At 42.4% G+C, this 432,653-nt stretch overlaps 2 protein-coding genes across 2 annotated transcripts; one reads left to right on the top strand and one right to left on the bottom strand.

Moving 5' to 3' along the window:
* Nucleotides 1-65,504: 65,504 nt before the first annotated feature.
* On the bottom strand, nt 65,505-319,851 carry STK32B (serine/threonine kinase 32B). The gene is made up of 12 exons (XM_073340132.1): nt 319,489-319,851; nt 278,477-278,532; nt 265,369-265,520; nt 168,680-168,853; nt 140,243-140,280; nt 130,670-130,759; nt 108,775-108,878; nt 104,485-104,601; nt 102,295-102,420; nt 90,117-90,248; nt 89,275-89,339; nt 65,505-66,688 (listed from the first exon to the last, which is right to left on the bottom strand). The coding sequence occupies exons 1-12, from the start codon at nt 319,562-319,564 to the stop codon at nt 66,550-66,552; spliced, it is 1,269 nt and encodes a 422-aa protein (XP_073196233.1). The 5' UTR covers nt 319,565-319,851; the 3' UTR covers nt 65,505-66,549.
* Nucleotides 319,852-353,096: 33,245 nt separating this feature from the next.
* CYTL1 (cytokine like 1) lies at nt 353,097-355,799 on the top strand. Its single transcript, XM_073340131.2, has 4 exons — nt 353,097-353,321; nt 353,416-353,460; nt 354,859-354,987; nt 355,152-355,799. Exons 1-4 carry the CDS (start codon nt 353,178-353,180, stop codon nt 355,233-355,235), a joined length of 402 nt encoding a protein of 133 aa, XP_073196232.1. The 5' UTR covers nt 353,097-353,177; the 3' UTR covers nt 355,236-355,799.
* The last annotated feature ends 76,854 nt before the right edge of the window (nt 355,800-432,653 follow it).

Raw genomic sequence — 432,653 nt, 5'->3', positions numbered from 1 at the left:
GAAATTAACTTTTTTTCCCTCCTATTCCTACCAATCTGTCAGGAAAATAAGATAGATGGGAAGTCCTGTCCTAACATCTGAATGCCCGGAAGGGCCATGCGAACAGAGAAGTTCTACAGAATGTATTACAGCCAAACAGCATGAAAAATGCAACAGTACAGAACAGACAATGGAAAGTGAAATTGGAAGTTCTGGAAAGTCAATTTATAGACACTAATAAAATAAGAAATAGATTAGTGCACTAGAATATAAATATAATTGAATTTACAAGCAATACTGTCTGTCTTTGCGTTCATATTAAATGCAAGCTGATGTTTTGAAAAAAGCAAAACGGATAGTCACTTACCTACTTATATGAAAGAATAAAACAAGAAATAAAATTGCTTCACTTAAACCATCTGACGATAGGTTTTTTTAATAAAGGACAAAGCCATCAACAAAATTTTGAAAATGTTACAGCTAAACACTCATGAGGCTAAAGCATTCTCTGAGATGTTCAAAGCATTTTTTTAAAAATTCCCTGAAGTAGCCTTAAACCTACCCAGCAGCAGTAACGTGTATGCTCCCATACCTAATAAAGCAATAACAGAAATGAATAAAGGTTTTTTAAAAGCCCCAGGGTGAGATGGCTTCCCAGCAGAATTCTTCTCAAAGTAGAGAGAGATTTTAACCCGTACATTGTCAGATCTTTATAATGAATTCTTGTCATTAAAAAAACCCACAGAATTGTTTTCAGAAGCATTTATTACTGAAAATCCCAGTAGAGATTCCACTAATTGGATGGGATAGCTATAAATTATGAGGATAAAATGTATGCCAAAATTCAAGATCTTGTGACTCAGAATCTCATGTGTAAACTCACCAGGTTGGATTTATAAGAGATTATCTGTGTATCCAATAATGCAAGGATTTTTTGCACATCCAGCTCACCTGGCCAAAAAGCTAAACAGCTCAACAGTTGTAATCTCCTTGAATGTGGTAAAGGCATCCCATAAATGAAATAATAAAAATCACACTTCCATAATGCATTATATTTTTAAAGAACTATATAAATATTGAATCTCAAAACATCTATATTCAATAGATAATGCCCCAGTCCTGCGCTGATTAAACACACATGCTTAACTGTGTATAGGCCCAGTGAAATTATGGGCCTATGACAGTATGTGAAGGGGGGGAGGTGTCTGTAAGTGTGTCCAAGTCTTTGCAGAATCAGGACCTTAGTAAATATTCTCATCCCCATTTTACAGATAGGAGATAACGCTGCCACGGACTCTGTATTAGCTGAGCACTGTCAAATTAAATCCATTTGGACATTTCTATTAGTTTTAGGGTTGTTACCAGTTACAAAGAAAAGTTTTATGGAGCAAAGGGCCAGATCCTGCAAGATGCTGAACGCCACTTGGGAGTCAGAGGGAGCTGAGGGCATTCTGCACCTTGCACAGCCGGGTCCCAATGTGCTGTCATTCTGGTCTAATACCCTACTGAAAAACAGATGGAGCCAAAGTAGAAAGATAAAAGGATCTGATGTGCGAGGTCTGGGTCTTGTGAAGCTCACTGCACTATTGGGACCTAAAAAATAAATCCCATTCATCTGACAACTTTTCCTGTACGTTCTCCACCTGGGTACAGAATTCACTTTATTAAACAGTGGAGTCAAAGGTTTTGGAAATGGGGGAATGAACAGTTCAGTGATCCTGGAGGAGCTCACGTGCCTTCCCTTGAAAGCTTTAAATATTTTTCACCTTTTCCCGACTGTTGATAAGCAGCAATACAATGTACTTGGACTATTTGATCTCCTTAGGGACTCTCTCCCCTCCCCCTGAGAAAATAACATCCACACAGTAGGTGGAGGTCGGGCAGAACCAGCAAATGCGACATTCCCCTCCCCTTACCAACAGCCCTCCTGCTTATCAGTGGACTCACTAAGGTAAAAAGAGATCCCACTTTAAACTGTAGAAGCCCTAGAAAAATAACTAATGAAAAGAATCAGGGGAACTAATAATAAATTCCCTTTGTCAGGGAACATTACTCCAGGACACAACAATTTCTGTAAATCATTAAAGAAAAGAAAATAACTCCTAACAAAATGACTTGCATAGTAACCATGTCAGTTTAATAAACATTGGTAGCTTTAGCCTTCATACCTGAAGGGTGCTTTGCCAGCATTTACAAATTAAGATGTTTATAACTAGCCATTTTAACCCACTGGTGAGCACAAATTATTTTTCCCCTATGCAGTGAGGGGGTGAGTCTATTACAGCTCCCAGACACAGAACCAGGGCCCAGATCCTTAAAGGAATGTAGTCCTTTATCTGCATATTTAGGGGCCTAAGCTTACCGTTCAGGCAACACTGACATTTTCAAAGCCACTGCTCAGCTGCTCCTGAAACCTGGATGTGCCCATGTCTCCTAGGTACCTACGTTGCTGCTTGTTGGAATTGTCAAAGCCACCTAATTGCTGATACCATCCCACATTTAATGAGATGCTTAGAGCTCAAGCCAAAGGCCTGGAGGCCCCAAAGTGGGATTTTCTAGTCTGGGTAGTCGGGGGCTTGCCAATCTCTTCAGCAAGGCCCATCCCACAGGCAGACTCAGAACAGGCCTCACATCTGTTACCTGCCAACCCCCACAGCAGGAGGGTTGGAGGCAGCCTATCAGTAGGTAAAGGGGCACACAGAAGACAACCAGGGACACAGATATGTAGGGGAGTGTGAAAGAGGTCTCAATGGTGAGAGAAATGTTTTTGGCTGGTAGGACATGGGCTACCTAAGCAGCTGACCTACCTTAGGAGGTGCCTACCTCCAGGAGAGGGTTTGTAGCGGAGGATTTCAAGCGGAGAGGCACGTATCTCTGGCATGTCAACCACGGCAGCTGATTAAGCACCTAACCCTCCCCCCCCCATCCCTTTTTTTAGGCATTTCACTCCTGGCTAGCTTAGGTGGGTCACCTTTGTCCAGCTTGTCCTCGTCCGTCCCTCCAGAAACACAAGTCGACGCCAGACCATTCCGTTTTGTTGTGAAGACATTCTTTCCATTTCTGGCCAAAGAGTTTTGTCATGGGATCGACCCAGCGCATTTTCAGTCTGCAGTTGCTTGTGGTCTCTGGGGATCCAGTCACTGATGCAGATTGTCCACCTATTGTCTTACCTGCGAACTACATGACCTGCCCATCTTCACTTTGCATCGTACATCTCCTGGACTACATTGGTCACCTCTGTATGCCTTCTGATCTCTTCATTTGGTATATGGTCACGGAGCTATATCCTGCACATTCGCCTTTCCATTGCTCTCTGGGTGATAGCGAATTTTTCTTCCTCCACTTTAGTTGTTGACCAGCTTTCCAGCTTAGGTAGATGGTATCTGAAAATCCCTTCCTCGAGCACCTAGCTCTCCCCACGCCTTGTATGGGGAGCCTGAGTGCCTAGCGTGGGGCTGAAAGTTCCCTGGGCAGCAGGCTGCCAAAGGGTTAGGCACTGCAATACTGACCAGAGCAATGTCTAAGTAAGTCTTTAACACCTGGGCCCTGGTTCTTTATTTCAGGTTATAGGGACTCTTGCCTATAGGTCTGTAGGTCACTGGTTTGGTCCCTGGTCTTGGCCAATATGGTGGCCATCACAAAGGCTTCCTCGGATTTAGTATTAAATAGCAATAAATGTAGTTTGTGGTTTACTGTTCAACAGCTATGAATTTCCATCCCTATGAAAAGCCAGACTGTGACATTCAGGTATAGGTGCACCATGGGAAAGGAGTATAGTTAATCTTGCAGCTCCTGTGGAGCAATTTAACTCAGCCTTAGGGAGATGCAATAAGTCTACTTCTGCATTGCCTTGCATCTTGTTACTTACAAAGTGTATGCTGTGAAATCAGAATGTTACCATTTCACGCTACATGCAAGGCAGTGAAAATCTGGTCCAATGCCTCCTGGAGCTTGGCCTTTTAACAGCCCTTTAGGAGAGATGAGTACGCTATTCTCTATGGCTCATACAAGTGGTGGTGGACCCTCTGGGGAGCTATCAGGGAGTAGTTCTTGTGCTCAGCGGAATATAAGAACTGCTGTTGCTAGTGGCTTCATATGGAGATGCTGGCTTTTTGGCCCAGATCATCAAAGGGATTTAAAGCACCTAACTCCCACTGGGCACCTAACTACCTTTAAGGATCTGGGCCTTTGTGCCCGCCACTTTGTATCGCTGCATGAGACTCAGGCACAATCTAATCCAAATGCTGCAATCCATCCCTTCTTAAACTCTTTAAAAGCAGTATTGCCAACCCCAAGCACTGATTGGCTTTAAAACAATGTTTCTTCTTAGTTTCCTTCTGATTTTTGAGCCTTCATATTTTCAAGCTTTTTTCTGTGATCATGAAGGCCTAAAAAAACTTACTTTTCCTTACAGTGGAACCTAAGAGTCCTGTGTAATCACATAGCTCCAGGAGCCTGGGCTTTAAAAGAAAATCACCAATTATCATAACGAGACTTGTGGTAAACTGCAAGAGTTGGCAACACTGGAAGAGGTCCATATGTGGGACCTGTGCAATCTCTTCTGCACTGATGTGAATATCAGCCAAAATATATAGATATTATATTAAAATATTCTTTTGTGTGTGTTACACCTTGTAGCTTCACTAAGTATATTAGTTAGCAAATTCCACTTCATTCATTTTGAGTGACCAGAATCCTTTCTGTCTCGCTACCAGTCTGAATGTGGAATTGAAACAATGTCTAAAATCACAATGTTACAAGAAAACAGTGTGCAGGTGGCCTGGTCCTCTTTATAAGGGCTGAGGTTTAAAACACTTTATTTTTCCTGTCTCCATTTCTCTGGTTGGCAATGTAAGTGATGTTGGTACCCATTTAGCAGGTAAGAAATTACTTAATCAATTGTTTGACCACAGTATAGCGATATTAGACTATGTACAGAGATGCTGTCAATGTAAATCTGGCTCCAGATTAAAATATTGTCAAATCAAGCTTTTATAAAACAGCAGACCAATAGAAAGTTTCCACATTTTGCAAACAAATTCCAAGGAGACAGTTGTGTGTAAACAAAATATTGCTCTGCTGTGGCTGGAACCAAAGGGTTGCTGTGGTCAGGCAAGTATAACTGTATGTAAACAAAAGTGAAGCTTATTGAAATGTAATGTCTAAACTGAGAGAAACAGAAGCAAATATAATCACTGATAAACTAGATCAATAAGATCAATTCTGAAAAATAATTATTTGCTTTTATTTGAATCTAGTGAGTCATGCCACTTTCATTTATTCTCTCTTCTTCCTCCAGTTGCTATTTTAGCACCTTTATTTTTCAGGGGGAGACCTGAGTTTTATGCTGTTGTTCTAATACAGCACAGTGCCAATAATTGCACCCCTTCCCATCAATGACTCTCACTTCCTGAGTCTCTGGCAGCGGGTTAGTCCTCTTGAAATTAACTGACCCAGTTCTCCGGCCTGGTCTACACTTAAAAGGTTTGCTCATACAACTATGGCCTTGGCTATGTTTGGTGAGGGTGGGATCCCTGTGGCTACACAGCACAGTGAAAGGCAGGCTGCATCCACACTCACTGTGGTGGATAGCTACACATGGCTGTGACAGGCTGTGGCAGGGGGAGCCAGTGGGACACTACACTGCTAAAAATAGAAGTGTAGATGTGGGGAGGCATTGCTTCGGTGTGTAGAGAGCCATGTCAGGTACATACCCTAGGCTTCTGATGTGTCTGTACTCTACTTGCCTAAGCAGCACGCTGCTATTTATACCCATGCCCGCTGCGTGTGCAGTGTCTTCCCTACATGCTCCTGTAAGTGGAGACCTACACTATAGCAGTGTGGCTAGTGCAGATGCAGCACAAAATTACTTTTGGTTGTGTAGGTTTATAGCAGTTCATAGAGTGAAACAAGTATATCAGCAGAAGCATTTTAATGCCACTATAAATGTGTCTGCACTAGAGGTTTTGCCAGCATAAAAATGTTACAGAAAATAAATGGAAAAATTTATAAATAAATAAATCACACCGCTAACCAACCGCTATACTGGCAAAAGATTCTAGTGCAAACCCGGACTCCATTGCCTTGCACTTTTCTAGTCCATGGCACCTATGCAAAGTGGATGTGAAATGCTAACAAAGCAGCACTGTTAGTGTTTTGCACCCACTTTCCACTCATCTTGCACTGCTGTAAGTAGTTATATAAGGAACAAGGCTGTGAAGAGACAAACCTAGTATTCGCAAAAAGAAAAGGAGTACTTGTGGCACCTTGGAGACTAACCAATTTATTTGAGCATAAGCTTTCGTGAGCTACAGCTCACTTCATCGGGTGCATACTGTGGAAAATACAGAAGTTGTTTTTATACACATAGACCATGAAAAAATGGGTGTTTATCACTACAAAAGGTTTTCTCTCCCCCCACCCCACTCTCCTGCTGGTAATAGCTTATCTAAAGTGATCAGTCTCCTTACAATGTGTATGATAATCAAGGTGGGCCATTTCCAGCACAAATCCAGGTTTTCTCCACACCCCACCCCACCCCCGCCCAAAACCCACTCTCCTGTTGGTAATAGCTTATATAAAGTGATCACTCTCCTTACAATGTGTATGATAATCAAGGTGGGCCATTTCCAGCATAAATCCAGGGTTTAACAAGAACGTCTGAGGAACAGTGGGGGGGGGAGGAGGAATAAACCAGGGGAAATAGGTTACTTTTTATAATGAATCAACCACTCCCAGTCTCTATTCAAGCCTAAGTTAATTGTATCCAATTTGCAAATTAATTCCAATTCAGCAGTCTCTCATTGGAGTCTGTTTTCTAAGTGTTTTTGTTGAAGGATAGTCACTTTGAGATCCGAAATCGAGTGACCAGAGAGATTGAAGTGTTCTCCGACTGGTTTATGAATGTTATAATTCTTGACATCTGATTTGTGTCCATTTATTCTTTTACATAGAGACTGTCCGGTTTGGCCAATATACATGGCAGAGAGGCATTGCTGGCACATGACGGTATATATCACATTGGTAGATGTGCAGGTGAACGAGCCTCTGATAGTGTGGCTGATGTTATTAGGCCCTGTGATGGTGTCCCCTGAATAGATATGTGGGCACAGTTAGCAACGGGCTTTGTTGCAAGAATAGGTTCCTGGGTTAGTGGTTCTGTTGTGTGGTATGTGGTTGCTGGTGAGTATTTGCTTCAGGCTGGGGGGCTGTCTGTAGGCAAGGACTGGCCTGTCTCCCAAGACTTGTGAGAGTGTTGGGTCGTCCTTCAGGATAGGTTGTCGATCCTTGATAATGCGTTGGAGGGGTTTTAGTTGGGGGCTGAAGGTGACAGCTAGTGGCGTTCTCTTATTTTCTTTGTTAGGCCTGTCCTGTAGTAGGTGACTTCTGGGAACTCTTCTGGCTCTATCAATCTGTTTCTTCACTTCCGCAGGTGGTTATTGTAGTTGTAAGAGTGCTTGATAGAGATCTTGTAGGTGTTTGTCTCTGTCTGAGGGGTTGGAGCAAATGCGGTTGTATCGCAGAGCTTGTCTGTAGACAATGGATCATGTGGTGTGGTCAGGGTGAAAGCTGGAGGCATGTAGGTAGGAATAGCGGTCAGTAGGTTTCCGGTATAGGGTGGTGTTTATGTGACCGTCATTTATTAGCACTGTAGTGTCCAGGAAGTGGATCTCTTGTGTGGACTGGACCAAGCTGAGGTTGATGGTGGGATGGAAATTGTTGAAATCATGGTGGAATTCCTCAAGGGCTTCTTTTCCATGCGAATACAGACTAACGCGGCTGTTACTCTGAAACCTAGTATTTGTAAAGCTCTTTATAATGTGTTACATTAATGCTAAATATCATTATTGTATTCTAGGTGATGTGTAATATAAATGATAAATTAATGAGAATTGAGAGCATTCATCACTGTGAATGACTGGGCATTCTACTGGACTTGGTGCATTTCTACTGAACCGTTTTTTCCACCAACATTGTGGCAAAAAGTTTGTGATTTAGGATATCACCTGAAATAAATTAATATCCCTAAAGACACCCTCAGAGAATGTTTGTATCACCTTTTTTCTGGGGAGCAACTGAGAAGGCTACCTAAATTACACCCCACTTAGGCTTTCAGTAATGTGAGTCTCACTCATTTCCTTTTACTTGTTTATCATAGAGATCTGACAGATTTAGTACCCCATTTTCCCATGGCTTCTGCTTGCTTCACCCCCTCTCAATTTCAACTGCATACATTGTTCTTCAATTTATTCTTTAAACTGTTGTGTGGAGTTTTTATATGTTATCAAACAGCTGCCATGTTCCACAGCAGTGGTGGCTTCATTTTGATGTTAGGTGAAGAGATTCCTTCCATATGAGGATGTATTGTTACTAGGGGGAAACATGCTTAATGCCTACTTTGGTTTGTTTATAGAAAAAGTAATCCATAATTGACCATAAGTTAATGAGCTTGCTTTTCCTTTTTTAGTCTTGCCTCTACATCTTTATTTTCCTAGCTTTGTAGCTACAGTTTTAGAATTGTATTGTTCATTGTTAGTAACCTGCATCTCACTTCTTCAACAATTACTTTTGGATAAACTGTTTATTGAAAGGTGCCGGGATCTTTTTCACATATCTCTGCTCTTCTTCATTCCAGCTGAAACTAAAGGTGGAAGGACTGGAATATCAACAGAACAGGCTTTTCTTGCACGACATTGGTGAGGCCTCATCTGGAGTACTGTGTCCAGTTTTGGGCCCCACACTTCAAGAAGGATGTGGATAAATTGGAGAGAGTCCAGCGAAGGGCAACAAAAATGATTAGGGGACTGGAACACATGAGTTATGAGGAGAGGCTGAGGGAGCTGGGATTGTTTAGCCTGCAGAAGAGAAGAATGAGGGGGGATTTGATAGCTGCTTTCAACTACCTGAAAGGGGGTTCCAAAGAGGATGGCTCTAGACTGTTCTCAATGGTAGCAGATGACAGAACGAGGAGTAATGGTCTCAAGTTGCAGTGGGGGAGGTTTAGATTGGATATTAGGAAAAACTTTTTCACTAAGAGGGTGGTGAAACACTGGAATGCGTTACCTAGGGAGGTGGTAGAATCTCCTTCCTTAGAGGTTTTTAAGGTCAGGCTTGACAAAGCCCTGGCTGGGATGATTTAACTGGGAATTGGTCCTGCTTCGAGCAGGGGGTTGGACTAGATGACCTTCTGGGGTCCCTTCCAACCCTGATATTCTATGATTCTATGACTTTAGGCTAGTTTACAGACTCAAAAGCTTTAGAGAAAGATGCCCACATATTCAAATCAAACTTCCAGACTTCCAGGGAGGCTCATCATCTAGAAGTATTACAGAAGGAGACTGTGAATCAAGATATGTAGGTTGTATTCTTGATTCTTAACTTTGTCATTGTAAGATGGTTAGCTAAATTCTCTGATTCCTTATCTGTAAAATGGGATGGTAATGCTGCAGGTGTATTGATCTCATGGTAAAAGGCTACAGTGTGTACTTCTAGATGGTGCAGTCAGAAGGTTTATAAAAGGATGACTTGGAACTTCAGTTAAATCAAAAGGATTTCCCAGTATTTAAGGTAGATGGAAGTGTTAATGGTGAGAGCAGAGGTCTTGGAGACAGGGCTCCTAGGTTATCTGAAATGTTTTAACACTGGCTTTATTTGTGACCTTGGGCAAGTCCTCTCTGTGCTTCATTTAACTCATTGTAAAATGGGAATAACACTTAGCTAGAGGGTGTTTTGAAGCTTAGGTTATTAATGTTTATAAAAAAGAAATCTTGGATAAAAATGCTGTGTAAGGGAGAAATATAATAATTGGCCTGACTTGGGTCTGCTACTTGGGAATCAGGTTTGCTGTCCTCATTTATTGCCATTGCATTTTATTTGTTCCAATACAAGATGATGACACACATCTTACCACAGGTTGTAAGCAGAAGCAGATTGCTGATGGTAAGATGATGTTTGCTTATTCCTTTGGGATGTGTACTCGTTTGGAGGTCTTTGAATTATACAGTCTGCTGTGTACGTTCTTTAAACTACCAATGTTCTTGAAGAAGAAGTTGGACATTATTATGTACACCCTTTGTGATTTAAATGCAGTACATCCAAGGAAACCAGTTTTAATAGGAGTTAACTTTACAACAATAGAGAAAGATCTGACTTCCAAACAGATGTGCTTTTCTTCCACCAGCCTTTTCTGTGTTCTTGGTTTGTTTGAAGGGAGATTAGTGAGTAAAAATATTTAGTAATACAAACACTGAAAACAACAACATTAATGCAGTATAGAATTGTACATTATACATAAATTCATTCTGAACACTGACAAAGTCCTAAATCCTGGATCCTGTGAAAACGTACATGCATGGGGAACTTTGCACATGTGAGTAATTTCATTGAGTTTAATGGGACTACTTACATGGGGAAAGTTCCACGTATGCATAAGTGTTTGCAGGATTGGGGCCTACATGAAGTTTCAGAATGAGTAAAAACTGCAAACCATTAGTCAATGTTATGAGCATGAAGAGTTCAGTGACTGTAAAAATGAATAATTGAAATTAATTTGTAATTGCTGGAAAGTTTTTTTTCCTAATATAGTTTCTCTTCTGTTTATGGAAGTGTGCATAGTTAGTGATTAAATCAAGCAATGTATACTGACAGGATTCTTATTCTTAATTATACATTTGCTTGAAGTTCTTTTGGAAGTTCATTTAAAAAAAAATGTGATCCCAGTTGTCTATGTAAACTTCCTTTGACATGCATGCAGGAATGCGTTTGTCATTGATAACACTCTAATCTGGGTAATCTTAAGGGCTACATTTTCAGAAGTGATCTCTAGTTATGGATGCTCTAGTTTTGGGGTGTTTCAAGTTAGGCATCCAGGATTACAAGCCACTTTTGAACATTTGACCCGTAATACTTAAACTTTTCATTTTACCTTAAAAAAAAATTAAAGCTTTACGACGTTAAGGTTTTTCTTTACAAATTCTCTTTCACACACTCTGAGTAGTAAAATTTGCATTGCAAAATGTTTCTTTTTCACTTTATAGAAATGTTTGCAGTATTTCACAAGTGGGGCTATTCCTCTATGCACGACAAATGCACCCACTGTTGCAGCTGAGCTCACGTTAACTTCCTAAAGGCCTGGAGAGATCAGGAAGGCCTGCTTATAACATCACTTCCACTCAAGCTGGAGCTATGGCCCCAAGCCCTGACATCTCCAGGCCTGAATTTGGTTCAAACAGGGGAAGAGCTCTGACATGAACAATGGTCACAAATGCTACAACTGATCCAGACATTTTCCTCAGTGTTCTTAACTCGCAGGATGGACACAGTTAATTTACCACCACATTGTGATCAGCCGGGGCAGAAAGTCCAGCAGAGCCATCAGCCCCTGCCAAGAAGGATATGGGAAGTGGATCACAAAGACCTGAAGGCTATGCTAGATTTAGGAGTCATCAAGGAGTCCCACAGCAAGCAGAGGAGCCCTATCATGCTGGTGCCAAAGATGGACAGGTCAACTATATTTTACATCGACATTAGGAAAGATCAGAAGCTTTGTCTAAAGGTCTTGTTCTGTGCTGGGGTCCCCACATGGAAATTTGGTACCCCGTGTGGAGGAATCTGCAGGACTGGGTTGAGCCAGCAGCAGCAGAATCAGCAGAAACTCTGCAGAAAGCCCTAGATGGATAGGAAGGGGTGGTGGAGCAGATCTGATGTCATGGCAAGGCCTGACTGGACCCCCAGTGGTAACAATACTGTGCTGACTTCACAGCGCTCTGGCCTACCAAGCTGGTTGCAGCGGAGTCAAAATCACAGAACTGGTCCAATCGCAGTTCTGTCTGGTCTGGTGCAGAGAGAAGAGAGCAACCATGAATGCCCTGACTACCACTGAGATTTATTTGCCCTATGAATAGGGGTGGCAATAGGGGGGTGGCATTGGTGGAGACCATTCTGGACCCCTATAATATGGACATTTATTATTTCGAGTTGTGGGTGGGGCATTGAGCAAACTACTGAGGTGTTGATTGGAGGTGCTGAAATTTCTCATATGCCAATATATATGCTGGGTTTTCATGTTTCTTGTGACTTATTTTCCCTTTTTCCCCCAAATAAAAAGATACTTTTATGTGCCATGTTCCCAAAGGACTTTGGAGTGCTTGGGGGGGGCAGGGAAGGGTGGGGGAAGATGTCTGCAAAGGTGACCAGAGAAGTGTTGGGTTTTTTTAATTTCCCAGAGCCATAAATGGTAGTATGGCTTTGTGTGGGGCCTCAGGCCATAGCTTTATTTAATTTAAGAAAAGGAATCCTGGACAGATTGAACCCACCCATTTGTATCTGACAGAAGGTTACATATAGAGTCCTAGCCTATCTTCTATTGTGCTTACTACCTGCATTTAGCCCTAGTGAGATAGGCTGCTGACTAACTATTTCCTTAAATCACTCAGGTCCCAACTGAGCTGGTTTGCTTCAACTGAAGAGGGCTGGAAGCTGCACCCCATTTGTCTCCCCACAACGCATTTATGCAATACCATAGATTTGCTGATCCCTCACAGGACCACTTTGTGTTCCCCATCTCAAAGTGGCCTTTCCTCAACAGGCCCTTCAGTGGCACAGGCATTCAAAAACTCCCTGAGCTAATCTTACAGAGTACGGTACAGTTCCCTTCTCTATTCTTTTCACCCAGGGGGATGATTGGCCCTCATTACTGAGTTGAGCCAGAGTAAAAGCGTCAGGACTTAGGTCCACTGGCGTCACAATGCGACTCTTGAATAAAACATCCAGTGAAAAATCATGCAGCCTCTGAATAAGCCAATTTTCAGCCAGCCATAAAATATGCAACACATTCCCTTGTGAGAAAAATCTCACGTACAGTGCCGTAGTGAGCTGTTTGAGAGAGATTAAAATTCTGTTGCACAAACCCCTCCAAGATTTTCTACAGAAAAGTTACTGGCATTCTCCTATGGGCGCCTGGTACATGGCAGGATGCTGCAATACTGCTGAGAAAGATATTGAAAACAATCTCCTGCGTGTTGGTGCCAAGGATGCCATTACTGTGCTGATGAGCTCATAGTGACATCACCACAAAATGATTTTATCCGGCAAACCGTTTTTCTGCCACGTTTCAGAATGTTCAGGTGTAAGAGAGAGAGAGAGAGAGGTTTTCTTCCTTGTTTAAATATATATATATAGGGAGAAGTATGAGAAAAATATTTCCTCTAGCTATCAGAAATAAGATTTTCCATTAGAATGCAAGAAAGGACAGTGCTGCATGTCTTTGAAGGTAAGAAGGTGACAGAATCAGCCAGGTTGGGTCTTCCAGTGTTTACTCATCTGACCTGTCCCATTGAATTCAATAAGACTATTTGAATGAGTGAAGATTGCAGGATCTGGTCAATATGGCGGATGTATATGGCATCGTGCCACTGAATCAGAAATGGAGAGTATTCAGTGTGGGATACATGATCTAAAACCTATCTAGCTCATTACCACTGTCAAGGCTGCCCTATACACAGACATTGATGTATTAACTTTGGCAGCACTTGTGCATCTTATCATGCCAATAAAGTTCCTGAAATTAAAATTGGATTGAAGAGAGTAAGAGAGAGATTATTACATCAAAGGGAGGCCTTTGTTAACTAAGTGAAACCAGAGAGGTAAAGGAGTTGGAGAATTCAAACTGATCCGAGTGTGGGAAGAAATTATTTCAGAGGAGAATTTATTTCTCCAAGGCCCATGTATACTAGAACTTAGTAGAGTGTAGATGGGACTTCAGCAAACTGGTTGTGTGTTTTCATTTAGATCTGAGGTTTTTTTCTTAAGAAGGGTTGTGTTACAGTGTCTGAGAAAGGTCAGGCTTGGTTTACACACAGGGGCTGGGTGGTAGGGCAGTGGCAACCCAGACCCCAATCCTGTGCCAGCCGGCTGCCTGCCCTGGACTCCTGCCACGCGGCTGCCCCAGTCCCCAGAGCTTGTGAGGCCAGGCCGCTGCCCCAGACATGGATCCTGCAGGGCCAGCTGGCTGCCCCAGACCTTGTGGGGCAGGCTGACTGCCCTGGTCCCCTGACACACAGCTGCCCCGGACTGGCTGGCTTCCCTGGTCCCCCGCCATGCAGCTGCCCCGGAGCTTGCAGGGCTGAGCAGCTGCCCCAGGCCCTCAACCCCACTGGGCCCACCAGGAGCCCTAGACCCCCAACTGTGCCGTGCTGAGCTGCAAGGAAACCCAGAACCCTCCATGACGGGCTGCCGGGAAGCTGGGACCCCGCCACGGGAGCTGGCCTTTAGTACACAGCTGAGCTGGGCTGCCGCTGTGTGCTAATTGGTCTACGCTATGGCTTGTAACTGCACTGGCAACAGTTTTCAGACTCATACTTTAAGGTCAGAAGGGACCATCATGATCATCTAGTCTGATCTCCTTCACATTGCAGGCTACAGAACCTCACCCACCCACTCCTGAAATAGACCCCTAGCCTCTGGCTGAGTTACTGAAGTCCTCAAATCATGGTTTAAAGACTTCAAGTTACAGAGAATTCACCATTTGCAGTAGTTTAAACCTGCAAGTGACCCGTGCCCCATGCTGCAGAAGGTGAAAAAAACCCAGGATCTCTGCCAATCTGACTTGGGGGAAAATTCAGTTTTCAAACTTGGCTATAACTAGAGCTGATCAATATGTTTTATTTTTTTTATGAAAGGTTTAGTTGAAAAAATGGCCTTTATTTCAAAATCAAAAAGTTTTGCAAATAATATTAATTTTAAATGTTTTAGAACTTTTGCAACAAAATAGAAAATGAAAATATTAGCTCCCCAACAAATTAGTTCTCCCCCGTCTCCACTCTTCCTTCTCTCCTTTTCCCTATTGCTCTTTCTTTTTCAAAAATGGCTGAAAACCCTATTTTCCTCTCATTTTTAAAAAGGGGAGCAAGCGGAAGGGAACAGAAAAATAAATCATGAAAATTTCTGCATAAAAACTACTTCTCCACTTTGAACCCTGAAAAATGAAAAACATTTCAAACATTTTTATGAAACTGATTTTTCCTTTTTTGCTGAGCTGTAGTTATAATGTGACACTGAATGGGTTAAGAGGAGCTGGAGAGCTCTAGTAGTGCACACAAAGGATATGCCAGGATCACTTTCAGATGAGACCCAGCTGTAGAAGTGGTTACTGTAAAGGCATGGCAGAAGGATGAGGAAGCCCAGGGGAAGAGTAGGTCTTGGGGTTCTTTCTTGGGAAAAAATTGGTGACATGGAGCAGCTACCAGGGTACCGCAAATTCCAGTGGTGAGCTCTGATAAAAAAGGCAGGATCTGGACTTCCAGGGAAAGAGCCCTGGGAGGTGCTCAAGCAGGGGAAACTTAAGAGGGGCCAGATCTAAACAGACACACCTTGACTGCTCACTACAGTGACCCTGGCCTGGAACCCAAACGAGAGGGAGAGCCTTGGTTCCCCTGCCAGTCACTGGAAAAAGTGATGTAAAGTCCCCAATATAAGAGGCTAAGGATTCCTGAGAGTCCTGAGATAAGAGGTTGTAAGGCCCACTGGGCCCAGAGTTGGGGCCTGAAGATCTGGTGTACATTGGACTTCTATTTACTGGACTCTGTTATCCTGGAAGGGGGGTAGGGGATTATAAGTAACCTGGCAAGAGGGCTGAGTCATGAGAAGAGGAAGACCACTAGAGGGCTGGAGTGGCCATTGGCAGGAGGCGCCAGATAAAGAGAGCCTGCTATGCCATGTCCAGGTGTGAGAGGGCACATATGTGGTGGGTCTACTTTTCTCCAATCTCTTCTACAGCCTTACATGATGGATCTCAGTTAAATCTTATTAGTACGTTAGCAGCAGGTTATTGCACTAGCTGGATTACAACAGTATTTTGAAACCTTGCTAGAAACCTACAGCTCAGTCGTGTTCCCACTGAATTTGTGTTATGCCAGCAACTTCAATGGGAGAAGTATTAGGCCTTTACCTTCTAGCATGGTTTCAACTAATACAATTGTAATGAAAGAAAGGAGCCAATCAATTTACTCACAGTGATCAGAGAACTTGTTTTATAACAGATCTCTCAGTCCTTATGACCTCTCAGTCCTTGTTCTTTAAGAAAACCTGAATGACACCTTCAAAAGACAAGTCTGTGAGCTTAAATTCATAACTTTGCTAGACACTAAAAATCATGGATTCAAATCCATGAACTGGATTTATGGTTCATTACAACAATCTGTAACCCACTAACCCTCCTTCGTCCTAGGACTGCAGAGCTGTGAACTGCCCTCTTCACCCTGAATGGTGTCTTGCAACATGTGTTAACGCCTTATGCTTAACAATCTGTTCCACCTTGTATTAAGCTGTGACTTCTGAGTACCTTTTCCAGACCTGAAGAAGAGCTCTGTGTAGGTGGAAAGCTCATCTCTCTCTCACCAGCTGAAGTTGGTCCAATAAAAGATATTGCCCCCCCACCTTGTCTCTCTAATATGACGGAAAACCTAGTCAGTGGCTGAGACTGACGCGGAATCACAGAATATCAGGGTTGGAAGGGACCTCAGGATGTCATCTAGTCCAACCCCCTGCTCAAAGCAGGACCAATCCCCAGCTAAGTCATCCAAGCCAGGGCTTTGTCAAGCCTGACCTTATAAACCTCTAAGGAAGGAGATTCCACCACCTCCCTAGGTAACCCATTCCAGTGCTTCACCACCCTCCTAGAGAAAAAGATTTTCCTAATATCCAACCTAGACCTCCCCCATCCAACCTAAGCCTCCACATGTTCATGGACATTTGTGTTCGCTGTACCCAAGATCAGATAGGGAGTAGAGAGACTCTGAGCCAGACCAAAATCAAATGATGTGTCTCAATGAAGAAGGCTCAGGAGTGGGAGACTGGAGGTCTGGAGTGAAATCCTGGACACACTGAAATCAATGGGAGTATTGGCATTGACTTCAGTGCAGCCAGGATTCCACCTTTGAATTTTATTTCTGGCTCTGCAAGCAGACTTCCTGAGTGACTTTGGGTAAACTGCTTTATCTTTTAGCGCATCCGTTTCACCATCTGTAAAATGGCAACAATAATGCCTACTGACCTTTGCAGATCTCGAGGTCCAGAAGAAGAAAAGCTGCAATATATTATTATTATTATTTCTTAATACTTGTAGAATCTCTACTAGTTTGTTTTGAAAATGTTTTTAATTTATATCTGAGATTAGTTAAACAGAGTGGAAGATCTTATAATTCTAATATTAAATCGCATGTTAATCATCTTTTGTTTTGTTTCAAGGGTACAATTGTTTTCTGATGCCTTTGAGTCAGTAAGAATAGAAAGACTTTACAGAATGAGAACAGATGTAAAACAATTGTTTTAATTTGTTCATTCTTGGAGAGTTACATATTGGATAAAACATGGCCCTGGAATACGTACCAGGCTGTAATTTACATTATAAAACAGCAGCAACATAACTTGAAAGTGAGCGTATTCCCTCCAGCCACTGTGGTTTCCTATCAGTGATGCAATGCTGGCCCTAATGCTTTTCAATTGCTCTAGACAACCATTTAGTGACATTTTCAGAAATGGCCTCTGACTTGGGGTGCCTCAGTTCTTGGGTGTCCAACTTGAGACTCTTCAAGCTTGATTTTCAGAGGAGGTAGACACCCTCAATGATGGCCCTGGGTGCCCTAGCATCTCTGAAAATCAAGCCTGGAGGTGTCTTAGGTTAGGCGCTGAAAAATTAACATCCCCCCATCAGTGGTCCCTTTTGGAAAATTTTAGCCTAAATAAGTATTTACAGTCATCTAACCTCCATATTTGTATGTTCAAAACATTTTGTATAGTAATCATAGGAAACACATGGAACACTGCTGGTTCCCATATCTATTAAGCAAAAAGTTAAGGACCATGAGTTTCTTATGTTATAAACCATCTGCATTAATGCATTGTAGTTGTCAAGTGTATAAAGACTTAAAACCAGATTCTGCAACTCTCACACTGAGAAGCACCTTACTCCTCAAATAGTCCTGTTGAAGTCAACTGATTTCAGCGCACTCAGTATATCCACCATTTCTGTAGTTAGCAGGAATGTAGACCCTACTGCTGCACTGACTGACCTCAGTGAGAGTTTTGTCATTGAGCAGAAGTAGGGTTGCGCCCTACGGTCTGATCCACTATCAGGAGATCAGAGAAAATTAGAGAGTCAATATGCTACAAGAGCTGCAATATCTAGATACAATGGAATGTGTTGGGGGATAGAATCTTGGTTTTATTTCTGAATACTTTGTGAATTCAAAGTGGCTTCTCATCTTTCGACACCATCTCATGAGAATTAATGTCCGGAGAGCCTATATTTGACTAATAGGGCCCATTTATATTGTTCTACGAATTCACTAATTCTTTTTTGTTTCAGATGATATTGCCATGTATGGGAACAGATGCTCAGTTGTACAATAATGACTCTAACTGCAAGTTGTTCATCATGAGCCATACAACTGCATTACAGAAATTAAGAGTATTGATCATGTCTCTGGGTATTTTTCCATCAACGTTAAGAGGAAATTCTTTGTTTCCGAGGCTTGACACAAACGCAAAGGAGCCAGTTATGCACTCTGGAATTTGCATTACCTGTAGAGTTGGATACTAACATTTCTTTTTTTAAATCTGAATTGAAATTTTTAACACATGTAGCATAATACAGAGAGCCAGATCTTCAGCTGGTGGAAAGCAGCATGGTTCCATTTACACCAGCTGAAGCCGCCTGGCTTTTTTTTTTTTAATTCATTTTTTAAACTTTAATAAGCACAGGTAAGTGGGGGGAAATATTGTTTCATAATTTTAATTTTGTAACTGGATGTATGTGCTTCAGTGTTTGGAGGTCTGTCTGACTGCTATATTTACCCCTTTCTCATGATAACTTAGAAATTGTTCCCATAGTTAATTGTAACCTCCCATTTTATTCTGTGTATCAAAAATTACTTTTCTACAAGATACAAATTCCCTTATAGCTGAAATCCATTCCTCCCTTGTATAGACTCATATACCCTTCCAGCCCCTAAGAAATTCTTGTTTGATTCTTACCACAATTGAGCAGAGTAAAACCCACTTGGGTCTTCGCATTTTGATTGTCTGAGAATACCAAGTAGTTTGCCAGGATATAAATTGTTGAGGAAGTTGGAATGTTAGTTATCTCTTTATGATCTTAAAAATTGCCACTTGGATATTATTCCAGAACTTCATGTAGGGACCTGGGCATGGGTGGTCACGCCTAATAGTTAGTCAGGTGCCAAGTCAGCAGTCAGAGCTGGAGACAGAATCAGGCATAGGAGCAGGAACCTGGAGCAAGGCAGGAAAGCAGGAACTGGACACAGACAGGGTTCTGGGATAAGGAGTGCAGGAACAGGCTGGTAGGTAGGGCTCAGGAATCAGACAAGTAGACAGCATCCATAGCAGCCAGCCAAGGATTAGTCTAGTTGCTCAGACAACTTCCTGGGCCTCTTTTTGGCTTAAGTGGTGGGTCCCAGCCAATTAGTGGGGCTGGACATCTCCACTAGTCAGGAACTTTGTGGGTCTGACCGCTTGTGAGCTAGAGCTTCAATAGCCCCCTTCTCCAGTGGGTCAGGTTTGCTGCTGGGTGGCAGCCATGGTCTGTAGCCCCTCTGAGCAACAGTTATATACAGGACCCCATTGTGCTAGGTGTGGTTCAAACACAGAACAAAAAAGACATTCCCTGCCCCCAAAAGCTTACAACCTAAATGTAAGACAAGAGGCAACAGAGAGGTACAGATAAAATGATGGAGAGAGAAGTATGTAACCCTTCTGCCTGTCAGAGTTGGCAGCAACAAGGGCCGGGTTCAGTATCTAGGGGTTCCATTCCAATAACACAATGCAAAACCGGCTCGAGCCCCCACCCAGTGACCTGGGACAAATATATACCACCCCCGCTGGGCGCCTCCAAGAGGCAATACTTCCCCTCTCGCAAGCACATAGTCTGAGTGTAACAAAAAGCCTTTCAAGAGAAACAATGTGGCATTATGTTGGGGAAACACCATGAACAGGATTCATAACACAACCCATGAGCAAAAAACCCACCCCAAGCAAATTGGGGCATGTCCTTTCCCTTTAGTTCTTGAGTCCAGCAACCCAAAGTCCCAAAAGTCCAATGACCCAAAAGTCTCTGTCCCTGGTCAGGGCAGCCTCAGAGTCCAAAAGTTTATCTGCAGAGTTTTACTCCCCAGTCTGGGTAAAAAGGTGCCCGGAGGGGGGTGGGTTAAGAGGTAAGGGTCACCTTACGTGGCCTGAAGCTGACTACCCCACAGCTCCACAGGGCTCCACTCCGCTCGCCATCTCATGAACGGCTCTGCTCCACCAGCCGCTCTGCTCGCCGTCCCGCAAACTGCTCCACCATATATCTTCAGGCTCCCCCACTGCTTAACACAACACTCAGTGATTTCAGTTCTTAGTAAGTTTAGCTCTTTTGTGACTTCAGCTTGTAGTAGGGGAGCCTCAGTGCTGGTGTACCAAAGTGAATTCAGCTCAGCAGCCTGTAACTAGACTCCTAATGGAATCAAAATTAGCTCTGATATTTCACAGTGGAGAGAGGAGGAAGTGCAATTAGCATGTAAGGCCCTCACCGGGGGGCCCACACCACCAAGTATTAATACCTGTTCCCAGCCTCTTCTCAATTCACAGAGTTTTGGAACCCATGTCCCTTGCCTAGCGAGTGCTGCTTAGTGGATGGCGAGTCCCTCTATTATAACAAAAGGCCAAGTGCAGTTCCACTGTCCTTGATTCCCATAATCAGGGTAATAACAATTTATTCTTCCTGCCCCAATAACAGAGACACTGGGGATCCCACAGCAGCCAAAGTGACCATTTGGGCAGCTATGGCCTCATTCTAGGCGGGTGGGTGTGTCTATGCAAATTAGATCAGCCCCTGAAGTTCTTTTCCACAACTTGCCACACCTCACCACCAGATATCAGGGTGGAGCTCATCCTGACTCTGCTTACAAGTACAAAGAAACAATGAAACAATATTGGTAGGCAGAGGTCTTGGCACACCAGTAGTTTATCTGTTGTCAAGTTCTTTGTGGTCTTCATGGCAAAGTAGTGTGGGGGGGCCGCACTCTGTTAGGCATTTCAAAAGAGTGTTCACTTTAAATAGACAGGACAAAAGTATTGTTATCCCCATTTTACAGATGGGGGAAATGAGGCAAAGAGTAGACTAAATGAGGCCAGGTAGTGAAGGAAGATTGTTCTTTCAAATAAAGTCTATTTGCTGATGTGGTGCCTATCAGACTAATAGCTGAGAACCTCACAATTATGAAAGGATTTTGCCCTCCCACCATCCTCGTGAGTTAGGGACGTACTATCCCCATTTTACAGGTTGAGAATTGAGGCAGCAGGTAGATTAAGTGAGGTGTCCATTGAGACACATGGATGCAGGCCTCTAGGCCACTGCCCTTTCCATTACACCTATGACTTAGCTTCATTTCATGGCCCTTTTTGTTAGTTTTTGTCACCATTCTTACAGGTGATTTTTTTTTCCCTCGTGCATGAGTGCTTGTGGAAAGTGAAAGCCTCATGTATATGTACAAATGTGTTTGCATGAAGGTAGATGCAAAAGTGTTTGCACAGGCCTTACTGAAAACTATTTCCTTTCTCTTTTCCTGTTTGTGATCCAGTGGGGGAACAGAAACAATGCCATGTGACTTAGGTGACCAAGTGCATATTGGGACCAGGAAAGAGCCTAAGGTGTAGCTGAGTTGAATAGTTCATGAACAATCATATAGGAAGAAATTTGTTTGTGTAAAACATTTGTGAATTTCTGAATCATGAACAAACTGATAAAAATCAAAGTCTGTTTGCGGTAGACTCAACTGCCGATGTAAGCGCTTGCTAGCTGTCCATGGACAGAGCTTAGATTCTCATGATGGGGGGGTCAGGGGGAGGGGCTGAAAGGGAGGTGGAGCAGAAATGGGAGGGGAAAAGATTTTTTAAAATCCTCAGTTCAGATAAAGATTGAAGTTCTTTCTCTATCTTAGACTGGATAACACAGGTTGGATGTTTAAAGCTAGCATTATCTTTGGCATCATTTCAGTTGCTTTTTAGGGAATATTATGTATAGTGCATCCACAAAGCATTTCAGTTTCTGTACCATTGTGAAGCTGAGCACCTTATAGAAAAAGAAAGGATGGTTGCAACAAAAGCAATTTTAGCTAACTGGGTTTTTTCGATCCCTTTCAGTGGCTAAATTTCACTTTGGTTACCAGCAGGTTAAATACATGTTCTGTCAGACCCGAAATTTAGTAATATATGCAGTATGTGGAGCATAAAAGCTATATATTAAAAAAATGGGTCTGGATACATCATTTCTGAAGCTATAGTGTTTCAAGAGACCCTTCTGGAACACCAACAGATTTTCATGTGGCTGAGCTGAATGGGCAGGGTCAGGAGGATTTGAATTCTAATCTCTGTTCTGCCAATGGTTTCCTGTGTGATCTTGAGCATGTCACTTCCCTTCCTCTGTAAAATAGGGATAGTGAAACTGACTGACTAAGAGCTGGTGGGGAAAATAGTGTCCTGTGCCCTCCCTCTGGTAGAAAATTTTGATTATTTTGGCCAAAAATTTATTTTTTAAAGTTTCAAAATGGTGCCACTGTGCTTCATGGGAATTGTAGTACATGTGCTTTATGTTCCAATTCTTTACTATGGGCTGGGATCCCTGGGGAGCCCTTTGAGTCCATTTGTTTTCATTGCATTTGAGTTTGTGATTGCTGTTCTGTTTATGTTACTGTGGTTTATGTTTATGTTCTCAAGGTGTATGACAGATGCCAGGGACCTGGCTGGTAGAGAATATAGTCTTGCCAAAGTGGAGGTTTCCTATATTTTAGATTTTTTTTTCCTCAATAAGTTGCAAACTAAATTCAATTTTTAACCATCTGCAGGTTTTTTTCACCTCTGCAATCTTGCTTTTAGTAAACCTAGAATACATCTGTGCTTTAAGAGATGGTATGGTTATCTTCGCTAAAAGAGTTGCAGTCCAGGGGACAAATTGTTTAATTTCTGAGAACTTTTTCAAACTTTATTGCGTGATCCTATAGTCCTTACCCACCAATATAAATGGGGTTTTTCCCTAAATAAAGACTTCATGATTGGGCCCCTGTAAAAATACCCAGTAAGCATATGTTCTACAAGTTCTGCTTCATGGCTCGCTCTTCATGTAATATACATTGTCTCTTTTAATATTGAATTAATTTTTTTAAATAACAATCGGAGTGATGTGAAATCCACTGCAGCATTCTGCTAATAAGGGACAGATGGACCTTCCTATGTGTGTGAAGTCGGGTGGAGGGGTGAGCGGTGTGGGTGAAAGGAAACTGTCTTTTCCGCACCTGGCACAAAGTCCAGAAACAATCACAGTCCCTGTACTCAGGGGAGCACAGGGACAGCTCCCACCTTTCACCCAGGCATTATGGGACCCACTGACTTCAGTGGAATTGGTAACAGGCCCCAATGTTCCCTCACCTCATGAAGCAAGTTGAACTCTCTGGGTGGGAGTAGGCTGCACCAATCACGGAGAGCTCTCTGGAATGGCATGACTCTGACAGTGCCTAAGTGGCATAATCTAGCCCTAAAATCTTCATGGAGATGTGAGGTAAGACAGGTGGCTTTTTGAGAGTGTCATCAGGTTTGCAGATCAACATGTAGAGATTATATCAAACATGCATTATCTACTAAAGACCATTGCACCAGCCAGAGTGACCGCATTGCACCAGGCATTGGGTAGTGAAGCTCAGACAGAGAATTGGCGGTGTTCAACTGTAAGGAGATTTGGAAAGAAAAATTCTTTGAAAAATATCATGTGGTGAATCTGGCTCTTTTAACAGTGTCAGGATTTTTTCTCTTGAAATGCTCGTCTTGGGCTTACTCTCCACTTTTCAACCCTCAGCATTTGCTAGTGCTTCTGCTGACAGATGTCAAGTGTATTAGTCATGTTGAGTAAAACTAATATATGACTGAACTAACTCTGAGTACCTTGTGGCCAAGATATTTATTTTCCTTTTGGATCTCCACTCTTCACCCACTTTTGAAAACAGAAGCAGTGTTACAGTCACTTATTTAGTAAATATACAGGTTTGAGTTCTAGATTGTGTATTTGTTACCCTTACTACTGGAGCAAGCACAACACATCCAGAAGTATCGCAGGGAGGGCATTTAAGTCGCGCTCCCTGCAATATTTAAATCATATTTGTATTTGTCTTGAAATTATGTTCTCTGCATTTTCTCCATGACAATGAAGTCTTCTCTACTAGAATAGCTTGGTTGCTCTAAAGGGCTCAGTTCTCCGCCTGACTTGAATGGGAGCCAATTGGGCCCCTTATTTCTGAAAAGAGAATCACCTTCGGCCCTTGTAATGTCCTTTGAAGTCAAAAAGAGAGGACTCAGTTCAATACAAAATGGATGCTTTACTGAAGTTGCTAGACTCTGGTTCTGTAGCTCCCAAATTGATTCTCACTGTTTGTATTGTATAGCATCACCGTACAGGATCACCCTAAGTCCTGGCCCGACCTGAAGAATCACAGAGTGGGCTGTTGAATATACAGTAGACGCTGTATGCAGGGATGTATGTGGGATGCCTTCATGAGTAAGGTCTGTCTGTCAGAGTATAAAGGGGACAGCCGTATCTAGGTGAAGCAGACTCTTGCTATATGACCAAGAAATGCAATATTGATGTTGCACTTAAATCTCATCTAGAGAGGGCTATAAATAAAGGCCTTGATTCTGCAATTATCTGCAGTTAGACTCTCCAAAATCAAGGCATCCCAAATTAGTGGGTGGTCTTGAAAATTTAGTCTTAGATATCTGGGCCTTCCTTTTTCAAATGTAAAATGGGGCAACAATCTTTTCTCACAACACCTGTGTAAAGTAAGCAGACCTGTATTATTGTTTGTGAGGTGCTGAGAAACTGCACTGATGAGTGTCATAGCAAAGACTATCAATTCACTGTTGTTAAATGATGATACTTGCATAGTATGTTGGCAACTGACATACTCAAATGTTAAAAATCAGTTGACTTTTCATTGCAAAGGCCTGACAAGAAGCTATTCATTGAGTAATTTCTTTATTCAGAGTTAGGGCTTTGTAACACCAACTGGATTTTGCTTTTAGCCAACTTATAGCACCCATTCACCTGCTAATGGAAAAGAAGGGTTAAAATGGCCCTCCTTTTTGTCAAATAATGTAAAAAGTGACTTTTTAATTAAATATCTGACAGCCGTACTGGTGAGTGACAATGCAAACTTCCCTTTACCTTTATTTATGATTTTCTATGGTGCTCATCATCAGAGTATCCAAACATCTCCCCACAATTCCTCTCTAGGGAAGTATTATTCCCATTTTACACACCGGTCAGTGAGATTAAAGGTCTGTTCCTGCACCCATAGAAGACCATGACAAAACTGTTTGCTCAAGATCAAAAAGGAATTCTGCGGCATCACTGGGAATAGAATCCAGATCTCCTGAGTAAAAGTCTTGTACCTTAACCACAGGACCATCCTTTATCTTTCCTTTCTGTCTCTTTCAGGTCTTCTGGGTTCTCATATGTCAGCCTTCATCCATTCGTCTCTGTCTCCCTAAGATACTGCATTATTTAAAACATTTTGACATCTGTCATGTATTTTCTGCTTGGGACTGCAATCAGTTCTAACACATAATTTCAAGAATGACAGACCACTGGGCAAATGAGCACTGGAATAATTTTATTTTCTCTAGGGGATTTTAATATATTGGCAACATCAAAGTGTTACATTTCTCTTCCTGGATTTTAACTTCGAAGCTGAGATAGAATTACTGTATGCCTCTACTGTCTGTAATTCCTAACTTTAGCGAAGATTTCATTCCACAATAATTGACAAAGAACTTGGCTGATAGTGTCCTGGGAGCAGGCCAGATGACAACAGGTTCTTAATGTGACCAATAAATGCCTCTTATTTATTCTATGCTGATGGTTGCAAACTAAAGAAAAAGGCATATTATCAAACCTCCTCTTTTGTCTTAGTCACACACTGGGCCAGTGGTTTTAGTCTCTCCAGGATAAAACTGTAATTGTATTTTAAGATGTCATTGCAAGCTTAAATTGAACCAATCCATCACAGTTTGTGCATTTGGTTCTATTTTCTTTTGGGTTTGAACAAACTCACTGTTCGTTCTATATAGTCTCTTAAGCAGTTTCTGGCTGTATGGGGATTTTTTTCTTCTTTCTCCCTACTAATCCCTTTTAATGGCAGGCTGCAAACTCAGATGAGGGCAAATGATGTGAACAAACATGGCTGGGATGTGAGGAAGTCTGACTGGTCACTGGACTCTGCAGTACCCAGGCAGGTTTGGGAAGTATTAACAAATACAAGGAAAAAGAAATAGAAGAGATCATAGCTCACAGCTGAGAAGCTCTTACTGTTAGGATTAAAATTTGGATGACACAACAAGCATCTCTGCACATGAATGCTGAAGATCAAATAAGGACAGGGGAATTAGCTTATTAAGAACTGTGCTTCTAACAAATAAAGACGTCATGTTAGTCTGAGCAGAAAGAACCCTAGAGTTCAATTGTCAATAGGAAATCAGTGTTTACCAAGAGATACCCACCCTCTGGTACATGAGGTACTAAAGCTATTGCCCAGTATTCAGTGCTGGAACTAAGGACCTGATCCAAAGCAATGGTAATCTTTCAAGTGATTTCAAGTTTGGCTCAGACCAGAATTTATTTCAGACTGTATTTTTGTTCTGTGTTTGTAGAGTGCCACACACGACTGGGAATCTTAGCTGCTACTGCAATGCAAAGTAAATAATAAGTAGTTATTCTGGGAGAATGTGACTTAAAAATCGTGACCATTGATTGGATATATAAAACTCAGTATCTACGGTGTATTTCTCAAATAAGAACTCTGCCGCCATAGGTCTCCTTCCTGATTTTAGCAGATTAAAGCTGGTTTCTTGAATTTGCCTATTTAAACCCTGGGGTTCAGTGCAGCCACTTACTATACTGTTAAACTACATGATTAGATTCACTAACTACCCATATAATAGGACTTCAACCAGAACGAAGAATGTTCAGATAAAACCATTACAAAAACCATTACTGAAGCAAGTTCATTTTAGTATCAGATGCACTTAATTAAATAACCACTTAAATAATGAAGTCTACATTTGCTGCACAGTATTGAATCCTTAGGTCCATATTTATGGCTTCCATTGGCCTCTGCTTCGTCCAGATTCCAAATTGTCTGTTTGCTGTAAGTCTCGCTTAACTTCACAAAGTAGAGAGTGACAAATTGAAGTCTCAGGTACCTCAGGTTCTGTTGACTCCAGAATAATTCAGCTGGTAGTTAAGGTGCTGGACTGGGAACAGGGAACTCTGGTTCAGTTCCTGGGTCTGGCACAGACTTAATGAGTGGCTATTGTTAAATCACTTAATCTCTCTGCACCTCATTTCCTTCTAAAATAAGGATAATAATACTTCTTCAAGTAGTGTCCCTGTGGTTGCTGCACTTCACGCGTGCATGCGCCTCTTGAGCCCTTGGCAGAGATTTTCTGCTGGCAGTGTTTGTTCAGCTCACGCATGTGCTCTATACAATCTCGTGCCGTGCTTCGAGAGTATATAGGGCTGCACGGGCAAACCGCCCTCAGTTCCTTCTCTACTGCCTCAGCCTGAAATGGAGCTCTAGCATGTCTGCACTGTGTATGCCTCAGCTTGTTTTGTAGTTGTTGTTTAGTATTGAATTAACTAGATAGTTCTGAGAGGTATCAGTTTTTCCTCTCCTCCTCCTTTTTCCCACATTTTTTCCCAGGGAGCTTATTTGGCCTATCTGAACTTGCCTGGTTCACCCGGTTTCAAACACTGCCTCCCTTGTCAGGAGCCTATCCCAATCAGTGACGGCCATTCTAAGTGTAGCCATTGCTTCGCAGAGTCCCACATCTCCCAAAAGTGTAACTTTAGCCCAGTTCTAAAATCCAGAGCTCAGAAGACTCAGAAAACCAACCTGAAGCTGCTGCTGTGGGAGTGCTTCCTTCGACCTGCTTTCAAGTAAGGTCAGGAGACCCTCCCCTATACATCTGTCTCCAGACAGATCCAGTTCCCCTTCGACTTTGGCTAAGGTCTCGCCTAAGAAAGGGAAGATCTCAGATGACTCAGGGAAGGCTCCAAAGAGGAGGAGCTTAGGCACCCACCACAAGAAGCCAGCTCCCAAGAAGTCCCAATTTCCTGTTACGTCTATAGTGTCAGAGGTCTCGACCTCTTGACTTAGTACTGCATCATTATAGGAACCCATACTTTGACAAAGACCCTAGCCCACATCAGAAATGGTGGGATAAGTCCTGGGTAGCACCTCCTCTCCCATATAAGTCTCCCCAGTGGCAATAATGGGATCCTTGGGCAGTGTATTGGCAACAATTTGCCAGACCCCTGACTCCACTGCACCAGGAAACTAGGGTCACACAATCTTCTCCACCAAACCCCCAACACAAGGAGACCTTTGATACACATTTTAAAACAAAATTTCATAGTGGAAACACAGATAATTTTGATTTCCCAGCTTGACCCTGATTAACTTTTATGTTACCTGTGAGAAGATCTCATGGTAGCATGATAAATCTTCAAGGAAACTGGGTCTTCAGGATTGTAGAAGTTATTTTTCTCTGCTTGACATCACAAATGCAAGCTGCCAGTCATATTTATTATATGTCAATATGAAAAATAAATAGTGTAATATGTATAGTGTATGTAAATATTTCCATATCTTGGCTACTCTGTGTACACTGAATTTTGCTGAAAAACAACCAAGATTTTTAAAGAAAAAAATCATAAAATATTAACTATGATGAGTGAGCAACAGACATTCAAACAAAGAGAATATATTGTTTTGCATGGCTCAGCTTTATCTTAGAACTGTCACATGCTGCCTGGCGTTCTGGGTTTTTGTTTTGTTTTGTCAGGCTTTGAATAATGTCTTTTAACATGGTTGATGTCTGCAAAAACCTAGAAACATTCTAAACTGCATCCTTCTCAGAATGCAAGTGTGACAGACATACAGATACAAGGAAGAAGATGTGAAGATACTTGTCTATATACGTGTTAAAAAGCTAAATACCCAAGACACCAAAACTTTACTGGTTTCTCCATGTGATGAAACATTTCCTTGAGATGTAACACAGACTAGGAAAATTAAGCTATCTTAAATACAGAACATACAGAAATATCAAAAAATAGGTTAGTATCAAAAACAGGGAGTAAACTTTCTCAGATTCCTGCATAGCTGCATTTGGATGAGACATTTGATGTTACTGAACACAAACCAATAATGAATCCATGTCAGCTTAGGAAATTAGTAGAATACTTGATCAGTAACAGGATCAGAGGAAGTGTTATTAACACTGACTTACAATGGCAGTGCATGACAGAAACTAATGGCATCTTATAATTGTGCCGATTATCATTTCAGTCCCCACTTTAGTGGCTGTGTGTTTGCATTTGGCTACACTGGATACAATATCTCTACTGAGTTTTTTGACCACATCATGTGTTTTTCATTGTTACCAAGGTGTTAGACATTTTTAATTTGTTGCCATATTGCCACTTGCTTTTATTTTAGTTTTTAAATCATGGATGTTATCCAACGAAGTTTACTAATGATGGCTGATTAACGAAGTGTCTGATCCTCCAGACTTTATTCATATGAATAACTTGAAAGTCATGTGAGTAGGATGGAACATAGAGCCTCTAGTCTAGAGTCACAGGGATTCATGCTCCACTTGGGTGGATAATCTTTGATAGGAATGTAAGAAAAGAGCCTAAGAAGATGACTATAATTGTTCAGAGAATCCAAATCAGAGTAAGGAGAATGTTCAATAGTGTCACAACAGGCAAGACAAAGAGAAATGAACACAACATATTCATATTTAAATAAGTCAATATTTACTCCTCAAACCTTACACAATAGCCAGGATTGAGTATTATGAAGTTATGCAATTTTTTGCCAAATCCAAAATTCTGATTAAAAGAGCAGGAGAGACAAAATACCTGACCCAGCTGGTCTTTTCCTAGAATTGATGCCTGCAGACAGCTTTGTATGCTTTTCACAAAGCTGGCAGGACAGTCCTTTCTCATTGATCATGATATATTACTAACAGCCCATCCATGTGCTCAGGTGGCTGCTGATTACTCAGATGGGCTGCCCTCATGGTTAGGAGTTTTTTAAACATGAGTGATGCAATCTCTCACCCAAAGGTTGGCTACCCATCAGTTTGCAGAAAACTCAGTGAGTGTTCCCCTGACATGAGCTGCACAATTTACTATTAGGATTCCTTCCAATATTCATGTCAGAGAGCTCTGTTTGCTTGGCAGAGACTGCTTGTAAAGGATTTGGGTCCCAATTCGCAACCCGTTGAAATTAATGGGAAGATTTCCATGGCTTTGGATCAGACCCATAGTAGACTATCATTCTTTATAGCCTCTTGTATGTGTCTCTTGTTGCTGCTGTGTGTATTTGGGGGGAAAAGCGTAGGGGACAATTTCCTGGCGCAAATGCTAGAGGAGCCAACTAGGGGGGGTGCTTTTCTTGACCTGCTGCTCACAAACCGGGTAGAATTAGTGGGGGAAGCAAAAGTGGATGGGAATCTGGGAGGCAGTGACCATGAGTTGGTTGAGTTCAGGATCCTGACGCAGGGAAGAAAGGTAAGCAGCAGGATACGGACCCTGGACTTCAGGAAAGCAGACTTCGACTCCCTCAGGGAACGGATGGCCAGGATCCCCTGGGGGACTAACTTGAAGGGGAAAGGAGTCCAGGAGAGCTGGCTGTATTTCAAGGAATCCCTGTTGAGGTTACAGGGACAAACCATCCCGATGAGTCGAAAGAATAGTAAATATGGCAGGCGACCAACTTGGCTTAATGGTGAAATCCTAGCGGATCTTAAACATAAAAAAGAAGCTTACAAGAAGTGGAAGGTTGGACATATGACCAGGGAAGAGTATAAAAATATTGCTCGGGCATGTAGGAATGTTATCAGGAGGGCCAAATCGCACCTGGAGCTGCAGCTAGCCAGAGATGTCAAGAGTAACAAGAAGGGTTTCTTCAGGTATGTTGGCAACAAGAAGAAAGCCAAGGAATGTGTGGGCCCCTTACTGAATGAGGGAGGCAACCTAGTGACAGAGGATGTGGAAAAAGCTAATGTACTCAATGCTTTTTTTGCCTCTGTTTTCACTAACAAGGTCAGCTCCCAGACTGCTGTGCTGGGCATCACAAAATGCGGAAGAGATGGCCAGCCCTCTGTGGAGATAGAGGCGGTTAGGGACTATTTAGAAAAGCTGGACGTGCACAAGTCCATGGGGCCGGACGAGTTGCATCCGAGAGTGCTGAAGGAATTGGCGGCTGTGATTGCAGAGCCACTGGCCATTATCTTTGAAAACTCGTGGCGAACCGGGGAAGTCCCGGATGACTGGAAAAAGGCTAATGTAGTGCCAATCTTTAAAAAAGGGAAGAAGGAAGATCCTGGGAACTACAGGCCAGTCAGCCTCACCTCAGTCCCTGGAAAAATCATGGAGCAGGTCCTCAAAGAATCAATCCTGAAGCACTTGCATGAGAGGAAAGTGATCAGGAACAGCCAGCATGGATTCACCAAGGGAAGGTCATGCCTGACTAATCTAATCGCCTTTTATGATGAGATTACTGGTTCTGTGGATGAAGGGAAAGCAGTGGATGTATTGTTTCTTGACTTTAGCAAAGCTTTTGACACGGTCTCCCATAGTATTCTTGTCAGCAAGTTAAGGAAGTATGGGCTGGATGAATGCACCATAAGGTGGGTAGAAAGCTGGCTAAATTGTCGGGCTCAACGGGTAGTGATCAATGGCTCCATGTCTAGTTGGCAGCCGGTATCAAGTGGAGTGCCCCAGGGGTCGGTCCTGGGGCCGGTTTTATTCAATATCTTCATAAATGATCTGGAGGATGGTGTGGATTGCACTCTCAGCAAATTTGCGGATGATACTAAACTGGGAGGAGTGGTAGATACGCTGGAGGGGAGGGATAGGATACAGAAGGACCTAGACCAATTGGAAGATTGGGCCAAAAGGAATCTGATGAGGTTCAATAAGGATAAGTGCAGGGTCCTGCACTTAGGACGGAAGAACCCAATGCACAGCTACAGACTAGGGACCGAATGGCTAGGCAGCGGTTCTGCAGAAAAGGACCTAGGGGTGACAGTGGACGAGAAGCTGGATATGAGTCAGCAGTGTGCCCTTGTTGCCAAGAAGGCCAATGGCATTTTGGGATGTATAAGTAGGGGCATAGCGAGCAGATCGAGGGACGTGATCGTTCCCCTCTATTCGACATTGGTGAGGCCTCATCTGGAGTACTGTGTCCAGTTTTGGGCCCCACACTTCAAGAAGGATGTGGATAAATTGGAGAGAGTCCAGCGAAGGGCAACAAAAATGATTAGGGGACTGGAACACATGAGTTATGAGGAGAGGCTGAGGGAGCTGGGATTGTTTAGCCTGCAGAAGAGAAGAATGAGGGGGGATTTGATAGCTGCTTTCAACTACCTGAAAGGGGGTTCCAAAGAGGATGGCTCTAGACTGTTCTCAATGGTAGCAGATGACAGAACGAGGAGTAATGGTCTCAAGTTGCAGTGGGGGAGGTTTAGATTGGATATTAGGAAAAACTTTTTCACTAAGAGGGTGGTGAAACACTGGAATGCGTTACCTAGGGAGGTGGTAGAATCTCCTTCCTTAGAGGTTTTTAAGGTCAGGCTTGACAAAGCCCTGGCTGGGATGATTTAACTGGGAATTGGTCCTGCTTTGAGCAGGGGGTTGGACTAGATGACCTTCTGGGGTCCCTTTCAACCCTGATATTCTATGATTCTATGATTCTATGAAAAGAGGGGGGAAGAGATGTGAGAGAAGATAAATTCTTTTTAGAGAAGCACTAAAAAATGTTTATCAGACAATTCTCCAGGATACTCTGCTACATTGTTCAATTTTTGGAAACACCAAGGTCAACACTGAAGCTGTGCAAACTTCACTGACTTGCGGTTCTTGGTTCTGGGTCTAATTTTTGCTTTCTTATCATTGAGGAGTGGATGGGGGAGCATGACAGCTGGCCTCACCCTAAAGCTGTCAAGGAGGAGGCGAGGAAGGGATATCAGGTAACAGGTTATTACTTCACCTACCTCTACAGGAGATGTTAACAGGCATGTTATGGAGAACATGGGGATGTATGTCTGGTTTCAAGTTTCTGGAATATTTTGGACAATCCCTAGACACATTCAATTAAACCGGAAGCTAGGAATACCATAGTGCACGACAAACAGGTAAATCCCTGTTTACCTTTTTACCAGCCCATCCTTTCTCACAGGACATCATAGAATCATAGAATACCAGGGTTGGAAGGGACCTCAGGAGGTCATCTAGTCCAACCCCCTGCTCAAAGCAGGACTGATCCCCAATTAAATCATCCCAGCCAGGACTTTGTCAAGCCTGACCTTAAAAACTTCTAAGGAAGGAGATTCCACCACCTCCCTAGGTAACACATTCCACTGTTTCACCACCCTCCTAGTGAAAATATTTTTCCTAATATCCAACCTAAATCTCCCCCACTGCCACTTGAGACCATTACTCCTTGTTCTGTCATCAGCTACCACTGAGAACAGTCTAGAGCCATCCTCTTTGGAACCCCCTTTCAGGTATTTGAAAGCAGCTATCAAATCCCCCCTCATTCTTCTCTTCTGTAGACTAAACATCCCCAGTTCCCTCAGCCTCTCCTCATAAGTCATGTGTTCCAGTCCCCTAATCATTTTTGTTGCCCTCCGCTGGACGTTTTCCAATTTTTCCACATCCTTCTTGTAGTGTGGGGCCAAAAACTGGACACAGTACTGCAGATGAGGCCTCACCAATGTGGAATAGAGGGGAACGATCACATCTCTTGATCTGCCGGCAATGCCCCTCCTTATACATCCCAAAATGCCATTGGCCTTCTTGGCAACAAGGGCACACTGTTGACTCATATCCAGCTTCTCATCCACTGTAACCCCTAGGTCCTTTTCTGCAGAACTGCTGCCGAGCCATTCGGTCCCTAGTCTATAGCGGTGCATGGGATTCTTCTATCCTAAGTGCAGGACTCTGCACTTGTCCTTGTTGAACCTCATCAGATTTCTTTTGGCCCAATCCTCCAATTTGTCTAAGTCCCTCTGTATCCTATCCCTACCCTCCAGCGTATCTACCTGGTGGTGTCGGAGAGAAGGCTTTGGATTCTTTGACCATGGGATGGTGTTCCATGAAGAAGGAGTGCTGGGCAGAGACGGGCTCCATCTTATGAAGAGAGGGAAGAGCATCTTTGCCAGCAGGCTGGCTAACCTAGTGAGGAGGGCTTTAAACTAGGTTCACCGGGGGAAGGAGACCAAAGCCCTGAGGTAAGTGGGAAAGCGGGATACCGGGAGGAAGCACAGGCAGGAATGTCTGTGAGGGGAGGGCTCCTGCCTCATACTGGGAATGAGGGGCGATCAACAGGTTATCTCAAGTGCTTATATACAAATGCACAAAGCCTTGGAAACAAGCAGGGAGAACTGGAGGTCCTGGTGATGTCAAGGAACTATGACGTGATCGGAATAACAGAGACTTGGTGGGATAACTCACATGACTGGAGTACTGTCATGGATGGTTATAAACTGTTCAGGAAGAACAGGCAGGGCAGAAAAGGTGGGGGAGTAGCACTGTATGTAAGGGAGCAGTATGACTGCTCAGAGCTCCGGTACGAAACTGCAGAAAAACCTGAGTGTCTCTGGATTAAGTTTAGAAGTGTGAGCAACAAGAGTGATGTAGTGGTGGGAGTCTGCTATAGACCACCGGACCAGGGGGATGAGGTAGATGAGGCTCTCTTCCGGCAGCTCACGGAAGCTACTAGATCGCATGCCCTGATTCTCATGGGTGACTTTAATTTTCCTGATATCTGCTGGGAGAGCAATACAGCGGTGCATAGACAATCCAGGAAGTTTTTGGAAAGCGTAGGGGACAATTTCCTGGTGCAAGTGCTAGAGGAGCCAACTAGGGGGGGCGCTTTTCTTGACCTGCTGCTCACAAACCGGGTAGAATTAGTGGGGGAAGCAAAAGTGGATGGGAATCTAGGAGGCAGTGACCATGAGTTGGTTGAGTTCAGGATCCTGATGCAGGGAAGAAAGGTAAGCAGCAGGATATGGACCCTGGACTTCAGGAAAGCAGACTTCGACTCCCTCAGGGAACGGATGGCCAGGATCCCCTGGGGGACTAACTTGAAGGGGAAAGGAGTCCAGGAGAGCTGGCTGTATTTCAAGGAATCCCTGTTGAGGTTACAGGGACAAACCATCCAAATGAGTCGAAAGAATAGTAAATATGGCAGGCGACCAGCTTGGCTTAATGGTGAAATCCTAGCGGATCTTAAACATAAAAAAGAAGCTTACAAGAAGTGGAAGGTTGGACATATGACCAGGGAAGAGTATAAAAATATTGCTCGGGCATGTAGGAATGATATCAGGAGGGCCAAATCGCACCTGGAGCTGCAGCTAGCCAGAGATGTTACGAGTAACAAGCAGGGTTTCTTCAGGTATGTTGGCAACAAGAAGAAAGCCAAGGAAAGTGTGGGCCCCTTACTGAATGAGGGAGGCAACCTAGTGACAGAGGATGTGGAAAAAGCTAATGCACTCAATACTTTTTTTGCCTCTGTCTTCACGAACAAGGTCAGCTCCCAGACTGCTGCGCTGGGCATCACAAAATGGGGAAGAGATGGCCAGCCCTCTGTGGAGATAGAGGTGGTTAGGGACTGTCAAGGTTCCTCCCCCACTCTGAACTCTAGGGTACAGATGTGGGGACCTGCATGAAAAACCTCCTAAGCTTATCTTTACCAGCTTAGGTCAAAACTTCCCCAAGGTACAAAATATTCCACCCGTTGTTCTTGGACTGGCCGCTACCACCACCAAACTAATACTGGTTACTGGGGAAGAGCTGTTTGGACGCGTCCTTCCCCCAAAATACTTCCCAAAACCTTGCACCCCACTTCCTGGACAAGGTTTGGTAAAAAGCCTCACCACTTTGCCTAGGTGACTACAGACCCAGACCCTTGGATCTTGAGAACAATGAACAATCCTCCCAACACTTGCACCCCCCCTTTCCTGGGAAATGTTGGATAAAAAGCCTCACCAATTTGCATAGGTGACCACAGACCCAGACCCTTGGATCTTGAGAACAATGAACAATCTTCCAAACACTTGCACCCCCCCTTTCCTGGGAAATGTTGGATAAAAAGCCTCACCAATTTGCCTAGGTGACCACAGACCCAAACCCTTGGATCTGAGAACAATGAAAAAGCATTCAGTTTTTTACAAGAAGACTTTTAATAAAAAATAGAAGTAAATAGAAATAAAGAAATCCCCCCTGTAAAATCAGGATGGTAGATATCTTACAGGGTAATTAGATTCAAAAACATAGAGAACCCCTCTAGGCAAAACCTTAAGTTACAAAAAGGATACACAGACAGAAATAGTTATTCTATTCAGCACAATTCTTTTCTCAGCCATTTAAAGAAATCATAATCTAACACATACCTAGCTAGATTACTTACTAAAAGTTCTAAGACTCCATTCCTGGTCTGTCCCCGGTAAAGACCAGCATATAGACAGACACAGACCCTTTGTTTCTCTCCCTCCTCCCAGCTTTTGAAAGTATCTTGTCTCCTCATTGGTCATTTTGGTCAGGTGCCAGCGAGGTTACCTTTAGCTTCTTAACCCTTTACAGGTGAGAGGAGCTTTCCCCTGGCCAGGAGGGATTTCAAAGGGGTTTACCCTTCCCTTTATATTTATGACACGCCCCCCAAATCTCAGCTAGGGTGAAACACTGGCTGGGATTTCTTCCTGGAGCTCTAGGAAAACAGAGTTAATAAGACACATGCATCTCTAAATATACTACCAAGTACATAAAGACTAACAATATTTTCCACATCTCAAGGACGATTTTAACCAGTTGACTCTGGGAAACTTTCACGGGAGAGTGCATCAGCCACTTTGTTAGAACCTCCTGAGATGTGTTGGATGTCGAAATCAAAATCTTGGAGAGCTAAACTCCACCGAAGAAGTTTTTTGTTAGTTTCCTTGACGGTGTGAAGCCACTTCAGTGCAGCAGGGTTGGTTTGCAGGTGGAAACGCCGTCCCCAAACATATGGGCGTAGCTTTTCCAGAGCATAGACAATGGCGTAACATTCTTTTTCAGTGACTGACCAGTTGCTTTCCCTCTCAGACAGTTTTTTGCTGAGAAACACTACAGGGTGGAATTCTTGATCAGGTCCTTTCTGCATTAAAACTGCTCCCACACCACGCTCGGACGCATCTGTGGTTACTAGGAACGGTTTGTCAAAGTCTGGGGCCCTTAGTACAGGGTCAGACATGAGTGTCGCTTTAAGCTTGTTAAAGGCCTTCTGACACTTTTCGGTCCACTGAACAGCATTTGGCTGTTTCTTTTTGGTTAGGTCTGTCAGTGGGGCAGCGATTTGGCTGTAGTGCGGTACAAATCGTCTGTAATAACCGGCCAAGCCTAAGAAGGATTGAACCTGTTTCTTTGACTTTGGGATAGGCCACATTTGGATAGCATCCACTTTGGCCTGTAGGGGGCTGATAGTTCCTTGACCCACCTGGTGTCCAAGGTAAGTCACTCTGTTTAGGCCTATTTGACACTTGTTAGCCTTAACAGTTAGTCCTGCCTCCCTTATGCGCTCAAGGACTTTTTGTAGATGTTCCAGGTGGTCTGCCCAGGAATCCGAAAATATGGCCACATCGTCAAGGTAGGCGACTGCATATTCTCCTAATCCCGCTAGGAGACCATCTACAAGTCTTTGGAAAGTGGCGGGTGCATTTCGCAGCCCGAAAGGGAGTACATTAAATTCATACAGCCCGAGACGTGTGATGAAGGCTGACCTTTCCTTGGCAGATTCATCTAGCGGTACCTGCCAGTACCCCTTGGTTAAGTCCAAGGTAGAGATGAACTGGGCCCGTCCCAGTTTCTCTAATAGTTCATCTGTGCGTGGCATTGGATAGTTGTCTGGGCGAGTTACAGCATTTAGCTTACGGTAGTCCACGCAAAAACGTATTTCCCCATCTGGTTTGGGAACTAGAACCACTGGAGATGCCCATGCACTTTCAGAGGGGCGGATTACACCCATCTGTAACATATCCTGGATCTCCCGTTCTATAGCAGTTTTAGCTTGAGGAGACACCCGGTAAGGTTGGACCCTAATTGGGTGAGCATTACCTGTGTCAATGGAGTGGTATGCCCGTTCAGTCAGTCCTGGGGTGGCTGAGAACGTTGGCGCGTAGCTAGTGCACAGCTCCTGGATCTGCTGTCGCTGCATACGCCCAAGGGTCATGGAGAGGTTCACCTCTTCCACACCACCAGCACATTTCCCTTCGTAGTAAACACCTTCAGGCCACTCAGCGTCGTCTCCTCCCTGGGCTGTAAACTGACAAACCTTTAATTCTCTGGAATAAAAGGGCTTTAGAGAATTAATATGGTACACCTTAGGCTTTCGGTTGGAGGTGCGGAATGCTATGAGATAATTAACAGTTCCCAGGCGCTCCTGGACCATGAATGGCCCTTCCCACGATGCTTCCATTTTATGGGCCTGGAGCGCCTTTAAGACCATGACCTGGTCTCCTACTTTGAAGGAACGCTCTCTGGCATGTTTATCATACCAGGCTTTTTGCTCTTTTTGAGCATCCTGTAAGTTTTCTCTAGCAAGGGCTAAAGAGGTTCAGAGGATGTTTTGTAGGTTGGTTACAAAGTCCAGAATGTTAGTTCCTGGAGAAGGTGTAAATCCCTCCCATTGCTGCTTCACCAACTGCAATGGCCCCTTAACCTCACGGCCATATACAAGTTCAAATGGGGAAAACCCTAAACTGGGATGTGGTACAGCTCTGTAGGCAAAGAGCAACTGCTGCAATACTAGGTCCCAATCATTGGAGTGCTCATTTACGAATTTACGTATCATGGCCCCCAAAGTTCCATTAAACTTCTCCACCATGCCATTTGTTTGATGATGGTAAGGAGTGGCAACCAAGTGATTTACCCCATGAGCTTCCCAAAGGTTTTTCATAGTTCCTGCCAGGAAATTAGTCCCTGCATCTGTGAGGATGTCGGAGGGCCAACCTACCCTGGCAAAAATGTCTGCTAGTGCCTGGCACACACTTTTAGCCCTGGTGTTGCTTAGAGCTACTGCTTCCGGCCATTGGGTAGCAAAATCCATGAAAGTCAGTATGTACTGCTTTCCTCTGGGTGTCTTTTTCGGAAAAGGACCCAGAATATCCACAGCTACTCGCTGAAATGGAACTTCAATGATGGGGAGTGGTTGTAGAGGGGCTTTGACCTGGTCTTGGGGTTTTCCCACTCTTTGGCACACCTCACAAGACTGGACATAGGTAGAAACATCCTTGCCCATTCCCTCCCAGTGGAATGACCCCCCCAAATGGTCTTTGGTCCTGTTCACCCCAGCATGGCCACTAGGGTGATCATGGGCTAAGCTCAAGAGCTTGGCCCGGTATTTAGTTGGAACTACCAACTGTCTCTGAGGATGCCAGTCTTCCTGGTGTCCACCAGAAAGAGTTTCCTTGTATAAAAGTCCTCTTTCTACAACAAACCTGGATCGATTAGAAGAGCTGAGAGGCGGTGGGTTGCTCTGTGCCGCCGTCCAAGCTCTCTGGAGGCTTTCATCTGCTTCCTGTTCAGTCTGGAACTGTTCCCTTGATGCTGGAGACATCAGTTCCTCATTGGATTGTGGACCTAGGCTTGGTCCCTCTGGAAGCGATATAGAGGATGGAGCTGTTTCTGTTGACTGTGAACCGCTCTCCGCTGGTGCACTATGTTGGGATTCAGGCTCCGGCTGAGCCTCTTGGGTAGGGTTATCGGCTGTTGCCAGTTCAGGTTCGGTGGGGCCCTCTGGTGTTGAGGTTGCAAGTACTGGATTCAGTGCTGACACGGGGTCTGGTGTTGGTTGTTCGGCTGGTTCCGGTTCTGGGACTGGTTCCGTCTGGGTCTCTGGGACTGGATCCACTACTGCTGTTGCAGACATTGGCCTGGGGTCCGGGTCCATCACCTGTGACCGGGTCCTGATAGAAGTTTCCGGAACAGAGCTAGGCCTCACGGCTTGTTTAGCCTGGCTGCGGGTGACCGTTCCCACCCTCTTGGCCTGCTTCACATGATTGGCCAAGTCTTCCCCCAACAGCATGGGGATGGGATAATCATCATAGACTGCAAAAGTCCACATTCCTGACCAGCCCTTATACTGGACAGGCAACTTGGCTGTAGGCAAATCGAAAGAGTTGGACTTGAAGGGTTGAATCGTCACTTGGATCTCTGGGTTGATTAAATTGGGGTCCACTAAGGAAGCATGGATAGCTGACACTTGTGCTCCGGTGTCCCTCCATGCGGTGACCATCTTCCCACCCACACTCACAGTTTCCCTCCGCTCCAAGGGTATCTGGGAGGTATCTGGGCCTGTGGACCTCTGGTGTGATTCCGGTGCAATGAACTGTAATCTGTTGGGGTTCTTGGGGCAGTTGGCCTTTACATGCCCCAGCTCGTTACACTTAAAACATCGTCCAGCTGACGGGTCACTGGGACGAGGAGGGTTGCTGGAGAACGGGGTGGTGGGACGATAAGGGGTCTGGAGGGTTCTTTGGGAGGTAGGTGCGGCTTTGGGCGGCCCCCGGTAATAGGGTGTGGTCTGGGGTGGTCCCTTCTGGTCTCCGCTCCAACTGCGACCAGTTTTCTTCTTCTCTGCCACCTCCACCTATCTGGCTCCAATCTCTCCTGCCTCGATTACAGTTTTGGGTTTCCCATCTAGGATGTATCTTTCTATTTCCTCAGGAACACCCTCTAAGAATTGTTCCATTTGCATTAGGAAGGGCAAATTTACTGGAGATTCAACACTTGCTCCTGATATCCAGGCATCCCAATGTTTCACAATGTGGTAGGCATGTCGGGTAAATGACATGTCTGGTTTCCACCTTAGGGCTCTGAACCTCCGACGAGACTGCTCGGGTGTTATCCCCATTCTGACTCTCGCCTTGGATTTAAACAGTTCATACTTGTTCATGTGTTCTTTAGGCATTTCAGCTGCCACCTCAGCTAAGGGTCCACTGAGCTGCGGCCTCAGCTCTACCATGTATTGGTCAGTAGAGATGTTGTACCCAAGGCAGGCCCTTTCGAAGTTTTCTAAGAAGGCCTCAGTATCATCACCTGCCTTGTAGGTGGGGAACTTTCTGGGATGGGAAGTGGTACCTGGAGAAGGATTGCTAGGGTTTGTTGGTATATTCTGCTGGGCCTTTATCCTCTCCACCTCCTCCACATGCTTCCTCTCTTTTTCCTTCTCCTCCTCCACATGCTTCCTTGCCTCCATTTCCCTCTTGTGGGCCGCCTCCTGTACCTCCTTCTCCAGCCGCATGAGTTCTATCTGTCTTTCATGTTCCCTTTGTTTTTCCTCAGCCTGAAATTTGGCTAATTCCAGCTGTAGTCGAGCTGAGGATTTGGTCATTCTAACCTCTCTGTTTTTAACTAACTTTACACCCGAGGTTTAGAAATAAACAAACAAAACGTGGCTGTAAAATTTTGCTGTGCTGGAATAGAATACCTATTCTCTGATAGTGACTGTCAGCCTACAGAAAAAGACAATTCCCTTGTCTCTGCTCTGGGCCCAAATTAAAGCAAAAAACCTCCAACTACTTGGAAACCTGCTTACCCAGCCCAAAGAAAAAGCAAATGGGTAGAACACACACCCCCTATTTACTTTTAGGAAGAAAAGAAAAAAAAACCTCTGGGTTGGAAGACTGTGAATTTCCCTGCAGGAGTTAAGTACCCTGCCTCCAGGCAAAGAAAACCTGCAATTCACAAGATAATCCCCTTTTGTCTCTGCTTGGCCACAAAGCAGAGAACAACAAGCTGCTTTCAGTTTCAAAGCTGCTTTCTGGACTTCCTTTCCACAGGAAAAAAAAAAAATTCCTTTTTAAAATCTGTATTTCTAGTTCAAAAAATCTCAACTGGATCTCAAAATGATTTCAGGTTAATCCCACCACTATGCCACCATGTCAAGGTTCCTCCCCCACTCTGAACTCTAGGGTACAGATGTGGGGACCTGCATGAAAAACCTCCTAAGCTTATCTTTACCAGCTTAGGTCAAAACTTCCCCAAGGTACAAAATATTCCACCCGTTGTTCTTGGACTGGCCGCTACCACCACCAAACTAATACTGGTTACTGGGGAAGAGCTGTTTGGACGCGTCCTTCCCCCAAAATACTTCCCAAAACCTTGCACCCCACTTCCTGGACAAGGTTTGGTAAAAAGCCTCACCACTTTGCCTAGGTGACTACAGACCCAGACCCTTGGATCTTGAGAACAATGAACAATCCTCCCAACACTTGCACCCCCCCTTTCCTGGGAAATGTTGGATAAAAAGCCTCACCAATTTGCATAGGTGACCACAGACCCAGACCCTTGGATCTTGAGAACAATGAACAATCTTCCAAACACTTGCACCCCCCCTTTCCTGGGAAATGTTGGATAAAAAGCCTCACCAATTTGCCTAGGTGACCACAGACCCAAACCCTTGGATCTGAGAACAATGAAAAAGCATTCAGTTTTTTACAAGAAGACTTTTAATAAAAAATAGAAGTAAATAGAAATAAAGAAATCCCCCCTGTAAAATCAGGATGGTAGATATCTTACAGGGTAATTAGATTCAAAAACATAGAGAACCCCTCTAGGCAAAACCTTAAGTTACAAAAAGGATACACAGACAGAAATAGTTATTCTATTCAGCACAATTCTTTTCTCAGCCATTTAAAGAAATCATAATCTAACACATACCTAGCTAGATTACTTACTAAAAGTTCTAAGACTCCATTCCTGGTCTATCCCCGGTAAAGACCAGCATATAGACAGACACAGACCCTTTGTTTCTCTCCCTCCTCCCAGCTTTTGAAAGTATCTTGTCTCCTCATTGGTCATTTTGGTCAGGTGCCAGCGAGGTTACCTTTAGCTTCTTAACCCTTTACAGGTGAGAGGAGCTTTCCCCTGGCCAGGAGGGATTTCAAAGGGGTTTACCCTTCCCTTTATATTTATGACACGCCCCCCAAATCTCAGCTATCTTCATAAATGATCTGGAGGATGGTGTGGATTGCACTCTCAGCAAATTTGCGGATGATACTAAACTGGGAGGAGTGGTAGATACGCTGGAAGGGAGGGATAGGATACAGAAGGACCTAGACAAATTGGAGGATTGGGCCAAAAGAAATCTGATGAGGTTCAATAAGGATAAGTGCAGGGTCCTGCACTTAGGACGGAAGAACCCAATGCACAGCTACAGACTAGGGACCGAATGGCTAGGCAGCAGTTCTGCGGAAAAGGACCTAGGGGTGACAGTGGACGAGAAGCTGGATATGAGTCAGCAGTGTGCCCTTGTTGCCAAGAAGGCCAATGGCATTTTGGGATGTATAAGTAGGGGCATAGTGAGCAGATCGAGGGACGTGATCATTCCCCTCTATTCGACATTGGTGAGGCCTCATCTGGAGTACTGTGTCCAGTTTTGGGCCCCACACTACAAGAAGGATGTGGATAAATTGGAGAGAGTCCAGCGAAGGGCAACAAAAATGATTAGGGGTCTGGAACACATGAGTTATGAGGAGAGGCTGAGGGAGCTGGGATTGTTTAGCCTGCAGAAGAGAAGAAGGAGGGGGGATTTGATAGCTGCTTTCAACTACCTGAAAGGGGGTTCCAAAGAGGATGGCTCTAGACTGTTCTCAATGGTAGCAGATGACAGAACGAGGAGTAATGGTCTCAAGTTGCAGTGGGGGAGGTTTAGATTGGATATTAGGAAAAACTTTTTCACTAAGAAGGTGGTGAAACACTGGAATGCGTTACCTAGGGAGGTGGTAGAATCTCCTTCCTTAGAGGTTTTTAAGGTCAGGCTTGATAAAGCCCTGGCTGGGATGATTTAACTGGGAATTGGTCCTGCTTCGAGCAGGGGGTTGGACTAGATGACCTTCTGGGGTCCCTTCCAACCCTGATATTATATGATTCTATGATTCTACCTCTCCTCCCAGTTTAGTGTCATCTGCAAACTTGCTGAGGGTGCAATCCACACCATCCTCCAGATCATTTATGAAGATATTGAACAAAACCGGCCCCAGGACCGACCCTTGGGGCACTCCACTTGATACCGGCTGCCAACTAGACATGGAGCCATTGTTCGCTACCCTTTGAGGCCGACAATCTAGCCAGCTTTCTATCCACCTTATAGTCCATTCATCCAGCCCATACTTCTTTAACGTGCTGGCAAGAATACTGTGGGAGACAGTGTCAAAAGCTTTGCTAAAGTCAAGGAACAACACGTCCACTGCTTTCCCTTCATCCAAGAACCAGTTATCTCATCGTAGAAGGCAATTAGATTAGTCAGGCATGACTTGCCCTTGGTGAATGCATGCTGAGTGTTCCTGATCACTTTCCTCTCCTCTAAGTGCTTCAGAATTGATTCCTTGAGGACCTGCTCCATGATTTTTCCAGGGACTGAGGTGAGGCTGACTGGCCTGTAGTTCCCAGGATCCTCCTTCTTCCTTTTTTAAAGATGGGCACTACGTTAGCCTTTTTCCAGTCATCCGGGACTTCCCCCGATCTCCATGAGTTTTCAAAGATAATGGCCAATGGCTCTGCAATCACATCCGCCAACTCCTTTAGCACTCTTGGATGCAACGCATCCGGCCCCATGGACTTGTGCACGTCCAGCTTTTCTAAATAGTCCAGAACCACTTATTTCTCTACAGAGGGCTGGTCACCTCCTCCCCATACTGTGCTGCCTAGTGCAGTAGTCTGGGAGCTGACCTTGTTCGTGAAGACAGAGGCAAAAAAAGCATTGAGTACATTAGCTTTTTCCACATCCTCTGTCACTAGGTTGCCTCCTTCATTCAGTAAGGGGCCCACACTTTCCTTGACTTTCTTCTTGTTGCCAACATACCTGAAGAAACCCTTCTTGTTACTCTTAACATCAGAGCATGGCATCTCTCTTATCCAACTTTCCAACATATTTGTTGGGATCCATACATGTAGCTTTGTTTGCACATCATCTGCTCTTCCTTGGGAGCTGAGGCTTTTATCTAGGTGTACATTTTCTCTTTCCTATTAGTGTATTTCAGTGAGTCTGAATGTTTGTGTGCTGTAGAGTACTAATGTCCCGCAGGTATCTGTCTGGGAATCATTACTTTCAGCTTGATCTTGTGAAAGCACATGCTGACTGTAGAATACAGAATTCTAAATAAAAAAACAGCTAGGAACAAATATCTGTATAGAAGTAGCAGCCAAAGCCCACAACAAGAGCTGTTTCCATTTTTTCTCTCCTCCCTATAATTATAAATAATAAGTAACCAGGGGGGTTTCAGATGCCTGTCTTTCCTAGTATATATCTTTGAGCAATACGTGCACTTGGTATACCGCTCAATGACTGTGGCTTGCAGAGTTTGAGCCCATGGAAGGCAGGCTTTATGGAATATCCACTTGATAAATAATTTCCCCATTGAATAGCCTGGGGGACATGTCTAGAGCAATGCTTTGGCCAACCTATTCAAATGTTGTTGTAGATAAGAGATCAATAAGGGACAGCACTTTAAAAAGTCAATCTCAAATGGTAGGGCCCCTGGGGGGAATGTAAGAATTGTTGTTGTAGCGATAACTGAAGTAAGAGTAAATACTATTTTTATCTCTGCTTGGTTGCTGAGAAGAATTCTGGCCTAGCAAAAGGAGCCTGGAGAAACCACGTCTAAGGAAAAGCTACTCTTCTTTATGAATCCTATTGGGAGCACTAGACCTCACTTGTCTCAGTTGTGATCGGTGGGGTTACATGTATATGCTCTTCAGTAGGATTGACCTAATTTTGCCCAGTTTAGGACCCTGATGGCTGTGCTATGGCTGACAGACACTACAGGCTGCATTATATCACTTTCCACCTTGATGCGGATAAGTCAAATGATAGTACCAATCAAGCACAGACCTTCCAAAGAGATTCATAGTCATGCTGAGACTGTGCAAGGAAAACTTCAGCTTTAAAAGACAACTTGAGCAACTGTAAAGGTGGGTTAGAATGAATATGTGAACTGTCTGTGAATGCTATAATCATAAAGGCCTCAGTTGTGCCTGATAGGCATGGATCTGAACCGGGGGCCATGAGATGTGAATTAATATCCTGCCCCAATGGGAACAGCAAGAAATAGTGTGCCCCAAGGGGGCACAGTGCTGCTCTAATTTCATCATGCGCCCCAAGAAATGAGAGCTTCCTAGAAATGGAGAGCTGCTCTCCAAAGGAAGAGAGAACTTGTGTCTGGACTTCGTATATCTCATTCTGTATGGAGAAATTATTTCAGGTACGTTTTAGGTGTCTAGAACTTTTCAAAGTTAATTTTGCTCTTTCTTCAAGGCTTGCACTAATTGAACTCATGACACTAAGACAACCTGGCTTCATAGAAGAAGGAATATGAAAAAAATACCACCACTGACATTTTCTTCAATAGTTTTTCTGTCAGAGGTATGGCATAAGCAAAATGCATGATGGTTTGGGGGTGATATAAAGGCTTTGTTGCTTTCATTCTAGGATGGCAACTTTCTTCATAACCTAGAGGGCCTATTTACTGCCCAAGGTTGAAAATAACAAAACAATTTCTTTTGATTGGCTTTCAAAGAACTGTCAAAATATTTCAACCAGCTCTGCCTGAAGGCCTTGATCCTGCAAGCTGTTCCTCATGAAGGGGCTCCTTTGCCATACAAGGTACACAGACAACCCTTCTGGTATTTCCTAACTTCTGAGTGTTGGACTTTGCGACATTACTAATAGTCTTTTAACATTGTTTTGTTGTGTGTAATTTTCTCGGGTTTAAAAAAGCAAACTGGAAAACTAGATATTCCATCATATGTAGAGCTGGTCAGAAACATTCTGATGACATGTTTTCCTGTCAGAAAATGATGATTTATAGAAAGTGACTTATTCCATGCAATGAAATTTCATTGCAACCTTTTCTGCCAGCTCACCCACCTTCCTTTTTGACTCCTGAGTTGCATGTGGTTCTCCAGGCTAACTGGCCTGTCAGCAGCTTGTCTGGCAGGATATCGTAAAGCCGGGGCTCCAAGCTTCCAGTTCCTGGAGACCATATTTCATTTGGAAACTCTAAAAATCATTCCTGCAGTGGAAACATTTTGATCATTCTGAAATAAAATATTGCAACTTTCAGTTCCATAACATTTTTTTTTTCATACTGAATTGTAGCTGGAAGTGTGTTTCCTGCCCAGCTCTACTCATGTGGCATCACATGGTTCATCAGCCGCTTAACCATCTGACTCCTCAGTAGCCTGCTTGCTAAGCTGTGGGAAGCTCAGACTCTATTGATTCTAGGGCTTCTAGGCTCCCTGACTCCTCATCAGGTTGCCTGGCAAGCTGCTGCAGAGTCATGACTCCCAGGGCTTCCGTGCTCCAATTCAGGACAAAATATTTTCCAAATGCCCAAAGTTTTTCACAGAAATGGAAGTCCATTTTCTACCCAGCTCCAATCATGTAGCATCATATTGACATCCACACGGTTTACCATCAGGGCTGGAATGGGTAAATCCACAGCCCTGGCCTGGAACCCGGAGTAGAGGGCGGGCCCGGGTTCCCCCCAAATCCTTCCAACTCCTGGTCAGACACAGGAGGAGTCGACCTGGACTGTGAATTCAGAAAAACGGCCAAGCTGAGGGCTGCAGTGAAGCTCCAAGGTGAGCAAATCTGCCAATAAGCGCAAGACCCGCCAAGGTAGAGCAGGAACTTTGTCACAGCCAAGATATAACTTGTAGCGATGTTCAATATATGGTGAGGCTAACATATTCAATAAGATATATGATTCCTTTCTTAAAAAACAAACAAACAAAAAAACCCTTGCCATCTTGTTCTGCTTTTTAAATGGCCACTTTCCTATATTGTAACTTCCCCTGTCTCTGTAGTTAAAGTTGTGTGAGTTACTCCAATTAAACACTAGCTTCGAGGCTTTGCAATGGATTTACAAAATCCCCCCTGAAACCCATTTTATTTCCTTTACTTTCCTGCTTACAAAATTAGATTATTACAAAATGGTCAGTTTAGCTGGCAAATGAATGTGTTTTGGTTTGTTGTGGATGCTGCTCTGCTTTCTCCTAGCTATCCAGCTTTGCTTATGGCTATTAAAATCCATATTTTCACTGATTTACAAACTGAAGTATCCACACTGAATACTGATACCACCTTTAAATCTCTCCAAGAGAGCTGCAATCTGTTTAGCATGTCAACATTCCCAGGCAGAATGTGTCCATAGTAAGGCTGGTCTAAAATAATTTTGATGGAAAATGGCTTGTCAACAAATTGAAAACTTTTGCAAAACTATTTCTGTAATTTTTTGTTGTTGTTGAAAAAACATAAAACAGAACTGAAAATGGTTGGTGGGGGATTTGGGAAGCCAAAAGTAAACTTTTTCTGTTTTTAAACTATTTTTTTTCAGTTTTCTGACCAAAAAAACCCTGAAATTTTTTAAAGAAAAATAATTTTCTGTCTAGCTCTAGCACATAATAGGAGGTGTTGACATTATGGACATGTAATGCATTGACTAGGGGTATTTGACTATGTCTCCAGTTAGTGGCCGACCAGTATCAGGATAAGAAAATTACTCTTAGGTAGCGGAGTTACTTCTTTAATTCAAGTACGATGATTTTTGGTGCTGACAGTCTTGGGCTTGACCCTGATGACAAACCATCATGTCTATATGAATGTGGCCATAGGAATGTTAAACATGCTTGTACACCTTAGAATAGAATATTAAATAGAATATTTTTTGTCACTGTGCACTATTCTTTATGTGCTGAATGCCTTAGTTTCAGTGCACTAATAAGTCAAGCACTGCAACCTATGTGTGTGTCCAAAGAACAGCCCAAGGGACTTAAATAATGTGGCTAGAGGAAGAGATCTTGCAAGTGTGGCAGCATCAGACTTTTGAAGATATCGTGTCTAGAACCTAGTCACTGCAGACATAAGCATAGTGTGGGAGCCTCAAGGCTCGTAAATAGCCCACATCTGCCTATCTTAGGTTCTGGCAGCCTGAGTAGAGATGGATGAGAGCCAGGAAAGGGAATACATACAGACATCTGTGGAAGACACTAAAGTGTAGATAAAGAGAGAATGGAAGGTAAGGATGGTACCTGTAAGAGAGAAATTAAAGGGTATGATGGGAGAGAAAAAGGATCGTGGGATAGATGTATGGGAGGTGGAGAAAGGAGAGTGGAAGGTTTGGTTGTCTTCCATTTTACAGGTTTATGAAACGGAGTGACTTTTGGGGAGTAACAGGCTGAAATTATATGTTCAAAAGATATGGCTCTGAAGATGATATAATCTAAAGTGACCAATTTCTGCAGTATCCTGGAGATGGCCGGGTTTGGGAGCGGGGGAACGGATATAAAAGGACTAACAAAGATTGCAATGCTTGACCTATTAAAACATAAAGAGCATAATGCACAGTGACAAAAAATATTGGGTCTATTCTAAGGCATACAAGCATGTGTAACATACCCATGGCTACATTCACACAAAAAACACTGCACATATTTAATCTAAACTTTATTGAAAGGATTTGCAATAATATTCTGATGCAGAGCAACTAATCCTCTCAAATTAGCTAATAAGTAGCCTTTAGGTGTAATAACTAAATTTTATTAGTAGCAGTCTCAAATAGTACAAAATGGTGAGGGATTTTTTATGGACTTAAAAAAAGTAGAAAAGAAAATGAATTATACAATATGAATTTCCTTTTTATTAAAAGAAAATAGTAATGGAGAAAAACAATCAAAATTTCTCATATCGAGCCATTGTGTTAGAGAGGACAGAAATACAAAAAAATATTTTGTTTAACCCCAAAAAAATCCCAATGGCCAGAGTGAACTAACACATGTAACATGTTATCATTAAACAGGTTAAGGAAGAGAGAGAATTCACATATTCAAAATCTACTGCATTCTTTCTATGGATCAAGCTTTAAAAAAAAAGGGCCTTAAGTTTAGGTCACTACGGCAATTTACAATAACTGTTGGGTGCTCGGCACTTCTGAAAAGTCAGGTCAATTTTTTTTAGGGGCTCAGGTAAAAGCTATGGGGCCAGATCTTCCACTGGTGTAAACTGGCAGAGCTCCATTAACTTCCTGGGTACTACAGCCCATGGAAGTAGTTGAGCACGTGGCTCCAGGAGCCTAACTTTGGGCACCCATTTTTGAAAATCTTGATAATCATAAATAAATACTCACTTGAGGACTTATCCACAGGGCAAGCTAGTGCACAGCAAGCCAGGGTGTGAGACTACAGTGCATCAGATTGCCCCACACTAACATCACATGTGGACACCACTACAGCACAAAGTCCTGGAATGCAGCTTAGTGTATCACAACTTCCAAGTATATTACACTAAGCTGCATTCCATGACTTTGACTATGTCATAGTAGTGTCCATGTGGGACATTAGTGCAAGCTAAACCAGTACAACCAATTAATGAAGCAAAGACAGGTGCATATTCACACACCTCTGTAAGAAGTGTAAATACTTATAATCACCTATCCTTTCCCTTTGACTATTCCTTGATAGTATGCTGCAGATTTAAACCTCCCACACACTCCCAAATCATGTCAACCTGAGCCCAATCCCTCTGCTGAAACTTGGATAAGTGCCTCCTAGCTAAACGATAGTCAGTTCTGCCCTCTCCTTTTCTAAAATCCTGCCAAATGTATGGCTGGATGGCAGCAAGTGTTATAGTCCCTTCTTGATCATGTTAGCCTTGGTTATATATGATTTCAGAGAGCTGCCTCTGCCTTTATCCTGGAAGGATTGTTAAGACCTACTGATATTTCATCATGGAAGTAGAACAGAACTTAACTAGGGTCAGGGAAGAAGGTTTAAAGAGGAACAAAGAATAGGAGTCACTGGATCTCAGCCAATGCTGACTAAACTTTACTTGGTGGGAAGCAGAGGGGCTGGGTTTGCAATGAAAAGGTGGGAGGATAAAAAGGCCGTGACTGGTTGTGGTAGGAAGTTATAAAGAGACGATTATGTAATGGAGAAGTGAGGTGAGGAAGAAAGCTAAAAGGCTTCAATAGACTTGGATGAAAATTCAAGCTGAGGTTCATCTATTGATCATTGCTATTTATATTGTAGACTGTCACACCCAGTTTGTCACATAAACCCTTCCTTTTTAATACAATGTAAATAAGTAACATTAACATGTTTAAATATCAGTGTCAGGCTGAGCCTTATCTATTTATGTTAAAGAAACTACCCTTATTCATCAAGCTGCAACATTCAATATCAAAACATTGTAAATTCCAAAAATGAGGAATATAAATCCTGGAAAAGAGTCTGCACTACTACCTTTTAAAATCTCTTCTCCCCCCACCCCGCCACTTCTGCCTCATCTAAATCAGTTTTCTATCTAATAGATATTTTGCAGATCTCAAATCCTCAGACACGGGGATAGGGGTATATATTACAATCTTCTAGCTTTGGTTTGTGTTATGTTTCATTATATTTTAGGCTTCCTGTTTGGCATGAAAGAGCAAAGCTTCTTTGGCTCACTTCTCAGGAAAAAAATCTGATTTTTACTTCCCTGAATGTTTTCCTTTGCTCATACATTTTGACATGAAGATGACTCATTCAAAGCTGACGATGAACCTGAAGCGGATGGGCTAACAAGTGTCATTCACAACTAATTTCTTTTAATTAAGATACCTCTCCATTAAAAAATGAGCCAAATGTATGATGTTTTACTGTAACTTTGCCTTAATAAAAAGTTTAAAATGTATCTATGTCCCATGATGAGATTGCTATTGTGGAAAAGATTCCAGGAATCATTATCAGTACTTCTACTGTACAGAGATATTCATGATTGGCTTCCTCAAGTAGTTTAAGTGCATTTGTTTGCTGTCCAAATGTCCTCAGCAGATATTAAGAAAAACCTTTTGCCAAATGTACACAAACTCACTGAACAATTAATGGATAGTTGGAAGGTCAGCTTCTTCTTAATCAGACTACTAAAGAGAAAAAGGTTTAGGCATTATTGCTATCAGCTGCCAACAAAGTAAATGGCCCTACTTTATTAAAGAATTAAAAAAGAATCAATTGTGCTATTTGTCTAGCTATAACCAAATGATATGGATATGATCGTCAAGAAGACTGATTTCTCAGTGATATGGACTAAGCATGTTTTATTTATTTTTCTAACAAAGCTAGATGACTCACACCAGAGGGTAGATGAAATTCAAGGTAAAGCGTGTTGGAAGGAACAATCTGAATAACTCATATGCATTGCTGGCCTCTAAATTAACAGAAAAAAGATCAGGGCTTCACTGTGCAAAGTTCAGTGAAAGCATCTGCTCAATGCACAGTAGTGACCAAGAAACAAAAATAGTATTAAGAATGGGACAGAAAATAACTGATATATTAAATAACACTACATTCTGATCAGGCCATCATAAAGATGTAGCCCAGGTAGGATGGTTCTAAAGATAGTAACAACATTTATTAGAGGTATGGAGGGATGAATATGATATATAGAGATGAGGAAAGAAGGAAAGTTTAGGGTGTGTCCGCTTAAGAGAGGAAATGAATAAGATAGGACCTGATACAAAGTAATGAACGGTACAGAAAAGGACAGGAGAGTGCTCCCATTTATCCTTTCTCACAATACAAGAATAATAAGCCACCCAAGTGAAGGAAAGGCAATAAGAAGTAAAGCTGATAAAAAAAATTAGTACACTTTTTTACACATCTCATAATTTGACCTGTGGAATTCAATGTAACAAGATTCCATTGTGGCCAAAGCTTTATGGGTTTTTCAAAAAGTATTAGAAATGTACATGGATAATGAGAATAACAGCAGTTTTATGTCAGGTCCGATAACGTAGATCCTTCTGAATCTTTTTTTCTTTCTTCAACAAAGAGAGGAAGAAACTTCCTTTAAGACAAGTTATTCCAAGAATTTAGAATTGCAGAGTCTCTTATACCTAAGAACCAGATTTTCATGAGGCCCTATAGCTTGCCTTTGAATCAGACTCCCATAATTCTATAGAGACATGTTAAAAAGATGTAAAATAGCTTGCTAAAAATTACCAGGAGAGATCTGACAACTTCTACAAGAATTGTTATGCGAGGAATATTATTTTTAGCAATGTACTAACAGCAAGTTACAGATGCTTAAGTTAGCAGAATTGAATATACTCACCAAAAAGTTAGATAAATAACAGATGTTACTGGAAATTTATGAGTGAAAATAAGAGGGTTGTCTGTGGAATATAGGAAATAATGAAAACAAAACTGTGAACAGGTTGTCTATAAAGATGCTAAGCTGTAAGCCAATGGCAGAATGAAAAATCAGACAACAATGCAAGCTGTTTATTATCAGGTTCCAGATTTGGTATGTATATAGAACATATGAATGGCCATGGTGGGTCCAGCTAGCCCTATATCCTGTTTTCCGACAGTGGCCAATGCCAGGTGCTTCAGTGGGAATGAACAGAACAGGTAATCATCAAGTGATCCATCCCCTGGCGCCCATTCCCAGCTTCTGGCTAACAGAGAGTAGGGACACTCAGAGCATGGTTTTTGTATCACTGACCATCCTCGTTAATAGACATTGATGGATTATCCTCCATAAATAGAGCTAGTTCTTTTTTGAACCCTGTTATAGTCTTGACCTTCACAACATCCTCTGGCAAAGAGTTCCACAGGTTGACTGTGCTTTGTGAAGAAGTACCTCTTTTTGTTTTAAATCTGCTGCCTATTAATGTCATTTGGTGACCCCCTAGTTCTTTTGTTATGAGGAGTAAATAAAACTTCCTTCTTTAGTTTCTCCACACCAGTCATGATTTTATAGACCTTTATCATTTACCTCATTAGTTGTCTCTTTTTCCAAGCTGAAAAGTCCCAGTCTCATCAATTTCTCCTCACAGGACAGCCTTTCCCTACCCCATCATCATTTTTGTTGCCCTTTTCTTTACCTTTTCCAATTCCAGTATGTCTTTTTTGAGCTGGGGCAACCAGAGCTGCATGCAGTAGCCGAGATGTGGGCGTACCATGGATTTATATGGAGGCACTATGATATTTTCTATGTTATTAGCTATCCCTTTCCTAATGACAGGGTGACCATATGTCCCATTTTGGCAGCACAGTTCCCTTTTTAAGAACTGTCCCTGACATCCCACCTTTTTTGGCAAAACTGGGCATTTGTCCCGTTTGCTCTTACCAACTTAGCTGTTGGCCCTTCCCACAGCCCTCTAATCAGCTGGCACATGCAAATTTTGCCAAAAAAGTGGGTCAATGACACCCTCCCCCCAGGGGGGCACAGCGGAATGGTCAGGTATATTTTGGCGGGAGAGGAACCTGGCCAATGTGTTTCCCCTAGGCCCTGCCCCTCCAAACAGTGATCGATAGAGTGTGATGTGCTCACTCTGCAGCCCAGTCATAGGATAGTGTGGTCAGGACCCTAATTCAAACTTGTCTCTGACCAGGCCATGCAAGCAAAACTCATGGGTGCTGGGCCCTACTGGGCAACTCAGCTGGTAAGTGCACAACTGGGTCCCACAGCATGTACTGGTGCCAGGGCACTGAGTGTGGCATGGCCCTCCCCACTGCTCCCTGATAGTCCTTGGGGCCTACACCCTGACCCTGTGTCCTTTCCACAGACAGTCCTTCTGGGCCAGTCCCCAGAGCTCTCACCAGACTCCCCTGCGCCAACCGGCTTCTTTCCTGCCACAGGCCTCCTGAAGTTTTGTACCACCGGCCTGGAGGGACACCACCTCCCCAGTCCCCCCCATCGCTCACTTCTCTCCCCTCACTGACCAGGAGGTCCCGCCTCCCCACCATACCAAAATCTGAAATGGTGGCCCTGCATCACAGCGTCCCCTCCACCTCCCTAGCGCTGCTCTTTGGTCTCTCCTGCTACCAGGAGCCTCCTTCCTGCTATCCCAGCCCCCCAAAGGGGCATCACACTGCTAACTGGATCATAGTCCAATAGCTTCCCTGCCTGGATCTGAGCCCAAAAGCAGGGCTGGCCCACAAAATTTTGGCACCTGAGGCAGGGAGCTCAAATGACGCCCTCCCTGCCCCCTCACTTGGGCCAAAACTTTGAAAGGTCTCAATTCTGCCTTCTTCTTGTTCTACTCCTCTCATGGTACTGCTCTGCTACCTACCCCAAGAAAGGAGAACTAACAACTTAAAATGCCTTGTTCAAAGATTTTAACTAACTCTTAAAAATGCCTGAATAGCAAATGTAACTTTTCTTGTCTGCATAGTAAACACTGGCATTTTTATCTGTTTGAATAACTAAAGTGGTGCTTTCCATGCCTTCTTGGTTGCAAAGATTTGAACTGCTTCCTGAAGGTCCACAGTGTGGGCCAGTTCATGCTCTATTGAGATGGTTGCAAGGCTGACCAGCCTCTCCTGTGTCATTGTGGAGCGTAGATGTGTTTTTATTAACTTCAGCTTGGAGAAGCTGCGTTCTCTACTGGCAACTGTTACAAGAAGTGTTAGAAGTATGCGCAGAGCAACAAAAGCATTTGGAAAGAGGGTGGTCATCGTTTTTGTGCACATATATTCCAGAACTGCTGAAATGTATCTTGAAAGGGCTTTCAGTTCATCACCTAAATCACTTGCATCAATATCGCGCATGTCATCATGTGTGAACCCTGTCTCTAGTGCCCTGCATTGCTGGTGTAGGTCTTCTTTGGGTATAGTGAGGAGTTTTGGAATATCATACAACATCCCAAATATACTGCTGTGTTCCTTGAGCTGCATGAAACATTCTTCAATTGTCTGTATTGCACAATCTAGCACCTGGTTAAAGAATTCAACTTTGAATTGTTTGGGGTCTCTTATGGGATTATCCCATGCCTCGTAATCAAAATGTTTTCTTTGGTGACGCTTGTATTCTTGAATGGGTGGGGAAATAGCTTCAGTGTTAAGTCCCTCTGTCAACTTCTGTGCACTCTTCAGAACGTTTTGAAATCCCTCATCTGACTGGTAATACTGTCGGTATGACTTTGCTTTGTCCAGTTGTTCCATTGCTCCAGATATAGCAAGGTCAACACCTTGGAGTCTCGTGCTTACAACATTTATTTCAAACAGTATGTCATGCCACAACAGTAAGCCACACAGAAATTTGAAGTTATGTATGTTACTGGTGATTCCATTTCCCACTGCCACTGTTCTCCCATGAACAGTTCGTGTCATAGCATTATCCTCCATAAAGGCAACTATGGCATCATCTATCTTCCCAATTTGGTGTTTGATAGGCTTTATCGCCTCCACTCGACTTTCTCATCATGTGGTTTCAGTGTCAGAGGGGATGTTCCCAGATGTTGCTTCAAAATTTGCCATTGATGAGTTGATGCAGAGAAAAATACAAAGATGCTTTGAATTACATTAAAAAATTCAGCAGCCTCACTAGAAGCTGATGCTGCATCACTGACCACCAAGTTCAATGAATGAGAACTGCAAGGCACAAAAAAAGCTTGAGGGTTTAACTCTCAGATCTGTGTCTGCACTACTCTCTTCTTGCCTCTCATGTTGGCACCATTATCGTAGCCCTGACCTCTCATGTCAGCTATCGCCATTCCTGTATCTTCCAGCTTTTTAAGAAGCACATTTGTCATACCAGCTCCTGTAGTATCATCGATGTCAATAAATTCTAGAAAATGCTCTGACAGTCACCATTGCAGGGACATTTTCCCTAGGTTCTGTTGTTACAAAACGCACCATTAAAGCCATTGTTCCGTATGGCTGATGTCAGGTGTGCAGTCCAGAATAACAGAGTAATATCTTGCTGACTTCAGATCTGCCACAATCTTCTGTTTAACTGTATGATCTCATTTTGAATTGTTTTTCCAAGGTAGTGTGTACATTTCTTCAGTGGTGACTCGTCTTAGATGCTCCTGGAGTACAGCATCAAACTCAGCCCTCAGCTTCACAATTTTAAGGAAGTTTCCCATTGTTTGGCACATACAGCTGAGCTGAGGTGCCACGCAGTGCTAGGTTTTGGGAAGCAAACATTCTCACAATGGCAATGAGCCTTTTCAGAACATTTTGCCAGTAAAGAGACTCTGATGCAATCTTCTCTTGATGCTGATCATCTATGGTGCCCTTTAACCGTAGTCTCATCTCAAGCTCTTTCCACCTATGGAATGTTCTCTGGCAATTTGCTGTCTTCTCATGGCATGCCAGATTTCTAGCCAGATTTTTCAAGCCCTTTGTTCCTGTAGAACCCAATGTGGCTGGAACTTTAGCCTGGAAGAGTTTGCAACAAAAACAGTATGCAGCATTCTGGGTTTTTGAGAACATAAGCCATTGCCTCTCCTCTTTGTCACCACTGGGGATTTCATGCCAGTCATGTGTTAGATGGAAACTTCTATTTTCACTGTCTTTGGGGAACATGAAGTTTTTCACTTGCTGTGGCCCATGCAGTACAAGGAAGTCCCTCTGGCTATTGCTTAAGTGGGTCCACAGTCCTGGATCATCTAGACTTAAGGAACTAAACTCAGCAGCAGCTGTTTCTTGCGCCTCCACCATACTCTTCTCTGATCTACATTTTTCTTCAGGAATGTGCATGGTTACATCCATTTGAGATGGAGATATGGATGCTGCAGTGGCTGCCAGGTCACCTGCACGCTGACTAACTGGAAGATCAGGCATCTCCTCACCACTCACATCCTCACTGGGGCTGGAAGGCTCACCTTCAGGAAAGCTGCTTAGATAGAAAAGCTTCCTTTGCTTTCTTTCTTTTATTGAATGCTGCTCCAGAGAGGCGTTTACTTCTCTCACTCATGACTGCTGTTCTGTGCCAGCTATAATGGCTCTCAACACTCAACTGAAGGGAACAAATAAGAGGGCTGGTAGCAGGGCCTGCGTGAGGGAAGATATCAGCGTCTTAAGGGCGTAACTGGCTCCTACTACTTCACTTGACTGCCTGTTCTCCTCAAGTGGGTTCAGGGAAGCAGCAGGAAACAGGAAGCTCCCTGAGAAGCTGGTGTTAATCAGTCCAGGCTCCTGGGGCTGCTAGAGAGGTACAGAGGAGGCTCCTCCTCCTCTCTCTTCCTGCAGCTCCTGCTTCTTTCTCACCTTTTCTCCTGCCTGCCTGTTATTTCTCTTGTGCCCTCCTTCCTCCAGCACAGCACTCCACCATCTCTGTGCATCTAGAGCAGAGAGAATACATATGCACCAGCAGCAGACACAATTTTCTACACTCTGGGTCCTAGTGGTGCCCCCCACCCCCCAACAGTCTGGTACCTAAGTCAGCCACCTCAGTTCGCCTCATGCTAAGGCCAGCCCTGCCCAAAAGTACTCACACTCGCATGCCCACACTCTGCTTTGCTGCCCACATCCCAGCCCAGACCCATGCCGCTTCCTCCCCTCCCCCATCTCTGCTATTTGGCTCAACAGGGGGCATTGAGGAACATTTAAGAGTGTGCAGGGGATGGGTGGCAATACCAGGCGGCTTGGGGCAGCCCCATACATCACATTTTCAGTATAGGGAAATACTGTCACCGGAAAGCCAAGGTCTTCAATCTGTGGGGCACGACCCTCTGCGGGGGTGGGGCGTGCAGAATAATGTCTGTGGGGGAGTGCCGCTGAGGTCCGGACAAATTCCGATTGGGGCGGGGGAAAGGGAGGGAGCGCTGCCCAGGCCTGGCTGCCGGCCCCTTATGCAGGAATCAGCTCCCAGCCACAGCTAAGCACTCTGGGTCTCAACACCAGACTTCTTTTCACTCCTTTCTCCAGCACTAAGCAAACATCTTCCAAAGGCCATGGTTGAAACTCAGCAGCTTTGGTATTGCTAATGCACGCTGAGGGAGGCTGAGAGCAAGATACTATTCTCCGTGCATATATTTTGTCATCTAAACTTTATTCACCTCCCTTGTTCATTCTATCATGCAGCTGCTGAGATTTGCTACTAATCACTGTGTTCCAGTGCGCCCAAGTTAGACCAGAGGAAGGTTAACAACAGCAGCAGCCAGTAGAATAATACACTCTTCTCTCCTGCCCTCTATATTCTGCTACACACCAACCCTGAAATTTCAAGTGAAAGTTGGGGGGAGGGGGTGAGTGAGTGGTTGAGGTGTTGGGATGGGGGGTGGTCAGAGAGGAAATCAATAAGGTGTATGTGTGATTTAACAGAGAGGAAATCAATAAGGCATTTGTGTATAACTGCCACCTATTATATCTAATATGATTTCTCTGTTAGCTGCTTCTCTAACACACCTTTGCCCCGTTTGCTTCTCTCGACCTTCATGTTATATCGCAAATGTTTAGAGTGTAAGTTCCTTGGGGTAGTAACTGGCTTTTGTGTTTGGCATGAGACCCTAACTGGGGCAATACAAACTAATAATAAAAGGCTCTATAGAAATTACGCTCAAAACACTGAAAGGTGAATGAAATCCCTGCTGTGGAATTCTATTTGCTGGTTTAAGGGAATTTATAATTGTTAATAAAACTCTACAGGATTCTTCCATGAGGGAAGCTTCATGTCAAAAAATGAATGCCTGCTGGAAAATTTCAAGAGAGCAAAATTGTCTACAATAAAATCAATAACGATTTTCAAGTGACAGCCCTTCCCAAGCCCAAAATGTTGGATCATATTAAAGAAGTTCTGTATTAAAATCACAAATGAGTTTGATTCCTCATAGTTTAAATTCCAGGGTATTGCTAATTAAGAGGTCTCTTGGTTTTTGGTCTCTTGTTTTTACTGTTTTACTGTTTCTCTCCCTCTATGTGTGAAACTTGCAAGCTGCTAACTGTGTTAGTACATTCTAAGACAGAGTCTGTTCTCAAAGCAATTCTTTGTAACAACAACTACTCACACAGAGAGAGACTCTGTAACAACAGAAACAGCACCCAGAGACTCCCCGCCCTTTTGTTGTATTAACAATTGTGATTAAAATAGAGATAGAGGATATATGTGGATGAATGCTTGGTGTGGCTAATAACTGAATGATCAGGGAGGTGCCAGCCTAAGAATGCAGTGTCCATCAGCTGAAGAAGGCGTCAAGTGGAAATAACCAGAGGACCCCTGGAGGGCAGACTGGAATACACCCAACAGCCTCAAGAATGGGAGAACCAAAGAACAAGATAACATCTGGCAGCACGGAGCCGTCAGGAATGTGCCATCTGCTGATTGATTCAGTGACAGCATGATGAAGCAATTCCCATAGGCTGGCATAGGAAGAAATTCCTATAAAAATGGACTCTAGAAAGTGAGAACTTTGGGGGTCTGATTCTGCAAACCATCTTCCAGGAGCATCAGATGTGCATCTGACAAGGCCCTGCTCCCTCCTCATGTCCAGGCCACCTGGCCAGTGGCTTGGCATGAGCAACTCTAAGGCTGGTAACTATGATAACAACCTTGCAGAACCTGTGTGTATGAATGAATGTGTGAATAAATATGAAATTGAATGGAATTTTGTAGCTATAACTAACTGCTTACTATGATTCTTTCTGTATTCACAATAAATGTGGTATTTTGCCTTTTCCCCTTTAATAAGATCCTGCTAGTTTTTATTTTATTGGTATAAAAAAACCACACACACGTTTTTCCAGAGCTCAAGCGCAAGACTGGGCCTAAACCTGGAAACACTTATACCTGTGAGTAAATGTATTCATGTGAGTAATTCTGTTCCAGGCAGTAGTCAATGGGACTGCTTATCTGAGTTCACTTATTGGGGTGCATGTGTGTTTCCAGGGTTGGGCTTGTGGAGTGGCTCTGTCATTAGGCCTGTTTTCTTCGAAGGGATGTTAAACACCATGTATGTCCTGGGACCTTTACATGGTTCTTTATTAATTTTTTTAAATAAAATCTCTGAACAACAGAAACTTTCTGTTTTTAGACTATTACATTTGACTCTCTGAAAGGACTTGTGATGACTACTTAGCTATTCTGTAAAAAATGCTGTAATTGATTAGCCATATTCTTCCGTGCAAATTAAAAATAAAAAAATGAATGGAGCCAAGTGCATTACCATACAGAGCATAACTAATATCAGGCGCTATTAAAGTCCTGATTGTAGAGTGTGTTTTCTCATAAACATGATTATAACAACCTAATTTGCATTACTAAATGATTGCTAAAAATATCAAAACATTTTTTTCCTGCTGGTCAAAAAAAAAAAAAGTTGATCCAATCAGTAAAATAGAAGGAACACGACTGCGATGGAAGCAAAGATGATTAATCACAATTTGCATAAGAGCGTAGTTATTATTTAGCTAACACTATGCACGCCAGAAGAAGACTAATTGCAAAGCACTTGTTTAAGAATCAGGTCAGTCTCTCACAGAGGCTCATATGAAGCGTAGGTTCCACAAAAAGATCTGCACGAATATTTAGTCAGATTTTAAGAGCTAAATCATGGCTTTGCTACAAGCCCTGAGCAAGGAGCTGCACATCGTTGGATCACACCGGGATCAGCTCGTGCTTGCTCTGTAGGGAATGGCATCTGTTTCATTCCGATATCATAGAATTGTAGGACTGTCATGCAGATGACTTGCCCTGCTGTGCCGGCTCAGATGTGCTGGCTAGCATGGTGGGAGACTGGAGCCAAGGCTCTGCGTACATCCAATTCATGCCCACTCCCCTCCTCCCTGCATGGTATGGGGAGTAGCAGCCCGCAGAATCTCCTATCTCCTATAGAAGTAGCCTATGCAGGTGAATGAAGAGGGTGCCTTCTGCTCCATTGCTCCCCGAATAGGAGGGTAGCCAGGGTTGCTGACTGGCTCTAAATGAATTTACGTTGGCCAGGCTCTGTTATGTTTGCTTTCTACCTGCAGCCACACAAGGGAGATTTCCTGGCACGAATGCTCTTAAGTTGGCTGTGCAAAAATTGGACACCAAATTTACATTGGCATGTGCAAACTTGCACAGTAAAAGTACTTGTGCACTTATCCAATCAGATTGTGGCAACAATGCCATGTGCCTTATCTAGCCGCTAATAACTCACCAATGCAGCTCAAAGAGTCACTGGCTGCTATTGGCTATTCAGTCAGAGTCCAAAATATATAAATAATTTTGAATAAACAATTGTGATTGTACACATTCTGCAACCAGAAAAAAAACTAAATTAATTGGCTAGCTGGATTGCTGCCTGTGACGTACGCTGGATTATATAATTCTTTGAGGTATGTGCCCATAGTGTGCTAGGATCCATTACCAAAACCCGGGAAATAGTCCATTAATAATTTTTGTCATGATTGCAGATGACAAGAGCCAGTTGTATTTTAAGCCACTTAGTAATTAAACATTTAAGATAATGTGCCGCTATTTAATATACAACATAGAAAGAGAAAACCGAACAGAAGGCAGTCTCTGGAATATTTTATCATGGAGAGATTGTGGGACTGTGTATCTTCAGTACTGTAATTTTACAAAATCAAGTGCCACTGCAGTAAAATGTGGTAATAAAAATATAATTCCCCCCTCTGCTAACAGCAAACTGGTTAGACTCCCCTTATCTGCTCAGAACAAAAGTGTGACCCAAAACTTTACCCTTGAAATAAAGTATTGCTCTGATTTGAGTAAACAAGACAAGCCCAGTGATCTGAGATCATGTAGGATGGTAAAGTTATAAAGGATGAATGAGCCCTGAGGAGCCCCTTTCAGTTTTATTTCTTCCTTACTTTGACCTCCCCCGTATTATTCTTGTGTTTTGGAATAATCATCCATAACTTGGCTGCAGCTTGCCCCTGGCCTCTTTTCCTGGTCCCATTTCTGCAGCTAAACAAAAGGTGTATCGACTTCAAGGAGATATAAAGCACATTTACAAGTTAAATTAACTCTTTCTTTTCTCTTGCCTTCTACCACCTTAAGCTGGAAATCAGACAAATGACCTAAGCCCACTCCTATTAAAACCAGCCGATTGATTTCAAGAAGAGTTGGATTGGGTCCAAAGTGTGTATGTGAGCTCCAGAGTGACTATACCAAATGCCTCCTCAGCTTTGCCTGGGGGTAGGTCTTATCTATACTGATGGAAATGCGTTTCTTACAGCTCTTATCAACCCTGTGATGTCAATACTACTACAGAAGAGGTAGCTGGGTTCCTTACTTTCTTGTGCATCATCATCGGACATTCCAATAACAGGCCAATCTGCTACACCTGCACAAACATGTGGATGGTCATGATTTTGCACAGGTGTCATTCATGTCATTGCTGGAACTCAGTGGGGTTCCACAAGAGTAACTGAAGGCCTAATTTGATTCGCAGAAGCTTTAGTGCTGATGATGATGTGCAGGGTGGCAAGAACCTAGCTAGACTTTCAATGCCCAGTGAATGGGGAGGGATGGAAGGGGATGACACTCAGATCCGGGGAAGGGTGTGTTCTAGGTCCATGACCTTTCATGCAAAGTGAACACATTTGCCTCATAAATGGAGCGGCACTAAGCATAGAACCCAAAATGCCAGTTTAATAGTTGCCTTTTAGAGCAGAGCTGCACACTAGAGAACCAGTCCAGGAGTGGGATGAGTACCTTCTGTGAGTAGGGTTGCCAACTTTCTAATTGCATAAAACTGAACACCCTAGCCCCGCCCCTGCCATGAGGCCCCCCCCCCGCCCCAGTCACTACATTCCCCTTCCCTCCCTCCCTCACTTTCACTGGGCTGGTGTGTGGGCTCTAATTTGGGGTGCAGGTTCTGGGGATGAGGGGTTTGGGGTGCAAGGGGGGCTCCAGGCTGTGGGGGTGGGGCCCAAGGGATTCGGAATGTGGGAGCGGGCTGCAGATAAAGGCAGGGCGTTGGAGTGTGGGCTCTGGGCTGGGGATGAGGGGTTTGGGGTGCAGAAGGGGGATCTGGGTTTGGGGGGCTCAGGGCTGGGGCTTGGGGTTACCTTGGGCGGCTCCTGGTCAGCGGCACAGTGGGACTAAGGCAGGCTCCCTGCCTGTCCTGGCACCACGCTGTGCCCTGGAAGCAGCCAGCAGTTCTGGCTCCTAGGTGTGGGGGCCAGGAGGCTCCTCACACTGCTCTAGTCCACAAGCACTCAACTCCCATTGTCCACGGTTGCCAGCCAATAGGATTGCAGAGCCAGTGCTCATGGTGGGGGCAGCGCGCAGAGCCCAGAGCCCTGTGTTCCCCCCCGCCTAGAAGCCAGACCTGCTGGCCACTTCAGGGGTGCAGTGCAGTGCCAGGACAGGTAGGGACTAGCCCGCCTTAGCCTGGCAGCATTGCTGACCGGAGCAGCATTGCTGACTTTTAACGGCCCGGTCGGCGGTGCTGACCAGAGCAGCCAGAGTCCCTTTTCGACCAGGTGTTCCAGTCGAAAACTGGACACCTGGCAACCCTATGTGAGGTGTCAGGACACCGAACACCTGGCAACAGACTGTAAGGCATCAGGCCCCCTTGCCTCCAGCTGACTATAATGGGAACTGAGGTCTTAGCACCTTGCAGGACCAGACCATATGCTCCTGCTGCTAATTAAATTCCACCTTTAGGAGAAATCCTCTGTTTAGGCTATGATTGGTTGCCGAAGAAATTTTGCTATAAAGAAATTTTGGAGTGGATCATTACTGTCCTTACATTTCACTCCATGGATGCAGAATCCCTTATGTTGCCAATGCTGCTCCAGACCGAATATGGGCAATGGTAATAGAAATGTAATTTCACCCAAAACAATCATAATTACAATGTGTATAGCCATTGTTCTGGATCGGTCATGCTCTTTTCAACTTAAACATAAATAGTGCATGACATACTTATAATCATAGATAGGGCTGAGACTGCAAATATTTACTCATGTGAGTGGTCCCATTCACTTCTATGGGACTACGCAAAGAAGTAAAGTCACTCATATGGGTACTTTCAGGACCATTTCCTGTATGTTCATTTAAACTACAGTAGGAATATGGAAGTCTCTAGAAACCACATGAAATGGTATCAGCTGTGCTTCCTCCCAAGAGAAACAAACGTTAAGCAAGAACGAGGTCATTCTAAAAAAAAGTATAAGCAAAAAAAGTTTATTTTGGACAATGAAAGCTGCCTTCTACAGGCCCAGAAAAACTCTGCTCCTTGTCTTGATCCTGTTTATTCCAAGCTATGCCACAGCTAAGCAATTAACAAACATCATTTTCAGATGAAAGATCTAAAATAATTTTATTTCACTACACTAGACTTGTAAGCTGCTAAGTTCTTCATGGGAAAGCTCTATCAGTTTGTGGAGCTGCAAGAATCTAAATTATGAATGTTTTATGCCAAAAAATTATATATAATGTGCAACCAAATCTAAAAATAGACTCAATTATAAAAAACAAAGCGGATTTGCGTAAAAAAATTAAGCTATAATCAATACAATAAAATAGAATGCTTTAAATAAAATGTGCTTCTTATCACTTCCAAAAAGTCTAATTTATTTTTTAAAAAAGTTGAAAATGAACATTTGCTTACAGATGTTGATCTTAAAAAATATTAAAAGGACATAGCAGAACAATCATGCATTTATTAACAAAATGTGGATGTACCAAATTATGAAAATACTATAAATATATGGAGGTGTCCATAATTTTTTTTTTAAAAAAGTGTTATGTATCAGTGTTACTCCTAAGTAAGTGGATGTATTTTTCCCTACCCAAGACAATTCTTAACCAGAACAGATCACTGGAAACACAGACATTACTTTTTCACAGTTTATAACATCTTTCTCTCTAAATGTTATGTACATGAGCAAATTTCTAACAATTTTAGTTCTCAGATTTTGAGTTCTCACTTGCGCAGCCTATGATCTTTAACCTTCATAATAATACACTATCCATGTGCCCGAGTCTGCTTCCACTAAAATCAACAACAAACCTCTCATTGACTTTAATGAAACTAGGATCAGGTCTTCTACTATCAAGCAGAATGCAAAAAGTTAAAGAACAATGTGAATACATACATTAATGCTATGACTCCTTCAACTCATTTCAGGTAGTTAAACGAAAGTATTAGATATTTGGTCTATTTCACACTACATTAATATATTTACATTGTATACATACTTTATGACCTTGATGGCAAATGTTTGGGCTGTGTTTAGCAGTCTCCTGAAATTCTATATTTAAGTAGATTGTTTTAATTAACAGAGATGGCAGAGTATTTCCTTTAACATTTGCTAAGGTAAGATTTTAAGGACAAAGCTGGCCCAGACATAGCACTGTATCTTGCAAGTAACCAGAAACCTGCCAACCTTGGAGACTATGTCAAAATGAATTCTTTCAAGTTTTGTTCCAGGATTTTGAAGATGTTACAAAAGGAGGGTCAACACATAAAACCCTTATATTTTGCTGCTGATGGTAATTTTTCTGGTAGTACAGTCTAAAGAGAAACAGTGTCATCTGTGTAAATTGAGCTCCCAATCTGTGAGCTTTGTATCTTTGAACTCAGCAATGGGATTGCACTTTTTGTAGGAGTCAGTTTTCCTGGGGGAAAAGGTGAAATATCAAGCCGTGCACAGAGACGAGTGTTAAACTGTGCAACAAGATGTGTGTCCAACTAGCTGCTGCAGCCTTTTGTACACCCATGTCCCAGTAGGTTGTTGTTGTGTCCATCCTGAAGTCTTCCATGTGTTTGAAGAGATGTTCTCCTGTCCAAACTAGACGTCGGCCCACTTTGTTCCTGCTGTCTTCTCAGTCTACCAGGGATTAAAATGATACATATATTAACTGTGGACAAATAATGATATAAGAATAAAAGTACTGTGCCTGTTGGCTTAGGGATATGTACATATTGCTACTGCACACTGGGCCCAGTTTCGCCCCCCAGTTATACCTGTTAGATCTCATTGACTTCCCTAGCTCGCCCACTACTTGCCCAATACCCACTCTACTTTGAGTGAGTGGGAAGGGGAGGGACAAAAAAGGAATGTGCAAGGGGAGGAGCTGTGGCGCTGCCCACTCCCCTATGTTGACCAAAATGACTGGGGAATTACTGTGATGGTATATAATCACCGGCCTTTTTTACCTTGGCCAAACAGTACTTCTCTGTGGTGTGAAGGACTTTTCACAGAGTTGGGAATTGGCAGGTCTGACTCCCTGAGGGGCTGTGGGTAAGTCACTGTGGTCTTTGCCCTCTTCCCGGTGTGTAAAGTGGGGGCGATGATCATACTTACCCAGGGGTGCATGAAGAGTGACATGTTTATCTGTGCAGTGCTTTGAATATATACATGACGTGGTACCATTACCCCAGCATTTCCCAGTGCTTTAAAAACTGACCAGAGCTAACTGCAAATCTGATGTGGTCATCTAAGGCAAGTGGCAGCGTTCTAAGACTTATATACACTTTTTGTTCACAACTATTGACCTACTTGTTGCTGAGACAACACCACTGGTCATACATAATTGTTCCAAACTCTGGTAAATCACTGGGGGAAATAGGAGAGGTTTGCTGGGGAGCAGGCACTCAATGACCTGCTGGCAGTTGCCCACCAGGATCATTCTGGGCCTGGCTAGAGGGCCAGTCCACATCCAGTCTCAGCGCATGTCCACTACCCACCGCCACAGGGTGCAATTAACATGCTGGTCCTGAGAATGCAGCACAATAGTGCCACCCAGTGGATGCTGCAGCACAGTGTGTGGAGAACTTCCGGTTTCATGCGACAATTTATTTTTCCAGGTTTCTCTGGCAAATGGTTTCACTCAGAGTGAAAAGAAAATCCTTTAAAAACAGGCTTTTATAGTAAAAAACCATTATAATTTGCAAATTATGCTGACAACACAATGATATACAGGTGTTCCACATTGCAGTTACTTATCACACCTTTTGATGGCTGGTGTCACACGTCTGTTGGTTGGAAGCTGGAGAGCATGAATAAGGAAAAGGTTACTGTGTTTTCTCCCAGCCAGCAGTCCTACCCATCAAGTCCCAATGCACCCTACTGCTCCCCGCCTTCTCCCATTTCCTAGGTGCTTATCTTCTGTTAATTTCAATAGGAATTAAGCACTTTTGAAAATCTTAATTCCCATTGAAATCAACAGGAGTTAAGCACCTATGTGTTTCTGAGTGCTTTCCTCATAAAATCAGTAACAACAGTGAAATCCTTAGCAGACTTCATGGAGTCTGTCACTTCCCCCTTTTTCATGTCAAAACTCTGATTGGGGTTGTTGTTTTTTTTTTCTTTTGATTGGTAGGGATTTGGGATTAACAGGATGTTCATACTGTGAACATCACTTATGGTGGAAAGACTTCCTCCAAGAGGAAGGATTCACAATGTTTCCTAAAGATAGACTCTGGATTCAGGGTTTTCAGACTTTTGAGAGTCTCTGAATAGACTGAGGGGTTGTGCTTCTTTTGACCTTCATGCAGTCTGTGTTGGCAGTGAGTTGCAACTGCACACTCACATCAGAGCTTGGCATGGTCTTGCCTTCTGTGGAGTCCTTGATAGTCATAGTTTATAGAGGCCAAGAGCATTGTGATCTAGGCTGACCTCCTACATAGCACAGGCCATAGAAGTACTCCAAAATAATTCCTAAAGCATAATTTTTTTAGAAAAACATCCAATCTTGATTTTAAAATAGTGATGGATAATCTACCATGACCCTTGGTAAATTGTTCCAGTGCTTAATTACTCTCACCATTAAAAATTTATGCCTTATTTCCAGTCTGAATTTGTGTAGCTTCAAATGTCCAGATACTGGGTTAAGTTATACCTTCCTCTGCTAGATTGAAGTGCCCATTATTAAATATTTGTTCCCCAGGAGGATTCTCATAGACTGTAATTAAATCATCCATTAACTTTCTCTCTGTTAAACTAAATAGATTGAGCACTTTGAGTATTTCACTAGAAGGCAAGTTTTCTAATCTTTTAATCATTCTCATGGCTCTTCTCTAAACCCTCTCTAGTTTATCAACATCCTCTGAATTGTGGACACAGTATTCCAGCAGCGGTCACACCAATGTGAAATAAAGAAATAGAATAACCTCTCTGCTCCTACTCAAGATCCCCTGTTTATGCATCCGAGGATCACATTAGCTCTTTTGGCCACAGCATTGAGCTGGGAGCTCATATTCAGTGGATTATCCATCACAACCCCAAAATCTTTTTCAGAGTCCTTGCTTCCCAGGATAGAGTCTCCCATCCTGTAGGAATGGCCTACATTCTTTGTTCCTAGATATACGCATTTACCCATATTACAACATAGTAAATATTGTTTGTGTGCACCCTATTAATGATCCAGATTGCTCTGAATCAGGGATATATAATCTAAAGGAAAGATTTCTACAGGGTTTATGATTTACATTTCAGTGGGGACTCTCATGTGACAGACACATTTTGTGATTTACCTTTACAGGCTTAAATATTTGGAATTCACTGACACTGAAGTGGTAGTGACAAATTCAGCAACCCAGGTGGCAAAGTGCAGATGTAAAGTGCAGCTGCCCACGCCAACTAAACCTGCTGCACCAACAGGGGCTCTCATCCTTTTGCAGGTCAGCCCATGGCCCAACCACCTCCCCACCCTAAGCCTCTGCCAGAGATACAGATTTCATTTCCAGCAGGACCATCCTTGAGGTTTTATGCAAGCTTCAGCTGGGGGTGAATTTAGCTTTTTATGTGCTGCAGCGATCCTTTGTTTACTTCCACGGGAAGCTCGCCCACACCCACAAGGGTGCCCACACTATAATATTAGGGCAATTTTTGAAAAGTCATTGTCAAGACCTACAGTATGTGCACGTCCTGTAAAAATAATGGGCTATATGCACCTCTTTGAAACCCTCCCCCATTATCTTTTGGGCCATCATTTTACCATTGATTGTAGACAATGGCTGTCTGCAGTAGAAGAAAATATCCACACGGGAATACGATTACTTGGACAATAGGCAGGTTGGCTTGATGGCTGGCTGCCACTGTGGAGCATAAGAATTAAGCTTGCTACAGAAACACTTGATAAATTCTCTGTCTGCATTTTCCTAGCAGGTTTTTCCCCTCTTAGGAAGTGGCTTTTGCTGTTCTGGGTATTTGTGAAACTGAACAAGCTGGGAGTATTTTGCAGGTCATACCTGAATTTTATTGTTGGCCTTACACCTGCATCACTGCACTTAATTCTCATCTGCCAGCTTTTATAGCTAGCTGCAGTTTAAGGAATAAAAGAGACAGAAACAAAGAGAAACAGACAAACTCTGCTGCTGAAGTTGCTACCAATTTGCCTCACTAAATCAAAATTTTGCGGAGTTATCTCCCCTGCTGAAAACAAACTGATCAACTGGGTGATAGGAGTGTAAAAATCCTTGTCATTTCTTGGGTTTTTATTATTATTTAGATCTTACAGCAAAACAAAAGATGATCCTCTTGTTAGATAAACACACTTGCTAATGCTGCATTTCCATACACGAGGAAAATATTTACTTCCAGTTGGAGGGAGTTTTAATTTAGAGGAAAAACAACAAGAATGAACAGCAGCAAGAATGAACAGTCTCCATAAGAGAACAGTGTCTCCTCTGTAACAGATACAGAATGGCAACTCTATGAGCAAAATGGCTGCTATCCCTGTGCTAGATTCATACAAATTTAAAGGCACAGATAACAAAGGCATTCCCGTGTCATAGCTAAATATATCAGAACTGATGTAATAATAATTTTACATTAAATTGAGTTATCAGTGTGATGCTGGCACATCACCTCACTTCACTTGTGTATTAGTACAGATCAAAGTAATTGTTAAATGGATAAGAGTGTATTTGGCATTTAAACGTCATGAAAACTAATGGGATGTTACATAGATTGTTTTCACTTCTCTGTATCCTGTTATAATGTAATAGCAAACATTTACATTGTAAAGACCCCTGTCTAAATAATCCATCAGACAAGAAAGAGGCCTTGTGAAATGCAAACAAAGAACTTTAACAGAAAAGTGCTAATTTGAAAGCAAGTGTCCATTGTGTGTGGTGATTAAGGCTGTGAGTCTGTCATGGAGATCGGGAAGTCACGGATTCCATGACTTTCCAGGACCTCTGTGACGTCTGCGTGGACAGCTGCTGGGGTGCACCACAGGGCCAGCTGGTGCGGTGGCCCTGAGCAGCTGGCCCCTGGGCTGTCTGATCAGCAGCTGGTGCCACTGGCCCCAGAGGCTGCCCAAACAGCGGCGGTCCCAGAGCAGTGGCAGTCCCAGGGGCCCGGAGCTGGGGCCAGTTGGCCCTCAGGATCCCTAAAGCAGCAGTGTCCTGAGGCCACCCAGAACGGGGGCTCTCTGGGGCCCTGGAGCTGCTGAGTTTTAGTCAGGGTATTTATAGTAAAAGTCATGGACAGGTCACAGGCCGTGAATTTGTATTTATTGCTCGTTACCCGTCCATGACTTTTACTAAAAATCCCAGTGATTATAAATCTTAGCCTTAGTGAAGATCGGAGGTCAACGACTCAAAATGCATTCCTCACTCGCCATCAAAGGAAAAGCTCACCCGGGTAGTCACACTGCCAGCTTGTTTTCTCTGAGAAGCAGCTATAAGAATGGATTAAAGAAAAGATCCTTCATCTCTGGATGATTTGGATTGTAACAGGGCAGAATAACTGAATGAGAAGATGGCGATCCCCAGAGTTATTCTGGGTAGCCCTCAGAGACTTTTGGGAAACTGGCAGTCTATTATATCACTGCTACCATTTGGAATTATAGACTGTGACTCACCTGTACATACATTTTACTGCTTTAACATCTCAGTAACTCATTTCCTTTTCTTAGCTAATAAATCTTTAGTTTGCTATAGAATTGGCTGCCAGCATTGTCTTTGGTGTAAGATCTAGAGTACCAATTGATCTGGGGTAAGTGATTAGTCTCTTGGGACTGGGAGCAAGCTGATGTGATGTGATCTTTGGTGTAAGTGACCATTTATCACTAAGTCCAGTTTGGTGGCAAGATAGACTGGAACATTTTAGGGGACTCTGTGACTCCATAGTAAGACTGGTACAGTGATCCAGGAGTTCACATTTGGTACTGGCTTGGTAAAATCTAATTATTGAACACACCACCCGTTTGGGGTGTCTACCCTATTTTCTGACAGTCTATCCTAAGGTAGGCTCTCACAGTTGTGAGCCACTCCAGAAATTGGGATAATCAGAATTTTCCCTTGCATGTGGTGCTGAAGTTATCTTTTGTACATCTCCCACAACACACAAACACTTCCCACTGTCCATTAGGACCTAAGAGGCAGGCTCTCGTGGCCAGCTCCCCAGTCAGCAAATGGCTTCAAGCTGTTTTCATGCAAAAAAATTCAACACACAATCTCTGAACCAAGCTTGAATTTTCTGAGGATTTTCAAGTAAATGGGAAAGCACCCACCCTAATGGGGCAGATTTATGGAGGAGGTACAATCTTTCTGGCATATGGTGGTTATGTAAGTGTTGAGGCATCTGCTTTTGGGTGGAAGTATGTACTGTTGGTTGCCTTAACTATTAATTTTTAGCTTTCTAGACTTTGTTAAGGTTGACTTTTAGATAATGCATCTGAACTACCCCACAGTGCAATATTTGTGTGTATATGAACAGGGAGAGCTGTGTAGTGCTATCCATCTTTCTTGGGGTTTTACAGCGCTGCCCATCATTGTAGTATCTGAGTGCCTTCCACGTATAATCAATAGCATTAGCAAAGTCTCTAGTGGACTTCCAGCAGTCTCTGGCACTTCCCCCTTTATGGGACCAAATCTCTACTCCTATTCTTTTTTGCTTGGTTATTTTAGGCCCCAATCCTGCAAGGTGCTCATTGAGGGTAGATACCTGAGCCAGCATAGGGACTCAGTGAAGTCAGAATTCCATGTGAACACAGGATCTACCAGTGTCATTGAAGGATCAGGGTCTTAGATTCTAAGCTCTTTGGAGCAGAAACTGTATCCTCCTATGTGTGTGTGAACAGCAGCCATTACAATAGGGCCCTGACCCTGATAAGGTCCTCTGGGCACTACTGTAATAAAAACAACAAGAATCATAATATACCACAATAACCTATATGCTACATCACTTCCCAACATTGTTTTTGCTTACTAACATGTGTGTTTTGGTAGCTCACTAGCTTACCAGGTAATCACATACGTCTATTTAATTTAATTCAATACAATTGATAGATCTGTTTTACCTATAGCTTAACATTACAGATAAAATTCTGGTGGAAATGGCCCTGCAAACTTAAATACCTTCTTGCACTGTTGGCACTCCTATGACATTTACTCCTACTCATTCTTAAAATCCTCAGGGAAACATGCCTACACCATAGATAATTGATTCAGGTTGATGGTTCCTGTTGAGTAATTATGTTCAGTAAATGTCTGTGAATATAATTTGCCATCAACTGACACTTTACAATCAAGTATAATGGGTTCAGGTGCACATAAAGACTAACTAACATGTGAAATACTGGTATGTGGAATTCAAGGGACAAATTAGACCAGATGCTGTGATACTGTGACCTAGAGTGCCTTGAAATCTCAGGCTTACCATGGGAATAGACAAAGCAAAATAAGACTCAAGAGAAGGAATAAATAAATGAAAACAGCAACTGATGTGCCACCATTTTTAAAAAAATGAAACATAAATGCCAAATTAGCATTAAGGTTCAACCCAGACTAAGAAAATAGGTCATGCTTAAAAATATGTTCCCAGATGACTATGACCAGATATGCTAGTCTACAGTAGTGTTTAAAAATGTATTAGTTAAAACATGATTTATTTTTCCCAATCTAGGGATGGCCTTTGTAACAAGTATACAAGCAAAGTGAAGGCTGCTCCTAAAACCTTCCATAGATCTACAGGGTAATAAGTCTCTGTGGAGCTTAAACAGGGACAATGGTTTAATCTATCAAAGCCATGCTCTCCGTTCCTGTTCATACATTGCTCCAGGCTCTTGTTTACGTATGTGTATTATTCTCAGAAGCAGACGACCTGCCAAAAGGTATTCCAAGCAAAGACACATTTCCCAGCCTGCCTTGAATGACCACTGTGGTAGAGTGAGGTTGGGAGCAAGAGCCTTCTCCTTTTGAAAGACAGTCAGCAGACTACCCACAGCAGGTGCTTTGACCTGCCCTCTACCAGGACCACATCCAAAGGAAATTATGGGGGAGTAGGACAGTGCTTTGCCTGCAACCACATGTGGAGCTGTTTGCAATAATTATCCCCCCAGCCATTCAAGGTTCATCGAAGGTTAATCTCCACCTTGATCTTGGAGCTCTGAGTTTGGGGCCTTAAAAAAAAAAAAAAAGCTATGAAAGACAGGCTCATTAAGAAGCTGTACCATGTTTCCCCCAGACTTCTCCCTCATCTCAGTGACCTTGTAATATGTCACTGGCCAAAGGACTTAAAAGAGATAATGAGTCATCAGATCCTTTGTGATGCTGGATGGATATAAAGACATGACTTCTTGAGGTTGCACTGTTGATATATGCAATGCCGCAGCTCACTGTCAACATGTAGTGATGTAAAGCCATGAGACAGTATGACACAACCCCACAACAGCAATCCATCATCGCTTTGTGACTCTCCTACCCTCTCTTCCCTCCCCCCACTTCCTGGCTCCTGAAAGGAAGGGCATGGTATTGTTTTCTGGTGGCTTTAGATGTGGTTTGGAGGCAGGGGAGAAACTCAGTGGTTTTTGCTTATTAGTACCAAATTGCTTAATGCTGTATATCTGTGCTGCCGCAGGTATGCCAGACAGGCGCTGTAATCAAAACTGTGGACCCACGAGAGCGGGTATCACAAGAAAAGAGACGTCCGGAATTATGGTGTGTGAAAGTCTAAACTGACTACATGTGATCATAAATGCGTGAATATAAACTCTGCCTGACAGACAACAAACATGTAGGGGCTGGATGGCTTAGATGATATCACTCCTTCTTCCTGTCTAGCAGCAATAGACCGCCAGGGAATCAGAAACAGCTATTAGCTGCAGCCTGAAAGTGGCTGTAAACATTGTTTTACAGGCTCTCCGATGTCATATTTATCTGACACCGGACAGGAGTGCGCATTACAAACAAGAGACAAAACAGCTGCTACAACTCTTAAACAGTAACCAGCCTCCACCTATGAGAAACCTCCAATCGACAGAGGAGCCCTGGGCTCCTCACTACCTGTAGGAAGCAGAACACGCCCTTTCCTGCTCCCCACCTCCCCACTTGGAACCAACTCCTTCCTGTGTGATCTTGGGCAGGTCACTTAATCTGCCATCTGTAAAATAGGGATAATACTAGCCTCTCTCATGGAGGTGCTGAGAGGATAAAATCCATTAATGACTGTGATACACTCAGATCCTGTGGAGATGAGTGCCAGGTAAGTATCTAGAGACAGAGAAGTTGTTGGAACAATTGTCCATTGAAATCGTCTATTTATCTACCAACCAAGCCAAGCACAGACAGCAGCTGGGCACGTTTCCACATTGCTCTATCAATATGCCTCAGCTCTGGCTTGGAGGAACCCCCTGTAGTTCAGTCTCTGCAGCCCATGTCAACTCTGCTGAATGCTAATAAGGACACAAATAAGCATGGTTGTTCATGATTATTTGAGACACATGTCCACTAGGAAATGGAAATTATTAACTCTTTCCCCAGAGGCTGAGTAGTCAAGAGATTACCCCAGTTTGGTATATCCACTACCATCTAGCTACATCATTTTAATAGGGTACTGATTAGTTTGCACGGGGTTTGCTTTTGTTCTTTTCATGGGTTCAGTTTTTTATAAGTGGGGGATTATTATGAGAAATGTAGGTCAAAGGAGCGGGATTGCATTTTGGTCTGCTGTTGCAGAGGCTCATGGCCATTCTTATCTCTTCTGGGATTATGTTCCAGACTCATAGGCCAAGTGCTGAGAAAGCTCCATCTCCTGCATACACAAATTTCACGCTTGAGGTTGATAATTCTGTTTTTCCAGTGGAAGGTAGCCATCACAGGAAGTTGTGATCATGTGGTATGAGGTAGCTCCCCAGGTAACTGTGGTCAGGCCCATGGAGGGTCTGAAGATGATGATCCAATTCTTCAGCTAAAGCGAATGTTCCATGGGGAGCCAGTAAGACAGCATGACAGTGAGGTGATAGGCTTTCAGTGGCCTGTGTCACTGAGCTGATTGGCTCGTTTGTTCTTAACCAATTGTAGATTTTACGGTAGGCAGTTCCATACCTTGGTGTAGAGAACTGAGGCCAGGCATGCAAGTATCATTGTGACTAAGTCTGAATCTGACAGGAGATGGCAAATCCTTACGCTGCAGACAAGAAAAAGCCCTTTTTTCATGGTCATGGCTATCTGGGTAGGTGCCCAGATGCATGGTTAAGGGTGCCGTATAGGAAGCTAAATAGAATAGAAAGCAGTGAGGAGTTTTGGGCCCTCTGATGATTGGAACCATGCTTGAATTGAAACGTGAAATTCACCCACTCGCAGAGTTGGATTTGGATATAAACTCCATGGCGCAAGCCATTTTATGTAAAGAACGAGTAGGGGGAGCCATTGAATTCCTAAGCAGCAAAGATCCTGTTTTCACACCAATGTTCCCATTAATTTAAATAAAAGGGAGAAGACGAATCCAGAAAAATCTCTGCTATGCAAACAGAAAGACCTTTCAATAGAAAGTTTTTCTAGATTTTCCATCAGCAGCTAATCCTTTGGGACCTAGTGCTACCATTCTGAGTGAATGTAAATCATATATATTCTAAAACAGGTCTGTTTTAATAAGTGTGTAGACTGATGAAGGGGATAAGGACACCATGCTGGAATTTCCTAGATTTTAACTAACATTTATAATTACACTAAGGATAGAATATTTAGAGGGTTTTTTTAATGCTAATGAAAATTTACATTACTCAGTCTTATTAACTATAGTGCCATGACCACATGCCTGTAATATGCAGGATTCAGATTCGACTCTCAGATGCCTAAATGACTCCCAATGATTTCAATATGACTTGCTTCATATATAATTGACAGGGGAATTTTGCCATAAATTTGCATTCCTTTTCCTATGTGTACAGATTTCTCAGCTTGTTCCACTTCCAAGCTACTAGTCCAATATCCAGCTATGGCATTTATTCCTCTCTTCAGACACCAGAGTTGGGTGTGTTCAGTGCAGCCAATACATGAGGCTAATGTCACCCTTAAATTTGTGCAGTAAGGGGCAAGTCTGCAATTTTCTTCTTTTCCTCCTGTCATTCTCTAAACAGCTCTCCTATTTGGACACCGTTGGCCTGGTCCTGCAAGGTGCTGAATGCCTCCTTCGGAAGGGCTAAGGGCCCTCACCTCCCAGAGAAAACAGGAGTAGAGGAGTCTCAGCACTTTTCATAGATTTTTAGATAATTTTGATCATCTAGTCTGATCTCCTGCATAACACAGGCCCAAGATTCACCCAATAATTTCTGCATCAGGATCTGATCTTTGTAGGATAAGATTTACTTTACTTGTCCTCTGTAATCCCAGTCCTTTTCTCCATTGCGATTTAAACACAGGTTTCTTGTGCATACTCCTAAGGATTTTAGTTTGATTGGAGTTGAATTATTTTATCATTTAGCGTGTGCATAGTCATCTAGCCAAGTGATGGCATCTTCAGTGGCATGATTCAGTTCTTCTAGGCCACCGCTGACCCTAGTCAGCAGGCATTCCTTGACAATGTATGTCATTGTCTGTGTTGGGCTGCAGCTGCACAAAGGGCTGTCACAAAGGCCCCAGCAATACTGGTTAGCTGCACAAAGACCTTGCCCGGTCCGGAACCTGTTCAAAAGGGATCATTGGCGACGGGGCAGGTCAAAACCAGGTGGGCAAATTGTGGGGTTGGCGACGAGGGACTGGTTGGGGATTATAACTGATATCCATTCCTCTCGCCAGAGTGTTTCCACCCTAACATCCTGGTGTGGCAAATAATAATGGGTGATGTGATGGCAAACATGCAGCTGGTGGTTTAAAAAGGTTATTGTGCAGCAGCAGGCTTGAGTTGGTGCATACTTTCTCCAGTAACTTACCAGTGGCAACCTCCTTGTCTGATATAAGGAGGAGCAATATTCCTCAAAACTGGAAGCCATAGGAGCAGAGTTGGATGCAGGGTGCCAGAGATGATGCGCTTGGTAACATGTAACTGTGTATCCACCAGTTTGGTGTGTGATGATCGACTCCAAATACCACAGAATACAAGGTGGCAAATGCCACTGAATATGAGGTGGCAAAAGCTGACATCCGCGAAGTTGGAGCACGAGCACCCATGATGAACTTGCTAGTTTTCTAAGAAGATTGTTGCACGTCTTAACTTTAGCTGCTGTCTTCTTCAGGTGGGCATGGTAACTCAGTGTGAAGTCTAAGGTCAGACCAAGACAGACTGGTTCTACTTCATGCTTCACCATTCAGATAAACATTCAGTTCTCGGGTTGCACTGGCATGGTGAAGATGGAACAAACTGGAGACAGTTTTTATGACGCTTGGCTGGAGGCACCAAGTCTTACAGCAGTCAGCTAACTTTATCACGTCCCGTTTAAGGTGGCATCAAGCTCATGAAACATCTGGTCCTCAGTATTGCAACAGATGTCGTCTATGTAAATGAACTTTTGTGACTCCGTTGTTGACAGGCCATTGATGTAAAGGTTGAACAGGGTTGGAGAAAGCACGGAGCCCTAGGGTAACCCATTGCTCTGTCGTCTCCAAGCACTCGTCTTCTCCCCCATATGGACTCTGAACTGCCTATCGTGGCGGAACAGTTCAGTGACACCTGTGACCCAAGGTAGCGGGAGCCATACCACCTTCATGAGCAGGCCAGTGTGCCATACCTTATTGTACGCCGCTATTAAATGGATGAAAACAGCGCCTGTTTTCAAGTGGAGTTGAATACTCATAATGATTCATTCTGTACCTGGTTGGATTTTCTTTTCTTAATAGGGGTTTCATGTCTCTGTAATGTCTATCTAGGTATTTATATCACTCATCACCATAATAGCTGAAAGCTCGCCTTTTTTTCTTCTTTCTTTCTTTTTGCCACTCAAAGTATGCTCTGCTGACCTTGCTTCATCTTAAATCTCTCTCCCCACCCCAGTATTTCAGGTCACTGTGCTACTTCTCACTAATCTCTTCCTTGTTCCTTTTGCAATGGACGTGCCTGCCTTTCTTCATCAGCCATCTTACCTAATTAAAAAGATGCCTTGCTAAGTATTATTGAGTCTGGCAGGCTTCTCAGGACTAGTAACTGCTCCTTAGCAATGAACTTCTCCATTTCTGGGCAGTCATTTGTGTTCACCATTAATGATTTAGAAGTACCAATCCAAACTCAATTCTTTCCCCCTTAATTGAGTTGCTGCATGGTCAGGGACTGGCGTTTCATCTGAAGACAATTTCCACTTCAAGAGAGCATCTCATCAAATAATGCCAGGAGCTACATAATAGTAATTAGAGCCATACCCTATGCTTTTTAATATTAGTTCTACGTTACACAGCATCTATGTAAGGCTTTCAGCATTAAGCTAGAGGCCCTGCCACCAGGAAGTTTACAATGGAACCAAAAAGTGAACGGTACCAACTGGGCAATGAGGCCAGAGAATGCAGGGGTGCTGGAACAATTTGTATACTGGGGGTGCTGAGAGCCATTGAACCAAACTGTAAACCCTGTATATAATGAAAACAACTTCAAGCCAGGGGGCACGGCAGCACCCCCAGTTCCAGCACTTATGAGGGAATGCATTGTTTTTCCACATACTATTGTAGCCAGACAGCCCCCCCCCCCCTCAGACCAGCATTGCTGGAAACACAGGAGGAAGCAGGAACAGGGCACTTAACATATATTCCAGCACAGCCTTTGAAGCTGTGAAAGCACAGGTGTGCTGCTACAATGTGCCTCTGGGAACAGATACAATGATTAAGCTCACAGCAGGCAGAGGCCCTGTGACAGACATGGTTCTTAGCCCCAACTAAATAGCGTGATGCACACACACCAACATCCTAGGTGGGAAAATATTTACCCTGATAAAAGAAATGTCCAGTAGTCGAAACTTATTGTTTCTCTCCCTTGCAAGTGTAAACTACTCTTGCGAAAGCTGGCGTCACCCCGACAGACCAGCCTCAATTTGGCATAAGAAAGGAGAAAGAGAATAAAGGAGTACAGAGGTATAAGTAGGGGACCTACAGCACCATGATTTTTGAGTGCTTTTCACTATCTATCTGCTGGTCAGATAAGTGACAGCCTCCCAAGGCTTCTGCAGCTAAGAGGGTCCCTACGCCTTGTCCCTTATTCGTCTTTCCGCGGAATTGAGTGACCGATCCTGGCTTGGCACCGCTGGAATCGAGAGATGCAAGGAGGGTAAGAAGCACCCACACCTGATCTCCTATCTTTAGTGTACACATATTTTGAAATAGAGCTCTATACTTTGTTTTCTTTCTTTGGGATTGTGGCTTCAGTTTTGTAACTTGTTTGTGTGTGTAACATCTCTACATTTAAATAAGTAGGCACTAGCAATTTTGTAACCACATGATTAGAATCTAGCTTAATAAATTTTGGTAACCATTTATGCATAAGCCTGACTTGTTTTCTCTGGTTTACTGTAAAGCAGCCAACACAATTAAAGAACCTCAGCCGTTTTGGCTCTAAAGCCTGGCCATTAGGTGAGAGTACTAAGAGCCTAGCGCTGAGTTGTGCCGCCTCCACGGGGCAAACTCTTGGGGCACCTGTCAGTCAATCCTGGCTGCCCGCTGCGAAGGAGCTCTGAGCTCTAGCAGTTAAAGTCACGGGTGTGGAGAGGCTCTTAGTGCTGCCATTGGGGCACCTGTCAGTCAGTATTGACTGCCCGCTGCGAAGGAGCTCTGAGCTCTAGCAGTTAAAGTCACGGGTGGTTAGGACCTTGGGGCATCCGTCAGCCTAGCCCGGGCTGCCCGCCGCGAAGGGACAGTGTGTCCTAGCGGTTAAAGTCACGGATGGTATAAACGGGCATAGCTGGCACCTCACCAAACATCCTTGGCCGTCGGCTAACAACTATGCTAGAGAGCTGAGGCAATGCAGCTACCTTCACTTGCGGTGAATCTCTCATGGGGCCCAAATGTACACCTATTATGCCAGATGCAGTAGTCTGCCTCATCACCCTATTAAGCCTCAGGACACCTCTGTGAGGAAGGCAAAGGTGCATTAAGCATGCATGGAAATTGAGGTTAGAGAGTTGAGTGAGTTGCCCAAGGTCAAAGCACCTGATCTAAAGGCCACTGAAGTCAGTGGCCGAGAAGATCTTTCTTTGGATCATGGAGGATAAGAACTGGGTGTTCTTGCTTCCCAAGCCACTAGCCCAGACTTCCACCTCCATTGTGTTTTTCTTGTATTTTTGGCTATTTTGGTTCCTTCTAATTTGTTAATAGAAGCAGCCAGATGTGAAGATTTCTCTAGCGATGATAATATTGGAAGAATAGCAGGAATAATCTGTGTTCAGCCCATTTAATAAAATCATGAACCACCAACGTGATTTTGTCTTCACAATTTTTTTTTTGAAAGGAATTGAAAATATAGCTTTCAGCTATGCTTTCGCATTAGGGGATTCCTTTTATTAAGGCTCTACTAAACAAAATCAGCTTCTTAAGAAACTGTTGGCAAAACTGTTAGAATACAAATTCAGATACTTCTGCAAATGTTTGGGGGAAAGCTATCACTGGTTTTTTATAGAAATAATAAAAATCCTAACAGTAGAAACAGAATTATGGACTTAAAAACCTTGTCAACAGAAAGGATCAAAACATCACTATGAAATCTATGTTTCAGATAGTGGGTCTTAGCTAGAGAAAACAAAGGGGTAATAAAGCATGATACTGATATTGTTTATAGAGTCTCTCTTTTTTAACTGAGGCATGTTAGTATAGCTCTTAAAGAACAAAGGGAAACATTTACTCTTGTTATCAGCTTTAGACTACATCTACACATATCCCATTTGCCCATTTTATTTGGGTTTGTGTTAGACACATACACATATATAATTGCTCTGCAAAGTGCTAGTATTGGAGAAGGTAAACAGTGTGAAAATGTCTCTGTCATGAGATTCTCTCTCACTGCAGGTTGTGCCTCCTCCAGGCTGCTCTGGTGATTAGCTCTCTTCCAGGTTTGATGCCTCCCCTTGGGGTCTCTCTACCTGATGTCCTCTCTCTCACTCTAGGTGTCCCCTGTTTTGCTCCAGGAGCTGTAGATTCCTCTTTGTGACTCAGCCCTCCAGCCAAGTCACTGTGTGGTTTCCCCTTCTGGGGTATGCCCTTCCCTCAGGGCCAGGGTCCTACTCTTTTCCTGGGTTCCCTCCTTCACTCTCTAATACACAGAGAGGGGCTGAAGACATCCACACAACAGCCCTTTCTGTTGCCAGCTTCCTGGCTTTATCCCAGCCCATACCTGCTCAAGTGAGTTTCACCCTCCAATCTGGGGCTGCTCCTCCAGTCTACTCCCCTCATGTGAGGCCTATCACACTAATTGGCTCTTTCTGAGCTTCCTTCCAGGGTTGATGTGGGGTAAACCCCCCATCACAGTCCCGTAAAATTAGTTCCATAATTTGTGGCTCATGTTCAGCTGAAATAGGCATGCTAATAAAAATAAAGCCTTTTATCCAGTGACAGTTCTGCCACTGGCCTATATGAGCACTGGCCCATTCAAAAAATAGTAAAGTATATTAAACTCCATCCCAACAGCACGTGACAGTCAGCGCTCTCAAGAGTTCCCAAATTAAACTGAACTGATGCAGTAATAGGCCAAGGTTGCCTTGGTTTTTGGTGCCCAACTTGAGATAACAAACAGGGGCCTGATATTTTAGAAAGAGTTGAGCACCTTCCCCCTATAAGTAGGCCCCTCTAAGAAGTCTTAAGTGGGACATAATTAAAAATGGAGCCCTACAAAATCACTCGTTGCTTTTGAAAACCTTGGTTATGTTGCACAGGGAGGGAGGATTTGGGGAGCCTGTGGAGAAAGTGTGCACCTGTGCATAGCTTTGTAGGGACTCCCAAAGTGCTATTGTGTGTGTGTGTGTTAGGGGGGAAAAGGGGGGGGTTTAGGGACATGGGTGTCCCAAGGAAGGAATGGGAGTGAGGCTGATAGATTGGCTACTGTGCAGATCCATGGATATTGCTCACTGTATAATAAGGCAGGGGTGCCACAGGAACTATCTGTTGCCTCAGGAGTGGCTCCATGGCCATTTTGCAGCTTGGGAAGGAGGATTTGTTTTTTCCTTGTATTCAGGGAATGATCATGTTATTTTACACTCTGGAAAAGTAGGGTTTTTTCTATTTCTCATGATACTTGGCACTTACATGGAAGTGTCCATACTCTGTACGCTGTATCAATGTCTGCATGCTGATTACAGCTAGGTACATTCAGTCTTCTGCAAAAGACTGCTTTCAGTCACGCATTTTACTGCTTTTGCTCACTACAATGTTTTAAATCTGGGTGCCCACAGTTAGGCTCCCACGTCATTATTTAAGTACCTAAATAAGTGGGCTGATTTTCAAAAGTGCTGCTTCCCATTTATATCAGTGGACGCTACTGAGTGAACAGCATTTTTGAAGATTTGGCCACTTATTTAGGTGCCTAAGTAGGTATGTAGATGCCAAACCTTAGGCACCTATTTCTGAAAATCTTGGCCATAATGCACTTGTTTATTTGGTGAGTCCTGTGCAGTTAAACCAAACGTGCAGGAAAAACAGTCAACATCAGCCCAATTCCTCCATTTCCAATTCCTAGTTTACAAATACATATCACTGCTTCCCTGTGCCAACTCTGCATGCCCTGATACTCCTCAGGTCACCTTCACCCACAACTGACCCTGGGCCTTCTTTCACGCTGCACTCTCAGCCTGTAATGCCCTCTCTCATCTTATATGCCATCCTACCTCTCTCTACTCCATCAAATCTTACAGCTGTCCAGGACATGTGTGTGACTCAGCAGCCATTTTAAGAGGCTGTCCAGAAAAAGGAATTAACTTCAAGGTAATCTCCAATTTTACTGGAAAAGGACAGTGCTAGACACAGCTGGTAACTGTTGAAGTACTGCAGGATTAGTCTATTGAATTGAATCCACACATTTGAATGGAATACTGGGTCTTTTCTGACTCTACCCTCTTGATGTTCACTGTGCTCATAACACTCCCAATCACTTCCTTTCAGTGGAGATTATCTTAGAATCATAGAAGGTTAGGGTGGGAAGGGACCTCAGGAGGTCATCTAGTCCAACCCCCTGCTCAAAGCAGGACCAATCCCCAGATCCCTAAATGGCCCCCCTCAAGGATTGAACTCACAACCCTGGGTTTAGCAGGCCAATGCTCAAACCACTGAGCTATCCCTCCCCCTTTATCTAACCATCTGCAAAAGTTATATGTGACACAGCATGCAAATTCCATCTCTGCCAACTCTGATCTGCTAGATCCTAGCTATGCAAACACTGCAAAAATGTAGTCAGTTGACAGTTATACTTTTGGTGAGAGTTATGACAGTTTACAGAGCCCATTCTTGAATCTCAAAGTCCCATTGACCTTCCTTTAACTGTAGTCAAAAAGTTCCTTGTCAAACCACAAACTGAAAAATATAACACAATAAATACTGTATATTTTCTGCTGTGTGATATCTGATGCAGGATGAAAGGTACATGGTGAGAGAAAGTCACACAGTCTAGGGATACTCTCAGATGTCAGAGACAATAACAAACTGACTTGGTTTATCCACAAAACAGAATTGATCTAGATTTTGGGGGGATTAAATGGAAAGGTGTTGCAGGGCTGGCAGAATCCCTAATCCTACCTTAACTGTACCACATTATCATAGAACCTACTGCTCAAGAAAAGATTATCTGATAAGAAAGCTCATGAAGCTTTTCACAGATATCTGTTCTGGGGTCTTACCATCCTTTCACCTGAAAGATGCATGCTAAATTCTGACCTGATTTATACCTGTTTCTATGCTACTGAAGTAAATGAGGCAGAAGGTTTAAGTCACAGCAGGATTTGGCTTTTTATAGTGAAGGTTCACCTGAGGTAATAATCAAATATTTTCAAACAGATGAATTATAAAGGCAGTTCTGGTGTGTGCAAAGAAACTGATAGAAAAATGCATAATCATGTAAGAAACAGTGGTGAGTTACCTATGTATGATGTAGCAGTACCAGCACTTACAGCTGCAATTTAATATGAATGTAAACAAGGGTAGTAAGGGGAAGAATGAGAAGATAGAAAAAAACAATGATGGATGGATGGAAGTGGTGACGATGGGTAATTAATACGGTCACATAGTATCTGATATTGCACATATATGAAGATTTTATGTCTGTCATCATCTGTGGCTAACCACAAGAACTAGATTCAAACCAAGCAGATTTGAAAGATCTGGGTCAGTAAACTGGCTGGAAATGCATTGTTTGGAAATCTCTGAAGAAAGTCATCTTGAGGACTATGCTGATTTACTCTCTTTGTGCTCTGTTCTTTCCTGTATGTCATTGCTTTGATTCTGTTCACACAAACTTTAATTCACTTTCTGTTTCAAAATCTGATCTCTCCTCACTGTTATCAACTTAATTTAACTTCCTTGTTCTCTGAAAAGTACATGAAGCCCTAATGCAATTCAGTGCTGAAAGTAAAACAAAACAATACTGTCAATTAACTTAGAACAACGTAGGGCCTCTTGCAGACCTACATGTGGGTCTCTCCCCTTTACACGGTCAAGCCAATCAACCAATGACTGAAACACATGATAATTTGATTGATGTGCAGATGCGCTCCAGAATTTTCCTTTTCTTCTAGTGAATTTACTCCTTTCTCTGTTGTTTACTCACCCATCTCACAGTCTGTCTAACATTTAGTCTTTTCAGTCATTGTTTTTCATGACATGCAAGAATTAAAATAGCTATCATCTATGGGCTGATAAAAAAATAAGGATTTTCAGGCTGATGAAATAAAGTGAAGTAAAAAGGAATTACTCACCACAAGTGAGCTCTCCAGTAGAATTTTGCAAATTATACATTCACAGATTAGATTATGAAGCCAGAAGGCACCACTGTGATCATTTAGTCTGACCTATGAATCAATTCCTGTTTGAACTAGTCCACAGTTTTTAGGAAAACATCCAATTGTGATTTACAAATGGCCAGTGATGGAGAATCTACCACAACTCTCAGTAAGTTGTTCCAGTGGTTAATTACCCTCACAGTTAAAAATATGCACCATATTTCAAGTCTACATTTGCCTAATCTTTAACTTCCATTGGCTTTTGTTATTCTTTTGTTGGTTAGACTGAAGAGGAGTCTGCTATCAGATTTCTGTTCCCCAGGTAGGTACTTATAAACTGTGATCAAGTCATCCTTAATCTTCTCTCTGTGATGCTAAAAAGACTGAAGTCCTTAAGTCTTGCACTATAAGGCATGTTTTCCAGTCCCTTAATTGTTCTCCTGAATGTTCTCCAATTCATCAATGTCTTCTTGAGTTGTGAACGCCAGAAATGGACACAGGGCACCAGTGCCAAATGCAAAAGTAATATAACCTCCCTGCTTCTGCTTCATATTCCTGTTTATGTATTCAATGATCACATTAACTCTCTTGGCTGCAGCATCGCACTGGGTGCTCATGTTCAGCTGATTTTCCATCATGACCCCCGTGTCCTTTCCACAGTCACAGCTTCCCAGGAGAGAGTCCCCCATACTGTAAGTATGGCTTTTATTTTTTGTTCCTGTTACAAACCCTAACAATCAATCATATATGATCTGTGAAATTACTACATTTTGGGCTCCCCTAATGTATGATCCTGGAATAGATACATTGGCATCCACCCGGAGACTATGACTCTAAATATGGGGGGGAAGGGGAGAGGGGCGTAGAGACTAGGGATTGGAATCGCAAGGGGACTTATTTGCCTAACTGCCACCTTATGTGCCTAAATTCCAGAATCTGGCCCTACCAGGATTCACAAAACTTCTGTCCAGCTGCCGCAGAACCCTGTAGGTGCCTACACCTGCTCTGCACCTAATGTTTTGCAATAAAAGTTCCCTAGGCACCCATGATTCTGTCTCAGAGCATGTGCACTGAAGCCTCCCTCTAGGCACCTGGATATCTAAGCCCGAAAGTGATGCACAAATCCTGCCTGCAGGGCCCGATCTGGTAAGTGTGCTCAACACTCACCTACTGGATCAGGTACCTGTAAGTAAACTCTCACAAAACAGCTGGGAGGAGGACTCCCTCATAACTTTTAGCCTTGTGGTTAGTGTACTCACCTGGGCTCTGGGAGACCCCCAATGCAAGTCCCCCCACTTCCTGAGGGGGAAAATAATTTGAATGTGGATCTACCACTTCTCAGGTGAGTGCCCTAACCACTGGGCTAGGATATTCTGATGTAGAGATCCCTCAATTTCTCCTGTTGAAGCTGTTTCAAATAAATAATTTTTAAAGTACAGTTATTAGAATTGGGGAGTGGATCCTGGGTCTCCTACCTCCGGAGTGACTGGTCTGACCACTAGGTGTGACAAAGTGGGGATTTTTTGTGATACTTTTATGAGATCTATGTGTGCCTCGGTTTCCCCTTTATGCCACACTATTGCACAGTAGGACAGTTTGCTCTCCGGGCATGCTAAGAGACATAGATGTGAGTGTCACCTAGCAGTCTGGGCTTTAGTCCCCATATCAAGGGAGCACTTGAGAAAACAATGGCAAACCCAACTGTCATTGACACCTAGTAACCAACAACCCAGAGGGATCTGGATTTCCCCACCTCTCAGCAGGGATGCTGCCCAACAGTCCCCAGCTGGAGAACAAAAAATTGGAGAGGTCTGAGGTGGGGATAAGAGCTGGCTGCTGGAAGGAGTCGGGGCTCTCCCCTGGAATCTGACCAAGGAGGTCAGATGGAGAGACAGAGATCTTGAACAAAGGGAACAGCTTGTCTGGGCTCTGGGCTAACCAGGATGGATTATGCTTTAACCTTCAGTTCTGTATACTACCTTAAGGTCTTCCTATGCCGTGTTCCAGTTAATAAATCTGCCTGGTTTGACAATTCTGTTTGAATGTCACTGCAAATGCTTGGTGAGGTGCATTAACCCAGGAAAAGTATACAAGCATCTACCAGGAGTCTACCTCAGTTAGACTCGCTGAATGCAATTCACAGTGTGAAGCAGGAGTCCTGAAGGCTCAGAGGTACAGTCCAAGGAGGCAGTGAAGCTGCCTGTCTTACCCTGGAGGAAAAGTGAGACCCCCTGTAGGGTCTGGCACACTGAAGGGTTCCTTCTTGAGACTGTGCCAAAATTGGGTGCATTGCAGCGATCCTGTGGATCTGTGACATCAAGCTACAGATTCATCCTTGTGCATGCTCTCTCTCTGGCCTAATGACACTTTCAGATGAAACTACTGAAAACAGGCAAAGAGTCCTGTGGCACTTTATAGACTAACCGATGTATTGGAGCATAAGCTTTGGTGGGTGAATACCCACTTCGTTGAATACATGCATCCGACGAAGTGGGTATTCACCCATGAAAGCTTATGCTCCAACATGTCTGTTGGTCTATAAGGTGCCACAGGACTCTTTGCTACTTTTACAGATCCAGACTAACCCAGCTACCCCTCTGATACTCAAAACAGTGAGATCAGGGGAAAGGAAAATTTGGTCAAGGAGACTGGGGTAATCCATTTCTCTTATGAAAATTGCCACGGGATCTTTAATGTCAAGGTCTACAGTTTCTATGGTTATACTCAAAAGACCCCCCACACAGTAAACTACATGGAATCCAATGTATTATTAGGACAAAGGAGGGTGTCTACCCTCTTGGGATTCAAACCTGTTTCCAGTGGTTCTAGCTAATGCTTAGACCACTAAGGCATGCCTGCCAGCTGTAAAGAGATATCACTTTTCTCTGAATGTTGAGTTATGGTGAAAAGAAGTAAAGGAGTCTTGGTTTTTGGAGGCCAAGTACACAAAGAATATCCACATTGCAACACTGCGGCTTACTTCATTAAAATTTCATGAGTTATCACCTCTTTTGGCTTTGTTCTACTTGTATAATAGTCCTTTTGCTTAATTGTTAACCGCTTCTCTGGAGACCGCCAGTGACATTTACCTCTTCTTTCTACCACACATTCACTGTAAGCATTCTGCTTGTTTTCAGAGACGGAAGAATAAGAAAATTGCTACACCACAGACAGTACAGCAGGGAAATCAATGAAAGTCTAGCCTTTTATTTCATGTAAGGGCTTTTAACTCATCCTGGTGTGATCATTAATCATTTTTGTTAAGACTGAGGGGGGGGGACACTGAATCCTCCTCCTTTTGAAATTAATTTCAGCTGTGTATGTTAAATGGGCATTTAAGGAATGCACTTACTTTTCTCTGTTGAATATGATGAATTCTTTCCTCACAGTTTCCAAGCACTGCTGCAGGTGTACATTCTTTAAAAAAAGCATGAATATGTTGATTATATGAGACAGAAAATTGTACACAAAATCACAACAATAGAACCTGTGTTGAACAAAACAGCTTACAAATTAATATGAACAAGAGGCATTTTCCAGATTCTCCAAGCTGTATATATTGTGCTGTCAGAATTTTTTTAAAGGAAGATATTCACCTTTAAAGAATGTTTGAACATTTTAAAGTCTAATGGCTCTAAGACGAACACAATGTGTGAGCGTTCAAAACCACCTGACGCAGCAACAGAATGTATAAAACATCATTGCATTGAAAATTTGAGCCTGGAAAATGATTACTTTTTATCTCCTTGCAAAGTTTAGGATCTTTATACAAAGAGCCTTTAGATGTGGGATGCATAAATCAAGACTGGTAAAGAGGAGAAAAATCTTTTAGACTTTCCTTAAAACTTTTATAAACATGCAGCTCGTGTGCTGCACATTTGTCATTCTCAGTACCAGCTGCAGATAAGTACTCCTTCTGACTTCTTCCATCCATGTGTGGGAAGTGCATTTGCCAATTGGCAGCAATTTTCTTACTTTAAAGGTGTATATTTCAGCATTTTAAATCTTAAAGTTGCTCAAATTATTTTCATGACTGAAATAAATCATTGCTTTGTGCCTTGTTTTGGAGGTGTTTTGGGACTGCAGATTAACCAACATTGGGACCAGAAATGCTAAAACTGAACTCGATTGATCAAATCCTTCAAAGAAAGGAAATGGAATGCTAACTGACGACACCCATAGTCCATGACTTACCAGTGAACAGCTTTCTTTTGCTCCATCTTTGGATTTGTTTTTTGCAAGTCGCTTTTTCTTTTTATGAAGGGGTTTGGACTCTAAAATCATTTCTTCTAGTTCAAATGTAGGGTCACAATTCAGTCTTCCTTTCTGTTACAAAAGGGTACAAAGTTATTTTTCAGAATACCATTATGTCTTTTGTTTGCTTGTTCAATATTAGTTCAATAGATACAAAGGCCAGAAGGGACCATGCAGAGGGGCAAAATTCATTCCCGATGTAACTCTACAGAAACCCAGTATATTTGGCTGATTTTAAGCATACCAGCTGTGAAACAGAAACTGTAACCTTCATTTCCAGTAATGAAGTTCACAGTTTAAATGATAGAGTAAAACATAGAAATGTAAAAAATTATAAATGGTTAGCTTCTCTTCTCGCTTATACAAGTGTAAATCTGGAGTGACTCCAATGAAGTTACTCCAGATTTACACCATTGTAACAGAGAGGAGTCTAACCCAAAGAATGCAGAGGTTTCTCCACTTTGTTAAGATAACCTCAGAAATGAGGCAACGCCAGGAAGTGATTCAGAGGCATTGCTTGTGCAGAAAACATAGATGCTGATAGATTTTTCCAAGAGCTGAGTGTCAGTTTAACTACAGGACTCCCCGGTGATGCTAGGAATTGTGGCTAAAATCCTATGCTATGCCCTGAACACTTCATGAAGAACTTTAATATTTTTCCCCCACATGGAAGATCTTTTAATTTGCTATAGAGAATGTGGTGCCAACACAGACTTAAATTCAGTATCGGGGCCTGCTCCTGTTGCTATCAATGATGGGCCTTGTCTATGCTAGGAAGCTGTAACTATACTGGCAAACCCTCCTTGTGGAGACACAGCTTATACTGGCAAAAGAGTGCTTTTGTGGATATAGGTTAAACCAGTTTCCTGAACAAAATAAGTTTATCCTGTCAAAAGGACAGTTTTGCTGGCATAATTACACCTCTGCTAGGGATTTTGCTGGCACAGCTATGCTGGGAAAACATAGGGTAGACCAGGCTCCTGGTTTGACATTATCTTCAATTGGAGTGGAATCTGCTTATTTATGGCCCTTTCTCATAAATCAAGAGCACTAAATGGACCGACTTTTAGCAAGAGGGAATCTATTTCCATTCAGTGAAAGTGGCTCTGCTTGAACAAGGTAGTTAAGCATGCGAGCAGTCCTACGGAAGGCAAATTGTTTAAAAACATACATACGCTGAACTACCTTGCTGAAACAGGGCCAGCGTGAGCCGAGAGCCATTCTATTGCTGCAGCACAACACAAGCAGCAGAGTAGCCAGTGAATAAATCAACAGGAAAGCTTAAGAGTAAAATTATAAATAGGTAGATTGTATTTTCAGCGACCCAGGTGTAAAACTGGAGTGACTCCAGTGAAGTTACTACAGATTCACACGACTGTAACTGAGAGTAGGATGTTTCAGAGTAGCAGCCCTGTAGGACTTTAGCATGAAAGTTAATGCAGACTTTTCCTTCTGTGGGAAACTGAGATTTTGAAATTATTTTCCATTCTGAATTAGAATGAAAAGTCATAATATCAAAATTTTCACAAAATTAAAAATTCTGAAAATTTGGTAATCAGAAATGTCAAAATGGATTTTTTGGACATTTTCAATATGAAAAATGAAATGATGTAACATGTCAAAACAAGTTGTTGGTTTTTTTTTAATTTCCATTCTCCTGATCAGAACATCAAAAATCTTGGTTGAGATTGACATTTTCCTGGGGAAAATGTCAATTTCGACAGAATGATATTTTGCTAGGAGAAAAAAATGGTCAAAGAATCTCGACTAGCTCTAGTGCTGTCATCTGGTGGAATGGACATAGTGCTGGGATTCAGGAACTAGTCAGTTCTGATCCTGGCTCTGCTACTCAGTAGCTGTTTGTCCTTGAGAAAGTCACATCATCTCTGTTTTTTTCCCCCACATGTAAAATAGGGATAACCCTGACCATGCTCACCTCATACAGGTGTGAAAGTTAATTAATGAATGTCTGTGCAGAGCTTTGAACATAAAAGTGCTACATAAATTCTAAGTAGGAGTCATCCAGAGACTCAGATGTTGTTGTTGGAAGAAGCTTGTTTGGCATCAAGACTTTAGAGCTGCAGGCATGAACCTTCCATTGCACAGCTGTGGGAAGAAAAGGATGACGAAAAGGAAGAAAAAACCCAGCTTCTGGGCATTTTCAGTTTTGTAAACAACCGAAAATATGACAGGATGTAAAAACAAACAAACTGATCCCAAAGGCCAATAGCAAAAAAAACATTGATATAAACTTAAAAAAAATATAACTGAAAAAAGTCACTGGTTATTTAAAAAAACAACAACATATTGTTGTGGGAGCAGAATATTCTGTGTGCTAAACTGTTTCATATACTGAAGTATAGGAATGTAGAAAATACCTGAAGTGTCCTGTCCTATCTTTGACTTTTTAGTTAGCTCTGTTGACAAATAAGTTGACCCTAGGATTATGCAAACCATCTCAAATCTGACAGTCCTTCCTTACCGTACAAATTGTCTAGAGGAACAAACTGATCATTTTAAGCTGACCAAACAAACATGGGTCAAAAATGGCTTTGCATGTTCCCACGCATTGTGTACCTAAGGTCTGTTTGAGCCCATGAAATTTTTAACAGTCACAGCTCTTGGCTGAACAGATCCTCACCTCCCAGTTCATGTGCTGATTTACTACCGGACAAGGTAAAATAGTCATACAGTGATTCTTTCGGAGAAGTGTGTGTGTGTCTGTGGATTTCAGCAAGAATTCATAGACTTAATTCAAAGAGCTCATGTAAATCCAGTTAACTAATAGCAGTTCCTTTCTAGCATCTCAACGACTGACTGACACCTACTTGTGACAATGAAGTGCTCCTCTTCCTTCTCGGGCTTATTTAGACTTGCCTGTTTATATATATATAGTTAAAGTCACTGTAATGTTTGGATGTGGAATCCTTACAATACCTTTTGAGGTATGAAAAGCCTGATTTTCCAGAGTGCTCAGCACCCAGCAGATCCCATTGTGAACAATGACAAAATGACACATTTTCAACCTTTTTTTTTGCCTTTTTCGTCCAGCTTAGTTTCTAGCACCACTGAATAAGCTAATTAATTTTCTACACGTTTCACCGTTTCACTTGCATATTTTAAAATGAGTTCTGCACCCCGAATCTGAGTTTGTGGTGCACATGCAAGATCTAAAGTAATTTGATCATATCAAGCAGAGAATAAACAAACAAGGTGTCAGCTAGTATCTTTCACACACAATGCCTTTTCCTCTGCTGACACTATCCTAAGGTCTGAATTGCAGGAGAGAAAGTTCACAGGAGGTCCAGATTATGCATAAAGCAAACCCTATCTGCGGTTTAGGTTTATTTATAGGTTCCCTTTTCTCTCTGTAAGTGTCAGGGCCATAAAGTGGGCTGTAGGATCTAGTGGCCAGAGCCAGGAGAAAAGTCAAGGCTGTGGCCACCCAAAGGGTCAACACCAGCATCAACAATGGTAAGGGTGAGGAGACAGGAACAAGGCAAGTTAGCAGGAACCAGGCAAGGACTTGCTCTCAGAGGTCTAGGTAGCCACAAGCCTAGCAACTAGGTGCTCAGACAAGGGATCAGGAAGAGGAAGCTTTATACTCAGTGGTGTCCAATCAGCAGTCTGTTGTTAATCATCTGATCCCATACATAAAGTACATACATAAAGTACATAAAAGGTTGTTATAAACTAAAGAAAAAGGTAATAAATAGTTCTCCTTATCATCTGAGGACAGGACAAGAAGTAATGGGCTTAAATTGCAGCAATGGAGATTCAGAGTAGACATTAGGGAAAACTTCCTGTCAGGGTAGTTAAGCACTGGAACAAATTATCTAGGAAGGTTGTGGAATCTCATCACTGGAAGTTTTTAAGAACAGGTTAGACAAACACCTGTCAAGGATGGTCTAGATAATATTTAGCCCTGCCTCTGTGCAGGGGATTGAACTAGATGACCTGTTGAGGTTCTTTCCAGACCTAAACTCCTATGATTCTGTGGTGGAGGACCCCTCCTCCCCCCACGCCAACAGACACTAAAAGACCTCTATGACCTAGCCCATTACAGATTCATTGATATAGCTGTTTGTGTCCCCAGATGCAAGGGTTAATTTTCTAGGTCAGTTTACTATCCTCCTTCCTATAATGTTTTCTGTTGTTTAATTATTAGTATGAGTATGGCATATCCACATCTTAAGATACCCTCAAAATATATTTAGCTCAAATATAAGTTCTGCTGGAGTCTGTAGCAATCACTATGTTGCTGTTTTTTATGGATGCCTCTAGATTAGAGCACTTTATAAATAAAATGCATTCTTATTTTTTTCAAACACCACTTTCTTTTTCAGTTATATAGTTTAGAGACTTGTTCCAGCATTTGAGAAATTTTCTTTCTGTAATTTTGAAGCCTATTGAAAATAAAAATTACATTTAAAATTACCTTCTTGACTGATTCCTCCAACATTTAATACTAAACAAGGAAAATGTCTAAGAGAAATACAGGACTTGACACTGCCAGCAGATGACTAGAAAGAAGCCCACATGATGGTGAAACAACAACAGTATAGCCCCTTCTGACATAATGCTTTCAAAACAGGAAAACCATATATATATATAGGGTGAAATTTCATGTCCCTCTCCCCCCCATCATGGGCCTTGCAGGAACAAAATCCATTTGTATATGGAAAGTGGCAAGAGTATTGTGTACATGCACATGGGAGTGCTGAGTAAAAGCACCCAGAGTAAAGTAACACTCTACCCTAATAATAAATAGTCCCCCCCCCCACCACATCAAAACACCCACAGTCCTCAAACCATCACCAAAAGCCTGGAAAACAAGACGAGATTTGTTGTGTGCCCCAAAAGTTAACTAATCTGGGTTCTGCCAGAGTCAGTGGGAGGATAGGGTAAGGGGAGCAAATTCCAGGGAAAACACCTTTCCATCAGTCCAGTCCTCTAATCTTCAGTCAGACAAGATGAAGACATAAAGTAGGGTGGTGTTATCACAAAGGCACTGTGACACCTACCTCTTCACTAGTCTTCCTAATGACCTCATACACATGTTCAGCAGAGTGGAGTGAACCCTGCTATATAAGCAACTAGCCTGAAGCCTCTGGCAAAGCTTTTAATTGAATCTTTAACTAGGTCTGAGAGTATCTGAGTGCAGTTTTACTTCTCTCTTCCTTTAATTGGAGAAGTGTATTTCATTATATTCCCTTGTAACTAATCGGAAGGGTGTTCTTTTAACCCCTGACCATAGACTTGGAGTTTCTATTCTGAATTAGTTTTCGCTGTTATCTGAATTAGTTACATCTGGTATAATGGTTTTCCCCCCCCTTACTGTGCCTTTGTAAATTGAAGAATCTTTTTCTAAGAGTAGCTCCAAATACCAATGAGAGTTGGTGTTTTAGCTAGGGAAATTGTTTTACTTGTAGTAGTGGAGGATTATGGTTTTTTCCCCTTTAAAAATGTTTTGACCTTTGATGGACAGGAATTTTTTTTATCCTTCTATGGGAAGACCATATTCAGACAATGTTAGCATTAGAATGATTTTGCATCTTGATGTCTATGATATTGCTTTCTTTTCGGCTCTGATCAGAAAAAAACCCAGGTACATTGTATGTATGCAATGCCTGCTAGACATAGACAAACCAAACCAAAATACAATAGGGTGATGCGTTTTTAATGGCAGACACATCAGTGTTTCCACATAGGATGGAAATTGTGAACAGGAGTCCCTCTTGTTTCACAGCCACCATCACCTTCTCTGAAATCAACTACTATTATGGAGGCGGTTCAGTTGACTGAGAAACAGTACCAAACAATTAGCTTCTACTTCTGCCTCTCAAATTACTTTTAAATAACTTTTTGTTGCAGCAGAAGGTTTGGAAACTTGTCTCAACTCTCTTGAAAACAAGACAGATAAGGTGCCCTCAAAAAGATCTTAATTAGGGAGGAACCTCCCCCCCACCAAAAAAACTGCCAAATATATATTAAAGTTAAAGAGAAGTAAAAAACTGTGGAAAATAAAAAAGTACTAGGGGTGAAATTTTCAAACTTAGGTGCATGAAATTTTTAGGCACCTAAAGTGCTTTGGTGCAAAATGTTGACCTCGATTCTGTCAATACATTCATGAGTAACTTTGACTTCCATGGGACTATTCACATCTGCAAAGTTATTCATATGCATAAGTATTTGCAAGACCCCAGCCTTAGTTAGTGTCTTAATAGGGACCATGGGGCAGATCTCCAGCTGATGTAATTTGTCACTGTTCCATCGAAGTCATAAGTGGACTTCAGTGGAGCTATGACATTTTCCACCAACTCAGGATCTGTAACTTGCTCTTAAACAGGACAGCTGAAAACTATACTAATGTTTGTAATGTTCATGTATTAAGTTTTTCAGCTGTATCTGCGGGAGAGGAATTGCACAACTCTGTTCATATTTGTAAACTCAAGTAGTGATTTCAGTTCTCCTTGTTATATACTCAGATAATTTCAAATCCCTAATAAGGGATCTCTAACTATGTCCCTCATGAAATCCAGTCTGCAAGTTATCAACCTAATTTTTCACCATTTATTGACTACGGGAAATTAATAAATCAGATACGGGGGGAAAAGATACTGCTACATTCCAAATTCAAAGGATTAATATATTTCTATGTGTATCAGCAGGCTCAGAGAAAGAGACTATTGTTTCCTACAGCTGAGATTATACATTTTATTCATCAAAATTACATCTCAGTTAACAAGAAAATAATTACGATTTAACAATTAAATTAAGCTAAATATTGTTATCTGCCCAATTGATAAATACTGATATCTATGAGGATGATTCGAAAGATAATTTATGTAAGATTTTGATATCTCATTTTGTGATTTCTGACTTTAGGCTGCAGTAACAATAATCATTATGTCAGAATAAGAAAGGACAATTGGATTTAGAGGTGTCGTGTATGGTATGTTACTTGTCCTATTTGAATCCCAAAACGTTTAGATTCTTTTTAACCTCAAAAACTCTGTATTTCATCTTTTTTTCCACATTATGACTGGAAGTGGCTACTTGCAATCAGTGTGTTGTTTTAGCAACTGTGATTAAATAGACATATGTATTTTGGATTTATCAATAAAAGGTAAAAAAAAAAAGCCAAATATTTCCATTTGCTTTGCTTTGCTTTTGTATTAGCATGTACCTGTGAAGATAATCACATCTGTGGTAATGCATGTTCTTAAGGTCAGATAGCATGCATCTGACCCCTTCCAATTTATTATAAGTTTTTCTACTGGTTCAAATTCCACCCTCATGTAAGCCAAAGGACTTGTGTTGCTCACACTAGGGCTGAATTTGGCTCAGTGACTTAAAAGTAAGCGCTGGTTTAAGAGAACATTATGCGCAGCACTGAAAATATAAGGAATGGAGGTAATCTTAAGGTTTTGAGTAGTTGAGCTGAACTTCTTGTCAAAAGAATCCACTCCTGGTATGAAGGACTGGTGCAAGGCAAACCCTGCACAGAGACTGCATGAGGTTGGGGGGGACCAGCTGAATGGCTGGAAGGGGTGCCTGTACTCTCCTTGTGTCTCACACACATGGCTTCTGTGCTGGCCCTGAAGAGTCTGCTTTTGGGATTGAGCCAGCACTGCGGCTCCCCTACTACAAACTGAATTCACCTAAGAGCTGAAATCACTGAGTGTTGTGTTAAGTAGTGGGGGAGCCTGAAGATATATTGTGGAGCAGTTTGCGGGACGGCTGGAGTGCCTTGTGGACAGGCTGGTGAAGCAGTTCGACGCGGAGCAGTTCGTGGATGGCAGGAGCTGCTTGTGGGCCGTGGAGCGGAGCGGAGCTGAGCGAAGGAGTTCGTGGGGCGGCTGGCGGAGCAGAGCGCTGCTATGGGGCGGTCAGGTTCAGATCATGTAAGGTGCCTCTTACCCCCGTCCCATCTCCGCCCAGGTTGGGAGGTAAAGCTCCGCCGATAAACTTTCGAACTCTGGGGCTGCCCTGACCAGGGACAGAGACTTTTGGGTCATTGGACTTTTGGGACTTTGGGTGATTTGGGGTTGCTGGACTCAAGAACCAAAGGGAAAGGGGCATGCCCCAATTTGCTTGGGGTGGGTTTTTTTTTTGCTCATGGATTGTGTTATGAATCCTGTTGGTGGTGTTTCCCCAACATAATGCCACATTGTTTCTCTCTGCTATTAAAAGGCTTTTGCTACACTCAGACTCTGTGCTTGCGAGAGGGGAAGTATTGCCTCTTGGAGGCGCCCAGCGGGGGTGGTATATATTTGTCCCAGGTCACTGGGTGGGGGCTCGAGCTGGTTTGCATTGTGTTATTGGAATGGATCCCCTAGATATTGAACCCGGCCCTTGTTGCTGCCAACTCTGACGGGCAGAAGGGTTACATTACATTTATCCACATTAAATTTCATTTGCCATTTTGTTGCCCAATCACTTAGTTCTGTGAGATCTTTTTGAAGTTCTTCACAGTCTGCTTTGGTCTTAATTATCTTGAGCAGTTTAGCATCATCTGTAAACTTTGCCACCTCACTGTTTACTCCTTTCTCCAGATCATTTATGAATAAGTTGAATAGGATTGGTCCTGGGACTGACCATTGGGGAACACCACTAGTTACCCCTCTCAATTCTGAAAATTTATAATTTATTCCTACCCTTTGATCCCTGTCTTTTAACCAGTTATCAATCCATGAAAGGATCTTCCCTCTTATCCCATGACAACTTAATTTACGTAGGAGCCTTTGGTGAGGGACTTTGTCAAAGGCTTTCTGGAAATCTAAGTACACTATGTCCACTGGATCCCCCTTGTCCACATGCTTGTTGACCCCTTCAAAGAACTCTAATAGATTAGTAAGACATGATCTCCCTTTACAGAAATCATGCTGACTTTTGCGCAACAATTTATGTTCTTCTATGTGTCTGACAATTTTATTCTTTACTATTGTTTCAACTAATTTGCCTGGTACTGACGTTAGACTTACCAGTCTGTAATTGCCAGGATCATCTCTAGAGCCCTTTTTAAATATTGGAATTACATTAGCTATCTTCCAGTCATTGGGTACAGAAGCTGATTTAAAGGACAGGTTACAAACCATAGTTAATAGTTTCGCAATTTCACATTTGAGTTCTTTCAGAACTCTTGGGTGAATGCCATCTGGTCCCAGTGGCTTGTTACTGTTAAGTTTCTCAATTAATTCCAAAACCTCCTCTAAGGACACTTCAATCTGTGACAATTCCTCAGATTTGTCACCTACAAAAGATGGCTCAGGTTTGGGAATCTCCCTAACATCCTCAGCTGTGAAGACTGAAGCAAAGAATTCATTTAGTTTCTCTGCGATGACTTTATAGTCTTTAAGTGCTCCTTTTGTATCTCGAGCATCTAGGGGCCCCACTGGTTGTTTAGCAGGCTTCCTGCTTCTGATGTACTTAAAAAACATTTTGTTATTACCTTTTGAATTTTTGGCAAGCTGTTCTTCAAACTCCTTTTTGGCTTTTCTTATTACATTTTTACATTTAATTTGGCAGTGTTCATGCTCCTTTCTATTTACCTCACTAGGATTTGACTTCCACGTTTTAAAAGATATCTTTTTATCTCTCACTGCTTCTTTTACATGGTTGTTAAATCACGGTGGCTCTGTTTTTGTTCTTTTACTGTGTTTTTTAATTTGGGTATACATTTAAGTTGAGTCTCTATTATGGTGTCTTTGAAAAGTGTCCATGCAGCTTGCAGGGATTTCACTCTCGTCACTGTACCTTTTAATTTCTGTTTAACTAACCTCCTCATTTTTGCATAGTTCCCCTTTCTGAAATTAAATGTCACAGTGTTGGGCTGTTGAGGTGTTCTTCCCACCACAGGAATGTTAAATGTTATTATATTTTGGTCACTATTTCCAAGCGGTCCTGTTATAGTTACCTCTTGGACCAGATCCTGCACTCCACTCAGGACTAAATTGAGAGTTGCCTCTCCCCTTGTGGGTTCCTGTAGCAGCTTCTCCAAGAAGCAGTCATTTAAAGTATCGAGAAATTTTGTCTCTGCATTTCGTCCTGAGGTGACATGTACCCAGTCAATATGGGGATAATTGAAATCCCCCACTATTATTGAGTTCTTTATTTTGATAGCCTCTCTAATCTCCCTTAGCATTTCATTGTCACTATCACTGTCCTGGTCAGGTGGTCGATAATAGATCCCTACTGTTATATTCTTATTAGAGCATGGAATTACTATCCATAGAGATTCTATGGAACACGTGGATTCATTTAAGATTTTTATTTCAATCTCTATCAATAGACTCTCCTCTAAGAGAAGTCTCTGTCCGCCTCTGCAGCCATCGGCTTTCCCCCATCTCTTAGTTTAAAAACTGCTCTGCAACCTTTTTAATGTTAAGTGCCAGCAGTCTGGATCCACTCTGGTTTTGGTGGAGCCCATCCTTCCTGTATAGGCTCCCCCATCCCAAAAGTTTCCCCAGTTCCCAATAAATATAAACCCCTCCTCTCTATACCATCATCTCATCCATGCATTGAGACTCTGAAGCTCTGTCTGCCTAACTGGCCCTGCATGTAGAACTGGAAACATTTCTGAGAATGCCACCATAGAGGCCCTGGATTTCAGTCTCCTTCCTAGCAGTCTAAATTTGGCCTCCAGGACGTCTCTCCTACCCTTCCCTATGCCATTGGTACCTACATGTACCATGACCACCGGCTTCTCCCCAGCACTACACATAAGTGTATCTAGATGCCTCAAGAGATCCGCAACCTTCGCACCAGGCAGGCAAGTCACCATACGGTGCTCCTAGTCATCACAAGCCCAGCTATCTATGTTTCTAATGATCGAATCTCCCATTACTAACACCTGCCTTTTCCTAATGACTGGAGTTCCCTCCCCCAGAGAGGTAACCTCAGTGCAAGAGGATATCCCAACATCATCTGGAAGGAGGGTCCCAACTATGGGAAGGTTTCCCTCTGTTCCCATTGACTGCTCTCCTTCTCCGGGCCTTTCATCCTCCTTAACAGCACAGGGGCTGTCTGACCGGAGGTGGGACAAACCTACAGTGTCCCAGAAAGCCTCATCAACATACCTTTCTGCCTCCCTTAGCTCCTCCAGTTCCGCCACCCTGGCCTCCAAAGCCCGTACACAGTCTGAGGGCAAGGAGCTCCTTGCACTGAATGCACACATCTGCCATCTGCCCACAGGACAGGTAATCATACATGCTACACTGAGTGCAATAAACAGGATAGCCCCCACTCTGCTGCTGGACTTCTGCTTGCATGCTCTCCTACAGCTACCCAGGTTAACGATAGGGTTTTTGTTTAAATCAAGGAGTTTTGATTATAGTTTAGTTTAACAGTTTTAAAGAATGGCAAGTGTACCTCGCCCCCTTTCCACTCCCCTTCCCAACTCCCTCTCGAAACTCCCTGTTAGCAGTCCCTGGTTGCTTGCTCACTGCTTTATAAAACCCTGGCCTTCTTGATAGCCCTGCCCCCTGACTATGGCTTAGCCAATGAACAGAGGCTTCTAGATTTCAAACCTTGTTTAGAAGCTCACAGCTTCCAACTGCCGGCCACAGCACACGGTCCTTCAAACAAACAGATAGACAGACAGACAAACACAAGCTCAGCACACAGCAAGTAACCCCCAAACACAAACACACACTACAGACAGCCACTTACCTCAAGGGTTCCATATTTGCTCCTCCTTCACCTGGAGAACTCCCTCTCGAAACTCCCTGTTAGCGGCCCCTGTTTGCAAAGCTCCCTGGTCGCTTGCTCACTGCTTTATAAAGCCCTGGCCTTCTTGATAGCCCTTCCATTCCTGACCCTACATATGGTGAACAGTTTGAGCAAGAACCAGCCAAGCACCTGAGAGGGAGAGTGCTCAGTGCCACCTCACAGCACAGGCCCACTCCAACCATTGTCCAATAACCTAATGGAAATTTTGCTCTCTGTTACGGCAGAGTGAACAAGAGCAGAATGCAATTTAGAATGTGCATCAGGAGGAAAACACTGAAACTTCCTTGGAGAAATAAATGCAAATGTCTATTAGTAAACAGTTAAAATGACAGCAATAATTGGATAGGGGATTTGCAAATTTAGTTTAACTAGACTATTGACTCACATTAGGAACAAAGCCTGGTGTCACAGCTTTCTCCAAGACAGCATCCCAGTTGATATCAGCTAAGTACGGAGAGCTCTGAATGTCTGCAAGACTTGAAAGGCGGCACTCAGGGTCCTTAGTGAGGAGCTGTGATCAAAAAAATGCATTTTCTAAGACACTGTATGCCATAAAGATTTCAAGAAGAGTAAATGCATCTTACTAATGTGGATAATAGCATTTTTAATTAGGGAAAGCTTGGAGAACCATCTCATACTTCTTAGAAGTTCCAGTATTTAAAAAAAATTAACTTATGTGATGATCTGAATACATTTCCCAGACCTGCAGAGGAGCTCTGTGTACCTCGAAAGCTTGTCTCTCTCACCAAAGAAATTGTTCCAATGTCAGATATTATCTCACCCAGCTTGTCTCTCTAATATCCTCAGACCAACATGGCTACAATAACACTGCATATAATATTAAGGTAATGTAATTACCATCTGAGGGCTATAGAACATGAAATGAGTTATTAGCACTAGTCCATTTACTAGTGGACAAGAGTCCAAGTGATGAAAAATACCTTCCCATCATAATTTGGCACTACTTGCCATCTTACATGTATTCTTTCAGTTCATTATAATATGTTTTTGCAGTGAGCTCCCTGACAACAGTGAAAACTGACCATCTCAATGTTCCATATAACAAAAACCAGATTGCTCAAATATAAATCTGTAATTTATCTCCCAGTGTTCCAGTGGTACATTTAAAAACACTTCCTGCTTCGGGTTGCCGGGTGTCCAGTTTTCAAACAGAATACCTGGTCAAAAAGGGACCCTGATGGCTTCGGTCACCACCGCTGACTGGTCCATTAAAAGTCCAGTTGGCGAGGCTGGTAGGCTCCCTACCTGGCTCCACGCGGCTCCCCAGAAGCAGTGACATGTCCCTCAGTTCCTAGGCAGAGGAACAGTCAGGGAGACTCCATGTACTGCCCCGCCTCAAGTGCCGGCTACACAGTTCCCAGGGGCCGGTAACCGCAGCCAAAGGAAGCTGCGAAGGCAGCACGCAGAGCCACGTGGCCATGCCTGTGCCTAGGAGCTGAGGAACATGTCACCGCTTCTGGGGAGCTGACCGAGGTACGCATCATCAGGAGCCCGCACCCCCGCCTGTCTCCCAACCCCCTGGCCCAGCTCGGAACCCTCTCCCACACTACAAACCTCTCGGCCCCAGCCCGGAGCCCACACCTCCAGCCACAGCCCATACCCCCTCCCACACCCCAGCCCCCTGCCTCAGTCCAGAGCCCCCTCCCACACTCCGAACACCTCGGCCCTGCCCCCCATCCTGGAGCACCCTCCTGTACCCCAAACCCCTCTGACCCAGGCCCACCCCAGAGCCCGCACCCCCAGCTGGAGCCCTCACCCCATCCTGTACCCCAACCCTCTGCCTCAGCCCAGTGAAATTGAGCAAGTGAGCGAGGGTTGGGGAGAGAGAGCAACAGAGGGAGTGGGGCCTCAGGGAAGGGGCGGGGCAGGACAAGGGTGTTCAGTTTTGTCTGAAAGTTGGCAACCCTATTCTTGCTCAAAGATATACCTTGCAGTGTAACTGGAAGAGGAAGAAATATGGGCTCAGGTGGACTGACAGAGGAAAGCTAGTTCCAGTGTCATGGGGCTTCATGGAGAATGTCCAGCCTGTGGCTTCCGGTTACATAGTGAGGAGGCTCCATCCTGAGAACCTTTGCTGCTGCAATTATGAGAGTATGGCACAAGGAGAGAGGCAGTTCCTAGGTTTCTAGGTAACTTTGCTGGCAATCTCAGCAGAGATGCAAAGAACTGAATGGGAATGCAGAATGTGGTGCCCCCAAACTATGGCTGAGGCAAGAACAGGGCAACACAGGAGGTGCCACCGCTGGACCTGTGGAAAACAGAGGTCCTTGGTCTGTAGGTCTGTTTCAGGAACACTAAAATTCCTTATAAAAATGTAATTTAAAAGATAAATTGAACTGTTCTTTCAGACCGGTATGAGAACAATAATAAACCAACTTCATAAGAGACAATGCCACATCTCTGCTGTTCAGAGAAGGCCAAAGAAAGGCACCTTTCCCTCTATCCATGAGATTTAAACAACCTGATACTTGTATGAGCTGTATCTTACCTGAAGGATATCCACTGGATTATTTGCGGGAGGAGGCAAGTGCAACTAGCTCTTGTACTGTCTTACCTTTTTCAGCAATGCTATCATACCCTTGCACCATGTGGATGAGTAATGAACTCTTTCTATCTTGAACATGTTGAGGATCTCATCAATTGGAGTGGCTGAATGAATTTCGTATGGCCTCTGTGGTAAAGTTAAAATAATATCAATGTAAAATCAATAAGGAAGGTTATAAACAGAGCATACAAAATCTTTGTTTTCCTGAACTCTGTATTGCTTACACTGGAAAACAGTGTTTCTCTAAACATACAAGACTTATAATATCTTAAAGGCTAACCCTTCTCATATGGATTGCGTGTGCATTTCTTTGGTACTAATCAACTGAAATACACAGTGGTTTTATATCTTTTTTAGATTTTATTTTGTAATATTTATGTCAGTAGGAAAGTTTTCAAGGTCAGTTGAAATTAGATTTATGAATATTTTTGTCTCTGGAGCCATCTGTCTGAGGTGTAGGTTATTTTATGAGCCACTGTTGCAATAATCAACACCCAGCCCCACAACACACCTTTGAAGATCCATGGGTCCTACACAGCCCTATCACAACATGTGATGTGCGTCATCAAGTGCACTAAATGCCCCAATAGCGACTATGTGGGTGAAACCAGACAATCACTACACTCTCAAAGAACTCACACAGGAAAAATGATAAAAGACAAAACATCACATCACCTATGGATGAACACTTTTCACAAAGTGCTCATTCTATATCTGACCTATCAGTCCTCATCCCCAAAGGGAACCTGCACAACACTTTCAAAAGATGAGCCTGGGAGCTTAAATTCATAACTTTGCTTTAAACTAAAAATCAAGGACAGAAGAAAGTCACCGCATTTATGGCTTATTACAACAATCTGTAACCCACTAACAACCTCCCCAGCAGCTTCTCTCCTCCCTTCCTTTCCTCCCTATGATTGGAGGGGTGTCAACGGGCCACTACGCAGGGTGGTCCTTGAATGGTCCCTTGAAATATGTGTTAACTACTTATGCTAAACACTCTGTTCCACCTTGTATTTAGCAGTAACTCCCTGAGTTAGGGTGTGACTACACCGGCACCTTACAGCGCTTCAACTTTTTTGCTCAGGGGGTGTGAAAAACCCGAAGAAGAGCTCTGTATAAGCTGGAAAGCTTGTCTCTTTCCCCAACAGAAGTTGGTCCAATAAAAGATATTACCTCACCCACCTTGTATCTCGAATATCCTGGGACCAACACAGCTACAACACCACTGCATACTATTTCATCTATGACTGACTGATGCCCCATTCTCAGACAGTGAACAATACAAAGCACCAGCCTGAAGGTCTGTTCATAGTCAGGGGAGGAATTCCACTCCTGTGGTCCGGGGTGTGACACCATGGCTCATCTCTTGATATCCCTTTGCTATGGCAGCTCACACACTCTTGAACAAGAATGCTACTGCCCCTTTACCATGCATAGATGATCAGCGCTGCCTGGAAGCTCAAAATTATGTCCTTACAGAGTGAAAGCATCAGTGGGAAAGAGAGTCTAATACACTAAGTAAATTCACGAGTACATCGCTGCACCTGCCTCTTTGTCCACTTAATCACAGTTCTTGGACAAGTCTCAAGAGGCTACTCTCTGGCTTGACCAGAGTTGCTGCAACCATGCACTGTTTTTCTCCCCCTGGTGTGATGGTGGGGCACTGTCACAGACAATAGCTCATGTGATGGAAATGTGCCCAGTCCGACATCTGAAGAGTGGTCTACAACACATAGCCTGCCTTGATAGAGAGGCCACACTCTGGTAATGGAACCTGGACACTGAGCTCTGATATCGGCATCTGAGAGAGAGAGAGACAGGAGTGGACAGACTTATACCATGGCTACCATAATGCACAGGTTTTAATTTCCCAGGGGGTTAACTTCTTGCAATGATTTACAAGTTAGCTTCTCTTTTTAGACAGGTCTTTTATAATTAACTGGCTAGCTACCTAGCTGTGTCTGCTGTGTTGTGTGAATGGATGGACTACACTAAGAGATTATGTAATACACTGGAAGGGAGCAATGGACTGAGCAGTCTAGTACAAAGTCCAAATTGCTATGGTAGCTATTGTCCTGCTTCCAATAACGTGCTGTTTTGGCTGACTGGTATTGTGCAATACAGTGCAACAAGAAAGCTGTGAGGATTATGACCCTCCCCCCAGCACAAGATTAGTTCTATCTAACAAGGGTAGAGGCAAACAAGAACAAAAAGTCAGCACAAACAAAAACAATTAATTTTTTACATAACTTATCTTGATCTCCATCAGACCATTTTGTAGGTTACCCATATTCTATCACCAGTTCCAGAGTGAGAAATGAGCTAACTGGCAAGCTATTTGGTCACACAACAGCAGATTTATGCCTCTCTCCTCATCTCCTCTTTTTCCCATTGGTGGTTTTGTGGGATTCCTGCAGCTTCTTCTGAAGCATCTGGTGCTAGCCACTGCAAGAGACAGGACTAGAAAGAACATGGCTGTGATCCAGTATAGCCATTCCTTTGCTCCTATGGAAATGAGCCGTATGTGCTCTTGCAGCTGAGCTGAGTGCTGTGGGAGCACAGAAGAGAATTGGGCTGGCTGCCTGCTGCCTGATCTTGCAGCCCTGTAAAGCCCTGCTTCCTCACAGGGGGCCACTACAGAGGCAGGTGGGGGTTTTGGAGCTTGTGCTTTTAATGGGTAGTAACATATGTAGGGTTGAATACATTTACTCACCCCTACTCCTCCTTCTTTTGTGCTTTGTGCTCCTCTGCTTGGCCTTGTCTAGACTAGTAAAAACGGTGTTTACAATTTAGAAAAAAAAGCGCTTTTCCCCTACTCTAGACAAGGCCATGGACTAATCTGTCCCCACAATGACAGCCTGCTCCATAAGCAACAAACCCTGCTCAATAGGGCAGAAATGCCTGCCGGGGTCATCAGATGGATGGTGGTGTTTTTATTTTAACATGGTTTTGAAATTCAACCTCCGTTCCAGCCTTGTTTTGTCTCTAGTCAGAGAAAATCATTCTGGGAAGATTGTGCTGAGCTTGGCAAATAGATACCTACATAATCTACATAATTATTAAAGTAATTGGCAACTCTTGGTGATCAGGGCTGGGACTCCAGGTCTATATCCTCTGTTGTGCACTCCATCACAATGTTCTCTTCCTGAGAACCCCCTCTGCCAACAGACAGCTGTTAAAGCAGTACGGTGTTATTTCATTGTTTTTTATCCTAAGCAGAGCTGGTAGCAGTGCTTTTTATTAAGACTGCCTGACACTTCCCATTACGATACCCTGTGCATGACTTTGCCGACATGTAACCATTTGAGCTAAAAATTTACATGCCATCCTTTCTCTGCCTTCTCTAATTAGAATTTGAATTCTTTAGGTCAGGGACTGTTTTATACTACATGTTTATACCATGCCTGACATGATGGGTAGCTGATCTCTACTGGGGCCTCTTGGTGTTTCTGTAATAAAAATAGTAACTATGACTTCTCTAAAGAACATCTACTATGTATGGTGACCACCATGCAGCAAGGAGTTATAAAATATTCTTCCCCCCTCCCCGCCTCCAAAAAAGAAATGAAATATAAAATGAAAATGCTTAAGCTACAAGTAACTGCACAGATATCTTATTTAAAGTTCTATCTTCCACGGGGAATGGTAAATAAATATTTAACACTATCAGGTTTTATTCCCTTGGAAGCAAAGTGGAATGGAATTTTTCATTATCTTCTGTGAAACTCAACCATGCTTAGGAAGATTTTTCATCAAGCTCATTCACATAATTGATTAGATAAGTAATGAGTGGTCTGGCAGATAAGCCTCTCCTGTGGTTGGTCCAAACATCTTGGCATATTATATTAACTCTTCTAAGATATTGCTCAAGAGAGCAAAAATATAATGGAACCCCATAATGCCTAACTTATATATTGAAAAGCTGTAATTGCTTCCAATTTGGTACACTCATGTATCTGGGACTCAATCCTGCTGCCCTTACTTATGTGAGCAGTCCCGTGAGCAAAGCCTGCAGAAGTAGCCCTTAAAAATATTTCATTTGAACACATCATGCAATTTACGTCCTTTTTTGGTGAACTGCCATGAAATAATTACTAGAGCTGGGTGAAAGCTTCATAACAAAATGTAAAACTGGGAAGTTACCCCCAGTTGGAGAGTGCACTGGAAACCCAAATCTCATGTCATGTTCACCCAAAGTTTGGCATGAAAGTTAAGCAAAATGAGTCAGACACTCTGCAAACATTTCAACTATTGTCAGGCAATACTTTAAATAAAACCAAAACCAAACACTCTTACCCAACCCTGCAGCAATTCATATGCTGTAATTCCTAGTGACCACCAGTCTACTGGGTATGAATATCCTGGGCCTCCATCCATAAAGGCCTGGAACACTTCTGGAGCTAAAACAAATAAATCAAATCTAATGAAGTGCATTGTATTTTAAGGTTAAATGGTAGCTTGTTAATAACATTTGCATTTGAAAAAAAATGAATAAGTGTGCAGTTAGGTGAAAGTAATCACCCAATATGCATGCAGAGATACACAGAATTGTTTTCAGGGATGCACAAAAGAACATAAGAATGGTCATACTGAGTCAGACCAAAGGTCCATCCAGCCCATTATCCTATCTACCAACAGTGGCCAATGCCAGGTGCCCCAGAGGGAGTGAACCTAACAGGTAATGATCAAGTGATCTGTCTCCTGCCATCCATCTCCACCCTCTGACAAACAGTGGCTAGGACACCATTCCTTACCCATCCTGGCTAATAACCACTAATGAGCTTAACCTCCATGAATTTATCCAGTTCCCTTTTAAACCCTGTTATAGTCCTAGCCTTCACAATCTCCTCAGGCAAGGAGTTCCACAGGTTGACTGCGCGCTGTGTGAAGAAGAACTTCCTTTTATTTGTCTTAAACCTGCTGCCCATTAATTTAATTTGGTGGCCCCTAGTTCTTATATTATGGGAACAAGTAAATAACTTTTCCTTATTCATTTTCTCCACACCACTCATGATTTTATATACCTCCATCATAACCCCCCTTAGTCTCCTCTTTTCCAAGCTGAAAAGTCCTAGCCTCTTTAATCTCTCCTCATATGGGACCCGTTCCAACCCCCTAATCATTTTAGTTGCCCTTTTCTGAACCTTTTCTAATGCCAGTATATCTTTTTTGAGTTGAGGGGACCATATCTGTACACAGTATTCAAAAGTGTACGCAGTATTCAAAAGTTCCCAGTTTAACTAGAAATAAGGGGTTTTGCATGCCCAACTGCACTGTTTGGTGTTCAAACATAAAAAGAGAGATGGTCAAGAGTGCACAACATTCAGGCTTTAGTCCTTCCTCAAACACTTCCTGAAAGTAGAGTTCTCTAAGTTCCTAGTCATTACCCTATACATAAATATATTATATTATAACAACCCCCATTGGGAAGCTATATATTGTAACATGCCTAGCTCAGAATGCAGATATCCTACTGTACTCTGAGAGTACGTAAGGCAAAATATTATCAGTTATTTTGAAAATACCTAATTGTGCATTGAAAACGTCATTAGATTTTAAAAAGAATCCAGGGAAAAGATATATTCATTGTTTATTAAATGTTTCTAGATACATAGAGGCAAGCACATTGCTGAAGTGGGGGAACTATATATGAAATATGTTTGCTATATAATGCCTGGAAAAATAAAATGAATAAATGATCTTCGTGAGCCAAGTTCAGCTCTAGTGTAAGCAGACTCAATTAAATTAAATTTAATTTTAACTTAAATTAATGGAGTAAATGCTTTCTTAACACCGGAATGAATTTGCCCTTATGAATACAGACAACTGGTAGAAACAACAATAACTTTAACCACTGTACTATGACCACCAGACTCATTTCACTTAGGTCATTCGACACCCATCACATAGAATCAACTTTTGGTCACTACTGACTTGAGATGGATTGGAATTGGTGACCAAAAGGTGAAAGGCTGTATAATTCTTTGCCAATTCCCTGAATCAGTCATTCCCTCAGTATTGAAATGGATATAAAACTCCTGCTTTAGAGTTTAAACCAATCTCTAAGAATTAAAGATTAAGATGAAAACTTCCTGGGGAACATCTGCTGCTGCACCTGCTTCTGCTGATGGCCACTGTCAGAGAACGCATATTGGAATAACTGGACCGTGACTCTGATCCAGTGTGGCAATTCATATGTTTCAACACACAGTTAAAGATCCTGAGAGGCTTTATCATCCATGTTGTTATCTTCCAGGCAAAACATTTATCAGGATTTTTTTTGGCCATCCATTTTATATTTCAAATTCTATCTGGATTGTTTGGGTTTGTGAATTAAAATAAATTAGAGTAAACCAAATTTGTAGGAGTTGAAATGTAACTAAATATTTTGGGAAACACAAAGTTCTCCAACTGATTTAAATTTCTGTGTTGAACAAACTGAAATGCAAAGAGTCACTTTGACTGTATTTCCACAGAGGGTTAATTTAGTGGTTATTTTATTTATTCGATCTAGAAAATAAAACAAGACATAATAAATCTCAAACTCATGTATCATACATCCAAAATTCTATATTAGGATGGAATTAAGTTAATTATTTTTTAAATTAAATATAAATCCAGATACTGATACAAAATCTGACCTGATTTGAGATAAATATACTATTTATGAAGTGATAAATGCCATAGAAATAGCTTGCCCACAAAAGAAAGCCTTTGATCTTATCAAAATCAGATATATTAGTTAACTTTAGTAAGAAAAAATCCTCTAAATAAGACATCTGTAGAATCTTTTGAAAACCACAGACAACTAAGGTATGAAATGAAAAGGCAGTCATGCTTTTCTAATTATTCCATAGTATAATGTCAGTAAACTCTGTGAGAACACCACATTCCTTGGGTATTTTCTAAACAATGGTAACGCCAAGCAGAACCATGATGCTAGATTGCAATTACCAGGTGAGTTCTTCCATAGCTGATACTGAGACTAATGCACTACATTACCGTCTCATCACTTACAATCGCACACTAATGTTAGTGTGGCAGTAAATGATCTATTCTCTAATCTAGTCACAACTAGTTCAGAGCAGCAGCCAGGGGTCTGACTATCTCATTTAGGGAATCTGCCTTAACTAAATAAAAGGAGTTCCTTATGGAGAAGTATGTGACTTTTGGATCATTTCATGGGACATCCTGGAGACGTAGATTAAAACTCCCTTAAGTGATGAATTCAGAAAGTCCATAAACCTATTATTTACATCTTAAGCCATACTTACATACAGAGCAGTTCTTTATGAAATATACAACTGGAATATAACAGCTTGTTTTTCTTACACACACACAAGTCATAATTGTCCCTCATTCATATTTTAGGACAGTTTAGCAATTATTGGGTTGAAAGTCAGTGAAGAAAGCTTGCTTGCTACATAGGCATATTACTCTGTTGTAAGGTGCAGCATGACCCTCACTATTTAATTCATAGCTCCACTGTTGCAATGTGGTGAGGGGGTCCTGGTTCATTTCTGTGAGGTAGTGTTGAAAGTGCGTCATTAATGTAATGTTTAGAGTTGTGTCTGAGGGTTGTAGCACTGCCAGACCGCTACAGCTGGGTTTTTCTAATTCAGTGCCTGGGTTATTTATTTATTTTATTTTATTTGTTGTGTCTGAGAGCTGCAGTGAACAATGTCACCTCATCCCCGAATTAGGCTAATCAGCAGGATGCGCTTCGAGTTTCAGCACTGAGCCAACTGTTTGTTTGGTTTTGAGGTCTATTTAAAGGTGCTCTGTTTTCCCACCTTAAGCTGGTGACAGTGTCCTCAGATCAGAAAATGAACATTTAGGCTCCTGTTTTCTAAAGCAGATAAGCAGCTTTTCTCTGCTTTAATGGTATGTATTTTCCTTCCAGAGCAACTCTCTGTAGTCCAACAGCTTGAGTGACAGTTTTAGGATTTAAGCACTTGCTCTACCAGATGAGAAGAGGCTGAATGAGTTAAGGTGTTGCATCAATTATGGCAAGTTACGTGGTATCTTATATGGCCCTACTGAAGTCAATGGAAGTTTTGCCATTAACTTCCATGGCACCAGGATTTCACCCTTGGGCCCTGATTCAGCAAAGCACTTAAGCATATGCTTAAAGTAATGTGTTTAAGTCTCCGAATGCAGTTAAAATTAAGCATGTGCCTAAGTGCTTTTCTGAATTGGGATCTTAGGTCCATAGGATACCATCAGATCTTTTTTGCAAAGCTCTGTGATTTGGCAATAGTGGTGCACTTCAGGGCCTGACAACAGCCTTCTTGCTGAATTTTGGACCCATAAGAGGATGCCTCCCTGAAAAGGAGTGGCAGATCCTACATATGAGCTTAGAAGAGCTTTGAATTGAGGTGTATGGAATAATGAAAAGAGACTACAGTAACTCCTCGCTTAAAGTCATCCAGGTTAAAGTTGTTTTGTTGCGGATCAGTTAGGGAGGATGCTCATTTAAAGTTGCACAATGCTCCCTTATAAGGTTGTTTGGCAGCCGCCTGCTTTGTCCAGTGCTTGCAGGAAGAGCAGCCCGGTGGAGCAAGCTGGTGGGGGCTTGGAACCAGGGTGGACCGGCAGCCCCCGTATCAGCTCCCCGCACCCCTAAGCTCCCTGTGCAGCAGCCACCCAGCAGGCTACCGATTGCGGCAGTTCAGCTGTCACTCCCACCACTGCCATGTGCTGCTCCTGCCCTCTGCCTTGGAGCTGCTCCCAGGAGCCTCCTGCTTGCTGTGCAGGGGAGGGGGGATAAGGGGTGCTAGTGTCAGGGTGTCCCCCTCCCCCCTACTCCTGCCCCCTGCTTACCCCTTCTCCATATAGAGCAAGGTGGGGACAGGACAGGGCTCAGGATGGAGACAGCTTGCTGGCCTCAGCTGCTGTCTCAACCTCCTGATCTTTTTTAAAGGCAATGTACTTAGTCAGTGTACTTAAAGGGGCAATGTGCATCTCTATCTCTCTCCCACACACAGGATGTGTGTCTCTGTCTGCCATGCTGTCTCCCTCCCTCCATTCCTGCTGCCTTGTAGAGTGTGAGGTTTACTGGCAGGTTTAATAATAAACAAACTCACACTTTTAACTGCAAAGGCTCTCTGAGTTATAAATCTTAATTTATTTATTTACATTAACAAAGGTAACCCTTTGGGGTCAGTCGAATGCTAGTTCATCATTTAGCAGTAAGGCATTCCGCAGGAAACACTCCATCCTCTTTTCAGAGTAACAGCCGTGTTAGTCTGTATTCGCAAACTTCACTACCTCAACCAAGCTTCTCAATCATCATTGCTGTGTACAGTATTAAATTGTTTGTTTAAAACTTATACTGTGTGTGTGTGTATATATATAGTTTTTTGTCTGTCGAAAAAATTTCCCTGGAATCTAACCCCTGCCATTTACATTAATTCTTATGGGGAAATTGGAATTGCTTAACATAGTTTCGCTTAAAGTCACATTTTTCAGGAACATAACTACAACGTTAAGCGAGGAGTAACTCTATTCTGTGGAGGCCAAATTCTGAGTAAAACTGTTTGGGATAAAAGCAAGTAAAGAGTTTGCAGGGGAGCTTTAAAAATTGCCACTGACTTTACTCATTGTATTTATTGAAATATGTAAAACAATTATCCAGCGCTATTAAGAGTAAAGGTCAAATCCAGCTCTGATGCCAGGGCTGTGGAAATCCCCCAGTAACATAACCAGTGTGGTTCTACAGTGTGAATTGAAAGAGCCCAGGTAAGAGGGAAAATTCCACTTCTGCCTGGTCCCAGTGAAATCCACCCACCAATGCTCTTCAGCAAGATATTAAGTTAAAATCACTGGGCCTGATCTTACTAACATACATCATTGCATTGAAGTCAATGGGGTTTTGTGTGGTAGCAAGCATAACTCTTACTGTGAGGTTAAATGCTTCACTAGCTCCTTCCAGATGTCTGGTACCATGAGCTCTGGGGACTACAACCTCACAGAGGAGAGATGAAGTGCTGCTGCAGGCACTAGGCTCTACAGACTCCAGTTCTTGGTGAGTTCCCATAAACACACATTTCAAGCAAGTAACAGAGGACTATTTTACTAGGGCTGGAAAAAATAAAGGGTACAAATGGCCCTAGGCATAAGGACTTCAACAGTGATAATAAAGTTCAAACCAACAGTCCCTAACTCAACCCCTAAGAGCCATCCAGAAAAGGGTGAGGAAGGTAAGGGTCTCCCTGGAACCACGCCATACCACCCTCCTCCTTGCAGGTGGCTGCCTATTTCCTCCTGCTGTAGTTACTGCTGACACTGTACCTGCAACAGCATTTACACAGCCAGCTCCCAGGCTGGACCTCCAGTCCCTACCTCTCTCCTGAACTGGTCCCCTCTGACTTCAGGAGATGCTTCTTCTTCTTTTTTTTTTTTTTTTTTTGGCTGTACCTGTGATTATGAGCTTTCTGGGTACTGGACCTGGTAATATAGCGCGCTCCACTGGTTAGATACTTTCCCACTCATTCAAGTGACAGGAAGGAGGCAACAGGTTCATTTAGTAGTATAAGAACAAGTGATCATTTGCTGACTATTTGATGAGGCACAACAGTCTTGTTAGTTTGTAGAAGCAGAAGCCACACAGAATTAAAACAAAAACCTGATTTTCAGAGGTTGTGAGTATCTGCAGCTCCCATTGAATCCAAGGGATTTAATTTTTGTCACATTCTCAATCAGCATATTCTGCCTTCCGATCTCCATACCTTTACATCTACTTACTGTGCATTAGCCAGGATAGTAGTTTTACTCGTCCTTTTGACGGTTGAACTCAATTAAAACTGCAGGTGTTAAGGACTTCTGGAAATAAGACCCTAAACTGGGCACTCAAAGACACAGGCACCCAAAAAGGTGGACACTGTTGAACATGAAGATCTCAGGGACCAGACAACTTTTGGCCTAGATAAAAAGGAATTTCACTGTGCACACCCCAGCGGTGTTATTGCTTATGGTCAAACCCTATTCCACACAATACTGAATGAAACTGAAAGCCTACAGTGGTCATAAATCAGAACAGGATAGAGAAGAGTCCATGTCCCATGTTACGACACCTGTGCCAACTTTAACAAGGTAAGTGAGATCAAAGATGATTTACTGGCAGGTTTAATAATAAACAAACTCACACTTTTAACTGCAAAGGCTCTCTGAGTTATAAATCTTAATTTCTTTCTCATCCACCTCTACGCTTTTTCTCTTAACATACTTTTAATCTCACTCTGTTTTATGCTCGTTTGCTTTCTTGAAAACTGACACAAAATGAACCTGTTTGGGTGTAAACAGAGTCTGTTTGAATGTATTCAAGGGTCTCCAATACATTTTCTTTTTAAATGAACTAATAAATAAAATAATATACCATCTCCTTTTCCAGAGTTCTATATGTTAAGATTTTTGTAAATCTTAAAATATCTTTTGGCATTCAAAGATCTACAATGCTGAATCATTGAAGATCTTCATAGATTCTAAGGCCAGACAGGATCATTTTGATAATCTAGTCTGACCTCCTGTATAACAAAGGCCATAGAACTTCCCCAACATAATTACTGTTTGAAGGAGAGCAAAGCTTTTAGAAAAATATCCAATCTTAGTTTTAAAATTTTCAGTGATGGAGAATCCACAACCACCACTGGTAAATTGTTCCAATGGTTAATTACCCTCCCATCTCTGCATCCAGATCTCTCAGTATAGCATTTTATGATCGATTCACCCATTGCATGTTTTGCTTTAGAGTGAAATCATATTTGGAGAACAGGTAATAACTATAATTAAGCATAAAAACTGTAAAGCATGTTTCCTTCAGGTTACTGCATTCATTCTGATGGGTCTGTCAAACATTGCTAGACATGGCTAACTTCAAATTACCTTAATCTAGCCACATCAGTGCTCCATGCTCACCATTATTCATTTTAATTGTGTACTTTGAGCTTCAAGTACATTTTGTGAAATAGATCATTTCTGACAAATTAATTCATAGATAGTCTTCTGCTCTGCAGTTGTCATAGCAGCCAAATGATCTATACTTTGGCAGAACAACAGTGATGCAGTTCATGGTTATAGGTATGTTGTAGAAAATGACAAAGCTGACTTGAATTTTTACTTAATCTACTGATAATTCTGCTCCCTACTTGTGACAAGTCCTCAGTATCCAACATTACCTTGCACAAGCAATAAAAGGAATATAAATATAATTGCAAACAACATTGTACTCACTTTTCTATGATCACATAAAACTTTATTTAACCAGAAGCAGTTTTTGTAAAAGACACTACACATAGGCCAAAACATTGCCCATAGTTAAACTGAGGTTGCCTGAAGTTAGGCACCTGAAGAAAAGTTGAACTCAATGGCCAAAATGTAAGTGCTTAGCACTTTTGAAAATCAGATCATTTTTAATTAGGTGCTTAAATATGAGTTTAGGAGAGTCACTTTAGGTACCCAGGTTTGAAAATGTTGAACACGACAAATTAATCGACTTGAGGTTTGTTGCTTTCAAGAGTGACTGGCCCAAACAGAGAATAACTATTACCTTCCTCGATAGATTACCTTTCTGATCACACCAGTGGGCACTATCGGACAGCATTATGAAATCAGGGCCTTGACATGCCTCTGGGAGGAATCCCAGTTGTCAACAGGAAAGGAGATTTCTTTTTTGATGAACTGTTTTAGTTTCATTCGTTCAGTAAGAACCTAATTGAAGAGGCTCTGGTGTGCCTGTCCGGTGCTGCTTTTGAAACTGACAGGTGTTGATTAGGGAAGCTTTGGGAGGCTTATAGCAGAGATTTTTCACACAGAGAAGCATTATTGTGTTCTCTAATGGGGCAGGTTAGAACTGTATAAAATCAGTGAAGGGGGGGGAGAAGATGCAGTGCAGACCTTTTCAAGTGACCTTTATTTTCTTCTAATGCATCTCCTGGTTTGCAATACGTGTAAGCAATAATGATAGCAGTGCAAGGCAAATCCTGAAGATTAATTACTGGTTGGTCAGAGTTGATGGCCTCAGATGCAGCTGAGTGCTACTAACCCAAGCTGGTCATTCATTCCTCTGAAATGTCCTGTACTGAGGTTATCATTGCTACAATAAATTGAAAATATATTTTTTAAAATCATAGTTATAATATGGCCTATTATTTAACAGGTGAGGGAGTCTGAATTTGTACGCACAAGGTTATTGCTAAAGAATTAATGCCGTGGTATATTAGACAACCAGACTGGTGGTGGTGTCGTCTCTCAACATTATCTCCAGCGGGTGAGCATCAGTGAAAAAGTGAGAAATCTGCATACCACTGTGTGCGATGGAAATCATTTAGGTTCATAGCATATAAAAACAGCAGCACACTCTGCTCATTCAATGGCACTCATATACCACAGCGATGGAGGCTGCATGAGAACCTAGATAGATAAGGTAATTCAAATAAATAACAAATGGATTCCAGGATAAATACATTCTGTGTCATATAAAAGTCTGCATGTAAATTGTAGGCTTTAACCCTGCAAAAATGTACTTAACTTTATGCACTGGGAGTATTCCCATTGAGTGAGTAAAGTTAAGCACATGTGGAAGTCTTTGAAGGATCAGGGCCAATGCTCGTAGGGGTAGGGAATGTGTCTTTTCTGTATGTTGGCAAGGACCATGCACTTGTGAGTATTTACCAATTAAATAGCAAAATACAAACAAACATGCATACTCTCTGGCATTGAGCCAAATGGTCTATGGTTAATTTTAACATGCTAAAATAGGGGAGTTCATTGAATTATAATCCTCAAAAAATGCCCTACTAGTGCATTAGACTAATCAATGGAGAAGAATGGAAGCCTAAATTGCAGACATGGGAGACAGCAAATTACAATGTAACTTCCTCAGTTGCTATGGCGATGAGTGTTATAGAAATGCCTTTAAGTACATAAAATACAGAGTTGCGAGAGATAACTTATTAATTAGTCCAACAAAAGACATGCTTCTATGAATCAAAGTCTCTTCATCAGGCCATGATAAATAGCAAGATAATCTACATTGTGTAGTAGAAGATTGTTAATTCAGAGCCACAATCACAGTCTGATCAAAGAGAGATGGGGCCAGATTTTCAAAGGTATTTAGGTGCCCAAAGATGCACATAGGTTCCTAGTGGGATTTTCAAAACACCTACACAGGTTGGCCACCTAATTTCCATTGATTTCAATGGGAGTTAGGTGCCTAAATACCTTTGTAAATCTGGCCCTTGGTGTAGAAAGTTGTGAAACAATCATAGGTATGGATTGGAGCTTCCCAGCATAATTAATAGTTTTGTCAGGATTACAATGACACTATGTTCTATCAATCAAACCAAAAGCATAGGGTGAGGACAAAACAAATCAATATATTTGAAAGCACACGGCCTTCCTCCTCATTTTAACAAAACAGCATTAGAAGAACACATCTAATAGAGAGACTACTCCATTTCTAGTGTGGCCATATTGGTGGTAAAGGAGACACATTGCAGTTAAAGACTGATCCTTGGGGCACCAATGGACCTCAAAATCTGGGCAACGGAAGCACTGATCTGACCTCCACAGATCCACCCTTGTCTCCAAAGCCATCCTCCTGCTGGAGCCCAGAATGACTAGGATGTGGGGCAGCTCCCACACCATGGATTTCTGCTGCAGTGCTGATTTGTGCTCTGTTTGCCAGCAAGCAGATAAATCTGATTGTCCTCTCCCCTTGGCCACAACAGAAAAAGGTGAAACTCTGGTCCATTCTTTGCTAAACTGTCATGAAGGGACAATGACTTGGCCCCCATCTTCTCTGTGGGAGAAGGAGCAGTGGAGATAAGCAGGTGAATACATTGCAGTGACTAAAAAGATTCCTACTGATTTCAGTGGGAACTGGATAGGGCCCTCAAATGCACACATTATGAAACTGTCATCCTACCACATACACACTTTTGCACTGGGCTAGTGCATACACTTCAAGAAGTATGTAATGCTGATGTACTTACACTGTGTGCAAAGGATGAGACAGGGCTCATGTGCTGCATATATGCAGTGCAGCAGACTTCATGCCAAACATGATCTAAAAAGACTAATATTCATATTATCTTTACTGCCCACACACAAAGTGCCATTTCCAAAGTCCTATAGTTAGGCCAAATCAAAAACAATTTCCACTAGAACACTCAAAGGCTCTTCTGAATGACAGGTTCCTGCCATATTTCAACATTCAATTCCCAGATGGGAGCGGGCAAAGGAGACAAAGGGAACTGCATTCTGGGTTACAGTGTTTGTTACTTAACTGGTGCTACAGCTCAAGCAGGTAGAATTACTCACAATGGGTGAAATCCTGGTCCCATCAAAGTCAATGGCAAAACTCCCACTGACATCAATCAGGGCCAGGATTTTCACACCATGCTTTTTTGATTGGGTCTGAGAAAGCAGTCACTATTTTTATAAAATGCATATCTAAAAGAGTATATTTTTTCAACTATTATCTAAAATTCAAAAGGCATTCTTCACCATATAACAACTGGAATTAGGTGCCTAACTTGCTTAGGCACTTTTATAAAATAAACTAGATGCTCCTCTGTATCTTTCAGCACCTAAATCCCTTTGTACATCTGGTCTTTAGGCCCAATTCAACAAGGTATTTAAGCACATGCCTAACTAAGTCGATTGAAGTCACTGGGGCTACTCTTGTTTCAAATTAGACAAATGCTTAAACACCTTGTTAATACAGTCGTTTCAATGAAAAGGACAAATGGAACTTGGTTTCTGAAATCTCCAGATTTGTAGTTTTGTACATGCTCAGAGGAAATGCTAACAGCTTTCTCAGCATTTGCACAGAGGCATTCCAATATCAATTTTCACTTCTCATTAAAAAAAAAAAAAATCTCAGAGAAGGTTAGTACTTCTGCCAACTGAGGTTTAAATAGAAAGCAGGAATTAAATCAGAGGGGTAGCAATTAATTTCCTATTTAGAAGAGTAGCAGTTTAAAAAATGAAATGAAAGAAAACAACTTTTCCCCTCCACTGGAAATGTAAATATCAACTTGTTTGAACAGTAAGTAGCAGTTCGCCTCCTATTGCACAGAATTTACTTTTCCCTTTTGCCTCCCATAAGTGCAGCCCCTTCTCCACATGGTGGGATGGTAGAAATGGGGCCGGTAGGGGATTTCCCAGATTCCCCAAATCTGGAAGCAACATAGAATCTATATACAGACAAAATCAAAGTCTATAATGCTGTTGTCCTCACAACATTGCTCTATGGGTGTGAAACATGGATATGTTAACAACAACACATTAAAAAGTGACAATTTCGATTGGCAACAACTGTGACAATTGCTGGGCATCAAATGGCAGGACCAGGTTTCCAACAGTGAAGTCCTGAAGAAAGTTGGCTTAGTCGGCATCAAGGCTCAGCTCATTTGATCTGCACCCAATTGAGACGGATTGGTCACGTAGTTTGAATGCCTGAGACCAGCCTATCAAAACAAGTCTTCATTCTGAATTAAGCTCGGGAGCTTGGAGGGCTTCAAAGACACCCTGAAACAAAATCTGTGCAAAACAAACATTTCTGATTTGACTGTTGAGCAACTGGCATTGATCATATTGCACAGTAAGGGCAGGTGTCTGAGACTTTGAGAAGACTTTGAGACTTTGGAGCAGCTGGAAGCAAAGTGTCTGGCACAGAAACAACGTGCAGCCCGGCAACTAGGCAAATGGCTCTGTGGCCAATGCCACAAATGTTGTTCTTCCCAAATTAGTCTATGGAGTCATGCAGAGACCCATTAGTACAAACTATGACTGTCAACATCTGCTCCACAATCAAGGTAACCAGCATCACTTTTCCTTTTTACTAAAGAGCAAAAATCTAAATTATAATGACTAAGTTTCTGGTTGAGTTCTATTAATATATGTGAAAGCTGAAATAAGAACATAGGAATGGCCATACTGGGTCAGAACAAAGGTCAATCTAGCCCAGTATCCTGTCTTCTGACAGTGGCCAATGCCAGGTGCCTGAGAGGGAATGAACAGAACAGGTAATCAAGTCATCCATCCTTGTTGCCCATTCCCAGCTTCTGGCAAACAGAGGCTAGGTACCCCATCCCCACCCATCCTGGCTAATAGCTATCAATGGGCCTGTCCTCCATGAATTTATCTAGTTCTTTTTTGAACCCTGTTATAGTCTTGGCCTTCACAACATGGTCTGGCAAAGAGTTCCACAGGTTGACTGCATTGTGTGAAAAAAAAACACCACCCTTCCTTTTGTTTGTTTTAAACCTGTTGCCTATTAATTTAATTTAGTGGCCCCTAGTTCCTGTGTTATGAGAAGGAATAAACATTTCCTTATTTACTTTCTCCATACCAGTTATGATTTTATAGACTCTATCATACCACCCCTTCGTCATCTCTTTTCCAAACTGAAAAGTCCCAGTCTTATTCATCTATGCTCATACAGAAGTTGTTCCACACCCTAATCATTTTTGTTACCCTTTACTGAACCTTTACCTAGTGTATATCTTTTTTGAAATGGAGCGACCACATATGCATGGAGTATTCAAGTTGTGGTCATGCCATGGATTTATAGAGGGGCAATATGATATTTGCGGTCTTAAATGTGCGTGGTACATGGTAAAATGGTACTTCAAGTCTGAACATACTGGTAATTTCTAGTGATTGGTTAAGGGCTGTTTTAGAAGGGTAATGTTTCTTTATTCACACCTTCAGTAGTTAATATGCCTCAGTAGTTTTTAAACCTCATACTTTAATATGATTACATCAGAGCAAATATTTATTAGATTACATTAGCTGAATACATACACTGATCCTTTAGCACCTTACTAATCTGCCATGTAGTTATACAGCCTCTCTTGCATCTATTCTTAAATATGGCCCACTAAACAACTTAAGTTCTGAATGTAACTCTGTGTGTGTGTGTGTGTGTGCGTAATCACTAGACCAGCTTCAATAAGGCAGCATTATGCTGATGTCTAACACACAATGTTGGTCCTATACATTTGAAATGAATATATAACCGTCTCAGGCTAATGAATATGAAATGTATCCATAACTAAGTGTCCTTCTTATTTTGTGTTCTCAAAGGTCTCATTGCAGTTAAACTGTCACATCTTTTCTAGTAAGATATTTGAGCAATCATTTGCATTAATGTCTGGCAGAGTATTATGAGCTAATGGATTGAGTATAAGGCTCGGACCCAGGAGCTTCCATATTCTATTCCCATCTATGCCACTGACTGGTGTTAATAATATTGGGTTTATGTAAATTATAATCTTTAGTTTGTTATTTCAGAAATATTAGTTTGCTATTGCCTCACAATATTCCTCTGGGGCAGGCAAATTTCATTGCCCCCAGTTTATATGTGGAGAAACTGAAACTTGGCCAGGTTAACTGATTTGCATAAAGTCACACAAGAAGTTAGTGGAAGAACCAGAATTAGACCCAAGTACCCTACCCCCAGTTCAATGTTTACTCCACTACACCATAGTGTTCCCCAGATAGGTTTCTGTGACTTATCTATAGAAGGGCATTATTATTTGCCTGCCCACCCCCATTGGAGCTCTTGCTTAATCCCTTATAAAGATGAGCACTCAGAAGTTAACTTGCTCTTGCAGGAATCATGACTTTTTCTTGCATTCCAAAAAGCACTGATAGATCAGCAGTCAAACCATTAAATGTTATAGGCTAAGGGTGGGATTTCCAAAAGTGCTGAAACATTGGCCCAAATTAGTTCCCAAAGCAGCAAATGCCAAAACCTCTCATTAGTTTCAGTGAGAGCAGAATTAGGCCAGTGCTGAGTGTTTTTTAAAAATCCCACACCACATTCACACCCAGTGTTCTACACTTCACCCAATGTAATTACATCACAATAGAATTCAGCCCTACATGATATTTTTGCTTTACCTGTGAGGTTTAAGGTTGATTTCAGAACATTAACTAGCTTTCTTCTGCCTCTGATAGTACTTCTATGCACTATTAATATATACCTGACTCAATGTATATTAAATGTTGAATAGGACTCCTTGTAAATCCAAATTTCTCTAACATTGTCAATTGAACAGTCATAATTCAGTGGGACAATGACCTCTAAAATGAGCTGTGGAAATCAGAGATAACCAGCATGCAAGGTAGCTAGATGTAGTTATGACTTTTTCAGGTAATGTACTGTAGATTTTATTGGCTCTGTAATTTGTTAGGTGGATTTGAGTCCTGAAAGTTATTTTATTAGTTTGATATTAAATGAAGCCAGGCTGCATTATTCAGATAACTGAAACAGAAGAGAAAACAATAGGAAACCTCTATGTGGGAACTGAACTATCCTCTACAAACTGTAATGGACGATGTAACGAACATATACGTGTAGAAACTCTGCCAAACAAAACAGAGTTATAGTTCAGTCACTAAATAGAGATTTGTAGGACTCGAATAATGTTAATGTTTATGAAAAATAAATAAAATGATATATAGAATTAAGATAATTCACACATTTTAATACTTTTAAAAATTAACTAAACATATTGGAGGGACATCGCATCAATATTATGAACAGGCATGCCCTATAATAGGATTTGATATTTTATGTAGTAAAATGTTGACGACAACCCATATCTGAGGCCCACTTTGTACAGTTAATAACTCGTAGATTCATCGACTTTAAAGCCAGAAGGGACAATTGTGATCATCTAGTCTGATCTCCTGCACAATGCAGGTCACAGAACCTCACCCACTCCTGTAATAGACCCCTTCCCTCTGGCTGAGTTACTGAAGTCCTCAGATCATGATTTAAAGACTTCAAGTTACAGAGAATCCACCATTTACTCTAGTTCAAACATGCAAGTGACCTGTACCTCATGCTGCAGAGAAAGGTGAAAACCTGCCCCCCAGGATCTCTACCAATCTGACCTTGGGGAAAATTCCATCCTGATTGCAAATATGGCAATCAGTTTGACTCTGAGCATGTCAGCAAGACTCACCAGCTAGACACCTGGGAAAGAATTCTCTATTGTAACTCAGAGCCCTTTCCATATAGTGTCCCATCTCAGGATGTTGAGCATATTTGATATTCATTTGTTCTTGTGTCAACATTGGCACTTAACTAACTCCTTTTCTTCCCTGGTATTTATCCCTCTGATGTATTTATAGAGAGCAATCATATCTCCCCTCAGCCTTCATTTGGTTAGGCTAAACAAGACAAGCTCCTTGAGTCTCCTCTCATAAGGTTGGTTTTCCATTGCTCTGATCATCCTATTAACCTTTCCCTGCACCTGTTCCAGTTTGAATTCTCATCTTGTTTAAACATGGGAGACAAGAATTGCACCAAGTATTCCAGATGAGGTCCCACCAGTGCCTTGTATAATGGTACTAACACTTCCCTGTCTCTACTGGAATTAGCTCTTCTGATGCATCCTAGGACTGCATTAGTCTTTTTCACAACCACATCACATTGACAGTTCATAGTCATCCTGTGATCAACTATTACACCTAGGTCTTTCTCCTCCTCTGTTGCTTCCAACCCCCAGCTTATAGCAAAAATTCTTCTGGTTAGTCCCTAGTGCATGACTTTGCATTTCATACTATTAAATTTCATCCCATTTTTATTACTCCAGTTTTCAAGGTTGTCCAGATCTTCTTGTATGATATTCTGGTCCTCCTCTGTATTGGCAATACCTTCCAACTTTGCGTCATCCGCAAATTTTATTAGCACACTCCCACTTTTTGTGCCAAGGTCATTAAAGAAAATGTTAAATAAGATTGGTCTTAAAATCAGTCCCTGAGGAACTCCACTAGTAATGTCCGTCCAGCCTGACAGTTCACTTTTCAGTATGACCCATGGTAGTGTCTCCTTTAACCAGTTCCTCATCTACCTTTCAATTCTCATATTAATTCCCATCTTCTCCAATTTAACTAATAATTTCCCACATAGAACTGTATCAAATGCCTTACTGAAGTCCAGGTAGATGAGATCTGCTGCATGTCCTTTGTCTAAAAAATCAGTTATCTTTTTAAAAAAGAGATCTGATTGGGCTGGTATGATCTACCTTTTGTAACACCATTTTGTACTTTATCCCAATTACCATTTACCTCTATGTCCTTAACTCCTTTCTCTTTAAAAATTTGGTCCAAGACCTTCTCTTGTTGCTAAGAAAGCTCTGTTGATGCTGGAAATGCCTAGCAGTTACACAGTATCTTCCTTCATGAAATACCAAAACTTTTTAAGCACACTCAGGACCAAGTAATCACCCGAAGGAAGTAAAAATGAAAGTCATATTCCAGCTGTGGACTTGGGATAGTGACCTTACAAGAAGTAAAATCTCTCCAGTAAGGATCATCACACTCTTATTCTCCTCACAGATACGCACACTGCAGGTTTGATGTGACCCATGTCACTAAAACATTTCAGTTAGTTGTTGGTAGCAGATATGCCTGTCAAAAGCCAGCCACTAAATAAAAGACCTGACATATGAAGTGACCTCCTCCAGTGACTGCCAGAGAAGAGGGGCATGACAGCCTGCAAGCCTATCCATTTTCGGAGGTGTTCTGACAATAAAAAATTGTAGTGATTGTTTTTCCAATCAGCACCCTCAAGCTACAGCTGATGTAGGAGATTTGGAACTAAATCTTTCAAAAACTGAGCAGTAGGTGAGAAACATGATTTCTAATATATATTTCTTGGGAGCGCTCTGGACACTGATCTCCACAGGGCTGGAACTGCCTGACCCATGCATTAGACCCCACTGTAGTTAAAAGATTCCCTTGGTGGGGAGGGGAGTTAATCAGAGACTCCCTGAGCTATTCTGCTTTCTTCTCAGCACAAAACTCAAAGCGCTAAACTGTACCTGCAACTAAAATTAGTCTCTTCTCTCTGTCTGAGTCAGGCAATCCCATCCCACTGAGGGGCTGAGAAGCCCCAGCTCATCATTGGCCCAGCAAACTGCTCAATCCCTGTTGGCCTCAGCAGAAGTTTCTAGCCCATTTTGTCCCCATCTCTGACTCCAAGCATGCAGGGAAATGGTGTGAGAGGGCTCCAGGAGCCATTATTATTGTAGTCCACAGGGTAGGACCCCCTAGAGGCTCAGTAAAGTGTTCCAGGAAATGGCAAACTTTAAATGGGGGTTACAATTGCAATGTGTTTTACTTGTGTCTATGCATGAAGATCAATTGAAAACATCAGCTACTGGGGTCAAATGCAGGGAGAGACTGTCCAAGGTAGCTAAAGTTTCAATCTAACATGGCTTTATGAACAAAAACGTTTATTTGTTTTTTTAAATGAATTGGTACATAGTCAGGGCAATCCCTGAAGCAGAGGTGCAGTGTGCTCCTTGGGATCTGCTCCAGTGAATAAGAAGGCACTTATTTTATAGATAAGGAAACAGGCATAGAGAAGTTTAGGGCCAGATTCTGAAACCATCGCATGAAGTTGTACTAAGATAATGGTGCAGAATCAGATGCTAAGGCAATGTCTAGACTGGGAAAATAGGCTGTGTTTTAAAGTGCATTGACTTCAACCAGTATTGACCACAACCAACTAACACATTTTAAAAACACAACTTACCCTGTCTATATTAGGTGCAAAGTCCTGTTTAAAATTATGTTAAAGCATGTTCCCCAACATGTTTTAAAGCATGGGCTCTTCTCCTACTTTAGACCTGGTGTAAGTGACTTGCCCAAAAGTATATAGAAAGTCTGTGGCAGAGCCTGCAAACTTTTTAGAAAATATTGTTGATTCAAATAACTAGCATAAATAAAAACCAAAACTTTGATACCAACGTTGCAATTAATTGTTAGCATTTTGCTAAGGGTTTGATTTTCCTCTGACTTAACCCACATAAATCAGGAGTAAATCAAGTAAACTCAGTGAAGTTACAAAGGCAAAACCAGGACAAGTGAGATCAGGATCAGGCCCTGTCTGTCATAGTGGTGTTTTTTTGAAGCCTCGATGCACATCATAATCTGCAGAGCATCCACACTCCTCACTTCTCACACTGAAACAGATAATTTTAACAGTTCAAAAAGCCCTGCTGGCTATGCAAAAAATTCTTTCTCACATTTACAAATGAATCCAAGGCTTGAAACTCCTCTGACAGGCAGAGTGGAGAAGGCTTTGAACTTGTGGCTTTTGCTGTATTTTGGTACAGTAGGGGAAGATACAGTAGAAAGAAAGCAGGATGATGGAGGGGCTTGATAATCTCTAGTTAAAGGGCTAGATAGCATTTCTATTTTGCCATTTCTTTTGTACTGAGGTTTTTCTGGTGTTTTGTTTTGTTTTTTGGGTGGGGGGTCGGGGAGAGGGAGGAATCAGACTCTATGCTGTGTAATTGAACTAAATTCTGAAAGGAATAGAAAAGAGAGAGGATACCAAAGCTATTTATCTTAATGTTAAATCAAAGACGAGGAGGCAGAATGATAAGGGAATGGGGTAATTAAGAGATTTAGGAAGAATCTCTTTAGATACTGGTGTGGCCAGTCCCTGACCTGGGCACAAGGAGGAAGGGTATATGAAGTAGGCTCTAACCATAATTGCAGCCGTTATTATTATTATTTATTTGTATTACCACATACATTACTGAGTACAAGAAATGCTCCTCGCTAGCATCACTAGCTGCCCTAGAGGGGGATTGAGAGGCATTTTGCTTCCTCCTGCACTGGTCTATGGATTGTGCCAACTATAGGGAGGAGCATATGTTGCTCCTCCTGCATTCTTGGAAATTCCAGGAGACGGTGGCTAGTGCAGGCCACTGGTTTAAATGCACACGCTGGCCCCTAGAGTAGCAGTATGTAGTCAATAAACTCACAGCAGAGCCTTGTGTACTCATCCTTTACTGCAGAATTGTCTTGCAGAATCCAAAGTTATGTTTCTAGCTCTTCCGTGAAGAAACACTTCCAAACATGAACCAAGTATGAACTCAGGAAGTGGGATCTGCCTGAGTGTGCAGACAGACTGAATCAATATTTTTAACCAATTCACTGCAGGTAATTTGAACAGCCAGACAATCTCTTTATTCCACACACCCAGATAATCTGCCACATCATACCAAAGCTAAAACCCCACCTGTCCACTCACCAAATACCCAAACCTCCAGCTTTCCCCGATCACTTATATAACAGTTGTGCATTTTCAATATAAATTTCTGCAGCCCACTGAAGATTAAAAATTTAAGGATATAATAAAATTCATTTAATTAAATATAAAAGAAGATTTGACAGTTATTGTTTTATTTATTTTTACATTTAAATCACTAACCCCCTCTCCCCTCTATTTTTCATTTATCTGAGGCCGCTGAAGGATCTCCAGTATTCAGGAGTCTTGGTGAAGAATTTAAGTAACAATAATTTGTGCATTATAGTGGCATGGCAGCCTCACTATAAGTTAAGGTTGCTTCATAACATCTATTTAAAGACGGATCTTTCTAAATCCTCTAAAATTGACATGCTTAGATGTATTTCTTTGAAAGTTGATGTGCCTTAAGAGGTTGCAGTGTGGAGTTAGTGACCCAAACTTGGAGTCATTTGAGGCACAGGTGCTGGAGCTGTGGTGGGCAACCTGTGGCCTGTGGGCCACACATGGCCCACCAGGGTAATCCACTGGCTGGTCGCCAGACAGTTTGTTTACATTTGCGCGGCTGGCCGCAGCTCCCAGTGGCTGTAGTTCACCAGTCCCAGCCAATAGGACCTGCTGGAAGCGGCGGCCAGCAAGTCCCTGCGGCCCGTGCCGCTTCCCACACCTCCCATTGGCCGGGAATGGCAAACCGCAGCCACTGGGACCTGCAGCCAGCTGTGAAAATGTAAACTAACTGTCTGACGGCCTGCCTGCGGATTACCCTGATGGGCCGCGTGTGGCCCATAGGCCTCAGGTTGCCCACCAGTGTTCTGGAGATATAAGATATAGTTGCAGGGTTTTTTTGTGTGTGTTTGTTTTGGGCTTTTTTTCCCCTCAGAGCTTGAGATCAAACTACTGATGTGGTGTGGCTCACAATAGTCTCAATCAAGTTTTCAATCAAGGTAGTGCATGGCACCCACTAAATCTTTGGAGGACCCAAATTAAAAACAGTATTTAAGAAAGTGTACATTTTTTATACTGTGCATCCATCAATATAGAAAAACAGCTAGAGGAATTCCATCCCCACAATTTTAAAAGGTTTAAACATAACTCTTGTGAGTGCACTAAAATCTGAATGGTTACTCAGATTGTTTTGAAATTCTCCCTCTGGTGGTTGTGGCCTGGAGTCAATCAGTCCTACTCTGGAGGTTTTTAATTCTTCACTTTGGTTTATTTTTAAATATTTACAAGGTGGATCTCAGGTTATGCATGAGTACTTCTCTTAAGCAAAAAAACCCTAAACTCACAATACAAAAGAAATACAGTTCCCTGCCCCATCCCTGGGGCGATGCTTTATTACACTGGCTTCTGGTTGCCAACCCTTCCCCAAACAGAAGTTAACTTGATTATTTCCCCTAAGGGGAGAAGAACAGCCTTCCACCTAGGAAGACCTTTTCTCCCTGCTGCCTTAACCCTGCTGCAGCTTGTTTCTCATCCCTCCCACCTCATTCTCACCAGAAGAGGGTTTTTTAAAAGGTCACCAGCAGCATGGGCAGCAAGTATAATAGCCTGGGAGACACTGTGCCTCCCCAAACAGCCAGGCATGGTTCCGCCCCCGTTCTGCCCCCCCCCCCCCCCGACTCTCCCTTCCTGCTTCCCGCTCCGTTTGGCAGCGACTCCAGTCTCCCTGAGGCTGCGCCACCCGCCCTCCCACCGCTTCGGGGCCGGGGATGCTGTGGCCACAACACCCACCCTCACGGTGCTCTGGGGCTGGGGCTGTCACGCTCATGAGATACTCAGTAAGGCCCCAACTCGTTAAGCACATGAGCATGTGCTTAAAGTGTTTAAAGCTGATATTCCCAAATGGTGGAAACAGGAACAAAACTAGTCATTTATCCATATCTTCAAACTCGGGGGATTCAGATGAAATGAGACGTTGGTTTGAACCAAAGCCACTGCTGAGTAAAAGTTTTGCAAAACCGTACTCGTCCTCTATTTCTGCATCCTTAATGCATTTCCAGTCGCACTAAAGCACAAGTAACAAGTTGCTTAGAGTTATCATACATGCACACCAGAACATCCTTGTTTAGACACACTTCACTGAAATATGCTGTATGTATTTTTACAATGGTCTTTAAAACTTACCCATATAGGGCTTAGTGCCAGCCATAGAGGAAGCTTTTTCTGATCCTTTGACTATAGTCGCTATGTTAAAGTCAGTGATGTGAACATGCCCTGAAATTAAACGAAACAAAGTATAAATAGAACTTAAGACATGCATATGCACATGAATCCTCCCTGCTTCATTGATATTTAGATGCTAATACGAAGAAATGAAATGGAAGATTTGTGCCTCTTAATAAAAACTAAATGGTCTGCCCAGGTAGTTGGAAAATAATGGAATGCAACTGTTGCCACCCAAATGGTGGAATCAACCCTTGTGCTGCTCTTTAGGTATCAGAGGGCTCCACTCTCTTGTTTGTGGAATGGTTCCCAGTGCTGAGCTCCATTTAGTGGTACCCCTGTTCCTGCTTCTACCATGGCTGCTACTGACAACATTTTTTCAGGGGCAGTAGCTTTTGTTCAGGAACAGCCCTAGGTTTTGTGGGGGCTATGTGGAGATATATGGGTACCTCTCCCACCTATAACCAGTCCCCTCCCCAACACCTTCATGTATTTGTGGCACCTGTCTACCTTCAGGTTCTCTTCAGATTATAGTGACCCCTCCATCCTGGTCCTTTTCTGAGTCTCCCCAGGCAGGGAGGAAGCCAGGAAGAAAGAGGCTATACAAGAAAATTCCATTTGTTTCTGATTCAGTAACCATAAGACTCAGACTGGCAGGAGTGCGTGTGAAGTCAGCAGACAGGCACCAAATGACCAGTTATTTGACAGCAGGGTGTAGGACAAAGGGTATGTAGCGGAAGTAGGCAGGTGCTCTCATACTCTCACTCACCATTCTGATTTGAACATAATGAATTGAGTTGGATGGTCCAAGCCTGCCACCATTAAGTTTTTCAGTAGGACAAATCACTGCAGGCTGTGGCTGACTCAGTCCTGTTCATCTGGCTGATGCCTTGGCTCCTACCTTGTGTGCCCCAGCAGACTGTGTGGACATGCCTGTTGACTACTGGTGTCATGCACCATGCTGGGGCAGACAAAATGGAGGGAGAACAAGCCAGAAAGCACAGTTAACATGTAGCTGTGGGAACGGAGGAAGTAGGGAATGCTAACTTTGTAATGGATTTTTGGTGTTAAAACCATGAGAGAGCAAATGAGGATGACAGCACTGTAGTTGGCTGCCAGGCTGGATTGACACACACAGAACACAGTTCTATACTCCCAGAAACCCTATGTGATGGGGTGTGCCTTGCACCTGGAAAAGAATGTGAACCAGTCACTCCTTGATCTGCACAAGCTGGCAACTGACAAGAATGACCCTCATTTGTGTGACTTCATTGAAAGAATTATAACATTCAAAAACCAGTCAGAGAACACTTCAATCTCTCTGGTCACTCGATTACAGACCTAAAAGTTGCAATTCTTCAACAAAAAAACTTCAAAAACAGACTCCAACGAGAGACTGATGAATTGGAATTAATTTGCAAACTGGATACAATTAACTCAGGGTCGAATAAAGACTGGAAGTGGATGTGTCATTACACAAACTAAAACTATTTCCCCTTGTTTATTTCCCCCCCCTACTGTTCTAGTCAACTGCTGGAAATGGCCCACCTTGATTATCACTACAAAAGGTCATCGTCCCCCCGTCCGTCCCCCCCGCTCTCCTGCTGGTAATAGCTTACCTTACCTGATCACTCTTGTTACAGTCTGCATGGTAACACCCATTGTTTCATGTTCTCTGTGTATATAAAATCTCCCCACTGTATTTTCCACTGTATGCAACCGATGAAGTGAGCTGTAGCTCATGAAAGCTTATGCTCAAATAAATTTGTTAGTCTCTACGGTGCCACAAGTACTCCTTTTCTTTTTGCGGATACAGACTAACACGGCTGCTACTCTGAAACCAGTCACTGTAGAGTAACCTGTTACCAAAGTTATCACCACTTTCATTCCTGTATAGTACTAGATTTCTAATATTGCTATCTACTTAATTGAATAGAATAAAACACAAATGAATTATGTTAGGACTCAACTTAAAGCTTCATATTAATTTTCTTTTATAAAGAAAATTTTCCTTGTCAGTGCAAAATTAAAGGCCCTAACCATTGAATCCACAACAGTATTCAGTTGCAGACTGCCCCCAGATGTGTGTGATGCTGAAAGCATTCTAGTGTGTTTGTCAAATAGCATATGATCTAGCCTGATGGTCCAGTGACTGTTTCAAAGCATGATACCTTATCAGTTACCAAGGGTAGAACTGCGGCTGAAATTTTCAGAGCTTCTATTTAAATTAATTGGAATTGAGCACTGAAATCCCCATGTAACTTGGATAATCTGTAGCTGTGCAGTTTTCCAATGTTGTTTAGCATTTTTTCCCCAGCTATCGTAGGGCGTAAGCTCCCAACAGGCCATGGCTGGTCAGGTGCTCAGATGCTTTGGGTAATGTGCACAGTATAAAAAGAAGATTGATGTATTATTGATTTGTATTATAGTAGTGCCTTGGGGCCCCAGTTGTGGATCCGAGTTCCATTGTGCTAGGTACTGTACAAACAGAAAAGTAATGGTCCCTGTCCCAAAGAGCTTGTATAAGATTACACACAAATAAAAACTACATGTTATTAATGTTAAGGTTGCAAAGTCAAGCATTGAGAAGTTAGGAAAATGCCAGAATTAAGGTTACATGTACAACTTTAATTCAGCCTCCTTGTGTATGAATTATGGGACAGTCTTTAATTACATGATTACGCACTATTTTTTCCACAGAACCCCTATCTCATTCAGTGCACAGGATGGACTTCGCTCTGGGGCTGAATCCGAGTTGTATAGTGAAGGAGGCTGTTGTCTGTAGGAACCCTGCATTCATTGGGTGTGTAGTGAATGAGTTGCTCTGAGTTCTGGTACCCAGCACCACACCTAGCCAGTTCATTTCTGGTAGATAAAGACTATGGGAAATGCCTTATTGAAAAAGATAATCATACTTCGTACAACCAGCTTGCCAATCTTGTGGTGCTAATGGCAACAGATATAAGCACTTCAAAATGCACAGTAGAATGAAAAACTACATGGATTGCTGTAGAATAATAGCCTCATTATTTCTTTGGCAGATAAATATTGAGCTCTGTAACTCAAATGATAGCATCACCAGTGATTGTCCCTGTTAGAGTACCAGACTGATGGCCTGTCACAGAATATCTATCACATAATATCCACCCAGACTGATGCAAATATTTGATTTACAATTCAAATTGTCACTCTTATGCTGCATTGTTTTCTCTCTTTCTTTTATTATATTTATTTTTTCATTTAACAAAGCTAAAACTACACCCCACATACTGTACCAGAGGTCTGCACATTTGTGGATATCATGTAGCAGACATGTCTTTTCATAAATTAAGGAGAAAAACCAGGAAGATGTGTTTTTCCTAATTTCTTTACATCTTGCAGTAGATGTACAAAAGCAGTAACACTGTCCATGCATATATATAGCACCTCTCAGCAGGGGATCTCAAGTGCTTATGAACAGCAAGGACTAGTTTTGCCTGGCACTTGTGTAGAGGCCAGACATAAGTGCCTGGGTCAATCTGAGTCCCTGAACTCCCTTCCTTCTCTGCCTCTTCAAAGATGCTAATTGCCTCAGAGGGAGTACGAAGCAGATGAGGACATGTTTCTGTCCCTCTTCTGCATTGGGCTGGTTGCTGGGGGATAGCAGTCTGTATCATCCCAAAGGATGCAGCGCGCACACACTCTCTGTGTGCCAGAAAGCACTTTCCATTCCCCATGTTCCCCCCGGGATGGTGCCACTCTGCTCAGGGCGGTGCCTCAATGGCATGATATGGTCATACATGCTTAAGCTTCACAATACCCCTCTGAGGTACAGAAGTGTTGCCCTGCCTGTTGTTAGGTGAAATTGCCAAGAGATCCACTAGCAGAAAGAGGATAATAGCACAGATCCTTACTGAGTTGATGGACATTCCAAAGTAATTTCTTAAAGTGGACCTGATTATATCAAAAAGATTCAGTGTGTTTGTGGAGTAGTAAAGCGTCTTCTAAGGAGCTCAGGGCAACACTGTTGATCCCGGTACCAAGAGAGGGAGAGGGTGAGGGGAAAATGCTGTTCCAAGGTACACTATTACTAAGAGATAATTCCAAAGAGACTTCATAGTTTCATATATTTTACGGCCATCCGGTGGTCTACTCTGATCTCTTGTACTCTGACCTCCTGTCATAGAATTTCAGCCAATTACTTCCCTACTGGAGCCCAATATCTCGTATCTAAGTAATGCATATCTTCCAGAAAGGTATGCAGTCTGGATTTGAAGACTTCAAGAGATGAAGAATGCACCACTTCTCTTGTTAGTCTCCTCCATTAGTCAAATCAATCTTACCCACAATACTCTATGTATTTTTGCTACAGCCATCACATATAGGAAAAGTAATGAAGGAAAACGTTGACGTGCAAAGTCTAGAATTTTTCATATTGGTTCAAAAAGTTAAGAACACTGTGACCCTTCTCTCTAGCTTCATAACTTCTGTCTATAAATGCCTTCTAGATGACATCTTGAACAAAATTAAGAGGATATTCAGGGTAATTGTGAAAAACATCATCAAACATTGTATCCTGGCACCTATTACAGATCTTAGGTACAATATTTTGTACCAAACAATATATCTATATTGTTTGTTTCTGGATAGTGAGAGCGGCAAAATTGGACAGTGCAAGACAGATCCAAGGTGTAGAAGTAGGTCTGAGAGTGTCTAGCAAAGAAATGATACTTTAACCCAAAATGCATGAGACCATGAAATGATAAAGATGTGGAACATAAGAATGGCCATAGTGGGTCAGACCAAAGGTCCATCTAGCCCAGTATCCTGTCTTCCAACAGTGGCCAACGCCAAGTGCGTCAGAGGGAATGAACAGAACAGGTAATCATCAAGTGATCCTGTCGCCCATTCCCAGCTTCTGGAAAAGATAATTAAAAAGAGGAGAGGACCTTTGATGAAGGCCTATGTGACTAGAAGGGAAGTCATAAACTGTCCCAAAATATACGGATTTCATAGACTTCAAGGCTAGAAGGGACCATTTTGATCATATAGTCCAGGAGTTCTCAAACTTTTGTACTGGGGACCCCTTTCACATAGCAAGCCTCTGAGTGTGATCCCCCCCTTATAAACTAAAAACACTTTTTTATATATTTAATACCATTATAAATGCTGGATGGAAAGCAGGGTTTGGGGTGGAGGCTGACAGCTTGCGACCCCCCCATGTAATAACGTCGCGACCCCCTGAGGGGTCCCGACCCCCAGTTTGAGAACCCTGATCTAGTCCGACCTCCTGTATAAACATGGGCTATAGAACTTCCCCAAAATAATTCCTAGAGCATATCTTTTAGAAAAAAATCCAATCTTGATTTAAAAATTTGCAGTGATGGAGAATCCACTGTGACCCTTGGTAAGTTGTTCCAATGGTTAATTACTCACTGTTAAAAATGTATGCTTTATTTCTAGTCTGAATTTGTCTAGCTTTGACTTCTAACCATTGGGGACTGTGTTATACTTTTCTCTGCTAGACTGAAGAGACCGTCATTAAATATTTGTTTCCCATGTACACACTTATGGATTGTAATCAAGTCACTCCTTAATCTTCTCTTTGTTAAGCTAAATACAGTAAAAGCTGTTTTATACAGCACTTCTCCAACCAGAAAGCTCTATAAACCAGTATTTCTGATCTTCATTGAAAGTCCCGTTTATAGTTTGGTTGGCGTGGGACCGGCAAAGGGTTGGGGCGGGCTCTGGGAAGGAATTTGGGTGTGGGAGCAAGCACGGGAGTGAGTGCAGGGTGCCAGATCCAGGAGCTGCTCACCACGGGTGGCTTCCTACAAGTGTTCATAGAATCATAGAATCATAGAATATCAGGGTTGGAAGGGACCCCAGAAGGTCATCTAGTCCAACCCCCTGCTCAAAGCAGGACCAATTCCCAGTTAAATCATCCCAGCCAGGGCTTTGTCAAGCCTGACCTTAAAAACCTCTGTTGACCTGTCCCAAGTGCTCTTAGGTGGAGGTGTGGCAGGCGGCTCTGCAAGCTGCCTCTGCCGGCAGATGCTACCCCTGAAGCTCCCATTGGCCACTGTTTCCGGCCAATGAGAGCTGCGGAGGCAGCGCTCGGGGTGGGAGCAGCACGCAGAGGACCAAGAAACAATCCCTGCAGGGCCCCACTAGAAACACACCTGCTTGATTATTATGATTCCTTGTTTACAGTTACATGTTGCCACATTTTAATCCACTTAAGATGTGCCACGTCAGTTTGATATCATTATGATTATTAATCAAAATGTTATGCAGTACAAAGTGAAATGCCTTACAGAAGTCTAAGTATAACACTACTAGGTTTATCAACCACACCTGTAAACTCATCAAAAAAAAGGATCAAGCTAGTTTGACAGGATCTATTTTTCTTAAACACATGTGGAGTGGCATTTATTGCATTACCTTCCTTTAATTATTTATTAATTGAGTCCTGCATCAGCCACTCCATTAGCTTGGCCTGAATTGATGTCAGCCTCTGTAATGGGCTACATTCACTGCTGGGGTTGTTATAAGAGCCAAGACCGACACATACACAGAGTTATGATTACTGTCTGCTGCCTTACTAACAACTAAATTATCCAGGCACCCCCTTGTGACTGAGTATGGGGATTAGCTCCACCCAGTCTGATGCTGCCTTCCTTTCGTCGCTTGTGCTGTGGGCCCTGGTGCTCTCTAGGGGTGACCTGTGGCTTGGCCCTCTGGCTGGGTCACTATTTTTCCCTTCCAGGGGTAATAAAGTCTCACCAGCCCAGTTGTACCTGTACCATTCCAGATAGTCTTGCTGTTCAAGACTGTGCCGATTTCCTAGTGGCTGGTAAAGGATCCTGGGCCCACCCACTACTCTGGGATCCTACAATCAGCAGCCAAGGTCTGTACCTTCTCAACCCTTTCTGCCATTTCCCTGGGCCTCCTCGTGCTCTGACAACTTTCATCACCACTCTTCTGAGTAAACCCCTTCCATCAGGGTCAGGATCTCAGTTTTTTTGCTCCCTTCCTCCTCCTGGGTCTCCTCTTTCTCTCCTCACAAGGCCAGAGAATTACTACAGACTTCTACACTACAGCCCCGTTCTGCTCTCACTTCCTGACTTTCTACAAGCTCAGCCTGCCCCAACCCAGCTGGGCTTCATCATCAATTAGTGTCAGTGAAGCCTAAGTCTCCCCTCAGGTGTTTCCTGTAAAGTTAATTGGCCCTTTCTGAGCCACTTTAAACCTATCAGGGTTGGTGTGGTGTGAACACCCTCATCACAGTCTGACAGGCCTATAATTATCTGGGTCATCCTGTTTATCTTTTTTAGATATTGGCACAACATTAGCTTTCTTTTGGTTTTCTGGAACTTCTCCTATGTTCCAATACTTATTGAAAATCAATGTTAATGGTCCAGTGAGCTCCTCAGACAGTTCTTTTAAAGCTCTTGGAAGCAAGTTATCTGAACCTGTTGATTTTAAAATGTCTAACTTTAGTAGTTGCTGTTTAACATCCTCATGAGATATCTCAGGAGGATGTTAAACAGCAGCTAATGGAATGGAAAGAGTGTTTTCATCATATGAGACTATAACATCTATTTTTCCCCAAATACAGAACAGAAGTATTTATGAACACTTCTGCCTTTTCTGCATTATTACTGTTAATTCTACCATTTACATCTAATAATATAGACCAATGCTATTGTCAGGATACTTTCTGTTCCTAATATACTTAAAAAACTCATTCTTATTGTCCTTATCTCTGCTAGCCATAGATTTCTCCTTGTATCCCTTTGCTTCCCTGATCAATTTTCTACAATTATTAGCTTCTGATTTATACTCATTATTATCTACTTCCCTTTATTGCCATTTGGTATATTTATTTGTTATAGTTGCCTTTACTTCCCCTCTAAACCTAGTCAGTTTTTAAACTAATATGCCATCTTCCCCAGTTGTGGCTTTTGGGCATCCCATGAAGTGTTCTTAAACAATTCCCAATTATCATTCACATTCTTCCGATTAAATTCTTCCTCTCAGCTGATGTGGCTCGTAATTGTTTTCAGCTCTGTGAAACTGGCCCTTTCAGGTGCATCAATAAAGAAATTCTAAATAGAAACAAATCTGAGTAGAAATTTTAAAAGTTAAATTCCTTTGCAAAAAAGTTGCCAGCTTCTGTAATCAACATGTTAAAAATAAAAATATAAATAACTGTCCATGGCACAATATGTATCTTTAAGAAGCTTAAGTTTATGCCTCAAAAGTGGCATATGGACTGTCAGGCCCGCTGACAGCAATTCCGGGCCCCAGGTCAGAACAGTCAGTAGGCCCCTAGCCCGTGCAGACCCGGTCCGCCTGACATTTGAGCGGTGCTGCACCTGTGCTGGCTGGTGCCCAGTGAGCTGCCAGCTGCGCTGCTGGGCGCCCTCTTCCGGCACAGCCAGGACTTACACATGCTCACTCGGCTGCCTTCGCCGGCGGTACCATCCCACGTGCGCCTAGGAGCCTTGCCATAGGCAACTAGTGGAAGGGACACAAAGGGGGGCACTAGCTAAGGGGGGGAACACGTGACACCTCCATGTGACCTCTCCCACATGACCTTCCACCTGACTCCTCCCCTCTCCACCCCACCCCATATCCAGCCCGGGGCCCCTGCACTCTCCCTGTCACCTTCTCCCCATCCCACGTTACCTGGGAGGGAGGCTCTGTCCTCCTGCTGTGCCGGCCTGGCTCCTCGCCTGACAGCCAGGCTCCGGAGCCACTCCTGGATGCTGTCCAGTGCAGCACAGCAGCTGCTGGGAGAGCGCCTGGCTGCAGCAGCAGGCCGCTCCCCAGGCTCAGCTTCTGGTGACAGTGGCTGAGTGAGCCGGAGCCCCCATACCCTCTCCAGCATGCTCAGAGTTGGCTCCTGTCCCCAGACATGAGGACTAAAACTTCCTTATATTTTTAAACTAAAGTAGAGATTTCCACATAATTACAGAATTTCAGGAACTGAGGTTTTAAAAATAAACAAACCCAGAACATTAAGTGTCGTCAGATTTGCAATCAAAAGACTTGAGAAGACTGGAAATAGAAGCAGATGAGATTGCCATTTTGAATGGCCTGCCAGTCTCATACCAGAAATTGCTAACGCACAAATCCAAGCTGTATGTGAGTTTATAACACATAGTCGTCCCAGTTAGTTATCAAAGCTCGAACATCCAGCCTGTGTCTTCTATACAATGAGAGAGAAATGCTGCAAAACTGAAGATCTAATTTGTATGACAATAGGTAACGCTACAATCTTCATAGAATGACATATGGGAAAGAATACATGAGGGAATATGTGAATGTTAATTGTTTGGGTGGAGTCCACCCACATGGCTGAAGAGCACTCTACTTGGAGCCTATCAAGACAGCTGACAAACCTGACAGACAAGTTGCTGCAGAGAAAGACCAGACTTGGCACATGAACCCAGTCTCTCAGATAAACTCACGCAGCACTCATCACAGAGCCACTGGGACAGCCCATGACATTAAAATGTTGGGAATAAAATAACGGTAGGAACTCACCGTGCTCATCCAGCAGTATGTTGTCAGGTTTGATATCTCTGTAAAATAAGAAACGGAAGTGCATTATATACAGTACTGAACAGACGTGTGCAAATTCAGAAGTGTTTCTCTTCTGTGCAGGAGAGCTGGGTCAGTAAAACTATTACACTTCCGAAGGAAACCACACATTACCCAAAGGCAAACGATTCTATTGATGTCCTTTTACTGACCTGAGAAAATGTGCATGGTGAGCAGATTCAGTTCGCTTCCATTCGACATGGCTTTATATCCACATGGCTAGCACCGAAACAGGTAGCTTTTAGAGATCACATGAATTATTCCTTGTAACAGGGGGCAGGGAGAGGGGCCGATTTGCAGCTGGAGGTGCCTGTTTGTCTTGGGGAGTCTTTGTTTGACAGACCTGAGCAAGGAGGACATGGACAGGGCACTAATAGGGGACATGGATGACCCCTCCACCCGTCCCACTCTCCACTAATCTCCCATGTCCCCCCACATTGCCACACAGTCCTGCTAACCACCCCTTGCCACCACTCCCCATAACTCCTCACATGGCCACCTACTCCATGGAGCAGTAGGTGAGTGGGGATTTGGGTGTTATTAAGGGGGGCACGGTTGTGTGTGCGGAATCCTGGGATGAAAGGGACTGTGACAGTGCTGGGGGGCAGGGTCCCAGTGGCTCTGCACCAAGGCATTGGCACTTGCAAGGCTCCCCTAAACTGCTGCCTCCGGTTTGGAGGGCATGGAAACAGCATGGCCATGGTCTGGAGTCTTAATATGCTGATGCCCACGCAGAAAGATGCTAAACTCCCCATCATCCCACCTTGAAGTCAAGATGACTTGGACTGAAGTTTCTATTAATCTCATGAAAGCAGCCATTACAAACTCTCAAACTGAGCAGGAGAACTTATCTATAATTTATGAACTAGTTTTACTTGATAAATAATAAAAACCTTGATACATGAGTTTCCATTTACCCAAGGGACAACTTGATTACTCCAAGTTAAATACTTATCAGGAAATATAAACTGGATTATAACAAGCCTGTAAATGACTTTAAAATATGCTAATGTGTACTTAGATTTCACTAATAAGTTTCAACCTAGGTGCCTAGAAATAAATTGAGTCAATAAGTGGTTAAAAGTGGTGAAACTGGAAAATTTGTTACACTAGTTCAGAACACTACTTTTTAAATGAAACTGTACACAGCAAAAAGACAGTGGCAGCAATTATACCCTAGAAATTTTCACATAACATGATTTGTAATATCATGCAAAATTGACAGCTTTTCAGACAAGAGAAAGAAGCTTGATGGCTGAGTTAAGAGTTATAAGATACAAAGTTTTAATTGCTTTAACATTTGGTAAGAATCCTAAGAACTCATAAGTAAATTAAAACTATGACTGCAAGTTAGCTGTGGTAGTAACAATGGTGAATTTCAGGAAAAATCAGAAATAGCTTTGAAACATTCAGTGCATACTTGGGGATAATGTGCATGTGTAAAAGGTCCGGCTGTAAATTACTGTCTGGAAAGGCCATTTAGAATTTATATTTCCAAGTTTCTAACTTTAGACTTGTTTTTGATTGAACTGTCACAATCAACTCCATAAAATTTTGTTTTGTATAACTCGATTGGCAAATCAGTAAAAACCTGTTTTAAGGATCTACAGTTTCAATGAAATCAAATATACCCAATGGAGTCCCATCTATGAATGCAAGGCATGCACTGCATGCCTGACCTGCTGTGCATTGTCCAACTTTCACCAGTGGGCCAAATCTGATTTGCTGGATGATTCTGTCCAGACCATGAGGACACCATTTTGTAGAACAAATCTCCGCACAGCGTGACCTCACATGCAGTGTATGTGCGAGTTCGTGCTGCACGGAGGATGCCATTTTGGACCACCCACGGTATACAAGTGAGCTGGTGTGTGCCTTAGTAAAATTGTCACAGCACGCCATTGGATATACCCATTAGTATCAAAATTGCCTCCACAGAATGGTACACAATCTGAATAAATTTACCACTTTGTGACTTCTAGATAAACTTAAGCCTCCTGGGGCAGATCCTCAACTGCTGTAAATTGTCATAGCTTTGGTGATTTCAGTGAACATACAACAATATACACAGACTGAGGATCTGTTTCTTCAGGTAATTTACTTAAACTTTGTCTCTGCTGTCACACAACCATTTTTATATTACTTTTTCTAATTTATTATTCATCCTCATATTTTGTTAATCAATATATATATACACATTAATTCTCAAGACTTGGCTTTAGTTTAAGATACCCAAAATTCAACAAATTCAAAAGAAACATGGAATAGGTAACAGATCAATTAACATTATTTAGACAGTATATGCTGTTATAATATTTACCCAAACATTCTCACAGTCTGCTATATTTTCATATTTACAGCCTGATCCTGCACTTCTCAAGTGAGTAAAGATAGTTCTGCTTAGGTCTTTGCAGGCTACAGCCTTTTATTTAATAATGAAGCAGGGCTTAATAGCATTTGTGATATAATTTAAAAGATCTTAAGCTGTATTTCTTGAAATGAGAAATCAGTTAAGGGCTTGATCCTGCTTCTATTGAGATAACTGGAAAAACTCAACATGGCTTCAGTGGGAGTAAGATTGGATCAGATTTTTATAAAGTTAATAAAATGGTAATTCTGCTTCATAATCTATGCTAGTTTTTCATGACAATGCAAAAAGGCACCCAAGAGTTTAGTTATCATAAACTCAATCCTTTTTAAATTTCAGATTTTGTGAATTTTAAGAATGAGATAAATATCAGAAATGGTTTATAAGCATTAAATACTTATGTAAACATAAAATATTACATTAAAAGAAATTGGATCTAGTCTGGCAAATCCAATGTTCACGCTGTATATTGCCTGACAACAGATGTGTTCTACTTGGTGAATGTATCTGTAATGTTCTGAAGCGGTCAAATGATAAAATTAGATCTATGCTAATCTACCTAAGACAAATTCAGTGAGTGGTTTACACATGATACCCACAGATCCACATATACTGTAGACAAGTGTTTTTCTCCACCTGGGGGAACTACTATAATTCCTGCTCCATTTATTTTGTTCTTTTGATTCGGAGGCAAGGCAGGGTGTGGCTACAGTTTAGGGGCAGGTTACCCTGGGTTATGTCTTATTCTGGAAAGCAAGCTCATCAGTCAAAACCTGAGGAACTGTGATACATACATACCACTGCTTTGTCTGGAAAGAAATGCATTTAAAGCAAGTACAAGTCAGGAGCTAGCCAAAACCACTAGAAAAACATGCAGTTATTGTTATTGGGTACTCAGTACCTGGAACATTTACCTCCAACAGACCAAAGTGAACCAGTCTCTTGAAAAATAAATGGCCTGGTCAAAAATATCTAAATGTATGAATAAAGCATAGTGCAATGCATGAAAATGTTCAAAAGTGAGACAAGCCATTTGATTAGGCAGCATCAATTTGGACATGTTAATTTATATGAAAAATCTATTTGTTATGATAGAAAGTATTTTGGATCTTAGCATGCATGTTCAAATAGCAGTATGTGAAATTTTGTGCATTAACTTCAAGGTTTTTTGTCTATTATGAATATCCATACAAATGAACTGAAGCCATCAAATCAGGATCCAGAACCCCTGATTCAAGCTCACAATAGAAATTCCATTACACCTGCAAAAAGCACACTAAGACAGACATTGAACAGTGCCTATTCCTTGTGCTGCTTTCAAACCATTTGCTGTGTAGTGATTAGCAGTGCTACAGTATTCACCAGTTTCCATAAGAGGGGAAGTTCCTTCCATCTACCATCTTTGCTTAGTGTGAATTGATTATGAGTCAGCATGTCCTTGTAAGGAGCAGATTGATCCTAGCAGCTCAATTGTCATAATCATGTATAGGACAGAAAAAAGAGGTATGTGTGTAAACTTTTCTTGCTTACCATTGCCTGTAAAACCATTTCTGCCTCCCTTTGTTCTCGATATTAGAGTGTGTCAGACTGGTGCTGCCTACAGAATATAAATACAATTGAAATAGAAAATACCCCACCAAGATTCCAAATAAGAAATTAACTTCTGCTATGAAATCCAGAGCGAGTGGAATCCCCATTGTGAAGATGTTCACTGTGTAGAGACCATACCATGTTGCTCATAGTATACTGATCAAGCTCAGCCAAGGCACGATTCAAAGCCCACTGAAGCCAGTGGAATAGCTCAAGCTGACCTTGAGGGGCTTAGCTTCACGCCCTGAATGTCTCCACTGCTCTTTCCTTTCTCTTATCTTCTTTCTATGGCTCACGTTGGAGAGTGGGGTAGAAGCTGGCTTTTACACCAGGAAGTCAGCAGCTGACAGGAGCAGAACAATTGGATTTACAATCCAAAATCTAGGGCACTGGAAAGCATGCATTCAAATAAGCAAAGTTAAAATAACAACAACACATAGTGCATTGTGGTCTGTGTGAAGCCTAGTTTTGAATCTCTGCCCTTGTCTCTTACTTATTGGCCTGGAAGGATGGCAAAGGCAGCATGCTGAACCAGTGAGGAGTGGGAAGGCAGATGGAATGTTGTCTTTTCCCCTTTAAAAACATAAGAACAGCCATAGTGGGTCAGACCAAAGGTCCATTCCGCCCAGTATCCTGTCTTCTGACAATGGCCAATACCAGGTGCCCTGGAGTGAATGAACAGAATAGGTGATCATCAAGTGATCCATCCGCTGTTGCCCATTCCCAGCTTCTGGCAAAACTGAGGCTAGGGTTTTTAGCTGAAAGAAGATTATGGCAGGAATCAAGGAAAATAGATAGATATAATGTTCTTGGACTTCAACAAGTTTAAAGTCTCTCCCAGTAGGCTATGAAGGATACTAACTAGTCATAAAATGAGAGGCTACGTTCTGGTGTGGACTAGATTAACTGGCAGAAATAAAAGTAGGACTAAGTGGCAAATCTTCAATGTACAAAGAAGATAATTGTGAAGTGCTCCAAAGACCTGTATTGGGATTACCATTGCATAACTTCCTAACTGTCAGGGTGGTTAAGCACCGGAATAAATTGTCTAGGAAGGTCGTAGAATCTCCATCATCAGAGATTTTTAAGAGCAGGTTAGACAAACACCTGTCAGGGATGGTCTAGATAATACTTAATACTGCCATGAGTGCAGGGAACTGGACTAGATGACCTCTCGAGCCCTTCCAGTCCTATGATTCTATGATAATATTTATTAATGATCTGAACTGATAAGATTTCCAGATGATTTAATCTAGAGAGGACTGTGAGGAACTTCAGAAGGACCTAGCAAAGATTGGTGATTGGGCAATACAGTGGCAGATTGTAATGAGGGAAACTCACCTCTTGAATGCCTCCTGCTGGTGTGTGTGGTACTGCAGTCCTTTTCCTGCTCCTGGTGCCCCTGTAGGCTGTCAACCTTGCTTAGTGGGTCTTCAGTGGCTCAGCCTTTCAGCTGGGTCACACAATCAAAATGATCTCCTTCTGGGGTAGCAAACAGTCAGAAATAACCTGTCTATCTGCCCTCAACAGGGTCTTCAGCCCCAGCTCTGGGCCCTTTAAATTCAGCCTTTTGCTTGGGCTTCCAAAAGAACCTTTGTCCCCTTCTTGGGGCTTACAACACTTCACTAGTGGGGGAACCTGGAACTGCCCACTACTCCATGTTCCAACCCAGGGACCCTATACACAGCAGTCACGTACCGCTCACTTTGATTCGTTGCTGCTATTTCCCTGGCCCTTTTCTCAACTCATACCTCACCTCAGTGTTAAAGTCCTCAGGTCCTCTCTCAGTCAAATGCAGCCAGAACAAAACTCTGGCTATCCCTGAGGTTCCTTTGGCCAGACAGGAACACCCTTCCTTGCCCCTCTGGTCTCAGCCAGGAACTGAACTGCTGAGGCCCTGCAGCAACTCTTATCTGAGCCTGCTGGGCTTTGATTGGCCTCTCTAGGCAGGCCAGGAAGGCCCACCCTTTTTACTCCTTTTTTAGGGCAGGTGTAATAGGACCGTGAACTCTCCTGTAGGGAGCTGGAAAGACCAGGTACACCTTACAGAAGAAATTGAGAGTAGACAATTCAAGATAAAACACATTGGAAGGATCAGTTTGAACTACTCATACACATTAATGGTTTCTAAATGAATCATTCTAGAGAGAGACCTGGTGTCACTGTGTGCAGCTAAATGAAAATATCTGCTTATTTGCCTGCCATTACATAGTGAGCCAGGTTGCATTAAAAAAGGGATAATGAATAATATTGAAAAATTTTAATGCCATAATATAAATCAAATGGCATGATATAAATATAAATATGTATATTATAATATCTAATATTATATATAATAAATATAAATATAAATATGTAATAGTATGATACAAATATAAATCAAATGGTATGAGTTCATCTCATCCCCAAAAGGACATGAAAGAAATAGAGAAGGTCCAGAGAAGGGCAAAGCATATAGATCCATGGGAAGTACTTGCCCATGAGAAGACATTAAACAGACTAGGTCTATTTAATTTACACAAGAGATTTGTAAAAGGCAACATGATGGGGCAAATAAAATAATACATGGTACAGAGCAGGTCAATAGCGCACTCCTGTTTATTTTTATAATTCAAGGACACGGTGATAGCAAATGGAATTGAAAGAAAACACATTTTATATACAAGGATGTAAATATTTTTGCACATTTTTAATTAACCTGTGAAACTCACTGCCACAAGACATAATTGAGACAAAGGCTCATTAAGATTAAGAAAAGGGTCAGACATTTCCACGAGTAATAGGAATATCAGCTAGAGTTCCATTAGCTAAGATAAATATAAGCACCTTAGGAAAGCACTTCTACAATCAGCACAGCTGCTGGCTCTTCTTAGTTTGTTGAAACCCATTACTAATAATGTTGTTATTCAGCCTGAGGGAACTGAAGAACTAACACTGGCCATCTGTTTTTTCCTGCTTTCATATTCCGCAGCAACCACGCAATTACCACAGTCTTGGTTGTTGCCATTTTCCACTTTGTTTGTAATTTCCTACTCATGCCATAATTTCCCTTCTACTTTGTCCAAGTACTTTTTTCTAGAGAACAGAATTATTTTAGGTGGTAGCTGTCCCTCGTCAACCTAAGCTATTTTCTGATATTCCTGGAGAAGATCTTCACACCTGCATTTACAAACAGTTCAGACTGTCCATTATCTCATGTTTAAGGATTGCCATCCCTTTCCTGGGCTCCAGCAAAAATCCAGGATATATTATTTTAATTTCCTGTCTGATGATCTCCCATTCTTTTCCCTGGACTTCCTCAAGATTTCCTCAATGATATTTCCAGTCTCCCAAGCTTTGGAATCTAGGTGATCCCCATAGAGATGTGTCGAAGCAAGTTCAAATTGTATCTGACAGATGTTTTACCGGCACATGTTACTATAGCATCAAATTCTAAAGACTTATACTATGATTATGTCAGCACTGCTAGCACAAACCTCGGTTTTTCTGGTGATTAGATATTAGCTTTGAATGGACAATGAAAGCCAGTGGTGGGATTCAGCTTTTCACTGATCTGGGGCAGACTTACAAAGCAAACTCCTGTGTACACAATATTATGAAACAAAGTCTTCGTCCTTATGAGTCATTTAGAATCACATCTTCAAAAATGGACTTTAATTTTAAGTGTCTCCATTATGGTTACCCAAGTTAAGGCACTTACAAGCCTGACTTTCAAGGGCGATAAGCCCCTACTATTCCAACTAAAGACAATGGGAACTGTGGTTTCTCAGTATCTCTGGTTGTCTCAGGTTGGAAGCTCAAAACTGAAGGGCCTATAATTAAAGGCAAGTTTTGAAAATTTGGCTATAAGTTCCCAAGGCCACAGCTGGAGTCTGCAGGAACCAGAATTAGAATTCATGAATTCCTTATCTGTGGATGTGTATCCAAACCACTAGGCCACACTTCTAACAACAGCTTCCCTCTGGCAAGTTTCTTTTCTCAGGTCATTCTAGAATGCTGCTTTTGTTCAAAGGGCAAAGTCTAACATGCTAGTAGGGAGACAGCATATGCTCTATGCAGACTCCCCCTGGAGGTCAGCCTGAGTATCCAGGCCTGGTTGGGTCTTGGTTGGTGAGTGGAAAGCAAAGGGAGAGGGCCCTTTCACCATACACCTGGCCAGAGTTGCTCCGTGAAACCTACTCTTGCCCAGTGATTGGAGTAGGCTCTACAGCCCTCTATGCAAACCCCTTGCAGCGAGGGGAAGGCAGGAGCCACTCAGTTATAGATTCCCATTGGCCTGCTCACACACTGCATCCTGTGCACTCAGAGCTGAGTTCCACACTGCACACAAGGTCCTTACCCTGCCTGCACAAGTCTATTGGTTCCAGTCCCCACACTCACCCAATGGAACTGCACTGGCTTGTTCCCAAGCAGCCTGTGCACTTGTAGAAGAGGGGGCTGGGTTTGCACCTAAAGAATAATCAAAAATAGTTTCATCAAAGGAATTTAGATTAAAAATTGAACTTTCATTTTGAAGATGATTTTTGGTATTCTTAGAGCAGATGATCGCTGCCTGTAACGTAATTGTTTGGCCTCCCACCCAACCCCAACTCCCAATTGCTAAAATTTACAAGCTTGTTACTTGAAATAGCAAGACACCATCTATGGAATTTTTGATGGATGAACTTTTCAGAATGGTTTTTCTCAAGCAGGCTCACTGTGTTTGTTCAGCTCCTACAGCGACCTGACACGAAAGACAGGTCTTCACTACCCGAAGTGATTGAGCTATCGGGGATTGATTTATCGCATCTCATCTAGACACAATAAGTCGATGCCCGAATGCACTCCCTATCGACTCCGGAACTCCAGCTCATGAGAGCCGGAAGCAGAGTTGACGGGGGAGCAGCAGCGGTCGACTCGCCGCCATCCTCACGGCCTTGTAAGTTGACCTAAGATACGTTATTCGCGTTGCTGAAGTTGCGTATCTTAGGTCGACCTCCCCCCCCTCCACTGTAGACCAGGGCTATGTGGCCTTAAGCTTTACACAATAAGGGCCTGATCCAAAGCACATTGAAGTTAATGGAAAGGCTCCTACTGGCTTTAGCAGGCATTGTTTCAGCCTAACCAAGCTCTAACTGGTATGTTCATGGCGTACACACAGAACAGTTAGGGAAAAACATTAATACTCCTGCTGAAAGGCTGCAGCATAACACCTCTTTATTTCTTAAAATTCAGAATGATTAACACACAAGAACCCCAAAACAGAGAAAAACAAAAGCAGGCTGCTCCCTCAATCAAAGATTCACAATTCATCCCACATTACTCTAGGGTAGCTGCCTGCTGCTAGGCTTCCTCAGAGAGCCCCCAGCTGGCGAGCTATTAGAATTTAAAATCATAGATCACAATTTTAACACAATTTTCAATAAACAACAGTAGCTATTTTTTTTTAGTGCTGACATGTAATTAATGAAAATAAACCCATGCTACTAATTTAACAAATGTGTCATATGGGACAAACAGAGAAAAATCAGGACAGAATTCACTGTACATTAAAAGTACAGTCAAATCTCTATTTTCTTAGTTATAAAGCTAATCGCTTATATTAATATTTTCCTTTTTCAGCAGAAGTAGTCCATGGAAGTAATTCTTATTATGTCACCTAGGAGAAAGACAGGTACAAAATGAAAGAGAAACAACGCTTCAACAACCTTTTAATCTGTAAGGTGCCTCACAATCTTTTTGTCAGAACCTATATGTTTCCAGTTTGTTAAAATATTCCCCATAGCAATGGCCAATCATGCGCACAAATTGTAGTCTAGGATATGGAGAACACTGTACAAAGAGCAGCTGTCTGGAATGAATAATAGTACAAGATGATGTCTGGAAGTTAGCTGCTACCATTAAAAAAACAAAAGCACAGGTAAAAAAAATAAATTATGGATGATAAATTCAAGCCATGCAAGGACAATTCAAATAACCTGATCCCCTGGTGAGTATCTGAGCAATTCAAAAAATAAATTATTCCAGATTAGTTCTTCTCTACCAGTTTGATGCAGCACACAAAATACCTGACTGGATCTTTTTAATATTTTACACTCAGTTACACCAAAGATATATTGCACATTCACCTGCCATAGCATAAAGGGCTAATTTGATGTGTGTAGTTCAGGACAAGTTTAATAAAGATTAATATTACCTGTGTGACATTTCTTAACAATCATAAAATAATAGCAATGAGTTGGGAAATGGAAGTTCCAGCTAGAGAACGTTCAGTTCACATGAGATTTACCATTACCTGAGAGCACTGAGGTAATCCCCACCAGGCGGGGAACTATGGGGTGGTGTTAAACTGGTTTCTACTGACTTCAGAAAGGACTACGAATGGGTTTTGATGTTCACATTTGGGTTCAGGGGCTTGGCACTGTGCTTTGCTTCTATTTGGTATAGATATTCAGAAATAACAGGATTTTAAAATCACACATCCGAGGAAAGCAGATTACAAAATGCAGTGTGGGTCTGACATTCTATATCTGGTAAAGCCTGAGATGTGGTATACATCACTATTCACAGGCTATACTAAAGCTAAGACAGGACTTTAGCCAGATGGTATTGTCTCTGGATGGGAAGCACAGTAAGGGCCCAGTGGTGATGAGTGAACTCAGCTGTATTGAGAAAGCATTGCACTGCCAGGGTTCCATCCCCAGCACGGATCTGCCTGTAGAACACACTACAGTGAAAACTACTATGTTCCTTTCCTTTGCACCAGGTAGTTCAATCACCTTTTTCTCACTCCTGCCCCCCACAACATTCTTCCCAGCAACTAGAACTGCCCAATGGCATTAATCAAGCAGCACAGCAAAAGTATTAAATAAAAAGTGCTACAGCCCACACCCTAGACAGCAAGTGTGAAAAATCAGGACGGAGGGGGGGCGGAGGGGGGGGTTATAGGAGCCTATATAAGAAAAAGACCCAAAAATCAGGACTGTCCCTATAAAATTGGGACATCTTGTCACCCTGCCACACCCTATCTGAGTGGAAATCGCCACCACTGCAGCCCAACCAGATCTCTGACTGGCAGTCCGTGTTCCCACTATATTAATCCTGCTCATTACTGACTGCCAAAGGCTGTCCCTCCATAACTAAATCCTTCAGAGCCATCAATTTCTGTATTAATTAAAAGGAGTACTTGTGGCACCTTAGAGACTAGCTCATGAAAGCTTATGCTCAAATAAATTGGTTAGTCTCTAAGGTGCCACAAGTACTCCTTTTCTTTTTGTGAATACAGACTAACACGGCTGTTACTCTGAAACTGTATTAATTAATGGTATGATAGGATGATGTGTCCCTTTAAGGCCACCATAGTGTTGAATCCTGATAACTTCAGCAGAGCTGGAAATGATGTGTCCCTTTAAGGCTACCATTGCTAGATCTTTGTCTGCAAAGAAAGAGCTTTTACTTGTAGGGGGCTGGGTGTATGTGAGTATGTATCTGGTTGTACTTCCACAAGATAATCCGTGTGGTACCCAAATAAACTTAACATTTAGGTTCTGAAACAGACTTTAAAACAGGAGGAAACAAAGGGAGAAGTTAGTAATCCAATCCCTGGTACCTTTATGGATTAGTTCCAATGTAGGTCTATTTTAATTATATCGACAACCAGAGGCAAGTGCTACAGATGATTAACTGTAGGATAGCCTTCTGATGAACTGAGCTATTTATCCTGCAGAACATGTTTTTAAAATATTTTTCTCTCCAATGAGCTGAAAATCCTAGCACAGTTGATATCCATTAATTCTGCTTGAATTTTTTTTTAAAAGGACTATTTTGCACCATGGTATCCACACATAAGTTTATCATTTAAGACGCAAAGGATGCAAGAACTTGCTTAATCAACCTAGCCACTTCCAGCTGCATTGTCTAGAGGCCGTTATGCACAAAGAGTTTGAAATAACTTACAGTGTCTCATTCTAATCCAAAATGTCAAAAAGCCTAACATTAATTGGGGCCGAATTTGGCCCAATGAAATTTATTTAAGTTTTATACAGCTCTCCCCTCTCCGCCTCCCCTGAAAAATTTACATTTCAGACCTAAAATAATGGAAAGCATCTCTTCAGAGTGACTCTGAGCTAGAATGGTAGTTTCAGAGCCATTTAAGGGAGAAATACTTTCAGAAACAAGCTTTTTATGTGAACTTTCCAGACTCTGTTCAGTTACTTGAGTGAAACATGTTGTACACCATAGAAAAGTGTATTGTACTGTATTATATATTTGGACAGATATCAGTGGTAGTAAAAAAGATTAAACTTTTTTTTCCTCCTATAAGAACTTTGGACCAATAAACATTGCAAATCCACAGATGGTCTCTTTCAACCATCGTATATTATTCATTTTATATTGTTCAAATCTTGAGGCAAATTTGGCAAAATTGAGGCAAATTTTCCATTCTTAAGTCTGGACATGAATGGACATTTTATCTTAATGAAAAGTGAATAAAGATTTCAGGATGTGGAACATTTCTGAATAAATATCATACACTATAGCCAAAAGTCTATAGATTTTACTCTAGATCCTGAATAAAATCTTAGTGTCACACTTTAGAAATGCATAAAACCATAAGTATTTTATGATGGTATTGTTCCACAAGTCACTCGTGCAAAGATCTATTTATCTTTGTTAGGGCTAGAGATTTTCCTCCCATTTATAGCATTTGGCATCTTTGTAGTAACTACTCCTTAGGCTCTAGTGTAAAATGCAAAGCCATTATTACTCCATATTAATTAGCTGATAGGAAGTGCTCATGAGACACTTTGGTCAGACTGCATTGCTCCATCCGTGTTCACTATGAGACACTTTGGTCAGACTTCCATTGCCCCATCCGTGTTCACTCACATGTCTGATCGCTTTCTATGTAATGTATCGCCTGAGCAAGAGGACCATTTCTGATGCACATACATAATGTAACTGTACTGAAGTTATCACAAAATGATGAAGTAGTCTTTATGAGTCTGTTTAAGAATTCTGAAGTGCTGTAACTTTCCTTTTGTTTTTCTTTAAGGCTCTTCTTTTAAAAACAAATGAACAAACCAGAACACATCAGGCCTGAAGTCCAAAATATCTATGATCACACTCTTTCTAAATGACCAGTGAGTGTACTACAGATCATGACAACATTTGTGCACTACATTTGGCCTTGTCTACTCTGAATTATTTTGGGAAATCACCCACCATGGCACTATAAAAGCAACATGTGAACACTGGACAGGGGACTGGCATTTTTAGCATGGTAATCTGAGCAAAGTTAGTAGTAAGGATGCTGATACTCCATCAACACTACAGTTAACATGCTGCTACCTCCAGTACAGCTGGTACCAGTGATAATGGAAAGATGGGAGATTTCCATTGACTTCAATGAGCTTTGGAGCTGGCCCTTCTGTGGGCTTAATGCAACCCCACTTCATGAAACCCTCATCTTTGTCCAGATAGGAACCAATTTTCAAGCTCCCTTACTTTTACAAAATGGAACTCAGCTCAAAAGCACCCCCTAAAACTCACACCAATGTACAAATATCCTAACTGGAACAAATTCAAACAAATGTTTTTAGCAATTTCTCATCTTTATTTGGGAAAATGTGGACTAGTCAAATACTTTCAATTCTCTACTTTCATCAATAGGTGGCAGTAGTGATATCTATATTTGTAAAGTATTGTATTTCAATACTTGATTGAATGATTAATTTAATGATTGTATTTCAATCATATTTGCTTGCAGATCCAATATGATTTTATTGCAGATTTGATTAAACTTTGCATCATAGCAGTGAAAACAGATACAGATTGCAATACAACATGACACCAGCCCCATGAAAGTTTTCTAATGCTACACGGGCTTGATCCAGAAAAGAGGTGAGCACAACCACAGGGTACTGCTGAGCACAGTCAGCTCCCATTGTGTTCAGTGGGAGTTGAGGGTGCTCACCGCTCAGGGGGAGTTCTCAACACCTCTCAGGAAGGCACTGTGAAGGTTCCAACACTGCTAGTACTAATAAGCTGACCAAACAATGGAAGACTGAACCCTCCATTATGGGCTGAAAGGCTCTGTGAGGAGGAGTTCCCTAGAGTTCACTCTGATTGTTGTGTTAGACATTTTGGTTACAGACAGGATCTACAAAGCAGGCGTACAAAATCAGGCAACTATTATGTATCAAGATTTTTAAGACCATAAGAACAGCCATAGTGGGTCAGACCAATGGTCCATCTAGCCCAGTATCCTGTCTTCTGACAGTGGCCAATGCCAGGTGCTTCAGAGAGAATGACCAGAACAGGTCATCATCAAGTGATCTGTCCCCTGTGCCCATTCCCAGCTTCTGGCAAACAGAGACTAGGGACACTTCAGAGCATGGTTTTGCATCCCTGCCCATCCTGGCTATTAGCCATTGATAGACCTATCCTCCATGAACTTATCTAGTCCTTTTTTGCATCCTGTTATAGATTTGCAAAAGCAACTATGAATGCCTCCATTTTTGACTGCCCAACTCAAGACATCTTAAGTTGCCTAATTTTCATAAAGCACTGTGTTACACCCAATGAGAAGCAGGGCCCTTTATGCTTTCTCAGGTTGGGCTCCCAAAAACGGGAGTGACCCAAAGCTTCTAGTCATTTTAGAAAACCTTGGCCATTCTCTAAGAAACACTTTCTATGGAGCATTAATGCATGCTGCACTTAATACTGAATGCAAAATATAAATGAATGCAAAGATGAGATTTTTACCACCACAAAAGTTGGGACACTTACTGATAGATCCCACGGTCACTATAATACTGCTTCCTTGTACATGTACATTCCAAAGGAATCTTAGTTTACAGAATGGCACTCTTTTTAGAAGATTTATGCTGGTCCCTAGCAGAGTATGCCTTATGTTAATTCCTGCAATGCATAATTCATCATTACAATAAATGGTGACTGATCAGCCACTTTAGCTAGGTTGTAACCATCAGGCATGATATGTCTGGTTTATCCTAACAGATTTCAGTTATGCCCACTAGGTTATAATCAGACTGGAAAAAAAATTTTAAACTTTTCTTTTTTAAAAAATCTGTGCATGGAAGAAAACTGCAGGGATTTTCCCCAATGTTGGAGAGATTTTATATGGTTTTATTGGAGAACTTTTTACAGTTTTTGATTAGAATTTTGAAATGCATTACAATGGCCTCTCAAATACTGATATAATCACAGTTGATAGCGCCGTAATCTTTTCAGCTTCCTAGCTTCAAGTGTTTCTAGGACGTTCAACATGTGTGAGTACAGATTCGTACTCTTTGAGTCAATCACCTTTCAAGAACACATATAGTCTCTAATAATCATAGGAAACATAGCTCACTGGAACCATAGGAAACATAGCTCACTGGAACCAGATGATAGGTTGGCATTGGAGAATACAGCAGCTGATACGGCAGAAAAGAATACCTTTGTCAGATGAGAGTTGCCTCTCTAAGGTGCCACAAGTACTCCTTTTCTTAGAGCTCATGTAGCATCTCTGAAGACTAAGAATAAAGTTGCCACCAAAGCAGATGAAGAGATCAGCAAGTCTCCTATCAACAAACACACAAGTATCACTGGATCCTTCTACATACAAAGTGGACAAAATGGGCCAGGTCCTTTTCTCACTTATACCTGTGCAAATGCATATACAAGTGTAACTGAGAACAGAATTTGATCCCATGAACATTGTCCTGTGTAAGTGGTCTAAAAGAAGGGCAGAAGGAGCTCATCATTATTGACTTTGCTTTATCAATCAGGAAAAAGTGTAGTGTTTCATTCTGAATGACAGAATGCACGTATGTTTTTGGCTTCCTGCCAAGAATGCCCTATTTCCCGCATTGTCAAGTTTCACCCTAGACACAGTCAACTCTAGAGCCCCAAAGAGCCTAACTGACATGGAAGGATAACGTCACAAAGAGGCAGGTTGTTTGAAAAGATATCTCTATTGCTATATTTTAGTTGAAACTCGGGAACAAAGATACCATCTAATGACTGAAATGGGTGACTAAGGATTTTGAGGTGGCAGACAATGATTCTGACTGGGACTGTGCTTCTTTTCAAGGAGACAATTATTCTAGTCTGATATGTAAATTATTTTTGCGTGAAACACAGAGATAGGTATTCCTTAATAATTCTATTTCTTCAGTGTTAGATCTTCTAAAATGTAACTTTTTGACATGAAATCTTCCTCCCCAAATCAAGTATTAAATAGTCATGGTGCAGATTAAGATTAAAGGGTATTGGCTAGAAAAGCACATCTTTGTCCATATATTCATAAGTTTTAGCTTCATGTGCACAGCCCTTTTATGGGAGATGGGGAAATGGGCTACAAATTTAAATTAGTGTGGAACTCTGTGAGAGTCTGGGTCTGTGTGTAGGTTTTGAAGAAGAGTTGAAAGAGTACCCTACATGGAAAATTCTGCGGGGCTAGTGCCGAAAGTTAAAACTAGGCAGAGTTGCAGAGTTTTATAGCTGAAACTCTTAAAGCCAGAACTGTAGATGACTAAAGCACTTAATTAGCACAATAGCTTGGAAGTGTGGCATTGCTGAAGATAACTTTTTACCCCAGCTTGTCTCGCTAAAATAACTATATTATTAACAGTCATTGACTTTCTTTCAGAAGAGAGGCCTGTTGTTCCTTGAGTAAACATGTTGATCAGCTCTTCTTTACAGAGGGCAATCTCTCAATGTCTGCAGTAAGCAACTTGAGAAGCAATGTACCAAATCTAGGAGTGCATTTCTCACATCAGTACCTGCTCCATGATTACCTAAGAGAGAAAATTTCCTCTGACAGTGCTTCCTTCTTCTCTGTATTAAGTCCTACATAGAATACGCATGATGAAAAAGACTGGATGAGAATTCTTCAAAGGTACAGATTAAGGGTGTGTGAATTGTTCAATATGAACTGCAAAACTATTCAAAATCATCCTGGCCTTGAGTTACAACAACTCTGTTCATCTGTTCAAATGCATGCCCATGATAGTGAAAAGCATCTGAAAGTGAGTAGGCACAGTTACTTTTTCTTCTTTTTCCAGCTGCCCCTAGTCAGAGTCCCTCATATTCTCTCCAGTCACAGTTCCCCCTGCCATCACCCCCACTCAATATTCCCCTATTTGCCCCTCAGTTCTGCCTCAGCAATTAGGTTCCCCCAGCCTCCCTATTATCTCTTCAGCTATACCCCATTCTAGTTACTCCTACTTTCCCATTCTCAACAGCTTTCCCACTAACTCCTTTGAGCAATCCTACTCTCCCAAGCCTCTCTCATTCAGCATTCCCATTCATGCACACCCTGCTCTTACCTGCCTCCCAAGACTTTGTGCAGGAATTGCTCTCGGTACAGTCAGAGGCCCTCCCGTACATCCACATTCAGCATCCACTCACTCTCCACAGATGCCTCCACTTCCCATTCTCTTACCAGCTCCCTTCATCATCATTCCCCTCACTTCTTCCCCAGCTGGCTCACCATTTACACTTCCCCCATTCTCATCCCAACCCCTTCTGCAGTCAGAGTTGTCTCCTCTTTCTTCAGTCCCCCAAGTTAGAGTCCCCTTTCTCTCACCACCAAATCCTTAATTTGCCTCTTGCTGCTGGCTTCCCTGAGAGCTGCTGGGGCTCAAACACCTCTGAAAATCAGGCCACTTTTATTTAGGAGCCTAACTTTAGGTACCCAGCATTTGGCATTTTTGGCCATTTTGTTTTTTCAGACACTGCAAAAGAAGTATGATACTTTTTTGCTATATTGGTTATCGTGTTCTCTCATTATTCCTACCATTCTTCGTTGTTCCAATTCTGATGCAAGTTATTCGGCATTTATCAGAGACATAAAAAGTGATGGTATTATTTTAAATAACTTTACTATTTTTAATAAACTGATAGTGTGCTTATGGCTAGAGAACAACATGCTTCCTGCCTGAAGGTGTTTGCAGTCTCATTTGAATAAGACAGAATAAAAAGTGGTTTATACACTGGGAGTCCACATTTAAAATAAGAGAGTAGAAATTCCTTTTGTAGTAGGATCCAAGTGTTCTTCCTCCAAGGGCACCACTGAGCACTTAAACTGTACATGGAAAAATATTTTTGAGTGCTGTATGTGAGAGAGAAAGAATCACAGAAGAGAACCAGGAGCTCATTCTCCCTTTCCCCCCAATAACACATTTAGATTAATGAAATCAGGGTGAACAAATAAGAAATATTTAGATTGTTTTCACTTATTTTGAAGAGCATCGCCTTTAGTGTTTATAAGCCACAAAGCAACACCTGCATGTTCTGGGTTAAAGGATATGCTGACGTTTCAGAGTCAAAATGCACAATGACATTGAGAAGAAATAAGGCCTGATACGAGTAAGATACATAATGAAACAAACTAACTGCCCCCCAAAACAAAACAAAATGCAGCCCGTTTCTATTTATTTACCATTATCACCACTATTATAGTGTAGGGGCCTGATTTTGTTCACATTGTAATGGACCACTATTCCCACTCTATTTTATTTACTAGGCTTTAGTTCATCAAAATTATTAATTATTGTTCACTGGGTGCTGAGAATAATCCCTCTGCTGTTCCAACATCAAGTAAAACACAATTTTACTTCAGTGTGCCTACAGACTGAACAGACTGAACAGACTGAACTGAACAGGCCTAAATTTTAAACATGTGACCATCATTAAGAATCTGCATTGTCCGCATATTAACTTCAAGTTAGACATGTGATTAAATGACTTATTGTATCACTTGAAGTCACGCAGAAAGCTTCATTCATTCCAACTAATGCAGGGACCTATAAATTGCACCTCCTGGAGCCAGCAGGAAATTCTCCCCTGGACTGACAGTAGGTTGCGTTTGCACATCTGGAACATGCTGACACTGGCTAGGGGGACTCACATTCAGAATCAGAAACATCTAACTGCAGCGGTGCTTCATGCGGGAAAACTACATTGCTGTTAGAATTGAAATTAATGGAGGCCATAGAAATATTTGAAAGCTGCCACCTAGAGAACTCCCAGAAGGCATATGAGAATAAAGGGGAAATAATGGCGCTTCAGAAAGAGAACTCTTGAAAAATAAATACAAAATCAATCACATTTCGCACATAAAGCTCTCTGAGTCAATCAATAGCATGACTCATATTTTGACTCTCCCCCTCTCTCTCACTCTCCATACATCCAGCTAAGTCAGAAGTTACACAGCTCATGCCAAGCTCTTCTGGACTCTCACAAAACTGTCTTGGAATCTGCTGAATACATTTATGAGTGAAGGACAAGTTTAAACTGATGCTGTCCTTTAAGAAAATTCCTTCCACCTCATCAGCTACACAGGTGGCTCAATGCTACAATAGTGGGTGTCTGTGAAATATCTATAGTAAGATAGTATACAATGTTATTATAGCCATGTTGGTCCCAGATTATTAGAGACAAGGTGGGTGAGGTAATATCTTTTATTGGCCCAACTTCTGTTGGTGAGAGAGACAACCATTCGAGCTTACCCAGAGCTCTTCTTCATGTCTAAGAAGAGCTCTGTGTAAGCTGCAAAGCTTGTCTCTCTCACCAACAGAAATTGGGCCAATAAAAGATATTACCTCACCCACCTTGTCTCTCTACAGTAAGATAGCTCAATAGACAAAAGAATTCCTGCAATCACAAAAATTCCACAAAAATCTGCATTTTCTCATCTTCACTTATTGCTAGTCTGACAGTATTAAAAAAAGCTTTCACTATAAAGAAATCCTCAAGAGAAATAATAGGAACCCCCAAAGAGACACTCACAGTAGCTGCAGAGTAAGGTAATGCATTTTTCACCCACTAAAACTGAGACATGAGGTATGTGCAAATGGCCCATCTGTTGCTATTGGGTCTAGTTTATTCACACTGTATCCTTAACCAACTGCTTAAACTTTTTTATGTCTTCATCAAAAATGCAAACCAGAATAATTCAAGAATAATTAATGCAAAACTGCTCCTTTTCCCATTATTGGACAGAATGAGCCCGTATGCAGGAGATCAGAAGAGGTGCACATAGGATAGTCCAACTAGGGAAGATGAGTTCAGGAAGCTCTGAACTTCCCCCAACATGGCTGGTAGCTAAAAAACACACCTGAGTCATACAGAATACAGATAGCACTGTGAGAAACAAATGAACTAGGTAAATGACAATCTCTGTTCTTTCGTCACTGTTGAAGATTCTGGTTTGGATTTTCAAAAATGCTCTTATTGAATTCCCAGCCAACACTGCAATACATCAGGGGTAATATCAGAGCGTCTACTGGAGTTACAGTAGCAGAAAAGTGATATAAGTGAGATCAACTCTGGGCCTGGAGACATGAAACGGTTTCGAGTCAGGATATAGTGTTTCATCTCTGTCAACTTATCCCAATTCATACCAAATGAAGCTGTGGAAATGATGATGTGTCACATTTTAAAACAGGAAGAGGGAAGGAAGGAGATTATATTTAATTCTATTTCCTATGTATGGACTGGAATGACAAATGTAAGAGAAAGAAGGTGGTCCAAGGGCCCTGTCAAAGAATCCAGGTGGAGGATAGGCATAGAGGAGAAGAACTCTCATACACTCCCCACTCTGCGCCACAGCAGTGAGCGAGAGGTGGTAGGCGCAGGGCCTGGAGGCTCTGGAGCCAGCAAACTAATGTAACCTACTGGTTAGTGTACGTTAGAGATTCCCCTCTGTTTCCAGTCCCCTGAGAATATGGGTAGAATCATAGAATATCAGGGTTGGAAGGGACCTCAGGAGGTCATCTAGTCCAACCCCCTGCTCAAAGCAGGACCAATCTCCCATTTTTGTCCCAGATCCCTAAATGGCCCCCTCAAGGATTGAACTCACAACCCTGGGTTTAGCAGGCCAAAGCTCAAACCACTGAGCTATCCCTCCCCCCTATATCCACACTGCAATAAAAACGCCCACGGCCAGCCCATGTCAGTTGACTCAGTCTCACAGGGCTCATGCTGTGGGGCTATAAAACTGCAGCACAGACATTTGGGCTCAAGCTGGTGCCTGGCCTAGGACCCCACAATGGGGGAGCATCCCAGAGCCTGGGCTCACTCCAGCCTGAGTCCAAATAATTACACTGCAACTTTCTAGCCCTACAGCTTGAGTCCCATGAGCCAGAGTCAGCTGACACAGGGCAGCTGCAAGTGTTTTTTTTTTTTTTTTTTTTGCAGTGTCGACATATCCTAATAGTCTGTTATAGCCCCAGCTAGTGACCGTTAGCTCAATCTCTAGAGGCACATGTTTTAGCTGTGGCCTAGTGTATGGGCCAAAGTGGGACCTGTCATACTTGCATCAGCAGGGAGTTCTAGTCTCAGGGAATCCCTCCTGGCTATTTGTGGTCCATTTTCTAGCCTCTTTCCACCTGGTGAGTTGCACAAAGCAGTTAATCTGATTAGAGCCCAGTCTCACTAAAGTCAGCTGTTCTTGGTAAAGAGCAGCTCTTTCTTTCCCCTGCTTTACCCAGAGTTGCTGCTATCAAACCCAATCTCAAAAAGAGAAGCCAAATAAATGGAGTATAGTTTCATTTGAGCAGGCCTGAACTCTTTGGTACAAAAACATTTGGATTCCTGCCAAGACTGTTCCCTCAGCCCTACTTAGCATTGATGGGTTTGATTCTTTCCAATTGTTTTTTTCTGGACATACTCATATTTTAAGTCATAGTCACTAGTACCCTGCAGATATTTAGAAAAGTAAAAAGGGTTTTGTGGTCTTCAATTATGAGAATCATGAGAAAAAAATCCTCTAGTTTGTTGCACTGCTCCACCCAGCTTATATTTAATCCTTTCCCCATTTTCCCAACAATGAAAAAGGATAGATGTTTACTCCGATGAACTTCACTGATGGGTTCTTTATCTTGTTCCAGGACAGAAATATTTTCATGAAGCATGGAGTATAAAACAACTAATGACAGGAAGTCTGAGAATCCCGGGAGTCCACAATCCTCTAATTATAACATTATCACATACTTAAGTCTTCATTTTCCTTTTCTAAAATCATAAGTGTATTTATGTAGTTGACAACGGGAAGACAAGAGATTCAGAAAGAAAAGCAAAAACAGTAAGTAAAGATCAAAAAGGAAACCAGAAAAAAGACCACATAATAGTAGCTCACTTTGCAAGTGACTGTGGAATGGATGTATAAGAATATTATTTAGCACTAATATAGCTCTTTTATCTTCAAGGACCAAATCATGACTACACCTACTTGGGTGTTTCGTAATATACAGAACAATAGCCTCTCAAATAAGAGGCATGTATTATGGAACAGCTACAGCTACAATTACAAACATAGCTTGAGTTCCAGTTTTGTCTCCCTTTTTTTTAAAAAACCAATGACCACACCCTGTCTTCATGTCTATGCGGCACACAGAGACAGCTGGTGGCTGAACAATATACTGCAAATAAACATTTCATTATAAAGTGTGGAGCAGTGGCATAGGGAATTGCAGAAAGTGCCTTCGCTTCCTCGCCTCCCTGTGCGGAGTTCAGACACAATCTTCATTCTTGCACTTTCAGGATGTAAGGAACAAAGGAGTCTACTACCAACAGCAGCACTTGATTCCCCAAAAAGGTATGGATAGATGAGGTGTGAAAGTGGGTCCTTCTCTTTCCCCTTCTCAATACCAGAGCAGAGTTGACCCCAGCAATGACCACTGATATGAATGGTCTTTTTCCTCACAGAGATATGCATGGAGCACCTCAGGACACCTCAGAGAATCCTATCATTGATACATACAACTGCTGATTTTATCAATTGAATCTATGCTGTAGATACCCAGACTTCAATATTATTTCCCACCAAACTTTGTTAAAGGGACGTAAGTCATCTAGCGAATCATATGATAACACAAAGGGTTTGGGGCTGTTTTACAGCTTCAAAATGAATAACTAATGATAACTAACAATAAAACTAGAACTCATTTGCATGGGTGAAAAACTCAATTCAAATGGTGAAATTTATGATTTCTGAATATAAATAATTTCTTATTCCTTTAAAAGGTACCATTTGAGATTTCATTTTTCTATGCCAAGAATTACATTCTTTTTTGTCAGTACTGGGCTTACAAATGCTCAGTATTTTTTCTGCTATATTTTTAACTACCACTTACACTTTAAGTGGATAATTTTATACAGGAATTACTCTACTTGGGAGTTTATAATATTGGCATATTATTTTTGGAGCCCTAAGTAAAAGTCTGCATAAAAGATAGAAGTTGTAAAGGCATAGAAATGTTACATAACTTTACAGAATTGTTGGTATAATCACTCTCTGAATGGGTCACCAGTAGCATAGAACTTGTGAACTTTTGCATTGCAGCATAGATCTTTGCCATTTGAACTAAAAGAATAACTCCTGAAGTTAGTAGCAATGGTAAGCTGTTATCTGGTAGTGGAGTGGCCACAAGAGGGAGTCACACACTTTGCGAGTGTGTCACACTGGCAGCTGTATAACCTCCCATGATCTCTTCACTACCACCCATGATCATAACAGATTTACTGTTTTCTGTCAAAAGTGGAACTTTCAGCAGTGCCAATCAAAATGGTGAGGACAATAAAATCACGAGATGGGTAGGGTAGGCGAGAGAAAACAAATGCATCACACACAAAAATCACAGCAGATGGACCATTTAGTGCTTTATACTACAATACTGCTGGAAGGCTATTGTAATTTTCTTTCCAGGTATCTGTCACATCCAGCCACAGTGTGGAACAGCCAAGTGATGATAAAATTGTAAAGGCAACACAGTTAACTGAGGGCCATAAAAACCACTTACCCCAATGAGAGAGAAAAATGTAATTCTATCAACATGGCATGTGTTACAAATAAAGCATCTATAGAATTATGGCCCTAACATTCCTCAGAGCTAAGCCTCTATCTGCAAAAGCACCCAGGATTCAACTCTTCAAGTAAACATGGTAAGAAATAGCTGGCTGAAAATACACAGCTCAAGTTACTCAGACTGAAATTGTGTAGCATATTAGGCAACTGCTGGTGGGTTTTGTTAAAATCTACGAGCAACAAAGCTTGTGAGGGGAGAGAAGGTGTGTTGGTCATGCCTGAAATAATACTAATTTATTCAATCTTTAATTGGCCAAATAGATTATTTATTAATACTTTTCATCTGGCACTAGCCACAGTATAAAGGACCTAGTCATACAGTCTTAGAATCATAGAATCATAGAATATCAGGGTTGGAAGGGACCCCAGAAGGTCATCTAGTCCAATCCCCTGCTTGAAGCAGGACCAATTCCCAGTTAAACCATCCCAGCCAGGGCTTTGTCAAGCCTGACCTTAAAAACCTCTAAGGAAGGAGATTCTACCACCTCCCTAGGTAACGCATTCCAGTGTTTCACCACCCTCATAGTGAAAAAGTTTTTCCTAATATCCAATCTAAACCTCCCCCACTGCAACTTGAGACCATTACTCCTCGTTCTGTCATCTGCTACCATTGAGAATAGTCTAGAGCCATCCTCTTTGGAACCCCCTTTCAGGTAGTTGAAAGCAGCTATCAAATCCCCCCTCATTCTTCTCTTCTGCAGGCTAAACAATCCCAGCTCCCTCAGCCTCTCCTCATAAGTCATGTGTTCTAGACCCCTAATCATTTTTGTTGCCCTTCGCTGGACTCTCTCCAATTTATCTTGAAGCTTAATATCAGTGAGGAAAGACGTCAGGATTCGATCCAACATGTGGGAGTGAGGAAAACCATGCAAGTTAGCAGAAGATGCCTGTCTCTGTTCTATGGCTCTGGTGGTCTGTGGGAAATGATTGTACAGACAGCTTTTACCAAATCACTGTACCCAAAGAAAACATTTTACCGTGCTCTAAATTCCAGCAAGACTGTGCAAAATGAGTGTGAGTTAAAGTGAAAGGTTATTAAGTGCCCAGATGAGTTAAACTATATAGTTTACATGTCAGAGTGAGGATGGGGGCCAAGTATAGACTGTAAAGCAGAAAATGCTGATGAGGTTAGAATTTTTTTTAAATTACTATTTAAAACACTAGTTAAACATCTATACAAAGGCAGACATCTCTGGCAGAACTATAAGCAAGATATCTTGTATAGCACTCACGGTTGTGCGATATTAAATAACACCTCTCTTATCCTGAAGATTTATTTTGCAGGGTTGTGCATGCAAAACACTTATTGTGACAGGTGGCTTGGAGGGCTAGGCAGCCTAGTGGTTAGAGTGCTTTGCTCTCAGCCCTCTGCTTGGTTAAGGAGCCTCAATCTTTAAGGCCAAGGAAGGTAGGGGGACCTTGGCCCTCCCTCTCTATTGGGTCCCATCCCAGGGTCCTGCATATATCAACTGGGGGGGTGGGTCCCTCCCGGGCCCTATGTATGTCAACTGGGGTGATGGGTCCCTCCCAGCAGGGAGAGAAAATCAGTTGCCCTGGGCTATTTTCTACCAGACTCTTCAGTTTGGGGTGTGGCGCCAATTTGCTAGGTGGCTTGCTTCCTGTAGGGTCCACTCTTGGGTCTTGGACGGCACCAGGCTCCTTCAGCAACACCAGTTGCTGAGGGCGAGCCTCACAATGTCTCTGGGGTTCACTCAGTTACCTCAGGTGCTGGAAGCTCCTTTGCAGTCTCTCTTGGCTGAAGAGACAGTGCTTACTCCCAGATGGCTGCCATGGCTGGCAGGTTAGCACTCCTTCCCCTCAGGTAGGGAGACAATTAGCTCCTGCCTAGGGTGACCATACATCCCATTTCGTCTGGGACAGTCCCTTTTTTGAGCCCTGTCCCAGCCATCCTGACTTCCCCGCCACCCAAAATGGGCATTTGTCCCATTTGCTCTTGCCAACTTGATCAGTTGGCAAGAGCAAACGGGACGAATGCCCACTTTTGTCGGGGGGCAAGCAGCAAAACCAGCCCTGCGCAGGGTGGGAGGCAGGGCTTGGGTGGGGCACAGGCAAGGCTCAAGCGAGCAGCAATGCCACTGTCAGCCCCGCACAGAGGGGGAGGCAGAGTTCGGGTGGGGGGCAGGCAGGGCATGAGAAGCAGCAAGGCCAGGCCCGCATGGGGCTTGGGGCTTGGGTGAGCAGCTCGGGCCAGCCCCCCGTGGTGTCCTATTTTCCTTTTGGGAAATATGGTCACCCTACTCCTGCTTCTTCACCAGTCAGCTCTGAACTGAGCCAGGTTCTCTCCTTTTCTCCCTCCTCCAGGCCTGGCATCAGCTGCAGGTAAAATGGGGTGGGGCTGTCTGGGCCCAAAGGCTCTTTTTAACCCCTGCTGTACTGGCTGGCAGTTTCTCTGCTTCATCACAGTTATGCTGAAATATGTATGAATAACAGAAAGTGAGGATTGACACAGATATACTCTGACATTAGCCCTGCATGGAGCCACAATGGGATAGCCACACTTCTCAAGGAGATGGCTACAAGAACAGAACTTCTGTTGCTCACAGCGAGAATTGAATCAGGCACCACTTCCACATTAGTTCATACTTTCCTGGTCCCTCCATATCAGATCATCAGGAGGGATACGATAACCAGAGTGCTATGGCAAAATTCCAGCTTGCTGATTGACATTTAACAACCATCAGCCAATTAGTATATAGTCATTCACATAATGTATGGTTATTTCAAAATAGCTTGAGAGTAGTTACACAATAGCTTTAGAGTAGTTACCAATCAAGGTGCTGGGAACTGAATACCTATGGAGGGGCAGGAGGTGCATTGTATAGTTTTCCAATAGCTACTGTACAATACGTGTGTACTATGTTTGGCTGAGAAATATTAATTTTGGCAAAACAAGAGATAACAATATAGCAAAATACAATTCCTATAAAAATGTATTTTACTAACTGTCCACAGGAAAAATTTATTAAAACTCTATAAAGTTCACAGAGAAGCTGAATAGGAATTAGTGTGTTTCTATAAAGTATGGTAGATAAGAACATAAGTATGGACATTTTCTGTGGAACTGCATCTCAGTTTCAAGCTTGCACACAAAGGAGAAATGCTCAACAATTTCTTCTTCATCAAGGAGCATTCCTTAAGTCATAGAAATAGACTATGCTGAGCTGTACTTTAGAAGCATTCACTGTGAATGCAAAATGTGTGCAAAATTTATAGAAATCTACAAAAAAAATATGCAGAAGATGGAAAAGTTCAGAGAATTCCCGCAACATTCATCCAAATGTAACCTGCAAAAAAATCAACAGCTACAAAGCTTATTTCAATTTTGTTTTGTGTGGTTGCCATAATACAGAATAAGCCTTTTACTCCTGCCCGAGCTTAGATTGGAGAAGTATCCTACCAGCTGGAATAGATAGGATATGATTCCGCCCTCTCCATGTTGAGTCAGAATGTCCTTGTAATCAGCTTTCTCATACACAGCACAAGGGAGTACTAGTGGGTGGACAGGATGACAGGTCTCAATTAATTTGTTTAGAAGAACCTATTTATATTGATTACTGTCAACCCCATTGCATGAACAGTTTCAGTTTGGCCTCTGGAATTCAGATGAAACAATTCTGGTGACGCATGAGGCCAGCTTCTCTTTCCACTTACACTAATGTAAACCAAGAGGAAGCCTACTGAATTCAATAGTATTACACCACTGTAAAACCAATGCAAGTTAGAGCAGAATCAGGCCCAGGATTTTTTTCTTCCACAGTTTGCTATTATTGCCATCACAAGGGAACCCACCTCCATGCTCAAATTAGTTTTAGAATCATTCAGGAAAAATGGAGAGATACCTGATGTGGGTCATGCTTGACAAAGAGGCATCATTAACACTGACTGGTATTGTGACTCTTTAAATAGTTTAAGAGACAGCAAACTAACAAACAGATCATTGCAGCATAGGAAATGCCACAGAGAGGGAAAGAACACAGAGCCTGTAATTTCTGCCACTCTGTTCCTTTCTATATCTTTTATTTTACTCCATGCACATTTTTAGCTGTCTGGAAACTGACAGCTAATTCCCCATCATCAGTCACTGTGATGCTCTGTTTTTTTTTCCCTGCTGACAGTTATTCTATTGATTTACAAATGTGTGTGTTCAGGAAAATTATAAGGGAATTAAGAAAAATTAAAACATGTGGCCTTCAGAGTATTGTGTCTAACATTAAATAAGCATGCATCACAGCTCTTGGATAAGAGGATAAACAAAGGGAGTATAACAAAGAAAGCGGAGTGTGGAAACAACAATATTGCAAGGCTGAGAAGAGGGGATAAACCACACCAGGGCCAAACTCAACTCCTGTTTACATTTATGCAGCAGGAACTTTGCATCTGTATCCACAGGCAAAATTTAGTTACACAAAACCAACAATGTAATAAATGAGACACATACTGTACAAGTGGAGTAAATAAATCCCAGTGTGGCTAAGTAAAGAAGTCCTCACTTGTGGCATGGTCTACACTTTCTCTCCTAATAGAATGAATGCTGTTCACTTACCTGTGAATTATTTGGTATCTCTGCAAATAATCCAGTGAAAGTGCCAGTTCACAAATATATAATTTAACAGTTCCTTCTTTAAAAGGCACATTCTGTTGTAGGTGGTAACGCAGATCCCCTCCAAGTAACAGATCTACCACCATGAACATGTCTTCTTCATCTTGAAAAGAATACCTGGAAGAAATAATTATGAAAATGAAAAAAAACCAACCAACCTGTTATTCAATTCAATTAAATTCAGTGAGTTGTTTTTGGCAAGGCAAGCTATTAAAAAAAACCAAAAAACAGCCAGACCCTTCCGTTATCTAACAGAGGTAGATCTGCCCATGGTAAGATTACAGTTTGTTTTCTCCAGTGCTACCAATACTAGCCCAACCCTGTGTTCCTTGTGCCCCCGCACCTCCTTCTGACAACAGCAGCTCCCTTGGGTGCGTAAGGAAAGCGGAATTGGGCCCATGGACGTCACCTGGCATTTTGAGTTTGAGAAACACAGATCACCACTTTTAACACTGATTTATTGCTGGGCAGTATTTAGAAAACCTTTTGGGATTTATGTATTTTAAAATGAGTATGTATCTTCTGAAGTCATAAATTGCCCTGGCAAGTATCCAGAATAAAAATAAGGCCTATAAAAACCATGCTTGGTATTTAGATAAGTGCAGTCATAAGTTGTGAATCATAGAATCATGGGGTTAGAAGGGACTGCGAAGGTCATCTAGTCTAACCCCCTGCCAAGATGCAGGGTTTATAGTGTCTAAAACATACAACACAGATGGTTATCCAGCCTCCTTTTGAAAACCTCCAGTGAAGAAGCTTCCACAACCTCCCTAGGCAGTCTGTTCCATTGTCTTACTGTTCTTACAGTTAGGAAGATTTTCCTGAGATTTAATCTAAATCTGCTATGCTGTAGTTTGAACCCATTGCCTCTTGTCCTGCTCTCTACGGCACAAAGAGAACTTTTCTCTATTTTTATGGCAGCCTTTCAAGTATCTGAGGACCTCTATCATATCCCACTTAATCTCTCTTTTCCAAACTAAACATACCTAGTTCCTTCAGCTTTTGCTCTTATTACTTGCATTCCATCCCTTTGATCTTCCTTGTCACTTGCCTCTGGATCCTTCCAGTTTCTTTACATCCTTTCTATACACTGGAGACCAAAATTGGACACAGTACTCCAACTGAGGCCTAACCAGCACTGAGCAGAGCGGTACTGTCACCTCCTGTGACTTGCATGCTATGCCTCTCTTAATGCAACCTAAAGTTGCATTTGCTTTTCTTTGCAACAGCATGACATTGCTGACTCATGCTGAGGTTGTCATCCACCACAACTCCCAGATCCTTCTCAGCAGTGCTGCCTCCAAGCCAGTTTTCCCACATTCAGTATTTGTGCATTTGTTTTTTCTTCCCTAAGTGTAGCACCTTACATTTGTCTTTGTTGAATTTCATTTTGTTGTCTTTAGACCAGTTTTCCAATTTATCGAGATCCCTCTGAATTTTAGCTCTATCTTCCAAAGTACTGGCAACCCTCCCAGCTTTGCGTCATCTGCAAACTTGATCAGTATGCTCTCTATGCCTACATCTAAGTCATTAATACAGATGTTAACAACATTCCCAGAACAGATCCCTGTGGAACCCCACTTGAGATCTCCTTCCAATCCAACATCATTCCATTAATAGTTACTCTTTGTTTGCGGTTGTTTAGCCAATTATGTATCAACTTAACGGTAGTTCTGTTGAGCCCACATGTCTCCAGTTTACTTATCAGAATATCTTTGGGACTGTGTCAAAAGCCTTGCTGAAGTCCAGGTATATTATGTCCACCACATTCCCCATATCTACCAAACCAATTACTCTGTCAAAGAAGGAAATCAAGCTGGTTTGGCATGGTTTGTTCTTGGTAAATCCATGCTGGCTGCTAGAGATTACTCCTTCATCCTCCAGGTATTCGCAAATTGAATGTTTTATACATTACTCTAGTAGCTTCCCCAGTATCCAAGTCAGGCTGACTGGTCTATAGTTTCCTGGCTCCTCCTTTTCCCCCTTTTAAAGGTGGGCACTATGTTAGCTCTTCTCCAGTCTTCCAGGCCCTCTTCTGTCATCCATGAGTTTGGAAATATTATTGACAGTGGCTCCAATATTTCTTCAGCTAATTCTTTCAGTACCCTTGGGTGAATTGCATCCAACCCTGCTGACTTGAATTCATTCAAATTGGTCTGAAGATCTCTGACATGTTCTTTGTGTATCCCAATCTGCATCCCTTCCCCTTTATTTTCTATGGTAACTTTGCTAATTGTCTGGTCATATCATTATTTGGGAGAAGACTGAAGCAAAGCAGGCTTTGAGCAGCTCTGCCTTCTATCATCTTCCGTTACCAGCTCACCTTCTCCATTGAGCAGTGGGGACACACCATCCTTTATCGTGAATTCAATCCTTGAGGGGGCCATTTAGGGATCTGGGGCAAAAATTGGAGATTGGTCCTGCTTTGAGCAGGGGGTTGGACTAGATGACCTCCTGAGGTCCCTTCCAACCCTGATATTCTATGATTCTATCTTTCTTTTTTGTCTGACATATTTGAAGAACCCCTTCCTGTTGTTTCTAACATTTCTTGCCAGCTGTAATTAATTCTTTGCCTTGGCTGTCCTGATTTTGTCCCTACGTGCTCACGCTAGTCCCATGATGACAGCTAGTTCCTTGGTGACATGCCCCTCCTTTCATTTCCTGCATGCATCCCTTTTGGTGTTTAGATGGCTAAATAGCTCCTTGTGCAGCCACATTGGCCTCCTATGGCTCTTCTTATATTTCCTCTGCATCGGAATAGCTTGATGTTGAGCCTCTAGTATTACATCTTTTAGGAACTGCCAGCCCCCTTCAACTCATTTTCTTCCTTATTGGTCTTTCCATGACACCTTGCCTACTATTTCTCTGAGTCAGTTGAAATCTGCCTTTCTGAAGTCCAGAATCTGCATCCATAAGTATTACCTTGCAGGATTGGTACCTTTTATCATGTAGGTTATATTCCCCACTCTGTGTATATATCCAGCTCCCATTAAGACATATCTACCCCATATCTTGTATTATGGCCCTGAATTCACACAGCAGAGAAAATAAAACTGGGATTACACTGCCCACCATTACATATGTTCTCCATATATAATGACATTTTATAAAATGTTAAATTCTCCATGGTCACTGATTGATTTCTGATTAACCCTTTCCAAGAAGTGCTTGTGGAAAACTCCAAGGGCCAAATTCTACTCCGTCTTAAGCACTGTAGATCCAAAGGTTAGCCAGCTAACCCATATAATGTGGTTATTACCCGGACAAAGGGTAATTTCCATGGATTTCTACTTACCATGCCATTGCTATATTTTTTTTCCATCCGAAAACACTGTCAGGAACTCACTGGTTTTAATTTCTGAACAGTGTAGTTCTACAAGATGCTGTTTTCCCTCTTCCAAATGGTACAATGATGAACGGCTTATTTATTTTTTAATATAAAATAAGTCTGCTTAGATTTATCTCTGATGGAGCTACACCAGTTTACACCACCTGAGGATCTGACCCACTGACTACTAAACAACCATAGTAATATGTCTTTGACACATATTGTGTGGTGTGCAATTGTGCATGCTATCTATGGGACATCTTCAGTACTACAGTATGTTGTCCTCTAATTTCTAAGAGTCCCTAAAAATATGTTACATCTAGAAAATCTGTAGCAAAAATATGAGGCAGGGAAGTCTTTATTAGATTATTTTAATCAAACAGCTTTATACAGTCTCACTTCTATTCCCAGACTCATGCTTTGTGAAATGAGGTACTGCTTAGGGGTTGTCACATATTTAAACTCTTTCCATTCTTTTAGAGCATGATCTTCTGTTGCACTTCTGTGCATCTCCCAAAAGTTTGGTTAACATTTCAATTATTACATCTCTCTGCATCTGTCATGACTGGAAGTAGAGAGCTTAAACAGGCAGCAGAGCAAGCTGTTGCTCCAGCCTTTGAGGTAGTGTAACAGGCTATACACAACCTAGCTCTTGAAGATCCGAGTAAGGTCTCCTCACACAACCCATCCTCACCAGAGGTCAGATTCTCATCTCACCTACATTGATGTAAATCTGGTGGTAACTCCACCAACATCAACGGAATTACTCTAGATTTATGCCACTGTAGCTGAGGTCTGAGCTGAACGGATCCATGGCCCTGAGGAAGACTTGTCCGCTCACCTGAAATGTCTGAACCTGTGGACATGCTGGAAGTGGAACAGACACCACAAACTGAATCACGGGATACAGAGAGCAGCCATTCTCATTGGCACTATGTCTCACCTTAAGGGTTTGTGCACAGGCAGAGTCATATTGCACAGAGATACTGGAAAATCATGGATGTGTGTTTTGTGTTTCATATATAACACCTGCCAACATGCTGTGTCATAGTATCATCATGTCAGGAATTAGGGCCCGCAGCAGAGCTAATCACCGGGCAGTCTCATCAGGATAGCTGGCCTTCAGCAGGCTGCCTGATTGGCCACACCCCCTGATTGGCTGCAGGGGTCAGCAGGCTGGCTCTTAAGCTAGCAGCACCAGCAGCTCACTGGCTTCGCAATGCTCATGCCCACCACTGTGCCTGCTCCTATGTTATCTTGTTTCTCCTGCTCCTGCCTTGCCTCTGCCTGGAACCCCTCCTTGCCTGATACTCCACTTGCTCCAGTTCCTGATCTTCGATTTGATCCTTGGCTTTGGCTCCTGACAACTGACTCCAGCTAGATTCTTGGCTCTGGTATCCAGTTCCTGCCCTCCAGTTGACCCTTGGGTCCTGCTTCCTACCACTGACTCTGGTTCTGACCCTAGTCCTCGGGGTCTGATGCCTGCTCCAACCACTAGGCCTGACACCTACTTCAACTACTAGGCTAGACTGCCCTCCTCCTGATCGGCTAGCAGATTGAGAAGCCCTCGAAATTAGGGCCAGGAGTCCTTGGCGCTAGCATGGACCCTACTAAGGCCCCAGCAGGACTGGTGGACACCATTCAAAACCTTCAGGTGCGAATAACACAGAAGGCAGCCCTGCAGGCACAGGTTGCTCTCCTGGCTCCTCCTATTCCACCCTTCCCAGAGCCAAAGATTTCGCGGCCCAACAAATTTAATGGAGACTGGGACAAGTTTCAGGGTCCCTGAACCAATGTCGGCTCCTGTACCTACTGTGCCCTCAATCATTCCCCATGGACCAGGCCTGCGTGGGACTCATCTTAAGTTTGTTGACTGGGGAGGCCTTGGCCAGGGCTTCCCCCTTCCTTTCCTGGAACAGTCCAGCCTCATCTTGCAACAATTAGAGGAATTCATTCAAACTATGCCCACTATCTTTGATGACCCCCAACCATGTGCAGACCTTAGGCCGACTCATTGGCAAGTATACTGCTGAGTTTTGTTGTTTGGCTTCCAACACTGGGTGGAATGAGGGGGCACAATACCACCATTTCCGCCTGGGGTTAAATGAGGATATAAAGGATGAGCTTGCACAGGGGGAGCCTCTGTCCAGTTGGAACAATCTGATTGAGAGAATCAGTGTTATGAGCATACCTTGATTTTCTTGAGGCTGCCATGCATCCTGCCCACGACAACCCAAATGTGCAGGTCTGCCTAAGCATCAGAACTTGTGCAAGCCAGCCAGGTTCATCCACACCTCTCCAACTTGGAGAAGCACCGACACCAGAGTTAGGCTTCTGCTTATATTGTGGGGAACTTAGCCATCTTGCCTTGATGTGAACAGTGAAGACTTGGGTGGAACCAGAGCTAGGAAATGCCAGGTCCCCAGCCCTTGGGAGTGGGTCCAGGCCGAGCTGGTTTTCTCCTCTCACGGATTTGCTGCGAAAGGGAACCTGTTTTTCCTGGTCCCGGAAGCACAGGCTGCCTTTGATAATTTGAAAGCTCCCATCTTGATCTACCCAGACCCTGCCACACTGTTTACAGTGGAGGTAGATGTTTCACATTTTGTGGTAGGGGCAGTACTTTTCCAACCCACTGCTCCTGCTGGTCAGCTTCACTTGTGCACCTTTTATTGGTGAAAACTCACTCCTGCTGAGATGAATTATGACATCCTGGACAAGGAACTGATGGCCATCAAAGCAGTCTTTGAAGAATGGTCCCCTCTTCTGCAGGGTGCTAGGTTTCCAGTCCAAGTCCTGACATAACATAAAACTTGCAATATCTAAAAATGGCCAGGTAATTGAACCAGCCGCAGGCACTCTGTTCCCTCTTCTTTGCGTGATTTGAGTTTGTGGTCACCTACGGGCCAGGGACTAGGAACTGGAAGTATTGATGTACTGTCATGAAAGCGTGAATACTACAAACCTGGTGAGGAGATTATGTCCACAATTCTCAAGCCCTCAAACATCATTTCTGGTACCACAACCTCCATCTGCTTTCAGTTATCTAGCAATCCCCTTGTCATCCAAACCTGTCAGCCTTAGACCATCATCAAGACCTATATTCTTCACCTTCCAGGACAGGATCCTACACAATGAGGGACACATCTATGTTCCTGAAAGGGCCACTTGGCTTCAAGTCCTACAGTTCTGCCACAACACTTCTCAGGCCACTTCAGCTATTCCAAGACCCATGACCTGGTTTCCAGGAACTTTTGGTGACCTGTCACAAGCACCTCTGTTGCATCCTATGTAGATTCCTGTGAGCTGTGCGGCTGTGACCGAGACCCCCTGTTCAAGACTGCTGGGTCTCCTCCAGCCCATACCCAATCCACTTCAGCCTTGGGTCATCATTTTCATGGACTTTATCATGGAATTACCACACTTGCAAGGCCACACAACCGTTCTAGTGGTGGTTGGCCACTTAACCAAGATGGCACATTTTGTTCTACATTGAGTGCTTTCCTCTGCCTATTTGTGAGCAATATCTTTTACCTCCATGGCTTGTCTACAAATGTGGTATCTGACTGGGGATCTCACTTCTACGCCATTTGAGTATCGAGGTCCTGAACTCAAGAGCCTATCATCCTAGCTACAATGGGCAAGCAGAGTGGGTCAGTGTGGTCCTGGAACAGTACCTACATTGCTTCCTAAATTACCATCAAGATGATTGGCTGTACCTGATCGTTCATGCTGAGTTTGCTTAAAACAATGCCCATAGGCCTCTACCAAGCAGACTCTCTTCTTTGCTCACTATGGTTTCCATCTTTGTGCTCATCCAGAGATGCCCTTGGAATCATCGCTGCCTGCTGTTACTGAATTCACAGACCACATCCAGCAGGTGAACCAAGAACTCCAGAGGCAGTTAGAAGATACCAAGGTATCCTACAAATGATATGCTGACTGGTCCTACCAGCCAACACTTGGCTTCTGGGTAGGGAATAAGCTGTGGTTGTCTACCTAGAATCTGTGGTGGACTGACCCCTCTGTGAAGCCTGACTACAAGTATCTGGGGTCTTTCCAGATTACAAAACAGATTAACCTGGTTAAATTCAAGTTACAGCTACCAGATTCCCTCAAGATTCACACAGTCTTCCACATCCCTCTTCCAAAATCATTAGTCAAGGATCCCTTCCCACGCTGTACTACTCTTCTCTGCCACCTATAACCGTTCGGAGCCAAGAAGAATATGTGCTTCGGCAGATTCTAGATTCTTGTTGGGTCCAAGGAAAATTACAATATCTAATTGACTTGAATGGGTTGGGCCCTGACCAACATCCATGGGAACCTACAGAACACACCCATGTGTTCCTTTCAGCATGCTTACACTGAGAAACCTGGTCCTGAGGCCCTAGACATACTTCTCAGGGAAAGGGGGAGGTACTATCAGGAGTCATGCCTGGAGCAGAGCTAATATCCTCCTCAGTAAAACTGCCCGACAGCAAGCTGATTAATCGGCCATGCTGCCTGATTGGCTGCAGCGGCCAGCAGGCTGGTTCGTAAGCCAGGAGCATCAGAAGCTTGCGGGCTTCTCAATGCTCCTGCTCACCACTGTGCCTGCTCCTGCCTTACCTTATTCCTCCTCCTCCTGCTTTGGCAGCTTTCCCGTTTGCTCCAGTTCCTGACCTCCAGTTTGTCACTTGGGTCCAGCTTCTGACTACTGACTCTGACCCACTCCAACCACTAGGTTAGACCACATTCGTCCTGGTTGGCTGAAACATCATTAGCCATGACTATAGACATTTTTCCTGCATAGTCACTACTTGACTGAGACCTGAGTGTCTGGCACCTCTCTCAGGGCCTGAGTGATAGGGTTCTGGTAACAGTTGTTCTGACCTTGTGCAGTACGACAGCACTGCCTGAGATTTTTAGAGCAGAATGTATGAGGTCAGCATGGATGAGAGATGTGTACCTATCACATGAAGGAACAAATGGGCATTCCTACCAGTTGAAGTCTTCTTACCCTGGCAACCCATGCCACTCCCCATCAGCAGCTGCTTAAGCTACCTACCTTTGTGTTAAGAAACAAGGAGTAGGAGTTCCTCCAACTGTACCAAGTAGCTGGAGTATTATAAGACCAACCTATCTGCCAAAGTTCTGAATAGAACTCTATGTAGCAACTCCTAAACTCCGATGGATTTTCTTTTGAGGGTGAAAATGTCTTTCCTTCCCTGAGACTTTCCCTTCTACAGACCAAATATCCTTTTTAAAACAAATGAAATATTCCCTTTTAACTCCTTTCCATTTGACATTTCATGTTATTAATGATTTTGATTTATTGTTGTAAGAATTGGAGTTGACAGGAAATGAAATACCAGTCACCTGAAAAACAAATCTTTGAGACAAAGTTATGCAGGTTTGGGAGAAGGGGGAAGGGCACTTGGCAAATCAGCCAAGTGGAGATTAGCTTTTTCGCGTTAGCACTGTAATTTTACTTCAGAAAACTTCTTATCTGCTCAACGGCAAATGACATACCAAAAAATGCTGATTGATTCTGAAGTAAATCAGAGGCTGGTTTTGACTTTTATGTTTACCAGGTAGCTGGAGAATACCTTTCTGTATGAATTACAGGCTTGTGCTAATACTGACTGCCACATTACTGAGGGATTGTAAAACCACATTTTAATCTACACAGAAATGAAAGCGTAAATGGCTTATAGCTGATTGCTTTGTCTGGGTTCAAAAATCACACAAAAGGAAATGGTAGCATAAAGCTGTTATAGAAAATAATTCTAATTACAGAACTATGTTCTGCTTGCTTGAAGAAAAGTTTTAATGCATTATAATCAGCTTTCTCTGAATTAAAATAAAGTATAATGCCTTTAGCAACAGTGAATTGGTTTCACTTTTGGGGTATTTTCAGACTGGATGATAAATCATGTCTTGAGCAAACCCATAGAAACCAAACTAAACAAAACATTAGCAACGGAGAATTGGTTTAATGGTTTGGCATTTTTCAGACTGGAAGATCAATCAGATGTTGAGCAAAATCACAGAAACAAAACTAAACACTTTATAAATTAGTTAATATCTGATTTCAGATTTGAATACACATATTATTGCACGTTAGGGTAAAGACTCCAAGTTATTCTGACTCATTTATAGTCCATATTCTTTGTGTTAACCCCAAATAATTTTTAGGTTTCAGAGTAACAGCCATGTTAGTTTGTATTCGCAAAAAGAAAAGGAGTACTTGTGGCACCTTAGAGACTAACCAATTTATTTGAGCATAAGCTTTTGTGAGCTACAGCTCACTTCATCGGATGCATACTGTGGAAACTGCAGAAGACATTATATACACAGAGACCATGAAACAATACCTCCTCCCATCCCACTCTCCTGCTGGTAATAGCTTATCTAAAGTGATCACTCTCCTTACAATGTGTATGATAATCAAGTTGGGCCATTTCCAGCACAAATCCAGGTTTTCTCACCCTCCGCCCCTCCCCACACAAACTCACTCTCCTCCTGGTTACCAGCACCAGAGAGCACCAGCCAGTTAAACCGGGCTTACAGTTACTTTGCATCACTGGTGTAATGCAAAGCAGCGAATTGTACTGGTGCACTTGGCCCTTCGTTTACAATTGAGTTTATTAGTTTACAGGGCTGTATTAGTGAGAACCAACCCAATGTCTATCATAAAATCATAGGACTGGAAGGGACCTCGATATGTCATCTAGTCCAGTCCTCTGCACTCATGGCAGGACAAAATATTATCTAGCCCATCCCTGACGGGTGTTTCTGTCTAATCTGCTCTTAAAAACCTTTGGAGATGGAGATTCCACAACTTCCCTAAGCACCTCCCAGTGCTTACCCCTGACAGGAAGTTTTTCCTAATGTCCAACCTATCCCGCCATTGTTGCAATTTAAGCCCATTGCTTCTTGTCCTATCCTCAGAGGTTAAGAACAATTTGTCTCCCTCCTCCTGTAACAACCTTTTATGCACTCAAAAACTGTTATCATGTCCTCTCTCAGTCTTCTCTTCTCCAGACTAAACAAACCAATTTTTTTCAATCTTTGCTCACAGGTCATGTTTTCTAGACCTTTAATCTATGTGCCTTAAGGACTCCCCGTATGTTCCTGTTTCAGTTCCTCTGGCAGTGCTACTTCAATGCACAGAAAAGGAGGCTTTCGAGGACTGATGCACAAAGTAATGTGTAGCCATGGAACCTTTTGGCCTTGTCCACCTTACAAAAAAGGTATATTTTTAACCTGCATTAAACTAATCCATGTTATCAACCTAAAGAGGACAAGGCCATAGTAGTTTTAACCTGTGTTAGCAGGTCAAAGTAAAGCCCAAGTTCCCACCCCATCAAAGAGAAATCCAAGTGAGTGTCCTGGAAAACACTGGTCTTGAGTTGAGGGAGTTAAAAGTTATTGAAAATTACATATGGTTCGTGCATTGCATTGACATGTCTTGCTAAGAGCATAAACTGTGCAGTGAAGGAAGGCCATGCTGCATATATGTCGGGCTAATTCAGATGCATGCTGACCATTATACTATGGATGTGCAGGGGTGAGACATGGGCTCCTCACGTAATCTTCTACAGAGCTCTAAAGGTTTGCAGAGACAAGCAAGAGAAGCATGGGGGTGGGAAGAGGATCCTAGGAAATACTAAATTAAGAGATGAATAAAGTTATTCAATTAAGTGCATAAAAATCAGGAAATAGAAAAAAATTATGTTGCATATCAAACCTCAACTCTGCCCCCTTGTTTGTATGTATTACAATTAAGTTTTTAATTATATCACCACATACTCAAATAATACAAGTGTACAATTATTCAGGCTACCCCTTTGATTATAAACTGTTTTGGGCAGAGACCACCTTTTTGTTCTGTGTTTGTACAGCACCTAGTGTAGTGGGATCCTGGTCCACGACTGGGGCTCCTAGGTGCTATGGTAATACAAATAATAAACCACAGTAATATATTTCCTAATGCATATATGCCAGACAAGCAGGGCCTGATTATTCACTGCCTTTCAACTTGTGTGCTCATTTACAACTGTGCAAAGTGGGTATTACACTCTATCAGGTCAGAATAACAGCATTTTACCCTCAGTTTACGAAGTGGAAATAACTGTACAAGATACAAGACAGAGGGTCAGATTCCAGGGGTAGGCGGAACACAGTGAACAATAGCTATGCAACATATGCCACAGAATAAAGTAGAACATAGAGCAATACATTTATTTTGCTGGCATACACAGGACACCAAATTTTTCAAGTAAATTAGCTTCATACTTAACTGCCTTATCCTCCACATTGCACCTTAGGAAGGCTGGGGCTGGTAATTGAAAAGAAAATGTACAGAACATAAAGACTGACAAAATTATTAAATTACATGTGTGTCACAGGGATGATCCTTTAAGGAGATGCAGCTGCCCAGTCTACCTGTGACAGGCTCTGCTGAAGAGAATGATCCAGTCAAGGTCCACCTGGTTATAACTGCCTTCCAGCTACATACCAGAAGGAATGCTCTGTGTAAGCTTGAAAACCTGTTTCTCTCACCAGCAGAAGTGTCCCAATAACAGATATTAGCCCACACACCTTGTCTCTTCTAGCTACTTAGGCAGTTAAAGTAAGGAACACTTGGGCCTAATGAAAGGCTTAGGAGAGTTCAGTTGGGGAGGCTCCTGAGGAGAAGCTCTGGGGGAAGGCGAGTTCCCAGGGAGACTGAACTCGGCAGAAGGTGGTGCCCCTAAGGCAGGGAGAGTCAGGATTACAGGGCTCTCCAGGCAGAGAGGTCTGGGAGAGACCCTGAACAAGCAGGTGGAAAACTGTAGAGCTCAGTAGAGAGCAGAGAAGCCTGAGAACTTAAACAGGACACGCTGTTGTTGGAACCCAGGGACTTTTGAATTCTGTCTGGGCTCTGAAGTAAGGGCCTTTAATAATTTTCCAATTGCTCCTTTCAGAAGTCTTTATTAAAGGGAGACACACTGCTGTCAAGGAAAGTAGAATGTTTGGCTTTTCTGTGACCAGGCTGTTAAAGTGACCTCATTGTTACCTCATTGAGGGGGAAATTGAGGCAGTGTAAAGCAGAGCCAGACTCAGCTGCAAGATGGTGTTCAGGAAGTCATGGGTGTCTCTTTTACAATATGGTGAAGAGCAGGTACTACAGTATATATAACGTCTCAGATAATAAAGGTTCATAGATTCCAAGGCCAGAAGGGACCACTGTGATCATCTAGGCTGATCTCCTGAATAACACAGGCCATAGAACCTTCACAAAATAATGTCTACAGCACATCTTTTAGAAAAAGAGCCAATCTTCACTTTAAAATGGTCTGTGATGGTGAATCCATCATGACCCTTGTTAAGTTGTTCCAGTGGTTAATTACTTTCACTGTTAAAAATTTACACCTTATTTCCAGTCTGAATTTGTCGAGCTTCTACTTCTAACCCATGCCTTACGTTACACCTGTCTCTGCTAGATTGAAGAGCCCTGTCATAAATATAAAGGGAAGGGTAAACCCCTTTGAAATCCCTCCTGGCCTAGAGTTCTGAACCTTATGGTACAGATGTGGGGACCTGCATGAAAAACCTCCTAAGCTTATCTTTACCAGCTTAGGTCAAAACTTCCCCAAGGTACAAAATATTCCACCCTTTGTCCTTGGATTGGCCGCTACCACCACCAAACTAATACTGGTTACTGGGGAAGAGCTGTTTGGACACGTCTTTCCCCCCAAAATACTTCCCAAAACCTTGCACCCCACTTCCTGGACAAGGTTTGGTAAAAAGCCTCACCAATTTGCCTAGGTGACTACAGACCCAGACCCTTGGATCTTAAGAACAATGAACAATCCTCCCAACATTTGCACCCCCCCTTTCCTGGGAAATGTTGGATAAAAAGCCTCACCAATTTGCATAGGTGACCACAGACCCAAACCCTTGGATCTGAGAACAATGAAAAAGCATTCAGTTTTCTTACAAGAAGACTTTTTAAATAAAAAATAGAAGTAAATAGAAATAAAGAAATCCCCCCTGTAAAATCAGGATGGTAGATACCTTACAGGGTAATTAGATTCAAAACATAGAGAACCCCTCTAGGCAAAACCTTAAGTTACAAAAAAGATACACAGACAGAAATAGTTATTCTATTCAGCACAGTTCTTTTCTCAGCCATTTAAAGAAATCATAATCTAACACGTACCTAGCTAGATTACTTACTAAAAGTTCTAAGACTCCATTCCTGGTCTATCCCCGGCAAAGACAGACTATAGACAGACCCACAGACCCTTTGTTTCTCTCCCTCCTCCCAGCTTTTGAAAGTATCTTGTCTCCTCATTGGTCATTTTGGTCAGGTGCCAGCGAGGTTACCTTTAGCTTCTTAACCCTTTACAGGTGAGAGGAGCTTTCCCCTGGCCAGGAGGGATTTCAAAGGGGTTTACCCTTCCCTTTATATTTATGACAAGCCCATTATTAAATGTTTGTTCCCCATATAGCTACTTATTGATGTAACCAAGTCGCCCCCTTAATCTTCTCTTTGTTAAGATAAACTTGAGCTCTTTGAGTCTATCATGAAACTCAAATAGCATAAGTATACAAGAATTTTTAAAATTACAAGATGCTACCCATGTGTTTCTTAGGTTATAGATAAACTATATGATCTTCTGTTGTATTATTTGGATGAGAGTATATGATTGTGTAATTAAAAATACTGTATCATAATGCACATGAAAAAGGAGATATAATTAATGTAGTATCTCCAACCTTAATGTTGCCATTTCCTGACAAGACTGCCTTGCTCTAAAATCTTGACATTCTCTTAATGTAGATTCTTTGTTGAATATGCTAGGCTATGATAATAGCATCAAAACAACAAATGGACTAAAGGCAAAGAGAATTACTAAAAAGCCAATAATAATTGTTGGCCTTATGTAGCAATTTATACTTGGTGAAGTGCTGGATGGATAAGAGCTAATTAGACCACATTAGCTCTGTGAAACAGGTAATCTACAGTATTATTATTCCATGTTATAAAACTAAGACTGAGACACTAGATGCTTAAGTGATTTTCCCAAAGACATACAGCAAGTCAAGGCAAAGCCAGGATCAGTACTCCACAGCTGCTTATCCCAGACCTGTTGTCTAACCACTAGATGATTCTGCTTCTCTGAAATTTAATAGTTTGGAAAGTGAGGGCCAGATTATCCTGTCCCACAAAAGAGCAACACAGGCATGGGTTCAGAGGGAGGAACTCTCAGCTAGGAGCCCCAGGTAGCATTCCTTTCCACTGGGGTCTGTCCCCAATGAAACAGGCTCAGGGACCGACCCCAAACTTCCAGGGATTTTTTTGCGGGCCAACACTAACCATGAGGAGGACCTGTGCCTATAAAGGGGCTCTAGCCCCTGCAGCATGGCTCTATTTCGTAGGGACACTGCCTGGCTTTAGCTGCCCCGTACTCTCTTATCCCCTCCCAGCTGGAGTCTGCAGAAAAGATTATACAGCCCTAATTGCTCCTGAACTCCCTGACTCAAATGCCCCACATCCATCTCATGAGGTGCTCTTCAATGTCTTAGCATGGATATATATCCAGATTTATTAACAATTCAGTGAGAGGGAAGGCTGGGTTGTAGGGTTGCCCTCGTAACCCTCCTGCCAGTGATGCTGGCAGCATAAAGGGCTGGGTCCTCACTTCCTAGGGTTTTTTCTAACACATACAAAACTCCAGTTCGATCCCCCACTCAACTATCTGGGAACTTGTATCCATCTATCTTACTCTGGGTGCCATTGATAGACAATTTATTCCCCACTTGCAAGCACAGCGACCAGATTTTAAACAGGAAAACTTTACTGGGGAGAAGGAAAGGAAATTACAGGGTAAACTTAACAACAATTACTAACTTCTGCCACTGTTACCCCAAGGTCACAGTTCTAGCCTGTGAGGTTTTAACCCACAAAAGCTTATGCTCAAATAAACCGGTTAGTCTTTAAGGTGCCACCGGACTCCTTGTTGCTTTTGTGGATACAGACTAACACGGCTACTCCCTGATACTTGAGTCCTAGCTTTTGTGCATCCCCATATAACAGCCATGAGTTGCCGGTGCAGCACAGTCACCTTTCCAGTTCTCCACTCAGTTACTTGGTCAGAAAGTCCCAAGGAAAACCTTCATCTGACTGCCTGCTCTGAAGCTATGCTATCTGACCCGCTAAAGTGACATTCTGTGGTGATGCTGGATCAGGGAGGCATCACACGAGTTCTTAGGTAGATGAAGACTGGGGCTTATAACTAAGGCTATGTTTTAGTCATGGGTATTTTTACTAAAGGCATGGACAGGTCACGGGCAGTAAACAAAAATTCACGGCCGTGACCTGTCCATGACTTGTACTATATACCCCCGACTAAGACTTGAGTGCTCGGGGGAGGGCGCGGGAACAGCCCAGGGGCATGTTCAGGAGGGGCGCCACAGGTGCTTTGTGGGGACATGCGGTGGCACGTGGCCTTGGACCCGCACAGGTGCTCCGGGGGCTGGCAGTCTCCGCATGGCTCCTGGAAGTGGCCAGCATGTCCCTGCAGCCCCTAGGCAGAGGCGTAGCCAGGGGGGCTCTGCGCTCTGCCCCTGCCCCGAGTGCCCACTCCACAGCTCCCATTGGTAGGGAACCATGGCCAACGAGTACTGTGGGTGGAGGCAGCACATGGAGTCGGATATGCTGTCCACTTTTGGGGAGCCCCCCGAGGTAAGTGTCATCCAGAGCCCTCTCCCCCTCCCACACCCCACACCTCAGCCTGAGCCCCCTCCCACACCCAAACTCCTGCTGCTGGGGGGGTGCATGCTCAGGTGGCCCCCTGGCCAGCTGCATTGGCCGCTGCAGAAGCCAAGGAGGTCCCAAAAAGTCACGGAATCCGTGACAGACTCGCAGCCTTACTTATAACCCCTCAGATATTTTGCCTCCATAGCTGGAGCAGCTGCTCTCTGTATACGCAGCCTTCAGTAATGCTGCTCCCCATTCAGCACTGTTAGAGGGTCATACTCCACTCCATCCTTTGCCTGGGATTGTAGCTGTCACCTAGATGCGGCTGGTGGCCTGGGACTGCTACTTTGTTCCGCTCATAGACTATCTCTCATCTGGAACCAGCTCTGTTGTTCTGCTCCACCTGGAGACCTCAGCTGGGGGCCAGATCAGCTGCTCTGCTCTGCTCACAAGAAACTATTGCTCTCAATTCAGCGATATTAGAAAGGGAACAATAGTATATGTGATCCTACACAGAGTCACCACCACCAGGGTGCGCCTTCCAACAAGGCAGAACTACAGACTCTTTCTTCCACTCTTTGGCTCTCTCCAAGGCCTCTTTCCCAACCTCAGCAAACATAAGCCTTAATCAGGTTGACGCAGAGCCCAGTCATTGTCCAGGCCTTGCTCAGTTGTTTCCCAACAGGGTGATCTCCAAAATATTGGCCCCAAGTACAAAACTTGGGCAAAGTACACCCCAGTGTTCTTAACTATCCACAGTAAATATGTAGATGAGGCACTGCCTTGATCAACTGACTCCCCTTGCTCTGTAGCAGATGACAGCAAAGAACACAAGCTGATATGTAAATGAGGTACTGCAAAGAACACAGTTGATATTTAAATGAGGCACTGCCTCACTCAGTCACCCTTGTTCTCCAACAGAGAGCTCACTCAGTTACTTCCTTTCCCTCATAGGCTTCAGCCCACAGGGCTAACCCCTGTATGAAAAAAGGAGTCAATGCAAGTGATGCTCAGATTGTGATTCTAGAGCTTCATGTCTCAGTGGAGCTGATATGGGGACTTGCTTGTCCCAGTAAGGTCTGCTTTGTGAGTGTGGGTACAGGATTTGAGAGAGTCATTGTAAAATTAAAACTGCAACCATTTTAGTCTGAAAGTAAATAACACAGAATGTTTTTATGATAATGGGTGACATTTGCTCAAACATTCTAAAACTATTTGTCTTCAGGCCTGGAAAATTTCAGGCAAATAGGTAAAAGTTACAAGCAAAAAGAGGAATTTAGACTAGAAACCATAGTCCAACATAAAAACTCTTGGTTGCTATGCTACAATAATGTTTTCTGTTATGCTATAATAATGTTTTCTGTTGTGTCTGAAGACTATGTACACATACTCTTTCTTCACGTGATCCCTCCCAAAAGTGCTCTCTGATAATTTGTTTTTCCGGAGTCTAATTATTTACTCTCCTGGCTCAGCTGCCAGAAATAGACTCACATACTTGCAGACTTAATGGCACAGATCTGTGGATGAAAAGCATGCAATTTTCTCACATATTAGCAGGCCAATAATATAGTAAAACTTGCAAATGAATGCAAATTAATCCACACCTCAGTCTCTTTCTCTGTACAACCTTTTAGCAGACTCAGATGCAATCAATTCAAAGCTCATTTTAATTGTACAGCTTTCATGCTGGGTACTATGGTGAGGTTTACCAAGTTCAGCTAGTCCTTATGCTCACAATCCTGTGTCAATTTCAATCTCCATCAACTTATTTTTTCCAAATGCTTTTCCAAATATTTTTTTCCATTCTCATTTTGGTGAGAAGATTAAATAAAACACCAGTTCCTGTGCTGTATAAACAATCCTTATAGAATCATAGAATATCAGGGTTGGAAGGGACCCCAGAAGGTCATCTAGTCCAACCCCCTGCTTGAAGCAGGACCAATTCCCAGTTAAATCATCCCAGCCAGGGCTTTGTCAAGCCTGACCTTAAAAACCTCAAGGGAAGGAGATTCTACCACCTCCCTAGGTAACGCATTCCAGTGTTTCACCACCCTCTTAGTGAAAAAGTTTTTCCTAATATCCAATCTAAACCTCCCCCACTGCAACTTGAGACCATTACTCCTCGTTCTGTCATCTGCTACCATTGAGAACAGTCTAGAGCCATCCTCTTTGGAACCCCCTTTCAGGTAGTTGAAAGCAGCTATCAAATCCCCCCTCATTCTTCTCTTCTGCAGGCTAAACAATCCCAGCTCCCTCAGCCTCTCCTCATAAGTCATGTGTTCTAGACCCCTAATCATTTTTGTTGCTCTTCGCTGGACTCTCTCCAATTTATCCACATCCTTCTTGTAGTGTGGGGCCCAAAACTGGACACAGTACTCCAGATGAGGCCTCACCAATGTCGAATAGAGGGGAACGATCACGTCCCTCGATCTGCTCGCTATGCCCCAACTTATACATCCCAAAATGCCATTGGCCTTCTTGGCAACAAGGGCACACTGCTGACTCATATCCAGCTTCTCGTCCACTGTCACCCCTAGGTCCTTTTCCGCAGAACTGCTGCCTAGCCATTCGGTCCCTAGTCTGTAGCGGTGCATTGGATTCTTCCATCCTAAGTGCAGGACCCTGCACTTATCCTTATTGAACCTCATCAGATTTCTTTTGGCCCAATCCTCCAATTTGTCTAGGTCCTTCTGTATCCTATCCCTCCCCTCCAGCGTATCTACTACTCCTCCCAGTTTAGTATCATCCGCAAATTTGCTGAGAGTGCAATCCACACCATCCTCCAGATCATTTATGAAGATATTGAACAAAACCAGCCCCAGGACCGACCCTTGGGGCACTCCACTTGATACCGGCTGCCAACTAGACATGGAGCCATTGATCACTACCCGTTGAGCCCGACAATCTAGCCAGCTTTCTACCCACCTTATAGTGCATTCATCCAGCCCATACTTCCTTAACTTGCTGACAAGAATACTGTGGGAGACCGTGTCAAAAGCTTTGCTAAAGTCAAGAAACAATACATCCACTGCTTTCCCTTCATCCACAGAACCAGTAATCTCATCATAAAAGGTGATTAGATTATGAGAGGTGCCCCGTAGCTATACATGATACATGATAACCACATTCAAATTACATGAAAAACAATACACTGAAACAGCACTGGGATTTACTGATCTCCTCAGCTGAACCCTGACATGACATGTCAGTCAACTCATGGTGCAGATGTACTGTGGCTAGATCTGTGAATAGATGTGGATAGATTCATCATACTTTAAAAACTATTCTGCAAGTTCTTCATTATCATTTCATGTTATCTCCACTGCTTATTTATATCATTTTAGCTGTACATGGCACTATAGCAGTAGTAATTATCATATGTATACAGCCAGTGAGCAAGGAACGCCGTGTGCTACTTGGCACAAACACACAAAATGCAACTAAAGCAAGGGAGAAGTCAGAGGTTTTTACCCCTAAGCATGTGGGTACCCCAAGACACAGACTGTATATGGAGACCTTTCAGAAAGGCGGGATTTCAGGAGTGATATGAAGGAAGAGAAAGTATGGTTAGGAAATATGATGAGATAATTTCCCAAGTTTGGGAGTCAGCTGAAAAAAGGGTCAGTGCCTAGTCTTCAGCTCATGTAACTTGACAGCTCCAAGGATCTGGCTTCCTAAGCCAGGAGCATGTAACAGACAAAAGCAGCATTTAGGAAAGGGACTTGGGCAGACCCCAATGTTGTATCCTGGGGATTCAGGATAGTCATTTTAGGATAGTCCCTAAACATGTATTCTAGGATGGGGAATTTTGCCTGGTTGCTAAGCAGGTTTTGAGACCAGACCTGGCGTGTTGTGCTCCCACCATACACTGTGCTGCTGTAACATATTGGCAATGAGTTACACTGACTGATGTGTGCAAAGAACTTAATGCGTTGCTGTCAATGGCTGTGGTGCTCCTAAGGAGCTGCTTCCCAAGATTCTCTGTCTTCCTGAGAGAGGACAAGGGGCCCAGCCACCCTGAAAAGCCAAAGTGAATACCAGGGAAAGCATTGAGGTGCAGACTCTGCGTTCTTCCACCACACAGGGGAATGGTGCAGTACAGCAGGGAGGATGAATTTGAGTCGCCAAAGGAAACAAACACGTTATGTAGAATGCTTCTGCTGTTACCTATTGGCTAATGATGTGATGGATGAGACAAAATAGAAGTTTATCCTCCTCAGTGTTGTGGGTTGCAAGACTTGTGGACTGATTCATGATCTCCAGGAGCCACAGACTCATGAAATGGTGACATTTCTATAGTTAAAGCAGTGACGGATGATTATGAACCCAAACCATCTGTTAGTGTCCTATGGTTTAAACATAACTCCTATATCCAGGTGCCAAATGAATATGTCTCAATTTGTGGCAAATTTATGCCAGCTGGCAGCCCAGTGTGAAACTGGAAATGGTTGGGAAGATATGTTGCACAACTGCATTCTTTGTGGCAACAATAATGAAGCAATGCACAAAGGATTCTGGCAGAGCCCTTTCTGCTCTATAAGCCTGGACCAGCAATTGCTAATGTAGATGGCCCCATGTCATTGTCGGTAGGTAAAGAAGATACTCCAGTATCTCAAAAAGTGGTGCTACCTTTAGTCAGAGTAGAAGAAGCTCCACTAACAGCTAAGCAGATCACTCTGTGGATTAACAGAGACCTTGTTCTGTCGCAGTTCTGTCATTTCATATAACATGGATGGCCCAAGTTGATGGTACCTTCAGACATACATCCTTATTTTCACAGGTGTTGGGAACTAAATCTCCAAAGTGGAGTTCTCCTCTCCAGACAAGAAAGTGAATACTAGAAAAACTGAACAGAACTCACCCTGGGATGACCTGAATGAAAACTCTGGCCAGATGTTATGTCTGCTGGCCACGCCTAGTTAGAGAAAGTAAGCGGTACTGGACTGTGCCACACAAAGAAAGTTGCCTATGGTAACAGGCCTATCACTATGGGAATGGACAGGAAGGCTTTGGATCAGACTACAGATCAACTTTGTTGGTCCCTTCCTTGGGTCAATGTTTCTTGTGATGGTGGATGCACATTCTAAGTGGATGGAAGTCATTCTGGTCAGAGTAGCTACTTCATCTGTAACTACTGAGGAGCTATGTTTCTTGTTGAGCATACATGGACTGCCTGAGACCGGTGTCTTTACCCTTTCCCTGCACTTCTAGTTGGAGTTCCAGTTACTATATTGAGCTGTTGATTTTCCTATCAAGGAACTTTGTTGAACTTTGAGGGGGAGAGATGTTGTATCCTGGGGGTTCAGTATAGTTCTTTTAGAATAGTCCCCAAAGACATATTCAGGAGTGGGGAGTTTTGCCCAGTCCCTGGATGCCATTTTGTATGTTAATAAAGAAGCAGTTGTTGAGACCAGATCTGGTGTGTTGTGCTCCCTTCATACCCTGCACAGCTGTAATAATGTCCTAATGTGTTTCTTCTCCTATTTCTTAACAGAAGGACCTGTAACAATATGAGTATCTTTCTCATCAATTGTTCACAGCACTTATTTCATCAATGTAAGGGTAAAAAAAAAAACCCTGGCAGCACTTTTTATTAGAAATAGGCACAAACTGCACAATAGTGATTCTAACCCAGACTGCGATTATGAACGACCCAAAGTTTTGGGGCATTCAGATCTAGAGTTTTGAGCCATTCACAATGTTCAATTTCCAGATCAGGGCTCAGACTTCGATAGCTCCCATAGTTCAGGGTGATCAGACATGGGAGGGAGACGTAAGGGCTGCCTCAGACCCAGCTCTATTTTTAACACTAAATGTAGTTCTGTTTCTGACCCAAGTACATTCAGATTTTTAAAAAATTCTGGCTTTCAGAATTATTATGCAAAGCAACATCACAGTTGCAACATTCACAGTCAGTGATCCTGCGAAGACTTGTGTATATACTTAACTTCAAGCATGTAAGCAATCCCTTTGCACTATGCACGTGCTAAAAGTTAAGCACATGTGAGAGTCATTGCAGGATTAGGGCCTTAGATATGAGAGTAATACTTTGCAGCCATATAGATACAGCTAGAAAGCACTCTCAAGGTTTTGTTATACCTTTGATTTAGCAAGGCGGGGTCAGATTCTGTTTTGAACTATATTAAAAACCTTCAAATTTCCCTCTGTTACTACTGTGACCTAGAAAAGGCCATCCAGGTTTTCCTAGTAGATCCACCATGTGGATGACAGACTTTAGCACTTGCTGTCCGTTTTCTATAGCTAGTTATCCTGTAGGAGTTCGATGGTCCTCCTTTTATGCCCTTCACTCCACCTGACCTTGCCTTAGTCCAAAAAAACCCGCTCTCTGCTGCTGTCATAAACGATTCATGTTCTCTTGCTTTTGTATTAGAAGTACCACAATCCTTCACAGACAGTATCTCCTCTGGTCTGATGCTGGCATTAGTTATTAAAGCTAGCCTGACCTTGCTAAAGAAACACTTCATACAAGAAGCTCCACTCATTTCCTGAGACTAATTTACCTAATTTAAAACCACCATATTTGAAGATGCTTATTTTACCTCATGTAGCTGTCAACTTACATTTTCTAGGAAATTGAAGCACTTCTCCTGGTGAGATCTATCCCATTAACAGGCTTTTTGTTAAATTTGTGAGTGGTTATGAAAGTGAGAAACTAATTACACTAGCTTGAGCAAGACATTTTGCACACAGGTGCTGTTGAATCATTTGCCACACATCTCTACCAGTACACCTTAGTCCTGACATGCAAGCATCTCAACTTATCCAGAGCCAAAGGAAAGGCAAAGTCCTAAACAGCAGTGTAGGGAGCATAATACAAGGTAGAATTTAGCTTATTGTCTTCAGTGGGGTTGCACAGATATAACTGAGGGAAAAATTTTGCCCTCAAATTCCAATTCAGAGCCCAATTCTCCCCATGTGGAAAAAGAGATTCAGTTAAGTTTCCTTGTAATTCTTCTGCCAGTGTGAAGTTTGCTTCTCTGGGGAAGAAGTGAGGGATGGCCTCACACATGGGGTTTCCCCAGCTTCCATATAGACCTCAGGAGATCCCCAAGAGGAAATAATCTCATGTACTGGGACCTCACTGTTGCCTGTCATCCATGCACCAACTGCAGAGCTCTCAACAGGACTGAGAGATGGACTCTCTCTTGTTCTTCTTCCTAGTATATTAGTCCGTAATCCAGAGTACTCAGCCCCAGTGAGGTGAGGAGCATCCTCAACTCAACTGGGGTTTGAGCCACTTTGTGTTCAGTACATTTCAAGACTAGGGCTCTCTAGTGTGACTGGTCACCTGAATTTGTAGCCAGTCTAGGACTCTCAGATACAGACACGACTGCTCAAAACTGCTAATAAAACAACGTGCCTGGAATCTATAACTTGGCACTACTGTCTTATTTTTTAAACAGTGAGTCAAAATCAGATTCAGTCCCTGACTCAAGTCCTGAGTACAATTATGCTCTCACACACCTTCCTTTCACTCTAGGGTTTATCTTGATTCCGGGGAGGTCTGCAGGATGAGCACTGCAGGAGAAACTGCTTTATCCAGGTACAACAGATGGGAGCAGTGGAAAAATCCCCTTCCTACTGCCACTGTACCTCAACCTTGACCTTGAGAGGCTATTTTGTTAATATTTCATTTAACATACTTGTTACATTTTCCTTTTCCCCAACAGCAACTGAATTTGTCGTAGGGCAATGTGGACAGAGTGATAAGGCCCCTAGACCAGGCTCCTGCGTCCATAGAAGTTCCTGTCAAGGCACACAGAAGAAAATATAGGAATAGTTGAAAGGAAATAACCAAATAACCAAAATCCATTCCCTGATTTTAAATATCTACAAGTGAAGGGCTTAGGCACAATTTGGTCCTTCCACAAAGGAAGTCATTGACCACATAGGAAGAAGAGCCATTCTTGGTGTAATCTTTTCCTTTTATAGTGGGGTGGCCAACCTGTGGCTCCAGAGCCACATGCGGCTCTTCAGAAGTTAATATGTGGCTCCTTGTATAGGCACCGACTCTGGGGCTGGAGCGACAGGTGCCAACTTTCCAGTGTGCCGGGGGGTGCTCACTGCTCAACCCCTGCCTCTGCCACAGGCTCTGCCCCCACTCCACCCCCTTCCCTAAGCCTACAGTGCCCTCGCTTCTTCCCCCTCCCACCCCCCCAGCCTCCTGCACACCACAAAACAGCTGATTGGGAGGTGTGGAGAGGGAGGGGGAGACACTGATCAGTGGGGCTGCCAGTGAGTGGGAGGTGTTGGGAGTTGGGGTGTCATAAATATAAAGGGAAGGGTAAACACCTTTAAATCCCTCCTGGCCAGAGGAAAAACCCTTTCACCTGTAAAGGGTTAAGAAGCTAGGATAATCTCGCTGGCACCTGACCAAAATGACCAATGAGGAGACAAAATACTTTCAAAGCTGGAGGTGGGGGGGAAACAAAGCATTCCCTCTGTCTGTGTGTTGCTTTTGCTGGGACCAGAGCAGGAATGCAGGTCAGAACTCCTGTAAAGAGTTAATAAGCAATCTAGTTAGATATGCGTTAGATTCTGTTTTGTTTAAATGGCTGATAAAATAAGTTGTGCTGAATGGAATGTATATTCCTGTTTTTGTGTCTTTTTGTAACTTAAGGTTTTGCCTAGAGGGATTCTCTATGTTTTGAATCTGATTACCCTGTAAGGTATTTACCATCCTGATTTTACAGAGGTGATTCTTTTACTTTTTCTTTCATTAAAATTCTTCTTTTAAGAACCTGATTGCTTTTTCATTGTTCTTAAGATCCAAGGGTTTGGGTCTGTGTTCACCTATGCAAATTGGTGAAGATTTTTATCAAGCCTTCCCCAGGAAAGGGAGTGTAGGGCTTGAGGGGATTTTGGGGGGAAAGACGTTTCCAAGTGGGCTCTTTCCCTGTTATATTTGTCAGACGCTTGGTGGTAGCAACAATAAGGTCCAGGGACAAAAGGTAAAATAGTTTGTACCTTGGGGAAGTTTTAACCTAAGCTGGTAAAAATAAGCTTAGGGGGTTTTTCATGCAGGTCCCCACATCTGTACCCTAGAGTTCCGAGTGGGGAAGGAACCCTGACAGGGGGCGTGGGGGTTGCTGAGGGGGGTGCTGCTGATGTATTACTGTGGCTCTTTGGCAATGTACATTGGTAAATTCTGGCTGCTTCTCAGACTCAGGTTGGCCACCCCTGTTTTACAGCTTCTGTTCCAAAGCACAGATTTCGCCTTCAGCATGCAGAGCATGCAGATTCTGACCTAGGTCCTTTTCTTCCTTTAAGTACTATAGTTGTGAAGCATGGCAAGAACTCTTCTATTTTACCTCTCTCCCCCTGCCCCAAGGATAAATGTGTTGGATGGAGTTTTCAAAGCCACCTAAAAAATCTGGGATGTCCCTTAGAGATTTTTAAGGCCCGGCTTGACAAAGCCCTGGCTGGGATGATTTAGTGGAGTTGGTCCTGTTTTGAGCAGGGGATTGGACTACAAGACCTCCTGAAGTCTCTTCTAACCCTAACCTTCTATGATTCTATGAATTCACATTTATTTCTAATGGAATCTGGGCATCCAAATCCCACTGATTAAGATGTCAAAGCCTTTCCTCCTAACGCAACGTCCATCCACTAATCAGATGCCCAGACTTGAGTATCACACACACAGTTATATAGCACGTTACTATAGATAACTTCCCAATAAGGGGCGTTATAGTATGATAGTATGCTTACATATAGGGTAATGTGTAGGGACTTTCAAAATTCCATTGTCAGGAAGTGCTTGATGGGAAATACAGCATATGAGGATGAAGGAATATTGTCTGATTGTTGCATTGTCTTGGCTCTCATCTTATGCCTAAACCCTGAACACAGGACATGCGTGCGCGCACACACACACACACACACACAGGGCTGGTGCAAGGATATTTTGCGCCCTAGGTGAAACTTCCACCTTGTGCCCCCACCAGCCCCTGGAGCATCGCTTATTATAAACTTTCAAAAATGAATACTGCATAATGTGGCATTGTTCATTAGAATTAATATACATTTGGCTTGAAAATTTATTAATTTCATTATTTAGTTTACATATTTAATGAAAATAAATGAATAACCTCACAGTGTTGACATTGTTATTGTTTTCACTTTGCACAACATAGCATGGATCTTAACATAAATCACATACATTGTACACAATACACTGTTGCAGAGTAACACGTTATAATTTAGAATTTATTTTTCGGCGCTTTCAGTTTAGCAAATTTAGAAACAAGTTCCTCCAAGTCAATGCTGCGAGCAATGTCATGTTCTATTGACCAGGTAGATAGCCCAACAAGTCTTTGTTGCAACATTGATGTTCGCATGTATGTTTTTATCAACTTGAGCTTCGAGAAGCTTCGCTCACCACTGGCCACAGAAACTGGGAGAGTCAAGAGGATGTGAAGAGCAATACCTGTGTTGGGGACACTATCTGTCAGCTTATTTTTTCAGATGAAGTTCAATACATCTTGTGGTGATGCACTCTTTTGGACTTGTCTTGCAATAGCTTGCAATTCATTGCACAAGTCAAAGGCATCAATATCTTTGGATTCACCATGTTGCAAAGCTTGCTCCAGATTCAAGCAATGTTCCATAATTTGCTTTGGTGTTGTATTTTGCAAACTGTAAACATAATATAGGAAGCCAAATACTGAACTAATTTGCTGCATCAATGCCCTACACTCCTCTCCCTTTCCAGTACCGCATAGTTGGAGCCAATCAATTGCTATTTGCAATTGAAGCCATTAGTGCAGCTCTACATTTCCCTTCAGCCCTGATCCCTCTTTGGCGCACAGTGTCTCTCTGGCTTTGTCCCTCTCTCCCTGCCTGGGTCCCAGTTTGCAGAAAGCCCCAATCCAGGGCAGCTCTAACCATTCCCTCACTGACAGAGGTTGGGGCAGGGAGAGGGACACCGGGGCAGCTCAGCTCTGTGGGTTGCCGTCCTCTCCAGCCTCCTGCGCAGGAGGGGAGCGTGGATCAGCAGGCGCCCGAGCTGTGGGGAAGCGCTTACCTTGGCCAACGCTCCGGCGTCCTCTTCCTCCACCGGGCTGCCGCGCAAGGCTCTTTTGTTCTCAGGGCGGGGGAGGTGGTGAGGAATGTGCTCTCCATGCCCCCTGCTGGGGCTGAGCCTGGAGGCTGAGCCAAGGCAGCCGCCCGTTTCCTTGTCAAGCCCCGCTGCCACCAGGCTCGCTTTTTGGCGCTCCCAAATCTTGGCGCCCTAGGCGGCCACTTAGTTCACATAGTGGTTACACCGGCCCTGCACACACCCACCCGCCCACCCACACCAAAGAAGCTTATTATCTTGCATACTTGGTAGTTACCTATGGGTATGCTATCTGTTATTCTAATGAGGAAAAAGTGTTAAGATCACATCCATTTCTTACTATGGTTTATGCAATAGTAAGTAATCCATTTTTACTAAGTTTTCTTCTACCTTTTTTTAAAGAAAAAGAAGAGAATCAATATAATACGTATATTTTATTGAAATATCTAAACAGTTCTGTACCTGGCATGTTTTGGACCAAATACTATGCTCTTTTACACAGATGAAACCCCACTCAAATCACTGGGGTTGCAGATATATAAATAAGAAAAGAACAAAGCCCATGTTAGAAATTAAGATTTACATAAGAAGAGACTGAATAAATACTTTAATGTGTCGAGAGATGTGTACAACGTTGCAAATGAGCAGAAGGGAAGCTTGGGGATAATGCTCAATATTAATGGAAATCCAAATAATTCCTTCAGCAGCACAGGACTGGATTGCTCAAACAGTTTTAATTTACGCACCTCTCCCCCCTCCCTCACTGTAGCCATTTTCATACCTTTTGAAAGAGGGAAAGTTAATATGTAGTTTGTTATACTCTCCCAATTAATTTTTCTTAGGAGTTAACTTCTGTGCTCTGCTGCTTTTATCTATCTCCAAGATCTTAGCAATTGAGTAATGCAGATTATTGGAAGAGCAGAATGTTATTTTCATTTACCTCCCCCTGGGACCCACAAAAACATTGCTCACATATTCCATATTACTTGAAAAACTGTGAGTTTTGCTAATGTACTGTATGGGAGAATATGGCTCCTAAATATTCGGATCTTATTACCTCATCCAGCTGCAGCACTTCATTCTCCCAGCTCCCATTATTGTTACAGTAAAAAGGAGTATTTGATATAAAAATGAAATATCTCCTGTCTTTTTAGCTAGCTGCTGAGTTTATCAAATTGATTCAGGAGGGTCTGAGGAAGGACCCTAGATCATTGAATACTCTGATTTGATCTTGCACTAGACAATTAAATATGTCCCACAGAAATTGGTTGTCAGCTTGGAACAAGTGTACAAGGTACAACAGCTAATCCCTGTTACTTAATGTTAACAGGGGTTACTGATGTGATTTGTGATAAGGGAATCAGGGCTGTACGTTAAAAGGGGAGGGGAAGATCACCAGGAGAAGAGGAAGGGAATAAAGAGGAGCATCCTGGAGGTTACTTAGATTGCACTTAGAAGGGGTCATTTCTAAAAGCCTGTGGGGAATTAGAAAGTATGAAACTGCTGCCCCAATCAGCATCATCTTACCTGATCACTACCATGCATCCCATCAAAGCTGTGCTGCACTAACAGCTGAGGGGATGGAACAGGCAGCATTACAAATGCACTCGATTTGTGTGGTTCTCAAGATCCATTGTATTGGGGCTCACAACCACCCTGTCCATTCTACCAGTGGGAGTGGGGTGGACAATTCCTCTCTCTGACAGATTAACATGGTGGAAACTCATACCATTTTCTGTTCCCTACCTATTCCTCTTTCCCCCGTGAATGAAACGATCTAGCTCTAAAGCTCTCTGTATCTGTTTCTTCATCTATAAAATGGGGATTATTACACTTACCCAGGGGAGCTGCCATAGAAGTACTATTTATATAACAGCTAAAGCTGGTTGGGAAACAGAATTTCTGTCCCATGAAAAATACAGAGTTTAAAAAACAAAACACTCCTAGACTTAAAATTAAAAAATATTTTCATTTTAGAAACACTGAACCATTCCCAGTACCTGGGCAGCATGAATGTTTCTGAAACAAAATATGTTCCCTGGGTTCCTGGGGCTGCCTGGTGGTGGAGCTGGGCAGATGGGGAACAGACGAGAGCCCATGGAGCTAACCTGCCCAGAATCTACAAGCTGGGTGCAGGGCAGCTCTCCAGGTGGGCTGTGAGGAAATTGCTCAGTCCAGGAAGTCTGGGAGGCCAGCAGCCTGTCAAATGGGGAGCCAGGCAGCCTAGAAACCCAGGTTGCCCAGCAGATGGGCTGTGGGGGGAATCAGGGATCCTGGGGAGGCAGGCTACCTGGGAAGCCTTGGAACCCAGAGAGCCCACACCAAGCAGGCTGTGGGGGAACCAGAGATCTTGGGGAACCTGGCAATCCATCAGGTGCAGAGATCAGAAGACCAGGGAACATAAGGACCCCAACTCCTTGGCTGCCCACCAAGTGGGCTGTGGAGCAACTGGCAAGTAGCCTGCCAGCTGAGATGGCAGGGATGCTGGCAAGTCAAATGAGCTGGCAGGGAACCTTGCCTACCTGATATCCATCAAAAGTTTTGATGGAATTGACGTGTTCCTACCAAATCTTTAGATTCTATTGAATCAGCATTTTGTGATGGAAAACTGTTCTGTTGGAAATTTTTTGACCAGCTCTAACAGCACATTTATTTTAAATGCCTTGCTAATAGGAAATCACTAGAAGATCCAGTTACGAGGGCTGGGGGAGGGGTAGAAAGCCACGTTAATGTGATATAATACATGCAGCTGGTATGATTACTGGCTCCAAGACTGGATTCTGTAGCTAGGTTGGAGAGGACAATAAGAAACAGTATTTGGGGTTTTTTAAAAGTATGTTTAAGCTGAAGAAATTCTGGAAGGTGGCTGGAGCTAAGTAGGAAAAGCAACATGCAGTACTTACGAGGTGTTAAATCAGAGCTTCTAATGGGATGGGATTCAGGAACTCCAGTAAGTGCAAATGGAAGCATGCTTTTCAGTATAAACACTTGTTTTGCATTAAATGATCTGAGCAATCCTCCATCAGTTAGAGGGAAGCATAAAGATATACTAGTCATTTTCATTTAGAACATTTGTTTTAACTAAGCTCTGACTAGTGGCTGTGGAGATACAGGGGCTGAGCAAAACAAAATCACACTCAGAATTAATTTGAAATTCTGAGAAAGGCACAGAGTAATGGTTTAAGCATAGGACTAGCAATGAGAAAGCCTCAATCCCTTTGTGGTTTCGCTAACTCCCTTAGGCAAAATTTTTCAAAATTAGGTGTCTAATGTTAGGCATTTAAATCCATAATGAGGCACCTCAATAATGGACATAATGTAACTACAGCTACATGTTCCATTATTTAGGTGCCTCATTATGGATTTACATGTCTAATATTATGTATCCAAGTTTGAAAATTTCAGGCTGAATCTCTGTGTGCCATTTTTGCCATCTTCAACAATAAGAACAATTCTCATCTACCTTATAGGTGTGCTGTCAGTGTTTGATGTTTGTAGAGCACATTGAACATGAAAAGCATCCTGTAAAGGATCATTCCTGGGCATTAATACCTTATATATTCGCAAAAAGAAAAGGAGTACTTGTGGCACCTTAGAGACTAACCAATTTATTTGAGCATAAGCTTTCGTGAGCTACAGCTCACTTCATCGGATGCATACTGTGGAAACTGCAGAAGATGTTTTATACACACAAACCATGAAAAAATGGGTGTTTAACACCACAATCACTACTAGAAACCTATTTTCGACGTCTCCGACTCAAGGAATATTTCCAACACACCTCTGAATTGTAAGGAGAGTGATCACTTTAGATAAGCTATTACCAGCAGGAGAGTGGGGTGGGGGGAGAGAAAACCTTTTGTAGTGATAAACACCCATTTTTTCATGGTTTGTGTGTATAAAAACATCTTCTGTATTTTCCACAGTATGCATCCGAAGAAGTGAGCTGTAGCTCACGAAAGCTTATGCTCAAATAAATTGGTTAGTCTCTAAGGTGCCACAAGTACTCCTTTTCTTTTTGCGAATACAGACTAACACGGCTGTTACTCTGAAACCTTATATATTTGGGCTCAATTCTGCCATGAAACGAAACTCCCTTGGAAGTTAAAGGGAATGTGTAGTACTATGGGGTAGAAAGGGGTAAACTTAATTGTAAATTTAATTACACCGAGTAATTTTATTTTTTAAAGTAGTTCGTTTAGAGAAACAAGAAATAGCAGGGCCAACTCTTACTAATTGTTTCTTTTACTGCTAATCAGGAGTTTGACTCCTACTATTTAGAGCCAGGGATTCTTTTATATAATTTAGGGGATACCATGATCAAGACCAAACAAAATAATCAATGATTAACCATGGCTACTTTATTATTAATAAAAGTAAAAGAAATCATTAAACAAAACAACACAAAACAGACTATAAGTGATACACTGGTGACTTCTGCTGCAACCTCTTCTGTATGCCCTCTATGGAGAATTTTAACAGAGTGAGAGTGAATTACCTGCAGGACATTCTTCATTTGGTAAGTTAAGGACAAAGTGTATTGTTTCCAGAATTATTGTGAATTCCATTTAGTATCTTATTATATACTTAAAACTGTTTAAATAGTGGCAAAATAATTTGTTTAAGGGCAAGTGGATGCTGTTGGTTATTAAAAAATAACAAACAGTTCATAATTGGGGGGAAATAGGCAATCTTAACTAAATCTTATGAAGCTAAAGAAAATATTTATTTTTTTTTTTTTTGGTTTTGGCTTTTTACTTAAAAGAAACCATTTAAGGAGCTGTCTTGAGACAGGTCAAATAACCAATATTATAAATCTTAAGTCCAATTAAATCCTGATGTTCAGCCCAGTCTCCTCTCTAGGAATATGTGGTCTAATCATCTGGTGATTAACAGGAAAAATTATTAGTAATTTAAATTTCAACAGCATTTTAATATCCCAATAAAATCATTACAAGATTTTAAATCTAATCCCTTGGCAGTGTCTAGTTAACTTTCTCTCACCGATCCATGTTGAAGTTTGGAAAAGGTTTTCTTTCCTTGGCTTGGTTTCTTCATCAGTCTTCTTTGTTTTTCTTATCTGCCTGTGGCAACTTGTTTGTGGAGATGGACAGAATGAGTTCTGTCTGCTTGCTGTTTAAGCAGAGTAGCCAGGGAGGGGAGGGGGCAGGGTGCTCACTTCAGAACCTTTTATACACTTTCTCTTCCTTATTTTTATGAAACTATAGGACAACACTCTTCTTTCATGCATGTTTAGATTCAAACTGGTTGCTGTCACCCTCTCACTGGCTCCATTCCTTCATGGATAGTCCTTAGGCGCCTCTTCGTCTTATGAATACATAGTGTATTTAAGAATAATCAACATTTCTTTAATTACCTTTGTTCTTCCTGTGGCAGGAAAGCACCAGACAACTTTCAAAGCCAGTATTAACTCTCTTTTTATTTACTCCATTCTCAGAGATACTCTTTCACTTTTTAAAAATAATTATAATTTATTATTTCTTCGAAATACAATAAATGTAACAAAACACCAGATGCATCACAATACACAAAGTAAATAAAAAGGGTTAGGATTAAAGGAGGCCAGGGGAAGCAACATATCTATCTTCAGGATCTATGCTAATCGTAGACCTCTAAAAAGTCAGCCCAAATTGCTTGCATTTTTCAGACATTTCCTTTCTGGGGAATGCCAGTCATTTGTTTGGTTTCAGAGTAACAGCCGTGTTAGTCTGTATTCGCAAAAAGAAAGGAAGTACTTGTGGCACCTTAGCTCACGAAAGCTTATGCTCAAATAAATTGGTTAGTCTCTAAGGTGCCACAAGTACTCCTAGTCATTTGTTAGCTTATTTAGGAACCAAAGCTGCATGTTGGAACCATACTGCCTTGTTATCAGGTAATCTCCAAGTCTCAGGAATACATCCAAGAATGGGCTGCAACTTAGTATTCAATATCAGTTTAGTCCTTTGATCCATCTCATACTAGAAATTCTTGATACAAAATAATCTCAAAACATATGAGCTAATGTAGCACCAAGGAAGTTGAAGAAGATGACAGAACGAGGAGTAATGGTCTCAAGTTGCAGTGGGGGAGGTTTAGATTGGATATTAGGAAAAACTTTTTCACTAGGAGGGTGGTGAAACACTGGAATGCGTTACCTAGGGAGGTGGTAGAATCTCCTTCCTTAGAAGTTTTTAAGGTCAGGCTTGACAAAGTCCTGGCTGGGATGATTTAATTGGGGACTGGTCCTGCTTTGAGCGGGGGTTGGACTAGATGACCTCTTGAGGTCCCTTCCAACCCTGATATTCTATGATTCTATGATTCTAAGTTACATTTCAATGAGCCCTGATGAGGCCCACTACCATTAGCCTACATGAGGACCTGCATATTCAAAACAGTGTCTTTTGGTGAATAAGCTACAACTTCAGGTCTAGGGTTGCTTTTTTAACATTAGATCTAATTGTATTCCACTGGGTTGAAGATAGTTGTGTATCCAAATCTCTGTTCCAGGCAGCTCTTAAATTTTTAACTTTAGCAGAGTTTTTTGGGGCCAAGAAAGCATGAAAGGATATGGATGGCCAATAAATCCAGGAAGGTTCTTCATAAATAATAAAAGTTCTGGAGGTTCTGTAGCTCCCAATGCATCCAGTCCAAATACATTCATAAGCAAATGCTTTAACTGGAGATATTTCCATGCTCTGGAGCAGTGCAATCCAAATTGTTGCTCAAGATCTACAAATGGTTTAGATTCATCATTACCAACAATACAATCATAATACAATAATAATATATAATGCAATACAGTCATAATTCCTCTGTCCATCCATGTGATGGGGTGTACCAATCCACACTGGCAAGGGTTAAGGAGCTGCTCTGAATGCAGGAAGCCACACCTCCATACCTGTGCTGGGCATGCTCCCAGTGGAGGGAGTGTTCAAAGGGAGCAAGCCAGCTCAGTCTTGGCTGACCGAGCAGGACAGCAGTTGGGTGCTATAGCCTCCTGAAAAGAAGCCTCTGGGACTCCAAGGGACTGAGACCATGGCTCACTGTCAAGCTGCTGGTGGCCTCTCAACTGCGTTGGCCAAGGGCAAAGAGTTGCTGCAGAAAGAGGAAGACTGACCAGAGAATGACTGAGACTACTCCAAGGGGGACCACAGAGCTGTGGCGCAGATGGAAGAACAGAAGCAGGTGAAGGAAGTGACCTAGGTAACAGGCATAAGGGTGCTCTCCCCAGCCATGGATTGGGACTATTATTTTGAAGGACCCTGAGTTGGAACCCAATGGGCCTGACTCTCACTGCTGGGCAACATTGCCATTGATTCTAACTGCTAGGCAAGTTTGCCACAGACTTTCACGGCTGGGTGACTTTACCACTGACGCTAGCGGAAAGGCAAGGCAGCCACAGACTCTTGCCACCAGGTGACAAAGCCTGATGTATGGCCACTAGGCATTACTGCTGGCCTTGAACACAAAACACCCCCAGTAATCCAATCCCTCCACATCAAGGTTTTGCTATTGATTTTAAGGAAAGGACTGCTCCATAGGACCACCTCTACATGGAAGAATGGATGAAAGTAGAACTTTCCAACCAAGTTTGATCAAGCTTGTCCCACTGCCATTATTGTGGGAGTGCTAGAGCCACCTAATCTATAATAATTTGATCCTACAATGCCTGAAAGGGGGAGAGGGTTTCCCAATTCTTGTTCATTCTGAACCCAAAGTGGGGTCTGTGGGGTCATATTTAATAGCCATAAAGATGCCTAGCTTAACAAAAGGAGATATGATAATTTTTCAGGTTGGGAAAACAAAATCCAACTAGAGATTGGAGGAGTTATAATTTGTTCAGAGTCTGTCTAGGTTTCTTACCTGCACCCCAAAGCAACTTCTGAAAATATTATTGAATTTCTCAAAATAAATTTAAGGAATAGAAAGAGGCAGACACCTCTGGACATACAAAATTCTGGGAAGGACATTCATTTTCAGTATATTAATTTTACCCCACAAATGGAATGAATGAATTCCATCTCCCCAAATCGCTAGCCACTTGGGCAATAACTGGTTCTATATTTATCTTAGGGATGTCCTGAATATTTTTGGGACTCAGTATTCCCAAATATTTCATATAACAGAATTGTCACTGAAAGTCCCAATTTGAGAAAAGGCCTTTGTGGACATATTTGTGAATGCCCAAGATTTCTGATTTACCCCCAATTAAAACGTATTAAGAATGGTTAGAAGGTTAGGAATAAGAAAAGGAGGACTTGTGGCACCTTAGAGACTAACCAATTTATTTGAGCATAAGCTTTCGTGAGCTACAGCTCACTTCATCGGATGCATACTGTGGAAAATACAGAAGATGTTCTTATACATACAAACCATGAAAAAATGGGTGTTTACCACTACAAAAGGTTTTCTCTCCCCCCTCCCCCCACTCTCCTGCTGGTAATAGCTTATTTAAAGTTATCACTCTCCTTACAATGCGTATGATAATCAAGGTGGGCCATTTCCAGCACAAATCCAGGTTTTCTCCCTCCCACCCTTTTTTTCACACACACAAACCCACTCTCCTGTTGGTAATAGCTTATCTAAAGTGATCACTCTCCTTACAATATGTATGATAATCAAGGTGGGCCATTTCCAGCACAAATCCAGGGTTTAAAAAGAACATCTGAGGAACGGGGGGGGGACGACGGGGGGGGGGGGGGGCGGGAGGTAGGAAAAACCAAGGGGAAATAGGTTACCTTGCATAATGACTTAGCCACTCCCAGTCTCTATTCAAGCCTAAGTTAATTGTATCCAATTTGCAAATGAATTCCAATTCAACAGTCTCTCCCTGGAGTCTGGTTTTGAAGTTTTTCTGTTGTAATATCGCAACTTTCATGTTTGTAATCGTGTGACCAGAGAGATTGAAGTGTTCTCCGACTGGTTTATGAATGTTATAATTCTTGACATCTGATTTGTGTCCATTTATTCTTTTACGTAGAGACTGTCCAGTTTGACCAATGTACATGGCAGAGGGGCATTGCTGGCACATGATGGCATATATCACATTGGTAGATGTGCAGGTGAATGAGCCTCTGATAGTGTGGCTGATGTTATTAGGCCCTGTGATGGTGTCCCCTGAATAGATATGCGGGCACAGTTGGCAACGGGCTTTGTTGCAAGGATAGGGAATGGCAACCTCAGGCTTAGATACAAATGTAATAGCATTATCCTCATAGATCATAATTTTGTGCTCTATTTGGACTACCCTCATACCATGAATATGTTGATTTGCTCGGATGGCTATGGCTAACTGTTCTAGAGCTCAATCAAACAGAAGAGAAGAAAGGGGGCAGCCCTGCCTTGTACCTCTCTGTAATGGAAATGGGGTGGAAATAATACCATTGGTCACTACCTTGGAAGTTGGGTTAGAGCATAAAGAAATAATCCAAGCAATACACTGGTTACCAAATTTTGTAAACATGTGAAAAAGATACTCCCAACTATGTGATCAAAGGCCTTTTCAGCACCTAAAGAACTGGGTTCTTTAGAATCTCTTGAAGTGGCAATACTGTTAATCAGTTGATGCAAATTATAAGTGTCATTTCCCAATACATATTCTACAGGAGTGGGAAGGAAATTCCCAGAGTGGGAGGGTAACAGGAGAGGGACAGAAAAAGGAATGAAGTAAGTGAAGAGGTAAAACAGAAAAGATGGTGAAGAGAGATACACATATTTGTACCATCTGATCAGAAAGAAGAATCTGTTTAAAAAACAGTCCAAAAATACACACTTGACACAGAAAGAGGGTGGCCGGATCAGGCAAAACTTAGAGATCCATTCCCTGTCGCTCATTCCCAGCTTCTGCAACAGGGGCTAGGGACGCCATCCGGGCCCATCCTGTCAAATGGCCATCAATGGATCTATCCTCCATGAATTTATCTAGTTCTTTTTTTAACCTTGTCATAGACTTGGCCTCACAATGTCCTCTGGCAAAGAGTCCCACAGGTTGACTGTGTGTAACGTGAAGAAATACTTCCTTTTCTTTGTTTTAAACCTGCTGCCTATTAATTTTATTCGGTGTCCCCTAGTTCTTAAATTATGGGGAATAAATAACACGTCCTTATTTACTTTCTCCACACCAGTCATGATTTTATAGACCTCTATACCCCTTTAGCCATTTCTTTTCCAAGCTGAAAAGTCCCAGTCTTATTAATCTCTCCTCATACGGAAGCCGTTCCATACCCGTAATAATTTTTGTTGCCCTTTTCTGAACCTTTTTCAATTCCAGTATATCTTTTTTGAGATGGGGTGACCACATCTGCATGCAGTATTCAAGATGTGGGCGTACCATGGATTTATATAGAGGCAATATGATATTTTCTGTCTTATTATATATCCCTTTCTTAATGACTTCCAACATTCTGTTCGCTTTTTTGACTGCTGCTGCACACTGAGTGGATGTTTACAGAGAACTATCTACAATGACTCCAAGATCTCTTTCTTGAGTGGTAGCAGCTAATTTAGACCCCATCATTTTATGTATAGTTGCGATTATGTTTTCCAATGTGCATTGGATCCTGACAGCCCCAGGAGCCAAAAAGGAACTAACATATCAAGATTCACTAGCACCCATCAACTTGTTTAGCACAACCATGTTGGATCTCAGAGACCAGTACATAAATTCAGTATGGTTGGATCATTCCATAGGTGACTCCTCTTGTAAGGGAGGAATTAGCAGATTTTTTAGGTATTTTTCTGCGTCCTGAGGGGAAATGAATGAAACTATGATCTCACCATTCTTAATATGGAGTATTGGTCGGTATTTAATAAAATACTTCATGTCCATCTCCCTGGCCAGTTTTTTTGCTTGGTTAAAAGCTGCCCTCATTGCAATCACATCACAGGTATAACACTGAAAGAGTAGTATTTTAATTGCTGGTTCTCTCCATAACAGCTCCTTTTTTCCTCTGGATTTCAGCAATATAAGCTCCTTAGTGGTAAACTTCAGGAAGTTCACAATCAATGTTCTAGGCTGACCTCCTGGAGCTGGCTTGGGGGTCAGGACTCAGTGTGGCCATTCTATATAAAAAGCAAGTCTACCAGCAGACCCAACAACTTAGTTAGCCATTTAGGGACAAATTCAGAGGTTTACCTTTCTCTGTTCCCTCAGGGACACACATAATCCTGATGTCACATTGTCTTGAGTGGCTGTCTAGATCAACTAGCTTGGTCTTAATATCATTACAGTTCTTCATAACCTATAATTTGTTCTCTTTGAAATCATCTTCCACTTCAAAAATTCTGTGTTCTGCTTCACCCAGCTGTCTGGATAGAGGGTGTAGTGTGCTCTGAATTACAGTCATGGTGCTCTTTAGGGTGGAAACTGTCGATTTAATTTCAACAGTATCTGCAGAAGCCTGCTGTAGTACAGCCATCAGCTCCATTCCATCAGGCTCAGGCTCAGGCATTCTGCTTGTAGAAGAGATGGAGACACATCTCCTCTGTTTTTTTGGTGCTTTCCAATTGGGAGAGGAAAATGAATCTTGGGGGGTTTGGTAGTCAGCCACAATATTTTTGGGGGTTGGATGGTGGTCTTTAGGGAATGATGTGTGGGGATTTCCCGTGGGTGGATTCAGAGCTCAAGCAACTTACATCCACCTTGGTCACATCCACTCTGGTGTACTCTTCCATTTTTGTTAAAGTTTGACAGGAAATGAAATTCTGTTTTCAAAAAGTCCAAATACTTCTGTTCTTCCTATGGTTCTCAAAACAGTCTTTTACAATTAAATAACTTTTTAAAAGTCTTTAGCTTAAGTTGTTGACTCTACATGGCAATTTTTGGAACAATGATTTTCATATCTTCCTGAGTTAAATGAGGATTTGCTTGTGTACTGCCAGTAATTAATTAATTCCCCATTAATATCAATATTCTATACTTAAGTTACTTCTTACACTAGTATAGTTTAGCATCTAATGACAATGATATCAGGCAGTTATTACATAAAGGCTTGCATTTAATATAAAATACTTACAAATATACATTTTAAAAGAAACTTATGCTTATCTTAAGCATCTGAGAAATAACAAAAAGTTTTCACCTTTACGTGGAAACATTAGCTGGAAGTAATCAATATCTTCTGTAAACACTGCCCACCATAAATGTTTTCCAAGTTTAAAGAATGAAGCCATTAGTGTGTTTACAAAGGAAATCAATTTCAATAAGGATATTTCTTGAATCCTTTATGTGTATTTAAACTCGGGTTTTTGTTTGAAAAGAAAAGGGTTGGGATAAGCCCACTTTAACAACCTACATTTATGGCTCTACATTCCTTTTTACAATTAGGCTTCTACTTATGAAAGTAACGTTGTACATGTTTTTCTTCTTCATGTTTTCTTGTCTTTGGAAGATAGAAGCAGAAAACTTCTGGAACTTCTTTGATGAGCTCTAACATTTTGTAATCATAACTAACTAAACATATGGATTGTTATATTTCCAAGCATCCTGGATATAACATACTTGTAGCTTTATCTTAATATTCGGTAAAGGTGCAAAAAAGTTTTAACAACTTAAAAAATAAGTTATAATGATTATGTTAATATCATTTTGCATTTAGGTCTCTCCCCAAAACATTATGACGGGTCCCTCCATGAACTAGAGTAAAACAAAACAAACCCCTATAGGATAGAATTCTGCAGTCAGCAATAGGTAAGGAAAATGTTGGCTTTTTATTGTTGTTCATTCTTCTAATGCCAGTGTCCTGTTATGTCATCATCCCTCTGCTGAACAGAAGCAGATGTCTGGAGCCTTGCAGGTTGTCTTCCCAGTGGAGGAGAAATCAGTGATATGGAGTCTAGCTATATTTGAAATGTAACTTGCTTTATTTATATATATACATGAGTCCTGGAACAGAGGTGGTCACAAACAGAATGCTGGGCAATCACTTCTATCAAGGAATCTCTGTGCAACATAGATGCCTGGTTCACAGGGAGCAACTCTGCCTTGAAAAATTACTCTAAATGAGAACCCAGGGCACAAATCAAACTCTCCAACTGCTCACACAGCTCCCTCTACACAGAATCTTATATAACTAAAACCTAGCACTATCACAAACATTTCTTTCAAGACTTAAAACTTGCTCATACACTAAGAAAAGGAACTTGGAAGACTATATGTAACAGCACAACCTGGTGATGCCAGATATAGTAGTACTCAGCATATGGCCAAAATAGTGGTTCAAACTATGGGCTGATGTCAAGTCAATGAGCATGCAAGAAAGAATTACAGGAAGGTCATCCACTAGCATTTTACCTTAATGTATTACCAAGAAGCAGATTTCCTGGTCAATTTTTAGTCTGGAGGTGAGAAATAATCAACTCATGCTTTGTGATTACAGGAAGATGTCATCAGTGCAGAGACAGTCCTGAAGAGATTCCCATTCATTATGAACATCTAAGGGCTTTCATGAAACCAGCTTTCCTATTAACCATCCTGGACTTAACTATTCCTTATCAAGTGACTGGATGGCCCACTGACTTACTTACATTTAGAAAATAAAACCTACCAAGTCACACAGAGGCTTGGCCCTTTATAATTCCTTCTGTCCTGAAGGGTGGCAGTTTCTTTTAAACAGGAATTTGGTACTGATCAGTGTTCCTGACCAACATTTGTTACATGTGCAGTGAGAAAATTCAGCATGTCAACATAAAGGACAAAAATGACCACATATTTATAAGATGGCATATAAGCTAGTGATATATGTTAAGATACATAAGGAAGGACAGCACATAACACACAATTCACCCAAGTGAATCATTGAGGGAATGCTATTTAGCACAAAAAGGGCTAACACAATTATTTTCCAGCAATACCAAACTGTGAATCACTATCTGATAATACCAAGGATGCTGTCACAATCATGGGAAAAAATTATAAAAATGTGCCTCACATTTATATCCACAGCGTGAAATCTGACAGAAAAGTACAAACAGGAATCAGGAAAACACTACAAAAGAAGAGTGTAATTTTCAAGACATTTTTACTATAGGGAAGGATGAATCATTTGCTGCTTTTATTTGCAGCTATTGCTATCATAACTAGCTAACTTTGTTGCTAGCACCACTGATGCAACGGTTGTCAAAAAAAAAAAGATGATCCAACGGGAGCAGAAAAGAAACAGAAGAACACAAACAATTAGTGTTGGGGGGGGAGGGGGATTGAACTATCAGCTGAAGGCAGCGTGAGCTCAATGTGCCAGAGGCATTCAGGCTTGGTTTACATGCTAGTCACAAATTCTGTATGAAATGAACGTTAAGAAAGGTAGAAAGGAAGCCCTTTAAAACAGCAGGGTTTCATCAAGCAACACAGCTGGAAGTCCAATGAACAACATTATGCTTAGGGAAAACATTGACAGTACTGCTAGCTGGGGAAGATAGTGGATATTTATTCCTTGCTGCATTGTCTCTCTTAAACTATTAGATAAGGCTCATCCTTTTATCCAAAGAATGACTAAAATCTGGTAAAGCTGGAGTGGGAACTTAAAGCACTACACTATGTGAACTGACAATATATGCATGGCTACTGTGTGAAAGTGTGACTATTTTGCGATAGGAAACTGTAGTGAGGCAGAGAGGCCTCCCACTGAGCCAGTAGGGGAAGGGCCATTCTTTGAACCCAGGTGGGCAAAGCCAGGCCATGGTTGCTCCTCCCACTGAAACTCAGGAGACTGGACAGGAAGTGGGGGTTCTGTATCTCAGTTGTGCTGCCACCGTCAGAGGAAACAGACGCCTCCTGCTCACTCCCAAGCTAGGAGACAGTAGCGGAGCCTCGGCAAGCTGAGGGCTGGCCAGAGCTGCTGAAGCCACCTGCTGACCAAGGCACTGAGGAGTTGCTGGGACTGCCATTGACCTTCTACCTCGATGAAATGGAGGACCCCCACGGATCCAGGTACACCCCAAGGGGAATGTAGGAAGTGGCCTAGGGGCAGCTGACCCCAGTCTGGCTGCATTGCTGCTGGAGACCTGGTCAGCGTGTTTTGGCTGGATTCCCCACTGACGCAGTGGCAGACCACTCCGCCACTGTCGGGGCCCTGGCCTGTGACTTGGTGGAGTTGGGTGGGTCCAGGTCCCTCTACCCCCTGCCATCCCACCCCTGGGATGGCAGCCTCACCTCTCTAGGCCTCTCTAGGGCTGTGTTTGTCAACTGTCCGCCGGCGCTAGGACACCCAACCCCTTTGCTGCTCTGCTCTGATTGCAAGCCAGGGGCATAGACTGTGTTACCCCGCCCTAACAGAGGGCCTGGGCTCAGACACTCCTTTGCTGCTCTGCCCTGATTACAGGCCAGAGCCATAGTCTGTGCAGTGCTCTGCTAATTCCCTGACTGTGGGCAACGCCCAGTGACATAGTGAGGTGGAGTAGCCTCCCACTGACTCAGAGGGGAGAGGGACCATCACTAACCCACTACAGAAACTATGTTTGCCCTCTTACAAGTATTAGCAGTGACTCTGCCCCAATTCAAAATGAGAATTAAATAAAAGTAGAATAAATTTACTATCTCCAGCCTGATCCAGTGTGACACTCATGGCTGTTAATAGCATCACTGTTTCAGATGCAGGTTCTAAGCGAAGGTAGCTGCTCCATTGCTACAAACTCCCATGCCATGCTCAAAAGCAGCAGCAGGAAAACGTCAGTGAGAGTGCACACCTTTGTTGAATAGCCCAGCACCCACAGCAGCCCAGGGAAAATGAAGAAGGGGCTCAGCGGGTGGCCACTGAAGGTGGAAGGGCAAGGAAGAAGAGAAGAGCAGCTAGTCCTATAGGAAAAGGGGAAGAGTCAATGGAGACTACACCAAATATGAGTCCCAGGAGGATACAGGATGGGTTGAAGAGGATTACAAGGGAGAATAGGAATAGACAGAACTTGCAGCCAGAGGGAATAGGGGATAGACTGGAGAATAGCACAGTCACCAGGAAAAGGCAGGTCTACGTGATCAGGGACTCTTTACTGAGAAGAATAGACAGGACTGTAACCAGAGCTGATCCAGAGAATAGAAGGGTGTGCTGTCTTCCAGGTGCTAAGATACAGGATGTAGAGCTGAGGTTGAAAAGGATCCTAAAGGGAGCGGGAAAGAATCCCCTAATTATCCTTCATGTGGGAACAAATGACACCGGTAGATTCTCACTGGAACGTATCAAGGGAGACTATGCTAGGCTGGGGAAGACGCTTAAGAAAATCGAGGCTCAGGTGATCTTTAGTGGGATTCTGCCTGTTCCTAGAGAAGGGCAACAAAGGTGTGACAAGATTATGACATCAATAGATGGCTTAGGCAGTGGTGCTATAAGGAGGGCTTTGAGATGTATGGCCACTGGGAAGCATTCATGGACAGAGGACAGTTCTCTTGGGATGGACTTCATCTGAGTAGGGAAGGAAATAGACTTCTAGGATGGAGGCTGGCACAACTGATTAAGAGAGCTTTAAACTAGGAATTTGGGGGAGATGGTTGGGAGATGTCCAGGTAATTTCCATGCCGGATTTTAGCATTGAGAGGAAAGAAAACAAAGTAAGAAAGGATACAGCTGTGGGTAGGAGAATGGACATAAGGAGGAAGGGCAGTGTGGATACCAGTCTAATAGGTCATACTGGCTGTAGAATGACCATGCCTAATCAGGTACAGAATGTAAACGAGGCCAAACAGCAAAAATTAAGATGTTTGTACACCAATGCGAGGAGCCTAGGTAACAAAATGGAGGAACTAGAGCTACTGCTGCAGGAAATGAAACCAGATATTATAGGGATAACAGAAACATGGTGGAATAGTAGTCATGACTAGACTACAGGTATTGAAGGGTGTGCGCTGTTTAGGAAAGACAGAAATAAAGGTAAAGGTGGTGGAGTAGCATTGTATATCAATGATGAGGTAGAATGTAAAGAAATAAGAAGCGATGGAATGGATAAGACAGAGTCCGTCTGGGCAAAAATCACATTGGGGAAGAAAACTACTAGAGCCGCCCCTGGGATAGTGCTTGGGGTGTGCTATAGACCACCGGGGTCCAATCTGGATATGGATAGAGCCCTCTTTAATGTTTTTAATGAAGTAAATACTAATGGAAACTGCATGATCATGGGAGACTAACTTCCCAGATATAGACTTGAGGACGAGTGCTAGTAATAATAATAGGGCTCAGATTTTCCTAGATTTGATAGCTGATGGATTCCTTCATCAAGTAGTTGCTGAACCGACTAGAGAGGATGCCATTTTAGATTTGGTTTTGGTGAGTAGTGAGGACCTCATAGAAGAAATGGTTGTAGGGGACAATCTTGGTTCCAGTGATCATGAGCTAATTCAAACTGAACGGAAGGATTAACAAAAATAAATCTGCAACTAGGGTTTTTGATTTCAAAAGGGCTGACTTTCAAAAATTAAGGAAATTAGTTAGGGAAGTGGATTGGACTGAAGAACTTATGGATCTAAAGGCAGAGGAGGCCTGGGATTACTTTAAGTCAAAGCTGCAGAAGCTATCGGAAGCCTGCATCCCAAGAAAGGGGAAAAAATTCATAGGCAGGAGTTGTAGACCAAGCTGGATGAGCAAGCATCTTGGACAGGTGATTAAGAAAAGGCAGAAAGCATACAGGGAGTGGAAGATGGGAGGGATCAGCAAGGAAAGCTGCCTAATTGAGGTCAGAACATGTAGGGATAAAGTGAGACAGGCTAAAAGTCAAGTAGAGTTGGACCTTGCAAAGGGAATTAAAACCAATAGTAAAAGGTTCTGTAAGGACATATAAATAAGAAGAAAACAAAGAAAGAAGATGTGGGACCACTAAACACTGAGGATGGAGTGGAGGTTAAGGATAATCTAGGCATGGCCCAATATCTACACAAATACTTTGCCTCAGTCTTTAATGAGGCTAATGAGGATCTTAGGTATAATGGTAGCATGACAAATGGGAACGAGGATATGGAGGTAGATATTACCATATCTGAGGTAGAAGCAAAACTCGAACAGTTTAATAGGACTAAATCAGGGGGCCCAGATAATCTTCATCCAAGAATATTAAAGGAATTGGCACATGAAATTGCAAGCCCATTATCAAGAATTTTTAATGAATCTGTAAACTCAGGGGTTGTACCGTATGATTGGAGAATAGCTAACATAGTTCCTATTTTTAAGAAAGGGAAAAAATGTGATTCGGGTAACTACAGGCCTGTTAGTTTGACATCTGTACTATGCAAGGTCTTGGAAAAAATTTTGGAAGAGAAAGTAGTTAAGGACATTGAGGTCAATGGTAAATGGGACAAAATACAACATGGTTTTACAAAAGGTAGATCGTGCCAAACCAACCTGATCTCCTTCTTTGAGAAAGTGACAGATTTTTTTAGACAAAGGAAATGCAGTGGATCTAATTTACCTAGATTTCAGTAAGGCATTTGATACCAAGCCACATGGGGAATTATCAGTTAAATTGGAAAAGATGGGGATCAATATGAAAATTGAAAGGTGGATAAGGAATTGGTTAACAGGGAAACTACAGCGGGTCATACTGAAAGTGAACTGTTAGGCTGGAGGGAGGTTACCAGTGGAGTTCCTCGGGGATCAGTTTTGGGACCAATCTTATTTAATCTTTTTATTACTGACCTCGGCACAAAAAGTGGGAGTGTGCTAATAAAGTTTGCGGATGATACAAAGCTGGGAGGTATTGCCAATTTAGAGAGAGACTGGGATATCATATAGGAAGATCTGGATGACCTTGTAAACTGGAGTAATAGTAATAGGATGGAATTTAATAGTGAGAAGTGTAAGGTCATGCATTTAGGGATTAATAACAAGATTTTTAGTTATAAGCTGGGGACGCATCAATTAGAAGTAATCGAGGAGGAGAAGGACCTTGGAGTATTGATTGATCACAGGATGACTATGAGCTGCCAATGTGATGTGGCCGTGAAAAAACCTAATGCGGACTTGGGATACATCAGATGAGGTATTTCCAGTCGAGATAAGGTGTTAGTACCGTTATACAAGGTACTGGTGAGACCTCATCTGGAATACTGTGTGCAGTTCTGGTCTCCCATGTTTAAGAAAGATGAATTCAAACTGGAACAGGTACAAAGAAGGGCTACTAGGATGATCCGAGGAATGGGAAACCTGTCTTATGAAAGGAGACTAAAGGAGCTTGGCTTGTTTAGCCTAACCAAAAGAAGGTTGAGGGGAGATATGATTGCTCTCAAGAAATATATCAGAGGGATAAATACCGGAGAGGGAGAGGAATTATTTAAGCTCAGTACCAATGTGGACACAAGAACAAATAGATATAAACTGGTCATTGGGAAGTTTAGACTTGAAATTAGACGAAGGTTTCTAACCATCAGAGGAGTGAAGTTTTGGAATAGCCTTCCAAGGGAAGCAGTGGGGGCAAAAGACCTGTCTGGCTTTAAGATTAAACTCGGTAAGTTTATGGAGGAGATGGTATGATGGGATAACATGATTCTGGCAATTAATTGATCTTTAAATATTCATGGTAAAGAGGCCCAGTGGCTTGTGATGGGATGTTAGATGGGGTGGGATCTGAGTTACTACAGAGAATTCTTTCCTGGGTATCTGGCTGGTGAATCTTGCCCATATGCTCAGGGTTCAGCTAATCGCCATACTTGGGGTCGGGAAGGAATTTTCCTCCAGGGCAGATTGCTTCCTCTGTAGCATGGGGCATGGGTCACTTGCTGGAGGATTCTCTGCTCCTTGAAGTCTTTAAACCATGATTTGAGGACTTCAATAGCTCAGACATAGGTGAGAGGTTTATCACAGGAGTGGGTGGGTGAGATTCTGTGGCCTGCATTGTGCAGGAGGTCAGACTAGATGATCATAATGGTCCCTTCTGACCTTAATATCACTTAATACCACTTAAAATATTGAGCTAGAGTCTGTGATGCTAAATATGCAGATACATTTCTACCTGAACCCAGAAAACTAACTTCAGAATGACCATATTGGGTCAGACCAATGGCCCATCTAACCCAGTATCCTATCTTCCGACAGTGGCCAATGCCAAGTACTTCAGAAGGAACAGGCAATCACTGAGTGATCCATCCCCTGTCATGCACTCCCAGCTTCTGGCCATCAGAGGCTAAAACTAGTGGAACTTCCCAACACCTGCATGGAAATTAATTGTTAGGTCCAATCCACACTGTTTCTGAGGGATGCAGCTGTAAACTAATTCTCTCTCTCTCTAGTCAGTTTAAAGAGCTAGACTACATGTCTATTATATTTTCAGATGTACTATCTGCTCTTTTCCAGTCTTATGGTACTTCCCCTGTTCTTCAGAATTTGTCAACACTAATTGACTAAATAATTTATGATTGGTAAATTAATTGATTTAAGATTCTTGTATGTATCTTAGGCAGATCTGCTGACATATGTTCCAATTTTTCAAGTAGTCTCTTACTTGCACTTTAGCTATATTTATACACTTTCCTTTATTTCTTAGTTGCTCAGAGCTTAATTTACATCTTTTTCTTGTTAAAGTCCAAATTCCAAAAGTGGCTAAGTAGCTCACCATTGTAGAATCATTATTAATTTCACCTCTCATGTATTCATGGATTATTAGACCTCCTTCTTTTGAAGCCAGGACTCTCCAGGGCTGCTAAGCTCCCTGAACCTCAGCAGGGAGCCTGCTAGTGTGAAATTAATGTGCATGTCAGTTGCTATTCACCATCCCTCCATTAAACTCCCTTTGAAAGACTCCCACACTAGCATCAACTTCCTGGACATAGCGATCAGCTTCAACAGTGAAACCCTACAGACAACCACAAACAAGAAACGCATGGATCACAGGTCCAGAAACCACCCCAAATGCACCAAGAAATCTGTTATCTACAGCCAGGCACTCAGATACACAGAATATGCTCTGAGGAAAAGGTCCGGGATATACTCCTTAACACACTTAAAACCACCTTCACCAAACAAGGACACTCCACCAGAGAAGGAATTGTACCATGGTACACCCAAATACCCTGAGAGAACCTGCTTCAATACAAAAGCAAAACCCCCTCTGACTGCACATCCCTAGTTCTCACCTTCTACCCTACACTGGAACCCACACAGGGTTTCAAGCAACTACAAACCCTTACTCAATGGGGACCTCATGCTGAAAAAAATCTTTCCTGAACCCCCATTTCTGGGCTTCAAACAATCCCGCAATGTCTCCAAGCTAATCATCAGAAGTAAACTCCTCAAAGACCAGGACACACCAACTCAAAGCCCTGGTCTACACTACAGAGTTAGGTTGACATAAGGCAGCTTACGTCAACCTAACTATAAGCGTCTATTCTAAAATGTCACTGCCACTGACGTAACTTGCCCATACGCTGACTTAACTCCACTTCCATGAGATGCATAGAGGCAATGTTGATGAGTAGACACTGCGTTGCTTACATCGACTGTTGCTGCCTTTCAGAAGTCATCCCACACTGCCTCACACTGACAGTTAAATCGGTGCAAGCGCTCCCGGTGAGGCTGTGCACCACCAACACAAGCAGCATAGTGTGGATATGTAAAAGCAATTTATTTACTGCAATGGCTGTGCATGGAGGTAAATTAGGTCAACATAATTTGGTAGCACAGACATACCCAAAGTGGCACCAGACCCTGTCAGAGCAACAGATGCAAAACCTGGAGACATATCTCCACTGTTACAATGATCAACACTCCCCACAACACACCTTTCAAGATCCATGGATCCTACACATGCCTATCACAACATGTGGTATATCTTATCCAGTGCACTAAATGCCCCAAACAACAACTGTATGGGTGAAACCAGATAATCACTACGCTCTCAAATGAACTCACACAGAAAAATGATAAAAGACAAAAAATATCCTATCACCTGTGGATGAACACTTTTCACAAAGCGATCACTCTATATCTGACCTATCAGTCCGTATCCCAAATGAAACCTGCACGACACTTTCAAATGACGAGCCTGGGAGCTTAAATTTATAACTCTGCTAGACATTAAAAATCATGGACTGAACAAAGACATTGGATTTATGACTTATTAAAATAATCTGTAAGCCACTAACTCACCTTTTTTTGTCCTGTGACCGCAGAGCTGTTAATAGGCCACTCCACCTTGACTTAGAATATGTGCTAACGATGCAAAACAATCTCTGCCATCTTGTATTTAGCTGTGATGCTTGGGGCACATTTCCCAGACCTGAGGAAGAGCTCTGTGTAGCTAGACAGCTTGTTCCTCTCACCAACAGAAGTTGGTCCAATAAAAAGATATTATTTCAGCCACTTTGTCATTCAGGCAGAATGTCATGTTCACGCTTTGTTTCAGGAACACCATATTCCATTTCTTCAGAAATGAAATTTTTGGAGTATCTCAAGTTTGTGTGGAAATTTCAGTAAATTTGAGTTTATTCAGAATTGGAACTAAAGCAAATTTGTAAATACCAAATCCCCAAATTTTGGCCAATTCTACTCTTAACTTTGCTAGCAAGCAAAGCTGACTAGTCTGACCACACAGGGCCCTGTGTTTTTTGCAAGTTCTGCTCCATCAGCAGCTCTTTCCAGCATATAGTTTGGACCTCCACCTTCTCACCATCAATCACACACCATGAAAAATCATTTGGAGAGGTCTAAATCTCCATGGTATCACAGTGATAATACAATAGAACCTCAGAGTTATGAACTGACCGGTCAACCACACCCCTCATTTGGAACCAGAAGTAGGCAATCAGGCAGAAGCAGAGACAAAAAAAAGGGGGGGGGGGGAAATAAGTGCAGTACTGTGTTAAAAGTAAACTACTAAAAAAAATAAAAGGGGAAAGTTTAAAAAAAAAGATTGTCAAGATAAGGAAATGTTTCTGTGCTTGTTTCATTTAAATTAATATGGTTACTATGCAGAAGAAAAATGCAGCTTTTAAAGTTTCAATACTGTATTAAGTCAATGTTCAGTTGTAAGCTTTTGAAAGAACAACTATAATGTTTTGTTCAGAGTTACAAACATTTCAGAGTTATGAACAACCTCCATTTCCAAAGTGTTTGTAATTCTGAGGTTCTATTGTACTCCCCTTCTCCCTAAGACTGACACTAATGCATTACCCAGTTTCTAAACTCTCCTAGTGTTACCACTTTCTGCCTACAAAATATGTAATGTAGATTATGGAAGTCTTCCTCTGAGTCCATGTCTTGTAGGTCCAGACAAAACCTAGGGCTGGCTCTGCCTACATATATTAACTGTGTGTATATCTGTTTGGTTTCCTAGCTGCTCCATTTCCAGTGTATGTTCATTTTTACTCTCAGATCTTTGATCACCGACTCACAAACCGACAATTATTGCTTCTGGTTCCTTGGGTTGTTTTTTTTTTTTAATTTCAATTGAACTGCAATCACTTGCATTTTAATATGGTGGGCAAATCCTGAATTCCTTAATCTAGAAACACTTTAACAACCCTCCTTTCACCATATGTATACACATTATTAGTATGGACAAAACCTGGAGTGATCAGCACCGATAACTAAGGTTAAGTAGTAACTCCATTAGTTGTCAATGGCAGCAGACTCTTTATCCTTTTTTTTTAGTTGACCACTAGAGGGAGACATGGCCACCCACACTCCTCCAGTATATTATACCAGAAAAGCTGAACCTTCATCTTGCCTTTCTCCACGCTTAATGATTCCAGTACAGAAAAGCTCTGTTTCAATTCCTCAAAATGTGCCTTGTGATGTATTACTGTTTTCCGTGACCTATTCCTTAACTGAACAAAATTCAAATAGCTCACGCTCCACTAATCTTGCCTATTAAATCACTGCCCCTCAAAAAATTCCAGGCCCACTTTCTCTCACAGATTTTCCTCCCTGGTGCCTGAACATTCCATGGATAGATTCCATTCAGCAATCCGTGCCTTCCTAAAAATAGACTCTTCATCCCCACCCCATCTCTGTCCCCTCTTCTGCCAGGTTCTTTTCCCAACCCAACCCCTCCCGGCTAAGCTCCCCATCCTGCGTTTCTTCTGGACCTATTTCCCCACTCCTGAACTCCTTCCCTCTACCCTCTCCCCATATCTTCATTTCCGCCCTCCACTGAACTCTCCTCAGTTTCTTGTTCCCTTGGCGAGTTTTCATTTCCTCCCACAGCTAGCGTGAGAAGTGGGAGTTCCCTGATAGCAGGGTGTCAGGGTCTTTTGATAAGGCCACTGCACACTTTGTGCCTTCCCTGTTGCCCTGTCTACTCTGCTACCTACTGTGGTCCCTTCTAATACTGTGAGGGAGCCATGATGCATAGTGCAAGCAACTATATCCTTCGAAGCCAAAGATCCTGAGACCCTTGCAGAAGGAGTCTTCTCCCCCTAACACTGTACAAGACAGGGAGGCATTTCTCACCAGTGTGAGAGTACTATGATATCACTCTGACATGAGTTATAGAAACTAGCATAATAGAAAAATAAGCAAAATAAACTAGCAAAATAGAAAAATAGAAAAATAAATACTAAGCATTATATAGTTCAAGTACAGAGCCCTGTACGCATTTTAACTAACTAATCCTCATAACATCCCTATGAGTTAGGTGCATAAAGTATTTTGTCCCCATTTTACAGACAGGGTAACTGAGACAGAAAAATGAAATTATTTCCCTAAGGATATACACCAAGTCAATAGCAAAGTCAGGATTTAAACTCATGACCCTTCTGATTCCCACCACAGAGATCACTCTGCCATAGCACATTGGACACCAGAGATCATGTCTGTACTAATTTTAGATGAAAGACAACGTGGTTCAATACCTTAGCACAGTAGTTCTCAACCTTTCCAGACTACTGTATCCCTGAAGCCCAAGTCCCGCTGCATGGGGCTGAAGCATGTAACTTAGCTAAACTGGGACCACTGTGGTGTGGGGCCCCGGGCAATTGCCCTACTTGCCACCCCCTGATGCCAGCCCTGCAATTGCAACCCCCCTAAATCTGTCCTGTAACCCCCAGGTTCAGAAACATTGATCTAGATGAGCTGACGTACTCCCTGGAAGAAGACCCCTAGTTCAGAACCACTGCCTTAGCACTTATGCTGAGTCAGTGAATGCAATCATCTCCTTATAACAGCTGATTCTAGCAACTGTATAGCTTGCAACTACCCCACAGATAAGGGAATTTTTCTTTAGATCAAATAGAAAGAATCTGCACTTTTGGTGATGAAGGCCCGGGGTTTGATCCTTAGTGGGGATGAATATAGCCAGAGTCTGTTACACCTATGTAACTGTTACTATGACAAGTCCTCCATGGAGGAACAATGACTCTTAAAGAATCAAGCTAATTAGGATCATCCCTGCCTATAGCTAAAGAGGCTCTTTAGGAAACAAAGAAGAGGCTATAATTTGTTAGATAAATAATAAAAACATGCTACTGCTCTAGTTAAATTAACAGGCACTTTAAATCACATCCACCAGTAATAGTTAACTACTGCTCATATGAATTTGATCACTGTAATTTTTGTAATTTTAAAATTGGTTTTAAGTCTATTTTAGTGGCTAATATATTAGTGACAGGATGCTCATTTTGTTCTACAGATTATAAGTGATGTCAGAGAGATTTAACATGATTAACCAGAGATTTTGTGTTTGCCTTTATTTATTTACACACATAAACACACACTATAGATAATGGTACATTACACAGAGACATAGGCGCCAACTTTCCCCAGCACCGGTGGGTGCTTGTGCCCCCCGCCCCACCCCTCTCCCATCCCTACCGCACCCCCATTCCAATCCTTCCCCAAAGTCCCGGCCCCAACTACGCCCCCTCCCTTCCCGTATTGGACCCCTTCCCCAAATCCCCACCCTGGCCCCGCCTCTTCCTCGAGCACGCTGCGTTCCCCCTCCTGCTCCCTCCCTCCCCGTGCTTACCACGCAAAACAGCTGTTTTGCAGCGCAAGCGCTGGGAGCTAGGGGGAGAAGCGGGACCAGTGTGCTCGCGGAGGAGGCAGAGGCAGAGCGGGGAGCTGCTGGTGGGTGCAAAGCACCCACAAATTTTTCCCCAGGGGTGCTCCAGCCCTGGAGGACCCACAGTGTCGGCGCCTATGCACAAAGAGGTGTAGAATAATGACTTTTTTTGGCTATTACTGAGATTTACAGATCACCTAAGGACAGTGCTGGCAAAAATTTTGAATCAAACCATACCATTGTGTATTCTGTATATACCATATAATTTATAGAAAAACTATTTGAAAATATTTTATAAAACTTAAAAAATGCTACTGGGACTACTTTTCTGTATCCCTCTGCCTGTAAGAGGGAAGAACCATCATTTCAACTGCAGATCTTTGAATGAAAGAGAAAACAGACATTTTAATCCTTCTGAAACCAATCAAAATAATTTCTCTATGCATAAAAATGTTATGATTTAAAATACAATTCCTTGGATTTTCAAGGACTGACAGCAAATGTACTGTGTACCATTGGTAGGGTGTCCAGCTTCCCAATAGCATTATGCTATTTAGATAATGGCACAGAGAATTACAAAGTTTGCAGAAGATACCAAGCTGGGAAGGGTTGCAAGTTCTTTGGAGGATAGGATTAAAATTCAACATGATCTGGACAAACTGGAGAAATGATCTGAAGTAAACAGAATGAAATTCAATAAGGACAAATGCAAAGTACTCCACTTAGGAAGGAACAATCAGTTGCACATATACAAAATGAGAAATGACTACCAAGAAAGGAGTACTGTTGAAAGGGATCTGGGGTTTATGGTGGATCACAAGCTAAATATGAGTGAACACTGTAACACTGCTGCAAAAAAGCAAACATAATTCTAGGATGTATTAGCAGGAGTGGTGTAAGCAAGACACAAGAAGTAATTCTTTTGCTCTACTCCGTGCTGATTAGGCCTCAACTGCAGTACTCTGTCCAGCTCTGGGTGCCACAGGAAAGATGTGGACAAATTGGAGAAAGTCCAGAGAAGAGCAATAAAAGTTATTAAAGGTCCAGAAAACATGACCTATGAGGAAAGATTGAAAGATTGAGTTTGTGTAGTCTGGAGAAGAGAAGACTGAGGGGGGATATGATAACAGATTTAAGTACATAAAAGGTTGTTACAAGGGGGAGGGAGAAAAATTGTTCTCCTTAACCTCTGAAGATAGGACAAGAAGCAATGGGCTTAAATTGCAGCAAGGGAGGTTTAGGTTGGACATTAGGAAAAACTTCCTAACTGTCAGGGTGGTTAAGCACTGGAATATATTGCCTAGGGAGGTTGTGGAATCTCCACCATGGGAGATTTTTAAGAGCTGGTTAGACAAACACATGTCAGGGATGGTCTAGATAATACTTAGTACTGCCATGAGTGCAGGGGACTGGACTAGGTTCCTTCCAGTCCTACAATACTATGACTCTGAGTTATCATTTCTGGTCCAGATAGCTAACAAGATACCGAATTTTACTCCATCACTGGTCCAAGACTGACTAGAGCCAACCCTGGATCTGGGACCAGTGTAATTTGGGGGAGCAAGGGAGAAAAAGGGAATAATTTTGTGCCAAGTTGATTTTTTCCAAAATGGCAGCTGTTTCAAATGTTAGAATGAGTGCTGGTGACACAGCTTGGTAAGTCCATTTTAGCTCACTAATCTATTTTGATCTCCCCATCAACACTCTGTGCCCCCCATCTTCCTCCTATGGGGAGACTGGGATCATGGTTTTTGGCATGAAATCTTCATGGTATTGTGAAACCCAAATGTTAAAAAAATCATGGAATCAGGCCCCCAAAATCATGAGATCTAAAAAAAAAAAAAAACCCCACAATGGGTTCTCTTATTTATTTTCTGAGCCCTTAGGGTGCATTCATTTGATATATTCAACCTTTTCTCCATAACTCTGAGGTCTAGAAAACAAACTTTTTCATAATGAAAGTTGAGATTCTCCTGTAATCACTTAACTCCTGAAGCTGGGGCTTTAAATAGTACTTAAAAATAGGGATAGTTGGCCACATTCACTGCAGATCTTCTTAACCTGCTGCGGCAGGATCCTGTCTTACTTGTTCACCAGCACCTGCTGCCCCCTCGTGCTGCCACCAACTCCTTAGAGCATTCCCATTTCCTGCTTCTTTTAAAAGCAGCAACAATGTGCTGGGCTTTAGCGGTGGGCATTGTTTGTTGATTTCCAAGTTGCTATGCCAAGGCAGGGTCAGATGTTCCAGAGAGAAGCCCACCACAAAAGTGAAAAATTAAAATTAAATCTCATGATGTGGCTGGAAGTTGAAGCTAGACAAATTCAGACCAGAAATGAGGTTTAATTTTTTAATGGTGGGAGTAATTAGCCATTAGAACAATTTACCAAGGGTCATGGTGGATTCTCCATTACTAACTATTTTTAAATCAAGATTGAATGTTTTTCTAAAATATATGTTCTAGGAATTGTTTGGGGAAAGTTCTGGGGCTTTCTAGAACTTTTATTACATAGGAGAGCAGACAAGATGCTCAAAACGGTTCCTTCTAGCCTTGGAATCTGTGATTTTCTCATGTCTTCCACCAGCCATTTTTAAATTAATAATGAAATGTCACAAATTTCATCTACCCCATGTGGAAAAAGAAAGGAATTGACAGGGCTATGTGGTTTTTCAAGTCATTTTGATGGCCTCTGTGTATGTGCAGAAACTTTCCTTGTTTGTATTTTACTAGTTTAAAAAACTTCCTATTAAGCAGATTATTTTGAATTATTTTGTTGCTCCACCTAACTTCACACCCAAAATATCAATGGTGGGGAGACGGTCTTGTGGTTAAAGCCTAGCTCGGGGACTAAGGAGATCTGGATCCAACTCCTAGCTCTGCCAGAGACTTCCTGTGTGACTATGTGCAAGCCATTTCTCCTCTCTGGCTAAGTCCCCTTTACACAACTCAGTGCATTATTCCCAGTTTACAGATGGTGTGCAGAGGGGCAGATTCTCATTTACACCAAGGCCTTTTTATGTCACTCTACTCTTACTGTAATGCCATTTTACAGTGCTGAACTACATTTAATCCCCCCTCTCCCTTTATGCCGCTGGAGTAACTTAATGGTGCCTGAGTGCAAAAGACAATCTATCCCTCATCTCTAAAATGAGAATAATCATCCTTCCTTTCTCCTACTATTTGTCTGTCTTGTCTGTTTAGGTTGGAAGCCCTTTGAGACAACAACTGTCTCTTACTACGTGTATGTACTGTGCCAAGCACAGTTTTGCTTATGGTATCAAGGTGTTACTGTACGGAAAATAATAATACGAGAAATATTTATTGACAAACATTTGATTGGGCTGGTTTCTGGTTATTATGGTAAATCCTGAAACCTATTCTCAGGATGTTTAAATTGTTATACAGTGATTCCTGGAACCCTGTTGCCTCTAGGCATGGAAATTGGATTTGAGAGGTACTGTATATTCTGCTTGTGATGTGAATATGCAACTCCCATTAAAGTGGAGGGCTAACATGCATGCATCGAAGAAAGGATATACCCTAGATTTTCGAACTGAATCCTAATGAAGCAAAGCTACAAATATGTTGTTAGTTCGGAAGTATGTACTTATTGAAATGGAAAGGAACTATAACTGGAGGTGGGATGTGATTCAAGCTTGACAATGGGTTTTGAATTATGGATGACGTGATCTTAGCACAAATGGAAAAGCAAATTAACGGCCTTTCATTTGCCAGGGAATCCTGAACTAAAAAAAGAGAAGTGATGTGACATTCCAGACTTGACAAATTTGGCAGATTTTTAAGGCAGACTGGAAAACAAAACCTAGCAAACAAAATGGCTTATATATATATATATATTCATCCTCAGGTTATGAGCCTGGGAAAAACTTAAAATCAATGGGGAGAATTAAAAGATGGTGTCATAAATATAAAGGGAAGGGTAATCACCTTTAAAATCCCTCCTGGCCAGAGGAAAAACCCTTTCACTTGTAAAGGGTTAAGAAGCTAGGATAACCTCACTGGCACCTGACCAAAATGACCAATGAGGAGACAAGATACTTTCAAAAGCTGGAGGGGGGGAGAAACAAAGGCTCTCTGTCTGTGTGATGCTTTTGCTGGGAACAGAACAGGAATGGAGTCTTAGAACTTAGTAAGTAATCTAGCTAGATATGCGTTAGATTCTGTTTTGTTTAAATGGCTGAGAAAAATAGTTGTGCTGAATGGAATAGATATTCCTGTTTTTGTGTCTTTTTGTAACTTAAGGTTTTGCCTGGAGGGATTCTCTATGTTTTGAATCTAATTACCCTGTAAGGTATTTACCATCCTGATTTTACAGAGGTGATTCTTTTACTTTTTCTTCTGTTAAAATTCTTCTTTTAAGAACCTGATTGCTTTTTCATTGTTCTTAAGATCCAAGGGTTTGGGTCTGTGTTCACCTATGCAAATTGGTGAGGATTTTTATCAAGCCTTCCCCAGGAAAGGGGGTGTAGGTTTTGGGGAGGATTTTTGGGGGAAAGACGTTTCCAAGCAGGCTCTTTCCCAGTTACATATCTGCTAGACGCTTGGTGGTGGCAGCAATAAAGTCCAAGGGAAAAGGTAAAATAGTTTGTACCTTGGGGAAGTTTTAACCTAAGTTGGTAAAAATAAGCTTAGGAGGTTTTCATGCAGGTCACCACATCTGTACCCTAGAGTTCCAAGTGGGGAAGGAACCTTGACAGATGGAAAAAAGTCGTCTGAAGAGTAAAAAAAAAATACCCATGAAAATACAAAAGAGGAGAGCAATGAGTGAAGAATATATAGAGTGTCTTTTTAGTGAATTATTGAAACTATTCAGCGATCACACTCAGAACTAACAAGCCAACTATTTCCTAACAACTGGGAGGTACCCCTAAATAAGGAAAAAACCTCAAAGACAGTTCATTTTAAAGAGTCAACATTTTAAATTAGGGTGAATGAAGAGAAGATAAAATCTGAAGTCACTTGAACTGGCTATTTTCCAGCTTACTGAACCTCAAATCTCTGAGTTTATGATTGGAAGATAAAGCTTCACAACTTTGTCAAGGAGCATCCAGCACTTTAGGACCCTCTCCTAGGATCACCGACAAGTTTCTGAGTTTGGATCAAGTAAACGATGTTTGAATTTATATTTGAGCTTGTCTTGGCTCAGATATGTCACCCTAAATTCCCAAATTACCCTGAAGAAGGCACCTTAGTATACTGTATTTTAAATTTAGAGAGGACTGTGACACTCTGTACCTCGGGGAAACACCCTGCACCCCCATGTTCATCCTTATAATATAATTGTGTGGTATCCAATGCAAAATTTGTCACGTTGGGTGTCTTCGGAAGGCTCATGATGCATTGTTGTTATAGTAATGTTAGAGGTTGTAATTTTATGTATATAGTTAAGAGGCTGAAAGTGTGTCCTCATGGCTTAAAACAAGCCCAGGCAAAACTCTCCAGGAGCAGAGGGGCAGTTCACACCTCATCAGGGAATGTATGGGACAAACCCAGCCCAGACTCACAGGAACAAAGGATACTGTCTTAGGCAGCAACAAAGAATCTTTTGGACTCTTGAGTGAGGCACCCCCTGCCCCTTGGTCAGTGTGGGACTACAATAAGGTAATGCTCACCTGGCTCTGAAGGGGGGGGGGCAAAACCAAGAGGGAAGAAAGGACATGATAAAAGGGAGAGGCGTTTGCCACACTCTCTCTCTTCCACCTCCATCAAGTGACTAAAGCATTGATCACAGGGGAGAGCCTGGCTGAAGGGCAACCAGCCAGCTTGTGGTGAGAAGCATCTAAGTTTGTAAGGGCACTGAAAGTGTTAAGATCAGCTTAGAATGCCTTTTGCTTTTATTTCATTTGACCAAATCTGACTTCTTCTGCTTTGACTTATAATCACTTAAAATCTATCTTTTGTAGTTAATAAATTTGTTTGTTTATTCTACCTGAAGCAGTGCATTTGGTTTGAAGCATGTCAGAGACTCCCCTTGGGATAACAAGCCTTGTACATATCAATTTCTTTGTTAAATTGACGAACTCATATAAGCTTGCAGTGTCCAGACAGAGGTTCCTAGGGTTGTGTTTGGGACCAGAGATATTAGCTAGTGTCATTCAGTTGCACAATACAAGCAGCGGCTGGCCAAAAGTGCTCACTCACTTAGCTGGGAGCAGCTTACATGCTAGAGGTTGTGCGTGAACAGGAGTAGGGATTCTCACAGCTGAGCAGGAGTGGGGGTTCTCACAGCCGAGCAGGGTAAGGTTGGCTCCCAGAGTTCAGGATTGGAGTGACCTAGCAGATTACCAGTCCAAATAACACCAGGGGAATGTCACAATGAGTTTTTTTCCTCTCTCAAAAAAACCCCCTACTTATTTAATTTTTGAACAGATCTGGTATATCTTGCTAGAAAAACTTCTCCTCATTTGACCATCACATCCAAACACAGAATCACACCATACTGGAGCAAAACACGTACTGTCTGTGAGAGGTTGGATCCTTCCAGGTCCAGGATGGCACTGGATGTGCTGGGGTCCCACTGAGCCTACTCATTCCACCAGCCTGGGCTTCCTCACCTTGTCCTTGCTGTGCCAGGCTCTCGAGTCTTCTCTAGCACACACACAGGTAAAGCCACACCCAGCTGCAGACAGACTGCAGACACAGCTGTGTGTTGTAGGATTCAGCTCAGGGATTTACCCCGCACTCATGTGCATACCTCCTTTGGGGTGCAAATCCAAAATAATATTGTCTTGTGCTGTAGAAAGAGATCTGTACAGTGCAAGATCATAAATATCACCCCCTCCCTCAATGTGGAGGGGGATTTTCACAGCTTTTGCCCTCCCCCGCCCCAGATATGAATTCTTATTGTTCTTCCTAATCACCCTTTGAGGCTAATTGCTTACTGTCTGGTGGGCGTTTTCCAGCTGCAAATACTTTTGCAATTGATACAGAGCTTATATTCCCAACTTCAGACACAGCAATGATACATGCATAGAAATAGAATAATCATATTTGGTAAATCATAACCTATCCAATGATATCTCACAAGACCCATCTTGCATCAAATATAACTTAGTTATGCCATATTCATGTTATAATATTTCTATGAAGAATCAGGGTGTAGCATCAGACTGTCCTATGCATTATGCATTACCATGATTTTTTTTGGTAAAGAAATGAAACATTCCTGCCAGTGCCCCCTTATTTCACACCCAAAATAGGTCCAACTACGAGTGAAACCACATTACCAGTGTGCCAGTAATCTGCAGTGCTAATGCTCTGCAGTTAGGAGACACCAGGAATTTGCTTTCCCTGCTCATGGAATCCAGCTTTTACAAACTCAACTGACCCCACAGCTCCCATTTCAGCTGAAAATGGAATATTGCTAATCAGGTCTTTCAGGAATGTCACTGCAATGTCAAAAATTACACTGAAATTCAAATTACACTGAAATTCAGAACATAAAATCTGGGTAATTTAAATGTTCGATTGGAAGTTGTGATAAATAAAGTGGGGGGAGGGTAGCTCCCTTTGATGGACACCCAGCCAGCCAGTTAGCTGTAAAATCCCTCTTAGTAGCTGTTTTTTACTTGCTTTACCTGTAAAGGGTTAAAAAGTCCCCCAGATAAAGAAAAAAAAGTGGGTACCTGACCAAAAGACCCAATGGGAAAGCTAGAACTTTTTAAAATGGGGAAAGAAACTTTCCCTTTGTCTGTGGTTCTCTGGGCTGCAGAGACACGGACCAGCAATGCTATAAGCAGAAGTGCTGTGAAAGGTTTGAACCAGGTATGAAAAAGTATCTTCCATACCTAAAAGAAATAATTTAGATAGGGAATGTTTACTTAGACTCTATCAGGTTTATTTCTTATTTTGGCTTGTGGATCTCCTCTGTGCTAACCCCTGATGCTTTTGTTTGCTTGCAACCTTTAAGCTGAACCCCCGAGAAAGCTGTTTTGGGTGCTTAATTTTTGTAATTGTTTCTTTTAAGATCTAGCAATAAGCCTAAGTTCCAGATGTATTTTTTTTCCTTTTTGTTTTTAATAAAATTTACCTTTTTTAAGAACAGGATTGGATTTTTGGTGTCTTAAGAGGTTTGTGCGTGCTGCTTTATTAACTGGTCGCCACAGCTAATTTCCTTTGTTTTCTTTCTCAGCTCTTCCCCAGAGGGAGCGTGAAAGGGCTTCAGGGTACCCCCCAGTGAGGAATTCCCAAGCACTCTTTCCTGGGTTCAAAGGGGGTTTTTTGCATTTGGGTGGTGGCAGCGTTTACCAAGCCAAGGTCAGAGACAAGCTGTAACCTTAGGCATTTAATACAAGACTGGAGCGACAAGTATTAATTTTTAGAATCCGTGCGAGCCCCCACGTCCTGCACTCGGAGTGGCAGAGTGGGGATTCAGCCTTGACAGAAATCTTGGCTCTCCACAGTATTATACAGTATTTGGTAAGTGTAACAATTAAAAAATGAATTCAAGTAATCTGCAAATGCTTTGGGCTCCTTCAGGTTAAGAAGGTGTTATATGCCACTATTGCTCTAATAAATTAAATTACCATCCTGTTTAAAGTGGCGAGACAATGTTGTTGGTAGTGACCTGTATTAGCTGCCTCTTTGAAACTGTCTTTAGATCTTTCATTTTCCTTGATTAGTTTTAAATACGTTAACCAACATAAATCACCAAAAAGGAGTAGGGTGGGGAGGAAAAGCACTTAAAATGCTCTTTAGTATTTTGTCTCTGGCTCAAAGTCTTTCCCTTCATTCCTGTACTGTTTGCAGCTAAGAAATTAAATATACAAAAGTTCTTAAAGGTTCTCTTAGAGGCTCAGTGAAAATTCTTCCCTCTCCTCTTTTATTAGTCTACTTGGTACACAAGAGAGCCACTTTTAAATGTTCTTTAGGAGTTTAATCAGAGCCAGTCTTAGAACTCCTTGTGCCTCAAGCAAGACCATGTCACAGTGGCCAATATGGGGTCAGAGAGGGGAGAGTTTTTAAACAAGGATTTTCACTGTGGGGGAAAAACAGGTGCAAATCCCTGCTCAGCTGGGAGGAGGGAAACCATAGTGCCTGTCTGGGGCGCAGGGACTTGAATGTGGGTTTTTCTGCTCCCTGGGGAGTAGCCCCAGCCCCCAGGCTATAGGGTATTCTAGTGTGGGACTCACTTAATATCACCTGCAAAGCTGTTCCACTCTGTATAAAATACACAAACAGTCATTGGGCAGGAGAGAGAGACTCCATAGCCTGGTGGCTAAGGCACTCATCTGGGACAGGGGAGACAATGGTGCCAGTCCCTGCTCCAAAATATTTTAATATAAAGTGTAACAGCTTCAAGGGGAGAAACTGAGGAAAACTCACCCCAGAATAGCAAATAGCCTGAGGACAGGGCACTCACCTGGGAAAGAGAAGACCTGGGTTCAACTCCCAGCTCCGAAACTGGGATTCAAACCTAGCTCTCCCACATCCCAGCTGAGTGGCTGAACCACTAAGCTATGGGATTGGAGGAGGGTACCTCCTCCTTTCATTTCATTTCATTTCATTTCCTTTGTTTGTAATTAAAAAGATTAAAAATCCCTATCTGAAAGCAAAACGTTTTGTTTGACCTGAAACAAAATGTTCCCAACTTCTTCAATTCACTGAAAAGTCCTAATAATTATAGTTTTGGTTCTAACTAATTTTTTTCTCCAGACCTCCCAGTGTACCAAAACCAATCAGTTCTTAGCTCAGTTCTAGTGTTCAATAGAGGATAAACGCTACGCTGATAGGGCTGGTCAGATTATTCATTGTGAATAATTCATCCAATGAATTTTGGCATTTTACTTTGAATAAATTATTAGCAAATACTTTTTGCCATTATTCAGCCAGCTCTATCAGTGGGCAAATAATATTAGATGAATAATGTATGAATCTCATTTTATCACTGAATAAAGCTCAGTGTATTCATAGTTTCACTTACTGACCAACTAGTGTCAGCTAAACATAAGTCCTCTACCTCAGAGGCCTGTGGATTTGCAGAGTGGTGATGTACACATTGCATCAATGAAATTTGATCAGTGATCTTGATGTCCGTGTGTGCTAACGTAACAGTGACACCTATTCAGATATTTCTTAGGGTGAGGGGACAAACTCCAGTTCCTCCCACCCTCTAGCAGGGACCCTGTTCCAATCCCCACTAATTTCCTGCCACCCCTTCCCTCTTACTCACACAATGCATGAGCCAGTGCCCCCAGGAGTCAAGTTCTCAGCAGACTCCCATGTGCTCCGCTGTACAGTTACAGACTCCCTGTGCTCCAGGTCACAACACCATTTGGCTCAGCTTCCCCTCCATCTGGACAGAGGTGGGTGGATAGGTGAAATTTCAGTGGTGTGACAACCCTGTGCACCAGGTCGCAATGCTACTCACAGATATTTGACCCAGCCGCCCCTGTCTGTATGCAGGGGCACCTGGGTCAGATTTCAGTGGTGGTGTGACCACACAGCTGGAGCAATTCTCTGGGCTGCTACAGCAGCAGCCATACTGATTTAGTACAGGACTTGAAAGTGATCGGGCCATGGCTCATTGGCTGGGCGGCTTATAGAACTCTCAGCAGTGGAAAACTGGGGAGGAGGAACTTTGCCTCCCCTCCACACACGCTTAATTGACACCACTATAACATGACAACCACCATTGTGACCGGCACTGGGTATTAAATCAAGGATCTCCAGAATTAAAAGCATAAGCATCTATAGCTGAGATAGGGTCCCATAATCAGGAGCTGTAATGGATTCACTTTCTCAGTAGATCAGGCCCAGAAGAATAACATAGCCAAAAGCTGGATCACATGAACATCCTAAAGTTAGATGAACATTCTAACCATCTATACTGCAGATCCTGGATTTCTGGATTGCACATCAGAGATGTACTAGACATGAAAAGATGCTAAGCAATTATTTCAGTGGGACTATGCACGTGGTTAAAGTTAGGTAAGTACATAGGTGCTGAACTGGAGCCCAACTAGGTTACCCAAACTAATTCTCAAATAGTTTATCTGAATGGATGTTAGAAGGACTTATAACATAACCCAGCAGAGCACAAAGTAGTGGGATCACATTAAGTGGATGAATGGTAGCAATGGTTTCTTTTTTAAAAAAAACAAAAACAAACAAAAAAAAACCCCACCCTTTCTGTTTGCTCTTCAGTCACTCATGTGGAAAATCCCGAGGGCTAAATTTTCTAAATTACATGCACCAATGAGTGATTAAAGACAGGGAACATGCTGGCATTCATAAACAGATGTTCATAAAATAGTCCATACATATGTTAGGTGTAAACCTGTTATAAATGTGTGAGCACATTGTATACCTTCCCAAAAAAGGGTGGGAATGTCAGTGATCAACTAATAATGTGCTCAGCAATAAATTGGGCCATATGTCAGTGTCGTGCGAACACATGGGAGAAAGTTTTCAGTGTCCATGGGTTAATTTAGAGGAATACAGAGCTTGAGTAAATAATAAGTGACAGTCTAAAAATGCAGGACATGTCTGCACACACAGAAGCAGCCTCATGACAGCCTGGAGAAAAATGTAGTAGCTTGAAACTTAGGAGATCTGAGTTCCATTCTTTATTCTGCCAAGGCCTTCCTGAGCAAGTTATTTAATCTCTCCCTGCCTCAGTTCCCCATTTATAAAACAGGGATAGTAAGATGGAAAAAGGAAGAATTATTATGTGTATGTCCAGTGCCCAGCACAATGGAGTCACAATCTTGGTTTTGCATTCTAGGGGCTCCAGTAAAAAACAAACAAACAGAACAGGAGAAAATCCAGGTCCTCCTGCCCAGAAAGCCCAGTTGCGCTAAATCTATAATGCAAACCTGAACACTTCTGATTGTATCCCATAGAGGGCAGTAACATGCAGACCCACTGGTCAATTCACTGCTATATAGGGTATGAATGTTGTATTATGAAGAGGTCAGCAGTGACTCCATTCTACAAGTTGTGCTGAGATTTGCATTTAAACCAGCATTAAAATCCCTCTATTTCACCGTATTCTGACTGAACTTAGTTTGGAAATTTAACACTATTTTTTTCAGATAACTGACTTTGGCATGATGTTTGTTAGTATTTTACTAACTTTTCCAGAAGAAACATTTAAAAATAAAAGCCCTTGCTGAATTTTCTCCTTTGGTGTCTAGTATTTTGCTTGCCTGCCACTGAAGACCCACAGTCACTTTAAACACAAACTTCACACACAATTACATTCTCATAACATTTCAGGGATCAAACACTTTACAAATCTTATATTTAAGCACAAAAAATTTTTCCTCTGATTAATCACAACCTAACTGATCTCTGCAAAGAAAAGACAGCAGAACTTCCCACATCCACCAGCTACTGAGAGTCTACAATGCTGCTTCCATGATTCACTAGATCTCCTGTCCCATCTCCCTTTTGGATTATTCATTGATTTCAAGGCTAAAAGGAACCATCACATCATGTTGTCTGACCTCGTGTAAAACACAGGCCGTAGCATTTCATCCAGTCACTCCAGTGTTGATCTCAATAAAATATCTTTCAGACTCTCAAACTAGTAAAATCTCATTTGCTAGACTATTTACAGAAAGCAAATGCACAAGGGGTTCAAATACAGAAAAAGCACATGTATTTAAAATGAATATTCATGCAAGAGGTTTGCAGCATTCGCTAACTATTAGCAGCATTCAGGTTTTGGCTCCTATCTTAGCATATGCTTAAAATAACAGTTAAGCCATAGCTGAGTAATGGGATCTGAAAGCTGAATGCATTGGCGTTCTGTTTTGACCAACAATTACATCACCCAGAGCTATATTTTAATCACATGCCTACTTTAATAAAGAATAACTAACGGAGTAATTCAAAGGAAAAGTAGTCAAGATATTAGTTTCCCCCTGCAATTTATGGCTACAGTAGCAGACCATGTATAGATTTTTGTAATGATTTTTTTTTTAAATCAGTCCTGGGAGCTGTAGATACTAACTTCTAACAATGACTTCCTGCTATACACTGTAATAAAAAAAAATCAATTCACATTATCCTACACTTATTGATCAATATAGATTTCATGAAAAGACGACAAAAAACAAAGATGTTTTGGCCAAAGTGGTCTTCCCCAGAGATAGCCACATACAGCTGACAACATTAACTGAAATTATCTCATTTCAGCCCGAGTAACTATCTTCAAACCCCTCCCTGCAGCAGCTTTTCATTGGGTGACTTACGCTAAAATTTTCAATCCTGGGTGTGTAAAGTTAGGTTCCTAAATCCATACTTTAGCACCTAAGTCCCTGGAGCGCCTATTGATTTCAGACCATTTGTTTAGGTACCTGTGTTTCAAATAGTCGCCCATAGTACATATAATTAAATTATGCATTTTAGAGAGGTGAGAACTTGACATATAAGGAACCTCAGTGAACGGAAGGCCTAGTAAAACATTCTGACAATGAAATTATGGTAAACGTAAAAAAATAGACATATGAATATCAAAGAGCCTCATCCTGACTGATGCTGAGAACCTGCAACTCCAATAGAAAACTACGCTAAATACCTGTGAGAATCAGGCCCTGAGGGGGTAGAAAATTTGTATATTCAATTGTATTGTTTGAGAAATAGCATATTATAATTGGCCAAGCAAAGAGAGGTCCTATACTAAACTTGATGGCATTTTTCCATTTTGTCTGTATGTCTATTGTGAAACTGCTAGACCAGGTGCCAGCTCATGCCCAGGCCCTAGGCCTCACTGAACAGTGACAAATGTGTAACTGGAAACCAGTCTGGCTCACCTGTGTGTTAGTATTTCTAAAATAGGTAACAGATTTACAAAAATATGTTTAGACTTTATGAAATGCTTGTGAGTTGCCGCATTCATTAATCTCACTTATGATACTTCTATCCCATGTTATAAAGTAGTATTTAAGTGTTTGCTCCAAGTCAGAAGAGAATCATTATCAAATATGAAATACTAGTTTTCTACAAGAAGTGTCACTTCCTGCCCAACAAAAGGTCTTTAGACACCATGCAAGCCATTGTAGAACATCAGAGGACAAAAGACTTTGTTAATTACTCCTCCCACACCCATGAAGAGGTGATGGCAGGCTCCTTCCATCAGCTTGAATTCTGGGGGATGGGACTAAAAAATCTCTGACAAGAAGGAACTGGGTCTCTATGCTGCTTGAACTTTGGGAGGGCAAAATTTCTAAGCAAAAGCAAGGGGATCCCCAGTGCTTGGCTGGGGTTAGCCCTAAAGGACTTCTAGACCATGCTTATTATAGACACTTCTTCCACCTTTTGGAACCTAAGACTAACTCATTTGTGTGTGTATGTTTACCTGTTTTAACCTTGTAAATAACTAGTTAATTTTCTTGGCTAATAAATCTTTAGTTAATTTATTATAGTATTGGCTACAAGCATTGTCTTTGGTATAGGATCTAAGGTGCAATTGACGTAGGGTAAGTGACTGGTCCTAACCTGAATATTGTGATTTTTAGTGTCACAAAGGCAAGTTTACCTGATTGGTGAGACAGACCAGAGTACCCAAGGGGACTGTCTGTGACTTCATGTTTAGGCTGTAATAGTGGTTGAGGAGTTCACTCTTGATACTTGGTTGGTGAAATCTAAGTATAGAACTCACAATCAGTCTGGGGTTTGTGCCCTGCTTCTTCAGTCTGCCCTGAGGTTGGTACTCATGCTCGTGAGACACTCCAGACAACATGACATCGATAACTTAATAACTTTTGAAGTCAGTGCTGTAACTGTCTATGGATCAAAGAACCAGTTGGTAACAGCTGTAAATACCGTCCAGCATAATAGTACCATCCATCTTAACTCTGTCCATAGTCTCAATACAGTTTAAAATGTTGTAAGAACATGAAAATGGCTATACTGGGTCTATTTAGCCCAGTATCCTGTCTTCTGACAGTAGCCAATGCCAGGTGCTTCAGAGGAAATGAACAGAACAGGCAATCATCGAGTGATCCAACCCCTGTCGTCCATTCCCAGATTCTGGCAATCAGAGGCTAAGGCCACGCAGACCATGGGGTTGCATTCCTGACTATCTTGGATAATAGCTACAGATGGACCTATCCTCCATGACCTTATCTAATTCTTTTTTGAACCCTGTTATAGTTTTGGCCTTCACAACATCCTCTGGCAACGAGTTCCACAAGTTGACTATGTGTTGTATGAAGAAGTACTTTCTTTTGTTTGTTTTAAATCTGCTGCCTATTAATTTCATTCAATGACCTCTGGTTCTTGTGTTCTGAAGGAGTAAATAACACTTCCTTATTCATTTTATCCACATCAGTTACAATTTTATAGACTTTATAATATCCCCTCGGTCATCTCTTTTCCAAGCTGAAAAGTCCCAGTCTTTTTAATCTCTCCTCATACAGAAGCTGTTCCTTACACTTAATCATTTTTGTTGCCCTTCTCTGTACCTTTTCCAATTCCAATATACCTTTTTTGAGATGAGGTATGTTAGGATTCCCTCCAAGACTTTTTCTACTTGGCTTATCCTTATTCAGACACCTTGTCCTGTTCTGGGACAACACTTTATCCAGTTCTCTGGGATCCAAAACACTCATTTCAACTCTAGATTTAGTCACTCAGGTTCCTTTATTTTGCATACAGCAAAGAGACACTCAGTTGATCAGACTCAAGCGCAGGGGGTTGGTATAGGGCGTATCACACATCCAAAGTTACACAGACCACCTCTTCCTTTATATACATTGACACATTACATTGCATTTGCTATACATTAAATCACTCACTTTTGGATTGGCTTGTTTTCTTTGCAGGAACCAATCCCTGCACAGCATGCTCTGTCCATGTGGAAGCCAATTTTTATATTACAGGTTTATCTTGTGCATAGTCCCTAGCATCAGAGAGTTACTGCTTATTTTAGCTAGCACAGACATCCTGACTCCAGCATACTGTTTGTCAAGCCCCTATTTACAACTTAACCTTCCATTCACCTTACCAATTATGCCCACTGAGAAATGAGGCAAGTTACTTATGTCAAGCTGGGCCTACAGGGTGACCAGAACTGCATGCAGTATTCAAGGTGTGGGTGTGCCATAGATTTATACAGTGGCATTATGATATTTACTGTATATCCATTTCCTAAAATTCTGTTAGCTTTTTCGAACTGCCGCTGCACATTGACCAAATGTTTCCAGAGAACTATCCACAATGACTCCAAGATCTTTTCCTTGAGTGGTAAAAGCTAATTTAGACCCCATCATTTGGTATGTATAGTTTGGATTCCATTTTTCCAATGTGTTTTACTTTGCATTTATCAACACTGAATTTCATCTGCCATTTTGTTGCCCAATCACACAGTTTTGTGAGATCCCTTTGTAACTCTTTGCAGTCAGCTTTGGACTTATCACGAGTAATTTGTATAGTCTGCCAATTTTGCCACCTCACTGTTTACCCCTTTTTTCAGATCATTTATAAATATGTTGAATAGTACTGGGCCCCTGGAGAACACCACTATTTACCTCTCTCCATTCTGAAAACTGATAATTGATTCCTACCCTTTGTTTCCAATCTTTTAATCTGTTACTGGTCCCTGAGAGGATCTTCCCTCTTATCCCATGACTGCCTACTTTGCATAAAAGCCTTTAGAGAGTGACCTTGTCCAAGGCTTTCTGAAAGCCTAAGCACACTATAGCCACTGGATCACCCTTGTCCATATGTTTACATACCCCCTCAAAGAATTCTAGTAGATTGGTGAGGCATGGTTTCCATTTCCAAAAGCCACATTGACTCTTCCCCAACAAATCGTGTTTATCTGTGTGTCTGATAATTCTGTTCTTTACATACGCCTGGTACTGAAGTTAGGCTTTTTGTTCTTTACTATAGTTTCAACCATTTTGCCCAGTATTGAAATCAGGCTTACCAGCCTGTAATTGCCAGGATCAGATCTGGAGCCTTTTTAAACATTTGTGTCACATTAGCTATCCTTCTGTCATCTGGTACAGAAGCCAATTTAAATGATAGATTACATACCACAGTTAGCAGTCCTGCAATTTCATATTTGAGTTCCTTCAGAATTCTTGGATGAATACCATCTGGTCACAATGATTTATTATTGTTAAATGTATCAGTTTGCTACAAAACTTCCTGTATTGACACCTCAATCTGGGGTAGTATCTCAGATTTGTCACCTAAAAAGAATGGCTCATATGTGGGACTCTTCCTCACATCCTCTGCAGTGAAGACTGATGCAAATAATTCATTTAGCTTTTCTGCAACGGCCATATCTTCCTGGAGTGGTCCGTTAGCACCTTGATCATTAAGTGGTCCCACTGATTTTTTTAAGTACATTAGAAGCAGGGCCAAACAAAGTTTTTGCTGGTACTTCTTGAGTCTTTGGCTAGTTGCTCTTCAAATTCTTCGTTGGCCTGCCTAATTATATTTTCATACTTGCCTTGCCAGAGTTTATGCTCCTTTGTATTGTCTCATCCCTGGCCATAAAAATGCCGACTCCGTGGGTGCTCCAGCGCTGGAGCACCCATGGGGAAAAAATGATGGGTGCTTAGCATCCACCAGCAGCCCACCTATCAGCACCTCCCCCCAACACCTCCCACCCACCAGTGAACCCCACGGATCAACGCCTCCCCCTCCCTCCCGCCCACCGTGAACAGCTGTTTCACAGCATGTAGGAGGCTGGGAGGGAGGGGGGAGGAGTGAGGATATGGCGTGCTTGGGGCAGGGAGAGGGAGAGGGACTGGGTGGGGTAGAGCAGGAGCGGGGGTGGAGCAGGAGGAGGCAGGGTGGGGCCTTGGGAGAAGGGGTGGAATGGGGGTAGAGCCGGGGATGGGGCATCTCTGGCACTTTTGAAACGTCGGCGCCTGTGTCCCCAGCCCCACACCAGAGGCACCCCCCTACACTCCAACCACCTACCCCAGCCTGGAGCCCTCTCCTGCACCCTGAATCCCTCATTTCTGGGCCCCCCCGAGCCCGCACCCCCAGCTGGAGCAGTCACCCCCTCCTACACCCCATTCTCCACTCCAGCTCCTAGGTGGAGGGATGGCCACAGGGCTCCACGCGCTGCCCCTGCCCTGCACGCCAGCGCTGCTGCTCTCAGGAGCCAGAGGGACATGCCAGCCACTTCCAGTAGCCACCTGAGGTAAGCGCCGCCCGGAGCCCGTGCCCCAACCCCCTCCTACACCCCAACCCTCTGCCCCCACCCAAACTCCCTCACGGAGCCCGCACCCCATCCCATACCCCAACCCCCTGCCTCAGCCTGAGCCCCCTCCCACACTCCGAACCCCTAGGCCAAACTGCCCAGCCCAGAGCCCTCTCCTGAACCCCAAGCCCCTCATCCCTGGCCCTACCCCAGAGCCTGCACACCCAGCCAGGGCCCTCATCCCCTCCTGCACCCAACCCCCTGCCCTAGCCTGAAGCCCCCCCCCCCCCACACACACACTTCAAACTCTTTGGCCAAGCCCTGGTTCCCCTCCTGCATCCCAAACCCCTTATCCCTGACCCCACCCCAGAGCCCACACCACCAGCCAGAGCCATCACCCCCTCCAACACCCCAACCCCTGTCCCAGCCTGGTGAAAATGAGTGAGTGAGGGAGGATGGGGGTGAACAAGCGATGGAGTGAGTGGGGCCTCAGAGAAGGGGTGGGCAGGGGCAGGGTGTTATGTTTTCTGCTATTAGAAAGTTGGCAATCTTCAGGCAGGTCTACACTATGGGGCTCAGTCGACCTAAGTTACACAACTCCAGCTACGTGAATAATGTAGCTGGAATCAACGTAGCTGAGGTCAGCCTTTTGCTGTGTCTACACCATGCTGGGTTGATGAGAGAAATTCTCCTGTCGACTTACCTTATGCTTCTCGTTCCGGTGGAGTACCAGAGTCGACGGGAGAGCGATCTACAGTCAATTTCACTAGACCTGCTAAATCAACCCCCAGTGGATTGATCACCATGCATTGATCCCCCAGTAAGTGGAGACAAGCTTTCTCAGTTACCACTGAGCAGTAATTACTGGTGAAGACTGACTTTTCAAAAGGCAACTTCTAACATTACTAATGGGCTAGAGAGCCAGCTCTCTCCCAACCTGGATGTGTCACTCACTTGCTTTATCTTGCATTTTCTATTCTTTCAAGAGCTCGTTGTGAGGATGTAGTGTATGAATATATTTTGGATCAAGTTCTAGCTACAGGAAAAGTAATTTTCTTTGCCATAAAAATCAAAAGATATACACATAGTATGGACAAATTCATATTAGATAGCATGAATCCTAGATATGCAACACATGCTTTGTGAAGAAAGAAATGCCAATTATAGATTGTAGTGTTTGTAATTATAAATTTGCAAACCCCCAATTTAATGAGCATTCATGGCCCGCCATACAATTTCCCTACACAGATATGGCCCTTGGGCCAAAAAGTTTGCCCACCCCTGCCATAGACAGTAATGGCTGAAGTGGCATTATTACATCTTAATATAAAAGACCTGGAAAAACAAGCCCAGGATAGGAATAATTGGCATTGTTTGACTTATGCCTTATGCACTAATAGTGTGGGTAGGATGAGGATTGTGATAGGAGAAATATGTTCCCCATCCCCATTCTCCATCTGCAGCTTACTTTAAGAGGCCACCTTGATTTGTTCATCTACACAAACTTCATTCACCTATATCCATCACATGTAAATGCACTAAAATTTTTTTAAAGGATAGAATTATTCATTAAATTTATACAATATGTTACTGGTTTGGAGGAGACTCATACATGTTGTTTGGTTAAATTAGATCCAGTTGGCAGCAGCTTTACAGATGCCATTCAAATCTTCCACCCAACCCACCATGCTTTGACAAAATTTCTATACCAGCTTTTAGATCAATTCCAGATAATACAGCATTACTTAAGAGGAATCTAGTTGTCCTTCATCTCCCCACATTCTTACAATTATACAGTGGGAAGCTTAAAGCTAATTAATCATGATTCAAACTAACTATGAATATCAAATACTGAAAACAATTACAGAAAAGAGGGTGCTAACAAGAAGCTTTCTAATTTTTTCCTAGGTTTTCTGGTTTTAACAAGCAATCTTCCCCAAAAAGACAGGGTCAGATCTTCAGGTTTTCCTGAATTCCTCTTGACGCTCTTGGAGAGGAGTGCTTAGGTGGACTTAGGTCACCTCTCTGCTCTCCTCAATCCTGGGGAATGATGGGGGAACAGCAAATTTCACCTCTCTGCACAAGTTAGAATAGCTCTGAGGCTTCTCTAACTTATAGATGGTGGAAGGACTCCATATGGGCTGTTCCACTGGCCCAGAATACAGTTCCTTTCCATTTCTCCTCCAGCTCCCTTCCACTGTAACATGCCCCCAGAACACCCACTAGGTCATGGATCCAGGAGAGGGTGGCACAGAGCCAGCTATACTAGCTACATGCCACCTGTGGCTTCTCCCATAAGAGGGAAGTCCCCTCATCCCAGTCAAAGCAGCTGCACATCCCCTTTGCAATGTGGGAATGGTGCCAAGAGGATGGTGTGTGGGTTGAGGATCTGTCCCATAAGTGGCAAGTATCTCTTGAAATACTTAAGAAAAGACTTTTATACATGTGTTCGTTTCTTACATCTTATACGTTGTTAGAAAATTCAGTTCAAAGTTTTAACAAAAATAGTCCAACACAACAAGTTTGGATCCAGATCTGAACTTCCTCAAAGTTTGGAGGAATGTTGATATTACACTCATGATAGTGATATAAAAAATAACCAGATAGACAGTTCTGAATTAAAACCCTAGCTCTCTCTTTTGATGGCCAGCCCTCTGTGGAGATAGAGGTAGTTAGGGACTATTTAGAAAAGCTGGACGTGCACAAGTCCATGGGGCCGGACGAGTTGCATCCGAGAGTGCTAAAAAATAACCAGATAGACAGTTCTGAATTAAAACCCTAGCTCTGTCTTTTGATGGCCAGCCCTCTGTGGAGATAGAGGTAGTTAGGGACTATTTAGAAAAGCTGGACGTGCACAAGTCCATGGGGCCGGACGAGTTGCATCCGAGAGTGCTGAAGGAATTGGCGGTTGTGATTGCAGAGCCATTGGCCATTATCTTTGAAAACTCGTGGCGAACCGGGGAAGTACCGGATGACTGGAAAAAGGCTAATGTAGTGCCAATCTTTAAAAAAGGGAAGAAGGAGGATCCTGGGAACTACAGGCCAGTCAGCCTCACCTCAGTCCCTGGAAAAATCATGGAGCAGGTCCTCAAAGAATCAATCCTGAAGCACTTGCATGAGAGGAAAGTGATCAGGAACAGCCAGCATGGATTCACCAAGGGAAGGTCATGCCTGACTAATCTAATCGCCTTTTATGATGAGATTACTGGTTCTGTGGATGAAAAGAAAGCAGTGGATGTATTGTTTCTTGACTTTAGCAAAGCTTTTGACACGGTCTCCCACAGTATTCTTGTCAGCAAGTTAAGGAAGTATGGGCTGGATGAATGCACTATAAGGTGGGTAGAAAGCTGGCTAGATTGTCAGGCTCAACGGGTAGTGATCAATGGCTCCATGTCTAGTTGGCAGCCGGTATCAAGTGGAGTGCCCCAAGGGTCGGTCCTGGGGCCGGTTTTGTTCAATATCTTCATAAATGATCTGGAGGATGGTGTGGATTGCACTCTCAGCAAATTTGCGGATGATACTAAACTGGGAGGAGTGGTAGATACGCTGGAGGGGAGGGATAGGATACAGAAGGACCTAGACAAATTGGAGGATTGGGCCAAAAGAAATCTGATGAGGTTCAATAAGGATAAGTCCAGAGTCCTGCACTTAGGACGGAAGAACCCAATGCACAGCTACAGACTAGGGACCGAATGGCTAGGCAGCAGTTCTGCGGAAAAGGACCTAGGGGTGACAGTGGAGGAGAAGCTGGATATGAGTCAGCAGTGTGCCCTTGTTGCCAAGAAAGCCAATGGCATTTTGGGATGTATAAGTAGGGGCATAGCGAGCAGATCGAGGGACGTGATCGTTCCCCTCTATTCGACGTTGGTGAGGCCTCATCTGGAGTACTGTGTCCAGTTTTGGGCCCCACACTTCAAGAAGGATGTGGATAAATTGGAGAGAGTCCAGCGAAGGGCAACAAAAATGATTAGGGGTCTGGAACACATGAGTTATGAGGAGAGGCTGAGGGAGCTGGGATTGTTTAGCCTGCAGAAGAGAAGAATGAGGGGGGATTTGATAGCTGCTTTCAACTACCTGAAAGGGGGTTCCAAAGAGGATGGCTCTAGACTGTTCTCAATGGTAGCAGATGACAGAACGAGGAGTAATGGTCTCAAGTTGCAGTGGGGGAGGTTTAGATTGGATATTAGGAAAAACTTTTTCACTAAGAGGGTGGTGAAACACTGGAATGCGTTACCTAGGGAGGTGGTAGAATCTCCTTCCTTAGAGGTTTTTAAGGTCAGGCTTGACAAAGCCCTGGCTGGGATGATTTAACTGGGAATTGGTCCTGGTTCGAGCAGGGGGTTGGACTAGATGACCTTCTGGGGTCCCTTCCAACCCTGATATTCAATGATTCTATGATTCTATGATTCTATGATTTTGTTTTCAAATGCTTAAGGCTTTGAGCTGTGTAGGCAAAGCCAGTCAGAAAATGGAATTTTCTTGGGCATTTTTTTTTAAACCAGAAATTGAAACACACGTATTTTGATTCTGAAACAGCACCCTGGTGCCTCATGGGAATTGAAGTTCATGTTTTTCATGCTCCCATGCTCATCTGTAGGTCAGGCTCCCTGGTTGGACTACATCCCCCATGGGGCACCACAGTCTTTTTTTAAAAAAAGTTTTGTTTAGCCAAAAAGCCAATTTTCTGTAGAAAAATGACAATATTCCATTAAAACAAACATCTTATGTGCACGTTCCTATCATGCAGATATAACATGTACTGCTAGCATACATATAGCACACACAGTTCCTTACCTGCCTTTAAATGTTGCACATTTAAAAATGATTAAAAAAAAATAGCCCATTCAGATCACAAAGATTTGCTATAAATAGACCAAGTCAGACAGCTGGAAATTGATATCTCATAGGGTTTTGTGTTATTACAGAAGCTTACTGGAAGATGAACAGTCAGCAGCGTAACATGTGACCAAGCACTCAAAGAATCTAATTATTTAAATGCACATCACATTTTTTAAGCTGACGACCAGAATGTAAATTGTCAGTTTTAACTACTGGCTTTGATAAATTTCTCCCCCTCTGGAGTCATGGAAACCTGCATTAATAAAGGACAAAGTAACAATGCAGCCTTATTAATGTACCATGCATCTTCCACATGGCAGACACATTGGACAGTTATTATTATTTATATTGTAGAAGCACCCACAATGTGCTTTTCAAACACAGACCTTGCTCCAAAGAGCTCACAATCTAAGACAAAGAGCAAACAAACAGGATGCAGGGAGGAGAGGGATAAATCATACAGTCAATTTTATAAAGTAAATATCAGCCACCTGCAACCGCCCTTCCATCCAGCCGTTACCAGCTGAGTATTGCTTCTAGGCATTATGGCAGAAGTCACTCTAGAGGAGAGGGTAGAGGCCTCGCAGATTAGCTTGTGAAGATGTTCCAACTATGAATGGGGATTGGCATGTAAAGAAGTGTGAAGGTGGTTGTGGGAGAAGCAGACAAATGTGGAGGGAAGGTGTGCTGAGGCTGGCATAATTGACTAAGATAGGCTAATGGGCCAGATGGTCTGTTCAAACAGAAGTTGCTGAAGATAAAGGCAGGAGATGTGAGGAATGGAAGAGGAAGATCTAGAGTCAAAATCAGAGAGGATAGTAGATGTGGAGGAGATGGGGGAAAATCATAGAGGTCAGCACCATGGTGGGGGAGAGGAAAGGAAACCAATGGAGCATTATCAATGGAAGATGAAAAAAATGTGGAAACAGAGGAGTCAGAGAGAAGACCAGTGTCAAGTCTATGATGCTTCTGGACAAGGAGTGCAAGAGCTCACTGTAAGAGAAAGCAAATGCAGGGCTGTATCTCAAAAAAAAAAAAATCCAGACTTGACTAAGTGAAAGGAATGGAAAATTAAAAGGTTGTGATGGAATGCAAATTCCAGAAGGAGCAGGAGAAGAGAAGGGAAAAGTGGAGGAAGATGGAGAGGAGGTTTCAAAAGTAGGAGCCAGACAATATTTTTGTAGTTCTTTAATATTCCACTGAATAATGTTTAAAAATTGTGTTTCTTTAGGGTTTTTAAATAATAACTAAAGCCCCCTAAAGAAGCAATCAGCTAGAATGCTTCTGAATCACTAAGTATTCCATCTTTAATCCTATGCCAGGCTGAGTGTGTGTAGCTTTCTGAGAGGCCTACATTTAGGATTTGATCACTGTGCATCTTGAGTCTTGTTGCAGTGGTTCCTTCTGTCAGGCTCTACCTGGTAGCTGTCAGTCATAGTAACAGTGACATACATCCTCTTTAAAAACCCTGTCTGTACAAGGGACATTCCATCCTTCCTCATTTGGGAGGGAGGGGATGGTTACTGTAATTTTCATAATTTATTTATCCCAGGATGCAATTGGGAATCTGACTTCTATGTAGTTCAGTTTGGTTTACATTTTATAACCAGATGCACAGTTGAAAAGCAGAAAAAAGTTTCAGATGGTTAATGTTGCTGGACAGGTGAACTGAGCAATCATAGCATAATTATAAGTTGTGGTATGTAGAAGTATAATAAAAAAGTTGTTGAATGCTTTATGGTCTCTCCTAGCTCCCTTGGTCAGATGTCAAAGATGCAAAAGCATGTTTCCTTTGCTGTTCAGTAAAATGACTGTCGAAAAGAGAACAACGTGTTTCTTATCAATGACAACAAGCCTCCTGTGTCTTAGGCCAAGCTTGTTGAAAACAGGTGCCTGAAATTACAACTTTAGGAACTCATGTAGGGGCCTTTAAGTTGCTGAATTTTGAACATTTCTGAAACGGATGGTCTTCCGTGGGAATTTCTGAATGTTCGGCACTTCCGAAATTCAGGTCACTTATTCAGGTCCTTAAAAATACATGTTGGAGCCTAATTTGAAAAACTTGGCCTTTGTCATCAGAGAAAAGGGCACTGAATTCAAAATGGCAGCCACAAACAAAACAAACCAACCTCACTGGAGAGTGTTCATTTTGATGGAGCATGCACTGGCATTTGATAACAAATTTATGAAAAATGTTGCATAACATGTGCATAAGCTGTTAGTTTCAGACAATAACAAAAATCATGTAAACTTAAGTTAATAACTGGAATTAGTCTAAAAGCCTCGTCACTTGCAAAACACACTCTGGAAAAGTAAACTTTATTTTGGAATGAAGAAAACAAAATCTGAAACCCACAAAACTTTAGTTTGTGTGTGATTGTTCCTATAGCTCAAACACAGGTGAATGTATCGGATTTGAACAAGTCATTTGCTGCCAGGCCAAGTTCACGTACTGAAATGGTTTATTTGCAGAAAGAGAATACAGGGTTTCTCCTTCCATCTTGAGAATACCACTGCTTTCATCCCCTTCCTTCTGTTTCCTCCTCCTCTCACCTGCAACACCAGCCACTTATCCTCTCCTCCCGCCTATCCTCCATTGCTCCCCTTCTCCTGGCTCATCTTCTCTTGGACAATCAGCAGGAGCAATGAGGCTTCAAAGACGACGTTGCTGTGGCTGGCTTCACTCCACTTATTTGTTTACTAGTCACAGGGCTTTCAAGGAAAATCAACATCTCCTCCACTTTTTGCAAGAACAGAGGTATTAACCCTAGTGTCCTGGGAAAATTCCAGTTTGGTTATTGGTATGCAGACTTCAGTTTCCATTTTCTTCTCTTTCTGTTCAAAAACCATTTTGAAGTGGTATTGTGCACTACAAAGTAGCTACTGCCCTCCACCCTAGAGATGGCTGCATTTTAATGCCGAGTCAAATGTTCCTTTTCACTCTGTAGTTTGTAAAGACTTTTAGGGTCCCTCTGGAGGAAAGGGGCTATATAAACATAAGTCCTTCATTAGAACACACCATATAATGAAACTCAGCATTAGTCTCCTTTGTAGCATAAAATTATTATAAATGTAATTGATTAAACTATGATCTTTATAAATTAATCACTTCTTTTAACTCTTAACATAAGCTCCTCAAAGTGCTTTACAAGTATAATAAAATATTTCAGATCAATAAAATCCAATTAACTGCCCAGTTATACCATAAAAAACTCTTTAGTTTACTTTTAAAAGTAACTAAGGCTTCTGCTAAGTTTAATGAACTGAGGCAAAGAATTCCCAAAGCAAGCAGTATTACAATGATACATTATAAAACTTATTCCTTTGCTTCAGTTCTATTACTTCCCATTTTAAAACAGCTCCACTTAATGTGACTCTTACAGCATAAAGTTTTAAATTACATTACACACAGGAATTTGTTACACCTCTTACGTAGCTCTATTATAGCTTGAGCTGCTGTTTTGTCTCTTTAGGTAACTGGTGGGATCAGTCGCTGTTATTTGTACAGCATCACCAACATGCTAGGCTTTATGGACGGGTAAAGAGACAGGGTTCCTGCCCAAGAGAGCTTCTAATGTAACCTGAAGAAGAGGTACAACAGAAGAGAGTATTGAGATATTTACATCTCTGGTAGTTCTGGGATTTTTGCTTTTAATAAAGATTTTGCTTTGTCAGGATTGAGGACGCACTCAGATTATATCTATTCCCTTGCAAATGCGTAAGATTTCACCTGTGCCTTTTAGTTGCAATTCAAACTAAAATATCATGGATGTCAAAGCCCCAGTGTACTTTTAACAAGGCCAATGTGAATTATTTACAAGCTATAATACGTCAGCACAAATTCCTAAGGAGAACAGTTAATCTGAGACATTTCCGGAGTTGGGTACAGATTTTTGAGGAATAAGATGTTCAAAGCAATGTACAAAGTTAAAGCAGCGTAAGTGCTTATTTCAGTTATTTAGTACTAATAAATGCCTTCATCACATGTTTTATGTACACCGAATCTATCCACTGACTGTAGCCTTTTGCGGAGTGTGAGCACCACAAGAAAGCCTTAGTATGTGGGCTCTGTGCAGGTGGAGTGGTTGTGTGGTGAAATGCATCTGATCAAATCTAGATTAACAAATTCATATAGGTGAACTACCCCTTCACTTCATTCTGTAGTCAATACTGAAGACCAATGCTCTGGGGGGCAGCAGTGTCCTAACAGGAGGTCTTGGGTATGCAGGGGCCCATGCTGCAGCCACCCCTTCATGAGTCTGCTGGGGTGGTGTCAGAAGGGATCACTCATTGCAAGAGCACCTCTTCCTAGTCAGGCATGGCATAGAAGCTTCCTCCTATATGGCACCCCCTGCCAATGGTCACTGCATGGTCTCTCTTCCCATAATTCACAGATCTCTCTCTTCACAACATAGTCCTCTGCTAGGTCACTATAAAGTCCCCACTTCCAGGGTATCAAAGTCTCACTGGACCAGCTATCCAGGTGGCACCTCCAACAGTTCTGCACCACTTCCCAGGAACTAGTAGAGGAGCTCAGGCCCTACGTCTACACTGGGTGCCAGCCCAAGCACCCTATAACCAGGGGCCAAGATCTACATAGTCCCCTTCCTTGCCGCTGTTTCCTACCCCGTCTTCTCTTTTCTCACAATTCCTCTGGGCTTGACCCTTCTTCCAGAGATAGGGTCTCTCAGCTTATACACCCCCACTGAGTTTATTCCTTCCCATCTCTCTTCTGTCAGAGAGAGAGTACAGACTCTCTCCCTGCAGCCCCTTTCTGCTGTCAGTTTACAGAAGCCCAGCCTGCTCCTGACCAGCTGTGCTTCATCTTCAATTAGTCTTTCCAGTCCCTGATTCTCCCTCAGCTGCAGTCTATATTGTTAATTGCCCCCTTCCGAAACACCTTCACACCACACTAGCCCTGAAACTGTTAACACCCCATCACAGGTCCCCTAACACAGAAAGATGAGAGTCCTCCTTCCTTTGGGAAGACCTCAGCTGACAGAGTAAAGAAATCTGGGCAGACCTATCTTGCCCAAAGAGGTATGGTGGGTAGACTGACCATAAGCCCACCAGATTGCTTTTGTATAGGTGGCCCCTCCCACTACAAAGAAGTGGCATAGCCATGGTGACACCCATGAGGGGTATGCCTAGGGTTCTGGGTTGTCTTAGTCTGGCCATGCACAGGGAGTGAACATGCCCCTAAATGCACAAGAGCAGTTTAGTGTCTAAGATACAATGGAACACTCACAGGATTATTTTAATGAAACAGTGCATCATTAAAATAATTTGGGATTAATACAGTAGACTGGGATTTTTTTTCCAATGCACTGGTACAAGATCTAGTTGGGAATTTTCCAATGCAACACAATTTCAGAGGAAAATGCTGATATGTCAAACCCAAAATATTTCATGGAAGCACCTCAGGTTTGACTAACTTTTGTCGAATCACAGAGAGGATTCTGACAGAAATTGTTGGGTTTCCTGGTGAGGCTGCTGGGGCATCCAGGCTCCTAGGGTCTGTGGCTCCAGACCAGTCCTGCCATGCGAAATGAAACATTTACCTCAATAAGGATGATGCAGAAGAAATTAGACCTACAAAGAACTCAGGACTGGACACTACCTGCACCCCAGAATGCAGAGAGAGATAGCAGATGAAATAAAAATACCTACAGCAGAGAAAGAAATCAAATTTAGCCTAAGGCTAATTCCAATTTATGCCCCTTAACTTGTGTTTTAAGATGAAAAGTCTGATATAGATCAAGTAGCAGTGATTGCTCTCAGAGAGCAATCATTGCTACTTGATCTATCACCAGCACGCAATTCAATAGTTGGATTTAAAACCCAGCAGGACAATTCAGCACTTTACAGTTATGCAATTCTAATAATCAGCATAAACAGACAAACAAGGAGAAGCCTAGTGTCAAGTTATACATTCTGATCACATCTGTAAATACAGAAATTAGTAGTTGATAAACTTTGATCAGCTACTGCTATTTATTTAGTTGGAGTTCTACAATACGAGCCCACGGTAGCCTCCGGGCTCATGCATGTTGAAATGGATCTTTAATGGCCCACAGCTGGGCGGATTGTTACCGGTACCAGTGAGAATTGGAAACCAATAAGCGTAATGCTCAGTAATTTATTTGAGAAAGAATCACACAAGCAGTTAAGGTTACGCATTATACAGCTTTTCCAATAAGCGTCTGCTACCCAAGTATAAACCCTCAGTAACTATGTTAGCTTTACATAGTATCCTGATTGGCAAACAAAGCAGGTATATCTACCAATTCTAGATGGAGACTTCTCTTCTCTTCCCCTCTCAGGTACTTGGTCTGTTAGTACCCCCGAAGCAGGGTCTAAGTTAGCTTGAGCCCTTCTGGTTCTAGAATCCCACAAAGGTCCCTCAAAGCAGGGCCTAGGTTGCCCTAGGCCCTCTGACTCACAGTGTTTTCAGATGTTACTTGGGAAACTAACTTAACTAATTTACCTTGCTTAGCATTTATACCTTTTGTTCTCAAAGGAGTCACACGTCCCAGAAATATGCCCTGTGGGCGTTCATGACCGGTTTTCTCTAATTAATATTTTAGAAAGGACTGCAAAACAGACACAGACCAAAGCTCAATCAATGTTTACCCTCTCATCAATCATTCACTTAAACTCTTAACATGATGCCATCCAGAGTGGTCATTTTGACCCACGTCAGCTTGTACCAAGCCCACTGATCGCATGTTTTTACATCTTCTTTACTTTGTGAGCTGGTCCCCCAGCTGATATTCAAAAGTTTGATGTTGAAACATACACGCAGATTAAGCCTTTATTAACCATTCAAATGCAGTTTCAGCACTTCCAGTAATTTTCCACATCATTTATTTAATGCTAAGAGAATCCTGCTCCCAGAATCCTCTAGCAAAATCAGACATACCAAGCCATCCCAGACTCATGCTTGCCACATTCATTCACATCAGTCACAGCAATTCATAATAACTTGGTACTGTCTCAAGAATATATAGCACCTGAATTGCCAAATTTCAAATAAGTTGACCCATTCCAACCTCTCATAGCCACTCACAAACTCAAAATCATCTTACACTCAAGCAAAAGCTCCTCTTCCCACATCCTACCCTGCTTGTTTCCTACCCCACTTCAGCCCCTTTCCCCTTATCTGTCCAAGTCTTTGGTGGCTCTAGCTCAGTTTTCCCAAACATACACAAGTTTTTGGTAGCTTTGCCTCTCTCCACACTTCCCCTATCCCTTGTCTCTCTGGCCCTTTCTTCACCTCCATTCTTATGTTAGGTACCTTGCCAGTCAGCAGTGGATATGCTAACTAGACAAAGCAGTTACTGCTACCATCTGCCTTCTCATATGTCCCTCCTAAGACTGGCTGCTCCAGATGGTGCCAGAAGAACAGAGAGGAGGCTCACAGGTAGATGGTTGGGCAGACTAAGAAAACCCTATTTACTCTGCAGAAAAAAGTAATTTCCTGCGTGAAAATAGGGATTTACCAGCTTTCCTCACCTCCTGTTCTTGCTTCACGGCCCCTTCTTTTGCCATTTGATACTTCAGAAAGATGGCCAGGCTTTGAAGCTTTACACTTTCCCATGTGATTGTAGCAGCAACTGCAGGACCCCGACCCTCACAGAGGCTGCTGGTATAGGATTTATGCCTAGCATATGCTGTTTAGCTGATGTGGAACTGTTGTGATAATGGGGTCTACACATGTGCCCTAATTGTGAGTTCAACTGTAGAAAGAGTGAAAATTTATATTGTGCTGCAAGTGGAAAGCCCTGGCTGGGATGATTTAACTGGGAATTGGTCCTGCTTCGAGCAGGGGGTTGGACTAGATGACCTTCAGGGGTCCCTTCCAACCCTGATATTCTATGAATCCCACAGGGACTGGTTCTTGGCCTACGCTTTTGACCATTTTTATCAATGACCTGGATGAAAACATACAATCATCACTGATAAAGTTTAAAGATGACAAAAAAAATTAGGGGACTGTTAAATAACGAAGAGGGTAGGCCACTGATTTACAGCAATCTTGGTAAGCTAGGTGCAAGCAAACAATACATGTTTTAATATGGCTAAAAGAAAATGTATCCATCTAGGAACAAATAATGGAGGCCATACTTACAGAATGGGGGACTCTATCCTGGGAAGCAGCGACTGAAAAAAAAGTTGAAGGTCATGGCAGATAATCAGCTAAATAGAAGCTCCCAGTGTGACACTGTGGCCAAAAGAGCAAATGTGATCCTGGCTGTATAAACAGAATAACCTTTAGTAGAAGTAGAGAAGTTATTTTGCTTCTGTTTGGCACTGATGCAGCCAGGGCCGGGATACTGTGTCAATTTCTGGTGCCCACAATTCAAGAAGGATGTTAATAAATGGGAGAGAGTTCAGAGAAGAACCATGAGAATAACTAAAGGATTAGAAAATATGCCTTATAGTGAAAGACTCAAGGAGCTCAACCTATTTATCTTAACAGAGAAAGTTAAGGGTTGGCTAGATTATAGTCTATATAAGTATCTACATGGGGAACAAATATTTAATAATGGGCTCTTCAATCTAGCACAGAAAGGTATAATACCATCCAATGGCTGGAAGTTGAAGCTAGACAAATTCAAACTGGAAATAAGGCATAAATGTTTGAGAGTGAGAGTAATTAACTATTGGAACAATTCACCAAGGGGGGTGGTGGATTCTCCATTACTGCAAATTTTTAAATCAAGATCTTCTCTAGGAATTATTTTGGGGAAGTTCTATGGCTTGTCTTATACTGTAGATCAGACTAGATGATCACAATGGTCCCTTCTGTTGTTGGACTGTAGGAATAACCTACAACATCTAATGAGGAAAAATGCAAAAAGCAAGACAGACTGAATTAAAAGGTCCACTGATGTAACCGAAGAATTGTGCTAAGATCATGCTTGATAAACAAGAAATGTGTGAAAACAGAGATCAGTAAACCAAAATTGGTATGCTGAAAACTAGGCCAAATTGATGGATCATTGTAGCAGGATGAGCACCCGCTCCAGCCCTGAAGGGGTTGGAAAAGCCCTGCAGAGGGCTGGAGCGGGGGAAGGGAGTGAAACCCTGGCTGATTGGGGGAAGTGGTGGCAGCTGAGGGCCACGCCCCAATCAGGGCCCAGCTGGCTGTATAAAGGCTGTGAGCCAGAAGCCCCAGGGACCACTCTCCCTCTGCCTATAGAGGGAGAAGGGCCTGGCTGCAAGGTGCCGAGCGGGAAACCTAGGTTGGAGCAGGGTTGGGGAAAGGCCAAGGGAGCCGGGGAGCTCCGGCCTAGGAAAGCCCCAGGCTGCGGGCCTGGGAAGGCCTATTAGGTACAGGGGTTACAGGGGCAGCCACGGATAGGCAGAGGCAGCAGGTCCAAACCCCCTCGCCTGTGATGAATGGCTTATACTGCAGTCTGCCCCAGGGAGCAGGGGCTAGTTGGTGACTGGCAGTAGCCTAAGACTGAGGTGAGGTTGGGATAGTGGGTGGGGGTTCCCCTGGGAGGGGGAGACCCAGAACTGTGGGGGTACTGCCAGGGGGCAGCGCCCAAGACAAGGGCACGGGGTCCGGGAGGGACATGGGGGCCAGGGGTGGCGAGATACCGGCCTGAAGGAGGCGCTTCGGAGGCTGGGTGCTAAGTCTCCAATGATGACCAGCAGGAGGCACTGCCAGGAGAGTCTGTGCTCCTTGACAATCCTATAATAAGAGAACTGGCTATTTAACCTATCACGCCCTTTTGGGGTCCTTAAAGAAAGAAATTCTGGGAGAAAAATTGGCTATTGGAGCAAGATTCGCTGTCGTGGCTGACACTCCCACCATCTCCTGGTCCCCGAGCCTTACTCATTCTGGTCCTGAGAGATGTCCCGACCAGACCAGGCCCGAGAGAGGGAACCAGATATCAGTACCACCTCTGCCAGAATTCAGCCAGAACCAACCACTACCCAGATGTGAGACTTCTGCCTCCCTCCCACCTGTCCTTTTTTCCCCCTCACCTTATTTTTATCTCTTTCCTATCTCTCTCCTATTTTCTTCCATATAATAAGGGTCTGGCTTAGTCAGCCAAAATGGCATATTTTTCAACACGGCTATAAGCCTGTGATCAGAAAAAGGCAGCTAAATGTAATACTCTAAATTACCTAATGATGGTACAAATTTGCCAGGTCTCAGAGTGACTAGTAAGATGGGTGCTGCACCTTCCCGCAGTGAGGCTGCAAGGGAAAGTCAACACCAGAGCCAGAAGCTGTATCTTCTGTCTTTGCTATTCTTCTGTCTTCCCTTATGTACGTGTTTGTTTTGTCTTCTTAGGAAATGGGATCAGACTAACCGCTCCAGCTCATCATAGTTAACTTTCTATTTCCCCCCTCAAAAAAGGATAGTTATTACTATCTTTGCTACCATCTAAAAGACTGTCAGACAAGGTGTGGTTTTTTTCCCCCTTTTAAAAACTCTCCCCAACTAAAGGGAAAGGAAACAGGGGATGTCGTTAAAATGAAAGCCTTACTTAATGCTTCACATTTCAAATGCTTTCCCTGTTTTTTCCTTCTTTTCTGTATCTGGAATAAAAAGTTAAAATGACATGTTTGCAACGGTACTCAGCAAGCTAAGCTCTCTGTATGCCAAACCTTGTTTAAAACTGGGTTAACACCTTTAACTCCCTTTATTCCATCTAAATTAATACAAGTGAACTAACCACCACAGTCTCTTAGTCTCAAAGTGTTTCCAGCATGCTTCTAGAACTAATTCACTACAAATCTTTGGGCTAGATTGTGGCTTTAAGTAAAAAGGGGCAACAGAGAGTAGTCCAAGGACAATCCACAGGGAGACCGTGCCTTCAAGGGTGCTGCTCCCTGTGTATGTGGAGTGCACAGTCTAGTCTATCCATTAGAATAGATTATTCCTCCTTATCAGCCCCTTTTTGGAGCATTGCTCCTGAGGACGCAGGAAGCAGCGGGACTGCTATTGTGAGGGGCCCCTGTGTGTCTGTGAAAGAGTGGGGAGAGTTTCTTGTTTATGCCTCTGCAGCCAAGCAGGGACAGCTCACATTCTGAGCCAATGATGGAGATAAATAAATATTGCTGAAAACACTTCACTGTCCAAAAATGCACTTTTGGTGCCGGTTTAGTGTTGCAAAGTGCTCTGGCTCTGCAGAAACCAGTATCGAGGAGTCCCACGTCAGAGCCAGTGGAAAACTCCAAAAAGCGAAAAACATGACATGTTTTTTCCGATGGGAGCACTTCATGTTTGAGCTTAAACAGACAATTTACAGTTGACTTATTCAGTAGCATAACCTTGGTTATTATGAACGCAGCAGACAAGGTGTTAGCAAGAACCTGGGAGACTGGCATCCATATTTTGGCTACAGTTAATATCCTTTATAGGTTGCTATTTCCAATTTTAATTGATTTTGAAGCCACTTTAATCTGGGCTAGTAGTCTACAGCAGTAATCTAAAACCAGTGAGACTCCTGTAAGCTTCTCTTATGAAACACACACACACATCCCAGACGGTGCTGCGCTGGAAGGAAAATATATCAAACTATATCGCTCCCCTGACAATGCAGCCAACCCTACTTTATGTGGTGTAAGTGTATTAACCATATAGCTTGGAGTAGACTAGGAAAATGGCCTGTATGTTGACAATGATAGATTCCCAAAGCTGCAGAGGAGCCAGCCACAGCAGAAGCTGCCAAAGCAGGGAGTGCTGCCCTGGAGGGGAGGGGTAAAATGGGGCCCAGCCAGGACCACCCCTCGCCAGAGTACTGCCCTGGGCCCAGTACTATGCAGGGGCGCTTTTCTTTCCATGTAGCAGATCCCCTTAAGTAAATACAGCCAAAATCATAGTCATGGAACTAACATGTCCGATGCCATCAAATTGTTCACTCTGCTTGTGTGTTCTACCTCTTCCCACACCCTGTGTCTTGTCTATTTAGATCGTAAGCTCTTTGGGGCAGGGACCTTCTATTACACTGCCTAACAACATGGGACCCCATTCTCGAACATTTTCTGAATAAACATAATTCACAATAATATTCCCCTCAACTGGCATTGTAAACACTTTGCTTAAAAATATATCCTGTCAAAATTGTCAATTAAAGTTACAAAAAACTCAGTTGCTACTTTGTCCCAACAGATCTCAGTCAGACTGTCAGGAATGTTGCTGAAAATGTGTCTCTCCCTTCTATGCCAACAGTTAAGCCATTTTCAACACCTGAGTTGTTGGGCAGGGAGGATCTACTGCCAGCAACTGGTCTTTATGGTTTTCCTGGAGGAGCTAGTCAATCCCTTCAGACTCCAAAGTTGTGCCAAGTGGGCAGTGCAATGTATTGGTATATAGTAGATTTAAACTTGGGTTCTTGGCTCAGTCCTAAGGTCAACTGGAAGAAAGATGGTTTGTGGGCCTCTTAAGGGTAGGCAACAGAGTCTGGCCTAGAGGACCCCTGGGTGGAGATGGGAATGAGTAAGACGACTAAAATATTACTGACCAGTATAAAGTAAAATGTTGAAGTCTAGAGTTGCGTGCTGCAGTCTTAGCATGAGATTGTGTTAAGAATCAGCATTTCTACAGCTCATTCATCTCAGAGAAGAGCTGATACAAAGCTGGGCTGCTTTTCATTTTAAAAAGAAATCTCTATTACCAGCAATGCCTGTAAAACAGATAAAGCTGGTTATAAGGCTCACATATCTTTACACACATTTATTCAGTTTTATTTCCTAAGTGTAGGCTATAAATCAAACCACTGAACCCTTTTTGAAAAACTGAGTTTTACTCAGGCTATTATTTAACATTGGGACAGAGGGGGAGGGAAATGACCTCTCTCTATATCAGACATTATGAAATGCTGTTTATATTTCAAATAATACGATTAATAAGTTCTGCTTGTGGAGTTAAATTTAATTTAAAAAAATGAGACAAGATGCATGAGCCTCATAAAAAATTTTTATCTGGCTCTTCTGAAGGAGAGGCTCTACCTTGTTTAATATTGGCTATTCTGTATATTTTACATGCACTGGGCCAAATTCTCTGCTGGGGTTATCAATTGACTTCAGTGAAGTTACTGACCTCAATGGACTTAGCCCCACCATAGATTTTGACCTAATACCTTAAAACTGTTGACAGACAAATTGCACAATCACCTCTCATCACTTTCTTGTGGATTTCTGATTCAAGACCTAACTGCTTTCCAGTAGTTGTGTTACAGAGGGGGAAAGAAACATGAAATTTTGCATTGAGCTACGGATTAACTTTTTTTCCTTGATAATTTAATTGCACGAAGAAAGATTTTTTTTAAAGCGTAAGGAGATTTGTCATTATGTACTTAATTATATTACTACTTTCATGGCTACAATTGTTAATATTTGGAAGTACCTATTCTGTCTAGGGAGGCTCCAGAGAGCCTATAATTAAGTTGTCTTGTCTGGAGATGTCAAAAATATAAAGGGAAGGGTAAACCCCTTTAAAATCCCTCCTGGCCAGAGGAAAACTCCTCTCACCTGTAAAGGGTTAAGAAGCTAAAGGTAACCTCGCTGGCACCTGACCAAAATGACCAATGAGGAGACAAGATACTTTCAAAAGCTGGGAGGAGGGAGAAAAACAAAGGGTCTCTGTCTGTCTATATGCTGCTTTTGTCGGGGATAGACCAGGAATGGAGTCTTAGAACTTTTAGTAAGTAATCTAGCTAGGCATGTGTTAGATTATGATTTCTTTAAATGGCTGAGAAAAGAATTGTGCTGAATAGAATAACTATTTCTGTCTGTGTATCTTTTTTGTAACTTAAGGTTTTGCCTAGAGGGATTCTCTATGTTTTGAATCTAATTACCCTGTAAGGTATCTACCATCCTGATTTTACAGAGGGGATTTCTTTACTTCTATTTACTCCTATTTCTATTAAAAGTCTTCTTGTAAGAAAACTGAATGCTTTTTCATTGTTCTCAGATCCAAGGGTTTGGGTCTGTGGTCACCTATGCAAATTGGTGAGGCTTTTTACCAAACCTTGTCCAGGAAGTGGGGTGCAAGGTTTTGGGAAGTATTTTGGGGGGAAAGATGTTTCCAAACGGCTCTTCCCCAGTAACCAGTATTTGTTTGGTGGTGGTAGCGGCCAATCCAAGGACAAAGGGTGGAATATTTTATACCTTGGGGTAGTTTTTGACCTAAGCTGGTAAAGATAAGTTTAGGAGGCTTTTCATGCAGGTCCCCACATCTGTACCCTAGCATTCAGAGTGGGGGAGGAACCTTGACAGGAGAGTCCCCAAAATTTGCTCTTAATTTTATATTTGGAGTTCCACATTTTCAATTACTATACATACAGGATTTTTGTTGATATGCGTTTGATTTTAATCTGTTGAAATCTCAGGGTTATGAGACAGTCTGTGAATACATTCATATTTTGAAGGCCTAGAGGACAGGTTTGTAAGCAACATAATTTGGCCTTGAGTTTTTTTAAAAATGATTCTGGGCCCTTGTCATAGAATCATAGAATATCAGGGTTGGAAGGGACCTCAGGAGGTCATCTAGTCCAACCCCCTGCTTAAAGCAGGACCAATCCACAAGTTTTTGCCCCAGATCCCTAAATGGCCCCCTCAGGGATTGAACTCACAACCCTGGGTTTAGCAGGCCAATGCTCAAACCACTGAGCTATCCCTCCCCCCCTTTGTCCTTTACCTTTAAGGTTTATTTTTATTATTCACTCCAATTTTGAGTGTATTATGCATTTATCATGATACACTGAACACGTGTTTATTAATAGAGCTGTTTAGAAACCAGAATTTTCATCCTGTGGAAAATTCAGATATTTTGAAATTAGTTTTCATCCTGAATTGAGGAAAAAAAAGTTGAAATACTGAATTTTTTTTCACAGAACAGAAATTCTAAAACATTTTAATCTGGAAATGCCAGAGTGGTGTTTTGACATTTTCAATCAAAACAAAATGTTACGACATTCTTGAATTGAAAATTCTTCATGTTGGTTTTGTTCTACACTAATCTGTGTCCCCTGTGTTGCCTCATGGGAGTTGTAGCTTGGGTTCTTTATGCCTCATTTCCTGTATTGGAGGGAGTCCCCAGATGGACTACAACTCCCATGATGTACCATGTCACATGACTCTCATGATGCACTATGGCATCTTAATCAGAGAGGGGAAGGGAGTGCATTATAGAACTTGTAGTCCAGACAAGAAGACCAGTCCATAGAGGAAAGTTGGACATAAGGCACCATAGCAGCTCCGGCAAACACAGGTTAATGTTAGACTGACCCAAAATGAAACATTTTGATTTGGTTTAACCTGACCCAAAACAAACTAAACTATTTCATTTTGAGTCTCCTGAAGGAAAACCCAAAAATTTTGCATAAAATTTTGATTTTATGGAAACTGCATTTTGATGGAAAATTCCTGACCAACCAATTAACATTAACGCTGAGCAACAGAACACTTTTGCTGGTATCTACACACATTTGACTTCTATCTTTACTCCAAACACTGTTCATCACACTGAGCACTTGTTCCACTGATTGTTCCTGGCAAACATAGAGCAAATCCCAATCAGTGTAGAAATATCTTGAACAAACATTTTGTTGTTCTTAAACCCCTCCCCCCCACCGCCACCACACACACACCACAATCACTTTGATGTAATGAAAAACAAGATAATTTCAGGCCCCGTAGGGAAGTTCCTGGGACACCAGGACATCATATGAAAAGTGGAATATATGGTCATTATATGTCTTCTGGTTTTGTTTGTGTCACTTTCCAAAGTGCTTGTTCACCTGATAACTCACTGCTAGAGAATAGCAAACAGAATGCCGATTAACCTTGCAAACCAGCCAGCTTTAAAGAGTCCATGCTGTGTGGAGTATAGACATTGTGGGTGAAATCCTGGCCCCACTGAAGTCAATAGTAAAACTCCCATTAGGATTTCATATAGAGTTGGTTGGAGAAACATTGACAGAACCACATTCTGTCAAAATACTGAGTTCCACCAAAACGTTTTGCAAAATTGGGTTGATGTCACTGGAATTTCAATTTGGAAGAAAACTGGGGGGGAAGTTCCAATGAAACATTCTGATTTTTTATTTGGAAATGACTTGTCATTTTCAATTTTTTTTTACTGCATTTTGTTTTATAACATAATATAAAATAAGTCTAAATCAAAACAAAGCAAAACACATCGATGAACGCAAAACAAAAAAGGTTCAGAATTTTCCTTGGTGGGGAATTTGTTCGGATTTGGAACAAAACCTGATTTTGAAATCTCAAAATCCTTTGCAAAACAGAACCTTCATTCTCCACACAATTCTAACTTAGCCAATCTACAAAGCTAGTTAACAGCCTTCACTGCTCTTCCGTTTTCGGAAGCCCAGAGCAAAACCTATTTCAAGCCACAATAATTAAACATACTTTCAAGATATCACATTAGTTTCAACAACATGTCGCCTTTAGAAGCTCAGATGCTATGACAATGGGGCATGGTGTCTAGACAGACAGACTATTCCCAAATGTGCCTAGCCAGAAAGAACACAACAGCTCACATGGATTCCAGCTCAGTCCATGTGCATATGTAACCCACATACCTCCTGGGTGGGGTGCTCTATCCCCTCTAGTGGTACCGAGACCACTTAGAGATTAATGAGTCTGCTACAGCCTTAGCTAAGTACCATGTGGCTGTTAGTTCATGCAGTAGAGGCTCATGCATTTACCTCTAGAGGTCCCAGGTTCAATCCCGCCCGCCAATGACCAGGGGTCTGTTGGTGTTACACATGCACTAAGATGATTAATCCTTTAAAATTCATACGCTAATCTGTAAAATGTACTTGTTGCAGCCTGTAGGCACATATACAACAATGTGAAAAAAAACATAAAATTAACATAACTAATTGAAATAATTTCAGCTCAAAAGAACTAAAAAACTGCCAAAACCAAAAAAAGAAATGCTAGTTCTTGTCATCTACTTTCCCCATTAGTATGGTGAAAAATTGACTCCCCCCAGAGACAATCCCGCTAATCAGCCATGTGAGTTGTAACTAACATGGAAACTTATTTCATGTAGATTACTACTGCAAACTGCAAGTGATAATGTATTGAACAGATTGCTCATTTCACAGGTGATCAATGAAAATTCCATTATTTTAAGACATATTAATACTTAGATCACAGAAAATACATTTAGGAGAAACATTCCTTTCATATTTTCAGTAGTCTATTTAATAATTTGTTACTTTTTTATTAAATAACCATGATGTAATAGAGGACTGTATCTATGTATACACTTTAGTCTGGAACAAAAAAACATTCTTATGACAGACATACAGATGTTTTTTATTGGTGCCCTCACAATACAATAAACAAAAAGGTCAGGACCTGAAGTTAAGGAGTGGGATATCTTATGAGCTTCAGACAGAACTGCATTACACAAACAAGGTTTGTAATAGAGAACAAACTACAAAAACCTGCAATTGTTGAAATTTGAGAGATCCAGTTGGATTCTGGAAGCATGCTGTCTACGCAAAGGCCAACTAAACTTGGTCCAGTGAAGGATGGTCCAATGCTTAGGGCACTAGCCTAGTACTTGGGAGACTGGGTTGCAAGTTCCTGCTTTGCCACAGATTTCCTTTGTGACCCTGGGTGAATTACCTAGCCTCAATGTAGCTCACTGTAAAATGGGGATAACACTTCCATACTTCACAGAAGAGTTGAGAAAATAAATACTTCAACAATTATGAGGTGCTTGGGCACTGCAGTAGTGGGCACCATGGAGTACAAAAATCTATCTAAGGTGCCTGTATTAGCCAATTTTAGATCATCATCAAACATTTTTCTCACGCAGGTCTTTTTGGATTTTTCTGGTCTTCCTTTGACCCTGAAATTTTCCAGTATTTTATAATATTAAACGTCTCTAGCAGAGTTAGGGCAACATATACACAGGATATATTTCATGTGAATCCTCAGATCATGAGATTATAGTCCCAGGAGTGTCATAAAAACAGATTAATTATTTATCAAAAAATCTTGTCATGAAAATGAATACATTTTGTGGTATTGCCTGTTCCCAGTTTTAATCTGTGTCACAAAAAGGAAAAATAATGAGAAGAGGAATTTGTCAGGCATTAAAATTCTGTGATAAATCAGTCTCACTGTTGTGAAATCAAAACCTGGCATACAATTTGTTTCACAACAGATGTTTGATCTTTGGGACTGATCCATTATTAATATTGCTAAAGTTTCTTGTAGCTTATATGGCCTAATGGTCCAATTAAGAAAATGGTTCTGTCCCAAATCGGGATCACTTGTGCCCATATATACCAGAAGAAACACTGGCCCTTAGCATTCGTGAAAGGTGCCAGATTGACAACAAGTGAATCAGATGTCGCTCCATTATTTACCTATGTAGACACAGAATGAGCAAAATGAGAGCCAAGAGAGGGTAGGTTAGCTGTCCATATAGTCAGCTAATCTTTGGCCTCTCTGCCAAAACAGCCAAGAACTGTAGCAAGCCTGCGTAGGCCTTGCTGGAGCCCTGGGCATGGCTAAAGGGTATGAGCCAAGGCTATGAATTAGGGTAGGGCTTGTTAGAATAGGAATATTGGGTGTCAGCTAAGCAAGTAAGCGCATTCCTGACCTGACAGGATGGTACAGAAACAGACAGAGTTCTCAAGTAACTATGTAAACACATTCTTAAGAGATGGTACAAGAACACACTGATCTCTCATAAAGGTAAATAAGGGATGACAGGATAATGGATGAGGATGTTACATTCAAACCACCAGGTACAAGGATAAAGGTGGTAACTAACAACACCTGGAGTGTAATTCATAACTTGTTTGTATCAATGTTTAAAAGGAGCAGTCATAGGAGAGACATATTTGTACTAGTCTAGGGAACACATCCTGGTGTGCTGATTGAACTGGTACGTTGTCAGGGGTATATATATGTTAGTGTACCTGCAGCTCCTATGGGGCACTAGTACTGTGCTTTGTCAACGATAAACTTGGCTGAGCACCTTTGCCACTGAACCAAGCCTGTGGTCTCTCTTTATGACTAACATTGAGGTCTGCTGATTCAACATAGAATATCAGGGTTTGAAGGGACCTCAGGAGGTCATCTAGTCCAACCCCCTGCTCAAAGCAGGACCAATCCCCAATTTTTGTCCCAGATCCCTAAATGGGGCCCTTGAGGATTGAACTCACAACCCTGGGTTTAGCAGGCCAATGCTCAAAGCACTGAGCTATCCCTCCCCCATGGTGCAGCTAACACCGGAGCTCCAAGAAAAGCAACACTCCAAAGCACTAACAGCAGCCTGTTTGCCCAGTGGACACCTGCAGACCATGAACCTACCCACTAAGTGAAGAGCTATGAAAAGGCAATGACTTTTGATCCCCATAGCATCTAATCCAGATTATTTTCAGATCAGAGGTGAAAAACTTGCATCCTATTGCCCAGCATCCTCAGACATAAGCAGTACAGTTTATGAAGTCACCAGAGGTATATCTGATCTACTCATTGTCTCTTTGCCAAAAAATTCTCAGATCCACTATGCGAGGCTGGGACACTCAAATGCCATAATGACAAAGGTCATGAACGTACCTGGGGATGGATAGATGTTTGAATTCTATTTCCAGTCATTAGTTCTGTTTCCAAAACAGAAGAGTACTTTGGGGAATGATAGAGATTCTGTTACCCGTGAAGCTAGGACAAGTCAAATAGCAAAATACTTTCCCTACTGCCACATCTATGAAAATATTTGAATCATCACTGGAGTCAGGCACCTCCTTTTGAACTTTCCACCTGTCACCTGTTGAATGATACCTGTTATTCTGCTTATTTCCAGACTACTGCAACTCCAAGCTACAGTCAAATGTCATATCACTATCTTTATTATAACAATGGCTGCCCACAACATCCATTATTCTCAGTCTTATGAAGTAAACATCCAGAATAACTGAGTAATTTGCTGAAGTTGTACAATGTACCAGAGGAGAAAACAGCCATTTCATCTAGTAGAAAATGGTCCTTAACAACATTAAAAAGGAGAGAAGCTTCTGGAGATACTGTTGTTGGCATTGGCAAGATGAGAAAGGGAAGGGAGGGCCCACTGACATATTCGGGGGGGTGGGGGAGGGTGCGTGTGTGTATTTATAAATGGCATCTGATCCAGAATTTTAGTCTCATGGGCTGCCTAGTTAACTCTCCTTAGACAAAAAGCTTTTCCTTCCTTTAGTTTCATCTGCATCGAGAGACATGCTTTGAGCAAGGAGCTATTTTATCCTTATAAGTATTCACAATATCCATATACCAAAATCTTGTAATCAAACTCCTAGCAAAACTAGTGTCACAGAAAATGATAAACCATGGGAGACCAAGTTTTTTTAACACAGTTACTGTAGCAATTTAGAAAGAAAACACACCAGAAAGTAAAAGCACATTGTTATGTTTAACCATTCCAACATGAAAGGGCACCTTTAAAATATTTACGGAAGCAAAACTACCAAAAAAATTAAATGAGCTTAAAAAAAAGTCTCAAAGAATCTTTTCAAGATTTCAACTCCCAGCAATTTGAACTGATTCAGCAATAAGGAGACAATAGGAGCCAGATAAAATTTTAAAGGTTTGCTTACCACAGATTGACTAGGAAGGGATGCTCAAGGCCCTGCATGATCTGTAGCTCCCGAAAGACATTCCGGACTTCATCTCTCTCAATGCACTTTTGTTTATTCATGTATTTCATGGCATACATTTTCTTGGTGTCTCTCTTCTGCACAATGCACACCTAATAGACAGCAAAGTTAAAAACGTAAGTTTCACAGCTATTAGCCTTTTGGAATCACAGAAAAATATAACATTGTGACTTTAAAAAATATCCTTCTTCAATAATGATGATTACTTTAAGACTCTGAGGAGGAATAAATGCTGGTAACCAGCAGGATCCTGAGTGAGACCTCAACTTAGCTTGTCTATAGCACTTTTCATTCCTAGATTTCAAAGTACTTTACAAAGGAGATATTATTATGTCCATTTTACAATGGGGGAACTGAGGCACAGAGAGGATGTGACTTGCCCCAAGTCATCCAGCAGGCTAATGGCACAGCCAGGAACAGAACCCAGTCTGTTCTTGAGTTCCAGTCTAGTGCTCTGTCCACCAGGCCACACTACCCCCTTTAGTTTAAAGCAGCAGTCCCCAAACTATTGAAGACTGCGCCCTCCCCTTATCCCTGTCCATGCCCTGCCCCTCCCCCTGTGTCAGGAGCGGGTTGCAGCTATGGCGATGTGGACAAGGGTAAGAGGACAGAAGCTGGGGCCGCAGGGATGGGGATGGGGATGGGGCCGGAAGCAGGGCCAGGGACCAAGGCAGGAATGGAGTCGCAACCGGGCTGCAGTGGGGGCCAGCAGCCAGGCCCACAGTCAGGTGTGGCTTCATCACTCCTGGCCCCACCCTCAGCCCCAGCGAAGCCCCACCAAGGCTGTAGACAAGGCCAGGCATGGAGCTGGGACTGTGGCTGGAGGCAGGGCTGGAGCAGAGCTCAGGGTAAGGAGGGCTCCCCACCCCCACCCCCAGGCCCACCACACACCCCCAAAGGTCCTGCCATGCCCCTCTAGGAGAGCATGCCCCATACTTTGGGGACCTCTGGTTTAACGAAAAGATTGTCTAGTGTCCTCATTCACAGAAGCACATGCACATAATAATTTCCTCATATAATGTGCCACAAAAGTCATCTAACTATCAGAGCTGTTCTCCAATTATTGTTAAGGAAAAGATGATCTTGCTCAAACTGGATTATCAAAGATTTTAAGGCTGAAAGAGATCATTGCAATCATCTAGTCTCAGGCCATAAATCACTTTGCTTTGGTTTCTTTTACAGCCTCAAAGAGTAAAACAAACTAATGCAAAGTGATGATCTAGTGTAAGCAAAGACTAGCTTAACTCTGATCTGGGTAAAACTGGACTGACAGCCATATTCTTAAATAGCAGGCATTTCTAAGAACCATCACTCTGAAACACCATTTGTGGTAACATTGGAACGTGGGGTTAAAATATATCTGGGCCTGAAAGCAGTGAGTGATCTCACATTCGCAACAAATGCTAAATACAGCCGCAAAACAATGTGGGTTAAGGATGGACTGAGAAGCTTTCCCATTGAATGCTCTTGTTCCTGCAGGGTTTTTTAAAGTCACCCCCTTGAAAGTGTTCTAATATACTTTTTGCTAGAATTTACCATGTTATTCCAAGTTAGTATTTGTATAACAGTAGCATGAACAGGTTCCAATCAGAATCCAAGTCCCATTCCACTAAGCACTGTACAAATGCATAAAACGTTATATGAGAACGTCACCCATGCTCTAGCCAATTTATGCCACATAAAAAGGGGCAGAGCAGCATGAAGGGGATCTAAAACCCTGTATCCAGCTAAAGGGAGGATTTCCCCAGTGCAGGAACCATTGAAGACAGCCATAGGGCTGCCTTTTGAGTACCCTTTGCCTGCCCGAGCATAGGGTGTGTCTTCTGGGGGCAGGAGGGCATGTCAGAGATGGGGCCAGAGGAGAGACAGAGCTGCAAAGATTATATGCAGCGCTGCATCCCATATAGCAGCCCAAGTAGGCTGCCATAATTTAGGCTCCCCATGGCTAACTTACGCCAGGTGCTCCAGAGCAGCCAAGGTTTTGGAAGGTGCAAAGATGGCTTATAGTCACTTTAGGACTCCCTCCCTCTGGACTGCAGGTTCAGTGCACCAGCAGTCTCAGCCACTGCAAGTGTTCTGGGGGAAGGACAATCTAAGGGACAGATTTTGACAATTTTACTCACATTGAATAGCATTTTACACATCAGTGACTTAAAGGGGAATATCTGGGGGGTAAGGTACAAGTAAGGGGATCAGAATATGGCCCTTAGAAATCCTGACACACAAAGAGTAAGGGAAGGAAGAGAAATAGAATCAAATTTACACAATGTATATATATTTGCAATTTTTTAAAGATAAAGTGAGTTCCAGCTAACTCCATCTGCCCTTCAAGACATCATAAATTGATTGATTTCTTGTAGGCATCACAACAGAGGTGGGTCTTGAGGAAAGGTTCAAAGAAGGAAAAGGTAGTGGCACTAAATCTATAAAGCTCTTTTGCAGGGCAGCTTTGGGACAGTGCAGCAATGGGTTGCCAGCTTCTATGGAATGTGTCCTTCAGACCTAATCTAGTCCTGTGATGGAGTGTATGATCCCCACACTGATGGACAAGTTTAAAGAAGAGTTCTGGGCCCAGAAGGCTGTATGTGCTGGGCATGCTCACTTTGGAGGTTCAGCTGTGAGCTGGGCTCAAAAATGGAGCGACTCAGCTCAGTCTAGGTGGACACAACAGGGGAGCATTTGAGGCTGAGGCTCCACATAGCTGAGACAGCTGCCATTGGCCCTTCACCCCATGGAATCTGGGATGCAGCGGACAGAGGAAGACTCTCTGAACGCAGTCAGAGAGAACTCCAGGGGGAATCCAGAAGCTGACAAGTGACACTGATGGAGGAATCAAAGCTGGGTAGGAAGTGTCCCAGGGAACAGGCATAAGGGTGCCTGCCCTTAAGCCACATATTTGAGCTATTATTCAGAGGGTCCAAGGCTGGAGCCTGGTAGAGCAAGAAGGGTCTGGGTACCCCTACCACTGCCCACTGACTCTTGTCACTGAGCAGCATGGCCCAGATCACTGCCACTAGGTGGTGCTACCAGGCTCAGATATCAACCCCCGGCCCCCTACAATCTCTAAGGCATTATATTCTGTTCACATATAAAGTTAAAGTCACATTTTCCAATGTGAATAAATGCAGCTTCTGATTGCCTTTCTTGATGATAGAAGGCAAGTTATCTAGTTATCAAGGAAAACAAGGATGATAAAGATCTGGCTAAACCTATCACTGACGTATAACGGTGAGCGCAATAAAAGTTAAGTGTTTTTTTCCCTCTGAGATACCTAATGGAAGTCTAATGATTAGCGAAAGAACTCAGGAGAACTACAGGCTGAGTGCCAAGATGTCAATACAGCAACAACACAAGCGGTTACTTTCTCCCCCCCCCCATTGTTATTATTCTCCCCCATTCCCTATATGTGTATAGGAGCATTAAAAAAAATGGGGGAGGGAAGCTGAAAGAGAGGGAAAATGTTCAGACTTGTCCAAGCTCTGCAGGATTGTAAAAAGCAGGAGTTTCAGTAGACATTCTTGATTCCCAGTCTGAAATTAAGTGAATGCTTATAGAACGCTAGATGTTCCAAACCAATTTCCCAATGCACTATGTAAATCAACCAGTAATGGATTTTTTGCTCACCACCCAAAGCCCAGAAGTCATTCATTTACATGAACATCTGGCTTACTTTTTTTCCTTCTAATCCTTGGCCAGGATTGCACGGTTTCCTTAGAAACTACCTGTTCTGTTGTATTACGAGTCTAAGGGCCCCGTTGAGATTTCTGAGAGATTGCTCAAAAAGTAAGGTGTTACAGTTTAAAGGTGGCAGGAACCAGTCTTAAGATTGCAATATAGGATCATGCACTCAGCATCTCAAATCTGCTCTAACATTTGAAATTAAGATAACACAATATTTATAAAAGTTTAAATTGATGTTAAAAGTGTTTTAAAAACAAGGACCTGCTCCTGAAAGGTGCTAAACTCTCTCCGCTCCCACTGAAGATGAGGGGGGTGAGCTATATGGAGGTGCTCATGATGGGATCTGACCCTCTGTTATTATCGGATACACATGTAACTTGTAAAGATGTGTCTTTAAAGAAATTTAAAAGGTACTGTTATAACAACTTGTTCCTACACACTTTTCAACATATAATTTTTTTTTTTTGAGATTAATGAGAATTTTCATTAAAATACTAAAGATATTTTCTGGAAATCATGGAATGTTTGTATTGCTTAAATACTTTCAAATGCTTGGAGACATTTTGAAACATGGGCCACAACAAGTGCAAAAACAAAAATGGGAACACAAATCCAACATTTGTAAAGAGAAACAGGCTAACTGATGTGTAAAGAGGGAGGCAAGTGAACAGTTCCCTCATTTGCACATAAGTGTGGGATTCTGCACCTGTTGTGCTCACATTACAAACATTATCCATTTAGAATTTCCTTGTGAATATCAAGTCAATAATTAGAGTTCTGCACAGTTGGTACCTTCAGCTTCAGTATCAATGACACCTGCTGAATTTGTCTATCAGTTTGGTTTTGGGACATGTGATGCTTATTTTTAAAGTGTCCCTTACGAAAATGTTCAAATAAATTTGTTAGTCTCTAAGGTGCCACAAGTACTTCTTTTCTTTTAGCCACAGAGAGTTGTTTTTACATACCTGAACTGCTGTCACTGGGAGATGGAATAGTCCCTTTCACCTGATAAAATCTAAAGACTGATTTGTTTCCTCTAATTCTGTTCTCTTAAAGCTAACAGCTGTCAAAGAATCTGACAAGGGCCATATTCATACAGAGTTGCCTTCCCCATGGAGCCCGTTGGAGAGTAAAACTGATGTGATTGCATCCGATGAAGTGAGCTGTAGCTCACGAAAGCTTATGCTCAAATAAATTGGTTAGTCTCTAAGGTGCCACAAGTACTCCTTTTCTTTTTACTGATGTGATTATGACTTCAGAGCTAGCTTGAACGTTTGAGGCACAATCCAGAGTAAAGTCCAGTGCTGGACTGTATTCTGCCTCTGAATTCTCCAACATGCAAAGGGAGGACACACACTATTACACAAATTTGAGATCCAGTTTACACCCCTTGCTCAACAGGTCCCCAGAGTGCAAGGACTGCAATTCTACCTGGCCTTCACACCGTTGTGTAATGGAGGTGGGGTCTGGAAAAGGATTTATTGTATAAAAAGAAGGCAGAACTTGTCTCTTAGCCAGTTTCAATCTGCTACCTGTACTCTGAGGAGAAATTCACTGTGCTGTGCAGTATTCCCACCTAGTCACGTGGTCCTAAACAAACACTTCCTCTACCAATGATGGGGATTGCAGAGAATCACTTTCCCTGCTGGAGAATATATACCTACTAAGGGTATGTCTACACTATGAAATTAGGTCGAATTTATAGAAGTCGTTTTTTTAGAAATCGTTTTTATATATTCAAGTGTGTGTGTCCCCACAGAAAATGCTCTAAGTGCATTAACTCGGCGGAGTGCTTCCACAGTACCAAGGCAAGCGTCGACTTCCGGAGAGTTGCACTGTGGGTAGCTATCCCACAGTTCCTGCAGTCTCCGAAAATGAGATTCAAAAGTTCGCGGTTCTTTTCCTGTCTACCTGGCCAGTGCATCTGAGTTGAGAGTGCTGTCCAGTGTGGTCACAATGGAGCACTCTGGGATAGCTCCCAGAGGCCAATACCGTCGAATTGTGTCCACAGTACCCCAAATTCGACCCGGCAAGAACGATTTAAGCGCTAATCCCCTTGTCGGGGGTGGAGTAAGGAAATCGATTTTAAGAGCCCTTTAAGTCGAAAAAAAGGGCTTCATTGTGTGGACAGGTGCACGTTTACATTGATTTAACGCTGCTAAATTCGCCCTAAAGTCCTAGTGTAGACCAGGGCTAAGTCTCCCATCCACCCAGGAGAGTCGCAATTCCAGGTGTTCTGTGCTGGGCTCCAGAGCAGCTGCCTAGGGGAGACAACTGGAAACAGAGGTGAGGTACTCTATCTCCACACACTGTTAGTCCCAACTAAGTTGTTCCTGTCTATGTCTGGGACAAACTTGCTAAAGCAATAGATAGTAGATGTGTATAGGGATACAGAATCTATCCTCCACTCCTGATCTGTCCCCTCATGCTCCAAGCCACTAATATCCATGGTCTCAGCTAGGTGGCCCTGGCCATAGACTGGAGAAACTTAGAAAAGGGTTGGGGGCTGGGTGTTACAGACCTGGCTTTACACCACTAAGGAATTTCTCTGACCCAGGGAACCCTCAGCTGCCCTTTTAAGGCATGACCAATACAAAACGGCTGGAACAGAGGCAAAACATCTAGCCCAGAATCTTCTCATGTCACTTCAAGCTCAAGAATATTTGTGGCCATATTGTCAAGAAACATTATTACTCCGCGCTGGTGCAGTATGTTGCTGTTGGATAAACTGCAGATTATTAGAAAATACTTTACCAATTATTCAGTCAAGCAGGCCCTGACTGTGGGACTGATTCTGGTCTCACATCCGTGTTACACCAGTGGTGCTCCCTTGACTTTAGTAGAACTATTCCTGATGTACACCAGTAAGCATCAGACCTCAGCCCTGTGTCTCAACACCTGAGATATATAGGAGGAGGAAATGTTTGTACAGTCAAATCATAATTTAAATTTAAGGAGGTCGTATTGTCAGGGTTTGTTCTAGGGGCAGGCAAGCAGGGCAATGACCCTGGATGCCAATTTCCAGGGAGTGCCACACTGCTTTGCTTTTTTATTTTGCCTTTTTTCCACTCCGATTGGCTGGCTGTGGGGTGGTATTTTGGAGGGGTTTTGTTCTTTTTGGTTTGGCTGCTGGTGGGGTGGTGGTTCCACAAATGTTTTCTGCCCTAGCTAGTAAAATAGGGGCCGATGCTGCAGACTGTTCAATGTACTTGACAATTTGAACAGAGAATTTGAAGAAGTCTGGTACAATATCATCCGTGGAAAGTAGATCCTGCACTTGAATTCAAATTATCCTGCCAGTGCGAGCCTGCAACTACATGGTTACATCTGCAGTAAAGCTAAATGAAAATTATAGTATTTCATTCCTAGTCAATATTTGATTTATTGAATATCCAGATATATAATGTTTACGGTAATTGGTTTGATTAGACTCACATTTTACAGAACTCTATTAAGGAAGAAAAGAAAATCTAGTTTGATCAGATGCAAGCACACACTTGCAATATTTGACAGGGTGTAAAACAACCATTACCTGGACTTATCTTAGGAATTTGCAGTTTGAATGATTTTTTAAATTGTGTTCCCTGCTGGACTTCTTTTTACAAGGTCATAAACCAGGAAAAGAAATACTGACTACCAAGCGGAGGACTATTCTTGAGGAATTTCTGACTTGGCCAGCTTTGGGTATTAGAGGAAATACTAATGGTATAGTGCCCTGAACTTTGAAAGTTCCCTTCACCCAGAGATCTCAAGATACTGTGAAATATCAATGTCCTGTGGTACAGAGGAGAAAACTGCGAAAGTAGCTACCCAAAGCCAGAAAGGAAGTTAGGGATAAAGCCACTGAGACTGCTCACTTGTTTAAAGGAAGATATATGCTTGCATACCTTAGTGAATCGCTACCTAAATCAGGCTCAGAACTTAGGTCACTTGATATTTAAGCACATCCTTTGCTGAATTGGAACCTTAGCTGTCAGAGCAGGGTAAATAAACCTTTCTATTTCAGGAAAACTAATTTTACTCCTTTTTTCCTCCCCCTTTTTATCCATGGTCCCTTCCTATCCTGCTCACAGCCATTGTGGTATACCTTTTCACTTTCTCTAGTAAAAGAACTACTACTGTAGTTACAAGACTGCATCTGCCCTGTCAATCTCAAGACAGATACTGCTCCTTTAAGAAAATGGTACATGTTGGTATAGGGTCATTTGAAAGTCTGGTGACCACTTCTCAAGTCTTTATGTCTCAAGAGCTCATCCTCCTATCTGCTGAGTGGCTTGTGAATTCTCATACAACAAATACTATTGCAGTCAAATATTGAAGATAAACTGCCACTCAGATGTCAACAAAAGTCAGGAAAAATGCTTTCTTGTTTTTTGAGGCTGTCTCTAGGGAGACAGGGTAGCTGCTGAGGGAGTTAGCTCCAGAGGGAAAGAGAAGGACAGCTGATGGAGAGAATCACCTTGAGCACTGCGCACAAAAGCATGCTGAGCTGTGCAAAGTCTGTGCCTGTCATATCAGCTGCCACCTGCAGCTGAACCCTGCAGAGGCCTAAGGTTGCTGTAGCAACCCTGTAATTTTAAGATATATCTACATAGACACTGCAACCCAGTAGCAGTAAAATATAAAGCTAGGAGTGTCATAAAAAGTCTTGCAGCTGTCAGAAGACAAAAGAGGCTGGGGTGGCCAGAAGAGGGGAAACAACAAACACTGCTCCTTAAAATGGAAATTTAACAACATGATGAAGGAAGCCAGACTGAACAGCAACATCTACTTCCTGAGCAGATGCAAGAAACACATCATCATCCCCAGAGGACTGTCCATCTATAACCCTCTGACTACTGCATACAATTCTAAGTGTGTGGGAAAGCTCTGCAAAGGGACCTCAGAAAAACTGAGGAACCATCTTACATACTCCAGAAGGGAACTCCTCAAACAAGAAATTATCACATGCTCCCACAAACTGGGAGAAAAAAAACCCCTCTCAAAATAAACAGGAAACCTACTTGGAGATCATTCAGGAAACCCAAAACAACTCTAAAAAAAAAAGGCCGATGACAGCCATCCAACACAAAAATAAAATGTGGAACCACCTCTGGGAGATACCATGACACCAGGACCCCCACACAATACACAACACCTCAACATCATCAACATATCAAGACTGCCCCTAACTGGAACTGAAGTATCTGTACTCTCCAAGAGACTGGTTTTCTGCTCCACCACAGAATCTGATACCATACTATCATGTGGAGAACCAGAAGAATTCTTCTGCTGACACCACCTCAAGGAATTCTGTCACAACAAAGATACCACTACCCACAACTATCACATCCCCATCAACAGTCATAAGGAAAAAAAAAAGAAAAGCAAAAAAAAGAATAATCTGACTGGACACCCTCCAGCAGACAAAGCCAGACATTGGATCATAACATCCATTGCTTTAGGGGAAATAAATCAGTGATATTCTCAGCAAATATTGCATCTATCACAGTCTCTCCACTACTGACACAGGATAGCTACACAGCCCATGAAATCCAACTATCAGATAGCGATCAAACCAGCAGACAAAAGAGGCGCCATTGTAGTCTTTAATTGTGATGACTACATCAATGAGGCTAACAGACAACTCTCGCAACCTACTATAAAGAACTCAAAGGAGACCCAAACCACAGTTTACACAAGAATTTAAAGGTACCATCAAATCCTTCCCCAAACAACTCCAAGAGAAACTCTACAACCTCATCCCCCATGAACCCACCCCACAAGGTGCGCCACAAGATACACAAACAAAGGAATACAGGCAGACCCAGCATACCTGGCCCTGGCACTCTTACTGAAGGAATATAGGACTCATATAAACCATCTTCAAACCACTTACCACACAAAGAGCCAGCTTCCTCTAAGAAGCTCTGCAACTTTAACAACCTCCCAGAGAACACCACCCTTGCCACAATGGATACCACCTTCATATACACCAACATCTTTCACCATGATGGCATCACTGCCTCCTTCAAATACTTACAAGATAACGTACAGCACTCTGAAATCCACCCCAAATGAATTGCCAAACTCACCTACAGCAACTTCACATTTAATGAACACTTTGTCCAAACCATGGGAATAGCCATGGGTACTAGGATGGTTCCTCATTATTCCAACCTCTTCATGGGCCACCTTAAGGAAGGATTTCTGGAAAAAACGGACCATGAAACCAATGATATACCCAAGTTACATCAATGAGATTTTCAACCTCTGGAGAGATGACCTAAATGCCTTCTGATTTCCACCATAACTTGAATAACCACTGTCCATCCATCAAATTCTTTCTAGAACACTCCCACACCAGCATCAGCTTCAGCAATGGAACCCTATAAACAACTATCTGCAAGAAGCCCCTGAATCACCACACTTACCTCCACAGATCAAGCAGCCACCCTAGAAACACCCTAGAAAAATAAGTTTCTCAGCCAGGCACTCAGGTACCACAGAATTTGCTCTGGAGAGAAAATTCTGCATACACACCTAAACACATTTAAAACCACCTTCACTAAACAGGGCACTCTACCAGATAAATGGACCACATCACGGAAAGGGCCACCCAAATTCCCTGGGAGAACCCATTACAACAGGCAAGGGGGAACCACTCACCACACTTCCCAATTTGTCATACCACCTCACAGTGGAAGAAATCTTTTCTGAACCTACTCTTCTGGCCTGCAAACAACCCCCCACCCTCACAAACAGAAGTGAGCTCCCCACAAACCAAGGCACACCAACTGAAAGCGGCACCACACTCTGCCAGAACAGCAGATGCAAAACCTGCAAACATATCTCCACTGCTACAATGATCAACACCCCCCACATAACACACCTTTCAAGCTCGATGGATCATACACATGCCTATCACATGTGGGGTCTCTCATCCACTACATGAAATGCCGCAACGACTGTGTGAGTGAAACCAGATAGTCACTATGCTCTTGAGCTCACAAAAAAAAGACAAAAAACACCATATCACCCATGAGCAAACACTTTTCATAAATCGATCACTCCATATATGACCTCTCAGTCCTCTTCCTCCAAGCAAACCTGCATAATACCTTCAAAAGATGAGTCTGGGAACTTAAATTCGTAACTCCGCTGGACCCTAAAAACCAAGGACTTAAACAGAGACACTGGGTTTATGGCTCATTAGAACAAATTGTAACACACCCTACTGCCTGCTAGCATGCGTGAACCCCTTGTGCTTAACACTCTGTCTCAACTTGTATTTAGCTCAGATGCTCTGGTTACCTTCTCCAGTCCTGAGAAAGGGCTCAAAAAGCTTGTCCCTTCCACCAGCAAAGGTTGGTCCAGTAAAAGATATTACTTCACCTATCTTGACACTAAGGCAAGTCAAGAAAAGTGCCATGCTCTACAAGCACAAAATAAAATACGGGACATCAATCGGGGAGGGTATTACAATAGGTTCAGGCACAATTTACCAAAATAAGGAAATGATGAGGCAACAACACTGTGTTGCTGCTTTCCATCATGAGGAGGTTCCAGAAGGAGATTGACAGGTAAAGTTGGGATCAAAGTCATTCCTGAATGGATGGTAGGGGCTGAAAGGGATTTGCTGAAAAAAGTTTTTTGGAAGCTGTGCTTTTGACCCGCCCTCCTTGTGGATACTGTAGGACAGGTCATCTTAACATGTGTTTTCTTCTTTTACTGTTTGTGGAAGAGACAGGATATGGAGTGGAACTTTTTTGTGTTGATTTGGGATAAATGAGTACATTATTCAGAAGACTATTTTGTTGCACTAACAACTGTACATTAAACAAATTATGTTAAAAGATGAGCAGCATGTGTATATTTCTTCCTGTTGTTCAGTGGATGCTCTAGGGGACTGTGAATCTAAATCCAAATGATAAAAAGATTCAGAGAACACTGTAGCCAACTGCACCCCAAACAAATACTCAGCACCAGAAAAGGCTGTCGTATCAGGAATTACAAAAACAGTGCTTCATGAACCGGTCTCTTTTAGGTAGCATTGCCATGGGCCCCACATGGCCCTGACAAGAATGGATCCACCAGCTAGCTCCTGAAGAGCTCAGAGGGCTGTAGTGTTCCGTTTTTCCTTCCCTTACAAAACAGCTGCATCTGGCATGAAGAGCCAGGGCCTTTTGGGGAAGGCAGTCATATCAGGGTAAGGGGGCAACTCTGAGGGAAAGATAGGAATGCAAGCTCCGGTCAAAGGTTAGGATCATTTGGATATACCTATGAATACTTATCCTGGATCTAACCTGTACCCCAGACAGTGGAATCACGAAGGACCTCTGTAGTTTCAGTTTGATGTGACGTTCTAGTAGTGCTGTGTGATAGTAAACAGTTACTGTGTTCCACCCCAGAGGTGGCTGAACCTCAGTGGTATGGGAGAGGATACTTGGATAAGTTTTGCATATGACACTCATTCCTGCAGTCTTATTCAGGTAAAACTTCTCATGAAATTCATTGGTCTAAATAAAGATTTACAGCCAAAAATTTGAAAGTCAGCTTGCAAAGTGATTTGGGTTTCTGCTGGATGAAATACACCATTACCCATGTAAGATCACCGATCCTGCAAAATTTCATATATGGACTTAATCGTAAGTGTGGGAGTAGCTCCAAAGAACACAGTGGGCATATGCTTAAATTAAATATCTCCTGAATCAAAGTCTAACTCATTATTATTTGATCTGCTGTCCAAGTTATATGCAAGCTTCAAAATTTACCATTTCAAGTAATATTCTCTCTCTAACATTTTCTTAACATGACTCCATCTGACTGCATAGCCTTGTATTTACCCATATGAAAATTTAAAATCTTGGTTATTACCGGCTTCTTTATTATATACTCATTTGTAAACAAGTCATTAGTTTTCCCTATTCTAGCACATGCTCATTGAATTAAAGAAACATTTTCTACCATAATTACATTTCAGCTGATAGAACTTTACATGTATTTGAATCAATGTAAAAGTATCTTTGTAATTTAAATATTAAAATAGATAAGAATGATCTAGTTCTGATCCTGATTTATCTGTACAACCTAACTGAGATGTCTGCTACTACTTCTTTCATTTATTTATTTATTTGAAGTGGATTTCTTAGTCCTGATAAGCCCTGTGGAAGATATTATAATCATATTTACACAATTAACTTAAGCAAATGTCAGAGTAACTTAATTTAATGTACAACCAAAGTTGCGCTTAATTTGATTGTGATCAGAATGCTACAAAAATGCAACTCTGTTAGTCTAACCAGAGTGAATGAGCACATCATATTAGTATGAAGAAACCTGATGCTAGATTTACCACCAAAAACAACAACTAAACATTGATTCTTACCTTTCCGAAACTCCCTTTCCCAATAGCACGCAGTATTTGAAAGTGGTCAAAATTAACTGTAAAAGCAAATAGAAAAAGAGAGGAATAATAGTTTGTAAAATGCAGGCTCAGAAATAATTATTTAAAAATTAAAAACGATGCAATGTTGCCTACTCTTGTGACTTTATCACAGATCTCATGATATTTACTGTTTTTCTTAAAGCCCCAGGTCCTCGAAATAAAAATATGTTTGACTGGGGGAAAAAAAGCATTGTTTGCAGTGTTGTTGTAGCCATGTTGGTCCCAGGATACTAGAGAGAGAAGGTGAGTGAGGTGATATCTTTTACTGGACCAGCTTCTGTTGGGGTGAGAGAGAGAGAGAAGCTTTTGAGCTTACACAGAGATGACCTTCCCTCTTTAAAAATAGTTGCAGACAAAAACCTGAAAGTATGAACGGAACGGAACCTAAATACTCAGAAACCAGTAAGTAAAATAAATTAACCCAATTAAAAAAAACCACCTCATGGGTTTAAAGAAAATCTCACCTTTTTGTGGGGGAGGGGAGGGGCGAAATCTAATTCCTGGTTTTTGAACATCTGGGATTGGCAATATTGTACCAATTGGAGGGAGAATATATCCCAGTGAGAAGGATGACCACAGCTGTTGCTTCCCCCCACACACCCCACCCCACACACACACACACACACAAAAGAGAGGGGTGTGAATTCTGGCCCATGAGTGAATTTTGGGTTGCCTGATTCCACTCCACTCCTGAGTCAGTCTTATCCACTTTTGATGTCACTGGCTCCAGTCCAATAACTGTCTACAGTTCCCCGGTGCAGCAGAGATTGTTTAGAATTTTTAACATTTCATCCACCCAGCAAAATGCATTTCGCAGGGCTCCAGAATTAATGCCAACCTCAAAGGGATATTTCATTGTTCATACAGCCCATCAGAGATCTTCAGACAGAAGAAGCTACAGAAAGTGCAAAGTCTAGTTTAAAAAAAACCAAACGTGTTACAGTGAGTATGTATGGAATCCTTCCCTCACTGCAACAACCCTAGACACTCAGGGTATGTCTACACTACAATTAGACACCTGTGGCTAGCCAATGCCAGCTGGCTCAGGCTGCAAAGCTGCTCATTGTACTGTAGACATTCAGGCTCAGGCTACAGAAGACCCTCCCACCTTGCAGGGTCCTAGAGTCTGGGCTGCAGTCCAAGCCCAAATGTCTACACCACAATTAAACAGCCCCACAGCCCGAGCCAGCTGACAAGGGCTAGCCACAGGTGCCTAACTGCAGTGTAGACAAACCCTCAGTGAAAGCAAGTTACTTCTCTTCAGGTCTGATTTATTATTGAAAAGGTCATTCTCAAAATACTAATAACTAGTAAACTAAAAATTCCACACTAAAGTGTATCTGCTCTTACAGGTTTCAGAGTAACAGCCATGTTAGTCTGTATTCGCAAAAAGAAAAGAAGTACTTGTGGCACCTTAGAGACTAACCAATTTATTTGAGCATAAGCTTTCGTGAGCTACAGCTCACTTCATCGGATGCATACTGTGGAAAGTGTAGAAGATCTTTTTATATACACACAAAGCATGAAAAAATACCTCCTCCCACCCCACTCTGCTGCTGGTAATAGCTTATCTAAAGTGATCACTCTCCTTACAATGTGTATGATAATCAATTTGGGCCATTTCCAGCACAAATCCAGGTTTTCTCTCCCCCCCCCCCCCACAAACCCACTCTCCTGCTGGTAATAGCTTATCTAAAGTGACCACTCTCCTTACAATGTGTATGATAATCAAGGTGGGCCATTTCCAGCACAAATCCAGGGTTTAACAAGAACGTCTGGGGGGCGGGGGTAGGAAAAAACAAGGGGAAATAGGTTACCTTGCATAATGACTTAGCCACTCCCAGTCTCTATTCAAGCCTAAGTTAATTGTATCAAATTTGCAAATGAATTCCAATTCAACAGTTTCTCGCTGGAGTCTGGATTTGAAGTTTTTTAGTTGTAATATAGCAACTTTCATGTCTGTAATCGCGTGACCAGAGAGATTGAAGTGTTCTCCGACTGGTTTATGAATGTTATAATTCTTGACATCTGATTTGTGTCCATTTATTCTTTTACGTAGAGACTGTCCAGTTTGACCAATGTACATGGCAGAGGGGCGTTGCTGGCACATGATAGCATATATCACATCGGTGGATGTGCAGGTGAACGAGCCTACCCCCCCCCACCCCCAGACGTTCTTGTTAAACCCTGGATTTGTGCTGGAAATGGCCCAACTTGATTATCATATACATTGTAAGGAGAGTGATCACTTTAGATAAGCTATTACCAGCAGGAGAGTGGGGTGGTAGGAGGTATTTTTTCATGCTTTGTGTGTATATAAAAAGATCTTCTACACTTTCCACAGTATGCATCCGATGAAGTGAGCTGTAGCTCACAAAAGCTTATGCTCAAATAAATTGGTTAGTCTCTAAGGTGCCACAAGTACTCCTTTTCTATCTGCTCTTACAGTTTCTTCATTCCTTCCCTCAGGTCCCAGCTCAGGCTAACACCCAAGCTCTCTTGTACCCATAATGAGCCAGCTGCACCAGTGAGTCAGCAAATCAGTTAAATTAATGGTTTCTAGCAGTATCATCATCTGCTAATAGGCAAACACTGCCATCCTGTTACAGATATGCAATAGCAATGGTAGCACTAACCACTCTCAGGGCCTATTCCTGTCATCTCTTTATTCAGGCAGAAAATCCATTGAAGTGAAAGGGAGTTTGGATGGTGTGAAAGGGTCTGCATCAGGCCTTCCCTATACGGTTTGCTAACCCAGTGCAAAATGTAATTTAAAAAGAAACACACATTTTTCTTAGACGTAATACAAAGCCTACTTCAGAAGATTAGCATAGAATAGATTTACTCCAGAGTCACAGCAATATAAATTAGAGACTACACTGGCTTTGCATAATCACAGAATCATAGAATATCAGGGTTGGAAGGGACCTCAGGAACTCATCTAGTCTAACCCCCTGCTCAAAGCAGGACCAGTCCCCAACTAAATCATCCCAGCCAGGGCTTGTGAAAGAGCAGATTTTGGCTTTCAGAACCTTTCTTAGCGGTATTGTTGCATGAGCTAGATAGAATGCAGTGTGACTTTCAAAGCCTAGGTTAGGTGGTAGGGCTGGTAGTTAAGGGAAAAACCCCTCATTATACTGGTAGTCTGAGCAAATTTGATATTGAGACACAACCATGGGAATGTGTGATTCAGTTTTTACAATCACTTGTCAGAACAGAATCACACTTTAAAGTGAAATCCAAAGGCTACAGAACCACGTGAACTGAAATTGGCAACATTTATTGAAACTTATTAAACAAACAAACAAGAACTGGCAACTTGTGTGTTGTTCTAGCTTTGGCTGTCCATTTCCAGTGTGCCCTCCACTGTGTTAACTGGGCATCTGCAAAATTATGTATAGCACCTTTGCAAAGTTGCTCTGAAAATGTACCACTTCAGGCAAAAAAAACTACTCACAAACAAACAAAACTTCGAAGTGAGACGATATACATCCCTGTTAAAGGTTTCAGAGGAACAGCCGTGTTAGTCTGTATTCGCAAAAAGAAAAGGAGGACTTGTGGCACCTTAGAGACTAACCAATTTATTTGAGCATGAGCTTTCGTGAGCTACAGCTCACTTCATCAGATGTTTACCGTGGAAACATCTACCAGCCCAGGTCGAATAGGAGAGTAGTGCCTCTTAAGGTCGAGACCAGTTATATGAGATGGTTGCAATTGTACAAGGGGGCTGCCTGTGGTAGCAGGAGACTGGTCTTGATGACCCAGGAGCTCCCTTGCAGTCCTAAGTCCCTATGTATAGCAAGTCAAAGAGAAAGGCTGACGACTCAGTGTCTCCCTGTAACAATGCTTGTAGTGTTTATGTTGACTCAATTAATGCTATTATAATATATTAATATTATATTATATTAATAATATAATATATTAAATATTATTATAATATATTAAATATTAGATTATTAAATATATTAATATTATATTATATTAATAATATAATATATTAAATATTAGATTATTTTTGCTAGCTTTCAGCATCTTCAAGAAAGCATTGTTGGTCCATTTGTTAGCGCTGCCATAACAAATATCTGCACGATAATCACCAGGAATTGAACCTAGGAAGCTAGAAGCAGGGTACTAGAGTGTGAGCTAAACAAAGCAGTAGGTTAATGGGGTGCAGTAGCAGAGTCATATCATCTGTGGAGCAGGCACAGTGGGTATGCATAACACACACTGAAGAGTGGGCTACAGTGCTGTTGGCGGAAGGCTTATTAAAGAGATGAGTCTAATATTTTGATCCAAATGAGGGCCTATGCTGAAAAGGCTGTGCTCCTCTCCCTTAGCACTAGGCAATCCATGGTTATTATTTATCAAAGGTGCTGTCCCGGAATCTGTTCTTTCAGTGATCCAGAGCTCGCGAGACCCCAATCCACAGAGGCTTCTGACATTTTATGCCCTGTCCCGGCTAGTCACTCTGCACAGTGCACCCACTGAAGTCAGTGAATGGAGTGACTTGCAGGATCAGTGACCAGGATCTTGAAGCTGATCAGAGATGTACATCCTTGTAGCATGTGAAAGGCTCAGAGAGATGTGCTCCCCTTACCTCTTGTTAAAATGGTAGAGAGTGATTTTTACTCCACTCTTTGACAGCTTTTCTCCTTTGCAAACAAGCTTATCTCTGTAACTCACATACTACACCCCTTTGATATTTCTTATACATTTTATTGATCTGGTTTTAAACCAGACACCTCTGTTTAAAGAAAATGTCATTTGATTGAGCATCGCCTGCTGCTTGCACTCCTTAGGCAGGTAAAAGTCCTATTTATGTGAATGGGAGTTTGGCCTCAGAAAGGATACGACTGGGCTCTTCAGCTAGGCCATAGACTGATTTTGACTAGACCAGCGTAACACCTGTTAGATTGGATTTCCTCTCAATATAATTCAGGAGAAAATAAGTCAGAGGAGAATCAGGTTCATTGGCTTCAAATGGCTTACTGCAGACGTACAAACAGGTATAGCTTGGATCAGAGTCTGGGCCACTGAGGCTGGTCCCCAATTACAGCTGGATAGCATTTGATGTAGATTCATCTCCAGCAATTTGAAATTAATTCCACGCAAGTTACAACAGAGATATATTATATTATTATACAGCACTGGGTTGATTTTGAAATTTATCATTTTAATAAGGGATTTTATTTTCATAAGAACCTAGATTAAACATTCATTTTTAGCTAGGGAAGGGAATTTATTAGTGTCCACTTAAATCTTATTTCTCTAAATGTTGTTCTTTAATGGTTAGCATTACTCCTAATGACAACGATAAAATTTATTTATTATAGGGGATTTAAATGCAAATTGGACTTCTTCAAGAAGTAAATGATTAAATGAAGCATTTGTCCCTTTTGGTTTAACTCAGATTACTAATAAACCACATAAGAGTGATTAAAAAATACAGCCACAATAGTTGATTTAATGTTCACAACTTTCACTCTCAGCATGAAGCTAAAGTGGAAGGTTACACTTTTCAACCTAACTTGAAGAGAAAACAATGTTGTCGTTTTGTGGGTTGCTATAAAACAAGCCCCTTACTTTAAATTTTAAAGTGAATATCTACTTCTAGGTACTGAAGTTAAGACGAGCAAGGTGGATCTGCCAGACAATGAAAGGGGACACAACCAATTGGTAGTTGTCAGGCAGGTGAAAAGGAATTCTGGCTTCCTATAGCCTTGCCAACCTGAACTGTGATCTTCATAGATAACAACACCACAGGTTGAATCCTGGTCCTATTGGAGGCAGTGGCAAAGCTCCCTCACACCTTAGATTACAACCAGAGTTGTGGAGTCTAGGTCAACGCTTAGATAGGACACCCCCCTCCAGCACCTCTTCTGCAAGAAGCAGTGCTGCTGATTCAGTAGGTGACACTCTTTCCTCTAAGTCCTCTGACCCAGTGCTCTCAGCATGACGCTAGAGAAGGGTAGAAGGGACATTTTTTTTTCAGATGAGACATACAGTCAAAATAGCAATATTCAATTGTAGGACTATGCTATTTTAAACAGTAGACCTATCAGAGGGTCAAGATGAACAGAAAAACATTAATTATAGCAGAGAAAAGGTGGGTGGGGTCATATCTTCTATTGGACCAACGTCTATTGGTGAGAGAGACAAGCTTTGCAGCTTACACAGAGCTCTTCTTCAGGTCTGGGAAACTTACTCAGAGTGTCACAGCTAAATACAAGATGGAACAGATTGTTTAGCATATAGTAACACATAGCAATAGTTAACACATAAAGAAAAGCTCTATGTATACTCTAAAGGTGGTCCAATAAAAGTTATTAACCCACCCACCTTGTCTCTCTAATATCCTGGCTACAACAACACTGCATACATTAAGCAGAGCAGTCAGCTTGGCAATAGAGCTGTAACTAACAGAGTATTGCAACCTAAACTGAGTGCTACCTCAGTGTTATACTAGTCCATTGTCCTCAGGTATTAATTTTAATCCTTCCTTCTGACTTGCTTTTTTCCTTGTACTTGCCTTTTCTTATTTAATCACACAATTTTTATGTTATTTTAGTGCGTTTTTCCCTGTTGTGAACATTCGAGACTGCAATGCCACAGCAGATGCTGAGATGAGCCATGGTTGACCATGAGCTCCAATAGCTCCTGTGCTTAAAATATCATCAAGATCAGACAGTGTCTGTGCAATGAGGGTATCACAACTACAGAGTTCTCATCCCATAAAGTATTACACATCTAACACTCTTGCATAGACTGGCAATCATAGAATCATAGAATATCAGGATGGGAAGGGACCTCAGGAGGTCATCTAGTCCAACCCCCTGCTCCAAGCAGGACCGATCCCCAATTAAATCATCCCAGCCAGGACTTTGTCAAGCCTGACCTTAAAAACTTCTAAGGAAGGAGATTCTACCACTTCCCTAGGTAACGCATTCCAGTGTTTCACCACCCTCCTAGTGAAAAAGTTTTTCCTAATATCCAACCTAAATCTCCCCCACTGCAACTTGAGACCATTACTCCTCGTTCTGTCATCTGCTACCACTGAGAACAGTCTAGAGCCATCCTCTTTGGAACCCCCTTTCAGGTAGCTGAAAGCAGCTATCAAATCCCCCCTCATTCTTCTCTTCTGCAGGCTAAACAATCCCAGTTCCCTCAGCCTCTCCTCATAACTCATGTGTTCCAGTCCCCTAATCATTTTTGTTGCCCTCTATTGTTGTATCTAATGATGTTTTGCTAATGTAACTCACTCACCTCCTGGGTGTGGTGTTCTGTCCCATCTAGTGGCACTGGGACCACTTAGAGAAAGAGCTAAAATGAGTCAGCTCTACAGCCTTAGCTAACAGGAAGTTGGCTTTTAGCTTATGCGGTAGAGGCTCATGCACTAAGCTTCAGAGGTCCCAGGTTCAAGCCTGCCTGCCTGCCAACCACCAGGATCTGTCGGTGTTACACTAGCACAGAATCCAGGTGAAACAACAGTATGTTTGGCAGGGGAACTCATTCTTTACCAGCAGTCATATGACTATTGCTTTTTTTAAAATAGTTTTCTTGGTATCCTTTACTTGGGAGGAAAAAATTTCCTTTCCAACTTTTGGGGAGGTTGATGCATTTTATCTTTACTAGTTTTTTAAGCAAGCACTGTTTGCAAGTGGGTTATCATATGTAGGATAATAGGGGTTAATGGTGTTTTACAAACATGTAGGAAAATAAAGTATCTCATGGAGACTGCAGTCTGAGAGCCTGATCTAGCATTTGTTACTCATTCAAATTTCCAACAAGCATGAGTGGGAGCTTTGACTAAGGATTCCAGGATCAGGCCCTATATTAGATCCAGCACAACGATTAAGGATTAAATGGCAGGAAGGGATTCTTTCCCCCAATGTATTGTTTATTTTATTTTATCTTCTTCCTCTGAAGTATCAAGGATGGTCATGGCTGGAGATGGGACATCAGAGCTCTGATGCTCTGATGTAGCACCGAGCATTCTCTCTCTCTCAGCTGCTTGGCTGGCTGGTTTTTGCTCACATGTTCAGGGTCTAACTGATGGCTATATGTGATGTTGGGAAGGAATTCCCCCCCCAGCTCAGATTGGCACTGACAGCATGAGTATGTGGTTCACTTGCCAGGATTATCGGGGTATATCTCACTTAATCATTTCCCTTCCTCTGCAGCATGAGTATGTGGTTCACTTGCCAGGATTATCGGGGTATATCTCACTTAATCATTTCCCTGCCACTGTGGAGGCCTGGGGCACTGGTGATACCTCAGTCTTTCCTATTACTTTGCACATAATAGTCTAATCTCCTGGGGGCTATAATACTTTGGTCTAATTTTGGTTGTTGAGTTTAGCATGCAGGTGCTGGGTCTGGTTGGTGGACTGTGATATACAGGAGGTCAGAGTGGATGATCTGGTGGTCTCTTCTGGCCTTCAACTCTAAGACTATATTTGAGAGTGGGAGCAGATAGTGCTAGAGCAGAGGTTATGAGTGTAAAGCAGGAAGTGACTCTTATGCTGAGTGTCCAGATGAGATGACTGTAGCAAGAAAAGCAGCTAAAAGAATCTTGTAAGAATGTGTAAATTATAGTAGGCCTTCACACACACTCTTTAACTTAAATCTTTTTCTGACTTGGCATGTGGATTTCCCCAAAGCAGAGTCCCTTACACATATGTAAATGAATGCCATTTTAGAGAAGTAGTTCCAAGAGACTTTAAGCAAGCCTATAGGAGATTTAACTTGCTCATCAGCTCTGAATCTGGCCCTTACAATATATATTTTACTTGGGTATTTTACAGAGACTAGAAATTAGTTTGGATTCGCCCCGCTCATCCCTCTTCTCCCCAAACAGATTCAGAAAACTTGAAATCAAGCCCCCTGGAATGCCACCTGGAACTGAGGTACATATTTAGATCAGTCAAAACATTTTGTAGATTCCTGTCAATTTCAGCAAATTGTTTCAGATAAAAAAAAGGGAAAAAAATTCAGAAATGTTGAAACCGTTCCCAGTCCCAGGTCTCCCATCTCTCACGCCAGTACCTTCACAACCAGTCTACAGGGTGAGAGACCCACTGCAGAATAACCAATAACACAATGGTCTGGGCACTCCCATGGGGGACCTGGGTTCGAGTTCCTATGCCAAAGTGAGAATTTGAACACGGGTCAAATAAGATATCATATCAGATAAATGCCCTAACCACTGGGCTACTGGATAGAAGGGGGTAGGGAGAGTTCTCCCTTCACTTCCAAATTTCCTTTCCTTTGATTAAAAAATGAATTTGTAAACCTGTTAATACTTCCTAAATAAATTTAAAATAGTGTTAAAGGTGTCTAATATCAAAATAAAACATTCTGTTTTGCATCAAACAGAATTCTTCATTCAACCCAAAACTATTTTTATTGACTTTTCAATTTGCAGACAGTTCCAAAACATTTTGGTTTGGGGCTGACCCGAAATGCAATTTTATATTTTGGAACTGCCAACAAAAATTTAAAAAAAACCAGTAGCTATTGGCACAGCTCTGGTTGTGAGGTGCTCAGATAATATGGTAATGGGGTCCACTTCAGTACTAAGAAACAGATAAAATAATTCTCGGAGTTAATATAAATTAGCCATAGAGTTGAGAACAGAACCCGATGCCCAGTCCAGCCATACCACCTCTCAAATGACATTGGTATAGCTGAAAGAATATAACACAGCAGAAAGTTCCTAATGCAGTAAAAAGATATATATTGGAAAGTAAGATATACACATTTCCTGGTCTCCCACCCCTCAAAAAAAGAAGACCATTAGGAAAATAACATTCACATCACAGTCTATTGACTTTTTACTGCCATGCTGCAGATAAACTAGATAATTTTCATGGAAATGTCTATTACTTATCCTTTTGCAAAGACTATATAGAATTATATGCATAATGTTGTGTTAAAATAATAGAGTCCTTTACATGCATTCACCCCACTTGCATTATTCATGAATGGTGCAGTGATTCGAGCCAAATAAAAATAAGCAAACCATTATTTTGATACAGATCATTACGTATTTGATTCATGCCACATCGGATAGGAACACAAAATTTCCACTCACTGATTTGTAGGTTTACTTAGGAATTTAATTTAAAATATTCTCATTTTCAGCATAATTTGTTCAATTGTAAATTACATGTGGCTGAGGTGATGATATGAAAACAGGGTGGATTTTGTAGAGCGCTGACTTACCTATTGTGTGCTCAGTGTGGCTGAGATATATCTATTGTACAAATATATCATTAGACCAAATACATTAAGAAGTGTTATTTGAAGAATTTTACACTCCATAAAATAAAACATATACCTCATCTTAAGTGCTATAGATGCAGATATATACAACTTTGGCATTGCTGAAAAGAATGCAGAGGAATTTGATTTGAAATTGTGTAAGCAACTTGGTAGATGTTGGTATCTAGATGTTGCTATTCTGAGCTAGACTTTTCTTAATTTTTCCTAGGTAATCCCACTAACTTCATTCGATTGCACGGGTGTAACTGAGGCCGAAATATGATCCAAGTTCATAAATCTGAAAAAAATGAAAACCATGACTGAGTCCTTTATGAAGCATAAGCAAAAACCACATGGTGTTTGAAGCAGAGGAACATTAGTTTCTCTATTAATTCCCCATATAAAGTTCTAGAAAGCCAAGGAATTTGGATGAAACTGTTTCTACTTTGCATGCATCATCCATTTCACATGATACAGAACTCTAACAAATCAGTTACCGCCTAGGACTACACACCAGAACACTCTGCTGCACACCACGCTTTGAACTCGACAGGGCTGCAGCGATTGAATGGAGACCTCCTGCTTTAAGAACACCATTTGTTTCCCCACCACCGCCACTTTACCTAAATGACCCTATTAGCTGTTAGAAGCACAGATTTTTTGACACACAGTTGAGCAGATCTGATTGCACACAGCAGAGAACACTAGAAACTGGGGCCCGATCCTGCAATGTATTCCCCTCTGTCTACGTGAAGTTCAGCATGCCTCTGTATTTCACTACTGTGATACAGATAGACCACCTCTCTATTTCTTCCAAACTAGAAATGTTACAAAGTTGCGTTTGTTTTTTAAAATGACAAGGAATACAAAGGGAACAGTGTCTTGCAGCTCTTTCTAGCACCAGTTTCATATGCCATAACCTAGCCATAGTTTTCTTCCAGAAAAGACAGGGTTACCACATTACAATATATTTTAAAAGGTTTGCCTGGAGACAATGCTTCACAATGAAACATTCAGCCAAGGAGCTAGATTTTGATTCAAGTCTATTTTGTGCCTTAGACATCTGCTAATTTTTTTTTACATTCTGCGTCCATTTCGTATGTAACTCAAAGAACTAGAATAGCTAAATATTATTTTTTCCTTGTGGATTCAACATGTACCTTTTACTCACTTGGCAGTATTGTTATTGAGTTTTCAAGGGTTCTCCAGCATGCTTTTGCCATTTGGTTATGTTGTAAATTCTAAGGCTTTTTGAACAGACAGAGATATGACAATTACAAGCCGCAAGGTTGTTCTGGCATAAATTTGAGCAGACATCACAGCTTGTTCAACTGCTACTGCACTTGCATGCACAAGCACAGAAGATGACTAGCCAGCTATATGCAGTTATGTATTCAGCGGCCATAATGGAGCCTTGAAGGTGAACAAATATATACAGGAGAAACATGACAAATACTTAAAAATTAGACTAAGGGGCGTAAAATGTTATATTAGATGGAATCATAGTCCATATTGCTCTATTTATAGAAAATACATTAGCAAAGAGAGAGAATGTTTAAACTGAGTATAAAACACAAGCTTTTGTTGACAGAATGGTAGAAGCAGCTGTATCTTTTGAGGCAAGCAGAGAATAAGACTGGGTACTTAAATGAAGTTTGAGATAGAATATGCCACCAATATATATTCATTTGATTAGGAAGATGGGAAGAACATGGTAATTAGGAAAACAATAGGTATTTGGAGAGAAAGATAACAGCAGTTTCAAGGGTGATCTTTTATTTCACTTAATGCTACATTTTTCTATCATTGCATTTCAGAGCTTTGCATTTAAACTGTTTGAAGACATTTCAATTCTTCAGGCTTAATGACTGTTTTAAGTCAAATTTACCTGCTGTTTCTAATTACTGTTTTAATCATTCTCTTAATTTTTTTCTTAATTATCTACAGTCTGTTTGGATTGAGGAAGTTCTGAAGACTTTTGTATGTGCAGTCTTTTGATACAAAGCTGATAACCAGAGCCAAGTGAAAAATGGAAAAAAATGGTTCTGTTAATATTTGTTTGAATTTGAAACAAAATTTCAGTTTGACCATATTTGCGAACTAGTGGTGTTCAGAAAATGTAACTTCTATCCTAAAGGAAATTGGCATTTTAACATTTGTTTTTGTCCCAAAATGGGATGAAATATTGACATATCAGAAATGTTTGCAGAATGAAGTGTTGAGAAATCTATCAATTTGGAAATCTCAAAAAATTCTGCTTTTGGATTGAAATGAAAAGTAGGGTTTTTCTGACATTTTGGATTTTTTTTGACATTTTGAAATATCAAAATTAGTTGAGCAAAAATTGGAATTTCCATCCCACAGGAAATTCTGATATTTCAATATTTTTGTCATCCTAATTCAGGATGACAAATTGAAATATCAATTTTATTTGTAGAACAAAAAATTCAGAGAAATTTCTGTTTGGGAATGATGAACTGTTTGTTTCAGCATTTTCAGTCAAAACAAAATGTTCTAATATGCCTGAATGGAAAAGTTTCATTTCAATTTCTCGAACTGATCAGAATTGTTTCATTTCAAGTCAGTTCAACATTAATCTGTATTTATAAATGCACCTTATAATGGTGTATTGCCTCAAGAGAGATGTAGTTTGGGTGACTAATGCCCTCATTTTCCCTTATGGACCAGGCTCCATCTCCCATGATATAACCACAGCCACATGACTCTTATGATGCATGACACCACTTAGTGACAGGGAACATTCTGCTTATCATGGGTGATATAGTCCAGCCAGGGAACCCAGCTCATAGGAGAGAATGGGGACATCAGTCACCCAAATGACAGCTCCCACAAGACAATGCAGAACAATGGGGAAACACAATTTAATGTTAAACTGACTCAAAATGAAACACTTTGTTTTTGGGAAATTTTTGAGTTTGTAGAAACTGCATTTTCAGCTGAAAAATCATTCCAATGGAAAATTCCCAACCAGCTCCAGTCAAAGTGCCAATTCAACATGAAATGTTTCATTGAGAATTTTTCCAATAAAAAATTGTCATTGAAATCAACATTTTCTTGCTTAAATAAAATAAATTAGATTTTGACAAAACTTCTTGGCTTTTCACAGAAACTCTTTCCTTTAATCCTCTTACCAGTAAGTACATCAAATATCACCACCAAATTTGTCATACATTTCCATGTTGCATAGTCTGAGGACAAGAATGGGAGCCAGTAACACTTGGGATGAAACCCTCTGCCTGTTGAAGTCAATGGGAGTTTTGCCAGTGGAACCAGGGTTTCACTGTAACTGGCTCTGTTACTGAACTTGTGTATCACTTAGGCCAAAGTTTGAGTGTCAATTTTGGGTGTCCAACTTGAGATTTAGGCCTTAATTTCCTTGCCCCAGTTTCCCAGATATCTTTAGAGAACATCCAAATATTAATTTAGGTTACTTTACTTAAATAGAAAAAAGATGTTTTCTCCCCTGCCCCAAAGAATGCTGCACCTAAGTACTATTTAAATGCCAAAATGTGGGATCTGGTGTTCATATATAGGTGACCACATATGAAAATTGTTCCCACACTGTGTCATACAATAAAAGTAATTTCCTGAAACCAAAATACTTTGTGTTTACTTGTGCCCTATAAAGTAAATATGATCAATTTCAACCACTTAGAACACAGAAGAATGTTACATTTTCTGGCATAAAATTGAATGATTGTTTTTATTCTAGTAGCTTTGGTTTCTGTTTGCCAAGGACATACAGAAAGAAGACTTAGCATTACGCCCATAACAATTATTCTAACTACAGATTTCAATTATATCAAGATAATCCAAAACATGTAGTCCTCTTGATTTTTTTTTAAATTTCATAGCTTTAGACTCACTGGACATTTTAATAAAAAGCCTCCCATTGACTCAAACTTTTCTCGATTAAACCACACATTTACTTTTACCAGCTGCCACCACTGGACCAAGGAACAGGATTTCTGCACTAGACTCTTTTTCTTCATGTATTTTAAAGTACATGGTTTACCTGAGTAAGTGTGTTTATTTTAATATAGGGTGAAATGTTAAAATTCTTGATGTAAGAGTTCTGAATACCTGTTTATAGGTATTCACATTTTAATCAATCACCTAGTGCACTAGACTTTCTTTTCAGAAGTAAACTACTGGGATTAGACAGAGCACCATTATAAATTACTGTCTAGAGCTTGTGCCCTGAAAAAAGTTTACCCCCGTAACTGTATTAATTTTGGTGGGTTACGCATTTTGGAGAGGCACTAGAGTGACCTGCCATTTTATACTAAGAATCCTATTAACAATAGACTAGAATGATAAAGTGTAGTCCACTAAAGTAAAGCAAATCTTGGTTATCTAACAACAATACATCACCTGTGCCATGAGTACAACAATGTGAATTTGAAATCATTAAGCAGAAGGCAGCATCTGGGGTGGGGGGGAACAAGGTTGCTCAAGAAGAAGCTTCAAAGGATCACATTCTCAAAGCCTAACTTCCCTTTTGAGTCCACAATTTGCAACCACAAAAAACTGCCAGCGCAATTTTGCATCCACAGTTATGTACCGGCAAACTGTAATCATTTAGATATTCAGCTATGATTGTGTCTGACATTTAAATGATGTAGGTTGTACCTACAATTATTTTCACCTACAAAAATCATACTGTTAAATGCAAATAGGCAGTAAAAATACATCAAACAGCTAATTGAGACCATTAATTTTCCTCTTTCAGCAAGGTACTTACAAATTGCAATTATTACAGCTAGACTGTGGCAGGCATTTAGATACAAACTGTAAGGGCCTGACTATGCCACAGTCTCAGGCGCCATTTCTGATGAAAACCAAGATAAGTCAACAAAACCAACAACCCCCCTATTTCATACTGAAGCACTGAGGGAGGCTGTTCCATACATTCTAGGTTCTCAGAGAGCAAAGAGACTTGTTGCAAAATCACTGAAATAAATTTCAGAACTGCTATTGCCTTCTGTGGGACCAGGGTTTAGCTCCAAGAGTCCAGTTGTATCCTTTTGCCAAAGAGCCTACTGGAATCTCGAAGGTGCACTTCATGCTAACCTTAGCAAAAGCTGCTTCAGAAAGCCCAGGCACTGAAACTAAAGGGTATTCCTAAAGTTGTCCTGAAGAAAAGAGTATTGTATCAGTGGAAGGTCATGGTGTTTAGCTTGTGCACTGCTCCATATGTATTTATAATGGTTATTAGATTAGTTATTTGTCCTCTTAGAGTAGAGAAGTCCATTTACTTACATATCATGATTGCATCAGTCAGAAGAGCCATATTTCTCTGCCACCGTCCTTAAGTTCACTAGGTTTACTAGTAAATAAACAAAACTTTCCAGGATCCATCAGCCTTGAAAACTAGTCATTGGTTAGTCCAAAACAGAATTTGTAAAAATCTGAGTCTGGTTATGGTTATGGGTGCTTCTGTCGTATTTAGTAAGATTACTGTATTACAAGGCATACAGGAATATTCATTAGATGTCAGGAAAATAGTAAGTATTTGGAAAGCAAATCTTTAATTGTCATAGCCTGGTTGAGTACACATGAGTAGTAGGGTTGGCTAAGTTTATTCAGAAAAAAATAATTTGATGAAAAATTGCTTTTTGGAGGATATGAAAATTCTCAAAAAAAATCTGATATTTTTATTAAATGGTTTGAAACAAAAATGTCATTTCAAATTGATTCTACTGAATTGAAATGAGAATTTTTCATTTTGAATCAAATAAAAAATTACTTGGGTTTTGGGATCCCTCTGGTCTCTCTCTTTTTCACCTTTCTCCTTTTCCAGTGGAAAAGAGGGAGAGAAGGGGGAGGAGAGGAAAAAGGAATAGACAAACAAACAAACACACACCACAACAGAAAGTTTTCATTATTATTTGTACTGAAATGAATTTATTGAATTTCAAATTTATTCTAAAATACATTATGTTTCCAACCATTTAGTTTAAAAATCAGAACATTTCAGGAAAAATGTTGAACAAAATGAACATTTGTCATTTGGTTTAAAATGTTTCATGGAAAAGAATCCCCAGTTTTCAGCTAGCCCTTATAATGAGCCAGAATCTCTATTGCCCAGCACCTGTGTTGTCATTTACACCAGCACAAAGTAGATGTAAAACACAGCTAAATCAGAATGCAAGTAATTGGCGTGGACTTTGTACTGGCATAAGTCACTACACAAGGTGCAAGCAATGAAGTCCCTGGCCCATTGTGATGGAGGGGCTACTTATTAATCAAGTTTATTATGGTAGTACCTATGGACCAACCAAGAAAGGGGCTCCATTGTGCTAAGCACTGTCTAAAACACAGTAGTAGACATTCCTGCCCTAAAGAGCTTATAATCTAAATAGACAAAGACAGACACAGGGTGGGTGAAGGGGTGGAACATACCAGAAAAGCAAACAACGTGATGGCAACAAACGTGTTACTTCCATGTTTTGTTTTGGTGGTTTGTTTGTTTGTTTGTTTGTTTGTTTTTGTGGGTTTAGTTAGGAGAGGATCAGTTAAACAGAAAGAAAAAGGGAAGGAAGAGAGGACATGAAGAGAAGGAGGTTGAGAGGAACAGCAGGAGAGGAGAGAAGAGAAGAGAAGAGGGGCCAGTGTGTAATGAAGCTGAGGTGAAGAAACTGTGAGGGAGAGGGAGAGAGGGGTTTGGTGCAAACAACCAACCAGCATGGGGCAGAGAAAGAACAATCAAAACTGGAGAAAGTTTTCTGAATGTCTGAAGGTTCCTGTTTTGGCTGCTTCTGCTTGGGGAATAAGTTATTACTCCACCTAAAGGTGGCAGAATATCTAATCTGTTTTTAATCCTACATCAACTACCCCAATTTAATAGAAAGGACAAAAAAATTCTTGTTAAGAGGGAAAAAAGGAAGAGGATGAAGTAGGGTGACCAAACAGCAAATGTGAACAATTGGGACGGGGGGGGGGGGGTGTAACAGGAGCCTATATAAGAAAAAGACCCCAAAATTGGGCCTGTCCTATAAAATTGGGACATCTGGTCACCCTAGGATGAAGTACTTAGATAATTCGTATAGATCTACATCTATCAAATTTATAATGTTAATACTGAATAGAGTTCATAAAGCCCAGATTTTATCCCTTTTCATTGATGTAGAATCAAACTCTTCACCATACCACTAAAGTACACTGACTCTGATCCTTCAAATTTCTCATAATATGTGCCAGAAATAAACTTTGCTTTTAAATGACCTGCTAACAGGCCTTTTGACTTAGATGGAAATCTAAGAAGGGCTACACTCCAACCTTCCTGAATGTTACTTGGAATGGTACATGTGTCAGTGCAATTTAAATTAATGTAGTCTAAGACAGGACTGCCGTTATTCAAAAGCAAAGTTGTGGGAAATATAAAGTCCTAATAAAACCTATCAACTCATTTATGAGTCTCATCTTAATGGGTTTTAAATCCTTCAACATTAACAAAAAAGGAAACTTCAAATATAGCTGAAAAAGTTGAACAGAAAATACAAGGAATGCACAGTCTGTCCCAGCTGCAGTAAGCCAGCTGGTCAATAAAATAGGGGTCTACCCCTTTAGTGGACAGTATGTGCTAAAAGGGACAGAAATATGGAGACTAGAAAGTGTTCACCTAAGACAAGAATGGCTTTGTAATGTAACTGCTGTGATCTGAGCTGCAGGAACATACATGGTGGATAACATGCTCTACCTGTTATCGCTTGGGCCAATTCTAAATACCAATCAATGGTGTGTGCACAAGCAAGGTAAAATTTCCTTGACAAAAACTTTGGATTAAAAGCAGCAGTTGTTGAGACAACCCTACAGGAGAAGTGACAAGAGGAATCCAAAATAACTGCTAATAGTAAATACTATTACAGAGGGGAAATACAGGTTGGTGTAATTTCCAAATGACAATATAACATAAGCCAAAAAGGGACCAGTGGGTTCAAAAAGGTACAGGTGTATAAGTGAGTTAATGGATGCTGTTCATAACTATGAGTCCTCAGATTCTACAGCAAAATTGTACCTAGCTGACTGAAGATACAAAAGAGAGTCTGATTTCTAAGCCACAGCTCTGAGTACGGGGCTGTGCAGAGTTGTACCATCCCAGAAGGTACACAAGAAAGATCATTCTCTGCTGCTGCTCCTCATGCATGATGGAGTGCAACCTGACCCAGCCAGAGGCAGTAGGGTGAGGAAGGCACCAGGGTCCCTGAGCATGAGCGCAAGTCCTTTACATGGATTGCTGTGGCCTCCTATGGATCATGTGGACAAGAACTGCACTTATTTTGCATAACCCTCTTTTCATTAAGCCTCCCTCCAAGTCAACTGTTCTGGAGCAATATCTGAGGAGCACCCTAAGGAGATTTCTTCCCTTTTAGCCTCCAATGGGTTTTCCTGCAGGAAAACTGATCAAGTGTGCACTGCAGTTAGTTAGAAAGGGGATCATGCTTGATGTACGGGTTCTTGCTAATTTATAACACTTAATATTCAAGGGGAAAACATTTGTTTGGACTTCTTATATAGTCATTGTCTACATGCCACCAACAATCATGGAATTATTGAAAAACCACTATAATTACTGACTGGTTTCAGAGTAGCAGCCGTGTCAGCCTGTATCCGCAAAAAGAAGAGGAGTACTTGTGGCACCTTAGAGACTAACAAATTTATTTGAGCATAAGCTTTCGTGGGCTACAGCCCACTTCATACCATGTGATCAGCAGGTAAGTATCTAGTCATTTCTGCTGTCAAAAAACCCCACAGAAATGTAGCAGCATGATTCATGGGTTCTAGAGATTAAAAGTTACATCCCATAAATCTAGTCACCTGTCACAGGCCACCAGTGTAGACAGACCCACAATCTACTACATCAAAATTCAGTAGACTAGTAGTATTTATGCAATGTCAAAATATTCAGGATAACTCCAGTTTAGTTTACCATGTTTAGGAGTTGTTGCTACTGATCTCATGGGTGTGTTTACATGCAAAAGAATATAACATTTAGGTAATCCATTTTACACAGTAAAAAGGCTATTTGTATATGGATAACTTGTTTGAGTGGAAAGTAATTGGAATGTAAGTTACAATCTGAATGACTCTGGCATACAGCCTTTCATAAAGTAGTAATTTATAAAAATCCATTATTAAAAACTCATAAGTGAGTGAATTTCAATTTTTTTAATATCGATAAAAGTTTAATTAAAGATTCTTTTTTGCTGCAATTGAGAACTGTTCTGTTTTGATACAGGACAGTTTTAGTTCAAAAAAGCTATTAACCTAGTAGCAACATTGGAAACATCAGAAGTCACTGGAGAACAATGGAACCAATGTACAAGACCTTATCACAGACACAGAATAGCAGGCAAGCCTTTGTGAGTCTATGTGCTGTTCAGAACCCTTCTGAAGGGTAAACGTGCCATTGAAACCAAGTAGAAAAGTTTCAGACTCTCTGTCCAAAATTTAAAATATCCTAAAGACCTTTCATAACCAAATACAGCTCCATTAGTTGAGTCAAAGGGGCTTCCAATGGATAAGGGTTAGAACTGGGTGGGAAACATCTTTTCCATCTGCAAAAGTTTGAGATTTCAAAAAGTGTTCCCATTCTGCTTTGATTCATAGATTCATAGATATTTAGGTCAGAAGGGACCATTATGATCATCTAGTCTGACCTCCTGCACAATGCAGGCCACAGAACTTCACCCACCACTCCTAAAAAAGACCTCACACCTATATCTGTGCTATTGAAGTCCTCAAATTGTAGTTTGAAGACCTCAAGGAGCAGAGAATCCTCCAGCAAGTGACCCATGCCCCATGCTACAGAGGAAGGCGAAAAACCTCCAGGGCCTTCCAATCTGCCCTGGAGGAAAATTCCTTCCCGACCCCAAATATGGCGATCAGCTAAACCCTGAGCATATGGGCAAGATTCATCAGCCAGATACTACAGAAAATTCTTTCCCGGGTAACTTGGATCTTACCCCATCTAAAAACCCATCACAGGCCATTGGGCCTATTTACCATGAATATTTAATTACCAAAACCATGTTATCCCATCATACCATCTCCTCCATAAACTTATCGAGTTTAATCTTAAAGCAAGATAGATCTTTTGCCCCCACTACTTCCCTCGGAAGGCTATTCCAAAACTTCACTCCTCTGATGGTTAGAAACCTTCGTCTAATTTCTAATCTAAATTTCCTAGTGGCCAGTTTATATCCATTTGTTCTTGTGTCCACATTGGTACTGAGTTTAAATAATTCCTCTCCCTCTCTGGTATTTATCCCTCTGATATATTTATAGAGAGCAATCATATCTCCCCTCAACCTTCTTTTAGTTAGGCTAAACAAGCCAAGCTCCCTGAGTCTCCTTTCATAAGACAAGTTTTCCATTCCTCGGATCATCCTAGTAGCCCTTCTCTGTACCTGTTCCAGTTTGAATTCATCCTTCTTAAACATGGGAGACCAGAACTGCACACAGTATTCCAGGTGAGGTCTCACCAGTGCCTTATATAACGGTACTAAAACCTCCTTATCCCTACTGGAAATACCTCTCCTGATGCATCCCAAGACGACATTAGCTTTTTTCACAGCCATATCACATTGGCAGCTCATAGTCAACCTATGATCAACCAATACTCCAAGGTCCTTTTCCTCCTCCGTTACTTCTAGTTGATGCGTCCCTAGCTTATAACTAAAATTCTTGTTATTAATCCCTAAATGCATGACCTTACACTTCTCACTATTAAATTTCATCCTATTCCTATTACTCCAGTTTACAAGGTCATCCAGATCCTCCTGTAGGGTATCCCTGTCCTTCTCTAAATTAGCAATACCTCCCAGCTTTGTATCATCTGCAAACTTTATTAGCACACTCCCACTTTTTGTGCCCAGGTCAGTAATAAAAAGATTAAATAAGATTGGTCCCAAAACTGATCCTTGAGGAACTCCACTGGTAACCTCCCTCCAACTTGACAGTTCACCTTTCAGTAGGACCCGTTGTAGTCTCCCCTTTAACCAATTCCCTATCCACCTTTCAATTTTCCTATTGATGCCCATCTTATCCAATTTAACTAATAATTCCCCATGTGGCACAGTATCAAACGCCTTACTAAAATCTAAATAAATTAGATCCACTGCGTTTCCTTTATCTAAAAAATCTGTTACTCTCTCAAAGAAGGAAATCAGGTTGGTTTGGCACGATCTACCTTTTGTAAAACCATGTTGTATTTTGTCCCATTTACCATTGACTTCAATGTCCTTAACTACCTTCTCCTTCAAAATTTTTTCCAAGACCTTGCATACTACAGATGTCAAACTAACAGGCCTATAATTACTTGGATCACTTTTTTTCCCTTTCTTAAAAATAGGAACTATGTTAGCAATTCTCCAATCATATGGTACAACCCCTGAATTTACAGATTCATTAAAAATTCTTGCTAATGGGCTTGCAATTTCTTGTGCCAATTCTTTTAATATTCTTGGATGAAGATTATCTGGGCCCCCCGATTTAGCCCCATTAAGCTGTTTGAGTTTCGCTTCTACCTCAGATATGGTGATGTCTACCTCCATATCCTCATTCCCATTTATCATGCTACCATTATCCCTAAGATCCTCTTTAGTCTTATTAAAGACTGAGGCAAAGTATTTGTTTAGATATTGGGCCATGCCTAGATTATCCTTGACCTCCACTCCATCCTCAGTTTTTAGCGGTCCCACTTCTTCTTTCTTTGTTTTCTTCCTATTTATATGACTATAGAACCTTTTACTATTGGTTTTAATTCCCTTTGCAAGGTCCAACTCTACTTGACTTTTAGCCTGTCTCACTTTATCCCTACATATTCTGACCTCAATAAGGTAGCTTTCCTTACTGATCCCTCCCTTCTTCCACTCCCTATATGCTTTCTGCTTTTTCTTAATTACCTCTCTAAGATGCTTGCTCATCCAGCTTGGTCTACAACTCCTGCCTATGAATTTTTTCCCCTTTCTTGGGATGCAGGCTTCCGATAGCTTCTGCAGCTTTAATTTAAAATAATCCCAGGCCTCCTCTACCTTTAAACCCATAAATTCTTCAGTCCAATCCACTTCCCTAACTAATTTCCTTAATTTTTGAAAGTCAGCCCTTTTGAAATCAAAAACCCTAGTTGCAGATTTATTTTTGTTAATCCTTCCATTCAGTTTGAACTGAATTAGCTCATGATCACTTGAGCCAAGATTATCCCCTACAACCATTTCCTCTATGAGATCCTCATTACTCGCCAAGACCAAATCTAAAATGGCATCCCCTCTAGTCGGTTCAGCAACTACTTGTTGAAGGAATCCATCAGCTATCGCATCTAGGAAAATCTGAGCCCTATTATTATTACTAGCACTCATCCTCCAGTCTATATCTGGGAAGTTAAAGTCTCCCATGATCACACAGTTTCCATTAGTATTTACTTTATTAAAAACATTAAAAAGGGCTCTATCCATATCCAAATTAGATCCCGGCGGTCTATAGCACACCCCAAGCACTATCCCAGGGGAGGCTCTAATAGCTTTCTTCCCCAATTTAATTATTGCCCAGACAGACTCAGTCATATCCATTTCATCGCTTCTTATTTCTTTACATTCTATCTCATCATTGATATACAGTGCTACTCCACCACCTTTACCTTTATTTCGGTCTTTCCTAAACAGCACATACCCTTCAATACCTGTAGCCCAGTCATGACTACTATTCCACCAGGTCTCTGTTATACCTATAATATCTGGTTTCACTTCCTGCACCAGTAACTCTAGTTCCTCCATTTTGTTACCTAGGCTCCTTGCATTAGTGTACAAACATCTTAATTTTTGCTGTTTGGCCTCACTCGCATTCTGTACCCTATTAGGCATGGTTATTTTACTACCAGTATAACCTATTAGACTTGTATCTACACTGCCCTTCCTCCTACCTACAGCTGTATCCACTCTTACTTCATTTTCTTTCCACTCTATGCTAAATTCTGGCGTGGAGATTACCTGGACATCTCCCAACCATCTCCCCCAAATTCCTAGTTTAAAGCTCTCTTAATCAGTTGTGCCAGCCTCCATCCTAGAAGTCTATTTCCTTCCCTACTCAGATGAAGTCCATCCCGAGAGAACTGTCCTCTATCCATGAATGCCTCCCAATGGCCATACATCCCAAAGCCCTCCTTATAGCACCACTGCCTAAGCCATCTATTGATAGTCATAATCTTGTCACACCTTTGTTGCCCTTCTCTAGGAACAGGCAGAATCCCACTAAAGATCACCTGAGCCTCAATTTCCTTAAGCGTCCTCCCCAGCCTAACATAGTCTCCCTTAATACTTTCCAGTGAGAATCTAGCCGTATCATTTGTTCCCACATGAAGGATAATTAGGGGATTCTTTCCCGCTCCCTTTAGAATCCTTTTTAACCTCAGGTCTACATCCCGTATCTTAGCACCTGGAAGACAGCACACCCTCCTATTTTCTGGATCAGCTCTGGTTACAGGCCTATCTATTCTTCTCAATAAAGAGTCCCCAATCACATAGACCTGCCTTTTCCTAGTGACGGTGCTATTCTCCAGTCTATCCCCTGTTCCCTCTGGCTGCAAGTTTTTTCCATTCCCATTCTCCCTTGTAATCCTTTTTAACCCATCCTGTATCCTCCTGGGGCTCATATTTGGTGTAATCTCCATTAACTCTTCCCCTTTTCCTATAGGACTAACCGCTCTTCTCTTCTTCCTTGCCCTGTCACCTTCAGTGACTACCTGCTGAGCCCCTTCTTCATTTTCCAACTCTGCAAACCTATTCTGAAGCTCTATTTCTCCTTCACTAGCCCGTCTTTTCCTCTGCCTAGTTCTTTTAGTCACATGCTTCCACTGACCACTTTCCTCACCCAGTCTCCCCTCAGAATTCCCTAGTCCTGCTTCCATCTGCAAGTCTGAGCTTTTCCCTTCAGATACCTCATGTCTTTGCTCCATAATCTGCTCAAACCCCTTCCTAAACTCTACCAGACTTTCCACCTGCATCTCCAAACCTCTGATCTTTTCCTCCATCAGCTCTATCAGACGGCATTTCATGCAGACAAAACTCTTACCAGGTGCCCCCTCCAGGATCATGTACATACCACAGCTTCCACATCCAGTCATCTTCATTGTGTCATCTGCTACATGGGTCACTCCCACTGCCACCTCTGAATCTGTCATAGCCTTCCCACCTAAATCCTGTTAATCTGGGAAACACAAACCACACCAAAACACCACCACCCACAGCAAAACCAAACCCCACACAAGCACCACAAGACAAACTCCCCTTTCAAACTCCCACTTTGGATGAAACCCAGACCTTATTAACTTCTTGTGAAAAAAACACAAAACAAGACCCTATTCCAGAGTAGCCCAGTGGTTAGAATATTAACCTAGCAAGTGGAAGACCCAGGTTCATGTCCCTATCTGCTTTTCAGCAGGACTTGAGCCTGGGTTCCCTACATCCTAGGTGAGTGCTCTAACTAACAGGCTATTTGTGGGGTCAACAATCTCAATCTCTTCTGCTGGAGCTGTTGCATTCTGTATAAATAAATAAATATTGATCGGTTCTGAAGCAGGCTGGTTTGTTCAGTCAGCAAGCCTAGCAGTCTGGGTCTCTGACTGTAGTCTGTCAGTTTGTCCCAGCATGGTTTAGTTGGCTGGCAGGCATAGTTGTCTGGGCTGCTGAGTCCAGTCCTTCTATCAGTCTGTAGAGGGGTGGTTTGGGCAGTCAGCTGGCCAGTTGGTCTGGCCCTCCAATTCTAGCCTTTCTGCTAGTTCAAGGTATCCCCGCCCTCTGGATGAGTTTTTAGAAGCACTGGCCTCTTTGATGGTGGTAACCCCTAGCTCTGCCCTACTTGGGTAGCTCTAGGGTGGGTAGGGGAATCCAAGCTCTCCTTCTGCACCCAATCCTGGGCCAGGGACCTGAAAATGAGGTGGTGTGCACTGGCCTAAGGTCAGCCAACCCACCTGCTCACCTTCCCCTGAGCCACTTCCTACCACCATTGCATCTCTGACTGGAGCATGGTCACTTAGCGTCTTTACTTCCAAACCCCCAGAGTTTAGGGCCAGTGCTTGCAGCCTTCTTGAACCCTTGCTCACAGTCCCCCCTCCCCCTTGGGCATCTAGGAATGCGGGGGGAGGGAGACTCAGAGTTAGTTGCCCTCAATAGAAGCTGCCTCTCCTGTTGCTGCTGACTGGTGTTCCTCCAGGAAATGGTCTCTTTCTGCCCTCCTCCTTCCCCAAATGGGGCTGCTGGTTTTCTCCCCAGGAATATGCTTGGCAGTGCCTGAGGGGTGGGGCCTGCCTGGCCTAGTACTGCTCCCACCCTTCCTCTGTCCCTGCTTTAGTGAGGGGTTTGTAAATGCCACAACAGGGTCAAAAAGAAAGAGAGTGATTCTAGAGCTTGGTGGTTAGGGCACTCACCTGGGAAGTGGAAGATGCAGGGGCTTGCAGCTGGGTTTCCCACTTTCCAGGTGAGTGCCCTAACCAACTGGCTATTCTGAACTGATGCCTTTGTTTCCTCTACCCCCATTCTGGATCTGAGAAACCTCTTTCAATGCAAATTTTGTGAAAACAGATACATTGCCACAAAACGTTTCAGTTCATATCCAAAGCCAAAGAGTTGTTATTTTCTGGTTCCAGTTAGGCTACCTCCCATTCCACTGTGGGATCAATTGATTTCATAATTTCCACCATTCAGCCTGCCATTTGGGATCAAAATCTTTTGAGAGCAAGGTTTCATTACCATCAAATCCAAACCCAAAAACGTGAACCATGAGCCCAATTTTAGTTGGGATCCCCAAACCACCACCTTGTCCCATCTTCTTTTGATAAGATATTTGGCGATCACAGCCATAATTCCCTTATCAGAAACTTGGAGACCTATTTTAAAATATGATTTTGAGATCTGATGAAAATTCTGTATCCTGTTAACTACACAACTGTATTGTGTGAGATGGATGTAATCTATTTAAGGATAACATTGGTACTTTTGGTCCTGATGAAGCAGGTAAATATCTAGATCACTGCAGAAAGTACATACAGTGACTACCCTTAAAATGCACCGGTTTTGACTTTGATCAAGTTACCTCACTTTTTCTAAGCTTCCCTGTACTTTCCTCTAGGGAATAAAAATGCTGATATAAAACTTTTTTCAGATGGCTAGCAATATTCTTAATCACATCAAATAGCACTGAAGTGGAGGAGACCAGTCATGAAGTAAGGAGTTAGTAAATATGAGTAAGGACATAGGAATCTGGTACATATATCTATAGTTATGGCACTAGTAAGTCAGGAAGTGAAATAAGCAAGTTTTAAAGCAAAGCTAATATGGCATGACACAGGAGAAGTGAGTCAAAAGAAGGAGCAACAAGAATATGCACAGCTGGTTAATGAAGAATATCTAGAACACAGCTTCTTCTTTTAATGACAGAAGTTATTAGCTGCACAGTACAGAGAGCAGTTCACAGAAGATAAAACTGTTCATTGCAGCATCGGGGGGGTAGTCTAAAATTTGAAGCACACATACAGTAATAGTAAACCCACTCAATCCAGTTCCTTATAATCATGGTAATGCAATATCAGACACAAGATGTTTAATTATAAATATTCAATAAATATGGGGCTCAATCCTGCAGTCCTCCAACTTGCACACAAATATATGTTGAAATCAGTGGGAGTATTGAGCATGCAAGAGCTCATATGCATATGCCATATGTATATGGTTTATATTTATGGGACCTGGGGTAAAATCTTGACCCCATTTGAAATCAATGTCATTAACTTCAATGGGGACAGAATTTCACCCTGGATCATAGCCATGTTGAGATTCCACACTTTGTCATAATAAGAATAAGAGTACAGTAAAACCTCATTATGATGGCCCTTGCTTATGGCACCCTCATGAAATAGTAGTAGGATTTCAACTATCCCCATATTTATTGGGTACACGACACCTCATGATGGAATGCAGAGATAAAATTTCTAGACCTCGTTAATGACTGCTTCTTGGAGCAGCTACTCCTGGAACCCACAAGGGAAGATGTAATTCTTGATTTAATCCTAAGTGGAGCACAGGATCTGGTCCCAAAGGTGAATATAGCTGAACAGCTCAGTAGTAGCAGCCATAATGTAATTGAATTTTTATTTAACACCTTTGTAGGGGAGAAAATATCAAAAAAACCCACCACAGTAGCATATAACTTCAAAAAGGGGAACAAAAAAAATGAGGAAGCTAGTTAAATGGAAATTAAAAGGAATAGTCACAAGGGTGAAATGCCTACAAGCTGCATAGAAACTGTTTAAAAAAATCCATAATAGAGGCTCAAACTAAATTTATATCCCCAAACAATAAAAAAAAAACAGTAAGAGGAACAAAAAATGCAACCATGGCTAAACAGAGTAAAAAGAGGTGGCTAGAGGCAAAAATACATCCTTTTAAAACTGGAAATCAAATCCTATGGAGGAAAATAGAAAGGAGCATAAATTCTGGCAAGTCAAGTGTAAAAAAAAGAAGGCCAAAAAATAATTTGAAGAGTAACAAGCAAAGTAGCAAAAATATTTAAGTACATCAGAAGCAGGAAGCCTGCCAAACAATCAGTAGGGCCATTGGATGATCAAGGTACTAAAGGAGCATCTAAGGAATACAAGGCTGTTATGAAAAAGCTAAATGAATTATTTGCATCAGTCTTCACTAAAGCAGATGTGAGGGCCAAAATCATGACACTGTTACTTGATTTTTGTTTCAGTCCTTCAGGCAAAACTACACTTAAAATCAATGGAAGTTTTGGATGAGAGTGAATAATCAATCGCCTTCAGTGTTTTCCCTAATTTTGAAGAACTAGAATAAGAACAGTGAGAAAGTAGAAATAAATAAAAGCAACTGAAAATATTAATATATCCAACAAAAGAAAAGAGCTACAAGGTGTGGATTTGAGTCAGATAACCAAAGTACTGTGCACATTTGATAGGAAGTAATAAGAAAAAGCATATTAATAGAGAGATAACAGGGAAAGTATCACAAATATATAAACGTACAGTATATTTTAAGAATATGGGTTTCATAAAAGAAAATACTTCAGAGGCTTATTACATTTGACAGAACAAATAAAGCTCAAACATTAGTACTGGTGGGCTGCCACTGTCTCCAGTAAATGTTTTATAATTATACTGTGGAGGGCAAGAAGAAAATGTCTGGGTATTAATTAGGAATAAATGAAAGCAAATTCTTCATATTCTGCTGAATAAGTATATAAAAATAGGGTATGATATTCATAAAAGCAGTATGAGATTTTTGTGTTTAGAATAAAGCAGTGTGAGAGAGCGAATAGAAAGTGTAGACAGAGTGGAACAGATTTTGATTGTAGAGAGAATGGATCTTCCCTTATAGTTACAGAAGAAACTGAGCATCTGTGAGAAAATGATAAAAACTGATACATAAAATAAAGAGTGAAATAAAATTTCAGGACTATTTCTTTGGAGTACACTGAAAATAAAGGTGCTAGAAAGAGTTTCTGAAAGATCAAAGAATTCCAGACTGGGAAGAGCAGCAAATACAAATTTCTGCATAACTGAACTAGTGGTATAAAAAAACAGGGGCATTGAACTATTTATCAATATCTCCTACAGATCTGAAAGCAGTTGCATTGGCAAAAAACAAGACTGTCCAAGTTTCTTACAGATTCTAGGCTACTCATTTGTATTGGTTGATTTACTTATGGAGATATTTATATTGGTGCCTTTTGCCAATACTCCTGGTACCTTACATCATTAAAATCCAATTACTAACCAGACTACAGCAAACTGCCTGTTAGTTACAAGGCCTTCTCCCTAACATTCCCTAATACCAAAATCAAGCCATAGATGAGCCAGACAAGTCTTACACCATCCATTGAAGGCTTCAAACATAGCCTCTGATGGATTAAGCAGATTCAAGATATATGGTCCTACCATTGAGAACACTGTGGCCAGCAGTGAAAAGTCTGAGCTGCAGAATCAACAGGGAAGGCAACTCAGCCAGTTTTACAGATCAAACCCAACACTGTGAATTGCACTTGGAAATAAATTGGAAGCCAGTGCAATCTCTGGAACACAAACATAATGATAGAATTGTAGGACTGGAAGGGACCTTGAGAGGTCGCCTACTTTAGTCTCTTGCACTCAAAGCATCATTAAGTATTAACTAGACCATCCCTGACAGCTGTTTGTCTAACCTGCTCTTAAAAATCTCCCATGATGGAGATTCCAAAACCTCCCTAGGCAATATATTCCAGTGCTTAACTACCCTGAAAGTTAGGAAGATTTTCCTAATGTCCAGCCTAAACCACCCTTGCTGCAGTTTAAGCCCACTGCTTCTTGACCTATCCTCAGAGGTTAAAGAGAACAATTTTTCTCCCTCCTCTTTGTAACAGTTTTCAAGTACATAAAAAGTTACCATGTCCTCTCTCAGTCTTCTTTTCTTCAGACTAAACAAACCCAATTTTTTCAATTTTCCCTCATAGGTCACATTTTCTAGACCTTTAAGCATTTTTGTTGCTCTTCTCTGGACTTTTTCCAATTTGTCCACATGTTTCCTGAAATGTGACACCCAGAACCCGAAACAATACTCCAGCTGAGGACTAATCAGGATGGAGCAGAGCGGAAGAATTACTTCTTGTGTCTTGTTTACAATTCTCCTGCTCATACATCCTAGAAGGATATATGCTTTTTTGCAACAGTGTTACACTGCTGGCTCATATTTAGCTTGTAATCCACTATTACTCCCAGACTTCTTTCCGCAGTACTCCCTTCTAGGCAGTCATTTCCCATTTTGTATGTGTGCAGCTGACTGTTCCTTCCTAAGTGGAGTACTTTGCACTTGTCCTTATTGAATTTCATCCTATTTACTTCAGACCATTTCTCCAGTTTGTCCAGATCATTTTGAATTTTAATCCTATCCTCCAACAGACTCGCAACCCCTTCCATCTTGGTATCATCCACAAACTTTACAAGTGTACTCTCTATGCCATTATCTAAATCATTGATGAAGATTTTGAAAGGAACCAGACCCAAAACTGATCCCTGCCGGACAGCACTTGATATGCCCTTCCAACTTGACTGTGAACCACTGATAATTACTCTCTGGGAACAGTTTTCCAACCAGTTATGCACCCACCTTATAGTAGCTCCATCTAGGTTGTATTTCCCTAGTTAGTTTATGAGAAGGTCATGTGAGACAGTAACAAAAGCCTTTCTAAAGTCAAGGTATACCACATCTACTACTTCCCCCACCCCATACACAAGGCTTGTTAGCTTGTCAAAGAAAGCTATCAATTTGGTTTTACATGATTTGTTCTTGACAAATCCATGCTGACCGTTACTTATCACCTTATCATCTTCTAGGTGTTTGCAAATTGATTGATATTTGCTCAATTATCTTTCCAGATACTGAACTTAAACTGACTGGTCTGTAATTCCCCATGTTGTAGTGCCAATCTATAAAATGGGGAGGAAGTACATTTGCCCTTTTTTAGTCCTCTGGAATCTCTCCCATCTTCCAAGACTTTTTGAAGATAATCACTAATGGTTCAGATATCTCTTCAGTCAGCTCCTTGAGTATTCTAGGATGTATTTCATCAGGGTCTGGTGACTTGAAGACATCTCACATGTCTAAGTAATTTTTAACCTTTTCTTTCCCTATTTTAGCCTCTGATCCTACCTCATTTTCACTGGCATTCATTAAGTTACATGGCCAATTGCGACTAAACTTTTTGTTGAAAATAAACAAAAAGTCATTTAGTACTTCTGCCATTTCTACATTTTCTGTTATTGTATTTACCCCCTCATTGAGTAATGGGCCTGCCCGGTCCTTGGTCTTCCTCTTGCTTCTACGTATTTGTAGAATGTTTTCTTGTTAGCTTTTATGTCTCTTATGTCACTAGCTAGTTTAATCTTATTTTGTGCCTTTCTAATTTTGTCCCTACATACTTGTGTTATTTGTTTATATTCATCCTTTGTGATTTGACCTAGTTTCCACTTTTTGCAGCACTCTTGAGTTTTCGATCATTGGAGATCTCCTGGCTAAGCCAGGGTGGTCTCTTGACATAATGCCTAGCTTTCCTATGCAGTAGATAGTTTGCTCTTGTGCATTTAATAATGTCTCTGAAAAACTACCAACTCTCCTGAACTGTTTTTTCCCTTAGATTTGCTTCCCATGGAGTCTTACCTACCAACTTCCTGAGTTTGCTAAAGTCTGCCTTCTTGAAATCCACTGTCTTTATTGTGCTGTTTTTCCTCCTACCTACCATATGCCCCTGGGACACATGGCTAGAAAGGGTTAAACATCCTGCAAAATAAATAACCCTCAAAAGACATGTGGGAAGATAATGTTTGTGTTTTTGTGTATTTACTAATGTATGAGTAGGGTCCACAATATAATCAACAGTCACTGTCTATTCTGTATTCTGATAGTTCAGAGATCAAAAGAACATCCTCGCAGGTAAATGAATTCTAAACATGGGATAGCTCGGTATCTCTCTCTCTCTTTGAAATGTACTGTGAATGGTGGAGGAACAAGCAAATTGCCTTATGTTAATTCTATAGCTAAGTACTGGTGATGGACCTCCTTCAAAGTCATGCTAATTACCTTTTGTTCCCAGAGGAACTCCCAACTTTTCAAAGAGGACATGAAAGTGTATAAAAGATCCTTGGATCCTGATTCTGTCATCGCAGATCTGCTTAGGCTTCATCCGGGGAAGTTTGAGTCACAAGACTGAGGTCCCAGTTATGCTGGTACGCCCTGAATATGAGATTTGGACATTGGATTATAACTTCTGAATTATTTCTGAAAGAACTCTTTGAAACTACAAAGCTCATCATCTCTGCTATGAATCTGAACCTCAATGAACTGAACTCAGGTCTGTATGTATATTGATCTTTTAGCCATACTCTCTCTCTCTCTTTTGCTTTTTAATAAATTTTAGTTTAGTTAATAAGAATTGGCTGTAGCGTGTATTTGAGTAAGACCTGGAATATTCAATAACCTGGGAGGTAATGTGTCCGATCCTTTGGGATTCATAGAACCTTTTCTTTTATATGATGAAATAAGATTTTCAGAAATCATCATCATTCTTGACTTAGGTACCTGTATGGAGGCCTGAAGCTGGATCACTTTAAGGGAACTGTGTTGTTTGGACTTCTGAGTAACCAGTAAGGTAACAAAGAAGCTGTTTTATGCTGGCTTGGTAAATCTAAGTATTGGAATATCCACCAGTTTTATGGGGATTGTCTGCCCCATTCTTTGCAGTTCACCCTAATTGAGTGACCATAGCTGGCTCCCACTGGGACCTCAGTCACAGCCCATAATCCATAATTGCCATTGTGCTACATGATTTGGTCCTGTTTTTGTTCAAGAACTGTTAGTATCTTCAGAAACACTGTGCAAAACATAGCCCTGTTTACAAACCGAGTGAGTTACAGTTGGGACAAACATGAAGAGACCTATAGAAAGGTGCTACTCTGCCCCACCAGCCTTATAAACTTTGTACACTATGTTGAGGTAGAGAGGACAGTGCTGGGCTAGTGGTTAAGCTTCACAGAAGACGCACGTCTTTCAGAGTGATGTGATTGAGGTCCAGTGTTCAGGATGGGAGAACTAGGATTGGGGGCAGTTTCAAGCATAGATAGCACAGAAAAAGGCATGGAGAGGACAGTGCTAGTGGGAAACACAGAGCTGCATGAGAATCATATCACTGATAGTGTGAGTGGACATGGTAGGAAACAATAAAATCATATCCAAGATATAGGCAAAGAAGTAGCCAAAAGATAAGGATGAGACGTTTGAGCTGGCTCCAGTGGGCAGGTGTTCTGAGAAAGAATGTTACAGGGCCTGACTGGGTCAGGCAGATACATTTAGCAGCTGCTTTTTGGACAGACTGGAGGGGTTCAGAATGCGGGAATTAAAACCAGAGAAGGTTACGCTAGTCAGAGTGGGAGCTGACTAGAATGCTGAACAAATCTTTTGGCAATTGAGAGAGAAAAGGATGGGTACATTTTGGACAAAACAAATGGAGGAAAGTTAACATTTGCTAACAGTTGCCACACTAGGTTATCTGAGAGATACCAGAATATATCTCTATGCTGAGAACACTTCACCTTTGTGTGGAAGCTATTGGCAAGCATTGACTGTCTAATGGTGACCAATGTAGAACAGCAGGTTTTCCTGACTTGATGAAGTCCTGCAAACAGGCTATGGTCGACAACTTTTTGTTTTTGCCAGATATCTGCAAAGCAAGACTATGAAAGGAAAAGGCTGGCAGTACTAAAACAAAAAAACAAACCCCCACAACACCACCTCTTGCTTACTGCTCAAGGAACTAATGCCATGATTATTTTCCTGCCAAAATTTCTGATTTCTGAAGGTAAAACTTCGGGAATTTTACCAGCTGACAACAATTTTCTTGACCAAGAGATTAAGCTGGACTAGAACCTTACCACTGCATGTGCTGACATGTCAGAGGGGAAAGAAAAGGAAACTATTGGACATGGGCAAACCCAAGTGCAGTGTTAGTTTTGCAATATCAAAACCTCACTTATAATTCATATAAATATAATCTTATCTGAACCAGTCCTAATTTGGTTCCAGCTTTGGCCAAACAACTGAAGATCAACCTAAAACTCAACTTTATTCCATGACAGAAAATGCCAGGCTTCTCCTCTCACCTGCACCTACTGGCAGCAAACGTAAAGCATGCACAGAATTCTTGTGTGTGTGTGTGAAGTAGTTTCCTTGTGCTGAGTGGATACTTCGACACATATTGAAGTTGATATTGTCCTTGGAAATGGTTAGGGTACTGGAGACTAAATTCCACTGACAAAGACAGCTTTATCCTTCTTTACAGGAAGGGGAGGATGAAATCAGTACACATTACCCTATTCTGTTTACAAAGCAACTAATCTGCATTTATTATATATGCAAAACTAATTGGAGTCAATGGGGTTTCAGCCTAAAAAAGCAGTGGCAGACTACAGGCCCAAGATTTACTTAAGGAAATATGTTCATTGCCCCGATAAGGGTCTTTCTGAGGGATAATAGTCTTTAAACTACTTTCTGCTATTGGAAGGGAACGGATATATATAGTTTTCCCTAGTGACTAGAGGACTGGACTGGGATTCAGGAGACCTGCATTCTATCTTTGGCTCTACCATCAGCCTGCTGGATGACATTAGACAAGTCACTTCACCTCTGTGGCTCGGTTTCCCCATCCGTGAAGTGGGAATGATGCTTACCTCCTTTGAGATCTACTGATGAGAAGTCTATGGGAGAGCTGGGTATTATTATATGCACACAGTTTAGGGGAAAAAAAGGCCCCAGAACTGCAAAGACTTTTACCTGTGCCTAGCTGTGCACTGTGTGTGATCCAACTGAAGTCAGTGGGGCTGCTTACAGTACACAAAAGTTAAGCCTGTGCGCAAGGCTTCTCAGGACTGGGACCTACCTTGGTATCTTCGGGTTAGGTTATAATATCTGCCAGTTTGCCACTTTCCCCCTTCCTATTAACATTACCTCAGTCTTCTTGTAGTTAAGCTTGAAGTCTTCCATTCAGGATCCAATTTCCACCTTTTGTCTCTTGTACTACACTTCAGCTGTAAGCTTCTTAGGAAAGTGACCGTTTTTTAGTTCTGTTTTTGTCAGCCCCTACCATAACAGGATTCTGGTCCTCCACTGGGGCTGCTAAGCACTATAGTTACACAAATAATAAATAATAATGAAATCGCTGCTAAGGGCTGATACATAAGTAGAAAAGATAATTATATAAATCAGCATAGCCAGAAGTGAAAAAATGTTAATAGCTTCTTACTTTTATATTTGATCTCTGCAGTAGCTTGATATTGAGCACAGGTGGTACAGCTTTAAAAAAAAACTATATTTAATTTATTTTATTTTAAAAAATAAGAAAAATGGATTTGGAGCAACTGTATAGGTTAAAATGGGGGAGGGGTTTATCCCTATCCAAAGACAAATGCTAGTGGGGAGTAAGAATACTCTTCTTCTAAAGAAGAAAATAAAGTGGATTGTAATCACCAAGGTTTGAATTACATAACAAAATATAAGTCAGAGCTAAGGGTGATCCCCATTCTGAATTCATTACTTTCATCTGGAGCTATTATAATTTATCTTGTCCATACTGTATGTATTAACACTCATAGTTAATTTTATTGACTCATTTTACTGTAACTGTTCTTTTAAAGTTATGGACTAACATGCAAGGTTGCTCTGAAACACAGATTTTTGGCCCTAAATTGGAACAGCTTCTTTGCAGTTGTTATGTGGATCTTTCAGACATTATCAATTATAGTCATGTGGCAACAGGCTGATAGCAGCTATCTGATCATTGGCAAGAAGTTAGACACTGCATATTTTGTTTTGCATCAGATTCATTCCGATCTTTACCCATTGCTCCAAATTGCAACCCACATGTCAGTTTTGCCTATTCACTTTTAAATACCTCCAACTTCTGCCATACCTTAGCTGTTATTTACCACCCTGAACCCCCTCAAATCCATGCTAATCCAGACATTTTTATTCATTAGTATTTCTTCATATACTTTATGTATTCATCACAAGCTGTCAGTCTGGTGAGCTAGTCACTTAATTGTCAGTTTCTCTGCATTCTACTGGCAACTTCAAAACCTTCCTTTAAAATGAGGGTCTTCCATGAAGCTTTTCCAAGGATGACATACAAGCCCGAATACTTAAAAATAGCATTTACAATTTGGATGAATAGATCATGCATTCCTTGCGCACGCGCACACGCACACACACACACCCTCGTTTCAACTGCTTTGGTCCATTATGTGATTTCTACAGTAATAATGCAGAAAAGGCAGAGGTATTCAACAAATATTTCAGTTTTGTTTTGGGGAAAGAAAAAGATGATGTAGTTATATCATATGATAAACTCTTTCCATTTCACTAGTGTCACAAGAGGATGTTAAAGAGCAGCTACAGAAGTGAGATATTTTTAAATCAGCAGGGCTAGATAACTTACACCCAAGAGTTTTAAAAGAGCTGACTGATTTTCAATAAGTATTGGAACACTGAGGAAGTTCCAGAAGACTGGAAGAAAGCTAACATTGTGGCAATATTTCAAAATGGTAAATCAGATACCCAGCTAATTATAAGCCTGTCAGTCTGACACTGAATGTGGGAAAGATAAGGGAGTGGCTGATAAGGGACTTTGATTAATAAAAGTTAAGGGAGGGTAAGGCAATTTATGCCAATCAACATGGGTTTATGAAAAACAGATCCAGTCAAGCTAACTCGATATCCTTTCTTGATGAGACTGGAAATTTGGTTAAGAAAAGTAATAATGCTGATGTATAATATACATAGATTTCTGTAAGGTGTTTGACTTGGTACCTCATGACATTTAAATTTAAAACTAGACTAAAATAAACATGGCACATATTACATAGATTTAAAGCTGGATAATTGATAGGTCTCAAAATGTAACTGTAAACAGAGAATCATCAAAAGTGGGTGTGTTTCTAGTGGGGTCCTGCAAGGATTGGTTCTTGGTCCTACACTATTTAACATTATCATCAATGACCGGGAAGAAAACATAAAATCATCCTATATAAAGTCTGGAGGTGACACAAAAATTGGAGGTGTGGTAAATAATGAAGAGGACAGGTCAGTGATACAGAGCAATCTGGAATGCTTAGTATAGTGGGTACAAACAAACAATGTGTTTTAATATGGCTAAATGTAAATACATACATGTACACACAAAAATGTAGGCCATACTTACAAGATGAGAGACTCTACCCTCAGAAGCAGTAACTCTGAAAAAGATTTGGGGGTCAGGATTGATAATCATCTGAACATGAGCTCCCAGTGCAAAATAGCTAATATAATCCTTGGATGCACACCAGGGGAATCCCGAGTAAGAGTAGTGGGGTTATATTACCTCTGTATTTGGCACTGTTGTGACCACTGCTCGAATACTGTGTCCAGTTCTGGGTGTCCACAACTCAAAAAAGATGTTGATTAATAATTAGCTTAATAATTAGCTCTTTATTTAGCTTAAATAGCTTAAGGGGTTAACTAGATCTCGGTCTGCAAGTACCTACATGGGGAACAAATATTTAATAATGGGCTCTTCAGTCTAGCAGAGAGAAGTGTAACACAATCCCTAATGGCTGGAAGTTGAAGCTAGACAAATTCAGAGTGCAAATAGAGTGCACATTTTTAACAGGGAGGATAATCAAAAACTGGAATAATTTATAAAGAGTTGGGGTGGATTCTCCCTCACTGGCAATTTGTAAATCAAGACTGGATGTTTTTTTAAAGATACTCTCTAAGAATTATTTTTGGGAGGTTCTATGGCCTGAGGTATAAATAGGTCAAACTAGAGGATTACAATGGTCCCTTCTGGTCTTGGAATCTATAAATGTATAAGATTATGATTGTGAAAGAAATGCAGCAGTAAGCCTATGGTCTTTGTTTTCAGCATAATTGGAGGCATTGCCACTGACTCAGGCCTTGATTTAGAAAAGTCAGTTGGACTTTAGCAGATGCTTAAGTGCTGTACTGAATTAAGAACTCACTGTATAGCCCTTAGCCAGGTCATTAACGTCACCATGCCCCATTTCTATTACACCAGATTACAATTATATTGTGCAATAATATACAGTAATATTGACCAGCCTTACAGGGATTTTGTGAATCTAAATGTTTTTAAAGAGCTTTGAACACCTCAAATTAAAGTTGCTATATAATGCAAGTTTACTATGGATGTAATGTCTCTTATTGTAAAAACATACATGTGGTTTATTTGAACAATTTAGCAAAATTTCTTCTAAAACTCATTTCACAGTGATGTTGGAAGGCTAAGCCATTACTATCCCAAACACAGACATAGGTGGAGATAATTTGGAAGGGGTAAACTCTACTGTTGGATTAGACCTGGGAATGGAGCCTCACAATCAAATTCAATTCTCCTTTGAGGGAGAGGGGGATTGGTGACTATGACGACTGAATTGCCCAGGCTTTACCAGGCAATAGTGTGGTGCCTGTTGTCTCCATGCAGTTTCACAGTGACCCATCGAGAAGGCTTTAGTTGTAAGGGATCCATTAGGTTATATCTGTTTACATTAACAAAATGATAGTATAAGACAATTTAATGCCTAGGTTTTTATATCATATCCATCACTATGATGTGTGAGTGCCATCTGAGTGCCCACCACATGGAGAAACCAGCAACACCATGTCCAATACATTGAATCATTTTGTTCCAGTTAGGCCCTCAAATATGCATATACAACTCCCGTTCATTTTGATTATACCTGTACTGATCAGTATTGTTATTATCAGGCAAAATTAGCCCATCTCGAACAGTGAAGCTACCCTCGGTTGTTACTATATTTTTTCCTGTTCGTATTTCATTTTCAGCACTCTGCATAGCACAGACTCTGTTAGGTAAACAGTGACACACTTGGATCTGGTGACACTATGAAGTACAAAGGGTTTTGTGCTCCTAAATCACCTACCGGGGGTAGCCATGTTAGTCTGTATTAACAAAAAACAACAAGGAGTCTGGTGGCACCTTAAAGTCTGTTGGTCTTTAAGGTGCCACCGGACTCCTCCTTGTTTTTTTCTAAATCACTTAGGCACTTTGGAAAATCCCACCTTAAATGCTTATTTATAACTCAGCAATGCCATTATATACTGCCATTATATAAATAACAGAAACACTGTTTCTAATAAAATAAGCTAGCATTTCAATATAAATGAACTCTTCTGAACTGGAAGTCTGTTGTAAACATATACTTTAAAAGCAAACATGAAGTTGATGTTAGAAGCTTCCAGAATTAATAAAAGCAAAGAATAAATAATAATTTGATAGACATCTTAGTACATTATACAAAATATGATTTTAGCATAATTACTAATAACTGCACAATGGAAATGGTTTTCTGTAGGAAAAGGACAAAGTGGCATGAAGTTGTCTTCATAGAATTCACAGCTGAAATGTGTTTATTTGCACTGATGACTGAGGCTTCATTGCAAAAAGTGGTGTGTTACATTGAGACAAGCTAACTCGAGATAGCTCTCCTGATGTAAAATCCTAGTGAAGACAAAGAACAGGTAGTTTTTACTTTGATGTAGCTACTGGAGGTCAACACAATGCCTTCCACCTGGAGTCTGTCTCATCTAGCTACATGGACTTAGACTACCTGTGCCTTGTCTCCAGTAGGATTTACATCAAGAGAGCTATCTTGATGTACGCACACCACTGTTGCAATGAAGACATAGCCTGAGTGACCCTTGCTGAATTACTCAATTTTGCCCCGATGCTGAACAATATCAATCCGCAAAACAGAGTCACCTACAAAATAAGCTGTCATGTATTTTGTAAAAGTAATGAGGTCTTATTATTATGATCTCTCATCTCAGTACTCTGCTATTAAATCTTTGCTGAGAAGTAGGGAGCAACAACTGGGTTTTGTGTCTGAAATGAGAATTGATGAGGATCTGCTTTTTAAAATACTTTAAATTTTCCACAGTTCCTCTATACTGACAGAACAATAAAAATGTCTTAAGTGTCTTCAGAAGATCATATTACTGGAGAGTTTTGAAAGATGTATTGCAGACACATTACAAATAAACTAAGGCAGTGCAATGTAATCTGTTGTGCCATAACATCCCTTGAATAAAATCTATATCTTTTAATGAGTTTAGAACTATTGGGAAATGCACATGTTCAAAATTCAGTATGAACTCTCCATATATACAAAAATAGCTAGCACAGATATATATTCCATCAAAAGCATTACCAGTGATGACATACTTAAAAGTACAACATAATTCTCTCTACTTCAGAAAGCTAAGGTGGTTGAATTCAAGCAATTGCAAAATTTTAATTAAACATTGTTTTTAAGAGAAATATACATAAATTGAATATATAAGTATTAAAGAACCATCATACCTAATAAAAGCTCTTCTACTAGTTCAAAGCACTTCTTTAAATATAGAATACAGAGTGCAGGATTATCTGTGAGAGAGTGAAATCTCCAAGTAACATAGGAGACTCAAAGTTTCAAAAAGTAGGGGGGAAATGTATAATGTTGATGGGACCATGCATCACTATTTAAAATATGTAATAACAAGCTAATGCAAAGAATCAGTTGGACAGGAAAATAAAAAGAACCCCCCCCCCCCCCGCCCCGCCGCCCAATTCAAGTCAGAACTCCATTCACAAACATATGCAACTACATGTGGTGTGAATCCTGATGGACAGTGTGAAATTGTGCAATTAGCTACATTAAGAGTGAACAATTAGTGCTACATAAAGATAGGATAGACACGATTTTTGTTTACTGAGTCCGTTTATTTATTGTAACCCAAAGACAAATAAACCCCTAAGTGACCCAAACAAATCTTGGACTGGAGATTATTAAAAGGGAAGGGAGTGTTACCAAGCTCCTGAACCGCTAAGGATGATCATGTTGCTTTGAACCTAAGGATTTACTACAAATATTTGACACGTGAAATAGGGAGGAAAACACAACCTATGAGGCGAGATGGGAAGCAGCAATGAAAGGGCAGCTTGGTGAGAAGAGGGTGGGGTGGGGGCAAAATCTGAGGCCGGGGCAGCACAAGGGACAATGGACAGCTCCTTACTTACCATCTTCATTCTCATCAAACACGGGAGTTTTGTGGGAGTGATTGCCACCCATATTATTCCACAGCTTCTTCCACATCCCCAGCCACAATCTCCACAGGGGGAACGGCCAGCATCCCAAGGGGAGAAGGGGGCGAATTCCAGCCAAAGAAACCAGCCCAACTAGCGGTGAGGGAGGGTTGATCGCACTTCCCAGCAGCGTCCCGGGCTCGGAGCCCTCCCTGACTCCCGCTAGCTCTGGAACTAGGAGGGAATCTCCGCATCCCCTTCCATGCTCTCACGGCTTCAACCTCCCCTCCACGCCCAGGACGCTCTTCCGATCGCCGCTCCGAGGCGGGCTGCGGCTGCTCGGGGAATCCTCGGCGAGGTTAGAAATCATCCTTTGAAATGAAAGTGATCCATCTGCCTCTGACAGGAATTGCTGCTGCTACTTACTAACTTGATCCATATTTCATTCAGACAGTCAGGGGAAGGGGGAGAGCTGAAGGGAGGGAAGGAGGGAGAGGGCGCAGGTCCTGCTGATGGTTGCCTTTGGTAAAAGGTAAAAGCTGGATCTACCTGGATCCTGCTGAGTTTGGTACCCAAGATCCCAAATTCCGCTGCCTAAAGTGAGGACATTATAGCCACTCCTATTGTTTCCGGAGCCCCGTGCAGCCCAGCGCGTTAGAGCTACAAACACCAGGCTCCAGCACCAAGATCCTGCTAGTTCCAGCCAACTTTTGGCCCCACTCCCCCCAGTTCCACTGGTCAAACAGAGAAAAGTAGACCCCCCCCCCAGCCCCGGTTATGGTATCGAAACCAGGACTCTGACGCAACGCGGTGCAACCTCGCTGCAAAAACTTGCCAAGCACAGCCTCTAAACACAGAAATCCGATCATCCAAAGAGACAAGCGTTTCCCCTTTTCCACAAAAACAGCTCCCGGTTGTAAGAAAGCTGGACCCCAAATCTGAACTCCAACGTCTGCTGTAAGAAAGCTGCAGAAACTCCAGTTCAGCATCTGTATCCCCCTGGGTGCGGCTAATATTAGGTGGCAACCCCCTTCCCCCACATACTTTTGTTGTCTACATTTAGCAACTAGGCACTTCTTCATGTCCACCAGAATACTCTGGATCCCAAGACACTACGCTGCAAAAACTTGCAGCCAGGCCCGGAGCTGAGTTTTTGAGGTGCTGTGGTGTATGAGGGTCTAGATTTGAAAGGTGAAGTAGGAGCAACTAAATAAGATCTCCATTTAAGTGGTAGAATTTCGCGACTGAGACCAAAAATTGTCTGGATCCAGGTGGCGGATCCGCGTTTTTTTGTGGCACTGTTGTGTTGGGGGCTGGGAGGTTTTTTGGCTCACTAGGAGCGGCTGGACTTGCTCGCCATTTGGATAATGGAATTTGGGGATCTGGGGTTAAAATCTGGGAGGATCCAACTTTCCCCAGACACGGCCCCGTGGCAGTGAAGGGTGTGGTTTGTGCATGAGGGCGATCTCTATTGACTTGTTCCTGTTCATCCTTAATAAGCGAGGCTGCAAACGAATGGTCCATCACTCAGGGAATCGCACAGTAATGTTCTGGGAATGGCCGGTTGCTCACGTTTGCTGCATATCTCACCCCTTGGGGCACGCAAAGCCGTGGACTTTGGGGCCGGGTCGGAGGTACAGGTTGGGCACGTCTCTTCAGCTGCGTGTGCCAAGTGATGGAGTCATACATGAAACGTGCTGGGAAACAAACTGGCCCATGGCAGATCACGGCACGTTTATTTCTGCTCCTGGGCTGATCTTACAGCTGCAGGTGAGGAGGATCTGCCGTAAACAACATGCAATTAAACAAATGGGAAAAGACAGAGCCCAGCCCAAGAGAGCGTGGGGATCATTAGCTGGACTTGATCCTAGCACAGAAAGGGTTGAGTCTAAACAAATACCGCCTCCCCCAGTAAACATTTGAGATATTCAGCCTTACAATGCCACCTGCTGGCTCAACTAAACACACTCTTGTCTGTGCAATAAAATGGTCAGTTATGTGATCATTATTGTTAGGTACAAGGGGAAGTCAGCCTAAGGTACCTAATCAGGGTACAACAACAGTCGTCTGGATGCTAAACTGCTGCTTTTTGTTGTGGGTACTGTTAAATAGACAATCTAATTCTCTTAAAGAAAAGGAGTACTTGTGGCACCTTAGAGACTAACAAATTTATTTGAGCATGAGCTTTCGTAAGCTACAGCTCACTTCATCAGATGCATTCTAATTCTCTTGTATGTATAGTTTTATAGAGGAGATTCTCCAGTTCTGGTGGTGGAGGGGGGTGAGTTTCTTTTCTTTAATACTGACCCAGTAGTCTCCTGAGCAAACTAACCACACTACAAATTAGCACACTTTGTGTGTCTTATTTTCTGACTCCTGTCAAAATTTTTGCCTCAGTGCTTCAGTGTACACTGAAAAAAACCCAGGAGAGATGAGTGTGAGAAATGCTGTTATAGTTCTCTTGTCCCACAACTATTATAGCAGGCCATGAAGTTCAAGAATGAACTCAGCAACTTTTACAGGGTCCTTTGTAAAGGCTTGATCCAAAGCGTCACATCTGAAGAGTATCACTTTCTTTACAATATTACATTCAAAAGCATGGATGGGTGTTAAAGCCTGCTCCCAACAGTGGATCTCTGTTGATCCCATCTCTAACCTGGCTTTAGCCTTCTTCCCAAAGTGCTTTATCATATGGCCATAGATGAGGTCACCCCCAGGAAATTTGCTTGGTTCATGCTTCCCTGTTGAATCCTCTAGATCATGAGAAACAAGTTTCTGAAGCCAGGGTACTCAACTGGATCTGTGTGCACGTTTTTAAGAGTCTTCTCTTAGTCTTTCCTCTTGACTACTCCACCTTGTGTGTTTTGCAATGGCTCTATCCTCAGCTTTGTAGTGAGCATGCTAATCTTGGCTTAATGTTCAACTAGCATATTTGCAGATGCTTTGTCATCTAAAGCCTCTATACCTACATTTTTCAGGATTTTAGATTGCACAACTTCATCTGTTTGTTGTCAGTTTGCTTTAGTGTCACCCCTAAATCTTCTTCTCTATGAGGATCCAATCTTTCACAAGTTGCTTCCCAATGCTTTCGTCTACATTCAGTTATTTTCACTGTGACTTCTTTCAAGTCTTCATTCCTTTTTCATCTGGCCTTTCCATCTCCAGGATTCTGTTCACCCTCCAATCAAACTTGATTCCTGGGGAAATAGTCACTATAAAATAGCCATATTTATGAACCTTAAAGAATACCGCATTAGGCACTTCTTCCTGAGAGGTGCTGAGCACCTGCTGCTCCCAAGGAAGTCAACAAATCCTGCTTATTTAGTCCAAACCTCTTTCATAGATAGATTCATAGATATTTAGGTCAGAAGGGACCATTATGATCATCTAGTCTGACCTCCTGCACAATGAAGGCCACAGAATTTCACCCACCACTCCTGCAAAAAATCTCTCACCTATGTCTGAGCTATTGAAGTCCTCAAATCGTGGTTTAAAGACTTCAAGGAGCAGAGAATCCTCCAGCAAGTGACCCGTGCCCCATGCTACAGAGGAAGGTGAAAAACCCCCAGGGCCTCTTCCAATCTGCCCTGGAGGAAAATTCCTTCCCGACCCCAAATATGGCGATCAGCTAAACCCTGAGCATATGGGCAAGATTCACCAGCCAGATACTACAGAAAATTCTTTCCTGGGTAACTCAGATCCCACCCCATCTAATATCCCATCACAGGCCATTGGGCCTATTTACCATGAATATTAAATTACCAAAACCATGTTATCCCATCATACCATCTCCTCCATAAACTTGATTTCAGCAGAAGTTTTACTGAGTGAGGATGTCAGGGTTTGGCTCCAGTTCAGTGGTACTCTCGGACATGTAATCATCCAGCCCCAAGGGTGATCATTATAAGGAAGGAGATGAATTTGAGCAGCTCTGTTACTCTGGGAGTAATTGAGGATTGTTATCATAGCCAAAAAGTCACTACACCTCCCTGTGCCTTAGCTTCCCATCTGTAAAATGAGAGTAATGAGACTGACCTTCTTTGTAAAGTGCTTTGAGATGAATGGATGAAAAGTGCTATAAAAGAACTAGGTATTAAGAGCTAAGTATTATCATCATCCACTAACAGGAACTTCTAGTTGTATTTACCTCACTTATATTTTTACATGTGGAAATTTTTTTTTACATGTCATTTTCTGGACACTCCTAAGAAATATCAACTTGAGAATCTTGACAAATAATGTCCATTAATGAACCCCTTCTTGGATGACATAGGTATTTATTTACAGAGATTGGCCTGAATTCTACAATCATTTATCCTCAAAATATTATTCATACTGTAATAAAAAATACAAACCATTCAATGTCAAAAATCATATATGTTTGAAAGTCAAAGCCCATATTGCACACTACATAGGAGAAAAACTGAAATTCCACCCACAGTTTCCATTAATTGTTCTAGTGGAAGGGGAGGAAGAGAACACATAGGGGGTTCTACCCCCTAAACCAATGGGTTTTCCAAGATTTCAAGACACCTGTGAGAGGCCAGGGTCATCTGTACAGAGGCTGAAAGGCTGCTCCCCCATGCCTACTGCCCACGGAACCCCTCTCCTCAGGAAGAGTTTGTTTGAGAGAAGACAACCCTATGTAAGCTAATGCAGATGGGCTCAGCCTTATCTCACTCCAGGAAATCCTAAGGCATTTGAGGATGCGGGAGGTGGTGTGATAATTGGGCCTACAAATTTACCCAAATTGTGAGCTCAAGTTTAAAAAGTATGTCAAAGTTCATAAGATGCTACAATAACCTATAATAACAAAAGTTGATAGGAAAAGGTATGAAAGGGAGTCAGAATAATTGAATTAGTCTAAAACAAAAAGGCTAAATTGATATGATTCAAGGACTATGTGAAAATTATGCTTGTTAAGAACAGGAGATCTAGAGCCAGAAGTTAATGGGCCAAAATTGGTATATCTGATATTAGGCCTAATTGGTGAACAAAACAATGATGGGATGGGCTGGTTCACCCATCATTCCCTTTTTGGGTCCTTAAAAGAAAGATTTTGTGGGGACAGTATGAAAGAATAGATAGAGGTGCAAGCCATCCCAACCATCTACTGGGACCCTGGGCCTTCATCATCCTGATCCTGAGAGGTGTCCTGACCAGACTGGGACAGAGTGAGAGAGAGAGAGAGAGGGAGACCCAGATGACATTGCTACCCCTACTGGATCCAGCTGAATCCCAGACATGGGACTCCTGAGATGACAGTTATTACCAGCTAAGAGAGACTGTCAAACAATGCGGGTGGAGGATGGGTTCCTTCTAAAAATCATCTATAGCTAAAGGAAAAGGGATCAAAGGATGTTGCTAAAATTAAAACTTTATTTAATACTTCACATTTTAAATACTTGAACAGTTTTTCCTTCTTTTCTATATCTTTAATAAAAGGTCACAAGATTTTAATGCTGTGTTTGCCATAGTGCTAAGCAGGCTGAGGTCTCTGTATACCACTATTCTTTAACACTATTTAATGTTGGACAGCAACTGGGTTATGTTAACCCTTTATTCCATCTAAATTAATACAAATAAAGGGAGCAATGCTGTAGAGAACAGATAAAGACAGCCAGTCCTCCAGCTCCGGCCCCTCCCTATCTCTGGAGACCAGTTCCTGTGATGTACCCACAGAAGGGCTTCTGAGTAATCAAGGAAAGGATGATACTACAGAGTCAGTCCTTCCCCCTCTTCTGTGGCTCCTTCCCAGCCAGATCTGCCTGCCCTGGTTTCTCTCTGCCCATAGGCATGGAGGGAACAATAAGGAGCAAGATTCCTTAACTCTATTATTCATAACAATTTAAATTTAAAAAATCATAACTATAATTTCCTTTCCACTATTTATGTCATTTGTTTCCTTTTTGTATTTCTGACAGCTTGGAAAATGAACAAGTTCGTTTTTGTCTGTAATCAGCTCCTCATCGCTTTCCCTTTCAGATTCATATTTTATTCTACACAGGTTAGCTGTTAGCCAGGATCAGCAGGGATGCAAAACCATGCTCTGAAGTGTCCTTATGCCCCTGTTTGCCAGAAGCTGGGAATGAGCAACACGGGATGGATCACTTGATGATTACCTGTTCTGTTCATTCCCTCTGAAGCACTTGGCATTGGTCACTGTAGGAAGACAGGATATTGGGCTAGATGGACCATTGGTCTGGCCCAGTCTGTCCATTCTTATGTTCTGGGTTCTTATACTCATCACTGTAGCATTTGAGCTTTTCCCAGTAGTGCATTAAGAGACATCACTAACATCTATCACAGGTAGTTCATTCTCTGTCACCCTCGTCCTGGGGAGAATTACATGTAGAGTTTTGGTAGGGTATTGTGTTTTAAATATACATGTGGCTATGTGTGTGTGTGTTTGAGAAGGTAGATCAAACCAGAGAGGAAGGTAGTAAGGTTTGAGATAGCCCTGAGTTTGTGTACAAGTTCATTCCCCAGTCTCAGACTAGCCCCAGAGAAAGCTTTGTCGTCTGCACTAGCAGAAAGCTTCCATGTTTGGATTGCAAACAGTGCTGGAAAATGTTTGTTTGCTAATTAACATTAGAATTAAAAAAAAAACATGAATGACATTCCCATTAGTGTTATATTTTGTAAAAGCTTATTTTTACAAAACCTAAACTCACAGTTAACTTTGACCTGACCAGCTTTTGCCTTCATGATTTGTGCACTAGAAGCCGAATGCAAAGCTCATTGATATTAATGAAAAGATACCCATCTTTAGATCAAGCTCTAGAAGAAAAGCTGCCACAGTAAAGTATTCAGTGTCTTGAATGCAAAAGGAGATATACAATAACTACTGGCTTTTTCTGTAGAAAATTTAAATTAAAAACTCTAAAGAGCAGGGAAAATTATTTCGGTCTCTTTGTAAAAATCCCTCAGAGATTTTCTAGGTGAACTTTGATGCTCAGTCAAAAAAATGTAAACATAAACATAAATCCCTCTTTTATGGCTGGATCCAGCAAGGTGCCATGCACTTTGGCCCCGTTCCTGCAAAGCACTTAAGTAACTTTAAGTACATGAGCAGTCCCATGAATGTTAACAGAAATTCTCACCTGATTAAAGTTGTGCATACACTAAAGTGCTTTGCTGAGTCTGGGCCTAATTCCATTCTTAGATTTAAGAGTTATACAATGAACTTGAATTTTTAAAAATTATCCCTGAAAAAAGTCCCTAGCTGTTTGGACCCAATGTACAGTTAGAATAAAATTGTGACATTTAATTTCCATACTGTATGACAGATTCTTGCCTTCAGCAGAGTTACTTCGATTTACGCTGGTAACCAAGATCAAAAGCTGCCCTGGTATCTTCAGGGTTAGTGAGAACTATCAAATAAAAACCTCCAGTCTCCTTGTAAGACCCCAATCCTGCCACTCGATCTGTCTAGGCACACTCCTGTGTCTGCAGAACCCCATGGATTTCAAAGGCATAAGGGTTCAGCCATGTGGCTCCAACTGCAGGATCAGGATTAAACTGAGAAAGTTTAAAGCAGTACGTTAACAAGAATTGGAGGGACTCCCTTTAAGAGAATATTTATCAGTAGTGATACACCAGACAACTAAGCATAATATTGTTCGTCATGGTGGTAAATTATGAGTGTTGGCCAATTTGTAAACACTGCGGGCTCTTCTCCAACAAAGAAGTTTCAGCTTGCTATTTCCTTCCAGTGCCAGATAATAGCCTTTACGAGTTCACAGTGGTATTTAATCAAGAGTGTTTTGCTTTCGAATGTAGTCATTGCACTGCATTTTTCACAGTTTCTATATCACAATCATATTACTCTTTCCATTGTAATGTAGGGAGATCATTCTGATAGAAAATCACCGCCAGGGAATAGTTGCAACCATGGAAAATAATATTAATTTTTAATCTGCTGAGCAGACTGGGGTAAGGACACTGGGTTCTGGTCCTGTTATGACACGAGACCCACTGAGTTTCCTTGGGAATGAAATGTAACAAAAGTTAAGTATTGCCCATCTGTAAAGTTAGTCAAGTACTTACTAGCTTCCAGGGATGGAGTTTCTGTAAAATGGGGATAATATTATTTTTCACCTGTCCTGTGATTATGAACACACACATTTTTAGCATGTTCTCTCTTAGTTACCTCCTCTCAAAGTATACAGTATCACTGTTTTCTCAATCTCTCTGCATGCAAAAAATTGTATATGCCTGCCCCTTGTCATTCTCATCTCTTGTCTATAAAAACCCTGCCCCCACCCCGACTCTGGTATAACTTTTCAGGATAAGTTTCAGAGTAGCAGCCGTTTTAGTCTGTATCCGAAAAAAAAAAAAAAAAAAAAAAACCAGGAGTACTTGTGGCACCTTAGAGACTAACAAATTTATTAGAGCATAAGCTTTCGTGGGCTTTCAAGATAGGGTGACCAGAACTGACCACATTGGGTGAGATTCTGTGGTACATGTATAAGAGGGTAGCACAGAACATGCAGAATATACAGACTGCTACAGCTGGTTGACTAGTGCAAAAATCAATTTACAACTTTCCATAAATAAAATGTGGTGAGACTGCTTAAAGCCACTATTTTTTGGTTAAAAGTTTCATTACCTGTAAAAGCTTCAGAAATGTTGACATGAATGATTATTCATCCAGCTGCACACATACAAAATGGGAAATGACTGCTGAGGAAGGATTACTGCGGAAAGGGAACTGGGAGTCATAGTGGACCACAAACTAAATATGAGTCAACAATGTAACACTGTTCCAAAAAAAGCGAACCTCATTCTGGGATGTATTAGCAGGAGTGTTGTAAGCAAGACACGAGAAGTAATTCTTCTGCTCTATTCCACGCTGATTAGGCCTCAACCAGAGTACTGTGTCCAGTTCTGGACACCACATTTCAGGAAAGATGTGGACAAATTGGAGAAAGTCCAGAGAAGAGCAACTAAAATGATTAAAGGTCTAGAAAACATGACCAATGAGAGACGATTGAAAAAAATGGGTCTGTTTAGTTTGGAAAAGAGAAGCCTGAGAGGGATTGATACAAGGAGGAGGGAGAAAAATTGTTCTTCTTAACCTTTGAGGGTAGGACAAGAAGCAATGGCCTTAAATTGCCACAAGGGAGGTTTAGGTTGGACATTAGGAAAAACTTCCTGTCAGGGCAGTTAAGCACTGGAATAAATTGCTTAGGGAGGCTGTGGAGCCTCCATCATTGGAGGTTTTTAAGAGCAGGTTAGACAAACACCTGTCAGGGATGGTCTAGATAATACTTAGTCCTGCTATGAGTGCAGGGGACTGGACTAGATGACCTCTCGAGGTCCCTTCCAGTCCTTTGATTCTATGATTCTATTGTTCCCGCTGTGGTATCCCTAGAAACAGAGATACAGCATCAGAAGAGCTGATCTGCCACCCAATCCACAGTCAAGGCCCAATACAACTCCGACTGAAATCAATGGCAAATTTCCAGTACCTTCAACGGGAGTAGCATCACGCCCTGAGAAGGTAAGCTCCTTATGGACAGTGTATCTGTCTCTCCTTTTTGTTCCGTATAACACTGAGCACCCTCTCAGTGCTTAACAGATGCACAACAAGAAGAATCCTCAGTTTAGGTTTACCCAGAAAATCCTGGACTCCAGTGTACAATCTTAGTCTCCCTCCTTCTTACTCTTGTTGGTCTTATAGAAACTCTCCAGGAACAATTACCCATATGCTTTTCCAACTGCCTTTGAGAATCAGAACCTAAAATTGAATGCCTACATAATTGTCTCATTAGGCTGACCTCACATTTGGTAAGGCAACTCACATCCTTTCATGTATTTATACCTGCTCCTGTATTTTCCACTCCATGCATCTGATGAAGTGGACTCTAGCCCACAAAAGCTTATGCCCAAATAAATTTGTTAGTCTCTAAGATGCCACGAGGACTCCTTGTTGTTTTTACATAAAAAAAAGTTGATAGGACTCTCTAAAGTATAACTTTTGTGAGACCATTCAACCTGAGACTAAGTTATGTCTAATATGTATTGTTCTGGGACAGATATTTCCTCTGAGCTGCACCAAAGAAAATCCAAAAGGTCTCCAGCTGCTTGAGCAAAATTATTCCAGACTTACCCCATTTAACTAAGAGCTGTATCTAACCCTGTATGCTCGTCAATTGTCTTTAAGGTAAGTACATTTTGGTTTTATCCTTACAGACATGTTTGACAATTGTACGCTGCATGGAAAATGTAGGATTTTTTTTTTGACATTGTGTGGTAAGGAGGAAAAAGGACAGTTTTTTAGAGCTCGGTACTTTTCTGTGAATGCTTTATTAGACGCTGCAAACTTACTCTTCTCAATCTTAACAGCATCATTCCAACAGAGTGTTGTATGGTTTCATTTATTTAAAAACTTGTTGTCTTTGATTTCTGTTTATTTTATTGCTCACTCTGCTTGGAGATCTGTAAATCACTACTAATGTGGCAGGATTACATTCCTTAGCACTATAAAACTTCCCTTAGGGCATTCTTGTAGTTTAGAAGTCAGTAGTTAGCAATTCTGCCGTTAGAGCTTTTACATTAAAATGCCTTTAATGGCAGTTACATGGTGACCTCACAGTTCTTGATTTCAGAACATACTCAGTTGCAGTTACAGTGAGCTGTAGCTCACGAAAGCTTATGCTCAAATAAATTGGTTAGTCTCTAAGGTGCCACAAGTACTCCTTTTCTTTTTGTAAATTACAGGTTATTTTGTACTGACATTTTACATTTGTTTGAGTATTATCCAAAAGTTAGTTCCTTATATTAAAAATAACTCAATTTATTTTCTATATTGATGGTGTATTTTAAAATGAGGCTCTGACAGGGTCCCTACATGTAGTTGGTCACCTCTGCTTCTTTTTCTGAGAAAAAGATGTGTTTACTGCTTTGTACTCCTGTTAGCATTGGAGAGCCAATCTTGGAGAAGAGTGAAACTAGGTATTGTTCTGGTTCATCCATCATCAACCAACATGGGATTATCAGAAGAGCGTAAGTGATTTAGGATCACAGAGCCCATCAATTTTCAGAATCACCCAAAACCGTCAACTAAGTTCTATTTGCAAAGTCTTCAATAGTGGCAGAAAATGCATAAGGCAGAAAGACACCAATTCCATTTTTAGATCCAAGGGCAAGTTTGCAGTGCAGGGACAAGATTGTTTTTAATAAGCTGAAGTTACATTGGATTTACAATAAGAAAGAATGGGTCGTCTTAGTATAGATCTGTTGTACAAAAATCTAAAAAACTGACAAGGCTCCATAAATGATCCCAGGATAAATTCAGGGTTCCCCACACTCGGCTTGAGTTACAACCCACCCTGCATTTTGGAGGGCCTGTGGCAAAGGATCTAGGCTGACTTCCCAAGTTCTTCTGTGCTCCTGAGATTACTTCCACTCCCCCTGCAACACAATCCCTGTTCCCAAGATACAGTACTAGAACAAAATAAAGTTTCTAACAGTTTTGGCACCAACCATAGTTTTCTGGATCCTCGCTTTTCAGGTGGAGGCTAAAAACCTTCGAACAGGCTTAAGGAAACAGAGAACCAGACACACATCTTAGATCAAATCAGCATAGCTTCAGTGCAGCTACCTGAAGATCTGACCGATAGTCATCTAGGTCCCATTTTATTCAGAAGAGGAACTGAACGTAGTAGTTCCACCACACTGAGGACATGCCAAACAGGTCTGAAACAATCAAAGTGTTTTAAACAGAACAGGACTCACAGTGCAGCTCTTTGTGGGTGTCCAGTTGCAGCAGCACCTGACTTACGTTTCTGTATGTTCCAGCAGGGCTAAAGGACTTCCACAGTTTTCTGGCCACGGCGACTATCTCCTTCTTCCCTGGACAGAACAGAACCCCAGCTTGAAGTTGTATGTTCAACCTCCTGCCTCCTCCAGGACCAGTGCTATCACATCATAGCCCGATTGTAGGGTCAGAGTAGGGACAATACAATCATTGGCTTCACTGAAAGCGTAGCCTGAGAAGATACTGCAGGAGTGAGCATGTCACATTTGAAACTGATAAAGATACATAGGGCAAAATATAAAGGGCAGAAATGATCATGTCTGTTTAAGTACTATATCATACACTGGAAACTTTTACCAATAAGAAACCCTAAACCAATAAATGAAAGTTAACAATGGCGCTGAGCTGCAAAGTGTACATCCAGGTTCATACTCTTCCCAAATTCTCTGAGCTTTGGATTTGGGGTTCTGCTTTGGATCCATCCCTACTTATTGTATATGATAATTTGTTACTTGTGCAATAAAACGCTGTCCTTCAAACAACCAAACCAGACTGAATTGCTTGCCCTGGTACAGTAGACACATTTTAAAAAATGCATTCAGATCATAGAATCATAGAAGATTAGGGTTGGAAGAGACCTCAGGAAGTCATCTAGTCCAAGCCCCTGCTCAAAGCAGGACCAACCCTAACTAAATCATCCCACCCAGGGCTTTGTAAAGCTAATCCTTAAAAACCTCTAAGGATGGAGATTCCACCACCTCCCCAGGTAACCCATTCCAGTGCTTCACCACTCTCCTAGTGAAAAAGTTTTTCCTAATATCCAACCTAGACCTCCCCAGCTTCAACTTGAGACCATTGCTCGTTGTTCTGTCATCTGCCACCTACTGAGAACAGCCTAGCTCCAATCTCTTTGGAACCCCCCTTCAGGTAGTTGAAGGCTGCTATCAAATCTCCCCTCACTCTTCTCTTCTACAGACTAAATAAGCCCAGTTCTCTCAGCCTCTCCTCATAAGTCATGTGCCCCAGCCCCCTAATCATTTTTGTTGCCCTCCGCTGGACTCTCTCCAATTTGTCCACATCCCTAATGTAGTGGGGGGACCAAAACTGGATCCAGTACTCCAGATGTGGCCTCACCAGTGCCGAATAGAGGGGAATAGTCACTTCCCTTGATCTGCTGGCAATGCTCCTACTAATGTAGCCCAATATGCAGTTAGTCTTCTTGGCAACAGGGGCACACTGTTGACGCATATCCAGCTCCTCATCCACTGTAATCCCCAGGTCCTTTTCTGTAGAACTGCTGCTTAGCCAGTCGGTGCCCAGTGGGATTCTTCCATCCGAAATGCAGGACTCTGCACTTGTTCTTGTTGAACCACATCAGATTTCTTTTGGCCCAGTCCTCCAATTTGTTTAGGTCACTCTGGACCCTATCCCTACCCTCCAGCTTAGTGTCATCAGCGAACCTGCTGAGGATGCAAGCAATCTCATCATCCAGATCATTAATGAAGATATTGAACAAAACCAGCCCCAGGACCAACCCTTGGGGCACTCCTCTTGATACTGGCTGCCAACTAAACATCGAACTGTTGATCACTACCCATTGAGCCCGACGATCTAGCCAGCTTTCTATCCACCTTATAGTCGATTCATCCAATCCATACTTTTTTAAAACTTGCTGGCAAGAATACTGTGGGAGACTGTATCAAAAGCTTTGCTAAAGTCAAGATATATCACCTCCACCGCTTTCCCCATATCCACAGAGCCAGTTATCTCATCATAGAAGGACAATCAGGTTGTGCAGGCATGACTTGCCCTTGGTGAATCCATGTTGACTGTTCCTGATCCCCTTCCTCTCCTCCAAGTGCTTCAAAATGGATTCCTTGAGGACCTGCTCCATTATTTTTCCAGGGAATGATGTAGTAGACTGAGATAGTAAATGTATAAAATTTAAATGGAGTCAGGTCAGGGATGAATTTACCTCAAGAACTTTTGACCATAGGCAAAATCTTCTCACATAGCCTTAGGAGTGAGTGAGAGAGATTAGATGGCCTGTGATGTGCAGGAGGTCAGACTTGATGATCATGATCGTCCCTTCTGGCCTTAATGTCTATGAGTGTCTTTCAAAAGCACAGGCAAGAGCTCCCTTTGAATTCAAAGGCAAAAATCCTATTGGCTTCAATGAAAATCAGGATTAAGTCTTCGAAGAATAATTTTGATTGTTTGGCCACAGACCAGGGCCCCAAATCTGTGAGCAATACACTTCAGTGCTAGCATGACTGGGCCCATTGTAACTTTCTAATAAATTGACATTAGTTACTCTCAATCCTGCATTAGTATATCCTAATCAATATTTTCTCTACAGTATGTAACAGAAGTAACTTACAATAGAAAGCATTTCACTCTTCTGTGGTCCAGTCCTGCTCCTCTGGAGTAATGCCTCCTATAGAGTAAGTATATCTAACCTGTAGTGACACTGTACACCTTTCTCAGCACAGGAATGGGAAAGTTCATTGTTGATAAAGTAAGAGGCACCTCTGAAAATCTGTGAAACATTACTGAAAGTTATATTTTCTAGTACTATTCCTCATGTTGCTATTCCTCGAAGAAGGATGGCTCAGTGGTTATGGTGCTAGCTTGGGACTTGGAGGAGCTGGCTTCAATTCTCCACTCCAAGTTCATTCCGATCACTGGAGTTACTCTGGTGTAAAACTGCTGGTGGGAGCAGAATCTAGCTCTTGGTAATGCTGAAAAAAATGTCAGACTTTGCCTACACCCTACACAGGTGGAGAGAAGGTACCAAAAATACTCACCCTGTCAAGCACTAGTCATAACATCTAACTTTATGCTCAGGGACTCAGTACAAGGACTGTTGGAGGCAGGTTCTGAGAGCACCATTACCCTATCCAGAGTGGGCAGATGTCAGCTCTAAAACAATTATACTTTATTATGGGCAGTTTATTATAGTGCTTGAGAGGCAGCATTCCCTAGATGAGACTGAGAGCCAAAATTCTAATTTTGACCTTGCTACTGGCTGAGTGTGACCTCTGTCAAAACAGTTACCCTCTCTGCCTCAGTTTCTCCATCTATAAAATGAGACTAATAGACAGAGCTGAGCCGTAGCAGCCAAAAGGCCAGTATCAGAGGAGGGTGGGCCAATGGAAAGTGATTGTAACCTCTCCTCTGCTGAGGGAGCAAGTGTCCAGCACCATCCAAAAAACATGGATGGAATTGGCCAGGGATGGGCCATGACCGAAACAGCCAAGAGATGCACTGATCCAGCACGTCCGCTAAGCAGCTTCTTCTGGCAAAGCTGTTATGGAGTCCTGAAAACAACTTCTAGTGCCCGCGTCCCCACACCCCATCCCCAACTCCCAATAGACATCCCAAGGGAAGTCAGGCTACAGCACTGGGGTGAATCCACAGAGAAGGAAGATGGATCAGCTGATAGAGATTTCCCTGAGCCAGCCAGCTTTGGGTGCTTAGCTGGTTTATTTGCAAGCTGTGCAGCCACTTCCCCAGCAATGAAAACAGCTTCAGTCTTCCTTTCTCAAAACCAGTGCTGGTGACCTGTGGTTTACATCCCCTTTAATATTAGGTGTTTAATACGCTTTACTGCTTAATGAGGTAGTAGTCATGATGAGGTAATGATTTTTTTCTCTCTCTCTCCCCCGCCCCCCATGTAATACAGCTATATCTAGAACACTAGGGATGCTTTGCTAACAGCCAGTATTTTGACACGTCTTTTGCTGTGACAGGCAAGTTATCAGTAATTATCATTTCACACCAATCATTGACTTCCCCATCCTTCATTAGCTGACTGAGTGGTGATGGCAGGATGAGATTGCCTACAATAGCATATGACCTATCCCTGCCTGCTATTAACAACAGCCCAAGATGGAATACTCGAGGGGAAGGGCTCTGGCTTACCTGGGAAAGAACTCTCTGTAGTGTCTGGATGGTGGATCTCGTGCACATGCTCAGGATCTAAGTGATCACCATATCTGGGGCTGGGAAGGAATTTTCTTCCTGGTCAGATTGGCAGAGAAACCTGGGGGGGTGGGGGGGGCATTCACCTTCCTCTGCAGCATGGGGCTCGGGCCACTTGCTGGTTTGAACTAGAGTAAAGGGTGGATTCTCTGTAACTTAAAGTCTTTAACTCAGCCAGAGGTTAGGGGTCTATTACAGGAGTGAGTGAGAGAGATTAGATGGCCTGCGATGTGCAGGAGGTCAGACTTGATGATCATGATCGTCCCTTCTGGCCTCAATGTCTGAGTGTCTTTCAAGAGCACAGGCAAGAGCTCCCTTTGAATTCAAAGGCAAAAATCCTATTGGCTTCAATGAAAATCAGGATTAAGTCTTCGAAGAATAATTTTGATTGTTTGGCCACAGACCAGGGCCCCAAATCTTTGAGGGTGCTGAATACATAAGCCAGTACACTGAGTGTTTCCGATTCCCCTTACAGCAGAGTATATTTGGTACCTTGCAAGATCAGGCCCTCAGTTTGGAGAGAGGAGCTATTGCAGCAGGTAGGCAGAATCTGTCACTCTGTTGCTGGTGTGTTTGTTCTCAGCAGGGGAGGAAAGTGTTTCTACTTGCTTATCTGTTTTGTTTCAGGACAATTTGCAGCCTGTGTCTTGATGTGCTGGGAGATTGGGCTCTGGAATGTATGTCTGTGCGTGAATGAAATCAGAGTGTGCTTGCTCTGAGGAAAATTTGTTACTTTTGTTGCTTGCTGTGGAGCCAGGGCTGTTGATTGAAAGCAACCTGCTGTGGCTACTGCTGAAAACTGACAGCACTGGGGGGGGGGGAGCATAGAAGGGAAAATGTTAAGGTAGAATTATACTGTTGGAGCAGTGTGTTCTTTATTTGAATTGGTCCAATTATGGATCCCTCTCACACGGGGGTCAGTGGGACTACTTGCAGAAGTGCTCCACAACACAAGCAAGGGTTCTACAATCAGGACCTACAGTTTACATCAGCCTTCAGATGAGAAAACTTTCTGAGGGGCCCAGACCTGCAAGGTGCGGAATGCCCTGAAATCTCATTGAGTTCAGCGTGGTTTAGTGGTCAGGATGCAGGACTGGGAGCAGAGAAGCGTTCTATTCTAAGTTCTGCTGGTGACCTTGGGTAAGTCACTTCACCCCTCTGTGTTGTGTCTCTTTAGATTGAAGCTTTTGGGGGCAGCACTGTCTCTGTTTACAGAGTGCTCAGCACACTGGGGCCTCTAGGCACAAGTGTTATACCAACGAACAGGATCCTAGTGATGACTATAGTTAGTTTTACTCAAATGTTTTAGAGAACCACTTTACACACACACGTGCCTTTTTATGTAATTTAATCATTTTTCTTATGTTATCCTAACATGGTGCTGCAGTCCAGACAGCAGGGGGTGTGAATTGTAGAGCACTTTAACATGTCCCAAGGGAACTCCCCACCCCTGGCACATTAAATCTTTTAACCAGCAAGGCAGTTCAAAAACCAGCCAGGTGGCAACCCGATTTGTCCATCGCTCATGGGTATGATTCATTGGTGCCACTAGGCATAACAGCCAGGAATCCACCATAGTGATATAGATGTTTTTCATCTATTGATTTTGTGAAACGAATGCCAAGCTAGGCATACAAGAGTCAGTCAAGGAAAGATATGTTGTTACTATTAGTCATAGGGAGACAGCCTCTATGAGAAAATGGCCAATGGGTTGAAAATGGAGAAGTGTACAGAGAATACATCATAAGATCGATGGAGGAAGGACCATCTCTTTGTTCTGTGTTTGCACAGTGCCTAGCACAGTGGTATCCTGATCTGTGGTTGGGGTCCCTAGGTGCTAATGCACTACACCACCCCCCTCTCTCTGTGGCATGTGAAAATTCATCTCCAGCTTTCAGCAGCAATAACGCATGCAGTCATAGCAAACAATCACATCTATTGCTTTCTTATTCTGTTGCTTCAAGCAAACCTCTGGAAAGTTGTACCTGTAATAGATTACGTTCTCTTGTAGCCTGTTTGAAAGCTCTTAGCTACAAGAATAAATGAATTAAAATAATAAAAGGATTGTACGTAAACAAAAAAGCCAATATTATGTCGGCCTAAACAGTAGCATGTGGACCAATGAGCACAGATATCTGTAAAGATTTGTAATACCACACTGATGAATTTTGCAGTACTGCAATAATTCCATTACAGAACTACCTAAAACATATTTCACCTTGATCAATCGGTCTTCTTCTCCTTGTATCCTGGCCTTCCTTCTCCATGTGTGGCCATGTCTTTTCATAATAAAATCTTCCTATCTCTTTGGAGGTCAGCCAAGTGGTCCTTTCAGTTCCTGTGGGTTCCACTCGGTGACAGCTGCAGTCCATCGATTGTCAGTGAGCCTCACTATATATCCGGCCCATTGCATTTTACTATGCCACGCTCTCAACAACAATGTCTTGCACTCCACTCTGCTGTCTGATCACTTCACTGGGGACTCAGTAAGACATATTTGACTTGAAAATATGCAGCAGTACACAAGGATTTGGCCACATTTTTTTCTGGAAATACTTCTCCTGCTTCAGCCTTAGGCCCTGATACAGCAAAATATTTACATATGTGTATAACTCTGAGCATATCCAGTACTCCCACTGAAGTCAGTGGGACTTATCAGATGCTTAATGTTACCCACATGTTAAACACTTTGCTGGATCCAGGCCTCAGTCTGCCTACAAACAAGAACAACATTCTCTTCTATTCCTTCCAAATCAGTCACAGTAGCTCCCCCCTAAGAGGCAATCATCATCAGCTGATGATGACGTTCCATTATATGGAATTTAGGTTTATTGAAACTTGTACATAAATTGTGGGTGTCACTCAAGTAACCTCTTCACCACTAAGACATCGAGCATCAACAACCAAATCCAATATTAGCCTGTGCTTTTTCAGGAGATATCTATTATACCTCCTGCTAAATGGCAGCACAAAGAAAGCTTGCAATGAAAGTGAAGAGGAACAGACTAAGGGAAAGAAAAAAAAATCCTTATTTGCATAAAGTCTCACCCCAGTTATTAAGCATCTGCTTATTAATTACTGTTATTGTAAGAAATGACAGTATGCTCAGTGCTGTACAAAACACTTATGATGACACAGTTGCTGTCCCACGGTGCAGATGATCAAAAACAGACAGCACGAATCAGACATAATGCGCCAAAGGGCTCAGGGGATGGTTTTATCTCAGAGCATAGCAATTTCTTCTGTATCACTGTGGTATCAAACACTGTGTTACCAGATTTTCCCATTACTTCGGGGTATGCTCATTTATTAGGGTTACTCTTCTGGGGGGGGGGGGGTTTCTGTAATTCTATCAATGTACTGCTTGTGTCACTTGTGTTCTCATACGGAGCTCTTCTCCCTGCTGCAAGTTCCCTCCCAATGGAGCTATCCTGCAGGACCTAGGTTCCCCAGGGCTGGGTTCTTCCAGCCCCAGACTCAAACAAACACACACACACACACACACAGAGAGAGAGAGAGAGCGCGTCTGAGAAAACCGGGCTAATCAGCACTCCCACACTGACCCCTTATATGTCCCTGGACTCAGCAGGCTGGGTCAAGCAGCACTTCCAAGCTGTCACCCTCATAGGCCATGGGCACCACACTGGAATAGAGCACGCCCGAGCAGGCTGATTCGAGCAGCACTTTCAATCTGCCACCCTCTTATGCCTAGGTTCAGCATGTCCTTATCCCCACTTTCATGTTACCATTTTTCTAGTAGTAACCCACTTGAGGAGCAAACCCCACAGGATTTTTGGACCCTGAGGGGATCTTTAGCTTAGGTAGGAGAATCGTTGCTGCAGAGAGAATGGGGAAGCCAAAAACACCCAGTGGGGGGGGGGGGAAGAGAGAGGCAACCAGCTTAATCATGAAAGTTATTTGTTACCATGTAATAACCATACAAGGGGAGCCCAAACAAAATAGTTATAATAAATATTAAATCCAAGTCTTCCTTCTGATCGGCTTTGGTTCAAGTAGAGGCTGGGGGGAAAGTGTCTGGGGTGGGGGAAGGTCTTTCATGAGTCAGACAGGCTGGGTACTGAGCCCTGGTTCCCCAAGAACACAGAGCAGATAGGTAACCACTGGGACAAGTATACTCCTCCTCTATCCCCATGCACTTCATCATGCAAGAGGGATTAGGAAAAGAAAACTTTGCTCACATGAGGCTACCAGAAGAAAATCAAGTATTCCCAGAATGATCCCACCACACTGTGCGCAAACTGCAAAAGCCACTATTCCGGTCACACCCTTGTGCGGTTTGCACACTCTGGCCCCATATAGCTGGATGCAGATTGGAAAAAGACATTGCCATTTCTTCCTACCTGCTCTGTTTAAACTGAAAATCGAGTGCTAGTTCATTGGAATACATGAAATATTAATGCACAGCCCTGAAGAAGGGGTGGAGCTCCCCAGTATAAATGAAGTGTCAATACCGTGTCATTCCTTAAAATCATGCAGTGTGCATCCCTCCCTCTGGGAGGCCAAGAAATGTTGGCGGGGAGGCTCCATCCCCTGGCTCCTCCCCAACCTTCTTGCCCACTTTGTGTGGCTTGTACTCCAGAGGGCCCCAGGAGGGGCAGTCCCTGTGTTCAGGGGCACAAAAACTGCAATCGTGACTGGCCCTTGCATGGGGTACCGAGGTGGGGAGGCAACCCCCATCTTCATGCACAGCTGCACAAGGGCCTACTATTGTCTGGCACTAAATCTATATAAACTGACCTAAAGCTTCCGTGCAATGAGATTTTGACTAAGTGCCTAGATCCCTTTTGAAAATGAGACCTAGGCTCCTAAATCGGGTAGAAGTGCACCGCTGAGTACAGCAAGGCCTGTATATCTTTAATAATCCAGGCTTTATTTCTGCTGATGGAACCCCAAACAGTGCAGTATGGTGGAAAGTAAAGTTGAAAAATGGTGGCACCAGGACTTCATGCAATCCACCCTAACAGCAGCTACGCCTCTGCACAGTGACAGACATTTAGCATATATTCCTAAGCAAAGGCCAGATCCAGCTATATGTGGCCAGATTCTGACACCTTTTCTCTTATTGAATAGTGCCTTACTATAACAGCCATCCCATTGGTGCAAGTGGCGGTATCAGACTCTATTAGAAGAAAATGGAGTGCCTGACTTACCATGCTTTGTGGCACCTGCCACGAAAGTAACAAGAACATAGAATAATAAATCTTCCTTCACTTTTCCCCCCATTGCACCAATTTCCATCTTTAAAAAAAAAAATCACATGTGTTCTGAATTCTTTGCCTTAACTTTGACTCATGATGAAAACTGACCTTGGCCACTTCTGCTTCACACATAAGCAGGACACAAGCTTCTCTGATATATATTTCTCTTTAGCCCTACAGCAGCCAGAGGATATGACACTGACCTTGGGCACTGCCCTGTATTCAGAAAATGCATACATTACTCTGTTGATTCAACCAGTAAAGACAAAAAAATAAAGTGGAAAACAAGTTCAATATATACTGACTTTCAGACCCCAGGGCCAGTTTTCTGGCTTGTTTTCCATTAAAAGTTAAATTCTTCTCATTTAGTTCCTGGTGTGTATGTTTTGGCCTCTGTTTGCTGTAAGGAATGTGTCCACAGCTAAACAAATGCTTCCCTAAGGGAAGCTGGAGCTTCACATGTGGTGCAGCAGAGAGAGAAAGAAAGCTTTATAAAGAAAGAAATGGAGTAAGTTCTGTGAGGAGGTAAGAAAAGTTTGAAATCGTTAAACTAGAACATCAAAAAGTAACTTTTAGGAGTGCCAGTTAGGTCTGGTGTTCTGGAACATATTATCTACACCCCTTGAAAGAGTATGAGAAATAACTAATTGCAAAAAAGTGTAGTCAATATTTTCTTGACTTAAAAGTACTGAACAGTCACCTTCTGCAAACAGGTATCCAAACAAACACAGTATGTAAAAGTCCAAACTCTCCTCTTTCTGGTGCTTGGCTGTTGTTGTTGTTGTTGTTAACAAACAGCTCAGATCTTCTAACCAGGCTTGGCTACTGCTAGGTCCTCCCACAGGACTTCTCAGCTCACACACTAGGTTCTCTCACACAGAGAACAAACACCCCCGTCTCCTACATCCAGATTGAACAACACACACACTTAACCCTTTCCCAGAAAGATCAACACCTGATCAGATTTCAAGCAAACTCTTCGACTGTTAAAAAGGTAACAATTTGGGACCATTCGGGCTCTCATTGAGGTCAATGGCTATATTCCCATTGAACTATTTTAGTGGAAGCAGGAACTGGCCCTTTGTACATCTATTCCAAAGGAGGGCTACATTTATAAATACATAGTGGAGTTTAAGGATAGTAAATCAAACTAGGCTTTGTCTGATCACTTTAAAACTTTAATGAGTAACGCTTAGTTCTAAAGGGTCTCTACCTTTGCTTCCATTCCCTTGATGTCTTTGTTGTGTGACAATAAAAGTAATACAGATAACACTACTAAAGTGTCTTGGATTGTTTTAGTGCAAAAGCACAACCTGTACCAAAATTATACATGAAAAGGAACTGCACCTCGGTCTGTTTGACATGGACAAAGTCATTGCCAATTAAGTACCACTAATAAATAGAATGGGTTTATTTTCTGAGTTTGGTTCACAATATGATGAGAGTGTTTTGGAGTACATAGAACAGCTGATAAAAACCATTGGGTAAGTGTAACATTGCATTCAGACTGGGGTTCAGTATGCAAGTGTAATCCTCTGGTCAGTGTTACACATCCCCTCTGTGCCTGATCTACAGAGAATATGAAAGTTTGTTACAGCTCTTGGTTCTTTAACTCAAGCTATGAACGGTCACATTATAACTCTGGAGGTCCCAGTTCAATCCCTTGCATCAGACAAGAGGATAACTGTTGCACAATTGATCAAACCAACATATATGTAATGCTGACCTGGTCAGTTAGCCCTGACTCCAGCGTGGGAATGTGGTAAAGCTGGTTTGACTGGAACCTGCAATCCTTGAATACAGCGGTTTCTATGTTTTCAAGTGGCATGGATCACATCTCAAGACACGGGTTGTTGTAGTGATTACATCTCCTTCCATTTGCTATAGCAGACAACTCTTACATGGAGAAGGAATATCAGAATTTCTCTTTTTTAATATAAAGAGGATGGGAAGTCAGATGGTACAGTGTAGTTAAAGTGGTACAATTTTCTAGTATCAACAAGGTCTTCATCTAAGTTATGGTTGGGTTAACTGCAGGAAGTTCACTGTACCAGGAATATCAGCAAATACAAAACTCCACAAAAATGTACAAGAATCCTTAACATTAACCAGCTCATTGCCTTCTCAGCTGTCTGGATTTAAAAATAAAAGTTACAGGGACCCTCAGTAATCAGAATGTTGAGAAGTGTGGTTCCTAAGCAGAAGAGAAGGTTCATTTCTTTTTTAATTAAAAAAAATTTGAGATGAAGAATTTGAAATAAAAATAAGGTTTTTAATTGACAAGTATATTTGATACACAGCATACATATTAACACTAATTTTTCTCATGTTCCATTATTTACTTTTCCTTGTCATGCTTGAGGATTTATTTTGCCTAATTCTATTCCTGAGCCTGGCTGATATATTTAATAAGTTTATTCAATTTCTTGAACAGAAAGCAACTCCAGTTATTTTCACAACATACATGACTGTAGTCAGTAGAGCTTCATTCATCCAGGGCCTGTTCTCCATGTTCTTGGACTTGGCAGAGTTATTCACACCATGCAAAGTGGAGAAGATCCTTGGTGTCCAGTGTAGCTCGAAGGAGCTTGCAAAGGTGGCTTCCTGATACCTAAAGGGAAATCCTGGCTCTGTGAAGACAGTGAGTTTTGCCATTGTTTTCAGCGGGGGCAGGATTTCATCCATAAAGTTTGTACACAGTATGAGATCTATGTATGTGGAGACAACAGAATAAAAGAGCCACCGTCTATTACATGGATCTGAGCTGGGAACTTTGCTCATCATAGCTAGTTGATTTGAGGATTTGTTTTAGCTCTGCTGGAAGAGCTGTTTACAATCAGAGATACACAAAGCAATGGACATTTGACCAGATGTTAGTTTCTTGGTAAAAAAGGATAAATGGAAAACAATCTGCTACCGGGCTAACATGGTACTGAGAAAGCCCTGCTGAGCTACAGCATGCACCAGAGAAGTCTCCCTGGATTTCTGTTTAGGTTGAACCAGTTGATTATACATAGTTGCATTCTCAATCTCATTCATTTCACTGCGTGTGTTTTAGTGAATTAACACTGCTGAAAGGTGCTGGAGAGCTAGTCCTGGGGAACGAATTCTTCCATTTAGCTACAGATCAGGCACCACACACACAGAAGTTCCTTACCAGGATGATCTAGAGGGACATCCTTTACGAGCAAGTGGGTAGCTCAGACCCCAGCCATTAATCTCCTTAATGCGTTTACACCAGAGATTAATTTGGCCCACTGAATGTGCTGCTCTGATGCATTCATTGTTAACTGTTAGTTTCACACCATTCTTCGTTGTGAAGATGACCACAAGGGAAGTGAAGATGACTGGTGTTTAGAAGGCCTGGAGCTATGGAACATATTTTGGAAAAGGGGTGGAGGGGATAGTTTGTTAGTAGATGGGCTTGGTTTCTCAGCTGCCTCAGATTAACAAATATGGATCTAAATCTAAACCAGAATCTAGAAGTGTTGCTTAGGCCTTGTCACTGCTAGGAAATAGTGTGTTTTGACTTCAGGGTCACTAACACACAAGCTGTCCCAGGTAAAAAACAAATTGAAGACCAGGCACTTTAGTTTTACATTGAGGTAAAAGTCTAACCTTTTACAGACACCCCCATACTCCTCAAGGCTAGACCTCACCTAGCTTACTTCATGGTAAAACTAACGTGTCTGCTTTTCATTGTGTTTTTCCCTTGGCATAGCTCATGTGTATCAGTTATCCCGAGATTTAAAAAAAAAACAAAAAAGAACCCCACATAACAAAAACCACACCACCCAGTTTTTTTGGTGGTCAAGACAAGTCTCTAAAGCCTAAATTAGTAGAATCAGTAAGTCTAGTGGTCACTGCCAAAATAGGAGAGTCAGGACTAGAGCTGTGCAATCATTGTCAGTGTATTTATCTCAACACCCCTGTGAGATAGAGCATTATTCCCATTTTATAGATGGGGAACTGAGGAAGAGACAGACTAAGACCCAGATCCTCAAAAGGTATTTAGGCTCTTAAATTGCATTGAAATCAGTGTTAGGAGCCAAAATACCTTTTAAGGGTCTGAACTTAAGTAACTTGCCCAAAAATCACAAAAGAAGTCTGTTGCAGAGCATGAAATTGAATGCAGGTCTCCTGAGTTATAAGCTCGTGCCCTAACCATTGGGCAATCCTATCTCTAAGACCACAAGGTCCCCCCATCTCCATACGTGTTGTATAGAAATCTAACTTTCAAGTAACTTGCAGGTATTAGTACAGTGCCAGTTCCCTGTTAATAGGTCCTCCAGAGTTCAGTTTGTGTGGCTCATGTGACATGAACACAGATATGCTCACCCTTCCTAGTCAGAACACCGGGGTTCTACTCTTGACTGTTTCATGGTTTAGTTTCTTTTATTCACTTGATTTAAAATAAATATCTTTTTGAGTGGCAATATCAGTTTGCTCTTAGTATATGGAAACAGCAGGAATGCTGGGGACGAAGATAGGACTATAAAATCATTAAGCACCAGAGATTAAGCAGCAAAGAGGATTCAATCACCAACATAAGGCATTACTACTGTATAGTAATAATGGCAACCATCATTTCAGAGGTACTGTAAGTTGCTTAGGGCTTGTCTGTACCGGGGATCTGTGTGCCATTGGAGCTTCACCAAGAGGTGCAAATCACTAGCAGAGAGCATGAATATCAAAAATGACTTGCAGAAGTCTGGTTTACCCCAGTTTCAAATGAAGGCAAGCTCTATCTTTTACACCTATACAGTGCATCTGCACTAAAACTTCATACCAGTGTAGTTACATCAATATAGCTGCATCCATGCAAAATAAATAAATCCCAGTGTAAATAAGCCCTTACAGGTAGTCCTGGTATCTAGAGTAAGCCTCTGAATACCTCTGTATAATGGAGAGACTGAAGTCTGCTAAAGCAGTTCCGCCCAGCTCTAAATGCAAGGAGTGTTATTTTTGTCACAACAGAAAGCTTAGGAAAGGTGTTTTAAATCAATTCCTAAATACACGGGGCTTAAAGAAAAGCATTTTTCTATATTTTCCCCCTTTTTTAAAAAAGTGGCTCATTTCATGAAGTGCCTGATGGCAGCCTCTAAATATTAATATAAACATTCACTAGACAAGTCTTCAACTTTAAAGGGATAATAAAGAAAGTTGTTTGGAGTCCCAGTAGACTGTTCATGTTCAAACATGGCAGGAATTTCTGCCCATACAGCAAGCCCTTTCATTTTTAGAAAAATATTTTTGTTTCATTTTTTAGTAATTTAAAAGCAAACAAGACTATGTAGCTCAAAAATGTAGGTAGTTAAGTCATAGGATGCTTCCCAATCTCTCTTTTTCTGTTTGCTTTTAAAAGGAATTTTGCATACTAAAGAGTAAATCAACAAGTTGAATTTCCACCAAGGGTGCTGGTGACATCATAAACCACAAGAGTGAAGATCAAATGGTTGCATGACATGTGATGACCAAGACAGAAATTCACATACAATTAAGGTGTTTCTTTATAACAACCATCACCTTGATCATTACCAAAGATTGAACCTGGGTCTTCTAGAGCCACAGGCATGAACTTCTGCAACTTCAGCTAAAAGGCTGAGCTATTCCCCACTGAATTCAGTGGGCTTTGGATCAATCCCACAGTTCCCAACTACGATACTATAGTAGAGTCAGATCCTCTGTGAATCAGGCACAGAAGACAACACATAACACACATTGAACATAAGTTATATCTTGCTCTCCTCCAGTGTCTTCCTGTCATATGTTTCTCCTGTCTAGGCTTCTCCATTTTGCTACCCCCCTCACCACAACCTTATGATTTACAGACCAGCTCCCTCTCTTCTCTTCCCTTCCCCTTCCATGAAAATGGTTCTCCTCTCCCTACTCACGTACCTTTTGGTTGCTTGGCTTCTATGGTCCTCAGGTCTCTGACCAAAACCTAGACGTAAGCAGTCAATGGGGAGTTCAGATCTGAATCTGAATTGTATAGCTTAGACACACCTCTGCCTTCACTGTCTCCAGATCCACCCCTCTCCGCTCCCCCCATGTCCTTGTAGCAACCTTTTACGTACTTGAAAGCTATTCTGTCCCCTCTCAGTCTTCTCTTCTCCTAATATTTTCCAATCTTCCCTCACAGGTCATCTCTTTTTTGTGCTTTTCTCTAGTTCATCCACATCTTTCCTGAAATGTGGCACCCAGAACTGGACACAATACTCCAGTTGAGCCCTAAACAGTGCAGAGTAGAGTCTTCTCCTTTCTCTCTCTCACCCCTTTGTTCCAGCATGTGGGAGCTGCTTCTTCTCTCTTCCCCCCACCAACCCTTCCTTCCTGCTCAGGGTGTGGGAAGGGGTCACATGCTGCATCAGGGGTCAGAACTTGGGGGGGGAAGAGGGAGGCTTGTCTTGCCCACTGCTGCTGCCATTGGGCAGTGAGTGTGGTGCTAGGGCCAGGTATTTGGCTGCCATTTGGTGGTACTGGAGTGTGAGGGTGGTTGATGCAGCTTGCTGACTAGTCTGGGTGGCCATTGTGGGCTCCCAGTTTCAGCCTCACCCTTTACCTACCTGCTGGATCCTTGGTGATGCCAGGGGTTTGATTGATCACCAGTTTTGGGGTCTGGAAGGGACTTCTTCCATGTGGCAAAAATGGCTGGCTAACTGCTGTGTGGGGTTTTTCACCTTCCACCCCGCATCCAGTTCTGGTCTGGGGGTGGGGGAGGAGGGGTTAAATTACAATTGTTGCAGTTCAGTAGGTTCCAGTGCAGTTCACGGGTTAGGGAAGAAAAAAAAAGAAAAGTGTCCAACTAAGGTCCCTGTAACTTATTGGGCTGCCTGGGTAGGATGATGTTGGGGAGGGCAGAAGTGCTTCTATCCTAGGCAACTCCTGGCTCCTCTCATCTCATCCCTACCACCTTCAGCATAGAGGAGGGGACTGGGTCAGGACTCTGGCTTCCAGTCAGAGTCTCTTGGCAGGCTTGAGGGAGCAGAGGACATGGCCTTCATACCCATCCTCAAGCTTATGTCTACCAAGGCCATTAGTGCTCACTGGGAAATGCACTGGAACAACCTTTCTGGGTATTTGGGGTAAAGTTACCTATCCAGTTAGGGGAAAGTTTTAAATAAAGCGGTGGCCTCTGCATTTAACCTTCTTGTCATGTCTGTCTCTCATTATTTCCATGTGCACTGAAGTGCACTTTGTTAGATTGAATACATTAGTCACACAATATTTTTTTCTGTTCTTGGATTAGATGAGTAACTAAGAATCAGGTTTGAGTGTCACATGAAGTTTAAAGTTTTGCAAAATGTTCTCTATTTAGCTTAAAACTTATTTCCATGACCACTCCTGCCAGTAATGTCATTCACAGGAATGTTCTCAGAAAATGGATGCAAGAGGGGAATAGACACAGGTGGAGTGAACTTCAAAATATTTTCCATAAATTATTCAAAGAAAACATGATGTATTAGCTCAGCTCTATCCACTCATTGTCAGCTCACAGTATGATTTTTTTTCTTTCCCTTGTATTAGTCTACTCTGCAGTTGATTAGCAATCAAAACACTAAAATGCTTTGACCATGTAAAGTGCAATCTAAATGCTGTTATTAAGTATAACATGTTATTGTTAAGTATTATGGTAATCAAAATAGACGTTTATGAAAAAGATTCATATGCTTTTAAAAAGTTCAAGCACCTGAGACAAGGACAGTTGTTTCTTACAGATCTGGCTTCCATTTCTAGGTTAAGGGAAAAAATACAAAAGAAAGAGACCTGGGAAATAGAGAGATTTTGTTTCACTGTAAAAATTGAGGTTGTAATACAGGGACCTTGAAAGGGCAGAGTGTGTTGTGCTTAAAGCACTGATTAGGACTTGAGATCTGGGTTTGATTCTCATCTCCACCATGTTCTTCCAGTGTGATCTTCGACAAGTCACTTAGGCTTGGCAATACTGAGCAAAGCATGACAGTTTGATACTTCAAAATTTCTCATTCCACATTGGTATGAAAGAAGCCTTTCAAACTTTTTCACAGAAATCTCACGAGAGTACACAAACAAACCAACCTGAGAATAGCCAATAGCCAAGTGGTTTGGGCACTCAACAAGGATATGGGAAATCCAGGTTTGAGTCCCTGCACTACCTGATTTGGAGAAGGGATATGAACCTAGGTCTCCTACAGTCTAGTTGTTAGGACTCATGCAGGATATCAGCTATCCTAGTGTCTGTCATTTAACATGAAAAGCTTTGAAAGGTCTTTTATATCGCTGGAGAATGAGAAATTTTGAAACCTCAAAAGTTTTCATGGGATGGTAAAAACATTTCCAACCCAACTGTAGGCCTAACAGTGTAAGTCACTTTTGAAAATAGGATTTAGGCCTTGCATTATTAAAGAGACCAACTCCTAAATACCTTTAAAAATCTGGGCCTTGTGTTGGAGCAACCTGAAGGGTTATTAAATCACTGATTGAACTAAAATGCTAGTAAATTAAACTGACAACCTATACCAAATACAATCAGGTACTTTAGAAAGGGATCTACAAAAAGGGAAGATGTGCTACCGAGTAAGTCCTCCAGGAAGTGCTACACTTCCTGTATGCTCCAGAGGTAGTCTTTGGTTTCCTGTGAGACACACACACACACACTCTGCTGAGACAGAAACAAAGCAGCCCAGGACAGGACAGTCACAGGCTCAGCTTCACAGAGTAGTTGAAAGTTTAATTACCTCATTCCGTAAATAGTTCCTGTCCATAATCAGGAGTTTATGGCACCGCTCTGCTTATCAATAAGATCCTACACTACTATTGGCATCCTTTACTCTGTGAGGGAGAGTGAGAATTGCAGCCTAAGATATAGATGGTTTGCAATGTCTCGTTACTGAATAGTCCAATCTGAGATTTGCATGATCTTTGGCAGTTGTTGCAAATATATGTATCTTGGTTAGGAGCTGCTTGCTTCCTATGGGCTCTTTTCTCTTCAAGCTGTAGGAGCCAGCTCCTGTTTTGATGCCCTGATGGAGATGATGGCGCTGCTTTTTACGATCGCTTGCCAAGATTTCCCATCAATCAGGATCAATTCCAAATTTTTTCCTATCTCGTTTGCATGTATCTTTATAGCAAAGCTTGGGATGTCTGGTTGTTCTTGTTCCCTCTGATAGATGCATACCCAAGGACATGCTACTTGCGGAGCTGTCTTCCAGCCTACTCAGAGGGTCCAGCCAGCGAAGTCATCTTTGCTTCAGCAGGGCTGCCACACGTGGTAAATTTGCCCTTTGAAGAAACTCTGCATTGACTTTATCTTGCCATTTGGTGTTGAGTAAGCAGCGTAAAGAGCATGGGTGAAAACTGTTTAACCTTTTTTCTGGATGAGCATAAGTTGTCCATGTTTCCCCACCACACGAGTGTGCTGAGGACGCAAGCTTGGTACACTAGCATTTTGGTCTCAATGGTAAGCTTTGAGTTGTTCCATGCTCTTTTAATTAGTCTGCTAAAGGTAGTGTCAGCCTTTCCAATGTGAACATTTAGTTCTTCATCCAGTGAGAGGGTAGTGGTCACTGTAGAACTTAAGTAGCTCAACATTTTGACTACTTCTAGCTGGTTTGCATTTAAGGTGATTGAAGGCTTTCGTGGAACCCCTTGTCCTAATATAACAGTTTTCTTAATACTGATGGTGAGAGCAAATGCCTGACAAGCACTTGGAAGGTGGTCCATGAGTTCTTGTAGTAGATCTTCATAGTGGGTGTGACGTTGTCTAATTAAAATATAATCATGCAAATTATTGCTACCACTGCTATATAATTGCAACAAATCTTATACAAAGTATAATATACGACCAGAAAGGGTTAAACAGCTTGCAGGCTGAATGTCTCAAAGCCAACCTTTAAAGTCATGTTAGAAATCATGTAAATGGTAATGAGGGCCATTCAATGTTAGAACTTTGAAATGTAAACCTATAGTGTTAGAAGTTAAAAAAGTTATACTAATAGTCTGTGTGTACTCATAAGTATTAGCCATGTAAACAGACAATTCTTGTCTGTCACTATAACTATTAATTCAGAGAGCAAAACGGAATATTAACATTTAGATGAATCTGGGTGAAATAATGTCATTGTCTATATGTCTCTTTGAAGTTTGTGACAGAGTGCCTAATGGATAAATTGCCCTATGTTAATTTGTGTAATTAGTTACTGGTGAGGTTTAGAAAACAGAAGCCTATTGTTTACCCAGGACTGTATGGTCAAGCGGATGCTAGACAACTGTATAAAAGACCCTTGGGTCCCAATCCTTTTTATCTGAGATCTGCTTAAGCTTCATCAGGGGAAGTTTGAGTCACCAGACTGAGATCCCAGTTATGCTGATACACTCTGAATGTGATATTGGACACTGGACTGTAGACTATGGACTAAATTCCAAAAGAACTCTTTGCAACTACAAAAGCTCACCACCTCTGCTATGAATCTGAGCCTCAAGAATTGAACTCGTCTGTATGTATATTGATCTTTTAACCACTCTTTCTTTTTAAATACATTTTAGTTTAGTTAATAAGAATTGGCTGTCGGCATGTATTTGGGTAAGATCTGGGATATTCATTAACCTGGAAGGTAATGTGTCCGATCCTTTGGGATTGGTAGAACCTCTTTTATATGATGAAAAAGATTTTCAGTAATTGTTTGTTCTTGACTTAGGTATCTGGATGGAGGCCTGAGGCTGGATCACTTTAAGGGAACTGCGTTGTTGGCTTCTGAGCAACCAGTGAGGTAATAAAGAATCTGTTTTGTGCTGGCTTGGTAAATCTAAGTACTGGAATATTCACCAGCTTTGGGGATTGTCTGCCCCATTCTTTGCAGTTCACTCTGAGTGACCTCAGCTGCCTCCCCTCCCAGGATCCTGGTCACAGTGGACTATGAGGGCAGCATAATCAGCTAATAAAAGTCCCCTGATTAGCACCTTTTTGACTTTAGTGAAGCTCTGAAGAGATACAAACAGCCTCCAACACAGGAAACCTCAAAGTCATGTATGATGGCCTGAAAAAAGCTCTAGGCCCCATTGTCAACAAGGTTGCCCCTCACAAATTGCACAGCAGTGAAATCCTTACAGATAAAAGCAAGCAGTTGTCTCATTGAACACTATTCAGAGCTATACACACAAGAAACATACATCACCAGCAAATCACTGGACAAAATACCAACTCTACAGGTCATGCCAGAGCTAGACGTGGAGCCCACTGTAGAAGAGCTAAGAAAGGCCACTGATTTTCTATCAAGTGGCAAGGCTCCTGGAACAGATGGCATCCCAGCGGAAATCCTCAAGTGAGGGAAAGACAGCCTACTACCATATCTTCATCATCTGCAACTTAAGTGTTGGAAAGAGGGTGAGGTACCACAAGAGATGCGTGACATAAATCAGCACCACTCTGTATAAAGATAAAAGGTGAAAAGGGCAACTGCAACAACTTCAGGAGTATCTCGCTACTAAGTATAGTGGGAAAAGCTTTTGCAAATGTCATCTTAGTACACCTACAACAGCTGGCAAATCATGTCTACCCTGAATCACACAGTGTGGATTTATGGCTGGAATATCAACTATAGACATGATAGTTTCTCTGGGTCAACCCTAGGAAAAATGCAAAAAGCAAAACCGACCATTGTACATCACCTTTGTGGACCTAACCAAAGCATTTGACAGTCAGCAGAGCAGGTTTATTTGCAATACTAGAAAAGATAGGATGCCCACCAACCCTGTTAAATCTTTATGTTCATTCCATGACAACATGAGAGCAACTGTCCAGTTTGACAGGTCCACTTTAGATAGCTTTGAGAAGAAAAGCTGAGTAAAGCAAGGATGTGTTCTTGCCCCTACACTCTTTGGAATCTTTTTTGTACTCCTGAACTGCATGTTTAAGGACATGAAAGATGGAGTGTATCTCCACAAAAGATCAGACAGGAAACTCTTCAACCTGTCACGACTTAAGTCAAAGACTAAAGTCAAAGGGTTACACTATCCCTTTACCATAAAAAAGGAAATTAATCGGAATCTGGTCAAGTGTTGGGAATTTTAGTATGAAACATATATTCTCCTTTTAATCTCAAAGTACTGAATATGTAGATAAAGACAATAGAAACAGTGACTGCAACAAACAAAAAAAACCCACTACACTCCCAGATTCAGCAATGTCTACGAGACCAGCAGAGGATGTGTGCCACTACAACCATTTTAAATGGTTTTCCATTTTAACTAATACAACAATATATGGCCCCCCATCTTGCTAGCATTTAGACTTAGAGAAACCTGTTTCTCTTTATGCACGTGAGCAATCACACAATGAGACTACTTGTGTGCATAATGGGAAGCATGTGCCTAAGTGGTTGCAGGAGTGGGGTCTGCAACTCCACAATAATCCTGTGTTGCTTATTACACATACTTGTGTTAGCCTTTAGATGGTTACTGGGTTGTTTTCTTTAGGGAATAAAGTGTACCAGTTGTGTTTGTTTGGTTATCCTCACTCCCTCCTTTCCCTGCTCCAGGACAGGAAAGTGCTAGCAGCTTTGGCTCTCAGGTTGGCAGGAAATTTAAAACGGCAGTGAGCCGCTGTTTGGACCAACCCCAAAACATTTTTTTCATTGATACAAGAGCCTATTTAAGGTGAGAGTCCACTTGTCAAACTTAGACTCCACTGAAACCTATCAGTAGTTGTGTAACCATTAACATTTGACATACTCTCCATAATGAAGATGCTGCTGAGTTTGGTTGTTCTGCTCTCTGTTTTTCTGTTGATTAGTTCAGCTCCTCCAACATGCTACTCAAGGATTCTATCTTTGAGCAAAGAAATCATGGCATCATTTAAGACTTTACAGAACACTGAACCTGTGGTGAGTTGATCTAAAACACTACTTAGATTGTTGCTTTTGAAACAAATCTCCCTAGGGAAAAAAAAAATGGCAACGTCTCTATTCTTTACTACAGGACCCCTGCATGGAGATGCTGCCCAACCTCTACTTGGACATACATGTAAGTTTACACTATTCCTTCTTTACAACCATGAATTAAAAGCAGCTAATGAAAAAAAGTGCAAGTATGGGACCTACTTTGAGTATGTATTGAAGCTACTTTTTGAAAGTCTAACCAGACTAGAGAGAAACAGTGAAAAGCAGCACTGTAGGATCTCATTTAAAAATGAAGATGTTTTTCCTGAAGGCTTTTTGTTGTGGTTTTTAAATTTTGGAAATGATTAAATCACCATTTAAGTGAATAACATTTGTATATTTATTATAATGGAATTTTACCAGCAAGTAATGTATTTATGGGAATGCATGAGAATAGTGAAAAGGTCAAAAGCAGAATCAAGACCATTGTGTCTTCTTTCCAGATGTGGCATATCTAGCTCATACAAATTGTTATTTTAACAAATTCAAGTGGAGGAGTGCATTGCTGAGCTGATTTTTAAAAAAGAAACCATCACTTCTTGAGCTCTCTGAAAGTTTTCCATAGGAGACAAACGAATGGCAGCAATAATAATAAATGCATGTCCATCCACCACAAAGGATGTGTGACATGTTCTTTTGTGCAAGCACCTTAAGTTCTAGTGCTAAGCAGTAGAATATGCTGTGTTATGCTTTCTTCACAAACAACTGGGAAAAACCCCTAAATTTTGCTGGAGGCAGCATAATCTAAAGAAGTCAGTAAAGGGCTGAGACCCAAGAACTCCTGGTTCTACTCCCAGCTTTGCCACTGACTCACTGCATGGCAAAGTGCAAGTAATTTAACTTCAGTGCCTCAGTTTCTCTGTTTTCAAAATGGGGATGGTAATTTATTCACCTGCTTTATAGGAACATGGTGAAATTAGTTAACATTTGTGCAGTATTTTGACAACATAAAGTGCTATGAACAAAGTTCCACCTGACCTTTACACCACTGTCCAGTGGGAATGAGGCAAATTATGACAAAGATCTTGGTTACTGTATATTGTAACAAACTGAGATGCTCCTATTGAAGGAATAGACCAAATTCTCCTGCATATAATTCCACTAACTCCAGAGGGTTATGCTAGTATTATCCTCTACTAGAGAGCATAAAAAGAAGCCAGTGATGCTATTGAACTATGAGAGCCAAGACTGGAGTGGGAGGGGCAGGGTCTATGCAGTTACCCCAGAATATCCTGTTAGACTGCATGGAATTAAGTGCCAGTAAAACACCAAGTCAGAGATGTAAAACAAAGAGGGAGCAGACAACCCTGTTATGAAATACTGATTGTTTATGTAATAAATAGTTTATTTAAAAACACATACACAGAGTTGGGAGTTCTCCATTCTGATGAAAGGGAATATTTCAGAGTGGCCAATGGGTAGTGCAAACCCACCAGTACTGCATCCAAACAGTTTTACAAATCACCCTTTCCATGCCTTGCAGAATTATTGCGTGTTGGCAAAACTCCGAAACTTTGTGGCATACTCCGCTTGCCAAAGAGTGCCACAAGTGAGTGCTCTGAAGGAAAAGATCCGGAGCCTGTACACCATTATGATCTCCTTCTGCAGGAGGGTATGTCAATGAACGTACATTGCTACTATAACATCTGCTTCCAGCCAGATCCAACTGCCATTGACTTCAGTGGAGTTGGATCAGTCCCTAACCTTGATATTTTCACTGTCTTCTGCCTCCTTATCACCCATTTATAAAACTAATCATTGCTCTTATTTCCCCAGGACTTAGTGTTCCTTACTGACGATTGTGATGCTTTGGAAATCCCTATCCTGTCTCCTACTGATCCCTCTGTCATTCAGAGCTAAAAGAAAGTCAGACCACAGGAAGTACCTGGGATGGTTTAAAGGAAGCCAAGAGCCACCCAAAAAATGCAATCAACTACAACATTAACAACCTTGTTCTTTTTCAAGCACACCAGCCCTATTATCTCAGGCCTACCCATGTTTCTCAGCCTTGGCAGGAAATGATCTGCATGCCTTGCATACCTATCAAGCTGCTAGCAAAACTATGGTTAGAAAGCATTTTAGTCATTTGGCATTTGATGTTTCAGTTTAGCCAAATTAGAAAGTATGTTTTGTTTGATCAGAAATTAAATGCTGGGTTTGTTACTCTTTCATGAATAACTACATTCATACAAAGAAAAATATGATTCATATTTTAACTTAGTGGTTCCTCTCGAGGTAAACTTGCGATTGTCTGTTTTTTCTAAAGCAATTGGTAGAAGAAGTGTTAGTCTGTACTCACAGATGTCTCTGTACTTTTATAGTTTGTATACATGTATATTGATTGCTTTTAGTGTCAACCTTGTATGTATCAAAAATAACCCTTCAGCCAGTGGAAATCTCAGTGAAAAACTAAATTAAAAAATCCTTCTATCCAGAGAAGTCAGCATCACATCATGTCCATTTCATGTACACACTGAAAGATATCATCCCTCTAGCTTTTTTTTCCCCACAATCACCCCATAACTTGGGGTTTTTCCCCCCAGCATGAGCGGTCTTTAGTTTTGTTTCCATGGCAATGCAAACATTTCCATGCCTGCAGAATGAAGCTGTGCTTAGAAAGGTCATCAAGATGTGTTTTTAAACATTTTAGGAAACAGCCATTTTTAAATGCTAACTTTATTAGTACTACTATATGAATATTCATTTTTAATTCAGTTTCTGTGTTACGAAAATTTAGCTTGGTGAGAGCAGTTTCGGAAGCTTATTCAGAACTTTGAGTGATAATTGAGTCATAGAAATAGAATACATATATTGGATATAAAGAGCCAGACTGGAAACTCCATGAAAGCATCCCATCTAGTAGGAGGGCTTAGTGGCCCTGAAATGTGTACAGGGAGTGAGCCCCTCCCCTTCCAACCTTGCAGATCCTGGGGACCCACTTAGAAGAAACTCTGAGACCCATGGAAGTGGCCGCTATATACACAGATGGTCCTTCCTCAATTCTGTGCTACTGGTTCCTCCTTCACGAGCCTTGATGCTGGTGGTTGGTGCGTTGTTCTCAGTTGTTACCAGCTCTCATGATTTTAATTGCCAATCTCAGTGTCGGGTATTTGTTGAAAGCCCCAGCTCCTGGAATCATGTGATTGTGAGAATCTCAACTTTCATTTAAAAAGACAAAAGTTCCTAGCCCTCTTGGCTGCAGTGAAAAGCTTGGAACCATGAACCCCAAAGGCTCAAGAGTCATCAGGCAACTAAAAAGAACCCTCAAATTATCTTTTTTTAAGAGTCAAGGTTTAGGGGATAGGAAAGAACTGACATGTTTTTGGAACATTTGGGGTTACCCAATACCACAGAAACTATAGTCCGTTCTCAGCTGTGGCATGCAGCACTCGGTTCCGCTCTATGAAGGGAGGGATAGCTCAGTGGTTTGAGCATTGGCCTGCTAAACCCAGGGTTGTAAGTTCAATTCTTGAGGGGGCCATTTGGGATCTGAGGCAAAAATTGGCGATTGGTCCTGCTTTGAGCAGGGGGTTGGACTAGATGACCTCCTGAGGTCCCTTCCAACCCTGATATTCTATTCTATTCTAAGAGGGGCCATTAGAATTCTCCAGCTCCTTCTCACAGATTTACATATCAATAACAGCTGCTCCCCAATGTTTGATCACATTGGGGCTGCTCATGACCAGGAGCACAATCATGCATAGAGTTCTTGGGGAGATGGGTTGCACCTACTGGATTAGGTTCTGAGGAGGGAGAATGTTCTAGTGTTTAGAGAAAGGAACTGGAATCAGGACTCCTACATAATGTTCCAACAGAGGCCTTTGTGTGACTTTGGACAAGTCAATGTAACTTCTCTGTGCATCATTTTACTTATCTCTAAAATTAGTATAATATTTTCCTGCCTGACAATAGTGCTCCGAGTTTAATTAAAAGGATGTGATATTTTCAGAAAGGCAAAGTATTGAAGTATAAATCAAAAATTACCATATAGATTAATGAAGATCTAAGCAGAAATAAAATATGCCTACAGAAATCAAAATGAGCTTGAGAATTCCAATAAAAAAACATTGCCATAAGCAAGAAAGACTAACTCCTTTGCTTGAAGGATAAGTTTGACCTTGACCTTTGACTCTATTCAGGTGCGTTGAGTGTGTATTATTTACCTCTCAGCAGTCCCATGTATTCTGAATATGAGATTTATTTGAAAGCCATCCCAAGAACTTCTATAACCCCAGAATATCCTGTTTGACTGCATGGAATTAAGAGCCAGTAAAACACCAAGTCAGAGATGTAAAACAAGCAAAATGAGAGCGAGGTGGTCCCCCTCCACCTTCATATTTGGATCTCAGCCTCTTCCCATTTGTGTATTATCTGAAAAATCTTTATATAGAAAGGCATCTATAAAACCCTAAGGCTTTATCTACACTAGAGAAATACAATGTGCTAACCACCATTTCATTCCCCTGCCATGCCTGGAATACCGCCCCCACCCCAAATGTACACATGTATTCCCCAAAATTCTCCTAACAATGCACAGTCACCCACACAACCTTTTGGTTTAGCCCTGCTTCCAAACAAGACTCACCACCATGTGATCTTCAACTAGTGCACTGCCAGTGTGGATTTAAGTGCTGACTTAACAGTCGTAGTGGTGCAAATAGTCCTTCTCCAGCCACACCACAGTGGGCTGATCACTGCCTAGGTTGTTTGTCTAATGTGTTTTCTGTTCAAGCCTCTTCCCTCTATGGAAAGTACTATACACCCCTTAGAACTCATTTGTAAGCAATTTGCCAGTCTAACTTTTTTGATAGCATTGACCTAAGGTCAACTCCTTTAGCAGCACGTGTGTGTCAGAAGAAAACGATTAGCATGCTGGCAGCAGGCCAGGCAGAGCACAAGTACTGGTGTCTCTCGGGGGAATCCAAGAAATTGAGTCACAGCTGAACTCTGATAAACAAAAACCACTCATCTATAATTAAGTGTCTGAGCACTTGGACATTTGGTTTAGCAAGCCGTGCTGGGGAAGATCTTAAGGGCCTTACAGTGCAACACAACGAAGCCCCTGATAATAATAGCCAATCCTGGGCAGAGGGGAACATCTGCCCATTTTGGGAAGACCTAGACTTGACCTTCAGTGCAGCCTCATGTGCTACTAGACAGTATAGATCAGGGATCAGCAACCTTTGGCACACAGCTTGGGGGGCCGAGCCAGTTTGTTTACCTGACGCGTCCGCAGGTTCAGCCGATCGCAGATCCCACTGCCCGCGGTTTGCTGCTCCAGGCCAATGGGGGCTGTGGGAAGTAGCACGGGGCGAGGGATGTGGTGGCCGCCACTTCCTGCAGCCCCCATTGGCCTGGAGCAGCAAGCCACTGCCAGTGGGAGCTGCAATTGGTTGAACCTGCGGACACGGCAGGTAAACAAACCGGTCCGGCCCACCAGGGGGTTTACCCTGGTGGGCCGCATGCCAAAGGTTGCCAATCCCTGCATAGGTGCCAACTTCTCCTGGCGCTGGTGGGTGCTTGACCCTCACCCTGCAACACCTCAACTCTACCCCTGCCCTGCCCCTATTTCAACCCCTTCCCCAAAGTCCCTGCCCCAACTCCACCCCCTCCCTGCCCCTATTGGACTCCTTCCCCAAATCCCCGCCCCACCCCCGCCTATTCCTCGCCTCCTCCCCTGAGCATGCTGCATTCCCACTCCTCCCCCCTCCTTCCCACAGCTTCTTACGCTACAAAACATCTGTTTTGAGGTGGCAAGCGCTGCATGGAGAAGTGGGGATGCGGTGTGCTCAGGGGAGGAGGTAAGGCGAGGTGAGCTGGGGCCGGGAGCTTGGCTGCCGGTGGATGCAGAGCACCCAAAAATTTGTCCCCATGGGTGCTCCAGCCCCAGAGCACCCACGGAGTCTGTGCCCATGGATCCCTGGTATAGATGCTCCCTGTACTGCAATGCTGAGGGATAAGGAAAGGGCAGAGGAGAAGGGTTGCTCCATAGTCCTGGCAGACCAGCGATGAGGAGCTGGACTGTAAAATGCCTAAGAACATATCAATACCTAAGGACAGGGCTGGATTTCCAATTAGACACAGTAGGCACTGGCCTAAGGGTGCCAGCGTTCTAGGACCATCTAAAAGTTGTGGGGTTTGGTTTTTTTTAAATACAGACATGAAAGTCAGCCGCAGAGGCAGGGGAGGCGGGAGAGGAGGAGGACATGGAGATGCAGGCCCTGAAGATGCTGTGCCTAGGGGTACGGAAGGTGCAAATCCAGCCCTGCCTGAGGTCCACAGATAGTATCAGAGGCAATGACCAATCCAGGTTGGGAAGAGGAATTAGGAGACTAGGAATCCTCTACAGCGGATATATACAGCAGTTCATTGTAATATATACCAATGGCGACTGACTTTTGCAGGGTCGGGGGATAATGGAAGGGACTTCTGGGCTCCAGTGAACACTGAAGTTATCTATATAAAATGGACATATGGTATCTGGCCTTACATGATGGGGGAGGTAGCCCCACTTGGGGATGGAAATACCCACTCCCTCCCTTCACATTTGCAAAGTGCAAGCAATAGCTACTGAGCCCCTCCCTCAACCCACTTTGGTACCCCCTCACCCAACTGTCAGCTGCATGAGCGGATGTCCCGGCAATGGCAGATGTGCCCACCAGCTTGTTGAGCTACACCCTAGGATCAGACCACAATGGGGTACAAGTAGGGGATTTCTCTACTCTATTTGAATTGAATCCCATGACCCTATCTTCAGGCTTCTCCCACATTATTCCCATTCCCCCCATATTCCTTCCCCCACTTTAGGCTTATATTATATTTGTGAGGGAAGTCTAATCTGATGCCTTTACTATTTCTAGTCCCAGGGCAAAGGGTCTTTCAAGAAGGCTCTAGAACTGGAGACTGAACAGAAATTGTTACTTTTGTATGGCTAGTGACTTTAGCGTTTCTTAATTTTCATGACTGCACCACCGTTGGTACAATCTCATTCATTTACCAATGGTTCAGTTCTCCCATGTCGATACAGCCTTCGTCTGCGTGAGCTGGGAGAAGAGGCTGGGTGGTATTTACACCAGGCATTCTAGATTGGATTTTAACAGCTTATCCATTTCCACTTAGTGTTTTATCTTATTCCCAGAATCAGTTCTGTCTGATCTTTGAAGTGCTTTCCCACTAAGTTACATTCCCAGTGGGTTCAACTCAGACTTTATCTGGTCTCAAATGCCATCTTTAATGGAAAAAAATACTGAAAGCAGAGCCAACACTTCTATTTCACAGCAGCATACAGTGGCCCAGTTCATCCCAGTGAGATCCATGGGCAGGAAAAGCACCATGTGAAAGATGCACAGGCACTTGTGTAGCACAGTTCCTCTCTTCTTAGGTCTCAGTGGAGGGTGCTCTTCAGGATCAGTGGAGGGGTAAGGAGCAGGGACTGGGCAGGAATTAGGGAGACACATTTTAGTTGCCGTGCACCTCATGTAGTCATTTTACATCAGTGCAAAGCAAGTGTAAAATGCTACAAAATTCAATTGGTAGCAATCTATGTTCACGTTGCACCAGCGTACAATGACTGCAAAAGGTGCAGAGCCATGAAGAACCTGGCCCATTGTCTGTCCACTCGCTTTGTGGAAAAAGTAAAAGTAATAAATCCTGGGGCTAGATGATCTTTCCCTGGATCCCCTCTGCATGCAGCAAACCCCATGCAAGATCACTCCCTAGGATAACCACCGGCAAAGAAAGCGGTGCCATGGCGATAGGGTGTGGAATGGGAATGCCCACAGGTAGGGCAGAAGAACACCGCCCACCTTTGGCAACACCTTGAGTTCTCCTGCCCCTTGTCACCCCTCTCACTCCATTTTCTCCACTGGGGAAAGCTTTGTTTTAATCAGGTTATTGTTGCTTCCTTTACTTGGTCTGTCTCCTTACACTTAGTCCTAATTAAAGCTAGTCTGTGAATGGGGGAGCAGGAGGAGGCTGCAGCAAGATTGTTCAAAACCTTTAATTTTCATCTTTTGGCAACATTGCGTGTTCTGAAAAGTGCTCCAATCAGCTTCGTTCCCAATTCTCTAGAAAACCCCACCCTATGGTTAGTTGTTCAAGAGGCTAATGTTTGCCGAACTCCCCATCCATTGGGCTCAATGCAGAGAGTTGGGCCAATGCTGGGTGCTTTTGAAAATCCAACCCCACATCCTTTACATTAACTGGGTAGAAACGATACTCTTATTTTTCATTTGAATCCAAGAAAATTGGAGGTAACAAACTGTGTTCCATTGGTCTGATGGGGATTTGCTGGATACAGAACACAGACCAAATTCACCCGTATGCAATTCCACTGAAATAAACAGGATTAGACTAGAGATGGGTTTGACCTGGTGTGTTTTAATCCCTTGTATTACTATTTCTTTTTATATGAATTTGTCCAAACTACATACAACCATGGTCTCCATTCCCCTGTGTTTTGTGACATCTCTGGGCAGTGCAAACCAAGGACATGATTTAGCTTTTTCCAAATGCTTTGCTAAATCTCCAGGAATATAGCTTTGAATGTTATTTTGCAAATATTTACCCACTAAGGTTATCTACACATCCCCATCCCCAGAAAAGTGTTCTAGGGTGGTAGTAAGCTGCTCAATGCAGATCCAAACTCCAAAGAATGACCACCACGTTCACTTGCAAAAACTCTTGGACTTACCTATATTCTCCCCTTAGACTTACAGTAAACAGCAACCCTGAATTACTGCCCTAAACTGTATTGCCTGCCAGCCAGCAAAATTCAAACAGTAAGGGAACTGCTGCTATCTCTTGAAGCCAAAAACATAAGTGTCGCCTCTGCCCCCAGATCAGAATAAGATTGTGATCTCATGAAAACAAATTTTCCTTATCTTCTATGCCTGTGTCCATTTTAAAAGCCTCAGCACTGAAGAAAAGCACATCCTTGGGTGACGTAATATGGCAGTTAGAAAACGATAAGCTCTGAAAATAAAGCCAATAAAAAAAATCTCTTTTGAGAAGCACAAAGATAAAAAAGGATGTCTAGACAATTTGAATGTGCTTAGATTTTACAATGATTTTGAGTCTAAACAAGTGGGAAAATTAAGAGAATCCGTCCCCTATATATTTTGTGAAGAATGGGAAGATGTGTTTTATTTGATCATATAATTCAGACCAGATATTTGTTCTATCAAGGCATAGAGCATAAGTTTACGTGTCCCTTCTGAAGACTCTGGACCCATTCTTATACTTTAGAGTGATGTTTGCTAACATATGCAGGAAATATTCTACACATAGGAGTAAGGCGTAAGTATGCTCCACATGTTAAGGTACATCTTCACTTGGAGCTAGGATTCTTAGTTTGCGTAGGCATACTCAAGCTAGTTCTCACTGAGCTGGTGCCATAAAAATAGTAGAGTAGCCAGGGTATCATGGGCAGCAGCAAGGGGTGGCACTGGCTAGCCACGCCATGTACAAACCTGCCTGAACCCCAGGGATATGTACATGAAGCAGCTAGCCTGTGCTACCCCTGCTACACTATCATTTTTAGCACCCTAACTCAAGGAGAGCTAGCTTAAGAATGTCTGTGCGAGCTGGGAATCACACCCACAGCTCCAAGTGGAGATTCCCCCTCAGCCAAGAAAAAAGAAAAAGTCCCCACAGATACACACGTCCAGTAGCTACTCCCACTATTATGGGGCCTGATCCAAAGTACACTGAAGTCAATGGGAGTTTTCCATGGACTTCAGCTGACTTTGGATCAGGGTCATACTGCAGAGACTATATACTTCGTACAATACATTAGAAATGATACACTATCAGGCTACTACAGAGATTACCTTACACCATAAGAAACAAGCCCAACAGAGGGAGATGCTTTTTTTCCTGAAAGGCTTATTTTGTCTTCTTTACAGTGTAGAGACCAGGGAAAGGAGGAAGAGAGCTTTTTTTTCATCCTGACCACAACTTATAGATTTAGGGCTCATTTATTCACTATACCCACTGAACCACAGTGGCAACTCTGCATAGCTTTAACACCTCCAGGGAAAGCTCTCTGAAACAGTTTCCTCCTCTGTGAATTCAGGTAAGTCATTTACCTCATAAGGGTGAGAGTTAGCTAGCTATTTTAAGGGGTATGTAAGTGTGAAACACCAGCACAGTGTTATCTTGGGGCATCTTTATTATCTTGTCATCTCATCTTGGTGTTCTGGGTTTGTACTAGGCGCTGTACAATTAGGTCCTGAACCATACGGCTGCTGCAATAAAAATAACAAAGGCTCAGTCACTTTTTTGGGGGGCAGAGGGATACAGCACCACACTGAGGGCATAATTCTTCCTAGACCTTCCAGGGATGCTGGGGGCACATGAATACTGCTACATCCCTTCAGGGCTGGACCATACTCATCACACTTTGTTGGGCCTAGTCTCTGGCCCTTTCTCCAGTACAGTCCCATGAGAAGCTGGTTCTATATTGATATTAAGGCATAAAAAGCTGAAGAACAAATCAAGGCTACATTTTTAAAAGGAACTTTTCAGCTTCCTCTTGCAGTGGGTGGGGGTTGAAATAGGATGTTAAAATGGAACAGACTATGGCACATATTTGAGATGGGCACCCAATCTATGTAGAGACATAAGCAACGTCACCACCATGTTTTCTAGACATGGTGGCAGCAGGCTAAATCTTGAACCTTACCAGGCAGCAGGCTAAATCTTGAACCCATTTATAGACCAGGATTTCATTGTGCAAGGTGCTGTATAACATAGAACAAAGACAATCCCTGTCCCAAGGAGCTTACAACACACAGTACATACACCACCATTTAATTTAGCTATGTCCACGTGGCATTCGACATCACATAGTGCAGCAGTGTGGGAGAGGGGAGATTTTGGCCACAGACATGAAGACAAATTCCTACCATTCATGGGATCTTTGAGAATCCTGCAGAGCTGACAGGAACTCAGTGCTAGACCCTCCACTGGTGTAAATGCCCCTAGCTCCATTTACCTCAGCAGAAGCTTTCAGGTGCTCAGCACCTTTGAAAACCAGGCTACTTATCAAGCAGCCTGACTTCAGGCACTTATTAATCTTTCTGATTAATTATGACTGTCAATTATTCCCTAGAGTTCTTCATGCCAGGCATCTTGAAATGGCACCTGCCCATTCTTCATCTAGGACAGGTGGTAGGAAGAAAAAGGGTCAATGCAAAAACATTGTGTCATCTTGTTTACTCAGCTAAAGTCCTTCAGCGATGCTTTTCTTTATGTGACAGAAGGATGTGGGCCAATGGTTTTCCTCTGCCTTCTTTGATTTGGTTTAAATCAAATTTATTTTTAAATGTCTGTCATCACTAAAAGATTCATGCCTAGAGTGAAGTTATGCAAATGGAATGATTCTAATCATTACTACCTTCAAAAGGAGAAGCACAGAGATGTACTCAAAAAAATCCAATGATAGTGTAATTACGTTATCAAGCTTTTTCAGCCATTTCTTTATACATAAACAACAACTACTTTTCACATATATAGAATTTCATCAGTATGGTACAAAACTAGGCAAGTAGCCTAGACAGATAAAGAGGAGATCTCAAAGTGCATTACATACAATTACAGGTTTCAGAGTAACAGCCGCGTTAGTCTGTATTCGCAAAAAGAAAAGGAGTACAATTAGTTATTCCTCATAGTACTTCAGAGGAAAGAAAAAGAGCTGCAGAGAGGTTGACACCTGAGGGCTTGTCTACACTTGTGCTACAGCAGTGCATCTACAGCTGAGCTGCTGCAGCACTTCAGTGTAAACACAACCCATGCTGAGGGAGGAATTCTGCTGTCAGTGTAGGTAACCCCCCAGAGGTGGTAGACTGGAAGTATTCTTCCATTGACTTAGTGCTATCTACATTGGGGGATAGGTTGGCTTAACTCCATCACCTAGAGGTGTGGATTTTTCACACCCCCGGGTGATGTAGGTATGCCACTGTAAGTTCCAAGGGTAGACAAGTCCTACATTTGAAAAGTTTAGTTTTTAAGACACAAATTAGGCTGCTTGTTTAGCAACCTAAATATGGTTTTATGGACCTAACTATGAATGTTGTGGCATAAATGACTTGCCCAAGGTCACACAGCAAGTTAATGACACAGCCAGGAGTAGAATGATCTCATGTTCTCATTATTACCTTTACCTATTCTCCCTGAAAGAGGGAGGCATATCCCTCTGGTTACTTACAGACATCCAGTGTTTTTCACACTGCACTGGAGCTGATTAATGTAGCATTGCATCTAGCATCTCTGGGGTCAAAGCTACGTTTCTGCAAAAGTTTGGTTCAGAATGGTTGCTCAGTTTCTTGTACCAAAACTGGTTTCAAGAGAGTTTTACTCCATGTCAGATCTCTCCACCAGCCCATAGGTTACATGTTCCCAGTCAGACATACTGGTTCCAGTGGGTTCATACAGTTCATGTGAGTTTGTGAGAAGCAGGACCTAATGGTCACAGTAGAAAACACTTCGCTCATTTGACTTCAGTGAACAGCATCTAAATTTTAGCAGCAAATAGCAGCTTCAGAATAGCCTCAGATCAGAGCCTCAGCTCTGACAGGCAGTTTGTGGATGCACAACATTCAAATCAAACACTGCTGATTTGCAGATCCAAGTCAAAATCTGACACCAGCACTCAGATTGTAGAAGGAAACAACTAACCAAGGCTTTGGCTGCCTGCAGTCTGGCAGTGAGCTTAATTGGACAGTAAGGGCCTGGGTCTCCTTTGCCTTACCTATGTAATTGAATAACTTCATGAAGTTAAAGGGGAACAACTCTCTCCCATGATTGTAAATGAGAGAACAAGCAGGTTCAGGGAAATGTAGTGAAGATACAAGATGGGGTGGATGGAGGGGCACGGGAGAGACACAGACAAGCAGCTTCACTCACGGCATTAGAGTTAGATTTTCATCTTGTCTCTTAATGACAAATCATTTATTTTTATATAACAAGCCAGTTTGTTGCTGCAGAGAGGATATAGGATCAGGAGTGGCCCATCAGAAGCTCTCTCTTAAAAAGCATTACAGAATAGGAACACTTGAGCCATTGAATTATGCAAGAGTCTGCCACAGTAACTGATAAACAAATGTTGGTTTCAGTCTCAGTGGCCAATGGTTGTTTACATCACAGCCTAATCTGCAGTGCGTGGAGATCTATTCTCATTGGGATCTCTTTTGGATGTTCTGGTACTTTGGTTCTCCTGCCTTCTGTTGTAGAGGGAAAATCTGACATCTGAGAAAGATGAGGTAAAGCAGCTAAGACCCTTCCATACCCATTGAAATCAAGTGCTCAACACTTTGTAAGATTCAGCCTCCCCCTAGATGAGCTCATGCAAATTAGAGATAAGAAATCCTGGTAGTTCATTTTGTGCCATTGGGCACAACTCATAGTAGGGGTTAATTCAGAGCCACTTTGCCTTAGAGGCACATTCTGTATTGCAGAACTCCTGAGCATACAGAAGCTGGGTGTCACCCCTTGGTTCCCTTTGTGAGGTGCACATTATTGTCCCCTGTACAGCCAGCTAGATCTGCTAGCTAGAGAGTGCTGAGAGCAATTTATGATCCTTACCTGCTTTCCTCTCTTTCTGGTTCCCAGAAGACTAGGGAGTAAGCAGTCCCTGTGCTCCCCAAAGTACAGGGGCTTCAATTCTGCCCTTACATGATCTGTGTAAGAGTGAGGAGGCTTCCTACACCCTCTCCTACCATTGCTCAAGCATGTGATGGCCGAGCACAAACTGTCCTTTGAATTCTGGGATGTGATTCAGCTGAGGATGTGTAACAAACTGGCCCTCTTAATCTTTTCCTATTTGGGGCAAGTTGATTTGTAAAGAGACTAGTAACCTAAGTTCACTTCTTCAATTTAGAAAACATGGGTTTAGTCCCAGCAGTTGAGCTCCACTAAAGAGAACATTTCTGAGATAGAATTACCATTGAAACTGATCAATTATGATGAAAGAAACTAGAGTCTCACAATTACATTGAAAGCAGCCACGTCAGCAACCATAACTTAGACCATTTAAACCAAAAACCAAACCCAAAAAAATGAGACTTCCCTGAAATAATTTTGGACTGGTTACTCTCATCACATTTCTGCTGGTTTTACAATCAAAGTTCTTGGCACTTTACTACACTTACTTTTCAACCATCCACCAATTTATGACTTTTGGAACCACATCCAGATTGTGGCTCAAAAACTTGCTGGGTAAGTGGTCTTTTTTCCATTTATTTCATTGATTCTGAAACTCTCCAACAACCGAGTTAAGCCCTGGTATTAAAAAACTAAAATATTTTGAGAACACAGATGCCGAAGATCATTATGGATAGTTGGAAGGAGATCGTGGTAACAAACAAGGGCAACTGGCTCAGTTTTGCCTGCATAAATCTGGAGTATGATGTAAATGATTTCCAAATTTAATTTTTTATATCCAAGTTAGATATCTGAGCTCTAATGAAGAAATAAAACCATCCAGACTTAGTCACAATGAATGCACGCTATTATGAACTTTTTTTTGCCAATCATTTTAATGGACCCGTTCAGTTGAGTCTTCCAAATCCAAACAATGATAGAAATGATGAGTAGCAAAGACCCATTATGTCACAGAAGCTAAAAGGTAGCAAAACCATATTGGGATTATCTCTGTGAAGTTGCAGAATTGTCCCGACAGTACATCTTCTAACGTTTTTAAAGCCTGGACAAAGAGCAAGAAGTCTCAAGAGTCTGACACCTTTTCTCATGCCAAGTAGCATTTTACTTCACAAGTGGTCCTACTAACTTCAGTAGAATTACTTTACGGTATCATAACCTGGCCCCAAGTTAAGCAGCTTCTACTACCTTCTTCTAATGACTATTCCACAGCCCAGTGGGCTGCATCACAGGGTCAAAGTTTTTCTGGATACTCAGAGTAAACTAGAGTTGGTCAAAAATTTTAGAAATGTTTCAATTAAAAAAAATTGAGGAACAAATTCTCTAATCAGCTCTACCAAATTCTCCCTTTTGTAGAGGCCCTTCTCAGATTTCCACATTTGCCAAATATCTTCAGAGCAGCCCACCTTCAAATATCCATCATAAGAAAGGCTTTTGTCTCTTATAAACAGGAAAGAGACATTACTTATAATATTTACTTCAGGGAATTATGCTTCTCCTGCAAAAATCTCTATTGTTTGTGATCACCTGGGTTCTAAGACAGGTTTCAGAGTAACAGCCGTGTTAGTCTGTATTCGCAAAAAGAAAAGGAGTACTTGTGGCACCTTAGAGACTAACCAATTTATTTGAGCATGAGCTTTCGTGAGCTACAGCTCACTTCATCGGATGCATACCGTGGAAACTGCAGCAGACTTTATATACACACAGAGATCATGAAACAATACCTCCTCCCACCCCACTGTCCTGCTGGTAATAGCTTATCTAAAGTGATCATCAAGTTGGGCCATTTCCAGCACAAATCCAGGTTTTCTCAGAGTTTTACTCATGCTAAATGTTGACAGCATGCAGTGATCTGTTTCCCTACAACATTTCAAAAGATGCATGTTCCTTTTCTTGATGACTTCCTACCCCTTTTTGAGAGTCACTTTTCATGCTAGGAATGTCCCCCTAAGGGCATGCTTCTGGTTTTTATCTCACCTGGTCTTGCTTCCAGCTTTTTCTTTTATCACACTTTTGAAAGTGTCCTAGCAGTGCTTCATAATGGGAGGGTTCTGTTCCTCAGAGAGAGAGCAGAGATCATTAAGTTAATACTATTACCTCTCCCAGGCAATTATGAAGTGATGAGAAAAGAGAAAATCCATAGTGATAAGAAAAGGAGTACAGACTAACACAGCTGTTACTCAAAAATCCATAATGTCTCTCAAAGCCCTTAGGCATCCATGTCCCTGGATAACAGAACCATAGAACTGGAGGGGATCTCAACAGGTCATCTAGTCCAATACCCTGCACTCAAGGCAGGACTAAGTAATAACTAGACCACTGCTAACAGGTGTTTGTCTAACCTGTTCTTAAAAACCTCCAATGATGGAGGTTCTACAACCTGTCTAGACAATTTTTTCCAGTGCTTAACCACCCTGACGGTTAGAAAGTTTTTCCTAATGTCTAATCTAAATCTCCTTTGCTGCAATTTAAGCCCATTAACAGAAAGAATTGTTGTCAGCTAAGTGCTACTGCTCTGCAGGGGAGCTGATGGCCCACCAAAGGCATTATCTTCTTTCTCTGAGGAAATGGAACACTCACCAAGCAGGTCAAGCCTTTCTGATGTGGGATATTTGAGGTGGGCTGCAGGAGCAGGCGACTGTGACCCTGAGTCAGTGGAGCATCTGCTTAAATTCATTCCTGTTCAGCTCAGCATTTAGAAGCGGACTTAAGTGCTCTGCTGAATTGGGGTGCAAGACTGTACATTCCTGTAACATAAAGCCTTGTCACAGGTACACGTTTCTCTTCGATTTATCAAATAATAATTGGACTACTTCAGCAAACACTTTACACTACTTCATTATTAACCCTGGTCATTCTTGCTGCTCTAATGTGATGGCTATACTAGCATGTTTATTTAAGCTGTTCTGCTGAAGGAATATGAGGTTTTACTTATGTCCAGCAAAGTCACAATCCCATTTATATAAGTGCACTGTTAAAAGTTAGAATCTTACAGACAGCTTATTAATAATTAATGGTAACGAGCACTAACAGAAGTATGTTATGGCCCGGTACAATAAGAAAACCATGCAATAAGGTTAGGCCTGGAGTAACTTTATTTACTCCGAGTTCAAGGGGCTATTCCCATGAGTAAAATTACTCATGTACCTCAGTGTCTACAATAGTGGGTCCATATTGTATAAACTGAAAAAAGAAATTAACATTAAAGTTAGTTTCAGAGTAACAGCCATGTTAGTCTGTATTCGAAAAAAGAAAAGGAGTACTTGTGGCACCTTAGAGACTAACCAATTTATTTGAGCATGAGCTTTCATGAGCTACAGCTCACTTCATCGGATGCATACCGTGGAAACTGCAGCAGACTTTATATATACACAGAGAATATGAAACAATACCTTCTCCCACCCCACTGTCCTGCTGGTAATAGCTTATAAGCAGGACAGTGGGGTGGGAGGAGGTATTGTTTCATATTCTCTGTGTATATATAAAGTCTGCTGCAGTTTCCACGGTATGCATCCGATGAAGTGAGCTGTAGCTCATGAAAGCTCATATTAAAGTTAGTATAGACCAGTCAGTGGAGAGTAGAAAGAAAAATCACACGCAATTGAGCATTTCCTTTTCAAAATTCACTACTACACACAGACTTATATAGTTAGTGGTATTGCAGGCAATGCCTAGAGGCCATAGTTGAGGGCAGGACCCCATAGTGGTGGGCAGAGAATCTCTGCCACAATTAATTTACTGCCTTAATCAAGAGTGTCAAATATACAGCGCACTAGCTGGATTTGACCCACAGAATGTTCTTATGTGCCCTGAATAACCTATTCAAAGTCTGGAGAAACTATGTTTTAATTTTTAAAAAGTAAGTTTCTAGCCCAAATAGCTACAGAGATGACCTTCCAAACATGACCCAAGCGTAACTAATGCAGTAATGTCTGCCTTGGTCTGCATGAAACTGTGACTCAGAGGGGGCAAACTCCCCCTGTACCCTAATCATCAGATTAGAGTGTCTGCTTGTCACAGGGTTCCACTCACCACTGGGCACCTCCTTCTGGTTGCTCTGTGGATTAGCTCCTTCCAGGTCTGATGCCTCCTTCTGCTGCTCATCCGCTTGCCCTGCTGCGCCTCTCTCTCTCTCTGCAACACAGAGTGCTTTCTCTTCATGGCTTGGTCCTCTGACCAGGTCACTATGTGTTTCCCCCCTGCTGGGGTATCAAAGTCTTTCCATACAAACTGTCTCCGGAAGTCTTCCCATTCACTACCCAGACTGTGCTGCTTCCCCAGGGGCTGGTGCAGGAACCCCAGGCCTGTCCTCTACTCTGGGCTCCAGCTTAGGGATCCTATATTCAGCAGTCAAGGTCTGCACTGTCTTAAACCTCACCACCCTTTCCCCAAGCCTTTTCCTACACCCTCTCCCATAAGTAGATAGCCTTCCCATCCTCCTGTCCAAAAAATGGCTACAGACTCCCTCACTGAAGCCCATTTCTGCTGTTGGTTTGATACTAGCCCCACCTGTTCCTTCTCAGCTGGGCTCCCTCATCATTCAGGGGACTACTTAGGCCACCTAATTCCTCTCAGCTGTGGCCTATCTGGTTAATTGGCTCCTTTCTCATCCTCTTTAACTCCTTCTAGGCTATTTTGGGGGTGGACACGCCATCACTCTACTCTAAAACCCACTTGATTGTCAAGATTAAACTATTTAACACTGATCAGTTCAGTGGAAAGGATGAGTGTGGCTGGGTGAGTGGAGGCCACTGGGTTAGGAATTGCTGCAGAGAAGAAGAGAAAGAGGGAAATGTACAGGCCCGCTGACACAGGGGGCAAAGATGGCAATTGCCCAGGGGCACGGGCAATTTAAAAGGGCCCAGGAGCCCCGGGTACTTTTAAATTGCCCGGGTGGTCCACAGGGCTCCTAGGTGCGAGACAGCTCTGGGCCCCGTGTTTTGGGGGGCCCCACAGGGTGGCGTGATTGGCCAGCACGGACAGTCCCAGAAGTGACAGATTCATCACTTCCACCCTGGGGCCCGCACCCCCCCAGGGACAGCCCTGGCCCTGGGGCCCAGAATTTCTGTCGGCAGGCCTGGAAATGCACCTGGGGAAGGAAGAAAAACAAAGGGCAGGGATAGCAGTGCCTAAAGGAGAGCAGATTTCTCAGACAAACAGTGATGACAGTGACCATAAGGCACTAAACAAAAAATAATTAAATGTTTAATTATTATATAAAGGTCACATTCCCCGCTAGATCTCTGCAACTCTCCTGACATCAGTGGGTGTTCATTCCACAGCTTTGAGTGTATAGACTTCACTTTCTACCCTGGCACACCAAACATAAACAAACTCAGAATCTGGACTACTCTGCCAGATGAGCGAGATCGATGTTCTAAAGAGACAAGACAAACAACAGGAGGGGAAAACAAATGCACAAAAAGGGGAAGTGACTTGCCCAAAGTCACACAAAAGTTCAGTGGCAGAGCTAGGAATACACCCCAGATCTTCTCTCCAGTGCCCTATCCACTAGGATATACTGTCCTATCATTGCCATAATTAAACTACTTCCAGTGCTCCCATTCTGCAGCAGCACTGTCAGACTTTCCGCATCGACCACTTCTCTAGAAGCATTTGAGACTTTTGTAACAAAGCTTTCATACCCACCTGGCTTAGGACTTCATTACAAATCTGAAAGTTGGCCAAGATTCACAAACCTTTCTTGGAGTGTGGAACTTTAGGGATTTTGTACCCAAATGAACTGAAATAAGAAACGTTCATGTAAATTCCTATAAACAAATGCAGCCATGTTTCATATAGCTTGGCTTCACTAAGTGAACAGGGTTTGGCCTGTGATCAGTCTTTTGCAAGAAGAGATTAATTCTGCTTTAAAGAAAGCATGATTGCAGGGAGACAGTGAATCTTATTCTAGGAAAGAAGATAGCTATTGATCAACTGTAGTTCCGCTATTTAAAGCTTTACTTTAACAATTTGACTGAGGGATTGACCCTATCTTATGACTCCAAAATTGATTTCATTTTAGGCCCTGCTTGTTGAATACCTTGATTTGTGGAGCCATGGCTTTCATATTTTGGACAAGGTTTACTGGAACTTGCAGATACAGACGCTGATCTGGCAGGAAGATAAAAAAATCCAAATCACTTATGACAAGTCTGAAATGTGAACTGCAAGAAAAATCTGAAGAAAACAGCCTGTGTGAGGAATGCCTTCGTTTCGTGCTAAGCAATAGGTGACAAATATGAAGCTTGCAGACCTGGCAGAAAAAGAAGAAACCTCATAAAAAAAGATGATGTAGAGATTTCCAGTAACTTTTCTTCTGCATTTTATAGTCCAGTGTCTGTCGAGCCTAAATAGGTTCATTGATACCAGCAGCCATGCTTTAGCTCAGATGTCCCACCTGACTTTGGTCGGGGGGGAACGGGGGACAGTTTCACTCCCATGTCCTGCCTGGTTTGCTGAGAGGAAGGGGGGGGGGCCCTTTCATCTCACAGCACAGTCTATTTTAAGCAGTTGGGACCCAGCCACTCTCACCTTATGGGACTGATCCAAAACCCATTGTTCCATTGACTTCAGCAGGCTTTAGATCAGGCCCTATACGCAGAAGAAGAGAGAGAGGAATACTAATGGAAAGGACCATCACAGGGGACAGCAAGAGGGCATGGGCAACAGCTTTTGTACATTATTTCCTCTTTAACAGCAAGCTGGACACTAAAATGGTCCTTTACGCCACACCTACTACTTGGGCCTGAAGCTGACCTGGGACAGGAGAATGTGTTTGTGCACTTTTGTCCTAAACAAGTGTTTTTAAAGTATTTGCTGCCCCTTTCCCCCTGCCCCCCCACACACACATTAGAAATAATAGGTCTTGATTCCTTTGATGTCACTAGAGGACACTGTGGCGCACTGGAGAACTGGTGACATCATGGCATCCTGACAGACAAAAGAATCAAACCTGGATTTTCAGTCTGACTGTTTAAACCTCTTTAGCTCAGACGCTGACAAGATGTGGGTCAACATCCACAACAAGAGATGTTAATGATACCCCTGCCCTTCAACGGAGGCCTGGGCAGAGGAGCTGGAACATTTTTAATAGTGGGGGTGCTGAAAGCCAGTTCCCTTACCTCTGTCCGCCCCCACCCCCGAGCTGGGGCCAGGAGCAGGGTCATGTCTCTGGGAGCGGGGAACCCAGACAGGTGTAAGGGGGCCAAGGCTGGGGCCACAGCTGGGGACAGGCACAGGGCTGGCGGCCAGAACCCATGGCCCAGGCATGGGGCCGGTGTCCACATGTGGGACCAGAAGCGGAGGCCCGGGGCCGGCAGTTGGGACCCACGGCTGGGTCCCCCGGGTGCAGGGCCAGAAGCAGAGGCTCAGGGACAGCAATTGGGACCCACGGCCAGGACCCAGAGGTACAGGGACGACAGTTGGGACCCACAGCCAGGACCTACGGGTGCAGGGCCAGAAGTGGAGGCGCAGGGCTGACCGTCAGGACCCAGCATGTGGAGCTGGAAGCAGAACCCCGCATAAAACCTGGGGGTGCTGCAGCACCCTCCTCACCCTAGTTCCCATGCTTATGGGCGTGGGAAAGGGCCTGGTTCAGTTCTTTGATCCACAAAAAGCCTCCTTTAGCAAAAACAAGGAAGACAAGACTTTATATTCCTGACATTTAAAACAATCCTTTCAGGGGGAAAAACAAAAGCTGCAGGCATATCTTTCCCTTTGCAGGCCACTTTTAAAGTGGATGAATATTAATTTTGGGTCTGTCTGTGGACTTCTTTTATTCAAAACAAAACAAAAATAACCCTCTCCTTTCACCTCCTCCAGACAGTTCCTTGCAGCTTTCCCTTTTCTGTCAGGGAAACAAAGTGTAGTTAACAAAAATACAATGCAGCCCTAATCACAAAGCTATTGGCTATTCTGAGATGGGTCTCAATCTCTCCAGTTCAGGCTAGTTCGCTTTGTATAAAATACTTCAATAGACATTGAGCCAGAGGCAGAGAAGGGGAATAACTTTGTAGCTTGCTGGTTAGAACACTTACCTGGGAGACCTGTATTCAAATCACAAGTAGGGATTTGAATCTGGGTCTCTTACACCCCAGTAGTTCTAACAACTACTCTAAAAGTTAGAAGATGGACACTCCTCCCACATTTTTGTCACATTAGCCTTCTAAAAATGCTTGGAAGCAAAAATGTTTTGGGTTGAATGATGAGTTTTGTTTGACCCAAGAAATGCACATTTTTGATTTGTCAACGTTTTTCAGATTCAATTCAGGCCAAACTGATTCCCCCCCTCCCCCCAGTTTTTGAACTGCAAGTGAACCAAAAAACCCAGTTATTTGCCCAGCTCTAGTTTCTGGCTCTGCCACTCTCCTGCTGTGTCACCCTGGGCAAGTCATTTTGCCTCTGGGCCTGTTTTCATTCTCATCTTTTGTCTCTTTTGTCTATGTAGATTGTTCCTCCCCCAGGGAGCTTACAATCTCTCATTGTGTGTTTACAATGCCTAGCACAAAGGGACCCCAATCTTGGTTGGTGCCTCTGGGCACACTATCATACATCTTGCCTTCCTTGTATCCATTCCTTTTATCCTCTTCTTTTTCTCACGCCTTCATTTTTCCATCTTCCTCTCCATTGTTCTTTCCCAGTTTATTCTCTCTTCTGTTTATTTCACTCTTATTCTTTGTAAAGCAGCATCTCCTTTCTTTGTATTCTTAGTTCCAGGCTCCAACTTGGAGTTGATGTCTTTGATGACACAGTACTCATCATAGAGCTGATCAAGATCCACTGTTTTCTGGAGGTTTACAGCTGTCATGGCAGCAGACAGATCCTTGTATTTGAATGCCCTATTCACTTTGATGTTCAAACACTGGGTATTGAACAAGTGGCCAGTTGTTGAAAAATCAAACCATTTCTCCAAATATAGGATCGAAGCATCATAAAATTTCATGAAGTCTGTCTAGAGACATGCAACATCTCAGTTAATGAATTTTCAACTTTGGAGCTAAAGAATTTGTCATTCTTTCATTGCTGAAGTTTAATTTTCATAGTATTCATTATGCCATACACTTCACATGCTGTCATACTCTCATTTTCCAAACAGAACACAGTATCATTGAAGATTTTCAGGACATTCTGAAGGAAAAACAGATGAACCTCAACTTTGCTAGGCCCCTCACCTTGTTCACCGTTTTCCCTGTTGGAGAACAGCATCCACAGAGATTGTGGGTACTTGTCACTGCACAGAGAAACAAAGTAGCACTTAACAGCCTGCCACATATTTACAAGCCTGTTTACAGCTGGGAAAAGACTCAACCAGCGTGCCGGAACGTGGCGCAGTAAAGTGGCATACTCCATATCCACAAAGTCAAACATATCCTTCAGTGCTGCTACTCTCTTAGCAGAACTGCTGAAATGATTGAACGTCTTAATTACCAGAGTCTCAATGTTAACTTGTAGGGTATTGCTAGCATGTTTCACGGCGTTGTGCACGACATGGGCAGGGCAGTTTGCAGGCAAGATATTTTCGTTTTGTTTTTTTAAGTTCTGGTACAGATTGTCGCTTTCCATAATTCACGTTTGCATTATCAGCACAGTAGGAAGACACTTTGTTCAAGTCTAGTTTGTGTGTCGCAAGTTTTTCAAATAATGTGTCGATTATTGCCTCTGCAGTCTCTTCGCTTTGCTCATAGAAGTCTAACAGTTTACCTTGGACCCCATGTTCGGGTGGCCAGTATCTCAGCGATAAGGGGAAAGTTTTCACATGGCCCTTGTTCGATGCATCTGTGGCAAGTGAGGAATAGGGACCATCTGGCTTGCTGGGGTCTTTTGAAAATCCTGTTGAGAGTGGTGACAGCACATTTTTGCCTCCGCTGTAGTCCAGCCACAGCTGACGTGCTTTGCAATCGTTGAATGTGGATACAAGGTAGGCCCCCGTTTAAGTTCACAGTCGCACGAGCGATAGGAGTGCTGATGGACTACTGTGTGGTAAATTTGAGTCAGCTCAGCAGCGATAACCTTGTTATTGAAGGATTCATTTGGCCTGCTGAAAAAATTTGAGACCAGGGTAGTGCTTTTGTGAGTCTTGGTGTTTTGTTCATGATTTTTTGAATCAGCATGATGCTCAACATTGGACTCACCGCCATGGTGAATGCTAAATTCCTTCCAGCATGCTTTACAAAAGGCTTTTGAATCTCACTCGTAGGATTTCCGAATCCAGGTGTAAGTGGTTTCCCATTCTGTCCTGTATCTGCACTGTCTTTTTTGTTTTTTGGTAGTTGGCTCCTCCCTTGCTGTTGCCATTTCAGGTGGGGTTTTTGGCTGAAGACCGTTAGCTAGAGAGCTAGCCACTGAAAGGAACCGTGCAGTCTCTGTGCTGCTTACATGTTATTACGTGCCCACTGTTGTTTGTCCTATGGTATGCACTGTGGTTCAGAACTTACACCTGAAAACAACCTGAAAAACCAAAATTGCCAGTGGATAACACAGAGCACAATGGGGTTTAATGGGACATTCCCAATCGACTAATTTTCTATTTCACTACCAAATTTTAAATTTTACCTGAATATCGGGACAAATGGCATCCCGATTGTACATCGAGCAGATGTCCGCCGCCAGGTGCAATCCCTGCTTGCCAATGTGGGTAAGTGAGCTGGGCAGCAGCTTAGCAGTGCTCAGCCCCAGCCTGCCCTGTGGGGAATCAGCATGTGCAGAAGCAGGTGCCTCCTTTCTCTGGCTCTGCCATGAGCTAGGTGGACCGGTCTGCACACACTCTGCTGCGGGGAGGATGTGGCTATTACCTCCGTGGGGCACCTCCCCCACGCAAAAAACAGGTGGTGAAAGAAAAGCTTTGAAATGGCAACTCTCCGATTCTAGCAGCCTATCCCATCGAGCACAGAGACACATCTCATTTCAGAGCCGGCAGTTCTAGCCCTTCTGCTGCATCCACGGAGTCGGCTGCCGGGGACTCCCTGCCTGGCTCTGCAAGCCAGGGCCCCCTGAAAGCTGACCTGCCCAGCACTTCTTAGGTGCCGAGAGCCACTGGAACACTCCAGCCCTGGGCCAGAGGTCAGCATTCACCCAGGCTCAATTGATTGGGGTGGGTTTTCCTCTGTTGTCGCTGCAGAGTGAGTTTCCCAGATGGCAGAGCTTTCTGGGGGTGCTGCCCCTGCCCCTTAAAATAAATGGGCGACTTCAGTTCACTTTGGATCGGTCGGATCCCAAAGCTCGTTTGCCAAGAGCGGGTTTGGATCTGGTGCAGCACTGAGCCTTGTCGCAAAGAGCTGGCAGGTAACAGCTGAAATGAAGTGTGACTTTTGTTCCCAGCCTCAAGGAAAGGGCAGCTCTTTTCAGTACCTGGTTTACAATGGTGATTCAGTGGCAACAGGCCAACACTCAGAAGGGGCCATGGCATGGCCTTCTCCACTTGTGCTGTGCCCCCAGATCCCACCACGCCTGCTGGCTCCTCTCCGCCCCCTGCCCTGGCCAGACCCCAGTGCAGCTCCAGTTCTGGACAGTCATGTGCCCACCACCTCTAGAGCCCTGCCTATCTTCTCAGAGCTGAGCCGCCTGGAACTGGTGCAGAAGTGGGGTCAGTCTCAGCCAGTGGGGGGAGGTGGGGGGGCTTGGCTGGGCTCCTCCAGGCAAGTGGATCCTGAAGAAGCCTTGCAGGGGCAAGCCCTGCCTTGGCTGATCATGCTGTTTCCAAGAGTGATTCCCTGCCCTCAGACTGGCCAGGGCCACACTGCTGGCTCAGCCGAGCTGACACTCACCTCAGGGACCTGCCGGCCACTTCCTGGGAGCCACCCCAGGTAAGCGCTGCCAGGACCCACCTCTGCACCTCCTTCCCCTGCCCCATCCCTCAGTTGAGGAGGTGAGCAGTGGGCAGGGTGGGGCTGGCCAGGGCAATGGGGCATGCATGTCATGGCCAGAGGCACACTGGTCCGCCTGGTCCTGTGCTACCAGCATGCCCCTTCCTGTTGGGGTGGGCCCATGCTGCCCCACATAGCTCCACAGCCCAGCACCCCTGAATCCACTATGCCCAGAGCCCCCCCCCCAACCCTTCCACCACAAATGCATAGTACTGTGCACACCACCACCCCTGCCCAGTGCCACCCCTGCCCAGTGCCACCCCTGCCTACAGCCCCCCACAGCTGCCCAGCACCCCGCACAGATCCCCCCACTCGCTAGTTTCCCAATACACACAGATTTCCCCTCCTTCCCTACTAGTGCCCTTCCCCACAGCCCCACCACCACAACTACACAATGCCCCACACAGACCCCCCCCACTGCCCAGTATCCTGACACACACAAACCTCCCCCACTGTCCAGCACCCTCCACACCCTCAAAGCTCAGCACCCCACCACAGACCTCCCAGACACTCACTCCACCACGCCCTGCCCCTTCCCTGGCCGCACTCACTGGCCCTGCTGGGAGGTCTCTGGCTCCGAGGGTCAGAATTGGGGGGATCTCCAGACTCCATGTGCTGCACCTGCCACAAGCGTGAGCTTGGTGGCTCCCATTGGCCAGGAAAAGCACCAATGGGAGCTGCCAGAGCAACAGAGCAGGGCTTGCAGGCGGGAGCAGTGTGCAGAGCCCCCTGCTTCCCCCAACCCTAAGAGCCAGCGGAACCTGCCGGGGTGGAGGTGTGGGGGTCCCGGCAGTGCCTACCTGGGGTGGCTCCCAGGAAGCATCCAGCAGGTCCCTCTGGCTCCTAGGATCAGGGGCAGTCAGGGGGTCTCCACTTGCTGCACCCGCCACAAGCATGAGCTCCGGGGCTCCCATTGGCCAGGAAAAGCACCAATAGGAGCTGCCAGAGCCGTGGAGCGGGGCTTGCAAGTGTGAGCAGCGTGCAGAGTCCCCTTTGCCCCCCCCCCAACCCTAAGAGCCAGAGGGACCTACTGGGGGTGGAGGTGGTGGGTGCCGGCAGTGCCTACCTGGAGCAGCTCCCGGGAAGCATCTGGCAGTTCCCTGTGGCTCCTAGGGTAGGGTCGGGGGGGGGCGGGGGGTGGGCAGTGGCTCTCTGCGCGCTGCTGGCACCTGCAAGCCCCACACCCACAGCTCCAATTGGCCAGGACAGAGTGCTCATGGCGGGTGCAGCACGTGAAGATCCCCCTCACCGCCTCTGTGCTGAGGGGCCACAGGCTCCTGCAGGCCGCTTCCCTGGTTGGAGTCGGAAGCTTACCCACGTAAGTGCCGCCAACCCAGGATTCCAGGTACGTGTGGTGCAAAACAAAATATCGGGACAAATGGTGTCCCGACCGATGTATGGTCGGGACGCGGGACAAATAACTTAAGATCGAGATTGTCCCAATTTTATCGGGACATCTGGTAACCCTAAGCACATGGTTTTAAGTCCAAGGGAATTCTAGCTAGAGAAAAGTTATTAAACCATTTCTGTGATGTAAAATTACTGAGAACCACAGACAGTTTTAAAAATGACTTTTATATGGCCCGTTAATATAATTGATAAAGATATTAGAAAATAAATCTGTGAATTAGATGTCATTTATGATGAAACATGATAAGCTGCAGAAAGCTGAAGGTACTTTGTTCTCCCCTTACACTCTCCTCCTATTCCAAAGTGTAATTATTTCACATGTAACTATTCCCTGTTGAGATATTAGTGCTTACGTATATACAATGCAATGATAAATTTCTCTCTCTTATCGGTGTAACATATTTCCTCAAACCTCTGATAAGCATTCACAACACCTGCTCCACAATACCCTAGATTTGTCATCCAGAAATCTGGTCAGCTTATTCCCAGTGCACTAGAATAGTTTATTGTCTTGCTTTAAAGGGATTGTGATTCTACTTTTAATTAAAATAGATTTATATCCTCCTCTTATCACCAGGTTCAGATTGCATTTACTCAAAGGGGATTTGTATCCAGAAAGAAACATGGAAGCAGGTAATGACTTCTATCAGTCTGAAAAATGGACATTTTGGTTTTCTTTACAAGCGAGCCCGGTTTTGAGATTCAAACTTCTTCAAAGAAGATCTCGTTCTTTTTGCAAAAACGAGGTTTATATGATTCCCTCGAACAAAAATGGCTTTGGGAGAGCTTCTTTAGTTCATTTTGCATCTTGGGTTCAGTTTCACTAAAATGTTAAGTCTAGCTCTTTTGACAAACACACACTAGGGGTCTGATTCTTTGAGATACTGAAAACCTCAGCTCCTGTTGATTTTGGCCCATATTCAAAGCAGCTCTTAAGCACATGCATAAATCCCACTGAAGTCAAAAAGAGTTAAACATGGGCCTCGGTGCTTTGTTGAATAAACCATCAAGGGCGCTCAGCACCTCACAGGACTATGCCGTAGTCAAAGAAAAATAGCAGAACAGACTTGGTTGCTCTAATTGAACTCCTTATGAAGGGGGTGGAGATTTCCTCCTCCAAGTACTCATTTCCAGTTTTCGTATACTTCGGTGAAATCGCCAAAGTAAATGCTGTTTAATTCTTCATCGTAGTACAAAACTCATATATTTTCAGTGTCTGTTTTGAATTCTGCCCTCGCATTTACTTCTATCCCTCCCTCCCATTGCATCTGGCTCACGCACAGGCAGATAGACATAAATTAAACATTAATTTAAACTCAGTGAGGACTAAACTCAGGTATTCTGGATCTTAAAGCATGACCTGCTCCTGCCTGAGCGAAGAGACACACTTTGTAGCAATCTCATCAACCCGCAAGAGAAGAGGACAGAGCCCTAGACTGAGCAGGTATGGGTTACGCTTCCCAACAAGAAGAAGGGCATTTGGCAGCAGCTGTTCGCTTAAAAGAGTTAAGTACCTTCTATGATCATTAGAATTGCAATGGTGTGCTCTGTGTTTAAGAAATTTTCTTTTACCATTATACATCCTGCCCCATCATTCAGACAATGATATTAAACATTTGGAATTTGAGTGGAGTGTGGGCATACATTAAAAAAACATTAGTATCAGGGCTGCCAATGCCTGCTTTGATCACTGAGTTTTTCCTCCCTTGTGTATCAGCTGATCGTTGGCAAACTCTCACTTACATTCTAGCAGAAACCAGTATACAAATTGGTGTCTTGGGTACCCACGCTGTTTCCTTTCCTCTCTCCTCAATAGCTTCATTCAATAAACTGAGCAAGAGACCACACAGACACTTAAAATATACTGGTTTTCTTGGATTGTGGACTATACACAGACAGTCAATAGGACAAAATGGAATTTAGCAGCTAATTCCTACCCCAAGTATCAGAGTAACAGCCGTGTTAGTCTGTATTTGCAAAAAGAAAAGGAGTACTTGTGGCACCTTAGAGACTAACCAATTTATTTGAGCATAAGCTTTCGTGAGCTACAGCTCACTTCACTGGATGCATCTAAGATGCCACAACTACCACAAGTAGTCTCTCAGAGGTCCTCAAGTGTCGGTCATTATAAACAGATAAGCATTTAATTTCGGTCTCAGACTAATACACCAAATACTTATTTTTAACCACAAAGTTACTGTTATAACCCTTTGTACTTTTTTAGCTAACTCTAGCATGCTTGCAACATAGGATTGGAGAATCTGGGTTCAACTTTTGGTCCATGTAGTCCAGCATACTGGCAATAACTAATACTTGGGACTTCAGAGGACAGTTAACAGCTATGATATTTTATAGAAGGGGACATAAGGAGATTTCAGAGTCCGATAAGTGATCAGCCCATTCTTGAAAATCCTGTTGCTGCTCCCACTGAAAGCAATACACCCATAGAGTTCAATGGTGCAGGATCAGACCCTTAAAGATTAAATGCAATTACCTGTGTTATTTCAGGGTCACAGCCTGCAAACCCTTAGCTTCAATGGACTTCATGGGACTATTCCCAGTAGTAAGAGTCTGCAGAGTCAGCCTTTACTTTGCATAGCTACAAGTATTACTAGGGCTCATGAAACTACCTGGGAACATAGTAATGTTCCTCCCTAATCCTTTTTTTATGTCTTTTTTTGACATAGGATTTTCCCTTTATGGGCCTCATGCTTGGTCTAAAACTGGTTAAGGAGAGTGACTCCTGCACAATTAAGTTATGTGACAAAGCTCTGTCCTTGTCTCCGTGGGTCCCGCGTTTCCTGGCGGATTTTGCTAGCCTCAGAGGCTCACTGTGACCCTCACTGTGACTCTTGTCTCTAGATAACCCTTCTCTCTCTAGAGACAAGGGTCACAGTCTACTGAGCCATTTTCATGATGAGCCAGCGAGAGAGGTGAGGAGAAGCTATTCTCTCTTGCACAGTCTCTGTTGTCTCCCAGTCTCAGTGATTAATCGGGGTGAGGGGGCCTAAGGGGGAGCCCGGGCCTGCCCTCTACTCCGGGCTCCAGCCCAGGGACCCTAATAGTACCAGCTATGGTAGCTGACCTATTAGAAACATGACACATACAATTCCCTGGGCTACTTCCCCACAGCAGCCCCCACTTCTTCAAGCTCCACTTCACCCTTATCGCAGGGCTTCCTTCCTTGTGCCTGATATGGTGTGTACTGCTCAGTCTCTCCAACAGCACAACTTCCTCCCACAGCTCCTGACATGCACACCCACCTGACTAACTGGGAGGCTTTTAACTAGTTTCAACCAGTCCCTGATTGGCTTCAGGTGTCCCAATCAACCTAGCGTTCCCCCTGCCTTCTGGAAAGTTCTTAATTTGCCCCAGGTGTCTTAATTGACCTGGAGCAACTGCCATTTTAACTTATCCTGGTACCAGGGATTTGTTTCGCCTGGAGCTAATATATCTATCTCCCATTACTTTTCTATAGCCATCTGGCCTTGCCCCGTCACAGTTATTAAATCCATTGGTCTAGGAAATTGGTATTTGCATACCACGATAAGTAGAGTTTACCACTTGACAAAGGTGTGGGCCCAGTCCTGTGCAGTGCTGACTCTCTTCAACATCCAGTGGGTGAATCATGCTCCCACTGAATTCCAAGGCAAAACACTCTTGCTATTAAAAGACATGGGTCACGTTGTCATGAATGAAAGGTAGAGGAAAACATGACAGAACAAACCTCACTTCTGTAGGATCTTACTGTTCAATTTTCTAGCACTGAGTTTTAGATAGCAGTCTAGCTTTATGTTTCCTTCCCTTCATGGTGAGAAGAGTCCAGCAGGGCTGCTGGTTGTAATGAGAGATCACCATTTGTGCAGGCTTCCTTGAAATGTAATGTTTTCAACATTCGGAATGCACAAAGAATAAATCAGTGTAATAGTTTTGCTTCTGCTATTAACAAAACTCCTCTTCCCCGCCAGCAAACAGGCAGCTCCCCAGTTCACCATGGCAGAGCAAATTAAAGGTAGACAGAAGCTTCTGAAAGGAGGCATCCCAGGTTCACAAGAAAGTTCAACCTTCTCCAAGTGTACACATATCCCTAAACCTCAACATTAAACAATGTTTGGAACAGTGTTTCAAATCTGTTCCAGGTTGACAGTGACTGAAAGTCATTTCCAAGGCATTCTTTATGAGATGGGCTAGTTGCCCCAATATGGTTCCTAGTGGACTAGCATCCAGATCGCAAACACCACCACCGTATTTCAGAAATTTTAAGTCTGGAAGGGACCATTATGATCATCTGGTCAGACCTCCTGCATAACAGAGGTCAGACTGTCTGGGGTGACTCAGGAGTGAGTACCAACCGCAGGGCAGACTGTTAACAAACAGGGCACAAACCCCAAACAGGCTGTGAGTTCTATACTTAGATTTCACCAACCCAGTATCAAGTGTCAACTCCTCAAGCACTATAACAGCCTAACCACTGAATCACAGATAGTCCCCTAGGGTACTCCAATCTATATTGCACCTAAGCAAGCTTGACTTTGTGATAAACAGTCCCTTACACCAAAAATCACAACAATATTCAGGATACTCTTGGTCTCAAAAGGCCAGTCACTTACCCCAGGTCAACTGCACCTTAGATCTCACACCAAAGACAGCCCTTGTAGCCAATCCTATAATAAATTTTTAAACAGTCTATTCATTTGGAAAAGGAAATATAAGAGTTATTTACAAAGCTAAAGCAGGCAAACATATATATACACTCACACAAATGAATTACAGTCTTAAGTTTCAAAAGATAATAGATGCTTCTATAATAAGTATGCTCTATATGTCCCTTAGGACTAATCAAGGCTAAACACTGCTGATCTCTTGCTTATGTCTAGAAAATCTTGCCCTTGAGAGTCCAAACAGCAGAGAGAGTTTCTCCTTGTCAGGGATTTTTATTCCCGTTTGCCCTTTTTTTATCTGCCAGCTCAGCTGATGGAAGGAATTCATTGCATGTCTCCTCTTAATACAAAGGGAGGGGGAAGAGAGCAATTAACAAAGTTTTTTGTCCTCTTTGATGCTCCACAATAGTTTGTCTGGTGGTGATGGGCCTTCTCTGTTGGACGGAACCCAACACCCTCCTTTGGAAGCCAGCATTTCACACGAACTCTTTCCTGTCTGGTGATTTACTCAGAGAATTACAATGCAAATACTCAAACATCACCTTACAATATGGAATACAGATATTATAAGTGAGATTAATGCATGAAGCAATTTATAAGCATTCAACAAAGTCTAAACACTAAGCATGATTTTTATTACTCTAATACCTATGTTAACAATACTAACACACAAGTCAGCCAGACATCACACAAGTGAGCTAAGAGACATAGGACCAGACTAAGCCCACACTAGCACAAGAGTTCAGGGATGGATTAAAACATAGGTCCATGCCTAGGGTCCCAGCTTCTGGAGTCCATTAATGGGGTCAGGATCTCAGCTTTCACTTTTAAAAGAAATGTAAGTTTCTAGCCTCATAGTTATGAAAAAGAGTTTGAAAATATGAACCACGCACAACTGATGCAGAGATGCCTGCCTGAGTTTGCAGAGAGCCTGGAACAACAGCTGAGAGTTGTGAACTCTTCCCAGGCAATTGCCCTGCTTGCTACCCCCTAATGCTAGTCCTGGCTTTAAATCTACTGGATATTCAGAAAAAGAGTTGTTGTGGAACAGGTGGGCCATGGAGTTTTATAGCATGTTGTGGGGGGCCCTCAGAAACAAAAACGTTGAAAACCCCTGCCCTAGATTGCTTTAATCCAGCCTTGGATGTACTACAGAGTATAGAAAGTGCAGGGCAAAACTTCTACTCCTTCCTGATGTAGAAAAGCTGCAGAGAGGAAGCCATTTGCAATACACACACATTTCTATTGGTCCTATGCTGCATATTCCTGAGTGCCATCTACTTAACCTTGTCTGTCAGCTATTTACAGATATTGTTTGCAGTGTTGTTGCAGCCCTATTGGTCCCAAGATATGAAAGAGACTAGGTGAGTGACAGAGGAACAGAGTTCTCCTATAACACTCCCTTGCATTGCCATTCAGGAAGCAATAAGTTCAAATGCAACGGTTCACCGACAAAAAAGCTTGTAAAGGATGATTGACTAGAGAAGGTCACATGTGGGTCAGAGCAGTGGAAAGTCTTGTTTTAAGATTCAAGATAGCATCTAACAACATCTTTGAAATATTCATGTAGACTGAAGTACTAAATATTAAACGTGAAAAGAAAGTACTTGTGGCACCTTAGAGACTAACCAATTTCTTTGAGCATGAGCTTTCGTGAGCTACAGCTCACTTCATCCGATGAAGTGAGCTGTAGCTCACAAAAGCTCATGCTCAAAGAAATTGGTTAGTCTCTAAGGTGCCACAAGTACTCCTTTTCTTTTTGCGAATACAGACTAACACGGCTGTTACTCTGAAACCTGTCATTAAACATGAAGTGATTCTAATCCTAAGAGCTCCTCAAGTGTTCCCTATATAGAATAGAATCATAGAATATTAGGGTTGGAAGAGACCTCAGGAGGTCATCTAGTCCAGTCCCCTGTTCAAAGCAGGACCAACACCAGCTAAATCATCCCAGCTGGGGCTTTGCCGAGCCAGACCTTGGTGAATCCATGGTGACTGTTCCTGATCACCTTCCTCTCCTCCAAGTGCTTCAAAATTGATTCCTTGAGGACCTGCTCCATCATTTTGCCGGGGACTGAAGTGAGGCTGAGCGGTCTGTAGTTCCCCAGGTTCTCTTTCTTCCCTTTTTTAAATATGGGCACTATATTTGCCTTTTTCCAAATGTCTAGGACCTCTCCTTTAGAAAGCCTGCTAACATACTTGTTGATAAGTATATTATATTTGCTGCCAAATTTTCAGCTAGTTAGAGATTTTGACATCACAATCCATAATCTAGATAGACTTGGCAATTGTGACCAAAAAATGCAGCAATGAGAACTAAGTAATACTAGTCTTAGGAAAGGACACAGTTACATTAAATCTTCATACACAAAGCTTGTTCACTTACAGAGGGGAAAGAGGACACATTTTTGTAGTATGTAATCTCAGTGCTTAATAAACTGAGCAAAGTAATGCATTTATTTAAAGAGAGGACTTTACCTGCAGAATTCACTATAGTCTCAAAAGATGATTGACATAATGATTACATTGAGGAGGGAGAAAAAATATTGCCAATGCATTCATTTGTGTGCGGTAAACCAGCAGGTTTGTTCACTGTGGCATTTTACAGTGATAAGCATCTCAAGACATGCTGACAGACAAGGAAAGTATAAGACATGAAACCGACTAAGTGGGACACAAAGTCTGTGTCACATTCAGCCTTGCTGCTTAGAAATAGCAATGACAGTGGAGGATGAACAGGAAAAGGAGTAGATTGCAATCACTTGTGTGTCTGGAAGGATGGGGGACAAGTATAAATGGTCTCCTTGGGTGGTGCAAGGCAGTAATCTCCCTCACAGTAAATATGGATATTAAAATTCCAGTGGCAATGATAAAAATAAAGATAAAACTTATCTCTTATTTCCACATAGGCCTAATGGCACCCATGAAGCAATGCATGGCAAGATTCTCCCATTCACATAATTCCATTCACAGTCCTCCTGCTTCCACTCATCTCTTTTGCTGTGCCGAAGCTTCATTCCTAGGTTATATATGTGAATTTTGCTCACCCCCAACTTTGTGCCATCTTCCACAACACTCCATACACCTATAAAAGCCCCCTGTGGCATACAGAGCTCTGTAATGAACTAATGCTTCCATCAGAGAGAGCAGAGAGCCAGCTTCCTCTGTAACAGCCTGTTTCTGAACTGAATACAAAATGTCAGCTACCTCCCACAGAAAGCAGACTCCTAGGCCTTGTGTACACTACGGGCTAAATCGGTACCACTGGGATTGATTTAAGGGGTCTAGTGAAGATGTGATAAGTCAATGGAAGAGCGCTCTCCTGTTGACTTAATTAATCCACCTCAATGAGAGGCTGAAGCTATGTCAATGGGAGAGCATCTGCCGCTGACATTGAGTGGTGTAGATACCACTTTAAGTTGATGTATGCTACGTCGATTTAAGTTACGTTACGTATGTAACTTAACTAGCGTAACTTACATTGACTTAGACACTAGTGTAGACTAGGCCTTAGAGATTTCAAAGCACAGTACACAAATCAAAATCAAAGTTCTTCCTTGTTTTTCCTCACTATAAAACAAAAAAGTAGTTCCAGCTAAACAGGTTTGTGTGTACAGAAAGACAAAAACCCATCCCTCATTCCTCTTTAAAGATAAAATTATTTTTAAGACTCACCTATTCCATGACACACTCCAATTACAACCACCCGCTGTTCCATCTCTGATTTTGAATTAGTCTTTAATGTACCAGCTTCTAATAAAAATGGAGCAGAATTATCAATAGAGAGCCATTGATCGCTTTCTAAATTGTGAATGAATTACACCAACCTGTCTAAACTGGACCCTAGCAAATGTGAAGCTTACTACCTGCATTCATCAGTATCTCCGGTGTGAATTATGTTTGATGCACACCTGGTACAAATCACTATTTTATATAACACATGTATTCTGCAAAACCTCCTCCAAGATCTAGTCCTTAGTGTACTAACATTGGGGGATCATAGGTGAACAGGAGCATAACTGATGTGAGAACAGGTTCGAGAAAACAAATGAGTAATCCAATGGCAGTAGCACTCACCTGTGAACTCTCATCAGCAGTAGAAAAGCTGATAAACTTGTGTTTGGTTCAGGTGCCTTGGCAGGATCAAACTGTGCTTTCCCCTAGGTAGGCCTATCACACAATCACGGCTTACTGGCATCCCCCACTGGAAGCCAATCGGTTCTCTCTCTCTCTGGACAATGATGAGTGCAGTGTGCCCTTGTAACCTACATCTGCAGCTCAGAAAATCATGTCAGCTGCCGTGTATGGAAACAAACGAGTGGGCAGACTGCTGAGCTTCTAGCACTGTTTGCTAAGTTGACAGCACAGTTGCAGGTGAAAGAGAGCCATCAGGTGTTAAAGAGGAAATATTTCCCAGACAATGACATCACAAAATGCAGCAACCCATGTAAGAGACAACCTGGCTTCTAGTTCCTTGCAAAGACACATGCAGAGATGACCCTCATATCCTACCCTTCTTTCGAGTGGGGAGTCTTGGCTAGTGGTTACAGCACAGTGACTGGGAATCAAGGCTCTTGGGTTTAGTCTTTGTAATGTGTGTGTTCATGTAATACTTGAGCTAACTCCAGGAGTCCTGATTCCCTCTGTTCTGACATAGGACCACACACCCCCAGAGCTGGAAATAGAATCCTGGATCCTTAAATCCCAATCTCACCTGCTCTGGCCACTACAGTACACACTCATGCCTCTAATACACGCCAAGAATTGGGAGTGTGAAGGTTGTCTCGGGATGCTTTTGCGGAACCTAGACACCACGAGCCCTTTGCTGCTTCCCTGTCCACTCCCACTCTGCGCCTTCACCTCCAAGCAAACAGAGGCAGTGCTTAGCTGTTGCAAAATGAACAAACCACCTGTCCTACAAACTGACTCACATCTTTGGGACCATATGGAGGCACATAGAATTTTTTTTCTGTACCTCTGCTATGCACTCAGATAACAGAGAACAATAAGGCTTGTTTGGCCTTTTATCTTCAGGGCTGTTTTCAAAAGTATTTGATGGGAACACTGAGCCTTGGGGTGGCTCTAGGGGATCAGATTGTTGCTTTGGTGGGTGTGAATGAAAACTCTGTGGGCATGGGGGAGGCAGTTACACCTTGTGTAAAATTAATATGTCTAATATAACGTTATGGAAGTTAAACTATACAAAAGGAATGTGCATTTTCGCAGGACATGTGCAGTGTATATTGGAGAAGGGGTAAAAGAAATGCACATAAAACATGGTACTTCATTAAAATCCTATTAGGGCTCCAAAAGGAGCCACAATAGGTTGTGCTTTCTTTTCAGATCTCTGTTTTGGAGCAGGAGATGAAAGTGGAAAGTAATCAGAACTCTAGTGGAAGTGGAATGTTTCTCTTTTAAGACAGTCTCTGAGCTGCTAATAGCTTTGGATCCAAAAGCAAGCTACTAAGCCTCTGTGTAAATGCAAATTACCTAGCTGATGGGCACAAAGGAGCTGCAAATAATGAATACATCTGGTCAGCAAACAAGCTACTAGAAGACTCATATTATGGCCCTCCAGGAAAGGGAGGTGAAAAAACAAATCAAACCTGAAAATAAGGGGGACAGGTTAACCTTAAGGGGTATGTGTGTGTGTGTGTACAGTGCTAAAATCTGAAGCTGTGTCTCAGCTATTACCTGAGAATAAACTTAAAGCTTGGTACAGCAGAGAAACTATTGCAAACATGGTCTGTTGTACAAGGGGGAAACTGAGGTACACCACCTCATGAATTTCATAAATGACCAGTGAGAGGGGTAATTCACTAGCCTGACTACAGAACAAAATAAGGACAGCCTAGAGGTAATTCTTCTGTTTTTCCTGCAATTAGCAAGGAAATTTGTAAAAGAAAGTGGTGTTATTATTATTAAGCAATAATCTGTCCCCACCAGGGGGGTGGAAATTGTTTCTTTTGTTTTTCAGACACTCTACAAGTAAGCTGGCTCCAGCAGAAAAATAACCCACAATACCATGGATCTATGTTTTGTGTTGTTTTTCTGTGGTGTTTGTCTTGTCGCTAGCATTGTTGTGTTTTAATGAACAGAAAATCTCATGACGTGGGTGGGGGATGGCTTCAAAAGGCTGACCTTGGCGGGGAGATGTGTATGGGAATACAAAATGCTCAACTAGGAAGCCAGCACCTGTGTAATAGCTACCATGGTACCTGGAAATGGAATGGCAACTAAGGTGGTCCCCACAAGCCCTATGGAAATAATGAGAAGGGGAGGAGCACACTGGGAATCAATGGAGGGGTGTGTAAAATAGTGTAAATCAACGGAAGATGTTTGGATGTGCCCCTCTCCTATGACTTTGGAGGAGCAGAATCAATGGCCTATGCAAGGGTTGGACAATTGGGTGTACTGTGTATAAGGTGTTTTGCTGAGAATGTACATATTGCTGGGGGCACAATTACACCAGCCCATAAACAAACTACACCCATCTATACGTTGCTATCTGGACTTTGGTGCACAAATGGATCTGTGAATCTTATTGCTGTGAATAATCAAACCAGGGCATACTGCCTGATTCCATACCTAGTAGTTAAGCTGGTTTGGACAATAACCCATTTCTCTGTGAACATTCAATGGACTTACGATATGGACAAAAGCATGCAAAACTTGTAGGAGTAGCTTCTTGCAACTGCCAGCAACTGGACACACACAATCTTGACCCTGTCGAAGGAGGGGGGGCAGTGTTTTGGGGGTGTCTCGGATGTTGGACATTGCTGCAGTGGTCAGGACTTGGTGTTGCTGTGGATTTTGTATTGTTAACTGTACTTGTGTTACGTTGCATATGGAGATAACCTATAAGTAATGTAGGTTACTCCAAACCCTACAGTGTACTAGACAACCCGGACCCAACCTTCTCGGGCCCACTGTAATGGGAAGTCTGGAACACTAATTGGAATAGGTGTGGTATACCCGTACGAGAGAAGGTGCAGGGCACTATACTACACAAGGGGCAGTGGGACAAATGGAATATTGACATCTTCCACCTCGATGCTTGGCCCTATCAGGAAATGTGTTGCCATATGTCCTACGCTTTTCCAGGGATACCTGGGCAGGAGGATCCCAAAAGAAAAAGAAAAAAAGGGGTGGAGTGTTAGGATATATTCAGGCCTGTCTGTAAAGGCCTATACTCTAAGAATTTAGGTGTATTCTTATCACTTAGCTAGTTATAGAGGTATAAAAGAAAGAATCAAAATCACTGTCTGCCAGTGTAAGGTCCTTCTCTTACTGCGACAGTCTGAGGCCCTGTGCTTGGGCTAAGATCTTTGGCTAAGCAGCAGAGGCAGCCATAAACTGGGAAGCGAATGGTCAGATCCTCACATTCTAAACCAGTCACATTGAAAGAAGGTGCTAGTGGGCTGTTAGAAATACAATCCTGTCCTGATAGTGCCTATCGCCTCCAGAGAAAGGGAAGTGCCTAGAAGATGTAAAAGGAAACTTAGTTTGATAGCATCCTGTCTGGCAAGAACTCACTTATCAATAGCTGCGATGTGAAATCCTCATTTCTTGGTTGTTCTATCACTGTAGTCCCCATTTCCCTATTGTTTGTCTGTAGAACCGCTGTCTGGTTCTGTGATTGTTTCTGTCTGCTGTATAATTAATTTTGCTGGGTGTAAACTAATTAAGGTGGTGGGATATAATTGGTTAAATAATCATGTTACAATATGGTAGGATTGGTTAGTTAAATTTCAGTAAAATTATTGGTTAAGGTATAGCTAAGCAGAACTCAAGTTTTACTATATACTCTGCAGTCAGTCAGGAAGTGTGTGTTGGGGGGAAATGGGAACAGGGAATGGGGGTGGGGAATTGGAATCATGTTTTACTAAAGGGGGAAATGGGAACAGGGACACAGGTAAGGCTCTGTGGTGTCAGAGCTGGGAAGGGGGACACTAAGGAAGGAAACTGGAATCATGCTTGCTGGAAGTTCACCCCAATAAACATCCAATTGTTTGCACCTTTGGACTTGGGGTATTGTTGCTCTCTGTTCATGCGGGAAGGACCAGGGAAGTAAGTGGGTGAAAGAATAAGCCCCCTCACAGTATTCAATGCCTCAGCGTAAGGGGGCAGTTGCATTTTTATGAAACAGAAATTGTAGCCGAAGAAGGATGGTTGAGGTGACTCACCCTGATAAAAGAAAAAGGCTCTCCTTTGTGCCCCTTCCTCCCTCAGTTTTCTCCCCGCTTCCTGCTTCTCGGAACATGGGTGGATGTGGAGCATGGTTCAACGGCTCTTGTAGTCCATGTTGGAAGGCAGCATTCTTTGCTACATATTGCTATCTAGTGGTAGAAATGCAGATGTTCGCTTTTTACCAAACAATCCTTACAAATGCAGCTGTTTGTGTGTATTGAGGTGCATGTTAACACATACTGTGACAATAGAATTCCTAATGCTATCAATACCTGTGTTTCCTTAAATACCCAGGACAACTAAAGGGAACATAAGAATGGCCATACTGGGTCAGACCATAGGTCCATCTAGCCCAGTATCTTGTCTTCCAACAGTGGCCAATGCCAGGTGCTTCAGAGGGAATGAACAGAACAGGGAATCATCAAGTGATCATCCCCTGTCACCTATTCCCAGCTTCTGGCAAACAGAGGCTAGGGACACCATCCCTGCCATTCTGGCTAATAGCCATTGATGGACCTATCCTCCATGAACTTACCTAGCTCTTTTTTGGAGGAAAGATACTTGGTAAAATATCCCAGTGTAACCCATCTGCCAGGTGGTGTCAGCAGCAACAAGGGCTGGGTACAATTTCTAGGGGTTCTTCTTTGCATTTCAAAAACAAAACAAAACTGGCTCAAGCCCCCACCTAGAAATCTGGAAAAACTAACCACCACCCCGGGTGCCTCTAAGAGGTAATACTTCCCCACTCATCAGCACTGAATCTGTATATAACAAAAGAAAACTTTTATTAAGAGAAGAGGGAACACAGCAACAATGGTTCAAAAGTATTCAAACAATAATTAGACACCTACCCCACCATATCTTGGGCAGTGTCCTTTGCCTCAGTTTCTCACCTGTGCTGTGAAAGTGCAACAGACAAATGTCCCTTTCACAGGCCACTCCCTCTGCTGCACCCAGCTCATTGTTTGTTGTTCAAAGTCAGTGAAGTCCCAAAGTTCGGGGGTGCCGTCAGGTGAGTTCACCTCCCACCCGAAAGAGGGTGTTGAATGATGCCTTCTGTAGGTGCCAACCTCATAGGTGCTCTGGGGCTGGGGCACCCATGGGAAAAAAATGGTGGGTGCTGAGCACCCACCAGCAGCCACCCATCAGCTGCTTCCCACCTCCCCCCATACCCCGCATCTGCCAACAACCCCTGCAGATCAGCACCTCCCCCATGCCTCCCCACACCTCCCGCCCGCCGCAATCAGCTGTTTTGCTGTGTGCAGGAGGCTGGGAGGGAGAAGGAAGGGGGCGGAACTGGGGGTGGAGTGGGGGCAGGAAGAGGCGGGGCATGGGTGGAGTCTTGGGGGGAGGGATGAACTTTGTTAATTGAGTCATCTGTCTAAAAATTGGAACATCAGGTGTAAATTAATTTAACCAACTGCTGTCCCAGCCCTGGACTCATTCTGATGATCTGTGTAACTGGAACAACCACTAAGCCTGCAAGATGTTATTCTACACCTCAGAATAATTCAGATAGCTCTGTTCTTGTGATTCGGTATTAAACAACATCATGCAGAACATTTTTCTGTGCACATTATTTACTCTCTCATTATGAGACAATAGGCTGCAGTAGATGAAGTTATTTGCCCTTAGAATTCATTCTATGAGCAGTTATCTGAAATTATTTTGCTTATACAGCCTCATGGTGATACATAACCAGTGTGGTGCACGGGTAGCAGTACTTCTGACAATTTTCCTAATTTCTCCAAATTTTCATCTCCACAAGAAAGTTCAGTTTATTAGCTGTCTGTTGCAGGTATTTCCAAGGTACCCGTCACCGTGTTATTGAAGTAGGAAAAAATTGGGGCATTCAAAATGGGCTGACCGTTGATTCATATAAGATGTTTTTCTTCAGCATTCAGAAGAGAAAATAGTTTGGAGATGTGGAATATCTCAATCAGATTGCTGCAAATGTGTTTCTAAAGAGGAGCTGAGGTATTAATATCTGCTCCACTATCAGGCATAATTAAAGAAGACGAATGACATTCAGATTTAAAATGAACATCTGTTTCGATAACGAGCATCAGTGTGAATTGTTGATTGCTCTTGAGACAAGTCAATCAACATATCCTCCCCTCCATGTCAGCAGCCATAGCAATTAAGTGTAAAAGGAAAACGGCTGGGGGAAACGAAGGGGAATGGCAGTGGACAGCAGTAGATGGAAAGCCACACTGGATATCTGAATACCCAGCTTTAATGTGTGAGACAAAGCTGCAGAAAGGAAGTCAGGAAATTCTGGATGACCAAAGATAAAGCCGTTGTGGCAATGTATTATGCTGCTCCAAGTCCTGTAGTGTAATAAGAAAAGCAGCTAGACCTTCCTTCTTCCTCTGGCTGTTGTTATTAGCCTGTTCTTTTAGCCTTTCTGGGCCACATAGTGGTGTATACCAACCTCCTCTTCCTGAGGGCCCGAGTACAAGGGCCAGCCATAACTGCAGTGCTACTATCGCCTAAGTCCCCACAAGACTGCTCTCTGCTAGGACACAAATCCCCCTAAAGGGGACATGGAGGAGGTGGGACCAGCTCCTTCATGGCACAAACCTTTGTGGTGCTTGCCAGCCACAGAAGAGATCACAGGCTGCACCCATTTCAGCAGCTGCTGCTTTTCCAGGTGCCCTATGAGATGGCTCTGGAACTCCCCTGACCCTCAGTGTTCTTGCTGAGCTGGTGTCACGCTACAACATTGCGCATGTGAGCCTGTGTAGTATGTACAGTCTAGCCCGTCAGCTTTCATTAGGGTAATGTTAAAGTATATGTTATATAGAAGTGGCCTGATCCACCATTTGCAATGGCATAGTCTGCCCCTTAATAGTAGTGGGGCCTACTAGTCAGCCAACCCCCTCACATGTCATGGCCCTTTAAAAGTTTGAAAGGTCTGACTCTATATATACAAGGACCTGGGAGGTCTTGGAAGGCAGGGAGGGCTCACCAACAGCCCTCCCTCATTTCCCTTCACATAGCTTATAAATGAGTCCAGATAAACCATGTTAAATCCAAGAGCACCCCTTTTCCAAGGGTTTATTTATTAACAAGAGCCATAAATAGAAGTTGGAGACTCTTCTTCCCTATGCCTGTAAACAGTCTGTATTTCTGGAACCCTTCCCACTTTAGTCCTCCCTTAAGCAGAAAGCCCCAGCTCTCCTCCCTGGAGCAGGGGTCTGTAAATCAGATTTCCTGATCCTTCTTAAGCAGGAGCCCTCAGTTCTCCTGTCCAGAGTAGAGTTGCAGGTTAGCCAGCTGTATGGCCGTTGCCACCTTCACCCTTAGCTGGACCCTTTTCCTTAATTAGTCTAGCCTTTCCCTGCTGGTGTCTTCTGGAGTCTCTCTGCTATGAGGGAGAAGGCAGCACTCCCTTTTTCCCAGTTCATCCCCAATCCGTACAGGGGAGAGGGGAGCCTTACTATACTCTCTGCCAGGCTTTTGGCCCTGGGCCCTTCAAGAAAGAATAACACTGTACAGCACCGGCTGTATCTTAGATTGGCAGGAGGGATGAGGTGAGCAGCAGATAAGGCTCGAGAAGAGAATGTTACCATAATCATAGGGAATGATAACCGAATCATGGACAAGCATTTTGGCAGTAGAGATGGAGAGAAAGGGTTGAATGTTGAAAATAGAGAGAAGACACAGGATTTAACAAGAGTCCTATCTCTTAGTTTTATCTCTACAATGGGTTGAAACAAAGAAAGAATCAACCACCGCCAAATTCTGGGGTATTTGAAATCTGCATCCATACCCAAATCTGGGGGCCTGGTTTTACTTCTTGTAAGAATCTAGCTGATTGGTTAGTGGGGCAGGTTCTTAGGGACAAAATCTTCTCTGGGACAGTCCCAGTTTCCCCAGTTTAAAATGTAATGATTCTGCATCACTTTTACCTCATCTGATATATTGTTATATAAGCGATACCTCCAGCATTCAACCTTCTCAGAGATATTAAACTAACTGGCTACATCATAAAATACTAATCCATCATCCAGATTAAAAAGCAGTGGGCTAAGAATTAAATCACAGGTAGTTCTCTGGATGAAGTATGCATGAGGTTTTTATGACTGGAAAACCACAATACAATCTTCTTAATCAGCAGCCTAATAAGTGGCATGCCCTGCTAACTGAGGAAGTTGCCAGGGAGCAGATTCAGAATAATACACCCGAGTGACTCTAAGCAATTGATAAATGACAGACCATATTAGCTACTATAATCTATTTGAATGTTGTATATAAGATGATTCACAGTCATGTACAATATGATGAAATCAGCAGTGTTGGCATATATTTCCCAATTATTACATTGCATCCTCTGTTCAATTCAGGCTGAGTCATTGTGTTACTATGGCTGAAAAATGATTCAGGCTTAATATCTTTGTTTAATTTAATATACTTTACAATGTTTGGCCCATAGTCTGCTCTTAGTTACACCAGTGTAACTTGTGTTATACAGGGCCATTCTCAGTACCAGACTAAGGTAAAGCTGCAAGTGCATCTGTTATACAGTGGGCCCATTGCTTCAGGTTTTGAAAAGGCTGCCATCTCCCTAGAAGCTTCTACCACGCTCACTCCACAAAGACTGAAGGTAAGTAAGTTGTAGGTCTATCCACACCACGCTCTTAAAGAACCCAGGTAATGGCATGGAGCCAGCCAGCCACCCCAGAAAGCCATTTAAGGTGATAGGAAGTTTCAAACCACTGGGCCTGTTTTCTCCACATTCCCTGCTGAGAGGAAGCCCAAGTCTATTTGGGGATGATAGAGATTCTTTGGGAAGGGCAATTTATGAGATCATGTAAAGGTGTGGAGAAACTCATTTGATCCTGAAACTCAAAATAGAAACACAGGAAGGTACAAACCATTGTCACTGAAAGCCCTCAAGAAGTTCAGAGAATCCCCTAATTACTGAAATAATTAAGTTTTATATACCTCAACCAACCAGTCTACTATAATAGAAAACACTGGAGGGAACATGTAAACATAAAATCCATCGTAACTCTAGAACATTTCCTAAACTGAGACTCAGATCCTCAACAGAGCTAACACTGGTTTAGTTCTATTGAAGTGAATGAAACTATGCCTGTTTACACCAGCTGAGGAGTATGTTTTCCACAAACTAATGAAGCTTTTAGAATACTGTGCAGAAAAAGTACTGGAGAATTGTCTTGTTCGAGAACTAAATATTCCTTCCTCTTGTAACTTACATTACAGGGATATGAGCCCTTGAAATTATTTTACAGAAAATGAATAAAGACAAATCTAACAATTATTTTAATACTGTATTTTTTGAAGAAAAATTATAAATAGACTTTATCAGCACCTTTGCTAAAATTAAAAGCACAACTGACCTCTAGTGGTCATTGGTCAGAATTAAAGCTGTTGAACATATTCTAGGCAAGATGCATTTTCTACCTGGTACAAAAGTCTTTGAAATGAGGGTTCAGAACTTTCTTCCTCCCCTTCCCTTGTTTCGTTAGAACGTGGCTCTTATTCCTTTTCTATTTCACTTTTCCAACAGCCCCAGGCCTTCCCCTGATGATATCAGGTTTCTGTGGGGCAAAGTTCAGGTCCTTAAATAAAATTCTAGAGTGGGTTGAAATTTTTCCGTTCCAATTTTTTTTTTAAATGTCTTTTTGGCCAAAACATAACTTTCTGTGGGAAGTGTCAATTTTCTTCAGGTTTTCATCAGAAAAATGAAAACTGAATTTCAGTTTTTGGCAGCCATGAACTGAATAATTTTAGCTGGGCAAGTGAGAATTTGGGGCTTTACTGAAAACTCTGATCTGACCAGTTTTCCAAAAACTGAATATTTTTAATAACTCAGCCCCCACCCAAACAAAAGTATAGTAGAAAAACATTGGTTAGAGCAAAATATTGTTTTCACTAAAATTGTTAGCAGGAAAAGAAAACACAAAACAGAAACAAAACATCCTTTCCCAACCAGCTTTATTAAATTGAGTCAGGACTAAATGACATTCTTCCAAGTAGAAAAGGAGTACTTGTGGCACCTTAGAGACTAACCAATTTATTTGAGCATAAGCTTTCATGAGCTACATCCAATGAAGTGAGCTGTAGCTCACGAAAGCTTATGCTCAAATAAATTGGCTAGTCTCTAACGTGCCACAAGTCCTCCTTTTCTTTTTGTGAATACAGACTAACACGGCTGTTACTCTGAAACCTGTCATTCTTCCAAGTGTTCTAAAGGATGAGAAGTCCAGAGCCAATGCAATTACTAAAAAGAGAAATCCCCAATTACTGTCTTCTGCCCCTTTCAATATCCACCCTAGGGAAGTGTGTGACCAACTGTAGAGAATGCCCTCATTGTAACTGGTCTAACTGGTCTCTTTACCTTGTATGTGCAGCCTACCCCTTTTCTTGTAGAAGGAGCAGATTCCAAAAGCTGTACATTTAAAACGACTTTATGTTTTTTAATTTATCTGTGGAGGTCACTGACATTGTTCAGTGCAATAAGGGAACTTCCAATCTATGGGAAATGGTCGTTAAAAGTTATACTGAGACTTTTCTCTAGTACCAGCATCTGGGGCAGCACATTGCTGCTCTGTCTCTTGAGAATCCTCTGCTCCCCTCTTACTCCTGAGAGAAGTAACTTACTGCAGCTTACATCTCCCCCACCCCACCATGCCAGCAAGCAGCCAGCCAAAGCTCCATCCACTCCCCTTCCTCTCCACCCACCTGTTCGAGGTAATGAACACTGGGGGCACAGGCCCTGCTTTCTCCCCTGAGCCACAAAGCAAGGATCCCTACCAAGGTTACTAAGCTGGTGGATCTGATCACCAGGCTGGCACAAACCATCAACCACACTCAGTTCCATTTATAGCCTGTGGACTTTCCTAGACAGGCAAGGGGGTCCTCCCTGGGGCAGGCCTGCCTTCTCACAGCCTTCTGCTACAGCCAGGGAGAAAGCTTGTTTACTTACTCATCCCCCTCAGGGAGCTGGGGCCGTCCTTTATATCTTCAAGCTGGGAATCAACCCCAATCATTAAGTGCTATATAGTCATTCAAAAGGTGAGAAGCCCATAGAAGATTGAGGATCTTCCCTGATTGCAACAGGTAGGACAATATCTTGTGCCAGTTCTGGGATTTATATGCAGTGTTGTAGTCACGTCAGTCCCAGGGTATCAGAGAGACAAGATGGGTGAGGTGTTGGTCCAATAAAAGATATTACCTCACTCACCTTGTCTCTCTAATTCTGGGACTTTATAGTTACAAATTTTGCAACATTTCTTTTAGTGTACAGTTGAACCCTTCTACCAACCCACCTGTTTCTGCGTGGCGGACAGGAGTTCTTACTGAGCAAGGACCATACTTTTTGCATTAGATGCAACATGAAAGCTATGCCTGTCTGGATGACTCTCACAATCCCTACCCTGGAGAATATTTTCAGCAGTTCAGTAGCTACTGCCTGTGCGATGGCATAGTGCAAGGCCATGGCCGTGAGGTACCAGGTGGCATAGTCTACAATCACTAAAATAAATTGACACCTGCTCGAACTTGGCTCAAGTGACCCTATCAGGTCTTCCCCAATCCACTCAAATGGACTGCCCACTAATGGGAGAGGGCCTAAGGGAGTCCTGTGGGCCAGTCTGGCACCCACTGCTGGCACTCCAGGCAGGATGTAGAGTAAGCCTTAATATCTCAGTAAACACCTGGCCAAAAGAACCTGGCCAGTACCCTTCCTTGAGTTTTCTCCATCCCCACGTGGCTGGACCACAGTACATCATAGTTCAGTTTTGATACTTGGTCCTGGTACTGGTTGGAAACTAGGAGCTGTGCTTGGAGGGCTCCAATCTGTTTGCCTCAGATCACCCTCATCAGAAGATCCCCCTCCAGTTCAAAATGGGGGTACCAGGAATCCTGGGCAGGGTCATCCAGCACTCCATTTGCCCTACCCTGTCAGCCATATAATAGGCTGAACACTGGATCTGCTCTCTGACTTTGAACAAAATTGGGATCCCTGTTTGAGCTGGCATGTCTTCTCCAGGCAATGGGCTAAGGAGAGCCTGTTCTCGGACACATAACTCAGAGGAGTCCAAACTGCACTGTACCCCGATGCCTTTCCATGATCTCTTCCCAGGGACTCCTTCAGCCCTGAGTGCCTCCCTTCTGCCTTGACGCAGTTCTTGGCATGACTTTGGCCAGGCACCAAACAGCTGGGGGTTGAGAAAAGGAAAAATATCTTCTGCCTTATCTTCCCATTGTGTACTGAGGGCAGGTTCTGATCCTGCCTTCGCAGCCACCCTCAAAAGACTGGTTCTAATCTCGGCTCAGCACCACCGCATAAGCTAGGTATCGAGCTAAAGCCATATTCATTTTGACCTCCTGATCTCCCCCAGTCAATCTAACTTCCATTGTAGGGTAGGGCCAGACATCCCCGTGAATGCAGCCTACATACACCCACTCTGCACCTACTACAACCTCTGGAGCGATCAACTGTTCCTGTATGACTATCTGGCCTGAACTCGAATCTACTAGATCCAGCACCTTGTTTCTAGCTATTGTAACTGGGGCAACTTATCCCTTTGAGCCAACAGGCTCTTCCTCAGCATCTGAGGCACCCTGCTTATGGGAGCAATCTTTGTACCTATAGTCTTCCTGTCCACGTGTAAAACAAATTAGGGGACCCCCTCTTCCTTTCCACTGGGGACTCCTCCACAGCTGGTCCTTAACCCTTCCTACCCAGCCTGCTTACTGGGACTTATCCTGGGTTTCAATCTCTTGGGAGACTGTAAACGTATCTCACAGCTCAATGAGATCCTTCCTGGAGGAGACTTTTAGCTTGCATCCACCTCGCATAAGACCCAGACACAGGAGAATTCTGTCTTTCAGGTTCTTCTATTGGCTCTCAGTCTAATTGTGCATCAAGAAAGTTCTCCATGAGGCCTAACTGCCTCCTCCAGGAGAGTCACCTGATGGAAACAGACCCACTCCTTGGGTCCTGCCAGTAGGATCCAGAAGAACTGTTCTAAAGTCACCAGCTCAACTATTTCCATTGAGGAGTGTGTCTCTGATTTCAACCAATGGGAGCAAAAGTCTCTTAGCCATTGGGCTACCACTATAGGTCAGGAGTTTGAAGTAAATGGTTCCTGTCTGAATTGCCAGCAATACTCTTCTTCACTGAGCCCTAGGCAATCCAGTATAGTGACTGTGAGTGTCCCATACTCTTTTGCCACAGTTACACCCAGAGCACGGTATGCTGCCTGGGCTTCCCCTGGAACATACAGTGCTATCTTGGTGGCCTCTGCTTCCTGGAGCCTCAGCCATGCAATCAAAAGGTTTCTAAGAAGGCCTCAGGGTCATTTTCTGGCCCCACCTTAGTGAGGACGTCTCCCTTCCGCATAGGTAACTGGCACCACTTCAACCTGTGGGTCCTGACCATCCCGCATCAATAGGTAAAGTATGAACTGCTGCTGGTTTTCCTGCTGGTTTTCCTGGAAAAGCTTCTTCTGTAGTTGTAGCTTTGCTGCTGTAACTGGTGCTGTACAAGGGTCTGCTTCAGCTGCTGGTGTTGTTGCTCTCTCATCCATTTTATTAGAGCTTCAGGATCCACGTTTACCCTAGGCTGTGGCAAACTGTGCCTGCATTCTCCGCCCATGTAAGCTAATAGACCTGATCAACAGCCTAGGACAAACCATCAGCCACACTCGGTTGCATTTATAGCCCCTTTCCTCAGAGATATAAAAACACAAAACAAAAGGAATTTTAGAACTATACCAAGTGCAATAGCCCAGTTCTTGGCTGAGATTGTGGGGTCCTCTGTCCTCCAGCAACTAAAAAGTCTGGACCTCCCAAGCCTAAGGGATGGGTACATAGGGCCTGTTTGCCCTTTTACAGCCTTCTACTTCAGCCACAGGAGAGTTTTATCTCATCTCAACTCTCACCTAGTTCCCCACCCCCTCATGGATCTGAGGCCCTCCTCTATATCCTCCAGTGGGGATCAGACCCAGTCATTAGGTGCTGTTCAGATAATTCAGCTGATTGCCTACCGGGCTTCCCTCCAGAACAAGTCTGGCTGCTCCCTGACCCTACTGGCCCTTAAAGGGCCAGATTGCCCTGTTAGTCCCCTACAGGGATACGGGTTATTATTTTTCTTACTCTCACGGTAGGTCCAGTCACAGTCTGGCACAAAGTAATTGATCAGGAATGTAACAGCAGTCCAAAACCGGATTTCCAGAGTGCCTGAGATGTCTCAGTTTGACCTTTTAAAACAATGTTGTGAGCCCTCAGACCCTTCCAGAGGGCACATGTGCTAAACTTACTGGACCCAACCTGTTTCCCATTGCGTGCAATGATATAAATTCCTCTTAAAAGGTCTTGTTTTGAGGGCTGCAGTTAAGTCTTCCTTCCCAATTTAACGAGATGCTGGGCTAACACCACTTCCCCCACATGTGCCCAGGAAAGTTCTCCCATGATACATTGCAAGAGAATTCATAAAGAGGCTTATAGTGCAGCGCTGTGAACCATAGGATGTTCCTCCAGAAGATTGGGCACACACATAAGTGAGTGCGATGCCAGTGTGGACACAGGAGCTCAACTGTTATTTGCAGTGTGGCCACTTTCCCTCATGCTAGGCTAATGTGAGGGTGGTAGCTTGAGTGTAGAGCACTCGAGTTAACTCTGCAGTGAAGCTGTACCCTTTAAGGAGGAAAGACCCATTTAAATTCTGCTCGCTTGGCAGGTTTTACTTTAGAACGTTTCTTTCTTTGAAAAGCATCCAAACCAACTGTCAATACATCCAAATTCAGATACAGGCCCTGTCAGAAGTTTTGCTAAAAGGTAATTTGAGGAACTGGGTATTTTGCCCATATTGATTTATGTTTTCTGTGTAACTCTGGTTACTATTTTTTAAATAGTGTTTAATACCAATGTCTGTAGAGGAGATAAGATCTAAAACTGCACATGTTAAAGAGAATGTCTGGCCAAGGAGATAGGTAAAGGATTGTGGTGTTTCTAGCTGAGTGATTAGAATTCAGCCTCGGATGGAAGTGACTGAAAGATGGTACTTATCTGATGGCTTTTCAGTGACTTGTAGGACACAAATTTGTTGCCTCAGTCCAGATTCTAGTGTCTTTGTTCCAAACTGGCACTCTAGAAAGAATTTTTAACATAAGGCCAAGGACTGGATAGGTATGTGGACTATGGGCATGTCTACACTTACCAGGGGATTGATGAGCAGCGATTGATGCATCGGTGCTCAATTTAGTTGGTCTAGTGAAGACCCGCTAAATCGACTGCAGATCTCCCATTGACTTCTGTACTCCACCGGATCAAGAAGAGTAAACAAGGCCCAAACAACCTTCTGACTCAGGCCTTGTCTACACTATAGGGGGAATTCGATCTAAACTACGCAATTTGAGTTATGTGAATAGCGTAACTCAAATTGACGTCACTTAGATCTACATACTGCGGGATCCACACTATGCCATGTCGACGGGAGACACTCTCCCGTTGACTCCCCCTACTCTTCTTGATCTGGTGAAGTACAGGAGTTGACGGGAGAATGATCTGTGGTCAATTTAGCGGGTCTTCACTAGAAAAGTGAAAGTAAATCGACCAACGATGCATCGAACGCCACTCCTCAATCCCCTGGCAAGTGTAGACAAGCCCTCAGTCTCTCTAGACCAGGGTCAGCCCAGAGTGGGGATACTTGCACTACCTCTGTATCTGTTTGGTAACGGCCTGACCCAAAGCCCATTGAAGTCAATGGAAAGACTCCCATTTACTTCAGTTGCTTCAGATCAAGCCCTCAGATGAAAGACTTCAATCTTGCAGGCTGCCAGTCTGGCACCTTTTTACAAATATTGACATTTTTAAAAACCCAAGAAAATAGAAGTGTTCGAAATGGAGCCTGGATACCTAATATTTTTCTTGTGATTAGGTCTCAGATACTGCGCAGTACTGGTACAAAGCCACAATGTGCTAAGAAAAAAAATTGCACTGACCTGTGTTTGAAAAGTTCCAAATCAAGTCACAGTGATACTGTATAAAAATAACTAAAATGGAAAATCATCAACAAAAAATGTTAAAATACCTAACACTAAATGATCTATGTTATTATTCCCAGAGTGATTAATGCACTGGCATTTTCCCAATCTGCTGTAATTTAATAGTCCATGTTTTTCTATAACAGAATCAAATATTATTTCATTATAAAAATCTTTGCTTGTTAACAAAAAAATTCAAATTAACTGTCAACATATGTTACTTTCACTTTTCAAATTAGAGTACACAAAATAGCTCTAATTGGTTTCCTGATTAATGACTGGATGGTAAGCAAGAAAATTACCTTAAGAACAATTTCCAGTTTGCACTGGTTAGAAAGAAGTAAAAAAAAAATAATTTTCAACAGGGATCAAATAAATCTACAGAACCCTATTTTTTTACAATACTGTGAAAATATGCCAGGCATCGCATTGTAAAATGCTGGTTAGGTCACTGGAACGGGATGAATAAATACTGTTTGCCATATGAAATTGGTCAGTTAAATGAAGATCACAAAATTGTTTGTTGCTATATAAGGCTCATTTTTGTTGTAAAAAGAGCAATTTTAATTTACAGGGGCTTAAGGCAATTTTCCATCTAATTTTATGTTTTATAATGTCTGCTAAAACACTGGGTGCCTTATTAATTTGTGTGGTCGAATATATATTGTTTTCAAATTTCAAGGCCATTGGTTCATCTTGAGCAAAATGAAAACAGGCTTACTTTTTTTTTTCCTACGTGGTAAAAACATGCAGATCGCATCAAGGCAAGACTAAATTAACTCTGTATTGGGTATATGTATTTGTACTGATACATGGACAGCTCCACGATTTATTTGGGGGTGGGGGTTATGGCTCAACCTCACTGATCAAAAGCAATGATCCTTCCTATGCCATCTGTGCAATCTCAGGACTAAGGGCAGGGTCAGGTAATTGAATGATGGCACAAAGGAACGTCTGGATGGACATACAGCATCATTTCTAGATCAAAAATACTTAAAGTAATCACAGGGTTGAGGTGCATGAACCACACTCACACCTAGCCATGACCTGAAAGTCAGATCAGATGTAACTGAAGGCTTTTTCTTCATCCTGAAAGTCAGGATCTATAATTCTATACCTATAAACCCTTGAAGACATCAGCTTATGGAAAACTGAAGCCATTGCACTTTCTTTCCTTCAGCCACAAAGATGGATAAATGCCAGCCTTTGTGCTCAACCTCAGTGGCTATCCCAGTTTTGGCCTGTCTCTGTGTGGAAGGGCCACAAGCAGAGTGATCAGACATCAGCCCATACTCGAAAATGCTCATGGATTCTAATTCACCAATTCTAACCCTAGTTTCCATCATGGCTGTAAGTCGCACTGCTGACAAGTCTCTTGCTAGGCTCTAACTAATCTATTCTGCACCAACTTTAAATGCCTCTTTCATTTTTATTTAGAAATATGTGACACTTTCAGATGGTGGAAGCCCAATCTGTTTTCTCTCTCCTCATTCCTTCCATTTTCTCTCTTTCCTCAGTTCTCCTCTCATTCTTTTCCCGTTCTTTCTCATGCAGTGCCCACCCAAAGTTCCATCCCCACCTCTTTCACTCTTCTAATCACTCTTATTTTCAGGATTGACTTTGACAGGAAACAGGGTATCCTGTCATCTCCAACAAGGTGACTTGGCAGTCAGCTTTTAATGACTTATTTCTTCATCACATAGCTGTGTTTCCAGAAGCAGAGATTTTTCTAGTTACCATGAAGGGGAGGATGAAGGGGACACATCCCCTATCCAACTTTCAGGCAGGAGAAACCACAACTTCATCCCCTCTTGCCCCTATCAGCTTTGATCAGATGGTGGAATGGAGGATGGGAAAAGAAAGTTATTCCATACACACTTCACTCCCCGCCTTCCTGTGGGGCTAGTAGCTGATGAGCAAAGACTCCCTCGGCTTAGAAGGCAGTGCCAGATTCAGCCAGCAGGGGTGCTAGAGAGAAAAGTCACACCTCCCTTCTATTGACTTTACTCTTAGTGGCTTTTGCACACTGTGGGAGGAGCAGTGGACCCCTACCAGCTCCTTTTCTAATGTGAAGAAGGAAAGTACTGCTGAGAGGAGAGGAGACACCCTCTAGTGGGGAGACTTGACCCAGCACAGAGCAGAGCAGGACATAGGTGGACTCAGAACCTTGAGAGGGACTCGGAGCCCTGGGAGGAGAGCACTATACATGGGCATGGGCGTGGGCATACACACACACATCCCCATTTGTATGGATTAAATAAAGGATGTGGTGCTCCTGGAGGGCTTTCTGTGGGGCCAGATTTTTGTCATTTCCACCCCTCTCTCTCTCACACACACACATACATACACACACCCACACCAATTTTTGAGGCCAAAAATGACTCCATTGGTTCTCCCAACTTCTTTTGTAGCTGCTCCTGGCTGTGTTTAGTCAGTTGGGAATAGAATCAGGGAGAAGTACAAAGTCCTGTCACTGGTCTGACTAAAGAATTGCCTTTATATGCATTACAACTGAGTCCTGTCTCCACCACTGCAAGAGAATACTACAACCTTAACCTCTTTGTGACTGAGCTTTCCAGTCTGAAAACTGGCAACAACTACATTTCCCTGCAAGATAAGTATTGTTCACTCATTGGATGATAAAGGCTTTGAGGTGAAAGGTGTTGCAGAAGTGCAAAGTATTAATATAGATATCAGAGCTAGCATGGTCAGGTACTCTGGTCTCTTGCAACTCTTTCCTTCCTCCATGATCACAAAAATAGAACGTATAAACATTTAAAAATGGAGGCTTTAATTTTTTAAGCTAAGTAGGGTTTATTGTCATGCAGAATAATTGAAAAGGCAGATTTTTTTCCCTTGGCAAGAAAATTCTTGGAGCAGCATGTAAACAGACCTTCTTGTGGTATTAATATTACCCCATTTAGGTTGAAGCAACGCAAGCAGAGACACATAAAATTGTGCTCCTAAAAAATGTAGTGTGGCAATAAATACTTTTACCACTTTTAATTTATACTGTTTGCAACTTTGCCCCATTGCATAAAAGTGATACCAGAATACAAGCTAAGTTATATAAAGGTTACTGGAGCCATCAAACACTTATAATAGTGATCATTTCTGTTCCCATGAATTTAGCCTATTGCCCCTCACACTTCTTTATGGTCTGTTCCAGATTTTATAATGGTTACAACTAAAGCTGTAGAAAATCAGCATATTTCTTTAAAGCCCAGACCCTTAGGGTATGTCTACACTAAAATAAAACATCTGGGGCTGGCCAATGTTAGCTGAATCGGGCTCTCAGGCTGCAGGGCTGTAAAATTGCAATATAGACATTTGGGCTTGGGTCTGAGCCCAAACAGCTACATTGCAATTTTATAGCCTCGCTGCTTGAGCCTGCAAGCCCAACTCAGCTGACACGGGCCAGCCACGGATGTTTTATTGCAGTGTGGATATACTCTTAATTTTTAGCACTGCCTCTTCTCTGTGGCATTGAAGTTTTTACATAGATGCCAAAGTAAATATCAGGTCAGGGGTATACCGTTGACCTCATCTAGCTATATCTACCTGTGTATGTCCTTGGGTAAATCAGTGGGATTTTTGGAATTCTTGGCCCCTTAGAAAAATCAAGCCACACTTATTTTGATGCCTGTATAAAGATTGAAGTACCTAACACTTCTTATATTGCATTCAAAATCACTCACCAAGTCCTCCCAAAATCAGGACGTTGGCTTAGAAATGAGATTTTAAAAAATAATTAATTTGGGCGTCTTTTATTTACCTTCAGGTTTGAGAGCCATAGAGTTCACATTTTCAAGCTTTGGGCTTGAAACTTGGTTTGTTTGTTTTTAAATGAAAGATGAAATTCTCACATGAGCATAGGATACAGGAGCAGGGGCTTTAAGAAAATCACCAAATATTGCAGTTTTCACAATAAAAGCGCAAGAACTGGCAACATTGGACATCACTGAAAATCAATTTTGAACCATAGAGTGACAAGGTAGATGAGGTAATATCTTTTATTGGACAAACTTCTGTTAGTGAGAGACAAGCTTTCGAACTTACACGGAGCACCACAGAGCCCTGTGGAAAAAGGAGAATATGATAATATAATTAAAGAGTATCATAATGCATACACACAGAGGGGCTGAATTAAGGTTATGGGCAACCTAAATTCTGACACTTCCTAATTTTTGAGCGCTTGACTTTGCAACCTCAATCATTTTCTTTTAACAGTTTAAGATTAGGTAGATAGACATGTCTACCTACAAGTAAAAAAAAATCAACAATAATTATCAAAAACAGTTAAAAATTCTAACTATTAAAAAGCTGGAAATAAAAAATGTAATGCAAATAAATATTTAAATACACTTTTTTGTACATTAAACTTACAAAAGTCTACCCATTTGAAAACTAACATTATACATTTCAGTAACAACTTTAATTTAGACTCACCAGGATATAACTACCAAGAAATATAGTGCTTCTGTTTTTGTTATGGAAGGACAGTGGGAAAAAGAACATAAGCACTTGTTTAATTGTATAGAACTTGGTCCAGTGCCCATCAAAGTCAATGGAAAGACTCCCATTGATTTCAGAGGGCACCAAATCAGGCCCATATAGCACTAATATGTCTATCTCTAATGTATGTGTTTGTGTCTTGTCTCAGGATTACCCTTCGATTGTATATCTTCCATTGTATACCTTCTGTCTTCTGAATACTAATATTTTAATCAGCAAAGTATGTAGGTATTACACAAAGAACAGGCTTTTGTATCCAATATTGAATTATAGATAGGAAACTAGTAAGTATCTTCCTTCAGTACATCTTCTAGAAAGGTATGTATATAATATGTTCTCATTTTCATACTGTTTAATATTATAGGACTTGTAATTGTGACGTTCTTGGTATTATTTCTTCTATCATTTGTTACTTACCGAAGCAACCAATTATTTTAAATTACCAATTATTTTTGTTTGAGAATTTCCTTAGTTTTAAGTTGCATTAAAAGCATAAATGCGGCTCCTGCAGGATTTACAGGATCTGCCTGAGGCTCCTGCAAGCTTTTTGGACTTCAATACATAAAGCTTTTTTCATTGGCAAACTCCAGCTCTCCTTTTGCTCCAAGCTTCCACTCCTTGTTTAGACAAAAACAAATCTGAGGTCTTTGTAATTACAGTTTTGTGTTTGATTGTTTCTTAGTTATATGCTTAAAATTCATGTTTTAAAAACCTAGCCCTAGATGTTGCCTCTGAAAACTAGGGGTCTGCAATGGGGTGTACTCCCCACACCGGCCCTGAGAGAGTTGAATTAGCCCAGGAGGGCCCAATCAGTCCATTAAGCTGCAGATGGGAGAAGATTTAGGCTGTGTGGAGGGTGCTAATTAGTAGGAAACTTACAATGTGACCTGACTGGAGGGCCCAGTCACAAAGCAGCTGTACTGCAACTCAGTAAGCAGGAGCAGAACTGCAATGGTAGAAGAGAGCAAAGAGGTGCTGAACTCAGCCCCAGAATTGCCAGAAAAGGGTGCCACCAGCGGTGAGTAGAGCACCCTGTGACAGGGTCAAAACTTGCCATAGCACAAGCAAGCCAGGTCAGCAAGAGAGTGCAGAAAAGCTGGCACATCCATCTGATGCAAAAGGAAAGCTGCTGGACCAGGGCAATGCACTGTGTGGTGCATTTTGTTGATCCTCTGAGCAGGAGCAATGCATGTACCCCCTCGTCACTTTGCAGCTGAGAACACTCTTTGTCCTTAAGACCATACCTCAGTGGGGGTGTGGTGTGTGGTCTGGCATATTATCTTCATATCTCTCCTAGCGCACTGTTGCATATGATGGTGAAGTTCTACATGGCAGCCAAACCATGACTGTGTGGGTTTTTGTAGTTGCCTACACCCTTTTTGATTCCTCTGGAGCAACACAAGCAAGGGCAGGATTTACGCCTGTGAGTGGAACAACAAATATTAAAAAAAACAAGCGTAAGTGAGCCCAGTAAAAACAGGCAAAAAGAGAAAAGCAAAACCTTAACAAAGATCAATGGCGATGAAGGTCACTGAGCTGGTTGGTGGTTAGCCTTTGGCTGTGCAAATAAAGGACTTTGACCATTTACACAGTGCTTTTTTTCTAAGGTGCCACAAGTACTCCTTTTCTTTTTGAGAATATTTTTCTAGCAAGGTTATGCTTATATGTACTGGGGGCTCTACAGAGTTGCATCGTCCCAGGGGCAGCACTGAAAGATGTTCTGCTCAGGAAGGTACAAATGCCTAAAGAGCTCCTAGATGTGGAAGGAAGACACTTTATGCAAACATGTTTCAGTCTATGGTTCGTTTGCAAACAATTTGCTTAGACTGCATCTTCAGCTTTCCCTATTCAGTCGTTGTGGTGCATAATTGGTCACCTAAGCATTCAATAACCATGTGTCAGGATGTTAGAATATAGATATGCAGGCCTGCCTGTAAAGGCCTATACTTTAAGAACTTAGGTGTATTTTTATCACTTAGCTAGTTACAGGGGTATAAATCAAAGAATCAAAATCACAAGTCTGCCTGCGTTTGGGCCTTCTCACACTAGGAGAGTCTGAGGCCTTGTTCTTAGGCTAAGGCCTTTGGCTAAGCAGCAGAGGCAGCCATAAGCTGGGAAGCGAACGGTCACATCCCAAACCAGTCACATTGAAATAAGGCGGTTTTGGGCTGTTGGGCACTATCAGGACAGGATTGTCTTCCTATCACCAAAAAGAAACAGATCTTAAGATGGTTACATCCTGTCTGGCAAGAAATCACTTATCAATGGTTGTGGTTGTGAAACCCTCATTTCTGTATGTTTTATCTTTATGGCCCCCACTTTTCTATTGTTAATCTGGTTCTCTAATTGCTTCTGTCAGCTATATAATTAATTATGGAAGGTGTAAGTTAATTAGGGTAGTGGGATATAATTGGTTAGAGAATTATGTTACAATATATTATCTTGGTTAGATAGATTTCAATAAAATGATTGGTATAGCCAAGAATATTACTATATAAACTGGGGTCAAACAGGAAGTAGGTGGGAAAATTGGAATCATGCTTGCTGGAAATTAACCCCAATAAACATTGCATTGTCTGCACTTCGGACTTCTGGCCCTTTGCTACTTGCTGTCTGCGTGACAAGAACCAGGGAAGTGGGAGGGTGGAGGGAATGCCCTCTAACACAGGACCCAAAAAGTCATAAAACTGACTTAACAATCTTGAGACTTTAAAATAATTTTGAGGTTTTTATTGATCTTCTTCTTTTGCATCTTTACAGATTACATTTTCATACTTGTTCAACAACCTGAAGGGCTAGAAACTTTCTTGTTTTAAAGTTAAAGCTGAGATTCTGGTGAACTCGCATGACTTCAGGGTTCAGGGCTATAGAAAAAACATCAAATACCATGAGACTTGTGATCTTGGCAACACTGCCTAAGTCACATGGTATTGTTTCTGCTCTCTGATTAGATGATTCAAACATTTGCAAGCAGAAGGAGGGAAATCAAAGAGGCTTCAAGATGGCCATGCAAACATATCTCAGGAGTACCTTCATGTAAACACATATTCACATGAGAATTTTCAAGAATGTTGCTTTCTGCCAATATTACTTTTGAACCAAAACTCGCTTGTACTAGTATTTGTGTGAAATGAATAAAAAGGGACAATGGAATTGTCTAGCCAAATTTGTACTGTTAACTCAAATAAATGTTTGGACCTACTGCTGTGCAGAATTCCCTGAGCTCTGGACCTGACAAGATCCCTTTAATTAGATGGTTTAATACAAACAAATACTGCATAGCATTTACATGATTTTACAATAGCTGCTATATAAAGATTTCATTTCTAATCCCATTTGTAAATCGCACACATAGCATGTCAAAAAATAAATAAATAAAGTAATGGGAAAGGGAGGAACTTGAAAGCCAGCGTTTCTACAGCAGAATTTTAATTGCCTAGCAAAAAATGTGTTTGGTTCAATATATAGCAAAACAGCTTGGATAGTTTAAGAGTTACTGAATTCCCCTAATAACCCTCATTGTTAACGCACAGTAAAAATACGCAGCCGTTATTGCCAGCAATAATATCAGATGTTTTTATTATCCAGTTTTAGAACACGCCTAAAACCAGGCTTCAGCAGGGAAAACTACATGAGCTGGGGAAGCAGAGCGGAGCTCCCATGGGTGAAGCCAGCCCCTATGAGATACAGGGTTGTCTTCTGGAGCAGCTGAGGATAGTAGTTTTTCTAAATTAAAACTTTCAAAACACTGTGGGGTTTCTTTGTTTTTAAATGGCATTATAACAGTGTAAAGTATTGTTCATTATTGCTAGGCGCGCCTAGGAGCTCCATGGACCAGGACACCAGTGTGCTACATGCTGGACAGACAGAAAACACAAAGATGATCCTTGCTTACAGTCACAGCAGTGATTCAGACCCTTTGATTCCAGAAAAGGGGGGCTGCCTTTTTAGACTGTCACTAAGCTAACAGTTTACCCTATAGAAAGACGTGTGTGGCATTTAGGAACATTCCAAATATCTTTACAGCATTAGAGGGCTCTTTCAGCCAGACTATCTACGTTCTCATACTGTACACATTACTTCAGAGCTGCCTGACAAATTTATTTGTAACATAAGTAGGCAGGGCCCAGAGTATTCTAGGCCACAGAATTTCACATGGAAATCACCTCTTGTCACAGAATTGTGCTCCTGAATCTCAGCTTTCATTTCTTATAAAGTATGTTTAAAGGATCATAAGGTGATAAATAGCCAACATGGATTTGTCACGGACAAATCACACCAAACCAACCTAATTTCCTTCTTTGACAGGGTGACCAGCCTTGTGGCTAGGGGGGAAGCAGTAAAAATTATCTACTTGGACTTTAATAAGGCTTTTGACAGTCCCCCATGACACTCAAACAAATTAGTGGAATATGGCCTAGATTAGGGGTTCCCAAACTTGCTTCATGGCTTGTTCAGAGTAAGCCCCTGGCGGGCCATGAGACACTTTGTTTACCTGAGCATCTGCAGGTACGGCTGCTCACAGCTCCCAGTGGCCGCGGTTCACCGTTCCCGGCCAATGGGAGCTGCGGGAAGCAGCGAGGGCTGGGTCACCACTTCAGTGCAGAGTTAATTTCGATGATTGGCACCCAGTGCGAGCAGCCACACTGCAAAGCCACAGTCAAGTGTGTCCACTCAGCTCTGTGTACAGTATTACTGTGGACGCTCGGATGAGGTGCTAGGACTTTTGGGGGCATATACCATGGTTCTTAGCACTGCACTAGGCTGTGCTGCTCTGTGAATTCTTTCGCAGTGTATTGTGGGAGAACTGGTCTTTATTTCCTGGGCACCTGTGCTGAATTGGTCTTAGTCCACAAACTCAATAAAATTCAGGGGCTGTACCCTATCACTGGAGAATTGCTAATATAGTTCCTATTTTTAAGAAAGGGGGGGAAAATGATCCAGGAAACTACAGGCCTGTTAGTTTGACCTCAATTGTATGCAAGGTCTTGAAACAGATTTTGAAAGAAAAGTAGTGAAGGACATAGAGGTGAATGGTAATTGAGATAAAATACAACATGGTTTTACAAAAGGTAGATCATGCCAGACCAACCTGATCTCCTTCTTTGAGAAGCGACCTGATTTTTTAGACAAAGGAAATGCAGTATATCTAATCTACATGGCTCTCAGTAAGGTATTTGATACAGTTCTACATGGGAAATTATTTGTTAAATTGGAAATGGGGATTAATATGAAAATTGAAAGGTGGATAAGGAACTGGTTAAAGGGGAGACTACAACTGGTGATACTGAAAGGTGAACTGTCAGGCTCAAGGGGGGTTACTAGTGGAGCTCCTCAGGGATCAGTCTTGGGACCCATCTTATTTAACATTTTTATTACTAACTTTGGCACACAAAGTGGGTGAGCGCTAATAAAAGGTACAGTTGACTAATTTGGGAGGTAGGGCCAATATGGAGGAGGACCATAATATCATACAAGATGATCTGGATGACGTTGTTAACTGGAGTCATAGAAATGGAATGAAATTTAATAGTGCAAAGTGCAAGGTCATGCATTTAGGGACTAACAACAAGATTTTTTGCTGTAAGCTGAGGATGGAAGCGATAGAGGAGAAAGACCTGGGTGTGTTGATTGATCACAGGATGACTGTGAGCGACCAGTGTGATGTAGCCATGAAAAAGGCTAATGCATCCTTTGATGCATCAAGCGAGCTATTTCCAGTAGAGACAGGGAAGTGTTAGTGCCATTATACAAGGCACTGGCAAGACCTCATCTGGAATACTGTGAGTAATTCTGGTCACCCATGTTTAAGAAAGATTAATTCAAACCAGAACAGGTGCAGAGAAAGGCTACTAGGATGATCAGAGAAATGGAAAACATACCTTAGGAGAGGAGACAAAGAGCTTGGCTTGTTTAGCCTAACCAAATGAAGGGTGAGGGGAGATATGATTGCTTTCTATAAATACATCAGAAGGATAAATACCAGGGAGGGAGAGGAGTTATTTAAATTAAGCGCCAATGTGGACACAAGAACAAACGGTTATAAACTGGCTATCAACAAGTTTAGGCTTGAAATTAGATCAAGGTTTCTAACCATCAGAGGAGTGAAGTTCTGGAACAGTCTTCCAAGGGGAGGAGTGGGGGCAAAAACCTAACTGGCTTAAGACTGAGCTTGATACATTTATGGAGGGGATGGTATGATGAAACTGCCTATATTGGTATGTAGCTAATCTGTGACTGCTAGCAGCAAATATTTCCAATGGCTGGTGATGGGACGCTAGATGAGGAGGGCTCTGAGTTACTACACAGAATTCTTTCTCAGGTGTCTGGCTGGTAGGTCTTGCCCACATGTTCAGGGTCTAACTGATCACCATATTTGGGGCCAGAATGGAATTTTCCCAAGATCAGATTGGCAGAGACCCTGTTGTTGTTGGGTTTTTTTGCCTTCCTCTGTAGCATGGGGCATAGGTTTAAACTAGTGTAAATAGCAAATTCCCTGTAACTTAAAGTCTTTAAATCATGGTTTTAGGACATCAATAACTCAGCCAGAGGCTAGGGGGTCTATTACAGGAGTGACTGGGTGAGGTTTTGGAGTCTGCAATGTGTAAGAGGTCAGACTAGATGATCATAATGGTTCCTTCTGACCTTAAAGTCTATGGCCCTGTCTACACTACAGAGTTAAGTCAACTTTATGCAAGTCAACATCGAGCCTCCAACTTAAGCAAATCTATCTTGTATGTCCACATTAAGCTTAGTGTTGGTGGAGTGCATCCTCAAGAGCAGGGCTTGCATCGACACACGGAGCACTGCACTGTGGGCAGCTATCCCACAGTGCACATAGCTGTGTTGAATTTTGGGTTGGGCTTGCAATGCCTTATGGTACCAAAACATTGGTGCAGGTGGTTATGGGAACATGGCGTTAGCCTCCCATTATGCACTTACCTCCCTCCCTCCCTTCTTCCATCCCTGAAATCAATGGAAAACAAACCAAGCCTTTTTTGCACCTTTTCTCGTAAGCCTGGGTTACCCGCCATAGCACGATAAGCATGGAGCTCGCTCAGCTGTACACTGTTGTTGTGAGCATTACAAACACCTTGCGTCTGAGCCTTCAGTATTTACACAGCCAATAAATGAGCCACTGCGCGGAACAATGTGATGCCACGCAAGCAGCCCTGCTGGAAGACATAGAGTGGAGCCATTCACAGTTGCTGGCAAGTCACACATCACCTTGACATGGCTGAGTGCCATTTCTGGGCCTGGGAAACAAGCACTGACTAGTGGGACCGCATCATTATGCGGTTATGGGATGATGAGCAGTGGCTGCAGAACTTTTGAATGCACACAGTTCCTGGAAAGTGGCCTTATGAAGAGCTTTTCCCAGCCCTGAAGTGTAGCAGCACTAAAATGAGAGCTGCTCTGACAGCGGAGAAGCGAGTGGTGATAGCTCTGTGGAAGCTTGCAACACAAGACTGCTACCGTCTGTGGGGCATCAATTTGGAGTGGGTAAATCTACTATGGGATCTGTTATGATCCAAGTTTGCAGGGCCATTAACAAGACTTCTGCTAAGCAAGGTAGTGACTCTGGGCAACGTGTAGGGCACAGTGGATGGTTTTGCCGTGACAAGGTTCCCTAACTGCAGTGGGGTGAGAGACAGAACGCATATCCCTATCTTGGCACCAGACCACCTTGCCAAAGAGTACATAAACCAAAAGAGGTACTTCTCAATCGTGTTGCAAGTGCTGGTGGATCACAGGGGCTGTTTCACCAACATCAGCGTTGGATGGTCAGGAGAGGTGCATGACGCGCGCATCTTTAGGAACACAGGTCTGTTCAGAAAGCTGCAAGCAGGAACTTTCTTTCCCGACTGCAAAATAACCATTGGTGATGTTGAAATGCCAATCGTGATTCTGTGAGACACAGCATACCCCTTGCTCCCGTGGCTCATGAAGCTGTACACAGGCAGCCTGGACAGCAATAAAGACCAGTTCAACCATAGACTGAGCAAGTGCAGAATGAGGGTGGAATGTGCCTTTGGACGTTTAAGAGGTCGCTGGCGTTTGCTTACTAGGTTAGACCTCACTGAAAGCAATATCTGCATTGTTATTACTGCCTGCTGTGTGCTCCATGATATCTGTGAAACAAAGGAAGAAAAGTTTCTGCCAGGGTTGGGGGTTGAGGCAGATGGCCTGGCAGCCAGTTTTGAGCAGCCAGACATCAGGGCAATAAGAAGAGCACATCGAGGAACTCTGCGTCTCCTTGAGGCTTTGAAAACCAGTTTCAGCAATGAGTCAGAGTAACGTGACACTTATCTGTGTTGTTCCTTACCAAACTGCCCCCTCCATTGCATTTTCTCCCCTATAAACTCCACCCCCACCATCCATGATGGGTTGAATGAATAAAGAGCCTTCTCTCCTCAGTCTGTTAAATTTTATTATGCACACAACACATGCACACAGAGACAAAGAAAAGTAAGATAACTTGGGGCAAAAAGGCTGATAACACCGTGGTGGGAAGAAACAAGAAAAGCTTGCTTACAGATGCACTGCAATAATAACCAAAGAAGTGGGAATGGGTGCCTTCGGGTCCTTTTACCCTCCCCTGGTGTTGAGGGCAAGGGATACCAAACTTCCTCCCCTCTCCCGCACCTCATAGGACTTTTCGGGGAGGAGGATGTACAACTGGGCATTGATGGCAGCAGGTTCAGCATACGGACTCTAGCATCCAGCTGCCTTTCTTGAACCTCAACCAGATGCCTCAGCATGTCTGATTGCTCCTTCATAATCCACAGCGTCTCTTCCTGCGTGGCACGCTCTTGTTCCCTGCAAGCTCTCCTGTCCTTATGCAGGTTGTCAGACAGTGTAATCCTCCATGTGCTGAGCTCCGTCTTGTCACTCTCGGAGGCGCGCATTAACTCACTGAACATGTCCTCCTGAACATGTCTTGTTTTTCTGCCTTCTAATCTGGGAAAGGTTTCAGAGTAACAGCCGTGTTAGTCTGTAATTGCAAAAAGAAAAGGAGTACTTGTGGCACCTTAGAGACTAACCTAAATGGCCCACCTTGATTATCATACACATTGTGAAGAGAGTGGTTACTTTGGATGGGCTATTACCAGCAGGAGAGTGAGTTTGTGGGGGGGTGGGAAGGCGGAGGGTGAGAAAACCTGGATTTGTGCTGGAAATGGCCCAACTTGATGATCACTTTAGATAAGCTATTACCAGCAGGACAGTGGGGTGGGAGGAGGTATTGTTTCATGGTCTCTGTGTGTATATAATGTCTTCTGAAGTTTCCACAGTATGCATCCGATGAAGTGAGCTGTAGCTCACGAAAGCTCATGCTCAAATAAATTGGTTAGTCTCTAAGGTGCCACAAGTACTCCTTTTCTTTTTGTAATCTGGGAAAGTCTCTGCCCCACTGTGGAGGATGTGCTGACAGTTGAGGTTTCAGCTGCAAGAAATGCAAAGCACAAGGGTAACACTGACATACATTGTTTCTGGTGCAAGGTTAATATCTTTTTTTAAATTTTTTAATAAAAAATACCCCCTCAATACACTTCACTGCAAGCCACAACATAATCACAACCCTTGGCTATTGCAAGAGTTGGTTTGCTGCCATGGTGAGTAGAGACATGGGCGAGAGGTCTTGTGCAGCTGCTGCTTTTCTGAAGACATCCTTGGGATCACAGGTGGAACTTGAGAAAAGCCCCTTTTCCCCTGGCAATCTGGATGGTGCTTGAGAACAGGCACCAGTGTAAAGCCCCCCAAACAGTTTTTTTTTTTTTTTTTTTTTTTACAAAAGTGGCACTGGATTGGGGGTAACAGAGACAAACAGGAAGCTGCCACCCCCGGCCCTTTTTAAATGCTTCTTGCAATACATGGTGATCCCTTCCAAACACAAACACAGCATGTTTTGTAAAGCATGGTTCTGACACCCAGATTTCACCAAAGGGGCGCGGATTACTTGTTGAATTGTTTGCAGCTTTAAGGACTAGCATTGAAAACTTCCCCCATTTTGCATAGGTGACCCTATGTGATATCACTCTGAGATAACAGAGGCGGCAAGGGAGCAGATGCTGCAAGCGTCTGGGTACATACCTGGTCCTTCTGTGACAATGCTGTGTGCTGCAATAATACCTGCAGAGTTAATACCGGAGTGGCGCAGGAAAGCGTCCTACTGCAGTGGACGAAATAAGGCAGCCCTCCCCAGAAACCTTCTGCAAGGGATTGCAGAGTACCTCCATGAAAGCTTCCTAGAGATCTCCATAGAGGATTCCCAAACCATCCCTGTACACATAAACAGTCTTTTTCAGAGAGCACCCTTTGCATAGCTGGAGTGGCCACCGATACCCACTACACCTATTTTTTTGTTCAGATTAAACGTAAAAAATAATAGCATGTAGCCCCCACAGTTTGACTGGAAACGTGTACCCACCAGAGATGCCTTCCACGACATCACGCTCTGCCACCAACTGGTCCTGTGGAGGGATTGGTTCCAGAGTTAAAAACAGTTCTTGGCTGTTGGGGAGAATGGATCATCCGCTTGCCTGCCTCACATTCTCCTCCTTCTTGTCAACAATGTTCTCCTTGTTGTTGCTTGAGGTTGCCCGGCGCTCCTGGGAGGAATCTACAGAGAGTTTTGGGTTAGTGATGGGGTTGGTGCCGAGAATCGCATGCATCTCCTCATAAAAGAGTCACAACTGTGGAGCGGAACCAGAACGACTGTTCGTCTCCCTTGTCTTCTGTTACCCTTGCCTTTATTTTCACAAAGCACTTCTGTGTGTCCCTGGTGTAGCCCTTCTCCCCCATGCCCTGCACGATCTTGGCATAGATGTCAGCATTTCTTCTGTTAGATCAGAGGCTAGAGCTCTGCCTGCACAGACTCTTCTTCCCTCACAGTATTTAGATCCACCACCTCCTGTGTACTGCATGCTGGAGCATCTTTGCAGACTTGAGTCTCCATGATCAGCTGTGCTGGCAAGCTCTCCATGCTGATTGAACAGGAAATTAAAATTCGAAAGTTCCCAGGGCATTAACAGGGGAGCAGCTGTTTCCTGTGTACCTGGCTGATGTGCAGTGGAGTTGAAAGCGCTCTCCAGAGCAGTCATAGTGGAGCTCTGTGGGACACCTCCTGGAAGCCAAATCATTTGAATTACACAATTCAGTATCTACACTAGCCCCATGTCGACCCCTGGATGTCAAATCAAGCGCTACGCCTCTCGTGGAGGTGGAATACAGAAGTCGACTTTACTGGCCACTTAGGTCAGCGGAAGAGACTTGGTAGTGTAGACACATACATTATTCGCAAAAAGAAAAGGAGTACTTGTGGCACCTTAGAGACTAACCAATTTATTTGAGCATGAGCTTTCGTGAGCTACAGCTCACTTCGGATGAAGTGAGCTGTAGCTCACGAAAGCTCATGCTCAAATAAATTGGTTAGTCTCTAAGGTGCCACAAGTACTCCTTTTCTTTTTGCGAATACAGACTAACACGGCTGTTACTCTGAAACATACATTATTAGATCTTCTTGATCAGTGTAAGCTCATTAATTAGTTCACTACTCCTTCGAAGGGTACTGGACATGCACCAGCCTCTGTAATCTGAGCAGATCCCCCAAGCACTTTAGACAAACTCACTGGTTTAGGTTAAACATCAAAATAAGTTTAACTAGAGAAAGATCGATTTTAAGTAATATTGGCATATAAGATTAGGACTGGTTAAAAAAGGAAATAAAATAGCAAAATTGCAATCTAAACCTGAAACGTTATCAGGCTAATCATTCTAAAACCAAGAGGATTTCTCTCACCCAAAACTTCACAACAGTTCATGCTCACTGGAACACCTTCCAGTGATTTGCCCCTCCCGAAGTCTCAAGGGAAATCTCTTTGTTTTCCAGATGATCTTGCTTCCTTGTGTAGAGTCGGGGAGGGGGGGAAAGAGGCAGGTGCCTGGGTGATATCACTGTCCTTCATTTATACTTTTCTCCAGGTGCTGGAAAATCCTTGCTGTGTCATGGGGTTTAGGCAGCCCCATCGTGTACATGCTCAAGCAACTGTCTTTGTTTACAGCTCCCCTGCTAAAGAATAGCCAGTGATGGTCACTTAACACCTGGCTGGATGTTGGTCACTCTTTTGTTATCTCTCTCTCAGGAGATAGTCTGTGGGCGTTTCCCAGGCTCACAAACATATAGCAAAATCTCATCACTTCATATACAATGAAGATTAATATTCTGTTGAAATGTATTATGTTCAATACATTGTGAGATTATTTGAAAAGTCACAAGGCATACTTTGTACAAAACATTCACCACTGTTATATGATCATGTTTATATGTGGGTACAGGGGGTTACATGGGGTACAGTATGCCACAGGAAGTAAGGAAGCTTAAGAGTAAGGACTTGTCCACATGGGGAAATTTACCAATAGAATTAAACCAGTATAATTATACTGTTGCAGTTATAGTGGTATATCTCCCTATGTTGACACTTATTTCAGAGTAAGAATACTTTTTTCCAGTTTAGCTTGTCATTTTGAAAGTCATTTAAGCTAGACAGGAAAAAACACTCTTATTCCAGTATATGAATGTCACAGGGAGTTACATCAGTTTAGTTCTGATGGTAAATTTCTCCATCTAGACAAGCCCACAGCTATTTGTATAAGGTTGCACAGGAAGTGCAAGAGAGAGGTTGGAACAGAATTCAGATCTCCTGAGACTCAGCCTTGTACATTTTGCCAGACAAGCATTCTAAACTGCAAGGAGGAAGGATAACTCCAGATTTGTACAGATTTGTGTACAGAAAGCCAAAGCAATTGTAAGCACAGTCTGAATGAATTCTCCCCTCACATCTAGTGATGAGCTGCAGGGAAGAGACTTCAGGACCAGACTGTATTCACATAAATACACCTATTCTGCCTAGGTATCTAGAAGACAGAGCTGTGTTGCCCAAGTAATCAAATTTTGGCTAAAACACTTTAGGGCCATTGAGAAGTGAAGACAGGAAAGTAACAAATACTTCTCTGATGGATTGTATTTACTAAAGGGACAGAGACAATCTACACTCATTACTATATTTGCTTTCCACAAGCTACTCTTAGTATAACCTTTTCTGAGTGATGTACTTGAGTATTGGATGCTATTATCTAAACCATCGTTAAATTTATGAACATAAATGTGGGATGTTGCAGATTATGTATTCTATGTATTTTATGACTTTTAAACCAAACTTTCTACCTTTGGATTATTTAAGCATTATTCCCAGATGCACAGATAGAGCCCTGCAAATCCGTGGGTGTCTGTTTTGTATCCATGGACCGTTTTTGTGGATAGCGCAGTTGCAGATACAAATTTTGTATCCACGCAGAGCTCTGATGGTAAGAGCCAGGTGGGCAGCTGTGAGGAACCATGGCACAGACCCTCCACCTTCCCTGGGCAGGGGGGCCTGGAGGGCAGGGACACTGGGCAGGGGACTGCCTGCCCCCCTTTCCCCCACCCAAGGCAGGTGGAGGGTCCACAGCTGCCTGTCCAGCTCTTCCTGTGTCCGGACTGTGGCTCCAAGAGCCACCACCCCTCCTCCCATGGCCAGAGCTGGGTCAGGGAGAGCCACGCTGGCAACTGTGGGGAGCCTGGTTACCTCCACCTGCCCTGGGTGGGGGCTCTGGGGGTCAGGGACACTGGGCAGCGGCTGCTCGAGCCAGCATGGAGCCCACCTGGAGAGCTGTGGGGAGCTGCGGCAGACCCTCCAGCTGCCTGCGGTGTGGAGGGGAAGCTGAGAGCAGACCCCAGCTGTGCCCCCACCTCCCAGGCTCCCTGCCCAGCCGAGGGCAGGTGGAGGGTCCGCGACCCCACACAGGCTCCCCACAACTTCCCCCACGCTGCTCTCCCCAACTGGACTCCGGGGGGGAAATGCCTCAGAACCTCAGCCCGGCCCCGGTGTAGAGCCCTGAAAAGCCGCGGACATCCGCATCCATGAATGCAGATAGCCGCAAATAATTTTTGCAGCTCGGATGCGGATACACGTTTGTATCCGCGCAGGGCTCTCTGTGTATTTTAACATTAGCTTTAACAAAAAAAAAAAAATGCAGTCTGAATGCAGGGGTATGAAATGTCATCCTTCCGGTATGAGTCAAGGGAAGCAGGACTGTACTTAACCTGTCCTGGTTGAGGAGGTCACCTCAACTGAACTGAACTCACTCAGCAGGGGAGCGGAAAGAGGGTGGGGAGCTGGTGGTGTGGGCTCTGCTTAAGAATCATAGGCACCATCTTACCTGCCTGCTGCCCCTCTCCACTGGTAAAGACAGAGCTGATTAGACTCAACTAAGAACCTTTTGTCAGTCAAGCGATTACAGGACGGGAAATCACTGACAATCGGGTCCAAGTGCTAAGCCTTGCTGGGGGACAGCATTTCCGTGGGAGAGACTGCACAGGCTGTACTAGCAGTGAGCTTCCCCCACTAGCTGCTGAAATCACAGAGCTGGGGTGGAACCTCCAGAGACCGACTTGCAGCGGCTGCAGTAGAGAGGCAGGGCAGCAGAAAGTGATGGTGCAGGGCCAGCAGTGGCAGAGCAGGCGACAGCGCGGGGATGCGAATGCGGGGATGACTAACGACAGCAGCAGGGTAAACAACGGCGCGGCAGTGATTCAGACTGAATGGCAGCAACTGTGAGCCAGTCGCAATGGTGGCAGCAGGAGCGGCGGCATTGCTCAACGTTCTCTTCCCTCCCCCCGCCCATCTCTGCACCCTGGGTCTTCACTGACCAAGGAGAGCAGCTTGAGTGGGGTGCAGTGGAGGGAGAGGAGTGGTGTGTTAAAGGGACATTTATTTGTCAGACTTTCACACCTCAAAGTGAGAAACAGGGACCAAGGGCACTGCCCAATGTACTCTAGGGAGGAGTTTTGCTTATGGTCAGATGCGTTCAAATCATAGTTGTGGTGTTTTCCCAAAATACTGGGTTCCTTTCCCCTCTTAATAAAAGTTCTCTCTGCTACACATAGGCCTGGTCTACACTGGGGGGTGTGTGTGTGTGTGTGAGGGGAATCGATCTAAGATACGCAACTTCAGCTACAAGAATAGTGTAGCTGAAGTCGACGTATCTTAGATCGACTTAGAATCACTTACTTTGCGTCCTCGCGGCGCGGGATCGACAGCTGCCACTCCCCCATCGACTCTGCTTCTGCCTCTCGCCCTGGTAGAGTTCTGGAGTCGACGGCAGAGTGATCAGGGACCGATTTATTGCGTCTACACTAGATGCGATAAATCAATCCCCGATAGATCGATCACTACCCGCCAATCCGGCGGGTAGTGTAGACGTGGCCATAGACTCACTGCTTGCAAGAGGGGGAAGTATTGCCTCTTAGAGTTGCCCAAGGGTGGTGTTTAATTTTCCCAGATTACTGGGTGGGGGCTTGAGCCAGTTCTGTGTTGTATTCTTAAGAGAGACCCTCTGGATATTGAACGAAGCCCTTGTTGCTGCCAACTCTACCTGGCAGAAGGATTATACAATTAATGATTTTTCTTTGCTCAGGGATACTGTTTTTACTTCTCTTTTTAACCATCTGGCAAATAAAAGTAAGATACACTTTACACTGTCCTTGAATCTTAAACTCACTCTTCTTGGATTTTTAATTTTAAAAGTGCCCTTGTTCGTATCTTTACCCCCATCTTTGGGCTCAGTTCTCAGTCACTTCTGGACCAGCTTTAAGTCCCTGTTTGCCCTGATACAGAGCAGTGTCACCAGGGTTTTCTCCCCGTAGGATCTTTAAGTCCCGCCCTTCAGTTGAACCCTAAACAAGCCTTATCCCTTTCTTGTGGATTAGGCCACCCTGCCTGTGGCCAGTGTGGGGGACCTAGGCCAGCCCACTACTCCAGGTCCAAACCCAGGGATCCTATAAATAGCAGCCATGTGCTGCTTCCTGTAATAGTTGTTGCTGCTATTTCCTGGGCCATTTCCCATGTAGCCCCTTCCTCTTCATCTTTACCTCAGGTTTGAAGTACCTTCCTTGCTCCTCTGGTCCCCACCAAGAACTGGCCTGGTCAGCCCCTGCAGGTCCTTTTAGCTGAGCCTGCTTCACACTGATTGGCTGTTTCCCAGCAACCTTTCTAGGGAGGCCTGGAGGACCTAACTTGACTACTCCTTTTCCTGGTGCAGGGTGGGTCAGGACCATGAGGCTTGCAGCAGGGGGCCTCAAAGGGCCTGGTACACCCTGTCAAACACACCATTTCCAGGCATCATCATTTTCAAAGGTCACATCTTCTGCACATCTTTGTACTCCTGTTTGCTATAGAAAGGACTGCATTTGGCCTAAAATCTTGGGGCAGATGATGGCAACGGTTTCAACACAACTCTCTCGCAGCAAGTTCTTATGACCTTCTGTTTTCTAATAATTTTCTTTATGGATAAGCTTCCCTGACCACAGTAGAAGTGAGTTATGCTGCCTGAGCTTCTGTAGGGGTGAAATTTCCCCCATGTAGAGGGCCAGCATGAGGTTATCCATCACTTTAGGCCCAAGTGAGCCCTCAAATTAGTGTGCTCAGGCTATACCGAGGGATTTTCAAAAGTTCCTCTGTTATTTAAGCGCATATGTCCCATTAATTCAAATCCAGAGGACTTGTGATGCTTAGCAGGGCTGAAAAATTTGAGCAGGGCTCAAAAATTTTCCATCTAACTGTGTTTTGATTGAAAATTGGGTTCTTGATAAAACAGAATCTTATATGGAAAATCTCTGCTTTCAACAGAAAATTGTGGTTTTGTCCAAAAACCCAAAGCCTGGAAACCAAAATATTTTGATTCAGATAGCTTGCCATGTTGTGTCAAGGAACTCTATTGGTTGGGCTACCCAACTGGACTACACCCACCAGGATGTACAAGGGCCAGAAATGCCCGTAATGGAATTGCATCCTCTCACCATGAGATGCATCGCAGGAGATGTAGTCCAATCAGGGAACCCAGCCTATACAGAAGAATGAGGCACCACAACTCCAACTCCTAGAAGGATTTCTGAACTGAGTATTTCAGTTTTCAGGCAAAATGTTTCATTTCTGGCCAAAATATTTCAGGTTTTGATGGTTTGCCAAAAGTGAAATTTTTCTATGGAAAATTTACAAAAAAATATTTCATCATTGTTGTCTAAATGTGCAGTGGGAAACGTCTAATTTTCCAACCAGATTTATGCCTAAATCACTTGTATGCTTTTGAAAATCCCACTCATAAGCAATCAAGCCATCCCAACTGAAGATCAAAAGGAAGATAGTGCTGGAAAGAGGGAATGTTAATGAAGAGGGAGAAGTTCAGAACCTTATAGGGACTGAAAGATGGAAAGGATGGTGCAGGGGTTAGGGTCCTAGCATAGAATTCAAGAGCTATGGGTTCAATTCCTTGGTTGGCTACAGATTTCCTGTGTGACTTTGGGCAATTATTTGCCTCAGTTTCCCATCTGTAGAATGGGAAAATACTTCTACACCCCACAGGCATAAGGATAAATACATGAATGACCCTGAAGTGTTCAGATACTATGGTAATGGGTGGCCATATAAATGCCTGAGGGAGCATATATCACTGGTGGGGGACGGTTATGGTGTTAGGAAGATCTGTTCTGCCCACCCCCACTGACTTAGCTGGCAAAACTTCCAACTGATTGCAAACATATCATCTGCTCACAGCACATCTCAAACTGACGTTTAAGAAATCAAATGCATTTTCCAATTGTGGGGAGGGGAAGTCTGTATTAATACTGAGAGAGGAACAATCTGGCATTCTAAAACATTCTATATAAAATCATTCCATACAGCTAAATACAATTCCAAATTTTCAATAAGGTAAAAGACTTGCAACATTTTCCTGGGGAAAAGGTCATGCAGAAAGTGGCTGAAACATCTAAATCAATTCTGTCTCTTCCACAGTAAAACTGTTGTGCCTTTAATGTATTGAAGCTTTGCAACTGTACGTTTCTTTATGAAACACAGTTCAGAATGCCAGATTCTTTCTATTTGGGCCAAGTGCCTCGCATTTTTTTTCTTCCTCAATGGTATCTCCAGCATTTATAAATAATGGTGCAAGTTTAGAACTGAGGAAACGTGCAACTCCATCACTGCAGTCCATTGTGTTTTGATCAGTAAAGATTTTTTTATTTCTCCTTCTTGGTAGTGTATGATAGTGATGTTTTGTTTTTCAGTATCAGGTAACAGCAGGACCAACCAACATGATTGCAAAGGTGTTAAACTGTGCCTACACTAGGTGCCAAGTGGTGGTTCAAGTCATGTCAGCTAATTTGATTATACAGCTCCTTTTTTTCCCTCCTCTATTCCTTGGCTAACCAGCTCCAGCTCCAGAACTTCTAATGGAGGGGACTGCAGGCAGCTTGTGGGAATTAAAATGGCTAACAGTATAATATCTTCACTATCAATCAGTATTAGGTTTAAGATTCCTTATTAACCCAGGCTGTTGTGTTTTCTATTACAGGACAGCCCCTCATGGAAAAACCCTGTAGAATTTTTGATTGCACGCTCTTGGGGGTGGAAACTATCTTTATTTATTTGGACAGTGCCTAGCACAATGGGGCTGGGATCCTTGAGTGGGATCTGTAGGTACGATCATAATACAAATAATTAAATAGATGTCACACCAGTAAGATTATATACACATTAATATGGTCCTATAATACGATTCTTTTGAATAGAATGAGTGATTGAAGGAAGTCCATATCTCTGTGAGATTATGGCATTTTTCACAAAGTTAAACCCCTTCATGCTCAGGATTTAGCTCCGACAGCATGTATGGAATATGTCTAGCTACTCCAAATCTGCCTGTAAGAGGGGTCAGGTTTCTGACCCATATAGCAGTACAGGCAATACACAGGTTTGGTAGATCCTGAACTTTGTCTCAGCGCAAAGATGTTTGTGTCCATAAGCGAGACCTGGACTCCATGAAGGAGGTGGGAAGATCTAATCAAAGAACATCCCGTTTGCTGTGACCATTTGAACTGTGCTTGCCGCCTAGGTAGATTAACTTGTCAACACTTTCCATGGCACTCGACCCCACCTGCACTGGGGTTTCTGGTGGCCCAGGTCTTAGGTTCTGGACCTGGGACTTCTGCCCTCAGATGTTCAACCCATAGTTCAGGCGGCATCTTGAAGACTTTGGGGGCTGGGGCTGAAATTATCTGACTTCTCTCCAAGCAGGGCAGAGTCCCTGGCAAAGTCTTGGTCGCTGAACACTTCTTGACCAACCTTGAGTCTGACGTTATATTCAAAAGTAATGTTTTATGCTTTTTGGCCATGTTGCCAGGATAGACAAAAACACCCCAGTGCACTATGCTCTCAAACACTCCATCAACACAAGAAGGGGTGAGCACCCTGACCCTAATTGATGCTGTCCACAGCCACCCCAGAAATTCATGGATTTGAAGCATTGAGCCAGGTCTAGGAACTTCACCAAGTGATGCCTGGTCCAGGGGCGGCAAGTGGTATGGACCCATGGTGCCCATGCTCCAGGAATATTCAGCGCATGGAGGCCCAGCTCCACCAATGTTTGGGGCCCAGTCTCTCCCCCGGCCCCACCGGCTGCCCCTGCGCGCCTCCCCCAGAACAGTTCCCGGCCCCGCCTGCTGCCCCCGGGTGATTTAAAAGGGGCTAAAGCGGCTTCCTGCCCGCTGGGGGTGTCTCTGCGTGCTGCCCCTACACCGAGCTATGACTGTGCCATTGGAACTGCAGCCAATGGGAGCTGTGGGGGGGGTGCCTGTGGGCAGCAGCACAATGAGAACCCTGGCCCCCCTGCCTAGGAGCTGCTGTCAGAGGGGTGTGTGGGTCTCCTTCAGGAGCCACCTGAGGTAAGCACTGCACCCCAGCTCCTGCCCCAGCCCAGAGCCCGCACCCAAACTCCCTCCCAGAGCCCAATCCCACACGCTTTCTGCACCCAAACTCCTCCCAGAGGCTGCATCCCTCACCTCCTCCTGCACCCAAACTTCCTCCCAGAGCCTGCACCCCAAACCCCCTCCCACTCCCAAACTCCCTCCCAGAGCCCGCACTCCTTCCTGCACCCCAACCCCCTACCCCATCCCAGAGCCCGCACCCCTCCCGCACCCAAAATCCCTCCCAGAGCTTTAGGCAGGTGGGGGTGGAGGGACGGGACTTGCACCCGTTCTGGGCATCAAAAATTATACAAACCTGCTGCCCCTGGCCTGGTCTGATGCCATCAACAGTGGCTGGCTGGTGCAATGGTCCTCAGTAGAGAATGTATGTTTCATGATATAATATTACTCTAATAACCCATAGACTTGGATAGAGAATTAAAGCCTTCCTATAGAATACAACAGAGAAATATGTCTTTTCTATGGAATTCTGTAGGATAGCTTTAAATGGTTTCATAGCTCAATTCTCAGCTAAGTATAGATGTGACCTAAGTCAGACACTCCCACTTGCTCTCCTACACCTGAGATACAATGGAAGGAAAACAAATGAAGTGCTATGGGTTTCTGACTCCTTGTCTACTAGCTGCCTGAACTCTCATGGCTCGCTCCTCTGATCATTTGACTTCTGACTGTTCAGATTCACAGAAAAGTCTTACTTCAGCCAATGCTCACAGGAACATAAATAATTTTTAATAGGAGCAAGTCTGAAACCTGAATCCTGTCTAACTCGCTCAATTTCTATAGGAGACAGAGTCTATAAGCACTGATGGTCATGGCAATATCTGTGTATGGGCACTTACATTGGTGCTCCCATTCTGATGTGGAAACCTTTTATATCCACGTGACACTGAGGTAAATGGCTAGACAGGAGAATTGGGCCCAGTGAGTGGCAAAGCCTAGAGTCAGTGGTGCCAATATCAAAGTTTTAGTCCTAATAGCAGCCACTACCACTGGCAAAGCAGCAGCACTTCCCCACCCTCCATCTTCCTTCTCTGCTCCCCTCCATATCAATGCTTTGAATAAAAGCTTCCAAAACGTCTACCAAGCCCCCTAGTGTTCATAACTAGGAGAACTTTTCCCTGTTTAAAAAAAGAACCCAACTTGAAATGAGCTCAATACTGTGCCAGCAACTTGATGCTAATGAATTACAGAACCAGGGTTGGCAGGGGAGACCTTACGTAAGTTTCATTGTGCTCAACTATATTTACAGACAGGCTAGCAGATCTGCTAAGTGGTGAATTATTCCAACAGAACATAAATCAAAGCAACTGTTTGCCTGTAATTTTTATATCAGATAACATTTTTCAAGAATAAATTTCTTCTTTCCCTTATAATATTTTTCCTGTTAGAGACAAGCCTGATCTGTATCTAGTTTGTGGTCTATAACAGAAAATAGATCACACAGTTGGGTAGATATGGATTCAACAAATTTCCCTTCAGTCATGCTCACCTCAGGCTAAGCTATCTTTGTAAAACGAAGGCGTTGTCTACACTGAGATTTTCCACAGTTATGGCCATTGGGTTTAACTATCAATACAACTACAATGGTACAAAACCCGATTGTAGACTGTTCACACCAATATAAACCATGACTTCCACTGACACAGCTTACCCCAATTTCAAGCAAGGCTAAGCTGTGCTTGTGCAAATCATGGTTTATAGCAGTTTCTGTCTACACTATGATTTTGCACCAGCACAACTATACTGGTGGCTAGCTTCTGATGACTGAAATCCTGAGTATAGACAAGGTCAAAGAACAAATGCTAATTCTTCAGCATTAACCTATATTTAAGTAACAACATGGATGAGATTTCCAATACCCAGAAATCAAGAAATTCAGGAGTAAGATTTCCACAACAGTCTGAGCTTTGCTCCCTTCCCTTGCCTTCCCTCCCTTCCCTTCCACATGCGTGAATTAGGAGGATTTACAGGGTTGTCGTTGTGGAAAAGATATGCTCCACTTTTCACTGCCACAAGTTGTAAAAGGGAGTAAAGAAGGGGAATGGATTTATTTATGGCAAAATTTTGCTCCCAGGTGCAATGTGGGTCTCTAGGGTATTCTACATGAAATAACTATGCATAATTCAAACTAAGGTCAGTGGGAGTTCCATATTGGGATCCAGCTAAAGTATGTACTATACAAATGTTTTATTTCAGATCTAGGAGCAGAATGTTGTCTTTAATTAGTAAAATATATACACAAAGGGGACTCTATGTCTGATTTATATTGTTTGCATGCACAACATGGCCCTGCTATCAATATAGGCTTATGCATGTAATTTTTGTTTAGAAAATAGTCTTCTGTTTAACTCTTACCATCTTCCCTCCTGCCCCTTTTTCCCTCTTAGTAAGTCTCAATGTGTGTGCACACAAAGTTGACCAGTATAATTAGTGGGTTGCTCACAGATGTAAAGAAAGTATGCATAATCTGTGCCTTCAAGTAAGCAGGATTTTGTATGTGGGCACACTGAATTTACAGAAATGTGTGCACTCTCAACAGTAAGAGTAAAGCTCATCTGTGTGGGAGATGGTATCTTCTTGAAAAGTGGTCCGAGACTGTGGAAGGAAATCGCCCAGGAACTAAGGACCATCACAAACCTTAACACTTTCCACTCCAAGTGCAGGGCACATTTATTTGATCTTGCCTTCTCTAGTATAAAGACATAGCAATTAGGGCTGTCAAAAGAAAAGGAGGACTTGTGGCACCTTAGAGACTAACAAATTTATTTGAGCATAAGCTTTCGAGAGCTACAGCTCACTTCATCGGATGCATTCAGTGGAAAATACAGTGGGGAGATTTATATACACAGAGAACATGAAACAATGGGTGTTACCATACACAGTGTAATGAAAGTGATCAGGTAAGGTGAGCTTATGAGCAGAAGAGCGGGGTGGGCGGGGGGAACCTTTTGAAGTGATAATCAAGGTGGGCCATTTCCAGCAGTTGACAAGAACGTCTGAGGAACAGTGGGGGGGGGGGGGGGGAAGAGGCAGAATAAACATGGGGAAATAGTTTTACTTTGTGTAATGACCCACTCCCAGTCTCTATTCAAGCCTAA

The sequence above is a fragment of the Lepidochelys kempii genome, chromosome 4 (assembly GCF_965140285.1).
Source record: "Lepidochelys kempii isolate rLepKem1 chromosome 4, rLepKem1.hap1, whole genome shotgun sequence".
NCBI classification, from domain to species: domain Eukaryota; kingdom Metazoa; phylum Chordata; order Testudines; family Cheloniidae; genus Lepidochelys; species Lepidochelys kempii.
Note: the sequence above shows the minus strand (reverse complement) of the source record. Positions and strands in the feature narration are given on the sequence as shown.

Excerpts from the sequence above, each read along its gene's own strand:
- CYTL1 (XM_073340131.2), top strand. The coding sequence starts at position 353,178 with ATGAAGATGCTGCTGAGTTTGGTTGTTCTGCTCTCTGTTTTTCTGTTG. Across the intron at positions 353,322-353,415 it reads TACAGAACACTGAACCTGTG|GACCCCTGCATGGAGATGCT; the intron begins GTGAGTTGATCT and ends TCTTTACTACAG. Across the intron at positions 354,988-355,151 it reads TGATCTCCTTCTGCAGGAGG|GACTTAGTGTTCCTTACTGA; the intron begins GTATGTCAATGA and ends TTATTTCCCCAG.
- STK32B (XM_073340132.1), bottom strand. The coding sequence starts at position 319,564 with ATGTGGAAGAAGCTGTGGAATAATATGGGTGGCAATCACTCCCACAAA. Across the intron at positions 108,879-130,669 it reads TGGCACTAAGCCCTATATGG|CTCCAGAAGTGTTCCAGGCC; the intron begins GTAAGTTTTAAA and ends TATTTGTTTTAG. Across the intron at positions 89,340-90,116 it reads CAAAAGAAAGCTGTTCACTG|AATGTACACCTGCAGCAGTG; the intron begins GTAAGTCATGGA and ends CTTTTTTTAAAG.